The 576,716-nt window shown below is 36.7% G+C and overlaps 1 protein-coding gene, 2 long non-coding RNA genes and 1 pseudogene across 3 annotated transcripts; 2 read left to right on the top strand and 2 right to left on the bottom strand.

The window, feature by feature from the left end:
- Positions 1–115,207: 115,207 nt before the first annotated feature.
- On the top strand, positions 115,208–479,720 carry GRM5 (glutamate metabotropic receptor 5). Its single transcript, XM_033204710.1, has 8 exons — positions 115,208–115,513; positions 336,215–336,450; positions 382,017–382,263; positions 388,363–388,531; positions 395,080–395,206; positions 419,771–420,710; positions 462,617–462,712; positions 478,698–479,720. The coding sequence occupies exons 1-8, from the start codon at positions 115,284–115,286 to the stop codon at positions 479,608–479,610; spliced, it is 2,958 nt and encodes a 985-aa protein (XP_033060601.1). The 5' UTR covers positions 115,208–115,283; the 3' UTR covers positions 479,611–479,720.
- Positions 172,893–561,114, bottom strand: LOC117080118. The gene is made up of 5 exons (XR_004435722.1): positions 560,852–561,114; positions 475,998–476,126; positions 475,529–475,626; positions 184,945–185,369; positions 172,893–174,873 (listed from the first exon to the last, which is right to left on the bottom strand). It is a non-coding gene; the product is annotated as an uncharacterized LOC117080118 (long non-coding RNA).
- LOC117080116 lies at positions 366,080–366,962 on the top strand (annotated as a pseudogene).
- A 797-nt stretch (positions 561,115–561,911) lies between the features above and the next one.
- Positions 561,912–576,046, bottom strand: LOC117080772. Its single transcript, XR_004435950.1, has 8 exons — positions 575,795–576,046; positions 572,446–572,621; positions 571,692–571,825; positions 570,345–570,432; positions 567,770–567,999; positions 566,810–566,920; positions 565,214–566,026; positions 561,912–563,055 (listed from the first exon to the last, which is right to left on the bottom strand). It is a non-coding gene; the product is annotated as an uncharacterized LOC117080772 (long non-coding RNA).
- Between the last annotated feature and the right edge of the window lie 670 nt (positions 576,047–576,716).

Genomic DNA, 576,716 nt, shown 5'->3' with positions numbered 1-576,716 from the left:
TTCTAAACACAGATATAAAATGTAAATGATAAAGAGTAGTTGTCTTTAATGGTGTCTAATAGATAATGAAGAAATTTGGCCAGGTGTGGTGGCTCATGCCTGTAATCCCAGCACTTTCGGAGGTCGAGGCAGGCAGATCACGAGGTCAGGAGATCAAGACCATCCTGGCTAACATGGTGAAACCCCGCCTCTACTAAAATACAAAAAAAAAAAGAAAGAAAAAATTAGCTGGGCATGGTGGCATGCACCTGTAGTCCCAGCTACTCGGGAGGTTGAGGCAGGAGAATCACTTGAGACCCGGGAGGCAGAGGTTGCAGTGAGCTGAGATTGTGCCACCATACTCCAGCCTGGGTGACAGAGCAAGACCCCATCTAAAAAATAAAATAAAAAAAAGTAAATATTGATTACATTGATGTATATATCATTTTTGGCTCCTAAAATATTGTTTCTAATGATTATATTCTTATTGTATAGTATGGGTATTGAATAAAAGTTTTGCTATTTAAACAATATTGCAATGAGTACCTTTGTAGATAACACTTTACATGCATTCATAATAATGTTAAAAATAATATATTTCAAGGATTTCCTTAAGTTTTGCTTTAACTTTCTTTAAAAGTCTATGATTTATTATTTTTACATTTGGTACATTTTAACAACCAAACTCTCTTACTTCATAAATTGCCTATGGAAAACTGTCTCAGTCTCAATCATTAATCTGGTCAATTACTTGAAGTGTTTCTTCAACTAGGATAATATTTCATGGTTGTATGTTTTATGGTAAAATGTGTTCACTTAACAAATATTTAGTGTACCTACTGTATTTCAAAATGACACACACTGGGTATGTAATGGGAATCAAATAGAACAACGTATTGCCTTCATAAGAATTACAGTAATGAAAGAGACGTAATGAACAGGCAAGTGCAGTACAGTGTGAGGATTCTGTTGGTGGAAGATATCTAGAGCTGTGGGAGCACAAAAGTAGAAGAGCACAACAATAAATGTTAAACAATTGGAAGAATGTGGGTTCATGGTGAAGCAAAGTTGGTTCCCTCGGGACAACACCTGGACTAAAATCAGAGTTTGATGCCTTAGGCACTGTACTTTTATTGTATAATCCTGCTCTTAGTGGTCAGAAATTGCTTTTCATCTAGGGGAGTGCCTTCAGAGGACAATCAGAAAATCAAGTATCTGCACATCCACCTTCTAACTAGACAGTAAAAAGGAAGCAAAGCAAGCCATTCTGAGCTTCCTGTTTAGTTGGGGCACACAGTAATATCTTTCCAGATGTAAAATTAGGAAGTTATCATTTTTTGTTTCTCATCTGTTGCCTCTTTTGAACACAATGGATCTTCAATTTTGCTCTTGTATTACTTTATGTGCACTTGCCTTTGATTGCTCTTCTTTCTTATTTCTATTACTTTCTTAGGTTCATATCTTACCCTTTTATTGTGCATTTTGAATTGTTTTCATAATTTATTTCTTTGGAATCTAATATTTGCACATAACAAAGCAATAGCTTTCTTGATTTTATATTTTCTTTTGGAAATTAGTCTATTTCTAAAAGTGAAAATTAAAAGAGTGTGTGCGAGTTAGCCGGACAGAATGCAGGAAAACAGAAATGATTTCCATGTACTAAAAACTCATAAAACTTCTTGGAACTTTATGAATTCTCAAACTTGAACCCTTGCATTTAGCCAGGTTAGACCTAAGTTAACCGAGAAACATAATGCTTTCTTCTGGTAGGTGAATTTCATAAAGGTGTAAAAGAAGGACAAAATATGACCGTTTCATTTTTCAGTATCATTGGCAAAAATTTATTTCTAGCCATTGTATAACAGTGGAAACTGAAAGCAGCAAGCCATCCTTGACCAAAGTCATGAAACTGTAGCCACCTGTCTTTTGTGAACCACACTGGAAGCTCAATTAAAGAAACCTGTACCTGACTCAAACTGGTTTGAATACCAATATCTGATTCATTAATTGCAGAATAAAGTTCTTAATGCTTTAAAAAAAAAAAAAAACTAATATGGGCAGTAAGAATGTTTATACCAGTAGTTTTCAAAATTAACATACAAAAAAAGCAGCTTTCTTGTTTTCTTTCTTTTAAGAAAAGGACTGTCATACAGAAAGCCAATAGGTAAAACAGATAAAATTGGGACTTCTCTGGCTGAGATTAGGTTCGATTGTCCGAAGCTCCCCTCCCTTCTCCTCTACCTATCCTTTTGGCCTCCATTTTCGTGCCACTCTCCCAATCACCTCTGAGTCATTTCCATGGATTCCCGGTTTCTGCTGATCACATTTGAAAGCCAATGACTGCACTCTCCAATTTGCCACTTCTGACTCCAGAGCTTGTTCTTACTTATTACAGTTGTTTCCAAGGGACATCTTTACACTGTGCAAATTATTTATATTATTAATAGTAGTTTGAGGAACGATGATAAGACTTCTTGAACTTTAAACATACATAGTAGATATTTATTTATTGCTTTTCGTTTAGCTCTGAACAAGGTTGTTCAATAAGGGGAGAGAAGCCCTGGTGACCCCTCTACCCCCACCCAATAAAGTGGATTATTTCTTCCAGTCATAATGGATTATATTATTTTATTAACCAACTAAATTTATACTAACAGATAAGTGGGTAGTTAGCAGATATAATACTTAAAGCCAGAGACGTTGTTTGAACAATAAGTTCACCAGGCAGAGAGTATGAAAGGGGTAATAGAAAAAAGAAAAAAAAAAAAAAAACTAACAATGCAAGGACACAATGGTAAAAACACATTTTAGGTACCTAAACCTCCATGGTGTGTATTTGTAAGTACAACATTTGAGTCAGGAGGTGAAACTTGTGGGTGACTTTATTGTCCTAGTGAAGATTTTGCATTTATCTCTATGTGGAAGGCACTGACAGGCAAGTAAATATGCTTTTTGGAAATGTTGTTTAAAGTAATCAGAGTTAACTCAGCAAATATTTCAACAGAAAAAAATGAGCATACCAAAATAGAGATTTCTATAAACATTAACATGCAAGAACAGCAAAATATTAATGCAGGAGGTAGGATAAAATGGGGAAATTATTTAAGTCATATGAGGCCTAATAAGTGATACAGTAAACAGGAATCTTTTTTTTTTTTTTTCCCACAATTCTCATTACAACCTCTCATTTACTTATACTATTAAAAGTTCGGTCTATAATATGTTTCCTAGTTCTTTGTTTAAAAAATTCAATATGTTCAATTCATTTTAAAAGCCAGAAAGCTTTATACTGATAGACTTGTTAGCTTCTTCAGTGAGTCTGCCTATGCAAAGATTTTCCCCATAGGTAAACATTCTCACTCTGATTAAAGCACAAAAAATAATAAAGCAGTCAGATAGAGAATGCTGCAGGAGATAATGTTTCATTGACTGGCAATCTGTCAGTAATGTGAATGCCATCCTGTTCTCATTTTCTCCCTGAACCCTGTAGAGAGGCCAGATTGAATAAGTAACCAATCCCCCCCAAAAAAGAAAGAATTTCTGAAAATGTCAAAAACGCAAGACATAATTTGATCTCTAAAATAATTGAATACTTTGTATGGACAGATCCAGAAGAGATGACAGAAAATTTTTCAACTGTTTTTCCCCTTCACCCCTACTCTAGTAGTCCTCAGTTTCTATTATCGCCATGTTATGTCCATGGGTACTCAATGTTTAGTTCCCACTTGTAAGTGAGAACATGCAATATTTGATTTTCTCTTCTTGCATCAATTTGCTTAGGATAATAGCATCTAGCTGCATCCACGATGCTGCAAAGAACATAATTTTAATGGGCACCTGGATTGATTCTCTGTCTTTGCTAGTGTGAATAGGGCTGCAAAGAACATGTAAGTGCATATGTCTTTTTGGTAGAAAGACTGGTTTTGTTTTGGATATACACCTAGTAATGGGAGGGCTAGGTTGAATGATAGCTCTGTTTAAAGTTCTTTGAGAAATCACCAAACTGCTTTCCACAGTGACTGAACTAATTTCCATTCTCACCAACAGTATATAATAATTCCCTTTTCTCTGCAACCTTGCCAACATCTTTTGTTTTTTGACTTTTTAATAATAGAAATTCTGACTGGTGTGAAATGACATCTTGTGATTTTGATTTGCATTTCTCTGAAGATTAGCGATGATATTTTTTTTTTTCCTGTTTGTTGACCTCTTGTATGTCTTCTTTTGAGAAGTGTCTGTTAATGTTGTTCACTCACTTTTTAATGGGGTTATTCATTTTTTTGCTTGTTGAGCTGTTTAAATTCCTTACAGATTCTGGATACTAGACTTTTGTCAGTTGCATAGTTTGTAGATATTTTCTTCCATTCTGACAGGCTGTCTGTTCACTTGGTTGATCATTTCTTTTGTTGTGCAGAAGCTCTTTTTTTTTTAAACTAGGTCCGACTTGTCAATTTTTGTTTTTGTTGCAATTGTTTTTAAGGACTTAGTCATAAATTATTTCCCAAGTTTGATGTCCAGAATGGTGTTTCCTAGGCTTTTTTCTAGGATCCTTATAGTTTGAGGTCTTACATTTAAGTCTTTAAACCATCTTGGTTAATTTTTGAATATGGTGAAAGGTAGGAGTCCAGTTTCATTCTTTTGCATATGGCTAGCCAGCTGCTCCAAGCAACATTGATTGAATAGAGAGTCCTTACCTGATTGCTTATTTCTGTCAATTTTCTTGAAGATTAGATGGCTGTAGGTGTGCAGCTTTATTTCTGAGTTCTCTATTCTGTTCCATTGGTCTATCTCCCTGTGTTTGTACAAGTACCATGCTGTTTTGGTTACTGTAGCATTATAGTATAGTTTGAAGTCAGGAAATGTGATGTCTCTGGCTTTGTTCTTTTTGGTTAGAATTTCTTTGGATATTCAGGTTCTTTTTTTTTTTGTTCCATATGAATGCTACAATACATTTTTCTAGTTCTGTGAAAAAGAACATTGGTAATTTGATAAGAGTAACATTGAATCTATAGATTGCTTTGAGCAGTGTGTCCATTTTAATATGGATATTAAATGGATGATGGATATGTTAATTAGTTTGACTATAGTAATCATTTTACTATGTAAATATATATCAAAATATCATGTTGTAAACTTGAAATATATTCAATAAAATAAAAGAATAATTTAGCAACTATTTAATTATTCCACTGTAACCCAAACACACACATGCACACACAGAAAACTCCATTATGTTTCTCTCTTATGAACATTTATTGGTTCTCTAGCATCTAAACTCCTTAGTTTGTCGTTGGAAATTCCTTATAATCTGGCTTCTCTGTATCTTTCTGATTTCAAGTTTAGCCTGTTTGCTTCTACATCATTTATTCTTTTTGGAATAAAATTCTCATTTCCCTCGCCTAATAAAGTCCTTTCATGAGGTCACAGAAACAACCAACTTATCCTTCAAGAAGCAGCTCAAATGCATCTTGCTTTAAGTAACCCAACTTTAGGATCGTCTATTTTCTGCCAAACCCTATTAAAGTGCCAAGCATTTGACATTGATTATTCACATTTACTATTCACAACTTCTTGAGGTAAGGCTTGTAGTCTCCATTTCAGAAAAGAGAAACAAAACTGAGGGCCAAAACAGTTAAGAGTCTGTACTCGGTTGGTTGAACATGTAGTGAAAATGTGAATTTGTAGTATGGATGCCAAGACCCCTATATATGGACCTCTACATTGCATGCTGTAGTTTATTAGAACAAAAAGAGAGAGATCTGAGTATATGAATGATAATGAAACCTATATGTTGAGTTAAAATCAAATTCAATATTATAAAAATCAACTCCTGTTCTTTTGCTATTTCTCCTACATTAAAGCTACATTTTGTTGCCGGTGTGAAGGAAAGGGTAAAGTCTTACAAGGCATCAAGAGTTCCCACTTGGGAGCTTGGTGTACATCATTAACTGATAAGGAAATTACAGAAGAAAGTGAATTTTCAGGAGACAACAATAAGCTTTGTTTTTGTTTTGGACTGTGATGAGTGAGTAGTAGCAGTATGCTTCCAAAGATACGTACAACAGAAAATTAGCCATTACAGTCAAAGCTAGACTTTCACATTTCACAATTAGGAGCATTTCTATGTAGAAGAAATGTTGAAAATGATTATCTGAAAAAGATTATCTGATCGCTGCTAATTGTGAAGCTAATATATAGAAGAGAGACTTGGATAAATTTGTGATGATTTCTAGATGTCTGGAGAAATGTTCTGGGATACAATCTTCACAAATGAAAGTTATGTTTGATTAAATGACTACCATAAATTTTAAAACTGCATAGACATCAAAAGGAATTTCCTAATACATGACAGAAGACATAATATTGATCTTAGAGTTCAGTAGTTCTTTCCTAATGACACCTATATGAAGCCCTGTCAGGCAGAGTGCATCAGTTAATCTCTCAAAGCCTCAGAGTAATAACAGTTATTAATAACAACAGCAATAATGTACTCATATGGGGCCACTTGTCCTTGGCTTCCTAGGGTATTGTAAGGAATAAAGAAATTGTACCATATTAGAACAATTACAGTTGCTTGCTTGATAGCTGTATTGCTCAAAAATCTTTTGTCTGGGCTTCTACTTTGTATCCTATAGTTTATTAGAACAAAATTAAAATGGTAGATCTGAGATAACAATGATGTTGAAACATATTCATTGAGTTCTATAAAAGCAAATATTGTTAAAAATCAATTCAACTAAAAACATCAAAGTAATTTCAAACTTCAGTTGTGTCCCATTTTTTTTTTTTTTGAATTTTAACACTGTCAGACATTTTACAGGGAAAATGATAAATCTAAGTCATTATATTATCAAATGTAAGTTCTTAAATGCTTTACTAAGCTTAAAAGTCTTCCCATAGGGCAATGGAACCAATGAAAGTATTCTTGGGTGAGAGGCTCATGTTTGATTTATGAATATATAATTTTAGGAGAACCTTTGAGGGCCATAAGACTAGAAACTGTTGTTGGCTGGAAGCAGGAAGCCAGTCCTTAATGCAATTTTACTGCCCAGAAGAAGGGATGGATGTATTTATCTGGGATTTAGGATGAATGAGACTGGTCAAATCGTATTTCCTGCTGTTCTATTTGTTTTTACTTTGAAAAAGACAAATCACACTAGAAAAGTTGAAAGAATGGTACAATATATACTCATATATCCCTCACCAAACTCACCATTTGTTAACATCTTACCACACACTTCCCTTTTGCCAAATCATTTGAAAATATGCTATGAATGTCATGATATTTCATCAATAAATATTAAAATGTGTATATTTTCAGAATCATAAAATTTTCTGATACAGCCTTAATTTAGTAATTTAGCATAAGTCAACATTAATTTACTAATATCATTATACCCAGCCCATACAAATTTCCACAGTTATCTAAAAGATGTCATTTATGGCAGTGTTTTATGTTTTGTCTTTGTGTTTCTGTGTTTTGTTTTTGTTTTTCTGTCTAAAATCCAATTAAGGTGTATATATTTGCATTATTTCTTTGTAGTCACCCTTGATGAAGCAACAGTCTTCATCACGTGAATTTTTGTGTGTAACATTGAACTATTTGAAAAGTCCTGATTTGTTGTTCTACCAAATATCGTATAGTGTAGAAAGGCCTTTTCTTATAGTATAGAATTTCTTATATTATAGAAATGCCACGTATGTGGCATTATTTGATTAAGATTCTGACCATCAAATATCTCCATTGTAAAGGAATTTTTAAACTTTGTAAAATTAAAATTGATATTATGTTCCCCAACATTTGTTAGGCCAATGTTTTAATGATCCCATGTAAGTCAATTATTACTACAGTTGTTCTACATTTACAGTTGGCATTCTTTTCTGTAAGGAAGCTTTTTCCCACCTCCCCTCCTCTCCCCTCCCCTCCCCTGCCCTCCCCTCTTCTCCCCTCTTCTCCTCTTTTCTCTTCTCTTCTCTTCTCTTCTCTTCTCTTCTCTTCTCTTCTCTTCTCTTCTCTCTCTTCTCTTCTCTTCTCTCTCTTCTCTTCTCTTCTCCTCTTTCTCTCTCATTATTATGTATATTGGGTTATTTCTTTAAGTTCAGATGTGTTATATTCTATTAGTTTCATGATTATTTTTGATATTCAGAGTGTTCCAATTTTGTTAATGGGGTTGCCTTAAACTGGCCTCTGTCTTTTTCACATGTCCCCATTAGACTTTGGGCATTTCCTTATTTTCTGGCACATCAAGGTGCTTCAGGCTCTCCTTGTACTTTTTATTTCAGCCCCAGTCTGAAATAAGCCATTTCTCAAAAAAACTTTGTTTCTTATTAGTAGAAAATGACATTTAGATACAAAGATCTAAGTTTGGAGTGTTTGTTACCTCTTGCTTGTTTCATTGTGCTTTGGTCCTTTTGGAGATAGAGTTAGGGGAAACAAATGTATGTGTGCACTTAACACATTGTCACACATGAGTGCATTTGCAAGTGTGTTCATACTGATTGCCTCAAATGAAATTCAGCATTACAAGGTTGTTTCTCATCTTCTTCCGTTTGATATTTGTATTTCTCTATTTCTATAGCAAATATTCTTATTTATCAAAATACATATGTTTAGATATTTTATTTCAGTATACTCAGAGTAGTTTCAGAATTGTATCATCAAGACCATTATCAGGAAATCAACTAATCAAAGTTCAATATTTTTTCAGTTCTTTTTATTTTTATGCTATACTTCCCATAGGTTTATAGTCAACATGCTGTATTTCAAAGTTACTTGAATTAGTTTTTCCATATGTTACTATGTAATCAATTTTGCATAATATTAGGATAATCGGTATTTATTTTTTTGAATTTCAGAGTTTTATTTTTATATTAATTTTGAGCAGTAAGACATTGTTCAAAAGATAAAACTGTATAATGGGAGCTCTTTCTCCCATCACTATTCCCATTAAAAAGTCTTCTTTTCCCCAAACAAATGCCAAAAAAAAAAAAAAAAGAAAAGAAAAGAAAAAGCATTGTCCCTGGAGGCTGAATTGCTTTTAAAAGGTCTTCTAAAAAAAAACATGAACCTGGGATGAGATCACACTATGTGAGATGATTTCAAATGTTTTCAAATCTGGAAAAAAAATGGGCCACTTAAATAATGTTGCAAATAGATGCTAGAGCACAAAGAAAGAAAATTTAAATTGGTTTCTCTTTAGAGTTATGGAATATATCACCTAAGGCCTGGGCACTAATAGAAGACTAAATCTGATGCATTTGGGCAGGCGTATTTAATTTTGCGTTAAGAACCCTGAAGTTTAAAACTAGGCCACTAAGGTGTGAGAGAAATCAGTAAGCTTCATTGAATGATATTTGAGTAAGATAACACATAATATAAAAGACATTCTACAATCTGATTCCTTTTATTACTGAATTATTCACTCTTCATATTATATACTTTGATCTTTCAACTACTGCCACCCCAGCCTATGTATAGTTATTTGCACATAGTCTGCTACGTCTCAATTCTGTACTTTTAGCCATTGATTGCAATGCTCCTCTGACTTATTTTTTCAACTAGGAAGCTACTACTTCTTAATAGAAGTATTTTTTAGACATCAGGTACTTCTTTCCCTTTTCTGTTTCTCAACATTTGTTTATTGATTATTTACTAAATGTCGGGTATGCTCATATTGCTTCACCAAACATGTACACACATATGTATTAGAATATTATTATTCTAATAATATTAGACTAATTATTCTAATCTAGTTTTGTGTTTGCTTATCTGTTTTTAAAATGTAAGCTACTTGGTTTAGGATAATGCTACTACATGAGGGTATCCAGTCAATATCATTAAAAGGCCAAGTGAGAATTACTAAAGAAGAATGATCATGATTTCTTTCTTCATTGCCCACATGTGCAGCTAAAATACACACATTACAACTTTTAAAAGTTATTTGCTTCAATTGTCCTGGCATCATTTGACCTATTTTTCTTTAATGTTATCCCCAGGAGCCATGATAGGATAATATTGGTGTATCTGGTATGTTTGGGTTTCATGAAAATACAATTAATGTAGGCACCCTTATATTACTTGATTAAAAATTATTTTGCATTATAAAATATTATTTTAATGTAAGCACACCAGGCACCAAAGTTCTGGTGGTTAAAAACAAAATGAAATTGAGTAAACAATTCGGGCCTTCAGTGGTGACATTTAGAGAATGAAATTTGAATATATATTTGGTGATCTCAAGAGAAGAGAAATTATTTCAGATGTGCCAGAATAAAACAGAATTCTTGAGTCATCCACAGATGAATTAGTCATAAACTAAAAATATAGAATATGCAAAGAAAAAGGAAAATTATTGCAGGAGATAAAAAATAGAGCAATTGTGAATTTAAAATATACTGCAATCAAGAACATTTTTGGCAAATATCAGTAGTGCAGAAAACAGTAAAAATTCACAGTTATGGAGAGAAAAGAGAATATGGACTAGAATCCATCCTGGAACATGTTAATGGAGACAGTTTGTTTGATACCATCTTGAAAGATGCAAACCTAATATAACTTAGGAAATCAAAAATATATGTAAGCTTTTCTAAAATTGGTGCTAATATATAGATGTAAAAACATAATCCAATTTTAATATTCATTAAAAAACATTCAAATGATTGACCTACTTTTACTTGAACCCTGTTATGTGGAGGTGAGATAAGAAGACAGTGAGTAGATAAACAGTGTTTGTACAGAGGACCCAGTGTAATGAGAACGACGGGATTTGGTTCTACTACTTGCTGAATATGTAATTTTATACAAATTACTTGACTTCTCTGGGGTGTAGCTTCTTCTTAAAAAAAAAATGAAGTAATACCTCATTAAAATATTGTGCAAATTAAATTAGAAAGTATATAAAAAGTATTAGTACAATGTTTAACACTAAATACAGACACAATAATTATCTTTTTCTTCTTATTGTTGAATATCAGGCTCTGTCTCTTAAGTAAATTTTCTAAATAATGGATATTTAATCCTTCATATATGAAAAATCTAAAAGATGTCTTTACCATTTAAAATGACAATATATTGTTTAAAACACAAAAATCAAAATCATACTAAATACCTTCTTCTCTTCCTAAAAGGAGTAAAATGTGATAAGGCTAAGAATCTTAGTTCTTATCCAGCACACTTCTCATTGTAAATATTTGGTTTTTCCCAGCTTTATTGACATACAACTGACAAATAAAATTTTATGTATTTAGTGTATAACAGGATGTTTTGATATATTGATGACATATGTACACATTATGAAATGAATAAATCAAGTTAATTCACATATCCATCACCTCATATACTTAATCATTTTCCTGGTTGGTCATGAGAACATTTAAGATCTACTCTTAGGGCAATTTTCAAGTATATAATACGTTGTTTTCAACTCTGGGCACCATGTTCATTATGAATATTTCTAAACACATTTTAATTCAACTGTGCTGTCTAAAGTTACTGAATCATTACAACTGTTTGCCCCTTTAGAAAATGATGGTGATTGTGAGATACAGTTTCATGCATTACTTCCCCTGTTTGCCCACGTACCCACTGACTTTGCTCACAGACGTTCGTATGAGATTATAACAAACACCTCTTCTCATTTTCTGCTTCTATTCTGCAGTCAGGTTAGAGACCGGAGGACTGAATTTGCTTTAAAATTTGTCTATAAAATAAGAGATACTTTACTGTATTTGAGGGCCTGGTGGGCTGTCTTGAAAAAGACATGCAGAGTCCAACAAATTTGTGTTACAGAATCTGTTTGGAAATATTTTGTTTCCTTCTAGTTAAAAGACTGTATTTTGTGTAAATATCCAGCCATGTGAATGCTAGATAAGAGGAACATTACTATAATTGTTCTCGCTCGGTTCATGTTATAAGACTACTGATAAATGAAGCTATGTAAATTGTCAGCGGAAAGAATGAAGGCTGTGTTGTCATTGTTTGTTTAGAAAATGAGAAATCTGTCAGACTTCAAAGTTATTATAAGTGTTGAGAGAAGACAAAGCAAAGATAAATACTGTATTATGTTATCAACTTCTCAAACTGTAAGATTTTGTGTTCTATACAGAGAATATCATTACTAATGTCATTTACTGTTTATTTGATTTTAAGCACCATAAACACAAGTATATGTGGTAGCATGTTTCATCCAAGAAATGATGAGAACATTTCCACATACTAAGGTCAAACCCAGTTGGTCCCTCTGAGCTCAAATTAAGCTCAATATTCACCTTTCTTAAAGATTCCAGACCCAAATGAACATGTTTTAGATCACTTTGAGTTTTAGTTTTTTAAAATCACTCTCAAAAATGCTACTTATTTTTTCTATAATAAATTGTAAATTATACCATAGCCAATATTGGGATTTCTCTTTCTTTAGGAATCTCCCAGCTCCTAATCTTTCCATCCTCCACTCCCTATACTTGAAAACCTAAAATAGCTAAACATAAAATACCATTAGTGTTCAAAGTGATTACTATTTAATAAACTATGTCCAGGCCTTTGCTCCTCTCTCAATGTTGGGCTGTTCAATTTTAATATTTCAATTGGTCCAAACAAAACTAATTGAAAGGGTGAAGTGATTGGGCTTTTTCAGTACCCTTATATCTTGGTAATTGTTTATGAAAAAATGGTTAATGATATTTTTATTAACATTCATAATGACTGTTTAAAGTTATACGTTTAAAAATATTATAGGTAGGTATTTTAAACTTAGCTTTTTATCCAATTCGTATTTCCATCTTTCGTATCAAGTATTTTTTCTTACCATGTGTCTTGTTTAGTTATATCAGCTTTCCTTGCTTTATGTTAAAAGATACTTTATTTCACATTGTTTTCCATGTTTTCACAGCTTTTCTTTATTTGACATAGTAGTAAAAATAGTAGTAAACAGAAGAAAGTATGAGAGATTGTAATGAGAAAAAGCTTGATGACCCAGATAAATCTTTCTGCTATTGGCCTAATAGTCAAACCTCTTTTTTCCTTTAGCAAATGTTTTTATTTGTTAAGTTTTCACTTAGGCTTAAAACAATATGGTCATCTGGCTAATAATAATACTCACCATACGTTGACTTCTTGCCAATTCTAGGCCTTTGTTTAAATATTTATGTTGTTATTTTAAATCTCTTACAACGATCCTGTGAGGAAGGTGCTAGTCAGATTAGCAACCTAAATCTTCGGGAATTTAAATAACTTGACTAGTCACATAGCTGCTGGTGGCTGAGACAAGATTTGAGCACAAGTCTTTCTGTTCTCAAAGCACACACTTTTCACAACTGCCTGTAGTCTTGTACATGACTCCATTAATCATCAGCATCTCCTCTTGGCTCTCTATTAATAATTGGAAAAATGAACTATGGACTTTACTTTGTAGAATAATAAGTGACAAAAACATTAAAATAGATTTATTCTTTGTGTCATCTAAATGTTGTCAAAGGGACTAGGATAGTTGGGATTGTATTTAATTTAATTTTTAATTAGTGTTACTCCAAATAAATACTATACTAATGAAGCAATCTTCTCTTTTCAGAAATCTTTGAATGTATCTTTTTTAAAACTTTTAACAAAAAATATAATCAACAGGAAATAATATATGAACAACCTAAAATGTGTGGTTTATATATGAAGGATATTCACCCTGTAAAATGTGCATTCCTTTGAATGTCTTCAAAAAGAGTATTTCCCTTTTCATTCATCCATTGAAGGAGTGAGTCTGGAACATGAGTCTCATCCTGTGCCAAGCTGCCTTTTGTTGTAGTGAGGGACTTTTGACCATCACACTCTTCCTAATGGGGAAAGTTCAAACCTTGCTCATGGATTTTCCTAAAGAAATCTGTATTTGGAATCACAGTTGCTCATACTAACTAGCGCACTACCTTTGGACCTAAGCAAGCAAGACGGATCATTCCTTCTCTGCCCCTTTTGGGCAGTGTAACTTTCTCAGCCTCATTTCGTTATATGCAAAATAGGAAGTCAGTAATTGGAAGAGTGATAATTTTATATATATATATATATATATATATATATATATTATATATACACACATATACACACTGTATTTTTTTGTCTTCATCTATGTGATCTTTCTTCACTATTATAGACATTCTTGTCACCTTATACATTCCTTTTATTTTTGTCACTTTCTAACCTGAAAATTGACAGCCAACACGTTGCTTTGGAAGGGAATATGGGGTTGTGGAAAAAACTAAAATCAAGGTCTAAAAATCTCAGCTCTGTCATTAATGAAGTTGAAAGATTGGTGAAGTTACCTAATCCTTATATGTCCTAATTTTTCTCCCATGGTATGGGGATATTAACAGTTTGATAGCAGATTTATAGTGTTGACATGAGAATTAAATGAAATTGCTAATCACAACAGTACCTAGCACAGTGCTTGGGACACAATAGGCCCACAGTAGGCAACTGACAGGTATTAATTTGCCCTTTCCTGTTCCTTCTATGAAAGCTTTAGATCATAGAATTTGGCAAACCTGATTGTCTGTTGGTGGCCTATGTCTATAGTCCAGTGTTTTTCAGACTTAACTTTCAACTCCTTCTAAAAGAAAAACATTTGCTTGAAATCCTACCACTAACTTACACATTTTTATTATGATAATATTTAAAATATAAAATCATTACATTTTGTATATTCAATCATAAGACCAGAGCAAATTTTCAAATAAGGTTTGAATACAATTAAAATCAAATAAAATTCAAATAAAATCATTAAGTTAATGTGATTGAGGATGTTATTTTTCTGAAATTAAATCACAATGTACAACTGAATGTAGTACTGGATATACTTTTGCATTCATCATGCTTCTACCTCACCATGTTATGTGATGACTTGAGTTTCTTTTCACTTAAATTATTCAAGTTCTTTATTTCAGCATTGGGTCCTGGTATGATTTAACCTTCACCTGGTGCAAATGCATCATTTAAATTTTGAATATGCCATTTGTGTTTTCCTGAAAAATAACATGACAAATAGAGCAGCTTTGGGCACTAAAAATGTGCAATACTTAGTTATTAGGTTATCATCCAGAAGATAAGAGCTATTAACCTTGTTAGGTTATCTTTGAAATCAATTGACAGTTTGACACATTCTTAGAGCTCATTGTGAACTCTGTTATCAAAGAATAGAGATCACAGCTTGAAAATCATTCCGTATTAAAAGACCAATACAGGAATCAAGAAGAAAGCCTCTAGTAATTGTTTTGATGATGGTGACATTATTAAAATAGTAAAAATTAGAGAAGTGAGTTGTGTGGCAGTATAAAATGAAGATTTTTTGTTTGCTTGTTTTTTTTTTTTTTTTTTACTCTTATGATGTTGAACCCCTTTTAAAAAGAAAGAAAATTATCAGCAAGATAAAGACAGATCTTATTATCTGTCCTTAAAAGTCCTTTTCTTTTTGCTAATTTCTTAGGGTATGTTTTAATTTTAATAGGCCCAGGTTTGGTTCACTTTTATATTATTTCAGTGTCAAACATATGTGAGAGATGTTCCAAGCCCTTTACTGACGAAAGGAGTAATTTTATTCTCTGAAGAATATTTTAAAAGATACTTTATTTTTACCCCTTGGAGTGATTTAGGTTGCCTATGCGTAAGCAAATGAATTAATTAAATAACATTTTCAAACATGTGTGATTTCTCAGATTCGTTGATTTGAATCTAGTGCAGCAGTAAGTAATGGATAGAATTAAGATAGTAAAAGTTGACTTACGCAAGATTATATGTTGTTAGATTGATTTACGACTCAAACTAAATAGGTCTTAACAAGACTAAATTGAATATGTGACATGGAGTGATAAATGAGAACACTGCTAAAAGTATTTAATTTTTTTAAAATTGAAGAAATATGTCCAAAGAGTAGTATATTCGTGGATTTTGCGAGATGAGATAGAGTATATGAGCAGTTAAGAATGCTTTTAAGTTGATCTCAATACATCTGTTTGAAGTTTAGCAATGAACAGTAAATCAGGAGAGTCCCGCTAATGCAGCAAAGACCTTTCACCAATAGAGGAACTCCAGCTTATGTACTTTCACTTACACCTTCATTGCTGTTATTATTATTTTTTAATTATGAGCCCTGCACTTAGTTAGATGTTACTTGAGGAGAAGGATAACACAATTCTGTTACACTGGCAAATCAAACATATGCTAACCAAAGAAAACCCCAAAATATTTGAATTGCAGAGCTGAGGTATTTCCTGAAAACCTCTCAACTTTTTTGGAGTTTATTAAAAGATAGAAAGTAATATAAAGTTTAAATGTTAATTACTTATGAGTGACCTTTCTGAATTGCCCGTTTGGAAGACTTTTCTCTGAGATGATTTAAAGAATCTCAGAGAGTGTGTTTTCCAAATAAAATTGATTTGTTAAAAGGTCATACACATGGTTTAGAGATATGTGGGTCAAGGAAAGAAGATAACTAATTGCAGATTAAATGTTTACAGTTTAGATGGTCTTTAATGAAATCCTACCTGGTATTTTGGCAACATCAGGCATTAGAGACTTTATTTAATGAATCAACAGGGAACTGAAGCTTTCACGTAACATTGTTTTGTCTAGAGTGAATTTTAATTTGAAGTGAGCTAATGTGATATAGAAATATTGGTAACCTTGGAAAATGTCTACAGAACCCCTTATTTATAAAAAAAAAGTTTTAAATTACCAAAATATCATGTCCTAAATATAACAACTCTTAATATGTTGTTACATATATAGCTATTTATCTCTCTATGACCATTCTGTATTTCCAAATATAAGCCTGCTTATTTTTTATGTATTTATGTAACACCTTATTAATAACAGATACAACAGCAAATATAATAACTGGATTAAGTGCTCATTATATGCAAGGAACTATGCTAAGCATTACTTACACATTATGAAAATTTCCACGTCACTAACTAGCTAAATATGTTCATATACATTGTAAGTTTTGATAACTGCATAGGTGTTATGATATGATTATACCATAACTTATTTAGCCAGTAAACTATTGTTAGGCATTCATGTTATTTCCAAATATTTGTATTTATATATACTAACATAAGATTTTTTTAATAGTCAAGTATTTTATGCATCCAAATTTATTATGTCAGGATAAATTGTCAGAATTATAATATCCAAACTAATTCCTTTGAAATGTCACTATTTAGCTATTGTATCAAAAGATAAAAAATAGAAAACAGGGAGGTTTTTGAAATGGATCATTGAATTGTAAACTCAGTAATCCCATGCCGATCTATACACCCAATAACACTTTGTGAGACTTCCTTCCCTACATCCTTGCTGACTCTGGTTTTATGTGTTTCAATCGTTGATGAGACTGTCAGTCTTAAAGCCAGTCAGGGTTATTTTATTTATGGATTCACTCAATTGCTACTCTTTCTCCTAATAGATGAGATCAAATATTAGTATATCTTAATTGATGAACCATGCAGTGTGTTTTCATGACATATATAATGTGTTATATATCAGAGATAGTAGGGAAGATATAACTAAACTATTATTTTAGTTCAAATGTGGACCATGAAAAAGCTTCAAAAATATTTCAGCCCACTTTCTTCAGATACAGAAATAACAGAAGGCAATATATATAAGAAATAAGGTGAGATGTGACATTATCCACAATAAAATAATTATCAGGTTATGATATAGAGCTGGTACAGAGGACAGAACAACAACAACAATAACTGCCATTTTATCTCTTCTAGAGCCCTGTGTGGGGCTAGAAATTCACAAGTCTCTGTCTTTGTCTTTGCTCATGCTAATTCCCCAACGTGGTTTTCCAGCCCTGCTATTGGTTTCTTCTTTGCCTGTTTACAGCGTACTTATCACTGGGACCCAGATCAAAGGCTAGTGTCTGTTTGCAGCTTCCTTAATCTCTCTAATTAGGAATTTTTTTTTTTTTTTACTTTGGTTCTTTCAGTATTCTTTCTCTATCTTTGTGTTCATTTTAATTTTGCATGGTTAAGTGTTAATAAAGTCATTTCTCTCATTTGTATACATATTCCTTAAAGTGGCATATATTTTACCCAATTGTGTAGCATAATCAAAACTCAGTATTGCAGTGACTGGCAAAGTACATAAAATATTTGTTGAATGAGTAAGATAAAGTGTTTTATTTATAATGCTTTTCAGATAGCATATAGTATTTGAAACTCATTGGAGAATCACTAAAAATGACATTGAATTATTTCCAGAAGTTTTAAGCTTTTCATTTGAAAATAGTCATGTATTTATAGCACATATAATAGCATTTTTTAAAACTCTCACTAAAAGAATGTCCTCCATTTTTATATACTTTTATATAAAATATAATTGTATAAAGCATGCTTTATATACTTTCCACATCTAGAAATAATAAAATCAGCAACTACAGTCTCTCATGTTTTTTTTAAGAAAACCCTACAACACTTCCCTTCATCTAGAATTGAAATGATTCATATATCTATTTATTTTTGTTCTCTACCATTAAGAAGTTGGCAATATGAGGCCGAGTGTGATGGCTCATGCCTGTAATCTCAGCACTGTGGGAGGCCAAGGTGGGTTGATCACCTGAGGTCAGGAGTTTGAGACCAGTCTGGCCAACATAGTGAAACCCCATCTCTACTAAAAATACAAAAGAATTAGTGGAGTGTGGTGGCAGATGCCTGTAATCCCAGCTGCTTGGGAGGCTGAGGCAGGAGAATTACCAGAACCTGGGAGGCGGAGGTGAGCTGAGATCTCACCATTGCACTCCAGCCTGGGCAATAAGAGCGAAATTCTGTCTCAAAAAAACAAAGGAGTTGGCAACATGAGGTAAAGTTGTATTTGAGGGCCACATGATAAAAGTTGCTTTCCTTTTTTCCTTGAATAATGCATCAGATTATTTACTTATTTATGTATTTATTAGAGATGGGATCTTACTCTGTTGCCCAGCCTGGAATACAGTGGCACACACACATTAAGACAGCATATTATGCTACTATTCAAAGGTATTTTATTATCTTGTAAACTTAAGTTTATGTTTGTCAATGAGACCCACAAATTCTTCATTTTTAAAATAGGTAACAAATAATATCAAATTAAATGTATTTATTACTTATTAGTGAAGCTCTATAAATGGCTTCTAATTAGATACAAATAGTTTGGTCAAGAAGGGCCTCAAAAAAATGAGAACAACTTTTCCCAGTTCATCTGGACGGAATCACTATGTGCATAGTGATACATGTTTTATTCTCAAACACTTGGGTTTTGTTTCAACACGCCAAGGATCCTAGTTTGGCTATTTCCCAAGTTTGCTTTAAAGTAAGGCTACTGGATCCGACTGGTGTTTCAAAGAAATAAATCAAAATGTACACAGTCAAATTTGTTAGGCAGAAAAAAAGCTGTCATCTCTCCAAATGTTTTTTGGTGTCTATGTCTCTCAAGCTCAAAGAAAATAAGACATGCCAAAAAAAGGAGCATCTGTCTTAATGTAAGCAAAGAAAAGTGATAGTTTCAACAATAATCTGTGCTGGGTGCAGTGACCTGTAATACCAATGGCTTGGGAGGCGGAGGAGAAAGGATTGCTTGAGGACAGGAGATTGAGAACAGCCTGAGCAGCATAGTGAGACCCAGTGTTCACCAAAATTAAAAAAAAAAAAAAAAAAAAAAAAAATTTAGTTTGGCTTAGTGATGAACACCTGTAGTCCCAGCTACTCAGGAGGCTGAGGCAGGATGATTGCTTGAGCCCAGGAGCTGGAGGCTGCAATGAACTGTGTTTGTACCACTGTATTCCAGGCTGGGCAACAGAGTAAGATCCCATGTCTAATAAATACATAAATAAGTAAATAATCTGATGCATTATTCAAGGAAAAATGTATACGTACATATATATGTATATATGTATGTATATATATGTGCATGTGTATATATATACACATACTGTTACACATGCACACATATCCATATATATGGCATAGGTACAGACCTCTCTAAAAACCAATAAGGGAAAAAAATTTCATCCATATTTCTTACTAACCATTTACTGAACTGATAACAGTGTACATTTTAAAACTCTGTTGGTATATGTTACACAGAAACTTATAAATTAAAACATAAAATCATAGACCCACATTTGGAATATTTAATAAAATATCTGAACATTACACTTACTGAGCTGAACACGGCTTACAATTGTTCGAACTAGTCCTTCCAATGTGTTTTGGCAAAACTTATAATTGTCATTTTATCAGTGATTGATTCAGAAAACATGTAGTGACCAAAAACTACAATAAATTTAAGAATATTTTCAAATGCTTTTGTGTTCTTGTAAATCACAGTGATGTCACCATTCATTATGAATTAATAGTACATATATATATGATAGATTGTCAATCTACAGATGATGCTTGGTTCACTTACGGATTCACAGACTCACAACTACTCTGTGGAGTTGCAGTTAATTGCAACCCACAAGTGTGGAACCACAATGAAGTAACTCGGGCCCACGGTAACCACAGATGAAGTAACTGTGGCCCAGAGAAATGATTCACCTATAATTATATAACTGGTAAGCGCCTTATTACAATTAAAACCCAGAATTCCTCAATGATGGTCTTATATACTTTCCCCTACACTGAAATTTCTCATCAATTTTGTTGATGTCTCCATTGAGAATCAGATGCTGTTACCCCAGGGAAATGCATATGTGCCCATCCATGTGAAATGCTGCACATAATGCTAAGAGGGTTCACAAACCTTTTAGGGTCTACTCATGAGCCCCTGGTAATAACACCTGCCGAAGCTACCACCTTAATTTCTATGTTAAAAACCAAGGAAAGAGAGGGCTACCGGGCCCTGGTTCTGAAGTTAAGTGATTGGTGGAGCTTTTTAGATCATATTTTTTAAAGTGTACTTTTCCCTCAATTTTAACCAGGATCACTTGATCACCATAATGTGCATGTATTAATGGTTTTGAGCTATTAATAACGTTCTTAAAAATATTTTTAAGAAATCTGAATCTCACTGTTATTTCTTTAAAATTAATTGAACACACACACAAACAAGATAAAATAGAAAGTTAAAATCGTTCCTGTCTATGTTGGTGGCTTAACTTTGTGATGTTTTCAATGGTGAAGCCAGTCTTTAGCTAGGAGTTCATAAATATTGAGAAGCATGATCTTCCTCCCGGGAAAGTGCCTACCAATTCGTGTGGATTCTGGTTGCCAAGAGACAAAGTTTAGTCCATTCAAATTAAGTTTAATGGTCGAAAAAATGCCAAATTTATGATAAAATGCTATCTTTTGTGGTAGAAAATGTTTATTTAAAATATTTAGGCCTTTAACATGTACTCTTCTTTTTAAATAATGACAAATGTGTGCAATTTTGAAATTGAGGGTTTTCTTTTACTTTTTCTTTCTTTTATATTTTTCATTTGTTTGTTTCTCATTCACATTGCAAATTCAAAATAATGATGCCAGACAGTCAAAAGAATCTAAGTCTGAGGTTTTACTTCTAGAATATATTCTTTCTGCCAGACATTCCAAAGGCTTTAATTTTTCAATTCTGGGGTATTTGGCTATGTGTAAAAAGCCCTAGAAGAATTGAAAGAAGGCCAACAGGAGGAGGGAGCTTCCTGAACAACTATATTGACTTCCTTCTTTTTGGTACACCTTTAGTTTTTGAGCATTCCGTTAAGTTCATCCAAACCACCCCAGGATAAAGAGGGTTTTCTTTATTTAAGATGTCATGAGGCTGACAACAAATTAGCATTGTATGCATTGAAGTTTTAATCTCCCGAAAAGAAAGGGACTACAAGAAAAGAAATTGGTCATAGCATTTTCCTGTGAATAGTTCAAACATGTAAATAGTTGAAATGTAAATATTTAATTGTTAGTAAAATAGCTGAAATATAATTATCAAATAATTTATATAGTCAAAATAGATGGACTGAATTCACTCAATCATTGAACAAATATTTGCTGAGTAGCTCCCGCAGATGTAAAGAGCCATTCTAGGTGTGGGATAAACAATGAACAGAACACAGAGCTGCCCTCATAGGGTTAAAATTTTGGTGGCTCTTAGATTGATATCATTTAATAAATAGATTTCTCTATGATTTAGAAGTCTAATTCCAATGGAGTGTACTGTAAGATCTGGGAAAACAAAAACAGTCATTTTGAAATAAAATTAATATAGATTTGTGGAGATACAGGTGAAAATTCTAGCTCCAATGAACCAAAAGTTGAGTTGCTAAATAGACAAAGTAGTCTTTAAGCAAATACAAAGGTGTATGTGAAGATATAAAGACAAAGGATGGAAAGGTCAAGTTTTATATGAACACCGTCAATAGATATAAACTTAATGCCTGGATGATATGTGTGGCTATCATTTTAAAGCAATAAGCAATTATTTTACCCATAAAATGATATCTTTTTAACATGCTAGTGGTAATCACAGTGGATTTGTACTACTTTTTAAAACTCACACTGTAGAACACAAAGTATAATTTGAAATTTGACATGAGAATAGCATCCAGGGGAGTCAGTCTGGTTTTTGACTTTAGAAGGATTTGGCTTTGAATACTGGCTCTGCAGACTGCCCCTTGTGACCTTATCTATAAGACACAGAAGTAATACATACATTGAGAGTTTAGAGAATCAAATGGGAAAAGGTGCAGGAGGCACCTAACATAGTGTTGTGTATATAATAGCTAGTTAATCAGTGACTGGTCATTTGTATTTACAAGACCAGAATTTGGATTTCATGTGCTTGGTTTAATCCTGTGCTCCTTTGAGAATGCACCTAGCTGCCTCCAGATATAGTAAAGGGGAAAGTTTTAATGGGCAGGAAAAGAAGAAATATGCCTCACTATATTTTTTCTAGGGGTTTGGGGGGGGCCTGACGGTTTGAGTGTTGCTCTGTCCCCCAGGCTAGCGTGCAGTGGCACAATCTTGGCTCACTATAACCTCCGCCTTTCAGGTTCATGCTATTCTCATGCCTCAGCCTTCAGAGGAGCTAGGATTACAAGCATGTATCACACCCAGGTAATTTTTTGTATTTTTAGTAGAGTTGGGGTTTTGTCACATTGGCCAGACTGGTCTTCAGCTCTTGGCCTCAAGTGATGTGCCTGCTTCGGCCTTCCAAATTGCTGGGATTATGGGCATGAGCGACCACAGCACCCGGCCAGTGCCACATCTTAGAACATTCCTGAGGTGTTTTCTGATTTTTAGGTAAGTGTTTAAACCCATGTAACACATTACAATTGATTCAGTGAACTATTATCTATGCCTTAGATTAGGAATCCCTAATGGTGAATAAGGTTATGTTGTAGAGATGTGATATGTCAAAGATCAGAGAGAACTACAGGACAGGTCAGCAATTAAGTTGCTAATGGGGCCAAGCATAGTACAAAGTAAAGGTGGAGGATGAGGTGGGACTTTGGGAGATGAAGCTAGTTTCTAAGGAAAAGGGAAAAAGTAAAATAAAGCAGCAAAAAGTACTCAGTATCTCTGATCCTTTCCTCAACTCTGAAAGAGTAATAGCTCTTTTCTTGGGCACTAAAACCACATTGAGACCCAGTGGCCATTTTATAGGTGTCAGTTAATTTTATCATTATTATTTTTATTTAAATCATGACACTGTTGAGCTTATTAAATCCTTCCTGACCATCTTCAGCCAGTTGGTCACTTACTTGCTTTGGTATCGATCTGTGTTTCAACAACATGTGTAGTTATACACAGCTACATAATTTTAATAAAAACACATGATCCTTATAACTCTTCAGGTTTTTTCCTAGCTGAAGTAAAACGTTTGTGAGATATTTATAGCCTCTCTCCCCCAAAATGATTTTTTAAAATTTATTTTTATTGTGTATATTTAATATATACAAAATGATATTTTGATAAACATACACATAGTGAAATGATTACTGTAGGTAAGCAAATTAGTATACACATCACTTTCCATAGGTAACTTTTGTGTGGTGAGAGTGCCTAAAATCTACTTTCTTAGCAAATTTAATTATATAATATATATAATTAACTATAGTTAATATTATAATGCTGTACATAATATTTGATATCTAAACTTATTCATTGTACATAGCTGCAAGTTTGTACATTTTTGACTTACATCTCCCCATTTTTTCTTCCTCTGTGTCCCTGGTAACTAGCTTTCTACTTTCTGTTTCCATGTATTTGACTATTTCTTAGAATCCCACATGTAAGTGAGATCATGCAGTATCTATTTTACTGTGTCTGGCTTATTTAACTTAGCATAATGTCTTTCAGATTCATTATACTGTCGCAAATGGCAGGATTGCCTTCTTTTTCAAGGCTGAATAGTATTCATTGTATGTATTTATAAAATAACTATTTATCCATTGATGGACACTTTTGTTTTCATACCTTTGTTATTGTGAATGATGCTGCAATAAACATGGGAATGAAGATCTTTCTACAAGGTGCTGCCTTCATTTCCTTTATGTAGATACCTAGTAGAGGTATTGCTGGTTTTATAGTAGTTATATTTTTAATTTTTTGAGAAAGCTACAAACTATTTTCCATAATGGTTGTACCAATTTACATTCTCCAAAACAGTTTGCAAGAGTTACCTATTCTCCACACCCTGACTAACAATGATTATTTCTTTTGTTTGTTTGTGTTGATAATAGCTATACTAAAAGGCGTGAGGTGATATCTCACTGTGGCTCTGATTTTCATTTCCCTGATGATTAGTGACATTAAACATCTTAGCATGTGTCTGTTGGCAATTTCTATGTCTTCCTTAGAAAAATGTCTATTCAGGCCTTTTGTCCATTTTTAGTATTTATTTATTTTTCCCTTTAAATTTTTTAATTTTTTATGGGTATATAGTAGGTATATATATGAATACACATGTGAATATATATATTCATGGGGTACAGGAGATATTCTGATACAGGGATACAATGCACAATAATCACATCAGAGTAAATGAGATATTCATCACCTCAGGCATTTATCTTTTCTTGGTGTTATGGGCATTCCAACTATACAGTTTTTTTTTTTTATTTAAAAATGTACAATAAATTGTTGAGTGTAGTCACCCTGCTATGCTATCGAATACTAGATCTCATTCATTCTATCTAACTATATTTTTGTACTTATTAGCCATCTCCACTTTTCCTCGACTCCCCACTACTCTTCCCAGCTTTTGGTAACCATCATTCTACTCTCTACTCTATGAGTTCAAAATTATTTCAATTTTTTGCCCCTGCAAATAAGTGAGAACATTCATCTATTGATGAACACTTAGGTTTGCTTACAAATCTTGGTTATTTTCAATAATGTTGCAATAAACATGGGAGTCTAGGTGTCTCTTCAATGTACTGTTTTACTTCCTTTTGGGTACACACTTACCAGGAAAATTGCTGAATCATATGGTGGTTTTACTTGTAGTTTTCTGAGGACCCTCGATACTGTTCTCCATAGTGGCGGTAGTAATTTATATTCCCAGTCTTTTATATCCTTGCCAACTTTGTTATTACCTGTCTTTTGGATAAAAGTCACTTTAAATGGAGTGAGATGAAATCATATTGTAATTTTGATTTGCATTTCTCTGATGATCAGTGATATTGAGAAACTTTTCATTTACTCATTTTCCATTTGTACATCTTCTTTTGAGGAATGTGTATTCAGACATTTTGCCCATTTTTAAATTGGATTATCAGATTTTTTACTATTGAGTTGCTTGAGCTTCTTATATATTCTGGTTATTAATCCCTATCAGATGTACAGTTTTCTAATATTTTTCCCATTCTATGGATTGTTTCTTCACTTTGTTGATCATTTCCTTTGCTGTGAAGGAGATTTTTAACTTGATATGATCCCCTTTATCCATGTTTGCTTTAGTTGCTTGTGGTTTTGGGGTGTTGCTCAATAAATCTTTGCCCAAACTCATGCCTTAGAGCGTTTCTCAAACGTTTTCTTTTAGTAGTTTTGTCGTTTAAGGTCTCAGATTGTAGTCTTTAATCCATTTTGATTTGATTTTTGTATACAGCAAGAAAAACTATAGTTTTATTCTTCTGCATATGGATACCCACTTTTCCAAACGCCATTAATTGTAGAGACTGTCCTTTCCCTAATGTATTTTCTTGACTCTTTAGTCAAAAATTAGTTCACTGTTGATATGTGGATTTATTTCTGGGTTATCTATTTTGTTACATTGGTCTATGTGTCTGTTTTTGTACCAGCACCATGCTATTTTGTTTATTATAGCTCTGTAGTATAACTGGAGGTAATGCCATTCCTCCAGTTTTGTTCCTTTTGCTCAGGATAGCTTTGGGTGTTCTCAGTCTTTTGTGGTTGCACATAAATTTTAGGAACTTTTTTCTATTTATATGAAGAAGGTAAATGGTATTTTGATAGAAATTTCATTGAATCTCAGATTGCTTTGGGTGTTATGGGCATTTTAACAATGTTAATTCTTCCAATCCATGAACATAAAATATTTTCACCTTTTTTGTATCATCTTCAATATCTTGAATCAATGTTTTTTAGTTTTCATTGTGGAGATCTTTCACTTTTTTGATTAAATTTATTCCTTAGGAGTTTATTTTATTTGTAGCTAATGTAAATGGGATTACTTTCTTGATTTCTTTTTCATATTTTTCACTGTTGGCATATAGAAACATAATTTGTTTGTATTTTTATTTGGTATCCTGAAACTTTACTGAGTTTATTCTAAAAGGTTTTTGATGGCATTGTTAGGAGTTTCTAAATATAAATTATCATCTACAAATGCAGATAATTTGATTTTTTCCTTTACAATTTAGATGACATTTACTTCTTTCTATTGTCTGATGGCTCTCACTAGGACTTTCAGAATTATGTTGAATAACAGTAGGGACAATAGGCATCCTTATCTTCTTCCAAATCTTAGATCCAAAGCTTTCAGTTTTTGTCTATTTAATAGGATAAATGACAGCTTTGGGTTTGTAATTAATGGCTTTGTTGTTGTTGTTGTTGAGATATGTTCCTTCTAAGCCCAGTATTTTGAAGATTTTTACCATAAAAGAATACTGAATTTTATCAAATGCCTTTTCAGCATTGATTAAGATGATCATATTTTTATCCTTCATTCTGTTGACTTGATGTATCATATTGATTGATTTGTGTATGGTGAACCATCCTTGTATCCCTGAGATAAATTCCACTTGGTCATGGTGAATGATTTTTTTTAACATTGTTGTTTTTAATCACACTATTTTTAACACAAAAAAACACAATGGTTTTTAAAGTGTGGAATATTAAGATATTTTCAGGACTGAGGGTACAACAGATGCTATTAATTTGCTGATATCTCATTCACTAATAAGGAGGCCAGCTTTGAAAGCTGTTATAACCTGCACATATATGTTTTTAAAAAATAAAAATAAGAATGCCATACACTTACATAGCACTTTGACAGTCAAAGTAGATTTGTTCCTATTTTCCATTGGGTAATGTGAGGTGAGGCAGGTATTGTTACTGGACTCTCTGAAAACAAGGCTTGATAGGTGCAGCAAACCACCATGGCATATGCATATCTATGTAACAAATCGGCATGTTCTGCACATGTATCTCAGAACTTAAAGTAAAATGAATGATTTTTTTTTTTTTTTTTATTACTCAAAGGTTGTTTTTTATTAATATTCATTTTTTTTTGCATTGGTGAATTCGGTTTGCTAGTATTTTGTTGAGGATTTTTGCATCTATGTATATCAGAGATATTGTCCTGTATTTTTTTTTTTATGTGTCTTTGTCCTGTTTTGGTATCAGGATATTATTGGCCTCAAAGAATTAGTAGTACTTGTAATGAGTTTGGAAATATTCTCTCCTCCTCTATATAGTGGAGCACTTTGAGTAGTATTTGTATTAGTTCCTCTAAAGTGTTTGGTTGAATTTAGCAATAAATCCAGTGGGCTGTGGGTCTTTTTTTTTTTTTTTTTTGGCTGGGAGACTTTTTCTTATGACTTTAATCTTTCTTGTTATTAGTCTATTCAGGTTTTAGATTTCTTCATCATTTGATCCTGGTAAGTTGTATGTGTCTAGGAATTTACCTGTTTCCTCTAGGTTTTCCAATTTATTGGCATATAGTTGTTCATAGGAGTCTATAATGATCCTTTGGATTTCTGTGGTATCAGTTGTAATATCCCCCTTTTCATCTGATTTAAAAATTTTGACCTTCTCTCTTTTGTTTTTAGTCTGGCTAAAGGTTTGTTGATTCGTTTTATCCTTTCAGAAAACCGTCTTTTCATTTCATTGATTTTTTTGCATTTTCCCCTGTTTCGATTTAATTTACTTTGGCACTGATCTGTATTATTTCTTTTTATCTACTAATTTTGAGTATGCCTTACCCTTTTTTTTTCTAGTTATTTAAGATGTGTCATTAGGTTATTTATTTTAAATGTATATGCTTTTTTAATGTAGGCACTTATTGGTATAAACTTTCCTTTTAACATTGCTTTCTCTGTATCCCATAGATTTGGGGATGTTGCATTTTCATTTTCATTGGTTTCATGAATTTTTAAAATTTTCTTTTTAATTTCTTCATGGGCCCACTGGTCATTCAGGAACATTTTGTTTAATTTCCACGTGTTTTTATAGTTTTCAAATTTCCTCTTGTTATTGCTATCTAATGTTATTCTATTGTTCTCTGAGAAAACACTTGATATGATCTCATTTTCTTTTAATTTTGTGAGTCTTGTTTTGTGGCCTAACATATAGTCTATCCTTGAGCATGATGCATGTGCTGAGGAAAAGAATGTGTATTCTTCAGTTGTTAAATAAAATATTCTGTAAATATCTATTAGATCCATTTGGTCTATAGCTCAGATTAAGTCTGATATTTCTTTATTGATTTCCTGTCTGGATAATCTCTCCACTCCTGCAAGGGGGGTGGGGAAGTCTCCAGCTATTATTGTATTGGGATCTATCACTCTCTTTAGCTCTTATAATATGTGTTTTATATATCTGTGTTCTCTTGTGTTAGGCGCATATATATTTAAAATTGTTATATCCACTTGCTGAATTGACCCCTTTATCAATATGTAATGACATTCTTTGCCTCTTTTTGTAGTTATTGTCTTCAAATCTATTTTATCTGATATAAATATAGTTACTCCTGCTGTACTTTGAATGTCATTGGCATGGGATATCTTTTTCCATCTTTTTTTTTTTTTTTTCAGTGTATGTCTTTATAGGTGAGGTGTGTTTCTTGAAGGCAGCATATTGTTAGGTTTAGTTTTAATGCATTCAGCCACTCTACTTTTTTATTGGAGTGTTTAGTCTATTATATTTAATATTATTTTTGATAAATAAAGACTTACTACTACCACTTTGTTATTTGTTCTCTGGTTGTCTTGGGGTCTTCTCTTCCTTCTGTCCTTCCTGTCTTACTTTTTGTGAAAGTGTTTTTCTCAAAACACTTTGAGAAATATTGTGAAATATTTCTCAAAACACTTTGAGAAATATTGTGAAAATATTTTGTATTTGTCTGTGTACTTATTTCCAGTCAGCTTTGTACTTTTGAATGATTTCTCATTTAATCTCTTTATGTGTGTGTGTGTGTGTGTGTGTGTGTGTGTGTGAGTGTTTCTATTTTTTAGATTTTTTGATTTGAGGTTACCATGAGGCTTGCAAATAACATAACTCATTACTTTAAACTTATGACTATTTAACTCTGATTGCAAAATAAAGAAAAATCTAATAAAAACTCTATACTTTAACTTCATACTTCTTGTTCTTTAATGTTGTTGTTTCTATTTATATCTTCTTATACTATGTATGTCTTTAAAAGTTGTTGGAGTTACTATTTCAGATAGATTTGTCTTTTAGCCTTCCTACTCATGATATGAGTAGTTTACACACCACAATTACAGAGTCATAATATTTTGTATTTGTCTGTGTACTTATTTCCAGTCAGCTTTGTGCTTTTGAATGATTTCTTATTGCTCTTTAATGTCCTTTTCTTTAAGATTAAAAAACTTCATTTTGGACAGATCTGGTGTGGATGAAATCCCTCAGGTTTTGTTTGCCTGGGGAATTTTTTATTTCTCCTTCATGTGTGCAGGATATTTTCACTGTATATACTATTCTTAGACAAAAGTTTTTTTGTTTGTTTGATTTGTTTTTGTTTTTGTTTTTCCTTCAGCACTTTAGATATGCCATGCCACTCTCTCCTGGCGTGTAAGGTCTTAAGTCTGCTGCCAGATGTATTGGTGCTCCTTTGTATGTTATTTGTTTCTTTGTTTCTTGCTGCCTTTATGATCCTTTCTTTATTTTTGATGTTTGTGAGTTTGCTTATTAAATCTCCTGAGTTAGTCTTATTTGGGTTAAATGTTCTTGGTGTTCTATAACCTTGTGGTACCTACATATTGATATATTTCTGTAGGTTTGGAAAGTTCTCTGTTATTTTTTTCAATACACTTTCTACCCTAATCTCTCTTTCTATCTCCTTAGGCCAATAACTCTTAGATTTTCCCTTTTTGTGCTATTTTATAAATCTTGTAGAGACAGGCATGCTTCATTTTTTTTGTTATTGCTCTCCTCTGTGTGTTTTCAAATCGCCTGTTCAAGCACACAAATTCTTTCTTCTCCTTCATCCATTCTGCTCTTGAGAAATTCTGATGCATTTTTCTGTCTGTCACTTAATTATTCTGTTCCAGAATTTCTGCTTGAGTTTTCAAGATTATTTTGATCTCTTGGTTAAAATTTTCTAGTAGAATTCTGAATTTCTTCTCTGTGGTATCTTGAATTTCTTTGAGTTTCTTCAAAACAGCTATTTTGAGTTATCTGAAAGGTCCCATAGCTCTGTCACTCCAGGATTGCTCATTGGCGCCTATTTAGTTTGGCAAAGTCATGTTTTCCTAGATGGTCTTAATGCTTTTGGATGTTTGTCAATGTCTGGACATTGAAATACTAGTTTATTCTAATCGTTGCAGTCTGAGCTTATTTACACCCATAATTCTTGATAGGGCTTTCTAAGTATTTAAAGGGAATTGAATGTTGTGATCTAAGTCTTTGGTCACTGTGTGCATTGGGGGCACCCCAAGCCTGGTAACACTTTAAGTCTTGCTGACTCATACAGGTGCCACCTTGGTGATCTTCAGTAAGATACAAGAGAATTACCTGTATTAGCAGGTAAAGTCTTGTTCTTTTCACTCACTTTCTCCCAAGCAAACAGTGTCTCTATTTCTGTTCGTACTGAGCTGCCTGAAGTTGGAGAAGGGGTGTTGCAAGCCCTCCCGTGACTACCATTGCTGGGACTCTTCTGGGTCACAGCTGAGGCTAGCACAGTACTGGGTCTTGCCCAAGGCCTGTGGTGACTACTATCTGGCTATGGCTGCTGTATATTCAATACTCAAGGGCTCCTTAGTCAGAGGTAGTGAATCTTGTCAGGTCTGTGCCTTTCATTTCAAGGCTTCAGGTTCCCTTCTGGCCCAGGGTGAGTCTAGAAATGTCATCTGGGAGTTATGTCCTAGTATTGGGGTCCTTATGAATTAGCTTCGTGCTTTATTGTACTATGGCTGAGCTGTTACCGAAGTTGCAAGACAAAGTTCTCTTTACTCTTTTCTCTCTTTTCATCAAGCTGGAGGAATCTCTCCCAGAATTGTGAGCTGTGTTGCCAGAGTTGGGGGAGGGATGACACTCCCTTGGCTGCTCCAGCTGGTTTCTTACTGAGTCACATGCACCCCAAGTCCACTGGCTCCAAGCCCAGCAAAGCACCAAGACTGCCCAGGAATTACAGTCCTTGTGGTCTAGGCACCCTTTCTAATTTATTTAGGATCTCAGGGCAATTTAACTCATGGTGGTGGTGCTAGTCATAGCTCAGGTTCCCACTCCTCAGATGTGCTATTTCCCTTTGGGTAGGGCTGGTTTAAATCCTTCCTCCTTGGAGGCTGGCTGAATTCCACCTTGCATTACTTTCCCCTGTGACAAGTCAGCACTGACTTCCAATGCAAAGTCTCAAAATGAATGCACTCTCCCTCTCCCAAGCATACAGATTCTCTGTTCTAGTGCCTTGTGGTGCACTGGGGGATGGGGGAAGGATGATGTATGCAAATAAAGACTGTCTTTCCTACCTTCTTTCATGCCTGTTTCCTTGATATGAGGTTAAAGACATACACTGTAATTGCTAGCTTGATTTTTGGTTCTTATGAAGATGTTTTCTTGTGTAGACAGTTGTTCAATTTGATGTACCTGCAAGGGAAACAATTGCTGGATGCTTCTCTTCAGCCATCTTGTTTCTTCTCCTACCAAATGAATTTTTAAGAAGAATAAGTGGCATAGCCATTATTTACCTAATTCTCAAATTTATATTATTATTATCTTATCTTATTAAGAAATGTATTGTGACCATAACCTTTCAGGATAGTTTGACTATTCTGTGGTAGTTTTTGTTTTGTTTACTTAAGTTAAAACTTCATTTTCTTCAGAAGATAAAAGACTATTTGGCTGGCCTTCAGTTTTGTAGACAACCATGAGACTAAAAAACTGTTCTTAAGGAACATAATATCTGCACAACAAAATCTCTGATTTTTAAGCCTCTTCCTGACTGTCAGATGTGAAGTTAGAAGATGTTGATAGTGGTGCTTTGAAAATCCTCCAAAGAAACCTGTTTGCAGCCCATACATATTTGCAGATTATTTCCTAAGAACTGAAGAAATGGATTGTCAAATAACTGTTCAAGATCCAGGTCCAAAAGCCTGTTACATAAGTATTAATGGAATTTTAAATTAATTAATGCATTATATATTAATAGTATATATGTGATTAGATAATGAGAGAATATATGACCTTTGCAAGAAAATTGAATTTAGTCTCAGATAACTACAACAGCTGTAATAGAAACAGATACTCTCCATAATGGGGCAAGGGAGCAAGAACTTATCCCCTTCCCCTTATTTTCAATTATTTACAGTTCAGCTCTCCACAAATTTATTCTAATATGACCTAGATATCACCGGTTTGTAAATCAAACTTATGCTGCACATTAAAAAAAAAAAAGTCTGACAATTCAACAACAAAAGATAGTTGCATTTTGTTTTGTAAACCACCAATCTTGTTACTTCAGGAAAGCTCTATAGGGCAGTTTTATTTCTGGGGCACTACTTAACAGTGTATTTATTAATGTTTTCTTTTCTACTCCTCCTCCTCTCTCCCCCCCTCCTTCACTAAATTTCTCTTGCTCTCAGTATAATTAAAAATTAGTTTTTTTTTTTTTTTTTTTTTATTCTACAAAGAGTAGGTGGAGGTAGTCAAACCTAGTGCTCAAAATAGTATAATTATTGATTATTCTATCTTCTGGAAAATGTGATCTTTTTGTTTTTGTGAAAGTTGCTAACAAAACCATTAAAAATCTTGTTAAGGAAACTTTAATTTTCTCAGTATTTTCTTACCCATACCTGAATATTGAGGCAAATTGAAGATGATAATCACCTTTTTTATTTTAGTTTAGATAATTTTCCATGAATAATTCAATGAACAATTTTCATTTGACTTTTAATTTTTTTCATAGTCCCCAGGTATATTACAACATTTTTTCTTTATGTTTGAGAAAAGAAGATAAATACCGAATATGATTGCTAAGAAAAAGGAAAATTGTTTTTCTTGAGTCGAAAGTGGATATTGTTGATCTTTAATTCACTATGCAGTTATTCACATATTGTTTGTAGTAATCTGGTAAAGTACAGGATAAGACATGGATCTTACCTTCGGATTCAATGGAACAGAGAAACAGGGCAGCAAGGATGTGTGCTGAGTCACAGAATAACCTTACCACCTGCTGCCACTGCTTTAGTCCAAGCTGTCATGTCTCCTCACCTGTATTATTCCAACTGTTCTTGCTTCCTCTCCTGGATTCTGGCAGTGTCTTCTGAATACAGCAACCAGAGTAAACCTTCTAAATTAGGCCAGTCATGTTATTTAGCTGCTTAGAGGCCTTTGGTTTATATCTTTGATCTTTCACAAGAATATAAACTCCATTAGGATAGAGAATTTGATGTAATTGGTCACTACTATATCTCCAGTTCTTGGGAGAGAGAATGCTTGATGTATAGGATCTATTTCTTCATATTTTTGAATTAATGATATTCTGGAAGCATCATGTCTCAAAGATAGAAATTTGAGTACCCTCTGTCAGTCTTCAGAAGGTGATTGGAAATGTGGAAGGAGATCCTAGATCAGTGACTCTGTGAAGCAAAGAAAGTCAACTTCAGCCTTCTAGAGAAATGTCCAAAATGTATCCTAACTGGAGATGTTAAGAGATGTATGACACCAACATGCTGAGTGATTTATCAGAGCATTGGTAAGGCACAGAATTTACTGCATGTGGTTCAAATAAAGATGATTCTATGAAAGGAATGTATATGGTATGTGATCAGGATTAAAGGAGCAGAAGCAGCAGGAAACCGTTAATACCCACTAGGACTGAAGGAACAAGGAGATAAAATAGTATTGTGTGAACAGTGAGATATGGAACTGTAGGCCACATGCAGTGGCTCACACCTATAATCCTAGCACTTTGGGAGGCCGAGGTGTGTGCAAAACTTGAAGTCAGGAGTTCGAGACCAGCCTGGCCAACATGGTGACATTCCATATCTACTAAAAATACAAAAATTAGCCAGGTGTGGTAGCACATGCCGGTAATCTCAGCTATTTGAGAGGCTGAGACAGGAGAATTGCTAGAATCTGGGAGCCAGGGGTTAGAGTGAGCCGAGGTTGTGCCACTACACTGCACTCCAGCCTGGGTGACAAAGCACGATTCCACCAAAAAAAAAAAAAAAAAAGATATGAAATTGTAAAAGAGAGACCAATCAGTAGGAATTCTCATCAGAGAGGGATGCAGTTTCTTTTTTTTTTTTTTTTTTTTTTTCTATTATACTTTAAGTTCTAGGGTACATGGGCATAACGTGCAGGTTTGTTACATATGTATACTTGTGCCATGTTGGTGTGCTGCACCCATCAACTCGTCAGCACCCATCAATTCATCATTTATATCATATATAACTCCCAGTGCAATCCCTCCCCCCTCCCCCCTCCCCATGATAGGCCCCAGTGTGTGATGTTCCCCTTCCCGAGTCCAAGTGATCTCATTGTTCAGTTCCCACCTATGAGTGAGAACATGCGGTGTTTGGTTTTCTCTTCTTGTGATAGTTTGCTAAGAATGATGGTTTCCAGCTGCATCCATGTCCCTACAAAGGACACAAACTCATCCTTTTTTATGGCTGCATAGTATTCCATGGTGTATATGTGCCACATTTTCTTAATCCAGTCTGTCACAGATGGACATTTGGGTTGATTCCAAGTCTTTGCTATTGTGAATAGTGCCACAATAAACATACATGTGCATGTGTCTTTGTAGTAGAATAATTTATAATCCTTTGGATATATACCCAGTAGTGGGATGGCTGGGTCATATGGTACATCTAGTTCTAGATCCTTGAGGAATTGCCATACTGTTTTCCATAATGGTTGAACTAGTTTACAATCCCACCAACAGTGAAAAAGTGTTCCTATTTCTCCACATCCTCTCCAGCACCTGTTGTTTCCTGACTTTTTAATGATTGCCATTCTAACTGGTGTGAGATGGTATCTCATTGTGGTTTTGATTTGCATTTCTCTGATGGCGAGTGATGATGAGCATTTTTTCATGTGTCTGTTGGCTGTATGAATGTCTTCTTTTGAGAAATGTCTGTTCATATCCTTTGCCCACTTTTTGATGGGGTTGTTTGTTTTTTTCTTGTAAATTTGTTTGAGTTCTTTGTAGATTCTGGATATTAGCCCTTACATGATTATCTCAATAGATGCAGAAAAGGCTTTTGTCAAAATTCAACAGCTCTTCATGCTAAAAACGCTCAATAAATTCGGTATTGATGGAACGTACCTCAAAATAATAAGAGCTATTTATGACAAACCCACAGCTAATGTCATACTGAATGGGCAAAAACTGGAAAAATTCCCTTTGAAAACTGGCACAAGACAGGGATGCCCTCTCTCACCACTCCTATTCAACATAGTGTTGGAAGTTCTGGCTAGGGCAATCAGGCAAGAGAAAGAAATCAAGGGTATTCAGTTAGGAAAAGAAGAAGTCAAATTGTCCCTGTTTGCAGATGACATGATTGTATATTTAGAAAACCCCATTGTCTCAGCCCAAAATCTCCTTAAGCTGATAAGCAACTTCAGCAAAGTCTCAGGATACAAAATTATGTGCAAAAATCACAAGCATTCTTATACACCAGTAACAGACAAACAGAGAACCAAATCATTAATGAGCTTCCATACACAATTGCTTCAAAGAGAATAAAATACCTAGGAATCCAACTTACAAGGGATGTAAAGGACCTCTTCAAGGAGAACTACAAACCACTGCTCAGTGAAATCAAAGAGGACACAAACAAATGGAAGAACATACCATGCTCATGGATAGGAAGAATCAATATCGTGAAAATGGCCATACTGCCCAAGGTTATTTATAGATTCAATGCCATCCCCATCAAGCTACCAATGAGTTTCTTCACAGAATTGGAAAAAACGGCTTTAAAGTTCATATGGAACCAAAAAAGAGCCCGCATTGCCAAAACAATCCTAAGTCAAAAGGACAAAGCTGGAGGCGTCACGCTACCTGACTTCAAACTATACTACAAGGCTACAGTAACCAAAAACATCCATTGGTCTAGACCAATGGAACAGAACAGAGTCCTCAGAAATCATACCACACATCTACAGCCATCTGATCTTTGACAAACCTGAGAGAAACAAGAAATGGGGAAAGGATTCCTATTTAATAAATGGTGCTGGAAAATTGGCTAGCCATAAGTAGAAAGCTGAAACTGGATCCTTTCCTTACTCCTTATACGAAGACTAATTCAAGATGGATTAGAGACTTAAATGTTAGACCTAATACCATAAAAACCCTAGAAGAAAATCTAGGTAGTACCATTCAGGACATAGGCATGGGCAAGGACTTCATGTCTAAAACACAAAAGCAACGGCAGCAAAAGCCAAAATTGACAAATGGGATCTAATTAAACTAAAGAGCTTCTGCACAGCAAAAGAAACTACCATCAGAGTGAATAGGCAACCTACAGAATGGGAGAAAATGTTTGCAATCTACTCATCTGACAAAGGGATGCAGTTTCTACCACAGATGCAGTTCTGAGATGGGGAGGGGAAGGAAATACCCTGAATTCTCTCTTCTACATTGCCCTCCCCTATTGCCTTCCATTAACCCAGCAGGACGCCAAGCAGGAAGGGATCTCAACTGCTACCTTCTTCATGAGTTGGCCTTCCTGGGCTCAGAGTAGGGCAGAGAAGTGTTGAGAGACTGGATCTTGACGGGGTGAGAATAGAGAGGCACAGGAGATATCACCATGGGATAAAATTATGCCTCTGATTTTCTCACTGATCAGACCACAACTAGAGTACTGGGCTCAATTCTGGGCATTACCTTCTGACATGGTCACTGACAAACAAATCTATTTAATACCAGTGATCATGAACAGATACTGTAGGAACTGAGGATACTAAGCTTGAGAATAAATGATTTAAGGATTATGCATAACTGGCTACATAATTTGCAAGGCCCACTGCAAAATAAAAATTGGGGGGCATTTGTTTGAAAAGTTATTAAGAATATTAAAATAGCAACAGGGGAGGATTGAATCAAACATATTGCTACTCAGATTCACAATCCCATGTTCCATGCCCATGTATGTAGACTTGGGAATATGTCAGCCTCCATCAGGCATTTAAGGGACTGTCATGATGACAACAGGTCAATAAGTAAAGATTAGTCTGTGTCTTAAGATAGTAAAACTCACATCCAAGGAGGGAAACTTTATCAAGTGCTTTTGTTTGTTTGCTTTAAAATAAGTTCAGCTGTTTCATAATGCAATATGCTTTCTATAACTGGAAAATCTTTAGGAGATACTATAGAAAGATTGAATGTTTGCAAGGATGTTGGACAAAATGACCATTATGGATGCTTTCAACTATAAAGATTGACAGAAATCTGACATTTAAAAAAATTATGAACTGAAACATTATTCTTCATTATGGATAGATTAGTCTGAGCCCTCCCTCCCTCACCAACACACACACATGCATACACATATATATACAGTATATAATGATCTCCATGGCAAACGTGTGACAACGCAGAGAAAGAAATCAAATGCACAGAGGGCAATACAAGCCTTTACCTGTGCACTTTAGGAAGCCAAGACCAGATGGGAGCCTTGTTTTCTAAATATTTCCATGAAATATGAGAGAATAAAATTCCTTAGGATAAGTTAGTCCCTTTAAGAAAGTAACAAACATCAATTTGTTTGATGGCAGTAAATTGGAAAATGTTGCATTATCATTATTTTAGTTATACCAAAGTATGCATATTTTTAAAAATGTATTGTCTTGATGGGGTATACATATTGAAAAATAACATTGTGACTCGTTCTTCACAATCTCAGCTGTTGAATGCTCTAATACTCTTCATTTGGTCCTTTTGGGAAGTTATACAGATACATGTTCCTCTGAACTTTGCCAATACTTATTTGTGACTTCTCGTCAACACCCCAACTGGTTAGATGCTGTTATTTTTACTGGTTGTGGATTAAGTAATAAGTTCATACTTGGGGGCAAAGAATTGTTACTGACTAGTTCATATTTCTAGGTTCTCCACCACCATTTCCAATAGAGGGACTTTTTCTTCTTCCCAAATAAAATTGTGCACAGATGCCAAATGCATAAGGCAAACGAAAGTAAAACCACTGTATTTAAAGTAAGCACAGTGAGCACAGAGCCCTACTAATTTAATTCCCCCTCATCTCCAATTTTAGCTTCTGAAGCAACACAAAGTGTAAACCAGTGATCTAGTTCAACGTCCTCAATTTACAAATGAGGAAACATAGCCGATAGAAGTTTAGTGACTTATTCAGTCAAACAGCTTATTAGCAGTAGGGTCAGGATTAAAACAAAGTCTGTGAACCCCAATGCTGTTTTCTATATACTATGCTACCTGGGTGGTACACGAGTTAAATACACTACCCATCATATGGATAGAAAAGAATGTAGAATACTCCCACAGTGAGAGAAAGTGTCACTTTTGTGTACAAAAAATCTATATGCTTTCTCATTTGTTTGTTTTAATTTCACTTAGCTTATTTAATTATTTTTTCACAGGAAATGAACAGGAAACACAGGATAGATGAATAAATAGAAAATGATAAAGATACAGACACCACACAAGCTATGCAATTACAGTTGTGTGTAGGCGAAGGACTTGTTAAAAATGAATCTGTTCTCTTATGACTGCCCAGAGACTCCAGCTAGTTATCCTTATGCCTGAAGCAGAGCTTTACATACAGTGGGGACTAGTCCCTTTTTAATTGTTTTTAAATGCTCTATGGTAAATATTTAATCTTTTTCATCTTTTGGGAACATGTGAGTTGCATGGAAAAATCCAGAACTGAGTAGGAAAAAATATATTCTTATTTACAAAGCAACATTTTTTTTCCAAACATGACTGGATGCATTCGCTTGTTATTTTAGAGTATTTCAATAAAAGATTTAAACCTTAAAATTCAGGAGAATTTTAGATTTATGTTTTTGTTCCCATTCTCTAGCTACTGAAAAGAGAGAGAGACCAGCAATTTGAAAATATTTCTTGGATTTGGGATTGCATATTTTAGGACTTTATCTGAAACAAACAAACAAAAATATGTTCTACATTTTGTGTTTTTTAAGTATTGAGCCCATTTATATGGCTATATATTTATGTGAATAGACATTTCACCTACTGGATTCTTGCTTGAAATATATTTTAAATGTCTTTGATGGTTTATCATGGTCTTGCTTAAAACTGCTGCTGATTCAAACCATATAGGATATTTCTCTTGGTCTAACCATTTGACAATTTTAGACAGATACAGTCTAAACATATATGTTTGAGAATTGTTCAGGTTTTTGTCTAATTTACTCCCTCTTCACAGTCTCAGCTAAAGAAAAAAAGCCAATCCAAACTATACCCACCACAATGTAAAATGATGTAACTGCTGTGGAAACTGGTGGTTCCACAAAAAGTTAAATGTAGAATTTATATATGAAACAAAAATTCCACTTCTAGGTATATACCCCAAAGTATTGAGAACAGAAACTCAAATACTTGTATATCAATGTTTATAAATCATTGCTTATGATAGCCAAATAAACTCAGTGTTCATCAGTAGACAAATAGATGAACAAAATGTTGTCCTGTATGTTCATACAATGACATATTTAGCCTTAAGGAATGAAGTCTGATACATGCCACAACACAGATAAACCCTGAAAACACTAGACTAAAAGAAATAAACTAGATATATGAAAAAATTTTGTATGATTTCAATTATATGAAATATGTGGAATAGATATGCTGATAGAGATAGAAAGTAAAGACTACCAGGGACTGGGGAAGGGGAAACTGGGGAGTGATTTCTTAATGGGGATGGAGTTTCCATCTGAGGTGAAGTGATTTTGGAAATAGTGCTGATAGTTACTTAGCACTATGAATGTATATAATGCCACTGAATTTTACCCTTAAAATGGTTAACATGGAAACTTTGATTATATGTGTTTTACTACAATTTTAAAAAATAAAGTATATACTCATAATCTCTAGGGGAAAAACACAAAAAGCAGGAAAAATCTTATTTGTCCTCAAAATGACTATTATTATAGTTGGTGTGCTTCACGCTCCTGACCTTTGGGCACTAATATTAGATGAGAATGAATTTGTTATTATTGTGCTCCTCATTCATGCTAGACACTGTTATGGTAACTGGGGTTACAGAGGTGAGTAAGAAAGGCACACCTTCTGCATCTTGGAGATACCAGTGAGTATGGCCAAGAAACAACAAGCAAACATAGAAAGAAGCAAACGTAAGTTATAAGTGCCATCATGGAAACAAGCAAGAGATGAAAATAGAAAGTGTGTGTGTGTGCGTGTGTGTGTGTGTGTGTGTGTGTGCCTGTGTGTGTGTGTATGTTTATGTGTGTGTGTGTGTACTGGTGAGGATGAAGAGGTTGGGAACATCCTGCTTTATTAAAAAGAAGCATGGGATTCAGAGTAAAAAAAAAAAAAAAAAAAAAGACAAAAATTTGGGAAAAAAAGGGATGGCAGTGTAGTCTGGCCATTCATTTACCTGGCATTGGAAAGTAGAAAAGAAAGAATAATATGAACGTGTCTGAAGACACTTTTTACCTTAGACACCAGCCACTTTGAGGGAGGAAATATATGAGTAAGAACAGGATGCCAGTTTTGCTAATATACACGTACGATAAGTTTTAGATTGCTGTTAAATGTTGTTTGGCTAGAGAAATCCAGGATTAATAGAACCATGCTTTATAAATCATCTGTTTCCCACAAGGCTTCCAAGGGAATAATATACTCAAGGAACAAGGACAAATGAGAAATGAAAGTTCCACTTTAACTTTAGTTGGGGTAGTAACTGTAACTGCCAATTAAATGTTTTGAAAAATCTGGATTGAAGTACAATATATAAATTTGGACTCAACGTCTCCTAGAAAGGACTTCAGCTTCAAAGTCCAAGTCTTATCTCTAACAGGCTGTCAAGTTCAAAGTGATTAGGTTTCTGACCATCAAAGTACTAATACAAGGCCACTAAGAATGCTAGAATAATGGGTTTCCTTGCAGTATGGAAAGAAGGGGCCACCATATGCATATAGGTAAACACATACTTTATAAATGTTACTCATTCACTGGACATTCTGAAATCTGAACAAACGGTTTAATATCTGCTCTTGGTGGCTGCAGTTTTAGGTTGAACTGAGATATTAAAAGGATTTTCACAAGCAAATATTGAAGAAATCATAATTCGTGTCAATCAGAGAAAGAAAATGACCCCAGACTTGAAGACTGTATTCCAATATACCTAGAAAATGAGGTACTTTGTTAAAATAAGGTATAATAGGATAAGAAGATGAAAATAGAACTTTAAGGCCATACTACTTTTGAAAAACAAGCTAAGAATACCCTCTTATTTTTATGTTTTGAGCAGTCATTTTTAAGCTCGTGGAAAGATAGTTACCGAATCTGGGTTTAGGAAGATATATTCCAGAGACTATATGTGAAAGAGGTAGTGCAGAGGAAAGAGACTCCTAGCAGAGATGGTAGTAAGCATGCAGTCATTACTTACCAAACCCAAGATGATCATTTTTATTCACATTACTAGAAAAAGAGACTAACAAATTTTTTTCCATTATGTAAGAAATTATGATGAATCATGACCATTATTTTCAAAATCTATCATGCGATCAGACTTTTCAGGAGCAATATCTCCTGTTACAGTTCCTAGATAGAAGACAGGGAAGAGCAGGTTTGCAAGATGGACAAAGTTGACAGGTATTTTCATAGCACATATAATTTTCTCAAATATGGAAAACATGATGTGTGTATTGAATGCTAAAATGTGGATAAGTATAGATAAGAAATATTGTCCCATATTTTCCCTCATTTTAATAACTATAGTCAATATTTTAGGGCATATTCCCATGTTTTCTGTGGAATTGCTTTATAACCACTTTCTCCAATATCGTCTTAGGCTGCATTTAGTCTCCTCAGATAATATTTTTTCTAATAATGATGGGATTACGTGCAAATTATATAAATTACAACAGACAAAAAATTGTTTTTAAAGCTGCCATTTATGAGCATCACCACTGCCAAATTTTCTGCTATGAGATTCTATAAATATATATGCGAATAAACAATTTTATTTAAATATTTAATAATTCCGAGGGACATTTCTGAATTACTAGTTTTCAAATTAAAACACTGAGGCATAGAGAAGTTAAATGACTTGACCAGCTAGTAAACGATAAACCTGGGATCTAATCCTGCTTGATTCCAAAGCCCTGGTGTTCACGATTAAGTTATTCTGCTCTTCCACCTTGTAAATGGTAAAACCCTAAACAAATGTTCCATGTAATTATAATAATTTCTAATATTCACATGAGTAAATACAGCTGCAGAGAAATTGTGACATTTTAAAGTCATTCAAATATTTAGTGAGTAGATAGAGCACTAGAAGCCTTCCAAACTGCTCTGTTTTGATAAAATAGCATTTTGTTCTATTTTCACAATTCTCTCTCTCTTAGTCTTATTCTTGCAGTCTTGCTCTCAGTTTCTATGTCCATTTGTGGAACTACTAGCTGGTTAGGACAGAGTGGAGGCATGAAAGGCCAGAGGAGGAGATGCCTGTGGTAACTTTGTGGGGCACTAGAGTGTGGCCAGCTGTGGTCTCTCAGCTGTTGGCAGGCTTTCAGGAAAACTCAGTGATGATCGCTACTAGCTAACATACACAGAGTTCACATGACATTCCACACAAGCCTCTAAACACTTCAGGAGTAATAATTTAATTTTCATAACCATCCCCATTATATCGATGAGGATATGTGGCCCTGAAAAGCCAAATAACCTACCTAAGGTGTTACTTCAGGCAAATACAACACCTAGAAATTGAACTCGAGTATCTGCTTCCAAGCCAGGATTCTTCAGGATTGGAAGGCCAAACTCTCTTAAATCCTCAAAGGAACTCTTTTTAACTGCTTAGAATAGCTAGGCAAAATATAACCTGTTACTAGCAGTACTAGATGTTCAAACTAGTAATTATTTAGCATTTTAAAAATTAATAATGGCAATTGATTAACTCCTTAATTAGCCTTTTCTGGCATGGATTCCTTATCACTTTCAAATGTGGCATTATGTTTTCATCCATATAATGGCTTCATGGAGTTTCCATTATTTACTCAATTTTTAGCGGGGGGAATATGATGTGTAGTAAGATTAAGTGACTTGCACAAGGTTACATTGCTCATATTTACTAAAACTCAAAATTTATGTCATATTTTCCAACTCTAAGTTGAGTATTACATTCTTTATACCATAATTGTGGTTATTTCTGACACAGAGAATTTCCTATATTTTGACATATATATATTTTCCAAAAACTTACCAACATCTATTTATCATAGAAACGTAAGTTTTTTTCCTGTCTGGAAAGTGAAATAGAAATGAAACAAGTGAAAACAGACAAAAATAATCCAAGGCTTTTGAACTTTTTTTCCTCCCAGATGAAGTAATTTCTTCTACAATGGTACAAATATCTAAGTAAGTCATCTAGTGAGATAATCTCATGAAAATAACTCTCAGATTCATGTATAAATGTCCTCAAAATTTGAAGAGGGCTCATAAAGTAATAATGTATGTCTCACATCCTAGAAAAATCACTTGAGGAACACTCTTGTTTTAGTTGCCCTCCATTGTGAGTCTTTCATCAAAATAGACCAGTATAAATGCTGAAAACTTCCCAATGACAGAAACGAGAGTAGATGAAATTAATAAGCCAGTAACCATAAATGCTTTTGATTTACTTGTCAATAAATATCAATGGTGTTATCTGGCTAAGAGAGATGCTGTAAAATTAATTTGCATTTACAAAACAAGTTACCAATACAACTCAGCTTTTTCTTCTGTTATACACTAAGTAAATTTAAGGGTACTTAAATAAATTTGAATATAATTTTACAAAGTCCTTAACAGTTTTCAGATCTTGCCCTTTATTTGCTCTGGCTTCCCTCTTGTTTTATTCTCTAAAAAATTAAAGTATAATAAGATTTGAATGTAGAGAATGTGTATATTTCTCTTCCTTGGCACCCACTAGTGCTTCCTGCCTTGCCACACTCCAGGGTTGATGTTCTCTAGAGTCAGAGACTCTTATTTTATTCATTTGCTCATCTCTGGCATTTAGTAGGTGACTCAAAAATACCTTTCAAAGTGAGTTTTGCAGAGAGATTGAAAGAGATTAAAAGTCGTGTATCATTAAGACCATCCTCCAGGTGAACAAATCTAATAAGAAGTCCTACCCCATTTAATAAAGGAGCCTTGGCCAGGCATGGTGGCTTATGCATGTAATCCCAACACTTTGGGAGGCTGAGACAGACAGATTACTTGAGGTGAGGAATTCCAGACCAGCCTGACCAACATGGTGAAACCCCGTCTCTACTAAAAATACAAAAATTAGCCAGGTGTAATGGTGGGTACCTGTAATTCCAGCTACTCAGGAGGCTGACACAAGAATTGCTTAAACCCAGAGGCAGAGGCTGCAGTGAGCTGAGATTGCATCACTGCACTCCAGCCTGGGTGACAGAGCAAGACTCTGTCTCAAAATAAGTAAATGAATAAGTGAATGAATTAATGAATAAATAAATAATAAAATATTATTGTCTTGTCCACACAGGCCTATCTTTTGCTGTTTGGCAGGCTCCCGCTTTCTGACCCTTTGTCAATATGGCCCCATCGTTGGGAACATGTACTCAGAGATGGTTAATTTCCACATTCTTCCCTACCCCACCTTCTCTCCAGTGAGAATGTAAGGGTAATATTCTTTGCTCAAAAAGTTTCTGAAAGATAAACACATATTGTATAGACACAACTGAACTGAATCTTCTAATTGGATGAAGATGTATGACATATTCATGCCCCAAATTAAATTCACAATTCAGCAGCGTAGTCATATATCAGTAAGAAATAACTTTTGACTAGATAATAAGAGCTTCTGTTTATGAGATCTTTTATATTAACATAATTATCTTATATGTTTAGTATTGCAGCCTGATAGTTCTCCTTTCCAATACACATTTTTCCAATAAATAATTCTGCAGTGAATTGAATGGTATTCCCTACAATGATAAGTCCACATCCTAACTGTGTGAACCTGTGAATATGACCTTATTTGAAAGCACTATGTATACAATATATACATATATTCTAGAGATAAAATGCATTGTGTGTAATGCATGCACATATATGATGGAATACATATATAATGGTTATGTAAGTTATACATTCTATCTATAGGTTTACATGAGTAATTTGAATCCCACACCTATAGTTCACAGACTCCTAGTATTCCACCGGAATAGAAAGGGGAATATACAAGCCAAAGCTATTTCCAGTGTTTGAAAGAAACCAAGGGATAGAATATATTAATTGCAATAAGGTAGTACAGGTTGATGGAAATCATGCGTTCGTTTGCTCTTGACTAGAATGGTGACTCCAGGAGAGAATGACATTGGTTTGCTGCCACCAACTGGAAGTTGAGATTAAGGTTACTTATGGCTTTGAAAAAATACGGTGGCATGAATTAATTATAAATAAATTATCTTTGGTTGAGAAAATGTGTTTAAAGTATGGGCTCCTGAAGGAAAATAAAATAAATAGTCAAAAAAACTCTAGGCAATGAAAGCTTGACAAGTGGATCCATATATACATACACATACAAATTGACAATTGTGCATAAATCACAATGCATTTAATTTTCTCCTTTGTGAGGACAGTCTAGTTTTACTTCTTAATGCCTCATTATTCAACTCTCTGCCTCTCCCTGAACTTTATCTTTTTAATGCATCCTCTTCAACAGTTGGCTACTATACTCTTAATTATCTGAACGTATCTCGAGATGCTTTAATCATTTATTTCATTCTCAATGAAAGCATCTTTGATTCATTTCATAATGCTATTCCAAACCCTGAAATTCCTTCCATCTCACTTAACATGAAATCTATAGTTTTTACTTGGCCAACAATCCCTAAAAATCTGTTACACCTTTTTAAATAAATATATGGAATGCAAGTATAATTTTGTTATGTCTCTAAACTGCATAGTGGTAAAGTCAGATATTTTAGGGTATTCATCACCCAAATAATGTACATTGTACCTATTAAGTAATTGCTCATAATCCATGCTCCTCCCACTACTCAACCTTCCTAATCTCTATTACCCATCATTACACTATCGACATTCATGTGAACATGTTATTTTAGTTCCCATTTATAAGTGAGAATGTTGAATTTGTATTTCTGTGTCTGATTTGTTTTACTTAAGATAATGGCCTCTTGTTCCATCCTCATTGCTGCAAAAGACATGATTTTGTTGTTTTTAATGGGTAAATAGTATGCAATTGTGTATATATGCTACATTTTCTTTATCCAATAATCTTTTGATAGACACTTAGGTTGATTCCATATTGTTTCTATTGTGAATAATGCTGTGATAAACATGCAAGCAGGCATCTTTGTGATATAATAATTTCTTTTCCTTTGGGCAGATAGTCAGGAGTGGAATTGCTGAATCAAATGGCAATTCTATTTTTAGTTCTTTGAGAAATCTCCATACCGTTTTCCATAAAGGTTGCGCTAGTTTAAAAGTTTGTCACACTTTGATGCTCATCCTCTTCTAACATTCTCCCACTTAAACATCCTCTCATATCTCCTCTTTTACCAGATCAGTCCTTTTTCTTGCTTTTCTTTGATGATGACAGAAACCCTCTAGCCTCAGGGCCTTCGCATTTGCTTCACCCCCGTCCCAACCCAGAGAGTTACAGATCTATCCCTCTTTTCACTCAGGTGCCTGAATAAATATTATCATAGACAGGAGTCTGTCTCTGGCTACCTTATCTAAAATAACACTTCCCTTGCTGTTGCTTGTCCTCTTACTCTGCTTTCTTTCTTTTTTTTTTAATTTTATTTTCCCTTTCTCCTTTTTTTTTTTTTTTTTTTTTTTGAGATGGAGTCTTGGTCTGCCGCCCAGGGTTGAGTGCAGTGGCATGATCTTGGCTCACTGCAACCGCTGCCTCCTGGATTCAAGTGATTCTTCTGCCTCAGCCTCCCTAGTAGCTGGGACTATAGGTGTGTATCACCATGCCTGGGTAATTTTTGTATTTTTAGTAGAGACGGGGTTTCACCATGCTGGCCAGGCTGGCCTGGAAATCCAGACCTCATGATCTGCCTGCTTTGGCATCCCAAAGTGCTGGGATTACAGGTGTGAACCACTATGTCCGGCCACTCTGCTTTATTTTCACACATATTTATTTTTCTGTTTGGTATCTTTATCCCTTTGAGAGAATGTAAGCTCTAGAAAAAACAGGGAGCGACTTTGATGTGCTCTCTGCTACTCTCCCAGGTCTTAGAAATGGGTCTAGCACCAATAAATATTTTCTGAATGAATAATTACATTCACTTTCTTACTCTTCATTTAACATTTGAGTACCTAATAACAATAATAATGGTTTTTGAATACTCAATATATGCTAGATACCATGCCAAGTGCTTTACATGGACCACTTTCATTTAATCCTCACAAAAGCCTTTTGAAGTAAGTTGTTTGATCTTCTCTTCCCAGATAGAATATGAATCTGGGAGAAACTTTTAAATGTTCCCAAGTCCGCATGACTACTAAGTAGTAAAGGTAAGATTTAAACCTAGACATCCTAACTACAGATTCCAAGTTCTTCCACCCTAAGTTATACTGGCATTGTATCAGATTCAAAAGATAAACTCATTAAAAAAAAAAAAAAAACTTTTCTCTGCCCTTAGGCAGTCTGGAGCCTAAGCCAGAAAGAGAAAAGCGGCATATAATCCAGTGGAATGAGTTGACACAAGGGTCATTTTGGGACCTTCTCCGAGGATCATCTAAATCATAAAGAATAACGAGAATTTAGCCATGCTAAGAAATGTGGAAAAGGATGGGAACCACGCCCTGAAATGCGAACTACTTATATAATTCCAGAGTCATGGAAAAACCTGGCTCAATTATGAAATTTATTTTGGCTGTTTGCCTAAGAGATGGGAAAACAAAATTGAAGCATTTGGCTTTTTAGCCCTAAGTTTTAGATGCATTCAGAAGAGACGGCTTCAAAAATGTTAAGTAATTAAAAATAAACAACTCAGAATAAATGAAAATAAAATATCAGAGGCTATGGGAAGACTTCTGTTGAGAGCAATCAAGCAAATGATCACTTTTCAAAGGACAAAGAGTGGATGAGCCTCCCTCCTAAACTGAGGAATATTGCTGAAAAGTTAATGTGAAGACTTGGTGGCCAAATTCCCTGGCATTTTCAGAGCTCATTCACAATAATGCATAAACATGAAGGGACATAGCCTAGGTCTTTGATTTCCCTAGCTCTGCTGTGTTGCCATCACAGCAATTAGGGGAACATTCCAAGATGCTTCTGAGGTCAAAGAACATGAAGGCTGGAAACGACTTCAGGAAATGTCTAAGAGATTAGAGTCAGAAAGAATTAGGTTGGGATTCTACCTCTGGTCTTTCCTAACATTTAAATTGTGTTTAGCTTACAATCATCTCAGATTTATCTAATATAAAAAGAGAAAGAAGGATATTCACTTTATAGGACTGTTGTGAGAACTAAGTGACTTAATGTATGTGAGGGGATATAACAACATCCAAGTCAATCAATAAATTTTAGCTATGATTTTATTATTATCCACCACAAACCATTTTTTTTCCATTGATAAGGGAACTGACATACCAGAAAATGGCTTGACCAAGCTCACACATGGATCTCACAAGTTACCTAATCCATCAGCATTCCTCTAGGGCTCTACCTACCTGTCTGCATCACCACCAGGTAATATGTTTAAGTTCCATTAAAGATCTGATAACTGGCCTAAAAGTTATTTCTTATTTTAAGCCTCTGTTTACCATCCCCACAAAATCATGAACCTGCTTCACCTTCAACAAAATTTACAGAGATCACTTCAAATATGAGATCGAAGTTGTGGTTGGCAATACTAGGAATAACTCTAAAGTAAAGGAGCCTTTCATAAGGTGGTTTTGACAGCATCATTTTCCCAGAAAACCATCCCAAACAAGACTGGGCTAAATGGCTTTTCTCTGTACTGCGGGACAGAGGCTTACCTCTATCTTAGTATTTATTCTTCTATCTACTGGAATTATCCATTTGGTGGCTCTTTTTATAATGTAAAAATAGAAACTAAGTCCTAGCCATCTGTGCTTCTCTTGTTCATAGCACAGTGTCTAATATACAGTAGATCTCTAAAATTTTATATAATTGAATATTTATTTTATTACAATTAATTAATATGAGGTCCATACAGGAGGCCATTATACTATGTTTTAATAGCATCAGTATAATTACGACTGTGTAGATTTAGATACTCGAAATGATCATTTTAACCAACATGTTTTTTGGTATATAATATTTTCAGTTTTAGATAAAAATCCACATAGATTCTTTGCTTTTGTATCTGTTAAAATAGTCATCCACTTTACATATCTATATGTAAGCAGTGGTGTGTTTCAGTTTGTCACACTGACTTTCAAGAGTTGTAGCCATCTGTTCCCAAATCTATGTTCAGTGATTTCACATTTGTGGCTTGAAACTGGTCATGGTAGGAGTGCTTACGCCATGGAAATCAACTAATGTTAGAAAACAGAGATTTTTTTTTTCCTCAGAAACCAGGTTGTTATACATTTACCAGTACATCACTATACATATGGTTCTTAATACTATCCACTCTAGTCTGTGTAGTTCTGCATTTATGTTTTTTTTTATTATTATACTTTAAGTTCTAGGGTACATGTGCATAACGTGCAGGTTTGTTACATATGTATACTTGTGCCATCTTGGTGTAAGCTACATCTAATTTTCTGTCTCTGCTTCATTTTTTATGCCACCTGGATACCCATAAATAGTTACCAGCAGAGTTGTTTATATATTTAGCAGACACTCATAAAATAAATAATTAATATGAGTCAGTATCCATGTCTAACTAGTTATTCCTAATATATCTTTTAAAGTCTTATTACATTTTATTAAATGAAGTTGGGAGGATCAGCTTTGTGAGTGGATCAAACTCAAATGTCGGTGGACTGGACAAAAATATATTGTGGAACTAGAAAACAATGTCTTACTAAAATTGCATATAAATTTAATCAGCTGACAAAACTTTTGCACTGCCTTATTTATGCAAAGAAATGTGGAAATAAGGCAGTTATTCAGATTTTTCTTAACAGATGTAAGGCTGAGATTGTTTTATACACATAAATGAAGTGTGGACTTATTCTCACTTCAGTTTTGTTTTCAGGATAATACAAGATCATTTCAGGCCATTCTAGTATTATAAATAATTGTTTCAGTCCCCTAAATGCAGTTTAAATTTCAAACTGTAGGTTATTATTATAAAGTAATCTTTGGTGATAAATCAGCCCATTTCCTCTTCAGTTACTTAAGGGTGGAAATATTCAAGAAAATGGATATGTTTTAAAATTACTGTTCTCAGTTCTTTCCCTCATAAATAATTAGTAAGTCTACTAATTATTTTCTTCCAAAATTATCCACTTCCTAATTATCCACTATTTTTTCTTCCAATACAGTAAATGGGCAATAAATACATTTTATTATAAAATGGTTATGTTACTGTCCTATCCAAGGGTATATGAGATAAAATTTAACAGAGATTGATGGACGTCTAAATTTTAGCCAGCATATTTACTGATGAGACTTCTCCCTATACCCTCTCCCTGTCAGAATGCTCATGTTGCTCAAGATGAAATAACCTAAGAGAGAAATAAATTATTTTGGCAGATATTCTGAAAGAAAGCTCCTGGGAAGCTGCTGTAGATGTCATTAGGATTTTAAAAATCTAAGTTTGTAGGCTAGTCAAAAAAATCTAAAGATCACAATCGGAAAACTAGGAAACTGACAAGTAACAATAATGAGAATGTACACAAACACATAACAAAAGCAAAATATGTATATCCCTTTGATTCGTTTTAATATCACCTAAACTCTGATCCACTAAGAGAAATTCAGATATAAAAGGCATTTTTGGTAAGCTGTAGGCATGTTCATACATCCATTTTTCCATTTACTCCTTTACTTGATAAGTAAATTATTAATTAGTAAACTAAGTTGTGTATCAATCTAAAAATTACTGCAACAGTTTCTAATATCAAAATAGTAGCAAGCCAGATAGATAAATGGATATATAGTTCAAATATAATGTAACAAATGGAAAGAAAAATACATCATGTTTTGTGTGAATACCAAAGGGACATAAATACCTGGGAGAAAAGGGAAAGTTTTATACACACACATACACAAACGTGTGTGTTTATGTGCGTGTGTATGTATGACGTATATGACTGGATAACAGGGTGCCCATATATATTTTTGAGCACCTGTGATCCAGCAACTGCTATACTAGTTGGTTTTCCATAGTTTATTGCTTAGTCTAGTTATTTTAATCTTTCAATTAATGCTACAGACAGTATTATTTGCATTCTCTCATATAAAGAAACTGAAGTTTTGGGAAATTAAGCAAACTGGTGTTTTGGTTGAATTGTGTTCCTGCCCCCAAAAAAGAGATGTGAAAGTCCAAATGCCCATTACCACAGAATGTGACCTTATTTTTAATAGGGCCTTTACAGAGTCAATCGAGTTAAACATAATTATTACTATTATTAACTATTAATTATTGCTATTAATAATTAATAAGAGAGTTAAACATTATTAGTGTGGGCCCTTATTCAATATGACTGGTTTCCTTACAAAAGAGGGAAATTTGGATACAGAGATAGACATGCACAGAGAGAAGGCCATGTGAAGATGGAGGATTGGAGTGATGCATCCATAGGCCAAGGAAAACCAAAGATTGCTGTCAAACCCTCAGAAGCTGGAAATAGGCAAGGAAGAATTTCCCTACAAGTTTTAGAGCGAGCATGGTCCTGCAGTTTGTTCTTCTAGCCTCCAAAACTGTGAGACAGTATTTCTGTTGTTCTGAGACTCCTGTTTTATTGTATTTTGTTATGGCGCCCAAGGAAACAAAGTTGGTAAAACATGGGGCTAGTCAGTAGCGATTCACAATCATCCTTTCCTGGTTCCAAAGCTTACATGTTTTCTCCTTTACAAAGAAAATTATTTTCACCCAAACCTTTTAAGGATGAGTTAAAGCTTATAAGGTGGAAGGGAAAGGAAAGTGTATCCTTTTATCGGAGAACTTTGTGAGTTCAGGCTAACTCTAAAGGCCCTCAACCTTAGCACTATTGACAGTCTGCTTTTCAGGTGGTCTTTCCTGTGCATTGTAGGATGTTTAACATAATCTCTGACCTCAGCCTATTAGATGTCAGCAGCACCTCTTTCAGCTAAGACAGTAAAAAATGTCTCCAATTACCAAATGTCCCACAGGAGGCAAAAATGATCCTCCGGAGAACCACTACCATCAGTAACTTGCTGATGTTCAACCAGCAACAGTATTGCAAGCAAATTTATTTCATGAGTCATCTTACCTGATTAAGAGTAGTTGCCCAAACATGGTATTAAGAAGGAATCAGATTTTTTTGGAGATTAAAGAAAAAACATTTCATTATGATTTTTTTGTGTCTGTTGTGGGCCCAGGAGGGGAAATATTGGTCTGTCCTTTATAAATTCTGACTTCTAGCTAGTAGTACTAGAGAGAAGAAAAGGGATGAACCCTATGAATATTTGTATCAAAAATTTAAGTTTGGTAAATGTCAGTTTATCCAACTGCGTATTTTTTCTTGCCTGTTGAGAGTTTCAGAGGAGTTTGAATTCTCTTTTGCAGTTCTTCAACTTTGCCTTTTTTAGAAGGTTGATTTCTTCCAGACATAAAGGTTATTATTAAGGAATAATTTTTTAGGTTTAGCCACCCATAATTGAACTGATGTTTAATCCTGTGTTTCAGAACACTAGTTGGACAGTTCGTTTGATTAGAGTGTTTTGTCCCAGAGTTCAGGGTCTGGGATGTTGCCCTTAAAAGGATCTGCAAGCTCAGACTTTTAACAAATTTTGCTCATTATGATGGTCAATTTTATCTATCAAGTTGACTGGATTACAGGGTGCTCAGATATCTGGCTGAACACTGTTTTTGGATATATCTCTGAGGATGTTCCTGGAGATTAGTATTTGAATCAGTAGTCTAAGAAAAGCAGACTGACCTTCCCGATGTATGTGGTCATCATCCAATCTTTTATGATGCCCAACAGAACAAAAAATAGGAAGGGAGGATTCACTCTCTCTGTTTGATTTGGGACACCATTCATTTCCTGTTCTCAGACTAGGACTCAAACCACTGGCCCTGTGGTTCTTGGAACTACACCACTGGTCTTCAGTCTCAAGCTTGCAGATTATGGGATTTTTTGCCTCCATAATTGTGTGAGCCAATGCCTTACAATAAATACACCTCTCCAGAAAGATAGATAGATAGATAGATAGATAGATAGATAGATAGATAGATGATAGATAGATTCTCCTATTGCTTCTGTTTCTCTGTAGAACCCTAAAATACTCTTATTTCCCACTCTGCCCCATCTCGACTCTTGTTTTTGTTACTTGCTGTTATTTTTGATACTTGCTGTTGTTTTTGATATTTGCTATTGTTTTATTTCCTCCCTTTTTTCCTATCCCTTTCTACATATCTTCCTTTGGAAATCTTTGTTGTTATCTTCTTATTTATGATACAATGCCTTTCCCTTTTGGAATTTTCAGGAAAGTTTAAAATGCTTCTCTGAGAATTGCCTTATTTATGTACATCAGTGGTTACATGCACAAGTGTTGGAAACAGGCAAGCTTAGATTTGAGACTTGGCCTACCCTCTACTAGATGTAGATACTTCACCAAATTCATTAAATTCATCTATGAAATGTAGTAGTTATTGTGTAAGTCATATATTTATTGCAAAACTTTCATTACATATTACCGTCTATCTAATAGGCAGTTAATACAATTTGAAATGCCTTGTCCATTTCTTTGCCTGGAGAACCTCTTTCAAAATTCTAATTCTATCCTAATGTTATTTTCTCAGTTCTAATGCTGTTTCTTCAAAAATATTATAAAAACTAATCTTTTTTGGTGAAACCCCGTCTCTACTAAAAATACAAAAAACTAGCCGGGCGAGGTGGCAAGCGCCTGTAGTCCCAGCTACTCGGGAGGCTGAGGCAGGAGAATGGCGTAAACCCGGGAGGCGGAGCTTGCAGTGAGCTGAGATCCGGCCACTGCACTCCAGCCCAGGCGACAGAGCAAGACTCCGTCTCAAAAAAAAAAAACTAATCTTTTTTACCAGTAATACATACCATTTTAAACTTCTACATCACAAGCACCTAGCATAGTGACTAACACTTAGGAGATGCAATAAATATCTGTTGAATTATATTTGATCACACAGACCTGAATTCTATAATAGATGTGAGAGATATATTATCGCACAGTGTATGCCAATAAGCAGCAAATATTTTCATAGAAAAACCAATTTAAAATAGTTCACATGTTGACATTATTGTTTAAAAATAGCATCAATGTTAAGAAACCAAGTGATAATTACATGGTGGACTTGTTTCTTCCCATTTTTGCCTTTACAAGTGATCAGATTAGCTTATGGGAAAAAATAATGAATACCAATAGTAATAAACCCTTCAGAGTTTATTTTCACAATCCAATTATGACAGTTAATACTCATCACTGATTGTGCAAAATGTTTACTATATTATTCAATTATAATGGTTTATAATATGATTATGATTATTGTTCCCTCTTTACAGTTAAAGAGACAGTCTAATGTTAAGGGATGCATTCGAGGTCACAAAGCTACAAGTTGAGGTTGAAAATTCCAATCTGTCTACTGCCAAACTTACATTCATCATTCTTTATAACTTAACTGGGATGTAGGGTTACCTCCACTTTACTGATGAGCAAATTTTTCAAAAAGATTGTAATTATTTAATTATGTGTTACAAATCACTTCCCCCAATCCAAAACAATTGACTTCTACAATGAATAAATCAACTCAGTCTTTCTTTAATTAATTTAATTTTTTAGGTATTTTCTTAGTTGTTTCAATAGGGCTTACAATATACATCTCAATTTATCAGTGTACTTCAAATTTACACTAACTTAATTCCAGATACATATGTATACACATATATATATGTATGTATGTTTGTATGTATATAGCTCCAGCTCCAGAGTTACCACTGTTGTCTACTCTCTTAGTCAGTTCAGGCTACTATAACAAAAATGGCACCACATGGCTTCAAAAACAAATTAGTTTTTCTCACAGGCTGGAGCCTGGGAAGTCCAAGATCAAGGTGCCAACAAATCTGTTGTTTGGGAAGGCTTCACTTCCTGGTTTGTTGATGACAATCTTCACATTGTATTCTCATGTAGGGGAGAGCAGAGAGAGAAAAAAATGTGTTCTTTCATTTCTCTTTTTATGAGGGCACTAATTCATTCATAAGTACTCTATCTTCATTACCTAATATTGTCCCCAAATCCCCATTTCTTAATACTCTCACTTTGGGGATAGGATTTTAACATATGAATTTGAGGGGAAAACAAACAGGAACAGGAACAATCAAGCAGTGAAGATAAAACTGATTCTGCCATTAAGTTCCAAGTTCAGGTACACAGCCAGATAAAAGTTCCAAAATTCTGAAGGTTAGTGCCTTGGAGGCACTAGAACACAGGTTAGAAAATTGCAGTGGTAGGACCAAAGAGAAAGTACCTTAGTGCCATGGACAGACCTCAAGATGAAGCAGCTACATTATCTGTGGTTTAAACCCAGGGTTCATTGTCACCTGCCAGGAAAATTTAGGACAGGGACAAACACAAGGAGTGCAGGAACCAGGTTTAATACACAGAAGAGAAGAGAAAGAAAAACAGCTTTCTTTATAGAGAAAGGAGTTTCTGAGTGGAAAGGACTGGCTGGCAGCAAATGCACTAAATTTTGTAGTCCAATTTGAGGTGGCAGTGTCTGATTTACACAGGGCTTATAGATTGGTTCGATCAGGTATGATATTTACATAATGCACAGGGAATACTGGTCTCCCCACCCTAATGTTATTATGCAAATAGGCTGTCTAGTTGATCAGCACCATATTGTCTGCTCCTTATAGTACACATAGCTAACAGAGAAGGGAAAATGGAGCCACCATCTTGAAATTGTCTAGTGCTTAGTTTCTGCTGGCATTCACCCATGCAAGCTTCCAACTTGCTTGTCTATGTCTGCAGGTCAACTTAACAGGCTACTCTTTGTTAGTAAATGATTTGGAGCTGTGTTTCATTAAAAAGAAAAGCATTACCAAAGACTCTTATACCCTTGCTATCTGCCTAAGTGATTTCTTCTTAACTCCTCTATCATTCCCCTCTCTGGAGTGGTAACCCTATCTGCTGTTAAGGGGTGTTGGATGATGACTCTTTCTGGCTACTTCCTGCTGAAAAGGGTCATCATGTGGGGAACATCAGCTAGGGCTCCTCTTGGGTCAATCTAAGGGTTCCTGGAAGAAAGATGCACCCATGTGTGGTTCAGTCTGAAGCTCCATTTGGAGTTTGATTGCTGTCAGTCATTCCAATGGCTTGTGATACTGGTTTTCCTCCACCAGATGCTACTGAAGTATTAATATACAGGTAACATTCTTTTTTGAATAAGTAGTATTGGATTTGGGTAGCTAGAGTAACTTTAGTGTTAACCTTGACTAAATCTTACCTGCAATTATTAATTCCCTCATTACTTCTGCAGACCATCTAAGACGTGCTTAAACTTGTCCTAATATCCTTCTTTTCAAACAACCAACTCTTATTTTTAGGACAAGTATTTACCATCCTTATAATATTTTCATGACTTCCACAAACCATCTACAACATGCTCAAAGCTTCTGACTTCTCCTAAACATCCCTCTTTTAAACAACCAACTATTCTCTTTAGGACAAGTATTTGCCATACAAATGCCTTTCTTATGTAAAATATTTTTCCTTTATAACCTTCTTATAACTTTGTATAGCCAGGGTGTGACATTACCAAACTCAATAAGAAGTTCTAGCAGATTCAGTGATAGTAAAACTTTCATACTTCCCTTTTTTTTTTTTTTTTTTTTTTTTTGGTAACTGTTATCCCTGCTGTAAGGATAATAATTAAGCAAAATACTATAGCAATGGAAACTCTTTATCTGATATTCCAGTTAGAAGGTGATACTGTGTATAGCCCTACTGCAAATAGTAGAGTGAGTACAGCAATTTCTGCAAGTGTGGTGTAGTAGATAATTTTCATCTAAAATTGTACCTGCCAAGATATAGAATTTCCCTTTGGGGAGTCTATGAAGTTTCTTGGTTTCATTTTCCCAAACAAATAAACCTCTGGGTTATGGGCACGCTACTTACTTTCAATACCTGGCAGAATTGGCAGAATAATTGCCCAGAACCAGTGTATTTATCCAGATTTTCATGTTACCCATTTCTTTTTGTTTCTTCCAAACTGCAGATCACCATTTGATTCACAAGAATAAACAGAGTTAGTCTAAAATGTAGGTAAAAAGCTTAAAAACAATTATAGTGACTAGGATTTAATGACAAATGTATGATAAGTTTTGGAGCACAATTTCTCTCTCCGGTCCTCATCTTTAGTAAAAATAAATTATGATAAGACCATGTTGTTTGTAGAATAAACTTTAGCCTTCTACTTGGCGTGAATATTTGCATAAAGTACAGCAAGAATAATTGTCCCTACATAGGCCTTTTGGATTGGCTTTGATGGAACTCTGTTCCACAAGGAATCTCAGATAAGACCTCTTCAAGCCAAATTCAGCAATGGATTTTTATCCTCAAACACTTTACACTTAAGGTCCCAAGATAAACTTGGAGCTCCTGGACCTGTTAGAAAGTGACAATTTTTACTGACCACAGGTTAAGAAACCTGTCCAGAGACTGTGTAGACAAAGTATGAGGCCAGTCTTCCCCCAAGGTGTTTTTATCAGCTCTGCAAGTTGAGATTGACTCTTTAAAGGGAAAGCATACACTTCCAGTCAAAGCTTTGATAAAATAACCAGTTTTTCTAATTGTGTCCTATTGCAAAAAAAAAAAAAAAAAAAAAAAAAAAAAAAGGATTCTTACGGCGCTGATGCAAACTACTATATTGCCATAAGTTAAGATTACTCACAGATAGTTTCCGAATTCTAGAGGAACCAGGTAGAGAGAAACAAACATGTTCCAAATTTTGTTCACAAGACTATAACTTACTCAATTATTAAAGGCTGTACATAGTTCAAAATAAGTTTCCTTGACTCTGAAAAACAAAACAAGGATCAGCAATATTCTAAGCAAAAGTCAAAAAGATTGCTTTAGCTTTCTGAGTAGAGTCCGTATAGTCAATTCTTGTTTTGCTTGATATTCATAAACATTTTAGTTCTTCATGAGTCCTGTACATCTTTTCCAGTGTTACTGTCTTCAAAGTTATTGGAAACCTGCATTTGAGAACACCTGTTGAAGTCTTATAGCTTGATTATATCCCATCTTTTGAGAAGGAACACATCAAGATAACAATTGTCTGTAAGTGACAAAATTTTCAGGGTAATTACAGTTTAAAACAGTACTGACAAAGAATTTTAGTTATCTCCATGGTTTACAATAATTTTAACCTTGGTTATGATTGATAGTGTATTCTGAGACATTAGAATTTTAGAAATCCCATAAAATTTTGAAACATATATTAGTATTATTCACAAAAATATAAGTTAAAGAAGACTGAGGGCTGGATGTGGTGGCTCATGCCAGCACTTTGGGAGGCCGAGGCAGGTGGATCATGAGGTCAGGAGATCGAGACCATCCTGGCTAACACAGTGAAACCCTGTCTCTACTAAAAATACAAAAAATTAGCTGGGCATGGTGGTGGGCATCTGTAGTCCCAGCTACTCAGGAGGCTGAAGCAGTAGAATGGCGTGAACCTGGGAGGCAGAGTTTGCAGAGATTGTGCACTCCAGCCTGGGTGACAGAGTAAGACTCTGTCTCAAAAAAAAAAAAGAAGATTGAACATCACTTTGGCAATTTCAATGTGATCAAACATGAGACAATTTTGAAACTTGAAATTTGATTTTGGGATGTCTGTTAAATATTAGAGATTTAAAACAGTTGATGTTGTGAAACTGAATTCCAGATAGTCATAAATTATTTATTTTGCCAAAATGATGACTAAAACGGCAAAAACCTTTCATTAGGCTTTACTATTATATAAAAATCCTGCTCAAAGCCAAATTTTACCTTTGCATTAATTTATTAATGTTAACCCCAATTTGATTAAATGACACCCTAAAGACAATTCCATCTAATCTTAACCAATTTGACCATGAGATGAAATCCTTACAAACCCTTTATAACCCATTTTGCTAAAGGGCAGATTAGTGTCTTAAGACAGCCTTGCTGTGCTTTTATTTCAATGTTCAATTTATGAAAAGACCATCTTTCCACAACATGCTTAAACCTGTAGCTTTATCTTATCAAGTTTAAGATAATTCCTCATCCCTGGGCAATATTTACATTTCTATAGTTTTTTATAATCTTTTACTAAAAAACATATTTTACTGTTGTTTACACCTTTCATTTAAAACAGTTTAGTGATCTCAAATACATGCTGCACTGTTAACTCTTAGCAACTTTTACATTTGGTGAGAAACCTGGTTAGTAAGCAATTTTCATTATGTACCAGACATGGAGTCTAGGACAGAGACAGAAGTGTAGATAAGATCTGACTTTTTCCAGCATCTAACTCCATGTGTCCCAAGCCTTACATACCTGTAAATCAGGCAGTATACAACTTTGGAACAGTTAGCAAACCTAGAATCTGTTTTACGATTTAGACCATCAATTTGGATTTTGATGAATGTTGCATTTTACTAATAATCCTTAAGATTATTTTTATTTCTTAAAAATTGAAGTCACATGAGCTAAAACATATTTGACTTAAGCACTTTTTTTAAGCCAATTAATTAGAGCTTTTATTATAGACATTACACACAACACATATATAGTGACACAAACAGAAGATTCAGCACTTGTAAGATTTTTCATTTGTCAGTTTCTTAATTGGATTATTGGCTTCAGGGTGGAGCCTTTGGAGGAACTGGGCCAGGCAGTATTCACTTTTAGGGCCTAATAAGTAGGCACAGCTGAAGGCAAAGGCACATCCCTAAAATGAAGTGTGCCAATTTATACTAGATTTTTGATCCCCTAAAGGAGGGAGATACTGTGGAAGAAAACAGTGCATTGCTTCTACCATGTATTTCATTGCAAGGCAACCCAAAGCCAATCAGCTTTATCCCCCATGGGAGTATCATCTCTCAGTTGGGGGTGGGGATGTTTCCGTATCTTACAGGTGGCCAAGAGCATACTTCTCTGATTTATAACTACTATTTGCCATCCCTTAAAGCGTATTTCCTACCTACTTGTTACACATCAAAGCTCTCTCCTAATGTGAAGTATGTTGATACACCCGAAACTCAAAATGATCAGTACACACAATGCAAAATGAACAGAGCCTTTGATTTTGAGGGGGAACTATCTGCTCTTAATTCCTGGGGTTTCAAGAAGAAAAGAGAGGTTTTTTTTTTTTTTTTCCCCCACAATGTGGTCTGTGGCACCTCCTCTGTTTTTCCCAAGGACTCCCATGCTATCAGAGGTTATCTTAGGGCCTCTCATGCATGCATTAAGAGTGGCAAGAAATAAAATGGAGAAAGATGATTTAGTTAACTGAGAAAAATTTTTTAAAAAAACAACTTTTTCCAGAAAACAATATCCAAGAAGAGAAAAATATAAAGGCCTTTTAAATATACTTATTACTTGAATACCCAGTTTTAATTAAGCTGGGCACTCTTTAACAAAATCCCTTTCAATCTCCTGTTACTCAACTTTAGCTATGCCGAGCAGTTAAGATTTTCAGCTTTTGAACTTTGCAAAAAGTAACCTCACAGATGAAAACAACAAGCCTTAATTATATTATGATGTAACAGTGAGTGTACAAGGTGTTTTTAAAGGGATAATAAGCAGCTTTTGAAACTGTCATTGCAAAATTGTGATTGAGACACTGAAAGAGATCTGATCCAAAGAACTCTATTTTTTTCCAGCCTCCAAGCTGTTATTGTCCATCCCTGGGCGTAGGCTGAACCAACTTTGGGAGGCACCTGGTTTACAGTTTATACTCTAAAACAAAGATGATATCAGCCCCTTCTTAACATATACTTTCCTCTTGTCTGGGGATCAGACCAATAAACTAGCCACACGATTAAAATCCATGGCTTAGGAGTCACACAGCTGGAGGCTACAAGATTTTGACCCTCCCTTAACTGCCCTCAAGATTAGTACTTAAGATATTTTGTAAACCCTGCCCTCGATGGATCAGCTGGCAGCTCCCTGATTGACAAACTGGCTTATCTGATTTTGTGGCCCTCACGCAGAAACTAACTTAGCACAAGAAGTCAGCAAACATTGTCATATGGCCAAAACTAAAACAAAGTATTGCCACATGGTTACAGGTCATGTTCCCAAGGACAAGAAGCAAGATGGGGACCTTTAGCCAAGTGATCATTTTGTTGGGCTGGTATGAACAGCAGGCTTATGGGGTCCCAGGTCTGCATCCTAACCTAAAGTACCTTTTCTTTTGACAGAGTCATACAGAAAGACATACAAAGCACACCAGATTGTCTACAACTTAAGGAGAAGCTCACAAATCCTTTCTCATTAATTAAAACTTTACAGAGAATATAAGCAGTGATCTTTATTTCTTTTACCAGTTTGCACAGGGAGAGAGAAGCCAAAAGACCAACTAATAAAAAAAACTTTTACCCTTTTGCTGGCATGTCAGGCTTCTGGGTGTTTTTTCCCCCCAGCTCAACTCTAAGCCAAGCATTTTAAGGTTTGGGGAAATTTACTTCTCCCAGGTTGAATGAACATCATAAAAGGGCCATTTAAAACAATGAAAAAAGGAAAAACACCATAGAAGAGTCTGGAGCTTCCAATTAGGGTTGTCAAGAGGTACTGCCTCTCTCTTCCTATTGGGAATGGTGTTTCCCCTATTTCTTCACTTTCTCTATCTTCTCTTTTCTCCTTTGGCCTACTATAGGAGACCTATTACTCACCTCAGAAATTCTCTGCTGCTTGCAGAGCTGTCTGTTTTAGCTGCAGTTAGGGTTTTGCTTAGGAGCAACATAGCATCCCTCCATGAGAGGTCAAATACCTGAGTTAAATTCTGGAAAACTTCTATATGCCTATCAGGGTCATTAGGAAATTGATCCAAGTCTCCCTTTAATTGCCTGAGGTCCTGCAATGAGAAGGGAACTTGAGTCCTAGTGGCATCACCTCAATTATGTATTTTCTGTGGGAGTAAGTGAGAAGGTGTTGGAATGGAAAATTTTGGAGATGGTGGAGGTGGAAGAGCTGGTAGCAAGGTTGGAGGTGGCCCCTATTAAGGAGGACTGGAAAGGCCGGGACACCCAATAGGGACACTCAGATGGTTCCCCTGGAAGTTGCTTTTCTCATTTTGGGGAATTATTCTCTTTGGACCTGCTTGATATAATTGCTAAAAGAGTTGGATTGATTTTGCAATGCTTGCAAAGATCTAGTAAAAAGGCCATGCCCTTGTGCAAAAGAAAATGAGCTGCTTTTTATTTAAAGTCTCAAGTTAAGAGCAATCCCTGTACACCAGGGCAGTGCAGGCTGAATATGGCACCCATCTAGAAAGAGAAATGAGAAAAAGGCATCCCTTTAGTCTCCTTCCTTTTTGTGTGACACAGAGTGGAGAGGAAGACAGTGGGGGTATTCCCCTTTCTGTATTCCCTCCATGGTTCCTGGGTCCTGGCACCTTGTTGAATGTGCCACTCATGGTTGCAAGTGTGACCATCAGCCATAGAACCAGAGGCACTTGGAGATTGGGGTTTGTCACGCTCATCCAAGTGGCTCTAGTCCTCTGCCTGTGATTTCCCTTTGACTTCCTAGACTTGTGTGACCTGTCTGGAATAGTTGGTCAAGGCCTCTTTAATGGAGGAGGCATGCTAGATTGAAATCTATTCCTGCTATTATGGGCTGTGCTAAAGCATTTACCCTTAGAGAATGGTTCTGGTTAACTTCCAGACTTAAAATCCCCTTACTAATTAAGTACCCTTCTAATTGGTGGCAGAATAGGTACCTTAAAAATGTAGGGACCAAATGGTCATTTTCCTGCTGATGGGACAGTATCAAGACTAACATTTGGTTCTGGAGGACATTTTAATCCTAGTTGTTGAAGGTAGAGTCTTCCTGTTAACAGAAGCAGCATAAAGCATGGTGTCTAGTAGAGGGATGTAAAAAGGGAGGGAATTGGTAAGCTAGAGTGTTTTGATAAAGGACCAACAATGTGCCTCATGGAAAGATCCCTATTCCACTAGGTGGAGCTGTTGACCTTGAAATACCATGTGCTCTTCAGCCCAAGGGCAGAGAGATGCTCACTGTGGTGAGAGGAGACACTCTGTTCCTTGAAAATCACAAAGATGCCTTCCCTTGAGCTGTATCCCTGGTTACTATAACATTCCGTGATCTTGCCAAACAAGATCACCTCCCTGAACTATAAAATTTCCCACACATTGCATATACAGAGAGGATTAAATAGATATGATGATCACAGACAGGAAAGGAGGAAATTATGATAAAAAAGTTAGAGATCCTGTTGCTGACATCTCATCAGGGTAGTCAGGGGCTGGGGTCGGTCCAAATACCTTTGGATAACACCAGGGGTAACCCCGGCCAGAAATCCTCAGTTGCACCAGAACGTCTTCCAACCCCACATAACAGCTAAGTCCTCCATGAAAGGAAGCTGGTTCAAACAGGGCCAGTATGCCCAGTGACCCATGGGTACTGGGCGATGCTCCATGTTCTCCCTAGCAATCATATCCCCCAAATCTTGTAAGGCTGGCAGACATACTAATCATTTTTAAATGGCTGAAAGGGGGCCCATATTTGGTTTGATCTGGTTCTAAAATGGAAGCCAAAGGCCTCAGAATAAAAGGACAGAGTTGGAGTCTGCTCTTCTATTCACCATCTCAATTAATGTCATACATTGTTATCCCGGACGAGCCCCAGTTATAAAGCAGCTACATCTGGGGTGTAAATCCAGGATTTGTCTTCATGCACCAGGAAAATTTATGACACAGACATACATGAGGAGTTTACAAGCAAAGGTTTAATAGGCAGAAGAGAAGAGAAAGAGAAACAGCTTTCTCTATAAAGAGGTCTCTGAGTGGAAAGGACTGACTGGCTGCACATGCACTAAAATATATAGTCCAGTTTGAGGAGGCAGTGTCTGATTTATGTAGGGCTCATAGATTGGTTTGATCACGTATGATGTTTACATAGAGCGTGGAGAGGGCTGGTCACCCCACCCTAATCTTATTATGCAAATAGGCTTTCCAGTTGATCAGCACCACCATCTTGTCTGCTCTTTACAGTATACGTGACTGGCAGAGAAGGGAAGATGGAGCTACCATCTTGAAAATGTCTAGTCCTTAGTTCCTACCAGCATTCACTTGTGCAAGCCCCAGCTTGCTTGTCTTTATCTGCAGCTCAATATCCCAGGCTGCTCTTTGTTAGTAAATGATTTGGGATTGCTTTTCATTAAACAAAAAGCCTGACTGAGGATTCCCATACCCTTGCTATCTGCCTAAGTGATTTCTTCTTAACTTCTGTATCAAAGAGACTGGAGATATTTTTATGAGAACTACAGATTGCCTCTCTAGTTTGGTTTGTTTTAAAGGCAGGTTATCTGTGGAAGCCTTATTTATATATTAATTTGTTTCTCTTACTGGATCTGAAAAACTTTTTAAGGAGGGATACTATGCTATATAAATACCTTTCTAAAGTCCCCTAAGTCACCAAAAAAAAAAAAAAAAAAGATAACTACCATAGAATTCAGAAATTTTACTAATGATGACTGTAATTTAAAAACCAAAGTTCTCAACGGAGTTTTCTATAGAAGGATTTCTAATTAAAATGAAATTTAAGTGGAATAATCATAATACTTTTACTGAGTTGCCATTTGTTGTGTCTTTATAAAAAATATGCTTCAGAGGATTTAATCTTGATTTGTATTTTTTTCCTCTCTGCACATTGAGTTGTGGTTCAGTAGATGGAAGATCTAAAACATGACAATTATGTATTTAAACTGATTTAAGCTAGAGCCTAAAAAATAGGATAAAACAAGAATGAGATGTACCTCATTTTATAATATATATATACAGAAACATTTATAAACGTATAAATAAAATATTTTTAAAATGGCTTCTTTTCAGATCTTAGGAATGAGTAATTCAGTTAAGGAGGTAATGTGGAAATTTTGAAATGTGGAAATATTATTCAATTTTAAGGACATATATGGTATATTAGTCTGATCTCATGCTGGTAATAAAGACATATCCAAGACTGGGTAATTTATAAGGAAAAAGGTTTGATGGACTCAAATTCACATGGCTGGGGAAGCCTCAGAAGTATGGCGGAAAGCAAAGGAGGGGCAAAGTCACGTCTTACATGGCAGCAGGTGAGAGAGAGCATGTTCAGGGGAACTCCCCTTTATAAAACCATCAGCTCTCATGATTTATTCACTACCACAAGAATAGCACGGGAAAGACCCACTCTCATGATTCAGTTACCTCCCATTGGGTTTCTCCCATGACACATGAGAATTATGGGAGCTATAATTAGAGATTTGGGTGGAGACGCAGCCAAACTATGTCATTCTACCCCTCACCCCTCCCAAATCACTTGTACCTTTCACATTTCAAAACACAATCATACCTTCCCAACAGTCCCCAGAAGGTTTAACTCATTTCAGCACTAACTAAAAAGCCCACAGTCCAAAGTCTCATCTGAGACAAGGCATGTTCCTTCCTCCTATGAGTCTGTAAAATCAAAAGCAAATTACTTACTTCCTAGATACAATGGGGTACAGGCATTGGGTATATATACCCATTCAAAATGGAAGAAAATGGCTGAAACAAAGGGACTACCAGCTCCATGCAAGTCCAGAATCCAATAGAACCATCATTAAAGTTCCAAAATGATCTTCCTTGACTCCATGTCTCACATCCAAGTCATGCTGATGCCAGAGGTGGGTTCCCATGTCTTTGGGCAACTCCGCCACTGTAACTTTGCAATGTAGAGCTCCTCTCTTGGCTGCTATCATGAGCTGGCATTGAGTATCTGTGACTTTTCCAGGCACACAGTGCAAGCTATAGGTGTATCTACCATTCTGGTGTCTGAAGGACAGTGGCCTTCTTCTCACAGTTCCACTAGGCAGTGCCCCAGTGGGGACTTTGTGTGGGGGCTCCAATCGCACATTTCCCTTCCATAGTGCCTGTCAGAGGTTCTCCATGAGGGCCCTGACCCTGTAGTACACTTCTGCCTGGACATCCAGGCATTTCCATACATCCTTTAAAATGTATGTGGGAGTTTCCAAACCTCAGTTCTTGACTTCTGTGCACCCAGAGTCCCAACACCATGTGTAAGTTGCCAAGGCTTGGGGCTGTAGCTGAAACAGCTGGGATGCAAGGCACCATGTCCCGAGGCTGCATACAGCAGGTGGGCCCTGGGCCCTGCCCATTAAACCATATTTTTTCCTCTTAAGCCTCTAAGCCTGTGATGGGAGGGACTGCCATGATGGCCTCTAACAATACATTTTCCTCACTGTCTTGGTGATTAGTATTTGGCTCCTTGTTACTTATGCAAACTTCTTCAGCTGGCTTGAATTTCTCCCCAGAAAATTGTTTTTTCTTTCCTACTGCATCATCAGGCTGAAATTTTTCCAAACTTTTATGCTCTGTCACCTCTTGAATACTTTGCTGTTTAGAAATTTCTTCCACCAGATTTCCCAAATTATCTCTCTGAAAAGAAGACATCCATACAGCCAACAGACACATGAAAAAATGCTCATCATCACTCGCCATCAGAGAAATGCAAATCAAAACTACAATGAGATACCATCTCACACCAGTTAGAATGGCAATCATTAAGAAGTCAGGAAACAACAGGTGTTGGAGAGGATGTGGAGAAATAGGAACACTTTTACACTGTTGGTGGGATTGTAAACTAGTTCAACCATTATGGAAAACAGTATGGCGATTCCTCAAGGATCTAGAACTAGATGTACCATATGACCCAGCCATCCCACTACTGGTATATACCCAAAGGATTATAAATTACTCTACTACAAAGACACATGCACACGTATGTTTATTGCGGCACTATTCACAATAGCAAAGACTTGGAATCAACCCAAATGTCCATCTGTGACAGACTGGATTAAGAAAATGTGGCACATATACACCATGGAATACTATGCAGCCATAAAAAAGGATGAGTTTGCATCCTTTGTAGGGACATGGATGCAGCTGGAAACCATCATTCTTAGCAAACTATCACAAGAAGAGAAAACCAAACACCGCATGTTCTCACTCATAGGTGGGAACTGAACAATGAGATCGCTTGGACTCGGGAGGGGGAGCATCGCGCACTGGGGCCTATCATGGGGAGGGGGGAGGAGGGAGGGATTGCATTGGGGAGTTATACATGATATAAACGTCATGCACATGTACCCTAGAACTTAAAGTATAATAAAAAAAAAAAAAAAAAAAAATTCCACAGATCTCTAGAGCCGGGACAAAATGCCAACAGTCTCTTTGCATAGAAAGAGTGACCTAGTTCCCAACAAGTTCCTCATCTCCATCTGAGACCACCTGAATAGGACTTCATTGTCTATATCACCATCAGCATTTTGGTCAAAGCCATTGAACAAGTCTTTAGGAAGTTCCAGACTTTCCCACATCTTTCTGTCCTCTTCTGAGCCATCCAAACTGTTCTGATGTCTGCCTGTTACCCACTTCCAAAGTTGCTTCCATGTTTTTGAGTATCTTTACAGCAGTACCTCACTCAACCAATACCAGTTTACTGTATTAGTCTGTTATCACACTGCTAATAAAGACATTCCCAAGACTGAGTAGTTTATAAAGGAAAGAGGTTTAATGGATTCACAGTTGCATGTGGCTGGGGAGGCCTCAAAATCATGGCAGAAGGCAAAAGAGGAGCAAAGTCATGTCTTACATATTGGCAGGCAGGAGAGAGAGAGCATGTGCAGGGAAACTCCCCTTTACAAAACCATCAGATCTTGTGAGACTTATTCACAGTCATGAGAACAACATGGGAAAGACCGACCCTCATGATTCAATTACCTCCCACTGGGTCCTTCCCATGACATGTGGGAATTATGGGGGCTACAATTTGAAATTTGAGTGGGAACACAGCCAAACCTTGTCATATGGAAATACAAAATAATTAATAATAATAATAAACATGACAGCAGCTGTTTGATCTTGAATTCAATGAAATTATTAACTATCCATAGGCTCAGGTATTTATTAATATAATAAATAAATTGTAGTCTCCACACAGTTTTACGAGAGGTGAGGTTCATTCTATCAATTCTTTATTTTTCTTTTTATTATTTATTTAATTATTTATTTATTTACTTACTTACTTACTTATTTTGATTCAGAGTCTCACTCTGTTGTCCAGGCTGGAGTGCAGTGGCAGAATCTTAGCTCACGGCAACCTCCACCTCCTGTGTTCAAGCGATTCTCCTTCCTCAGCCTCCCGCATAGCTGGGATTATAGACGCTACCACATCCAGCTAATTTTGTATTTTTAGCAGAGAAGAGGTTTGCCTGTGTTGACCAGGCTGGTCTCAAAGTCCTGAGCTCAAGTGATCTGCCCACCTTGGCATCCCAAAGTGCTGGGATTACAGCTGTGAGCCAATGTGGCTAACATTCCATCAATTCTGATTTATATTTTCTATAGAAAATGACAAATTTCCAAGAACTCCAAAGCCTCAAGTAGTTTTATATAAATACTCATTATGCCATTGGATGCATTCTTAAGTAGGATATGATTTGTATTCAAGTTTTTTAAATAACTAGTTTGTAATTTTCACAGAACAATAAGGTTTTTTTTTTGTTTTTTTTTTTTTTTTTTTCCTGTTTTGTGTTTCACAAATCCTGAAAGTCTCCCACAGGAAATTGGAGTATTGAAGCTGAAGTTAGCAAGAGCAAAACAAATCGCCAGTATTTAAATGAGAATTAGAAAAGTTTAAGAGAACTGAGTTCATGTGACTTTCATCCTTTGTTACTGCAGTCTCCATTTATACTTGAACTCAGTTTTCATCTTTTTGAAGAGTTACTGCTTTTCTTCTAGTGAAGAGAAAATAAATACATGCTTGATTACTTGCTATTCCATATAACTGAACCAAACTAACATGGTTTTTAAGTTTTCAGATTCTTTTGATATCTTATAGTTTAATATCATTATTTTATCACAGAAGATGTTTATCTTTTGATGTCTGCCAAGTAGCTTTCTACAGTGATTAAATCCATAAAGTTCATCTCTTCTTGATCATCATAGTTGAAGAAATCAAGGTGACTTTTTTTTTTTGAGGCCTATTATGGTTTAGCATGGTAATATTTTTAGAGAATTTGTTTAAAATCATTATGATAGTCTCAAACTTTTAAAGTCTCAAAACTATTAAAAATTTAAGTTTTTAAAAGATTCCTTTAGAAAGAAAATGAGATGGAGTTAACACAGTCTTACTTCTAATAATATTTCTTTAAATTTGAAGGTCCCACTGAAAAATACATGTCACTTAATGTCCTTCCCCTGACTATATAAATCCAAAGAAAATTCCACCTTCATTTAGACTTTCCTGGAGTTCTCTAATATAAGTGTTATTGCCTTTTACCATAATTCCTGTCATTTATTGAGGGTCAGTGTTGTGTCCGTCTTGACCTATATTAACTATTTAATTTAACAACAATTCTATAAGATAGGTATAGTAATTTTCTTTCTTCCCCAGACAGTACACTGAGTCTTAAAGTAATTTGTGTAAAGTTACACAAATAGTATATGCAGAAAGAGAATTGACCCCCAATGCAGTAAGACTTTAAAAGTCTAGACACTTCCCATCACACTTAATTGTTTGTACCTCTCCTTTGTCAGTAAGTCATGTTTCCTTTAAAACATTCTATTTACTTATGATTTCTAGATAGGATAACAAATTTTTGAAGCCACATGTCTTGTCTTGACATAAGTCAAATGGTTTTGTAGGAAACACAATGGATCAGAGTCAGAAGACCTCCTACCAAGTTCTTGCTCAGTAATAACTTTAAAACAATTCAGAAACTTCAAATTTAAAATGAAGAAAGAATTGTATTCCAGGATTGTTGTTTAAATGTGAATATAAGGAAGGCTTTTTATAAAGTTAATTCAATGTGTGTTTTTCATATATAGAAATACACCAGTTTTTGGTCCTATTCACAAAATAGCTGACCCATACATATTGTTAGAATGAATGAGTAATATGAAAGTTACATAAATATAAAAAATGTACAATTTTTACTCACTTTTTTCATATTGCCATAATCTCTTCAATGAATATTTGCAATTTCATTTCATTTACTCATGTGCTCTGCCTAATATTTACTCATTGTTTGGTCTTAACATTTTTGTTTCTGTTAAGACCTTCTTTTTCCTTTATTTCATGCTTCTTTTTTCTCTCTTCCCTGCCTCATAGAGTTCTTTGTTGGCAATCAACCAGCCAACGATTACATGCTGTCTATTTCATGCCTAGCATAAAATGCTTCTATTCTTGTCTAAGACTTGGCTGGCTCATGTCAAAATTCTCATACCTTCTCCTCTTCAGTCTTTCATATTGAAATCTGAAGCATTTCTCCAGAAATTCCCTGTGTACCCAAATCACTTCATTAAAGGCTTATTCATTTTCTTCATTACATACATGTATCTATTTCTGTATAATAAGTCTAGTGTTTAGTTTTGTTTCCTCCCACCCCCACCTTTTATTCTCATGGAAATATTGAGTAATATTTAATAAAGACTGAAAAATTGCTGCAAAGAAAGAGTTGTGATTTCAGCTCTACAGGCAATCTGCTGAGAGCCTCACAGTACTAAAAGCAGATTATGTGATAATGCTTGCCATACTGATCATTTCAGCTACCAAGGTAGATGAAAGATAGATAAAATAAACAGGTAAAAATATTTACTCAGGAATTATTTCATATTAATTGAGGAAAAATATGCTCATATAAATATAAAAAGGTGATGAAAATCTTGAAAACATATGGCTGACATTATAAAAGAAAGAAAGGGAAGGAGACTGGTTACAGGTAGATTTCTCACCAGTTTTTTTTAATGTTTGTGTTTTTCTTACATTTATTTATTACTCTCAGTTTCTCTTTTGAAATTTTCTATTGTCCATTGTTCATTTTTCTACTAGCATTGACATTTTTTATTAATTATTAATATATCCATATCTAACTTAAAGACTTAAACTCTTTTATGGTATGTCTATTTAAAATTTTCCCAGTTTTAGAAATGGAACTGTGTATTTTCTTGTTGTTGAGTACTAAGATTACTTTCTATATTTTGGATACAAGTCAGATCTGTGATTACCAGATACTTCCTCCCAGTTTGTTATTTTTAAGAGAGGAAAATGTTACATTTTAATTGATTTAATCTATTCACTTTGCATTCATAACCCCTTTTATTACACTTAGAGAGTCCTTCTCAATTAAATATTATACAAAAAATTTCCTCACATTTTATCTTTTATTTACAATTTGCATAGTACTTTTTATCCTGTAACTGACATCTAAGTTTATATACAACAAAATTCACTTTTTGGAAAAAATTTCATCTTTATTGCTTTTGACAAATGTACACATTTTTATCACCAAAACTACGTTCAGAAAAGTTTCAGAAAGTTGCCTAAATGTAGTTTGTACCAATCTATTTTATCTGCTGCGATTGCTGATCTGATTTTTATTCCTATAGTTTTGTCTATTCCAGAAAGCCCTAAATGGAATCATACAGTATGAAACCTTTTGAGTCTAATTTCTTTCACTTAGCATAATACATTTGGAATTTATCCAAGCCATTGCATGAATTACTAGTTTGTTCCTCTTTATTGATGATGAGTATTCCATTGTATGGATGAACTACACTTTGTACATTCATGTTGGAAAAGACAGTCTCATGAGTACAGTCTTTCTCCTACTTAGCCACCTAATGGACTTTGGGCCTGGAAAACTTTCTTATCAAGATAAAAAGAGTGCACACCACCTGTTCAGGGCTTATTGCCTTGTGTGAGAATATCTTTCTCCACTGCCAGCCTAGTATATGTCCCTTTGTTCTGTTTAAGCAAGTGTGTCAATTAGCACTTGGCCAGCTCCACTGTGGGGAGTGAATAGGGACCTTCTATGGCACTCGAGGAGTGTGCGTGGGCAATAACCCTGCATTCATTGCTGAGAGAGACCCCCTGGCCATGGAGTATTGAAAAATATTCTCAGAATGAATTTTTCTCTGTGTCCTCTCTATGAGAGAATAAAGAGTTGTTCCATCCAGTGCTTGACTGTGTTGTGATTCCCATGATAACTCCAATACCAAAATGCAATGGGCAGAAATATTTGGAGTCCTCCCCAGGGATTGATAACTGGTGCATGATGTTCTGCTTAATAATTCACCTATTGAGGAACATCTGTGCTTTTTTGCTTTTTCCAAATTTGGCAATTTTATATACCTGGCATGAATAAATAAACATTGTGTAGATTTTCTGTGAACATAAATTGCTATTTCTCTTGGATGATTACAATACAATTGCTGAGTCATATGGTATATTTTATTTTCGTTTCCTTTCTTTCCTTCTTTCTTTCTTATTCTTTGTTTTTCTTCCAAAGAGTCTCTCTCTGTCACCTAGGCTAAAGTGCAGCAGCCACTATATTGGCTCACTGCAACCTCTGCTTCCAGGGCTCAAGTGATCCTCCCACCTCAGCCTCACAAGTTCCAAGTAGCTGAGACTGCAGGCATGTGCCACCATGCCAAGCTAATTTTCGTATTTTTTGTTGTTGCTGCTGTTGTTAGAAACAAGGTTTTATCATGTTGCCCAGGCTGGTCTCAAATTCCTGTGCCCAAGCCATACATCCATACATCTGCTTTGGCCTTCCAAAGTGCTGGGATTACAGTCATGAGCCACTGGACCAGGCTGATATGTTATATTTCTTAATGATAAACTGCCTTTATGATAATAAAATAATAATAATAATAATAAAACTGCTTAATGAAACAGATAAATATTTCTCTTCCCCAAATATCTATACCATTTCGTATTCTCACCAGTAATGTAGGAGAGTTGCCCTTGCTTCACATCTTTGCCAGCATTTAGTTTCTTTTGTTTTCACTTTAGTCTTCCTAATACTTGTGTGAAATTATCTAACTGTTTTTAATTTGCATTTTTCTAATGTCTAATGATGTAAATATTTTCATGTGCTAATTTACCAGAGTAATTAGCATATTATTCACCTCAAACACTTGTCAAAATCTTCTCTTCTTGCTACTTTGAAGTAAATAATACCTTGTTGTTGGCTATAGTCACACTACTGTGCAATAAAACACCAGAACTCATTCCTCCTATCTAACTGTAACTTTGTTCCATTTGACTGACTTCTCACCTCCACTCTTCCTTGCTACTCTTTCCAGCATCTGGTAACCACTATCCTACTCTCTAACTCTATGAGCTCAACTTATTAAGATTCCAAATATGATTGGTATCATGCATTATTAGGCCTTATGTGCTTGGCTTCTTTAACTTAACATAATGTCCTCAAATTTCATCCATGCTGTCACAAATAACACAATTTCATACCTTTTTTATGACTGAATAGTGTTCCATTGTGTTTATATGCTACATTTTTTATCTGTGTTTAGGGAATCCCAAATCGTGACCATATGTGTTGGTGAACTTAATAAATATTTGTGTTCTGACTGCTCCACCAACGGGCCACTCTACCTTGTGTGTCCTGCTCCTTGGGGCTTCCCAGAACAATATTTAAGTTAGGCCAATTAATCATCAACAATGGCTTCTAAATTTTCAACTGGAAGAAAGAGTCACATACCTCTCACTTTAAATGAAAAGCTAGAAATGATTAAGCTTAGTGAGGAAGGTATGTCAAAAGCCCAGATACACCAAAATCTAGGCCTCTTATGCCAGTTAGTCAAGTTGTGAATGCAAGGAAAAAATTCTTGAAGAAAATTTAAAGCTACTCCAGGGAACACACAAATTATAAGAATCTCTTACAGACTTATTGCAGATACAGAGAAAGTTTTAGTGGTCTGGATCAAACCAGCCACCATGTTCACTTAAACCAAAGTCTAATTAATAGCAAGGCCTTTTAAGCTGATAAGCAACTTCAGCAAACTCTCAGGATACAAAATCCATGTGCAAAAATCACAAGCATTCTTATACACCAATAACAGACAAACAGAGAGTCAAATCATGAGTGAACTCCCATTCACAATTGCTTCAAAGAGAATAAAATATCTAGGAATCCAGCTTACAAGGGATGTGAAGGACCTCTTCAAGGAGAACAAAAAACCACTGTTCAATGAAATAAAAGAGGACACAAACAACTGGAAGAACATTTCATGCTCATGGATAAGAAGAATCAATATTATGAAAATGGCCGTACTGCCCAAGGTAATTTATAGATTCAGCCCTCCCCAGAAAGCTACCAATGACTTTCTTTTCAGAATTGGAAAAAACTAAAGTTCATATGGAACCAAAAAGAGCCCACATTACCAAGACAATCCTAAGCCAAAAGCACAGTGCAGGAGGCATCATGCTACCTGACTTCAAACTATACTACAAGGCTACAGTAACCAAAACAGCATAGTATTGGTACCAAAACAGAGATATAGACCAATGGAACAGAACAGAGCCCTCAGAAATAGTACCACACATCTACAACCATCTGATCTTTGACAAACCTGACAAAAACAAGAAATGGGGAAAGGATTCCCTATTTAATAACTGGTGCTAGGTAAACTGGCTAGCCTTAAGTAGAAAGCTGAAACTGGATCCCTTCCTTACACCTTATATAAAACTTAATTCAAGATGGATTGAAGACTTAAATGTTAGCCCTAAAACCATAAAAACCCTAGAAGAAAACCTAAGCAATACCATTCAGGACAGAGACATGGGCAAAGACGTCATGTCTAAAACACCAAAAGCAATGGCAACAAGAGCCAAAATTGAAAAATGGGATCTAATTAAACTAAAGAGTTTCTGCACAGCAGAAGAAACTACCATCAGAGTGAACAGGCAGCCTACAGAATGGGAGAAAATTTTTGCAATCTACTCATCTGACAAAGGGCTAATATTCAGAACCGACAAAGAACTCAAACAAATTTACAAGAAAAAAACAACCCCATGAAAAAGTGGCCAAAGAATATGAACAGACACTTCTCAGAAGAAGACATTTATGCAGCCAACAGAAACATGAAAAAATGCTCATCATTACTGGCCATCAGAGAAATGCAAATCAAAACCATGATGAGATACCATCTCACACCAGTTAGAATGGTGATCATCAAAAAGTCAGGAAACAACAGGTGCTGGAGGGGATGTGGAGAAATAGGAGTATTTTCACTCTGTTGGTCGGACTGTAAACTAGTTCAACCATTGTGGAAGACAGTGTGGCGATTCCTAAAGGATCTAGAACTAGAAATACCATTTGACCCAGCCATCCCATTACTGGGTATATACCCAAAGGATTATAAATCATGCTGCTATAAAGACACATGGAAACGTATGTTTATTGCAGCACTATTCACAGTAGCAAAGACTTGGAACCAACCCAAATGTCCATCAATGACAGACTGGATTAAGTAAATGTGGCACATATACGCCATGGAATACTATGCAGCCATAAAAAAAGATGAGTTCATGTCCTTTGTAGTGACATGGATGCAGCTGGAAACTATCATTCTCAGCAAACTATCGCAAGAACAGAAAACCAAACACTGCACGTTCTCACTCATAGGTGGGAATTGAACAATGAGAGAAGAACAAAAAACCAAACACTGCACATTCTCACTCATAGGTGGAAATTGAACAATGAGAACACTTGAACACAGGAAGGGGAACATCACACACTGGGGCCTGTCGTGGGCTGGGGGGAGGGGGGAGGGATTGCATTAGGAGATATACCTAATGTAAATTACGAGTTAATGGGCACAGCACACCAACATGGCACATGTATACATATATAACAAACCTGCACGTTGTACACATGTACCCTAGAACTTAAAGTATAATAAAAATTTTTTTTAAATAATTAATTAATTTAAAAAATAGCAAAGCCTTGAATCTTTTCAACTGGCTCAAGGCTGAGAATGGTGAGGAAACTTCAGAAGGAAAGATAGCAGCTAGCAGAGTTTTGTTAATGGAATGTAAGGAAAGTAGTCATCTCTATAACCTGAAAGTGCAAGGTAAAGTAGCAAATACTATTGTAGAGGTTGCAGCAAGTCATTCAGATATAAGATAATTGATAAAGGTGGTTACACTAAGCAATGCACTTTCAATGTAGTCAAAGCAGAGTTATATTGGAAGAAGATGCTATCTAAGACTTTCATGCTAGAGAGGATAGGTGAATGCCTGCTTCAAGGCTTCAAAGGACAGGCTGACTCTCTTGTTAGAGATAACATGGCTGGTAACCTTAAGTAGAAGCCAGTGTTCTTTTATTGTTCCGCAAACCTCAAGGCCCTTAAGAGTTATGCCAAATCTACTCTGCCTGTGCTCTAAAAATGGAACAGCAAAGCCTGATTGACAGCATATCTGTTTATAGCATGCATTACTGAACATTTTAAGTCCACTGTTAAGAACTACTCTTAAGAAGAAAAGATTCCTTTCAAAATATTACTGCTTTATGACAATGCACCCAAGAGCTCTGATGAAATGTTACAAGGAGATTAATGTTGTTTTCATGCCTGCGAAGACAACATATATCCTGAAGCTCATGGATCAGGGAGAAATTTTGGATTTCAATTCTTATTACTTCAGAAATATATTTCATAAGTTTATAGCTGCCACAGATTGTGATTCTTCTGATTAATCTATGTAAAGTAAATTGAAAATCTCTTTGAAATGACTCAACATTCTAATTACCATTAAGAACATTAGTGATTAATGGGAGTGGGTCAGAACATCAATATTAACAGTAATTTGGAAAAAGTTGATTCCAGCCCTCATGGATGACTTTGAGGGGTTTGAGACCTCAGTGGAGGAAGTAATTACAGATGCGGTAGAAGAGTAAGAGAACCAGAGTTAGAAGGTGAGCCTGACAATATGAATTTATACAATCTCATGATAAAACTTGAGTGGATTAGAAGTTGCTTCTAATAAATAAGCAAAGAAAGTGCTTTTCTGAGATGGAATCTGCTACAGCAAAGATGCTGTGAGCTTTGATGAAATGACAATGATTAGGACAATTACCTAAATCTAGTTGATAAAGCAGCAGTGTTTAGGGTATTGACTCCTGACTTTTAAAAGCAGTTCTACTGTGGGTACAATGTTATTAAACAGCATTATATGCTACCAAGAAATCTTTCATGAAAAAAGAAAAAAAACAGTCAATTCATGTGACAAAGTTCATTGTTATTATTTTTTTCTTTTTTCTTTTTATTTTATTATTATTATACTTTAAGTTCTAGGGTACATGTGCATAACGTGCAGGTTTGTTACATATGTATACTTGTGCCATGTTGGTGTGCTGCACCCATCAACTCGTCAGCACCCATCAACTCGTCATTTACATCTGATTGCCACAGCCACCCAAACATTCAGCAGCCACCGCCCTAATCAGTCAGCAACCATCAGTATCAAGACAAGATCCTCTATCAGCAAAAATATTATGCCTTGCTGAAGGCACAGATATTCATTAGCATGTTTTAGCAATAATGTATTTTAAAATCAAAGTATGTCCATTTTTTATACCTAATGTTATAGCACACTTCATAAACTACAGTGTGGTATTACAACTTTTATATGCACTGGAAAAGCAAAAATTGTGTGACTCACTTTACTGTGATGTTTGTTTATTGTAATGGTCTGAAATCAAAATGGCAATGTCTCCCATGTATGCCTGTATATTCTTATATTAACCCCTTTTCAGGTGCATAGTTTGCAAATATATTCTCCCATTCTGCAAGTTGTCTCTTCACTCTGTTGATTTTTTTCCTTAGATGTGCAGAAGCTTTTTAGTTTGATATAATTCTCTTATTTGTCTACTTTTTCTTTTGGTGACTGTGGTTTTCAGGTTTTATTGTAAGAACCTTTGTTCAGATCCATGTCATAAAGCATTTTTTTTCCCTGTGTTTTCTTCTAGTATCTCATAGTTTCAGGTCTTACATTTAAGTCTTTAATCCAGTTTGAGTTGATTTTTGTAAGTGGTAAGAGATACAGTTATAGTGTCATTCTTCAATATATGAGTATCCAGTTTTCTCATCACCCTTTATTAAGGAGACTGTCCCTTCCCCAATGTGTGTTCTGATACTGTTGTAAAAAAGCAGTTGGCTGAAAATGCCTGGATTTATTTCTGGGTTCTCTATTGTGTCCCATTGATCTATATGTCTGTTCTTTATGCAAATACCATGCAAGCATGAGTTTGTGAGGATTCCTTGTACTTCCTTTTTTAAAATCATCTCAGAAAGATTGGTATTATTTCTTCTTTAAAAGCTTGATAGAATTATTTGGCAGTGAATATATCCAGTGCTGAACTTTCCTTTCTGAATCAATATCATTACTAATTATCGGTCTGTTCAGGTGTTCAGATATTCTTTGTCTTCATTATTCAATCTTGGTAGGTTGTACATATCCATAAATTCATCTATTTCTTCTAGGTTTTAATTTGTTAAGGATATAGTTGTTTATAAGAGTCTGTAATGATCCTTTGTATTTCTGTGGTATATTTATTTTTACTCTATATTCTATTTATGCTCTGATTTTTATTATTTCTTTATTCTGTTACTAGTTTGGGTTTTATTTTGTTCTCATTTTTCTAGCTTTTAGAAATACAGCTTTTGCTTATTTCTTTGGAATCTTTCCACATTTTTGATTCAAGTGTTTTTGCTGTAAACTTTCCTATTATAACTTCTTTTTCAGCATCCCGTAGGATTTGGTATGTTGGGTTTCCATTTTCATTTGTATCATTATTCTTCAAAAACATTTCTTCACAATTTCTTCATTACTCAGGAGCATGTTGTTTAATTTTCTTGTATTTGTACATTTTCCAAGGTTCCTCATATTATTGATTCCTAGTTTTAGTATATTTTGGTTAGATAAGTTATCTGATATAATTTTAACATTTTTAAATGTGATAAGACTATTTTTTACTTCACATATGGTCTATCCTGGAGAATGTTCTATGTGCTGCTGAGAAAAATACATATTCTGAGGCCGTTACATGAATTTTTCTGTAAACGTTTGTTAGGTTTATTTGGTCTACAGTGTGGCTTAACTCTGTGAAGAAACTGATATTTCACTATATCAGGATGATCTGTCCATTGCCAAAAGTGGGGTGTTGAAATCCACCACTATTATTGTACTGCAGTACAATCTCTTTAAGTCTATTAATGTTTTCTTTATATATTTAGGCACTCCTATGTTGAGTGTATGTATATTTATACTTGTTATATCCTGTTGCTCTATTGACCCTTTTATCGTTGTGAATGTCTTGTCTTTTTACAGATTTTGGCTTAAACTCCATTTTGCCTAAGTATAGCTACTCCTGCTTTATTTTAGTTTCCATTTGTGTGGAATATCTTTTTCATTCCTTACTTCACTTTCAGTCTTCATGTGTCTTTATAGATGAAATGAGTTTCTTGTATGCAGCATATAGTTGGGTCTTGATTTTTTTTTTAATTCATTCAGCCATTCTGTTTCATTTTCATTTACATATAAGGTAATACATTATAGGTAAGGAGTTACTATTGTCATTTTGTTACTTGTTTTCCAGTTGATTTGTTGATCTTTTTTTCCTTTCTTCTTTTACATTTTTTCTTTGTGATTGATTTTTTTCTAGTAATATGCTTTGATTCCTTGCTTTTTATTCAATGCCTCACAATTGCTGTGTTTGTGCTCTCCAAATTCCCAGAGATGCTCTCTGTCACTGCCAGGGTGAGGAAGAGGTGGTGTCAGCAATTCAAGTCTGTTTATTAAAATCTCTTATTCTAGTTTCTATTTGTGTGAAATATATTTTTCATTCCTTACTTCCTTGCAATAGGAGAGGAAATAATTTTTGTAGCTTTCTATTTGCCATCTTCTTCTGCCTCCCTCCCAATTTATATATTTTTAAATATTGCCTATCTCTTAACAATAATAGCTAATATATAAAAATATAGCAGTCTTGAAGGAGAAATAATTACAGCCTCACCTTAAATTATCATGAATTTATATTTTAGAAGGCTCACTTCAATAAAATGTAAAATTTCAATTTTTACTAATTTGCATCACTTCTTTCTATTATAATTTTAAGATGATTGAATTTATCTTATTACATTGTGTTAGTGCCTTGTTTCCTGCATCTTGATATGCTTCCTCCTTGGTGATTAATTTTATTTTTTATTACTCTGTGAATTTATGATAATATGATACCTTCTGAAACATGTAGCTTTCATTAGTCTCACAAAAATTTTCATGAATACCTAAGCAATGCTTAATAATGCTAACTTGTTCTTCTCTGTCCATCTCATTTCTTTTGTCACTAAAAATTTAGGTTTTTCTATTAGTTGGATAATTGAATTTATAGGTTTCTATATGATAAAATGGAAACAGTGCTTGATAAATTTCAGCAGCCTCGTTTTTTTCCTAATATTTATTAGTTTTGTGACCTTCAGCATGTTACTGAATTCTATTGAACTTTTTTTCATCTGTTTATAGTGTATGATTATTTCGAAACTATTATCTCCTTTTTGTTATGGGGTTACAAGATATTTAAGGGTCTAGTAAATTACTTTAATAAGTTATGTAGTTTGAAATTACAGCAATTTGTTCAACACCCATACATTCCATTTCAGTACACACAGTATTTTATATAACTCTGAAGAATGAAAGTATCACATGAGGCCGGGCGCGGTGGCTCAAGCCTGTAATCCCAGCACTTTGGGAGGCCTAGACGGGCGGATCACGAGGTCAGGAGATCGAGACCATCCTGGCTAGCACAGTGAAACCCCGTCTCTACTAAAATATACAAAAAATTAGCCGGGCGAGATGGCGGGCGCCTGTAGTCCCAGCTACTCGGGAGGCTGAGGCGAGAGAATGGCGTAAACCCGGGAGGCGGAGTTTGCAGTGAGCTGAGATCCGGCCACTGCACTCCAGCCTGGGTGACAGAGCGAGACTCCGTCTCAAAAAAAAAAAAAAAAAAAAAAAAGAAAGTATCACATGAATAAAATCTTCCTTAATATGCTAGGGTCTACCTTGCTAATATGGATTTACCTGACTTAGATGGATTTGCTCCTTTCTTTCATTTCCATATACTAGAATTTGCATTCCATAAATATTCTTTTTATCTCCTATTTTTCATCCTAACTTTGCACTCAAATCTGAATTATGCTCTACTGTTTCACTAAGACAATGCTGCTGCAGGTCACTGACCACCGTGTCTTTCTGCCTTCCTTCAGTCCTAGTTATCTTTATTTGCATTATGGCATTTAACACTATAGGGCACCTTTCCATTCTGGAATCATCATCTTTATTAGATGTATGTAGGTCTCCTCTATTTCCAGTGACTACTTTTCTTTCCTTCATTAGGTTGAACAGGCTTGTGTATAAATGCCTAAGCTTTGATATTAGAACTGATTTTAAATTCTTATTCTGTGTCCCTTTAATAGTTATATGACCTTGAGTAAGTTGTTTAATCTCTCTGCTGTAGTTTCTTCATCTGGGAAATGAGGATAGTATTTCATTCCAGTCTCACTGGGTTGTTTTGAACATTCATTGAGATTATATGCATAAAAGCTTACCCAAGTCTAACTCTCAATAATGTTAGACGTCATTGACAAATTTTTTCAACATTTTTAACTTTTATTTTTAATTGACAGTAATTGTACATATTCATGGAGTACATAGTGGTGTTTTCAATACATATGATGTATAGTGGTCACATCACACTAATTTTAGCGTATCCATCATCCAAACATTTAGCATTTCTTTGTATTGGGTGGGAGCATTCAATCTATTATTATTATTATTTTCAAACAACCTTTCTTCCCTTTAATCATTTATTTAATTCTGAGCAAAAGTTCTGGCATAAGCTCTCTGTTCTTTCTCTTCACTCAGTTTATTGACTTTACCTCTTATTTTTACATATACACCCATATCATCCCCCACTGCCCAGACCTCTCATGAGAACTCCATTATGAGGTTAATTTTTGAGTCCAAAATGTCATTTTGTAGATTCCTTGTGGTAATCCATGTGTCCACAATGGAACACAACATTCCCTATCAAACATCAGCTTCTACTGCATGGCTATCCTATCTCTTAGTTGGTCTATCAGACTACAAACTATGAAATCATTCTTAACTCTTTCTTTTTATGTATTACTTAGCCCTAGAAAAAATATGGTGCCAAACACCATGATTTCTTTGTAGAAGTGACTTTATAATTAACTCTTTCTTTGCTTTCTGTTGTCTGTGTCCTATTTAAAGTTCTTGTCATTTCACAATTGGATTTTTTTTCAGTAGCTTCTCAATGGATCTCTCTCACACACCATTCTTGCCTCCAGTCACCCTTGTGAACCATTGCCAGAAAAATATTTTTAAATATAATTTTCATTCTATAACTTTCATGCTTGAGACATAAACTGGCTTCATTACCTAGAGTATTATTAGGTTGCAACTCTGTCTGACTTGGGGACCTCTCTTTATTTTAGTGCTTTCTTCCATTGTTCACCCACATGGGCCCTATGATTCAGAAAAATCTAACGACAACCAAAAACATAATTTATATCCATATCTGTCACTCCACTCCCTATAAAGCTCTGTTCCATATCTAGAATATCCTCTCATCTAGTAAAGCATTTCTTCTTTTCTGCCCTTTCTTTGGGGCCTAACTAAAGTCCTAACTTCTCCCTAGAATTATTTCTTCCCTTGATTTTTTCTTACTTCTATTAGAAAGACAGGATGTTGTCACTGTAAGTGATGGAAATTAAAACCAAGCAAAAAGGAGAATCTACTTGTTTATGTAATTGTGAAAAACAGGGATATAGTAGGGGCCATTAAAAAATATAAGCAGGGATCTTATACTGACAGATTCACCTCCTTACACCTATTAATTTCCCCTCTTTTTTGTGGAGGCATTGTTCTCTCTTTTCATTTCTTCATGAGGTTAGAAGCATGGCTAATGACTGCTCTTGGCTCACATTTTTGAGGAGAATAAAAATATTTTTCAAGCAATAAAGTGATTCTCTATTAGTTTGAGTTTGAAAAACGTAAACAAAAGGCCCTATGAGCAGTTTAGGTAACATCTCACTCCTTTAAGCCAATAACAGATTAGGGGATTGAAGAGTTATAAATCTAAAGTAAAATTATACTTTATTAAATATAAATTATTGTAACAGTTTTAAAAATTTATGCCTTACAATTTATTAGTCAAGTGGATCATGTACACACATCAAATAACAGAGAAACAGGGATCTATTTCCAGGAAAAGGGATTATGAACAGGCATTGCACTGCTGGAGTTCTTGGAAACTGGACAGGTACCATTTTTTTGCATCAATAATAATGAGTTTTTAATTAAACTTAAAGAATATCCGTGATTATTTCTTTTTTCCATAACTACCTACACAATTTCATGAGCTCATGACCCAGTGTAATCCTGAGTCCTTGAAATGTTTCTAAAACTGATTCACCCTTTCAGTGAAATAGGAATAGATAGGACTTTCATTTCCAGGATTTTTTCTCAGCCAGAAGTGTCCCCTGGAGGCTTGGGCAGAATTATAGATATCTTGAGATTAAAGGAAAAAAAAGAGCCACATTGGCTGCTTCCATCTGCTTCAGAGCAAACCTTGGTATTCCTGTGTGTTAGGTAATCCCAAATGATTTTTACATTCTAGTGTCTCAAAGGTATGATTAAAGGATTAGTGTGGAGGGGAAACAGCAGACATTAGTGCAGCAGAGTTGAAAAAAGCCAATACTTTGGTACTATCCTGGGATTTCATCAGCAGCAAAATGAGGACAGGAGAATTAGACCATAAGTGATTTTATTAAAACACTAGGGGAATCCAATCAAGATGCTTTAGCTATTAAGTTCCCTGATTACAGGGGTTATGTCTGTTCTAATTTGCTTTGTGAGGTGCCTACATAGGCAATAGAGACAAGGACCATGATTTTAAGAAGTACTAAGATGCTGTTACTTTGGAAAAACTACTGAATACTCAGTTCATTGCCATATCTAATGAGCACTTTTAGTTTTGAATGTCTAGGAAGAATGCTTGGCAATAGCTGAATTAATGTTTGCCATGTATCTAACTGAGAAAATATAAGTTAGGAGCCATAGGTGTTAGTGAAATATGAAAAATAGATGGTTTTTATTCAGGAGTGTGTCATAGTTGTGACAAACACCAACAACTAAGAAGTTAGTAGCAAAATAAGAACTCATAAATATGTGTGTGACTAATACTAAAAAATACTACTTTAGCCTTATTTATATGTCAGACTCCGATATAAGCACTTTCCATGCAAAATCTCATTTAATCCTCATAACCACCTTATGAAAATTTTATAGATGAGAAAACAAAGGCTTAGAGAGATTAGGTAACTTGCTCAAACATCCAAACTAGTAGATGTCAGAGCCAGGATTTGAAATCAGCTTTGATTAATTCAAGTGAAGTTCAAGTTTCATCTAATTTCAGAGCCATTCTCATAAGAGATCTTTATGATTGACTACTGAGAAGAAGAAATTATGAGAGAGCTAAAACAGAAACTAAATTTTGCTGTCTATTCTGTGCCAGACTTTGGGCTGGTGACTGACCTACTGTATCTGATACGATTAAAGAAACTGAAGCTCAGAGACACTTAAATAACTTGTCTAAGGTCATGTATCTAGGAAATTGTGGATATAGGAATCAAACTCAGTCCATATATGGCAAAGGCCAATGCCCTTTCCAAGTATTATGATCTCTGTGATAATAAAATTAATTTCATCTTGTCTAAGGATTTGGGTAGTTTTTGTGAATGCAAGTTTTGGTCAGCTGCAGAGGACTATATTAGTTAGCTTGAGCTGCTATAACAACAAACACACAGACTCAGTGGTTCCCAAACAACAGAAATATATTTCCTTATAGTTTTAGAGGCTGGAAGTCCAAGATCAAGGTGTCAATAGGCTGTGTTCCTTCTGATGATCTGTCTCCTTGGCTTGTAAATGCCATCTTCTCCTTGTGTCTTCACATGATACTGTGCATGTCTGTTTCCTAATCTCTTCTTATAAGGACCCCATTCAGCTAGATTAGGGGCCACCCATATGATTTTTTGCCTTAGTTTCCTTTTTAAAGACCTGTATACACATACAGTCACATTCTGAGGTACTTGGGGTTAGGATTGCAACATAGAAATTTTCTATGACACACAGTTTGACCTATAGCAAAAGCCAACAGTGCTCTGATATGACACTAAGAAGTTAATATAAACTTCTTATGACAAAAGACACAACAAAACATCCTAAAACTGAACAGCCCATGTAGGATATAGTCTTCGTTTTCATTACTTTCTTTCAAGTTACCGTCATTTCTCATCTGGACGCCTGACTACATTAGCCTCCAAACTAAACTTCTTGCATTTTCTCATATTCAACCTCAAATGAAGTAATAATTTGTCAGTAATTTGTAGATTCAATGCTATTCCCATCAAGCTAGCTTTCTTCATAGAATTAGGAAAAAAACTACTTTAAATATCATATGGAACCAAAAAAGAGCCCGTATAGCCAAGACAATCCTAAGCAAAAAGAACAACGCTGGAGGCATCATGCTACCTGACTTCAAACTATACAACAAGGCTACAGTAACCAAAACAGCATGGTACTCATATCACAACAGATATATAGACCAATGGAACAGAACAGAGGCCTTAGAAATAACACCACAAATCTACAACCACCTGATCTTTGACAAACCTGACAAAAACAAGCAATGCAGAAAGGATACACTATTTAATAAATGGTGTTGGGAAAACTGGCTAGCCACAAGCAGAAAACTAAATCTGGTTCCCTTCCTTACACCTTTTACAAAAATAATTCATGATGGATTAAAGACTTAAATGTAATACCTAAAACCATAAAAACCCTAGAAGAAAACCTAGGCAATACCATTCAGGACATAGGCATGGGCAAAAACTTCATGACTAAAGCACCAACAGCAATGGCAACAAAAGCCAATATTGTATAGCATAATTCCAAAGATCATTATATACTTTGTATTCCAGGGGAGTGTCAAACTCTACCAAATTACATTAAAAAGTGGCCCTGCATATTGTCAATGCTTCACTTCATGGTAAACATCCAAAATTAGGCCGTTGTTCACTTTTTGGTGCTTTTATTTTTATGTATTTATTTTTATTATACTCTAAGTTCTGGGATACATGTGCAGAATGTGCATGTTTGTTACATAGGTATACACATGCCATGATAGTTTGCTGCACACATCAACCTGTCATCTACATTAGATATTTCTCCTAATGCTATCCATCCCTAGCCCACAATCCCCTGACAGTCCCCAGTGTGTGATGTTCCCCTCCCTGTGTCCATGTGTTCTCATTGTACAACTCCCACTTATGAGTGAGAACATTCAGCGTTTGGTTTTCTGTTCCTGTGTTAGTTTCCAGAGAATGATGGTTTCCAGGTTCATCCATGTCCCTGCAAAGGACAGGAACTCATTCTTTTTATGGCTACATAGTATTCCATGGTGTATAAGTGCCACATTTTCTTTATCCAGTCTATTTTTGATGGTCATTTGGGTTGGTTCCAAGTCTTTGCTATTGTGAATAGTGCTGCAACATATGTATGCATGTATCTTTATAGTAGGATGATTTATAATCCTTTCGGTATATACCCAGTAATGGGATTGCTGGATTAAACGGTGTTTCTGGTTCTAGATCCTTGAGGAATCGCCACACTGTCTTCCACAATGGTTGAACTAATTTACACTCCCACCAACAGTGTAAAAGCGTTCCTTTATCTCCACATCCTCTCCAGCTTCTATTGTTTCCTGACTTTTTTTTTTTTTTTTTATTATACTTTAAGTTCTAGGGTACATGTGCATGACGTTTATCATGTATAACTCTCCAGTGCATCCCTCCCTCCTCCCCCCTCCCCATGATAGGCCCCAGTGTGTGATGTTCCCCTTCCCGAGTCCAAGTGATCTCATTGTTCAGTTCCCACCTATGAGTGAGACATGCGGTGTTTGGTTTTCTCTTCTTGTGATAGTTTGCTAAGAATGATGGATTCCAGCTGCATCCATGTCCCTACAAAGGACGCAAACTCATCCTTTTTTATGGCTGCATAGTATTCCATGGTGTATATGTGCCACATTTTCTTAATCCAGTCTGTCACAGATGGACATTTGGGTTGATTCCAAGTCTTTGCTATTGTGAATAGTGCCGCAATAAACAACGTGTGCATGTGTCTTTGTAGTAGAGTAATTTTAATCCTTTGGGTATATACCCAGTAGTGGGATGGCTGGGTCATATGGTACATCTAGTTCTAGATCCTTGAGGATCGCCATACTGTTTTCCATAATGGTTGAACTAGTTTACAATCCCACCAACAGTGTAAAAGTGTTCCTATTTCTCCACATCCTCTCCAACACCTGTTGTTTCCTGACTTCTTAATGATTGCCATTCTAACTGGTGTGAGATGGTATCTCATTGTGGTTTTGATTTGCATTTCTCTGATGGCGAGTGATGATGAGCATTTTTTCATGTGTCTGTTGGCTGTATGGATGTCTTCTTTTGAGAAATGTCTGTTCATATCCTTTGCCCACTTTTTGATGGGGTTGTTTTGTTTTTCTTGTATATTTGTTTGAGTTCTTTGTAGATTCTGGATATTAGCCCTTTGTCAGATGAGTAGGTTGCAAAATTTTCTCCCATTCTGTAGGTTGCCTGTTCACTCTGATGGTAGTTTCTTTTGCTGTACAAAAGCTCTTTAGTTTAATTAGATCCCATGTGTCAATTTTTGCTTTTGCTGCCGTTGCTTTTGGTGTTTTAGACATGAAGTCCTTGCCCATGCCTATGTCCTGAATGGTACTACCTAGATTTTCTTCTAGGGTTTTTATGGTATTAGGTCTAACATTTAAGTCTCTAATCCATCTTGAATTAATTTTCGTATAAGGGGTAAGGAAAGGATCCAGTTTCAGCTTTCTACTTATGGCTAGCCAATTTTCCCAGCACCATTTATTAATAGGGAATCCTTTCCCCATTTCTTGTTTTTGTCAGGTTTGTCAAGATCAATGGCTGTAGATGTGTGGTATTATTTCTGAGACTCTGTTCTGTTCCATTGGTCTATATCTCTGTTGTGGTACCAGTACCATGCTGTTTTGGTTACTGTAGCCTTGTAGTATAGTTTGAAGTCAGGTAGCGTGACGCCTCCAGCTTTGTCCTTTTGACTTAGGATTGTCTTGGCAATGCGGGCTCTTTTTTGGTTCCATATGAACTTTAAAGCAGTTTTTTCCAATTCTGTGAAGAAACTCATTGGTAGCTTGATGGGGATGGCATTGAATCTATAAATAACCTTGGGCAGTATGGCCATTTTCACGATATTGATTCTTCCTATCCATGAGCATGGTATGTTCTTCCATTTGTTGTGTCCTCTTTGATTTCACTGAGCAATGGTTTGTAGTTCTCCTTGAAGAGGTCCTTTACATCCCTGTAAGCTGGATTCCTAGGTATTTTATTCTCTTTGAAGCAATTGTGAATGGAAGTTCATTCCTGACTTGGCTCTCTGCTTGTCTGTTACTGGTGTATAAGAATGCTTGTGATTTTTGCACATTAATTTTGTATCCTGAGACTTTGCTGAAGTTTCTTATCAGCTTAAGGAGATTTTGGGCTGAGACAATGGGGTTTTCTAAATATACAATCATGTCATCTGCAAACAGGGACAATTTGACTTCTTCTTTTCCTAACTGGATACCCTTGATTTCTTTCTCTTGCCTGATTGCCCTAGCCAGAACTTCCAACACGATGTTGAATAGGAGTGGTGAGAGAGGGCATCCCTGTCTTGTGCCAGTTTTCAAAGGGAATTTTTCCAGTTTTTGCCCATTCAGTATGATATTAGCTGTGGGTTTGTCATAAATAGCTCTTATTATTTTGAGGTACGTTCCATCAATACCGAATTTATTGAGCGTTTTTAGCATAAAGGGCTGTTGAATTTTGTCAAAAGCCTTTTCTGCATCTATTGATAATCATGTGGTTCTTGTCTTTGGTTCTGTTTATATGCTGGATTACGTTTATTGATTTGCGAATGTTGAACCAGCCTTGCATCCCAGGGATGAAGCCCACTTGATCATGGTGGATAAGCTTTTTGATGTGCTGCTGAATCCGGTTTGCCAGTATTTTATTGAGAATTTTTGCATCGATGTTCATCAGGGATATTGGTCTAAAATTCTCTTTTTTTGTGTGTCTCTGCCAGGCTTTGGTATCAGGATGATGTTGGCCTCATAAAAAGAGTTGGGGAGGATTCCGTCTTTTTCTATGATTGAATAGTTTCAGAAGGAATGGTACCAGCTCCTCCTTGTACCTCTGGTAGAATTCAGCTGTGAATCCATCTGGTCCTGGACTTTTTTTGGTGGGTAGGCTATTAATTGTTGCCTCAATTTCAGAGCCTGCTATTGGTCTATTCAGGGATTCAACTTCTTCCTGGTTCAGTCTTGGGAGAGTGTAAGTGTCCAGGAAATTATCCATTTCTTCTAGATTTTCTAGTTGATTTGCGTAGAGGCATTTATAGTATTCTCTGATGGTTGTTTGTATTTCTGTGGGGTCGGTGGTGATATCCCCTTTATCATTTTTTATTGCGACTATTTGATTCCTCTCTCTTTTCTTCTTTATTAGTCTTGCTAGCGGTCTGTCAATTTTGTTGATCTTTTCAAAAAACCAACTCCTGGATTCATTGATTTTTTGGAGGGTTTTTTGTGTGTCTCTATCTCCTTCAGTTCTGCTCTGATCTTAGTTATTTCTTGCCTTCTGCTAGCTTTTGAATGTGTTTGCTCTTGCCTCTCTAGTTCTTTTAATTGTGATGTTAGAGTGTCAATTTTAGATCTCTCCTGCTTTCTCTTGTGGGCATTTAGTGCTATAAATTTCCCTCTACACACTGCTTTAAATGTGTCCCAGAGATTCTGGTATGTGTATCTTTGTTCTCATTGGTTTCGAAGAACATCTTTATTTCTGCTTTCATTTCGTTATGTACCCAGTAGTCATTCAGGAGCAGGTGTTCAGTTTCCATGTAGTTGAGCGGTTTGGATTGAGTTTCTTAGTCCTGAGTTCTAGTTTGATTACACTGTGGTCTGAGAGACAGTTTGTTATAATTTCTGTTCTTGTACATTTGCTGAGGAGTGCTTTACTTCCAATTATGTGGTCAATTTTGGAATAAGTGCGATGTGGTGCTGAGAAGAATGTATATTCTGTTGTTTTGGGGTGGAGAGTTCTATAGATGTCTATTAGGTCCGCTTGGTGCAGAGATGAGTTAATTCCTGGATATCCTTGTTAACTTTCTGTCTCGTTGATCTGTCTAATATTGACAGTGGAGTGTTGAAGTCTCCCATTATTATTGTATGGGAGTCTAAGTCTCTTTGTAGGTCTCTAAGGACTTGCTTTATGAATCTGGGTGCTCCTGTATTGGTGCATAGATATTTAGAGAGTTAGCTCTTCCTGTTGAATTGATCCCTTTACCATTATGTAATGGCCTTCTTTGTCTCTTTTGATCTTTGATGGTTTAAAGTCTGTTTTATCAGAGACTAGGATTGCAACCCCTGCTTTTTTTTGTTCTCCATTTGCTTGGTAGATCTTCCTCCATCCCTTTATTTTGAGCCTATGTATGTCTCTGCATGTGAGATGGGTCTCCTGAATACAGCAGACTGATGGGTCTTGACTCTTTATCCAGTTTGCCAGTCTGTGTCTTTTAATTGGAGCATTTAGTCCATTGACATTTAAGGTTAATTTGTTATGTGTGAACTTGATCCTGTCATTATGATATTAACTGGTTATTTTGCTCGTTAGTTGATGCAATTTCTTCCTAGCCTCGATGTTCTTTACATTTTGGCATGTTTTTGCAATGGCTGGTACCGGTTGTTCCTTTCCATGTTTAGGGCTTCCTTCAGGGTCTCTTGTAAGGCAGGCCTGGTGGTGACAAAATCTCTAAGCATTTGCTTATCTGTAAAGGATTTTATTTCTCCTTCACTGATGAAGCTTAGTTTGGCTGGATATGAAATTCTGGGTTGAAAATTCTTTTCTTTAAGAACGTTGAATATTGGCCCCCACTCTCTTCTGGCTTGTAGAGTTTCTGCCGAGAGGTCTGCTGTTATTCTGATGGGCTTCCCTTTGTGGGTAACCCGACCTTTCTCTCTGGCTGCCCTTAAGATTTTTTCCTTCATTTCAACTTTGGTGAATCTGGCAATTATGTGTCTTGGAGTTGCTCTTCTGGAGGAGTATCTTTGTGGAGTTCTCTGTATTTCCTGAATTTGGATGTTGGCCTGCCCTACTAGGTTGGGGAAGTTCTCCTGGATGATATCCTGAAGAGTGTTTTCCAACTTGGTTCCATTTCCCTCTCATTTTCAGGCACCCCAATCAGACGTAGATTTGGTCTTTTTACATAATCCCATACTTCTTGCAGGCTTTGTTCATTTCTTTTTCTTCTTTTTTCTTTTGGTTTCTCTTCTCGCTTCATTTCATTCATTTGATCCTCAATCGCTGATACTCTTTCTTCCAGTTGATCGAGTCGGTTACTGAAGCTTGTGCATTGTCACGTATTTCTCGTGTCATGGTTTTCATCTCTGTCATTTCGTTTATGATCTTCTCTGCATTAATTAGTCTAGCTGTCAATTCTTCCACTTTTTTTTCAAGATTTTTAGTTTCTTTGCGCTGGGTACGTAATTCCTCCTTTAGCTCTGAGAGGTTTGATGGACTGAAGCCTTCTTCTCTCATCTCGTCAAAGTCATTCTCTGACCAGCTTTGATCCGTTGCTGGCGATGAGCTGCGCTCCTTTGCAGGAGGAGATGCGCTCTTATTTTTTGAATTTCCAGCTTTTCTGCCCTGCTTCTTCCCCATCTTTGTGGTTTTATCTGTCTCTGGTCTTTGATGATGGTGACGTACTGATGGGGTTTTGGTATAGGTGTCCTTCCTGTTTGATAGTTTTCCTTCTGACAGTCAGAAGGACTGTCTGTTGGTCTGTTGGAGATTGCTTGAGGTCCACTCCAGACCCTGTTTGCCTGGGTGTCAGCAGCAGAGGTTGCCGAAGATAGAATATTGCTGAACAGCGAGTGTACCTGTCTGATTCTTTCTTTGGAAGTTTCCTCTCAGGGGTGACTCCACCCTGTGAGGTGTGGGGTGTCAGACTGCCCCTAGTGGGGGATGTCTCCCAGCTAGGCTACTCAGGGGTCAGGGACCCACCTGAGCAGGCAGTCTGTCCGTTCTCAGATCTCAACCTCCGCGTTAGGAGATCCACGGCTCTCCCCAAAGCTGTCAGACAAGAGTCGTTCGCGTCTGCCATGGTCCCGCTCTTTCCCCTAATGGACTGCAGCTGTGCGCTGTCCGCAGAGGTAGAGTCTACAGAAACAGGCAGGCTTCCTTGAGCTGCTGTGAGCTCCACCCAGTTCGAGCTTCCCAGCGTCTTTGTTTACCTACTTAAGCCTCAGCAATGGCGGGCGCCCCTCCCCCAGCCTCGCTGCTGCCTTGCGGATAGATCTCCGCAGACGGCTGTGTTAGCAGTGAGGGAGGCTCCGTGGGCGTGGGACCCTCCCGGCCAGGTATGGGATATATTCTCCTGGTGTGCCTGTTTCCTTAAAGCGCAGTATTGGGGTGGGAGTTACCCGATTTTCCAGGTGGTGTGTGTCTCAGTTCCCCTGGCTAGGAAAACGGATTTCCTTCCCCCTTGCGCTTCCAGGTGAGGCGATGCCTCGCCCTGCTTCAGCTCACGCTGGTCAGGCTGCAGCAGCTGACCAGCACCGATTGTCCGGCACTCCCTAGAGAGATGACCCCAGTACCTCAGTTGAAAATGCAGAAATCACCGGTCTTCTGTGACGCTCGCGCTGGGAGTTGAAGTGTTTCCTGACTTTTTAATGATCACCAGTCTAACTGGTGTGAGATGGTATCTCATCATGGTTTTTATTTGCATTACCCTAATGACCAGTGATGATGAGCTTTATTTCATATGTTTGTTGGCTGCATAAATGTCTTCTTTTGTGAAGTATCTGTTCATATGCTTCACCCACTTTTTGATGGGGTTGTTTTTTTCTTGTAAATTTGTTTAAGTTCCTTGTATATTCTGGATATTAGCCCTTTGTCAGATGGCTAGATTGCAAAAATTTGCTCCCATTCTGTAGGTTTCCTTTTCACTCTGATGGTAGTTTCTTTTGCTGTGCAGAAGCTCTTTAGTTTAATTAGATACCATTTGGCAATTTTGGCTTGTGTTGCCATTGATTTTAGTGTTTTAATCATGAAGTCTTTGGCCATGCCTGTGTCCTGAATGGTATTGCCTAGGTTTTCTTCTAGAGTTTTTATGGTTTTAGGTATTACATTTAAGTCTTTAATCCATCATGAATTAATTTTTGTAAAACGTGTAAGGAAGGGGTCCAGTTTTAGTTTTCTGCGTATGGCTAGCCAGTTTTCCCAACACCATTTATTAAATAGTGTATCCTTTCTGCATTGCTTGTTTTTGTCAGATTTGTCAAAGATCAGGTGGTTGTAGATTTGTGGTGTTATTTCTGAGGACTCTGTTCTGTTCCATTAGTCTATATATCTGTTTTGATATGAGTACCATGCTGTTTTGGTTACTGTAGCCTTGTTGTATAGTTTGAAGTCAGGTAGCATGATGCCTCCAGCGTTGTTCTTCTTGCTTAGGATTGTCTTGGCTATACAGGCTCTTTTTAGGTTCCATATGAAATTTAAAGTAGTTTTTTTTTTTTTTTTTTTTTCTAATTCTATGAAGAAAGTCAATGGTAGCTTGATGGGGATTGCATTGAATCTACAAATTACTTTGGCAGCGTGGCCATTTTCACAATATTGATTATTCTTATTCATGAGCATGGAATGTTTTTCTATTTGTGTCCTCTCTTATTTTTTTGAGCAGTGGTTTGTAGTTCTCCTTGAAGAGTTCCTTCACATACCTTGTAAGGCTGGTTCAACATACACAAATTAATAAATGTAATCCATCACATAACTAGAACCAATGACAGAAACCACATGACTATCTCAATAGATGCAGAAAAGGCCTTTGATAAAATTCAACACCCCTTCACGCTAAAAACTCTCAATAAACTAGGTATGATGGAATATATCTCAAAATAATGAGAGTTATTTATGACAAACCCACAGCCAATATCATACTGAATGGGCAAAAACTGGAAGCAGTCCCTTTGAAATCCAGCCCAAGACAAGGATGGCCTCTCTCACCATTCCTATTTAACATAGTGTTGGAAGTCCTGGCCAGGGCAAGCAGCCAAGTGAAAGAAATAAAAGGCATTCACATAGGAAGAAAGGAAGTCAAATTGTCTCTGTTTGCAGATGACATGATTGTATATTTAGTAAACCCCATCATCTCAGCCCGAAATCTCCTTATGCTGATAAGCAACTTCAGCAAAGTCAGGATACAAAATCAATATGCAAAAATCACAAGCATTCCTACGCAACAATAATAGACAAACGGAGAGTCAAATCATAAGTGAATGCCCATTCACAATTGCTACAAAAGTAATGAAATACCTAGGAATACAACTTTGTTTATTTTAAACTCTGTCATTGTAATACTCTACTGTATCCTTCTCGAGCGCCACTCTACTCTCTTATCCTATTATTGCCAGTGTAGTCTTACTTGCAGTTTAGTTCATGTTACCTGCCTTCAGAAACCTCTTCTGTTGCACATCTTGATGTATCAAGTTTGGGCCTCCCCCTTATGATCTCAGCCTACTTGCCCTCCCATCATATAGCCTCAACTGTAGGCAGACTGGAGCTTGACCACATACTACCTACCTTAACCTGTCTGTGCTCTGTTTACTCCATCTAGAATGCCAAGGACCACTCCTTCTGCAGGGTCAAATTTAAATTATACTTTATGAGCAGACCTTTTCCTAATACAGAAAAACAGAAGTAATAATATTTTCCATTCTATATCATTACACTTTCACCTCTATTGTACTGGATCTTTATAAAAAGGGAGTCTCTATTATAGCCAGTTAAGTCAGTGGTCCCTTCAAAGTCATGGAGTAACTGAAAATATGACAGAGATCATTGACTAGAAGAATTTTAGGATATTTTATTGGCATAGTCCAGTGTTGTGCTGGAACCAGCTCATCTAGGCAATTGTAAGAGAAATGTTAAATTTTAAGGGTCCGTTGTTAAAAACAGTCATTATTAAACATGAAATTATATAAACAATAATTAAATAAACTATAAAAAATGAAAGTTAAATATCAGACAATTCTAATTCAGCGTAATTCATTTTAATGTATTTTACAGTTTTTTATTTTCAGCTCTAGTATCTATGTGGTCAATATAATATATATGGATGTGTTGTTCCCCTCCCTGTGTTCCTATGTTCTCATCATTCAGTTCCCACTTATAAGTGATAACATGCAGTGTTTGGTTTTCTATTCCCCAGTTCATTTACTATGGATAATGGCTTCCAGCTCAATCCATGTCCCTGCAAAGGACATGATTTCATTCATTTTTATAGCTGCATAATATTCCATGGTGCATATGTACCATTTTTTAAAAATCTGGTCTATCATTGATGGACATTTGGGCTGATTCCATGTCTTTACTATTGTGAATAGTGCTGCAATGAACATACACGTGCATATATATTTATAATACAATGATATATATTCCTTTGGGTATATGCTCAGTAATGGGATTGTTGGGTCAAATGGCATTTCTGACTCTAGACTTTTAAGAAATTGCCATACCATCTTCCACAATGTTTGAAATAATTTACATTCCCACCAACAGTGTAAATGTGTTCCCATTTCTCCGCAACCTCGCCAGCCATCTGTTATTTATTTATTATTTATTTATTTATTTATTTATTTATTTATTTATTTTAGATGGAGTCTCACTCTGTTGCCCAGCCTGGAGTGCAGTGGCTGGATCTCAGCTCACTGCAAGTTCCGCCTCCCGGATTCATGCCATTCTCCTGCCTCAGCCTCCCGAGTAGCTGGGACTACAGGCGCCCGCCACCTCGCCCGGCTAGTTTTTTTGTATTTTTTAGTAGAGACGGGGTTTCACAGTGTTAGCCGGGGTGGTCTCGATCTCCTGACCTCGTGATCTGCCCGTCTCAGCCTCCCAAAGTGCTGGGATTATTTCTTTATTTTTTAATAATCACCATCTGACTGGCATGAATTGGTGTCTCATTGTGGTTTTGATTTGCATTTCTCTAATGCAGTGATGTTGAGCTTTTTTTCATACATTTGTTGGTCACATAAATACCTTCTTTTGAGAAGTGTCTGTTCATGGCCTTTGCCCACTTTTTAATAGGGTTTTTTTGTTTGTCTGTTTTTTGTTTTTCTTGTAAATTTGTTTAAGTTTCATGTAGACTCTGGATATGAGAACATTGTCAGATGGATAGATTGTAAACATTTTCCCTGATTGTGTAGATGGTCTGTTTGCTCTGATGATAATTAGGAAGAGTATCAGGGAAAATAGCTAATGCATGTTCGGGTTAATACCTAGGTGATGAGTTGATAGGTGCAGCAAAAACCCATGGCACAGGTTTACCTATATAACAAACCTGTACATCCTGCACTTGTGTCCCAGAACTTAAAAAAATGAAAAAAGAAAATCTTCCCTATAGATACAATATCAATACTACATAGTCCGTGACACACTAATTACCATATAGTAAAAAGACAAACATTAAAATTTATAATTAGAGTAATGCAACTAGTAGCACCATTGAAATATGCATAGTGGATATATCTGTTGACATTTATTCTATTTGAATTTAAAACCGAGAATTTTAAAGTGTTTGTTATTCATTTAAATAACAATAATAAATCCTCTGCATGGTAACATAAATAACATTTTTTATGAAAATGACTATATTTCCCCAAAAAACAATAAAGTTTACTAAGTGAAATAAACTAGTCACCAAAAGAAAAAATGTATATATAACAAAACAATTTAGGAAGCAGTTCTAAAAATCCACTCCCTAGGGTTTCTTAGAATACATATAATTTTGTAATCGAGGAGATAAATTTACATAAAAAAGGTAAGCCATTTCCCAAAAACCATGTAAGTGATAAATCAAACAAATAGATTTTCAATCACTGTCTCCTCTATCAAAGGCACTTTTGACTAAGCTGTGTTATCCTTGATAATTTATCTTAGCCTAGCTTAGTGCTTTTATATCACAATAAATGCAGGGTAGCTTCAATACCAGAAGCTGCTATACACAGTGATTCATAGTAGATGCTCAGTAATTAACTTATGAAAAATTGCTGCTCATTTTCTAAAATTTATTTATTCAACAAATACTTAGGTTGCCTAGGCTCTAGAGATAAAGGGGGTAATTAACCTCTTTGTCCAACTGTCTCACAGTCTTTTATGGAGGAAGACAAATAAATAATTACAATAAAACATAAACAATATCCGATGACATTGGAGGGGAGTTGAGCAATGAGAGCACAGTGGAAGATATCTGTTTAGAACTGTGGGCCAGGTGTGGTGGCTCATGCCTGTAATCCCAGCACTCACTCTCAGAGGTGGAGGCTTCCCAAAGCCTCCTGGGATTGCTTGAGCCCAGGAGTTCAAGACCAGCCTGGGCAACATGGAGAAATTTAGTCTACAGGAAATACAAAAATTATCCTGATGTGGTAGTGTGTGCCTGTAGTCCCAGCTAATTGGGAGGCTGAGGTGGGAGGATCACTTGAGCCTGGAAAGTTGAGGCTGCACTGAGCCGTGATTGTACCACTGCACTCCAGCCTGGGTGACAGGAATGAAACCTTGTCTCAGAAAAAGCAACAACAACAACAATAAAAAACTGAATTTAGAGAATGCTGTCACTTTCAGCCGAGTCTTGAAGGATGGGTAGGAATTAGCTAAATAGAAGGGTATTCCAGTAATAACAGAGATTGTGTAAAATTTAGAGATGTAAAAAAGTCTAGTGTATTTGATCTATATATCCTTGGGTATGGCTGGAGCATGTGCTATGTCTCAGGAAAAGGCAGTCAGTGAGGCTGGAGAGAAAAGTTAGGCCGCAGATCATAACAAGTTTGGATGCCATTAAATATCCTAAGAAGTTTGAATTCTCCCCTGAAATGTACAGGATCTAAATTTCTTTGCATGCCTAAAGTGGTACTGTCTAATAGAAATGTGATGCAGCTATATTTGTAATTTTAAGAAAAAGTAAAAATAAATGATATTAAATTTAATAATACATTTTATGCAACACAATATATCAGAACTTTTATCATTTAAACATGTAATCCATATCTTAATGGAATATTTTGCGTTCTTTCTTTTATATTAAGTCTTTGAAATCTATTTTGTGTTTTACACCGATTGAACATCTCAATGTGGCAAGTGGCTATTAAACTGGACAGCATAAGTCTAAATTATAGAGGAAAGTCACCGAGGCTGTAATGCCTGAACACAGCATAGTTACCCACTCTTAAATGAGACTCAAAATTTGGCAACAACGATGGCACAGTCATTACACTACATTTTAATTCTTCTCATTTCTGAATCCAAAGTGAGTTCTGTGTTGAGACACCAAGTCCTTCCAAAGGGAATCTAGCTACAACAGAACCCAGACAGCACAGATCTAAACTGGAGAAGGTGGTGGCAGACCAGGGAGCTGCTGTCAAAGAAGGGACTTCTTTTCAGCAAAAGCTGTCAAGCATGAAGAGTTTTGGCTATGTTGTAGAGGATTTTGTGCCTTCAGCTGGTGATGGGAGAATTTCTGCATTGTCATTAGATCCAGTTAGAATCGAGGATCATTGGTGACTAGTGAGCTATAGCAAGCAAAATAATAACTCACCAATCCACCCGACCCATTGACACATAGCTCCACACAGAATTTTGTCCTTTCTGTGGAAACGGAATTACTTTTAATGAGACAAGCACTGAAGGCTTCAGCTGTGAAATTGACAGCTTACAAAGAAAGCAGAAAGAAGTTGAATTCTGGAAGCTTAGTGTGGGAATCTGGGTCATAGCTTCTGTCTCAAGTTTTTATTTTCCTCTAGGAAGAATAGCCAGAAGAAAAAAATGAGGAAGATTCCAATATTTTTAAGAAGATTGAAAAAGTGATCTTTTTCATTATGCAAATCTCAAACCACTTTAAAAAATTATAAAAGCTTGAAACATTACAAAAAAATTAACACAAAAATCACTGTTTTTGTCGTTTTCTATGGTCCCTCTGAAGTTTCTCCCTCTTCAGCAATGATGTAGTTAAGTAACTAATACAAGATAATATGGTACATCTACTTTCAAGAGCCCCCTCTTATTTTACAGGACTTTGTCCATAGAAAAGCTACAATTAAACACTGTTTATTTTATAGAGAGGCTCTGGGATTTAAACACCATCTCTCAGCAACATGAGGATTGAATCATTTAGTACTAAATCATATACATCTATAATATTTTGGAAATTAAGCAAAATACTTATATATTAAATAATATGTTTGCTGAGACAAATTCAATTCTGTAGCATTTGAAATTAGTTTCAAATGAAACATTAGTAGCAGACCTTTGGAAGAAACACAGGACTAAATTGAGAAATTTTCACCCAGTGTCTTAAGAGTAACAATATATGGAAGGCAAAGAGCATGGGCTTTGAAATTTGACAGAATGAAGGTTGAAATTTCAGCTCTTCTGTTTACTAGCTATCAATTATTTGGCAAATTCTCTCAGCATCAACACCTTATTTAGAAATGTGGGAAATAATAGCAATTTCATTAGGTTGGTTGGTTTTAATAATAACACATTTGAAGTAAATAGTGCAATAATTTGTTCATATTATTAACCTTTTACCAAATAATTTTACAGGATCTAGATAAATGTTGAGGATGGTGATGATGATGATTATAAAAAATATCCTGTATTCAGTGCTTTCTCTGTTCCATGCTCTGGACCAAGTACTTTACCTAAAATAACCCCTTCTAAAAATGAACAAATAAAACTTCCTGAATTTCCAGATTCTCTTCTAATCACCACTATACTCTTAGCTTTTGTTCACTGCCAAGTGTCTCAAAAACGTTGTATAAATATATTGTCTTCACTTTTTTTACTCCCATTCACACAAGCCTACTCCTATATATCTTCTACTATGTTGCCAGAATTAGTGGATTTTTTTGTCACTACACATCTTACTTTAGTTTTCAACAGAGTAAATGTTAAAAAAAAAAAAAAAAGTAGAAACAGTTTCTTTTCCTAATTTCCATAAGAACATATTATCTTGGTTTCCCTTCTCCTTCTCCTTCTCCTCCTCCTCCTCCTCCTTCTCCTCCTCCACCTCCTCTTTCTTCATTTTCTTTGTGAGCTATTCCTTCTCAATTAATGCACACATATTTGAATTTTTTAGGGTATAACTCAGAGTTCTCTTTCCTTCACATCCTACATTTCATCTATTATTGTTTCTATCCATATTTTGAGGACTCCCAAATAGTTCCAACTCAGACTTCTACTCTCTTAGCCAGAATGTTCTTATTTAATTTCCTACTTGGCATTTCTACTTGGCTATTTCACAGAAATTTAAAAATTTCTTTTCAAACATGGTTTTCTTTCCATTTTGTCTATATCAGTTCATTCAACCCAATTATATGAACTAGAGTTGCTGGAGGGAGTAGATAAATGCTGAGAATCAACTTTTGATTCCAGGGCTCAGGAATCTACCAAACCAAATATGACACTCAAACTTGTTGTCTTCATGTATGGTGGTTAAAACTGTCATGTATTCTTCTTTAAATAATCTGATTTCCTGTTTTCTATCATATCTAAATTTATTTGGTCAACATGTACCTTTGCTCTTAAGATCAAACTTCTTTCTCTAGCTCCATACTTGATAGGCAGAAGAAAAGTTCACCAACTCAGCATGCCACTCAGTAAATCACTTGGCATGTACTTTTATGACAATATTCAGTAACCCTGGTTAGTATTCCTTTAAATAATGTTTTATATATATAGTACAAAATCCATGAGGGGGGCTATGCATAGTTAAAAACTTATAACATCTACATTTATTACATAATTATACTAGCAATTTGTTTTCTGCTTAATTTACCATTGAAGAGTTCATCAAATATTACTTAAATAATCCATTCCTAGAGTAACAACTAAAGAAAATTTTCTAAATGAGATCCTTCCGGTATTTCCAATAATAAACACCTTGGATGAAATTCAGTAATACCATGCCTTATGCTTAATGTTGTGGTATATGGGTCGTGTTATAGAAAGACTCCAGGGCAGGATGAGAAATAATTGGGTCATTGTTCAAAACTTGGAAATCTGTTTATTAGCAAAGTTTTCATATCCATGAAATTTATAATTCAGGTACCTTGATGAAGGTGCATGATAATGATAATGATAACTTTTGTTTTTATAAACTTTAAGTTCTAGGGTACATGTGCAGAATGTGCAGGTTTGTTACATATGTATACTTGTGCCATGTTGGTGTGCTGCACCCATCAACTCGTCATTTACATCAGGTATAACTCCCAATGCAATCCCTCCCCCTCCCCTCTCCCCATGATAGGCCCCGGTGTGTGATGTTCCCCTTCCCGAGTCCAGGTGATCTCATTGTTCAGTTTCCACCTATGAGTGAGAACATGTGGTGTTTGGTTTTCTGTCCTTGTGATAGTTTGCTGAGAATGATGGTTTCCAGCTGCATCCATGTCCCTACAAAGGACATGAACTCATCCCTTTTTTATGGCTGCATAGTATTCCATGGTGTATATGTGCCACATTTTCTTAATCCAGTCTGTCACTGATGGACCTTTGGGTTGATTCGAAGTCTTTGCTATTGTGAATAGTGCCACAATAAACATACATGTGCATGTGTCTTTATAGCAGCATGATTTATACTCCTTTGGGTATATACCCAGTAATGGGATGGCTGGGTCATATGGTACTTCTAGTTCTAGATCCTTGAGGAATCACCATACTGTTTTCCATAATAATTGAACTAGTTTACAATCCCACCAACAGTGTAAAAATGTTCCTATTTCTCCACATCCTCTCCAGCACCTGTTGTTTCCTGACTTCTTAATGATTACCATTCTAACTGGTGTGAGATGGTATCTCATTGTGGTATTGATTTGCATTTCTCTGATGGCGAGTGATGATGAGCATTTTTTCATGTGTCTGTTGGCTGTATGAATGTCTTCTTTTGAGAAATGTCTATTCATATCCTTTGTCCACTTTTTGATGGGGTTGTTTGTTTCTCTCTTGTAAATTTGATTGAGTTCTTTGTAGGTTCTGGATATTAGCCCTTTGTCAGATGAGTAGATTGCAAAAATTTTCTCCCATTTTGTAGGTTGCCTGTTCACTCTGATGACAGTTTCTTTTACTGTGCAGAAGCTCTTCAGTTTAATTAGATCCCATTTGTCAATTATGGCTTTTGTTGCCATTGCTTTTGGTGTTTTAGACATGAAGTCCTTGCCCATGCCTATGTCCTGAGTGGTATTACCTAGGTTTTCTTCTAGGGTTTTTATGGTATTAGGTCTAATATTTAAGTCTCTAATCCATGTTGAATTAATTTTCGTATAAGGAGTAAGGAAAGGATCCAGTTTCAGCTTTCTACTTATGGCTAGCCAATTTTCCCGGCACCAGTTATTAAATAGGGAATCCTTTCCCCATTTCTTGTTTTTCTCAGGTTTGTCAAAAATCAGATGGCTGTAGACGTGTGATATTATTTCTGAGTACTCTGTTCTGTTCCATTGGTGTATATCTCTGTTTTGGTACCAGTACCATGCTGTTTTGGTTACTGTAGCCTTGTAGTATAGTTTGAAGTCAGGTAGCGTGATGCCTCCAGCTTTGTTCTTATGACTTAGGATTGTCTTGGCAATGTGGGCTCTTTTTTGGTTCCATATGAACTTTAAAGCCGTTTTTCCAGTTCTGTGAAGAAACTCGTTGGTAGCTTGATGGGGATGGCATTGAATCTATAAATTACCTTGGGCAGTATGGCCATTTTCACAATATTGATTCTTCCTATCCATGAGCATGGTATGTTCTTCCATTTGTTTGTGTCCTCTTGTATTTCACTGAACAGTGGTTTGTAGTTCTCCTTGAAGAGGTCCTTTACATCCCTTTAAGTTGGATTCCTAGGTATTTTATTCTCTTTGAAGCAATTGTGAATGGAAGTTCATTCATGATTTGGCTCTCTTGTTTTTCTGTTACTGGTATATAAGAATGCTTGTGATTTTTGCACGTTAATTTTGTATCCTGAGAGTTTGCTGAATTTTCTTATCAGCTTAAGGAGATTTTGGGCTGAGACAATGGGGTTTTCTAAATATACAATCATGTCATCTGCAATCAGGGACAGTTTGAGTTCTTCTTTTCCTTACTGAATACCTTTGATTTCTTTCTCTTGCCTGATTGCCCTAGCCAGAACTTCCAACACTATGTTGAATAGCAGCGATGAGAGAGGGCATCCCTGTCTTGTGCCAGTTTTCAAAGGGAATTTTTCCAGTGTTTGCCTATTCTGTATGATATTGGCTGTGGGTTTGTTATAAATAGCTCTTATTATTTTGAGAAACATTCCATCAATACCAAATTTACTGAGAGTTTTTAGCATGAAGGGCTGTTGAATTTTGTCAAAGGCCTTTTCTGCATCTATTGAGATAATCATGTGGTTTTTGTCTTTGGTTCTGTTTATATGCTGTATTACGTTGATTGATTTGCATATGTTGAACCAGTCTTGCATCCCCGGAATGAAGCCAACTTGATCATAGTGGATAAGCTTTTTGATATGCTGCTGGATCCAGTTTGCCAGTATTTTATTGAGGATTTTTGCATCGATGTTCTTCAGGGATATTGGTCTAAAATTCTCTTTTTTTGTTGTGTCTCTGCCAGGCTTTGGTATCAGGATGATGTTGGGCTCATAAAATGAGTTAGGGAGGATTCCCTCTTTTTCTATTGATTGGAATAGTTTCAGAAGGAATGGTAACAACTCCTCCTTGTACATCTGGTAGAATTCAGCTGTGAATCCATCTGGCCCTGGACTTTTTTTGGTTGGTAGGTTATTAATTATTGCCTCAATTTCAGAACCTGCTATTGGTCTATTTAGGGATTCAGCTTCTTCCTGGGTTAGTCTTGGGAGAATGTAAGTGTCCAGGAAATTATCCATTTCTTCTAGATTGTCTAGTTTGTTTGCGTAGAGGTGTTTATAGTATTCTCTGATGGTAGTTTGTATTTCTGTGGGGTCGGTGGTGATATTCCTTTTATCATGTTTTATTACGACTATTTCATTCTTCTCTCTTTTCTTCTTTATTAGTCTTGCTAGCGGTCTGTCAATTTTGTTGATCTTTTCAAAAAACCAACTCCTGGATTCATTGATTTTTTGGAGGGTTTTTGTGTGTCTATCTCCTTGAGTTCTGCTCTGATCTTAGTTATTTCTTGCCTTCTGCTAGCTTTTGAATGTGTTTGCTCTTGCTTCTCTAGTTCTTTTAATTGTGATATTAGAGTGTCAATTTTAGATCTTTCCAGCTTTGTCTTGTGGGCATTTAGTGCTATAAATTTCCGGCTACACACTGCTTTAAATGTGTCCCAGAGATTCTGGTATGTTGTATCTTTGTTCTCATTGGTTTCAAGGAACATCTTTATTCCTGCCTTCCTTTCATTATGGACCCAGTAGTCATTGAGGAGCAGGTTATTCAGTCTCCATGTAGTTGAGTGGTTTTGATTGAGTTTCATAGTCCTGAGTTCTAGTTTCATTGCACTGTGGTCTGAGAGACAGTTTATTATAATTTCTGTTCTTTGACATTTGCTGAGGAGTGCTTTACTTCCAATTATGTGGTCAGTTTTGGAATAAGTGCGATGTGGTGCTGAAAAGAATGTATATTCTGTTGATTTGGGGTGGAGGGTTCTGTAGATGTCTAGTAGGTCCACTTGCTGCAGAGATGAGTTCAATTCCTGGATATCCTTATTAACTTTCTGTCTCGTTGATCTGTCTAATGTTGACAGTGGAGTGTTGAAGTCTCCCATTATTATTGTATGGGAGTCTAAGTCTCTTTGTAAGTCTCTAAGGACTTGCTTTATGAATCTGGGTGCTCCTGTATTGGGTGCATATGTATTTAGGATAGTTAGCTCTTCCTGTTGAATTGATCCCTTTGCCATTATGTAATGGCTTTCTTTGTCTCTTTTGATCTTTGATGGTTTAAAGTCTGTTTTATCAGGGACTAGGTTTGCAAACCCTGCTCGTTTTTGTTCTCCATTTGCTTGGTAGACCTTCCTCTATCCCTTTATTTTGAGCCTATGTATGTCTCTGCATGTGAGATGTGTCTCCTGAATACAGCAAACTGATGAGTCTTGACTCTTTATCCAGTTTGCCAGTCTGTGTCTTTTAATTGGACCATTTAGTCCATTTACATTTAAGGTTAATATTGTTATGTGTGAACTTGATCCTGCCATTATGATATTAACTAGTTATTTTGCTCGTTAGTTGATGTAGTTTCTTCCTAGCCTCGATGGTCTTTGGCATGTTTTTGCAATGGCTTGTACCGGTTGTTCCTTTCCATGTTTAGTGCTTCCTTCAGGGTCTCTTGTAAGGCAGGCCTGGTGGTGACAAAATCTCTAAGCATTTGCTTATCTGTAATGGATTTTATTTCTCCACTTATGAAACTTAGTTTGGCTGGATATGAAATTCTGGGTTTAAAATTCTTTTCTTTAAGAATGTTGACTATTGGCCCCCACTCCCTTCTGGCTTGTAGAGTTTCTGTTGAGAGATCTGCTGTTAGTCTTATGGGCTTCCATTTGTGGGTAACCTGACCTTTCTCTCTGGCTGCCCTTAAGATTTTTTCCTTCATTTCAACTTTGGTGAATCTGACAATTATGTGTCTTGTAGTTGCTCTTCTCAAGGAGTATCTTTGTGGTGTTCTCTGTATTTCCTGAATTTGAATGTTGGCCTGCCCTACTAGGTTGGGGAAGTTCCCCTGATGATATCCTGAAGAGTGTTTTCCAACTTGGTTCCATTTTCCCCCTCACTTTCAGGCACCCCAATCAGACGTAGATTTGGTCTTTTTACATAATCCCATACTTCTTGCAGGCTTTGTTCATTTCTTTTTCTTCTTTTTTCTTTAGATTTCTCTTCTTGCTTCATTTCATTCATTTGATCCTCAATCGCTGATACTCTTTCTTCCAGTTGATCGAGTTGGTTACTGAAGCTTGTGCATTTGTCACGTATTTCTTGTGTCATGGTTTTCATCTCTGTCAGTTCATTTATGGCCTTCTCTGCATTAATTATTCTAGTTATCCATTCTTCCATTCTTTTTTCAAGATTTTTAGTTTTTTTGTGCTGGGTACGTAATTCCTCCTTTAGCTCTGAGAATTTTGATGGACTGAAGCCTTCTTCTCTCATCTTGCCAAAGTCATTCTCCGTCCAGCTTTGATCCGTTGCTGGCGATGAGCTGCGTTCCTTTGGAGGGGGAGGTGCGCTCTTATTTTTTGAATTTCCAGCTTTTCTGCCCTGCTTTTTCCCCATCTTTGTGGTTTTATCTGCCTCTAGTCTTTGATGATGGTGATGTACTGATGGGGTTTTGGTGTGGGTGTCCTTCCTGTTTGTTAGTTTTCCTTCTAACAGTCAGGACTCTCAGCTGTAGGTCTGTTGGAGATTGCTTGAGGTCCACTCCAGACCCTGTTTGCCTGGGTATCAGCAGCAGAGGCTGCAGAAGATAGAATACTGCTGAACAGCAAGTGTACCTGTCTGATTTTTGCTTTGGAAGCTTCCTCTCAGGGGTGTACTCCACCATGTGAGGTGTGGGGTGTCGGTCTGCCCCTAGTGGGGGATGTCTCCCAGTTAGGCTACTCAGGGGTCAGGGACCCACTTGAGCAGACCGTCTGTCCCTTCTCAGATCTCAACCTCCGTGTTGGGAGATCCACTGCTCTCTTCAAAGCTGTCAGACAGGGTGGTTTGTGTCTGCAGAGGTTTCTGCTGCTTTGTTGTTGTTGTTGTTGTTTAGCTGTGCCCTGTCCCCAGAGGTGGAGTCTACAGAGACAGGCTGGACTCTTTGAGCTGCTGTGAGCTCCACCCAGTTCCAGCTTCCCAGTGGCTTTGTTTACCTACTTAAGCCTCAGCAATGGCGGGCGCCCCTCCCCCAGCCTCGCTGCTGCCTTATCTTTAGATCGCAGACTGCTGTGCTAGCAATGAGGGAGGCTCCGTGGGCATGGGACCCTCCCAGCCAGGTGTGGGATATAATCTCCTGGTGTGCCCGTTTGCTAAGACCCTTGGTAAAGCGCAGTATTGAGATGGGAGTTACCCGATTTTCCAGGTGTTGTGTGTCTCAGTTCCCCTGGCTAGGAGAAGGGATTCCCTTTCCCCTGGTGCTTCCCAGGTAAGGTGATGCCTCCCACTGCTTCAGCTCTCGCTGGTCGGGCTGCAGCAGCTGACCAGCACTGATTGTCTGGCACTCCCTAGTGAGATCAACCCAGTACCTCAGTTGAAAATGCAGAAATCACCTGTCTTCTGTGTCGCTGACGCTGGGAGCTGGAGACTGGAGCTGTTCCTATTCGGCCATCTTGCTCTGCCCTCCCCGATAATGATAACTTTTTATTCCAGTCCTTTGGCTTTAAAACTTTCATATTAATCATATGTCCAGGCACCTACACACCTAAATCTCAATTATACAGAAATTTTTAGGAATATTTCTTGGGTCATTTAACTTCCTTCTTTCTTTCCATAAAAATATGTATGCACATTTCTTGCATCATTTAACTTCTTTCTTTCTGTGCATAAAAATATGTATATACAATGTTTGTGTTGTGAACATAGAAGTATCTACCTTAAAGAACACTGTCTAGTAACAGGAGATAAATATAAACAAATGAGTGTACTATAGAGTTTAGAATGCTATATCCATTGCACATATAGCTGTAGTGGGAAAAATGGCATCAAACAAAAGAACATCTTTATAAAACTATTAATAAAGTAAGAAAAGGTGCTTCACTGTCAAGCTTTTCCCACTCCTGACCATTTTGATTAATCACTAGTTTAAGCCACAACCCCCTCAGTATGGGTAGTTTGGGTTAAGATCTCTTGATGAACACTTCTAATTCACATTAAAGGACACGAAGTGGAGACTCACGCTGCTTATACATATTTTTAGGGGATGATATCATATCAGACTAATGTCACAACTCACATGAGTTTACTTCACTAGTAGTTGTCAGTAAAATGAACTGTGTTTACAGTAGCAACAAGATATTAGTAGTTAAAGCCACTTGAAATATACTTTAAAATAATTACTTATATGAGAAATCTTAATTTCCTTGTCAGGAAAAGATAATTTGCACCAACTAAGATGGAAAATAAAGTTATATTTTGGAGGTTTTACTTATTCATTTTCTTTGCAAAGATTTAGTATTTTCTGAAGGGAATACTTTCTGAAAAAGTATTTTCCACATTCTTTTAGCATCTGCTTGGTGATCTGCTTAGAAAAATGTATCTACTCTTCCAAACTTTTTTGTGCCAATTTTTTTGTACCACTTTCCTGTACAAGAAATATGTAATGTTGATATGTAGTTAAATAAATTCATTATCTACCCCTACGGGCTCACAGTTTTGGAAAGTAGGATATGTAAATACATCCAAAATATAATGAATATATGCAATAGGCAACATATATAATATAGAATGTCTATTTTAATTTAAGCCTAATTTATTATAATACTTAGTACCTTAACTCATTTCCTGACTCTGAGACATTTTAGAAATTCCATGATATAGCACATTATTTAAAGTGAATTGTTTCCTAAGAAAAAAATTCAACATCAAGGTTTATATTTTTAACCAAATTTTGAACTTCAAATCAATCATGAGTATAATCAGCCTTGTTATAAAGGTGAAAGATCCACAATTATAAACTTTTTTAGCAATTATAAATTACAGAGATTATAGAAATACTGTAATTAAATAATAGCACTATGGAGAAGATGTATTCTCCATCCTAAAGGAATCTAGGGAATTGAATCTGTACAACATGGAAAAAGGTATTCCATGAAGAAAGAACAGCATTAGTAAAAATAAATAGATGAGAATATGTGAGGTGTCTATGATACATATGAAAGAGAATAGTAAAAAGTATGAAACAAAAAATAGTAGTCAGTAGGGTTTGGGAAAATGAAAAATAAGAGATGATAGAGGAAATAATACACAAGCTTCTGTGCAGTGATTCGGGGTCTCATTTATGGAGAGAGAAGTAAGGATACTATGAAAAAAGGAAAAATATCAAAGAAAACAAAATTATTTGTATCTTTTTACTATGATTATAATAGTTTGATTATTATTCTAACGATAGTTTTCCCTAACATACGTGAAATTGATAAATTTAAACAATATACTTATTGGCTATTTTGCCAGAAAAACAAAATGTCTCACTAGGTACACCTCTTCTAGGCTGCTGTACTTTATTATCTTTATCTTAAAGTGGCCACTGTAACACAGTTGTTAATGATATTGAATTTGTACCATCTGAAATAGCATTTACCTATGGTTATAAATTACTTAAGTAATTTATAATTACTCAGTGCCTTTTAACATACAGTTAAAATAAAAAATTTTTCTTAGGCTAGCAGAAAGTTTTTTATTTTATATTTTAATTTAATTTAATTTAAAATTTAATTTAAATTAATTCAATTTAAATTAAATTTTATGTCCAGGAGGTTTATGTGTAGGTTTGTTACATGGATATATTGCCTTTTGGTGAATTTGGGGCTTGTAGCGTACCCATCACCCAGATGTGAACATTATACCAAATAAATAATTTTTTAACCCTTACTCTCTTCCTACACTCTTCCCTTTTGGGGTCCCCACTTTCTATTACAGACGAAAGTTTTAAAGTTACTCTTTAATGAATCCTGTTTCCAACATATGCTTTATAGGGTCAATGTAAGCAGATACTTCCAGATCCCAGCTGATGCAATTCAGGTCAAATAGTATTAGTGAAAGCACTAGCTTTAAACAGTATTTCAGGTTGAATTGTTAAAATCTCTTATGATCTGAGGGAAAAACTAGGGTCCTTGAGGAACAAATACCAACATTTTGATTATTGTGCAACTCTGTTCATGTTTTAAGTGAAATATGTTGTAATAGCTTATTAGAATGATGCCCGCTAGACACAGTGTGACAGTCCTGATTGCTGGTCACATAGTTGGGCAGTTATATTAATCTGGAAATAGATGTTAATTATTTTGTACTGCTTCTTCAATAATTTATTTCTTTTCAACATGTGTTAGTTATCTAACAGGTCTCAGTAGTGGTACAAAAGTGAATAATATATTGTTGTTGCAAATAGCAGAATTTTTTCCTTTTAAACTCATTTTTTAGGGTTTTTAGGCTGACTAGTATTTTATTGTGTATATATACACCACATTTTAAAATTAATTTATCTATTGATGGATAGAACTTGGCTTTTGTAAATAATGTTACCATGAACGTGGGAATGCAGTTAAAATTTGCTGGAAATGTAGCCAGAAGTAGGGGTGCTATATCATATGGTAATTCTATTTTTAGTTTTGTTGAGGAACTTCCATGAAGTTTATTAATGGGTGTACTAATTTACATTTCCACCAAGCATAGAATATAAATAACTTCTATGAGTTTTATCCCTAAAACAGGATAAATTGATAAAGCAGAGAGAAGACAATTACTTTTTAAATTATCTGCATCAACTCTCTCCTTTCAATGACTTATAAGTATGCTAGTTTATTTTTTTCATTAAATGTATATTTTCACATTTTCAAAAGTCAAATAGTACAACAGGGCTTAAAGTGAAAAAAGTGTTTCAGTTTTTCATCCTTTTATTTTCACCTCCATATCTCTAATATGAATGTCTTTTTTAAAAATAGCTACTTTTAAATGACTATAGACATTATTTCTTACCTTGTACATCTTCTTATTCCTGCTTTTAATATAATTCTCTCATCACATTAGCTAACTCCTTATTCTTTTAGCATCCAGTAATTCCCTTAATCACATATATTTTATTTTCTGTATATCTTGACTTCCAAATTGGGAGTAGATGATTTTAATGGCCTTCCACTTCCCAACAACTTTCCCTGCATCTACCTCTCAGCCTTTATCTTCTTTCTCTTTAATTATCATTGTAAAAGTTGATAACAAATATATTTTATTGCATAGTGAATTTTTCCATTTGTCTATAGGTGGATTCTTAAAGTTGAAAATCAATGATTGGCATTTGCATCATTATGCCTGTCAGTAGTGTGAGCTATGAGTGAAGACATTGGGCTATGATTACATTTTCTCCAAAAAATTCCAAGTTATAAACTCTCTGCTACCTAAAGAAGTTCTATGGATTCCTTCTTACTTGTATTCATTGTTTAAAATGAAGTCACATGTTAGTTTCATATTTTATATTACAGCTTTCTTTCTCAGTTACTTGTTTCCCTCTGTTGGAAAAAATAATTGTTGCTTCCTTAGCTTTTCCTCATTCTACATATTACTTGAAATGTGTTCTATTCTTTGAGAAGCCTGTAGACATTTTTTTGCTGTGCTTTTTTCATTATTTTAAAATGTATAATTATAGAATACAGTGTTTCCATCAACTATCGGAAAGTCTCAACACTTCAGTCTTTTCCGTTTTATTGGAAGACATATTCTCATTTGTCTCCTGGCTAACAAAGGATTTCTTTTGTTAAATCAAAATTATATTCTGTAAAATTTGTATGTCACACATGTATTAAAACTGTTTCTTATTTAAATGTTTAAACTTTCTTTCTTAGAGCAGTTTTTGATTCACTGCAAAATTGAGTGAAAATTTTTCATATACCCCCTGTCTTTTTTAATTTTAAAGAGTACAGCTTGAGATTTGCTCTGGGAAAATAATATTTTATTCTGCTAGTGTAAGCTTATTTTTTTTAGTCTAGTGTTCAGCAATAGTGCCATTTGCTCCACTGTTTGTTTTGGATGCTGCATTAAAGAGTAGCTAAACTCTGTCTAGAATATTCTTTATAATTTCAATAGGTACAATTAATTGGGTTCAGGTGACCTACCAGATAGTTTACATACATTGAATATAATATTAAAATATCTGAATATTAAGCAGTGTTACTTCAGAAAGATGAGATTAAAAAGACTATCTAAACTGAAGTCGAACTCAGGTTTCTCTAATGACAAAGTTCTCTCCACTATTTCAAGCTGCTTCTCTACAACATATTGTACAAACAAAAACAGTGTTAAAACTGTTAGGAACAAAATGCTAAAAAATCTGAATTTGTTAGGTGTCTTTTCTTGTTTAACAGTGAAGGTATTGAGAATAAAAGTAAATAATGTGAAATTCTCAATAAATTCACATCACAATCACTATACCTAATTTCAAATTATTTATGCAAATGCCTCTGCATTAAGTCAAAACATGAAATGCAAGACAGTCTGTTGAAAAACAGAGTTTGCTAAAAATAAATCAAAGAATAATAGATTATTCACATTAGTGTAAAACTGATAGTAATTTAGGCCCATTGGCACATTTTTCAGAAAGTGCCCTTTAAACTTTGTTAATTGCAAAATAACTAGATTGCCCACCTGCCGTCATGACAGAGGCTTCTTGTTGCTTTTAATTCTGGAGACGGAGGGAAAAGATGCAGCTGGCCCACCAGTATTTTTGGCTCAGACTCAAGCTGACCTGCTCTGCTCTGCCCTTTGCAGTTTGTTCATGGAGACAAAACTTCACCAAAATCCACCCTCAAAGTTTACAGATTTCATTTGCAGCAAAGTACCTGTGGTATGGTAGCACCCACATCAGGACAGGAATCAGAGACATATGTTCAAACCAAGATCCTGACACCTACTATCTGTATTTGAACTTCAGTTTTATCAGCCAAGAGGAGATAACATTAACCTTTATCACAGATTTGTAAGGAGCAGTGAGCTAGCATATGTAAACTGACTTTCCCAAAATCAAATTGTTGTGGAATTATTTTTATTGCAGTTATAGACATATAGTGAACCCTATGCGATTGAATGTTCAGTGCTCCATATTAATTTGATATCTACTCATCCTGATGAGATTCCAGTTCCTAGGTCAAGCTGATTTTTAGGTCAGTCGCATCCTTATATGTTCTACAGCTTGGCTATCTTGTAATAACCTCTTGTATTCTTCGAAACAATCCTAATTTTTTATATATCTCATATACCCCTCATATATCTAATATTTTGAAAATTCAGAATATGAGCCCTGTATAAAATATTTAGCCTTAAAATGTTCCAAAAATATCTCAAATTGGAGAAATTATCACTTTCAAATAGAAAAGAGAAATGCGTATGTAACTAGAATTCTGAGACTCCTAAGAGTCAGCCTTAGACAAGTAGAGGGAGCAGAACCTATGCTATTAGATCTGTGAATGGAGTTCAGCCCTCCACTTACTGCTAGAGTAACTCCAGGTAAATGTAGACCTAACTGCTTTATCTGTTTTCTGATCTATATGTGGAATGGAACTCATAATATCTACATCAATATTTTATTGTGAGTGCTAAATTAGATCACATATATAAAGGTCCTGGTGTCCTGGTATATAACTGACTGTCAATATTAATCCCCTTTTCCATTAATTTTAAAAGACTACCATTAGTCCTTAGTCTCCAAATTTTGAAAAGGACTTTGAACTTTTTCATCCTTATCAATACCCCATGTTTGTATAAGATAAAACTGTAAACGTTTTTCATGAGTTTACACATTCATCTGTGACAAGACTAAATCTTAATCAAGGATCTCAGTTTCTCAGTTAAGACCAAACCATAAATTCTCATGATTATAAGTATATAATATGCTGAATATTATATATAGTATAATACTTTATAAAACATTTATATGGCAACATCTATACTATATAGACTACATGTATTACTCATATGTACTATATTTTTAAATACAAAAATCTCAGTAGGATGAAATTATCATCAATGAAAAGCAAAGGGAAGTGAGATCGAATACAAACAAAAAAAAATAGCTGATACATATTTCCATCAACTCATACTTAGAAGAAGAGCTGTTTTTCAGTCATAAAAGGATGATGAATTGCTTACCCTTTTTATATTATTTTCTCCATCACAGTGAAAATATAAATGATGAATGCATGTATAATGTGGTTCAATTGTAATTTGCCCAAAATAAGCAAGTCAGCAAAAGAGCAAAAACTGAAATTCAGTTCTTCAGGTTCCAAGTCCTGCACCATGACTTTCATGCTCCTAACACCTGCATTCTGATTACACCCAATTAATGCAACAATCTCATTTCACTATCCCTCTGCTTATCTATGTTTTCACACAGGCAACTATGGAGAAAGTGGGATGGAAGCCTTCAAAGATATGTCAGCGAAGGAAGGGATTTGCATTGCCCACTCTTACAAAATCTACAGTAATGCAGGGGAGCAGAGCTTTGATAAGCTGCTGAAGAAGCTCACAAGTCACTTGCCTAAGGCCCGGGTGGTGGCCTGCTTCTGTGAGGGCATGACGGTGAGAGGTCTGCTGATGGCCATGAGGCGCCTGGGTCTAGCGGGAGAATTTCTGCTTCTGGGCAGGTGAGTGACAATAAGAAAATTTACATGGAGTTGATACCAGGAATTTGGCAGCACCAAAAGGTAGCTTTTAGTGTACAATAAAAAAAAAAAAAAAAAAAAATCTTTCAAAGCTTAATCTGTGCAGTGGAAATAGAGCTTAAATTTCATAATGCACCTGTGCCTGGAGAAAATCACGGAAAATAAGTAGACCCACCATGTGCTGATTAATAATAACAGGAATCAACAAATGAAGATGATGAATCTGTAAGTCCTAAAACACATGACTGTAAGGTAATGAAATGGATTTTTATATCCTTGAGTAATTCACTTGGAAAGCAAACATGTCTCAAACTCCTAGTTGCTTTATATATATATTTTAAGTTCTAGGGTACATGTGCACAATGTGCAGGTTTGTTACATATGTATACTTGTGCCATGTTGGTGTGCTGCACCCATCAACTCGTCAGCACCCATCAACTCATCATTTATATCAGGTATAACTCCCAATGCCATCCTTCCCCCTTCCCCCCTCCCCATAATAGGCCCCAGTGTGTGATGTTCCCCTTCCAGAGTCCAAGTGATCTCGTTGTTCAATTCCCACCTATGAGTGAGAACACGAGGTGTTTGGTTTTCTGTTCTTGCGATAGTTTGCTTAGAATGATGGTTTCCAGCTGCATCCATGTCCCTACAAAGGACATGAACTCATCCTTTCTTATGGCTGCATAGTATTCCATGGCGTATATGTGCCACATTTTCTTAATCCAGTCTGTCACTGATGGACATTTGGGTTGATTCCAAGTCTTTGCTATTGTGAATAGTGCCGCAATAAACATACGTGTGCATATGTCTTTATAGCTGCATGATTTATAATCCTTTGGGTATATACCCAGTAATGGGATGGCTGGGTCAAATGGTATTTCTAGTTCTAGATCTTTGAGGAATCGTCATACTGTTTTCCACAATGGTTGAACCAGCTTACAATCCCACCAACAGTGTAAAAGTGTCCCTATTTCTCCACATCCTCTCTAGCACCTGTTGTTTCCTGACTTTTTAATGATTGCCATTCTAACTGGTGTGAGATGGTATCTTATTGTGGTTTTGATTTGCATTTCTCTGATGGCCAGTGATGACGAGCACTTTTTCATGTGCCTGTTGGATATATGCATGTCTTCTTTTGAGAAATGTCTGTTCATATCCTTTGCCCACTTTTTGATGGAGTTGTTTGTTTTTTTCTTGTAAATTTGTTTGAGTTCTTTGTAGATTCGGGATATTAGCCCTTTGTCAGATGAGTAGATTGCAAAAATTTTCTCCCACTCTGTAGGTTGCCTGTTCACTCTGATGGTAGTTTCTTTTGCTGTGCAGAATCTCTTTAGTTTAATTAGATCCCATTTGTCAATTATGGCTTTTGTTGCCATTGCTTTTGGTGTTTTAGACATGAAGTCCTTGCCCGTGCCTATGTCCTGAAAGGTACTACCTAGATTTTCTTCTAGAGTTTTTATGGTTTTAGGTCTAACATTTAAGTCTCTAATCCATCTTAAATCAATTTTCGTATAAGGAGTAAGGAAGGGATCCAGTTTCAGCTTTCTACTTATGGCTAGCCAATTTTCCCAGCACCATTTATTAAATAGGGAATCCTTTCCTCATTTCTTGTTTTTGTCAAGTTTGTCAAAAATCAGATGGCTGTAGATGTGTGGTATTATTTCTGAGTACTCTGTTCTGTTCCATTGGTCTATATCTCTGTTACGGTACCAGTACCATGCTGTTTTAGTTACTGTAGCCTTATAGTACAGTTTGAAGTCAGGTAGCATGATGCCTCCAGCTTTGTTCTTTTGACTTAGGATTGTCTTGGCAATGCAGGGTCTTTTCATAGTTGCTTTTAAAACTGATTTTGAGAATGACTACATGAGTTTGGTTTATAATGTAGAATCATAGAATTTGGGATTTGGAAGTGAGGAATTGCTTTCAGAGCACATTTTTAAAGCATTAGAAAATGGGCCTGTTATTTTATATCACAAAAATGTCATTACCTTGCCTGGTCACCTACATTGTTTCTAGACAAGATACTAAAATATTAGCTCCCACAGAGATTGACTTGAATTACCTGGATAATTCACTTGATTGACACATCTCAGCCCATTCCCTGTTGTTGTGGCTGAATCAGCGTATTAGTCAAATTCTCCAGAGAAATGAAACCAAAACTATATACATATATAAAAAATGCATTTATGTATATATGTGTGTGTATATATATGATTTACAAGGTATTGGTTCATGTGATTAAAGAGGCTGAGAAGTCACAAGATCTGCAGTTGGCAAGCTAAAGACCCAGGAGAGCCAATGTGTGGTTCCAATCCAAGTCCAAAGGTCTTAGAACCATGAGAGCTGATAATATTAAGTTCCAGTCTGAAAGCTGGTAGGCCTGCAATTTAAGATGAGCCAATGTTTCAGTCCAAGTCTGAAGGCTGAAAAAGACCAATGTCCATCTCGGCTGTCAGGCAAAAAACATTACCTCTTAGCCTTTTCATACTATTCAGGTCTTCAGTTGATTGTTTGAAGTATATCCATATTAGAGAGGGCAATCTGCTTTACTCAGTCTACTGTTTCAAATATTAATCTTATCCAAAACACTCTCACAGACACAGGCAGAATAATGTTTGGCAAAATGTCTGGGCACCCATAGCCCAGGCACTAGACACATAAAATTAACTATCATCACTAGTAAGACAACACCATAGTTTTGAATGTGTGAATGAAGTGCACTTCTGAGATGGTAACACTGGAAGTTATAAGTGGTAGGGAAGCTGCTTCTTCATTGCATACCTTTAAAACATTATGTACCATATATCTTTTTATTAACAGGTAGCCAATGTGAAGAACAGCAAAAACTTTAGAAACCACTGCATCTTTCTCAGGATTTCTGCCCCAGATAGAGAGCCAAGTCACTTGTTACTAACTTTTGATTGCTTATTAAGGGAAATGTACTTCCTTCATTTTTCAAATGCTTAACTGACCTTCTGTGATCAGACTTAGCTCCAGCTAGGATACATTTTATGATAGCCATTTTATGTATCCAATTCTGTTCTGTCTGATCTGATGGCAATAGATTGATAGGGCTATTTTGGTATGAGGCCACACATCCTTCAGTAAAAATGATATTGAGTGAGATTCCTTTTTTATCAATGTCATACATTTTGTCAAAATCATCCCTAGTTGGCAGGAATGATGCACCAGTTAGTTTTATGCAACCCAGGAACATGCCAACTGCCAATATTCTCATACTGTGTTCTGAAGTGCAGTGTTACCACTGCAGTAAAAAGATCAGAAAAGAAAAAAATCTGGCTTTAAGTAGTTCTGTTTTTCTGATAGGGAATAAAGAATTCCATGATTCCTATCTGCTCCATTTGCCAGCATTAATAAGAAAAATCAGCATTTGTTTTCAGTCATATGGTGTATTTTCCAAAAAGCAAATGTTCTTTGATCCCATGTACACTAAGTAAATAGATTGGTTTTTACGGTATTTGCCATTTTTCATCTATGATTTTATTTCCAGAAACATTGCAAAATTTTATATTTTGTGTATTTTAAAATTTATTTTGTATATGATAAACACAGAGTTCTTTCCATATAGTTTAATTCATGGAATACTAAATTTATAGCCTTTAGTTAGATTTTTTATCCCCCCATTAACTTGTTATGTAGTAATTTGACATTTACTTGAACATCAATTCATCTCATTTTTAAGCAGTTTTGTTAGGTCTTCCTTACTCCAAATTTAAAAAGTATCTTCCTGTAGTTTCTGCCTCTTGGCCCATGTTTTTTTTTTTTTTTTTTTCCTCTCTCTCTCTAAAAGTAACATGTGATATTCTTTCAAATATTTGGGAACAACAGTGTGGTCCTCAGTACTCTCCAACTTCTCTTTGAAATATCCCAACTTCTTCCAACTATCTTAGTGAGATAGCACTGTGGGTGTTAATAAACCACTTATCAGAACCATTTATAGGACCATTTATCAAACACTTTGTGCCAATTACTGTGCTAAGCACTTTACATGTACTGTTTCATTTAACCATTAAGTTGACAAATGTTGAGTATTTAGTATATGTTAAAGTGCTTGAAATAAATCAGTGAATAAAAGAAACGATAATTATTGCCCTTATGAAACTTACAGATAAGTTAGATAGAGGGTCATATAAGTGTTATGAAAAAATCCCACATCTAAGAACAACCTAAGTATTAACTACTATTATATTTTATACACAAGAGCTCTAAGTAAGACTCAGTAAATATTGATGTGTGAAACGGAACAGAAAAGCAAAAGTTAATAGTTTTAAGAAAAAGTTTACATCTGCTAACTCTAATTTTACAAATGAGGAAACTGATACCTCCAAAATTTGGATGACGTGCTTAAGGTCACCAATTACCCAACTATCATAACTTATAATCCAGAGTTCTTTTCTACTAATTTGTCTTCTATAGAGTAGAAACAGAGGGAAAGTTATTATTTGATAGCAAACCCTAGGTTCTACATAGAACCTGGGTTTATTTTTAAAAAATTGTAGATAATTCAAATTTTAATTTTAATTAGTATTTTATATCAATGTTACCTCCTAAAAAATTTTATTTAGTTCATCCTGTAACTTCTTTCAGCATTCTAGTGTTATTTTATTTACATATATTCTGCAAACCTCTCTTTTTTCTCCTTCTCTTCCCCAAATCAAACTTGAATGAATGGCTTTAGGAGCTAGAAGTAAAAGCTATGTGTAAAAAAAATAAAAGGCTATATTTAGGGCCTACTAGAAGGTCCACATTTAATAGCTGTATTTACTTATAAATATCTCCAACTGCCTTAGGTCAACCATGTTTAATAGGTCATTCAACTTTAGTGCTTGGCAGGACTAAGACAACTCTGCTGCTGAGACACCTTCATCCATCAACACATCTGACCATCTGTGCTGCACATTGATAGAATGTTAGAATGATACAGACCTGGCCACTAGGTCTTTCCATTTGAGCTGTGGGTAATCTGCCGTCTCATTGAGAATAAAAATATCCTGTTCAGGTCCCTGAAATAGTCTTGCTAAACACTTTGGCTCTGATAGCAGGCTGAGATCAATAATCTGAACAGTAATGGCATTTCATAAGGGACTTATTTTCTAGAATTAATACACTGTCTTAGTTCTGGATCTGGGAAAGAATTACTTGAAATATATTATTTAAAAGTTAGAAATTTAAATAAGACTTGGAAACAAGAACTAGTTTTTAGCAAATTAACTACTGAAAGATAGTTTTATTTGATCTATAATTAATTTTATTTGAATAATTTGAGAATTTTGATTTTTTAATGCGATGACTATTACAAAGCCACAAAAAGGAAATGTACTTAACTTTCAAAAGTACTTGGGGATTATAAGTAGCATTTCTTAGTGAGAAGTCAATCTACATCAATATTTGTCAAAATGGAAATGATAAGACCTTACTGTAAGAAGTAACTTTGCCAATGAAATTACAGTTTTTCTAGTCAAACTATCTTAGTGGCTATTCCCCAGAGGTAGATATTATTCTTTATCTTTACATGTAGCTAGAATATCTATTCCAAATTAAGTCATTTTCATACAAGTATGCAGGCATTCCTTGGAGAAAATGTGGGTTTGACTTCAGACCACCACAATAAAACAATTATCACAATAAAAATCATACAAATTTTTTGTTTTCCCAATTCATATAAAAAGTGGGCTGGGCACTGTGGCTCATGCCTGTAATCCTAGCACTTGGGGAGGCAGAGGCGGGTGGATCACCAGGTCAGGAGATCAAGACCATCCTGGCTAACACGGTGAAACCCTGTCTTTACTAAAAATGGAAAAAATTAGCCGGGTGTGGTGGCATGTGCCTGTAGTCCCAACTACTCAGGAGGCTGAGGCAGGAGAATGACATGAACCCGGGAGGCACAGGTTGCAGTGAGCCGAGACTGTGCCACTGCACTCCAGCCTGGGCGACAGAGCGAGACTCTGTCTCAAAAAAAAGAAAAAAAAGTATCTTTATACTATACTGTAGCCTAATAAGTGCACAATAGAATTATGTCTAAAAATATATAAAACTTAATTCAAACATACTTTATTACTAAAAAAAAAAAAAAAAAAAAAAAGGCAAGCGATCATCTGGGCCTTCAGTGGGTTAGATTCTTTTTGCTAGTTGAGGGTCTTGCCTTGATATTGGTATCTGCTGACTGATTAGGGTGGCAATTGCTGAAGGTGGAGAGGTGGCTGTGGCAATTTCTTAAAATAAGACAACAATGAAGTTTGCCACATCAAATGAGTCTTCCTTTCACAAAAGGAAGTGGTATTTATCTGTAGCATGAAACATTGTTTGATGGCATTTTACTCGTGTTAGAATTGCTCTTAAAATTAGAGTCAATCCTTTCAAATTCTGTCACTGCTTTATCTACTAAGTTTAGGTAATAGTCCAAATTCTTTGTTGTCTTTTCAACAATGTGATAGCAACTTCACCAGAGTATATTCTACCTCAAGAAACCACTTTCTTTGCTGATCTATAAGAAGCAACTCCTCATCCATTTAAGATTTATCATGAGATTGTAGGAGTTCAGTCCCATCTTTATACTCACTTTCTAATTCTAGTTCTCCTGCTCTTTCCACTACATCTTCAGTTACTTCCTTGACTAGAAGTACTGGAACACCTCAAAGTCATCCATGAGGGTTGGAATCACTTCTAAACTCCTGTTGTTGATATTTTGAGCTTCTCCCACAACTCATGAATGTTCTTAATGACACCTAGAATGGTGAATCCTTTCCAGAAGGTTTCCAACTTTCTTTGCTCATATCCATCTGAGGGATTACCACCTATGACAGTTATGCCTTATGAAATGTATTTTAGAAATAATAAGACATGAAAGTCAAAATTACTTGTTGATTCATATTCTGCAGAATGGATATTATGTTAGTAAGTATGTAAGCAACATTAAACTCCATGTATGTCTCTATCAGACCTCTTGGCTGGCCGGGCACATTGTCAATTATTAGCAGTAGTACTTTGAAAGGATTTGTGTGTGTGTGTGTGTGTGTGTGTGTGTGTGTGTGTGTATATATATATGTGAGTAGTAATTCTCAAAAGTAAACTTAAAATATTCAATAAACCGGCCGGGCACGGTGGCTCAAGCCTGTAATCCCAGCACTTTGGGAGGCCGAGATGGGTGGATCACGAGGTCAGGAGATCAAGACCATCCTGGTCTACATGGTGAAACCCCGTCTCTACTAAAAAATACAAAAAACTAGCCGGGCGAGGTGGTGGGCGCCTGTAGTCCCAGCTACTTGGGAGGCTGAGGCAGGAGAATGGCATAAACCCGGGAGGCGGAGCTTGCAGTGAGCTGAGATCCGGCCACTGCACTCCAGTCTAGGCGACTGAGCGAGACTCCATCTCAAAAAGAAAAAAAAAAAAAAAATTCAGTAAACCATGCTGTAAAGAGATGTGCTGTCACCCAGGCTTTGTTTTTTCATTTTTAGAACACAGTCATAAATTTAACATAATTCATACGTTTCCTAGTCTTCTCAGAATGGAAATGATTATTGGCTTCTAATCAAAGTCACCAGTTTTATTATCTACTCATAGAAGAGTTAGCCTGTCCTTTGACAATTTGAAGCAAGGCCTTAACTTCTCCTCTCTAGCTGAGAAAGTGTTAGATGGCATCTTCTTCTATTAAAAAAAAAAAAAAAAAAAAGGCTGTTTTATCTACCTTGAAAATATATTGTTGAAGCTTCTCTATCAGTCTGCACTTGCTGTTTCACCCAGCACTTTTATGTTATAGAGGCAGTTTCCTTCTTTCAACCTCATGAGATAACCTCTGCTAGCTTAACACATTTTCTGTAGCTTCCTCCCCTCTCTCAGCCTTTATAGGATTAAAGAGAGTTGAAGTCTTGCTCTTGATTAGAATTTTGGTTTACAAGAATGTTGTGGCTGACTTGATCTATCAAGACCATGAAAACTTTCTCCATATGAACAATAAGGCTGTTTCTCTTTCTTATCATTTCTGTATATTCACAACTTGGCTGATTTTGCAACGGGCCTAATTTTTGGCCTATATTTGCTTCCACTATACCTTCTTCGTTAAGTATAATCATTTCTAGCTTTTAAAGTGAGAGACTTACAATTCTTCCTTTCACTTGAGCATTTAGCCATTGTAGGGCTATTAATTAGCCTAATTTCTATATTGTTGTGTCTTTAGGGATAGGGAGGCCTGAGGAGAGGGAGAGAGACAGAAGTAACAGCCAGTGGGTGGGACCATGAGAACATACTACCCTCATTACTGTCTTATATGGGCACAGTTTGTGATTCCCCAAACCAATTACAACAGTAGCATGTTCCTAACACAAAGAAACAATAAATGTCTGAGGTGACAGATATGTTTATTACCCTGATTTGATCCTTATATATTGTATACATTTATGGAAATATCGCACTGTATGTCATAAATGTGTATAATTATCATGTAAATTGAAATAATAATACAAGCAAAAAAGATCACTGATTACAGATCACCATAACAGATATAATAATAATGAAAAAGTTTGAAATATTGCGAGAATTAACAAAATTACACAAAATGAGACCATGCCATTGGAAAAATAGTGCCAATAGATGTGTAGGACAGAGTTGCCAACAAACCTTCAATTTCTAGAAAATGCAACCTCTGCGGAGTTACAATAAAATCAAGTGCAATAAAAAGGCATGTCTATAATTTTCTTCTACTAGGTCATTCAATGTCATCAATTTGTAGTATGGGATAAAAGTTAACAATAGGAATGATAGTACCTTTACTGAGGTCATTGGGAAATGTCAGATATGAAGTAGACAGCAGATCATGAGTTCAGTTTTGGATAAGTGGAGTTCAGACACATTTCTTTTTTATTATTATTATACTTTAAGTTCTAGGGTACATGTGCACAACGTGCAGGTTTGTTACATATGTATACATGTGCCATGTTGGTGTGCTGCACCCATTAACTAGTCATTTACATTAGGTATATCTCCTAATGATAACCCTCCCTCCTCCCCCTCCCCCCACCCCACAACAGGCCCCAGTGTGTGATGTTCCCCTTCTTGTGTCCAAGTGTTCTCATTGTTCCCACCTATGAGTGAGAACATGCGGTATTTGGTTTTCTGTCCTTGTGATAGTTTGCTGAGAATGTGGTTTCCAGCTTCGTCCATGTCACTACAAAGGACATGAACTCACAATTTTTTATGGTTGCATAGTATTCCATGGTGTATATGTGCCACATTTTCTTAATCCAGAGTTCAGGTATATTTCAAAGATAAAAGTAGTCTACTAGGTAGGAGAATATGTAAGTTGGGAGCTCAGAAGAGACATATAGGCTGTCAATAGAACTGAGAGAATCATCAGGATACTATCAAATCAAGGACGTATTTGTTAAAATTAAGAGAGGAATTCTAAGAAATTATCTTTGAGGGACCTCAGCATTTAGGTTGGAAAAAAAAAAAAAAAGATGAATTCTAAATCAGAGACAGAATCAGGCAAATCCAGAGATGTAGATGGGAAACCAAGAGTGTTGTGTCATCCAAGTCGATGGAAGAGAGTATTTACAGGCAAGACCACAGGGTCAACTGAATTTAGGAGATCAAGTGAAAATAATACTGAAATGGTCATTTGGATTTATTGAGGTGGAGAGAATTGGCAATTTAACAAGGCATGGCTGAATAGAGTAATAAAAGTAGATTAACAAAGGTGTGGCTAAGAACTGAGTAGAAGGTGAAAAAATGAACCCATGACGTATAAGCCAGTATTTTGGTAAGTTCAAGTAATAAGGAATGAAGAATGAAATGTACCATTCACCCTTGAAAAACACGAGTTTGAACTGTGCAGGTCTCCATATACAGATTTTTTTTTCAATTGATATGTTGAAATTTATTTTTGAGATTTGCAATAATTTGAACAAACTCACAGACAAACTATGTTGCCTAGGATTTTTTTTAAAAAATAAGAAAATATGTGTCATAAATGAATATAATATTTACATATACTATTTTATCATTTACTACCATAAAATCTACACTAATCTATTATAAAATGTTAAAATTTATCAAAATGTTTGTGCACACTTATGAGCCATTCCTAAGAGGAAACAAAGTAAAGATTTACTATTAAATCATAACTACATAAAATTAACTGTAGTACATGTTGTACTACTGTAATAATTTCAAAGCCACCTCCTATTGATATTGCAATGATTTCAAGTATTGTGAGTATCTGCTTAAATCACAGTTTGAGGCTAATCATCTCCCTGTGAACAGTTCATTTCAGCAGTAAATCACACATCACAGTAAAAAGTGATTGTTCCTAGTTATTGCATATTTTTTTATCATTCCTCATGCAATATTGTGAACCTTAAATAACACCATGGGAACCAAAGTGTCAGTAGTGATGCTGGAAGTGCTCCCAAAAAGAAGAGAAAAGTCATGACATCACAAGAAAAAGTTGAGTTGCTTAGTATATACTGTATATTGAGGTCTGCAGCTGCAGATGCCCTTCATTTCAAAATAAACAAATCCAGCATAAAGAAAGACCAATGTAACGAAAAAAAAAAGGAAACATATGAAGCCATCCCTGTGGTTACACCAGCAGGTGTGAAAACCTCACTGTTCTGGGGAAATACTTTTTTATGTAATTTTGAAAATGCAACTTTAATGTAGGTGCAGGATTGAGTATAAGAAAGGTATACATATAGAGTCTAATATTATTCAAGAAAAAGCAAAGTCATTAAAGGATGACTTACTCAAAAGGAAGGTGAAGGATCTAAAGCTGGAGAATTTAATGCTAGCAAAAGATGGTTTGATAATTTTACAAAGATATTTGGCTTAAAAATTGTCAAGATAATGAGAAAAACAGTTTCTGTTGCCCAAGCAGCAGCAGACAAGTTCCAAAACACCATTAAGAAAACCACTGAGGAGAAGGAACATTTGCTGGAACAGATTTTTAATGTGTGTCAAAGTGCTCTATTCTGTACATAAAAATACCACAAAGAATATGTATTAATAAAGAAGAGAAGTGAACGCTAGGAAGGAATAAGCTAACCCTTCTGTATTGTGATAAATACAGTCAGGTTTATTATGATCATGACTTCTCTTATCTACAGAATTGCTCATCTCCTAGCATTGAAGGGAAAAGATGAGCATCAGCTACCAGTCTTTTGGTTGTACAAGAAGACCTGGACATTGAGAACTATTTTCCTTGATAGGTTTCATCGGCACTTTGTCCCTGAAGTCATGAAGTACCTGGCTTGTAAGGACTGCCTTATAAAGTTCCTTTGCTATTGAACAATGCCCCTTACAGCCCAGAACCTCATGAGTTTGACATGGAAATATCTACTTGCCCCTAGACACAAAGTCTCTAACTCAGCCTCTAGATTAGGGGTCATAAGGACCATAAAAGCTCATTACACCCAGTACTCTATGGAAAGTATCATCAACAGTTTGAAGAGTATACAAATAGAGACAACATCATGAAAGTCTGGAAAAATTATACCACTGAAGATACAATTGTTGTTATGGAAAAAAGCCCTGAAAGCCATCAAGCCTGATACAATAAATCCCTGCTGAAGAAAACTGTTTCCAGATGTTGTGTATCACTTCACAATATTTATGATAGAGCCAATTAAGGAAATCATGAGATCATGGGTATGGAAAAAAAAGGTGGGGGTGAAGGGTTTCAGAATACGGATCTTGGAGAAATTCAAGAGCTAACAGACATCACACTACCAGAATTGACAGAAGATGACTTTGATGGAGATGAGTGCTTTTGGACCAGTGCCAGATGAGGAGGAAGATGATGTTGAAGAAGTAGTGTCAGAAAGCAAATTGACATTAGATAATCTAGCAGGAAGATTTCAGTTATTCAAGACTGCTTTTGGCTTCTTTTATGACATGGTCCTTTCCATGATACACGCATTGAAATTAAAGCTAACAGTGGAAGAAGGCTTGATACTGTATAGAAACATTTTTAGAGAAATGGAAAAGAAAAGAAAGGCAGAAATTACAATGCATTTCCTTTAATGTGTTAAGTTAAACCAAATGTGCTTGCCTCTCCTGTCTCCCCTTCCACCTCATCTGCTTCTTCTGCCACTGCCACCCCTGAAACAGCAAGACCTTCCCTTCCTCTTCCCCATCAGCCTACAGTGTGAAGGCAATTAGGATGAAAACCTTTATGATGATCCACATCTACTTCATGAATAGTAAATATATATGTTTCTTCCCTATGAGTTTCTTGATAATATTTCTTCATCTTGCTTACTTTATTATAAGAATACAGTATATAATGCATACAACATACAAAAATATGTGTTAATCAATTGATTATGTTATTTGTAAGAATTTGGGTCAACAGTAGGTCATTAATAGTTAAGATTTAGGAGAGTCAAAAGTTAGGCCAGGCATGGTGGCTCAAGCCTGTAATCCCAGCACTTTGAGATGCCGAGACAGGTGGATCACGAGGTTAGGAGATCAAGACCATCCTGGCTAACACGGTGAAACCCCATCTCTACTAAAAAATACAAAAAAAAACTAGCCAGGCGAGGTGGCGGGTGCCTGTAGTCCCAGCTACGTGGGAGGCTGAGGCAGGAGAATGGTGTAAACCTGGGAGGCAGAGCTTGCAGTGAGCTGAGATCCGGCCACTGCACTCCAGCCTGGGCGACAGAGCGAGACTCCATCTCAAAAAAAAAAAAAAAAGTTGTATGTAGATATTTGACTGTGTAGCATGATGTTGCCTCTAACTCCTGCATTGTTCAAGGATTAACTGTATATTTTAAGCGAAAATGAGGTAAAGAGAGATTTTTTAACATTAATATTTTTTTATTTCCAAAGATGTAATTTATGATAATGAAAAATAATTTAAATGGTGAACAAAATGTATAGTGAAGAGCACTTGTATTTCTATGTCGACTCATGGTATTATTAAATCATTTGCTATTTGATAATATTATGAATGAAAATTGCATCATAATGTTTTAATTTGTAGTTTTAAAATTATGAGTAAGATAGTAAATATTTTCATATGTCAAGTGACATATATCTTTATGTCCTAAAAGCTACTTATCCATATACTAAAATCATTTTTTTGTTTCCTTATTGATTTCTTTTTCTTTTCTTTTCTTTTTTTTTTTTTTTTTTTGAGAGGGAATCTCGCTCTGTCGCCCAGGCTGGAGTGCAGTGGCGCCATCTCAGCTCCTGCAAGCTCCAGCTCCGGGGTTCATGCCATTCTCCTGCCTCAGCCTCCTGAGTAGCTGGGACTATAGGCGCCCACCACCTCGCCCAGCTAATTTATTTATTTATTTATTTATTTTGTATTCTTAGTAGAGAAGGAGTTTCACCGTGTTAGCCAGGATGATCTCAATCTCCTGACCTCGTGATCCACCCGCCTTGGTCTCCCAAAGTGCTGGGATTACAGGCAGGAGCCATCGTGCCCGGCCTCCTTATTGATTTCTAAAAACTTTATAAATTAGGGAAGGTAGCTCATTGGAATATGTTGAAAATATTTTACTCTTGTCATTTAATTTGGACTTTATGATCTTCAGACAATACCAAGCTTTATAATTTTTAGATTTTTAAAATTTGTGATATATAGTATATGTATCTTGCATGAAAGGTCAGTTGTTTATTTAATTGGTTAATTTTGGTATCCAGGTAGGATAGGTAATTTAATTAATGAAAAGTGGGTTATGAATAGTATAAAATTCATAAAAATGTGGGAATTGGTGACATTTAAAGTCCAGGTAGAGGAAACCAACTGAGAAGATGTACTACAGAACCAGAACTGAAATTTAAAAATGTGTTGGGATATATACAGCTTAAATATTTAGAAATAGAAAAATCACTTGATGGTCTTTCTTCCTAAATTTGGAGGCAAGTGGAGAAGGAAGTTTGTGTGTGTGTATGTGTGTGTGTGTAGCATAAGGGGTGTGACAGTGGGTTGAGAAACAGTTGAGATTGGAAACCAGGAAAACTATACTACTAATAAGTGGTTTCATTTACTATTTTTTAAAGATATTACTCCATCTGTTACAAACAATGAAAAGAGAAAGATTTCATTAAACTGTAATACAAGATATTTGTAAAATAAGACCAAATTTAACATTTGTAACTGTAGAGTCACATAAAGTATTATATTAAATTCTCACTGTTAGGGATTTAAAGGTTCATTAAACAATAGCCCTTTTCTCAAATTAAATACCAGCAAGAAGTCATGGAGTTAGTATATATTAGCTAAATGAAAACCAAATCTTTGATCTGTGACCAAATATTCTTCTCCATCCCCACAGTCACAGACAGGGCTGCACAATCACAGGACTTGCTATCTATTAAATCACAGGATTTAACAGATAGCTTTCAGAAGGACAAGAGAAAAACTCTTAGGTTCAGAGAACAGACTGCTCCATAAAAAGAAGAAATGGAGTCATACACACTCAACTCCTTCTCCAGTTTCACCAGACAGGTGAGTCACTATCCCCAGAAGAGATAGTAGGAAGGTGGTGAAATGAAGCTGTGTGTTTACCTTCAATGCTTGTCCCTCCTGGAGCATAAAAGTCCGCCTCAAACACCCCTATTAAAATGTAAAGAATGAGATATTTATTTTATTTTTCACAAGTCCCTTCTGAAGTGAATAATATTAACCTAACTTTACAGATGAAGAATCTGAAACTCAGAGATATTAGTTGTCTTTTTTTTTTTTTTTTTTTTTTTTTTTTTTGAGACGAAGTCTCACTCTGTCGCCCAGGCTGGAGTGCAGTGGCGCAATCTCGGCTCACTACAAGCTCCGCCTACCGGGTTCACGCTATTCTCCTGCCTGAGCCTCCTGAGTAGCTGGGACTACAGGCACCTGGCTATTTTTTTGTATTTTTAGTAGCAGAGGTTTCAAAATGTTAGCCAAGATGGTCTCCATCTTCTGACCTCGTGATCCGCCCGCCTCGGCCTCCCAAAGTGCTGGAATTACAGGCATGAGTCACCGTGCCTGGCCGACGTTACTTATGTCTTTAAAGGCAACTCTGCTTGCTAGATAAACAGCTGAAATTTAAATAATAGCAGTTGCCTTGGGAGGTGCTGTAGGTCTGACAACTGAAAATGAAGAGAGGCCTTTGATGTTATTGGATGAAGAAGTATTCCTATGCCCAGGATGAAACCAACCCAGGACTTTGAAGCCCTCTTCTAATACTAGAGCTTGTGCTTTAAAGTAATCTGCATCTCAAAGTGCCCTGTTGGCTTTGAGATTGACTGCACTGCGAACATTTGTTTAGATAAATATTTTTAAACTGTTGATGATAATAATTACTTTTTATAGTGTGATCTTTATTTAGCAAGCACTGTTCTAAGTGGTTGATCTTCACATATTAATTTACTGACTTTTTATAGCAATTCTATTTGTAAGCTATCATTATTAACTTCATTTTATAGCTGAAGAAACCGAGACACAGAGAGACAACTAATTTGCTCAAAGTCCCACAGGCAATAAATGGCAGTGAGAATATTAGAAGGTAACCTGTATCCTAAACCATTCTGGAAAACCATCTCTGGATCTTTGATAATCCTCAATTTCAGTAATAAATTTTGTCCTTACAGTATAAGATGATATATCTTTCTCTATTTTCAAGAGAGATAATTTAAACAAAGGAAAATATAGAATTAAAGATGATTCTGAAAATGTTTCTTTAAAAAAAAAAATAAGATTAAGAAACCGGAAGCAATTATACTTTCTGTAATCAAGAAAATTTAATAATTAGATGGACTTTCAAACTGCACTTCCATTTTCCCAGGAAACTAAACTTTTTGATGAAACTTTAGTTTTTAGTAAACAGGAAAGTTTGAAGTTGCTTTATAAGTGTGTGTAAACATCTGCGGAGAATCAAAGACAAACAGTATTATTCTGTGCTGAACTCGGGTCAGAAACATTTGCTCTTTACTGTTTTCTAGATTTCTTTTTTTTCTTTTTTTTTTTTTTTTTGAGACGGAGTCTCACTCCATCACTCAAGCTGGAGTACAGTGGCGGTATGTCAAGTCACTGCACTCTCTGTCTCCTGGCTTCAAGCGATTCTTCATCCTTAGCCTCCCAAGTAGCTGTGATTACAGGCAGGCACCACCATGCCCAGCTAATTTTTGTATATTTTTCAGTAGAGATGGGGTTTTGCCATTTTGGCAAGGTTGGTCTCAAACTCCTGACTTCAAGTGACCTCAGCTTCCCAAAGTGCTGAGATTACAGGCATGAGCCACCACACCTAGCCCATTTTCTAGAAGATTGACATGATTTGGTAGAATTAACAGAAGACGTGAACTATCATATATATATATACACACACACATTTACATACACATATATACATGTGTACATTTCTATTAATTGGTGGGCATTGTGATAAATCATACTAAAAACAGTGACTGATTAACTGAGGCCCATCAGCTGAATTATATTTTTGTAAGATAGTTTCAATGAAACACAGTTGCATTCATTGACATAAAGTCTATGGCTGCTTTGGGGCTATAATTGCAGAACTGAACAGTTTTAATAGAAATCATATGTCCCATAGAGCCTTAAATATTTAACATCTGACCCTTTACAGGAGAGGTTTGCTACCTGATCCAGAGTTTTTTCATCTGTGAAGATGAATATGCTTACATACATAGCAGTATTAAGGTTAAGTTTTCATTATTATTCAAAAGTAGTCATGTTTTGCACATAAACTCCACTTTTTTTCAATCCTTCTTGAGGTTTAAGGGCTTCTGATGGGTTATGAGATCAGAGAGACTTAGGAGTATTTGTTGGAGTTGAGGGTACAGGCTTGAATGCCGTGATTCTTCGTGGAGAGGAGACCCAGAACAAAGGAGCTTTCTTTGACTTCAGCATCCTGGAACATAATGTTCAAAGCAGTTGCAACAGGCAGTGCATTTGAACTACCTCCTCATTCAACCCCAAGTGATTTAATTTTACCTAAAATAAAAGAATGTGCTAAGTTTAATAAGAAAGGTACCCTTTAGGTATAGATATTAGTCTTTTTAATATAGTTATTTTTACACTTCTCATTTGCTAAATTGTTTCAATAACATGGATTTAAAATGCTTCTTTTCTTTTTTCCTCATCCCACTGTTCCTGCTTTCCTCAGAGTTGTTTTTTTCTGTAAAACAAATTTAATTGTGTCATCCTTCTGCCAAATGATCTTAGTTGACTCCCCTTTGCCATCATATTCCACTCCATAATTTGGCATATACTACATGGCCTAAAATCTGCCAATCTCTTCCTATTATACTCAGAGGTGAGATTTAAACTATTTAACAACTAGTAAGATGTGGATCCAATCAAAACAAATGCAAGTCATAACTAATGGGTTAATTCATGCTGATGCATACCAGCCAAATGTCAGAACTGACACACTTCTGCACCTTCCCACTGCTATATCTTCACCTATTCTATCTCAAAATGCTTACAATTCTCTGAACATGTCTAGCTTACAGTGTAACCTATACTCCTTTCTCCCTGGAATTACTTCCGTTCTTTTATCTATATAGGCAGGTTTATATATCAGGTTTATCAAGTAAGACATTTCCCAGCAGTTTGGAAGACATCCTTAACTTCAGTAGGACTTCCACAGACCCCTTAAAAAATCCCTGTGACTTTTCACTTTTATTTTTCTGTTTTCTTCTTCTTCCTCTTCCACTAGAATATAAGCTCCTTGAAAGTGTGGGTAAAGGTTTATAAATCTTCATACCTTTCATACCTAACACATTATAGGTATTTTAGAATGACTGAAACTGCAGGGGAAAGAAAACCAAATTGGCAGTTATAGAGACAGAGAAAAACGATTTTCTTTAACTATAGTCAGACTAAGTAAAAGGCAGGATTTTCAAACCTAAAAGCGAAAAAGCAGACTAAATGTTTATGTTTCTCTGCAAGGAAGCCAGCTAAAAGTCTCCTGGTGGAGAACAGAGGTGACTCCCTAGGACACCCTTCCCATGAGTTTATGACAGGTCTATTTCATAACTTTTCTTACAGAATGGTGAATTTCTGGCCTTTGCAAAACACATCTGAAGAAATGAGCATTTTCTATGAGGCTTTAAACATGCATTCAACTAATCAATCACTTGCAATAGGAAAAGTCAAATTATTAGTAAAGTGATGAGACAAGGAAGACCAGATACATTCTTGGACACATGTCTGTGCTGTTTTAAAGGAAGCCTTCATAGGTTTTATATCCTTACAAAGGCAGGGAAAACAGATTTAGTTTCTTCAGTACTCTGACTTCATGTTATTAGACTTGCCAGCTAATAAAGTGAATATTGATTAGATATTATTCGGTCATTAGTTAAGAATATTTTAAAGCTTTATTGTTTTTAAATAGCTTATCAAAACATGAATGCAAGTCTTTATGCTTCAAGATGATTTATAGAGATTCTCTCAATTTACCTTTTTGTACACACCAAAATCTGTTTTCTTACTCAATTTTACTTTTCAAAAAATATTTGGCAATTTTTTTTACAAAAAGTGATTTTTTAAATTGCTTTTGTCATGGATACATATTTGTACGTATTTATGGGGTATGCATGATGCTTTTTTTTACAGTCATAGAATGTGTAATGATCATGTTAGGGTTAGGGTGTTTACAGTATCCATCACCTCAAGTATTTATCATTTCTATGTGTAGGGAACATTCCAAGTTCTCGCTTATAGCTATTTTAGAACAAACAATATATTTTTGTTAATGATAGTTTACTTAGCTAACAAACATTAGAATGTTTTTCTTTTGGCCGGGTGCAGTGGCTCAAGCCTGTAATCCCAGCACTTTGGGAGGCCGAGACGGGTGGATTACGAGGTCAGGAGATCGAGACCATCCTGGTCTACACGGTGAAACCCCGTCTCTACTAAAAAATACAAAAAACTAGCCGGTCGAGATGGCGGGTGCCTGTAGTCCCAGCTACTCGGGAGGCTGAGGCAGGAGAATGGCTACACCTCGGAGGCCGAGCTTGCAGTGAGCCAAGATCGCACCACTGCACTCCAGCCTGGGCAACAGAGCGAGACTCCGTCTCAAAAAAAAAAAAAAAAAAAAAAAAAGAATGTTTTTCTTCTATCCAATTGTATGTTTGCACCCATTAACAAACCTCTCTTATTTATGCTCTACCCATGTACACACCCTTCTCAGCCTCAGGTATCTACTTCCATGTGAAAACCTTTTTTTTTTTTGGTCCCACATATATGAGTGAGAACATGTGATATTTGTCTTTCTGTGCCTGGCTTATTTAACTTAACATAATGAACACCAGTTTCATTCATGTTGCTAAAAATGAAATTATTTCATTATTTATTATGCCCTAATAGTATTTCATTGTGTTTATATATACCACATTTCTTATCAATTAATCTACTGATGGATACTTTGATTTATTTCATATCTTGCTTTTGTGAATAGTGCTGTAATAAACTTGGAGGTGCAGATATGTCTTTGATCTACTGATTTCCTTTTCTTCATATACATACCCTGTATTGGAACTGCTGGATGATACGATAGTTTCATTTTTTCTTTTTTGAGAAAACTTTATGCTGTTTTCCATAGCATCTGTATAAATTTACATGTTTTACCAACATTGTATAAGAGTTCCCTTTTCTTTGCATCCTGGCTGGCATCTTTTATTTTTTGTCTTTTTAATAATAGCCATTCTAACTGGGATGATGAGACCTCATCGTGGTTTTGACTTACATTTCCCTGGTGCTTATTGATGTGGAGCATTCCTTCATGTACCTGTCAGCCATTTATACGTCTTTGAGAAATGTCTATTCATGTCTTTTGCTCACTTTTTCATGCAATTATTTGTAATTTTTTGGTGGGGGTGGGTGGGAGTTCTTTTGTTGTTGTTGTTGTTGTTTTTAGCTGTTAAGTTCCTTGTATACGCTGAATGTTACTATCTTGTCAGATGAAACATTGTGCAAATATTTTATTCCATTCAACAGGTTATCTCTTCACTGTGTTGATTATTTTCTTCACTGTGCAGAAGCTTTTTAGTTTAAAACAATCCCATTTGTTTATTTTTGTTTTTGTTGTCTGTGCTTTTTAGGTCTTAGCTATACAATCTTTGCCTAGACCAATGTTTTTAAGTGTTTCCTCTATGTTTTCTTTTAGTACTTTTATAGTTTGGGGTCTTACTTTTAGTCTTTAATCCATCTTAAGATGATTTTTGTATGTCATGAGAGATAGGAGTCCTGTTTCTTTCTTCTGCATATGGATATCCAGTATTCCTGGCACTATTTATTGAAAAGGATGTTCTTTCCTCAATGAATATTCTTCACACCTTTCCCAAAAATCATTTGGATATAAAACACATGGATTTATTTCTGGGTTCTCTATTCTGTTCCATTGGTCTATGTACCATTTTTCATATCATGCCATATTGTTTTGGTCACTATATTCTTGTAATATATGTTAAAGTCAGATAGTGTGATGTCTCCAGCTTTGTTGTTATTACTTAGGATTGCTTTGGTTTTTCAGACTCTTTTTTGATTCCATGAAAATTTTAAGATTTTTTTTCTTTTCCTGTGAAGAATATTATTGGTATTTTCATAGGAATTACATGGAATCTGTAAATTGCTTTGAGTAGTATGGTCATTGTAACAATGTTCATTCTTTCAATCTATGAGTATGTGATGTCTCCATATTCAATTAAGTTCTCTTAAATTTCTTTCATCAGAATTTTGTAGTTTTCTATGTAAAGGTCTTTCACTTCCTTGGCTAAGTATACTTCTAGATATTTTATTTTTTATAGCCAGTGTAATTGGGATTATCTTCTTTATTTTCTTCTCAGCCAGTTCATTATTGGTGTATAGAAATACTACTGGTATTTTAGTTTTAATTTTGTATCCTGCAACTTTACTAAATTTATCAGATCTACAAGGTTTTGGGTATAGTCTTTAAATTATTCTAGATATGTAAGATCATGTCATCTACAAATTATTTAGTATCTGTGGTACTGATTGGGTAGGGCACTTTGGCCCTGAGTGTGTGCAGCAGTGTAGTCTTTGTATGATTTGTTTGGGTATAGGCAGTGTCAGGATAGTCTGTGATTTCCTTGGTAGCTTGGGGTACAATTGGTAGTGAAGGCTATAGTGATGTTTTGCTGGAGACAGGAACATCCACTGAGATAGTCTTCAGGCCCCAGTGGTGTCAATGGCAGGCTAAATGTGCCTGGGTCTCACCAAGCACAGCATTCACTGGCACCAATGTTAACAGGCTCAGGCTAGCTGATTCTTCGGCCTCCAGGCAGCTTGCTCAGGTACTGGTAGTGGCAGCTTTGCGTTGGGCAGGTGGGTAGGTCCTCAGGTCCCTGAGCAGTGGGTGTGGTGTTGGTGATGGGGGTAGCAGTGGCAGAATGATCCTTTGGATTCCAAGCAGTCCAAGTTGGTGTTGTCAGTGGCTGCAACAGCTGGCCCACAGTTGGTGTGTGTGGAAAGGTGCCAGCTGTGGTGGTAGTGGCAATTTTGATGGACTCATCCTCAGCACCATGAGAGGTGGTAGATGGGGCAGAGTGATCTCCAAACCCCCAGATGCCAAGTGGCATGCTCAGGCACTGGGGGAGGGATATTTGAATGGGGTGTGACTGTCCACAGGTACCACAGAGGTACATGCTGATGCTGGCTGTGGTAGGCATGAGTTGAGTGATGCTCAGACTCCTGGCAGAATGCTTGGTTAGGGAGGCAGTAGCTGCACTGTGGCCCTGCTTCTGGGAATGGTGGAGTTACTTTCAGTGGCAGAAGCCATAGGCAGGAGGCTGGGAGTTCAAGTTTTACCTCCAAGTGGTGGCTGTAAGTGAGATAACCTTTCTTCATGGCACTTTTAAATGCGTGACGGCCCTGCTACTTGTGGCAGTTGGGGTTGCTGCCAATGGCTTGTACTTTAGCATTGGCGACAGCATCTGACAGCAGCGTCCATCTGTGAGCAGGGGATGTCAGTTTTACTCCAGGAATAAGGAGACGCAGGATACAGACTGGTGGTGACTGAGCTCTCAAAATGATGTCTCACTGTAGTTGTTTAGGGCTTGAGGTGTATGTGGGATCCAGCGTGATACGGTTTGGCTGTGTCCCCACCCAGATCTCATCTTGAATTCCCACATGTTGTGGGATGGACCCAGTGGGAGGTAATTGAATCATGGGGGGATGGTCTTTCGCATGCTGTTCTCATGATAGTAAGTCTCATGAGATCTGATGGTTATTATAATGGGGAGTTTTCCTGCACAAGCTCTCTCTGCCTGCTGTCATCCATGTGAGACGTGACTTGCTCTTCCTTGCCTACCTTCATGATTGTGAGGTCTCCCCAGGCACATGGAACTGTAAAATCCAATTAAACCACTTCCTTTTGTAAATTGCCCAGTCTTGGGTATGTCTTTATCAGCAGTGTAAAAACGGACGAATACACAGTGTGACCTCCCTTTCTGGAGCTGTGCTGTCAGAGCTATCTCCAGGTAGCTCTCTCTGTTAGTCTCACAGCCAGTGTGGATGGAATGGCTCTGGTAAGTATTGTAGGAATCCGTCGTGGGGATATGGACCATTAGGTGTCACTCACTTACTTTTTCCCCACATTGGGAAGTCTCTCCTGGCTACTGGCAGAGAAGGCTGTCTCACGTCCCTCTCCTTTCTGCCTTAGGTGTTTTCTGTTACTCCTCTATTGAATTCCTGCATTCTTTCAAAGGCAATACATTCAAAGTGTGATTATTCATTTGCTTGGAGTTTTTTTAGTTTTGATTTTGTTTTGTGGAGGGGGTAAGTACCAGATACCTCCAGTCAACCATTTTGAAGCCTGTCTCTCTTACTTTTATTTGAAATATATTTTTACAGATACTATATTGCTGTAACAGAATTCCAGAAGAATACTTTGCAAAATCCAATCCCCAAATCAAATCTTTGTTTTCATTTGCCTTTTCCTCTTTGATGCTTTGCAATGTGTCCATTCATCCTTTTTAACATGTAGCATTAATATAAGTAGACATTATGCTAGTGCATATATATTTTTAATTTTTCCATTATCTCTTTTGTATTTTTCTTTCCATCATTATCTCTTTTGGTTTTTGTGGTTTTGTTTGTTTTTCCTTTTGTCTACCTTCTCCTCTCCCTTCTTCCTGTCTCTTCTTACTTTCTCCCCAGGTAACCAGTGTGAATATGGACATTGTCTTCCTCACATTTCTCTTTGGCTTTATAATCATTGACATACAGATTTCCCCTCAATGTATACTTTGGTTCTAGGATTCTGATTATGCTAAATTTGCCATTTTTTGCCTGTACATAATCAAATACATATTTAAAAGTTATTTTTTAGCTTCTTCACTCCCCTTTTTGATCCAACAAATTCTCTGAAAACTGGCAAAGTTTTGTTTTCTTGTTTTGTATCTTTATTCATTTAATCCAACTACAATTTTTAAAATTAAAATCTGTGCAGTGAGAGGTCCAGTATTCTTTTCTTTGAGACAGATGATCAGATGTGCCTGCATTATTCAGTAAATAAAAAATTCTTTGCCACTGAAATAACATTTCTTCACATTTCATTAAAATTGTGCATATTTTAAATTATATATTTTCTGTATACTATTATATCATTTTAGATACTCTCTTTGGTACCATTGTTTTATTTATCTTTTCTTTTGTAGCAGCATAGTAGGTGGATGTTTGTTTGTTTGTTTGTTTTTGAGACCAAGTCTCACTCTGTTGCCCAGGCTGGAGTGCAGTGGCGCAATCTCAGCTCACTGCAACATCCACCTCCCAGGTTCAAGCAGTTCTCCTGCCTCAGCCTTTCTAACAGCAGGGATTACAAGCATGTGCTACTGTGACTCGCCAAGTTTTGTATTTTTAGTAGAGACAGGGTTTTGCCACATTGGCCAAGCTGGTCTTGGACTCCTGGCCTCAATGATTGCCTGCCTTGGCCTCCCAAAGTTTTGGAATTACAGGCATGAACCACCAAGGCTGGCCAACATAGTGTTTTGATTACACTGTTTTTCTATTATACTTAATACTTGTAAGTCATGCCACTCTAATCATTTTTAGTTTTCACGTACTAATTTTGTTTTTCTCTTAATTATTATTGGTCTTTAAGAATTTTTTCAGGTTATTTTTCTAATTATAAAATTAAGTTTTTAAATAATAATATTTAGAGGGCTGAAATTTTAATGATATTAAATATTCTAACAAAAAAGAGAAGGCCTTTTATTCAGATTTTTACATTCTGCCATAAAGACATTGCTTTATAAATATTTTGTGTTTTCTTGAATTATTACCACCTTTTATAATTTTGTTAGTATATTTTTGATTTCTATTTGTTGGTAATAATGAGAAAAACCACTTGATGTTTGTATAATTCAAAATTCTTATTTAATATTTGTAGTTTTCTCCAGAAGTTTTGGATTTTATAGATGCACAATAATTTTATTAACACAAAATATCTGACTCAATTTATCTCCAATCCTTATACTGGTGATATTATTTTCTTGATTTATTACATTCACTAAAATTTTTAAATCACTGGTGTATAATAATTGTGATAACAAGTATCCTTTTCTATACTTTTTATGGAATTGGTTTGTTATTTTACTATTTAGAAATAACATTTTGTATTTTTGTCTTTATCAATTTATGTATTTTCTTCTTCTTATATTGTCCTGTCATGATCCTGGGTACTCATTTCTCCAGTTCCAAATAAACACTTTGAAGAAAAATACATACATGCCCAAATTAGAACAAATAAGATTGGATGAGAATTATGATCCTAAGTTGTGAATGTACAATTACCTCTATGTCAAGGAACACTAAACTATTATATCTGGATTCTGGTTTAGATGGTAACAGACGTATACAAGTTTATCTTTTTTCTCATCTAAAAATCCATCTAATTTACTTGTCATTTATTTACAGTAAAACCCACAGTCTTACACTATGTTACCAGATTAACACATACCTCTTCTGCCTTTCCCATCCATGTCCTATTGCTCTTCTCCTGTCTCACTTCACTTCAGCCACAGTGGTCTTCCTGCTGTTCCTAGTCTCACTTCTACCTCAGGGCCTTTGCACTTACTATTCTCTTTGCCTGAAACAATATTCCCCCATATATCAACATTTCTAGATTTGTCATGTAAAATCTTCACTCAGATGTCACTTTCTCATTGAAGCTTCTCTGACCATCACATTTAAACATAAAACATACCCTACCATTGATAGTCTTTACCTCCCACCCACTTTATTTTTGTTAATAATATGTATTACCTTATAATATGTAGCATAATTGCTACAAAATTTATTATGTATTTGGTTTATTGTCTCTCTAGTCTATGCTAGAAGGTAAGCTCCATGAAGAAAGGGATTTTGTTTGTTTACTGCTCTATCCTATGTCACTATAAAGAATACCTGGTACAAAATAAGCACCTAATGAAGTAAATAAGCTGAAGAAACCTTAATCCATATTTTAGCAGATAGGAGTTTTTAAAGTTTCTCATTTAGAAACTTGGAATCATCTGAGATCAAAATAGTAGGTCTGGGAGAAGAAGCAGGATTCAAACAACCAGCCAACTGAATAGTTTTATGTTCTGGTACAAAATAAGCACAGTCAGCTGTTCAAAGAGTGTTAGGGTGAAATGAAAATGGTGTAAGCAGGGGAACTAGCTGACTTCATTTGTCCTAAAGCAAAGTTTACATAGCAAGAAGAGCATAACATATTTGTAGAAAACTAAAAACTAAAAGATCTAGAAATCTCCATGAAATATGAGGTCTAGAAATCTCTGTGAAATATGAGTATGCATGTAAGGATGTGTGACTAGACATCCAGAAAGATGAAGTGTGCTGGAAGATTAAGGGAGGAAAATGTAATGTTGCTGATGTGGAGTAGTGCCAAATGAGGTCCAGCAGGTGATCCTAGGAGAGGGTGATGGAATTACAGGAGAGGTGAATGGCATTGCCCTTAGCACATTGATTAAATTACTTACAAAGGTCTTGCATTTGAAGTTATTTACATAGAGGTTTGCAAACAACTGGTATTCATATGTCCTCATTTCTCAAGCAAAGTAAATACATTTGTCATTTGTATAAATTGCTTATTCAGCCAGAGAAGACAGTGCTGCTTAAAAACAAATACTCCATTACAAATAAACTTCTTGCTTCCTACAATAAAATCTTGCTCTAATGATATGCCAAAAAACTTTTAAGATGTATTTATATTTAATATGGCATCTCAAGAGATTGCTATAGCCTGACACTCCCACTTTCCATTTTTGAATATTCTGTAGCAGGCTGGATTATGTAGCAAAACAACTGAAAAAGTTGGTGATTACCACTCCTATGGGAAAATTTTATTTCTAAAAGTCTACATAGTCTTGTGATTTTTAAGTAGATAAAGGGAATTTTTTTCAGCTTAGAATTTCTTGCTATGCATTCTGAGGCAATATCGTAACCGTAACAGTACTAATTCCTTATATTTATTAGTGCTTTAACGATTACAAAATGCTTTTTATGGGCATTATGCCATTTAATCCTTCTTGTGCAGTAAATATATGACAGTCACTAGTGACAATATATCCAGATGGTGGAAAATGGACATCAGTTACCCAAATACACATTATACTAGTGGCTACTAAATGCTGGTCTATTGGCCCTTGGAAGACTTTAATGAAATTTTCAAAGGTCCAAAATAAAAAATAAATTATATATATATATGTAACTATTTGTACATACATGTATGTCTGTGTATTTGTAGTTGTGATGGCCTTTATTTTAAAAATGATTTTTCATCACTTATTCCTACAGAAATTAAAGTCTAAGAAAATTGGAAATATGTACTAAATATTTAATACTTAATTTTGGTAAGTACAATGAAGAAACTATCTTTTTTATTTTGGTTAGTAAAATACTCTTTCTTGTATTAGATGACAGTAATTTATGGTAATTTGTTATGCTTAAAAATTGCTAAAACTGAAAACTGAACTGTCAATACTCTGTTGGCCTTACATTACTTTGATGTCATAATGGTCTCTGAGAACTACCATTCAAGGCCTCCTCCAGTTGTTCATATACCTTTAAAGATATTATTCTAGAGGAAAAGTGACGACTTTAAACACCTAGAGTGAGATTCATCATTTTCTTTTATATAAAAACAATTACTTCTTCCTACATAACCCAGTGACTGTCCAAAAAAATATAATGCATTTTTTTTTCTAACTTAGAACATAGAGTTTGGTTAATGTTTATAGTAATGTTTGGATATGCCTTGTGTTAACAGGTGAAATGAATTAAGGAGGACTGGAAATATTACAAAAAGCATGTAGTGTTGTTTGTACTAAAACCCAATCTACCTTAATTGCTTTGAGCGTTCCTTCAGAAATAGGCAAACAGTGATAATCTCTCTTGTGGTTAGAGCCAGTATTTGCTCCAATTTATTTTAATTCTAAAAGCTATAATCATTTGAGTCCTGCTTGTCTTTCCACTTTCATATTTTGGGAGATTTATTCATATTTAAAACACAAAGCAGCTCTCCAGCATTAGTTGTACCCCACTTGTGATTTGTGTTGTCAATTTCTTTTACAAGAGACCCCCACACTGTATGTCGAATATCAATTCCCTCATCTTGATAAAAGTCATAGAATATGTTGATTTGCTGATTTAAGACATAACTCATTTCTCATTATAATGAAGATGGTAGAGTGGCAAGTAGGGCAAGTAAGACTGCCTCTGGTATTTCTGAGCCGATTGGGCTAATGCAAATATAGTACCCCTAGAGGAAGAACTGAAGGCAACTGATACTATGGACGAAATAACAAAATTGTTTCAATCTTATTTGAGTGGTGTTCACAAAAACAATACAAATCAACAAAGAAAAAAATCAGCCATACTTAAGAAAATAACAAACCTTAACTCAAAAAAAAAAAAAAGAAAAGAAAAGAAAAAGAAAAAGGGTTCAGGATCCAGTGTAATTGATTTTATCCTGTTAACTGAAATAACTGTGATGATCCTTAACATAAATTAAAAAGCCATCAGATAGATAATAAAAATAAAGACTTCCACATGAGAAAGTAAAAAAAAGAAAACATGGTAGACCAAGGCACTAAGAAATGTGCAGGGTACTTAGTTGCAAACTTTATGCTTAGTGAAGTTTTCACATGAGCTCATAAATATTAACTCATCTATGTTAGATATCTAAAATTAAAGCACATGTTTAGATTTACAAATGTGACCATGCATGTAGTATATGTTACTCTGAAAATGAACGTGCAATACAAAATATGACTCATAAAAGATGATGGTAGTTAAGAAACCTAAGTTTGCCATATACATATGCATGCCCGTCTACACACACACATACCCATATGTAGGTACTGGTACATTATTTAGTGCAGGGGTCCCCAATCCCTAGGCCAAGGGCCAGTACAGGTCTGTGGCCTGTTAGGAACCAGGCAACACAGCAGGAAGTGAGCAGTGGGCAAGTGAGCATTGCTGCCTGAGCTGTGCCTCCTGTCAGATCAGTAGTAGCATTATATTCTCATAGGAGCACAAACCCTATTATTAACTGCAGATGCAAGAAATCTAGGTTGCATACTACTTATGAGAATGTAATGCCTAATAATCTGAGGTGGAATAGTTTCACCCTGAGACCACCCCCCCTGCCCCGCCCCACTGTCCTATGGAAAAATTGTCTTCCATGAAACTGGTCCCTGGTGCCAGTAAGGTTGGAGGCTACCCATTTACAGCTTTCTAAATAAACCACAGTGCTTGTGTACAGGGTGGTGGGGAGGAAAGCAATTCATATAGATATTCCAAGGAATAAAAGAAACTTTCCATGTAATCTAGCTCTAGTAGTTTCTTATATGTTTATCAAATACTGCTAATATCCTCAGTCCTTCTCCCCCACCAACAGAAAATTATGTGAAGCCCACAAAAGCCAATCAGAACAACTTCCAATAATGATAACAGATTGAATACTGACATTTAATTTCAGGATTTTTTTCCTTAATGCTTCCAAATAGAATAAAGAAATGTTGCCCTTAAATCTTACAAAGACCAAAACAATGCAAGAAGAGATGACAGCAACACAAATTTTAAAATGGACAAGTGATAACTAATTTATGAAGAAAGCCAAATTCTCAGTCAAGGAGTAATCCAATATGCAGTATAGAACCCTCCAGACGCTCAGAAATCTGTGATAGCAGTTACTTCTTGAAGCTGGAATGATGGTAGGACCACAATAAGCAAGAATAATTAAAAGTTTGTTTAAGCAATAAGCATCCCCAAAATCCCATCTAAGTGGCCAAAGAGTTGAAATTTATCCAGAGTACAGGGTGAAAAAGAGGATCTCCGGATTGAAGGTCCCAACACCAGGTAAGAGGCAAGGCACTATACTGAAATGTGGAAATAAGAAAACTTTTACAAACTAAATGTTGACAGCCCAAGTTCTGTTCTCCATTTGGGATCCTAGAATGCAGGTAGCCAGAACTTTCTCTCTAAGCAGGAGAGTGGGAGTATCTTCTTCCCTGAGACCCATGAAACCAGCTCTACGTCAGTGATGAGCCAGTGAGCATCCTAGTCAGTAGTACTTCCTGATGTAAAATCTACAATAGACAGGCCCCACTCACAGACACAGTCTCTAGTCTTGTTTTTGAAATCGCCTAACATTAATCATGAAGAGACCATTGCACATCACTAGGACATCTGAGGAAAACTTCTAACACTGAAGACAGAGCACAAAGCCAATAAACTTAAAATACTGAAGGATATAGAAACTCTTCAGGGAGATGGAAAGTTAAAGAACTAATAGTAATATCCTTGAACACAAAAGATACTGCATCCTTAAAAGTGGAAGGAAATGCTGTACAAAGGAATGTAATAAGGTCTTAAAATGAAAGCTTATATAACAAATAAAACATCTAATAGAAGGGTATGAAGAAACAAATTGAGGAAATATCTAAAAATGTAAAACAGAAAGGCAAAGTAATAGAGGAGAGAAAACACAAGAAAACTGGAGAACTGCTCTGGGATTTCCCAGCATTTGAATAAGAAAAACTTGCAAAAGAATAGACAAAATGAATTGAATAAATTATTAAAATCATGTTTTAAGAAAAATCTTCAGAACTGAAGAACATAAATTTCTTTCTTCTTTTTTTTTTTTTTTTTTTTTGAGACGGAGTCTGGCTCTGTCGCCCAGGCTGGAGTGCAGTGGCGGGATCTCAGCTCACTGCAAGCTCCGCCTCCCGGGCTTACGCCATTCTCCTGCCTCAGCCTCCCGAGTAGCTGGGACTACAGGCGCCTGCCACGTCGCCCGGCTAGTTTTTTTTTTTTTTTTTTTTTTTAGTAGAGACGGGGTTTCAACGTGTTAGCCAGGATGGTCTCGATCTCCTGACCTCGTGATCCGCCCATCTCGGCCTCCCAAAGTGCTGGGATTACAGGCTTGAGCCACCGCGCCGGGCAAGAACATAAATTTCAAGATTGAAATAACTCCTTTAATTCCTCAGTAGTTGAAAACCGTTGAGTTACGTTTTAGTCACACTTCAAAAAACTAGAGAGAAAAAAAAGATATCTCAAGTTTCCAGAGAGAAATCAGGGGACAAAAGGGGAGAGAAAGAGGGAGGGAGAGAAGAAGGAAGGGAGAGGGAGAGGGAGAGAGAGAGAAAGAGAGAGAGAATATGGATTGAAATGTTGAAAAGATTGGCAATCAATATCACTGAGAAAAAATAAAGACTTAAAGGGAAAGATGTACCACATTCAGGAACTGGAAGAGTCAATATTCTTATGAAGGTAATTGTATTCCAGCCCTGTCTGCTGCCACACTTTCACATCTTTTATCAGCTGAATTGAATTTGTTTGAGTTCTTAAAATATGCCAAGCTTTTCTCTGCCTCCGTATTTGCACATGCTATTCTTTTAATTGGAATGATCTTCTTACAGTTTTTAGCTGAGCTAATTCCTACTCATCCATCAAATATCAGTGTAGATGTCACTTCCTCAGTGAAGTCTTCCCTTGCTACCTAAAATAACTTCACCTCTTTTGCATGATTGCTTATTATCCTGCAGCTTAAAATCATTGCCTTTATGTAATTTGTAATTAAACATTATTTGGCATTTTTATCTATATATCTATCTTATTCGCAACATCGTAAGCTCGACTATGTATAACACAGTAGCTATAACACAATAGGTCGATATTAAAGTTGCGTCATCCTGTACAGAAATTATTCATCTAATTAATTCTCTTTCCAACTAAGATATAAATTCCAGAGAACATATATCTATTTCTTTACCACTGTATTCTCAGTGTCTGGCACTTAGCAGTTGCTCAGATAATATATGGTATATGAAGTCACTTAAATGATTTGATCTAAGCAATAATCTGGGAGAGTAATCATCTCTTCTCAATTCAAAAATAATTTATAAAAACTTCCACTGAAATGATTTTCCATGAAAGAGTCATCAAAAAGAATTAAGCATAAGCTGCTTCACGATAAAATGTAAGTAGGAGATTGGAACTCCAGTATTCAATAATTCATTCATCACCGAGAGTGTATTGAGGGCCTAGCTCTTGTCTCTCATCAAAAAGGGACAAATGAGTTCTTGGTGTTCTTGAGTTAAGGGTGGTTTTCAAGTTTTAATTTTCTGTGGCTAGAGAAGACTCTGGAAACATAGGTTAAAAATTTGAAGTGATTTATTTTCCAGATTAAACTGTATCCTGAAAGCAGTAGAATTATAGAAGATTTCAAGCAGGGGGAATTCAGAAGCAAGTTTTGTATCTAAAGGATCACTCCAGGAGTAATATGGAAGTGAATCAAAAGGAAAATCAGACTAGAGCTTGGGAATATCAACTGACCTATCATTGCAGTAGTCCAAAAAGAGCTGCTCAGGATTGAAAGCAAAGTAGTACTGGAGAAGGAATAGAGAAACTAAGGATATGGCTTACACATCATGGAGGAAGGTGGCATGGAAAGCTGAGTTGCTCTTTGTCTGGAAATATTTTAGAACTATGACCCTTCTTCCTCCTACCTTAGACCCCTGTTTTTCTGTTTGTTTGTTTGTTTGTTTGCCCCTCAAGCAAATGTGCAAAGATGCAGAGAACAAAAAATAAGGGAGTTATGAACAACCCTTTTAATGGAAAACAGGAGGCCAGTGAATGGAATAAGCCCAAATTCTCTGCTTTCACTTTTCTCTTTTTAGTGGTTTGCTTTCAGAAACTTAGAACAGCTCTTTCAAATAGATTCTCAGGACAGATAGTTAATTATCTTGTTATCTATGGCCATTTTAACACTGATGTAGAGACCTTTCAGGAATTCATCTGAGGTCATTGATTATTACCTTGGCTTACAAACTTCCTGGTTTCAGTGATGTGTATCTGTAGGCAGCACCCTCCATTTGCATATATTTCTAAAATGATATCTTATACATCAGAATAAAAATAATTTTGCTTTCCTTTTATGAGGCTATATTTTCTAGTGCCCCCAAATAAAATCACTTTCAACAGGAATAAATTTTGTGCTTTTGTTGGCTTATGCAAATTTTAGAAAAGCTATTTTTTAGTGCTCACTATATTTTCTACTTGTATTATATGTTTAGTGATCCATGCCTCCAAAGGACACACTTAGAAATACTTCATTCTGTTTCAGAGGAAAGTGGGATGGTAACAAAGCAAGACATAGGGAGGTAACATTTGGAGTGAGACATTTACTAAATATTTTGTGTACGTTATTTCCTTTAATTTTCATCACAAATTGGCAAATTAAAAAATGTTTTATGCATTTCTATAGTTAGCAATTCAATGCTCTGAGAGGCAAAGCTATTTCCCCAAGATTTCAGGGTTAATAACTGTAAAAGCCAGGTTCATCATAGTTTTTCAAATTATAAAGTGCTTTTTTCTAATACTTCTCTGCAAAGACCAGCAAACCAGTGAACACCGTGTTTTCAAAAGGTATGGGGTTCTAAAAGAATACCAATAATAGAAAAATAATAATACTGATCATATTTACATTGGCTCTTTTTTTTTTTTTTTTTTTGGAGATGGAGTCTTGCTCTGTCGCCCAGGCTGGAGTGCCATGGTGCCATCTCAGCTCACTGCAAGCTCCGCCTCCTGAGTTCACACCATTCTCCTGCCTCAGCCTCCTGAGTAGCTCGGATTACAGGTGTGCACCACCAAGCCCAGCTAATTTTTTTTTTTTTTTTTTTTTGTATTTTTTAGTAGAGGCAAGGTTTCACTGTGTTAGCCAGAATGGTCTTGATCTCCAATCTCCTGTCCTCATGATCCGCCTGCCTTGGCCTCCCAAAGTGCTGGGATTATAAGCGTGTACATTGGCTTATTTTTAAAAATTAATCTGCTATGATTTGAATATGTCCCCCAAAGTTCATGTGTGGGAAACTTAATCCCCAGTACAACAGTGTTTAGAGTGAGGACTTTAGGAGGTGATTAGGTCATGAGGGCTTTGAGCTCATGAATAGATTAACTATATTACGATGGAAGTGGGTTACTTATGGCAGGAGTGGGCTCCTGGTAAAAAGGTGAGTTCAGTCCCTTTCCTTTCTCTCTTGCACACGTATTTGCTTGCCTTTTTGTCTTCCAACATGGGATAAAGCAGCAAGAAGGCACTTGCCAGGTATGGGCCCTTCAACTTTGGATTACCCAGCCTCCAGAACTGTAAGAAACAAATCTGTGTTCTCATTTTCAGGTATTCTGTTATAGCAACACAAAATCAACTAAGACAAAGTCCTTAAAAAGGAATTAAGTGATCCACAGTAACCCACATGTATTTGCTTAAAATGATTTAAGAAAAAGTAAACTTATTTTCATTTTTAACAAGAATTAATGACAAATCATGATATTGCCATTAACAACATGAATTCTTTCATTTTTTTTTTCAAAAAATGACTATTGAGAGAATAAACTTAGCAAGATATCTTGGAAAAATCTGTGCAGTTATTGTCTAAGGTTATATAAATATGTGAGTTTAGATTAATTGGTAGCTACATGTTAATATAGACTGATTCATTTTTTAAATAATGTTTATTAAGAGCAAATGAAAAATATTATTCAGTAGCATATCTACTGCACAATCTAGACAAATATGTAAATGTATATAGTCATTTTCAGTTGACAAAGTATCTTCTTATCTTGATACATTTTCTCTGCTCCAGAGGAGAAAGCAGGAGTTTACAGTGTTATGTGATTTGGCCAAGGTCACAAGCTCAGAAATGATGGCATCAAGCCTCAAACCTATTTATTTTGATTCCAAGACCTATGCTCTTTCCACTCTATTAGGACTGCTTTTCTCTCTTTGGAAACATTCTTATTAGTGATTTGTATGAAGTCATGAAAATGTTGCTTTTGAAATTTGTCCTTCATGTAGAGCTGAAAGTTTAAACCAATGTGACTAATTATAGGATAAGAATTGGAAGGAAAAAATCCTTTCTGATGGAAAAACAGGACATATTCTAGAAAGCTGAAATTTATTAAGGACAAGCATAAACTCTCATAATAGATTCAATTAATGGATTCAATGACTTGGGGGGTCCTGTCCAACCATAACAACTTTTTGAGTCTAGAAAATAATGAATGCTGTCTTTTTTTTCCCCTTTGCATACAATTGAAATATGCATTTACTTTTAATATCTTCTGCTGATTTCATTGAATATTTATATAAACTGTGATTTAGAGACATATGTTTATTAGTCAGCTTTGTTCTACAAATGAACTACTTTATTAGAGCTACTTTCAGAATAATAATTTGAATCACAGGAATGAATAATGCCTTCTGCAAATATAATAAATATATTGCTCTACTATCACTTGCAAAGCAAAATTTCTATGTAATGTGTTTAATAATAAGAAGAAAATTCTACAAGTATCAAAGCAGTCCTACATTTATAAATCTAATCTTGCTACTAGAAAGAAAATGACTTATTGACATATTAAAGATGTATTCATCATTCTACTTCTCCAAGTTTACTGAATAAAATAATTTTTCTTATAGAGCCAAAAGGCAGCATACCGTCATATATATAGTTTTAATATATAGGTTGGGCAATACTTTTGCACAGAATGGAGGCATTTGAGGAATGTCACAGGCTGATTATTTTTCTGTCATAATCATGATACAATGTATTGCTGAATAAAGCCAGGAATAATGGTGGCAAGTAAACCAAATGTGGTGTCCCAACTAAGACATAGAATTTCTTCTGTCCTCCAAGGCATTGTAAAAATCAGGCTGTCACAGATCCTTTAGCCAGTTCATTAATTTTCATTTTTTTATTTTTTTAAAATAATAGAAGTAGATTTATAGTTTCGTATGTTTATATTTTATAAACTGTCTTTTCATACCGTAAAGGAACTGAGGTTTAGATTAGTTTAAGTAATGAAAATGTTAGCAATCAACTTTCTCAACATGTAATAAGTATTCTGTGAGTACTTACTGCTTCTAAGTTACAATGACTATAGAAATGAAAGAAACAGACTTAGGGAAGCAGTGTAACATGTTGGTTGAAAATATAGACTTCAAAGTTTAACAGAGTTCAGTTCAGTTCTTAACACTGTGAATTATAAGCATGAGATCTCAGCCAAGTTACTTAGTTTATTTAAACCTCATTTTTCTCATGCATAATGATGATTATAAATTAATCTCACATTTTGGTAGGAAACAGAGAAGATGTTTAAAGGACTTAGTATATGGCTACCATAATGGTAGGACACAATAATTTAATAAATAACTCAGTATTATTATATTTCCCTCAAGGAGATTTCAGTTTGTTTTCTAACACATTCAGAGTGATTTTGAATTTTTGTATGTTGATTGGTTGGTAGGTGATAAAAATACCTTATACTAGTTGACACTATTTTTATAAACTTTAGTCAAAGAAATTAGAAATCAATGCAAAAATTTAAGTATGGTTAAATATTAACACTTTTTGTGTTGACATCACATGATGACATAAAATTGGAAAATAATTTTTCAGGGTTTGGAAATTGTATCAAGTACAGCTGAAAATTGGATAGGTCCACAAGTTCAAACAAAGAAGTCTAGTGGAAAAATAATCAATAGAAAAAAAAAAAGAAATTTAAGTTCTGTAGTATCTAATATTAGAATTTCCTAAATCAAAAGGGCATTTTATGCACCGTTTACATGTAAACAGTGGCAAAATAAGCAAACATATAAAATTATTTTTTTAAAATATCCGTATGTGTTTCTACTATCCAAACCAATTTAAAGATATTTTACCACTAATCAACTATATGAGCCAAATTTTGTTCTCTTCATAGAGAAAATTGAAGTAAAATAGATGGTGGTAGAATAAGTCAGACTCAGGCTGACTCTGAAGTGGTACTCAAAGCATACTGATTGAAACATCTTGGCAAACCTGGTGAGAGAACTAAAAAGTCCCAGCCTGGGGTGCTCCCCCTTGTGCTGTTCCATTAATCATTCATGCACTTAGCAGACAGCATTTAGTACCCCCTACCTGCAAGTCACAGTGATACAAACATGAATAAAATGTCAGCAACTTCTTGGAAGACTAAAAGACGGTGTTTAAAAGATTTATTTGTGATACAAACCTGGTAAGAATCACCAATTTCTTTTGCAAGAAATTTAAAATTTTGGAGGACATTAGAATACTAAAGCAATGTACTGAAATGCACAAAGAAAGAGAAATTAGTTAAAAGAGATAAACAAAAATCTTCCCCTGGAGTTAAAAATCAAATATAAATATATGAAATTCAGGGTGAGTGATAGGGAGGTAAGACAGAAAGATCAGGATTTACCAGAATTTAGGTGAAAAAAGCTATCAAATATGAATGAAACAAGCATAGACAGAGATTGAGACGCCTTTAAGTAATTTTCTAGCTGTGAAAATTATGTTCAAAACATTTAAAATATTTGTTTCAATTTCCCCACATGCAAAATTGAGTGTTTAGTATTATAGCTTCAAAAAGAATATCTTAATTCCTGGAGCTTAAAGTTTTCTGTGTTAAAACCCGGGTTTGGGGAAAAAATGTAACTTTGTCTTTCACGATGAAAGGTTTTCATAGGTTTCTTTGCATTTCATTACAATAAACTTTAAGGCAGAGAGACAGTGTCAGCCATATTTACATCAACAGTAAGAGTTTGTTGATTGAAAAATATTTTTATCTGTTCCACTTACTGAACAATGCAGAACAAATAACATCTCCTGGTCTTAGTTGCTTTATATAACAAATGCATTAGAAAAAAATTGAGTCAAAAGACCTGGTTCAGAACCATCTCTTCCATTTCTTGGGCAATCCTAAGCAAATAATTTAACATTTCCAGGTCTTGATTGCTTTATCTCTACGATAAATGCATTAGACAAGATCCTCTCCAACTGGAACATTCTGTAGTTCTAAGATTCTTATTCAGACATAACTGAGCAGCTCTCACAAATATGGTTTTTGCAGTTGATGTATCACATATAATTATCTCAAAATAGTGGGGCCTCTTCAGAGCCTCATTGCTAAAATGGCTTTTCCTGCTGAGCTAACTTCAATATGTATGAATATTCGGACAATTTCTCTTGGATATTTATGAAATTATTGAAATATAGTATTTACTTTGGCAGCAAATGGTTAATATTGAATGTAGGTTATCATTTCAATAATGTACCCTTCAGAATTATAAAACAGAACTTCTGAAGCAAGGGAAATTAACTTCACCTTCCTCTTGTTACCACTTGAAGGCAGAAACATTAACAATATCACCAAAGTGGCCCAGAGTGTACTCGTTTAATGTGAGTCTTATATAACTGACCTAATTCTACCCTCTACGCTCTAGAGAAAAGTCTTTTTGGGGAAGAGTATGTCATTTCTGGCTGTTATCCCTGATAGGTGCTGTAAATTTGTACCACTGGGCTACGGGTAAATTGGCACAAGGTAACCCTGGAAGGGGACAAGCATTGGACCTGGAAGGGTAGGGTATGATTGGAGAAGGAAGGAAATCACCATATACTGTGTGCCTGTGGTATGCTTTATATAAGATATCTCACTTAATACGTACAACAATACATAATTTTATATCATTACTTCCCATCTTGTCATACATATAATTTGTCCTATAGGTATTCAATCATAAAGACAGTTCTCTCTAATTTTGAGAATTCATTCTACAGAGTGGGCCCAATCTGCAAAACGCTCTAAGGCTGATATCAGATCCCCCCCTCCCCCCCAAAAAAATGTTCTTCTCTAATTCTAAGAGAGACCTGCTGGAATATTTTGTTCTGTGTCTAAAAGGACCCAGGATCATAATTTTTCTACAGCACAGAATAGTACAGAATACTGTGGATTCTACAAAAGGTCTTTGTTATAAAATATTCAAACTGAGTTTCTGTTTCCTGGTTCAGATTCCCAAAGTCCTTCTTTCCTTGGTTTTTAGATTTCATATCCCATTTTTAATGCTCTATAGCTCTTTTCTCCAATCTGTCACAAAGTCTTTCAAAATGTGTTCAGAATGTTTTCCAAAACAATCTTCTGTTATTTGTCCTCAAAGGCACCAGTTTAATCTCTGTCCTGCTGGAAACACATATTTGAATACTTGAATTGTTGTCCTTCTAAGTGATCCACCCCCATTGTTGTTAAGGCATAGCGTCTTGAGAATAGGAAAAAAAAAAAAAAAAGTCTCAGAATAATGGCTTTTCCGTAGAAGGGAACCTTGAATATTAGAGCTGAGATAATCTTTGCCCAAACCTTATCTAATAGAATCTTTATTCTTTTTCCCTAAGATGGTCTTGTTCCCATTTTACAGATGAATAAACTCTGTTAACTTGTTAATAGCACAACCAGATTTCCTAATTCCGGTTATGTTTCTCTTAAATAGTGACATAATTTTTTGAACTCTTTGAGCACAAGGAGATTATCTGGCAACATTGACTTCCTCTTTGCACATAGATGGCAATAAATAGATTAAACAAAACTCTTTTTTTAATTCAATGATCCTGGTTTGCATTGGTTATCTTCATACTGACATATATATTCATACTTCACAATTAATTTAACTTTGAACATTTAATATGATAAAATATCAATGACTGACACAAATACAACTTCTCAGTAGAAGTTGTTTCCCTTCCTCCTATGCTGCATGTTTGTTGGAGCAACCAGCAGGATTTATTCTGTCTGTTGATGCCTTCTGCAGGATGCTTACTCTAATAGCTCCCTGACTGGTCTTCAGTATCTACTGTCTTCCTAATTTAATCCCTGCCTTGCTGGGCCCAACCATACCTTGTTAATCTTATTTATGAGCATTTACTTTTTCTCAGCTGTTTCTTCATGTGATATTTATGTAGCTACAGATGTTTGTACAGAATTGATATTTGAAAAAGACTCATTCCTGTGTTTTATTTTTGCTAATGCCACCAGAGATTAATCCTCTTTTATTCCTCTTCAAATACACATCTTTCAAGAGCCAGCCCAAGTTTTTCTAATCAAAGCTTTACTCAGCTATCCAAACCTAATTATTACTGGATTTTATGGATCTCAATGTTACTGCCATACATAGCACCCTTCCATTAACTCAAACTTGCTAATCTAGGCTGCAGTTTTTCCAAACAATTTTACACTTCAATCTTTCTCATACTTGGGACCTAATCTCCAAAAATGAAAGTCATCATATTAGATGTGTAATCAAAGCACAGAAGTCCTACTGTAACAGCTTTCCAAGTTTCTGTCCTCAGTAGTAGAGGCCTCTCTAGCTTTTATTTCTTATAAAGGAAAGTCTCTGAGTAGGGCAGTCGGATAAAATACAAGACACACATTTAAATTCAAATACCAGTTTTAAGAAACACATTTGTTTAGTATCAGCTGTCCCTAAGATTGCATGGGATATTATGCTAAGTTAACTGATTTTCTAAAATTCAAATTTAAGATATATTTGATATTTTTGTTTGCTAAATCTGGCAACCCTATCACTGAGGAATCTCCTCAACTTTTTTTTTTTTGACATATTAACTTCATGATACCTGGTCTCAGTTCACCTTGATTAAGTGTCCTTATATGATGTCATATCTTACATGTCTTTGATGCTGCCTTGTTTTCAAAGTACATATATCATTTTATTTCTTCCCCCAAATTCCCCAAGTACCAGTTATTAACTTGGTTGTTTAATATCACTGGGCTTCCATTTTCTAGAATATAATAAAGTTAATCATGCCTACTTGATGAACAGTAAAAATAATAATCTTTACAAAGATTAAATGAGATGAACTAAATAAAGCAAAGTGCCTGGCTGACCAAAGGAAACAAATGACCAAGTGAATCTATATAACCTCTGGACTCCTCTGCCACCATCCTAATTGACTTGCTTACGACTGAAAAGCCAATACATGATGAAGCTGAGAGCTTAAACTTGACTAAACTGGATACAGTTGTGAGCTTATTAGAATAAGCCTCTAACTTGCCCCTTAGAGGGGAAGGAAGTCTGATGAAACATAAGAAAATACAGTGACTTATCACCACCTCTCCTCCAGCTGGATATTCTCCTATCTCCACGATGAGACTATTTTTCAATTAATTCATCCATTATAAGAAATATATGAGATAATGCTTTGTTCTTAATTTGAATCAGTTGCTCTTGTTTTTTTCTCAGTAACTTGTGAATTAAAAAATAAATGTTTTTAAAGAGTCTAAGGTTAAACTAATTAACATTCTCTACACAGAAACACACATTATTAAAAGATGAAGGAAGTGAATTGTTACTCTATGGCCATTCTTCCCCATGGATATACAAGAATGTTGATTAGTGGAACATGGATGCCAGTAAATGGCAACAACTATCTCTCATAAATCTTTGTGAAATGTGAAAAATAAAAATATATCCTGGGAAGCACAATTAATTCATGTTCAGTGATCATATTTCACGGTACATGATTATTATTCATGAATATGGAATGAGCAGAATTCAGAGATTTCTGCCAAGCCAGGAGTTCATCTAAGAAGACTAAGAGATTGAAAAAGAGAAGCTGTAATTTTGATGTCATTTTTATTATCTTTCTTGCAATAATATTTTGGATTCCAATGTAACATAATGACACTGAGAGAGAAATGTTATATGTTATGGTCACTATGTTAAAATGTGGTTTTGAGAAATTCTCGCCTCTTAATAAAGTCTATGTAAATTGACTTTTTCACTTCACAAAAGTGGTTTTTCACAAATCAATGCTATTTGACAATAAAGATCCATGCCATTCTCTGCTTATCTGTTCCTGTATAGTGGAAACATTAAAAACAATAATCTAAATGCAAACACATAGTTGTGATATTCTTTCTATTTATTTCTTTGACCATCTGTACATTATTTTAAATATAGTTTACATGGTAAATACATACCCCGTGTGCTGCAACTAAAATTCTATGACTGTAAAGTACATATATACAGTATCTAAGGACAGCCAGATTTTCTTATATCATGCTATTATAGTTAGAGATTAGGAAATAAAGTCATTTCAAAACTTATATTCTCATGGAAAATTCAAATATGAGATATGAAGTAACAAGGCTTAAATACACATGTCTGTGCATTCCATATATATATATATATATACACACACACACACACACATACACTATGTAAAATATCTCTTCTATAAATAATTGCCAGTATGTAATATATATATGCCATCATATACACAATTATTAAATAGTAGATATTATGCAGTGTAATCAGTAAACACCCTATTATAGATTAACCAGTATCTAGAAATTTATAAATGAATATTCTATCAAAGCATATGCTAAAAAATGTCCAGTATGCCTATTTTGGGATTAAAATTATTCTATAAATGGTAATACTGAGAAATAAATGTTCTAAAGTGTTATAAAAACTACATGGCAAGTGAGAAGCAGCTTGCTAATTGACTAGTAGGTATAACTCAATTTCTCTTAGCACATTTTTATTCAAATTGTATAAAACAAGTTATTTGAATTTTGCAATTCATTAATTTCAGATGCCTAAAAAATAGAAGTTTATATGAAGAAAGTCTCCTGCCTGCACTCTGTTTTCTGAAACACTAAATGCAATTTGAATATCAGATCTCTCTTTTGGTGACAGACTTGCTTAACAGACTGATGACCAGTGATAACTTGTCACTCGAAGGATTCTCAAAAAGATGGCATATCATCAATTGCTCGACTCACAGGGCCCAGCAGTGAGTGCTTACCAAGTGGTTCTTTACTTATTCACCCACCGACACCAGCCTAGTTTCAATCTTAATTGTTTCCCATTTGAGCAAAATTCTCCTAATCAGTTTCACTTTTTCTTTTCTTTCTTTCTTTCCCTTTTTTTTTTTTTTTTTATTTAAGTTCTAGGGTACATGTGCACAACGTGCAGGTTTGTTACATAGGTATACATGTGCCATGTTGGTGTGCTGCACCCATTAACTCATCATTTACATTAGGTGTATCTCCTAATGCTATCCCTTCCCCCTCCCACCTCCCCACAATAGGACCGGGTTTGTGATGCTCCCCTTCCTGTGTCCAAGTGATCTCATTGTTCAATTCCCACCTATGAGTGAGAACATGCAATATATGGTTTTCTGTTCTTGCGATAGTTTGCTGAGAATGATGGTTTCCAGCTGCATCTATGTCCCTACAAAGGACACAGACTCATCCTTTTTTATGGCTGCATAGTATTCCATGGTGTATATGTGCCACATTTTCTTAATCCAGTCTGTCATTGATGGACCTTTGGGTTGATTCCAAGTCTTTGCTATTGCGAATAGTACCCCAATAAATATACGTGTCCTTGTGTCTTTATAGCAGCATGACTTATAATCATTTGAGTATATCCCCAGTAATGAGATGGCTGGGTCAAATGGTATTTCTAGTTCCAGATCCTTGAGGAATCGCCACACTGTTTTCCACAATGGTTGAACTAGTTTACAGTCCCACCAACAGTGTAGAAGTGTCCCTATTTCTCCACATCCTCTCTAGCACCTGTTATTTCCTGATTTTTTAATGATTGCTATTCTAACTGGTGTGAGATGGTATCTCATTGTGGTTTTGATTTGCATTTCTCTGATGGTGAGAGATGATGAGCATTTTTTCATGTGTCTGTTGGCTGTATAAATGTCTTCTTTTGAGAAATGTCTGTTCATCTCCTTTGCCCACTTTTTGGTGGGGTTGTTTGTTTTTTTTCTTGTAAATTCGATTGAGTTCTTCATAGGTTCTGGATATTAACCCTTTGTCAGATGAGTAGATCGCAAAATTTTCTCCCGTTCTGTAGGTTGCCTGTTCACTCTGATGGTAGTTTCTTTTGCTGTGCAGAAGCTCTTTAGTTTAATTAGATCCCATTTGTCAATTTTGGCTTTTGTTGCCATTGCTTTTGGTGTTTTAGACATGAAGTCTTTGCCCATGCCTGTGTTCTGAATGGTATTACCTAGGTTTTCTTCTAGGGTTTTTATGGTTTTAGATCTAACATTTAAGTCTCTAATCCATCTTGAATTAATTTTCGTATAAGGAGTAAGGAAAGGATCCAGTTTCAGCTTTCTACTTATGGCCAGCCAATTTTCCCAGCACCATTTATTAAATAGGGAATCTTTTCCCCATTTCTTGTTTTTGTCAGGTTTGTCAAAGATCAGATGGCTGTAGATGTGAGGTATTATTTTTGAGGGCTCTGTTCTGTTGTATTGGTCTATATCTCTGTTTTGGTACCAGTGCCATGCTGTTTTGGTTACTGTAGCCATGTAGTATATTTTGAAGTCAGGTAGCATGATGCTTCCAGCTTTGTTCTTTTGGCTTAGGATTGTCTTGGCAATGCGGGGTCTTTTTTGGTTTCATGTGAACTTTAAAGCAGTTTTTTTCCAATTCAGTGAAGAAACTCGTTGGTGGCTTAATGGGGATGGCATTAAATCTATAAATTACCTTGGGCAGTATGGCCATTTTCACAATATTGATTCTTCCTATCCATGAGTGGGGAATGTTCTTCCAGTTGTTTGTGTCCTCTTTTATTTCACTGAGCAGTGGTTTGTAGTTCTCCTTGAAGAGGTCCTTTACATCCCTTGTAAATTGGATTCCTATGTATTTTATTCTCTTTGAAGCTATTGTGAATGGGAGTTCATTCATAATTTGGCTCTCTGTTTGTCTGTTACTGGTGTATAAGAATGCTTGTGATTTTTACACATTGATTTTGTATCCTGAGACTTTGCTTAAGTTTCTTATCAGCTTAAGGAGATTTTGGGCTGAGACAATGGGGTTTTCTAAATATACAATCATGTCATCTGCAAACAGGAACAATTTGACTTCATCTTTTCCTAACTGAATATCCTTTATTTCTTTCTCCTGCCTGATTGCCCTAGCCAGAACTTCCAACACTATGTTGAATAGGAGTGGTGAGAGAGGGCATCCCTGTCTTGTGCCAGTTTTCAAAGGGAATGCTTCCAGTTTTTTCCCATTCAGTATGATATTGGCTGTGAGTTTGTCATAAATAACTTATTATTTTGAGATACGTTCCATCAATACCGAATTTATTGAGCGTTTTTAGCATGAAGGGCTGTTGAATTTTGTCGAAGGCCTTTTCTGCATCTATTGAGATAATCATGTGGTTCTTGTATTTGGTTCTGTTTACATGCTGGATTACATTTATTGATTTGTGTATGTTGAACCAGCCTTGCATCCCAGGGATGAAGCCAACATGATCATGGTGGATAAGCTTTTTGATGTGCTGCTGGATTTGGTTTGTCAGTATTTTATTGAGGATTTTTGCATCGATGTTCACACGGATATTGGTCTAAAATTCTCTTTTTTTGTTATATCTGTCAGGCTTCAGTATCAGGATGATGTTGTCCTCGTAAAATGAGTTAGGGAGGATTCCCTCTTTTTCTATTGATTGGAATAGTTTCAGGAGGAATGGTACCAACTCCTCCTTGGACCTCTGGTAGAATTCATCTGTGAATCCATCTGGTCCTGGACTTTTTTTGGTTGGTAGGCTATTAATTGTTGCCTCAATTTCAGAGCCTGCTATTGGTCTATTCAGGGATTCAACTTCTTCCTCATTTAGTCTTGGGAGAGTGTAAGTATCCAGGAAATTATCCATTTCTTCTAGGTTTTCTAGTTTATTTGAATAGAGTGTTGATAGTATTCTCTGATGGTAGTTTGTATTTCTGTGGGGTCGGTGGTGATATCCCCTTCATCATTTTTTATTGAGTCTATTTGATTCTTCTCTCTTTTCTTCTTTATTAGTCTTGCTAGCGGTCTGTCAATTTTGTTGATCTTTTCAAAAAACCAGATCCTGGATTCATTGATTTTTTGGAGGGTTTTTTGTGTCTCTATCTCCTTGAGTTCTGCTCTGATCTTAGTTATTTCTTGCCTTCTGCTAGCTTTTGAATGTGTTTGCTCTTGCTTCTCTAGTTCTTTTAATTGTGATGTTAGGGTGTCAATTTTAGATCTTTCCTGCTTTCTCTTGTGGGCATCTAGTGCTATAAATTTCCCTGTACACACTGCTTTAAATGTGTCCCAGAGATTCTGGTATGTTGTATCTTTGTTCTCATTGGTTTCAAAGAACATCTTTATTCCTGCCTTCATTTCATTATGTACCCAGTAGTCATTCAGGAGCATGTTGTTCAGTTTCCATGTAGTTGAGCGGTTTTGATTGAGTTTCTTAGTCCTGAGTTCTAGTTTAATCGCACTGTGGTCTGAGAGACAGTTTGTTATAATTTCTGTTGTTTTACCTTGACATAGGAGTGCTTTACTTCCAACTATGTGGTCAGTTTTGGAATAAGTGTGATGTGGTGCTGAGAAGAATGTATATTCTGTTGATTTGGGGTGGAGAGTTCTGTAGATGTCTATTTGGTCTGCTTGGTGCAGAGTTGAGTTCAATTCCTGGATATCCTTGTTAACTTTCTGTCCTGTTGATCTGTCTAATGTTGACAGTGGGGTGTTGAAATCTCCCATTATTATTGTATGGGAGTCTAAGTCTCTTTGTAAGTCTCTAAGGACTTGCTTTATGAATCTAGGTGCTCCTCTATTGGGTGCATATATATTTAGGATAGTTAGCTGTTCCTGAAGAATTGATCCCTTTACCATTATGTAGTGACCTTCCTTGTCTCTTTTGATCTTTGATGGTTTAAAGTCTGTTTTATCAGAGACTAGGACTGCAACCCCTGCTTTTTTTTTTTTTTTTTCCATTTGCCTGGTAGATCTTCCTCCATCCATTTATTTTGAGCCTATGTGTGTCTCTGCAGGTGAGATGGGTCTCCTGAATACAGAAGACTGATGGGTCTTGACTCTTTATCCAGTTTGCCAGTCTGTGTCTTTTAATTGGATCATTTAGTCCATTTACATTTAAGGTTAATATTGTTATGTGTGAACTTGATCCTGTCATTATGATATTAGCTGGTTATTTTGCTCGCTAGTTGATGCAGTTTCTTCCTAGCATCAATGGACTTTACATTTTGACATGTTTTTGCAATGGCTGGTACCTGTTGTTCCTTTCCATGTTTAGTGCTTCCTTCAGGATCTCTTGTAGGGCAGGCCTGGTGGTGACAAAATCTCTAAGCATTTGCTTGTCTGTAAAGGATTTTATTTCTCCTTCAGTTATGAAACTTAGTTTGGCTGGATATGAAATTCTGGGTTGAAAATTTGTTTCTTTAAGAATGTTGAATATTGGCCCCCACCCTCTTCTGGCTTGGAGAGTTTCTGCTGAGAGATGCGCTGTTAGTCTAATGGGCTTCCCTTTGTGTGTAACCCGACCTTTCTCTCTGGCTGCCCTTAAGATTTTTTCCTTCATTTCAGCGTTGGTGAATCTGACAATTATGTGTCTTGGAGTTGCTCTTCTTGAGGAGTATCTTTATGGCATTCTCTGTATTTCGTGAATTTTGATGTTGGCCTGCCTTACTCGGTTGGGGAAGTTCTCCTGGATGATATACTGTAGAGTGTTTTCCAACTTGGTTCCATTTTCACCATCACTTTCAGGCACACCAATCAGACGTAGATTTCGTCTTTTCACAGAATCTCATACTTTTTGGAGGCTTTGTTCATTTCCTTTTACTCTTTTTTCTCCACACTTCTCTTCTCGCTTCATTTCATTCATTTGATCTTCAATCGCTGATACTCTTTCTTCCAGTTGATCAAGTAGGTTACTGAAGCTTATGCATTTGTCATGTATTTCTTGTGTTATGGTTTTCATCTCTGTCAGTTCTTTTAAGGTCTTTTCTGCATTGATTATTCTAGTTATCCATCCATTCTTTTTTCAAGGTTTTAATTTCTTTGCCCTTTAGCTCTGAGAAGTTTGATAGACTAAAGCCTTCTTCTTTCAGCTGGTCAAAGTCATTCTCCATTCAGCTTTGATCCGTTGCTGGTGATGAGCTGCGTTCCTTTGGAGGGGGAGATGTGCTCTGATTTTTTGAATTTCCAGCTTTTCTGCACTGCTTTTTCCCCATCTTTGTAGTTTTATCTGCCTTTGGTCTTTGATGATGGTGTCGTACTGATGGGGTTTTGGTGTGGATGTCCTTTCTGTTAGTTTTCCTTCTAACAGTCAGGACCCTCAGCTATAGGTCTGTTAGAGTTTGCTTGAGGTCCACTCCAGACCCTATTTACCTGTGTATCAGCAGCGGAGGCTGCAAAAGATAGAGTATTGCTGAACAGCGAGTTTTGCTCTCTGATTTTTGCTCTGGAAGCTTCATCTCAGTAGTGTACCTCACTGTGTGAGTTGTGAGGTGTCAGTCTGCACCTAGTGGGGTATGTCTCACAGTTAGGCTACTCAGGGGTCAGGGACCCACTTGAGCAGGCAGTCTGTCCGTTCTCAGATCTCAACCTGCATGCTGGGAGATCCACTGCTCTCTTCAATGCTGTCAGACAGGGGCATTTACCTCTGCTAAGGTTTCTGCTGCTTTTTGTTTAGCTATGCCCTGTCCCCAGAGGAGGAGTCTACAGAGTCAGGCTGGCCTCCTAGAGCTGCAGTGGGCTCCCCCCAGTTCGAGCTTCCAGGAGGCTTTGCTTACCCATTTAAGCCTCAGCAATGGCGACACCCCTCCCCCATCCTCGCTGCTGCCTTGCAGTTAGATATCACACTGCTGTGCTAGCAATGAGGGAGGCTCTGTGGGCGTGTGACCCTCCGGGCCAGGTGTGGGATATAATCTCCTGGCGTGCCATTTGCTAAGACCCTCAGTAAAGTGCAAGGGTCTTAGGGTGGGAGTTACCCGATTTTCCAGGTGTTGTGTGTCTCAGTTTCCCTTGGTTAGGAAAAGGGATTCCCTTTCCCCTTGAGCTTCCCAGGTGAGGCGATGCCTCACCCTGCTTCAGCCCTCGCTGGTCAGGCTGCACCAGCTGACCAGCACCGATTGTCCCGCACTCCCCAGTGAGATGAACCCGATATCTCAGTTGAAAATGCAGAAATCACCTGTCTTCTGCGTCACTCGCGCTGGGAGTTGGAGGCTGGAGCTGTTCCTATTCGGCCATCTTGGGCATGCCCACTTTTTCTTTTCTCTTCAGATTTTAAAATAACCTTCTCATTGTAGATAGGATAAGCTTTCTAAAATAAAATAAAGTGACAAGATTTTATTGAATGGACATTACAGGCTAGGGACAGAGTTGATTCTAGTGTAGGTTTGTAGGTAGGGTACAAATTCCGTAATATGCTTCATCTGAGAGAATTCCAAAGATCCCCTTTTTAAGGTTGCCTGAAGGTTTAAGACAGCTTTTAAACATTTTCTGAAATTCTGACATTTTCCATCCATTCATTTGTTCAATAATCATTTTTTAATACTGTCTATGTCAAGGTTTATGGTAGACAAAGCAGATATAGAGGTAAAAAGGCAGTGCCTTTACCATCAGGAGATGTAGAGTCCAGTGAGAAATCCATGTCAACAGATAATTTGTAAAACATAATATAAAATGCAAATACAGCCTAGGGAAAGTAAAACCTTGTTTTGCCTGGGTAGGTTATAGGGAAGACTTCACAGAAGAAGCAATGTTTGAATCAAGTCTTGAAAGAAGATAATCATTGTCTTGAAGCTCTCTTTTAAAATTTAAGCAATATTTTATAGTTTGGAGGTAAAGAAATGAAGATGTGGAGAGGTAACAATACTATCTGGGGACCAATTAGTATAACAGAACCTTAACACATTGAAAGAATACAAGTATAAAAAGATAGGGAAAGTTTCACAGGACACCAAAAAGATACCCTAAAATACTGTATGCCCACACAATTCCCAGGATGAGGGTGTTGAAGGGAATAGAAAACACCAGGGATTAGCTTGATCTAATCCATAATTAGGTATAAATCTAGCCCCATGTAAAGTAACCTCAGTATTGTCAGCCACAGAGCTATCCTCTCTAACACTAGTCAATTCCTGAAAGCTAGTTATTTTCACAGTTGAGATCAACTGCCTAAAATATTCTATATTACTTCCTTGGCTCTAGAACTTGATTAACTACAGGCAGAAACCGAAGGAATTAGAATTCATTTGTTAATAATTAAATTAACCATTAAAATTGACTATTAATGGAATAATTAAAATGAATTAAGTCGATGTTGAAACATCTAGTGTATTTCTTCTAGAGGATTTAAAATAAAAAGGACACACCATATGTTTAATAAATTCTTGCTAAATAAATGATTGAGAATTCCTGGAATTTCTGAAACTACAGACTGCAAAATTTATGGATCATTTTAGAAAAACAGACATTTTCATGCTCTCCTCCTCCCTGTGGACCTACTGAATCAGAATCTCTGTGGATGAATCTTGGCTTGTGTATGCTTAATAGAGGTCCATAGATGATTTTGGTGAGCACTTCTAGTTAAGAACCACAGAGTTTTTTCTTTACATTGTGCAGATGAGAAAACTAATGTCCAAAGGGATGAAGTAAATCGTTCAGTGCCATGCAACTAGTAGATGCAGAATTGGGATTTGAATTATTATCTTCCCTTTCCAGTGTTGTTGGCAGTACTTGACAGCTGTCTCTGGAAGAGTCTGACCCTAGAGGTCTGGGGCAGAGTGGTGAGTCAAAGTTAGTTATAAAAATAGAAGCCCTGATCAGAAATGTAATATGTCAGTGTCAAGGAAGAAAATAAAGGGAAGATCCTACACCCAAAAGTTCAGATAATTGCCAATTAGGGGAAAAAAGTCAGAGAGATATATTTATTCATGAGATTGATGGGTTCCCTTACTGAGAAAACATTATTAAGTATATATTATGTGCTAATCACTGAGAACAAGAGGAAGGAGAAGACAAAACATGAACCATAAGACATACTCTCTAAGTCTTTAGAATTTTTAAAAGGATGTTTGATTAGAACAGTGAAGATTCATAAATCAATACTGTTCCATTTACGTTGAAATTTCTTTTTGCTTTGTATTAGTAAAGCTATGAAGATGGTTAAACTGCTCTATTTTTTTTTTTTTTTTTTTGGAAACCAACATTTAACATATTAAGAATCAGTATTTTCTGTTTTTAGTAAGTATACAGGTCGGGCATGGTGGCTCACACCTGTAATCCCAGCACTTTGGGAGGCCAAGGCATGTGGATCACAAGGTCAAGAGATCGAGACCATCCTGGCCAACATGGTGAAACCCCATCTCTACTAATAATACAAAAATTAGCCAGGCGTGGTGGCATGTGCCTGTAATCCCAGTTATTCAGGAAGCTGAGGCAGAAGAATCACTTGAACCCAGGAGGCGGAGGTTGCAGTGAGCTGGGATTATGCCACTGCACTCCAGCCTGGCAACAGAGTGTCTCAAAATTAATTAATTAATTAATTAATTAATTAAGATAAAATAAGTATACAGAGAAATATCAACACTCATGAGTTGATGCATGTGAAAGTTGATACAGGAGAAACTCTGGCTCCAGCTATTTTAACAAACTGCCTACTAGGGTTGCAACAATCCCTCCAACACATGAATTTACAGGAAATAGTCTGTACAAAAATCACTGAATTTATTACAATCAAGCTTTTGGCATAAGACTTCTCTTTTTTTAGTTTTTTAATTTATATAAATTTAAAAATATAAGTGCATTTTTTTTACATGAATATATTGTGTAGTGAAGTCTGGGCTTTTAGTGTAACTGTCACCTAATAAGGTACGTTATACCCATTAAATAATTTCTCATACCTCATCCCCTCCCACCCCGCTATGCTTCTGAATCTCCAATGTCTATTATGTCCCACTGTATGTCCATGTGTACATGTCACTTAGCTCCCACTTTTAAGTGAGAACCTACAGTATTTGACTTTGTTTCTGAGTTATTTCATTTATGATAATGACCTCAAGTTTCATTCATGTTTCTGCAAAAGACATGATTTTATTCTTTTAATGGCAGAATACTATGTATACACTATAAATTGTATATATACATTTTCTTTATTCAATTATCTGTCGATGGATACTTAGGTTCATTCTATGTCTTTGCTATGTAGAACTTCTGATTTTTGTGAGCTGAGTTGGATCTCATGGAGTCTTAAAGCCTACACCAGAAGAAGTGTTTTTCTTAGTTCTTTGTCTTTATGTCCCTACTCTTAAATGTTGACCAATGAACTCTTATCACTGTCACTGCAAGACTTGAAAGCAAGCATAAAATCAAAGAAACCCAGGAAAAAGTAGAATATATTCTACTTCCTGAAATTTAAGAGAGATATCCCAAAGCATTTCTCCACATCTCCCTCCCCACGCTTGTTTCTGCTTGGTGCAGAGAAGGTGTTTCTGGCAGCTTAGGAATACTTGTGACCCTTATTGCATCATCCACATGGATGTAACCAGAAAAGGGTTAACCTCTGTTCAGCATACTAAATTCTCTGACTCCTGACACCAAGGCCTATATAAGCTTTTCTCCTCATAGAGGTTATAAAATTTGATAATGTATAACTAGTAAATAGCAAGATTAGAAGTGAAATTCAAACTTAAATGGAGAAATGTGTGCCTTTGAAGCAAATGTGCCTATCATTTCACTATACTTACTATCTCTGTAAAAGAAATCAAATATTCTATCATGTGGGTTTCTCACCTATGCCTCACTCTCACCTATGTCTCCCCCATTGTCCTCTTACAATTTATGTTTGTGGGTTTTGTTAAGATTCAGTTGTTCCTTAATTTGATGCCAATAATACTTGCATGGATGATTATTTACAAGTAGATATATTTGTCTCAAATAGCTAAATTGTTCTGTGCAGTTCTAGCAGACTGCTGGCAATATGGAATTTGACATTTACAATGTCTCCTATACTAGAAGGATCCCAGAAGCATGAACCATGCTAGGCTGGTGCAAATTACTTTTGAGAATGTCTCTCAAAAAGTAATTACATTACTTTTAATGGCAAAACTGCAATACTTTTGCACCAACTTAATAGTAATTTATAGCTTCAGTGAGACACAGATAAAAATCTCACGTCTGGAGACATATAGGAACAAATCCTTTGGATCTCAGTATCTACATGGCAATGTAGTTTTCTTTTTCCCCACCAGCAATTATTTATACATTTTAGGAGAAAATTTTGGAATTTAAAATCTCTACAATTTATGGAATCCCCAAATCTGTGGATGTATCACTTAAAAGTCAAAGATTTAATGGTATGCCTCTGGGCTGTCATTATCCCAGTACAATATAGCTAATGACTTTGGATTTCTTTAAAAACATATCTGAAGCATATAGCATATATCAGTAGAAACAATCATATATATATTATTTTACTATAGCGGGCATTGTATTTGAATGGTATGCCCCGAAAAGCTAGACCCTGTTTAAAAGCCCCACACATATTTCTTCTATTCATGTAATAATTTGCTATTAATAAAATTGCTGTTACATTTATCACAATTGATCCTCATTGCCACACTGGAAAGTAGCCTAGTTGGTATGATTTCTCCCAACTTATGAATAAGGAATGTGTTGATCAGGGCAATTGAATGTGTTGTCATTGCCAGTAGGAACTGATAGAGGAGGGACTTAAATCCAGGTCTCAACTATCAGAATTTGCTGTTTCCATCATATCGTAATGTCCCTTGGCCAGTCCATTGAGAGTGCCTCTCTTCCTAGTGAATCTAATGAACAGAATAAAACAATCATTCATTCATTTATGAAATATTTGCTGAGTACCTGCTATATTTTGTGCAATGCAATTGGCACTAAGGATTTAAGGTAAACACAATATGATTCTTGTCCTTCAGGAACACAAAATTTACTACTGGAAATAGATAGGCAAAAATTTTGATATTGTTTTGCAAGTAATCTAGTAGGTTTTTTAAAAAATTACTGTAGAACCATGAAAGAATTACACAATTCTGCCTGTGATTGTCAGAAAAGGTATTGCTATGATAATTTCCCTTTGTTGAGAAAATTACATAGCCCACAAAAACAGTAGTGTTTTGGCTTGAGAGTCCTAGATAAGAACTATACTAGGCTAGGAATCAGGAGATTTGACTTTATAGAACTAATTTTTAGAGCAACTTTGGCAATTTGCCCCCCTTTTAAGCCTCAATTTCTTTATCTGTGAAATAAAATAATCAAGCTAAATGATAGGTAAATTGCCCGCCAGCCCCCAGTTTTGTTTGTTTGTTTATTTATTTATTTATTTTTTACTTTTCTCACAGATGTGCATAAACTCCCTGTGGGGCTGTTTCCGAAATTGCTTCTTAGATTTTCTTTCAAGTTAGGACCTCATTCATGATGTTGGTTTCTCTTTTCACTGGGAGGTTGTTTCTCATTTCCATTGCCTATTGGCCCACAGAGTCTGTTGTTTGCCAGGAAGTCCGGGATCAAAGCCCAGACTGTTTCAATTGGGATTATTGATATGTGTTTTACTGCATTATCCAGTATTTAGTTTGAGCTGAGAACTTTCTAAACTATGAATGCCATTTTCATTTCTGTAGGTGAAGGATAAGAAAAAGGAGAAATATTCTGACTTCTATTATGGTAGAACTGCTGTGACCATGGATACACAACATAGCTAATGTTGCTCCAGGGAAACTCGAGATTGGGGACCGTATATATCCATATTTAAACTTAGGCTGAAAGCATATCTAGTTTCCATTAAAGATGATGAGTGTGTTATTTTAACTTTGGGATATCTTTATGAGTTTCTACTTCTTTGTATTATTCAATTTCATTGTCTACTTTTCCATATTATCCATAACTCCACTGCATTGAAAATAAAACATAATTTGTTCATATGCTTCAAAAATTTCCATACACTCATATATCTATATAAAAATGTACCACTTGTATAGTAATGTGCATAATTCTCTTGAAGTATACATATATAGATACAAAAAATGATATTAATACTATATGTACTATTTTGTGGTCCCTAACTTAAATATAGTTGATAAATTGCTATGTTAAATGGTTAGCTTTGAATCCTCATTTTTAATGTGTTTAATCTTTTTTAAGGTTCTGCCATAAGTTATTTAGAAAATTCAAATCTAATTTTCATAATTATAAGCAGCAATTCAATGAAAATTCTCATATAAAAATATGTGAACACTTTCTTAGTAGCTTTTAAGAGCAATTTCTAAAAGTGCCATATAGTTTTTAAGTTAAAGGCCATGTACTTTTTAGAACTCTTTATGTTTATTATAAAATTTCTGTTTAAAAGGGCAAGGAGTTTCTGTTTTTCACATCTTTACTAACATTGGATACTAAACAGAGATTTATTTTATGAAAACAGAAGCTCTTATTTTTACTTTATACCTTTTTAATGTAATATACATCTAGAGCTATCTTAGAACAGGTGCCAAGGTTGCATGTTTTACTTCTTTTGAGTCTTCCCTGGTTTGTCATATAAAATAGGTTTCACTTTTGCACAGTTTTTTGGTGTTTTCATTAGGTAATGAAGAGTAGAGAAACACTCATGACTTTGACTCAGTGTCAGGAATTTCAATCCCAGCTTTCTCTCAAACACTAGTATCCGCAAAACGACAACTATGCCCGTGGTAAATAACTTTTTACAACACCACAGGCTTTCCAAAAACATATATATTTATTTCCTCTTTATTTTCCACACCAATGTTGTTAAACCTGGGGAAAAGACATAACTTTTAAACTTAATGATGTGAGATGAAGATGGTTGTTCATTGTCCTGCCTTGATCACTGCCCCACATTCACCAGCTTTTCATTTAAGACCTTTGCTTAAAATAAGCCTTGGACAATTGCCTTGATGTACTGTAAGGTCCCATTTATTCATTCTACAAAAGTGTTTTCTGTGTAATATACTGAACTTAAGGTCAAGAATTTCCAGCACCAAATACAGTGCTTTACACGTAGTGAATATTTAATAAAAGTTTTGGGACTGACAGATGAAAGATTAATTGGACCTAGTGCCTACCCTCAAGGTATTTTTCAGACAAATGGAGAGGATAGCAGAAAAAAAATTGAACGATATTGTCATATTCAATGATTAGGTAGATTGAAATCAGAGCTAAATATCACTAGACACTGATTTAGGTAGAAGGGGAATATGTAGTCTCAGAAATATAATTTCTATCAGAAACTGATACTTGACCTGGGACTTAAGGAACAAAGAGGAGTTTGCTATTTGCTCAGAGACAGGAGAAAGAGCAGACAGGAGAGCATGAGGTTCCAGTCAATGAGAGAGAAGAATGGGATAAAGGAAACATTATAATATGCATGGAAGAAAAAACCAGCATGGTATTTTACCATGTGCCATGATAGTCATGACATATTAAGGGTTATTATTTTCTATGTTTATTCTTAGCTCCCCAACTAAATATAAAGGGAGGTGAGGCAAGAGAGAGGAAGAGATCAAGATCCATATGCTTTTTTTTTTTTTTTTTTAACAACAGCAATTCGTGAAACTGTTCAAAGGAATGCAGTAAATCATATTTTCAAAATCTATATAGAAATAATCAGAAACCCATCTTAAGTATCTTATACCAAAATAGGATCCTATATTGTGACAGGTAAGAGAATCCAACAAATTTAGAACCTATCTTAAAAAGCAAAAGGAAGAAGAGATTATTAGTATTTTAAAATCAGTTTTGCTGGACTTACTAAATTCTAGTTTCTGCTGCTTACAGTGTCTTAGTATCATCTTAAGCAAATTAGAACAATTTAATGGTAAGATTATTTGTGCTATTGCTTAGGTCATTTAAGATACGCTTATTATACCTGGCATTTTCTCAGGATTTTTTTTAACTGAGTTTATAATTAAAAATCCAATCTTGGCCAGGTGAGGTGGCTCATGCCTGTAATCCCAGCACTTTGGTAGGCCGAGATGGGCAGATCATGAGGTCAGGAAAGGAGATCGAGACCATCCTGGCTAAGATAGTGAATCCCCGTCTCTACTAAAAATACAAAAAATTAGCCAAGTGTGGTGGTGGGCACCTGCAGTCCCAGCTACTCGAGAGGCTGAGGCAGGTGAATGGCATGAGCCCGGGAGGCGGAGCTTGCAGTGAGCCGAAATCGTGCGACTGCACTCCAACCTGAGGACAGAGCAAGACTCCATCTCAAAAAACAAAACAAAACAAAACAAAAACAATCTTGGGCCAGGTGCGGTGGCTTACGCGTATAATCCCAGAACTTTGGGAGGCCAAGGCAGGCTGATCAGGAGGTCAGGAGTTCAAGAGCAGCCTGACCAACATGGTGAAATCCCGTCTCTACTAAAAGTACAAAAATTAGCCAGGCGTGGTGGTGCATGCCTGTAAACCCAGTTACTTGGGAGGCTGAGGCAGGAGAATCACTTGAACCCAGGAGGCAGAGATTGCAGTGAGTCGAGATTGTGCCACTGCACTCCAGCCTGGGTGACAGAGTAACACTCCATCTCTAAAAAAAAAACAAAAACAAAAAACAAGTAAAAAAATCAGTCTTCTCATGTTGAACACCTAAATTTTGCAGAGATGGCATCCATGTTGGCACAGTCTCAGAAACTAATTTGGTATACATTAATTCAACAGCAAGCCTTTCCTGTTTGTCCACTCTGTACTAAGAAATTATCCAGGTTCTAAGAGTATAATAAAACTATGCTTTTATACACACACACGTGTGTGTGTGTATACTTTCATCTAGGTAATCACAAAAAGAAATACAGGCACCTGTTTCTTTCCACATCTTCCCTAGAGAGCAATATTGTTTCATGATCTTCACAAAAGTCAACTTGTGACAAAGAAGAATTATGTAAAGATCCTAAGATCTCAAGAGCATTTTTATCAGTTTATCAAGTTCAAATCATTTTAGCCTATTTATAAGACATATATAATATAGGACCCTTGGCAGATGTGACCTCCCACGCTTAATGAAAATCAGTTATGAAAAAATCATGGCACTTAAAAATTAGTTGCATTCCTTACCATTTGTTCCTGGCTTTTTTATCATCATAAATTTTCATAGAAGTAACCATACAGAATTGAAGTCATATATTATGTTCTGATCCAATCTTCACTAAGTCATGTGGGGAGTGTCATATGTATATTTTAAATTATGTCTTCTGTAAAATTTAAAAGAAAAGGTACTTCTTATAAAAATTTAATTCACTTATTCAGCATACATTATTAAGCAACTTTTATTCCAAATAGCATACTAGGACCCAGAAGTATAATATTAATTAAGATAGTAACTTTTCTATTAAAAAAGTGTTCAATGGTTATTTGAAGTTGATGATTCATAGTAACAAAAATATAACAGAAACCAAGTTGCTGGAAACAATTCAAATACTGACCTTGCTTTGTTTTCATTAGCCAACCACATGACTGATTTCCTTGAAACACATTGTGTCCATGGATCTTGTCTCTCCACTACTTATTTTTAATTAGGTCGGAAATGCAAGTGGTCCTGAAGATCAGTAATAGTGTTTATGCTAGCAGTAATAGTACACTAGGCAATTTAATTATATCCTTCAGAAGACTTTTCTGGACCAATTAGTTGAGCCCATTTTCTCTGAGTAATTCATTGTAGTCCATTTCAAATTACTAATGCGTTTCATTAAAAAAGTAACAATCCAGAGGATTCGCTAATTGTTTTTCTTTTTTACCAAGAAAGCTTCTAAAATGTCTCTCCAGGACTCTCCTACACAATAGGGACATATGCGACTATTAAACCCGTTGTTTTCTCAGGCTAAGGGACCCACTGTGATGCCCACATTGGCAATAGAGCAAAATGGTTATGAACATAGGCTGAATTCCGGGACACAGTTCAGCTGCTCAATAGAGAAATGATTTTTGGAAAATTACACAGTCTCTTTAAGCCTTCATTTATGCATTTGTAAAATGGAGAGTGCTAATAATATCTCATTGATAGGGTTGTCATGATATGTTGAACACTCATCACAGAAGCTTGTGTTTAAAAAATCTGTTCAATATTGTAGATATTATTATTGTTCTTATTAACGGTAATTAGTTATTTCTAATGGCTTCACAGATATCTTCACATGGAAAGCAATCCTTTCACTATTATATTTGCCCTTCCCTAGTATATGATCCATCCTAGTAGACTATCTTTGTTCATGGTCAACTTATTTTCTCTTTTCTTCCAACTGCACAGTCCACTTCAAGTCTTTCCTTTTATGATATCCTTGAGGTTGTCACAACACTGCTCCTTGGCCTTGGGTAGCCACCATTATGTAGCATGGAGTTCATTGGGCTGCAAATCTGAAACTGGATCAGAATCTGCAACCAGCTGGATAACTTTGGCCAAGTTGCCTGCCCCTCTTTGGGATACAGCTTTCTCTCTTGTTAATTAAAAACCCTTTCAGTTCCATATGCCCTAATATTTGTAGAATTTCTAAATATGGAGATCTCAGTCCTCAATATAGTCTCATTTTCATATAAGGGGAATTCTACCATTTTCCCACATGTTCTAGCTCTGATTGTGAAAATACTCTTGTTTGTTCTTATCTGAAATTTCTGTAAGGTCTACTTCCTGCATTTTGGTCTTTCATTGGAGGCACACAGTGGAAATTCTTTCTTATGTAATAGATCATGAGGGATGGTTATCACACCACATCAGAGATCTTTGGGCTTTACAGCCATAGCTATGTTAGTTTTTTTGTTTGTTTTTTTGTTTTTTTGTTTGTTTGTTTGTTTTTTCCCACTAACTGGTCTCATGAAGAACATTGGATGCTACATGTAACCCATCTAGGAGGAAGATTTATTATGAAATGTACTATTTGGCCTAATTCTTTATCCAAGCAGACAAAGTAAGCATAATGACCCTCCAGTAATAGGATATGATGCTTCACCTTAATGCTCGTTCATCATCATCTTCTTCATTGCCCAGGTTTGAAGCTATTTAATATCAAACACATATACTTTATTTTCAAATTCCATTAAACTTACCTCCATGATGCTCCTCATATCCATGCCCATGGACTCACCTTACTTTATGTTCTTAACATGTCAACTGGAATAGATTTCTAGCTGATCACCTTGCCTCTAGTGTGTCCACCTTGATTCATCCTCTAAATGTCTAACAGAATATTAAAAAAAAAAAACAGAATTAATTCAAAGTCTGTGGTCTTACTGTAACCCAATTTTCCAGGCTGACTACACTCTTACAGATCTGCCAGGGAATTTTAAGCCATTGTAAATAATTCAGATTGACAAGAAGAAAAAGTGTCCACAAAATGGTGTTACACAGGAAAGTGAAATAACTCATATTATTAGAAACATTTTAATTTAGTGCAAATAGTGGCTTGAATATGAGGTAAGATTAGAGGCAGGTAGACCATTCAGGAAGTTATTGCACTAGTCCAGGTGAGAGATGCTTTTCCCCTAAAGTAGAATAGCGGAGACGGGAATGCTTAAGAACAGGTATGTTCCAGATGTATTGAGGATTCCAAACCATTATATTAATTATCTCTCACCTTCAATCCCAGCATTTTGGGAGGCTAAAGGCTGAGGCAGGAAGATTGCTTTAGGTCAGGAGTTCCAGACCAGCCTGAGAAATGTAAAGAGATCCTTGTCTATATATAAAATTAGCCAGGCATAGTGATGTGTGCCTGTAATCCCAGCTACTCAGGAGGCTGAGACAGGAGGACCATGTGAGCCCAGCAGGTTGAAGTGGCACTGAGCTGTGATCACACCACTACACCTTAGCCAGGGTGACAGAGCAAGACTCTGTCTCTACAAAAAAAAAAAAAAAAAAAAAAAAAAGTCTCTCTTCTTTACTTTCCCAACTTATCCCTGCTTCTTTCAGATCCTCCTTTCTTACTTAACTTCTTGAGTGCTTCCTGACTCCAATATTGGCCCTCCCAGTAGGTTTGTTCTGAAACTATTATAGTTCTGAAAAATTATGTAATGATTACATCATAAAACATAGGCTTTACTGAGAATCCCAGAAACACATCTTAATTTTTATATCCACATTAGGAATGTTATTCTTAGATATAATTAAAATTCTTCCCAATACTATTATTTCTATTTCTGTGTCTTATAAAAAGAAGAGCCTTCCTCAGAATATGCAAAAATATACTGTACTTTAAATACCAGATTGACACTACAGTTCTACAGTTCTACCATCAATGAGTTATTCCCATGTTTTTTACCCTGAAGTCCAGAAATACCTAGCAGTCCTTAGATGTTCACTATAAAATCCATGAATTCTCTCCAATTATATGTCAAATTTTAACATATATGTAAATCTGGAAAGCCCATTGCTTACACCACAGGTTAAAAATAATTGGGACAATAAAAAAATATAGTTCATATATATGCTTTCTTGTTCCTATAGAAATCCCTATGTTAGGTTTAAGTTTGGGCTAGATTATATATTTAAGTGCTGTTGTGCTTTCAGTTAGGATTGATATGAGTTATTCAGTTAGGTGTCAACTGCTCTGTAATATGTATCATCAATTTGGAGATAAGAGTCTGAACAGAAAGGTATAATCTGTAACTGTGAGAATGAATGGTGAACATAAACATAAGGCTGGTGCTATACTCTAAATAGCGTCAGAAATAGATCATGACGATGCATATTACAAGGCCCATCTTACATGATTAACACTTTGTTATTTTTAAATATTTTTCAAACATACATGCAGATATTCTAAGTCTATGTAAACATAAATGGTTATGGTATGATTTCATTAAAAAACACAAATAATTGGTTTAAGAAAAGATAATTTAAATAGCAGTATTTCACCATCAGAACCATGTCTTATACTTTTCATACCCCTTCCCAAATACCACAGTATGTTGGGTGGGACACACAATATATTGAGTTTATAGAAAAATTCCCATCTTTAAGATAACTTTTTTACAATGGAGAAGTAAGTTGCAGCTTTATCAAACCAATCTCTAGAAATATCCCCTAGTTGTAATGTTACTGTCATTTCTTTGATACCAGAAATAATAGGAGTCCTGTCAAAAACATTGTTTTGCTTTTTGAACACAGTATGTTAATGGCAACTTATAGAAAGTTTTCTCGGTCACCACATTACCACACATGTTTAGCATTTTTTTTTTCTATTTAGAGATTGAGCACCAAAGATGCTAATTCTGACCTATAAATAGCCCAAATTAGAACAATAGAACAAATGTCTTAAGTTCCTCATGACTGATATTGCCCAGGTAAGATTCATACATGCAGACTCATCTATGCATGAAATGGACTCTTTCTAGAGCAACAATATCTATGAGATATTTTCAGGCCCTCACTAAGAAAACAGGGCTATTAATTTTAGTGTAAGGCCCAACTTTCTAATGCCACTACAATAATTTTTTTAAAAAACTAGGTTGTTGGTAATAAAATTGGGTGCTGAGATGAAACAACCCAAAGAGTGAGTCTTATTCCTGGGATTCCATATTCTATCTAACATGCTCTCCTAACTTTCTTTGGTCTCCAAACATGTTCTACTACCTAGCTTTTTACATTGACCTAGGTAGTACACTGATCAATGCCATAAAATCCATTTTACTCTTTTTTCAGCTAAGCTAAAATAAGATATTACAAATTATTGAATAAGAAATTAGTGACATAAAAGCCCAGAGAAAACCAAATGTATTTACAGAGTACAAGGTAAACACTGATTAAATGAAAGAATATAAACCTCTAACTAGAAGTCAAACATGAATTAGAATTGATTTCATTTCAATCCTGATTATGTCACAAACTTGTATGCTTTTAAAATATTGATATAGTGTCTTAAAATCATTTAAATGTCCTTTATTTAATAGTACTTTCCCCATATACTTCAGTATATATCATAATGTTCGTCATTTGCTATGTATTCATATTTTATATTCTAGAACATATAATAGAAATAAAAAGGGCTGTCCTTGTCCAAGTTATCAATGAAATTTCCATTTATTGAGTCCTTATTATGTGCCAGGAAACTTGCATCTATTAGTTTTCTAACAAGGGAACTTGGAAGTGGGTGATAGCATTAGTTCAACATTAGCAGTAGCAGCTTAGCATTTGCTGAGAGTTCCAGTCTTTGTGTGTGGAGTTGAGAATAGAGACTAAACGAGACAAAGTTGCTCTTCTCAAGCATCTTATTATGTTTTCCTAAACATATGTTTTCAACTCACAATTCTCTCCTAATGTATTCACCTGCATATTCAGCTGCTTATATAACATTTCCAGTGCATTTTTCATAGGCATCTCAAACTCAGCCATTGCATTATCTTACCATTGACACTTCCTCCTGTCCTCCTCTTGGCTTAAGTCTTTAAAAAAAATGAGAGTAGATACAATCTTCTCTTACAACTTTATGCCTAAATTTTAATTAAGGAATAAATCCCATTTATTCTACTGGTTTAACGTATTTCCTATGTGTTCATTCCTCTGCGTTCACACTGCCACTGTTTGCAGACTTTTATAATCTCTTATCATTCCAACTGTTTAGTATTTTCTGCTTCCATTTCCTCTCCTGTGCTTGCAAATCATCTGCCACATTGCTACCAGTGATCTTTCTAAAGTTTAATTCTAACTGTTATAAATTTCCAGAGGCTCCCCATTACCTGCACAATAAAGTTCACATTATTTGTCATTGCATTTAAAGCCCATTATACGCTAGCTGTTGCCTTCTTCTCTAAATTTATCTTCTGCTGTGTTCATTTTTACTCCTAAGTGCTCCAGATTTCCTTTCCAAAATACAGTATATCGTGATATTTCCTACTTTCAAACCATTACCTCTGTTGCCTAAGATACTCTACCTCTTGTCTTTTTTCCTCATTTGTACTTCATGCTTTCTCTCTCTCTTCCATTCTAGGCAGCCTGTCCTCTCCTACTATCCTGAGAGTTGATCTATATGTCACATGCACCAAACCTCATATATTTACTTTTAAATTAGTTATTATATCTTCTCTCCTAGTACTATTCTATATATTAAAAAAGAAGAGTTTCATGCATCATCTGAAGTTGTAAATCTCATATGGTAAAATTTTTCATAGAACAAATATTTCCAGCCAAGGTTGCTGTTACAGAGTATCTTCAAAGTTAATTCATGCATAGTTTAAAAAAATTAATTTGCTTATTCAGCAAATATAAGTAAGACACAATTATGTTACTCAAATAGTTCAAAGTTTGATGGGGAAAACAAACACAAAGATTGATAAACACAGTGCAGTGTGATGTTCTGTGTTTGTAAATAATATGACTCATACATTATGAATGAATTAATGGGTAGATAGAGAAAATATGATTTAGAGTAAAAATAGCATAGACGATATGGGAGAATACTTAGAAGTTGCTTGTATGGGCCAGGTGCGGTGGTTCATGCCTGTAATCCCAGCACTTTGGGAGGCTGAGGCAGGTGGATCACCTGATGTCAGGAATTGAAGGTGAGCCTGGCCAACATGGTAAATCCCGTCTCTATTAAAAATACAAAAATTCACCAGGAGTGGTGTTGCATCCCTGTAATCTCCTAGCTCCCAGCTGGAGACTGAGGCAGGAGAACTGTTTGAGCCCGGGAGGTGAAGTTTGCAGTAAGCAGAGATTGTGCCACTGCCCTCCAGCCTGGGTGACAGAGTGAGACTCCATATCAAAAAAAAAAAAGAAGTTACTTTGTACATTTTAGATGGTCAATAAATATTTGTTGAATTTTGGGAAGTTGCAAGTACATTAATATTGGTAAGTGGAAGGAAAGGTCATTTGGACTGGTTAGCTTCATATTCACTAGCTATTGTGTAGGCTTTGGAATGCCACTGGTGTGTGCTTTGAGGAGTTAGAAAATTTCCCTTGCATTTTTAATATGGTACCACAAGGGAATAATCAAGAGACTTCTACCATTCTAAAAGATAAGTTTCATAAAAAGATTTTAGAAATGTTTATACATTCTCTGAGTATTAAAAACATCAAAAATGGCTAAATATAGTGTACTTGAACAAAAATGTTCAATTTATGACAAAAATGAAAATCATTATACATTGGAAGGTACATTAACTTATAGATAAACCTTACTGAAATAATTCATTCTTAAATTTCCACTTAAAGTTTTCTTTTCTTTTTTTTTTTTTTTTTTTTGCTTTTATGTTATTTAAATTGAGCTTGGCCTCCAGACCTTGAAAATTAATCCCATCACCCACAATTTCCTTCCTGTTAAAGATATTATCATCTACTTTGTGGATTGCCATTCACCTGTCACTCATAGATTAAAACATTATAGGTAAAAGGAACTCTAACAATTATTTCACTCATATCCAGATGCTGGCACTGGAGACCAGGGAAGAACTAACTTTCTTTTTTTTTTTTTTTTTTTTTTTTTTTTTTTTATATACCCTAGATATATTGAATAACTTTTTATAAAGTTAGATGTGTCATAAATACATAAAACATATGGAAATACTAGTCCATCATTTACTACTATAAGATATACACAAGTCTATTATACAAAGTTAAAATTTATCAAAATTTATGGACACAAACACAGGCTATTAGTAGTTAAGTTTTGGAGAAGACAAATTTTTATGTACATTTTCACCTGCATGAGGGTTGGTCCCTCTAACCCTCACATTGTTCAAGAGTCAATTGTATATTGCTTTTTTTTTTTTAATTTCTTTTATTTTTTATTATACTTTAAGTTCTAGGGTACATGTGCAACGTGCAGGTTTGTTACATATGTATACTTGTGTTACATATGTATACCATGTTGATGTGCTGCACCCATCAACTCGTCAGCACCCATCAATTCATGATTTATATCATGTATAACTCCTAATGCAATCCCTCCCCCCTCCCCCATCCCTGTGATAGGCCCCAGTGTGTGATGTTCCCCTTCCAGAGTCCAAGTGATCTCATTGTTCAGTTCCCACCTATGAGTGAGAACATGCGGTGTTTGGTTTTCTCTTCTTGTGATAGTTTGCTAAGAATGATGGTTTCCAGCTGCATCCATGTCCCTACAAAGGACACAAACTCATCCTTTTTTATGGCTGCATAGTATTCCATGGTGTATATGTGCCACATTTTCTTAATCCAGTCTGTCACAGATGGACATTTGGGTTGATTCCAAGTCTTTGCTATTGTGAATAGTGCCGCAATAAACATACGTGTGCATGTCTTTTTATAGCAGCATGATTTATAATCCTTTGGGTATATACCCAGTAGTGGGATGGCTGGGTCATAGGGTACATCTAGTTCTAGATCCTTGAGGAATTGCCATACCGTTTTCCATAATGGTTGAACTAGTTTACAATCCCATCAACAGTGTAAAAGTGTTCCTATTTCTCCACATCCTCTCCAACACCTGTTGTTTCCTGACTTTTTAATGATTGCCATTCTAACTGATGTGAGATGGTATCTCATTGTAGTTTTGATTTGCATTTCTCTGATGGCGAGTGATGATGAGCATTTTTTCATGCGTCTGTTGGCTGTATGAATGTCTTCTTTTGAGAAATGTCTGTTCATATCCTTTGCCCACTTTTTCATGGGGTTGTTTTTTTCTTGTAAATTTGTTTGAGTTCTTTGTAGATTCTGGATATTAGCCCTTTGTCAGATGAGTAGATTGCAAACATTTTCTCACATTCTGTAGGTTGTGCCTGTTCACTCTGATGGTAGTTTCTTTTGCTGTGCAGAAGCTCTTTAGTTTAATTAGATCCCATTTGTCAATTTTGGCTTTTGCTGCCATTGCTTTTGGTGTTTTAGACATGAAGTCCTTGCCCATGCCTATGTCCTGAATGGTACTACCTAGGTTTTCTTCTAGGGTTTTTATGGTATTAGGTCTAACATTTAAGTCTCTAATCCATCTTGAATTAATCTTCGTATAAGGAGTAAGGAACGGATCCAGTTTCAGCTTTCGGATCCAGTTTCAGCTTTCTACTTATGGCCAGCCAATTTTCCCAGCACCATTTATTAAATAGGGAATCCTTTCCCCATTTCTTGTTTCTCTCAGGTTTGTCAAAGATCAGATGGCTGTAGATGTGTGGTATTATTTCTGAGGACTCTGTTCTGTTCCATTGGTCTATATCTCTGTTTTGGTACCAGTACCATGATGTTTTGGTTACTGTAGCCTTGTAGTATAGTTTGAAGTCAGGTAGCGTGACGCCTCCAGCTTTGTCCTTTTGACTTAGGATTGTCTTGGCAATGTGGGCTCTTTTTTGGTTCCATATGAACTTTAAAGCAGTTTTTTCCAATTCTGTGAAGAAACTCATTGGTAGCTTGATGGGGATGGCATTGAATCTATAAATAACCTTGGGCAGTATGGCCATTTTCACGATATTGATTCTTCGTATCCATGAGCATGGTATGTTCTCCCATTTGTTTGTGTCCTCTTGTATTTCACTGAGCAGTGGTTTGTAGTTCTCCTTGAAGAGGTCCTTTACATCCCTTGTAAGTTGGATTCCTAGGTATTTTATTCTCTTTGAAGCAATTGTGAATGGAAGTTCATTCATGATTTGGCTCTCTGTTTGTCTGTTACTGGTGTATAAGAATGCTTGTGATTTTTGCACATTAATTTTGTATCCTGAGACTTTGCTGAAGTTACTTATCAGCTTAAGGAGATTTTGGGCTAAGACAATGGGGTTTTCTCAATATACAATCATGTCATCTGCAAACAGGGACAATTTGACTTCTTCTTTTCCTAATTGAATACCCTTGATTTCTTTCTCTTGCCTGATTGCCCTAGCCAGAACTTCCAACACTATGTTGAATAGGAGTGGTGAGAGAGGGCATCCCTGTCTTGTGCCAGTTTTCAAAGGGAATTTTTCCAGTTTTTGCCCATTCAGTATGATATTAGCTGTGGGTTTGTCATAAATAGCTCTTATTATTTTGAGGTACGTTCCATCAATACCGAATTTATTGAGCGTTTTTAGCATGAAGGGCTGTTGAATTTTGTCAAAAGCCTTTTCTGCATCTATTGAGATAATCATGTGGTTCTTGTCTTTGGTTCTGTTTATATGCTGGATTACATTTATTGATTTGCGAATGTTGAACCAGCCTTGCATCCCAGGGAGGAAGCCCACTTGATCACGGTGGATAAGCTTTTTGATGTGCTGCTGGATCTGGTTTGCCAGTATTTTATTGAGGATTTTTGCATCAATGTTCATCAGAGATATTGGTCTAAAATTCTCTTTTTTTGTTGTGTCTCTGCCAGGCTTTGGTATCAGGATGATGTTGGCCTGATAAAATGAGTTAGGGAGGATTCCTTCTTTTTCTATTGATTGGAATAGTTTCAGAAGGAATGGTACCAACTCCTCCTTGTACCTCTGGTAGAATTCAGCTGTGAATCCATCTGGTCCTGGACTTTTTTTGGTGGGTAGGCTATGAATTATTGCCTCAATTTCAGAGCCTGCTATTGGTCTATTTAGGTATTCAACTTCTTCCTGGTTTAGTCTTGGGAGAGTGTAAGTGTCCAGGAAATTATCCATTTCTTCTAGATTTTCTAGTTGATTTGTGTAGAGGTGTTTATAGTATTCTCTGATGGTAGTTTATATTTCTGTGGGGTCGGTGGTGATATCCCCTTTATCATTTTTTTATTGCATCTATTTGATTTCTCTCTCTTTTCTTCTTTATTAGTCTTGCTAGCGGTCTGTCAATTTTGTTGATCTTTTCAAAAAACCAACTCCTGGATTCTCCCTCTGGAGAACTAACTTTCTTAAGTTAATATCTGGGTCTGGTTTAGAATATGATTCTCCTAATTTTAACCTAGTTAACTGTCCTGTAACTGTATTAACTTTATTGGTCCAAAAAGATCTTAGCATTTCTTCCAGGATTACTCACCTTCCTTAAGTATACATTCCCCAAGAGGACAATGAGAACATTGCTGCCCTCCAAAATAACAATGGTTCATCATAAAGGAGGCACAGAATCTCTATCAAAATATCAATTGAGGAGGCTTTCATCCTTCACTTAGGATTTCACACGTTTTCTTGCGTATGAAAAGTTTTATCTAACTACTCACGTCTTCCACTTAATGTATTTTGGAAAATAGATTTCCATATACAATTTAATAGCCCCCTTTCTAATTTCCCTAGCAACTGACAGAATTTTGAAAACAGCATAGTTGATTTAAACAGAATTGGAAATTAAGAAGCATTTATGTTTTAAACTAATTCCATCAGATAGTCACATTTCTAAATATCTCAAATATTTTAACATATATTTAGTAATTTATCCTTACTACTTTTAGAGCCAAGTTGGACTATGTTTCTGTTCTCAATTAGAAGAGATGTCATGTGAAATATATACCCTGTAGAATAAAATATGAAAAGATAATTTTAATACTTTTGGTAAATGGAATTATTGGATAACAATATGATTTGCCTGTTCATAAAAATTCTTCCCACCATCCCATTTTTTTTTTCCACGTGCTTTAACACCTCACATGGCCCCTGGCTTCCTCTGACTCTATTCCCACTGTCTTCCAATCCCTCTCGGGATCACTGAGTCTAAAATTCTTCATATTTCCTCTTACAATATTACTATTATGATTGATCTTCTTTGTTTCTTCTAAAAATACACCACCTAGCTTATTGTGTTATATCCAAGGTGTTCATCAGGTCTGTTTTCAAAATGAAGTAAAAGAGTTTTGAAAAGTTATTCTGGAATTAACCATTTATATGTGATGGCCTGTTCTGATCTAAGGAGCAAAGAAGAATAAGGAGATGTTCCTTCCAAAGCCAGAGTGCCCAACGTGTCTAGCTGGTAAGCCCAGAAGGATATAAAGAGAGTTGTCTTTTAGGGCAACATTTATAAAAGTACCATTTTGCCAACTGCTGACCTAGGGATGAATACAGTAAAATATCTTCCCTTGGGAAATTCATTGTATAATGATGAAGACAGGCATAGATCCAGCCTATGAATTGACCTGCCTACATGACATCTCCGCTTGAATATCACATAGGCCTTTCAAACTTAATACATCCAGAAAGAAACTAAATTTCTATCCCTTTTCTTCCATTCATTTCCCTACATTCTCTATCTCAATAAATGATATTATTTTATTACCAAAGCCAGAAAATGAAGAGTTGTTTTTCCTCTCTGTCTCTTTTCTTTACCTCCTAAATGTAATCCAACACCTAATGATCTATCCTTAAAGTCAATCTTAAACATATCCACATATCACCATCATTTATATTCTTAACTCAAATCATGGCATCTCACCTGGGTGGCTAGAAGAGCCTTCCAGTTCCATTCTTGTCACAGTCCTATTCACGCACTACATGGGATCTTTAAAGAGAAGACTCTTTAAAATCTATAGGAAATCATGCCATTTCCCTAATTAAAATCATTTGATACTTTCCAAAAACTCTTCAAATAAATCCAAATGCCTTATCATGTCTTCTACAACCTTGTATAGTATGGCCTCCACCAATAACCCTGCCCATTCCACTGTCTTCCACATCATCCCCTTTTTAATTTTTGTGATATAAATGAACTTCATTTCTTTCCTGCCCTGGATATTTTTTAATACTTACCCCATTCTCTGCTTTGAATAGTACTGACCTCTGCTCACCAACTCTATAAATGAGTGCTTCTTGGATATCAGATCTCAGCTCACCTCTTCAGAGAGGCATTTTCTGATTGTCCTGGTTTAAAAGATACACACACATCATATCATATAACATATCATATCATATCATATCATATATCATATCATATCATATTTTTAAAGATGTCTGCTTGTTTCATTCATTCTATTAACTACAACCTGTAATTAGTACTTTTTATTTACTTATTTACTTGTATATTATCAGTCTTTTCCACCTAACAGCCATCTTCAAAGGGCATCTGAAACATTATAAAAACTTACTGTGTATTTTGAATAATACATATATTATTTCAGTTTTAAATCATTCTACAAACATTTGTAGATTGCTTTTTATGTGCCAGAAGCTCTTCTTGTCCCAGAGTCCAGCAATGAGCAAAACAAACAGAAGCTCCTGCCTTCATGAAGCTCATATTTAAGTGGAGAGACAAAAGGGGATAGATAATAGACACAGAAAGTTATGTAATGTAAAACAAATAAATAAAGCAGGAAAGGGGCATTAAAATACTGTCTGTGGGAATGATGTTTTAAAATAAGGTAGTCAGGAATATCCATACTAAGAAGATGATATCTGAGAAGACTTAAAGATGGGACAGAGGAAGCCATGCTGGTACCTATGGAAAGAGCTCTCTAGGCTGAGGGCACAGCAAGAACAAAAGCTCAGAAGTAGAACATGTTCCACACTTTACAGAAGTAGCAAAGAGTCTAGTTGCCTGAGATGAGTTGAAGGAAATGAGTTCAAAAAGCTAAAGAGAGTAGATTGGTTAATGTAAGAACTATAAGCACTTTGACTTTGGGAAGTTTTTAGAGGATTTGCGATATTAGCTAATTATAGCAAGACATGGCAAAGCAATGCATTAAGGATTCTGTGAGCCCAAAGGTACCACCTCAAATTCATTCTGAGTGGTGCAAGGGAGTAATATCAACAATGACTTCTTGGAAAAAATTATAGAGTCTTGGAAATGACTCTTACCTGTCAAATTCCTATTCACATTCAGAACACATGTCCAGTGTTACCTCCATTACCTGCTGCTACATCTTATGAATGGTTTCATTTCATTATGCTGTATGTTTATCATCTATTTCTCAGACTACAACTCTCTTTGTACTAGGGACCATATCATATTCATGTACCTGGCACAGTGTATGGCAAATATTTGATGTCTCTTGGACATATGAGTATAAAAGCAGAGAACAGAAAATACATGCTTCCCCTTGGTAGTTCTGAACTAGCAGATTTTTACACTAAGTGAATGGGGATACTATCTAATGTGTCAGTATATGAATAAGTAACATTTATTGTCTTTGGAGGGTGAGCAAAGCAGGAAAGTGCTCTTGCACATCAAAATATCAGCTTGTTTTCTTTCCAGTAGTTAACTTTCCACCCTGCCTGAAGATAAATGGTGCACAGTCATTACTATTGTTTCTAACCATGTCAAAAATGGCAACATATGGATACTCTTTCTTAATTTCTTTTTTTTTTTTTTTTTTTTTTTTGAGACGGAGTCTCGCTCTGCCACCCAGGCTGGAGTGCAGTGGCCGGGTCTCAGCTCACTGCAAGCTCCGCCTCCTGGGTTTACGCCATTCTCCTGCCTCAGCCTCCCAAGCAGCTGGGACTACAGGCGCCCGCCATGTCGCCCGGCTAGTTTTTTGTATTTTTTAGTAGAGACGGGGTTTCACCATGTTAGCCAGGATGGTCTCGATCTCCTGACCTCGTGATCCGCCCGTCTCGGCCTCCCAAAGTGCTGGGATTACAGGCTTGAGCCACCGCGCCCGGCCTCTTAATTTCTTTTATTATAGAATGTTCAATAAAAATTTGAGGCTTCACTTCATCAGTCACGACAAACTTTTCCTAAACACTTGTTATTTGCAAATACCATAGTAGAAATGGCTAATTGGGTCAAAGAACTGAATGCTTTGACTGCATAATGTGTCTCTGAGGATAATACATCATTTTCCATGATGTTTTTAACATCATAAGTACACAAATATTCTTAGATATGATTGTTCATCTGCCTAATTATTTTAACTATAGATGTTTTGAGGTTATAAGTAATAGGACAAAAATCTTTATTTCATCTTTTTCAATTTATTTTTTGAACAACTTAAGTCCATTTCTTCTTGCTTTATTCATCTCCAAATCAAGTTTCGGTACAAACTAACCTTTCTTCTTTAAAACGTAAAAAAAGCATTTGGAGAAGAAGATCATGCCTACTATATTTAGAAATTTACCAGAATAACTACCAAAACAGAAAGAATGAAATTCTGCCAAAGTATGTAATTTGTTCTCAAAACTATTTATTTGAAGGCCGTTAATTGTAAGGGAACTTAATTGCAATTTTAATGTTACTAAGTAATCAAATGCTTACTGTGGGATCATTTCAGTTGAGATAGAAAGATAATCCCCTACACTTCACCTCCACTGACAGTCCTCTGCAGCATACACCTGGAATATTTTAAGATGTCTGTTTAATTCTGGTAATTGAAATGTCCTGAGGTTTTAGTGTGTTAGCTAACATAGTGTGCTAAACTGAATGTAAAATTTTATACCATAACATCTCTTGAGAATGGTTTCAAAATGTTGGCTAAATTCAGGTCTTTGTCCATGATTTATATGTCATATAGAGAGCTGTAAATATATATCTCATGATAAATTTACAGGAAGAAATTATGTGATGGATACAACAGTTAAACATTTGCAAACTGTGACCAGAGATTAACATTCCCAAAGACGGGCAGCCCTGTATCTGCTAATCGGGTTTATGGACTTGCCTTGTATTTTGTAATTCTATAGGGAGAGATGAAATCCTGCATTTATGGAATCATGTTTTAAAAGCCTTCATTTCCTAATCCCTCAGTTACCGTCATTTATAAAATGGATAATTTCTACCCATTACAACACAGTGTTTATTCAATAGAATGGGAAGGGATAGAATACCCTGATGAAGAACACAGGCTTTGCAGTCTGTGTTCTAGCCAGTCAAAATCTAACACAACTCTTCAACATTAGGTCCTTTACTTAGCCTTGCGAGCCTTATTTTATTCCTTTATATTAAGTGGTGGGCGATACATATCACAGACAATTACTTCCATGATTAAATGTGATTTGTATTCAAAGCACTTAGTGTAATATGTGGCACACAAATATGTGTAAACTCAGTGAGAAGAGTGTATTGATCAGTTAGTCCCACAGTGGACACGTCAGTGGAGAATAGGAAAAGTGTGCTTCCTACTGGTATTTCTAAACTAGCAGATTTTCACTCTAAGACATTGGAAATCTCATCTAATGGATCAGTATATAATTAGGTCACATTGCATTGTCTTTGACATCTCAGCAGAATATGAGGCTGCTGCTTAACACAAACAAGATATATGCTTGTTTTATTTCCAGTGGTTATTTTCTCAACTACCTGCTACTAAAAGATTTCCTAGAGGAAAGAATATGGAAGATAAATTATGGTCACAGTGGTATAGTGGTAAATGTATAAAAATTGAGATTGATTTCTAGCATATGAGAAACTGGGAAGAAATTAATGTAACCGGTTCCTGTAAGCTGGTATGAGGCTGTCATCGGTGCTCCACCGATAAGGGGGAATTATTTTTTCTTCTGTGTATAGAAGGACTTACTGCTAGCAGATTTATGGGATCAAAAGATGGAATGTGTTTCCTATGTGCCGGTGTGTAAGATGCTTTGCAAGTACTAACCTATATAATCCTCCTAAAACCCTGAAAAGTAGGTATTTCCATTCAGTTTGATAAGAGAACCAATGCTAAGATGTCTTCTAAGTGCATACAAAAAAGTAAGACACAGAAGTGCCCTTTTGAGTCGTTAATATATCATCTGCTGCCTCAGTCACATGAATGTTCTAGCATCCAAGAAGAGTATGGGTAGAGTCGCTTCATTTTCCAGAGTGATAGAGGGAGAAAACAAAACATTTGAATTAAAAGTCAAACTCTTGGAAAGTCATGGTTATTGTTTAACAGACCTAACTATACAATATGTTTGCTGCTCAAACCATGACAGTTGCTTCTATTGTTTCCCTTGTCTTTGCATTTATTCCAATTATAGCTCTGACACACCTATCTACCTTCATTATTATTTTCTTATTAGTGTGCTAGTGCCTGTAAATTTTTAAATAGCTACTTTGTATGAGATAAATAGACAACATTTAGAGTGATAAAACATTTCACAGCAGTTCAGTCATAATCTATATGGACAATGAAGAAGATACCCAAAATTTAATGCTCGATTGTTTATAGGATTCTAAAGATTCAGGTCTGACTGTAATTAATACATCATGTGAACACAGGTCCTTTATGTTGAGTTTGATTTGAAGATGTCCCAAAATTACTGTAAGAGGGGATAGTTAAACTTATAACATTATAGAAAAATGTTTTCTCTCCCTCTTAAAAGTGTAGACACAAACAAAATGTTTAGGAAATAATTGATTTAAATACCACTAGTTAGCATAGTAATGTAGAGCCCAGCCTTTAAGTTGGGTGGACTTTAGTTCTGGATCTAGTTTTGCCACAATCTAGCATGGTGATCCTTGGCAAATAGCTTAATCTCCAAGCTTCTATTGTCATCTGTCAGAAGGAAACAATATTAATTTTAATATATTTGTTGCCAGGATAAAAATAAATAATATCTATAAAGAGCTTAGCACTCTGCTTGGTATATATAGTGAGTGGTCCATGAATTAGTTCAGCCATTATCACTATTGATGTTTCCTCTGAAACCTGCCAGAACAACTGCCAGTCAGCTCTGGACCATGTGAATTGACATTTTAATTATTTGGGCATTATATTCACAAAGTCCATTTTTCTTCCATAACATGGTGAAACCTAAAGCTTTCCAAAATTCAGAGAACAGAGACTTAAAGCTTCATTTATAACAGGGACAATCTTAAATAAGGCAATACATATAATGTGATACGGAAGTGCATGGCAAAAGAAAATATGCAATTAGTAAAAGGTAGCCATTGATATGGTTTAACTATGTCCCCACCCAAATCTCGTCATGAATTCCCGTGTGTTGTGGGAGGGACCCTGTGGGAGGTGATTGAATCACAGGGTCAGGTCTTTGCTGTGCTTTCCTTGTGACAGTGAATAAGCCTCATGGGATCTGATGGTTTTAAAAATGGGAGTTTCCCTGCACAAGCTCTCTCTGCCTGCTGTCACCCATGTAAGATGTGACTTGCTCCTCCTTGCCTTCCACCATTATTGTGAGGCTTCCCTAGCCACACGGAACTGTAAGTCCATTAAACCTCTTTCTTTTGTACATTGCCCAGTCTCAAGTACATCTTTTTCAGCAGTGTGAAAACAGACTAATACAGTAAATACAGCAATTATTATTGTTATTATTATCACTGATACTTCTAGAAAAATTTTAATTTTCTTATTAGAAATTAATGTTTCCTTTAAAAGCTATTGTAAAAAAATAGATTTAATAATATGTATATTAATAAACACCATGCAATACAGTAACAAAATCTGTAGAGAATCCAAATTATGATAATAAAAATCATAATTTTATGAATCACAATACTTTTCAATTAATAAATGCAAAATTTATACCCAAGAAGGGTAGCATGTGAGGGATGCTTGGAAATCAAGTCTGTGAATTCAATACTGTGTTAATGTGATTCTCAGTCACCTGCTGTCATGCAGCAATGCTGTGGGCAGCCCCATTGCTTGTAATTCTGCTCAGCATGGGATCTCAGCTTTGTTGGCTTGTCAGTTTCAACAGGTGTCATTTAGCAAAGAGGTGATTTAATCCATGATGGTAGTTTCCCTGTGGGGGCCAGAGAAGTTTGTGGTCAGCACCTTAATGTCTTCCTGCTTTGTTCATGCTTAGCAGGAATCCAGAAACTCTTCAAAAAGTCACAGAGCAGCAGAACAAGCTAACTACTTGCCTTACAAATGGACCTTGTTGGATGCAACCAGGGAACCATTTGTGAGAATCAAATGTATGATGACTGGAATCATAGTCAGGAAAATCAGCCTGCCAGGAAATTCTGAGCAAAGGACTGCACCATCCCTTTGCCTCCTTTAACTGTACATCCAGACATAAATATGAGGATAGAGGTCTGAATACAGTAGTTTGGGTTCTGAATATATCTGTGAACAAATGAAAGATGCGTACCTGTATAATAAGGATGCTTGAATGTATCTTGTGAGGCCCATCTCAATTTATGTAGTGTTTCCAGTTCTTTGCTGCTGACTCTCAGAGCATATTTTAATGCTCTTTAGAGTCAGACATGCCCAGTTATGATAATCACATACATGCCTCTTACAGATGTTGAATTTTCTCTTCCTCTTCATTCTTATTTTCTTTAACCACCTCCACTCCCACATGCTCTTCAAAATAAGCCTCTGCACAAAAGGATACACCAAATACACACACACACACACACACACACACACACACATATATATATATATATATCTCACAGCTTGGTTGCTTCTCTATTGTCTAATTTATGTGTTTTTCCAGCTCTGTATGCCATATGTACAGTTACTAAGAAAGACTAGGATCAGCCTGAGGTTATTTTCAATAAGTTTAAAGATTTCTTAGTGGAAAAAAAAAAGCATGTTTAATGACTACAGAAATGAAATGTGTGAATAGATCAAAGGAGGATGCAAATTTGTCTCACACTTGAGAGCTGTTCCCCTTGGTAATGGGAATTTGATTCTGAGAAGTTATGTTGAACACTTTTTCTATAGGAAAAATACACAGGGTCTGGCATGGTGGCCCGTGACTGTGATTCCAGCACTTTGGGAAGCTGATGTTGGGGGCCAAGAGTTTGAGACCAGCCTGGGCAACATAGTGAGACTCCCATCTTTACAACATCTTTAAATAAAAATAATACATAAATATACAGATACCCCTGAAATATAAATAAATATTTGCCAACTTTCATGGACATTTTGTATGTACCCTCAAATATATTACCTGAATTAACTTTCATCTGTATATTACCTGATTTACTTTTATCTGTAAAACTCTGGAGGGTTTAGTACTATTATTATCCCCACTTTGCAATTGAGAAGACTGACTCACCCACAAGCTAAGGTACTCTCCCAACATCATGAAACTTAAAGGCAGCTTTGTCAGCTTCATATAGGGAGGCTAAGAAGAGGAGTGTTAATTCATGACTATAAACTCATGTTCTCAACCATCTATAATGGGATTTAGAAATAAATGAGTAATCACTTGTTGCATTTATAAATATTTTAGAAATTTTCAAAGATGCCCCAATGGAAGTAATACAGGAAATTGTTTATTAGCAAAAAAAAAGCAGCACAGTGTTGTATAAAGCAGCCCAGCATAATATTTAAGGGCATTCCAGCAGGGAAGAAGCTATTAAGGATATGATTGCACAATTAATTGTTATCATTGTAAGTGCCACAAAGAAAACAGGATACCATGAGAGCCTATTAAAAGAAGACCTCCCTCATCTGTGCAGGTCAGGAACGGATTCTGCAGAAGAGCTAAGATCTGAAAAATCAGCCAGACTTAGCCAGAGAAAGAGGGCATGTGGAGAACATTCCAGGCACACGACATAGCTCTCAATTCTGAGGAGATTTAAGAAAAATAAAATGACTGGAACATAGTGAACAAGATGGAGATGGGGCACTAATCCAGGAAAAAGGAATGGGACCAGTGACTAGGGCAGTTGCCATGACAAAGAACAGGGGGGAAAGGATGCAAGAAACATCATGGAGTTGGAATTCACGGACCTTAGCAACAGTGTTGATGTACGAGGTGAAAATGGATCATTTGAATCAGATGATTTGTGGTACTTGCTTTTTGGTGACTAAGAATCCAAATAAGGAAAAATTTTAGCTGCAGTGTAGAACTTAGGAGAGAGGAGCGGCAGTTCCAAGGGTGATGAATCTCCTGTATAGCTCTGTGCGTGGGTGGGTATGAGGGTGTGTGTGTGAGTATATTAATTTCTTTAATTCTGAAATTAGAAAACTTTGATGTCATTTCCTCTTGTTTCTGAAAGAGCGCAGAACCAAATTCTGTTATTGAAATTTTCAGATAATTGGGGGTTTGCTAAACAGCAGGAAAACTAAGCACTTATCTAGACTCAACGGTGCTCCTTCCCCCTTAACTTCTGTTGCAGTATGATCCTCTAAACCCAGCAGAGTCTGATGTATTCCAGGCACCAGAGGAAAAAAATATGATAGATGCTTATTTCCTTTAGAGAAAATATTACCATGCTAGGTTCTGCCAGATGAAGAATTGAAGGAATATCAACTTCTTACTAATCCCAAACAGCTGTGAAATGCTAAATAATCCTTACAGAGTTCCTATCAACAGCTGTAGCAGCTTAGACAAACATTTTATGTGTTCAGAAGCAGTTGAGAACAGTAGAGAGAACACAAGCTTTAGATCAAGAACCCCATTTAAATACTGTGTTTACCACATTCTGATTAATGTGCTTGCTTAAACAAATTGCTCCCTGAACATCAGGTTCTTCATCTTTAAAAGATTTTTGTGAGAATTAAGCTCACTCAATAATAAATTATGTAAGCTATTTATTATACAATTTTAGCACTGGTCTACATGGCATAAGCTCTCAATAAATGGTAGCTCATTTTATTTAACCCAGAAGGGCAGTGGGCCAAGATCTTCCTTGAGTAGAAAACAGTGGAAATGTTATGTAAAATAAATTTTAACTTCATGAAGCCTAAGTGAAAATTTTCTTAGTGATAGATAACTTGAAATAATTCCTCTCCCCAATTAAATAGAGAAACATTTTTGTTTAAAAATATCCAGATCACTTGAAAACTGGCATTGATCATAAGATCTCCAGGCCGTAGGTTCTTTCTTTATATTAAAAGCAAATTAGACTAGACCAATGTTGTCTAATAAAACTATAGTGTGAGAGGACTCAAATATAAGCCAATTTATAGTTTTAAGTATTTTAATAACAACATAAAAATGAAGAGCAGTGGGCATTCCAAGATGGCTGAATAGGAACAGCTCCAATCTGTATCTCCCAGCATAATCAATGTGGAAGACAGATGATTTCTGCATTTCCAACTGAGGTACCTAGTTCATCTCACTGGGACTGGTTGGACAGTGGGCGCAGCCCATAGAGGGTGAGCCAAAGTATGGCAGGGCATTGCCTCACCCAGGAAGTACAAGGGGTCAGGAGATTTCCCTTTCCCAGACAAGGGAAGCTGTGACAGACTATATAGAAAAACGGGACACTCTCGCCCAAATACTGAGGTTTTCCCAAGGTCTTAGCAACCAGAAAACGAGGTGATTCTCTCCCATGCCTGGCTCAGCAAGTTGTACGCCCAAGGAGCGCTTGCTCACTGCTAGCACAGCAGTCTGAGATCTATCTACGAGGTACCAGCCTGGATGGGGGAGGGGCATCCACCATTGCTGAGGCTTGAGTAGGTAAACAAAGTGACCAGGCAAGCCCCAACTGGGCGGAGCCCACCACAGCTCAACAAGGCCTACTGCCTCTAGACTCCACCTCTGTGGGCAGGGCATAGTTGAACAAATGGCAGCAGACAATTCCTGCAGACTTAAATGTCCCTGTTTGACACCTCTGAAGAGAGCGGTGGTTTTCCCGGCATGGCATTTGAGCTCTGAGAAAGGACAGACTGCCTCCTTAAGTGGATCCCTGAACGCTGTGTAGCCTAACTGGGAGATACCTCCAAGTAGGGGTTGACAGACACCTCATATAGGTGGCTGCTCCTCTGGGACGAAGTTTCCAGAGGAAGGATCAGCCAGCAATATTTGCTGTTCTGCAATATTAACTGTTCTGCAGCCTCCACTGGTGATACCCAGACAAACAGGGTATGGCATGAAACTCCAGCAAACTCCAACAGACCTACTGCTGAGGGACCTGACTGTTAGAAGGAAACTAACAGACAGAAAGGAATAGCATCAACATCAACGAAAAGGTAATCAACACCAAAACCCCATCTGTAGGTCACCAACATCAAAGACCAAAGGTAGATAAAACCACAAAGATGGGGAGAAACCAGAGCAGAAAAGATGAAAATTCTAAAAATCAGACTGCCTCTTCTCCTCCAAAGGATCACAACTCCTCTCCAGCAACAGAACAAAGCTGGATGGAGAATGACTTTGACTAGTTGACAGAAGTAGGCTGCAGAAGGTTGGTAATAACAAACTTTTCCGAGTTAAAGAAGGATGTTGAGCCCATCACAAGGAAGCTAAAAACCTTGAAAAAAGATAAGACGAATGGCTAACTAGAATAAACAGCATAGAGAAGACCTTAAATGACCTGATGGAACTGAAAACCATGGCACGAGAACTACGTGACGCATGCAGAGGCTTCAATAGCCGATTCAATCAGGTGGAAAAAGGGTATCAGTGATTGAAGATCAAATTAATTAAATAAAGCAAGAAGACAAGGTTAGAGAAGAAGGAGTAAAAAGAAATGAACAAACTCTTCAAGAAATATGGGACTATGTGAAAAGACCAAATCTACATTTGATTGGTATAACTGAAAGTGGTGAGGAGAATGGAACCAAGTTGGAAAATACTCTTCAGGATATTATCCAGGAGAACTTCCCCAACCTAGCAAGGCAGGCCAACATTCAAATTCAGGAAATACACAGAACACTACAAAGAACTCCTCAAGAATAGCAACCCCAAGACATGTAATTGTCAGATTTGCCAAGGTTGAAATGAAGGAAAAAGTGTTAAGGGCAGACTGAGAGAAAGGTCGAGTTACCCACAAAGGGAAGCCCATCACACTAACAGCAGATCTCTCAGCAGAAACCCTACAAGCCAGAAGAGAGTGGGGGCCAATATTCAACATTCTTAAAGAAAAGAATTTTCAACCCAGAATTTCATATCCAGCCAAACTAAGCTTCATAAGTGAAGGAGAAGTAAAATCCTTTACAGAGAAGCAAATGCTGAGAGATACTGTTATCATTAGGCCTGCCTTACAAGATCTCCTGCAGGAAGCACTAAACATGGAAAGAAACAACTGACATGAGCCACTGCAAAAACATGCCAAATTGTAAAGACCATCGATGCTAGGAAGAAACTGAATCAATTAATGGACAAAATAACCAGCTAACATCATAATGACAGAATCAAATTCACATATAGCAATATTAACCTTAAACGTAAATGGGCAAAATGCCCCAATTAAAAGATACAGAATGGCTAGTTGGAGAACGAGTCAAAACCATCAGTGTGCTGTATTCAGGAGACCCATCTCACATGCAAAGAAACACATAGGCTCAAAATAAAGGGATGGAGGAAGATCTACCAAACAAATGGAAAGCAAAAAAAAAAAAAAAAAAAAAAAAAAACAACAAAAAACAAAAAACAAAACAAAACAAAACAAAAAACCAGGATTTGCAATCCTATTCTATGGTAAAACAGACTTAAACCAACAAAGATCAAAAGGGACAAAGGCAGTCATTACATAATGGTAAAGGGATCCATCCAACAAGAAGAGCTAACTATCCTAAATATATATGCACCCAATACAGGAGTGCCCAGATTTGTACAGCAAGTCCTTAGAGACCAAAAGAGACTTAGACTCCCACACAATAATAATGGGAGACTTTAACACCCCACTGCCTATTAGATCAACAAGACAGAAGGTTAACAAAGATATCCAGGACCTGAACTCAGCTCTGAAACAAGCAGACCTAATAGATTTCTACAGAACTCTCTACCCCAAATCAACAGAATACACCTTCTCAGCACCACAATTCACTTATTCTAGGATTGATCACATAATTGGAAGTAAATCACTCCTCAGCAAATGTAAAAGAACAGAAATCACAACAAACTGTCTCTCAGACCACAGTACAATCAAATTAGGACTCAGGATTAAGAAACTCACTCAAAACTGCTCAACTACATGGAAACTGAACAACATGCTCCTAAATGACTACTGGGTACATAACGAAATGAAGGCAGAAATAAAGATGTTCTTTGAAACCAATGAGAACAAAGATACAAGATACCAGAATCTCTGGGACATATTTAAAGCAGTGTGTAGAGGGAAATTTATAGCACTAAATGCCCACAAGAGAAAGCAGGAAGGATGTAAAATTGACACCCTAACATCACAATTAAAAGAACTAGAGAAGCAAGGGCAAACAAATTCAAAAGCTAGCAGAAGGCAAGAAATAACTAAGATCAGAGCAGAGCTAAAAGAGAGAGACACAAAAAACCCTTCAAAAAATCAACGAATCCAGGAGCTGGTTTCTTGAAAAGATCAACAAAATTGATAGACTGCTAGCAAGACTAATTAATAAAGGAGAAGAGAAGAATCAAATAGATGCAATAAAAACTGATAAAGGGGATATCACCACAGATCCCACAGAAGTACACACTACCATCAGAGAATACTACAAACACCTCTATGCAAATAAACTAGAAAATCTAGAATAAATGGATAAATTCCTGGACACATATACCCTCCCAAGACTAATCCAGGAAGAAGTTGAATCTCTGAATAGACCAATAACAAGCTCTGAAATTGAGGCAATAATTAATAGCCTACCAACCAGAAAAAGTCCAGGACCAGATTCACAGCCAAATTCTACCAGAGGTACAAAGAGGAGCTGGTATCATTCATTCTGAAACTATTCCAGTCAATAGAAAAAGAGGAAATCCCCCCTAACTCATTTTATGAGGCCAGCATCATTCTGATACCAAAGCCTGGCAGAGACACAACAACAACAAAAAAAAGAGAATTTTAGACCAATATCCCTGATGAACATCAATGCAAAAATCCTTAATATAATACTGGCAAACCGAATCCAGCAGCACATCAAAAAGCTTATCCACCATGATCAAGTTGGCTTCATCCCTGGGATGCAAGGCTGGTTCAACATACACAATAAATGTAATCCATCACATAAACAGAACTAAAGAAAAAAACCACAAGATTATCTCAATAGATGCAGAAAAGGCCTTTGACCAAAATTCAACAGCCCTTCATGCTAAAAACTCTCAATAAACTAGGTATTAATGGGACGTATCTCAAAATAATAAGAGCTATTTATGACAAACCCACAGCCAATGTCATACTGAATGGGCAAAAACTGGAAGCATTCCCTTTGAAAACTGGCACAAGACAGGGATGCCCTCTCTCACCACTCCTATTCAACATAGTGTTGGAAGTTCTGGCCAGGGCAATCAGGCAAGATAAAGAAATAAAGGGTATTCAATTAGGAAATGAGGAAGTCAAATTGTCCCTGTTTGCAGATGACGTGATTGTATATTTAGAAAACCCCATCATCTCAGCCCAAAATCTCCTTAAGCTGATAAGCAACTTCAGCAAAGTCTCGGGATACAAGATCAATGTGCAAAAATCACAAGCATTCCTATACACCATTAACAGAAAAACAGAAAGCCAAATCATGAGTGAACTCCAATTCACAATTGCTACAAAGAGAATAAAATACCTAGGAATCCAACTTACAAGCCATGTGAAGGACCTCTTCAAGGAGAACTACAAACCACAGCTCAATGAAATAAAATAGGACACAAACAACTGGAAGAAAATTCCCTGCTCATGGATAGGAAGAATCAGTATCATGAAAATGGCCATACTGCCCAAGGTAATTTACAGATTCTATGCCATTCCCATCAAGCTACCAATGATTTTCTTCACAGAATTGGAAAAAACTGCTTTACAGTTCATATGGAACCAAAAAGAGCCCACATTGCCAAGACAATCCTAAGCTAAAAGAATAAAGCTGGAGGCATCACCCTACCTGACTTCAAACTATACTACAAGGCTGCAGTAACCGGAACAGCACGGTACTGGTACAAAAACAGACATAGACCAATGGAACAGAACAGAGGCCTCAGAAATAATATCACATATCTACAGCCATCAGATCTTTGAGAAACCTAGCAAAAACAAGAAGTGAGGAAAGGATTCTTTATTTAATAAATGGTGCTGAGAAAACTAGCTAGCCATACGTATAAAGCTGAAACTGGGTCCCTTCCTTACACCTTATACAAAAATTAATTCAAGATGGATTAAAGACATAAATGTTAGACCTAAAACCATAAAAACTCTAGAAGAAAACCTAGGCAACACCATTCAGGACGTAGGCATGTGCAAGGACTCTGTGACTAAAACACCAAAGGCAATGGCAACAAAAGCCAAAATAGATAGATGGGATCTAATTATACTAAAGAGCTTCTGCACGGCAAAGTAAACTACCATCAGGGTGAACAGGCAACCTACAGAATGGGAGAAAATTTTTGCAATCTATATCTGTATTAAGTTGTACATGAGTTCTTATTGTTGTCTCCAAGTCTAAACAATTACCATGTGGATCAATCTCACCTCCTTACCTTGCCAATCCACAAATTCCCACTCCAGAAGTGGAAAACTCAGACTTAGACTGAGCCACTCCTGGCTTCTTTTTTTCCTCAGCTTGCATATGGCCTATTGTGGGACTTTACCTTGTGATCCTATGAGCCAATTCTCCTTAATAAACTCCCTTTCATATATACATATATCCTATTAGTTCTGTCCCTCTGGAGACCCCTGACTAATACAAGCATGTCTTAATTCCTGCTAGTGACATTCAAGGGGCTAGAAGCTACCATACTGGACATGCCAGGGCTAGGCGATTCTAAAAATATTTCCTTGTCTGTCTATGCTATTAGCTACATATTAAGACATCTGTTTTCTGATTTTATCAAATATTATTTTTCTTAAGCACATGGGTTTGCCATGTAGTAAGGGATACATGTCTGATTTAACTGACTAAAAAATGAGGAAAATGCATTTAAATTGCTTGGCTACTGCTGAGTGGCAATATGGTCATATCTGTCCAGGAATTCATTCTGACGCTAAGGGACAAATGCCCCTTTGTTATTCTATTTCAAACTGAATACGTTATCACATGATTACATTTAAATTAATGTTCTGACAAATTCTAGTAATACATGTGTCATAAAACATTTAAACCATTAGATACCCCCAAATTGTAACCCATATCAATTTCTGTCAAGAATACTTTCTTTTCTGGAAGCATATTCCTGTTACTCTTTTCATGTGATAAAATTCTGTTCAGTCTTGGTGACACATACCATCTATCACATAGTAATAAAACAAATATATAACCAAGCCAACAATTTCTGCTTTCCACAGGGTTAAAACAGGAACTATTTAGCTATATCATCAATTAACCAAAAGCAACATTTGTTCAATTGATTTTCCGTGAATCAACTTCATTTTAAGAACAGTTTTAGATTCACTAAAAAATTGAGCTTATAGTACAAAGAATTCCTACATTACCTCTCTTTCCTCTGACATATGCAGAGTTTACTTCATTATTAAAATGTTACATTAGTATATTTGTTAGAATTAATGAAACAATATCAGTACATAATTATTTATTAAGAGAATAATCATTTATTAAGTCCATAGTTTATTAAGATTCCCTTTGTTTTTATCTAATGCCGTTTTTCTGTTCTGGGATCACATCCAGTATACCATATTACATTTAGTTATCCAGACTCCTTAGGCTCCTCTTGGCCATAATAGTTTTCATACCTTATTTATTTTCAATTACCTTGAAAGTTTTGATGAGTATAGGTCAGGCATTTTTTAGAATGTCTCCAAATTGAGATTTGTCTCATGGGTAAATTGGGGTTATAGGTTTTAGAGAATTAAATCACAGAGGTAAAGTACTATTTTAATCACATCATATCTAGGGTGCACACTATCAGCAAGATTTATAACTGTTAGTATTGACCTTGATCATGACTGAAGTAGTGTGTGCCAGGTTTCTCCACTGTAAATTTGCTATCTCCTCCCCACTTCCATACTTTACTCTTTAGAAGGAAGTCACTCTGCACAGTTCCTACTTAACAGTGGAGAGTTTTGCTCTCCCTCCTTTAGGATGAAGTGTTTACATAATTTATTTGGAATTCTTATGCATGATTGATTATTGCCCTCCATTTATTTATTTGATTTTTTATTCAAATCAGTCTGAACTTGCAGATATTAATTTTATGCTTAGAATTAAAATACAACACTTTATTTTGTTGCTCAAATTGTCCATCTTTGTCCACTAGGAGTTCTTTCAGTTGATTCTTGTGCTTTTTTGACATGCTGCCATCAATGTATTTTGTTCTTGCTGTTGCTGTTATTGTTGTTTTGTGAGGGCTTCCTTACCTAATGGTACTACAACATGCTACAGGCTCATCTTTTATATTTTCTGCAGCTTAACCAGCCATTTCTCCAAGCAGCACTGGTTCCTTTCATTGCAGAATAATAATAGAAAGCAAGATCTGGATCTGGGTATTACTTGTACTCATTACTACAGTGCCATTTCTTTTAGACACTTAAAGTTGGCAAAACAAAGAAATAATGTGTGTATAATCACCTGGGTATATACACATGTCCATAAATATCTCTACATATAACCATCTATATCTATATTAAGTTGAACATGAGTTCTTATTGTTGTCTCCAAGTCTAAACAATTACCATGTGGATCAATCTCACCTCCTTACCTTGCCAATCCACAAATTCCCACTCCAGAAGTGGAAAACCTGGCTGCCACCATGAGCTATTCATTTGCTTCCTTGCTTGATTAAGGAATATTTGTATATCAGAATCAGAATTGTTACCCCATATCCTTATGGAAAACAAATTTATTGACTAGAGCACAGTACTTATATGCAGTTTCTTTGGCATAGTCTTACAGATTCCACTCGTTTCTGAAGTTAACTTAGACCAGCAACTCCTTGGTAAGGCTATTTTATTCACGCAGGTTTGAAGGGAAGCATAAAACAACAAAATTTTATTTTACATTTCTGGAAGTCCAATGTATAAAGTGAAGGTGTTGTCTGGGCTACATACCTTCTGGAGCCTTCACAGGAAAATCTGTTTTCTTGCCTTTTTCAGCTTCCAGAGGCTGTCTGTATCCTTTGGTCCATCTTCAATAACTCCTTCTCATCACCACTTCACATGGTCTTTTCTTCACATCATGCCAACTTCTGTCATCCCATCTCTCTCCCCATTCACTCTCTTGTCTCCTTCATATAAGGACCAGCGTGATGACCTTTACGGTGTGGCTCTTTTTTTTTTTTTTTTAATTTTTATATGTGGTTAATACATATAACAAAAATGTATCATATTCAACATTGTTAAGTGTTATGCTTCACTGGTATTAAATTCATAATATTGTGCAAACATTACCACCATCTATCCCCATAACTCTTTTTATCTTGTAAAAGTGAACTTCTATACCTATTCAACAGTAACTATCCATTCTCTCCTCCCACCAGCCTCTGGCAACCACCATTCTACTTTTTGTCTTTATAATTTTGACTACTCAAAGTACCTAATATAAATGGAATTATACAGCATTTGTCTTTTTTGTGATTGGATTACTTCATTTAACATTATCTCCTCAAAGTCATCCATGTTATAGCATATGAAAGAAATTCCTTCCTTTTTACAGTTGAATAATATTTCATTGTATGCATATATTATGTTTTCTTATCCATCCATCCATCAGTGGGTACTGGGTTTGCTTTCACATTTTAGCTATGGTGAATAATACACTTTGAACACGGGTGTAAACATTATCTCTTTGATATCTTGCTTTCAACATTTTGGGTATATACCCAGAAGTGAAATTTCTGGATCATATGGAAATTATATTTCTAATTTTTTAAGGATCCATCATACTGTTTGCCACAGCAGCTATACTATTTCATACTTCTATAAACAGCATACAAGGGTTCCAATTTCCCTACACTCTTACCAACACTTGTTATTATTTTTTCTTTTTATAGTGTTGCAATCCTATTGGGTGTAAAGTAGTATCTCATAGTTTTGACCTGAATGTCCCTGATGATTAACTATGTTAAGCATCTTTAATTTTTATTTAGGTTCTGGGGTACATGTGCAGGTTCGTTAATGTAGGCAAACTGGGTTTTATGGGGATTTGGTGCACAGATTATCTTGCCACACAGGTAATAATCATAGCATCCAGGTAATAAGCATAGAATCTAGTAGGTATTTATTCTGATCCTCTCCTTCCTCCTACCATCCACCCTCAAGTAGGTCCCAGTGTCTGTTGTTTGCCTCCTAGTATCCATGTGTTCTCGTTGTTTAGCTCACACTTGTAAGTAGCAGTATTTGGTTTTCTGTTCCTGTATTAATTTGCTTAGGATAATGGCCTCCAGCTTCATATCTGTTGATGTAAAGGGCATTATTTTATTCTTTTGTATGGCTGCACAGTATTCCCTGGTATACATGTACCACATTTTCTTTATCCAGTTGACCATTGATGGGCATTGAGGTTAATTTCACGTCTTTGCTATTGTGAATAGTGCTGCAATGAATATACATATGCATGTGTTTTTATGGTAGAACAATTTACATTCTTTTGAGGATATGCCTAATAATGTGATTTCTGGATCGAATGGCAATTCTGTTTTAGTTATTTGAGGAATTGACACACTGCTTTTCACAATGGCTGAATTACACTCCCACTAGTAGTGTATAAATGTTCCCTTTTCTCTGCAACTTCACCAGCATCTTTTATTTTTTGAATTTTACGTAATAGCCATTCGCGGCTAGGAACAGTGGCTCAGGCCTCTAATCCCAGCATACTGGGAGGCTGAAGATGGGGTTGCAGTGAACTGTGATTATGACACTGAACTTCAGTTGTGTCAAACAAGAAGAAAAAGTTAAATAGCCATTCTGACTGGGGTGAGATGGTATCTCACTGAGTTTTATATTTGCATTTCTCTAACAATTAGTGATGTTGAACATCTCATGTACTCATTGGTCACATGTATGTCTTCTTTTGAAAAGTATCTGTTCACATCCTTTGCCCATTTTTAATGAGGTTGTTTGGTTTTTGCTTGTGAATTTGTTTAACTTCCTTATAGATACTGGATATTAGACCTTTGTTAGATACATAGTTTGCAACTATTTTCTTCCATTCTGTAGGTTGTCTGTTTACTCTGTTGATAGTTTCTTTTGCTCTATAGATGCTATTTAGTTTAATTAGAATTGTCAATTTTTGTTTCTGTTGCAATTACTTTTGGCATCTTTGGTTATGAAATGTTTGCCTGGTCCTATGTCCAGAATACTATTGCCTAGGTTATCTTCCAGGATTTTTATAGTTTTGGGTTTTACATTGAAGTATTTGATCCATTTTGATTTGATTTTTGTGTGTGGTGTAAAGTAGGGGTCTAGTTTCAATGTTCTGCATATGGCTAGCCAGCTATCTCAGTACCATTAACTGAATAGAGTTCATTCCCCATTGCTTCTTTTGCTAGGTTTGTCAATGATCAGATAGTTGTAGGTGTGTGACATTATTTCTGGGCTCTCTATTCTATTCCATTTGTCTATTTGTCTGTTTGTGTACCAGTATCATGCTGTTTTGGTTATGGGAGCCCTGTAGTATAGTTTGCAGTCAGGTAATGTGATATCTCCAGCTTTGTACTTTTTGCTGATGATTGCCTTAGCTGTTTGAGCTCTTTTGTGGCTTAATATAAATTATAAAATAGTTTTATCTAGTCATGTGAAGAATATCATTGGTAGTTTGATAGGAATGGCATTTAATCTACTAATTGCTTTGGGAAGTATGGCCATTTTAATCATATTGATTCTTCCTATCCATGAGCATCTTTTCATGTGTGTATTGGCAATTCATATACCTTCATTGGGTAAATGTCTATTCAAGCTCTTTGCCTTTTTTTGAATCAGATTGCTTTTGTTGTTGAGTTTTAGGACTTCTGTATATTTTCTGGATATAAATCCCTTATATATATATAAGTTCCAAACATTTTTTCCCATTCTGTGGATTTCTTTTTTATTCTGTTGATAGTGTCTTTGTATACCCAATTTTAAAACATATTCCTGGAGTCAAATTTATCTATTTTCTGTTGTTGTTGCCTGTGTCTTTGATGTTATATCCAACAAATCATTCCCAAATACAGTGCCATGAAGCATTTTCACTACATTTTTTTTTCTTTGAATTGTATAATTTAAAAATTATATTTAGGTCTTTCATCCACTTGAGTCAATTTTTGCATATGGTGTTAGGTAAGGGTTCAACCTTATTCTTTTGTGTGTGGATATCCAGTTATCCAAGCATCATTTGTTGAAGACTGCCATTTTCCCTTCTGAATGGTCTTGACACCCTTCTCAAAAACCATTTGACTATAGATGTGAAGACTTGTTTCTGGGCTCTCCGTTCTATTCCATTAACCTAGATGCTAAATCCACACTGTTATGATTACTGTTGCTTTGTAGTAAGTTTTAAATTTGAAAGTGTGAATCCTTCCACTTTGTTTTTTGTTTTTGTTTTTGTTTTTCCAAATTGTCTTGGCTATTTGAGCTCATTTGAAATTCCATATTAATTTTAGGAAAAGTTTGAGAAGTACTGGTGTTAGTTTTTCCTTAAACAGTTAGGAGAATACACTCATGAAGCTATCAGACCCAGGGCTTTTCTTTGTGGGGAGATTTTTTTTGTTTCCCAGAGCTTTTCTTTTTTGGGAGACATTTTGCTTACAGACTCAATATCCTTACTACTTACAGGTCTATTCAGATATTCTATTTCTTTGTGATTTAGTCTCAGAGGTTTTGTGTTTGTAAGAATTTACTCATTTCATCTAGGTTATCTAAATTGTTAGTGTATAATTATTTATAATATTCTTTTATAATCCTTTATAGTTCCCTAGAATTGTTCATCATGTCTCCACTTTTATTTCTGGCTTCAGTAATTGAGTCTTCTCTCTTTTTGTTTGTCCATCTACCTAAAAGTGTATCAATTTTGTTGATCTTTTGAAAGAACCAAGTTTGGTTTTATTGATTTTCTTTATAATTTTTTCTAGTCTCTATTACTTTTCTGTTTAAGTTATATGTACTCTAATCTCCATTATTTTCTTCCTTCTTCTATCTTTTGGTTTAGGTTGTTTTTATTCTAGCATCTTAGTTGTAAAGTTAGGTTGCTGATTTGAATTTTTCTAAATTTTTAATAAGAGTGTTTATAGCTATAAATTTCCTCCTTAGCACTGTTTTTGCTGCATCCCGTAAGTCTTGGTATATTGTGTTTTCATTTTCATTCATCTTTAAGTATTTTCTAATTGCCCTTGAGATTTCTTTTTATTGATTCATTTATATTGTTTAAGAATGTTATTTATTTCCCACAACTTTGTAAGTTTTACATTTTTACACCTGTTACTGATTTCTAATTTCACTCTTTTGTAGTCAGAGAAAATAACTTTGTATAACATCTATAAAAAAATCTATTGAGACTTAATTTGTGGTAAAAAAATGTATGTTTTATTCTGGAAAATATTCCATATGCACATGAAAAGAATGTCTATGTTGTGTTGTTGGGTAGAGTGTTCTTCTGTATATGTCTGCTACATCTAGTTGGTTTATTGTGTTGTCTTTATTTCCTTCCTATCTTTTGTCTTGTTGTTCTAATCATTATTGAGAATGACGTGTTGAAGTCTGCAACCATTATAGTAAAACTATTCTCTCTTTAATCTGTTCATTTTTGCTTCATATATTTTGATTGTTCTTGTGTATGTAGATTATATCTTATTGTTATATTGAACGTATTTTCTCAATATGTGGCACCCTTCTTGTCTCATGTAACACTTTTAAATTTAAAGTCTCTTTTTTTTTTTTTTTTTTTTTTTCTTTTTTTTTTTTATTATACTTTAAGTTCTAGGGTACATGTGCATAACGTTTATATCATGTATAACTCCCCAATGCAATCCCTCCTCCTCCCCCCTCCCCATGATAGGCCCCAGTGTGTGATGTTCCCCTTCCCGAGTCCAAGTGATCTCATTGTTCAGTTCCCACCTATGAGTGAGAACATGCGGTGTTTGGTTTTCTGTTCTTGTGATAGTTTGCTAAGAATGATGGTTTCCAGCTGCATCCATGTCCCTACAAAGGACGCAAACTCATCCTTTTTGATGGCTGCATAGTATTCCATGGTGTGAATGTGCCACATTTTCTTAATCCAGTCTGTCACAGATGGACATTTGGGTTGATTCCAAGTCTTTGCTATTGTGAATAGTGCCGCAATAAACATACGTGTGCATGTGTCTTTGTAGTAGAGTAATTTATAATCCTTTGGGTATATACCCAGTAGTGGGATGGCTGGGTCATATGGTACATCTAGTTCTAGATCCTTGAGGAATCGCCATACTGTTTTCCATAATGGTTGAACTAGTTTACAATCCCACCAACAGTGTAAAAGTGTTCCTATTTCTCCACATCCTCTCCAACATCTATTGTTTCCTGACTTCTTAATGATTGCCATTCTAACTGGTGTGAGATGGTATCTCATTGTGGTTTTGATTTGCATTTCTCTGATGGCGAGTGATGACGAGCATTTTTTCATGTGTCTGTTGGCTGTATGGATGTCTTCTTTTGAGAAATGTCTGTTCATATCCTTTCCCCACTTTTTGATGGGGTTGTTTGTTTTTTTCTTGTATATTTGTTTGAATTCTTTGTAGATTCTGGATATTAGCCCTTTGTCAGATGAGTAGGTTGCAAAAATTTTCTCCCATTCTGTAGGTTGCCTGTTCACTCTGATGGTAGTTTCTTTTGCTGTGCAAAAGCTCTTTAGTTTAATGAGATCCCATTTGTCAATTTTGGCTTTTGCTGCCGTTGCTTTTGGTGTTTTAGACATGAAGTCCTTGCCCATGCCTATGTCCTGAATGGTACTACCTAGATTTTCTTCTAGGGTTTTTATGGTATTAGGTCTAACATTTAAGTCTCTAATCCATCTTGAATTAATTTTCGTATAAGGGGTAAGGAAAGGATCCAGTTTCAGCTTTCTACTTGTGGCTAGCCAATTTTCCCAGCACCATTTATTAAATAGGGAATCCTTTCCCCATTTCTTGTTTCTCTCAGGTTTGTCAAAGATCAGATGGCTGTAGATGTGTGGTATTATTTCTGAGGACTCTGTTCTGTTCCACTGGTCTATTTCTCTGTTGTGGTACCAGTACCATGCTGTTTTGGTTACTGTAGCCTTGTAGTATAGTTTGAAGTCAGGTAGCGTGACGCCTCCAGCTTTGTCCTTTTGACCTAGGATTGTCTTGGCAATGCGGGCTCTTTTTTGGTTCCATATGAACTTTAAAGCAGTTTTTTCCAATTCTGTGAAGAAACTCATTGGTAGCTTGATGGGGATGGCATTGAATCTATAAATAACCTTGGGCAGTATGGCCATTTTCATGATATTGATTCTTCCTATCCATGAGCATGGTATGTTCTTCCATTTGTTTGTGTCCTCTTTGATTTCACTGAGCAGTGGTTTGTAGTTCTCCTTGAAGAGGTCCTTTACATCCCTTGTAAGCTGGATTCCTAGGTATTTTATTCTCTTTGAAGCAATTGTGAATGGAAGTTCATTCCTGACTTGGCTCTCTGCTTGTCTGTTACTGGTGTATAAGAATGCTTGTGATTTTTGCACATTAATTTTGTATCCTGAGTAAAGTCTCTTTTTTCTAACAGTAATATAGTAATTTTTCTGTTTTTTTGTTTGTATTTGCACAGCATATCTTTTTTCATTCTTTCGCTTTCAGTCTGTTTGTGCCTTTGAATCTCAGTGGGTCTCTAGTAGACAACACAGATTTGGATCAATTGTTTTGTTCATTCTGCCAATCTCTGTCCTTTAATTGGAGTAATTAATCTATTTACATTTAAGGCAATAAATGATAAGGAGTGACTTATCCTGTCATTTTGCTATTTCTTTTCTATATGCCCTGTAACTGATTAAATACCTTATTTTCTGCCTTAATATCTTCCTTTGGGTTTATCTGATTTTTTATTGTGACAAATTTTATTTTTGTATATACTCTACAGCTATTTTATTTGTGGTTACCATGGGGATTACATTTAACATCTTATACTTTTAACACCGTAATTTGAATTTATACCTATTTAACTTTAATAACTTTAATAACATATAGAGATTCTATTCTTTTAACAACTCTGTCCTCACCCCTTTGAGATGTTGATTTTCCCATTACAATTTTACCCATTGTGAGCCCAAACGCATATACTAATCATATTTTAAACATATTTGCCTTATAAATTATGAGGAAAATAAAATGTGAGTTTACTAACCAAAGTTAATTCTAGCTTTCAACTAGTAATTTTAAAGTGTTTGATTATGTAATTTAGTCATGTAGAAAACAAGAAGTGGCATTGTAAACCATTGTTACCATGGTACTATTTTTTTTTTTATTGTGTAAGTACGGTTTTATTTTAAAATAAAAGGGATTTCATACGTGACACTTAATACACATGTTCACTTATATCATCTGTCAGTAAATATTTGTATCAGTCCAAAAAGCATCTCAGCTCAGCCATAAGCTGACTGGTTCCAGAATTTGTCAGTCATGTTACCCCATCAATATCTTATGATTGTAGACATATTTACCTCTAGTGACATTGTTATATCTTCTTATGGCTTTGAGTTATTATCTAGTGTCCCTTAATTTAACCCTACAGGACTCCCTCAAGGCCTATTTCATGTAAAAAAGATTTAGTGCTAATTAATTCCTTCAGCTTTTATTTGTCTCAGAATTTCTTAATATCTCCCTCACTTTTTTAACTTTTATTTTAGGTTCAGGGGTACATGTGCAGTTTTGGTATATAGGTAAACTTGTGTCATGGGGGTTTGTTGTACAAATTATTTTGTCACCCAGGTATTAAACCTAGTACTCATAGTTATTTTTCCTGACCCTCTCCCTCCTTTCCCACTGCACCCCCTGGTAGTGTCCCATGTCTGTTATTCTCCTCTATGTGCCCATGTGTTCTCATCAGTTAGCTCCCACTTGTAATTGAGAACATGCAGTATTTGGTTTTCTGTTCCTGTGTTAGTTTGCTAAGGATAATGACCTCCAGTCGATTCCATGTTCCTGCAAAAGATGTGACCTCATTCTTTTTTATGACTGCATAGTACACCATGGTGCATACGTACCACATTTTCTTTACCAGTCTACCTACTACTGATAGGCATTTAGGTTGACTCCATGTCTTTACTATTATGAACAACTTATATGCACATGTGTCTTTATGATAGCACAATTTATATTCATTTGACTAGATACCAAATAATGAAATTGCTTGGTCAAACGATACTTCTGCTTTTAGCTCTTTGAGGAAGTACCACACTGCTCTCCACAATAGTTGAATTAGTTTACACACCCATCAACAGTGTATAAGTTTTCCCTTTTCTGAGGAACCTTGCCAGCCTCTTTCATTTTTTGACTTTTTAATAATGGTCATTCTGAGTGATGTGAGATGGTATCTCATTGTGGTTTTGATTTGCATTTCTCTAGTGATCAGTGACACTAAGAATGATTTTTCTTATTTTAATGCAGTTGTTTGCTTTGTACTTGTAGATTTAAGTTCCTTATAGATGCTGGATATTAGTCCTTTGTCGATTGCACAGATTGCAAAATTTTCTCCTATTCTGTTGGTTATTGGTTTACTCTGTTGATAGTTTCTTTTGCTGTGCAGAAGCTCTTAAGTTTAATTAGATCTCATTTGTCAGTTTTTGATTTTGCTGCAATTGCTTTTGGTGTCTTTGTCATAAAATCTTTGCCCATTCCTGTGTCTAGAATGGTATTGCATAGGTTGTACTCCAGGGTTTTGGGGTTTTACATTTAAGTATTTAATCCATCTCGAGTTGATTTTTGTATATGGTTTAAGAAAGGGGAACAGTTTGAATCTTCTGCATATGGCTAGCCACCTATCCCAGTACCATTAATAGAATAGAGGGTCCTTTCTCCATTTTTTTTTTCTTTTTTTGTCAAGTTTATCAAAGATCAGATGGTTGTAAGTGTGGCATTATTTCTGGGTCCTCTATTATGTTCTATTGATCTATGTGTCTGTGTACCAGTACTATGCTTTTTTCGTTACCGTAGTCCTGTAGTATAGTTTGAAGTCAGGTAGTGTGATGTCTCTGGCTTTGTTCCTTTTCCTTAGAATTGCCATGGCTACTGGGGCTTTTTGGTTCCAGATTAATTTTAAAATAGTTATGAATTTTAAAATAGTTTTTTCTAGTTCTGTGAAGAATGTCATTGATAGTTTGATAGGAATAGCATTGAATCTACAAATTACTTTAGGCAGTCTGGTCATTGTAATGATGTTGATTCTTTTTATTCATCAACATGGAATGATTTTTCATTTGTTTGTGTCATCTCTGATTTCTTTGAGCAGTGTATTGTAATTCTCCTTGTAGAGATCTTTCACATACCTGGTTAGCTATATTCCTAGATATTTTATTCTTAAGTGAGAAGTTGTGAATGGGAATGTGTTTCTGATTTGGCTTTTGGTTTGATGGTTATTGGTGTATAGGAATGCTAGTGACATTTTAATGTTGGTTTTGTAGCCTAAAATTTTGATGAAGTTGTTTATCAGCTTAAGGGGCTGTTGGGCCAAGACCATGGGATTTTCTAGGTATAGAATCATGTCATCTGCACACAGGGATAGTTTGACTTCCTCTCTTCCTACTTGGATGCCCTTTCTTTCTTTCTGTTGCCTGATTTCTCTGGCCAGGACTTCCAATACTATGGTGAATAGGAGTGGTGAGAGAGGGCATCCTCATCTTGTGCTGATTTTCAAAGCAAATGATTCCAGCTTTTACCCAGTCAGTATGATGTTGGCTGTGGGTTTGTCATAGATGACTCTTATTGTTTTATGTTCCTTCAATAACTAGTCTATTAAGGGTTTTTAACACAAAGCAGTATTGCATTTTTTGAAAGACTTTTCTAAATCTATTGAAATAATCATGCGATTTTTGTCCTTAGTTCTGTTTATGTAATTCATCATATTTATTGATTTGCATTCCTTGAACCAAGCTTGCAGCCCAGAAATAAAGCCTACTTGATCATGATGGACAAGCTTTTTGATGAGCTGCTGGATTTGGTTTGCTGGATTTGGATTTTGTTGAGGATTTTTGCATCAATGTTCATGAAGGGTATTGGCCTGAAGTTTTCTTTTTTTGTTGTATCTCTGTGAGATTTTGGTATCGAGATGATGCTGGCTTCGTAGAATGAGTTAGGCAGGATTCCCTCCTCAATTTTTTGAAATAGTTTCAGTAGAAATGATACCAGATCTTTTTTGTACATCTGGTAGAATTTGGCTGTGAATCCATGTGGTTCTGATAATTCTTTTGGTTGGTAGGCTATTTATAACTGATCCAATTTCAGAGCTTGTTATTGGTCTGTTCAGGGATTCAATTCATTCCTGGTTCAGTCTTAGCAGAGTGCATGTATCCAAGAATTTATCCATTTCTTCTAGATATTCTAGTTTGTGTGCATAGAGGCATTCACAATATTTTCCGGTGTTATTTGCATTTCTGTTTCATCCATGGTAAACTTATCTTTGTCATTTCTAATTTTATTTATTTAGATCTTCTCTCTTCTTTATTAGTCTAGCTAGCAGTCTATCTTATAATATTTCTGAAAAAAACAACTCCCAAATTCATTCATCTTTTGAATGTTTATTTCTTTCTTAATTTCCTTCAGTTCAGCTCTGATGTTAGTTATTTTTTGTCTTCTGCTAGCTTTGGGGTTGGTTTGCTATTGATTCTCTAGTTATTTTAGTTTTGATGTTAGGTTGTTAAATTGAAATCTAACTTTTTGATGTTGGCATTTAGTGCTACAAATTTCATTCTTAACATTACCTTAGTTATGTTTCAGAAATTCCGGTATGTTGCATCTTTGTTCCCATTAGTTTCAAATAACTTCTTGATTTCCACCTTAATTTCATTATTTACCCTAAAGTCATTCGGGAGCAGATTATTCCATTTCTATGTAATTGTATGGTTTTGAGTGAATTTCTTAGTCTTGATTTCGAATTTGATTGTGTTGTGGTCTGAGAGAGCAGTTGTTATAATTTCAGTTATTTTGCATTTGCTGAGGGGTATTTTATGTCTGATTATGTGCTCAGTTTTAGAATATGTACCTTGTGTCAATCAAAGAATATATATTCCTTTGTTTTGGGGTGGAGAGTTCTGTAGATGTCTGTCGGGTCTATTTGATTCAGTGCTGATTTTAGATCCTGGATATCTTTATTAATTTTCTGCCTCAATGAGCTGTCTAATACTGTCAGTGAGGTGTTGAAATCTCCCACTGTTATTGTGTGGGACTCTAAGTCCCTTTGTAGGTCCCTAAGTACTTGCTTTATGAATCAGGCTGCTCTTGTATTTAGTGCATATATATTTAGGAGAGTTAGCTCTTCTTGTTGAATTGAACCCTTTACCATTACATAATTTCCCTTCTTTGGTCTTTTTGATGTTTGTTGGTTTAAATTCTATTTTGTCTGAAATTAGGATTGCAATGCCTGTTTTTTTTCTGTTTTCTGTTTGCTTGGTAGGTTTTTCTTGATCCCCTAATTTTGAACCTTTGTATGTAATTGTCTGTGAGATGGGTCTCTTGAAGAGACTGTATATTGGGTCTTGCTTCTTAATCCAGCTTGCCACCCTGTGTATTTAATTGGGGCATTTAGCCCATTTACATCCAAGATGAGTTTTGATATATGTGGATTTGATCCTGTCATCATGTTAGCTGATTATTATGTAGACTTGCTTGTGTGGTTGCTTTTTAGTGTTACTGGTCTGTGTACTGCAGTGTGTTTTTGTAGTGGATGGTAATGATATTTCTGTTCCATATTTAGTTCTTCCTTCAGGAGTTGTAAGGTAGGTTTGGTGGTAACAGGTTCCCTCAGTATTTGCTTGTGTGAAAAGAATCTTATTTCTCCTTCATGTATGAAGCTTAGTTTGGCCAGATATGAAATTCTTGGTTTGAATTTCTTTTCTATAAGAATATTGACTCCAATCTCTTCTGGTTTGTAAGGTTTCTGCTGAGAGGTCTACTGTTAGCATGATGGGTTTCCCTTTGTAAGTGACCTGAGCTTTCTCTCTAGCTGCCACTAATATTTATTCTTTCAGTTTGACCTTGGAGATTCTGATGATTATGTGTCTTGGGGATGATCTTCTTGTGAAGAATCTTACTGGAGTTCTCTGCATTTCCTGAATATAAATATTTGCCTCTCTGGCTAGGTTGTAAAAGTTCTCATGAATGATATCCTGAAATATGCTTTCCAAGTTGATTCCATTCTCCCCAACACTTTCAAGGACATCAATGAGTCTTAGATTTGGTCTCTTTACATAATCTCATATTTTTCTGAAGTTTTTTTTGTTCCTTTTTATTCTTTTTTCTCTATTCTTATCTGACTGTCTTATTTCAGAAAGCCAGTCTTAAAGCTCTGAGATTCTTTCTTCAGCATGGTCTATTTTGCTTATTACTTGATAATACTTGCAATTGCATTATAAAATTCTTGTAGTGTGTTTTCCAGGTCTATTGGGTTGGTTACATACTTTTCTATACTGGCCATTTTGTCTGTCAACTCATGCATCATTTTACTGTGATTCTTAGCTACCTTGGATTGGGCTTCAATGTATTACTGCCTCTCAGTGATCTTCATTCCTACCCAGTTCCAAATACTACTGTCATTTCAGACATCTCAGCCTGATTGAGAACCTTTGCTGGAGAGGTAGTGCAGTGATTTGGAGGAAAGAAGGCACTCTGCCTTTCTGAGTTAGAGTTCTCGTGCTTGTTCTTTCTATCTTTGTAGGTTGGTGTTCCTTCAATCTTTGAAGTTGCTGTCCTTTGGATGGGTTTTTGTTTCTTTTATCTTATTTGTTGACTTTGAGGATTTGATTGTGGTATAACGTGGGTTCAGTTGACTGGCATCATTTCTGGAAGATTTTAGCAGGGCAAGGCGCAGCTTCCAACTCCTGGACTGTGCACTCAAACTCTAGGGGACTTGCTAGTCTGACTTTCCTCTCTGGCTCCTCAAGGTTAGAAACCAACTACACTGGATGGGCGGTGGGGGAAGCCATGGTGCTCTTGGACCACTAGTCTGTAAACTTCAATGGGAGGTGCCAGACAAAGCATTTTGAAGGACTACAGCAGCAGGATCCATTCTTGTTCACATGTGCCAGTGGTAGAGGTAGCATGGGGTGCACACTCATTGACTGTAGCAGGGTGCTAGTGGGTGCCAAGGTTCCTGCCTCTGTATGGCATTCATAGCAGTGGTGGAGACAGCATGACTGGAGGAGGGTGTCCCTTATTTTTGACTGTGTGTGTGTTTCCACTGGTGGTGGTGTTAGCAGGGGGGTGGGACATTGGTGGACACAGGTCTGTGTGCACCCTCTGTGGCTGCTCAGAGCAGGCAGGGGTGGTTCCACCATTATCCATACTAGTTTCACTCTAATGGCAGTGTTGTTGCAGGAACACAGCATTGGTGGGGGTGAGGCTGGCAGGCTCTGTGTTCACAAAGGCTTCAACTGCAATGATAGTAGGGTAGGGGAAGTATGGTGGAGTGCATTTCACTAGCAGCAGAGGCATGACAGAGTGCACTGCACACATGTGCTAGCAGGACAGGGAATGCAAAAATCTACCTGCATCATGTGCACTGGCAAAATGATGTGGAGGGTGGCTGCGGTCCCAAGGGAAGTGGCAGTGTATCACCTGAACTTTCAAAGGACATTTTTGCCAGATATGGAATTCTTGTTTGACAGATTGTTTTTTTTTTTTTTCTTTGACTGCTTTGAATGTATATTTTCCCCAGCTCCTTGGCTCAAATATTTCTGGATGAAAAATCTGTTCATATTATTTTTGAGGACCCCTTGTATGTGATGAGCCACTTATTTCTGATTGTTTTCAAGATTTTCTCTTTGTCTTTGTCTTTAAAAAGTTTGATTTTAATGTATCTTGGTTTGAGTTTCTTTGAGTTCCATTTACCTGGAGTTCATTGAGCTTCCTAGATATTTATATTCATGTCTTTCTTCAAATGTGTGAAGTTTTCAGCCATTTGTTCTTCAAATATTCTCTGTCATCCTTTCTCTTATTCTTCTGGGACTGCCACAGTACATAAGTTGTCCTATTTGATATTGTCCTACAGATAGGTCCCTTAGTCTCTTTTTACTCTTCCCCTACTTTTTTTCTTTTTGTTCCTCAGACTCAATAATTTCCATTGTCCTGTCTTCAATTTTGCTGATTTTAATATATAATATACAATGTATAATTTATAGTTTATATAACATAAAGTTATAGTTTATAATTTATAGTTGAGTTTATATAACCTAGTTACTATATAATTTTCTATATGTATTCATTTACATTTTATAGAAACAAAAAATCATAGTACTATATGAGACATCTTAATGCTACTTTATATTTTTTATAAAATCTTGTCATGCTGATGTCTTATGTCTTATTTTATAACTACAAATGCCATGTGAATAACTGCCTAGTGAACTCTTGCTGACTGAATATGACAGCACAGATATAGAAAATGAAAAGATCTGAGACCCAAAAGTCTTGAATTATAATGTAGACTCTTCCACTGGGTTCTAGTTTGTTATCTGTAAATTTGAGTATTGGAATACATGATTTATATGATCTCTTCCATTTATGACCATTCATGACTAGTATTTCTTTATTCTAAATGGCAATTTTATTCAAGATGAAACTGGAATAACATGAAACAGAGTCAGACTGTTAGAATGCTAAAGTAAGGCTGTTTCCATGTCTACTGGAGGCAAACATTTATAAATCTGTGTATTTTCATAGATCACCAATCCCTAGACGGGTAGAATGTAGAGACAGAAAATGGCTGCTAGGAGCAGATACAAATAAGTGAATATAAGCCTTGTTCATGGCGAGGACAATCAGTCCCAACCTCTGTTGTGTAGAGTCATATTTTTTATGGCTTTTGTTTTAGTAAGAAATTTAGGGAAAACAACACTGGGCCTGTAGTTAGAAAACCTGGCACAGTATCCTACTTTTGGCATCCATTTCTTGTGTGATTCTGTGTAAATCCTCACATTCCCTAAGGTACAAATTCCTCACCTTGGCAATAAAAGTGCCAGCAATATTCTCAGGGGCAGCTTCTAAATTCCAAATTATTTAATTCTCTCTTTGGAGGCAAATGGGTACTGGTAAATGTCAGAACTACTTAAAGATCATAGAGGCCATCTTCGGGCATAGAAAAAATTTACTGTGTCTCTAACTCATGAACTGTCTAGGCATACTACAATTCCATAAATTATTTTAATTATATTTGTCTTAGCAGGGGTGGATATAGAGAGTTTGCACCAAAATCATGCTAACATCTGTTATTGCAATATAAATATAAAATGAAAATATTGATTTTCTGGGTATTTAACATTTCCATTGTGATAGGACACTTTTCACTTAAATAAATTCATTTTTTCCTACCATATGATTAAAAACTCTTCCTAACCTACACAGATATGGTAGATCTCATCATTAAACCATAACTTTATATGAAAAAATTAATTTGGTCAAGTTCACATTAATATTGACTAAGTTTTTCTACTTTATGTTTTTTCCCATTTCAGATACATTAATTTATGGCATCTTATACCAACTTCTCTGAGACTCTGTTTTCTGAAACTATTGGGAGATGCTAGTTAGGATTTGAGCTCTTGAGAATCCCCAAGCTCTTGTCTTTGATGATGTATCTTCTATTTCCAAATGCCTTATTGAAACATCTAAACACACATTTGCTTCAGTTTCTTATAAGGATTCTTAATCCATTATATTTCTCTAGTGTTTAGCAGGATTACGGAGTGTTCTTCAATGTAATATTTCATTTGAATCTCAGTAATTCTGTAGAGAAAGTGGGGATTATATATCTCTGTTTTGCATATGAGGAGAGCAAAGTCTACAGAAGTGTTGTAAAATTGTTCAGAGCTGCATAGCCTATTAGTGATGACCCAAAAATAAGCTGAAGTCTTTAGAAGCACCTAGGCAGAGCACAGAGACAATTGATTTGGAGAACAGACCAACCCCAACTGTAGCATAACTGCAGAATTTGATGTCAGGCTTTGGCAAGTTATATTTTGATTTCCCCATCTTTGAATTTAGGGGGAGATAAAAAAGTGGAAGAATATGATGATGATAGTTAATATGTATGAACACAGATACATACAGACCCTCACATATGCACTTAAAATTCTCAAAAAAAATTAACACCCAATAATTGTAGATTTTCTATAGAAAATGTAGGAATTGATAAGGATACATCTAGGAGTGTAATGACTGCCTTTGAGAATCTCAGATATATATTAAAATGCCTACCTGTGAGTATTGGTTCCCTTCTATTGTGGCAGAATATTCAATGATGTTTTCCTGCCACACCTAATAGAGTCAATATACCTACATTATAATGAATAATTAATTTTCTTCTTCAACTTTTATTTTAAGTTCAGGAGTACAAGTGCAGGACGGACAGGTTCATTATACAGGTAAACATGTGCCATGGTGATTTGCTGTACAGATCATCGCATCACCTAGGTAATAAGCCTCACATCCATTAGCAATCCCTTCACCAACTTCTCCAGCATTCCCTGATAGAACCCAGTGTGTGTTGTTCCCCTCCCTGTGTCTGGTGTTCTCATCACTCAGCTCCCATTTATAAGTGAGAACAAGTGATATTTGGTTTTCTGTTCCTGCATTAGTTTCCTGAGGATAATGGTTTCCAAATCCAACTATGTCCCTGCAAAAGACATGATCTTGTTACTTTTTGTGCGTGCATAGTATTCCATGGTCTATGATATGGTTTGGTTCTGTGTCCCCACCCAAATCTCATCTTGTAGTTCCCATAATTCCCACGTGTTGTGGGAGGGACCCAGAGGGAGATAATTGAATCATGGGAGCAGGTCTTTCCTGTGCTGTTCTTGTGATAGTGAATAAGTCTCATGAGATCTGATGTTTTTGAAAACAGAAGTTTCCCTGCTCAAGCTCTTTTTTCTTGTCTGCTGCCATGTAAGATGTGCCTTTCATCTTCTGCCATAATTGTGAGGCCTCCTCAGCCATGTGGAACTGTGAGTCCAATAAATCTTTTTCTTTTGTAAATTACTCAGTCTCGGGAATATCTTTATCATCAGTGTGAAAATTGACTAATACAGTGTATATGTAACACATTTTCTATATCCAGTCTATCATTGATGGAGAACTTGTCTTTGCTACTGTGAATAGTGCTTCAGTGAACATATGCATGCATGTATCTTTATAATAGAATGATTTATATTCCTTTCAGTATGTATCCAGTAATGGGATTGCTGGGTCAAATGATATTTTTGCCTCTAGGTCTTTATGAAATTGCCACACTGTCTTCCACAATGGTTGAACTAGTCTACATTTCTAACAACAGTGTAAAAGTGTTTCCTTTTCTCCATGATCTCATCATCATCTGTTTTTTTGACTTTTTAATAATCGCCATACTGACTGGTGTGAGATGGTATCTCATTGTGGTTTTGATTTACATTTATCTAATTATCAGTAATGTTGAGCTTTTTTCATATGTTTATTGGCCACATGTTTGTATTCTTTTGAGAAATGTCTGTTCATGTCCTTTGTCCAGTTTTTGATGGGGTTGTTTTTTTCTCGTAAATTTGTTTAAGTTCCTTGTAGAATCTGCATATGAGATTTTTGTCAGATCGATAGATTGCAGAAATTTTCCCCCAATCTGCAGGCTGTCTGTTCAGTATGATAGTTTATTTTGCTCTGAAGAAGCTCTTTAGTTTAATTAAATGCCATTTGTCAATTTTTGCTTTTGTTGCAATTGCTTTTGGTGATTTCATCATGAAATATTTGCCCATGCCTCTGTCTGAATGGTATTGCCTAGATGTTCTTCCAGGGTTTTTACAGTTTTGGGTTTTACACTTAATTATTTAATCTATCTTGAATTAAGTTTTGTATATGGTGTAAGGAAGGGGTCCAGTTTCAATTTTCTGGATATGGCTAACCAGTTCTCCAAGCACCATTTATTAAATATGAAATCTTTTCACTATTACTCTTTTTTGTCAGGTTTGTCAAAGATCAGATAGTTGTAGGTGTGCAGTCTTATTTCTGAGTTTTCTCTACTGTTCCATTGGTTTATGTGTCTTTTCTCGGAGCAGTAGTATGCTGTCTTGGTTACCGTACCCTTGTATTATAGTTTGAAGTCAGGTAGCACGATGCCTTCAGCTTTGTTCTTTTCGCACTAACTTTTTGCACTATCTTTTTGCACTGTCTTGCCCATTTGTGCTCTTTTTTGGTTTCATATGAAATTTCAAATATTTTTTCTAATTCTGTGAAAAATGACAAAGGTAGTTTAATGGGAATATCGTTGAATCCATAAATTACTTTGGGTAGTATGGCCATTTTCACAATATTAATTATTCCTATCCATGAACATGTAATGTTTCTCCATTTGTTTGTGTCCTTTCTGATTTATTTGAGCAGTGTTTTGTAGTTCTCCTTGAAGAGGTCCTTCACTTCCCATGTTAATTGTATTCCTAGGTATTTTATTCTTTTTTTAGCAGTTGTGAATGGGAGTTCATTCATGATTTGGCTTCTGGCTTGCCCTGTTGTTGGTATATATGAATGCTAGCAATTTTTACACTTTGATTTTATATCCTGAGACTTTGCTGAAGCTGCTTCTCACCTCTCACCTTAATAAACTTTTGTACTGAGATTATGGGGTTGTCTATATATAGGATCACATCATCTGCAAACAAAGATAGTTCAACTTTCTCTCTTCCTATTTGAATACCGTTTATTTCTCTTGCCTGGTTGCCCTGGCCAGAACTTTCAATACTGTGTTTAATAGGAGGTGTGAGAGAGGGTATCTTTGTCTTGTGTCAGTTTTCAAGGGAAATGCTTCCAGCTTTTGCCTATTCAGTATGATATTGACTGTAGATTTATCATATATGACTCTTATTATTTTGAAGCACATTCCTTCAATACCTAGCTTATTGAGAGTTTTCAATATGAAGGGATGTTGGATTTTATCACAGGTCTTTTCTGCATCTATTTGGATAATCATGTGTTTTTTGTCTTTAGTTCTGTTTATGTGATGAATTACATTTATTGATTTGCATATGTTGAAACAACCTTGCATCCTGAGAATGAAGCGAACTTGATCATGGTAGGTAAGCTTTTTGATGTGCTGCTGGATTCAGTCTGCCAGGATTCTATTCAGAATTTTTGCATTCATGTTCAACAAGGATATTGGCCTGAAGTTTCCTTTGTTGTTGTATCTCTGCCAGGTTTTGGTATCAGGATGATGCTGGCCTCATATAATGACTTAAGGAGGAATCACTCCCTTTCAATTGTTTGGAATAGTTTCAGTAGAAATAGTACTAGCTCTTCTTTGTACCTCTGGTAGAATTCAGCTGTGAATCTGTCTGGTCCTGAGATTTTGTTGGTTGGTAGGCTATTTACTACGGCCTCAATTTCAGAACTCATTATTAGTCTATTCAGGGATTCAGTTTCTCCCTGGTTCAGTCTTGAGAGGGTGTATGTGTCCAGAAATGTATCACTTTCTTCTAGATTGTCTAGTTTATGTGCATAGAAGTGTTTCTAATATTCTCTGATGGTTGTTTAAATTCCTATGGGGTCAGTGGTAATATGCACCTTATCCTTTCTGATTATATTTATTTGATTCTTCTCTTTTTCCTTCTTTTTAATCTAGCTAGTGGTATATTTTATTAAATTTTTCAAAAGAACAATCCCTGGATTTGTTCATTTTTTGAAGGGTTTTGCATGTCTCTATTTCCTGTATTTCCACTCTGATCTTGTTTTTTTCTTCTCTTCTGCTATCTTTGGGGTTTGTTTCCTCTTGTTTCACTAGTTCTTTTGGTTGAGATGTGAAGTTTCTAACTTGTGATCTTTCTAGCTTTTTGATGTGGGCATTTATTGCTATAAATTTCCCTCTTAACCATGCCTTAAAGCATCCCAGAGATGCCTCTTTATACTCATTAGTTTCAATGAACTTTTTGATGTCTGCCTTAATTTCATTATTTACCCAAGAGTCATTCTGGAACAGGTTGTTCAATTTTCACGTAAATGTGTTTTCAGTGAATTTCTTAATCTTGAGTTCTAATTTGTGCAGTGGTCTGAGAGACTGTTTGGTATTATTTAAGTTCTTTTGCATTTGCTGAGGAGTGTTTTACTCCCAATTATGAGATCAATTTTAAAGTGATGTGTGGTGGTAAGAATGTATATTCTATTTAATTTGGGTAGAGAATTCTGTAGATATCTATCAGGGCCACTTGATCCAGAGCTAAGTTTAGGTCCTGCATATCTTTGCTAATTTTCTATCCCAATGATCTAATATTGTCAGTGGGCTATTAAAGTTTCCCATTATTATTATGTGGGAATCTAAGTCTCTTTGTAGGTCTCTAAGAACTTGGTTTATGAATCTGGGTGCTTTTGCATTGGATGCATATATATTTAGGATAGTTAGCTCTTATTGTTGAATTGAAGACTTTATCATTATGTAATGCCCTTATTTGTCTTTTTTGATCTTTGTTGGTTAAAATCTGTTTTGTCAGAAACTAGGATTGCAATCACTGCTTTTTTCTGTTTTCTATTTTCTTGGTATCCCTTTTCCTCCATCCTTTTATTTTGAGCCTATGTGTGTCTTTGTGTGTGAGATGGGTCTCTTAAAGACAGCATTATTATGGGTCTCGGCTCTTCATCCAGCTTGTCATTCTGTGTCTTTTAATTGGGTCATTTAGCCTATTTACATTTAAGGTTAGTATTGTTATATGTGAATTTGATTCTATCGTCATTATGCTAGCTGGTTATTTTTCAGACTTGTTTGTGTGGTTCCTTCACGGTGTCACCAGTCTATGTACTTCAGCATGTTTTTGTAGTGGCTGGTAATGGTTTTTCCTTTCCATATTTAGTACTTCCTTCAGCAGCTCTTGCAAGGCAGGCCTGATAGTGAAGAATTCCCTCAGCATTTTCTTGTCTCAAAAAAAAAAAAACTTCTCCTTACTTATAAAGTTTAGTTTGTCCAGATATGAAACTCTGGGTGGGAATTTCTTTTCTTTAAGAATGTTGAGGCCGGGCGCGGTGGCTCAAGCCTGTAATCCCAGCACTTTGGGAGGCCGAGACGGGTGGATCACGAGGTCAGGAGATCGAGACCATCCTGGCTAACACGGTGAAACCCCGTCTCTACTAAAAAAATACAAAAATACTAGCCGGGCGAGGTGGCGGGCGCCTGTAGTCCCAGTTACTCGGGAGGCTGAGGCAGGAGAATGGCGTAAACCCAGGAGGCGGAGCTTGCAGTGAGCTGAGATCCGGCCACTGCACTCCAGCCCGGGTTACAGAGCGAGACTCCGTCTCAAAAAAAAAAAAAAAAGAATGTTGAATATTGGTCCCAATCTCTTCTGGCTTGTAGGGTTTCTGCTGAGAGGTCCACTGTTCGTCTGATAGGTTTTCCTTTGTAAGTGACTTGGCCTTCTCTCTGGCTGTCCTTAACATTTTTTCTTCCATTTCAAACTTTGAGAATCTAATAATCATGTGTCTATGGCTTGATCTTTTTGTGGAGTATCTTACTGGGTTTCTCTGTATTTCCTGAATTTGAATGTTGGCTTGCCTTGCTAGGTTGGGGAAGTTCTCACGAAAGATACAATGAAGTATGTTTTCCCACTTGGTTCCATTTTCCCTGCTTCTTTTTGGTGCCCCAATTTGTCATAAGTTTAGTCTCTTTACATAATCCCATATTTCTCAGAGGTTTTGTTAATTTATTTTAATTCTTTTTAATCTAATCTTGTCTAATTTCAGAAAGATAGTTTTCAAGGTCTGAGATTCTTTCCTCCACTTGGTCTATCCTGCTATTGATACTCGTGAGTGCCTTGTGAAGTTCTCTTGTGTTTTTCATCTCCATTATGTCAGTTATGTTTCTCTCTAAACTGGCCACTGTGGCTATCAACTCCTTTATTGTTTTATCATTTTTTCCTTCTTAGTATTGGGTTACAACATGCTGCTTTAGTTCAGTGAAGTGCTTCATTTCCCACCTTTTGAAGCCTACTTCTGCCAGTTCAGCCATCTCAGCCTCATTCCAGTTCTGGGTCCTTGCTGGAGAGGTGTTGTAGTCATTTAGAGGAGAAGAGGTACTCTGGCTTTTTGAGCTTTCAGCATTTTTGTGTTGATTCTTTCTCATCTTTGTGGACTTATCTACCTTTGATCTTTGAGGTTGCTGACCTCTGAATGGGGTTTCTGTGGGGTTGTTTTGTTGATGTTGCTGTTGTTTTCTTTTTGGTTGTTTTTAACTATCAGGCCACTGTACTGTAGGGTTGCTGTGGTTTGCTAGGGATCCACTCCAGGACCAAATTGCCTCAATTTTTCCCATACCTGGAGTTATCACCAGTGAAGGCTGTGAAACAGCAAAGATGGCAGCCAGTGTCTTTTCTGGAAGCTTGGTCCCAGGGGGGTACTGACCTGTTGCCAGCCTGCATTCACCTGTAGGATGTGGCTGGAGATCCCCGTTGGAAGGTCTCACTCAGTCAGGAAGAACAAGATCAGGGACCTGTCCAGAGAAGCAGTCTGGATGCTTTTTGGTAGAGTAGGTACACCGCATTGGGGTGAACCCTTTCTCATCCAGACCACTTATGTTCTCCACAGCCTTCAGGCTGGAGCAACTGACTCAACTGAACCACAGAGATGATGGCTACCCCTCCCCCTGAGAACTCAGACCCATCTCAGGAAGACCTCAACCCACTGCTGTTGGCTGCCTGGGATTCCAAGCCAGTGGTTCTTAACTTGTGAAGTGCCACTGAAGTAGGGCCTGAAGAACAATACTGCTTGGCTCCCTGGATTAAGTTCCCTTTCCTAGGTATATGTGTGGGTGGCTTTCATACCGTGCTAGGAATCCCAGGGCTTGAGTATGTAAAACTCCCAGTCTCTGTGTGTGCCTGAGTGGCTGCTCTGCTGAGACTCCACACAACTCTGTTTGTCAGACCCAAGGCCCTGGTGGGGATCACTTCTTAGGGGATCGTTTGCCCTATGGGTTGCAAAGATCCATGGGAGAGGTGTGGTTTCCTGGGCAGGGTTGTACAATCACTCACCGCTTCCTTTGCCTGGGGATGGGGGTTCCTTTGGCTCCCTGCCACTCTAGGGTGGACCATGCTTCAGACCATGCTTCACCTCTGGCTTTTCTTCCTTCTTGGTGGGTCAGGTTGTTTGCTGAGTCAGTCCCAATGCAAGAACCTGGATATTTCAGTCAAAGGAGCTAAATTCCCTCGCCCTTTTATATTCCTCTCCATGAGTGACGCAGACCACAGCTGCTTCTAATTGGCCCTCTTGGGTCAATGAGTAATTAATTTTAATAAAAAATAACACAAATCAGTTTCTAAGCAGAAGGTGGTCAAACAATTATTAAAATGTTATTTCTGTATGTTTTTAGTCAGTTATTCTGTATCACTCCTTGTTATGTGATCTTTTTTTTTTTTTTTTTTCTGGATAGCCAGTTAGACAAACTGCACTCACTTTTTCACTTTTTCTTGCCACAAAATCTGAAAAATAAGGTATGTATATTCTAGTGAATTTTTCTTATCTCCCTACACGTTAGATATGGTAGAACTGCTTGACGCATTTCCATTTTTAGGAAATCACTCTGTAGTCCTTATACTTTACTATGTATAGCTGTCATCTAGAGAGGTTTTTAAAATTTAGAGCTACATGTCCAGCCTAGAGGTCAGAAATATTCTAATGGGGTCTAGTGATCTGGTAGTTTGACAGGAACATATGTAAGAAGCTTCATGTTTATCTAAATTCAGGCATTTATCTTGGTTCTACATCTACTCCAAGTCTTAGGTCAGTTTCAGTCATAATCTGTTTATCTCTGGTGCTTAAGTCTAAGGAATGTGTTACCCAGCTTGTTATGCTGTATTCACATTGACATGGTGAAAATCACATGCATATGAAAAAATCATTAGAGTTTTGTGGAAAACATTTTGAAATTGTCCTCTATCATAAGCTGTGCTTTTGAAAATAGTTTTGAAGCCTTAACTTCTAACTACCAGGAAATGGGAAACCAGGTTGAGAGCCTTTGGTTTTAATGAGAAACAGAAGATGATTAGAAATGGAATATTATCTCATTAAAATAATTGGGTAACAGGGTGTCTTCCTTATGCAATGACAATATTATACTCACAGTATACTTACTTTGTGAATCTTGTTCATTTCAAAGTAAAAAATAATATATAACATTTTTAAAAATTCTGTTTAAATTGGATATTCTCTATACCTGAAAGTTTCAGAAAGAGACATAAGGTCTAAACGATATGCTTCATTGATTTCTGGATTTTTATGGTTAGGTTTCTTGACTCCATTAAAATTTTGATATTGGCCACAGCAGCCATACTTCTTTATTCTCAACTTCTTACGTGCTACTTTTTTTCTGCTTACAACCATCTTTGATGTGTGAATATATAGGAAATAGCTATTCTAGCATATTAACAGTCTCTGTATTTGGCTATAGAATGAAGTCAGAAACTTGTATAATTTATTTTTATTTAATAAGCAGTATATGATGAATGCAGGTGAAAATATATCAGCTCATATTACTGGAAAAAGATGTTGGCTTAAGCTTAATTTTTTTTGTCTCTAGAATCACCGAGTTCAAATTGAATCCCATTTCTGTCTCAAGGAAATAAATTGTCCACTATAGTCTCCAGTACAGGAATAATTTGTTTGTATATGATATCTGGGATTAATTCAGCACAAATGTGAAACTTACTAGGCTAGAATCACACTAAACAAAGATACCTTAGGCACCTTCCCTGTTGTCAAGCATATTATTGCCCAGTAGAAGGAAAAAGAAAAATTAAAGGGGAAAAACTACTTTATAGTGTTGTAGAAGTTATTATAGAAGTCTATACATATTTCAGAGGAAACACACACACAAAAATGTATTATTAACCCAGCCATAGTTGTGGGAGTGAGAATAGTGTGGGATATTGTGGGAAGATAATGTGGGAGTAAGAATAATGATATAGTAATAATAATAATAATGAGTTAATGAAGCACATCATTTAGACCTTATGTTTCTTTCTGAAACTTTCAGGTATAGAGAATATCCAATTTAAACAGAATTTTTAAAAATGTTATATATTTTTTTTTACTTTGAAATGAACAAGATAATAATGATAATAATGATTCCTAGAGAGACAACACCTGAGTTAAGCTGTTTGTTGGACCGTGTTAAAGAGGTCAAGGAGGAGCAGACGGATTCTAAGGGTTATCATCCAAGGATTATTCAAGGATGATTAGCAAAGGTTGGAACCAAAGGGGGCCATAATGATCAACATTTATTGTGTGCTTATTACATGCCAGGAACTTAAAGAATTATCTCTTCTAATTTTTACTGAAGCTTCTGAGATATGTGATATTAGGTTCATTTTAAAGATGAGGGAACCAAGACAGAGAAACTAAATAATATTCCCAAGGTCATTTAAGTAGTAGATGGGGCTTTTCAGAAATATCTACTTCTTGAATGCCTCAGGAATTTCTCAGCATGAGCAGAAAGTGATTGAATAAAAAAGCTGAGGTGGATTGGCTGCTAGAGGCTCTATCACTAGAGCCTACCAAGAGCAGCCCCTCTCACAGATACCACTATTGAAATTTCCTCTGCTAACAATCTGTGAGGTCCGATACTGGGTGTTGGAATTAAATAGAGAGATACTTAAGTTTTCCATCTTTTTGGAGATACAAGACTGGCACAGAAAAGAACCATAGAAGTTGGAAGTTAGAAAATATGAAAAAAAAAAAAAAAAAATAGAAGTTACAAGATCTACAAGGCCAAGGTCCAAATGAACTGCTCAGCCTGAGAATGTTATAGAAATCCAGTGAAGAGTAAAGAATATCAGGCTGGGCATGGTGATTCATGCCTGTAATCCCTGCACTTGGGGAGACTGAGACAGGTGTATAGCTTGATCTCAGGAGTTTAAGACCAGCCTGGGAACAATGGTGAAACCCTGTCTCTACAAAAAAATACAATATTAGCTAGGTGGGGGGCACATGCCTGTAGTGCCATCTACTTAGGAGGCTGAGGTGGGTGGATGGATTGAGCCTGGGATGTTGAGGTTGCAGTGAACTGTGATTATACCACTGCACTTCAGCCTGGGTGATAGAACAGAACAAGATCCTATGACAGTAAATACAAGGAAAAGAAAAATTAAACATTAGAAAAGGTGAGTGGTAGAGAAAAAGCAAAAGCTTTGGGTGACCATAACCCTGGGTTTAAAATCTGGCTTTTCCATTTCTTGACTATATAACTTGTGAAGTCACTTAACAATTCTATGGCATATTTATTTGTTATCTGTAAAATATAATAATTATAATTGAGTATGAATGAAAATAGTATACAGACAGGCATATACTCTCTTCAATCAATGTCAGTCATCATTATTAATCAATGTACTCTACTAGACTTCCTTATTTCTGAGAAAGCATATAGATACATATTCTGGAGTACATAGGACTTACCTCAACCTTGAACTCAATGTTTCCCAAATGTTTTCACTTTTTAAATGGCTCTCGGTTATTATGAGATTCTCGAAAGTACCTCTGATAGAGTTGTTATGGGTTGATTCCTGAGTCAGGATTGGATTCTAATACCAGAGCAGTGCTGGTTCACCAAATAAGCCACTTTATTTCCCTTTTAGAAAGGCAGCATGGTGCAGTAGGACATGCCCTACCATTTCTGCTATGAAGTCTTTAATTTCCTAAAGCATGACCTGAGACCAGGGACACCTACCTTTCAAGGTTCACGTAGGGATTGAAAGGTAGGATGTGTGAAAGGCATAGAAATGTGCATTTTCATGCCATAGATGCTCAATACTTGTTCCTTTCCTTCTCTTCCATTCCCCACTCCTGGGCTTCAGTTGCAAAAGCTATAACATAAAGGGGCAAGGTTTTTTGATTTCTGAAGTCCCCACTAGCCTGTGATGCAATGGCTGCTGAATATCTACTTAAAGCAAAGGTGACCTTGTCATAAATAATGGTTTGCTGCACAGAATGTCTAGCTGTTAATGTCTCCCTGTCTGTTTGTAATGTATCGCTATTAGGCATCAGCGTAATTTTTTTCCTGTCATTTTTTTCCCTCTGGCCTTTCATTAATATTATTCACTTGAAAATACTTAATGTAAATCAATTGCTCTCCTTTGGCTTTCCACCACAAGAAGATGCAAAGTTATTTATATAACTATGGTCCTAGATTTTTAAATTTAGGCCTTAGGAATGGGAGGTATATGATTAATCTGCCTTTAAGATTATGATATAGGATGGAACTTTACTAGTATGCTTCTTATATTAACTTCACAAATTTGTGGACAGCTGCCTTGTTCAGCAACCTTAGTATCATTTCAATATTTTCTTGAAACAGCTTTGAATTTTGCTTTTGATGTTTGCCTAATCAGTCAATACAAGCTTCATTACCATTGGCAATTAACTGCAATTCCTTCTAGCATGTATAGCCAAATCTGTATGTGTGGTCAATCATCTAGAGCTAATTAGAAGTATCTGCTGCTTATGAGGGGCTACAATCTGCCATTTTGGGTTACTGATTAATTGTGGAAAATTGTTGTTAGGTTTCTGATAGGATGCAATGTGATTTTATTTGCCTCAAATATCCTCCAGCCAGGCTGTTTGGGTCACTGAAAATTTGGATCCTGGTAAAATGGCCTAAGGCTTATCCTGAGGCTGTGTAATCATATCTCTTTCACTGGCACTGAATCCTACAAGCCCATTCAGCCTGTGAGAGCCTACAGAAGAAAAGATAAAATGCCTTCTATAAGGAGGTTGCCATTGAGGGTCATTTTGGGAAAGGTCTGGCTCTGTCATTTCCAATAGCCCTAAACTTATTTGGCATGAGAAGTAAAGTGCGGATGTCCTAGGGGTTTGGAAACTGAGATTGAGATAAAGTTCCATTATACTCAGGTTATGAAAATATCATTTGCCCACCACTTTCCCCTTCCCCCTAGAATCTTGTACTAGTAAAACCTGAACATAACATGAGGTCTATTGTGTACCCAGTTCGGTACCAAGTAGTGGCAGCTTGAGTGGATATTTTCTCTTGATATTTTCCTCAGAGCTTTATACATTTACTTGCCTACTGGATTCTTACAGAAGAAATGGGATAGTTCATCACCCTTTTCCCTTAAAACTGTGGGACCTGCTGTCATAGCCCATGTAAGAACAGACATGGGGTTTGTATAAAACGGGCTAAATGGCAGTTCCGTTGGAAGGAGAGCCTAGGAGAGTTTCCTTGAAGGTATATTTTCAGAGCAAGCTCACTGTTTTGAAATGCATCTTTTCAGAAGTTGACAGAATTTGTGTGTGGGGGGATGCTATATCCTCTCTAATACTAGTCATTGATGCTACTTCTGCATGAAGAGGAGCTGACTGGAGCTTCCTCCTCATCTTGTTTCTGCTTCATCTATTCTGACTGGGGTAAGGGGACTTAGATGGTACAGCCTACCAACACTCTGTAGAAGCAGTTCTGTAATTACGTCTACACTTCTGAGATGGCATCAATATTCCCAATTGGCATCAATATTCCCAAATGGGTTAGTTAAAAATGCATTCCTGGCCGGGCGCGGTGGCTCAAGCCTGTAATCCCAGCACTTTGGGAGGCCGAGACGGGCGGATCACGAGGTCAGGAGATCGAGACCATCCTGGCTAATACGGTGAAACCCCGTCTCTACTAAAAAATACAAAAAACTAGCCGGGCGACGAGGCGGGCGCCTGTAGTCCCAGCTACTCGGGAGGCTGAGACAGGAGAATGGCGTGAACCGGGAGGCGGAGCTTGCAGTGAGCTGAGAGCCGGCCACTGCACTCCAGCCTGGGTGGCAGAGCAAGACTCCGTCTCAAAAAAAAAAAAAAAAAAAAATGCATTCCTCACACCCACAGATTCTCAAATAGAAAGCCTGTGGTAAGGACAAAAATATGCCTTTTCTGCAAACTGCCGAAGAGAAACTAAGATAGGTGTTACAGAGCGGTCGTACTTTGAAGGACTTTCTCTATGTAACATGATTTCTCCCTCTCCTCTTAGCCTCTTCATAGAAAGGAACAATAAATACCTGGAGAGTTACCAAGGGAGGATATTAGACTCCCAGTTGCTAAGTATCAGCTGTCCCTTGGTTAGCAAATTATAGGAGGTGGTATTATGGAAAGAACATTGGATAAGAAATCTGGATTCCAGATTTGACTCCACTCCTTAGTGTTATCGTCTCTAGCCATTAACGTAAATTTCCTACCATCTTAAGTTTCCTTTTCTGGGAAATAATAATTTTGATAATATTATTCCTGCTTACTTCAGAAAATTGTTTTGAGGATCAAACAAGATAATGGCTATGAAAGTGCTTCATAAAGTATTATGCAAGTATAGATAATTATTGTTACACCTTTCTAGAATTAGAAATGATCAGAGATTGAACTCCATGACCGCCTAGATCTTCTGCAGCTCTAATCCCTATTATTAGGGAAGGGGTCACACAAATGTCATTCAATGCCATGCTTTTACAGCTATTTAAGAGTCTATAAATATCTGTGGCACAGCCTAACCTTCCTTCCACTTCACCGCAGCTGAATATGCTAATCAGATGGCAGTGGGGGTGGTTTCATTGAATTTCTTTTACTGGGGTAGTTATCTTGCTGGGCCACTTCCATATTGTTTTCATTGTGTTTGCTTTTATAACAGCTGTATGTTCCTGTTGGTGCTTGTCTACATTTCTCTGCCTCCATTATCCTCAAGGGTAGATCTATTTCCTCCAGGAAATTCTCTCTTAATCCTCCCACCCACATACATCACCAGAACTTTGAGCCACTACTGCTTTCTATGTGTACTCTGTACTTATTAGAGAACTACCTTACTCGAAAATAAATTACTTGATAGTATAGATTAGTATAGTATATTATAGATTATGTCTTGTATATATTATTGGAGAACTACCTCACTAGAAAATAAAATAAATTACTTGATGGTATAGATTAATATAGTATAGTATAGGTTATGTCTTGGTCATGGTCTATTTGCACATTTGCATGTCACACTGTATGTGTTTGATAAGGAGTGAATGTGTGAATGTAAGAATAAATGTCAAAGGAACCCCATGTATAGACTCAAATATTGACAGTTTTTGAATTGGAACTGTAAAGACTTTCCTGGCAGGAACAATAAGAATGTCAGAATTCTCAGCCCCATCGAATGAAGTTTAGCAAGAAGTCTAATCACTCTAGGCCTAACCCTGGGAGTGAGGTTACTGTGTTGCTACACCTACCAGAAGCAGGTGGCTTGAAGTTGCACAGTTTCCAAGTTGCAATATTTCATTCTTCCTACTGTACTGGTCCAGTTGCAAAACTGAATTTTTGCTTCATTTCTGTACTCTATAGTTTACCTGATTATCTTCATGGTATTCCAGACCAGTAATGTAGCTGGTCCCGACTAGCCACACTGGTATTTGTTATTTTCATCATAAATATTATTTAATTACTTACCACTGAACTCCTCTTAAGCAGTGGTTGCTGCCTAGTTTCCCAACTCTTGGTCTGCCTTCTATATTTGACTAATTAATTGCTACAGGTATATATGTTCTTCTATCCTGAACCCATAGTATACAATCCTAACCTATTATAGGAATGAATATTCTTAAGACAGTACAGCAGTAAGATACCACCAACAGACACCATTTGGTCTATGATGGGACCGTATTCTGGTATATCTCAGGTTGCTCCACCATCCTCACTAGGACTTACCTCTGTGGCTAGATAATCTTCCTCTAACCTGCCAAGTCCTTTACTCTTGGAAGCAAATTCTACTTAATTCTAGCTTCCTTCACTACCTCCTGGTCCCGTGATGCTGACATCTGAGTATGCCTTGTGCACATACTGGCCTTGGTTAAAGATGTGCTAATAACGAGAGAGAGAAAAACTACTTCTGATTCTCACAAAGCCTTATTAAATTAAATTTATTATTTTTGTTAACAGCATGGACTCTAAAGCCAGATTGCTGAGGTCCTAATCTCAACTCTGTCACTTACTGGTGGAGCAATGTGCGAAGATTACCTAATTCCCCTGTGTCTCAACTTCCTCATCTTTGAAATGAATGTGGTAATACTACCATCTTCTTAGGGTTACTATGACAATTAATAGTTGAAACAAGTGGAACATTGAGAACAGTACCCAACTGAATCTTAAACATATATCCTCTAAAAATATATGTCTGCTCCAAGATCTATTTCATAGTCTTATTAAAATATTAGTTAAACATCCATGAGCCAATAATAAGAAAGGAAAATAACAAAATAAAAGAAATAAGGGAGGCAATAAAAAGCTATTATTCCCCATGGCAGAATTTGAATTAGTGAGTATAGAAAAAGGTAAGAAGATAGAAAAAAATTATCCTGTGGTAAACACCAAAATAATAGTTTCAGTAATCAATAAATGCTAAAATTAGTGTGTGGAAGTAATAAGAAGTAGGATATTTTCATATTCTGAAAGTATCATTCTACAATGTACTTAGCCATTACAAAGTAAAAATAGTAACCTTATAGTGGAGAAACTTGACAAAAATAATGTTAGCCAAGTGATCTAATTGAACACTAACATAATGAGACAAATCAATATCATGAACTTCTTTGTATAATGTCCCGAGAAGGCTCAAAATAACTTCTGTTGTGTTCTTTCTATAAATGCCTAATCTACATATTAAATATAATCAAGAGTAATATGGACAAAACCAAATTGTGCTATATTCTATAAAACAATTAGCCAGTGTATTAGTCCATTCTCACACTGCTATAAACAACTGTCCAAGACTGGGTAATTTATAAAGGAAAGAGGTTTAATTGACTCAGAGTTCCACATGGCTGGGGAAGCCTCAGGAAAATGACAATCGTGATGTAAGTAGAAGCAAGTGCCTTCTTCACAAGGTGGCAGAAAAGATAAGTGTGAGCCAAGGAGGAACTTGCCAAACACTTATAAAACCATCTGGTCTTGTGAGAATTCACTCGTGTTCACGAGAACAACATGGGAGAACCCATCCCCATAATTCAAACACTTTCCACCTTCCACTCGTGGGGATTATAATTCAAGATGAGATTTTGGTAGGGACACAAAGCCTAACCGTATCAACCATTGTTCTTCAAAAGTCACAAAGTCATCAAAAACAAAGAAAGGTTGAAAATCTGTCCTAAATTAACATAAATGTAAGGTGATATAATAAGTAAATGGAGTATATGATCCAGAATAAGATTTTCGCCTATAGAAGACTTTAGTGGGGCAATTATAAACTTTGTAAAAGGTCAATGGATTAGTTAATAGTTTAGAAATGGTGTTCCCTGGTTGAAAAACTGTACTAGTTTATGTAATATGTCAACATTTGGTGAATTTGAGTGAAGAATGCATAAGAATTATGCATTAGCGATATTTTTATAAGTCTTGTTTACCATATGCCAAGGAGAATAGTAGTTCTAGTTCTATGAAGGTTACAGAAAGCAAACATAAGGTTTACAAGTCCAAGTGCTTATAGCCTCGTAAAGGATATAAAATGACAATGTAAACAATGCTATGTGCTATGAAATATGTAATTTTAATTTTATGAAAATTTTGGAAATATTGAAATTTATTCTAACGGAAAGTGAAAAATACACTTAATGAACAACGCAGCATTTGAGCCACACATTGAAGGACATCTGGAATTGGAGCATGTAAATATAGGATAAGAAGAGAATGTAAGAAATGCATGATCAAGAGCCAAGAGCAGTTGATTTCAATGCAAAGGTTCAGGAATGGAGCATTGGGTATTTGTAGAAGGCTAGCTGGGCATGAGTATTGAGATTTCATTAGGGAGAGTGTTGAAAGCAATGACAAAATGTCATGATTTCATTCAGTAGTCCGTAAGAAGCCATGGAAACTTTTTGGGCAGGATAATGTCAAGATTGGTAAGCAGAGATGTATAAGAGTGATTGTGTTAGATGAGGTAGAAGGAAGGATCAGGGCATATCCATTGACCACTTTATGTTATTCAAACATTCAACATTAAGAGAAGAAGAAGTATTATTTGCATTGCTTGCTTAACTGTGAAATAGTTGTTCATGTTTAAATGGACTGATTAAGAATCATGAACTCAGAGCTCTTCACATTTGCAGAAGCAAATGGTGGAATTAAAGAGACCTCTTAATACATTTTCTACCCAGCTGTTCCTACAACAGATAGGACAGTTTTAAATAAAGGCTTGGATGTGCATACATATTTACTTATAATAAAAATCAGGAAATGCAACATTTCAAGTACAATTCTGTAATCTGAAGACAACATTTGTCTGTGGTTCTGATCATTGATTTTTCCATAACATTTATCAAGTATTTATTTATTGAATAAATGTTGAAATGTGTCTAAGTTACCAGGTTATATAATCTTTTTTCATTCTATTCTGCCATATAATAAAAATAGATTTTATAATTGTGCTAAAGTACAAATAAGAAAATGATAACATAAATACAGAAACATTTCAAAAAATTCCTGTGATTCCAATCATTTAACCAGACTCAAACTGTCTTGCTTCAAAAATACTCTCTGAATAAATGAATTTTTAAAATCTATTTTCACTAGATGAAATTTCACAACTATCTTTATTCTAGTTTATTCATTTTCACATGTATCTTTCAAAAACATTGTAATCATGAATTGTATATTTCTTGGAAAGGTTCATGAACATGATAATTATAGGATTGTATAACTGCTCTCATTTACAAAGTTTCCAAATATAACTTGATGACATTTAAAAAGTTATTTTAAAGCTAAATTTCAGTTTGTCTTTTAAATCTGTTTAAAATGATCATGTATCTTGTAGTATAGATAGATGTGAAAGAAGATTAGATGTGATAAAAATCTATGGCCAAGATGAGCCTGCTTAAAATCATGACAAGCTCCTTTCCTTCCTTTTTATTTTCCAAACATGTGATGAAAAAATATCACAAAATGTTCTGTACAAGCCTCTCATGTAACTATTTTGTTGTTGTCTCCATACTGGCATGCCAGTACAGAGGACAGATCACTATACTTGGGCTTTAAAAAATCAATAATTATTGTTCCATTCATAAGCATTATGGACTCTCTGAGGTTCAATTTTCTTATTTTTTGAAGCAAGAAATGCCCTATAAAATCTTAGCCCATAAAAGATGTTTAATACATGTTATACAGTCCTGAATTTCATTACTTTTAATCAACATTTAAGTGTTCATTGAATGCCTACTGGATTAAAGCACCAAGCCTCCCAGAGAAAAAAACACTCTTCTTGACTTCAGCATAGCTGTGGAGGCTAGACATGCAGGGACAATTCAACTCTTACCTCTGCCTGTAAAAAGGTTGAGACCTAGATGTGTGCCCTTATAGCATCATACTATTAAAGGAGGCATCCACATTGAAATCTGTGTCTGAGTATAAGAAGCAGTAACTTATGAGAATATATCATCTTCATTGAAAACATGAAATATTTTCACAGTGTGAGCTTTAAGTTGCAGGTACACTTAGGTCTCAACACAGTATGTGTGATTCAGTTTTTCTTTCTTCCTCTAGTGACCTTCTTTTTCCTAATCTTAGATTCTATAATCAATTTGTTTAGGTAGCTTACTGGTCTAGCATTTAATCTGATCTATCCACTGCATGTATTTCTTAGATGAAGGGACAGACTGGGAGGCTGTGTGACAAGGCTGCAGAGGCACAGCATGGGAACTTTAGCATAGGGGTCAGACCTTTTCCAACACTCTTCTTGTCAAACTGAGCTGCCTCATTTTTAGTATATCGATAAACAGTTCAGTGTCTCTAGTACAATGGCTACTGATACCATGAAAGTGGCACTTTAATCTTGTCATGGTGTATTATAGTATTTTCATACAAGAGATTACATGGCAGAGAATCAGTGAATTATCCTGAATCCCCTTCAATTCCCATCCTGCAGGGAAATGTGCCTGAGTATACCAGCTGGAGGCACCATGAAAAATGCCAGCAAAGCAGGACCCCAAGACCCTCACACTCACATGTTTGTAACAAAGTTGGAAAGGAAGTCAGGGACATTAACTCTACTATGTAATAAGAGAGATTTCTTCGTTGAGAAAATAGCCTTTTTAGTAAAGGGGGACTCCAAAATTCAGTTGCTGATATCAACCTGCCCTGTTTTTGAGTTGACTGAGATATACATATCTAGCCACTTGCAAAGAGATACAAAAATTTGGGAGAAAACAAGCCTCCAGGACCTTCAGAACTTCGCACATTAAAACACAAAGATCCCGCAAAAGTGAGTCTTGGTTTCCAAAATTAAAGTTAATTTCATGTTAACATTAGGAATATGTTACTTTTAGGAAAGTTTTTTTAGGTTTGTTGCATTTCTGTGTACTTGAGGCTGACCTTATATTTTGTAAAATGTTAAAACTGAAATTGTCATTAGAAATCATAGTGTTTAATCCCTTTAACTGAGACTAAAAGAGGTGAACAAGTTTTCCTAAGGACATAAATAGATTGACCACAAATGATTGTCTAAATGATTGTCTAAATGACCACAAATGGTTGTCTAACTTTGAGAGTGCTCAGGAGTGTTGTAACTCTGGGAGAACAATCATAAGAGAAAATGTCACAGGGAAACTAGGCAATATGGTTGTTCCAGCATAGAAATAATTAATAATTATGTCTTTTGAGTTCAGTTATCAATTACATGAGTATACTACCTCATGACCTTGGGAAAGAGCCTGTGGCTGGCTGTGCATGTACTGTATCAGTAGTGTGAAGGACAGTATTAACCCAGTCAATGTCTCCTGAACAGTCTGACGTTTTGACATGATGACTTCGCAGATTTGAGACTAAAATGAAAGGATGTTGAATTATTTTCCAGTTATAAATTAATGGAAAGACAGAATGCACAGACAGATGTCAATGCAATTGTGTGGCATTGTTCCTGTGTACACCCTGGGGCTGCCTACCTGCCCAGGATATCAGGCTTGAAGGCAGCAGACCTATTTCAGATCCTGTTTACCAGTCAGTGGGAAGGAAGCCCCAACCTACTTCCAGGATTTCCTTTGCTCAGAGACTGAGGACTAAGCTCACTCCTGGGCAAGTTATTATTGCAGACTGTTACGTAGAGAGAAAGTTGACAAAGACAATAGCAACAGGAACAAACGAAGTTTTACCATTGTGAAACTAAACAACCAGGTAATAGGCACAGAAAATATTTATCCTGAGATCTTGTTTTATTTCATTTTTCAGCAAAATGAATGCTAGCAAAGCTACATTTTTTAGACAAAATTTACTGACCACAGAGTGCCAGAGAAGTTGAGAGATTTCATTTCACTGTTAAAGTAACAGTTATCTTTGGGTAAATGAAGGAAAAGCCCATGAGACAGGAGTGAGAATGTGGTGAATATCATCATTTTAAAAAATAAAACTAAACTTAATGTATTTCTCTGAGTTATATAAGATGATTTCATTAAGAATGAATAACTCAAGTGTTAGAAAAGCAGGAGTAGCTTAAGATAGGTCTATTTTTAATTGTAAACATCAAATATGCAATCTAAATAAGATGAAATTAGTTTATGAGTAGATTAGAGAACTTATGTATTTTAATATGTTATGATCTAATTAAAATACTAATTTAGCAAACCCAGAATCCATCTATGATGTCTCTCCTTGGTCAGCTAGCACAGCCCTCTGGTTACCAAATATTGTTGACTCCATCTCTAGAATCCATTTCCAATTTTCCATATTCATTGTCAATAACAAACATTTAATAAATCCATAATCGGTTGTCTTTGTTTAGCATTTACTGTACCAAGTATTATGTTTTGAAGAAAAATGATACACAGAACTTTGTTACTAGCATCTGTGACAGAAAGAAAATGATGAAAATATTCTGTAATCTAAAAAGTTACAAAGTTACAGCATGTTAGGTGTAACCAAGAGAATTTACTATTTTGCAAGAAAAAATTTAAAATAGAAGATATTTGGATCAACTTAGGTTGCAACTGTTTCCTGAACTTCAGTCATTTATTTATTGGAAATAATTGGCTATGGTGAATAATGTTGCAAAAAACATGGGAGGGTGAGTCTCTTTGAGCTCTTCATTACAATGCTTTTAGATATATATCCAGAAGTAGGATTGTTGAATTATATGGTATTTCTGTTTTTCATAGCTACTATACCATTTTACATTCCTCCCAACAGTATACAAGGGGTCTAATTTCTCCACATTTTTGCCAAAACTTATCTTTTTTAAAAATAATAACCTTAACAGGTGTGAGATGATATCTTATTGTAGTTTTGATTTGTATCGCTCTGTAATTTGTGATATGGAGGGTCCTTTCATATACCTATTGGCCATTAGTGTGCCTTCTTTGGAGAAAGGTTTATTTGCTTGTCTTTTATTTGGATTATTTGATTTTTTGCTACTGAATTGTAGGAATTCCGTCAGTAAATGAAAAAACACCAATTTTATAAATATAAATTATAAAAATACATGACTATTGAAATAAAAATATTCACCAATAATGACCTAAAATAATCTTGTATATTCCCAGCATCCCTTATGCCATACTTTGGTAAATACTGTTTATGGTCTTAGAAATGTTAAGCAAGCAGACAGCAGGAAACTAGTGATCTAGAATCAGCAAGAAACCTCTAAGGTAAGGGTGGGATTGGTTTGTAGACCCTCTTTTCCCCTACTTTTCTCTTACTACTGCATTTTGTTTTCATGAATGCCAATTGCCTTTCTCTAAAGTTTATTAAAGTCCTCACACTCCCCTAGGACAATAAACAGTTGCAAGAATAAAATTTACACACGTTCTCAAGAAGTTTCTCTGCTACTGTTTAACATAGAGAAGCAGAGAAAATGTCTGTGGACCTGTGAGTCAACTCTCAGAAATCTTAATATGTAACCACAAAGACTGCTATTTTAGGCTTCTTAATTTTCACTTGTTAATGTGTCTAAAACTATCATAGCTTAAATAATAGCTTGCAATTTCTGAAAACAGAAAATCTCATAGAAATTTCACTGGGTTCTCAAGGTATGCCATAGTAAGACAACTCCTAGCCTCCAACATGCTTAAATTGAAAAGAGATAATTCAGAGTCCGGAATATGGGTTCCATCCCTCACAATGCATAGTCTGAGGAGTATTTGATTTCACTGGGTCTCATATTTCAAGTATGTATAATGGAAAAATTATTTCTTATCTCAACCCGTATATTTTTATCAGGACTTCCAGAACCTTCCCAAACAGATATGAGAATGATAAATATTTTAAGTTATTCAATGACTAACTCTTTTTAACTGGCAGCAGTTATACTCAAGATATTATCTTAGATGCTGGGAATAAACAGCTAAGCTGAATGTGTTTCTACTTTCAAAAAGTTTCTAATCTAGTGAGGAGAATAATGCATCAATACTCAGAGAAACTACACATTATAGTACAAGGTAGGGCTCTGTCCTATAGAAAATGAATTTTTCCATTGGCTGTTATACTTATTGATAAACAGATTTATTGGCTCATGTCTATGAAATTCATTTAGCAAGATCAATAGATTGTGCTATAATAAAAGTACTAAGGAAATTCATAAACTAACAGAAAATGCACTGAAGAAATCGTTGCTTGAAAGTTTTCTTTGGCAAGAATCTTAATTTAAGGCATCTATTGGTACCACCCAGTCCTGGAAAACTATAGCCAGGACAGGACATCCACAGTCTCTAGGGCAGAATGATTTCTATCTACTTAGAGGGGTGGGCAGGGGACAGTCAAGTGGATGGAAGGAGATCTTGTAATCTGAGCCAATAAAATTTTGCATAGTAAAGAGTATTTTTCACTCCACTAACCCTTAATCAGAAATCTTTTTATCTTCTTTCTTCATATATTCTGAGTATTTTTCACTTTTAGTCATATTCTCTGAACCGCAGGTAAAGAAACTTTAATATCAGAAATATCTTAAATTTATAATCCTTTTCACTAAATTCAAGTGTCCTTATCTGAAAAACAAGGTGATTTTATTTACAAGTTGTTGTAAAAGAGCGACAAGATAACATTGACAAAGTCCCTCGTGCCCAGCACAGTGTGTGGCACGTCATAGAAGCTCATCAAATGTCAATTCCTTCCCCAGAGTCAAGGTTAATTATATCTTGTTTTTGAATATTGCAATTTTTATGTTATATATTTATGACATTTATTAATAACATTACAACTCAACTTACTCCTTTGGACGTAGGTTCATTGGTTCATTCATTCGAAAAACATGAATTGATATGTCCATGGACTAGCCACTGGATTAGATTCTTGAAGTGTAGAAATTAATGAAGTAATCTTGCCTTTGGGGAATTTTCAGTCAAACAGGAGACTACTTTTCAACAATTGGTTTTAGTTTAGTTTGCTAAGTGCTATGATAGAGACATGTACAGTGTGTAGTGAGGCTCAGTGAAAGGAGTGGTCATATTTGGTGCTAGACAGGGATGTTTCAAAGAGGAATTGGATGAATAATTATTGTCTCAATTAGTGAAAATGGCACTAGAATGTAATCCAAGAGACTCTGGACAAATCTTACTTTTGTGGTCATTTTTGCAAGGCATCACTTATACTGAGAGCATTGATTCAATGGTCTTAGGTCAGCTTAGCCGGCAGCTGGAACATACCCTTTTTATAGCCTAGAAGGAATAAATTCTAATAGCTGTTCATAAAGTCAGAAAATTCATTTTTAAATAAACTATTAGGTTATCTAGGATGAACAAAATGGATGCTGTGATTGTTTCAGTAAACTACTCTTGAGCAAATCTGACCCATCTTAATACTGGTTTACCTTGATCATTCAGTTAATTTCTGTAAATATAGGTCATGTGGCTACTCCATGCCAGGCATATTGTAAGGCACTGGGGACGTTGCAGTTAACAACAACAACACCACCAAATTCCATCAATAATGTCACTCCTAGTCTCAAGAGTGATAGGAAGATAAACCAAAATATTCCACTGATGTTGGTGTAACTTGGCAAGTGATTCAGTTTTTTCCATTAATTATTTGTTGAACATTTGCACCATGATGTAGGACTACAGAGTGATGTAAAGCATAGAAATATAATTGGCCTACACTGGTGTTCAAAGAAGGCTTCTTGAAGGAGGTGACGTCTAAGGTGTATCAAAAAAATCAAAGGTGGTTTGTCAGGCAATGGGAGTGCACCTTTCAAGCAGTAGAATAATACTAAACAATGCCATGGGGCTACAAAACAGCATGATGCCTGTGGGTAGTAGGAAGCAGTTCAACATTACTAGAGACTCATGTACAAGTGGAAGTGGCGAATTATGAAGCTGGAGAAGTGGGCAGGAATGAAGTCATGAAAACCTTGTCCATATGATAAGTGTGTATCATAAAGGACTTTATCAGCTTTCTGGAGCCATTTAAAAAATGGCAATTTTTGTGAATAATAGAAGTTTCTGTTTTCAGTAGTGCATTAATAAATTGCTCTTAATTCATAGTAACTACTATCCAGAATGATAATATTTATGTTTTTTATTATACTTTATGTTCTGGGATACCTGTGCAGAACATGTAGGTTACATAGGTGTACACGTGCCATGGTGGTTTGTTGCACCCATCAACCCATCAACGCATCATCTACATTAGGTATTTCTCCTAATGCTATCCCTCCCCTAGCGCCCCACTCCCTGACAGGCCCTGGTGTATGATGTTCCCCTCCCTGTGTCCATGTGTTCTCATTGGTGTCAACTTCTATTTATAAGTGAGAACATGTGGTGTTTGGTTTTCTGTTCATGTGTTAGGTTGCTGAGAATGATGGTTTCTAGCTTCATCCATGTCTCTGCAAAGGACATGAACTCATCCTTTTTTGTGGCTTCATAGTATTCCATGCTGTGTATGTGCCACATTTTCTTTATGTAGTCTATCATTGATGAACATTTTGATTGGTTCCAAGTCTTTGCTATTATGAACAGTGCTGCAATAAACATACATGTGCATGTGTCTTTATAGAATGATTTATAATCCTTTGGGTATATACCCAGTAATGGGATTGCTGGGTTAAGTGGTATTTATGGCACTAAATCCTTAAGGAATTGCCACACTGTCTGCCACAATGGTTGAACTAATTTACTCCCACCAATAGTGTGAAAGCGTACTTATTTCTCCACATCCTCTCCAGCATCTGTTTCCTGACTTTTTAGTGATTGCCATTCTAACTGGCATGAGATGGTATCTCATTGTGGCTTTCTTTTGCATTTCTATAATGACCAGTGATGATGAGCTTTTTTATATGTTTGTTGACCACATAAATGTCTTCTGAGAAATGTCTGTTCATATCCTTCACCCACTTTTTCATGGGGTTGTCTTTTTCTTGTAAATTTGTTTAAGTTCCTTGTAGATTCTGGATATTAGTCCTTTGTCAAGTGGATAGACTGCAAAAACTTTCTCCCATTCTATAGGTTTCCTGTTCACTCTGATGATAGTTTCTTTTGCTGTGCAGAAGCTCTTTAATTACATCCAGTTTGTCAATTTTGGCTTTTGTTGCCATTGCTTTTGGTGTTTTAGTCATGAAGTCTTTGCCCTTGCTTATGTCCTGAATGGTATTGCCTAGTTCCCTTGTAGGGCTTTTATGGCTTTAGGTCTTACATTTAAATCTTTAACCCATCTCGAGTTAATTTTTGTATAAAGTGTAAGGAAGGGGTCCAGTTTTAGTTTTCTGCATATAGCTAGCCAGTTTTCCCAACACCATTTCTTAAATAGGGGATCCTTTCCCCATTGCTTGCTTTTGTCAGGTTTGTCAAAGATCAGATGGCTGTAGATGTGTGGTGTTATTTCTGAGGCCTCTGTTCTCTTCCATTGGTCTATTTATCTGTTTTAATACAAGTACCATGCTGTTTTGGTTACTGTAGCCTTGTAGTATAGCTTGAAGTCAGGTAGCATGATGCCTCCGGCTTTGTTCTTTGTGTTTAGGATTGTCTTGGCTATATGGGCTCTTCTTTGGTTACATATGAATTTTAAAGTAGGTTTTACTAATTCTGTGAAAAAGTCAGTGGTAGCTTGATGGGGATGGCATTGAATCTATAAATTACTTTGGGAAATATGGCCATTTGCACAATATAATTCTTCCTATCCATTAGCATTTACAGTTTTTCCATTTGTTTGTGTCCTCTTATTTTATTGAGCAGTAGTTTGTAGTTCTCCTTGAAGAGGTCCTTCACATCCCTTGTAAGTTGGATTCCTAGGTATTTTATTCTCTTTGTAGCAATTGTGAGTGGGACTTCATTCATGATTTGGCTCTCTGCCTGTCTCTTATTGATGTGTAGGAATGCTTGTGATTTTTCCACTTTGATTTTGTATCCTGAGATTTTGCTGAAGTTGCTTATCAGCTTAAGGAGATTTTGGGCTGTGATGATGGGGTTTTCTAAAGATACAATCATGTCATCTGCAAACAGGGACAATTTGACTTCCTCATTTCCTAATTGAATACACTTTATTTCTTTCTCTTGCCTGATTGCCCTAGCCAGAACTTCCAATACTATGTTGAATAGGAGTGGTGAGAGAGGGCATCCTAGTCTGTGTCAGTATCAAAGGGAATGCTTCCAGCTTTTGCCCATTCTGTGTGATACTGGCTGTGAGTTTGTCATAAATAGCTCTTATTATTTTGAGATATGTTCCATCAATACCTAGTTTATTGAGAGTTTTTAGCATGAAGGGGTGTTTAATTTTATCGAAGGCCTTTTCTGCATGTGGTTTTTGTCACTGGTTCTGTTTATGTGATGGATTGTGTTTATTGATTTGCATATGTTGAACCAGACTTGCATCCCAGGGATGAAGCTGACTTGACACTGGTGGATAAGCTTTCTGATGTGCTGCTGAATTAGTTTTGCCAGTATTGCATTGAGGATTTTCATGTTGACGTTCCTCAGGGTTTTTCTTTTTTTGTTGTGTCTCTGCCAGGGTTTGGTATGAAGATGATGCTGGCCTCATAAAATGAGTTAGGGAGGAGTCTCTCTTTTTCTATTGTTTGGAATAGTTTCAGAAGGAATGGTACCAGCTCCTCTGTGTACCTCTAGTAGAATTTTGTTGTGAATCCATCTAGTCCTGGGCTATTTTTGGTTAGGCTATTAATTACAGCCTCAATTTCAGAACTTGTTATTTGTCTCTTCAGGGATTTGAACTCTTCCTTGTTTAGTCTTGGGAGGGTGTATGTGTCCAGGAATTTATCCATTTCTTCTAGATTTTCTAGTTTATTTGCATAGAGGTGTTTGTAGTATTATCTGATGGTAGTTTGTATTTCTGTGGGATTAGTGGTGATATCCCATTTATCATTTTCTATTGAGTTTACTTGATTCTTCTCTCTTTTCTTCTTTATTGGTCTGGCTGGTAGTCTATTTTGTTAATCTTTTCAGAAAACCAGCTCCTGGATTCATTGACTTTTTGAAGGATTTTTCATGTCTCTCTCTCCTTTGGTTTTGCTCTGATCTCAGTTATTTTTTGTCTTCTGTTAGCTGTTGAATTTGTTTGCTCTTGCTTTTCTAGTTCTTTCCATTGTAATGTTAAGGTATCAATTTTTGATCTTTCCTGCTTTCTTCTGTGGGTATTTAGTAAATTTCCCTCTAAACACTGCTTTAGCTATGGCCCAGAGATTCTAGTACATCGTGTCTTTGTTCTCATTGATTTCAAACAACTTATTTATTTCTGCCTTAATTTTGTTATTTACCCAGTAGTCATTCAGGAGCAGGTTGTTCAGTTTCCATGTAGTTGTGTGGTTTTGAGTGAGTTTCTTAATCCTGAGTTCTAATGCACTGTAATCTGAGAGACTGTTTGCTATGATTTCCATTCTTTTGCATTTGCTGAAGTATGTTTTACTTCCAATTATGTGGTCAATTTTAGAATAAGTGTGATGTGGTGCTGAGAAGAATGTATATTCTGTTGATTTGGGGAGGAGAGTTTTGCAGACGTCTATTGGGTCCACTTGGTCCAGAGCTGAGTTCAAGTCCTGAATATCCTTGTTAATTTTCTGTCTTATTGATCTGTCTAATATTGACAGTGGGGTGTTAAAGTCTCCCACTATTACTGTGTTTGAGTCTAAGTCTCTTTTTAGGTCTCTTAGAACTTTATGAATCTCGGTGCTCCTGTATTGGGTGCATATATATTTAGGATAGTTAGCTCTTCTTGTTGCATTAATCCCTTTACCATTATATAATGCCCTTCTTTGTCTTTTGTGATCTTTGTTGGTTTAAAGTCTGTTTTATCAGAGACTAGGATTGCAACCCATGCTTTTTGCTTTCCATTTGCTTGGTAGATCTTCCTCCATCCCTTTATTTTGAGCCTATGTGCGCCTTTGCATGTGAGATGGGTCTCCTGAATACAGCACACCAATGGGTCTTGACTCTTTGTTCAATTTGCCAAACTATGTCTTTTAATTTGGGCATTTAGCCCATTTACATTTAAGGCTAATATTGTTGTGTGTGAATTTAATCCCGTCATTATGATGCTAGCTGGTTATTTTGTCCATTAGTTGATGCAGTTACTTCATAGTATTGATGGTCTTTACAATTTGGTGTATTTTTGCAGTGGTCAGTACCAGTTTTTCCTTGCCATAGTTAGTGTTTTCCTTGCCATATTTAGTGCTTTCTTCAGGAGATCTTGGAAGGCAGGCCTGGTGGTGACAACATCTCTCAGCATTTTCTTGTCTGTAAAGGATTTTATTTCTCCTTCACTTATTAAGCTTAGTTTAGCTGGATATGAAATTCTGGGTTGACAATTCTTTTAATAATGTTGAATATTTACCCCCATGATCTTCTGGATTGCAGAGTTTCTGCCAAGAGATCTGCTGCTAGTCTGATGAGATTCCCTTTGTAGGTAATCCGACCTTTCTCTCTGGCTGCTCTTACCTTGGTGAGACTGATAAATATGTGTCTTGGGATTGCTTTTCTTGAGGAGTATCTTTGTGGTGTTTTTTATATTTCCTGAATTTGAATGTTGGCCTCTCTTGCTAGGTTGGAGAAATTCTCCTGGATAATATCCTGAAGAGTGTTTTCCAACTTGGTTTCATTCTCCTCATCACTTTCAGGTATACCAATCAAACATAGGTTTGGTTTTTTCACATAGTCCCATATTTATTGAAGGCTTTGTTCATTCCTTTTCATTCTTTTTTCTTTAATCTTGTCTTCACATTTTATTTCATTAAGTTGATCTTCAATCTCTGATATCCTTTCTTCTGCTTAATTGATTAGACTATTGATACTTGTGTATGCTTCATGAGGTTCTTGTGCTGTGTTTTTCAGCTCCATTAGGTCATTTATGTTCTCTCTTTACTGGTTATTCTAGTTAGCAATTCCTCTCATCTTTTTTCAAGGTTCTTAACTTCCTTACATTGGGTTAGAACATGCTCCTTTAACTCAGAGGAGTTTGTTATTACTCACCTTCTGAAGCCTACTTCTGTCAATTCATCAAACTCATTTTCCATCCAGTTTTGTTTCCTTGCTGGCAAGGTGTTGTGATCCTTTGGAGGAGAAGAGGTTCTTGGAATGTTCAACCTTTTTGCACTGTTTTTTTCTCATCTTCATGGATTTATCTACCTTTGGTCTTTGATGTTGGTGATCTTCTGAAGGGATATTTTGTGGACATCCTTTTTGTTGATGTTGATGCTATTCCTTTCTGTTTGTTAGTTTTCCTTCTAACAGTCAGGCCCCTCTGCAGCAGGTCTTCTAGAGTTTGCCAGAGGTCCACTCCAGACCCTGTTTGCCTAGGTATCATCAGCAGAGCCTGCAGAATAGCAAAAATTGCTGCCTGTTTCTTCCTATGGAAGCTTCATCCCATAGGGGTACCTACCAGATGCCAGCTGGAACTCTCCTATATGAGGTGTCTATTGACCCCTGATGGGAGGTGTCTCCCAGTTCAGAGGCATGGGGGTTGGGGACCTATTTGAAGAGTCAATCTGTCCCTTAGCAGAGCCTAAGTGCTGTGCTGGGAAATCCACTGCTCTCTTCAGAGCTGGCAGGCAGGAACATTTAAGTCTGCTGAAGCTGCACCCACAGTCACTGCTTCCCCCAAGTGCTCTGTCCCAAGGAGATGAGAGTTTGATCTATAAGCCCTGAATGGGTCTGCTGCCTTTCTTTCAGAGATGCCCTGACCAGTGAGGAGGAATCTAGAGAAGCAGTCTGGCTACAGCAGCTTTGCGGAGCTGTGGTGGGCTCTGCCCAGTTCAAAATTCCTGGCAACTTTGTTTACACTGTGAGGGGAAAATCACTCATTCAAGCCTTGGTAATGGTGGATGCCTCTTCCTCCACCAAGCTTGAGCATCCCAGGTCAACTTCAGACTGCTATGCTGGCAGCAAGAATTTTAACCCAGTGTATCTTAGCTTGCTGGGCTCCATGAGGGTGGGGTTCACTTGGCTCCCTGGCTTCAGCCCCCTTTCCAGGGGAGTGAATGGTTCTGTATCATGGCGTCCAGGTGCCACTGGAGTATGAAAAAAAAAAAATCCTGCAGCTAGCTTGCTGTCTACCCAAACAACCACCCAGTTTTGTGCTTGAAACCCAGTACCCTGGTGGTGTAGGCACCTGAGAGAATCTCCTGGTCTGCAGGTTGTGAAAAGTGTAGTATCTGGGCCGGAATCCACCGTTTCTTACAGCACAGCCCTAGCCTCCCTTGGCTAGGAGAGGGAGTTCCCCAACCCCTTGTACTTCCCGGGTGAGGTGATGCCCCACCCTGCTTCACCTCTCCCTCCACGGGCTGCACGTACTGTCTAACCAGTCCCAATGAGATGAGCAAGGTACCTCAGTTGGAAATGCAGAAATCATCCAAATTCTGCATTGATCTCACTGGGAGCTGCAGACCGGAGCTGTTCCTATTTGGCCATCTTGCCAGCCACCTATGTTTGTTATTATCCATCCATTCATTTAATAAGTACTTATTAATATATTACAATGCCCCATCACTATTACTGGTCCAAAGAATAAACTAGTGAGTAAAATAGATGCAACCCTACCATCACAAAGCATACTATCTAGAGAAGAAGATAAATATCAAGTTGATAACTGTGCAATAACACCATGGAGGGCACAGTTAAGAGTAAGTATGGAGTATTGGGAAGCAAGGAACTTTAGGGCACAATGTAAGCAGAGTGCCAGGGATGGCCTCCTGAGAAAAGGTCAGTGAAAAGGAAACCTGAAGAAAGAATATGATTTTAACAGGTGAAGATGGGGTAGGAAAGAAGATACGTTTCCACTATAAGGGATGGTATGTGCTTACCATCCCATGTAACGGATGGCAGATTAGTAACAAAACACTCATGTGGAATGAGAAGGCAGCCAATAGAGATGAGTTAAACTAAGCAGGAAAGAAAATTGTCAAAGACGGATCTGGAGGAATAGGTAGTTACGAGCACATGTAAGTCCTCATAGATTAAGGATTTGAACTATCTCCTAAGAGAGTTTAGATTTGGATTTGCATTTTTTAAAGGGCATTCTCAGTACCTATTGAGTATAATGTTCACTATTTAGGTAATGGATATACAAATAGAAGCCCAATCCCCAGCAGTACATAATATACCCATATAACAAACATGCATATGTACTCCCTAAATCTAAAATGAAATAAAATTTAAGTAGTAAAAAAAAAATAAAAATAAAAAGGTCATCCTGGCTGCCAAGTGAACAAAGAGCTTGAAGTGATGCTACAAGAGTAAGCATGAGGTTAGAGGGTCCTGATGCCTGGCTAAGATAAGGATCATGCTAGGAGTTATGAAGAGTGATGGAGTGAGTACAAAAAGGTGACACAAAGGTTGACAATGCTGTTCAAAACCTCAGTGATAAGGGCAAGGAATGTTCCCATAGTGAAAGGTTGTTATCTAGTTGCTTGAGTGTTCAGAGGTTTCCCACATCTTTTGTAGAACTCATGTAACTTAATGACCTCTTCCATAGTAACAACCATTTGTTTGAGAGACAAGCAAGAAAAAAGCATGGAGCAATAGGAAGTCTCATTCATTGCTTGTGGAAATTGGAAATTGTATTGCCACTTTGGAATACAAACAAACAGTTTCCTACATAACAAAACATACTGTTACCATACAATCAAGCAATCACGCCCCTTCGCATTTTGCCAGTTGAGTTGAAAACTTATGCCCACACAAAAACCTATACATAAGTATGTATTCATAAATTTATTCATAATTGCCAAAACTTGGAAGCAACCAAGATGTCCTTCAGTGGGTGAATGGTATAAACTGTGGCACATTCATGCAATAGAATAGTAGTCAGTGATAAAAAGAAATGAGCTATCACGCTATGAAAAAAACAGGGAGGAGCCTTGAGAGCATATTGCTATGAGAAAAAAAAAGCCAATATGAAAAGACTACATACTCTATTATTCTTAATATATGACATTCCCAATAAAGAAAAACTATGGAAACAGTAAAAATATTAGTGGTTGACAGGGGTTTCAAGGGAGGGGGAGCAGGAGAAGAAGGATTAATGGGTAGGGCACAGGGGATTTTTAGGACAGTGAAACTACTCTGTATGAGGCTATAATGGTGGATACATGTCATTATAAATTTGTCAAAAGCCATAGAATGTACAACACAGAGTGAACTCTAAAGTAAACTATGGACTTCAGTCAATAATAATGTATTAATATTGGTTCATCAATTGTAACAACTATTCTATAATAATACAAGATGTTAATATTAGGGGAAACTGGGGATGAGGCAGTATATGGGAAATCTGTATTTTCTGATTATTATATTTATAAACATAAAACTATGCTAAAAATTAAGTCTACTTATTTAAAAAAATTATAGCCATGAATTGCTGGAAAACCCAAACGAAACAGACTATTTTGTCATACAGTAAAAAATGGTGTATTTCTAGCTTTTTGTCCAGGTATCTCCCTTGTCTTAGTGCATAAAGATTGATTATGCCAGACCCTCCTGGACAAATCTGAGAGATCTAGGAAGTAGAGCAGCTGCACTGAGATTTCTGCATGTTGTGGCTTCTGAAATATACAAAAGTTATCATAAAGTAATTCCTCTCCCTTTGGAGTTCTCTGCTCAACACTTAGAGAAGTGTCGAAAAGGCAGTCACAGCAAGGGCCCTGAGGCAGGTTGGAATTGTGTCAGAAAGCTCAGCAGATTCCCTAAGAAGCTACAAATGGTTGGAGGTAGGTTTCACACCAGATCATCAGGACATCCTTACAGTGATACCAACTCATTTTTCCACAATTTTAGAGGAATGGTTTAACAGTATAATTCTTCCATTCCACCCTCCAATAAAGGCCAAAACCAGAGAAAGGTAAAAACATAATGCCAAATATGGTTGCAGGCTAAATGCACAGGTGTTAATTGTTAGTAATCCTCAGCCAGGCAATGAAATTTTGACCAAATGTGAACCAAGAGAATATTCCATTATTTGATGTTTCCTTCTCACTGCTTTGCTAATTAATTTAGAAATGTGAATTGACCAAATACCCAGTGTCGGGCCATGTGTTCAGTTTGTGGAAAATTAGATATCACTAGTCATTTAGTCACACCTTACATCCTCAGTCTGTTTTTCTGGAAAGAAATTAGGAAGTAATGAGGTATATCTTCATAAAAGTGAACAGTCTTTCAAATATGCATCCAGCACTGTGGAGAACAAAAGCTGTCTTTTCCTTTGTCAATTTATTTTCACATATTTGATGATTTTGGTAAAAGAGGATGTTCTCATCTATATTCACCTTGGAGGCATAAAAACTTCATTACTGAAAGTGAGTTCATAGATAGGATGTTTTTCACTCATTTCTAACCATCAGTGACAAGATGGAGACTTACCCAAATGGCACAAAATCAAGTTATGGATGTACATTTGTAACAGTATGAATCTGGCGAGGTTTATTCTTGTTTGCAGTCATTCATTTATATTAACAGTATAAGCATGCATGATTAAAGTCACTTACGAAAGATAATGCTATGCACAGTAATATTAGACTGTGTTTTTGTAACCACCAGATACTTGGTAAATATTAGAAATTAAGAAGAGTGGTCCAACTTTTGTACAGTTTGCAGTGCTATATTCTTCAGTTAATAGAATCAATAAAATATGAAATAGTGCATTCTTAGTTCAAATTTTCCAATGATGCGGGGGTGGCTTCAATGACAAGATGCTGCCTCTTCCAGGGACCTTTCTTAACCTTAACCCACCAAAAAAGATTGAATTTCTAGAAAGGAGAAAAATTAGTTCCCCTTTTCATGGTGAAAACATTCACTGTTATAGCCAACCATTGTTGAGTGTGCTTTGTGTCCACCATCGTGATGTTAAATGTTTACATGTATTCTCTCATTTAATCACCCTAAGAATCCTATTTTAAGGTCCTATTATTACCAACTTTTTTGCACCTAGGGAGAATAAATTTCAGGAAGGTTAAAGAATATACTTAAAATCACGCAAGTGGTGAAGTGGTAGAGCCAGGATTTGAAGCCACATATAGAAATGCTACATGATGGCTATCCCACACTAACCACTGTGTGTTTGTTTTTAAATTATGAAAAAAATGCATCTGAGGTATTGTGAACCTTACTGGATTTTGTTGCTCTTGATAGGAACTGGTTTTGTGTCAAGCAGTATAAACTTAATATAGGCACACATACGCGCGCACACACACACACACACAGAGTAATGATTTTCCTACAAACCTGTGTGAGTCTGTCCACATAAATGGCTTATGCATAGGGCACATAACTATTTTCATGGAGATTAGACAGATACTCTCCAATATTATTTTTAACTTTTTCTAAAATGTGTTGAGTTCATTTTGGATAAGCTGGATATGTCTCCCTATTACAGAGAAAAAAAAAATGGCCAGTGGCTGTTTTTTTTTTCTGCATTAAGAGTGTTTTCAGTTAAAATTGTTTTGACTATGATTTGTGGAGTAAAACTTCATAGTCTTCACCCAGTTGGTGTGAAAGGCAGGATCGCGAACAGGATTTTAAGGTAAAAGGCAGGCTCGCAGGCAGCTCCTCTCTCAAGTTACCTTGTACCAGAAGCTGAGAGTGGCTTCTTAGCAGATTATTTACATGTAATAAAATGATGCTCACTCCCACCTTCACTTAATTGTCTGCTAGGGAAAACATATCTGCACTCAGCCATAAGTATAAACGCTTCCCACTCAAAGCTTTTTCCAGGGTATTATCTAAAAAGTTCACAGTCACTCACTTATTGTCAAAACAATATTCAGAAAAGGGATTAGATGGTATATAGTAGAGACATTCCATTTTTCCTGTCTTCCATGCATATCTCTGTGATTTTGTACATGACATGGATTTATTCAACAACTATCAATTGGATACCTCCGAAATGCCAGGTTCTGTTTAAGGTTCTAGGGATATAGCAGTGAACAAAATAGAAACATATATATATATCTTCATGGAACTTACATTTTAGGGAAGAGAGTCAAGCAATAATGAGCTTCTACACAACACCAGACACTATTAACAGAGTAAACAGACAAGCTACAGAATGGGAGAAAGTTTTTGCAAACTATGCATCTGACAAAGGTCTAATACCCAGCATCTATAAGGAACTTAAACAAATGTACAAGGAAAAGACAAACAACCCTATTAAAAAGTGGGCAAAGGACATGAACAGGCACTTTTCAAAAAAGACATGCATGCAGCCAACAATCATATGATAAAATGCCCAACATCACTGATCATTAGAGAAATGAAGATCAAAACCACAATGAGATACCATCTCATGCCAGTCAGAATGGTTATTAAAGTTGAGAACCTATAGATGTTGGTGAGGTTGGGGAGAAAAGGGAACCCTTATACACTGTTGGCACTGTTGGTGGGAGTGTAAATTATTAGTTCAGCCATTGTGGAACACAGTGTGGCAATTCCTCAAAGACCTAAAGACAGAAATACCATTTGATGCAGTAATCTCATTACTGGGTATATACCCCCCAAATACATAAATTATTCTGTTATAAAGACACATGCACATGTGCATTCACTGCAGCACTATTTGCAATAGAAAAGACATGGAATCAACCTAAATGCCCATCATGATAGACTGGATGAAGAAAATGTGATACATATGCATCATGGAATTATATCCAGCCATAAAAAAGGATGAGACCATGTCCTTTGCAGGGACATGGGTGGAGTTGGAGGCCATTATCCTTAGCAAATTAACACAGGTAAAGAAAACCAAATACTGCACGTTCTCACTTGTAAATGGGAGCTAAATGATGAGAACACATGGAGACAGGGAAGGTAACAACATACACTGGGCCTTTCAGAGGGTGGAGGGTAAGAGGAGGTAGAGGGTCAGTAAAAACACTGCATGTTCTCACTCATAGGTGGGAATTGAACAATGAGAACACTTGGACACAGGAAGGGAAACATCACACACTGGGGCCTGTTGTGGGATGAGGGGAGGAGATATATCTAATGTGAATGACGAGTTAATGGGTGCAGCACACCAACATGGCACATGTATACATATGTAACAAACCTGTACATTGTGCACATGTACCCCAGAACATAAAGTATAATAAAAAAAAAACTAATGAGTATCAGGCTTAATATCTGGATGATGAGATAATCTATACAACAAATCCCTATGATACAAGTTTATCTATATGACAAACCTGCACTGTTACCCCTGAACTTAAACTAAAAGTTAAAAAGAAAAGTATGTCAGATGATAATAAACACTAAGGAGAAAAATATAAGAGGGAAGGGGAATAGTGCTTGACAAGGGATAGCATGAGGCAATTTTAGACAGGGTGGCCAAATATGGTTCACTGAGAATAATAAGGAGAAGACAAAACATTTAATCAAAGTCAATTTGTCAGTGAGGTCTTTTACAGAATCTGTGACTTCTTTGAGAAAGGATTCCACATGCATGTTCAGTTGTTAGCCAATGTATACCATGAGTTAAGCCTTCAGTCTACAAAGGTGATTTAGACCTTGTACTTTCACTCACATTATAGAAAATTATAGAAAAATTTCATGCAGAATATGTAGATATAGAAACAAAAATCAAAATGGAAACTAGGAAGATAGAGAAGTGAACTGAGCCTAAGAGGAATTCAGGGAGGCTTTAGAAAAGAGGCAGTCTTTGAACAAAGGATTAAAATATGATAATGGCTAATAAAAATATCTCAACTTTACTTTGCTGTCAGAGAAATTTTAATAAAATATGTTTCCTCCTCTTTTGATTTTAAATTATATAAGTAGCATATGAATACATTTGCACTGTAAAACTTTGAAACAGAAAGCATAGTGTAAATGTGAATATTATACACTACTCTTTTAATTCTACTGTCTCTAAAGCCTGGATCATCTAATCACTTTGTTGTACTGAAAATAGAGGGAGGAGTAGGCGAAAGAAAATCACTTATTTGCTCTACAAATATACATTTAAAAAGGCTTACTGTATCGTGAGTACTGTGTTAGGAAAATTGGATACCAGAGTTAAGATGATAAGACCTTAGCCCTCAAAAGCGTTATAGTTTTGTGATTCCAGGCAAATGGAATCACATATATAGGCATTGGCTTGTGAAAGAATATAGTACTTTCAAGTGATATGGTAAAATCAAAGTAGAATATATTTTACAGAGAGTTTTAAGAATTAATTCTGGAAAGGTAGCCAGGGGTTAGATTATAAAGGATCTTGTATGATAACTCAGCCATTTGGATTTTTAAAATATTTTCTATGATGAGCCTGTCAAAATTATAAGCCAAAGAATTATATTTTGCATTTTCATAGTTCTGTTGCCTATATAAAAGCCTTCTCATTATTTTGATGTATTTCCTTATAATCCTACTACATTAATAGATTATATTTTAATTATTAGTATGTCATTATCTTTCTAACTATAAATAGTTATTATAGAAAATATGACAACAGACATGTTTTGAGCAGAACACAAGAGTACCTGTATAATTCAACCATTTAGTGAAAAACATGAATGTTTCAATGTATTTCCTTGAAGTATTTTCCTAAATGTGTATATACATTTCCTTGATATGTGTCATACACACTTACTCTTGTGCTGTGGACATTTTCTCATGCCTTTAAATATTATTCAGAAATCTAATTAGTTATAGAATGATATTCTGCTATATCAAAACATTTATTTACTTAGAGCTAATTAAGTGATGTGTTTCAAAAGATGAGCTGAAGCATGAAACCAAACTAGGTCTTGCATTACATTTACTAGCAGGATGTATAAAGGAATTCAATCTTTGTAAAATTTAATTTCTTCATCAGTAAAATAGAGATAAAAAGAGATCTAGTATATAGGGTTTTTATGAAAATCAAATAAAATATGGAAAGTGTTTCAAAAGTCTAATGCTTAGAGACAATAACCATTCAATAAATAATGTTAGCCACTGATCATTAACAATATTAACAAATGTCATTTATCTATAATAAAATATTAACAACTGTTTGCCTATGTTTTAGTGTTTATAAAACAACCCTAGCCTACACAAAGACTAACAAATGACTTTTTTTAAATGTATCACTCTCAATGGCCATTAAATTGATTCTCTGTAATGAAGAGAACTGATTCCTATTTAACTGGCTTTGTCTAGAGAAGGTGATTTTGTACTGAGTTTCTTTTTTCTAAAGAAGGAAAACAGTTTCATTCTTTAGCTTTGCTAACAAGGTATAGACATATATGATAATTTACCATCTTATTGAGAGAAAAGCTATTGGAAATACAAGCAATTGGGATAGCTTCTTCTTCATAATTAGTTTAAGTACCTTGAGTTAGTTAGCCACACTTGAACTAAAGTGCAAAGCAAACCAAATAAAATAGTGGGGCATTCTAGGCCTTAGAAAAAACGAGTGAATTTATGGTCACTAAGGCATATGCTAGAATCAAAACCATCATGGTGATTTTTCTAAGTGACTGTTAAGAGAGAATGGTAAGTACTTCTCAACTCAGCCTGAAGTTTAGACCATGACTTTCACATAACCATGGGTTAAATATAACTGAGTCTCAGTTTCCCTACTGGAAAGTGAGATTAATGTCACTAATGCCACCTGCCTCTGTGGGTAAATCTAAGCATTAAATGGTTTAACATGCAAGTCACTGTACGGTATTTGGTACAGTGTGGGTGCTCAAGAAATACTAGTCCCCTCCTGATTTCATTTATTATATTTGTATCTTAATGCTGTTGACTAGCACTCTGAAAGCATTAAGCAGTCAATACAAATCACCCACACACTACATAGAATGCCAAGGGACTGCAGCTTCATTTGTCTTATTTAAAACCTCCTTTGCGTAGTCCTCATTGGGGCCAATTCAATCTCCTTTCTAACTGCTGATCAAATGTGTGTGCTTTCCTATCTCAGTCCTCAGCCTAATCACCCACCCACCACCCCAATAATAATCATCGCTTAAGCAAAAATTCACTGACAGTTCACTATGTGCAATACACTATGCTAAATGCCCTCATTTAAACCTTCCTGGCCTATTCTTTTGTACTCTTCACTAGCCCTCCAACATAATCTATGCTATTTCCTATCAAGTACCCTAGGGAATCTACATCTGTCCTAAACCAATTAGAATTTGGGCTGGTGCTAGCCCAAGCTGCCCATGATCTTCCAGACCAAACTCTCCTCCTTACAAACTCTCATCCTTTTTTTTGCCTTAATGCTCTGTTGGCAGAAACATACATTTCTTTTTTCTCCCGATTTTTGTGAAAAAGTTTTGTAATGATAGAAAGTCATAGAATTCAAAAGCTGGAAGGGATTCTAGCATGCATCTAATTCAGTGTTTCCTAAATGTGGCTGTGCATCAGAATGATCTGGGGCTCTTGATAAAAATAGAAATTCCCAGACCCAAACCCAGATAGTCTAATTCTGTTCTTTCAGCAAACACCATGGGTTATTCTTATATACAACCAGGTTTTAAAAGCACTGATTTGATTCTTCTTTCCACCGAAAATAAAACTGAGCAAATTCAGGCAGGAATTGTATCTTTTCTCCACTATATCTTCCTTTTCTAATACTGCATACCCAAAGCAGGAAAACATAGTTGGCACACAGTAAATACCTGTTGAAATGAAAATGAAATCATAGTACATCCTCAGCATTACTTATTTATGTGATTATGTTTTCTCATCTTTGTTCCAAAAAAAGGATTTGAGGTAGCTCACAAAGATTCATGTAAGATCTCTCTATTCTACTGATCAGGAGGGGAGGATTTATTTGTAAAATAATCTGGGGTGGGGGGAGGGCAGCAGCTCTGCCTGCTTCATAGATAACTTACAAATCAGTAACATCCACCTTATTGAGAATTATATAGTTTATTTTTTTAAGAAAAAAATGCTATCAGGGAGGGGTATTAAAATATAGTTGAAAAATCATGTCTTGCAGTCAGACAGACCTGCATCCCAATCTGAGTTTTCTCACTTCCCACATGCAACATGCCTAGCCCATGGTCTCTCTGCAGGTCGTTCCTGAGAAATGTACTTAACTGTTCTTTACTACTATTTCTTCAGCTACAAGATTCAATTCAATTACTCTTTTTCCACAAATACTAATTGAGCATCTATTATAGTATGTAACAGGTACTATTTTAAGCACTGACAACAACCACTGCCCTAGCAATGCTTTTATTTACAAGCCATAATTATGTCTACTTCAGAGAATTTTTATGAAGGCAAAATATATGTAAAAACCTTGTATATTTGCAGTCATTCAATAAATGTTAATTCCCTTCCCCACTTTTCATTTTCATCTAAGTGATATACAGACCCCAAAATATCTTTGTGAAAATAATTCTATGTCCCTTTTGAAATATATTCTAATTCTGAAGAAAAGTCAGTCAGAGGTTAGGGTCCAAAATAGGTTTTTGGCCTGTATCTAGGTGCTCATTTTTCATGCAGTGCTAGTGGAACTTACAGTCTCATTTGGGATTTTTCACATTGACTTGTCCTCAGGAAGAACTAGCAGTTTGCATCTTCACAGAGTTCTGGATGCAGCTGTACTACAGATGAACTCAATATGCATCACAGGCAACATGAGTCCAGACTAATTCTGATGAGCATGAAGCTCCTTTCACAAGTGTGTTTAAGGGCTTTATGAAGTGACTGTAAATGCACCTGCAAGCAGCAGAGGCAAATGCATTACCATCTAGGAAATAATCAAACTGCAACTACATCTCAAAGAAGAGATTATAGGGATTTAGAGGACTGTCCAGATTTGTAATACTATATGGTTATACCTGTAAACTATAATATATGCTCTAGGTTTCCATCACTTTTTTAAGAATGTCTCTACCACAATAATTTTCCTCCATTTTTACCACGAATGAACACAATGATTTCCCAAAGATGGATGTAGGTGTCATATTTTGCAGCTGGCCTGTCTGCTGATCCCTCTACACACCACCTTTATGCATGCCTGACATCAGGGATGCCTTTACTACTCACTGAGAAACCTCCCTACCCCTCCCCTTTCACCTACCACTGCCTTAATGGGCCCTGAAAGCCCAGTACATGGCCTGTATCCTTTAGAAAGAAAACCATAGCCTCCTGTATCCTGTTGTGACTTCCCCACCTTCTAAGTTTCTCCAAAAGTTATTCTCTATGCCACTTTGTCACTAGTTAACTGAAACAACAAACAAAATCCTAAAGTATATATCAAAATAGAATTGAAAGTTATGAAAGCTAAAATCTATGTTCTTTGCACAGAAAAGTATTCACCTGTTTGAACTCTAAAAATTCTTGATAAGTTAATTATAGCCCATAATATTCATAAATCTTAAAATTTTACAAAGTGTGAATCTTGTTTCTGCAGAGTCATTGAAAAACATTTTGCTCTCATTTGAAAGCAAAATATATGATTTTCTTAATTTCAAGAAGAACAATCAAAAATTTGGGAAATTCCTAGTGATAATTGGACTATTTTTTTCTTTTGCAGCATTTTGATCATTTAGGCCCCCAAATGCATTTAAGTCTTCTAGAATGTCCCATCATCAGAGAGTACCTGTATATGCTGGCAGGAACCAACAGAAACACACATTTCCCACTGGAGAAAAAGATTGCTTTTCTTTCTATGATGTCTGCAACATCATCATTCTAATCTTTTTTTTTTTTTTTGAAACGGAGTCTCGCTCTGTCGCTCGGGCTGGAGTGCAGTGGCCGGATCTCAGCTCACTGCAAGCTCCGCCTCCCAGGTTCACGCCATTCTCCTGCCTCAGCCTCCCGAGTAGCTGGGACTACAGGCGCCCGCCACCTCGCCCGGCTAGTTTTTTTGTATTTTTTAGTAGAGACGGGCTTTCACAGTGTTAGCCAGGATGGTCTCCATCTCCTGACCTCGTGATCCGCCCGTCTCAGCCTCCCAAAGTGCTGGGATTACAGGCTTGAGCCACCGCGCCCGGCCCATTCTAATCTTTGAGTGTGCAAGAAAACATGCCTCCACCCCGGGAGAGTAAAAGAAGATGGGTAAATATTTTTCATATAACAGCATCATTTCTGTCTGTCACTATGTAGCAGGTATAGAGACATCTGTTTCTTTGTGTGTCCTTCCTAATAATAAACAACTAGTCAGCATTAGTTCAGCACCTATTACATGGCAAACACTGTATTAAAGCTTTATAATTACCAAACTTGTTTCGTCTTCATAGAACCATTAAGTGGTAGATATAATTACTATCCATATTTTACACATGATGGAAATGGAGGTGTGGAGAGACATCAGGTTATCTACCCAAAGTTCTTACTCAGTATCTGCACTGCACTGTAAAGGAAAGAGCAAACTTTATTACTTTTTATTTAGAGACCCTTTAGCTAACATAACACCTGGCTTTTATTTTTTATTTATTTATTTATTTATTTTTTTATTTTTATTTTTTTATTATACTTTAAGTTCTAGGGTACATGTGCATAACGTTTATATCATGTATAACTCCCCAATGCAATCCCTCCCTCCTCCCCCCTCCCCATGATAGGCCCCAGTGTGTGATGTTCCCCTTCCCGAGTCCAAGTGATCTCATTGTTCAGTTCCCACCTATGAGTGAGAACATGCGGTGTTTGGTTTCTCTTCTTGTGATAGTTTGCTAAGAATGATGGTTTCCAGCTGCATCCATGTCCCTACAAAGGACGCAAACTCATCCTTTTTGATGGCTGCATAGTATTCCATGGTGTATATGTGCCACATTTTCTTAATCCAGTCTGTCACAGATGGACATTTGGGTTGATTCCAAGTCTTTGCTATTGTGAATAGTGCCGCAATAAACATACGTGTGGATGTGTCTTTGTAGTAGAGTAATTTATAATCCTTTGGGTATATACCCAGTAGTGGGATGGCTGGGTCATATGGTACATCTAGTTCTAGATCCTTGAGGAATCGCCATACTGTTTTCCATAATGGTTGAACTAGTTTACAATCCCACCAACAGTGTAAAAGTGTTCCTATTTCTCCACATCCTCTCCAACATCTATTGTTTCCTGACTTCTTAATGATTGCCATTCTAACTGGTGTGAGATGGTATCTCATTGTGGTTTTGATTTGCATTTCTCTGATGGCGAGTGATGATGAGCATTTTTTCATGTGTCTGTTGGCTGTATGGATGTCTTCTTTTGAGAAATGTCTGTTCATATCCTTTGCCCACTTTTTGATGGGGTTGTTTGTTTTTTTCTTGTATATTTGTTTGAGTTCTTTGTAGATTCTGGATATTAGCCCTTTGTCAGATGAGTAGGTTGCAAAAATTTTCTCCCATTCTGTAGGTTGCCTGTTCACTCTGATGGTAGTTTCTTTTGCTGTGCAAAAGCTCTTTAGTTTAATGAGATCCCATTTGTCAATTTTGGCTTTTGCTGCCGTTGCTTTTGGTGTTTTAGACATGAAGTCCTTGCCCATGCCTATGTCCTGAATGGTACTACCTAGATTTTCTTCTAGGGTTTTTATGGTATTAGGTCTAACATTTAAGTCTCTAATCCATCTTGAATTAATTTTTGTATAAGGGGTAAGGAAAGGATCCAGTTTCAGCTTTCTACTTGTGGCTAGCCAATTTTCCCAGCACCATTTATTAAATAGGGAATCCTTTCCCCATTTCTTGTTTTTGTCAGGTTTGTCAAAGATCAGATGGCTGTAGATGTGTGGTATTATTTCTGAGGACTCTGTTCTGTTCCACTGGTCTATTTCTCTGTTGTGGTACCAGTACCATGCTGTTTTGGTTACTGTAGCCTTGTAGTATAGTTTGAAGTCAGGTAGCGTGACGCCTCCAGCTTTGTCCTTTTGACCTAGGATTGTCTTGGCAATGTGGGCTCTTTTTTGGTTCCATATGAACTTTAAAGCAGTTTTTTCCAATTCTGTGAAGAAACTCATTGGTAGCTTGATGGGGATGGCATTGAATCTATAAATAACCTTGGGCAGTATGGCCATTTTCACGATATTGATTCTTCCTATCCATGAGCATGGTATGTTCTTCCATTTGTTTGTGTCCTCTTTGATTTCACTGAGCAGTGGTTTGTAGTTCTCCTTGAAGAGGTCCTTTACATCCCTTGTAAGCTGGATTCCTAGGTATTTTATTCTCTTTGAAGCAATTGTGAATGGAAGTTCATTCCTGACTTGGCTCTCTGCTTGTCTGTTACTGGTGTATAAGAATGCTTGTGATTTTTGCACATTAATTTTGTATCCTGAGACTTTGCTGAAGTTGCTTATCAGCTTAAGGAGATTTTGGGCTGAGACGATGGGGTTTTCTAAATATACAATCATGTCATCTGCAAACAGGGACAATTTGACTTCTTCTTTTCCTAACTGGATACCCTTGATTTCTTTCTCTTGCCTGATTGCCCTAGCCAGAACTTCCAACACTATGTTGAATAGGAGTGGTGAGAGAGGGCATCCCTGTCTTGTGCCAGTTTTCAAAGGGAATTTTTCCAGTTTTTGCCCATTCAGTATGATATTAGCTGTGGGTTTGTCGTAAATAGCTCTTATTATTTTGAGGTACGTTCCATCAATACCGAATTTATTGAGCGTTTTTAGCATAAAGGGCTGTTGAATTTTGTCAAAAGCCTTTTCTGCATCTATTGAGATAATCATGTGGTTCTTGTCTTTGTTTCTGTTTATATGCTGGATTACGTTTATTGATTTGCGAATGTTGAACCAGCCTTGCATCCCAGGGATGAAGCCCACTTGATCATGGTGGATAAGCTTTTTGATGTGCTGCTGAATCCGGTTTGCCAGTATTTTATTGAGAATTTTTGCATCGATGTTCATCAGGGATATTGGTCTAAAATTCTCTTTTTTTGTTGTGTCTCTGCCAGGCTTTGGTATCAGGATGATGTTGGCCTCATAAAATGAGTTAGGGAGGATTCCCTCTTTTTCTATTGATGGAATAGTTTCAGAAGGAATGGTACCAGCTCCTCCTTGTACCTCTGGTAGAATTCAGCTGTGAATCCATCTGGTCCTGGACTTTTTTTCGTGGGTAGGCTATTAATTGTTGCCTCAATTTCAGAGCCTGTTATTGGTCTATTCAGGGATTCAACTTCTTCCTGGTTCAGTCTTGGGAGAGTGTAAGTGTCCAGGAAATTATCCATTTCTTCTAGATTTTCTAGTTGATTTGCGTAGAGGCATTTATAGTATTCTCTGATGGTTGTTTGTATTTCTGTGGGGTCGGTGGTGATATCCCCTTTATCATTTTTTATTGCGTCTATTTGATTCCTCTCTCTTTTCTTCTTTATTAGTCTAGCTAGCGGTCTGTCAATTTTGTTGATCTTTTCAAAAAACCAACTCCTGGATTCATTGATTTTTTGGAGGGTTTTTTGTGTCTCTATCTCCTTCAGTTCTGCTCTGATCTTAGTTATTTCTTGCCTTCTGCTAGCTTTTGAATGTGTTTGCTCTTGCCTCTCTAGTTCTTTTAATTGTGATGTTAAAGTGTCAATTTTAGATCTTTCCTGCTTTCTCTCGTGGGCATTTAGTGCTATAAATTTCCCTCTACACACTGCTTTAAATGTGTCCCAGAGATTCTGGTATGTTGTATCTTTGTTCTCATTGGTTTCAAAGAACATCTTTATTTCTGCTTTCATTTCGTTATGTACCCAGTAGTCATTCAGGAGCAGGTTATTCAGTTTCCATGTAGTTGAGCGGTTTTGATTGAGTTTCTTAGTCCTGAGTTCTAGTTTGATTGCACTGTGGTCTGAGAGACAGTTTGTTATAATTTCTGTTCTTGTACATTTGCTGAGGAGTGCTTTACTTCCAATTATGTGGTCAATTTTGGAATAAGTGCGATGTGGTGCTGAGAAGAATGTATATTCTGTTGATTTGGGGTGGAGAGTTCTATAGATGTCTATTAGGTCCGCTTGGTGCAGAGATGAGTTCAATTCCTGGATATCCTTGTTAACTTTCTGTCTCGTTGATCTGTCTAATGTTGACAGTGGAGTGTTGAAATCTCCCATTATTATTGTATGGGAGTCTAAGTCTCTTTGTAGGTCTCTAAGGACTTGCTTTATGAATCTGGGTGCTCCTGTATTGGGTGCATATATATTTAGGAGAGTTAGCTCTTCCTGTTGAATTGATCCCTTTACCATTATGTAATGGCCTTCTTTGTCTCTTTTGATCTTTGATGGTTTAAAGTCTGTTTTATCAGAGACTAGGATTGCAACCCCTGCTTTTTTTTGTTCTCCATTTGCTTGGTAGATCTTTCTCCATCCCTTTATTTTGAGCCTATGTATGTCTCTGCATGTGAGATGGGTCTCCTGAATACAGCAGACTGATGGGTCTTGACTCTTTATCCAGTTTGCCAGTCTGTGTCTTTTCATTGGAGCATTTAGTCCATTGACATTTAAGGTTAATATTGTTATGTGTGAACTTGATCCTGTCATTATGATATTAACTGGTTATTTTGCTCATTAGTTGATGCAGTTTCTTCCTAGCCTCGATGGTCTTTACATTTTGGCATGTTTTTGCAATGGCTGGTACCGGTTGTTCCTTTCCATGTTTAGGGCTTCCTTCAGGGTCTCTTGTAAGGCAGGCCTGGTGGTGACAAAATCTCTAAGCATTTGCTTATCTGTAAAGGATTTTATTTCTCCTTCACTGATGAAACTTAGTTTGGCTGGATATGAAATTCTGGGTTGAAAATTCTTTTCTTTAAGAACGTTGAATATTGGCCCCCACTCTCTTCTGGCTTGTAGAGTTTCTGCCGAGAGATCTGCTGTTAGTCTGATGGGCTTCCCTTTGTGGGTAACCCGACCTTTCTCTCTGGCTGCCCTTAAGATTTTTTCCTTCATTTCAACTTTGGTGAATCTGGCAATTATGTGTCTTGGAGTTGCTCTTCTGGAGGAGTATCTTTGTGGCGTTCTCTGTATTTCCTGAATTTGAATGTTGGCCTGCCCTACTAGGTTGGGGAAGTTCTCCTGGATGATATCCTGAAGAGTGTTTTCCAAGTTGGTTCCATTTTCCCCCTCACTTTCAGGCACCCCAATCAGACGTAGATTTGGTCTTTTTACATAATCCCATACTTCTTGCAGGCTTTGTTCATTTCTTTTTCTTCTTTTTTCTTTTGGTTTCTCTTCTCGCTTCATTTCATTCATTTGATCCTCAATCGCTGATACTCTTTCTTCCAGTTGATCGAGTCGGTTACTGAAGCTTGTGCATTTGTCACGTATTTCTCGTGTCATGGTTTTCATCTCTGTCATTTCGTTTATGATCTTCTCTGCATTAATTAGTCTAGCTGTCAATTCTTCCACTTTTTTTTCAAGATTTTTAGTTTCTTTGCGCTGGGTACGTAATTCCTCCTTTAGCTCTGAGAAGTTTGATGGACTGAAGCCTTCTTCTCTCATCTCGTCAAAGTCATTCTCTGACCAGCTTTGATCCGTTGCTGGCGATGGGCTGCGCTCCTTTGCAGGGGGAGATGCGCTTTTATTTTTTGAATTTCCAGCTTTTCTGCCCTGCTTTTTCCCCATCTTTGTGGTTTTATCTGTCTCTGGTCTTTGATGATGGTGACGTACTGATGGGGTTTTGGTATAGGTGTCCTTCCTGTTTGATAGTTTTCCGTCTGACAGTCAGAAGGACTGTCTGTTGGTCTGTTGGAGATTGCTTGAGGTCCACTCCAGACCCTGTTTGCCTGGGTATCAGCAGCAGAGGTTGCCAAAGATAGAATATTGCTGAGCAGCGAGTGTACCTGTCTGATTCTTCCTTTGGAAGTTTCCTCTCAGGGATGACTCCACCCTGTGAGGTGTGGGGTGTCAGACTGCCCCTAGTGGGGGATGTCTCCCAGCTAGGCTACTCAGGGGTCAGGGACCCACCTGAGCAGGCAGTCTGTCCGTTCTCGGATCTCAACCTCCGCGTTGGGAGATCCACGGCTCTCCCCAAAGCTGTCAGACAGAGTCCTTCGCCTCTGCACCGCCCCCGCTGCTTTCCCTATTGGACCTCAGCTGTGGGCTGTCCCCAGAGGTGGAGTCTACAGAGACAGGCAGGTTTCCTTGAGCTGCTGTGAGCTCCACCCAGTTCGAGCTTCCCAGCGGCTTTGTTTACCTACTTAAGCCTCAGCAATGGCGGGCGCCCCTCCCCCAGCCTCGCTGCTACCTTGCCGATAGATCGCCGCAGATTGCTGTGTTAGCAGTGAGGGAGGCTCCGTGGGCGTGGGACCCTCCCGGCCAGGTGTGGGATATATTCTCCTGGTGTGCCTGTTTCCTTAAAGCGCAGTATTGGGGTGGGAGTTACGCGATTTTCCAGGTGTTATGTGTCTCAGTTCCCCTGGCTAGGAAAACGGATTTCCTTCCCCCTTGCGCTTCCAGGTGAGGCGATGCCTCGCCCTGCTTCAGCTCACGCTGGTCAGGCTGCAGCAGCTGACCAGCACCGATTGTCCGGCACTCCCTAGAGAGATGACCCCAGTACCTCAGTTGAAAATGCAGAAATCACCGGTCTTCTGTGTTACTCGCGCTGGGAGTTGGAGACTGGAGCTGTTCCTATTCGGCCATCTTGCTCCGCCCCTCCACACCTGGCTTTTAATACATGATTAATATTTTTTTTTTTTTTTTACTAAATGTTCAGTGTGACTCAGAGGCACAGTATAGCAGTATGCTTTCTGGTATGCAATTGCAAGCTGTGAATATTCCAAAATTTTGCCATAAACCTACTAATATTTACCCAAATCTAGAAGGGAATAGAAGACGGTTATTCCTTTTTCTAAACTGGAGTCTACCTACACTTGGCATAGCCCCAGGCCTTGACCAAATGCAAGAAACCCCACTGAATACCAAACGATACCACATCGGAAAAAGAATGTATATTTGTCAAATACAGTAAACAGAAAAATAATAACTTTGGCTTATACATTATTCTTTGTATTATTCACAGCATGTTCACAGATAAAATTGCATCTGATTCTAATGTCATTGCTGAGATGGTGGCAAGGCAAGTTATTACTCTGAATTCACAAGTAGCCAAATTGACAACTATTCAATGTTTAGGAAACAACTCTCCAACTATCAATGGCATGGCCCACATGTCCTGACTCCTCGTCTATTTTCTGTGTGGTTTTATGGGCATCAAACTATGAATAATATTCATTATAAGACTATTTTAACCCTAAGATGACTAAGTTGCCTCTGCTATAATTTAAGAATCCAACTTACTTCCATGCAAGTAAGATGTTAAGATGATCACCTTGGTTATGCACTTTCAGACTCAATTTCACAGAGAAGCCCCAGGCTGTCATCACACTTTCAGTGCAGGACGAAATAAATAAAACTCCAATGAGACCACTAAAAGCATATGTTAAATAAGACATCATTTCTCTAACCAAACAATAACAAGCACCCTAGACTGCAGAGAATATTGGCTCTAACAAGCTTCTACAAGATGTAGATCATCTCTGCTTGTAGGACGTACATGGGATGTCCTGGAGACAGGGATACTTCAGAAATGGTGATTCAAATATCCAACCAAAGTAATGGACTTCAGAGCAATCACACAATATGTTAATTTTTAACAAAATATATTACTGAATCTCAGTACCTTTTTGAAAAAGCCAAGTTATATCTTGTTATTTATAGAATTATTTATACAGGACAAGAGAGAAGGATTTTAGACTTGCAAGGGAAGTTCTCTGTCCTCCAGTAATTTCTATACCTTCTGTCACTGTGCTTTATATACTCATTCATCAAACACTGTCTGAGAAAAAACTCATGCTTAATGGGTTCCTGAGATGCAAAATGAACGAGACATAATGCTTGCCTTAAAGGAATTCACAGTGTAGGAGAGTGGTCAGGGAAAGTGTAGATTACCATTATTAGACTTGCTGTTTTGATGTGGAATCTCTCTCTCTGAGTTCTCACATTGACTAGTTATATGATTTTTTTTGGAAAAATCTCTAAATTTGTGTTCCTTATTCTTTGAAATGTCAATAGTCTGAGTCAGGAGAGGAAGCATTTTTGTAGTGCCTACTATTTGCCAGACACTGTTTTACATGCTTTCAATACTATTATTGAAATATTATTGCATTTATCCTTTCAATAATCCCAATCAATAGTTACTGTTGTTATTCCTGTTTTATAGATGAGGAAATTGAGAGATGATATGACTTATTTATGGTTATTTAGCTAACAAGGGTTTGGTGCACGCCATCAACTCAAGCAATCAGAGTGGAGAAGTACATGTCAGCATGAGAACCATGGGTGCTAGAAGGCAAAGGATTTTGAGGTTAGAAGCTTCTCTTTGCCATTTGATTAGACATATTCCTTTAGAAAGAATGCCCCTTTCATTTTTTCCTCCAGACCCACTCTCCCTTTTTCCTTGCCCTGGCCAGTGCCTTGGGAGCTGACACAAGTGGATCACGGCATCAATAGGCTATTTTGCCTTTGGCTGCAGTAGAATTCAGTCAGTGGAAGGTACCAGCAAGAGGATAGATGGAGGAAGGCAAGTGAGGTCAGAATATTTATGGCTTTGTTGAGTTTCCTTCCTGTGGGACTGTCTGTGTTCCTTTCACAAACTCTGCTGTCAGCCCTTCCTCATTCAAACTTTTCTATCCCTGCTTCCCGTTAAGGCCATTGTTCCCTCCCATTATCACTTTGTTTTAGGGTTGGTAAGTAGACCCCAATGGTGCACTATCACTAGTGATTCCATTGCACCTTTATAAACAGTCCCTTAATTCATCCTCCTCAAATTCCCTGAATTATTTTAACCTGAGTGTCCCATTTGTTCCCTCCAGGGAATGAGATAAATCTCAATTTCATAAAGTACTAAATGATCAGCATTCCTGGTCTCAACTCACCCTTTATACTCTAATTTTTCTATTTCATTTTTCAGCATTACTGTCACATGAGCCTTTTTAAATCCTCAAACTTGGATGCACCTTCTTTTTGTAGAGATTTTACATATCCTGTTTCTTCTACCTGGAATACACCTTCTCGATATCACTGCTCCCTTCACCCCAACAAACACACATGCATGCACACACATACTCAACAGACCTACCTGCCGCAGACCTACCTGCCGCATATAATAGATCTCAATATTTTTCAAGTTAATTCACAGATTTAAAAGCCGGAGACTGCCCTCTTCAAATTTTTCTTGAACAGTTTTTATCCTTTAGAGTCCTATTATTATGGAGCCGTTTATAGTAGCATATTTTCCTAACACATATTCTGTGAGAGTGGAAAACTGAGTTCTGAGTAACTTAAGTGACTTCTTTTAAAAAACTTAAGTAGTAAGTCACAGCACCATGATTTAATCCCAGGACTGCTTGCATTCATGCCTGTTGGGCTCTCCCTAGTGAGGCAGGCCCAGGCAACACTGTTCTGCATGCTGCTCAACAAAAGTTTTCTGTCAGGCCCTAAAAATACAAGGGGCTTCAATAAAACATTTAACAGATGTGGTGGAGACTATTTTTTTCTAGACATTTCTTTTCTTTTTCTATTTTGTTGTCAATATGTTCTTTCCACCCACTACTTTTATGAAACCAAACAAAGCAACACTTTCTGTGGTGCACACGATTGCAATTTTGCAAGCGCTTTATTTTTGAACAGATGAAGGAATAATGGCTATCTTCAGGGAAGCTTATTTGAAACCTCTTAGATTGCAGTGAGGCACAATAATGAGAAACATTAGCTCAGGTAATTCAGCTCCTGGGGTAGTTTAATTTGAAACAATTGAAGTTGTGAATGAGAATACCCAGCATTTTCCCTCTGGTTTGTGGAGGGAGAACCAAAGGGGCCTTCAACAGGAAGCTGGAAGAGGCAGCTTGGTAGGCAGCAGAGCTGTGACTTGCTTTATTTCCAATTTCCTCCTGCCAACTCCAGTGGCACAGTTGTTTCCTATTGAGAACAGATTCTGTTTGTTCAGTGCATGTTTGTGAAGAGAGAGATTTTCAGACACTCAGATATAATGGAGCATTCACACATTAAAAACTCCCCTAAATTTGCCCCCAGGGCACATGGAGATGATGCCAGAAGCACAAGCTTGCCCGGAAATGATGATGGAAATACAGCCTCTGTTGACTTAGGGTGAGTCCAGGCAAACAGCCCAGCCACCCAGTGCCACAGATTCATGTCTAGAGCATGCTGGCTCCTGCTCTGACCCCTCAGGATGACACTGAGGTGACCTTCTCTCCAGAACATTTCGTTGATTAATTCACTTCAGAGAGGTGGGTTGGGATTCAATTTCTGATAAGTCTCTTCCTCATTTTGCTCCTCAATGTTGTTGCCTACTTTCTTCCATACCAGTGACCCAGTGAAATCTATGGATATTGCAAATCAAGTCATCCCAGATCCTTGCTTAAAGGATTTCCTATTCTTCAGAAAAAAAAGTCTGAATCACTTACCCTGGCTCTCCATGATCTGCCCTCTAACTCACCATTTAGCCTCATGGTTCATCCCCTCATTCTCCCCTCATGCTGCTGCTGCTGCTGCACAGAATGCTTCATGGGCCCTGAACATGATCCCTTACATGGCTATGTCTTTGCACATGCCACTCCCTTTCTTGCCAATTTCCTCCTCCCTTGGTCCCTAGCACTAAGCAACTCCTCCTTTGGAGTGGTTTTTCTGAGATCTGCTTTCTCCTGCCCTGCCAAGAGCACCAGAAGTCCAGGGACTTCTCTCCAAAATAGTACTTCCCATTTTCATCTTTACAAGGTGGCATCAAATATAAGGCACATTTCACATAAATGTGAAAATATGAAAAAAACAGGCAAACCAGACTGATTAAATATGGTATTATAATTTTCTGTTTACTTGCTTCTGCCATTAGACCTTTTGCAGACAAGTGCTTAATCACTCACTTCTGTAACTTAGTTCCTACCACAGTGTCTGGTTCATATTAGGCCCTTAGGAATTTTTTTTCTGATAAACAAAAGAGATATTATGGGTGATAAAGCAGGTGGTATCTGTAGAGTGTTCAGATATGATCCAATATAGAATTAGGAAAGCAAGTCTTTACTACTCCTAAAATATTGGGAGCTGGATATAGAAAAAGCTAATTTTCCTATACAAATTTTAAATACATTTAGAAAAAGTAAATTATTTACTAAACCCTGAATGTGTGAGGCTTAGTGTGGGAGGAACTTTTACATACATTGTCTAATGTGATTGTCACTAAATCCCTGGTGCAGATGTGGTCTTAAATGTTTAGAGATGGAAACAATATCAGAAAAGGAAAATGGTTTGTAAGGTCAAACTACATGTTAAGTGACAGAGACACAATTCAAATACAATACTCATACCTCGAAGTCTTTAGTCTTTATATCATGTTGCTTTCCTTCTTCCCTATACCTCTCAATATTTCCCAAAATGTGAGCTGTCTCTAAAAGAGATTCGTAAAAAGAAAAAGCACTAAAATACCACTGAATCTCATGCTGACAAAATTATTCCCTGTTTTATGCAGCCTTTTAGATCAACTCAAGGAAACAATTTCCCTTTGGTGCTGGGACACATTTACTTACAAAAATGTGCTAAGGTATTTTTACAATAAAAGGGGAGCAAACCTGGGACTCAACATGTTGGCAAGTAGGAGTATCTGCTTAATCACTGTTTTCTTGTCATCATATTTATTTTTAGGCTATCTTCTATTTATGATAAGCTAAATGACAATTTTGCTCCTACATTTATAGTAGTGACATAGTGTTTTCTTTAAACATATTTAAGTTTTCAAATATGGAATATAAAGAACTCTCTGAGGAAAATTGTAGTGCAGATGGTTCTCAAATAAGGTAAAATCCATGAAGGTGATAAAAGAAAGACCATAATCTGGAAAATCAAAACTGCCTTCCAGTGATGGTAACAGAGTAATTATAAGTTTGTAGGCTACCTGATCTTTCTTTGATCTATCACTATTTAATGCTCTTCACTCAATAAAGGAGTATGGTTTTAATGATATAATATGAGATTAGTTAAAGGCAGAGACAATTTTCAAATCTTGTACTGCTAAATGTCCTGTCTCTCAGATGGAAAGTAACACTTTTCATTACCTGGCCACAGTCATCCCTAGGTATCTACAGAGGATTGGTTCCAGGACTCCTACAGATACCGAAATCCACAGATGCTCAAGCCCCTCAAGCCCCTCATATAAAATGGTGTAACATTTGCATATAACCTAACACATCCTCCTGTCTACTTTAAATTATTTCTAGATGATTTAAACCTCAAAATTATATTATCTGCTGGAGGCCCCGTGGCATAGAAATTTGAAGTGATGACCGACACACTCAGTCAGATGCAGAGAAAAATATATGGACAGGTGTCATATATGAGAGAAGCGGAGTAGTTATGTATAGGGAGACATCTCTATCTCCCCTCATGTGGTGGAAAAGAGAAGAATGCCTTTACATTTATAGTGACACTGTCCATTAATTTAACTAGGATATGCTTATATAGAACCTACCAAATCCCAGGCACTGGCCTAAGTGTTTTTAGATATTAACTTAATGCACAAAATTTCTATATGTAATAGGTACTGTAATATTTCACAGATAAAGAAATAGAAGCACAGTTAAGTAATTCATCCAAGATCACACAGCCAATGGGAGGAGTGAACCCCATACACTCAAGTACCAATACCACACTCTTAATCACTAAGCCAGGATCAATCTGATTATCCACAAATGTTCTCCTGGAGGGACTCAGAAATGAGTTGTGCAGAGCAATGCAGAATCATTCCTTGGACTACTTCCATAGAAATAAGACAGAGAAGGTTCTTCTTCACTAATCCTCAAACATTGCAATATGTGTACATGTCAATCAGCAATAAACTTAAATATAAGATCACCGATTTCATGAACTTTTCCTCAACAACACCATTCATTTATCATTTTAACTAAGTACCATCCCCTTTACCAACAGACTGATTCCATTCACAATTACTAATTCTTACACTAAGCTACAAGCAAAAGTGTAGATGTTGAATTATAAGCATTCATATCTTGGAGAATTTGTACAATGTGACTCACAAAATTAAAAAAAATACTTAAAGGCAGAACATTTTCTGTATTATTTCTGAGAGGATTTTGTTAAAAAGGCATGAAAAAAATCACCTTAGAAAGCAGTTTTAAAAATAAGGTGACCATCCATCCAGGTTTTTACCTATCATCACAGGAAAATTATTAATAGCACCTTCCAAAATTCCCCAGGTCAGGTGATAAATTATATCGCAATACTACTGAAAGAACATTTCATGTTAAGGACTTCACTCTCCAATGTCGTGGAGGATAGTAATACAGAGATAAAAGACATATTTGCTGCCTTCAAGGATTTCACAGACTGGATTTTACTCTGCTTTAAGGGAGATACTTAAATAGAAAATTACAATATAGTACAATAAATGCCAGAACACAGATGTTGAAACAATGTGCCTGGGTAGTAGAGAAGAGGCCCTAAATCTTGAGTGAGGAAGAGTGAGGGCTTAGGGACTGCTTCCAGAAGCAGTAACACAACTGGACCTTCAAAGATCACAGATATTGATCAGTACTTGAAGATCTGATGGAAGATAAACATTCAAAGTAGAAGGACAACAAGTGAACTTCGATGGGTTATGTAAGGCAGGTAATAACACATACTCATCAAGAAGCATAGGATTTGGAAACAGAATGTCAGATGTTGAATCCCAAGACTATGAAATTCTAGCTGTGTGTCTTTGGGAAGTTAGTGAATCTCTTGGAGTCTTAGTTTCTTCATTGGTACAATGGAGAATAGTGATAATCTAACACATAGGGTTGTGGTGAGGCCTCAGTAAATTAATACATTTAAGCACTCTAAAAAGTGTGTGATACATAGTAAGTGCTTTAATAGATTGGTTTAATAAGTTTGATATATGTATTGTGAATGTCATAAGTTGAGAGATGGAGACAGATTCTTGGGTGACATACCCAAGGAGTTTGCACTTGATTCTAAGGGAAATAATTATTGAAGGGGAGAGACACATAGAGGAGTGATAAGATCAGATTGGATTTTTTAAAGGTTAATCATTCTTGGCAAGTGTGGGGAGGATGGAATAGAGATGAGATTAGCAGAAAGCAGAGAGAAAAGATGTTGCAGTAGATGATGAATTGGCAGCAAGGAAGGAGAAAAAAAAAAAACAAACCCTGCTCTACTCAGGAAACATTTTAGGCAGCACCACCTAACTCCATGTCAAAACATTCACCTTCACCATGCTACAGTACATCCTCACCACAAAAGCTAATTAACCAAAATAAGGTGTGGGGATGAAATGTGGGCCTTCAAAACAGTGATACTTTTAGCATTTGTTTTTAAAAGATACATTTAGAGGTGACTGAATGTGAAAGAAAATATCTAAAGGAATGGTCTAGTCAAGTGGTTCTCCAGCCTGGCTGCCATTAAATTCTCTTGGGGAGATTTTGCGAAATACCAATCCCGAGTACCCATACTTTGTGAATTAAGTAAGGGTCCCTGGGAGTGCAGCTCAAGCACTGCTGAGTCTTCAAGCTCATCAGGTGATTCTAATGTGCTTCCAGGCTGAGGAACCCCCATTGATCTCATCCAACCCCACACTATACAGAGTAGAAAGTGAGTCTCAGATATTCTACTCTTTTATGATATGGATAATTATTGTGTTAACTGTCTTACCAATAACACATGTCGTTTCTTACATACTTATAACAAGATTAGAACCTCTTGAACATTTGATATAAAATCATATGTTTATGCTGATGCAAGAGATGGTGAGATAAGAGATGAAAGGAAAATTACAAAATAAAGGAAAAGAGGTAAAGAGTTTATGCAAACAATATGAAGTGAGACCATGTATTCATTTCACAGACCAAGAGAAGACAAAGCTTATTGTCATAGGAAAAACTAGCTTCCTTCCAGAGTGAATGGGGAAATGGTAGTTAGGAGAGAACAGAAAAGTATAGAGTGAAGAAGAGGAAGAAAAAAAAATCCTCCATGAAAGCAAAGAGCTATGACTAATTTGTTCATTTTCCATCCTCAGCACCAAGGACAGCACTTTGCAAATAGACTACTCCCATGTTTTATTTAAGGTCTAAATAAAAGAAAGAAAGGCAGGCATGGAGAGGGCAAAAGGATCAAGCAGTTACTCATCTGCTTTTTCTCCTTGGTCCATTAAATCTGGCTGAACAGTCTCAGAGATGAGAAAGTAATTTTCGAAATATTCAGTTCCTCTTATATGCTAGGCTTATTTTTCTGGCAAAAATGGCTTTGAATTTCTTCAGCAGAGGAATTATCAATGGTTCTCATCCTAGGTTTGGTGTTCTATGTAGACATGACTTTTACTGATGCTCTGTGTGTAAGAAGAGTGTGGTCTCAATGGAGAGCAAGTTCTGGTTTTAAAATCAGGCCCTGTTTCTTACCACCTGACTTGGGGCAAGATCCTTACTGCTTTTAACATTAGTTTTCTTAAAATGGGTACTGCTATGGGTTATTGTTTCTGTTTCCCTCACATTCATATATTGATAACCTAAGCCCCAGTGTGATGGTATTTGGAGGTGAGCTTTTGGAAGATAAAAAGGATTACATTATGTTGTGAAAGTGGGACCTCATAATGAGATTAATGCCATTATAGAAAGAGACAAGACATCTCCTTTCCTCCATAGGCATGCTCCACAAAAGGGCCATCTGAAGATGTAGTGAGAAGACAGATGCCTGTCAGTAAACCAGGAAGCAGACCCTCACCAAACACCAAAGCTACTAGGGCCTTAATTGTGGACTTCCTCACCTCCAGTACTATGAGAAATTAATATCTGTTGTTCAAAAAACCCAGTCCCTAGTATTTTGGCGAAGCAGCCCTAACTGACTAAGATAGGTATATTCCAGGTGTTGGAAGTGTTGATGAGGTTGACGCACATGAATTTATTAGGACCTTAACATATTGTCAGTGCCTATAAATGTTAGGCCTTGTATTGTGGTACTGCATTTATTGTCTTATTATTTTAATGATTATAGTTTGATCCATCCCATTTCACACTGATGAGAGCAAAAAATCAGGATGTGAGAAACCACACAATTAGGAGTTGGTAGGGGTAGATTCCATTTTACTTGTTGTATTTGTTTGTTCTCATGCTGCTATAAAGATCTACCAGAGACATGCTAAGTTATAAAGGAAAGAAGTTTAATTGACTCACAGTTCTGCAGGGCTAGGGAGGCCTCAGGAAAATTACAATCATGGGAGAAGCATCCTTCTTCACATGGTGGCAGGAAGGGGAAGTGCCCAGCAAAAGTAGGAAAAACCCCTTACAAAACTGTGAGATCTCATGAGAATACTCACTGATTATCACAAGAACAGCATGAGGGTAACTGCCCCTATTATTCAATTACCTCCTACCGGTCCGTCTCACAACATGTGGGGATTATGAGAACCACAATTCAAGGTGAGATTTGGATGAGGACATAGACCCAACCCATATTGCTTGTCCTTTGCCCAACCTTTTGTTTCAAACTCAAAACTCCTAATTGAACTAGGTTTGGTGTGGCCTATATTCCCATTATGATCACAGATTGGAAATAAAGTGTTTTAAGGTAACATGAGATGTCTATATGCCATCCCTCAGGTGTCCAGTACTATCTCAATGTGACAAGTTTCTTTGCAAAAGATTGCAATTATCATTCTTCAGAGTATAGTAAAATAAATAGGAACTACTGTGACTGAAAAGAGAATTCTTCTTTCTTTAAATATTTGTCTTAGTGATCTTGATTATTCCATGGGGGTGTAGAGGATTTACAACATGGGACAGAAAGGGGTTATCTGGGGAAAGGACCCAGCCCTTTCTCCAGGTTACAGACATCTACCAATGCTTTAGAGTTTCTATATAACAAGATTTTAGGCTGGATTCTTCATTTTGGATTGCCCATTTTGAGAAAATATTTGCTAATTAAGTCAAAAATTATATGATATTCCCCAATTTAAAGCATGCTTCAGTATTAGTTTGCTAGGCTGACCTAACAGAATATCACTGATTGAATGGCTTAAACAACAGAAATTTATTTTTCCATAGTTCTGAAGGTTAGAAGTCTATGATCAAGTTGGTTAGCAGGGTTGGTTTCTGCTGAGGCCTCTCCCATTGACCTACAGATGGTTGACCTCAAGCTGCCCAGTCATGTGGCTGTCCCTCTGTGCATGGTGCCCCTGGTGGATATTTCTCCTCTTATAAGGACATCAGTTATATTGGATTATGGCCACACAAAAACAGCCTCATTTCAACTTAATCACCTCTTTATATACTTATCTCCATATATTATTGCATTCTAAGATCCTGGAGGTTGGGCTTCAACATATGAATTTTGGGCAGTCACATTTCAGTCCATATCACCTTATCAATGAGTCTTCAATGGATCATATGATTGTGACCATATGAAATGGTCCTAAAATATCTTTCATAATACTGTCAACTACCTTCCCAGAGAGCCAAGTAAACACTAAACATTTAGGAGTAGCTGAATTTCTTTTTGGGATCATAACAAGTATAGGGGTTTTATTGGACAGTAATTTTGGTGACACCTGTGAGAACTGAGCAAAGCAGGACTGGACAGAAAGAGAAGCTGCACAGTGAGGCAGTTGCAACAGAGATCTTTCACCGATCATTTGAAACTCCTGAGCTAGATAACCTTTCAGAGTAGTCCCAGATTAAGGTATTTATTCTTTTTTGTACCTCTGTATTGGAAGAATGCTATCACGGATGGGGAATACCTCAGATAAGGCAGATTCCTTATATCTGTCACAGGCTATATGGTAGATATAGTTACTTCATAGTAACTACATAGCGAGTAAACTAAAAATAAAATCCTAACACCCAACCAACAGACTGAATTAATGCCCCCTTGACTAACGGGACACCATACAACCTTAAAAACTGAATTCCCTACCGTAATGGGAAGGGAAGTCAAATATGACTCATTTTATCCCTTCCTTTTTGGACTTTAGACACAACAGCAGGCCAGCATTGATTTTAGAATGGATATCATGAGACTAACAAAAGACATTCTTTGTGATAATAAGATAGCAAATTATAAACATGACCTAAGTCTATGTCAGACAAGAGTTAAGTCACATAACCCTACAGGTCATGCTGACCCAGTGCATTGGTTAACAGTCTTTCTTGTCTTAACCTAAACATTCCTTTATGTTCAATCCAAGTTTTTAGAAAAGTTTTACTCCTGTAACCAATTGCAAATTAAAGAACATATTTATGACCTGTAAGCCCCTGCTTCAAGATATTCTACCATTTTGGGCCAAACCAATGTAACCTCCATGTATTGATTTATGACTTTGTCCATAACTTCTACTTCCCTAAAATGTATAAAACAAAATCATGACCTAACTGTCTCTACTAGAAATAGCTGCTCCAAGATTCTGGTTGGTTTCTGTTCCAGGGAAAATATACAAAAGCAAGTTAGTGGAACAAACTACAGGCCCCACCTCTGAAGCTGACCTTGAGTCCTCAGATGTTGCTATTGTCATTCTGTCCAGTGCATTCTGAAGTTCCCTGACTTCCTAGAACCCTTGACTATGCTTGTCTTGATCGCTTACCTAATTGTGATCCGGAATGTCATCCCTGAGGGATCTGACTTCCTGATCACCACATCCTTCTTAGTCCATGACCACTGTACTTGTCAATTTTCTGTCAAGATATGGCAAGGAGGTACCAAAAGACACCCCAGTGATTATACTTTTCCCTGTCATTGTAAAAACGGTGTATCTGCAGCCCCACCACTCTCTGTCAAGATGGTGGTTTCTTTCCTTGCTTGTTGACTTCTTCATTCAAGAAGCCTACAGAGGCTAAGTGGCAACTAAATCTAAAAGGTTATTGGGAAACTCACTGTGTCCCTTGCTGGAGGCATTCTCTCCTTGGGAAGCAGGACCTCTGGAGCCACAGAATCCAGATTTGTAGGGACGAAAAGCACAGAAAACCCAAATGGGACATGTGGAGTGATGGTTGAGTAAGACCACTCATATATCGATTGCCTTCTTGCTGCATAAATGTATGCTGCCTACTAGGGACACAGGAGCACTTCATTGGTTACACCTGTTTATTTCATCTTATAAAATGACACCCTCTTCTTGCAGGGCATTGTACCTAAGCAAATATCTCAGTTGTACCTTCAAGAGCCTGCCCATTGCTATATATGTCTAGCAGCTTCTGGTAGGTGCCAAATGTGTAGGACCAGTCAGTCCCATCCACATGTGACCACTGTCACACCTCCTTGGCTAGTCTGTGAGTTCCTTTGTCTAGTGCAACATTATACAGGATGCCATGGTGGTAGATTATTCTATGAGCTGCCGTAGTGGTTCTAGCTGAGACCCTGTGAAAAGGAAAGGTAAGTCTTTACATGGAAAATATTTCAATTTCAGAGTAAGTTATTTGCCCTTTCAAAGTAGAAGTACAATGCAGACAACATGCCACCAAATAGCTGGTTGGTCTCCTTGAGCAGTTGTGCCATACTGGGGACCTAGCTGTTGTCTCTATTGCTGCTAGGTTGTATTTTTCAAAGTGGCAGTAACTATATCAGTTCTGAAGAATGAGATCCCATGCTTTCGGATCTATGCATCACTCATAGCTACTCTCTTCTTGAGCCCATACTGCTAGCAATGGGATGCCTGATAACAGAGGATGGCTAATATTAAATAGTTGTTTGATGTCTCCTGTGTAATAGATGCTCCCTGATAAACTTTAACATGAAATACAAAGATCGTCACACTCTGGCCACTCCCATAGGTTCATATACATGCCTTTTCCGCAGTCTTTCTGGTTGATCCTGATTACCTTTTATCTATTTTATTTGCAAGCCTCTCCCTAATCAATCAGCCAAGCCATTCAACTCTGTCCAATAATTCATACTTATTCACTTTAGGCCACTTTTCTTCCCACATGGGAGGATTTCCTGTTACCATTATCTTTCAGGACTCCCCTGAGGTCTATGGCATAGAATGCTTCCAACTGCACACTGTCCTCCCCAAATCTCTTTTGCTATAAATATACACAGAACTTGCTCATTCTTGAATCAAGCTTACCTTTTGTCTTCTCTGACATCGAGTCATAGAAGACTTCTCATGCAGCCACAGGTGTTAGCTCTGGGAGAAATGCTGATGTAACAGTATTTAAATCAGTATTTAAGTGAATGACATTAAACCTGGACTCTCTGCTCATGCAGCAAATTAGTGTCCACTAGTCTTGTTCATGCTTGATCCACATATACCACATTTACACTTATAATGAAATTCTACTACCCCCTCCAGACTTGTCTCTATTTGAAGTAAGAGGGCAGCTTTTGTACTCGTACAAAAGCTTTGTTGAAAGCAGGCTGCCCCCATGGAACGGGAGTGCCTGGGGTAAGGCAGTTTCCTAGCTGCTCTTAGATGATGGAGATGCCCACAGAGAGACTCAGCTGTGAGTTGTCAGCAATCAACACTCCTGGCAGCCAAAGGAATGATTGCCTTGTTCCTGAAGAGAAATCTTTATGTCACCTCACAGCTTCTACTGCACACATTTTAAGGATTATAAGAAAGAGATAAGGCCTAAGAAATGGGAGAAGTTTGGAAACTCTAAACCCTGCTTGGGATCTGATTCCATGATGAGTTTTTCATTCATATACTTTTTTTAAAAAATGCCGTAGTGAAAAGTTAGGTTCAAAACCTCTGTCTCTACGTACAAGTCTAAGTCACTTTCACAGCTGACCCATGTAAAGAATGTGAATATAGAATACATTGTCATTCCCAAATTTCTTAGAGGCCATAAGTAAGAATGACCCTTAGAGAATAACTAATACAACTTGTTTTTTTTTTTTCTCTTTTTGTCAGAATGGGAGACTAATGCAGACTTGTTTGTTTTCTAAGTCTCAGTTTTCTGCATCTGTAAACTTGAAATAGCAATAGTCCTTACTCATAGGTTGTAACCACTTGTAGAATCTGAGACCATATAGCTAGAGAGTAGGTGGAAAGGGCATTTGATCTCAAGGAAAATGGTTGTAAATCCTCAACTTTGTTCAATCCAACATACATTCATAATTTCTACTTTCACAAATATGCTTAATGAAGGAGACCATTTTTTTCATTCATTCAGCCTGTACATATTGATGTCTTGTCTGATCCAGGAACAATGCCAACACCTGAAAATTTGACCGTTAAGAATACTTCCTTTCACTGAGCCTGCAGTCTAACTGGAAAGATTCAAATTCATCAAATTGTTAACAAGGAAATAAAAACATATTGCCACACTGGGGACTCAGATGTTGGCTCTGTTGCTTCTAGGCAGACCCTTTGATGGTGACAGTAACGAGATCAAATCTGGAGAATAAGATCCCATGCTATTGTATCTATACATAGCCAGTAACTACACTCTTCTGAGCCCATTATGCTAGCAATGTAACAAGTGCTCTGAAAGAGAGGATATGGTTTCATGAATTTGCATAATAGTGGAAGTAATGGAAGATTTTGCTAAAGTAATATGTACAGCATATATGAAGCATTAAGACAGCGAATTTGTAGAGAAAAGTGTTTTTAAGTATTTCAGGCAGAGGAAACAATACATGCTGAGAAGCTTTGGTAGAAGAGGACATGACACACATAAAGAATAAAAAGGTTATTCTAGCTGGAATAGAGAGAACAAACAGGAGCATGGCATAAAGAGAATCTGCAGGACAAACAGGGCCAGATCATATAGGGTCATGTTCAGAACTCTTGTCTTTACCCTGAGAGAAATGAGAAACCACTTTTTATTCAGGGAAGTTAATAATCAGATCTGCATTTTTAAAAGTTTCCCTTGCTACCCCGTGGAGAATGGATTGGCAGAGGGCAAGTCTGAATGACAGTAAAGAATTTTGAGTCTATTGCCATTTTCCTGATGAAACATGATGACGGCATGGATTAACTGTGTTAGCAGAGCTGGAGAAAGGTAGATGGATTTGAACAGAATTTAGTCAGTAAAATTGACAACACTTGATACTAGATTACATATGAGAAAGAAGATGTCCAGGATGACTCTCTGGGTTTTTGGTTAGCACAATTGAATGGAAGTAGTGCCAAGATATAAACATTAAAGCATTCTCAGGCAAAATGTGATTATATATTTAATGAGTTCACTTGCATACAAAGAGAAATCTATTACTTTAGAACTTTTGTCACTATTATGATCCTTGATTTTTGAATTGTGTATTCTTTAGGAAATTAATAAAAGTTACAAAACCTCTGTCTAGACAAAAGCACTTTCCTAGTCATTCACAATTGTCCATGTATTTTATGGGTCTGCTTCATTCAAGTAAGTTTCATATCACATGGCATTTATGTAGTCCATGCATCTGAGGCTAGGAAACCACTAAATCTTTATAATGTGTACCTTGTGGCTGCACTTGTACATTGTAGTATACACAGTTGGAAGATAAAGAACATGATCTTACATTGCTGCTACAGGTATCCATTTATAGTATTTTACTGTTGGTTAACAAATGAGTATTGAATGAGCACTTGCAAAGCACTATCCTAATCTTTGGAAGGAATTGCAAAACATAAATGATCCTCTGGGAACCCATACAAAAGCGCATCAATCCTAATGACAGAACCAAACACAAGGGTCGCCATGGCACTAACTGTCAGGAAAAAGTGCCTCAGAGAAAAACTGCCTTCTGTCAGCTGCTCTTCACATTTATGGCTTTGTGTGACCTTAGGGGAAAATAAAAATTTTCCTTCCCCAGGGAAAGAGTCATTTGGATGCAGCTGCATTTGAAAGAGAATTGCTGACTTAGAATCTGATTCCATGATGAACGTTTTATAAAAATACTATATTATATAGCAATTATATACACTACATACTGTGTACACATGAGACATAAATTATATGCCAAATCAGCTCTTGTACCAATCTGGAAATATTGAAAAAAGGATATGTGCTTAAATTGCAGCTGGTAGGCTTAGAAAGAAAAACCTTTTAAAGGAAAATCACATACACAGTGATATAGCATCACCTTCTCCAAAGATTCTTTTAAAATTACATAATCATTTGATACTAAATTTAATTAGTCTTTTTTTGCAGTTTAGTGATAAGTTATCAAAGATTTCTTCCATTTCTCTTCATTTCTCTTATTCAAAGCTAATAAAACCAAATACATGTTGAGGGTTTACTGCATGCCAAATACTGGGTTAGCACTTTACATTATGTAATTTAATCTTTACAAGCATTCTGTGAGATAGGTAGTGTTATAAAACCCATTCTGCTGAAAAATAAACTAGAGTCAGAAACATCGCATAATTTTCCCAGCAGGGCTTCATTATCAAATATCAAATGTCATAATCCAGGTGTCTCTGACTTGGAAATCCCAATTATTATCTTACAGATGACCACTTCACCTAAACCACACATCCCACCAAGGTGGACATAATGATTATTTAATGTTCAAATCACATGTCATTCTTAACCACAGAAGCGAGGCAGGAAAGTGCTGGGTAGAGAAGGGTGGGGTCCCTGACACAGGCTCCACCCTCGAACCTATGGCTATAGACCTAAGTGACAACAGGCACTTCTGTTTTTGTGCTCAAATGTTGCATTTTCTAAGACCACTCTGGCCTGCCACGCCCCCATTCTGTGCCCATAAAAAACCTGAAACCCTAGCAGGCACAGATACAAGCAGCTGGACATGGAGAGCAGCAGAAAAGCACACCCACAGACAGACACCAGCAGATGCTGGCAGACCATCAACAGTGAAATTCAGTCAGGAGCAGTGGGAGGAGAGTCCCACCACTGGGCGCAGGACTCCAGGGGAAGAGTACCTTCCCACTCCATCCCTCTTCTGGCCTCCCCATCCATCTCACTGACAGCTAATAAAACTTTTTACCTATCGTCCAAGCCCATATGTGACCCAATTTTTTTGGTACACTAGGGCAAGAACCCAGGATACAGAAAACCTTCTGTCTTTGTGGTAAGGCAGAGGGTCTAATTGAGTTGATTCACACAAGTCGCCTGAAGAGGGCAAATCTGAAAGAGTAAACTATAACACAGCCCACTGAGGTTTTGGGAGCTGTGAACACTCAACCCCAGAGGATGCCGATGGGGTGGGAGCCCATAAATGCTCCACACGACCTATACTTCTGCATGCTTCCCCTAGGGCTTCCAGCAACATAGCATAGAAAAAGCAAGCCACACCCCCCTGTCTCACGCCCTGGGAGGGGGATAAGGGAACAACACTCCTGTTTCAGTAACACAACTACCAAAAATAGGTGTTGATTCCTTGAAAACTCAATTACAAATATTATTTCAGGACCACTGTATTTGGAAGGCATAGAAAAGCCCCAGGAAATATTCAAATATAAAAGTGAATTTAATCTAAGTCATCTTATTAGACTCATATGAATGTTTCTTTGGCAATGGGAAAGATAAAATTACTTGGGATCTAGAGGACTTAGTCAAAAAAAGTCATAGTTATTTCCTAAAAATACTGACCTGAAGCCATTCAAAGCAGTAATATCACACAAAGTAGAAATGTACCTTTGTGTGAAAAGTTCTTTTTAGTGAATTTCAGTATTTTGCCTTACAAAGCAAGTAGGACAGCTCCACTATATAAATAATGGAAGTACATACTTGGAAGATGGCGGGGTTAAGAAATGATCAAGCAATCTTTTTTTCCCCCCCAACATCTAAGAACTGCACATCATAAAACATAAACTTATTTCTACATGTTATGTAATTATCCCTAGAGGTTATTAAATTTCAGAGACAACTCCTTTTGGTCTCCTTCTGAAAATATATTTAATGGAAATGAAGAGACATGCTAGCTCTTTGCTATTTTCTTTCTCTCTCCTATCCATGGGGATATGTTACATAATCAGACACTCTCTTTACAAATTAATTTTGGAATTTTAAGTTTTATTAAATGATCTATTTCCTTTTAGTTTATCAGCTTGGTGAGATCCAATTCTTGTGTATTGTGAGATCCAATTCTTGTGTATTGTGTTTTTCTTGAAGTGAACTGTACCTTTTCCACACAGTTAGGTCTCCTATATTACTATTATATATCAATACAGGAGGACAGTCGTATGGATTGTGGGGACAGGAGAGAGCAATCTTACATGGGCAGCCCATCCATATGGAGAGGTGAGCCCAGTCTCCCAGTACCGTGATGGGTGGGTAAGTCTTCCTATTTTCAGGGGTCAGTTTCAGCAAGCCCACTTGACATTAGACTAAGCTCCCAGCCTAGTGTCATTAGTATTTATGGTGAATACTTTTTTCTTCCACCTTTTGTTTCTCAACATTTTCAGAATCAGACAGGAATGAGGGAGACAATTTGAGAGCCTGCCCAGAATCTCGGGTTCCACTTCCTTGAAAGAGTTCTCCCAGGCCCCCAGTCAGAAATCACCTTTCCCTTTCACATCTGACATCCTTGTCAGATGTCATACCTAGAGAGCTGTGAATAAATCCTCTCAATTATTCCATAGCTTTTGACCCACACACATAACTTATCTCTCTTGCATCAGTCATTAAATTGGTACAAGGCCATGTTTTATATGGTTAAGTTCAGAGCTCATGTAAGAGTAGGTGCTTCATTGGGGAATTTAAAAAATGCTTCCACTTGAAGATCTCAGTTTTTTCATGTAGTCATCTTCTTCAAAAGTTATCTGTGTGGTAGGTGCACTTTAGCATCCTAGCATATACATATACAAGAATATGTATATACATATACAAGAATAATTAATCTGTCCCCAGAGTACCATGTAATCAATAGCCTAACATGATACTGCAGTCATAAGTAATCATATCCATATAATAAAAGAAAAACACCCATAACATTGCTCTCTAAATAACCAAAAAAGTGCATCCCTAAGTCATCTTCATCTGTATGGTCATGATAGTTTTATGATTGTCCAATCATGCATTTAAAAGCATCTGGGGCCCTGAAGAATTATAGATATCACTTTTTGGTTCAGTTTAACGCTTGTTCAAGCTCATTAGCATGGTCTCATAAAAAAATTGTTCTCTAAGAAGGATGGAGCTGGAAATGAAGTTATGCCTGCTGTTCTTTCCACCTGTATTCCCCTTTGGTAGTCTTCATTTAAATTCACACCACATCACTTACACTTCATCACATCCTTGCATTCACCTCTACATTTTGTTGTGTGCTATTCATTGTACCTGCCTATCTTGCTCTCTCCTGTCCTCATAATCCATACCACTCTCCTCCTGTACTGATATCTAATAGCAATTTAGGAGACCTAAGTGTGTGTAAAAGGTACAGTTCACTTCAAGAAAAACCACAATACACAGGGATTTGATCTTACCAAGTTGATAAATTAAAAGGAAATAGATCATTTAATAAAACTTAAAATTCCAAAATTATTTTGTAAAGTAAGTGTGTGGTTATGCAACATATTCCCGTGTTCAATCACTCTGGTGGTTAGATATTATTGCAGTTATGTATTGAGTTCTGTGAAATGGGTACTATTATCTCCAACTTGCAGATTAGAAAACCAGGCCAGAGCATTTAGGTGACTTATTCAGATCAAAAAAGAGTCAAGATTAAACCATGTCTGTTTTACTCCAAAAATAGTGTTCTTAATCATGACAATTTTCTATCTCCTCAGGACTTGTTTACAAAGTTCACATTTATCTTTCACCCAACCTGAGATGCCCTTCCTTCCCTCTCACCATCAAGATCCTATCATGCATTAGGAATGTGTTTTTCCCACACCTAACATTTCATTCCTTAGAAGGAGATCAATTAGTGTGGCTCTAAGGTTTTCTCAGAGGAGGAGGGGTAACTTATTTGGTAAGTTTCAAAAGAATAACCAGGCTCAGCTCATCTTTACCTTATTTCCTTGGGGATTGATAACTCTTTTAGAGAAAGAGCTGTCCTGGGGTTCTAAGTCTTACATGGGCAGCCTATCCATATGGAGAGGTGAGCCCAGTCTCCCAGTACCGTGATGGGTGGGTAAGTCTGCCTATTTTCAGGGGTCAGTTTCAGCAAGCCCACTTGACATTAGACTAAGCTCCCAGCCTAGTGTCATCAGTATTTATGGTGAATACTTTTTTTCCTCCACCTTTTGTTTCTCAACATTTTCAGAATCAGACAGGAATGAGGGAGACAGTTTGAGAGTCTGCATAGAATCTCAGGTTCTGGTTCCTTAAAAGGCTTTTCCTAGACCCTCAGTCAGAAATCACCTTTCCCTTTCCTATCTCCTCACTACTTTGTATTTTCATACGAGCCTTTATACATGTTCATTTATATTACTGGAAAATTCTACAACTATCTATATGAAACTGCAGAAGCTCAGAACGGTTTTTCTTACCCATTTATAAGTGCTTCTCCAATAGGACCTAACATAGTGTTTTATAGATAGTAGGACCTCAAAAACATGTGTGTTTAATTGAATTGAATTGTTTCTATGCTATGTAATCTTCGTGTGTAGCTTTAAACTTTTTTTTTTTCCATTTATACTTTCCTTAATTCTGCAGTCTGTTAAGAGCCGTAGGAACTAGAAACTCCATTTTCTCCTCTCTGCAGTAGACCACTCAGTGCAGTGATTCAGGCACAGTGGAGAAGCTATAAAATTGCCGGCCTTCTGACTGACAGTGAGCCAGTTAACTGTTCCCACTAGGAGAATTGCCTGTTTGTTTCTCCTCATGTTGACTCTGATTACTCACCCTGTGCAGGCCTCCAGGATGGAAGCATGGAGGGTGGCCCTGAAATTAAGGAACTTCGAGTCTCAGAAGTGGCAATACCCCCATGTTTGAAGCTATAACATCTTTGAGAGTAGCTGGGAGCCAGCTGCCATTAAGTTTATTTTAGGCATGAGGAAACCTAGCATTTTTAACAGAAAATGGAGTCTCGTTGCATATCTTACAGTTCTATTCCAAATGAATATAAGCATGACAGTGTTTCCGAAGCAATGAATTTAACACCTAGCATTTTAAGAGCGTGCGCTTATTGCAGAAGCACTAATTAAGCTTTACAGATGAGAGACTAAGTGACTCACTAGAGGTGACAGAGAGCATCAGTGATAGGACTTTCAGATGTCATAAGGGCCTGTGGGGGGTTGGAGTCTGTTCATTCAGCATTCTTCTTTATTTGAAACTATTCTGCAGCTAGTCATAATCTAGTTCATTCATTTACTCACTCATTCATCCATTCATGTATCTATGCATTAAAACATTCAATAAGTTGGCCGGGCGCGGTGGCTCAAGCCTGTAATCCCAGCACTTTGGGAGGCCGAGATGGGCGGATCACGAGGTCCGGAGATCGAGACCATCCTGGCTAACACGGTGAAACCCCGTCTCTACTAAAAAATACAAAAAACTAGCCGGGCGACGTGGCGGGCGCCTGTAGTCCCAGCTACTCGGGAGGCTGAGGCAGGAGAATGGCGTAAACCGGGGAGTCGGAGCTTATAGTGAGCTGAGATCCGGCCACTCTACTCCAGCCTGGGTGACAGATCAAGACTCCATCTCAAAAAAAATAAAATAAAATAAATAATAAAAAATAAAACATTCAATAAGCTTTTATTGGGCACTTACTCTATACAAAATCCAATACGAATTACTAAAGATAGAGATCATTGTCTTTGGTAGCAATGATCATTATTGTTTCTGCCTTTAAGGAGCTCACAATGAATGACAGATCAGAAAATGAATTAGTATAGTACCTAGTGATAAAGGCTACAATAAGGTAAGAGAGCTAGGAAAGGATAAAAGAGGGGTTCTAACCATCCTGGGGTCTAGAACAGTCTCTTAAAGGATAGGAGGTTTGAGCCGAACATTGAGACTTTAACAGGGATTAACAAGAAACAAAAGAAAATGGTGTGCAGCTTCCAGTGTTTCTGGGGCAGAATATTTCTCTGGAGAGAGGTATAGTAGATTAGGAGAACTGAGCACCAGCTAAGGCCAGATTTTGAAGAAGCCCATAGGCCATGTGAAGTATTTTGGACTTTCCTGCTGCTCACAGGGAGCTGCTTCAAAGGGGAGGATCATGTCATAAAATTTACATTATAAAAAGTTTATTGTAGAACCAGATTGTCGATTGTTGTAGTATTCCTTGTCTAATAGGAGAAGACCACTGTTTAAGGGATTTTTATAATAGAATGATAGAACAGAATCCTAATTAAATGCCTGGTTTTGGGAATTTTAGAATAAATCCTAAAATTCCAGCTTAAACACGTGGGTGGATGGTAGCATCTATAGCAGTGTTAGAAAAGGCAAAATGAAAGCAGACGTTGAGATTGAAGTCTGTAAAATTCTCAGATCACAGAGAGCAGACATAGTAAAGAGAAAGTGAGAAGTGTGATCAGGAGGTATAAAATACTCAATGATATAGATATATTGGTTAAACTATGGATGTAGGTGAAATCTTTGCTATATCCAACCATATTTCTAATTGCTTTGGCTGCATAGGTAGTGATTTTTACTTTTAATAAGAAGGTCACTTTCAGTTTATTCTACATGGCTGAATGAAGTAACTATTATTTTTTGAAATACCACACACCAAAATTTTGACACATTTATACCTTATTCTCAGGAATATGGAAAAATGACTACATGGATAAATACAACAATTAAATTATGTAAAAACATGACCCTATCTCCAGTGATCAAGAAAAAAATAAAACTATGGTTATGGTAGAAAAAGTGTTTGATTCAAGCCCCTATTTAGCTTTATTAGAAATATACTATCCTCTCCTATACCACCTTTTGTGCTACTCTGCTCATCTAGCTCCCTTCCCAGCCCATCACTCTGCAATTTAAAGGGCTTAAAGTTAGTTTCCACCCTCTCTTCAAGTGTCAGTGGCAACTTATTTAGAGAAGACCTTAAAGGCCGGGAGCCTCTTTGTGCTCTACAAACTTCACATATCAGACTAAAAAATTGATTCATAGGCTGGTTTTAAATTGCTTCTCATCCAAACTCTACCTATTTAGGTTCCATCTAAAGAGCTAAACCAAACCACTGAGCAGAAAGATGAAAAAAGAGGTATTATTTCTGAGGACTCTGTTCTGTTCCATTGGTATATATCTCTGTTTTGGTACCAGTACCATGCTGTTTTGGTTACTGTAGCCTTGTAGTATAGTTTGAAGTCAGGTAGTGTGATGCCTCCAGCTTTGTTCTTTTGACTTAGGATTGTCTTGGCAATGCGGGGTCTTTTTTGGTTCCATATGAACTTTAAAGCCGTTTTTTCCAATTCTGTGAAGAAAGTCATTGGTAGCTTGATGGGGATGGCATTGAATCTATAAATAAACTTGGGCAGTATGGCCATTTTCACGATATTGATTCTTCCTATCCATGAGCATGGTATGTTCTTCCATTTGTTAGTGTCCTCTTTTATTTCACTGAGCAGTGGTTTGTAGTTCTCCTTGAAAAGGTCCTTTACATCCCTTGTAAGTTGGATTCCTAGGTATTTTATTCTCTTTGAAGCAATTGTGAATGGAAGTTCATTCATGATTTGGCTCTCTGTTTGTCTGTTACTGGTGTATAAGAATGCTTGTGATTTTTGCACATTAATTTTATATCCTGAGACTTTGCTGAAGTTACTTATCAGCTTAAGGAGATTTTGGGCTGAGACAATGGGGTTTTCTAAATATACAATCATGTCATCTGCAAACAGGGACAATTTGACTTCTTCTTTTCCTAACTGGATACCCTTTATTTCTCTCTCTTGCCTGATTGCCCTAGCCAGAACTTCCCTATTTAATAAATGGTGCTGGGAAAATTGGCTAGCCTTAAGTAGAAAGCTGAAACTGGATCCTTTCCTTACCCCTTATACAAAAATTAATTCAAGATGGATTAGAGACTTAAATGTTAGACCTAATACCATAAAAACCCTAGAAGAAAACCTAGGTAGTACCATTCAGGACATAGGCATGGGCAAGGACTTCATGTCTAAAACACCAAAAGCAACAGCAACAAAAGCCAAAATTGACAAATGGGATCTAATTAAACTAAAGAGATTCTGCACAGCAAAAGAAACTACCATCAGAGTGAACAGGCAACCTACAGAATGGGAGAAAATTTTTGCAATCTACTCACCTGACAAAGGGCTAATATCCAGAATCTACAAAGAACTCAAACAAATTTACAAGAAAAAAACAAACAACCCCATCAAAAAGTGGGCAAAGTATATGAACAGACATTTCTCAAAAGAAGACATTCATACAGCCCACAGACACATGAAAAAATGCTCATCATCACTGGCCACCAGAGAGATGCAAATCAAAACCACAATGAGATACCATCTCACACCAGTTAGAATGGCAATCATTAAAATGTCAGGAAACAACAGGTGCTGGAGAGGATGTGGAGAAATAGGAACACTTTTACACTGTTGGTGGGATTGTAAACTAGTTCAACCATTATGGAAAACAGTATGGCGATTCCTCAAGGATCTAGAACTAGATGTACCATATGACCCAGCCATCCCACTACTGGGTATATACCCAAAGGATTATAAATCATGCTGCTATAAAGACACATGCACATGCATGTTTATTGCGGCACTATTCACAATAGCAAAGAATTGGAATCAACCCAAATGTCCATCTGTGACAGACTGGATCAAGCAATGTGGCACATATACACCATGGAATATTATGCAGCCATAAAAAAGGATGAGTTTGCGTCCTTTGTAGGGACATGGACGCAGCTGGAAACCACCATTCTTAGCAAACTATCACAAGAACAGAAAACCAAACACCGCATGTTCTCACTCATAGGTGAACAATGACACCACTTGGACTCGGGAAGGGGAACATCACACATCGGGGCCCATCATGGGGAGGAGGGAGGGGGGAGGGATTGCACTGGGAGTTATACCTTATATAAATGATGAATTGATGGGTGCTGACGAGTTGATGGGTGCAGCACACCAACATGGCACAAGTATACATATGTAACAAACCTGCATGTCATGCACATGTACCCTAGAACTTAAAGTATAATAAAAAAAAAAAAGAAAAAAGAAAAAAGAGGTGATGTTGAAATTGAATGTGGATTCCACAATAATAGAATTTCCTTTTAATTCTCAGTTCTGGTTGTACCTCTGGCCAATAAACCTTGTATGGCCCCTTCTCACTGCCAACCTCAACCTGATTTATAATAAAAGAGCACTTTCCATACCACATCAGAACAGCTTTTATCTGTGTCTGTGACTGAAGTGACAGATCTTTGAGGGGAGGGACCTTGTCATTCATTTGAGGCACCTCCACACCTAGTGTGACATCAAAACCAAAACAGGCACTCTCAGCAGTTTTCAGAATTTAGTTATTTACCTATCAATGCCAAATTATGATGATCCTTAGGAATTAGGAACTATTTTTAATAAATTATAATTCATTTCAGAACTCATTATTTTTAAAAAGATAAAGCATCATGAATAAAAATATCACTAGGGAGTTGTGCATAATATCCTATTTTAATGAATGAATCTATTTCACGATATTATTTTCTTTGTTCAATGTTTATAATCCACTTTTTCGTAATGATGCAGTTTCTTTTCTCCCAAAAAGCAAATGGATTTCTGTTCAAAAACAAAATGTGGACAATTAAGTCAGAATCAAATATTCTTAGCCATATATCTGAAATTCAGGGTGAAGCTAGTTTCTCATATTGTAAAACCATTTCTGTAATAAAAAGAGTTGATTTAATCATAAAGCAGAAAATAATAACACTGTGATGCCTCTGTTATATATGCTCAGTTATATTCTTATGTATCTGAGTTAAAAATTTGACTACCAGATAAGAATCATCTCCGTGTTACTAGACATTTTCACGGAATTTTTATCAGCGTCTCTCTTGCTGTGTTATGTATTTGTTTTTATGTTATTTACCCAGTTGGAGAACAAGCTCCTAAAGGACAGTTTATTTTGATTCCCCAGTAGCTATGACAATGTCTGGCATAGGAAGGAACTTTAAACATGTCTTTTTGATAAAAGACAAAATAAACAAACAAAAAAAACTTTTGTTTTTGTTTTGTTTTTGTTTTTGTTTTTGTTTTAGAATAAAGAGATCAGCCCTGTTTATACCTCCCTGGCTTAGTCTTAGATAGTGTCTGTTGATTATTTGTATCACTATGCTCCACAGCCAAGTCTCTGACTTCTTGCCAAGAACAGTGCACAGGTAGGAAGTCAGTGAAGGTCATGAACTGATGTCAGACACCAGAAGGCATAGGCGTGACCTCAAAACTGAGCAGGTAGAAGGAAAATGAGCTGGGGTTCAGAAAGTGATCTGGTAAAGCTGAATCTGGATGAAAGGGAAAACAACAGTGTCTGAGGGACTGTCTAATATCAGTACCTAGAGAGGTTAATGAGTGACAAATGAAGAAAATTAGACAGTTTATTTGCAGTATACAAGTTCCTCACACCAAAACCACACAAGCCCAGAATAAGGCATGCTTCCTTAGTATTTATTACTGTTCCTTTCACCTATAACTTACTTTCGTAACCTCAGTTCTTCTGCCATTTTTGTATGGCTTATACATCTCAGTTACTCTCTAAGATGTCTTCACACCTCAAAACTACATTGGGAACACTTTCTATAAGGTCATATTGTTCTTTGTCCTGCCAAACCCATCATAGTGTCTGTAAATAGTTCATTCAGGGATGTGTTTTACCCATTTTTCTGAAAGTTGGACTTACTCCCAGTAGCTAGAGCTTAACACAGTGCCTAAAACAGAGCAAGTATTTGATAAATATTTGTTGAATGAAATAAGGAGGCATGTTTTGTTTTTACAAATGAGAAGTAAACCATTACTGAAACATTGAGTAGCCTATTCAGCATCACAGTTAGGAGTATCTGCTATTTATTTATTCAACAAATATTTATCAAGTTCCCAGGTACTGTACTAGAGTCTGTACTATATTTATTATTAATTTTTTTAATCTTACAATGACCCCTTTCATTTTGTGTCTGTTTTATATGAGTGTTTTCAGTATTTTCACTTTAATGATAATAAATGTGTAGATTTGTTTCTTTTGTCTCACATTTTGCAGCTAATGAAAGCATGTCTCATGGAGGTTAACTAACTGTTCCAAGTCTAATCGTCTAATAAGATGAGGTGCTAGAATCAAGCCCAGGTCTCTCTGATCCAAAGACAATTATTTCCCTACTATGCAACTATGAATATTTATTTATAATAAAATTTTCTATTTTTTTGTAGCAAATAGATTGTGTTCCTCTTTGATGCCTTTGACAATAATGAATACATATTTGGATGATTTTGTTTCCTTTGGAACTTCTCTATATAACTCTATATATAGAGTTCTTCTCTTCTCTATATAACTCTCTATAAAAATTCTCAGGACTAGTGAAAAATTTTCTAGCTAGATCTCTCTATATACCTTAATTACTTTTCATTAGGCTATGTTTAATTAGGAAAGTAAATAGGCTTTATTAAAATTTAAGAAATCCAACTTTGTCAATATTTTATGGACGCTATTGAACTTTGTACTGAAATCCACAGTGTATTTTTCTGAGTTCTTATCTGGGCTTCATAGGGCCAAAGCATCAGAAAATTAGTTTTTTGATTGTCCATTTGCACTTACAGTTGTAAATATCCTCAGATACCCCAGTAGTAGGAATAACATGATTTAATATTAAGCACAATTAAGGAAAATTGAAAGAGATTATGTAATAACTGGTTGTTAAAATGTAAACTACATTTTATCCACTATTTAGTGCCTTCAGGACATCTATTTAAACTGATTCTGCGTTTAAATATTTAGTATTCACGTCCATTACTTAAGGAAGATCTTTATAGAGCTTCACTTTTACAGGACTATAATCACACTTGTCACCTGCTCTCCTCACTTTGTCCAAGACCTTTCCACAGTGCCCAAGCTTCTTGACCTCTTAGTGTGAATGGATATTTATATGAGAAATCTGTGGATGTGTGTATATGAATACATATCGTGAAGGAGAGCAAAAGATTATGTCAATGTTAAAATTAAATATTTGGGACTTCAGAAAAAGCTGCATTAGGGCGGGAGGAAGATTGCAATTGTAACAGTTCTAAATTTGATTCTCAGTACTATCACTATCTCATAACCTTAGTTAAAATGTCTGAAGGGTCTTGACCCTTCCTTTTCTCATATAGAGTTTAGTAATACAAATAGTTTATTAGCAGGAGAACTCAGATGAGTTAATTATATAATGTTGCTGACAGAGGTTTTGTAAATATAAAGTACCATACAGAGGTATCTATAGTATTGAAAATTACCATTTTTCCTAGTGCAACTATGTAGAAATAGGTTTAGATGCAGAGCATGTATAATTCATTTTCCTCCATCATGTAGGCATATGTGGAGAATATATATATATATATATAAAATGTGTGTGTATATATATTATATATTTTTTATATTTTTATATATCTTTTATTTTTAGATATATAAAATATATGTATAATTTATATGATTTATATATTCATATATATTATTTTAATATAATTTAATTAATATAATTTAAAATAATTTTATATGAATGTATAAAGTATATAAATATATTAATATAATTTTAATATAAATATATAATATATGAAAATATTTATATATAGAATTTATATATATAAAATAATATAAAATATATAAATATATATTTCTTTTTATATGTTTTATATTTCTTATATTTATATATTTATAATACATAATATATATATAAAAGTTTTTTTTTTTGAGACAAAGTCTCACTCTGTCACCCAGGCTGGAGTGTGGTGGCACGATTTCTGCTCACTGAAAACTCCACCTCCTGGGTTCATGCCATTCTCCTGCCTCAGCCTCTCGAGTAGCTGGGACTACAGGCACCCGCCACCATGCCTGGCTAATTTTTGTATTTTTTTTTTAGGAGAGACAGGGTTTCACCATGTTAGCCAGGATGGTCTCCATCTCCTGACCTTGTGATCCACCCACCTCGGCCTCTCAAAGTGCTGGGATTACAGGCGTGAGCCACCACTCCCGGCCCGAATGTATTTTTTATGATTAACTTCTGAATGATTTTCCTACTGTCAGAGAAGGTGAATCTAGAGTTGTACCAGAGCCTAATTTAGATGGTAGGGTGGGATGAAGGAAGGCTTTGGGGAGGAAATAGCCAAATGAATAAATATAGGCCAGATGAAATGCTAGGAGTAGTCAGGACTTGGGAAAGGAAATAACATTTCCAGTCAGCCTGAATGGAACTCTCAGATGAGACTGTTCTCTGTGGGTTTAGTAGAGGAGATAAATCTTAAAACTGTAATAGGAGGCAAAATCTGGTCAGTGCCATGAGTCTGTATTAGTCTGTTTTCATGCTGCTGATAAAGACATACCCGAGCCTGGGAGGAAAAGGAGGTTCCCCATGGCTGGGGAGGCCTCAGCATCATGGCAGGAAGTGAAAGGCACTTCTTACATGACTGCCACAAGAGAAAATGAGGAAGAGGCAAAAGCGGAAACCCCTCATAAAACCATCAGATCTTGTGAGACTTATTCACTACCATGAGAACAGCATGAGGGAAACTGCCCCCATGATTCAAATTATCTCCCATCAGTTCCCTCCTGCAATACATGGGAATTATGGGAGTACAATTCAAGATGATATTTGGGTTGGAGACACAGAGCCAAACCACATCATTCTGCCCCTGGCCCCTCAAAATCTTATGCCTTCACATTTCAAAACCAAGCATGATTTCCCAACAGTCACCTAATGTCTTATTCATTTCAGCATTAACCCAAAAGTCCACAGTTCAAAGCCTCATCTGAGATAAGGCAAGTCACTTCCACCTATAAGCCTGTAAAATCAAAATCAAGCTAATTATTTCCTAGTTACAATTTGGGTACAGGTATTGAGTAACACATCCATTCCAAATGGGAGAAATTGTCCAAAACAAAGTGGTTACAGGGCCGATGCAAGTCCAAAATCCAGCAGGGCAAATTTTAAAGGTCTAAAATGATCTCCTTTGACTTCAGGTCTCACATCCAGGTCACACTGATGCAAGAAGTGGACTCCTATGGCCTTGGGCAGCTCCACCCCCTGTTGCTTTGCAGGGTACAGCCTCCCTCCTGGCTGCTTTCATGGAGTAGTGTTGAGTGTCTGCAGCTTTTCCAGGGAGACAATGCAAGTCCACTAGGCAGCACCCCAGTCAGGACTCTGTGTGGGGGCTCCAACCCCAAATTTCCCTTCTGCACTGTCCTAGCAGAGGTTCTCCATGAGCACCCCAATCCCGCAGCAAACTTCTGCCTGGGCATCCAGGCATTTCTATACATCTTCTGAAATCTAGGCAGAGGTTCCCAAACTCCAACTCTTGACTTCTGTGCACCTGTAGGCTCAACACCACATGGAAGCTGCCAAGACTTGGGGGTTGCACCCTCTGAAGTCACAGTCCAAGCTATACCTTGACCACTTTTAGTCATGGCTGAGACACGGGGCACTAAGTCGTTAGCCTGCATACAGCACTGGGACCCTGGGCCATGAAGACGTCTCACATGCCCTGGAGACATTTTCCCCACTTTCTTGGGGATTAACATTTGGATCCTTGTTACTTATGCCAATTTCTGCAGCTGGCTTGAATTTCTCTTTAGAAAATGGGTTTTTCTTTTCTATCACATTGTCAGGCCACAAATTTTCTGAACTTTTATGCTGTGCTTCCCTTATAAAACGGAATGCTTTTAACAGCACCCAAGTCACCTTTTCAATGCTTTGCTGCTTAGAAATTTCCTCTGCCAGATACCCTAAATCATCTCTCTCAACTTCAAAATTCCACAAATCTCTAGGGCAGGAGCAAACTGCTGCCAGTCTCTTTGCTAAAACATAACAGGAATCACCTTTGCTCAGTTCCCAACAAGTTCCTCATCTCCATCTGAGACCCCCTCAGCCAGGACCTTGTTGTCTACATCGCTATCAATCAGGCTTTTGATCAAAGCCATTCAGCAAGTCCCAGGAAGTTCCAAACTTTCCTACATTTTCTTGTCTTCTTCTGAGCCCTCCAAACTGTTTCAACTTTTGCCTGTTATCCAGTTCCAAAGCTGCTTCCACATGTTTGGATGTCTTTTCGGTAACATCCCACTCTTGGTACCAATTTATTGTAATTAGTCTGTTTTCATGCTGCTGATAAAGACATACCCGAAACTGGGAAGAAAAGAGAATTAATTGGACTTACAGTTCCATGTGGCTGGGGAGGCCTCCGAATCATGGCAGGAGGCAAAAGGCACTTCTTACATGGCAGTCACAAGAAAAAAATGAGGAAGATGCAAAAGCAGAAACCCTTGATAAAACCATCAGACCTCATGAGACTTATTCACTACCACTAGAACAGTACTGGGGGAACTGTCCCGTAATTCAAATTATCTCCCACCAGGTCTCTCCCACAACACGTGGGAAATATGGGAGTACAATTCAAGATGAGATTTGGGTGGGGACACAGAGCCAAACTATATTGGAGTCTATGCCTCTAAACCTTGCTTCAGCACCAGGCCCTTCCACCTCTGTTATGTTTCTACCATGCCTTCTTCAGGCCAGAAACCTTAAGCTCACCCTTTGCTCCTCTCTATTTATAACGCTGCACATCCAATACAACAGCAAATTATATTGTGTTTACCTTCAAAATGTATCACTAACATTTGCACCCCTCAATTCCAAGCTATCTTCATCCCTTACCTGGATTAGCACATTAGATTCCCAATCGATTTCCCTAATTTCATTTTAGATCCTCTCTAGTACATCTTCCACAGAGCATCTGGAATAATCTTTAAGCATAAATTAATCATATAATTCCCTTGCTTAAAACATTCCAATGGTTTCATATCACATTTAGAATAAAATGATTTACAAATCAAATGTGATTGGGTTCCTCTCTACCTATTCAAAGTAATCTCTTACTAGTCTCCCTTTGGCACATTATGCTCCAGCCCCAGTGTTCTTCCTTCTATTCTTAGAACATACCAATGCTTATTTCTGCACCAAAGCCTCTTTATTCATTGTGTCTTCTTCCAAGAACATTGTTTTCACAGACCTCCATATGACTCTTCTAAATTTTTTGGTCTTAATTCAAATGCCACCATCTCAGAATGCAATGTCCTTACCAGTCTAGCTGCAGTGCCACAATCCCCTCCAGCATTATTATCTACTCCATTGCATTTTACTGTTTTATTTCAGCATATATTGCTATCTAAATATATTATCTATCTATATGTATGTGTGTATTTGTTTTTTCTGCTAAATTCTCTAACAAAAGCCCCATAAGAGTAAACACCCTTCTTATCTCTTATCATATATTGCCAGTACCTAGACATGTGCCTGATACATATTAGCACTTATCAAATATTTTTAGCTGTTAAGTTATTTTTTCCTATATAATAAATTTACATTTATCTAAATAGATGTTGAATTTTACACAAGAGCAGAAAGAGTTCCTTTTAAACTGTCAACTATAAATTAATTTATACAGTAAACTAATTTCCAAATAAGGGTTTTCAAAATATTCTGAGGGAATATTAGTGAGTTTTGAAGACAATGAGAACTGACAGATTCATCTGATAATTCCATGCATAGCTTATCACATTATACCCAGAAAATCATTAACATGCTTTAGCCTAGCAGAAGGAAAATAAAATCAACAGGTGCAATATAAAATGCTAAAGTAATAGAAAGTGACTGTGTGCATAGTTTACATGATGTACCGTTAGGCAGTGTTTTTGCTGGTGACAGCATAGCGGGAATGACTTTTTGGAGAAGGAATAGAGTGCAAACCAAGTAATCAGGAAACATCAGGGATTCATAAACACCCATACCCCATGGGGGCATTGACAATACCATTAATGAACCACAGTGTGAAATTAATGCACTGCCTTGTGGGGACAATGATCCCCTGAGACCTGCCCGTGGTGGCATTGTAGCTATGACTCATTGTCAGCAACTATTAGAAGGAAAAGTGCCTTGAAAAATAGGATAGAAATGTTATTAAATAACATAACACTGATATAAGCTGGGAGGGAAGTATCTGGTTTTCTCTTATAAGAAATTAACTACTTAAAGTTGTATGAAATTGACGTAAAATGTTTAATATGAAATAGTTGCCTAAAATGTCAGCTGATTAATTAAAAAAAAAACTATTCGATTTAAACACCAGTAAGCTATTGAGCACCCATAATGAGCCAGACATTGTGGGAAATACAAAGAAAAAAAAAAGAATGAAGGTGAAGAGAAAAGGAAGAAGGGAGAAAGGAGGAAAAAAATCGGTATTTTTTAATTCATACAGATCAGAAATTAGCTGTAGTATACACAGGTAAACACCTAAATATATCCTGTCTTACTATGACTAGAGAGAACAGAATTAACAGAAATATAAACAAAGCATCATAGGCAGATATATGAAAAATAAATTCATTATTGAGAGAAGGGAAGATTGGGTAACTGTCAAAAAGTAATTAATGCCAGAATGTATCCTTGAAGGATAAGTAGGATTTAAACAGAAAAAAAAAAAAAAAGAGTTTCAGTTGTTGAGTAACTGATATTCTGGTGGTATTTGTCCTATAGCTAAGTAGATAGGTATCTCACTGTCCTGTGTATTACTGATATACATGATTATATTCAACAACATAACCTGATTATAGCTACTGTTTGCTTTCTCCTGTTTTGAATTGTAAGCTCGGCACTTTAATTAAAATCATTATTCCCCAAGGCTAGGTAGTTGCTAAATGTTTATATTATACTCACAAGAAAGTTGCATGATGCTGCTTCATATCTCACAGGCCCTGCCTCCTTAGCTCACCCACCTTCCTGGTGTCCTAAATAGGCATATACTGATACATAGAGAGTAGATGAGTCTGGAGCTCAAGCAGAGAGGTCTGGCCTGGATACAATAAATTTCAGAATCAATATCAATAGAAATGATTGTCAAATCCGTAGGGAAGTAAGTTATCTATTGGAGGCCCTGACTCTCAGTTACTTAAAATCAGTTTATTGGATGTAAATCAAACAGTAATCATAATTTTTAAATTGTACTACAAATATTGGTAATCTTGCTGTCCTATGTGAACACTATATTTTTCATAGCTAAATGTGTGGTAGTATAGTCAGTGGCTACAATTTGGATCATTTAATGAGTAGGACAAGGAATAACCATGAAAATGGTTTCCCACTTTCACAAAAAAAAGAGCATACAACATGAATACCAAAAAGAGGGCTGGGCACCGTGACTCACACCTGTAATCTCAGCACTTTGGGAGGCCGAGGTGGGTGGATCATGAGGTCAGGAGGTCAAGACCAGCATGGCCAACATGGTGAAACCACGTCTCTACTAAAAATACAAAAATTAACCAGATGTGGTGGTGGGCACCTGTAATCCCAGGTACTCAGGAGGCTGAGGTAGGAGAATCACTTGGACCCGGGACGGGAGGTTGCAGTGAGCCGAGATCACGCCACTGCACTCCAGCCTGGGTGACACAACGAGACTCCATCTCAAAAAAAAAAAAGAAAGAAAGAAAGAAAAAAAAAGAAAAACTCAACCTCTTGAGTTTGTGAACAGTAGGGGAAATATGATCCAGAAATGAAAATAAGGATTCAGAAGAGTAGTTCCAAAACAAATAGCACTGGGATACACAAGCTAAGAGAAGAAGAAATTTCAAAAAGAAAGGGTTCAAGAGAAGTCAAAGAGAAAAATGTACATTGCAAAAAAGAATGTTAGCATTTAACAAAGCAATTTTGTAGCAAGTTTTGAAGAGAAGGTGACTTTCAGAAGGCAAGGAATTGATAAAGGAATAGAAGTATAAAATGTGCTCCATTAGTACAAGTTTGAAAGTAAACAAAAAGAAAGAAATGTAATATAACTCAGGAGGGGATGAGAGTAAATTAAGACTTCCTTAAAAAAAAAATGTTGAGAATTGTGTAAATTTGAATGTCCTGGAAAGGGTGAAATGGTGAAATTCAATGACAAAAAATGAAATGCTGACAAGAGTTCTGAGAGCAAATCCATACATGTGTCTTGAAGGGAAAAATCTGAGGTCTAGAGACAATGAAGACATTGACTCTGAGACATAGAATGAGTCATGAGGATATCTTACAAAAAACACAGAATATTGCATACTTCCTACTGTAATTGTCTCTCATCTATACTTCTCAGCTACCTTTCTCACATAGTATTTGACACTGTGATGAATTACAGGGTGGATCTCATATTGTTACTCCTCCTCTGCCATATTCCTTATGTAATTCTTTCAGAGTGCTTTTCAGACCATCAGGAAGGCCCTAGAAGGAAAATGATAAGGGTGATGTAATAGAAGGTGGAATGTAGACATGATGAAAAATCAAGGTGTGAAATATTAGTTTGATGTTGAGAATGTCACAGAATTAACCCTCATAGATTACCAGCACAACATCAGAAGAATAGATTGCATTTGGTGTAAGAGAATTAGTAGTTTAATAATTGAAGTTGTATCAACTCTCAGGCATTTTTGTCTTGTTTGTTTTTATTAAACAGATTAAGAAGATGAAGAATAAGGAAGGTGAAACTAAGGTATAAGAGAAAGTATATTCATAAATAAAATGGTGCCTTATTTAAAATAGGTTTGTTGACCATGTGGTCAAGCTTTTGTCTTACTGAATTTAAGTAATATAAATCAAGTATGGTGAAGCTAAGTGACAGCAACAGAGATATTGCTGAGAATAATGGCACATGCTGTTCAACTAGTCACCTTCCAGAATTGCCAAATTCAATCTAGCTTCCTCTTAGCTTCTAAATTAAAGGGACTCATAAAAGTATTTGAACCTCAGGATATTATCATATGTGAAGCTAACTTTGAGTCAACTTTCCAGTAATGCAAGGCAATAAAATCCAGATAGATTGATAGATAGATAATAGATGATAGAGGAATAGATAGATCAAATATACATACATACATATATATATACTGCAAGCAAAAGAGGCTTGACTCATAGTTCTCAGATTCATATTTTCTATGTAAAATATTTGAAATTCTAAAGTGTATATATCTCTACTTGAATATCAGAAGGTGACCATACTTAAAATAAATCTCATAATCTTGTTCCCAAAGCTAGTTATTCTCTGTGTTCTTTTTCTTAATGGTTGTTTAAGCAAGAAATTTAGAAGTCATATAATCCTCTGAGAATTCCGTAGCTCCATTCCTCAATATTTCTTAAATTTCCTCACTCTTTCCCATCTCCACTGCCATGATCCAAACTGCAGTGACCTCTCTCCTGAATCAGTGCAACTGAAACTTAATTTGCAATTGCATCTTCCACTTTTGCCTCTGTACTCTAATTTTTCATATTGCAACTAGTAAATAGAAAGTTGTTTCTAAAATATAAATCTGATCCTCTCATTGCCTATTTACAACACTTCATGTATTGCTCTTGGGACGAAAACTAAACTCTTTAAAATGGCCTGTGATTTCTATATGATATGGAGTTTGTCTTGTGCCACTATCCTCCTCATTCTCTGTACTGGCCTTCTTTCATTTTTGTTTAAATGAGTCAAGCTTCTTTATACAACAGAGCTTCAAATGGGATACTTTTTCTTCCTGGGATATTGATTTACCTGGCTAATTATTATACCTGGCATATTTCTTCACCTAGCTAATTACCACTCATCTTTGGAGCTGAAATTAAATGTTCACTATTCATGGAATTCTTCCTAGCCTCAGAGTAGATAAAATCAGTTTCTTCATTATGTTTCTTTACATTGTGGTCAATTTGTAATGAAAAAAATATCATTTAAATTTGGCATTGGCATTTTTCTTCACTCTTATGGCATCAAAGATATATTTAGTGGGTATTTTGTTCCTAAGTTCAATGACTGGTATACAGGATATGCTAAATAAATGCCAGTTGAATAGATGAAAGAATAAATGAGAAAATTTTGGAGGAGAAAGAATGAGCTAATTGCTAAGTTGTGTTGAAAGGTTGAAAATCAGTACTAATGGTGAGCAGATGAAAGAAGTAATGATGTGGATGGTGTGGTCCACATAATGGACAAGTCCAGGTGAAGTTCAAGATGGACTAGACCAGTTGAAAATGCAACATGACTGGGGGCCATGACTCACATCCATAATCCCAGTGCTTCAGGAGGCCAAGGCAAGAGGATTGCTTGGACCCAGGAATTCAAGACCAGCCTGGCTAACATTGAAGGACCCCATCTTTACAAAAAAATTAACAATTAGCTGAACATGGTGGCACATACCTGTAGCTACTCCAGAGACTGCAATGGGAGAATCACTTAAGGCCGGGAGTTTGAGGCTGCAGTGAACTATGATTATGCTACTGCACTCCAGCCTGGGAGACAGAGTAAGACACTGTCAAAAAAAAAAAGAAAAAAAGAAAAAGAAAAAAGAAAAAAAAACAGAAATTAAAAATAAATAAAAATGCATCACGTTTGTAATCTTAATTCCATATTCTTTTATATATTGTGATTTTAATTTGTTAAGCCAATTTTCAATACCATCTATTAATTCCAACATTTTTTAATGTATACAGCACAATTGTTGGTAACTAATTATCTGAATGTAATAACAACATTCCAAGTATTGTGATAATATGCATTATCAAGCTAAAAACTTGCCAATTTCTAATATTCAATAAGATATCTCTTTCTTATAATTAAATGTTTAATGTAGCAAATCAAATTGAAAGATGCATCCTCATGATCAATGAGAAATTGATAATCACATCTCAATTTAATACCTCCTTATAACATTTAATATGGTTGTCATTGATGTAAATAATAGAAAATCCATTGTAGACTGGCTTCAGCATTAAAGAGGATTTATTAGTTTATGTAATTAAAAAGTTCAAAGTGATTAGGCTTAAGGTATAGGGTGATCAGGTTTCTGGCTCCATTTCTTTGTAATTCTCCATATTTCAACTTCATTCTTGGGCTAATTTTTCTTGTTGCAGAAGAATTGCGGTAGCAGTCATCAGCCTTACAACCTCATATACTACTGTCCAGTGAGAGAAAGAGAGTATCTGTGTCCCACAATTCCCAGAAAAGGTTCTGACTAGGCTAAGAGAAATCTAAGTGCTAAACAGATTGACTAAGGTTACCTAAACTAATAATAACTAAAGCAAAGAGAAGAATTACTCTGGTTGACAGAGACAAGTCTGGACCCTCTAGAGTTAAAATATGAATTTACTACAGGAGAGCACAGGAGTGAATATTGGAAGAAAACATTAACCATTATATTACAATTCAGGGCTTCTAGATAATACTGTAAATGTACAACTCAGTAAAAGTTATTATGAGTTGTATATATATCTTCTAGTCACATAAATGAATATAGTAAAATTCACTTTACTGGACATTAACATAAATACAAATATGAAATTATAGGTGGCCCATTAAGAAGTATAGAGTTCTTAATTAGTTTACCATACAACCTTTCATCTTGTTACTCTGACCACACTTCCACAGATTTCAAGTAGTTTTCAAGCAGTTAGGAAATCAGATTATATTTTTATTTCTCATATAATTAGCTGTTCTACAAATTCAGATGAATTATTGAGTAATTTCAACAAAATGACTTTTTCTTGTCCCCATTTGACCACAGGCATTAAATGCAATGCCTTGCACATGGTAAGTGCTATATAAAAAGGTGTTAATTAAATCAATGAACTAAATTCAAGTTCTGAAGATGCATTAACTTATCAAGAGTATAATTTTCACTTTAAAAGTATTTTCATTATATAGCATCTTGAAAACAACGGAGTATTTGAATTAAGGGACTCATAGTATCTCATACACTTATTCATTCCAAAATTTGTCAACACAATTGGAAATCTCTCTGAAATACATTGTGCTAGGCAATAAGTAATTATTCTTCATTTGATAGTTTCTATAGCATCTTGTGCATATTTAAATCATTGTATTTATAATGTTTAAATTGTCATTAATTTAATAAATAATTATTCAATGTTTACCATTTACCAAGCACTGGAATATAAATATGTTGAAGATACAATCCCTGCCCCCAAGGAACTTCAAGTATGTTTGGGGTGGTGGTGGAGGTAGAGGTGAATAAAGAATGACTTATTTGTCATTGTATCTCAAATGACAGCATAGGCATATAATAGGTGACTAATAAATACTTGTTACCCTTACAAATAATGCTTGAAAAATGAATAAACAATGTCCTTTGAAGAACTTTACAACTCAGTTTCTCTGGAAGTGCTGAGAGTGGGGCTCCAATCAATCATGGTTATAAAATCAATCAATTAGGAGAATAAAACACTGAAACTATACTGAATTGTTTGAGAATTATAATAAAATGCAAAACATTAAATTATCTTTTATAGAATGATGGTAACTTCCCTAAAGGATAAAATACTTTGACTTTCCTAATGATCCCTCTTGCTGAGTTCTTTATTATAGCTAGCCTTAGGGTTTTTATCCAAGAGTTCATGAAACCAGAGCCGCAGTTGCCAGCATTGGATATTTATCACTCTACAAATACTGTGATTCTCTTACATGTGAGAATGCTTAGACTCTCAATATGGCCATCTATTATTTCTGTACTTCCATATTCAATCCTGTGTTTAACCTTCTACATGGCCACATTGGACTCCCAATTCTTCCTTGCTGCTGATTCAACAAACATTTATAGACTGACTATTATATGTCAAAATCTTTGACTCTGTGTGAGAAACATGGGACAATGAGTCTAAGATTTTGGGTTAGGATGACGTGACAGAAGTCCAAACAGAGCAACTAACTAGGGAGAAAACTCAGTCTAAGTCTTGTCTTTTCTTTAAAGCTTGCTCTCACTACTTTTATTCCTGTAAATACCCTTACAGTTCAACTCCTCTTAATGTGTACATTATAATACTTGCCATTTGCTTATACATAGCTTTGTATTGTTCTAAGTTGTTTTCTATATCAAAACGTTATTAACCCAAAATACTCTAATTTTCTTGAAGACAGAATAGACTCATACTTCCTTGAATCTAAATCTCAGCATAACTTCCAAAGATCCTTACTCATTTAAATTGCCAGCATATCTTTCCTCTAACAATTGCCTCACTCCATCCATTTACTCAATATTAAAGACAACTTCTTTATTGACAATGAATCCAGTGAAGTGCTAGGACAATGGAATAAAATAGTTTCTTGAAAAAGAGAAGCATGTAACAATTAAAATTACAATGTGATTCACGCTAAGGCAGAATTAAGCACACAGTGTTTAAGATACAAAACTGCTCTTTCCCACATGTAGGACCACAGAAGACTTAGAATAAAAGGCACCTGAAATGGGGTTAGAAAAACAGCCAGAATATAGGAAAATGAAAAGAAAAAGCATTTGACTAAGTGAACATGAAGTGAACATTGATGCCATAGTAGGGATGATTAATAAAAAATGTAATATCTTGAGGGCACCTACAGTAATGTGGCATACAGAAAGAAAAGGGGAATGAAAAGAGAAACTACTCAAGGAGTTTGCACTTTATTTAAAGGCAACGAGAACCAAAATAAAATGTTTAAGCAGAGATGTAATATTATTAATTTGTTTTAGAAATCTCATTGATAACAGCAAAGGGAAAACAGTAGCACCTAGTTCAAGTGAGAGATAATAAGGTTCAAAATAAAGCCATCACTGAGACAGTCAAGGGAAAAAAAATAGCTTCCCAAGATGCTAAGTCAATGGAATCATCATGACTTTGTCTCTGGAAGGAGCAGATCCCTAGTAAGAAAGAGTGACACTTCCCCAAACCCACAATCCTTGTTTGAACAATTAGAGGAAAAATGGTAGCATTCATCTAGAGATATACCACAGAAAGGGCAATAAATTATATTGGGGAAATGCACAGTACTGATATTTTAGGCCAATTTTATTGCAGGTTTCTCTCCATCAAGCTAATAGGTGTTGAATATTTTGATCTAGAGCACAGGAAGCATAACAAGGCTAAAGATAGATATGTAGAAGTAATTAGATGTAAATGGTAATTGGAGTCATAGGATAAAATCCAGAAGGGAAACTATATAAAAGTGCAATAGAAAAATATCAAAGACAAAGCTCTAGGAAACATTAATATCTAAAGTTGGCACGTAGGAAGAGAAACTCACCTGGAGGATAGAGAAGAAGAAAACAGGGTGGTGAGAGGAGTGTTAGGATAATTTGATACTATAAAGCCATGGGATGAGAGATTTTCCAGGAGAAAGTAGTCAACCACCTCAAATGCAACAAAGGTCAGTGACTCCCAACATTCCCTCTCACACTCAAATACAACCCTGAGTGATTCTTCACTATACTCTGACATTTCTTAGATCCAACCTACAAATGAGATGTGTTGATTCTTCCCTCGTACTTGTCTGAATCCTCTCAGTGCTTCTCTATATATAGGTCTAAGCTTCACCCTCACATCTGCTTGTTCCAAACACAACCTACAACAGAAATGCTTGGTAATTATACTCTAGGGTATTTTCTTTCCCCCAAGTAGTGTCGCATCCCCAGTCTGAAATTACAGATACTGAACTATGAACCATTTGGCACTGTCCGTTTCTCTACGCTTCTCTCATAGCCTGGGTTCATGTTTTCTACTCAATACATCTCCCTAAATAGATTTTTGTCTCTTTCTGTCTCTGAGATATGACTTATGCTCTAACTGGACATTCAAGTATGAACAGCCAGTACATTTAAACCATTTGGGGGCAATACAAACTAGAAAAGAAATTTTGACAGACTAAAAAATTATAATAAATTTCTCAATTGCTCGTAACATGCAGCATCCCCATTGGGTGATCACATTCCCTTTACCAGTTCTACCAAATATAGATTTATTGATAATATCTGAATTAAATATCTCTGGTCTGACTTCTCGTCATTTCATGTTATATGTGTAACTGCATTTGCGACATATTCACTTGATTGTTTCACAAGCGTTTCAACGTTAACATATTTAAAACTAAACTTCCCCAAGAAACATATTTCTCTTTAGTAAATGGTATTAATCACTCAAATCAGAAAATTCGATGTCATTCTAGATTTATTTTCCTTCCTCGTACTCCATAGAATATTATTCACAAAACCCTGCCTCTTTGGAATCATAAATACAGTATTTCTTACTTCATTTCCTAATTTTCCATCCTATAATCACTTCCTTGTTTCAAATCATCACTTCTCACATGACTTATGGAAATGGCCTCCTAATAAGTACTTGAAAATGGAAAAGCTTTAAATCCGTTTGCAAAGAACAGTCATCTGTAAAATAGTATAAATTAGACTGTGTCATGTTCATATTTTAAATTTCTGTGAAAATTAAGTGGCTGGAATTTTCCCTACATTAAAAAAAAATGTGGATATATGCCTCTTTGCTTTTGTTCATGATATTTGCAGTGCTGCAAATGCCATCTCCATTTTTATCATTTTTTTTTTTTCATTATACTTTAAGTTCTAGGGTACATGTGCATAACATGCAGGTTTGTTACATATGTATACTTGTGCCATGTTGGTGTGCTGCACCCATCAACTTGTCAGCACCCATCAACTCGTCATTTACATCAGGTATAACTCCCAATGCAATCCCTCCCCCCGCCCTCCCCGTGATAGGCCCCGCTGTGTGATGTTCCCCTTCCTGAGTCCAAGTGATCTCATTGTTCAGTTCCCACCTATGAGGGAGAACATGTGGTGTTTGGTTTTCTGTTCTTGCAAGAGTTTGCTGAGAATGATGGTTTCCAGCTGCATCCATGTCCCTACAAAGGACACAAACTCATCCTTTTTTATGGCTGCACAGTATTCCATGCTATATATGTGCCACATTTTCTTAATCCAGTCTGTCACTGATGGACCTTTGGGTTGATTCCAAGTCTTTGCTATTGTGAATAGTGCTGCAATAAACATACGTGTGCATGTGTCTTTATAGCAGCATGATTTATAATCCTTTGGGTATATACCCAGTAGTGGGATGGCTGGGTCGTATGGTACTTCTAGTTCTAGATCCTTGAGGAATCGCCATACTGTTTTCCATAATGGTTGAACTAGTTTACAATCCCACCAACAGTGTAAAAATGTTCCTATTTCTCCACATCCTCTCCAGCACCTGTTGTTTTCTGACTTTTTAATGATTGCTATTCTAACTGGTGTGAGATGGTATCTCATTGTGGTATTGATTTGCATTTCTCTGATGGCCAGTGATGATGAGCATTTTTTCATGTGTCTGTTGGCTGTATGAATGTCTTCTTTTGAGAAATGTCTGTTCATATCCTTTGCCCACTTTTTCATGGGGTTGTTTTTTGTTTTTTTCTTGTAAATTTGTTTGAGTTCTTTATAGGTTCTAGATATTAGCCCTTTGTCAGATGGGTAGATTGCAAAAATTTTCTCCCATTCTGTAGGTTGCCTGTTCACTCTGATGGTAGTTTCTTTTGCTGTGCAGAAGCTCTTTAGTTTAATTAGATCCCATTTGTCCATTTTGGCTTTTGTTGCCGTTGCTTTTGGTGTTTTAGACATGAAGTCCTTGCCCATGCCTATGTCCTGAATGGTATTACCTAGGTTTTCTTCTAGGGTTTTTATGGTATTAGGTCTAACATTTAAGTCTCTAATCCATCTTGAATTAATTTTTGTATAAGGATAAGGAAGAGATCCAGTTTCAGCTTTCTACTTATGGCTAGCCAATTTTCCCAGCACCATTTATTAAATAGGGAATCCTTTCCCCATTTGTTGTTTTACTCAGGTTTATCAAAGATCAGATGGCTGTAGATGTGTGGTATTATTTCTGAGGACTCTGTTCTGTTCCATTGGTCTATATCTCTGTTTTGGTACCAGTATCATGCTGTTTTGGTTACTGTAGCCTTGTAGTATAGTTTGAAGTCAGGTAGTGTGATGCCTCCAGCTTTTTTCTTTTGACTTAGGATTGTCTTGGCAATGCAGGCTCTTTTTTGGTTCCATATGAACTTTAAAGCCATTTTTTCCAATTCTGTGAAGAAACTCATTGGTAGCTTGATGGGGATGGCATTGAATCTATAAATGACCTTGGGCAGTATGGCCATTTTCACGATATTGATTCTTCTATCCATGAGCATGGTATGTTCTTCCATTTGTTTGTGTCCTCTTTTATTTCATTGAGCAGTGGTGGTTTGTAGTTCTCCTTGAAGAGGTCCTTTACATGCCTTGTAAGTTGGATTCCTAGGTATTTTATTCTCTTTGAAGCAATTGTGAATGGAAGTTCATTCATGATTTGGCTCTCTGTTTGTTACTGGTGTATAAGAATGCTTGTGATTTTTGCATGTTAATTTTGTATCCTGAGGTTTGTTGAAGTTTCTTATCAGCTTAAGGAGATTTTGGGCTGAGACAATGGGGTTTTCCAAATATACAATTATGTCATCTGCAAACAGGGACAATTTGACTTCTTCTTTTCCTAACTGAATACCCTTGATTTCTTTCTCTTGCCTGATTGCCCTAGCCAGAACTTCCAACACAATGTTGAACAGGAGTGGTGAGAGAGGGCATCCCTGTCTTGTGCCAGTTTTCAAAGGGAATTTTTCCAGTTTTTGCCCATTCAGTATGATATTAGCTGTGGGTTTTTCATAAATAGCTCTTATTATTTTAAGATACATTCCATCAATACCGAATTTATTGAGCGTTTTTAGCATGAAGGGCTATTGAATTTTGTCAAAGGCCTTTTCTGCATCTATTGAGATAATCATGTTGTTTTTGTCTTTGGTTGTATTTATATGCTGGATTACATTTATTGATTTGCGTATGTTGAACCAACCTTGCATCCCAGGGATGAAGCCCACTTGATCATGGTGGATAAGCTTTTTGATGTGCTGCTGGATCCAGTTTCTCAGTATTTTATTGAGGATTTTTGCATTGATGTTCATCAGAGATATTGGTCTAAAATTCTCTTTTTTTGTTGTGTCTCTGCCAGGCTTTGGTATCAGGATGATGCTGGCCTCGTAAAATGAGTTAGGGAGGATTCCCTCTTTTCCTATTGATTGGAATAGTTTCAGAAGGAATGGCACCAGCTCCTCCTTGTACCTCTGGTAGAATTCAGCTGTGAATCCATCTGGTCCTGGACTTTTTTTGGTTGGTAGGCTATTAATTATTGCCTCAATTTCAGAGCCTGTTATTGGTCTATTCAGGGATTCACCTTCTTCCTGGTTTAGTCTTGGGAGAGTGTAAGTGTCCAGGAAATTATCCATTTCTTCTAGATTGTCTAGTTTATTTGCATAGAGGTGTTTATAGTATTCTCTGATGGTGTTTGTATTTCTGTGGGGTCGGTAGTGATATCCCTTTTATCTTGTTTTATTACGACTATTTCATTCTTCTCTCTTTTCTTCTTTATTAGTCTTGCTAGCGGTCTATCAATTTTGTTGATCTTTTCAAAAAACCAACTCCTGAATTCATTGAGTTTTTGGAGGGTTCTTTGTGTCTCTATCTCCTTCAGTTCTGCTCTGATCTTAGTTATTTCTTGCCTTCTGCTAGCTTTTGAATGTGTTTGCTCTTGCTTCTCTAGTTCTTTTAATTGTGATGTTAGAGTGTCAATTTTAGATCTTTCCTGCTTTCTCTTGTGGGCATTTAGTGCTATAAATTTCCCTCTACATACTGCCTTAAATGTGTCCCAGAGATTCTGGTATGTTGTATCTTTGTTCTCATTGGTTTCAAAGAACATCTTTATTTCTGCCTTCATTTCGTTATGTACCCAGCAGTCATTCAGGAGCAGGTTATTCAGTTTCCATGTAGTTGAGCGGTTTTGATTGTGTTTCTTAGTCCTGAGTTCTAGTTTGATTGCACTGTGGTCTGAGAGACAGTTTGTTATAATTTCTGTTCTTGTACATTTGCTGAGGAGTGCTTTACTTCCAATTATGTGGTCAATTTTGGAATATGTTCAATGTGATGCTGAGAAGAATGTATATTCTGTTGATTTGAGGTGGAGAGTTCTGTAGATGTCTATTAGGTCTGCTTGGTGCAGAGATGAGTTCAATTCCTGGATATCCCTGTTAACTTTCTGTCTCATTGATCTGTCTAATGTTGACAGTGGAGTGTTGAAGTCTCCCATTATTATTGTATGGGAGTCTAAGTCTCTTTGTAAGTGTCTAAGGACTTGCTTTATGAATCTGGGTGCTCCTGTACTGGGTGCATATATATTTAGGATAGTTAGCTCTTCCTGTTGAATTGATCCCTTTACCATTATGTAATGGCCTTCTTTGTCTCTTTTGATCTTTGATGGTTTAAAGTCTGTTTTATCAGAGACTAGTATTGTAACCCCTGCTTTTTTCTGTGCTCCATTTGCTTGGTAGATCTTCCTCCATCCCTTTATTTTGAGCCTATGTATATCTCTGCATGTGAGATGGGTCTCCTGAATACAGCAGACTGATGGGTCTTGACTCTTTATCCAGTTTGCCAGTCTGTGTCTTTTAATTGGAGCATTTAGTCCATTTACATTTAAGGTTAATATTGTTATGTGTGAACTTGATCCTGTCATTATGATATTAACTGGTTATTTTGCTCATTAGTTGATGCAGTTTCTTCCTAGCCTCGATGGTCTTTACATTTTGGCGTGTTTTTGCAGTGACTGGTACCGGTTGTTCCTTTCCATGTTTAGAGCTTCCTTCAGGGTCTTTTGTAAGGCACGTCTGGTGGTGACAAAATCTCTAAGCATTTGCTTATCTGTAAAGGATTTTATTTCTCCTTCACTGATGAAACTTAGTTTGGCTGGATATGAAATTCTGGGTTTAAAATTCTTTTCTTTAAGAATGTTGAATATTGGCCCCCACTCTCTTCTGGCTTGTAGAGTTTCTGCCGAGAGATCTGCTGTTAGTCTGATGGACTTCCCTTTTCGGTAACCTGACCTTTCTCTCTGGCTGCCCTTAAGATTTTTTCCTTCATTTCAACTTTGGTGAATCTGACAATTATGTGTCTTGGAGTTGCTCTTCTCGAGGAGTATCTTTGTGGCATTCTCTGTATTTCTTGAATTTGAATGTTGGCCTGCCTTACTAGGTTGGGGAAGTTCTCCTGGATGATATCCTGAAGAGTGTTTTCCAACTTGGTTCCATTTTCTCCCTCACTTTCAGGCACCCCAATCAGACGTAGATTTGGTCTTTTTACATAATCCCATACTTCTTGCAGGCTTTGTTCATTTCTTTTTCTTCTTTTTTCTTTTGACTTCTCTTCTTGCTTCATTTCATTCATTTGATCCTCAATCGCTGATACTGTTTCTTCCAGTTGATCAAGTCGGTTACTGAAGCTTGTGCATTTGTCACGTATTTCTCGTGTCATGGTTTTCATCTCTGTCAGTTCATTTATGGCCTTCTCTGCATTAATTATTCTAGTTATCAATTCTTCCACTCTTTTTTCAAGATTTTTAGTTTTTTTGCACTGGGTACGTAATTCCTCCTTTACCTCTGAGAAGTTTGATGGTCTGAAGCCTTCCTCTCTCATCTCATCAAAGTCATTCTCCATCCAGCTTTGATCCGTTGCTGGCGATGAGCTGCATTCCTTTGCAGGGGGAGATGCGCTCTTATTTTTTGAATTTCCAGCTTTTCTGCCCTGCTTTTTCCCCATCTTTGTGGTTTTATCTGCCTCTGGTCGTTGATCATGGTGACATACTGATGGGATTTTGGTGTGGATGTCCTTCCTGTTTGTTAGTTTTCCTTCTAACAGTCAGGACCCTCAGCTGTAGGTCTGTTGGCGATTGCTTGAAGTCCATTCCAGACCCTGTTTGCCTGGGTGTCAGCAGCAGAGGCTGCAGAAGACAGAATACTGCTGCCCCTAGTGGAGGATGTCTCCCAGTTACGCTCCTCAGGGGTCAGGGACCCACTTGAGCAGGCAGTCTGTCCGTTCTCAGATCTCAACCTCTGTGTTGGGAGATCCACTGTTCTCTTCAAAGCTGTCAGACAGAGTCATTTGCGTCTGCAGAGGTTTCTGCTGCTTTTGTTGTTGTTGTTGTTGTTGTTGTTGTTGTTATTTAGCTGTGCCCTGTCCCCAGAGGTGGAGTCTACAGAGACTGGCAGGCCTCCTTGAGCTGCTGTGAGCTCCACCCAGTTCAATCTTCCCAGGGCTTTGTTTACCTACTTAAGCCTCAGCAATGGTGGGCGCCCCTCCCCCAGCCTAGCTGCTGCCTTGCAGTTAGATCACAGGCTGCTGTGCTAGCAATGAGGAAGGCTCTGTGGGCGTGGGACCCTCCATGGGCATGGGACCCTCCATGGGTGTGGGACCCTGCCGGCCAGGTGTGGGATGTAATCTCCTGGTTTGCCTGTTTGCTTAAAGCGCAGTATTGGGGTGGGAGTTACCCGATTTTCCAGGTGTTGTGTGTCTCCGTTCCCCTGGCTAGGAAAAGGGATTCCTTTCCCCTTTGCGCTTCCCAGGTGAGGCGATGCCTGGCCCTGCTTCAGCTCTCGCTGGTCGGGCTGCAACAGCTGACCAGCACTGATTGTCCAGCACTCCCTAGTGAGATAAACCCAGTACCTCAATTGAAAATGCAGAAATCACCTGTCTTCTGTGTCGCTCGCGCTGGGAGCTGGAGACTGGAGCTGTTCATATTTGGCCACCTTGCTCCACCCCCATCTCCATTTTTATATCTGTCAATTTTGCAAAAACTTCAAGACTCGATACAGTAATTTCTCTGTCTTGATTACCACTGTATCCTCAGCATATAATAAACTGCTTCATATATAACAGGCACTTAATATATATTTGCTGATTGATTTATTCTGTCTCAATCATGTCCATTTTACTTTTTAGTACCTTTCAGTTTTTCCAGTTATCAGCAATGTCTTTTTATTATTGCTGTAATTATGTATTATATAAATATGGCCTAGAATTTTATATTTTACTTCAAACATTTGTTTCCTGGACCATAGTGTTTGCTCCTATCAGATTTGAGTAAAAATATTTCTGCTGTATTCAGCAAGAGAGTTTTCTCAAAATTATCCTTACTTTTGTACATTTCACCAATTGTCAACTCTTTGACACTTTAGATTTGAGACCAGATATCAACTTATAAAAAAAAATAACTTTTCCTCAAGACATGGGCTCAATTTTTCATGTCTCATTTTGTATAGGTCTTTGTTATACATATTATTCAACTGTATTTAAATTATACTTTTCTGTAGTCTTTCCTTCTTCAAGTCTTTCTTTCTTCCAGTCTTCCACCAGAGTATAAGCTTGATTTAGGACAGATATAATATGTTTGTCATCAAATTTGACTTAGGCTTGGAACATAGTAGATGCTTAATAAATGTTGATGTACTTGGACTGTACTGAATTTGGTCCACTATTTTCAGATTCCAAAAGGATTTTCTAAGAATTATAAATTTCAATATTTAAGTCTAAATATGGGTAACGCAACTCAATGTTAGCTATAATCAGTTTCATTATGATATCACTGGATTTTTTAAAAAGTGGTGGCCAAGGACTCCAAGATATTCTTAAAGATGCCTGAGCATTTTATGACTCCTAAGAATGAAATGAATTAATGATGAATCTCCTTTATGCAGAATTTGCTGCTGAAATTTTACAAGTCGGCATTATAAATTTCTTGACTAATCAGAACTTTTAAGTTTCCTATTTAAATAAAAATATTTTAACACATTATAATATACAATCAAAAGAGCACAGAAACCATGAATGTGTAGTACATTTAATCTGCATGAAGTTAACAAGCTCATTTAAACACCAACCAGTTCCAGAAATAAAATTTTACCATTGCTCCACAGTGAGCAAGGTCCCAACATTCCAACTTGCTCATTCCAAGTCTAATACACTCTTCAAAAGGAACCAATGTTTTAACTTCCAATATTCTGGGTTATTGTATTCAAAATTTTATGTAAGTGGAATATGTATAATCTTCTCCTTTCCATATATTTTCTTTAACTTGGTATTATGTTTATTATATTATTCATTTTCCTTCATGTAACAGTAGTTTGTTCATTTTCATTGCTGTCTACTACTGTGTTGTATAAATAAACTGCAATTCATTATCCTTTCCACTGGCAATGAACATTTTGGTTGTTATTAATATGAGACTATTTCAAATAGTGCTACTGTGAATGTAAGAACTGAAGAAAGAGGAAAAAAACACTAAACGCAGCTTGCAGTTAAAGACAGGTTTACTTTAGACAAAACCTGAGAGGTGCTCCTAGCCAATTTCGGTCAGGAGTACTTTCTCTTACAGACTAAGAGTGTATATTGGTTTTAGGGTGAGCGGACTCACTGTAAGTTTGGAATGTTTATATGTGTGGGGAAGTTTATGGCAGGGTTGGAATCTTTCTGGGAGGAGAAGAGGTTATCTTGGGGCACACATCTTTCTGGCCTGGAGGGGGGTTATCTAGGGTCTAGCATGTCTCTGCTTCGGGAGGATTTTGGAATGTTTCTTGTTGGAGACGTTATTTGTGGTTTATGGTCGTGCTGACCTTAGCCATTAAGTTGATGCTTTTTGGATTTAGATGGCTTTTTATTAAGGTGAACTTTAGAATGAGGGGCTTGTCCAAGATGGCAATGCTCCTGCTCTGCCAGTGAACATTCTTCTGTATGCATTTTGGTGTGTATTTAATAGCATTTCTGTTAGGAATATATTTAGGGCCAGAATTGCTGGGTTATATTGTATGCGTATATTCAGTTGTAGTAGATATGCCATATAGTTTTCCAATGCAGTTGTACCAACCTATATTCTTAAAGTCAGCGATTGAGAATTGCAGTTGCTTTTCATTTTATACTGCACTATGTCTATCATTTTTAACTTTTTGCCATTTTGTTCTGTGAGTAGTGCTATTCATAGCTTGTATTCTCCTAATGATTAAAGTTAACCACTTTAAAAACATTCACTGGTCATTTCAAATCCTATTTCATGAGGTGTAAAGTGTTCAAGCTTCCTGACCACTTACTTTTCTATAGGATTTTCTATTTTTATATTAAATTATAGAAATTATTTATATACTTTAAATATGAGTCCTTTTCAGACTATCTTTTTGCCTATCTAGCTATCATTTTGGTATCTGTCATCTGTATACACAACACACACACACTACAAGATCTCCTAGTTTGTGGCCTACCTTTTTACTCAATTAGTGGTGTCTTTCGATGAAAATAAACTGTTAGTTATATCATGGATACCTTTAACAATTTTGACTTTAATAGTTCTTTCTATGCCCTTGTTGAGAAATCTTTCCTATCCTATGATGAAAATATCTCCTTTTGTTATTATCTAGAATATTTATTATTTTATCATTCCTATTTAGGTCCACAATCTACCTTGAATTTTGATTTTTGTAAATGGTGTGGATTAAGTATCAAGACTCTTTTTTCATAAAGACATATGATTCACCTAGAATCTTTTTTATTAGAACATTTTTTCCTACTTCTTTGCAGTGTTGCCTTTGTTAGAAAGTAAATCTCTCTATGCATGTGGGACTCTGTTCTACTGGTCTACTTATCTATTTCTACAAATTATGTATAAGTTTCTAAAACCCTAATATCTAATAGTATATTTTTTCAAATAAACTTTGTTCTTTATTAAGGTTATCGTGGCTGTTTTTGAACTTTTACATTTCCCTACAAATTTTAGAATCTACTTACAAATATCCTCTCCACCTAAACCCCACCAAGGAAAACTCACTGGAATATTGGTTGAGATTACAATCCATCTATAATCAACTTTAAGAGAACTAACTGTACATTATTCATTCATCCAATTTATGAATACAGTCTAACTCTTTATCAAGTAAAATCTCCCATAATTTTTCTTACATGCATGAATAGAACTTGTACATATTACTTAGGTTTATTTCTTTGTATTAAGTGTTTTTTAAGTAGTATATTTAAATTTTTAATTTGTATTTGTTTTGGATATACAGAAATTAAATGTATTTATATATGCCAAACTAGTACACATCAAATTTTCTAAATTCCTTTGTTATTTGTAATAGTGTATCTGTAGCATATCTACAGATTATTTCAGATCTTCTAGGTAAATAATTGCATTATTCTTGACTAATGACAGTTTACTCCTTTTTTATTTATTTTCTTTCCTTATTGAACTTGCTGGAACATTCAATAAAATATTAGGAAAAAGTAGTGAGTGAAGACATCTTTCACTTATGCTGGATATCAGGAAGAAACATTTCAACGTTTTACTGTTGTGTTATCTTCACTGTAAAGACTGGCACAGATTAAGGAAGTTATCTTTTTTAGTTAGGTTGCTAAGGACATTTTATCAGAATGATGTTGAATTTGTCATGTTTTCTTTAATTTATTGACTGCATTATGTTGTTAATGTGGTAAATTAAGCTGACCAGCTTTAGAAAATTAAAATAAATTTATATGTATATACCACATTTTCTTTATTCATTCATCCACTAATAAACATTTAGGGTGTATCTACATCTTGATTGTTGTGAACAATGCTGCAATGAACATGAGGGTGTATATATCTCTTCAAACTCCTGATTTTCATTATTTTGGATGAATACCCAGAAATAGGATTATTGGATCATATGGCAATTCAATTTTTAATATTTTGAGGAAGCTACATATTGTTTTCCAGAGTGGTTGCACCATTTTGCTATGGATAAACTGTGAGAACACTATGCTAAGTGAAATAGCATAATGTCTGCCAGTCACAGGAAAACAAATACTTCATGATTCAACTTATAAGATATGACTAAAATAGTGAAATTGATAAAAGCATAAACTGAATTGTGGTTGCCAGGGGCTGGGAGGATGAGGGAAATGGGGAGCTGCTATTCAAGAAATATGAAGTTTCAGTTCTACAAGATGAATAAGTTCTAATGATCTGCTGTGCAATACTGTGCTTATAGTTAACAATATTATACTGTACAGTGAAAAATTTATTAAGACAGACCTCTTGTTACCTGTTTTTACCACAATAATAACAATAATTTCTTATTCCTGGGATATACCAAATTTGAATGAGTATTAGCATTTCTATACATTGCTGGACACACTTTCCTAATATGCTACGTGAGTTTTTTCATTGATATTTATAAGAGTTTGGCCTATATTTTGTCTTTCTTTTGAAATAATTTTAATATTTAGATATTACTGTTTTTCTGGACTTATAAAATGAAGTTTTCCTCTTTGCTTTTTCCTGAAAAATATTGTTGAGTATTGGTGTTATTTCTCTTCCAAAGGTGCAGAATAATTTGTTACTAAAGTTGGTGGGCCAGACTCTGTGTGTGTGTGTGTGTGTGTGGTGTGTGTGTGTGTGTTTTTCTGGGGATGTTTTAAATAAACTGCCATTGATTTAAGAGATATAAAATTATTCTGTTTTTATATTATGTTTGTTTCTGTTTCATCATTTAATACTTATGTAGGGATTCATCTATTTTATCTAAATTTTCAAATTTATTTCCATAATATATTTCACAATATTCTTTTTGGTTGCCCAATTACAATTACTTTTTAGCATATAACTTGTGCATTTCTCTTTTTTTTATTATTTTTGCCAAGTGTTCATAAATGTTCATCAGTTTTATTAGTCTTTCCAAAGAATCAATCTTGACTTTAACATTTCTTTCTTTTTCTTTTTCTTTTTATTTATTATTATTTTTTAATATACAGTCTCCCTCTGTCACCCAGGCTGGAGTGCAGTAGCACAATCTCGGCTCACTGCAGCCTCTGCCTACCAGGTTCAGGTGATTTTCCTGCCTCAGCCTCCCAAGAAGCTGGGACTACAGGCGCCTGCCACCACGTCCAGCTAATTTTGTGTTTTTTTTTTTTTTTAGTGCAGACGGGGTTTCACCATATTGACTAGGCTAGTCTTGAACTCTTGATCTTGTGATCTGCCTGCATTGGCCTCCCAAAGTGCTGGAATTACTACAGGTGTGAGTCACCGTGCCCAGCCTTTTTTTTCTACTATACTTTTTCTAAGCAGTTCTCCATAAATTTTTATTTTTCCATGACCTCTAGCTTTTGGGGGGTTTAATGTGCTTCTTTTTCTCATTTCCTGTATTTTACTTTCAATAACTTTGCCTTTAATTTTTAGCAGCTTTACTATGATAAGCCTGGGTGTGAATTACTTCATATTCATTTTGCTTAGAGTCATCATACTTATTAATCTGTGTTTCAGCGTGTTTCATACTGGTTGCACATTTGGTTTTGCAAATACTCCATCATTATCTCTTCAAATATGATTTCTACTCTATTCTCTTTTTCTCTTCTCCCCCTGGAAAACTAACTATCTGAATTAGATGTTTTCATCATATTTTATACTTTTCTATATTCAAAAATTGTGTTTTTCCATTATTCAGTCTGGATATTTTCTATTCCTTTAAGATTTCTAAACTTCATTTTGGTTGTGTTTATTCTGCTGAAGCTGACACATCCATTGAGTTCTTAATTTAAATTTTTAAATGTTTACATTCTTAAATTTCTCTTTATTTTAAATTACTGCTTTCAACTTAATTCTCTGACTTTTCATCTATTCTCTTGAATATATTATTCATATTTGTATTTAAATTCACTCTATTGATTCTAATGATTGGGATGGGATTGATTTCATTGACTGTTTTTCCTGGTTTTTAATTATTTCATTCTTGTCTTTAATGCTTTATATGCCTGTCCATTTACTACTGAAATGATAGACAAACATGTATAAAAATTGTAGCGGTAATCTAAGGCTACATCTGGTTGTATGTACATCCAGAGAGAATTTGCTATTGCTTGTTTATAGCAGTTAGAAGAGAGGAAGACCATTTTAAGCTAGCTTGATAGTGAGAGTATTTGAAGCAGTTTCCATTTTTGTTGGAGCCTGTCACTTTCCAGTTCGTCTTTACAACTAAAATATAGCCTCTAATGATCCCAAATAAAAACTCAAAGTGGTTTCTACATGCAATGGTTTGCTCTCAATAAAACTCAGGCTGAAATTTGATCCCCACTGTGGTGGTGTTAGGTGGGGCCAAGTGGGAGATGTTTGGGTTATATGGACAGATCCCTCATCGATGGCTTGTTGCTCCTCTCTCATCCTGAGTGAGTTCTCACTCTTGAGAGACTGGATTGGTTCTCATGGGAATGGATTAGTTCCCGGAAGAGTGAGTGATTACAAAGTCAGAACACCTCTCAAGTTTCCCCTCTTTGCATGTGTCCACTTCCTTGTCCACCTTGTTGTGATACAGCACAAAAGCCCTCACCAGAAGCAAGAGGCATGCCCTTGACCTTCTTAGCCTGCCAAATAAAAAGTAGAATAAACCTGTTTTCTTTATAAATTACCCAGTTGGGGGCATTCTCTTATAAACAACAGGAAATGGAATAATGGACAAGTGCAATTCTTTTTTCTTCAGTTCAGTATGACTGCCTAAAGCTCTTCTCATCTTTCCAATATCTTAGCCACTTCTGAGCTTTTCAGCAAATGCCTACAAATTAGCAAAGGGTTCAAGGGAGAAAATAGTATCTGCTTCAGATATCTGTGCTTCTCTTCCCTCCCAGATATTCACTGATAAGATTTTAAATGTCATATTAGCCCAGAACTCAAAAATGTTCAAAGCTCACCTAGCGCTTTTGTCCCAACTTCTTAGCTTCTTATCAATGAGTTCAACTTCAATGAATTGTCACATACTTCAAAGGGAACGTCTTTCCTCAGTCCATTTTTTTTTTTCTCTCTGGGATCATGGTCCCCTCAGTACTGGCTGACTGGACAGCTTTCTGACCACTTAAACAAATTAAAAAAAAATTATTCAAATTATTTAGCTTTTCTAGTTGTCTTCAGAGGATGGCTTGCCTAATCTATCACAGGCAAATGTGGAAGTAGCTATTGAGTTTCTGTTATGTGACTTAAAATTTAAGTCTACTTGGATTAATTATTGGGCATATGATACCTAAATTTTTCAGAAACTTAGGTTTTGACTTTTGTTTCGCTTCTTGTACAATGATTATTTCTAAAACTTAATCTGAATCCCAGTATAATTTTTGATTATTTACTCTTCTTCTATAGCTCTAAGTTTTATTTGGAAACCATATTAAATAAATGTGAGAAGTTCACAATACACTTGGTTTCCCTGAGTGTCGTGGGGATATTTTGTCAAGGAAAAACATGTTGCCTCAAAGTGAAATGTGAATGAAAATGAGTCCATTCCGTGTTTATGTACAGAAATCAAGGTCTCTTAAGCATCTTCTAATCAGCCTTTTCCATATTATTAGAGAGATTCTTACTAACAATAACAGAGTACTGAACAATACAGAGATAGACATTTTATCAGAATATTAATTTAATGGTTTAAGGCAGTTCTCTATTTGACAACTCAAGTAGAAGGAAAAAAAAGCAAGAAATTCCAAGAGGGGTATGTGTGTGTGTGTGTGTGTGTGTGTAGAAATTAAATTAGCTCTTCTATCTACATTTTAATGTATATAACTTTGGACATAGATTTGTATTAAAGATCACATTTCATACATTGTTCTAGTTCAGTTTTAATGTCTAGATTTAGATAGAGTGGGTTTAAATCTTGTGTGACCCTGGGCAATTTGCTGCTTTTCAAGCTACAGTTTCCTCATGTGGAATGTTAATATGTAAAATTATGTACTTCAATTTCATAAATATAGTCTTTCCTTAGCATCTGTGGGATTGATTCCAAGACCCTCTGTGGATTCTAAAATTTGTGGATGCTCAAGTCACTTTTATAATAGCTCAAATCATTATCATATAGTATTTGCATTTAGCCTACATACATACTCTTGTATACTTTAAATAATCCCTACATTACTTATAATACCTAATACAATGAAAATGCTATATGAGGCTGGACATTGTGGCTCACACCTGTAATCCCAGCACTTTGGGAGGCCGAGGAAGGTGGATCACCTGAGGTCAGGAGTTCGAGACCAGCCTGGCCAACATGGTGAAACCCCGTCACAAATAAAATACAAAAATTAGCCAGGCATGGTGGTGTGCACCTGTAGTCCCAGCTTCAGAGGAGGCTGAGGCAGGAGAATTGCTTGAACCCAGGAGGCGGAAGTTGCAGTGAGCTGAGATCATGCCATTGCATTCCAGCCTGGGCAACAAAGGAAGATTCCATCTTTAAAAAAAAGAAATAAGAAAAGAAAATGTTATGTGAAATAATTGCTGTACTCTATTGTTTAGGAATAATGACAAGAGAAAAAAAGTTTGTACATGTTCAGTACAGATACAACCATCCATATTTTTTTTTTTTTTAATCTGGGTTGATTGATTCCACACATGTGGAACCCAAGGATATGGAGGGCCAACTGTATATATAATACGTAGCAGAATATAAACATGAGCATATATTGCTTAGGACAATGCTTGGCAGGAAAAAAACACTATATACATTAGCATAGTTATCATTCAAGTAATTTTTTTCATTTGCCTCACTCTAAGGTTGAAGGGAATGATAATTTTTCTCCTCTTTATTCCTTACATGCAGCACTCTGCAGAGAACTTAGCAAGTGCAACGTTACTTGTTAGATTTTGCTAAACGAATCAGTAATGTCAAATAATGCAGGAGGTTTGAGGAAAGTATGAGGAAAATATAGATTTGAAATTATGAAGTCCCTAGTGACCTGTTATGATATAAAAGAAAATAAAACAAACTGGTAGGTGAGGTTTATGTTCACTGATATCATCTTGAAGCCTGCCTTATTGCTTAGAATTTAATAGGTGTTCAATAAAAAATTACTGATTTAATATTGCACTTAGCACTGTGCAATCACCTTGATTATGCTCTCAAAGGCTGTTTGGCCTTCATAAAAGAGGCAATTAAGAAGAGAAGAAATATTTTTGAAAAGGTGAATGTTGGCCGGGCGTGGTGGCTCACACCTATAATCCCAGCACTTTGGGAGGCCGAGACAGGCAGATCATAAGGTCAGGAGATCGAGACCATGGTGAAACCCTGTCTCTACTAAAAATACAAAAAATTAGCTGGGCGTGGTGGCAGGCACCTGTAGTACCAGCTACTCAGGAGGCTGAGGCAGGAGAATGGCGTGAACCCAAGAGGTGGAGCTTGTAGTGACCCGAGATTGCACCACTGCACTCCAGCCTGGGTGACAGAGCGAGACTTGGTCTCAAAAAAGAAAGAAAGAAAAAAAAAAATGTGAGTGTTATCCTAGCACAGCCATGTAACAGAATACTCTAAGCACTCTAAGCACTAGTCCCACTGACAAAAGTTTACAAGCTTAACAGAAGGAATTAGTCAAATTCAGTGGAAGACGGGTTTATAGCATGAAAACTGGAAGATCATCCTAAGAAAGGAAACTTCATGAAAAAACAGAAAAGGTTATATAAAGCTGTGGATACAATAGCTCATTCAAAGTGTTTTCTCCGTTGAAATAGATCATTTTGCTTACTAAGTTGTTGCACATTTTATACAATAGCCTCAATTTTTGCATTTCTCCAACTGGCTATAATATGATGAGAGAAACAAAAGATTGGGTAACACACAACGTAATCAATCTATTTATAAAGATATTTATCAGCTTCTCCTCTTTAAAGGATGTGTATGATGAGGAAGCATCCCTGGAGCCAGAAGACATTAAACCAGAGGACATTAAGCCTGCCATCCTAGAACCAAAATCAAGACAGGATGGATATCCCAACTATTCTAATAGGTTTCTCTTAGTATCTGTTATTCTCTATAATCCCCACGTCTTTGTAAATCAGTCTATACTGACCACACCCAGAATTAGGTCAGACCACCTAAGATTTTATCTCTTCAAATATTAACAGACATTGGCCTTCTGACTGAAGAAATGCAGAATAGAGGTGGGAAGTGAGTATTAACTTTATATTGTTGTGTAACAAATTATAACAAAATTAGTAGCTTAAAGCAAACTGCATGTATTATTTCATACTTCCTGGATGTCAGGGGACTGTGTATGGCAACTGGGTTCTCTGCTGAGGGTCAAACAGGCTGTAGTCAGGGTATTGGTGAACTGCATTTCTTTTTGGAGGCTTTGTGGAAGAATCAGCTTCCAAATACATTCAAGTTTTTGGCTGAATTTGGTGGTCTGTCGGTGTATGCTTGAGTCTTATTCTGGTGCTGGTTGTTTGCTGGAGGCCATACTCATTTCTGAGAGGCCACCTGCATTCCTTTCCCTCCATCAGGAAAGCCAACAATGGAGATTCTCCTCCAGCTCTCTCATGTCAAGTCCCTCTCATTTGAATCTTTGTTATCAGAAATAACCAGTCCCTTTCAGGACTCACCTAGTTAGATCAGATTCATAGAGGGTAGTATCCCTATTTTAAAGTCAGCTTGTTTGGAACCTAAAATACATCTTTAAAATCCTTCCAGAGAAGCACTTATCCAGATGAGTGTTTGATTGAATAACTAAGACAGGTGTGTATATCCCAAAGATCAGAGATCTTGGGTGCCATTTTAGAATCTTACCTACACATTTTCAGACTACAATCTGATCCCTGTTTTCCAATACATGTCAGTCACTTAAATAAAATTCATCAAGACACAGTTCTCTGCTGTCATTACTGTATGTCATTACTTAGCAGGTTTATGAAGTATGAAATGTGCTAGAGTTTTGGAATTTGCAAGATCTGAGTTTATATCCCCTCTACATTTGCCGTGGGGTTTTGAGTAAGTTATTTAATCCCTCAGATTTCCTTAGTTATAAAGTTATTTAATCCTCCAGTTTCCTCAGATGTAAAAACTAGGGCTAATAATTATCTCTAAGGCCTGCAGAACTTTAGAAAAAGCCATACAATGAAAATTACCTTATGGTATACAGGACACAAATTTCAAGTTCCTGACTTTTTCCCTTCTTTTGAATGTTCTGATATCACTCCTGCAATCTACCTCTACTTACTTTTTATGAATCCTTTGAAATGAGAAATATTGAGATTTATACACCTCAGAAATAAGTTGATTTTCAGTTGATAACATTATCGTTTTCTCAACAATTCTAAATTTTGATTCTTTTTGGAATTAATTCATTAGTGTTGGCTGGGGTATATTCATAAGAACTTTAATTTAAAATTTCAAAGCCAGGCACAGTGGCAAAGACCTGTAGTCCTAGCTACTCCCGAGGCTGAGGTGGGATGACTGCTTGAACCTAGGAGTCTGAATCCGTCCCGGGCAACACAGTGAGACTGTATCTAATAAATAAATAAAATAAAATGAAATAGAGTCTCAATATTTTTCCTTGATTTTCACTAGTGTATAGAGATTTGAGACTTCCTGCTCTTCCTGGGGTGTAGGGAGCAATATTATACGAAAACAGCCTAGTAGTCAGTAGACTCCCACTATTAAAATTTTTTAAAATCCCAAAATATCTGTTAAAATGCTATTGGTAAGAGATTTGGCAGGATGATGATTACATGTGGGTAGAACAGCAGTTTCCATAATAATTATGTGGGTTGCAAACAGATTTTGAAAAAAAATACTGAGATGCAGCCTAATGAATACACTCATTAACCTTAATAACATCAGGTAGATAATGGAGAGGACCATTCTGCAGGGGGGAATCAACTCAGCCTTTTAGAGTCATTTTATAAGGCACATTTGACAGTGTTGTTTTCTCAATTAACAAATGAGTAGATGTAGTTATCTGAAAAGAAATCTGTGTTATTTGAAGTTTTCCTTTTAAAACCTAATTTTTAAACAAGTTATATTAAACATTTCTTGAGTATTTGGTATGTACTGAGCATTATAATAAGCATTAAGGATACAAAGATGTGCAAAGTGTAAAATTTATAGTCTACTTTTGGGGAGCAAAAATAAACATAGCTATCTTTAATACAATGACAATTGCAAAACTGAAAGCATCATGTTACCTCTATGAGAGCAGAAATCTTGCCTTCCTTGTTCACCACTATATCCACACATTTATAATATTAGTTACACAATACTTGTTCAGTGAAGAAAGCAATGAATGTCACTGTATTTTAGAAGCAGAGCAGAAGGGACCATTAAGCCCAGAGGAGCTTTTTGATAAGTTGCATTCAAGCTAAATCTGTCTACTTGATGAATTACATTTTATCAAATCAGAAAACATGTGAGGAGTTAAAAGAATGGCACTCTGTGCAGAAGGAATAGCATACTCAAAGGCTTAGGAGTGTGAAACTATAACATATCCAGGGAATAAGAATCAATGTTCTATGTCTCCGATGAACAGGATGTGTGAGGTTTGTCTCAGCAGTACCAGTTTCCTCATGATAAGCATAACTAATGATTTCAGTGGGCAAGAATAACTGTGTGGGCCTAGCATGCCGCACACATAGTTACATTTCCTGACACAAGTTTAATGACCACTAACTTCTAGGAATATTCATTCAGATTCCAACATTTATAGACAGGTATTTCTCCTTTGGGTACAGAATGTACTCAGAATGTGTTTGCCTATGGCAGGTAGCACCATGGGATGCCTTCCTAAAATCTCCATGGAGTTGTAGTGTTAAGAAATAACCATGTTGCCATTTGACAGTTCAAATAGTGAAATCCATACCTATTGTATATAATTAGTCTTCCATATAAATAAATCAAGAGATTATAAATGTAAGAATTAAGAACTTGGAAATATCCAGAATACTAATTGAGGTGATCAGAGAATAATCTTAGGGAGGCAAGACAAGAATGTAATTTTCAGTAAATAATTCAGTGACTGGAAATCTAATGATTTCTACTGTTTATGGAAAGACTGAATAAAAAGGAAAGGGAATGTTTAATTTGAAGGATAAATGAGAAAAATGCAATGGACTGGAAGCTGGCAATGACCATTCAGGCAGGTCATGCCTAATGGACTGTTGACTTCTTGAGGGCATGGCCTGGAACCTACCAGTGTCTGGCACAGAGGAGGCATTCAAATGTTTAGTGAATTAATAAATTGAAAAGAGTAAAATATTGAGACTGTTATTAAAGGATCACTTAATGCAATTTTCAGTGCTACATGTATTTTTCTGTTTTCTATAGCAATAATTTATAACATATGTTGATAGGAAATGAAGAAAGAAAGAAAAAATTGTATTGTCTGCATTTTATGGATTTAGATTTCATTAAGGGAGATAGATTTTTAAATTATTTAGCATTGCTGCCCTAACATTCCATAATCCTTAGACTTTTTTCTTCATAATTGTCTAAGATTTATTTTTACATATTCCTGTTAGCATATAGAACTCAAGAGCTTTCACACTCTAGCAAAAATAGATTGTGATATTAAGCCTATTGGTTGTTAAATCCTACCATAATTATTTTATAACTATTGGTCTGCTTTATAGTTCATAAATTTAATATAATGAATGATAGAAATAATTATAAAGTTAAAATACTTTTAGTATAAGCATACAATGATATAAGGTATAAATCTTTACAGATGTATAATTACCATTGTTTCTCATATTGTTGAGTGCCAACAGCTATTGCACTGCATGCAAAAACATACATACAATAAAAAAGAGTAGGTTAATATCGTACTGGAACCACAGGTAAGAACATTGTTAACTTGCATTTTTAACATTGAAACCAGTTGCATATGGAGATAATATGTAGAAATCCAGGAGAAACAGAAATGTGAGAGATCATATAAAGATAAATCTGAACACCACAGATACCAACTTATACTCATTTTCTTCCTTTTTCACACAAAACTTGTTCTCTTCACATACTGTCCAGCCTAGGACATGGAGCTACATGCAATGTTGTTATTCTCCTCCCACAAACCATTAAAATGCTCCTTTACCTTCTATGTCCCACAGGTTCAGAGGTTCTACCTTAAGATTCCTATTAAATAGGGCTCTTCATTCTTACTGCCACTCCCTTAATTCAATTCTCCCTTGGCTTCATTGATCATTGCAACGTATTTTCTAACTTGATTCCCTAACCTTCATCTCCAACAGCTCTGATCTGTCATGTAAGCTTTTAGCAGAGTTTATCTACTTCTCATCATGTCTTTGTATCATTTCCCACTTTAAAAGCCATCACTGGCTCCTCACTACCTGTATGACAAAGTTGGAAATCTTTAGGATGGCACAAAAGAAGATTCACAACTGATTCTCTTCAGCTCACCCTCTCATTACTTCTCTGACCTGTGCACCCTACATAGCTGGAATGCTTCTTATTTACTATTCCTTGATTAACAATTTTTTTCAATATATAGAAAACAATATTTCAAACTGCTGGTATCACTCTATTGTCCACACTTTTCAAACTTAGTTCAAATCTTATCTCCCTAAAAGTGTTGGTCAATTATTTATTGATCTGCTCTCTCACTGCATTTAGCACATGCCCATAGTAATCGTTTGTATGTGGTCACTTATTTACATCTGTCCTCCTTTCTCATCCCTCCACTAGACTTGTGAACTGCTGGAGCATAGTCTCTAAAACCTATTTAACTCATGTTTCTTCTCAGTTTCAATACAATTTCAACACATAGTTGAAATTGTCAGTTGCATTTTCTTCAAAATATTCACTGCTCCTCTCCATAGGAAAAACCATGGATGCCTGTCCCATTCAGGTCAGGTTTAGCCATGTGATTTGTTCAGTCAGTGAAACGTGAGCAGAAATAACATGTGCCACTTTTAAGCAGAATCTTAAGAACAATTGTATGATTCCCCTATCATATCTGTTTTTCCTTCTACAACAGTGGTCCCCAACGTTTTTGGCACCAGGGACTGGTTTCATGGATGAAACTGTTCCATCTTATAAGGAGTGCACAACCTAGCTCACTCACAGTTCGCTATAGGATTCACCATCCTATGGTAATCTAATGCCTCTGCATTAGATCTAACAGGCGACAGAGCTCAGGAGGTAATGCTCACTCACCCAGGGCTCACCTTCTACTGTGCAGCCAGGTTCCTAACAAGACACGGACAGGTACTGGTCTGAAAGCTGGGGTTTGGGCACTCCTGCTCTACAAGATTGGTATGTCCCAGAAACAGACTATTCTTTTAGACTTCAAATTCAAAATGAAGATGACATAGAACAGAGTTATAGGCCATCTGCAGTGAATATAAAGGCTGAAATAAATCTCTCTTCTATACCAGTGAGATACTGGGACTATTGATTGTGATAAAATAATTTAGTCTAAGATGGGTAGACATCTAATAAATGTTGAAGAAAAGAAGGAAAGTTATAGAGACCTAGGAAAAAAAATAGCAGGGTAATTCAAGAGTCAATTTTGTTTTAGACAAGAACTGTCTGTTGAAATGAAGAAAAATTAAGCTTCCATGAGTTTCTTATTATGAGAAATCATAGGAATTAGGGTTGAAAGGAGAAAGGGGAAGAGTAGATTGTAGAGAAAGAGAGTATATTTTTGGTAATGCAATCTTGGGAAGAACGTGAAAGTAAATTCTTGCTAGATTAGCATGCCCTTAAGATGTTTGCAGGGAATATTTAAAGGATCTAAGTATCTGCTAGTGAGGTGTTTTGAGAATCCAGTACATATGTACAAAGAATCCTCCTTTAGTTAAGCCAAGCTAAGTAAGTTAAGAATGCTTTTTCTATTTTAAATGTCCAAGTTATTCTGCTTCCATAGCCAAAGAAAGGCTACAAACCTGACTAAAAAAAATCCAGATTAAGATTATATGTAATTACAGCCAATTTTTATTATTCACAGTAATGTTCTATAAACATGCAGCAAACAGTAAATTAGTGAATAATGACCATTACTTCTAGAGGAAATACAAGCTTAGGTTGCTGTGAGTCTTTAGTCACAACATGTTCATCAACTAGTCAAAACATAACCTTGCTTTATGTGTGTTCTTATTTAAAGACACATTATTTAATATATATTGTTGATTCAATAACATTGAACTTGCAGCAACAGCACTTTATTCATGCAGCTTATTTAACATATGTATTGTCTATATACAGTTATCCCTAGTCCCTTGATATTTGCAGAGCATTGGTTCCAGGACACTTCTTCCCCTTACCCCACTAACACCAAAATCTAAAGATGCTCAGGTCTCTTGTATCAGGTACCTTAGTTTTTACTTGTAACCTGTACACATCCTCCATTATACTTTAAATTTTAGCTCTAGATTAATTATTATCCCTAATATAACATACGTGTTATATAAATAGTCATTGTACTGTCTTGTTTTTTATTGGTATTTTTTATTATTCCAAATATTTTCAATTAATTATTGATGAAATCCGTGAATATGGAACCCACAGTTACAAAGGGCTGACTGTATTTTCTATGTATATTACAGCCATCTTATGTTTAGAAATACTAGATAACACATCAGGCTTTATTCTTAGAGGCCAAATTAAACAGTAAAATCACCAATAACACAAACCTGCAAAAGATGTCACTAAATAGATACTGAAAAGGACACTTGTTTGTAGTATGAGAACTGAAACAAGAAAGCAGAGAGTCACCCTTTTCAACCTCAGATGGGGACATGCACTTCAGTAGTCTCAAATGTGTGCCACTCTCTTCATGCCCATGAAGGACTGCAAAAATGCCACCAATATTGATTCTGGTATTGCAAATAAACTTCAGCAAGCAGTTAAATTTGTAAATACAGAATCTGTAAATAATGATGACCAACTGTATATTCAAACAACTGGAAAGAAAAGAATAAAATGGATTATGAGGAGTTGGGCAAAATGCCCATCAGTGAGAAGAGGGAGAAATTGAATGGGTGGACAAATAATACATCTAGTAAAGTGCCTTAAATGTGGTAGATTTTTAGTAAATGTTAGTTTCCTTCCCTATCTTTATTCCTCTGTTTTCTCTTGCTTTGGTAAAATATGTGTCACCCAAAGAATTAAAGTAGTACCAGAATATTGAAGGTCCACTCTATCAAAGTAATAGAAAGCTTTAGGTGGTAGAAAGGTTTTTCTTTGCATTTCGTTTTACTGCTGAATTTATTGCATCATACTTAGAGACGCCCTATCATCTTAATACAAATCTTAAAAACATATTTATATAAAAATGTTAATATTTAATAAGCTAAAGTCAATACACCACCCTCTAATTTAGCCAGTGTTAAACTGTTTTTTGGGGGATCAACATAGCAGATGTTACCCAAAAATTTTAAATAGCATGACCCTGTTTTGTCACATAGATATTGGGATTTTCTGTTTCTATACTATCTCCTTTATGATTTATATTTTGCTGTTAATTGGCAACATCTGAAACAAAAATTATTTTAAACTCACAACTTTAACTTGTAAGACTAATAATAAAACATCATAGTTTTCTAAATTATTAAACTTACAGAAAAGATAAATACCTCAAAAAAGAAAAAACAGAGAAAGTACATGATGAGAGATGAGTAAATTATCACTCTCATCCTGACAGTTTTCTTTTATGGTAATATCACCTGCAAAATAGTTTATCAAGACAAACTTTTTACAATCCCCATTAAATTCAATGAATGAACTGTGAAGGGTAAATTGGAGCCATTATAATCTTACATTTCTTATGTAATATTCATAATCATAGTGTTACATAAGAGCGAGCTAATGTTAACAAAAGGAGCAATTTAAATTCCCACTTCCTTGGAGAATGGGGCTCTGCTTGACAAACAGCTTCCTGTCCCATTTGCAACACGCCCATGCAGCTCCTTGAGTGCCAATGAGACCCACATTCTCATCTCAGTGATATAATAAACCCTCCAAAACAGAGGAGAAAATGAGGCAAACAAGCCCACTTCATTTCAACTTGTCAGCTTTAAATAAAATCTTCTGGAGCTGAAAATGGGAAACTTGAGGGAAGATAATGTGTGAAGTAACCAAATTCAACATTGGGACAAAACATACTACATTACTATTTTTTTTTTCTTGATTTGCCACAAAAGTTTTTGAAATTTCACTATAGGTAATTTCTAATGAAATATCTTTTTGCCAAGGAGGAAAAAAAGGTGTTCTTTTTGTTTGTTTTTTCCCTTCTCTCCACCCACGGATGCCCTAGCTAATTATCTCAAGTCATCTCAAGCCCTTATGATATCTTAATGAGTAATATATGATCTTTGGAATAACTCGCAATTATCAATATTTATATCAAAGTTGGTAGAGCAGAGCATACTGGAAAAAGTGCATGCTTTCTGTATAATTTAAATTAATTACTTACATAATACTTTCTTGGCACTGATTTTCTTATGCAAAATATTGGACCATGCTTTCTGCATAGTAAAAAAATGTTAAGGGCAAAATGCAATGAAAGTAATGTAAAAATAGGCCGGGCGCGGTGGCTCAAGCCTGTAATCCCAGCACTTTGGGAGGCCGAGACGGGCGGATCACGAGGTCAGGAGATCGAGACCATCCTGGCTAACACGGTGAAACCCCGTCTCTACTAAAAATACAAAAACTAGCCGGGCGAGATGGCGGGCGCCTGTAGTCCCAGCTACTCGGGAGGCTGAGGCAGGAGAATGGCGTAAACTCGGGAGGCGGAGCTTGCAGTGAGCTGAGATCCGGCCACTGCACTCCAGTCCGGGCAACGGAGCGAGACTCCGCCTCAAAAAAAAAAAAAAAAAAAAAAAACAAAAGAAAGTAATGTAAAAATAAATTAACATTCTGTTAAATGGAAATATTTGAATATCACTGAGGTAAGCAGTGATTGGTAGTATAAATCTCTTCCCACATCCTCTCCCTAGTACCCACTGCCCCTACCCCTAGCTCACCTCCTAACACTTTTTCCTGCTTTGCATTTAGGAGACTCTAGCCTGTTCTTCCCCTTAGATCTCTCTATATTCCTTCTCTTCTCTCTTTGAGGTTACTCGAGATTTAGTCAAATTGTCCCTTTCCTCATACTTCTTTAACAAGCACTTGCACTTCTTCCAGGGAAAGATAGTACCACTGGATCCCAGCAGACATACAGCACAAATTGTGTATATCCAATCAGTGGCAGTGAAGAGGGACAAGTCAGTTTCCTTCTTCCTTAGATGCCCTAGGGTGTACCCAAATTTTACACAAACATCTTTTCATGCCTTTTGTTTTTATTTCCAATACTATGTTTCATGTATTTTCCAAATCATTGTAGAAGACTTTTTTCTTATTCAGTTATACTCTCCTCTAGCATTATAATACGAACCCTCTGATTTCAAATCCTTTTATCTTAAAATTCCTAAATAACTTTGAGTGATCAGTGCATAGAATGATAGTTATGTTGAGGAGTATGATCCCTTCACCACTTTTGATGGCACATTGTTCAGATGTTCTTTTGGGCACTGTAATATAAAATGTGATTTCAGATGTACATTTTAAATGTATTTTAGAAATTCCATAGGAAAGAGTGTATGGACTATGGACTACAAAGATTTCAGTTTGAGGCTTGGCAAATCAACACATAATAGAGTAACCATAATCAGCAAACGTTTTTTAAACCTATTATTCACTTGTAAAATTCGAACAAAAATGTTGTGTCACAGGATGATTAATATTAGATATGTTGGATGATATTTTTGATTCTTATTTTATGATCATTATAATTACTATTATGAAGCCAAAGAAAATACTGTATTCAAAGTTAACTTGGCCTGGCTATTAAATGTCAGTTAAAAATGTGAATGATGATATTATGCAGCTTCCATGTGTATACTATATTTTGCAACCAGTAAAATTCTGCCAGAATCTTCAGGCTATTCTTTGCAGTTTAAGGTAAGTGTAGTTAGTTCCTTTTAGCACTCTTAGACCCAAAGTTTCCATGGTGTTATTGCACTTTCTATTCTAACAAGCTGCTGTATCAATAATCACCTCGGTGTAATATAGGACCATCATGTGGCCTAAGGTATCCATTTAATGACTAATCTCGTCAAAAGGAAAGCAAATTGATTCATTTGCTTAGGAGATATCTGTTCTAAGCTGAGGGGTTTTTTATTTCCCCACAGTGATGGCTGGGCTGACAGGTATGATGTGACAGATGGATATCAGCGAGAAGCTGTTGGTGGCATCACAATCAAGCTCCAATCTCCCGACGTCAAGTGGTTTGATGATTATTATCTGAAGCTCCGGCCAGAAACAAACCATCGAAACCCTTGGTTTCAAGAATTTTGGCAGCATCGTTTTCAGTGCCGACTAGAAGGGTTTCCACAGGAGAACAGCAAATACAACAAGACTTGCAATAGTAAGCAGATTTATTGTTTCATTTAAAATGCATAAGGCTAAGGCTCCAATTTAAGGTAAACCATGTCATGGGGATAGTGGCCGTAATTTGTTAGAGGGGAAGACTCTTACATAAGTAGAGTGGATATTACCACTTACGGTGATAAACGGGTTTTAGTCTCATTAGGAAAAACATATCAGAGCAAGTATTTAGTGATATTTTATGTGATTAGATCATTTCTATGTGTATCATTCAGAAAATTGATTGTATTTCCATAAGGCATTGTGCTAAAAAGATCACATGAACTCCAGAATGGAACTATTTCTGACATCCTTGAATACAGTGACTACATTCTGCTCATTTCTTTTATCCAGAGTAGTTAGCACAATGGAAGCAGATAGTAACGGTTTCATATATGTACAAAGAATGCACAAATGAGTGTTGAAGGACAGATTGAGTTGCTACTTCCATCAATAAACCATAAAATAGTACCATGGATTTGCTGTATATAATTGTGATGTTTCAGGAAACGTAACCTAAGTAGAGCCATTCATTCAAGCATTCAACAAACACTTATAAGAGACTAAGAATGGACTAAATTTTGCTTTAGTTGTCAAGATATCAAGATGGAGAAAGCTAGTTCCTGCCCTCAAAGGTTTACTGTCTTGGAAGGGAGATAGTAATGCCAACAAAAATTGCAATTGAACATTGTAAGTGACAAGATAACTAAGGGTTTAACATAAGGGTGTGAGTTAATATTATTTGTAACATGTCCAAAAAGAATCTCGATTCTAATAACCAGGTAGAGCCAGCATATACTACATCTATCTATATCTATATCTATAACATCTATCTATCAAACATCTGTGCCTGCAAAGGTTAATGTTTGTAAAAATTGATAAAGGATTTTTTTTTGGAACTGACTTATTCTACATTGTGTAAGAAGAAACCTATATGCATTTGCATAGGAGGAAAATGCAAATTGAACATGAAACATGTTCAAATTTTTGAATGATATAAATAGTAATAAATTATCTAAAATCTTACTAGAGTAAATACTTGCTCTGATATGTTTTTGTTAGTTGGTGGTATAGGTGCCTTTATCCATGGTGCTGGAACACCAGAATTCAGTGAGGCAGTGGGCTTGAAATCCTGGTCCATTACCCAATTCTAGTCCACAGAGAGGTTGTGACATACTAGCAACAAGAAGTGATAGAAACAGAAACAATGTAGTGAGTCATTCATAAAGCTTTCTCCCTCTGAGGTCATGTTCATCCTATGTTTCTGGTATCAGTTTGTTCTTTTGGGAAATGATGGAGATATGCAATGGTGGCTTGTGATTGTTTTTAAATGTAATTGCTTCATAAAACAATAACCCAGCAATCCCATATCAGTTCCTATTTGGGTAGAAGGGGAAGGGAGGAATGCTGGAGTGTAGGATAATACACTGGTCAATGAAATCCAGAAAGCATTGCAACAGCGTGAGAATATGTTTGCTTCTCTCCTACTTCAGATCCTTCTTACCCTGCCCCAAATCCTCAAATGCTTACTCATTTCCTTTGTTTTCATTTTTTATGGCAAAATATGTGAGAAACAAAAGGATTGCCACTTATGGCTCACAATTTCAAAATTGTAGCTAATTTCATATTTCAACAGTTCTATCTAGTTTCTGAAGAAAGCAGATTTCTTTCCTCTCTTGAGGGAGCATATGTCTTTCTATGGTCTATTCTATGTTTGTGTACTTATTACTATTTGTAGCTTCATTGGAGGAGTTCTGAAAGGTAAGGAGTAGCTATGATCTCATCTTTAGTTCCTCTTTGGTAGGAATTAGTGACAACACTAACCAGTATATTTAAGGGAATTTTTCCAGTTGACCTGCACCTTCTTTCTTTATTAATTTCTTCTTTTCCCACTGTTTTTTTTTTTTTAATCTGAAATGCCTCCTCTTGAAAATAGTTATTTGTTTCTCTATTTGCTTGAAGTCCTGCTTAAATATAGTCTTGAAAACTTTGATTTCCATGAAAATATCATTTCTATGGAAACTATTCTGTAAAATCCTCCCTTGACCTTGCTGCTGTAGCTCTCTGTCTCTCATGTGAGCACCTTGGTGTGATCTCTCTGCTCAGAATCTGTTCTTTACTGCAGTCATGGAAAGCACCACTTAGTCCTCCCACTTGGAATCTCATCTGACAACAGATGTCATTTGGTACATAGGCATGGACACTTTATATGTACTACCTCTGTTATTCTTCTTAATGAGGGATGTATAATATCTTCATTTTAAAGATGACACGGCATGATTTAGAGAGACAAAATAAGTTCCTCCAGTCATATAACTATTAAGAATTAGAATTTAAAACTGAACTCAGATTTGTCTAGAGTTTAGCCAATAGACTAAACAAATTAAATGTAACAGATTGAAAATAACCATCAAATCTGCATTATATGTCAATATATAGATCATAGATCATATGGCGATTTCAATTGACTTTTTCTTGATGTATTTCAAAGTTAAGCTCCTTTTCATATGTTTTTGGAAAGTTGGTATCCTCTTTTGTGTCTGTTTGAGACTTTTGAACATTTCTTTGAGTTTATTATCTTTTTAATATCTATTGTAAGAATTCCTGTATAGTATGGATATGAGTCCTTTGTCAGCTATAGGTATTATAAAATTGCCAAAAGAGAAGCTTGGTTTTTTTATTACCTTACTATATCTCTCATTTACTACTTGTTTTCTTTTTGTCCAATTTATTATTTAGTTCTTTATTCCTCCATCTTTTCTGCTTTGTTTTGTATTAATCAATAATTTTTTTTTTTTTTTTTTTGAGATGGAGTCTTGCTCTGTTGCCCAGGCTGGAGTGCAGTGGCCAGATCTCAGCTCACTGCAAGCTCCGCCTCCCGGGTTTACGCCGTTCTCCTGCCTCAGCCTCCCCAGAAGCTGGGACTACAGGCTCCCGCCACCTCGCCCGGCTAGGTTTTTGTATTTTTTTTTTTTTTTTAGTAGAGACGGGGTTTCACCGTATTAGCCAGGATGGTCTCGATCTCCTGACCTCGTGATCCACCCGTCTCAGCCTCCCAAAGTGCTGGGATTACAGGCTTGAGCCACCGCGCCCGGTCTAATCAATAATTTTTATTATTCTCTTTCTCTTAACATTTTCCTTTCATCTCTTTGTATAAGTTATTTGTAGTTTTCAATAGAAATTACCAAATGAGTCCTTAGTTTAATACAGAATATTCTAAGTTGGTTCTTATCACATTCAAGAAGCTTGCAAATATTTAAATCTATATACCCCTTCAGAATTTTATTTGCAATTGCCATATAGTTTACTTTTACATGTACTCTATATACCACAGGACTCTGTTATGATTATAGTCATAGATGATCAATAGTTTTATATTTATTGAGGCTATTGTTCTTCGTCCCTTCCATGCTTCCATCTATAATTCTTTCAGCCCAAGGAAATTCCTTTAGTATTTCTTGTATATGCAGATTTACTGCCAGGAAGTTGTATTAGCATATATTTTTCTTAGAACATTTTTATTTCACCTTTTATTTTTAAAAGATATTTTCACTGAGTATAGCATTTGATATTGGCAGGTTTTCTTTTGTTCACGTGCTTTGTTCTTATGTTTTTCTTTAAAAATGTCATTTCATTTTCTTCCAGATTTTGTGATTTCATTGAGAAGTTAGCCATCATTCTTAAAGTGCTTCCCCTGATGACAATATAGCAAATAAAATTCAAGAATTTTTAAATTACATATATAATATATATGTAATATATTATATATGTAATACATTATATATTGTATAATATAATATATAATATAAAATGTATTAATTATATATAATTGTATATATTTTATAATATATAATAAAATATATAATAAATTATGCAATAAAATATATAATATGTAATAAAAATAATATTAATTTTATATTATATATTATATAATATATAATGTATTTTTAATATATTATATATTTTAATGACCATGATGAACTTTGGTGTAATTTCCTTTGTATATTTACTTTCTTAGGGTTTCCAGAGCTCCTTAAGCCTATAGAATAAAGAATTGCATCAGATTAAAAATTTCCCCTTAAACATTCCTTCTACTGTAGTTCTCTCTCCACTCCTACTACCCAATTACACCTCTGTTAAGTCATTTGACCATGTCACACATATGACTTATTCTCTGTATAGTCTTTTCTTTTTTCTATGATTCAGAAAGAAAATTTGGCCTATATCTTGAGGAAAAGGCCAACTAAAGTATGAGTAGTCTCCATTCCTCAAGTGAGCTTTTCTTGCAAATATTACAAAACAATGAGATTTAAATCTCCCTCTTGAAAATCTTGAGCCTCTCATGTAGCCCCCAGAATCAGCAAGTGAATCATGGGAGAAAATGGTTACCATGCTTTTAGGGCTCCTGGAATTTACAAAGTGTCATTTTAATAACCAAAAGCATTACTGGTTCTTCTTTTTTTAAGGAGTGTCTTATACTGGGTTGAATTACCACTTGCTACCCCTTCCTCAATTCATATCTTTTGCCAGAACCTCAAAGTATGATCTTCTTTAGAAATAGGCTCATTGCAAGTATAACTAATAAGAATGAAGTCATACTGTAGTAGGGTAGGTCCCTAATTCAGTATGATAGATGTCTTTATAAAAAGAGGGGAAGAGACATAGAGACAGAGAGAAACACAAGGAGGACACCATGGGATGACACAGTCAGAGACTGGATTGATGCAGGAGTAAGCCAGGGAATATCAAAGATTGATGGTCATCACCAGAAGTTAGGAAGAATTCTACCCAGAGTCTCAGAGGGAGTATGTCGTTGCTGATACCTGATTTCAGACTTCTAGCCTCTAGAACTGGAGAAAATAAATTTCTACTGTGTTAAGCCACCCAATTTGTGGTTTATTGTAATGGCAACCTTAGAAAATTAACATTCCTTCATTTAAACCAAGAGAGATCCTCAAACTGAATTCTGCAGTCAGGACCTGCAAGTATCCCAGGCAACAAAGAAGCTGATGACACCCTGCTTCTTTGCTGCTCTCCTCTTTGTGTTATTTCATTTTGTCTTTATTGCTTCTATATATCTTCAGTGCCTGTAAGATTTTTGACTTTTGCATTTCTTTCACCTTTACAAGTATGCAATAAAGGAATTTTCATTTGTTTCCTTCTCCATCCTACCGAACACCAGTTCTTCCTCTACTCTTTATTCTTAGTTATTGCTACTCTTGAAATCCTAATGCTGTTATATAAATAAAGCCCGTCACTTATGATGTCTAAAGTGTTTGTAGCCTTGTGAATTTTTGTTTTCCTTCTGAGCATTTAAAAACTTAAATCAAAATATTACTATGGCCCTTAAATGTTTTAACTACATGGTATTGAGTCCAGAAATATATACTATTAACAATAAGCCTGATTTTAGTATGTTTTATTTAAATTGCACAATTATGAAAAACTTAAATTATAAATTGAATTTAATACTAAATTAAAAGTAAGAAGTATTGAGTATAATTTTTCTCTAATTATATATTTAACAGTAATAAAGTAAGCTACAAAGTATTAAGTTAAAACTGTTTCTTAATAATTATGATATTCCATTTTTTTAAGGATGATTTCCTTTATAGACATACTGTTACTTGCTTACATTCATTGTCTGTCTCTTTTCTGTAACTTCTCCCTGTCATCTCCAGAAGTTTCCAGAAGTGTCACTCAAGACAACAGACATTCTCACCTAAATTTCCTAAAAGCATCTCAAACTTAAACATCTAAAATTAATTTCATTATAAAACTTCTATAACCACCACCTTAAACTTTAGTTTCCTCCTTTTTATAGCCCCAGTTGAAGTTCATGATAATACTCATCCATACTGTATCTCAAGGGGCAGGAGTGAGTAGCCCTCACATTCTTGTGTGTGTGTACAAGTTGTTGCAGCTACAAAATTATAAATTAAGAATTACTGAAATCATAGTTGGTTATGGCCATTATATGTTCACTGAATCAAAGATACTAAAAGTACAAATAATATTTGTAGAATGTGTGCAAGTTTTTCACATTCAAAGCATTTTTTATATTCAAAAAGATTGGTCTCACTAGCTTAGAAGTGTTTCTTCTTCTCTTAAAGTAACTTTCAATCTAGAGTTGTCTACAATCTCTCTGATGAATATGTCTCACTAGTATTTGAAGTGGGTTAGTTAGAGGATACTTCCTTATGCATCAGAATGTTATCTTCTGCCATCTTTTATGCCCTTTGAAATGTTCATTAATGGCTTAGCCAACGCTCAGAACACTTGAGCATCTCTCAAACTGAAAATATGACTGGGGAAAATAAAAAAGTCTACTGAAAGAAAATAAGTGCTTCAGAGAGTAGCTAGAATACAGGAACAGTACTTTAAGAGCCAAATAAAATTAAATTAAATAAGTGCTACAGCTAACACCAGATTTGAGATTCCTCATCCTTGCACCACATTAACGTTTTCGAGATTGTATTTGGAGAGAGCAGTAATCTAGTGTGAGAAAAAGATTCCATGGTTACATTTTTGGGGATTATCCCCTATTCATATTTTAGAGACTCAATGTGTATCAACATGTTGGAAAATGACAACATTTATTATAAATTATAATTTCTTCACAGCAGAGTTTGTCACAAAGGAAATTATATTAAATATACATAATATTACAATAGTATATGTGTGTATATACATACACACACAAACACACACACCTAAATATAAAAATGTTGTTAGATAAAGGCTACCTTATCTCTCATAGTGTTAAAAAGCTAGAGGACCTAGGACCACAGTCCCCAATTTGTGGGCTGCAGGCACACACACACATTATATCTATATAGTTTATATATATATATATTATATATATATATAATGTTACAAATAATATATATTATAATATACAATATATAATGTACATGTATAATAATATATATATAATACGTGTGTGTGTGTGTGTGTGTTTATTTGTCCACAGTTTCTGGCTCACAATTCCCAGAGCCCTTGTTATAGACTTTTGTTATAATATTAGGGCCTTCTAGGCCTCAGAAGTAGGCCTCAGAGTTAGACCTCAAAACTAAAAATATACTCTAATCTTCCGTTGTCTTTCTAGCTTGCAGCAAGTCATAAAGAAATTATCTGACCTACTTCATCTTATTGTAGATCATAAGATCTTCTTTTCAGAAGGGATCCTATTCCATATCCTAGAGGAAGGAATGCCACACAGAAAGGCTGATATAGTTTGGATATTTGTTCCTGCTCAAACCTCATCTTTAACTGTAATCCCCAGTGTTGGATGTGGAGTCTGGTGAGAAGTGATTAGATCATGGGGGATATGTTCTCATGAACAGTTTAGCAACATCCCCTTGATGCTGTTCTTGCAATAGTGAGTGAGTTCTCACCAGATCTAGTTGTTGTAAAGCGTGGCACCTTACCTCTACCCTACTCTATCTTTTTCTCCTGCTCTGGCCATGTGATGTGCCTGCTCTCGCTCTGCCTTCTGCCATGAGTAAAAGCTTCCTGAGACCTCCCCAGCAGCAGGTGCCAGTGCTATGCTTCCTGCACAGATTGTAGAACCATGAGCCAATTAAACATTTTTTTCTTATAAAGTACCCAGTCTTAGGTATTTCTTTATAGCAACGTAAAAATGACCTAACACAGGAAATTGGTTAACAAGGAGTGGGACATTGCTATAAAGATAACTTAAAATGCGGAAGTACATTTGGAACTTGGTAACGAGCAGAGTCAAAAGAGTTTGGGGGGTCTCAGAAAAAGACAGGAAGATAAGGAAAAGTTTAGAACTTCTTAGAGACTAGTTAAATGTTAGTGACCAAAACTGTGATAGTGATATGGACAGTGAAATTCAGGCTGATAAAGTCTTAGGTGGAAATTAGGAACTTACTGGGAACTCGTGAAAAGGTCATCCTTGTTATGCCTTAGCGAAGAGCTTGGCTTATTTTGTTCATGCCCTAGAGATCTGTGGAAGTTTGAACTAAAGAGTGATGATTTACAGTATGTTGCTGAGGAAATTTCTAAGCAGCAAAGTGTTCAAGATGTAGCTTTACTGCATCTATCGGTCTCTGCTCAGATGTGAGAGCAAATAAATGACCTAAAATTGGAATTTATATTTAAAAAAGAAGAGCATAAATTTGGGAAAAAATTGCAGTCTGACTATGTTTCAGAGAAAGAGATCTTCTTCCGGTGATAAATTGAAGCAGGCTGTGAAACAACCACCTGCTAGAGATATTTACCTAACTAAAAGGGAACCAAGTGCTACCCAAGATAATGGGGGAAAGGCCTCTTAGGCATTTCAGAGGCTCTTGTGGCAGCCACTTCCATCGCAGACCCAGAGGCCTAGGATGGAAGAATGCTTTTGTATGCCTAGTCCAGGACCCTGCTGCCCTGTGCAGCCTCAAAACATTATTACCCACATCCAGGCCACTCAAGCTCTAGCTGCGGCTCAAAGGAGAACACGTACATCTCGGACTGCCACTTTGGAAATGGAAGTCATAAGCCTTGGTGGCTTCCACATGGTGTCAAACCTGCAGGCACACAGACTACAAGAGTGAAGAATGCCTGACAGCCTCTACCTAGATTTCAGAAGCTATATGAGACAAACTGGGTGCCAAAGCAGAAGCCTGGTGCAGGGTTGGAGCCCCAACAGAGAACCACTACTGGGGCAGAGTGGAGAGGAAATGTAGGATTGGAGACCCCACAAAGAGTCCCCACCAGGGAACTGCCTAGTGCAACTGTGAGAAGGGGGCCACCATCATCCAGACCCCAGAATGGTAGATCCACTGGCAACTTGCACCTTTCATTTGGAAAAGTCACAGGCACTCAGCTCCAACCTGTGAGAGTAGCCACATGGATTGCACCTTGCAAAGCCACAGGGGCAGAGTTGCCCAGGGCTGTGGGAGCCCACCCCTTGCACCCACATGCCCTGGAAGTGGGACATGGAGGCAAGGAAGATTATTTTAGAGCTTTAAGATTTAATAACTCCCCTACTGGGTTTCAAACTTGAATGGGTCCTGTAGCCCCTTTCTTTTGGCTAATTTTTCCCTTTTGGAATGGGAATGTTTACCCAATGCCTAAACCCCCGTTGTATCTTGGGAGTAAATAACTTGATTTTACAGGTCTATAGGTGTAAGTGACTTGCCTTGTCTGAGATGCGATATTGGACTTGGGACTGTTGATTGAGTTGATGCAGGAATTGGTTAATACTTTGGGGGACTGTTGAGAAGAAGTGATTGTGTTTTGCAATGTGAGAATAAGAGATTTGAGGGGCCAGGGACAGAATAATATATTTTGGTAATGTGTCCTCTCTAAATCTCATGTCAAATTGTAATCCCCAGTGTTGGAGGTGGGGCTTGGTGGTAGGTGATCAGATTTTCTAATGAATGGTATAGCACCATTCCCTTCGTGCTGTTCTCATGACAATGAGTGAGTTCTCACAGCATCTAGTTGTTGTAAAGTGTGGCACTTGTCCCACCCTCCACTCTCTCTCTTGCTCTTGCTCTGGCGTGTGATGTGCCTTTTCATGACTCACCTTCCACCATGAGTAAAAGTTTTCTGAGGCCTCCCCAGAAGCACATGTTTGTACTATACTTCCTGTACAGCATGCAGAACTGTGAGTCAATTAAACTTCTTTTCTTTCTTACTAAATTCCTAGTCTCAAGTATTCCTTTATAGCAATGCAAGAACCCTCAACACAGAAGCCAAGAAGAATGTATACATTTTGTCCAATCATATTTTTATAGTATTGTCAGTCATGCCCAATTAATGGCATCTCTGTAAATTACAAAGAGAGAGGGTTCAGATAGACCCCCAATAACTGAACTAATGGGGGTTCCTGAGGATGATGCACCCAGGGAGAGCATGGAAGTTCCACACCCCTTCCCCTATACTCACTGTATACATCTCTTCATGTGTATCTTTGTAATATCTTTTATAATAAACTGGTAAATGTAAGTTTCTATGAGTTTTGTGAGCCACTCTAGCAAATCAACTGAACCCAACGAGAGGTCATGTGAACTTTACCTTCAAGCCAGTTGGTCACAATTTCTGGAGGCCCAGACTTATTACTGGTGTGAAGAGGGAGCGTGGTCTTGTGAGGTTAATGGAGGCTACTCCATTAACCTATGGGATCTGATGCCATCTCCAGGTAGATAGTATCAGAATTTAATTGGAGGACACTCAGCTGGTGTTTGCTGCAGAACTAATTGCTTGCTTACTCATGGAGAAAACCCCACACGTGGTCACAGAAGTCTTCTGTGATGATTGTTGTTAAGTGAGAGAATAGAAAAAGTACAGTTCGAGTTTTTACTCTCGGAACTCTGAAGTCACATTATTATTTAACACTGATTAGCACCATATTTTAGGAAAGACTGTACTAGAACAATAATAACAGACATTGAAGAAAAATATTGATCACATGATACTAGTGCATGTAGTAAAATATCCCGATCAGAAGCCCATTTGTGTCTTCATATCAGACAAAATTAATTAGAATTTCATGTGACATTATTGGCTTAATATCCCTTCTTGAATTATTTATATTTTGATATGTTTCATTGCCAATAAAATAAAAGTTTGTCCATGCTAGAGTCAGCATTAAGGAAATAGAATATAAAGCCATATCAAAGCCCCAGATATGAAAGTTCTGAGAGAAATAATTTTACATATTTCTTATTTAAATTGCAGAGTTTAAGAAATGATTGTAATTATCCACTCAAGTAGGTGTTTAGTGCAGGCAGTTTTCAATGATGAATATCCACTGTCAAAAAATACTTAATGAGATCCCAGAAGCAACTCCTTAATTTAGAAAGACCAATTTTCTACAAACTCTTAAGGCACTAGAATTTGAACCCAAGGTATGTTAAATATACGTAAGACACACCAAATTGAGGCCTGATAAGCTTGTTGAAAAATACAAAAATTAGCTGGGCATGGTGGCACGCACCTGTAGTCCCAGCTACTCGGGATGCTGAGACAGGAGAATGGCGTGAACCCGGCAGGTGGAGCTTGCAGTGAGCAGAGATCACACCACTGCACTCCGCCTGGGCAACAGTGAGAGATTCTACCCCCAAAAAGAAAAATGAACTTTCAAGATTATCATGAGGCTTAAATGTGATTGTGTATGGGAAAATGGGTGCTGCTTTTGAAGATGAAGTAATAAAAATGGAATTTACTCTCCTGCTTGAAATAACAACAGTATCAAAACCAGACAAAATTCAAAAAACAAGTTTGCAAGACACTGGACCTCAAACAATGAAGACAATTATTCTCAAGAGACAAGAACTAAAAGATGTGACCCTTCTGATGTGAGAAAATGGAATTGAGTTCAGAGAGATCAACGAAGCTAGAGTTTGTAGAGCACAGAAACAGAGGAGAGAACTACGTGAAGAGAGAATGCTGGAGATGTGTAGAGGCTCCCTCCTGAGCATTCAGCTTAGTATTGATCAAACATGCATGACCCGGGAAAGAACCACTTAAAACAGAATGCTCTTCTCAGCAATCATATGGTAAAGGAGTCAGACTGGAAAAAACATGTAGTCCAGATACCTCAAACAATATTTTAAGGACATATTCTAGCATTAAATATTTGGAAAAAAAGACACGAACCAATGGCCACAGCTTCCACCTCAAGAAATTTGTAAAAGAAAAGCAAATTAACCACAAAGTAAGTAGATAAAAGGAAATAATAGATCAGAGTGAAAATCAGTGAAACTGGAGACAGAAATACAACAGAGAAAATTCAATAAAACTAAAACCTGTTTCTTTTAAATGATCAATCAAATTTAAAAACCAAATTGATCAGAAAAAAAGAAAAGACAATACAAATTACTAATATCAGGAATGGGTGAGGCAACATCACTACAGGTTTTATAGATATGAAAAATAAAATAAATACTATGAGCAACTTTATGACTTAATTTAGCTAAAATGAAAAAAAATTCCTTGAAATTAACATTCTACCAATGTTCACTGGAGGATAAAGAGAAAATATGAATGATCCTATATTTGTTAAATTGAATTTATAGTTTAAAATTTTCCCACAAAGAAAACTCTAGGCCCAGATTGATTTCACTGGTGAACTGCTGTCAAACATTTAAGGAAGAATAGATATCAATTCTATGTAAACTCTACCAGAAAAGTAAAGAAGTAGAAATACTTCCTAATTCAATCAATGAAGATAGAATTACTGATACCAAAACCAGACCAAAATATCCCATGGAAAACCAACCAAACAAACAAACAAAAAAACTGTACACCAATATACCTTATATAGACCTCATGAACATTGATGTAAATATATTAAACAAAATTTTTTAAATCAAATCTAATAATACGTTTAAAAAGTATAACATATTATAACCAAGTACTGTTTATCTTGAAATGTAAGATTGGTTTAATACTCAAAAATTGATCCATGCAATTTATTATATTAACATATAACATTTTAATGAGAAAACCGATTATAATAATTTTTGATGCAATGATTCACAAACTAAAAATAGACAGAAATGTCTCAAAAAAAATAGAAACTCTTTTTTTTTTTTTTGAGACAGCATCTCACTCTGTTGCCCAGGCTGTAGTGCAGTGGCACAATCTCAGCTCTCTGCAACCTGCCTCCCAAATTCAATCAATTATCCTGCCTCAGCCTCCGAGTATCTGGGATTACAGGGGCATACTACCACACCCAGATAATTTTTATATTTTTAGTAGAGACAGTGTTTTACCATGTTGGCCAGGCTGGTCTCGAACTCCTGACCTCAAGTGATCCACCCACCTTGGCCTCCCAAAGGGCTGGGATTACAAGCGTGAGCCAGTGTGCCTGGCAGAAACTTTTTCAATCTACTAAAAATATTTTTCCCTGTAGTCAGGCAAGGAAGTTGGCTTTCAACTCTATAGGTTCTAGTCAGTGAAATAAGTCAAGAAAAAAATAAATGATACCCAGATTTTAAAGAATGGAGTAAAACTCTATTAATAGATGACATAATTGCCTTTCTAGAAAATCAATGGTGTTTACAAACTAAGTTCTAGTGAGTTAATTACATTTTTGTAATAGAAGATATGAATTATACAAAAATGAATTGTATTTCTATATAATAGTAGTAAACAATTAGAAATTAAAAATTTTAATACATTAGTATCATTTACTGGACATCCACATGTGGAAAAATAAAATTGGACCCTTACTTCACACCATACACGAAAATCAACTCAACATGAATTAAAAGCTTAAAAATAAGACCTAGAAATATAAAACTACTGGAAGAAAACATACGGGAAAATCTTCTTGATAGTGGCCTGGACAATGATTTTTTGGGGGCATTATGACCCCAAATGCACAGCAACAAAAACAAAAACAGACAAGGAATTTAATCAAACTACAAAGTTTCTGCAAAGCAAAGGAAACAATCAACAGAGTGAAAAGACAACCTAAGGAATGGAAGAAAATAGTTGCAACCATGTATCTGATAAAATCCAAAGCATAAAAGAAATGCAAACAACTCAATAGCAAAATTAAAACATACACACATAAATGCAAATAACATATCTAAAATCTGGACTAAGGATTTGAATACACATTTCTCAAAAGAAGATATACAAATGTCCAACTGATATATGAAAGGTGCTTAACACTGCTAATCGTCAGAGAAATTTAAATCAAAACTACAATGAGATATCATCTCACAACTGTTAGAATGGCTACTATCAAAAAGATGAAAGAAACGACGTGTTGGCAAGGATGTAGAGGAAAGGGGACCCTGTATACTGTTGGTAGAAATGTAAATTGGCACAACCATTATGGAAAGCAGGATGGAAGTTCCTAAAAATATTAAAAATAAAACTACCTTATGATACAGCCATCCTATTTCTGGATATATATCCAAAGGAAATGAAACTGGTATATCAAAGAGGTATCTGTACCCAACACTCATCACAGCATTAGTTGCAATAGCCAAGAGGTGGAAATAATCTAAATGCCAAAAGATAAGCTTTTTAACAAATGCTACTGAAAAATTTGTATATCCACGTGTCCTTCCTCCCCACCAAAATTTAGTCTATTCCTTGCAACGCAGAGTCCTGTGCTACATAACGATTCAGTAAATGATGGTCCACATATACAACAATGTTCTCATAATATTATAGTGGCACTGAAAAATTATTGTTGCCTAGTGATGTCATGGTGCAGCACATTATTCATATGTGTGGTGATGCTGATGTAAATAAACCCAGTGCACTGCCAGTTGCATGAAAGTATGGCACATACAATTATGAATACAACATAATTTTAAAAATAATAACGTTTACTTATTTACTATGCTATATTTTTACCATTACTTGGGAGTGTACTCTTTCTACTTACAGGAAACAAAAAGTTAACCGTAAAACATCCTCAGGCAAGTCCTTCAGGAGGTGTTCCAGAAAGTATTGTTATCATAGGCGATAACAGCTCCATGTGTTATTGCCCCTGAAGACCATCCAGTAGGATGAGATGTGGAGGTGGTAGACAGTGATATTGATGATACTGACTCTGTGCACGCCTAGGCTAATGTGTGTATGTATCTTAGTTTTTAACAAAAACATTTAAAAAATAATAGAAAAAGATTATGTAACAAGAATAAAAAGAAGAAAATATTTTTGTGCAGTTATACAATGTGCTTGTGTTTTAAGCTATGTGTTATTACAAAAGATTTGAATAGTTAAAAATAAAGTAAAAGTTTATAAAGTAAATGTTACAGTAAACTACGGTTAATTTGAAGAAAAATACTATTTTTTATAAATTTAGTGTAGCCTAAAGATATATTGTTTATAAAGTCATAGTGGCATACAGTAATGTCCTAGTCCATCACATGCCCTTGCCACTCACTCACTGACTTGCCCAGAACAGCTCCCAGTCCTGCAAGCTCTAGTCATGGTAAGTATCCTATAGAAGTATACCATTTTAAAACTTTTTATGTCATACTTCTACTGAACTTTGTCTATATTTAGATATACAAATACTTAAACTTTTGTATAATTGCCCACAGTATTTGGTACAGTAAAATGCTGTACAGGTTTGTAGCTTAGGAGAAACCAACTATATCATATAGTCTATGTGTGTAGTAGGTTGTGCATAACCACCCTCTAAGATGTTCAAACAGTGATGAACTTGCCTAACTGCACCTTTCTCAGAATATAGTCTTGTCATTAAGTGATGTATGAACGTATATAAAAATTAACTAAAAATCAATTTTAGCTAGTTACAGTGGTTCGTGCTTGTAATCTCAGCACTTTGGAAGGCCAAGTCAGGAGAATCATTATAGGCCAGGAGTTCAAGACCAGACTAAGCAACAAAGTGAAACTCCCCCCTGCCTCTTTACAAAAAATAATAAAAAAAATTTAGTCAGGTAATCGGGTACAGTAGTGCCTGCCTGTAGTCCCAGCTACTCGGGAGGCTAAGACAGGATTGCTTGAACCCAGGAGTTCAGCACTGTAGTAAGCTATGATTGCACCACTGTACTCCATCCTGAGTAACAGAGCAAGAACCTATCTCAAAAAATGAAAATTATAGATATAAATGTGAACCCTAAAACTATAAAATATCTATAAGAAAACATGAAAAACTATCCGTGGCCTTATGTTAGAAAAGGTTTCTTATATGTTACAGCAAAACACAATGAGTAGAAGAAAAAATGACTGTGTTGGACTTCATCAAAATTAAAAATTAAAAACACTTGCTCTTTAAAAGACTTTAAAGATTGGAAGAATTTGTATATAATTTACCTATATTTGGGATAAATGAGAAATTCTTTAAAAATAATAACAATGCAGTTTTTAAAATGAGCAAAATGAAAAGCCATTTCTTTTATTTTTAATTTTTGTGGTTTATGTGTTTATAGGATACATGACCCAGTAAGTGTATAGTGGTATCTTATTGTGGTATAAATGTTCACTTTCCTAATGATTAGTGATATTGAGCATCTCCTATATCTATCTGCCACCCATACATCTTCTTTGATGAACTGACTATTCAAAATATGCTTGTTCAAAATATTGATGAACAGTTATTTCGTCAAAGAAGATATAAAGATTGCAGATAAGTACAGGAGAAGATGTTCAGTATGATTAATCATTAGGAAAACAAAAATTTGTACCACAATAAGATACCATTATGTACTTATTAGTATGGATAAAATTATAAAGCCTGGTCATATCAACTGTTGGGAAGAATGTGGAGGAACACCTATTCTCGTGTACTGCTGGTGAGACTATAAAATGCTGTAACCATTTCAGAAAATAGTTTGACAGTTTCTTAAAAAGTTAAACATATAGCCACCATTTGGTGCACCCATTCTACTCCTATATATTTAAGGAATAGTGTTCAAAATGATGTTATTTGTAATAGCTCAAACTCCAAAAAACCTAAATATTCACCAACAGGTTAAAGAATATACAAACTGTGATATATTCATATAATGGAATAGTAATTCTCAACATAAAGGAATGACTAATTAATACACCCAACAACACAGCAAAAATCAAAGTAATTATGAGTCCAAGTAGCCAGAAAAGCCAAAGCAGGAGGATCACTTGAGGCCAGGAGCTCGAGATCAAACTGGGTAACATAGGGAGACCCCGTCTCCACAAAAAAATAGAAACATTGGCCAGGTGTGATGGCACATACCTGTAGTCCTAGCTGCTTGGGGATCTGAGGCAACAGGATCACTTAAGCCTACAGTGAGCTAGGATTGCACTACTGCACTCCAGCCAAGATGAAGGAGTTAGATCCAGTCAAAAAAAAAAAAAAAAAAAAAAAAAAAAGTCCATACTGTGGGATTCAATCTCTATGAAACTTTAGAAAATGCGAAGTAATCTAGAGTGACAGAAAGCAAATCAATGGTTGTCTGGGGACGGGAACAGGGAGTGATGGATTAAAAAGGTGCAGGAGGAACCTCATGGAGGTGATGGATATGTTAAGTATCTTGATTTTTGTGTGGTTTCATGAGAGTATACATATATGAAAACTTATCAAAGTGTTCAGTTTCAATATGAGCAGTTTATGTCAACAGTACTTTAATAAAGCTGTTCAGAAATGTTTAAGGACAAATATCTATTTGTCCTTTTATACATATATATATATATCTATAAAACATAAAATAATCATCTACCAGACTTATTTCTCAGGCTTCAAAGAATTCTAGCAAATAACCAAGTCCCTAATCTCTCATATATTTTGTGATTTTGATGTCTGTAACCAAGTGGAAATTTACTTTACAAAAGGATGTTTTTCTCCTGCTACTCTTAATACCTAAGCTTGTCCCTTTTGAGCTGCTCAGTGAATCATTCTCTCCCAGTCTCTCAGATGGCTCAGGTAAGCCATGCTGTGAAATGCACAGAAGTGAGAGCTTTGGAGTGATCACCTATGTTAAATTCAGCTCACCATTAACTCACTCTGTAACCAGGGACCAGTTACTTAGCCTTGCCTTCTTCATTTCTACAATTCAGACAATAATTATATTTTAGAGTCATTATGGGGATAAAATAGTATTATATAGGTAAAGATCCTATAAAAGGATCTCAAGAAATGTTACATTAAGACTTTACACTTACAATCGATTGTGCTTTAGAAAATATTTGCATTTAGGTTATTGTGGAAAAGAAATACAAAGTGTGGTATTAGTAAATATATTTCCCAATAATATCCAGGCTAGGAATGATGATTTACAGCATATTACTAGAATATAACATTTAATACAAAAACAAACAACAGATGTTTCCTCTGCCTATTCATAACCTTATTCTTCATATTCATGTATGTGTTTTAGTGTGGTATACCTGTCTTATACTAGGTGCCATTCTCTAATATATTATAAAAAACTAACTTTAATTTCAGTTGTATGGCTGAGTGTCAAATGCTATATATGAGTTTACCCACATCACCATGACAAGTATGTGGGAAGGTTTTTGCCACAGTCCTCATGGTTGGCCTAGTGTTTTGACATTTCAGTAATTGCCAGTGTCACAACCTTTAAAAATTACAGAGTACTGACACCTAGTCCAGATGGCTGCTAAATAAAGAAGCTGCTGTCCCCACAGCTGTGACGTGGTACTGAAGACAGGAGAGCCTTCTATCAAAGATACGGTCACTGAGAAATGATGTGAAAGATCTTGACTTATAAAATATAATAACTGGCTGGGTGCAATGGCTCATGCCTATAATCCCAGCACTTTGGGAGGCCGAGGTGGGCAAATCACCTGAGATTGGGAGTTCAAGACCAACCTGACCAACATGGAGAAACCTCGTCTCTACTAAAAATATAAAATTAGCCAGTTGTGGTGGTGCATGCCTATAATCCCAAATACTTGGGACAGTGAGGCAGGAGAATGGCTTGAACTTGGGAGGCAGAGGTTGCAGTGAGCCAAGATCAAGCCATTGCACTCCAGCCTAGGCAACAAGGGTGAAACTCCATTATAATGTGTGTGTGTGTGTGTGTGTGTGTGTGCGCGCGCGTATTACATTAGTAAATTATTATTAAGCCATTTGCAACACTGGGCAACCCTGGAGTGGAATACAAGGAAAATATATGATCTAGTACTTAACTTCAGGGTCTCTACATTCTGCTAAGGAATAAAAGATATACTAAAAGATTAAAACTAGAAGAGTCATTTTCCCTTCAGCAAATACTTATTGAATAACTACTATATATCATTAGGCATTTTAGATACTAGAGTTACAGAAGTAAACAAAACAGACAAAAAGTCTTGCCTTCGTGGAACATACATTCCTGTTAGGGGAGATAGAGTAAAACAAAATAGATAAGTGAAATATATATTGTATCAGATGGTGACAATTGCTAGAAGAAAAATAAAGCAGGAAGATAGATAGGATTTAGAGTGTTAGGGAGGGTGCACCTTACTGAATTTTGTATAAAACCCAGAAAGTGAGGAAGGAATGACCCAAGTTGTTAAGGGAGATGATGATTTCAGGAGAAGAAAATTACAGGAATAAAGCCTGGAGAGGTGTGGAAACTGTCATAGGTAAGGAAACAGATGGGAGACCAATGTGGCTGGAGCAAAGTAAGTTGGGGAAACAAGTAGAAGATGATGTCAAAGAGGTCACAGAAGGTGAGATCTTGGAAAGCTGTGTGGGCCACTGTGCTGACTTTGGCTTTTATTCAGCTGAGACATGAAGCCACTAGAGGACTTAGACAAAGACAGGACTTGAACTGGCCTTTTTTGTAACAGATAACGTTGACTGCCACAGAGCTGTAAACAGATTGTCTGGTTATCAAGCATCATGGGAATATGTAACTCAAAGAGTAACTTATGAAGTCTGTGGACAGGAGAAATCAATTCAGGTGAGATTATCCAAGGGCAATTGGAGGAGACAGCATGGGTATACTGTGGGTAAGTGCGATGGTATGGGTAAGTGGCCAAGTAGACAGAATAGCCTGAGGAAATAGGGAAGTGTACCTGGAGTAGAAGAGTCCGTCATGAAGAGGTTTTCTATTTGTTCATCCTCAGTAAAGAAGGCATTCTAATTCACAAAACCTTCTACCTCTGGAGGGGGTCTCAGAATTTGCCTGCTATGTTCACAGACAGAAATGGATTAGGAAGATTAAAGCAGAAAAGACACTATACATAAGCAGAGATAAGGTGGGATAGGTAAGGTGCAGTCAGACTATAGATATGTTTGATGCATAGCTGACATATTAGAGTTTGAGAATGAATAGCAATGCAAAGTTGTTGGGTATTACTGAGCATAGCCCTGCCATGGAACTCTACTAAAGAAGGTCTGGTCATTTGAAGGAATTTTATGTTAAAAGAATTTTGACACTACCAATAGACCCAGTACAAATGCATTTTCAGGGTCCTTCTTCAAGAATAATAACCATCAGATCCAGATATCAAATTCCTTCAGGTGCTGGAGCTTTGGTATGGCAAAGATAGGCTAGATGTTCAGCAAATCCATTTCCTTTTCCTGAGCACATAGGAAAGCATCATTTACAAACCTACTTTGCAGTACCTGACTATAACTGGTCGACAGAATATGAGCTAAAGTGATGTGTGCTACTTAAAGGCCTGCGTTCTAAAAATACACAAAAGATCCTGGTCTCAATCTCCCTCCTACATTCATGTGACTAGAAAAAAAAAGGGATCCAAAGTGGCAAAATCATGCATTAGAAAGAGCTTGGCTCCCTGAGTCACTTAAAAGAGTCAGGAGCACTTCACAATCTACATTAGATTGTGATATAAGCAAAAAATAAACTTTTGTTGTATTAAGCTACTGGTTATTTGAGTCTGTTGTCATAGCAGCTATTGTTAATTACTTTGACTTCATATACCTTTCTCCTGCTCCTGATGGACAGCAGCAGGCCTTTGTCATGATATGTAAATGCCAGTCTACACCAAAGTGACTACAAGAATTAAAGGATCCATCTGTTACCATAGTGATTCCCACTGACCCTGCCAATTCAATTTATTTTGGAATAGATCCAGGATATTTGAGCTGTTGCTTGCAAAACATTTTACTCATCAGCTCAAGGGTTCATGACTATCAGAGCAGACATTAAATATAACCTAAATGGCACATGATTTCTTTTCAATGAAGTATTGATACAAATTCAAAGCATGAATTAAATTTCTTTCATATATTCTTTATCAAATTATCACTTTTTAACATCCATTAAGCAAGATCCTGAACTAGTTTTAAGAGTTACAAGAGAAGAGGCCAAGAATAGTTAGTGGTTAATCTCTTCCATCTTACAATTTATCTGGGAATACCTTCAATACAAGATTATACATAATAAATAAAAAATAGTTGAAATGTGACTTAATGTGGTTCTAGGCATTAGAGAAGTAGAGAATTCATGCATCTGGGAAATTAGGGATTAATGACATAGCTAGTCTTTGAATTGAATCCTGAAGTTTGGTTGGGCTGTGAGACATGGAGTTGGAGGCAGAGTATTTCAAGCTTAAACAGCTTGGCAAACTAAATAATGGAGTTGAGAAAATACATGTCCTACTCAGTGTCACAGATTATAACAAATAAGACTGAGAATTTAAGTTTGAAAAGATTTTTTAAATCATGTGTGTCGAACCATGATTTGGGAAATTTTCTTCTATATCTTAATTGTTGAAGACTTTTGAAGAAAATGATGTAATCAAAAGGCACATTTAAAAAGATTAATCTGACAGTATAATTCAGAGTTTGTTGGGTGAGGGAGAGATTACCTTTATTTTATTAAGCTGATGGGAATTTGAGGGTGTCATAGAAGTTATTGTTAGGTGACAGAAGAATGAGGTAAACTTGGTGATCCTCTGCAGGGTTGAAGGAAAGGGAGAAGGCAAGGGTGACTTAAAGGATTCAATTTTAGGTGATTGAGAAAATTTTGTAAATAGATAAATAGGGAAAGGGGCAAGATTGCTGTAGAGAAGGTGAGTTCTGCTTAAATATTTCAAATTTGAAGTGTACACATGTCGCTGTTGTACAGGCAATTAGGAGGAGTATGACTGACATCTTAATGACATGCAGTGGTAATGAAGAATCCCTGGGGCAAAATTACTAAGAGTGAATAGAAGGCTAGAAACTGTCCCTAATGTGCATCTTTCAGATAGTAATTACAGGAAGAGCTGGGTCCATCAGACCTAAAAAATGTTCCACAAAGAAATGTAAGGTAAACTCATGTATCTCGTATTCATAAATGTGATAATGTGATTAAATTGATTGATTTGTGAGTGGTGGGTTTATGGAAATGAAAAGTTATGCACATTGAAGACATCACAGTAAAGTGGTTTTGCACAAGCTTTGGCATTTGACAGGCTAGATTTATATCCTGGCTCTGCCACTTAATAGCTCTATGACACTGGACAAATTGCTTAAACTCTCTTCACTTTCTTCACTTGTAAATTTGGGATAATATTAAATGCCTAGCAGATAGAAATCTTATGAAAAGAACATGGAATAGTACCTATGAAGCATTTAACATAGTGTTAAGTCAGCTTGGGCTGCCATAAGAAAATAACATAGACACAGTGGCTTAAACAACATTTTTTTTTTCCACAGTGCTGGAGGCTGGAAGCCTGAGATAAGGATGTGAACATAGTTGGATTCTGGTGAGGTCTCATTTTCCGACTTACAGATAGCCTACTTCTTGCTATGTGCACACTTGGCAGAAAGGGAGAGAAATTCAAGGCATTAATCAAATTTTTTTCATATCTTCTTTATCAAGTCACTGATATTTCTTCTTTTAAGGACATTAACGCTATCATGAACAGGCTACCCTCATTATCTCATCTAAACCTAATTACTTCCCAAAACCTCATCTCCAAATACCATCACACTTGGAATTAGAGTTTCTTCAACATATTGGGGATATTTGAGGGGACATAATTTAGTCCATAATACATAGTCTCCGGCATTTAGTAAAACTCAGTAAATTACAACATTATTAGGCATATTTCTTCTGCACTTTTTTCTAACAATTTCACAGAGCCGAGAATCACAACACCCGAACACATAAAAGAATGGAAATCCAAGAAAGAATTCAACCAAAAATTACATTGTATGGAGAAATGAAACTGAAATAAATGGAAGTCAGAAATCTCTATGAGTCACAATGGAGAGATTTGTGCATTTATAAACTAAGTGCAAACTCTTATTGCCAGAATGTTTCCGATTAGACTGCTTTATATATTCTGTTTTAATTGGCATGTTTTACATCTGTGAAATTCTAGCAAAATATAAAAGCAACATTTAAGAATGTTTTATGGTCTAAAACCTCTTATCTATACTATAGCTATGTAATCCATGGCATTATACAAAGCTGTGTTTAGCAGTAGTGCTTCTCTGCCATTTTCTGTCTCTGTGACCTTAGGCAAGTTGTTGAATCTCTCTATATTTGGTGTAACCTGTAAAGGTTGCTCTCAATTTGGTGTAACCTGTAAAGCCTGCTCTCAATTTACAAAACTGTTGGAAGAATTGGCCAAGAAGTATGTCTGTGAAAGTTTAGTGTGAGGTAATCTGGTAAAAAAAAAAAAAAAAAAATATATATATATATATAAGCTAGTCACTTAAGACCTGCTCTGTATACGTGACATTTCTTAGAGCTCACTGCCTGTTACCTCTGAATTCTACCTGAAATTTTTTTGTTTTGCCTAGACTGTGGCACAGGAGAAATCATTATAGCTTTCTCCTTTGACCCAAGCTACAAATTCTCTCTTTTTTTCTAGGAAGAGTTTGGATTTGTGTTATCGCTCTTTGTTTGCTTGATTTTTTGTTGTTTTTATTTTCATTTCTTTTTCAACTCTTATTTTAGAATTAGGGGTACATGCACACATTTGTTACAACGGTTTATTACATGATGTTGAGGTTTGGGGTATAGTTAGACCCATCACCCAGGAAGTGAGCATAGTACCCAACAGGTAGTTCTTCAGCCCTTGCCCCCTTCCCTCTCTCTCCAATTAAACATTCCCTCTAGGTTACAGCATCTTAAGAGTAAATTGCATGGCCTTTTCATGCCCACAATTCTATACGATAATGTTGGTACGACGCTAGCGCTTAATAATTTTTAATATGAATGTCAAATTGTGACCCATGAAGAAGAAAATCCACCCAATACTTCTTTTCTAAGGACTTTTCCTTAGAAAAATTACTCTTTATGTAACAATTTGGCTAGATTCCAGGATACTTCCACCTGTGATAGAGTGCAGAGGTACTATGGATTCAAAGTTAGAGACACTGGTAGAGCCTTTTCTCTCTTTCCTCATACACTCTTGCTATGGAAGTAAGTTGAAGTAGGGCACATTCTTATCTGGAGGCAAGCCTGGCCATTTTGTTCCCTGTTCTCTGAGTGAGGTAGAAATCCTGGCTCTCTGGATCTTTGGCACCCTTGAGTTCTTTAGCCTGTTCCCTTCAGAGCTGCCAAATCTTACGAGTGTAAGATTTGCATCTGAGGCTGAGGAATAGATCCCTTTGATATAAAATTTAGGTTTACTTCATTCCAAATGACCATGGTTTGAACAACAAAGCATTTTAATTTCACATATGAAGTACAGTCATTGTTTGGCAAGACTGTATCACATAAGTAAACCTCATGCAAAACAGTAGCTATAGTTTTATATAATTCTGTATTCCTAGATCCCCTAGCAATAACACCATCTTAGTTGTATCAATATCTTACCTGTTTCTAACACAGGGGAAAATTAAGTCTGAACAGAGTAAATAACTTCAAAGAGTTTTTTTTTTAAATCCTGAATAACCAGGTATTATTGAATATCACATGGAAAAATTTAGAAAGCAAAACTGATGTTTTAATTGATTGTCTAAGAAGCACATAGCAAATTTTCTGCAATAAGTGTTCCCTTGATGCCTGAATTTTTAATTTTTAATTTTTATTCTTTACAGTTAGGGTCTTGCTCTGTTGCCCAGGCTGGAGTGCAGTGGTGCCATCATAGCTCACTGCAACCTCAAACTGCTGGGCTCAAGAGATCCTCCCATCTTGGTCCCCCAAAGCACTGGGATTAGAGGCATAACCAACCATATCCAGCCTGAAATTTTTAGTTTCTTATTTCAGTTTCCCTCTTGTCATTGTTCCTTCCTCCCATGTTTCTCATTCTCTTTGGAGTACGTACATAAGTACGTCCATAAGGCATGGCCAGGGTTTTCTCTTATCCTCTCAGGCAATATTTAATTAAGCTTATTCAGCAGACAAGAGAGGGAAGAAAAGTCATCTGGTGATTCTTTCTCTAAACAGAATTACTAGGTTCAAATAGTCACAGATAATTGGAAGGTATTCTCCCTTGTGAAATCAGGTTCCAGGGTGCGAGGCATATGCTATTCCAGATCAGGAGAAGCCAGTAGTGAACTGAATTTGACGTTTGTATTTTCTTTCTTAAATAATTTGAATCAGGAAAACTTTTGGTCCATGGTTTGACTTTAATATAAAGTTAAATAATTTAATTATCTTGGACTGTAGGCCTTCATACAAGCCCATCAAACACTGAAGAGAGCCAAGCCACTCATTATTATGAAAATCAATAGTTGAATTGGAACTTAAATACTTAGTAAACATGTATCCAGTTGATTGCAGGTTGCTTTTCCAAACAACATTTTGACTCATGCCAGTGGTTTCGTTGCGATCACTAAAAACCAATTTTAGTTTGACTTTTTTAAGACAAATAAATGACATAAACAGTATTAGTTTAAAGAATATTGGCCACCCCCACCACCCGGATGTACTGGTAGCTAGAAGACCAAGTTTGGAAAGTTGGCCCAGGTCCATAGGCTTCCAGGAAGCAGGAAACAGCTTTTAGCAATTTGGCCAGAGTATGACTACATTTGCACCCTATCACAAACATGATTGCAAATAAATACTGATCATTCTTTTGCTTTACTTAGCTTTCTCCAGATTCCTGAAATACAGCTGCCAATTTACTGAGCCTGGGTTACATTCCCATTGCTTGGCAGTCAAGTAAAAGGAACACAGGAGAATAAAAGCTACTTCAATTTCCCAAATGAAAAAATAATAGTTTTCCATAATCTAGGTAAAATAAGAGGTTCATCAAAATTAGAAAAGCGACTTGTATTTTATGCAGCCCAATCATGAAGATTTCTATAGCTTAATTTGATAATTGAGGACAATATAAGTGGTCTCAGGCCAGGCACGGTGGCTTATGCCTGTAATGCCAGCATTTTGGGAGGCTGAGGCGGGTGAGTCACCTGAGGTCAGGAGTTTGAGACCAGACTGGCCAACATAGTGAAACCCTGTCTCTACTAAAAATATGAAAAATTAGCCAGGCATGGTGGTGGATACCATAATCCCACCTACTTGGGAGGCTGAGGCAGGAGAATTGCTTGAACCTGGGAGGCGGAGGTTGCAGTAAGCTGAGATTGCGCCATTGCACCCCATGCTGGGTGACAAGAGTGAAACTCTGTCTTGAAAAAATAAGAAATAAGTGGTCTTATTATCATCATTATCATAATTAACACTTAATAAGTAGTTGCTTGCTAGGTTCTATTCTTATCCACACTTTCCCTATACTATCTCATTTTATGCTCCCATCAAATTTTATGACACAATTACTATTAGTGTCCTTTTAACAAAAATCCAATAATGTTTAGAGAGAGTAAATAACTTGCCCAGGATTATCTAATTAAAGAGTTTCTGCACAGCAAAAGAAACTACCATCAGAGTGAACAGGCAACCTACAGAATGAGAGAAATTTTTACAATCTACCCATCTAACAAAGGTCTAATATCCAGAATCTACAAAGAACTTAAACAAATTTACAAGAAAAAATCAAACAACCCCATCAAAAAGTGGGCAAAGGATATGAACAGACACTTCTCAAAAGAAGACATTTCTGCAGCCAACAGTCACATGAAAAAAATGCTCATCATCACTGGCCATCAGAGAAATGCAAATCAAAACCACAATGAGATACCATCTCACACCAGTTAGAATGGTAATCATTAAAAAGTCAGGAAACAACAGGTGCTGGAGAGGATGTGGAGAAATAGGAATGCTTTTACACTGTTGGTGAGAGTGTAAACTAGTTCAACCATTGTAAAAGACAGTGTGGCGATTCCTCAAGGATCTAGAACTAGAAATACCATTTGACTCAGCCATCCCATTACTGGGCATATACCCAAAGGATTATAAATCATATAAATCATGCTGCTATAAAGACACATGCACATGTATGTTTATAGCATCACTATTCACAATAGCAAAGACTTGGAACCAACCCAAATGTCCATCAATAATAGCCTGGATTAAGAAAATGTGGCACATATGTATACCATGGAATACTATGCAGTCATAAAAAAGCATGAGTTCATGTCCTTTGTAGGGACATGGATGAAGCTAAAAACCATCATTCTGAGCAAACTATCGCAAGGACAGAAAACCAAACACTGCATGTTCTCACTCATAGGTGTGAATTGAACAATGAGAACACTTGGACACAGGGTGGGGAACATCACACACTGGGGCCTGTCGTGGGGTTGGGGGAGTGGAGAGGGATAGCATTAGGAGATATGCCTAATGTAAATGATGAGTTAACCAGTACAGCACAGCAACATGGCATATGTATACGTATGTAACAAACCTGCATGTTGTGCACCCTAGAACTTAAAGTATAATAATAATAATTAATAAATCATTAAAAGAAATAAAGAAAAAAAAGAAATGTAATAGATTTTCTTGAATATAAATAAATAAATAAATAAATAAATAAATAAATAAATAAAACTTGCCCAGGATTACACAACTAGTAAGTGGAGAAATAGTTTCAAACCTAGGTTATATGACTCCAAATAAGCTAAACCATGTGCATATGCATGAGACTAATTCCTCTACTGCAATTTTATGGATATTAGGACACACTAGATTCTTAAGAAATATTTACTGCAATCTCTGTTAACTGGAAAACCCTGGCACACAGTTGGTGCTCAATACATACTCATTGAATAAATAAATGCATATATATCAGGTTTTGATTAAAAGATCAGATGTCAGAAGGCAGGTGTCTGCTGCCCCCACCCCTTCCTCGTAGCTCCCTCCAGCATGCAGCTTTTGAGCTATGTGCTGAGCTGTGTGATCCTATAAATCAAAGGAATTCAAGTCTGGGTTACAGTGAAATAAATGTGTATTCATAATGGTAAGGTGGATAGTGTATTTAAGCAATTTCTTATTTTTGTTACTTCTTCTTAAACATAATAATTTAGAAAATGTTCCTTTTAGATATACTGCAGAAGTTTAGGTATACTGCAGATGGCATAGTCGAAAGAGTCAGATTGAACTGTGTTTGAAATTCTCCCCAACTATGTTTTAGCTTTATGTCATTTAACATTTTATTCTAACTCTTGGAGCCCAAATGTTCTCATCTAAGCAAGGGTAGAAAGTGATGCTTAGCTTATGTGTTTGCTGTGAGGGCTACATGAGGTCATAAGTGTAAAGCACCTAGAATGTAGCACCTGTGGGATACTTTCCTCTCCTATCTCTTCTTTAGTGGCTACCTTTGAAATATTTCAGAGTAAAATGGCTTATAGAAAATAATTATTGTCATGGTTGAAAATAACATTATGATTTTAAAGGAATATCTCTATACTTTACAAAATTTGTACCATTGGTACAATAGCCACTACACTCAGAAGAGGGAGCTTCATAAAATACTTTTTGATAAAAATGATTCAATATTAAACATTTTATACAGATCTACTTTCTACCCTAATCAAATCTCTTGTATTAGAGATGATGATTAATCTCCCACGTGTGCAATTTGTGAACTCTGCATTTTCTGGTTCAATTCTTTGTAGAAGGTTTACATACTGCAATGTAATTCATTTTTGCAATTTTCTACTTCATTTCAATTACAGTGCTTATTTTAAGAGATGGAATTCTCATTTAGCATGCTCATTATTTTTAATTAGAAATAAAATCTTAAAGGAACTTACATTTTTTGCATCTCATTGTCGGAAGCATAAACTCTAGAACACTGTGTGAATAAATAAGCACAGTAATTCTCAAAGTTTCAAAGATGGAGTGTGTTCATTATAGAAATATACTAATAGTGATCTTATGTATGTAAATTGTACTAGATGTATAATAACAACAGCAAGTTTCTAATTATTTGGTACCTGTTGTGGGGTCATAACTTCCATATGTATTATCTCTAATTCTCACAACTCTAAAAGAAAGTATTATTTTCCTTCTTTTCAAAGTGAGGGAGCCCTGAAAAAAGAATCATTTTCAATTCTACCTGGGAAACGCTATCAAGGATTCATCGTAGAGTGACCACTAGATTGTGTTTTAACGTATGACAAGAAGCTAGTTGGACAAAAATGGGAAAGCCACATCTTCAGGAAACATTACAAAACAGTTAAAATATAACTCATGGAAAAGAATGGTGGCAATGAAGATAGATAGGGCCAAGTGGGAAAAGTCTGGTCTAGGAGTTTGGTCTTAGTATAGTAAGAAGACTTTAATGTTATGGTTTTTGCCACACAATCTTTTAAATAATATCATAACCATTAGCCCTCATGCCCCTGTGGAATTCTCTTTTCATTTACATACCATATGGAAGTTCTGCAAAATACTGTAATGTGAATGAGAGATATGGTATCTAAAATAACATATCCATCAGAGAGCTGCCAACTGGCTGTTCATGGTGAATCATTTACATTTAAAATTTGGTGTTCTGCACGTAGAAGTGTGCAATCCCTGTTGAATTTTTGAAGCTCCCTGAAGAAGCCTCTTCTTTCTGCAGCTGCTGTGTTCATTTGCATTTCAATATGAGCATTCAGAGGTCAACTGCCTGTATTTCGGTCACAATTATAAACTGGAGATACTGCAAATATTCGGAACTGGTGTCTCTACAGGCATGTGGATACAGCTCTGGGTTTCCAGTATTGCCATGCTGCCTGACAAAGAATAGGCAGTATAGTGTTAGGCACGGGATGAATGATTTATGTGATGTCATCAGTTACTCCAGCCCTTTCATAGAATATTTTTTCTTCCCTACAACACGAGTCACCACCTAAGCTCTAAATCAATAGCTAGTCATTTGTTTTATTAAACTTGATCTGCTTTCCGCGCAGATCAGAGGGGTCCATAAGGCGTTGTTCTGGATTCCCATCGTAACTTAAAGGGAAACTTTCACAATGTCCAGAGCCCTTGATGTCCTGCAAATGAAGGAGGAGGATGTCCTTAAGTTCCTTACGGCAGGAACCCACTTAGGTGGCACTAATTTTGACTTCCAGTACATCTATAAAAGTGATGGCATCTACATCATAAATCTGAAGAGGACCTGGGAGAAGCTTGTGCTGGCGGCTCGTGCCATTGTTGCCATTGAAAACCCTGCTGATGTCAGTGTTATATCCTCCAGGAATACTGGCCAGAGGGCCGTGCTGAAGTTTGCTGTTGCCACTGGAGCCACTCCAATTGCTGGCCGCTTCACTCCTGGAACCTTCACTAACCAGATCCAGGCAGCCTTCCAGGAGCCACAGCTTCTCGTGGTTACTGACCCCAGGGCTGACCACCAGCCTCTCACGGAGGCATCTTATGTTAACCTACCTACCATTGCTCTGTGTAACACAGATTCTCCACTGTGCTCTGTGGACATTGCCATCCCATGCAACGACAAGGGAGCTCACTCAGTGGGTTTGATGTGGTGGATGCTGGCTCGGGAAGTTCTGCGCATGTGTGGCACTATTTCCCGTGTACACCCGTGGGAGTTCTGGATCTCTACTTCTACAGAGATCCTGAAGAGATTGAAAAAGAAGAGCAGGCTGCTGCAGAAAAGGCAGTGACCAAGGAGGAATTTCAGGGTGAATGGACTGCTCCAGCTCCTGAGATCACTGCTACTCAGCCTGAGGTTTCAGACTGTTCTGAAGGTGTGCAGGTGCCCTCTATGTCTATTCAGCAGTTCCCTACTGAAGACTGGAGTGCTGAGCCTGCCACGGAAGATTTGTCTGCAGCTCTCACTGCTCAGGCCACTGAATGGGTAGGAGCAACCACTGAATAGTCTTAATCTGTTCTTGCACGGGCTCTTAAGCAACATGGAAAAATGGTTGATGGAAAATAAACATCAGTTTCTATGCATCTTCATTGTAACATTCATTTCTCTGTTGGGCCCACTTTCTGTTAGATTCCATACAGTAAGTCTATTCCACCTTCAACCATCATAAGTATGATCCACTGTTATATTACTGACAATGTTGAACAGTGTTCTGGGTGCTGGAAATACAATGATAAACAAGATCAATGTGTATCTGATCCATATAGGGCTGATTTTCTACTCTGAAGTAATCTCTGAATCCCATGATATGTTTAGAGGCTTTTGCACAGAATAGGCATTTAGCAAATGCAAAATGAAGAAATGGATTGCCTAGTCTAAGCCATGGTGTTAGAAACTATGGAAGATCCAAGATAAACACGACAAGTGTTAGCCTTTAGGGAGTTCTTACTCTGTGGTGGGCACAGACAAGCACACAGAAAATTCCAATGCATGGCAAAGAGTATTGTGTGTTGTAATAGAGATATAAACACATTTCTGTGGGAGCATATAATGACAAAAGATTAATTCTGGCTTGGAGGGATGTCCTGCCCTTCTGTCACAGCAGGAAAAATATGGTATCATCCACTGTGCATAACTGAAATCCATTTGCCATATGCATAAAGAATTAGTAGATTCACAAAATAAATGAGAGTAGGGAGAATTTAATTCACTGCAGTTTTCTTTTTCATTGCAATGTTATAGTATGTTATCCAATGGTATTTTTCAGATTTTATAATCATCTTCCAAGAAAATACTTGGATCCCTTCCCTTATATCTTCCTTCCTTTTACTATCCTTCCCTTACTAATGGGTACATTAGAAACCGTGAGAACAATCTGAAAGTATTTTAGTACCTAGAATAAGAACTAACACAAAGAATTAACTCAAGATTTAAAAAAAATAAATAAACTGCTGCTTGTTTTATTACTCTATGGTCATGAGTGAATTTGCCAAAGTCATTCTTAAACAATGGTTCCTTAGCCTCACATAATGAAAATAACACTATTCAAGAAATTAGGAGGCAAGTACTCTGAGGCTAGCTTCTACTAACTAAAGATATGACTTTAGGTAAATCCTCTTGGTCTTATTTTCCTTATCTGTAATATTAGTTTATTGGACCAAATTAGAAGGTCACAATCTTGGATGAGACAGGGTCCAGAGCATTTGCCATGTGAGAAAATGGAGCTAGTGTTGTCATATCTTCTGATTATCAAGAGAATCCACAAAGCTAGATATTAATGTGAAATTTCCATAAAACGGCATTTAGGCCAAATACAACATATCTAAAGGCCACATTCAGCCCAAGGGCTTCCTTTCTTCAGCTTGTAAAGTAGATGTTCTCTGAAATCTCTTATATCTCAGACATTCTTTGATTCTGCACTGTTAAGACAGTCTGATTTTCCTTTGTTTAACAGCTACTAGGCTTTAAAGTTCTGGTTTCCCAGATGAATTAAAGAACATGTTTTGAGGGACTGTAAAGTTAAATTGTAATCACAGATTGGAGAGTTGTAGTTTCTGCTAATCCTCTTGGAGGCTTCTGATTTGTTTAAACAATATAAAAATTAGGAATGAATATTAAGTGGTCTAACTCAAGGATCTAGTTTAGAATAAAGAAAAAAAGAAGGAAGAGCAGCCCTTTCCTGCTTCCATTTCCTCTCTACATGCTGCTATGAGGCCGATCCAGCCAGAGAGCACCTGGTAAGTCTGCTTGGTACAGAACTTCATGGCTAGGTTAATCCTGGCTCACAGCAGACCCTAAAAAATAATCGTTGAATGAAGTAAATACTACTGAATGAAGTCCTGTTCTTTGGTGCACTATCATGCCAACTAATTAACATACCTACCATTTACTGGATAAGAAAAGAACTTTGAATAAAACAAAGCATTTTATTATGTACATTTAAGACTTTAAAGTTTGCCTAATAAGATGAAACTCCTTTGGTCCCCACAAGCTTCTACCACTGAGCTCATACCTTATATGGTGAATTTTTTTTTTTTTTTTTTTGAGGACACAGATTCATCTTACTTGTGTTTCTGTCAGCAGCATCCAGCACAGTGTCTGACATGCAGCAAGTACTCAATAAATGTCTTTTTAATCAATGACTTAATCTCTGAATGAGTCAACTAATAAACTATTTAATGAGCCAGAATTTCTCTCTAGGGCCAAAGCAGCAAGAACAAAGAATTGAATATAACTCAATGAGTTCTACTAAATCATTAAAGAAAGATGGTATCAACAGTCTGAATTTAGAAATGAAGCCAGAAGATTAGTAAAAGTTTCTGGGCTCTTTACATCACTCCCAAATAATTGTATATAGTTGCCATATTCTGAACATTTCAAATATAATGTTATGAAATTTTGGGTGCTATTTAAATCTAGTGGAGAATACTGTTTTTGTTTGTTTGTTTGTTTTTGTTTTTTTCTTTAAGTATAGGCAAACAACCTGATTAGTCTGTAAGTTCCCACTTACCTTCTTATGCTGCACCTTCAACTCTCAGTTTTCAAAGCCTTTGCAGTGCTATCAAAGTTTATCAAACACATGCCTCATCAAGTGGTCAGGCTTTAGCTCTGGGCATTGTTCCATCCCATAGTTTAGTTCTCAAAAGGTTGGTATGCTGACCAGAGTCAAATCAATGCCTGTACAACTTAGGGGGAAACTAAGAATTCATACTCAATGCTATAGAACCACTATCTTAGCACTCCCCACCTCCCTGCCCTTACTGTCTCCGTGTCCCACTCCAGGTTCCAGTCTCTCCCACCCACCTCCTGGTCCTCCCGCTAGAGATCTGAGAGTTTAATTTTCACCTCTGCCTCTCACTTTCTATTCCTGAGATCACCCTGCCATGGGAACCAAGTGGGGAAAGGCTAGAGAAAGGAACAAACCAACAGAGAAGTTCCCCCCACCACACACACACACTTGGGATATAGTTCCTTTGGTCACAGAGAAGGGTTTCCATCCTTAGAGTTAAAAGCATCCACCCAGACACTTTTGCCTTTGCCACCACGACTTGCTATCACCTTGCCAGGGTTACTTGGGGGCTTGAATAGAAGGAAACAAAAAAACAAAAATACAACTTTCTCCACGCTCTCTGATTTGTAGGGTGCCATTTTCTATTCCTCAGATTGGAAATAAAGAACTTTTCTTGGAGCTTTTTCTGCTTGCATCTGGTGCATAGTTCCGTGATTTGGCTGCTTTTGAGTCTAAATCTGAAGATATAGGGGGAAAAAATCCAAGAAACTCACACATGATTCAGTGATGTTTTGAGTTCTGTTATTTTTCCCCAATCCACTTATTACTACTTATTTTTCAGAGTTTTCAACTAGCTTCTCCAGCTCCGTCCAGGATTTTTAGCTGTATTCAGTGGGAGAATCAGAGTGTGCTTACTCCATCTTGATTGGACCAAAATTTTTCCCATGTAGTTTTATTAGATGGTGAAAATACATGAGATTGCTTGATGGGATTGTCTGGTCCACCTAACAGATCCTGCTGTAAATTGGCATTGCTATGTTTAGTTTTGTTTAAACAAGTGCTATTCTACAAAGGAATGCTTTCTGTCTGGTAAACTGACTTGACAATCTGAGAATGAGACTTGTTATTTGATCACACTCCTTGAGGCATCCTGTCATCCCTTTGGCCTCATTCATGTACTTAACATATATTAATAGAGCCAATTGTGTGTCAGGTGCTATGCTAGGCACAAGGGCTACATCTGTAAAAAACACAGAATCCTTGTCTCTAGGGAGCCCACAGTGTCCTGGAAATCAATGACAGATCACCACCAATGTTACAAGACAGCAAAACTGAGCCTTAGATCCAGGTTAGAGATAGTTATGTAAACAGGCAATTTTTGTATTGAATGTTTAATATATGATAAAAGTCAGTACCAGTATTATAGGGAAACAGAACAGAATCATAATTATGTATTAGTGATTTCTCACTTCTCAACTAATGACACTCTAATTTGTCTACTTACTTAACTGAATACTTGGACTCATCCTTCATTATTTTTCCTAACACTCAACATCCTATCTGTTAGTACATTCTATTCTCTATGCTTTCGAAATATATTCAGAATCCTGCAATAGACTAAGCTACCATAATCTCTTAGCATTCTGTCACAGTATTTCCTGCGTTTCCCCATTTTCTCACTCTTGTTCTATTTTCCATGCAGCAAAGTAAAAAAAAAAAAAATTAATGAAAATCAGATAGTAATGTTTCTCTGGTAAAAAAAAAACAAAAAAAAAAAACAAAAAACAACAACAAAAAAACACTCCAAAGCACTACCTCATCCAATCCCCTTCTCTCTTGCCTCATATCCTACTTCTCTTCCCCTTATTATGCTTCAGCATTTCTTTTGTTCCTCAAAGAACATATTAGGCATATTTGCACTCGCTAGTGCCTCTGGCAACATACTTCTCCCAGATCTTTATATTTTGAATGTGAAGAAATAAATCATATTATTATTAACAAAACTTGGGTCAGGGACGAGGTAACATAAATCAATGTATTTTATCAAATGCTTTGTTAGTATAAACTTGTTTAAGTATCATCTAAATTTGCTAGATACTATTTTTAAAACCATCTTTTTCAGGCACAGAGAGGTTAACTAACTTACTAGTAACAATGAACAGAAGAAAATGGCAGAACTATGATTATAACCCTCTGTCTACTTCCAGAATCTGTGCTCTTATATGCTACGCTCTGCTGTTCTTAATAGTTGAGAGGCATTCTCTACACAAAGTGCGATGTCATCTTGCACATTCACCCCCTTCAGCCATGTGTGGAATTATGGGGGGAGTAGAGATAGATGGGGACCTAAACCCACAGAGATAAGAGGCAAGAGAATTCCCCAATTTACCAATATATTCACCACATCTATAATCTTGAGACTAATGTATTAACAAATGTCTCTTGTAAATGTGGATACCAACCACCCCGGCCCCAATTTAAAAAAAAAAAAAAAAGCTAAGCTTGCCAGCTATTCACAGTAACTTTGATTTTTTTTAATTTAATTTAATTTTTTTTTTTTAGTTTCTTAATCTATAGTGAAAATAGCCCCTAGCTCATTGAGTTTTGTGAGATTACAGCATTTTGTAAAGTCCTGATTTTGTTAGCACACATTTCAATAGAGCTCTCTCAGCTACCTGAAGAAGGTGAAAGGTCAGCCATGTGCTTCTTTCTCTGGTGGAGGAAGAAGGCTGGAAAGTAGGTGAAATGGCACAGGCAGAATTTAAACTTGGATTTCTATGAACTGAACTCCTGATGCCTCATGAATGCTAAAATAAATTATGATTTCTTTCTGCAAAATATATAAACATCAAAATGACTTAATAAGAAATTAATTACAAAAGTTAAACTTCTATTTGTTCTCTTCTGGTATTTTGTTGGTTTTCCAATTATTGTTTTTTTTTATTATTATTTTGATGGGGAGGAATCTGCAATCACTTAGGCCTTTGGGTGATTAGGAAAAAATAGTCACCAGGCACTTCTACAAGATCCTAATGCCACTCAAATAGGCCAGTTGTTTCCAGATGCTCAATAATAACAAATGATTTAACAAACTGTGAACAAACATATGCATCCGTCAGTTTTTAAGCTCTTGCGTTGATTGGCCCCTTCTGTACATATCTGGGCCCAGGTCTTGGGCAGTGCTAGCAGGCATTTATCTGAGAGAACAGATGCATGGAACTGTATAGGAAAAATTCAATATTGTTACCATTTGTTTTCCCTAAGTTTATCTCTTATTTAGAATAATTTTTTAAAAGGTGATACAGGGATTTCTTCTTTCCAAAGAATAACAATATAGTATAACAAGAAAACTAGTCATGACATTAGAAGTTTCTGTCTACTTTTGAGTTTTACTCTCTGAGTGACCATGGGAAATCGACTTCACTTGTCTACAGCTCAGTTTCTTTATATATACAGTGTGGATAATTTCTGTTGTCCATGTCTATCTTGTAGTGTTGAGGCACATAACAGGTAAATGCAAAATTATGCTGAAAAGTGCCAACCAAATGCAAATTGTCAATATTTTCCCCATTCAATTCAATAAACAGTATAGTAACCATGCCCTAAACACTATGATTTAATTTACAAATTAAAAAGGCTCAAATTTGCCTTTGTGCCAGTTGCTGTCTATTGTGGACAAGGCATAAATAAAAATCAGAAATAAAAGCTAAACAGTGATTTCCTGAGAGTCTAATGGGTATCACATCAGGTGAGACCTTTCACTTACTTTTATACTCTAAAGTCTTGACCAGAAATATATAGTTACTAAAGGTTAGTATGATTTACATTTTGATATAGTTACTACTTATGAAGCATCTTGTGCCAGGCTCTGTGTGAGATACTTATGACTTTTCTATAACATTTAATTCTCATATCATCCTTGTAAAATGAGGGTCATCATTTGGCAGATGATTAAACTGAATGTTAAGTAACTGAAGTAACCTGTCCAAGTCACAGAGCCAGGAAGACACAGAACAGGATTCAAACACAGATCTCCATACCCTGTTCATAAGAGAGAAAAATAAAAGAATGAGACTCAAACCAACACCTTTTATAACAGTCAGAAAAACATGTACTGCTGTACTCTGATAGTGATTGGGAGGCTGAGTTGCAGAACATGGCTTAGCGTCAAGGTAAAGCACCTAAGTGTGGCCTCAGAGATTGCCACTGAATACCCAGTCTTCTGGAAATAGAATCAATCAAGTGAGAAAACTCTTCTTTACTTAGCATGTTAAATAGGGAAAGGTAAGTATAAGACTGACCTAGGAAATGAATGTTTCCAACTCTGCTCCCCTAAAGTATTTCCACAATTCTATAATAAGGAATATAGAGTGTCAGAGAAAGGTCTAGAGAAAATGATCCAGAGTTCAAAGTGCAACTTAATTTTAATATCTGCAATCATGGTGGTCTTCATGAAGGAAGTGTTCTTGGATCCTTTAAAAATGGTTAGCAGCTACTAGCACAATAACAGGATCAAATTCTCACATATCAATTTATATCCTGAGTGTAAATGGGCTAATGTCCCCACTTAAAAGGCATAAAATGGCAAGTTGGATAGAGAAGCAAGACCCAACTGTCTGCTAACTTCAAGAGACCTGTCTCAACTAACAATACCCACAGGCTAAAACTAAAGACATGGAGAAAGATCTATCAGGCAAATGGAAAACAAAAAACTGCAGGGGTAGCTTTTCTTGTATAAAACAGACATTAAACCAACGATAATTTTTAAAAGACAACATATATATTGTATAATAGTGAGAGTTACAATACAAACAAGAAGACTCAACTATCCTAAATGTATATGTACCCAACATTGGAGTACCCAGATTCATAAAACAGGTTTTTAGATATCTATGAAGAGATTTAGGAAGCTACACAATAATCTTGGGGAACTTCAACACCCGACTGACAATGTCAGCTGTATCATCAGGGCATAAAACTGATGAAGATATGCTGGACTTAAACTCGGCACTTGACCAATTGGAGCTAATTACACATCTACAGAAGAGTCCATCCAAAACCAACAGAATATATGTTCTTCTCATCTGCACATGGCACATAATTCTAAGATGAGCATGTGCTCAGGAATAAAGCAAGTCCAAGCAGATTCAAAGAAATTGACATCATACCCAACACACTCTCAGACCACAGCAAAATAAAAATTAAAAATCATCGCTAAGAAAATCTATCAAAACCATTCAGTTACATGGAAATTAAACCATATGCTCCTGAATGACTCTGGGATAAAAAAAAGAAATTAAAGCAGAAATCAAAAAATTCTTTGAAACTAATGAAAACAGAGGCATAACATACCAAAATCTTTGGGACATAGCTAAAGCATTGTTAGGTGGAAAGTTTATAGCACTAAATGCCTACATCAGAAAGTTAGAATCATCTCAAATTAACAACCTAACATCACACCTAGGAAAGGAAGCGGAACTAGAAAAACAAAAGCAAAACAACATCAAAGCTAGGAGAAGATAAGAAATAATCAAAATAAGAACTGAAATGATTGAAATTGAGATGTGAAAATCCATACAAAACATCGATGAACACAAAGTTTGTTTTTCGAAAGATTAAATAAGATTGATAGGCTGCTAGCTGGGTTAATAAAGAAAAAAAGAGAAGATCCAAATAAACACAATTAGAAATGACAAAGGTGACATTACAACTGACCCCACGGACATACAAAATATTCTCAGAGACTACTATGAACATCACTATGCACACAAACAAGAAAACCTAGGAGAAATAGGTAAATTTCTGAAAACACCCAGACTCTCAAGATTGAACTAGGAAGAAATGAAAATTCTGAACAGATTAATAACAAATTGTGAAATTGAATCAGAAATAAAAAGCCTCCCAGCTGAAAAAAGTCCTGGGCCCAATAGAATCAAAGCCAAATTCTACCAGATGTTCAAAGAAGAGCTAGTATCAGTCCTACTAAAATTATTCCAAAAATACAAGGAGGAGATACTCCTCCCTAACTCATTCTACAAAGCCAGCATCATCCTGATATCAAAGCCTGGCAGAGACACAACAATAAAAGAAAACAACAGGCTCATATTCCTGATAAACATATATGCAAAAATCCTCAAAAAATAGTAGCAAACAGAATTCAGAAGCACATGAAAATGTTAATTAACCACCATCAAGTAGGCCTTATTCCTGGGAGTCATGGTTAGTTTAACATATGCAGATCAATAAATGTGATTTACCACAACAACAGAAGTAACAAAAACCACATGATCATCTCAATAGATGCAGAAAAAGCCTTCCATAAAATTCAACATCACTTCATGTTAAAAACTCTGAACAAGTTAGGCAACAAAGGAACATACATCAAAATAATAAGAGCCATCTATGACAAATCCACAGCCAACATACTAAACAGGAAAAGCTGGGAGTATTCCCTCTGAGAATTGGAACAAGACCAGAATATCCACTCTCTTCATTTGTATTCAATGTAGTACTGGAAGTCCTAGGCAGAACAATCAGGCAAGAGACAGAAATAAAGGGCATCCAAATAGGAAGAGACAAAGTCAAGCTACTTTTCTTTGCAGACGATATGAATCTATACCAAGAAAACCCCATAGATTGCACCAGAAGGCTTCTAGAACTGATAAACAACTTCAGTAAAGTTTCAGGATACAAAATCAACGTACAAAAATCAGTAGCATTTTTGTAAACCAATAACGTCCAAGCTCAGAGCAAAATCAAGAACACAATCTCATTTAAAATAGCCAAAAAAGAAAAAAATAATAAGGAATAACTAGGAATACTACTTACCAAGGAAGTGAAAAATCTCTATAAGTATTACAGAACACTGCTGAAAGAAATGAGAGATGACACAAATGGAAAAATATTCTATGCCTATGGTTAGGAAGAATCAATATTGTTAAAATGGCAATACCACTCAAAGTAATTTACAGATACACTGCTATTTCTACCAAACTTTCATTTTTCACAGAATTAGAAAAATTTATTCTAAAATTTATATAGAACCAAAAAGACCTCAAATCAAGCAAAATGAACAAAGCCAGAGGCATCACACTACCCAACTTGAAACTATACTACAAGACTACAGCAACCAAAACAGCATGGTACTGGTAGAAAAACAAACACGTAGGCCAGAAAAACAATATAGAACCCAGAAACAAAACCACATACTTATACTGAACTGATATTCAACAAAGTCAATAACAACAAACAATGGGGAAAGGACTTCCTATCCAATAAATGGTGCTGGGATCACTGGCTATCTGTGTGCAGAAGATTGAAATTGGACTCCTACCCGTCACCATATGCAAAAATTAACTCAAGATGGATTAGGGATTTAAATGTAAGACCTAAAACTATAAAAACCCTAGAAGAAATCCTAAGAAATACCATCCTGAACATTAGCCTTAGCAAAGAATTTATGACTAAATTCCCCAAAGCAATTGCAACAAAAACAAAAATTGATGCATAGGACCTAATTAAGCAAAGGGCTTCTGCACAGCAAAGGAAACTATCAGTGGATTAAACAGACAACCCACAGAATTGGGGAAAATATTTGTAAACTATGTATCCAACAAAGGTCTAATATCCAGAATGTGTAAAGAACTTAAATCAACAGACAAAACACAATCCCATTTAAAAATGGGCAAATAATATGAACAGACATGAATCCCACTATTGAGTGTATATGCAAGGGAAAAGCATTCATTCTATGAAAAAGACACATCCCCTTATATGTTCATCACAGTGCTGTTCACAATAGCAAATACATGGAATCAACCAAGATGTCCATCAGTGGTGGACTGGATAAAGAATATGTGGTACATATACACCATGAAATACTACACAGCCATAAAAAAGAATAAAATCATGTCCTTTGCTGCAACATGGATCAAGCTCAAAACTCAAAAACTGAGTGAACTAATGCAGGAATAGAAAACCAAAAACTACATGTTCTCATTTATAAGTGAGCGCTAAACATTGAATACACATGGACGTAAATATGGAAATAACAGACACTGGAGACTGCTTGAAGAGGAAGGGTGGTAGGCAGCTATGGTTTGGAAGGCTACCTATCAGGTACTACGGTCTCTACCTTGGTGACAGGATCATTTATACACCAATCCTCAGCAAAAAAATTTTCTCATGTAACAAACCTGCACATTTACCCCTGAACCTAAATAAAAGTAAGAGGAAGAAAATGGTTAGAACTAGTATTAGTATAGGATTGGGGAGAAAAAGTAAAATAGAAGGGTAGTCTAGAGAAGACAGTTTGTTAATTTAATTCATTCACCAAATATTTATTGGTGGCCAAGTGTGTGCCAGACATTGTTCTACGCATGGAGTAGAGAACGAAAAAGAAAGTATCAGGGCCGGGTGCCGTGGTTCATGCCTGTAATCCCAGCAGGACCAATCACGAGGTCAGGAGATCAAGACCATCCTGGCTAACATGGTGAAACCCCATCTCTACTAAAAATACAAAAAAAAATTAGTGGGGCGTGGTGGCGGGAGCCCGTAGTCCCAGCGCATGAACCGGGAGGCAGAGCTTGCAGTGAACCAAGATCTCGCCACTGCACTCCAGCCTGGGTGATGGAGCGAGACTCCATGTCAAAACAAAAACAAAAACAAAAACAAACAAACCAAAACAACTCCCTGTTTTTATAGAGCTTATATTTTAGTGAGTAGTGTTTGAGATAGCCAATAAGCAAGATAATAAGATAAATCTATAAAATATGTTAGGTGTTGGTAAGGTGAAAATAATGTCACAAAAGAAGATAGGGAGTATTGGTTGGGGTAGGGAGAGATGCAATTTAGACAGGATATCCAGAGAAGGTCTCACAGAGAGGATAATGCCTGAGTAAAGTCATAAATTGGGAAGGAAACATGCTCTGTGACTTGTGAAGCAAGCTCACTATGCACTGGTTACCAACTTGTGTGACAGAACATACTCATATGCAAGTTATATGAAATGGGTTTATTACTTACAGATAAGGCAGCAAAAAACATCAGAAGCCTAGCACTCATTGTGAGCTGCTCCCCCAAGGCTCAGAAAGCTGCCTAGGGTGGATGGAGTCTCAACTGCATGTAACCCACTTGCATAGCAGACAAGGGACCCTGGAAAGCAGCCTGCACTGGGTGTTATATCCTGGGGTCACATGACTTACTGTGTTAAATCTTTGAAGGACATTCTGTTCTGGTAAGACTGAAACAGAGCCTAGGCTCTTCTAGCCAGTCTCTCTCTATCTCAGTAAATTACATTATCAGACCATCATACAGTTACTGTTGAGAACTACAAGCAAGAAAGGGAGGAAAACTTGGTCAGTCCAAGGCCATTTGGAGAACTGTCCTGCACAAATCTTGTGGGTAGAGCATTCCAGGTAGAAGACTCAGCAATTACAAGGGCTCAGAGGCAGGGGCATGCCTAGCATATTTGAAGATGTAGGAGAAGGTCAGTGTGTCTAGGGTGGAATAATTTATGGGAAGAATATTAAGAGATTGAGTCAAAGAAAAAGGGGGTGAAATACCATGAGGCAGGCTTCTGTATGTCTTTGAAGGCCATTGCAAGGACTTTGGCTTTTACTTTTAGTAATAAGAAAAAAGTCACTGGGAAGTTTGATCAGAGGATTGTCATGATCTGACTTCTGTTTAAAGAAATTATTATGGCTATTGTGCTAAAAACAGGCTGGAGTGCAAGGAAGATGGGCAAAAGGAGAAAGTAGGAAACCAGTTAGAAGACTATTGCTATAATCTAGACAGGGGAGGATACATACTGAGTCTGGTAGAAGTAGATTAGTGCTAAGTAGTCTAATTCCACATAAATTTTGAAGATAAATAAGAGTTATGAAGGTATGAAGGAAAAAGAGGAGTCAAAAGTGATTCAAAAGTGTTTGACTTGGCAACTAGAATAATGGAATTTCCAGCAGTGTGAAGAAATACAAATCCTGTCTGTGTGGGGAAGGAAATTGTAAGATTTGCCTAGAGTGTAGCCTGGGACCATTGTCTAGTCCTGAGATGGAAGCAGGATTTCCCATCTTATATTATGTCAGAATGAACTATGCCAGTTTCTCTAGGGAGACTCTCTACTGGGGAAATTTAAGGTGTCAGTATTTGGGCCAGCAATCAAGATGGAGATAATAGGCCTCTACAATTTGGGAAGCCATAAAGCACCATACTATCTTTGGAGAGTTGTTGTTGTTGTTTGTTGTTGGGGGGGGGGGAACTATCTTTTTTTTTTTTTTTTTTGAAACGGAGTCTCGCTCTGCCACCCAGGCTGGAGTGCAATGGCCGGATCTCAGCTCACTGCAAGCTCCGCCTCCCGGGTTTACGCTATTCTCCTGCCTCAGCCTCCCGAGTAGCTGGGACTACAGGCGCCCACTACCTCGCCCGGCTAGTTTTTTTTTTTTGTATTCTTTTAGTAGAGACGAGGTTTCACCGTGTTAGCCAGGATGATCTCGATCTCCTGACCTCGTGATCCGCCCGTCTCGGCCTCCCAAAGTGCTGGGATTACAGGCTTGAGCCACCACGCCCGGCCCGGGGGGAACTATCTTAAAGGAAACATTTCTTCCAAAATGATAAGCTCTGGCTTTGCCTCAGCATTTTCTTTCACCTTTTTTTTTTTTTTTTTTTTTTTTTTACCACACTTTTCCTATATGTCTTAACCCTATTTATTCTACAATCACCAGACCTGGATATAGATTTCACTTCCTAGACACCTTTGCCATAATCGTGGCGTCTACCACAGGCAAGAACATTTTCTTCTGTCATTGGGATCACTGCATTCCCTCTTAATGAGTTTCCCTGACAGCCCTACTCCTACAGCCCTTTAAACCTTTCTCCACAATGTAGTCAGAATAGTCTTTCTAAAACAGAAATCTGATCATGTCCCTCCCTAGCTTCAACACTTCAGTGGATCCCAATTCTCTTATGATAAGTGCAGCTATTTTTTTTTTTTTTTTTTCTTTTTGAGACTGACTGACTTTCCCTCTTGTTGCTCAGGCTGGAGTGCAATGGTGCCATCTTGGCTGACTGAAACCTGCACCTCCCAGGTTCAAGCAATTCTCATGCCTCAGCCTCCTGAGTAGCTGGGATTAAAGGCACGCGATACCACACACAGCTAATTTTGTGTTTTTAGTAGAGACGGGGTTTCACCATGTTAGCTAGGCTGTACTTGAACTCCTGACCTAAAGTGATCCACTCGCCTCGGCCTCCCAAAGTGTTGGGATTACAGGCGTGAGCCACTGCGCCTAGCCAAATTGCAGCAATCTTAACATGGCTTAATCATCTCTGCCTTCCTCTACCATTTCAGCTCTCTCCTTTCTCCTACCTCCTACTCTCTGTGCTGGTCATTGATTTCCTTAAAGTCTCCCAAACATAGCATGCTCTATCTTATCTGTTATTCTTCAAAAATGCTTGGATCACTCTTTCTCCCCCTTCATCTGATTGATATTTAGCCTAAAGCTCAGCTTCAGAGAGCTTCCAGGTCTGATTCACTATTCAGTCCTATCTCAGCCCTTAACAAAACACATTGTAATTGCCTGCTTAGATAGATGCTCATCTGCCCTCTAGACTCTAAGTAAATGAGAGCAAGAATCACGTCTGTCTTGTTCAGCATGATGTCCCTCACTCGGAGCAAATTCTAAGCAGTTAGAAATAATAGGCACTAAGTCCGTATTTGTCAAATCAATCATCAATAACAAACTTTAGTTCCTGTAGTTCCTTAGTTCCCAAGAACCTTCTATTGGAAGGGATATATCTCACTCCTTTGGGCCTCTATAGATTTTACCTCCACAGGTTTTACAGATTTATTATCTTCTACCTTTCACTGTATTTGCATAATTTATCTCTGTTATTGGACAAGTTTCCTATGTACAAGCTCTATATTCAAATCTTCTTTTTTTCCCTAGGTGATAAATTACACAGCTTTGTGCATATTCTGACTCTAATAAATGTTTACTGAATTAATTAATGAATTAAAGGAGTTTAAATGTTATATTTTATAACTTTCAAATAGGCCAGTTTATAGAGAGCATATGCTTTGAGATTAGAAGTACTGGGCGATAATCTAAATAGGTAAATTTATATCGATGGTGGAATATTGCCAGGTAAGAGAACATAATAGTTTAGAAACTGGAGGTTTGTTGAGGATTTCTGAACCAAAAAGGTATATTATCACAGCTGATACTAATGAAATGAATCTGTCCTTAAGATACATTTTGTGGTACAGAAATACAATTCTATCCTGCATTCATACTTAGAGTTGGTTATGGAAGAAAGTGAATCTTGCTACTGTTGGTGATTTAGAACTTTTTTCAGAGTTTTGGAAGAAAAACCTGAATACAGAAGATAATAGGCCTGTTATGTTGGTACTGTTTCTCAGTATTACCCATGGTTCTAACTCTGATAAATTTGCTCCAGTGCCTTCTCTAATTACAGGCAACCCATTATTCAGTACCCAGGAATATCGCGAGAGTAGATTTGTATCTCAAAGTTATGCTTAATTTGTTTCCCAACAGGTTCTCTGACTCTGAAAACACATCATGTTCAGGATTCCAAAATGGGATTTGTGATCAACGCCATCTATTCGATGGCCTATGGGCTCCACAACATGCAGATGTCCCTCTGCCCAGGCTATGCAGGACTCTGTGATGCAATGAAGCCAATTGATGGACGGAAACTTTTGGAATCCCTGATGAAAACCAATTTTACTGGGGTTTCTGGAGATACGATCCTATTCGACGAGAACGGAGACTCTCCAGGAAGGTATTGTTACGATTCTCCTCTAGACAGTAGAGACTGAACAATAGCCAACACTTGATCCTGAAATGTCTCTTTCTCTCCTTTGTGGTTAATCTAGGATTCCTGGTCATGTTTCCCCTTCCCTGACATCCCAAATGAGCAAAGATAGAGAGAGAAGAAGCCCCATTTCCTGTGCCAGGAAAAAAGCATTGGTGCTGATGTCCAAAATGTGCTTTGGGAATTATCACATTTCAGACACCTAAACTAAGAGACAAGAACCTCACATGATCATAGATAAATAAAAATCATCTCTGTGGTTTCTCTGTGCATGCTTGTCATGTTATTCCCTATATTCGGCTATTTTCTTGTGCAATAGAACTATTCTGAAATAGGAACAATTTGATTTCTAGTAATCCAGAAATGGGGCTGAGGTTTTGTTCTGTTGTTTGCTGTACCTACAGCAAGTGAGTTATAAGTCATATTTTATTTTATTATTCTCCAGCTGGATCACTTTCTTCCTTGTTAAGGACTAAATTGTTTTTTTCTTTGAAATTTTACCTTTCATTATTTATAGAGGAACTTGAAGAACATAAACTCATAATTATAGGTCAGTCCCCAGAGAAATCACTAAGTACCCAGAACTCACCAGAATTCACATTTATCTTCTACTGCAAATTCTTAAATGACTCGACACAGTCATTTAAGACTTGTAGACACTTTTAATCTATAAGGAATCATGCCATTGAAATGGTATTTTGAGGTGTAGCAGGGTTGAGTCTTCACTCAGCCTTGTATCAAAACAATAGGGTCCTTTGGTCCCTCAGTGCTTTTCTAGCAATAGTTCATACTTAACAACTGTGCTTGGAAAGCTGTCTATACACTCTGTTTGTAGTTGACCCTGCCAAGAGGTTCATAAATCCTCAACAACTCGCACCACATGTGCCCACACATTCTGTCAGCAACCTTGGTTTAGCACACTTCTATATTCTATATTCTAAGATGAGCTGGAGCTTATCCCAAATGCAGCTGTTACTATTTCACATACCAGACTTATAAGTAATAGCTAGTTTCAGGTCATACAGCCAAGTGAAAAACCTAGGTTTTTTTTTCTATTCTACAGACTTGAAGAATATTGCTATAACTAGGCTGTTTGCCAAAATAAGCTGACTTTTCACATGTTGTTTTCTACTTTTTGGCTCTTCCGTATATCCATGAAGGAAAAAATACAAGCATTTTCTCAGGGCCAAACAAAACTTCACAATTGTAAATCTTTTATGGGCAGGTTGACCAATGAGTTCAGTCTTTAGGCTCATATCAAGGCATGGGCCCAGATATCTGCACAGGAATTTATTATTCCAAATGTGCATCTCTAGAGTACTGACATCAGCTTGGGACTTGTTGATAGAATTTGATGACTGTAGCTCCTTCCAATTCAAGAGTTTTTATGTCAGGTACCCAAACCCATTCCACAAACCAGGAAGGGAGGAGATGCCTCAGAAGGTCCAGCTCTATTCCAATGGGAAACCTTGATGGATCAGGTAGAACATGGCTGCCTTATTCATAATCCTTCAATTATGTTGTAAGGGATTCTTAATCTTTATTGAAACAATCATCCCTTCAAGACTCAGACAAAATTTATAGATATTCTTTCAAGAACAACATACTTAAAATTTTGCAAACAATTTCTGGGAATACAGGATTGCTTTGAGTCTATCCTCGCACTACTAGGTTTGAGTATAACATTAACCCATTAATAAATTATCAGAGTTGGCCTCTAAGGGCATGAAGCAGACTCAGGAAAAGGTGATTTACCACCTTTTGTTTTTCAAAATAATCCATTTACATAACTAGCATATATTGAGTGTGTGTTCTGAGCCAAACACTCTACTTTTTAAACCTATGAGGTAAGTAATGTTACCATTCCTTTTTCCAGCTAAAAAAAAAAAAAAAAAAAAAAAAAAAACAAATCTTACAAAAGTTCAATGACTTGCCCAAAAATACAGTCTAGTAAATGCTAGAGTCAAAATTTTAACTCAGTCTCCTGGGCTTCAACTTCTAACCTGATACAACAGCCTGCCAATTAATCAACCAGGATCAAAATTTTAAAAACACTATATTCTGAGAAAATTTATTTGTAGACATTAGTTTGTTATTTTTGTGGAGTAAAAGCATCCTGCCGGATCAAAGGTATTCCCAGCTGAGTGAGAAACCAAAGGATCCTGGGATGATTAAGGAATCCTCTAGAGTTAAAGAGTTAAAAGAGGAGGATCCTAAACAGAGGAAGCTGAAAGAGATAGCAACTCACTCTGGCACACACTTGCAGATTGTTAGATTTTCCTGGTAAAAAAAACCTCTGTCATAGAAAGAAAGAGACATGCCTAAGGTTGTATAGTCAATTAAATAACAGGGCAAGGACATATGCAATCTCATGCACAATCATCAAGTAAAAATTTACCTTCTTTTTTTTCTTATATTACATTTGAAAGGGTTCAATGCATTAATATGTAGTATAAAAGTGTTCCATTATTAGGTGCCATTCATGTTTTTGGTCTAACTAACTCTGTGATCTCTCTTTACTCTGTGATTATCCAACCCCAAAGGCACAGATCATTGTAATTGCTTTGTTGTATAGGCCAGGGCTTGGGAGTATCTATTATGCCAACCCACAGATTGGAATCACAGATAGAAAGAGCCTTAGGATCCACATAAATGTAATACTCTGCAGTCTTCTCCAAATGATTTTTCACTTTTCTCTAACAACAACCTTGTTTAAGCCCCTTGAATAAACCCCTCATTATCATCTGAAGACAATCTTCTCTAATTTTCAGAGTTAGAGCCATTTAGAAATTTCCTTATTTCTGTTCAATTGAACCCTGACTTTCTCTAGTTTACCTTAATATAACTTTTTGTTGTTGTTACTGTAATATCCTTTGTTTATTTTGATTTTGAGCAATATATAAAATTTATTTTTAAAATTATTTAGAATATTCTGGGTTTAAATTGTGGCCAGTTAAGGAAGAGCAGACATGAGGAGGTAGAGAGTAAGGGGAAGGAAGGGACAGATATTAAATCAGATAAATTACATATACAAACACACTATGCTGAGAAAAACATTTCAGAACAGAGAAATATAAAAACCAAGAAGTGCAATGAGAAAGAAAGGCGGGGGAAAGGGAGGGGAGGGGAAAGGGGAGGGGGAGAGGGAGAAGGAAAGGGAGTAGGAGGGAGGAGGAGGAAGAATGGGAAGAGGAGGAGGATTGAGAAAGAAGAGAAGGAGGAGAAGATAAATGGGAGGAAGGGGATGGGAAGGAGAAAAAAGAAACTGAGCTGGAGATTCATATTAAAGTGTCTTGTGATTGGAATGACACACTAATCTTTGCTTCTGACACTGAATATGTGCAAGTTGGATCTTTACTAAAGGCATCAAAAACAAAGAGCACACAGAATTACTGTGTTTTTTTTTGTTTTTTTTTTTTTTTTTTGAGAGGGAGCCTCTCTCAGTTGCCAGGGCTGGAGTGCAATGGCGAGATCTTGGCTCACTGCAAGGTCCGCCTCCTGGGTTTATGCCATTCTACTGCCTCAGCCTTCCAAGTAGCTGGGACTACAGGTGCCTACCACCACGCCTGGCTAATTTTTTGTATTTTTAGTAGAGATGGGGTTTCAAGTGTTAGCCAGGATGGTCTCGATCTCCTGACCTCGTAATTGGCCCGCCTTGGCCTCCGAAAGTGCTGGGATTACAGGTGTGAGCCACTGCACCCGGCCTACTGTTAGCTTTTTGGTAAACAAAATACAGTCTTCTAGATTGAATCATGGCTAAAGATTGCAGGAAGTCATTATGTCTTTTGATTCTTACCTAAAAGTTACATAAGAATATGTTTTAAAATTCACTTTATTTTCCTTTGATGGAGAATAAAAGCTATATTCTATCTCTGAAAATTAAAAGGGCTCATACCAATTCACAAGTGAAGGGGAGAATATTCTTTTGTGGAGACATATTCTCATCTATTTCTTTTTTTAGTGTACTAAAAAAAGATTTTTAAAGCAATGTTCTATTTTCACAGCTTTAGCCACGAGTGATAATATCTCTTTGTGTTTGCATTGTATTAAGAAACAATGACCAGAAATCTAAAGGCTAATTCCAAAGGGAGGGTTCATTGTCTCTAATGTAACTATAACAAGTTTATTGAGTTGAACTGAAATTAAGGTTTAACTTTCCTGAAAACAAGTTCCCTGTCAAATGTGACATTTTCCACTCTATAGAGTTTTCATGTTTATTTTTCAAAAACTGGATCCCTTTACTTTTTACCATTTATTGTACATAAAACAAAGAGACATGGATATAGAGATAAAAGCCTTACAATATAAATTGGTTCAAAATTTACAATATTTAAGCAAGGAAAATATAGTCTCTTAGCTCTATCCAGGATTTGGAGCAGTCTAATAAGGAAGAAGGAACTGCAGACTTGAAATCTAAAGGCTTAGTTTAGGTCCTGGCTCTGACGCTTATGTACTCTGTAATCTGTACTAATTAACCTCACTGAGCTTGAGTGCTTTATCTGTAAAATTAACAGTGTGAACTAAACTTTTCAGACTTAAGAATTGCTAGAAATGGATTTGACAGCTCAGTTTTGAGTGAGGAATAACACCCACATATTTCTTCAAATTATCAGCAGCAAAGAAATAAGTCTGACACTGACATTTCTCTTTCTCCCATCCTAGAATCTTCAAAGGTTATTTGCTCATAGAAAGTCACCCTTTGAATACTCAAAGCTCATATATTTGAAGTAGCCAATGACATAATACAAGAGTTCTTTTTACCTCAGTGCTCTGTGTTCTAATATCTCAACTCATTGCATGAACCGAGGCCATGGGATAATTGTGACCGAGAGGAAAGGAAAGTATCCTATAAATTGGTAGTTTTGATTTAGAAGTAGAATTTAGACCAAATTGGTGCTGACTGACAACACTAAAGGAAAATCCTCAAGTTACTGAACAACCAACAAAACAAGAATGAGGTAATATTCTGAAGAAAAAAAACCTACAGTAAAAATTGTGATTTGGAGTGAAAACAGAATGGCATCATTTTATAACATAAGTTTCAATAGATGCCAGTTTTGTTCTGAGTATTTCTGTACAGAACATTGGTTTGAGTATAGTAATCTCATCACTTGAATCCAAAAGCTAGAACATTTTCCATTTGTATCAGTTTCCAGATAGCTACACATGCTGAGCATAGGAGACTGGAGGAGGCATTTATATATCTATCTGTCAGTACTATAAGTCCTGAGGGGGTAAACAGTATAAAATACTACGTGAGCACAGTGTGTGCCTGAGACATACCTGTAGAAACTGAGATAGTGGTGATATTGTTTATCCAATATCCTCAAATTGGAAAATTATTTCAGAGATTCTTCTCTAGAAATGAGCTTACTTATAAGAAAAGGCTTGTAAGTAAGCACATTGGTTTTCTTTTTTTACATTTATATCCACATACTCAAAAAACAATAGTTAGCAAAAACTGAGAACTCACAAGGAACTACTCTTTTCCAGCATTTCTACATTGCATGAGGTGCTTTAGAAGCTATTTTCAAACTTTTTTAAACTTCACTCTCGAAATTATCTTTGTACAATGAATTTAGCCATTGATAATGGACAAAGTAAGAAAGGTAAAATGAGGCCCTCTGTAAATTACCTCTATATCCCCTAAAGCTGAAAATAAGATGAAAGATTTACCAAATTTCTCACTTGGTTAGTAAATGTAAGTTTTATCATTTTACTTGAATACAGACAAAAACCTGTCTATCTTTTGTAGAAGTCTAACAGTAGTACTTGTTTAAACTTCTTGAAGTTATTTTGAAACTGTCTTTCATCCTACTGAGGTCAAATCACCTTCTCACATGGGATTACTTTCTATTTCAGGTGTAAACTTGAAAGTACGGAAATGGTCTCTGCAAAGAAAGTGAAATGGACAGATTATTTTTGTTATTCTAAGTGTACTGTCATGGAAAATTCCAGTGTTACTTATATGACAGTAGACACATTTTTGGGAATAAAATGTATTGACTTTTCAAAGCTGAATATTTACATCTTAAGCTGCATAATTATCTTATTCTTATTCCTAAGGTATGAAATAATGAATTTCAAGGAAATGGGAAAAGATTATTTTGATTATATCAACGTTGGAAGTTGGGACAATGGAGAATTAAAAATGGATGATGATGAAGTATGGTCCAAGAAAAGCAACATCATCAGATCTGTGTGCAGTGAACCATGTGAGAAAGGCCAGATCAAGGTAAAACGGAATCTATGTTTCTTTCATTTTTGTTGTAAATTCAACAGTGTTAATTATCATTGGCTATTTTTAAAAATTTTAGACACTTATTTTACTTTTTATATTGTAAGCTTCTAATGTCAGAAATTCTCATTCATTCCTTGTGAAATCCCATGTGCAACTCACAATAGTCTTAGTAGTTGGTTTGATTGAACCAGTTGATGAATCATGTTTGCCCACACCCTTTCTGCTCATACAAGCCTTTCAAGACATGACTTCCTGGAAGTAAAGTTTACAGTTAGAAAAGGCACTAATTTGAATTTATTTAATAAATATTCATCAAATGTTTATTAATAGTTAATATTGATGAGGCAAAAATAAATGAGACACCCTTTATTGTCAGAAGATTTACAGTCTGTGTGAGAAAAATATGGACACAGATAAGCAACGTTATGTAAAATGTGATGACTTCATTAAGAAAGAAAAGAAGAGGGCTATATCAGTTTGTACAAAAGGGATAGAGATATTTCTTCTGAATAAAATGTCAAACTTTTGAACATAAAAATGAGTATGATTTCAGGGAGAGAACACTTACATAGAAAGAACAGTAAAAGAAAAGGGACAAAAGTGGTAATTGAAGACTGTCTAGCACAAGTAAATAATCTAGAGTACATTGCTCTAAATGGTTATTATAAAAGAGAAAGTTGAAATAAGTTGAACCCAGATTTGTGGAGAGTTTTGAACATCATACTAAATACATTGAACTTAATTTTTATTAAACAGGAGTCAGAGAATAATTTTGATCAAGATGTTGGCATAAGTTGAGCTGTGGTAAGGAAAATGAATAAATAGATTTATAAAACAAGAAAGAAGAGACAAGTTAGAAGCATGCTGTGATAGTGGTAACAAGGCCTTGAATTGGGGAAGAAACAGTGAGAATGAAAAGAGGCCGGAAGACATATTTGGAGAAAACATTATAGATGTAGATTCAATCAAGCTGACTACCAATTTGATGTTGAATTGTGGAAGATAAAGAAGTCAACACAATCAACTGCAATTCTAAGTGTTAGTAAATAAAAGGTGGCATTGCCAGGAATAGAAAAATAGGGGTGGCTTTAGAGAAAAGGTGATTGGTTAGTTTGGGGGCATGTTGGTTTTGATATAGCCATCCAATGATTAAAAGTTTGGTCTAGAGCAATAAAAAATAAGGCTAAGCATACAGATTTAGGAATTGATTGAATAGAGTTAAAGTTGAAGCTATTAGAATAGATAAAATTGCAGAACTTAAAAGTGTAAATAAAAAATAAATATGGACCAAGAATATACCTTGGAGAATTTCTGCTTTCAAAGTGTGAAAAAGGAACAGGTAGAGGCTGAGAAGCAAAAGGTACAAAGAGAGAGACGACCAGAGAGCACACTGTCACATAAGATGGTAGCCAGCAGAAGAAAAAGGTCAAAGAAGAGGAACAATGAGGAAAAGACATGAAAATTGAGGGTTCACCCTTCATCTGGGCCTGCTAGATTGAACAGAATGTAATGATAATTGAGTATCAAGATAAATGGATAAAGAAAATATAGTATATCTACATAATAGAATACCATTCAATCATAAAAAAGAATGAAATCCTGTCATTCACAGCAATGTAGAAGGAACTGGAGAACAGAATGTTAAGTGAAATAAGCCATGGACAGAAAAGTAAATGTTATGTGTTCTCACTTATATGTGCAAGATAAAAAAAAGTTGATCTCACAGAAGTAAAAATTAGAACAGAGCATACTAGAGGGTAGGAAGGGAAGGAGGAAGAGAGGGATGGGGAGAGCTTTGTTAAAAGAAGCAAAATCTCAGCTAGATAGGAGGAATAAATTCTAGTGTTCTTTAGCACTGTAGGATGAATATAGTTAAAAGTATTCTATAGTTTCAAATAGCTAGAAGGAGGATACTGAACATTCCTAACATGAAGAAATAATGAATATCTGAGATGATGGCTATGCTAATTACACTGATCTGGTCACTATACATTGTGTGTATCAAAACATCACTATGTAACCCATAAATATATACAATTATAATGTGTCAATTGAAAAAATAAAAAGTATAAGAAAAATAAATATGTGATAAAAAGCATGTAAGGGATAATTTGGTAATTTGAGGACATTAAAAAATTACTCTTAGGCTAAAAAAGATGTGGCCACACTTGCAGGAAATAAAAATTCATGAAGAGAAGACAAAGATATAATAAAAAACGGGGTGAGAGCTGCTATTGGTGCACAATGCTGTAGGGAAAAATGATATCAAAATAATTTATTTGCTTATCAAACAGTTCTTAAAGTACTACCATACCACATTTCAGGTAGTGTATTTCTAGAGCCACCGAATTTGGTCTTTTCAATCAACCTTACTTTCACTCTGTTTAGAAGACATTTCATGTGTTTTTTCATCTGTGATTAAGACTGAAACTGAAATATTTTAATATTGATAGTAAGGCCTTCAAAGGGTAGGTCTGAAGATTTGGAAAGCATAAGACCAGAAAGAAGAAAGATAAGGTAAAAGAAGATACAAATAAATGTATTAATATCTGCTAAATGGCTCAAAATATTAGATATCTGACATTTTCTGTATGTCTTGTTATGGTATACAGCAAGAGCTGGCAAACTATAGCCCACAGACTAAATCTGACCTACTATCTGTTTTTGTAAATAAAATTTTATTAAAATACAGCCAAGCTTACTTGTTTATATATTGTCCATGGCTACTTTCTGCTATAGTGGCAGAGTTGGATAGCTGAGTTGCTGACTTGCAATAAAGACTGTATGGCTCAAAGCCTAAATATTTACTATTTGATCGTTTGTAAAAAAATGTTTGCTAACACTTGTTACATCAAGACAAAAGAGATTTTCATCTTGGCCAATTATCTTGCAGTTAAACTCTTCATTATGAGGGTTTAAATTCATGTACAATTATTTGTGTATCCACCAAGAATATCAATATTCATAATTTCCAGTGCTTCCTGTAGAAAAATTACACAGTGTAAATTACCATATATTTTTTCTTTATTTTTGACCCTTCACAGCAATACATTTTGAAAATGTAACTTCCAGGGCCAGGCATGGTGGTTCACACCTGTAATCCCAGCACTTTGGGAGGCCGAGACGGGTGGATCACGAGGTCAGGAGATCGAGACCATCCTGGCTAACACGATGAAATCCCGTCTCTACTAAAAATACAAAAAAATTAGCCGGGTGTGGTGGCAGGCACCTGTAGTACCAGCTATTTGGGAGGCTGAGGCAGGAGAATGGCGTGAACCCTGGAGGCGTGAGATCACACCACTGCACTCCAACCTGGGTGACAGAGTGAGACTCCATCTCCAAAACAAACAAACAAACAAACAAAAAGAACTTCTAAATGCTGAATGACTAATTTGAGAGATTTCTTTATATATACTTTTCTACTCTATTCTACAGGGAATAATTTATATAACTAGAAGAATTTTATTCCCTATTATCATGTATGTATATATATATATATATACACACACACATACACTCACACACATATATATATGTGTGTGTGTATATATATATATTTTAGACGGAGTCTCACTCTGTCTCCAGGCTGGAGTGCAGTGGCACAATCTTGGCTCACTGCAACCTCTGCCTCCCAGGTTCAAGTGATTCTCCTGCCTCGGCCTCCAGAATAGCTGGGATTACAGGGGTCTGCCACCATACCCGGCTAATGTTTTTGTATTTTTATTAGAGGCGGGGTTTCACTATGTTGGTCAGGATGGTCTCGATCTCCTGACCTCATGATTCACCCACCTCGGCCTTCCAAAATACTGGGATTACAGGCATGAGCCACTGCGCCTAGCCTATTATCATATTTTTAATACTGGTTATTTTGTAACAATATTTGCTTCGACCTTTTTTAAAAATCCCAAACTCCATTTTCCTAACCAGATGTCATTTTTACTCTATTAAATATACAATGTATAAGATTTTCTTAATATGGTTTAAGGTTGTAACTGAGCAATTTAATTCATGATATCAACATTTCATGGCATTGTTCAGAGTTTGTAAACTTAGTTTCCATGAAAGGGTTTAGTCTAGTAAAGGTTCAGATATGTTATATATTGTTATTCATAAAGAAAGCACTGCTGACTGCGTGCAGTGGCTCATGAGTATAATCTCAACAATTTGGGAGGCTGAGATGGAAGAATCTCTTGAGCTCAGGAGTTCAAGATCAGCCTAGGCAACTTAGTGAGACCCTTTCTCTTCAAAAAGATAAGAAACAAAAATAATTGAGCATGGTGGCACACATCTGTAGTCCCAGCTATTCAGGAAGCTGAGGCAGAAGGCTCTCTTGGGCAGGGGAGGTCAAGGCTGCAGTGAGCCAAGATGGCGCCACTGCACTCCCAGCCTAGGTAAAAACACAAGACTGCCTCAAAAAATAAAATAAATAAAAAAGAAAGCCCCACTGCTTCCAGGATGTTAAACTGCCATGAAAGAGAATTGTCACTACCTCGTGTTCAAAATAAATGTGAAACAGAACATAAAATGTGAAAACAGAACATAAAATGTGAAAACATAAAACAAGTTCTAAATGATCAGAGGAAAACATATTAAGTTATCACTATTGATTCAAAAAGAGATTATAATATTGGAATTCTTCTTAGAAAAAGGCATGAACTTATTTTAATTTCAGGTGTTTACCTGAAATTCACAAACCAATGAAAACTGAACCATAAGAAATCAAAGTATTTCAGTGGGGGGAAATGCAGCTGCTTTTATTTACTAATCCCTGCTAAGGTCTGCTAAGGTCCGAAAGACACTCCTTCAGCTTTGCAATATGCCTGTTTGCATAACAAAATCTAATAATTGTTCAAAGATAGTTTTGCCAAGTGTGATATACCTTGAAAATGAAATTCTTCATTTCTATATATGGACATTTATGTGCATATTATTAATGAAATGGGTAACATTATTAGAGTGTTCTACACTTTACAAATCACTGTGTTGTTTTATTTAATCCTAAGGAAATCCTATAAGGTAGATATTATTATCGTAAAAGCAATAGGTCCAGTTAAAAGAAACTGAGCATTAGCTGGAGGACTGCTCAAGGCTGCACAACTACTTAGTGGCTATAAGACTAGAACTCTGGTGCTACTTAATTCCCAAGCCAGTACTCTTTCCCTTGCATCTTTCAAAATATCACGCAGTCTATCTTCCAATAAGACTCAGTATTTATAAGCATGAGCATCTGAAGTCCAACATACATTGTTTGATCCCTCATTTACCCTAACATGCTATGTGAGCTAACTCAACCTCAGTTTTCTCCCCTAAGAAAATGAAAAAAATAAACCAGCCACTTCATACAGAGCTGTTCTAATGCTTTAATGGGATAACAGTATGGGACAAGTACTAAAGAGCCTGGAAATAGTCAATATTATTATGAAGAATACTTTAATCAGGTCTAAGGAGCAATTTTGTCTCACTTATTTAGTTACTTTAGGGAAAAGCTACTTTAGGCCCTTTTGCCATTATTCCCTGCTTGTATTGTTGTAGTTTTAAGAGTCAGTAGAAGAAATACTACAAAAATGTAAAAAACAGTTGTCAGCTTACAATTATATTTGGTATCTAGCTGATGTTATTATCAAAGACCATTACTAGAGTCAGCATCTCAGACTAGAAATATAAAGTGTAATTATTACTGTATCTGGTCATTGCTGAATATTAACCACGGTTTTAATTATTTAAAAGAACATTTAATGAATGCTGTCTATTCCGGAGAGGCTTTTCATGCACCAATGGTGGGGAAGAAAAGGTACATCTATTTCAAAAGAATAACATCTGTGACTCTTTCAACTGTTAAATTATTTCAATTATTTTCCATTACCTTAAAAAAGTCAAATAGATTAAGAGGTATATAATAGTCTGAATGACCTCATCTACCTTCAAACAAAACAAAGCTACTAAAATAGGAAAGAATGGGCTGAATTGTTGAATCAGACTTTTAGTAGAAAGAGATCAAGAGATCATCTCCAGGAAAATCTTAATCTTTTGCTTTGTTCTACCCAATACAAATTCCTAATTATATTTATCAATATGAATAGATTTTAGAAGATTAGGAAATATACAATGTTTTTTGCTCACAATTATTCAACTAATGGGGGGAAGGAAGCTAAGGTAAATCCAGAGAGCAGAAGTTCTTAACTTGAGGAAAGGAGAAGTAGAGCAGATCCTGGGGTGAATTCAGTTATGTGTATGTACATATGAGCACAAGCACAGGTACTTAATTAAATACAGGTTTCCAAGGCTAATTATCCAAAGACTTGCATTTAATTTAATGCCTTATCCTGCCACCAGCTAACTTTATGATGTTGGACTTATTTAAACTCAGCCTTACTTTTTTTAATTATAAATTAAGAATATTAAAAATTATACTGCTTATCTGATAACATTTAAAATAATGTATGCGAAAGGCCTTTCTGCTTTGCAAAACAGCACATTGGAATATAGAATTGTTGGATTTTTATCTATGCAAAAAAAATCTAAATTTCAAATATTTGCCTTAGGTGATCCGAAAGGGAGAAGTCAGCTGTTGTTGGACCTGTACACCTTGTAAGGAGAATGAGTATGTCTTTGATGAGTATACATGCAAGGCATGCCAGCTGGGGTCTTGGCCCACTGATGATCTCACAGGTAATCTGTCACAATCTCACCACATATAAATAAACTGAAAACAGATGCAGACATGGGAGAGGGGGTTCACATCCCCAAGCATTACGTATCTTGGGTAGTCTTATTTATGGAACAAATAATTTCCTTGGGAACATAAGTTTCCCAAAGTTTGAGCAACTTTTTAAAATCCTCAAGTCTCTGGGAGAGATGTGCCTATATGTCTGTCTTCACTCCAAAATTAGATCAGAATTCCTAGCTTGTCTACTGGGCATTCTTCCCTCATCCCCAGGACATTCCCAGAAGTTCCTAAATAGGGTCCCAGTTATATGTGTCATTTTAGGTGAAGAGAAAGAAGTTTTAGCCAGGAAGTGATGAAAATATGACATATCCAAGAACAAAAAGGTAGTACTGAGTTGGGCAGAATGTCATCTAAAGTTCTTTTCTTCTCTTAATTGTTGTTATTAATTGAAATCAGGAGTCTCCAACTAATAAGTTTTCAAGTATTGTTGGCACAGGGCAAGACTTGATTTTACTTATTGTTTTACTTTTTTGTTTTGTTTTGGCTTTTGGTTCTTTCTGCCAACAGATGTTAAAGACTATGTCATCGTGTACTCCAGTCTATATTTCATAGTCTTTTCTAATTTTTATAATATATAAACAGAATATGATTCCTTTCATACTGTCTTCTAATTTTTCTTCAATAAACATTTATTAAATGCACTCATGCTTATTTGCCTACCACTAAAATAAAAATATAGAAATAAAAATACTACCTCTGTCTTAATGAAGTTCACAGATTAATAAAGGAGGCAAAAAATTAAAAATATGTTTACAATATAATAAGAGGACATAGATTTATAGACATGGGAGCATGAGGAGGGCACCCATAAACTGAGTATGCAAGAAAAAGAGCAAAAAAGCCTTGCAGGCAGAGAGCCCCCCATGTGGTATGTCACGTTGTCTAGTGGTTTTAGAATTCAGATGGATTTAGCACAAAACTTCTAGAGGTTAGAAGATCATAAGGTCATCAGTGTTAGACTCCATCCCTCCCAGGACGAATGATTTTATTCATAGTAGTTGTATTCACTTATTTCAAAAGTCTGATTATTAAAAATTCCATGATCCTGGGTCTTTCAAGACAGCTCACCATTTTTTGGTGATTGGTATGTATACAGAAGACTTTCCCTTTTCTCAAAAAGAAAAAAAAAAAAATCCGATTTAATAAAACATCCAAGTGCCTTTTGATCACATTTGAATCTTTTTTTCGCCATTACACTATGAGCTTTCTGATGTTCTTATTCATCCTGTTTTCCCCAGAGCTGACTCAGTGCTAAACACAAAGCCTTCAATAAATTTTGTTGAATAGATGATCTATAGTGTGCCTGTGTGCACACACACAGTAAAAATGCCAAAAAGAAAAAAAAAAAAATACTGTGATTGGTTTTCTTGAAGAAGGGTGAGGAGCAGTATTCCTATCTTTTCTTTATACTATTTATTTACTTGTTTTTCTATTTCTTAACTAGATTATGGTGAAAATGAAAAACTGCCTTGCATCGTCAACTAATTTGCACGGCTAAGCACCTTGTAAATGAATATATAGATGTAACTTTTTGTCTCATGTTCTGTAAGACTATGATATTGAGAACGAACACAGTCTGTTCTTTCATTATTTCAGCAGATAAATATTTTATTATTACTATTTTCATTATAATATTAGATACTTGAGAAATTGAGGTGAAAAAACAGCAATGCTTCCTGTGTCACTTGTCCCCTATATTCTAGTCCTTAAACATCTTACCATCTTGTGGGGAAAGAGACATAAAACAACACATGCACATGGCTAGTCAGCTCTTTGTTTGCTAATGGGCTACTTGTGTGCCTCACTGACAAATTGTATATGAAGTCAAAGAACAGGAATAAAAACATGGAAATATCAGAGAGGTCATAATTTAAATTTGTGGTCATATAATTTTTCTCTGAAGAAATAAAAATTAACTGAGACCTAAATGATAAATATAAATATTTAGCAAATAATAACTAAGAAGAGATTTTAGTCTGGGGTAACAGCACATGTGAATGTCTGTATATGGGTAAATAGGTAGGAGAACAGTGTCAGAAGAGGTCAAAAAAGTAGCAGGGGCAAGAAGCTATGCAGCCTAGGAGAACATGTTCAGGGTTTGAGTGTTTTATTATTAAGACAATGAGACATCACTGCAGAGATTTTAGCATAAGAAAAAATACATTATTATAAATATATTTTTAAAATATTATTCTGGTTACTGTTACCAAGAATAATTTGGGGAGGGATAGAAAGTGGAAATAGGAAGACAAGTTGGGTAGTTGCAGACAAGAATTTTTAATGTCTAAATAGTGCATTGGAAGATTTGAGATATGCTTTCAGGTAAAATCAACAAGACATACAGATTAATTGGATGCTGAAGGTGTTAAGGAAGTTGCCAAATTTTCTTTTTTGAAGGCTAAAAAAGTAGATTATTTCATAAAGATCAAAACTTTAGCTATAGAAAATATCAGACATGTCTTTGAGATTTTCGAGTGCTAATTGATTAATTTAACAAATTTAGGCCTTAGCTTGTGCCAGAAAATGTAATTTGGATTGGGAATACAAAGATTTAGTCTAAGTTCCTAAGAAATTCATAATCTTGCAAAAGAAAAGCATGTAACCAGGTAATAACAGTGTTCTTGGTGCTATAGGTGAGGAGTAAACAAAGTATTTTGGAAGGGCGGGGATGCCAAACTAACCCTGGAGAATCTGGGAAAGTTTAATCTTGAAACATGAGTTGAAGCTCACTTTACAAAAAAAAAAAAAGTGAAGAAGATATACTGTGTGTTATCTCAAAAATGTCCTTCCACAGTGTAAAGACAAATCCAAATCCTTGCATTGTTAATTCCATCTCATCCTTCTTTCCAATCAACTTTCTTGAGTAATAAATCTTTCTTTTATCTTCCTCACTCTTCATTTATCAAAGCAATTTGCCTCCTACCCTTACCATGCTATCACAAATATTTCAGATGAAGATGTCTGTAGTCACCACATGGCCAAACTAATAGTCCCTTGTCAGTCCTTATTTTACAAACATTTCTGTTCAATTCAATGGGCTTGATGCTGCACTGTAAACTAACTGTAAACTTGCTTTTCTATTCCCTGGGTGGATATGGCCACCCATATCCAGTCACTTATCTACCCTAATGGTTTGAATTGCTAAATATTCCTAACCACCTTTCCTCCTCTCCTAGTACAACTCTTCACTCAACTAGGTTCTCATCATCTCATATTTAAATATTGCAGTAACTTTCCAATTTATTTCCTTGTCCCTAGATTTATGCCACATGCCTCTTAATCCACTTTTGATCTTGCTATTTTTTCAGGGAGAATTCTGATCTTTTTTTAATGGCAGGAATTGCAGTTTATTATTTTGAGACAATTGTTGCAGACATATTTAAAATTTTCTAAGCAATGTGCTTTTAACAACAAAAATGTTTAAAGTTGGAAAGAGCCAATAACTTGGATCACAGCTGACACAGAATTCCCAATTAAAATGGACTCCATTATCTCCCTAGATTTTGCAAACAATGCTTTGTCTAACCCTTCTTTAAAACAACAAAGGAGACAGCAAGCTGAAATTTTTTCCAAGCACACAGGAAATGGTGTCATCACACTACTTGAAAAAGGTGCTGAAGGGAGAAGATGATCTTGCTATTGAACATTGTATCCAAAATACAGATCTGTCTTTTTTTTTTTTCCTTGCTGGTATAGGAGAAAGTAATTATCTTTTCTTCCCAGCCTAGGTTTATGGATGAAGCCCTTGGAACAAGATACAAACTAACAAGAGAAAAGCACTTACATTTATTTAATATAAATTTTACATAGGGAAAGGAAAACAAAGAAACAGGAAAACTTGTGTATTTTTATGCTAGGTTTGATAGAGAAGTGGTAAGTCATTGGGGAGTATGATTGGATTATAAAAGCATGATCTAATGATAGTAAGCTGGGGAGAACTCAGCTATTCCTGTTTGTTCAGATTGCTGTCAGTGACCTTGCATTTATAGAGATATACAGATGTTCACTTCCTCTGGGTACAGAGAGAGCACCTGTCAAATGAGAGTTTTATGACTTGCTTCAGGAGAGAATGTTGGGGGGAAGGTGAGAGTTACCTTCCTGCTTCTGCTGTTTTCTCAAATGCCAAGGTGCCATACTTTGGGGTAGTGTGTTCTGAATCCCATCACTGAAAACTTACCACTGGTTTTATAACTCTGTGTAGTATTTTCCAAGCTTTCAACATGACATACAAAATATCCTCTTTCCCACCCTCCTGTGATCTTTCTAGTTTCAATCACCACTGCTTTCCATCTTTCATTTTATATTCTGTTGTCAAAGACTGCTCATAATTCTCACCCACAGAGAATGCTATTTTATTCCTCCCTATCTGTATATATATATATTGTCTTCTCCATCTGGAATGTGCTTACCCCTCTTTCTTTACTCGAGTAACTCCCACTTACCCTCCCTTACTCTGCTCAGGTGTTATTTTCTCTATGAAGCCTTCTTTGATATACGTAGACTGCTAAGTTTCCTCTTCTGTATTTCTAAAACTAATTCTGCTTCCCCCTTTAAATCACTTTGCAAACTAGATTTTAATGATCTGTATATATATCTGCCGCTCCTACTGAAATGTTAGTCTCTCACGGACATAGCTGTCTCTTAAACATATTTGTAATCTCAGCACCTAATACAATGCCTGACATAGAGTAAGCTTTCAGTAAATATGTGTCAACCTCCAGTAAAATGATGGAGAGTGTTACAAATGAAGATTAAAGTAGGTATTAAGGCCAGCCTGTGAGTAAAGCTTTAACAAGTTTGGAATTATCCTATAGACAGTGTGGGGCTAGTGGAGGTTTTCAAACAGAAGAATAAAATGATTTGTCTCTGGCTAGATGTATACATGTGAGTGTGTGTAGGTGTCGGGGGGGTCTAGGTGGGGGACAAATGCCAAACCTAGAAAAGTCTTTGCGTTGATATTATGTGAAGCTTAACCTTTAACTGGAATCTGCAGCACTTTTCCAAAGAGCCTATAGCTGTGTGCAAGCCCACCTCAGTGACTCTGATTCAAAGTAACACATCACTCGAAATTGCTAGCTAGAATGTCCTGATGGCTTCAGTTATTCCAAAGCCTGCCACAGAAAGGCTTGGGGCTAGCTTTAGGAAATACTGCAAGCCTTTCTTCTGTGCACTTGGCTTATAGTTACCTTACTTCAACCTATAATGTGACAGCTCAAGTTACCTTTGGGTCAGTGCCTTCATTGTGATAATAACAACCAGTACATATATAATGCTTTCTATGTGACAGGAACTGTTTGCAGCATCTTGGAAATGTTATTTCATTTTATGCCAACACAATCCTATAAGATTATTAGCATGGCTAAGAGATCTCCTGTAAGATTATTAGCATGGCTAAGAGATCTAAGCCCACCTGGAATTAAACAATTTTTCAGAAAACAAAGTAGCAATTAACTGACATTAATGTCTACCTATATATTTAGCCATATACTATTTGTATGTGTATATATTTTTTCATAGAAAAATATCCTAAATGAAGGCTACCTAATGTTAAGATGTTTACAGGTGGTAGGATTAAGTTTCCTTTTTTTACACATAAATACATGTGAGTGTGTGTGTGTGTGTGTATAAACATGTATGCAGAGCGTTGAATATTATGAGAATGTATCTTCATCAATAAAGTCATTAAAATGTTGTAAGCCAACCAGTAACCAGGAATTAGGTAGAGAAATAAAGACAATCTGGTATGAAAACCAAGAAGACATGAAAGAAATGAGAAATAAATGGAGGATGAGGTCAGAACATAGGCCATGTCCCCAGTTCAACTTATTTTCATTGAGGACAGCAAGCAGTTATTCTTTGTCTTATAATTAACAGGTACCTATGCTAGCAGTGAATAGGATAAAGAGGATCCCTGCCCTCATGGAGATTATTTTCCCAAATATTAACAAGTAATAAGATACTGAGTATTGACAACAGAGAAGACTAGAATGGTGTGAGAGCCCATAACAGTAAAAGCTAACTTAGGTGATATTTAAAATTGCCTCTTCAATGAATTGCGGGCATGCAAAAATTAGAGTAATGATGGGAACTGGCCAAACTAAAATGAAAGAGAAGAGTGTTGTGGACACAGAACATAGGAACTAAAATGGAACTGACACTATAAGGGAGAAATGAGACAAGAAAGCAAAGGCCATCTTTTGGGGAGCCTTGTAAACTATGGTAAATATTTTAAAGTTTATCTTAAGGGAAATTGTAAAACATTTATTCATCCATTCAGTCATCTAGTCACTCATTCAATAAATGTGTATCCAGCACTTTCACTGTTCCAGGTGCAGGGGAGGAAATATATATATATTTCCCTTTACCCATCTTAGGTTCATTGGCTGGGGCCCCTGTAACTAAAGACAGATTAACAAAAGAAAAGCATATGTATTTATTTACTATAAGTTTTATGTAACACTGGAGCCTTCATAAGGACCTGAAGAAGCAGTTAAACCTGACTGTTTGTATGCTAGGTTTGATGTAAAATGAAGAGTTGTAGAGAAAGGAGATAGGACAAAGGGCATGAGTAAACTCAGGTAAACTTAGCAAGGCCTATTCCTTCAGATTCCTCTGAGATAAGTATGCTCCTTTGCTCCAGGTCTAAGAAGGGCACCTCTCACATGAGGGTCTTATGACCTGCTTCAGGGGTGTAGGGTGTGAGAACAACATAAAGTCTTTCCACACTTGCTGTTTCTCAAACTCCTTCAGCTTAAAATATTCAATATGCCAAAGTGCCATATTTTGGAGTAGAGTGTTGTGAACCCCATCTCAGGCAATGTTCTAAACGCTGAAAATATTTCTATGAACAAAACTGATAGAACTATCTGGTCTTACAATGTTTACATTCCAGTGGAGAGAATAGTTTTAAGCAAGGTGATTATCTCCAGGAATATTCAAAAATTGAATATGAAAGAAACTGTGCTGGGTGCAGTGGTTCATGCCTGTAATCCCAACACTTTGGGAGGCTGCATTGGGTGGATTACCTGAGGTCAGGAGTTCGAGACCATCCTGGCCAACATGGCTAAACCTTGTCTCTACTTAAAATACAAAAAATTAGCCAGCCACGGTGGTGCACGCCTGTAATCCCAGCTACTCAGGTGGCTGCAGCAGGAGAATCGCTTGAAGCTGGGAAACCTGGGAGGCAGAGGTTGCAGTGAGTGGAGATCACGCTACTGCACTCCAGACTGGGCGACAGAGCGAGACTCCATCTCAGAAAAAAGAAAAGAAAAGAAAAGAAAAGAAAATGCAATCATGATGGGCTGCTTTATAAATATTATTTACATAGTCACAATGTGAAGAATAGATATTGTATAAAAACATGAAAAGGAAGGATACAGATTTCAGAATAGCAGTATCATCTGGTAAGAGAAGAAAGGGAGTTAGATGGGAGTTACAAAACAGGTTTTAATTATAGCTTGTGTGTGTGTGTGTGTATGTATAATTTGAAACATATATGATAAAATATTAACTTTTTTAATATAGACTTTATTTGTTCCATACCATTTATACTTTTCTCAGCATATTTAAAAATTTTATAATTTAAATGATTCCATACTATCTGAGCTATTCAAATATTTAACACTAAAAGATAAGATTTTAAAACATAAGACTAAGTTGGGAATTATAAAAAGAGGATAAGAGTAGGGAAATTTTGTAAAAATCAATGTGAATCTACCAGTGGTTTGGATAAGGACAATGTAGTGTGAATCAAAAGCAACAAAGATTTGATTAGGAATTAAAATCAATAGAACAAGGTAATTAGTTCTCTGAGAAAAGTGTGATCTGGTTTGAGAAAGAAAGGAGAAAAAGTAGTGAAAGGCAACAATTTGAGATAGACATTCAGAGAATTATCTAAAAAGCCTTTGCCAAGATGCTTTTTCTGGGACACCATTCCCTGCCACATATCTGCAAAAATTGTCCTAGAAAGAATCTTTAATTTGTTTTATATCAAAGAATTTAGGAGGAGACATAAGTAGTAAGAGCTCTAAAGATCTTTAGGTCCCCAGTCCAAAGCCACAGAAACACTTCCAGGTGGGACTTACCAGATGCTGCCAACCTTCCAATAAACTAAGTAAAAGGAAAGAGCAAAAATATTGTGTCTTTCAAGAAGTAACCAGGTGGGAAGCCTTGTGACAGGAAGTTAGCATTATCTCCTGCTTTTCAATCATAAAAGAAATGTATCTTACATAAGTTCAAAGCTGTAAAACGCTTCCATTTTATTCCTTCCAAGGCAATACGTATCAACAGCTTAATGTCAATAGGGACATTCTCTAGGAAGTTCCTTTGGTTCCCTGAGTTACCTAATTGCTTTGGAGGTTGGAACATTTGTCTCTTCACTTAAGAGGAAAAAAGCCACAGAGTTACACAAAGAGATGTTGGTGAGAATAAAGAAGGGAGCAGAGGATGGACTCCAAGAGGTGAAACCACTGGCAGGTTTTATAACTCCCGCATTTGAATTGCTCTCTTTTTACAAATGTGCATTTCATTTGTGTTCCTCAACTTGTCCTACTTTTCTTGGGACTTTTTTTTTTTAACCTTTAATAAATAAGCACAGTAAATAAAAACATGGAGAGGATTACTTTTCATTTCCAATTATTATAACTATCTTAAGTAATATCTTTTTGAATCCTTTAAGGTAGATATTATTATTTTACAGTTGAATGAAACAAAACTCAGGAACATTCTATACATGGACAAGATCACAAAATTGGTGGAAAAGAAATCCCAGGTGCCATGATTCTGGGATTTTTATGCTATACTGCCTGTCTCTCTCCACAATCACATTTTAGAGCCCCATATTTTCAGAAAATTATAGAAGGAAAAAAAATCAGCTTCAAGCTGGTCACATGTTAATTATCTCCAGGCTGCTCTAATTTTTTTTATTCCAAATGTGCTTAAAATGTGCTGGCTATTTGACTATTATAATTAAACTTAGATGAGGAAAGGAGGGAATTAAATATTATTTGTTTCTGATTCTTTAGGGGAAATTTCTTATGAGTTTAGATGAGAAACAAGTTTAGTTTATTATTACAATTGTAATAAATAGTTCTTGTTAATTGAAACTGGAATAAGCTTTCAGAATTCTCCTATCTAGCTTCTTGGTTTCTAGGTTAGACAGTAATCTGAACAGGAGCATATACTATACAGTTGGCTATCTATCATTCATTAATTCATTCAGCAAAAGATATTTTATCAGATTCCTACTTTTTTTTTTTTAACACTGTGCTAAGTTCTGATGATACAAATGTAAATGGAAGATACCCAACCTTAAATAATTGCATTAAATTATACATATAATACATACAAGAATTAAACCACATACCAAATGCAGTGGTGGCAAAAAGGATGAAATTATTCATTAGCAAATATTTGAGTTCCAACTAGGTGCCAAACATAGCACTAGATCCAGTACTGGGCACACAGTAGTGATCGAGCCCCAGTTCCTACTCTCAAGTATCCCAGAGCCTAGACCAGAGACACATGCAAAATAAAGAGGCAATTTCAGTATATTAAGTATCCTTGCCATAGCATAGGAACCAATTTAATGTTTGTATAGTGAAAGAAAAAAAAGACAGGGGAGGAAATGCGGAAATGAATGAAGGAAGGAAAGAAAGTGCTAGGATGGAGTAAATGTTGATGAGAGGAAATTAACCACATCTTGGAAGTTCAGAGATAGCTTCTGGTGGAAAGGGAATTTATGTATGTGAAAACAAGATGCTAACCAGGTAAAACTGAAATGAATTTTCAGGCAGAAAAAAAGACCATAAGGAATGATACATGTCATATCTAAAGAATGTGTGTGTGTCTCAAAATACTTTTTCCAGTATAATATTCAGAGCAAGTACACCACCATTTCATGGTCGCTTTTTCATCAAAGCCCCTATTATGGGAACTAACCTTTCCTAAATACTAAACATAATGGTGATCAGCTGTAAAAGAAAGTGACTGTTTTGTTTAACAATAGAATTCCCAGGTCTCTAAGCACTTTTTAGGTTTCCCTAGATAAGTTCACTACATTACACACTCAACAGTACAATCTAAGGAAGTTGAATTTATGGCAAATGTAGTGTAACAAAGTACAGCTGAGAATTTGGGCTGCATACAATACCAATCTGCAACAATTCATCTTTATTTTCTTCTAAGAGTGTAGTGGTTTAAATCAAAAAGTATTGGAGTCAAACATGCCCATGTTCAAATTCACACTCCACCAATTACTCATTGTGCGACTTAAAGCACAGAAATTTTTATCTGAGTGTCAGCTTTCTCTTCCATAAAATCGAGATAACAGTAGTAACTAGTTCATAAGATTATTAGAGCAATCTTACAGCATACAAATAGTTTAGTGCCCATTAACTGTTCAAGAATACTATTATCACTCCACTGTTAATAAAGTTTTAAAAATATAGTAATGAAAAATGAATAGAGAGATAGATGGATTGATTTAAGAATGAATGAACAAGAAAATTTGGGGAAAGTTTTAACCTGTGTTTATTTATTTAAATTTATTGATTTATTTATTGAGACAGAGTCTCGCTCTGTCGCCCAGGCTGGAGTGCAGTGGCGCGGTCTCAGCTCACTGCACCTCCACCTCCCAAGTACAAGCAATTCTCCAGCCTCAGCCTCCAGAGTGGCTGTGACTACAGGCGAGTGCCACCACGCCGGCTAATTCTTTGTATTTTTAGTAGAGACGGTGTTTCACCATATTAGGCCACCTCGACCTCCCAAAGCGCTGGGATTATAGGCCTGAGCCACTGCGCCCAAGCTAACATGTGTTTATTAAATGTCTTCTACATTTGAAAGTAAGATCCTTTTAAGTCAATGACTGTCTAGCCCAATGAATGGCAAAGAGTAGACAATTTTTATTTGTTGAACTAAGCTTACTGTTATAAATATCTCTTTTAACTTCACTTAGATTAGCTTATTAGCCCTTCTGATTCTAAATGAATAAATTATAGAAGTTTAATGGTGACTTGGAAATCCCAGAAAGCCATGAGCTGTGACAATACTACATGGCACCCACCATTTGTTTTTTTTTATCTTATCATTGTCCCTGATAAAAAAGGTTTCTAGTTTCACTGATCACTTCATTATACACTTTTGATATTTTCCTCCACTGGCAAAATTAAAAATAAAAAAATTAACCTTCCCAAAAAGAATCTAGCATCTATTGCCACTGATATCTTTACATTTATGTGTTTTAAATAAAATGAAGGCTATTGTGTTGGAGTGCTCCAGAGCTCAGTCTTGATCCTCTTTTCTGTCTACACTTGCTTCATTGGTGATCATATCCAGTTTTATTCATGCCATTAAATATCATCTATACAATAAACATTTTGATGTTAAGTATCTTGTCCAGATCTCTCACCTAATCTCCAGACGTAAATATTCCGTTGCCTACTTGACATATTGATTTGAATATCTAATAAATATCTTAAATTCTACACTTCCATCACTGAAATCCAGGTCTTTACCTTCTTGATCTCCCAGGCTGCTTTATCCTTACTATTACATTTCATCTGATGATAAACACATTCTTTCATTAGGTAAGACCAATAACTTTGGAGTTAATCTGCTGACGTCTTGCACATCCTTTAGTCAGTAAAGAAATCCCATTGGCTCCTCCTTCATATCGCAAATTCCACCACTTATCACTACCTCCAGTAAAAGTGCCTAACAATCATCATTAATCATCTTCCTGCTGAAATAACCTCCTAACTTTTCTCCTTGATTCTACCTTTGCCCCTACTTACAGTCTCTCCTCTACATTCCAGGCAGAGATATCATTTTAGAAAATAAGCCAGGTCATGTTACTCCATTGTATAAGAATCTACACTGATTTCCCATTTCATTCAAAGTAAAAGCCAAAGTACTTACAAATTCCTGTTTTGTATGACCTGGTCCTTTGTTATGTGTCTGAACTACTTTTCCCTTCACTTCATCTGGTTCTTCCTCCCAATACATTGGTCCTTTTGTTCTTCCATTAAAAGGTCAGAAAGGCTCTTATCCCAGGATAATTTCCCTAGCAGTTATCTGCCTAGAAGGCTTCACTGGAGATAACCACATGACTATTATTCTTTCCTTCCTCAAGTCCTTGCTCAAATGTCTACCCTAAGCAACCTGTTTAATACTACAAACTAACATCCCTCGTATCCAGTTCTACCTCTTCTTTTCTCTACCTTCTATATCACCTCATACTATTTTATATTGTTTATGTATTAATGTATTTTTGCTGATCATATACTGTTGATCCTTCAGCTGGGATATAAACCAAAATACAGTAACTTTTGTACATTTTCCTCATTTGAGAATACAAAGCTCCTAGAACATAGTAGATATTCAACGAATATTCACTAAAGAAATGAATACAGGATGGAAGAAAGGAAAGAAATCCCCCGTGTATTGAGTACTTGTCGCCTATCAGTATAGGAAGTTTGTGTTCTATCACGTAATCCTCCTGACACCTCAAAAAGGTTAGGATCCCTACTAGCTACCCATAAAAATTAAAATAGTAAAAATAAATTTAAAAAGGTTGGAATCATGATTTCCATTTTACAGAAAACTGAGTTTGAAAATAGAAAATATCCGTGCTCATGATCACTCACTAAGTTGCAGAGTAAGGCTCAGACCCTGTTCCATCTTTCTGTAAAACTAGTACTTTTTCCTTGAGATACTGCTGCAGGAAATATGGAAGTGACTGTGAATCACTGGATTCTTTCTAACAGGATCTCTAAATTGCAGTGAAAAATTGTGTGCACTGTTTTTGTTTTCAAACAATAAGCTTGATAAAGTTGTTTCAGTTAACACTAAAAACAACAATGCTGTATTTTGGTTCTTTTAAAATGAGACGCCAGGGCTTACACATTGATAAATTCTAAAATGCCTTCTTACTCTTCTATTTCTCAATGTTCATTAACTTCTAATAATTAATAATTTTTTTTTCCTACAAGATGAGTCAAAAAGACAGTGTATTTAAACTTGTAAACGCCACTGACTAAAGAAGAAAAAAAAGTGCTGAAATCCTCTCTCTTAATGGAACTTATCAAAACAGGTCCCAGAAAAGAACATAAACCAGTTTTCATCTTGCCAGAAACGACTCAATGAAAAATGTTCACCATGTTCTTCTTTACAATGATAAATTTGTGGTCTGACCAAAACAATGGCATTGTGGTCAAAAACCATTCTGATATGGCCAGACTGAAGACAATAATGTGGTTTCGTTGATTTCAGTTTTTGGTCAATGTAGCTTACCCAAAATAAATTATCACATTTTCCCCTTAGAACATAAAACATTATGATACAGTGCTAACTACTGCATTATCTAACCTACTTGGAAAAATGCTTCATAAAGCATTGATATATTATATTAGCAAAATGAAGCAGATAAATTCCTCCTATCTTGACACCTCTTAAAAATCACATTAATTGAAGTGATGAAAAATTCAAAGCATTATGGGCTGCCTTGTACTTACAATTTAAGACAATATAATACCATTTACTTGGGGCAATATATACCTAAACAAGCTAGAAAGAGAAAATAGCCTGGCTTTTCCCCAGAATAATATAGGATAATCTAATAAAACAGATAGGCACTTTAGCAGATGCTGAGTCACACCATTTTGTGTATACACTTCCCCATTTCCTCTTTCTCTCACTTCATAATTATTATGCCATTGTTCAAGTTATTTTATATGGTCCTCACACTAATCCTTAAGATGTAGGCAGATAGGTATTATCACTTCCCTCCTAGAGCTTTTGCTGATTTCCCATCTGAACTATCAGCAACAATTCCTAAAGACATTGTAATTCTCTTGTGATACATTACTATGCTGTAGCGTTTTTTCCTCTACATATCTGATTTTTGATTTTGGCTGTTTCCTTTACATTTCTTCTGCTTTTCTCTGTGTCTGTGTTTCTCTTTCTATGGTTCCTTTCAAATGCTCTTTAGTTCCAATGGAAAATAGTTTCCTAAACTGAAAATAGATGAAATAATGGTCCCTATCTCATGAGAACCTTGTAGGTATTAAAGAAGGTAATAAGAAAAAAGTGTTCAACACAATGCCTGGCAGAGTAAAGTCACAGAGCCTGAGCATTTGGTAAATACGTTATTTTATTTTTTTTTTTTTTTTTTTTTTATTTTTTTTTTATTTTTTTATTTTTTTATTTTTTTTTTTTTTATTATACTTTAAGTTCTAGGGTACATGTGCATAACGTTTATATCATGTATAACTCCCCAATGCAATCCCTCCCTCCTCCCCCCTCCCCCTGATAGGCCCCAGTGTGTGATGTTCCCCTTCCCGAGTCCAAGTGATCTCATTGTTCAGTTCCCACCTATGAGTGAGAACATGCGGTGTTTGGTTTTCTCTTCTTGTGATAGTTTGCTAAGAATGATGGTTTCCAGCTGCATCCATGTCCCTACAAAGGACGCAAACTCATCCTTTTTGATGGCTGCATAGTATTCCATGGTGTATATGTGCCACATTTTCTTAATCCAGTCTGTCACAGATGGACATTTGGGTTGATTCCAAGTCTTTGCTATTGTGAATAGTGCCGCAATAAACATACGTGTGCATGTGTCTTTGTAGTAGAGTAATTTATAATCCTTTGGGTATATACCCAGTAGTGGGATGGCTGGGTCATATGATACATCTAGTTCTAGATCCTTGAGGAATCGCCAAGGAACAAACAATTACCTTTTTATCACCATAGTGTGGACCAAGTGCTATGAATGGTATAGGTGCTCAAGAGAGAAATGTAGCTGTGCTGTGTGAACAATGTTCGATCTCTTTAATGGGTGGGATGAGGCATTAATCTTTCCCCTTGTACACTTTTCTTACATGTGTGCACTTTGTCCCCATATTTTCTTTCTATAATAAACATGAGCATTTCAGTTAGTTAAATGTATGCCCATAGCTCAATTGGAGAATACTTACAATATTATGATACTGAAAATTTAGGAACAAATAGGCTTGGGAAGAGAAAGGGGAGTTAAAATCTGTGGCAGAATATGCATACAATTTTGCAGACTTCCTTAGGAAAGGTAATGTAATTTAAGGTCTTAGAACAGTCCTGGTATGCCTCAAAGGAAAAGAAAATCAAGGGTATGTGGGAACACAGAAGGAATACAGTGGGGCCTGCAGAGTGGTTGCAAAATTCTGAATCATAAAATCAGAAAGCTATTGAACATTTGGATGGAAGACCAGCTACATGAGGAAAGTGCTTTTTAGTATGCAGCTTATTTGCAAAATAAGCAATTTTATGAGTCTGACTAAAACTACAGGAAAGGGATCTTGACAAGGGTCTGGCAAGCTAGCAAAGGTAAATAGAAATGAATCGTAAAACCCAAATTATAGCTCCTATTATGTGTGTAAAATTCCACTGATACTCTATAGGTTTTTAAATGATGAGTTTAATATTTTATTTCAATAAAATACAAAAACAACTTTAAGCATTTTATAAATTTATTTCTAAGAAATCACTTCACTGACCTTTTGCAGGTCATTGGTCTTTAATTTCTCACCTGTGACTTCTTCTACAAGAGTTTCTCCAGATTAAAACCCTAATTATAGATAAGTCTGTGTTATTTTCATTTCATGTATGAAAAAATTGAGACACAGAGTAAAAGGCTCATATTAATAGGAAATATTTGTGTGCAAGCTGAAAATGAAGTGCATGTCTCCTTATTCTTTACTTGCCCTCTTCTTTGTTAATCACACATTCATTCATTCAACTTATTTAACTGCCTATTGTATGCCAGGTACTAGGACTAGCACTAGAAATACAACAATAAGCAAAGAAACAGTTTCCTGCTCTCAAATTGCTCAATCTACCATGTCAAAGAGACAATACTAATACACAATTAGTATGAATGCAAGTGCTATGAGGGGTACAGGCCCAGGGAGCTGTTTGACCACATGAAAGGAACCTGCCAGTCAGGCTCAGGGAATCAGAAAAGTTGTAATTATTAAAGAGAATCTGGAAAATAGAAGAATAAGGAGAAGTTAGCTAGTGAAAAGGGACAGGAGAAAAGTAGAAAGAGAGGGAATTGTTCCAGTTAGCACACTTTATTATTTAAATTCACATGCTGTGTTTTTCCATTCTTATTCATGTGCGGTATGACCGGAAGTCATATTTTTCAAAGCTATTCCCTACAAATGTGCATCTGTGATCACATTTCCCTTTAGTACTTTGCAGTACTATTAAATCATTCTTTATGTCTTAATTATAAAGGAAATCTTTGCACACAATTTCAAATTCCCCTATAAAATATAACCAATAAAAAGAAAACAAAAATAAAAGCTATAACTCTGAATTTTCAGCTCTGTGAAGGAATTCAATTAAGGGAATCTAAAATGAGATGTATAATAAACCTTGAAGGATGGGGAATAGGCTAGGTCCAGTGACAAATGGATGGCTATGAGTCTACTCTGTAGCAAAGTTGGGAATGTCCCATGAATGATCATTCACAACATTTTCTATGCTTAGAAAACTTTAGGAACCCAAGAAAAACAACTGATCAATCAATGTCTCTGGCCAGCAACTCTCAGGACACATAGCCCAGAATGAAAATCTTGCTGAAGGGTTTGAACCAATGAGATTTATCAAGAGGAAGAATGGATTTATGTTAAGATAAAGCTATCAAATATTTATGCCACCACTAGCCCCACCTTGCCCATGCAGACATTGTTAATTAATCATGATTCTGTTTCCTACTAAATAGACTCGGGACTTCTTTCAGAGGAGTAATTGACCAAGTTGCCTCCCCTGATGTAGCAAAGGTAAAATAAATAAATTAACTAAATAAGTTAGTAGATAACCACAGAGTTTTAATCTCAGTCCCAGAAAGTTAACATATCTAATTAAACTTCATATTGCCCCCTCTGAAGAATAGAAATAATGATATTTACCTCATTTTTTATAGTGAAGATTACATAAAATTTCTGGGATAGCACCTGACACATAGTAAGCATTCAATAAACGTTAGTCTCTTTCTTTTTTTTTTTTTTTTTTTTGATACTGACATAAAGAGGAATATGGCAGCTTCCTATTGGGGCAGTTACCAATAAAACTTGTCTAACACCTTGGATAAAGACTATATTTTTATTGGAGAAAGCGATCATGCCATGTTTTGTTTCATGCTAAGGTAATGGTAAAAATCAATCAACTATAGAATATGCCTTCCTTGAAGAAAACTTGGGATCTTTTCTATTTCTTTTCTATCCTAAACTAAAAAAAAAAAAACGAAAAACAAAAGTTATGATTAACAACCTTCTTAAGAAAAGTACATCTATCTAACCTTAATAGTTGGATGGCACTTTTTAAAGAATGACTTTACTGGTTAATGTCTCATTCTTTCCTCTATTCAGATCCAATGAGTTACTCAAAATTTAGATTAATCAATCAGTCATTAAAAATGTCCCAAATGACTAGTCAGCACGAGGAATATTTCTTTTTCTCTGAGATGGAGTCTCACTCTGTCACCCAGGCTGGAGTGCAGTGATGCGATCTCAACTCACTGCAACCTCCATCTCCTGGGTTCAAGTGATTCTCCTGCCTCAGTCTCCCAAGAAGCTGGGACTATAAGCACCTGCCACCATGCCCGGCTAATTTTTGTATTTTTAATAGAGACGGAGTTTCATCATATTGGCCAGGCTTGTCTTGAACTTCTGACCTTGTGATCCGCCCACCTCAGCCTCCCAAGGTGCTGGGATTACAGGTGTGAGCCACCGCACCTGCCCACAAGGAATACTTCTAACGTGAAACATGTCACATCCCTAGGCGGAAGTAAGTTTTTGAGCTGCTTATCTAGTTTTGCCCTCTTTGGGTTCCAGAAACTAGACTCAAAGTCAGGTGTCGTGAACTGATTTTAGACTTCTGTCTAAAACAGTACATAATAGTTCTGTGACTTGGGACTTCTAAAGGCAACACAAATGTTTTTTGAGAATGACTTATCCATGCCCTAGAATTAGAATTCTATATTTAATTGTATAGAAAATATTTTAATTTATAAATTGCTGTATTAACCACATGAGTGAGGCACTATGCTCAGTACTGAGGACCCATTTGTGTGCAAAAGAGACAAACTCCCTATCATCAGGGTGCTTCTAGTCAAGTAGAGAAGACAGACTTTAATGATATAATCAATCAAACTCCCCCTAACACAAAATGGATTATAAATACACTAAGTGCTACAGAGAGAAATGAGTTTCCTCAATGTCTCACATCACACACAGACACCCATCACTTCAAATTCTCTGAATTATGGAAGTGATGAAAAACCTTAGCTCAGGCTAAGTAAAGAAAAATTATTAAAGGATCAGGGATATGAACACTACAGAAAGAATTCTGATTCTGTATCACCCTGCGATCCCAGTTCAACATCCATGAGATCCAAATCCAGAGAGGTAAAGAAAGAAGGAAAGGCAAAAAATGACTTATTGGTTAAATAGATGGAAAGCAAGCATGATGTTGTTAGTTACCAGTTAACACCTTGTGCTCTGGGCAGATCTGTGCTCACATATCAAAGAGGAAACCCACAACAGCCCCTTGTCAGTTCTGTATCCCCATATTAGTTCTAATAGATCCATTTTTTATAATCTATCTTGTATCTTCCCTCTCATTGTATGCCTGAAATGACCTAATCAGCAGCTGAAGGCACATACATCTTATTCTCAGAGATTCTTCACATTGTATGCCTGAAATGACCTAATCAGCAGCTGAGGGCACTTACATCTTATTCTCAGAGATTCTAAGTAGCAATTTCCTTTATCCAAAATATACAGGAATGTAGGAGCTTAGTAAGGAGCTCCTGTTGAGCCCAACTTACAGAACATCAGGCATCTCTCCCTGAAGAGACACTGGAACAGGGTTTGAAAAATGCAGCTGTCTAGAAACTAGTAACTACAGGAATATTAATACTGCAAAACTAACAGCCAAACACTAAGCATGAGTACCAGCTGTGAACAAGCAGTCATCGTTTTTAGGGGTCCAGAAAATCAGTAGATCATCCATTCTGCTATTAGACTTATGGGAAACACATTAGTGAAGTAATAGAATGAATGTGGACAATATAGTTTTGGCAGCTCCCTTTCCCTCTTAAAAAAAAGAAAAACTTGTATTTTCAATGTATGTCAGTTCAAGCTATGAAACGATGGATTATACAAGAGAACCACAGAGTTATGAATCAAGTATAAAAGGGAAGAAAAATGAAAAGTGAATAGCTACCTAAATAGATGTTATCAGAAAATGGACCGCAGTTTTCCAATCCATGTTTCATCTGCATTTCTAGAAAATAATATAATATTGTGCATTTTCTGAGAACCAGAGAAACTGCAATATGCTTGTTAGGAAGGAATTTCACTCACATGATCAAGATTATTTAATTCAAAATATAATAATATATGCTAAATTGATTAAACTCATAATAAAACTATACATTATATGCACTTTAGACTCTTAGGTATCCTCTAGATTCACTTCCAGTAACTTGCCATTACAGTAAGGTTGAAACAAGGATAAAAAATAAAACCATTGATGGAAAAAATGCCCAGTGATTAGAAGAAAATAAGGAAGTTAGAAACAATAACTACACAGATATTTGTACAACAGTGCACATAGTAGGGGTAGTTATCACTGAGAATTTAAATTTATATCGTAATCAGGTTAGCATTATTCCAAGATTCTGAGATTTGGTAGACTTTGTTTCATGTTAGTGTAACATTCCTTATGCAAAACAAATAAATCTAATACTAGTGAAGGGAAAAAAACATATAATTATCTAATGTCAGAAGAGATACCTGTGAACCTGAAACTTGAAGCTTTGAGCAAGCTATTTGGGTAAGAATTTTAAAAAGTAAAACAGAACTGATATTGTTAGAGGGGACTGTGGTGGGCCATCCACTTAACACTTTCCTTTGGCTTCTGATACACTTCCTTCCTTCTGTCTAATGTTACGTCTTCCCTAACATATTATCTCCCTCTCTCATTCCTTAGTATTGGTGTTACACCAGACTGTTAGGCTCTGCTCTCATCCACATCTAAGAATTTCCTCATTGATTGTGTTTATTTCCATGTCTCTTATTTTCAGCTTCTATAAACAGATATTCCTAAAGCCGCAACTTCCACACTGATAGCTTTTCAAAGCTCACTAGGTCAGACTCCCATGAAATGTGACCCTTTGCTTCCTAAGCCCTCATCTTAGTTAACAGTACTGCTATCAGCTGTACTGTACAACAAAGATTTTCTTCTTGATTCTTCTATCTTCTTCATAATTTCTTTCCATTCCAGTTCTTAAATGTCTTTACCAACTAATTGTTTTCTCTAATACAGTGACTTAGTTTTTGTCTTTATCATCTCTGTCTCCTTGTGATAGTCTTCTGACTGATTTCTTCATTTACAGTCTCCGCTTGCCATCACAGCTTCCTGCCTTTTCAATCTATCTCCCCACCGCCACCACCAGTCCTGCCCTTGAGACGATATATTTTATAAAAAACCTTAAGTAAGGTTAGGATGATTACGTCTTGGAGTTATCATATAAAGCATTTGCACAATGGGTAAGAATTTGGCTTGATAATCTCTAAGGCTGAATTGCAAACCAAGCACCAAAGACTAATAGAGCATCACTGAAGTCGCTTATTCAAAATAAGATTCCTTTGCCCCACCACAATGTACTGACTCAAAATCTTCTGAGTTTAGACTCATGAGTTATAGTTTTGTAGGCTTCCCAAGTGATTTTGATACACATCCATTGTTTGGAAACTCTAAGATCTTATTCAATCCTAAGATTCAGTGATTATAACCCTTTAATCAGAGTCCAATTTGCTATTCTTAGAGAATACTTACAACAGTATTTTTTGCAATGGCGGCTAAATGTAAGACTTTCTAAATGGTTTACATTAAATAAAAGAAACATTCATTTAAATATATAAATTCTGATAACTTTGTGAAAATAATTACATCACATTAGAGGCAAGCCTCATGTACATTTTTAACACATATATCTAACGAGTTTTCTTTAGTTTCACACAGATGTTAATAAGCTGAACATGAGAGTTCAAAAATATATCTGATAAAAATAGTAGTAAATGTTATTCTATGCAAAGTGTTTATAAATTAAACTGTTAATTACATTAAGAAATAATTAAGATTTAGCAGAACAGTAGGAAAAAATGGGGTAAAACTGAAGTGCTTAATTACTTTTTCCAGCTCATTCTTTTAGGTAATGAAAAGATTCCTGCCCTATATACAAACATAACATTTCTTATATAAGTAAATTGCTATAGACATTAGTAGCTTATGACCTAGCAGTAGAAACAGACCTTTATATATTTAATAAATTTTATTGTTAAATAATTGCTATAAATGAACTACTATGAAATAATAAAGATAGGAATGGGATAGACACGGTGGTTCATGCCCGTAATCCCAGCACTTTGAGAGGCTGAGGCAGGTGGATCACTTGAAGCAAGGAGTTCGACCAGCCTAGCCAACATGGTGAAACCCCGTCTCTACTAAAAATATAAAAAAATTAGCTGGACGTGCCTATGATCCCAGCTACTCAGGCAGCTGAAGCACAAGAATCGCTTGAACTCAGGAGGCAGAGGTTGCAGTGAGCCAAGATCACACCACTGCACTCTAGCCTGGGCGACAAAGCGAGGCTATGTCTCAAAAAAAAATATATATATATATATATATATGATTAATACTTTCTTTTGTAAAACAGTCTCTCCAAGGAGCAAACTTGTAAATATAAGCCTAAACTCTATGGCATACTGAAGTATCAGAGGTTGAATTCCAACTGTATAGGAAGCACATGAGAATGTAGATGACTAGAAATATGGATTTAGGTATATTAATCAGCAGTGAGATATGTATTTTTATACTTAATGAGGTCATATAACACAAATGTTTTGCATTTAGTTGTATTTAGTCTGAGCTATCCACAACTTTTTAAAATTTAAAGCCCTTTGTTTCGATATTAAATACACAATTATTTAGAGTAAGAATACATTTTCCCATAGAAACATTTTGCAAAATGTGCCGAGAATCCCAGGCTAGCTCATAACTCCTATTAAACCCATTATGACTTTATTTATAGTACTAATAGTACTATCTGAAATGCGACATCTTAAAGCAAAACAGCAGCAGTGCAGAAATAAGGGGAAGAAGAATTCCCTTCCCTTCCATTTCCCCTTCCCCTTCCCCTCCCTTTCCCCTTTCCATTTTCTTCCTTCCCCCTTCCCCTTCATTCCCTTTCCCCTTCCCCTTCCACTTCTCTTTCCCTTCCTTCTTCCCTTCCCTTTCCTTCCACTTCCCCTTCCCCTTCCCCTCCCTTTCCCCTTCCCTTCTCCTTCCTTTCTCCTTCCCCTTCATTCCCTTTCCCCTTCCCCTTCCACTTCTCTTTCCCTTCCTTCTTCCCTTCCCTTCCCTTTCTACAATGAAGCTTCCCTTAGGCATATTTTGAAAGAACTACATGCTTCCTTGCTGTCATTACCTGTTGTTGCCTCCCCTACCTCCCAGTAACCATTGATATTCAAAGCCACTGACTGCAACACCCTTGATCATGGGATAGGACAAGTTAATAGGAAACTTTACTCCTTATCAATAAGGATTTGGTTTCCCCACATAGATCAATAAAAAAATACATAAAGGAAGCTTAAACAAAGAAGATGTGGATATACATAGTCCACAGGTAGTGGGGGGTTCATGTTTCTCAGGGAGTGGAGCCCCAACTATTTTTCTCTTCCAAACCCAGAATACATGTTCTGTCCTTCAAGTTACCTTAAAGTCCAAAACAACTGCTGGAGTTCTAGCCATCAGGTTTATATGCCAGACAGCAGAAGAAGAAAGTAAATAAGGGAAAAATGTTACTTTCTACCATGAGTCACTTTACTTTTAGGAATCCTCTGTTTACATGTTATTGGTTAAAACCTACTACTCATATGCCACATTTCACAGCAATGGTTGATGAAAAATGTAGTATTGTAACTGATGCCTTTACCATCGCAAATGATATTAAAGGTCTGTTCCTGAGAATGAAGGGAAGAATAGATATTGACATGAAATTAACCATTTCTGCTATATTTCTCAAATGTCCAATGCTCCAGATTACTTGTCTCCTTTCCTAGTTACTCAGTGAAGCTATCTCAATTCTATTTTCTTTAAAAGTCGAACTGACAACAATGATCCTCCTAGAACAATGGTTCTCAACTGTGGTTGCACATTAGAAGCACTTACAGTATTGTTAAAAAATCCTGACGCCCAGGTAACACTCAGACAAATTAAGTCAGAAGCTCAACCAATGGGACACCCAGGTCTCAGGATTTTATATGGGTGTGTGTGTGTGTGTCTCTGTGTGTGTGTGTGTGTATTCTTGGTGATTCTAGTGTGTAGCCAGCTTCGAGAACCACTGTTCTAAAAAATTGCAAAGGACAGATAATCCAAATGATGCTATATTCTATAGCTGTTTTTCTGCTATATAATCAAGAAATAATTTAAAAACTGCATGTCATAAATGAGGAATGATTTTGAGAGTGGTGCACTTCCCTTGCCTGCCAATTGTTTGCCTTTGGGGTCAGTTTTCTTATAAAAATGAATATCCTCCTTTTTTTTTTAACAGAATCTTCTAAAACATCTAAACCACAAGATTCTCTGAAATTTCTTTACTAGTGTTGGTCATATTTCAGACCTTTTTCACTTTTCACACACTCCCACATTCATTCAAACACTCTATATGGCTCTAAAATAAGTCTTAAATGTGTCCACACCTTTATCTCATCCAAAACCCACATAGCAACCAAAGAAATGTTTAAAACAGACACACACACACACACACACACACACACACACACATCTGATCCTGTCGTTGCTCTACATAGATCCTCAGAATAACTTCCTACTGATCTAGGACTGTCTAAACTCCAAGATCCCCTTCCTGTCTACCTCCCAGCCTCATCTCAGGCCACTTGTTACACTGTCACACAATGGCTTCCTTTCATGACTCTCTTCCTTACAGTTAACGTAGTTTAACTGTAAGTTTGCCAAGCCTATGAAATTTCCAACTCCATCAAACCAACACATTTATTTGATAATTCCTATTGTAGGAGGTCTTTGCTGCTTCCAGAGACTGCTTAGAACCCATATTATACCTCTTCATGAACCTTATCACAGTTATAATTGTTTAAAAGGCCACTGATTTTTTTTTATGAGGGCAGGAAACACGTTCTTCATTACTTCATTTCAGAACCTAGAATAGTTCCTATCACAGGCCATGTATGTGTTCAGTAATATCATCATTAAAATTTTCTAAATGAATACATAAAACAATGAGTAGCATGAGATTCTGATATTAGAAAGGTAGAGATGGGGAACAAACTGAAATGGTCATAAACAGTTGCTTGTAGCTTAGGGATATGTGACCCAAGTCAACATCTCTTCCTCCTTTACAATATGTGTTTGTGTCTCTGCAGGTTGTGATTTGATTCCAGTACAGTATCTTCGATGGGGTGACCCTGAACCCATTGCAGCTGTGGTGTTTGCCTGCCTTGGCCTCCTAGCCACCCTGTTTGTTACTGCAGTCTTCATCATTTACCGGGATACACCAGTAGTCAAGTCCTCAAGCAGGGAACTCTGCTACATTATCCTTGCTGGCATCTGCCTGGGCTACTTATGTACCTTCTGCCTCATTGCAAAGCCCAAACAGATTTACTGCTACCTTCAGAGAATTGGCATTGGTCTCTCCCCAGCCATGAGCTACTCAGCCCTTGTAACAAAGACCAACCGTATTGCAAGGATCCTGGCTGGCAGCAAGAAGAAGATCTGTACCAAAAAGCCCAGATTCATGAGTGCCTGTGCCCAGCTAGTGATTGCTTTCATTCTCATATGCATCCAGTTGGGCATCATTGTTGCCCTCTTTATAATGGAGCCTCCTGACATAATGCATGACTACCCCAGCATTCGAGAAGTCTACCTGATCTGTAACACCACTAACCTAGGAGTTGTCACTCCACTTGGATACAATGGATTGCTGATTTTGAGCTGCACCTTCTATGCATTCAAGACCAGAAATGTTCCAGCTAACTTCAACGAGGCCAAGTATATCGCCTTCACAATGTACACGACCTGCATTATATGGCTAGCTTTTGTACCAATCTACTTTGGCAGCAACTACAAAATCATCACCATGTGTTTCTCGGTCAGCCTCAGTGCCACAGTGGCCCTAGGCTGCATGTTTGTGCCGAAGGTGTACATCATCCTGGCCAAACCAGAGAGAAATGTGCGCAGCGCCTTCACCACATCTACTGTGGTACGCATGCATGTAGGGGATGGCAAGTCATCCTCCGCAGCCAGCAGATCCAGCAGCCTAGTCAACCTGTGGAAGAGAAGGGGCTCCTCTGGGGAAACCTTAAGGTAAAAGTTGTGGGGGCTTAGAGGGGCGCTGGCCCCTACAGCTGAAGCAGAGGCATGTGTTTCCTGGGTCTTTTAAATGGGAGAAATCTGAGTAAATGAAACCATGGGAGGCAGGGTGCCTTAGGGCATGAACCTTCCCATAAAATGGTATTTATGGTGTTAATGGGATGTGGGTCCAGTTACTTAGGCCAAGTCTAGAAACATGGAAGTTGAAATCTCTAATAAAGCAGAGTTACAGCATATGGGGAGTAAGGTTGAGAGGTGAGACAGAGCAGAGTTAGGTCACAAAGCCAAGGCAAGGGCCCTCGAGTTCTGAGGGGACAGAGTTACATTGTGGGTTAAATTCTAGCTCACCAGAACAGAGTAAAAATATATTACTAACAAAGATTATACTGAGAGCAGAATGCCAAGAACTCAACACATTGGACTGCACTTGCATGTGCCTAAACCTTATTCAAGCCAGAAGAGTGCTTAAATGTCCATCCAATAGAGGCACAAGAATGTAAGATTTATATTTTAGTTCTTAATGGGCAAGATGAAATCTTTGGGAGATGTCTAAGCAGCTGAAAAGGACAAAACAACTAAGTGACTTTGTGTATTAAAACAACCAGTTTCCCAATTCTTTTTTGCCTATAGTCTCATCTCACTCCAATATCACATCTCACTTCAATATCACAGGTAGTAGTTATTCGAGCATTTCAATCTGAAAAGAATCTAGCGCCAAAAGCCAATGTTTTACCCCCATGTTAGGAACTTTCTTATGTGATAAATGATCCCAAAGCACTTCAAAAGACAAGATCATGTTATCAGTGGCTTGGGAAAAATGTTGAAGTACCAAAAAGGCAACACCGATTGTTGATAATTGGGACTAAGGATCACCTCTATTTAAGAAGTACACATCAAAAGAGCTGGTCAAGACATCAGCCCTGCTAACTCTTCTGAAATTTAACAGTATTTCTAAAACCTAGATAAATAAATGGAAGATACGTAGCTTTCAAATGGAAGCTACATATCTAAATAACATTGCTTGAACTATTCTCCTATACCATCACTTAGCCTGCATAAAGTCCTACTTTTCTGTCAGCCCTAAATCTTCAAAGCATGACTTGTTATGATGGTAAAGATACTGTGTCTGCTGAGGTTTGAAAATAACTCAGAGGAGAGTTGAATTTTATCCACAAGGTCCAATTCGTTTACATTATTAACTTGTACCCTTACTTCTTTCAACTCTTTTCTACTTGCTTTACACTTCTAATCTCTTTCTACGTATATTGTACAAGACATTCAATTAAACTGTAATTCGTGTCTTCTTCTTCAATAAATCCTGGCGATGTCATGGTCTGTACACAGCAGGCCTTTCATATATCTAACCTGCTGGCCTATTTTCCAGCTGCCTTCCTGAATCCTCTACGAACCATTCTTTTTCTGAAATTTCTGCAAGATCAGCCTTTCCTTTTGGCTAAGAAAATTTATTTGTCAAACTTTTGTTTTATCAGCTTTTCTTCAAGTCCAATCTGTAAACAGAATCTTCCAGGAAAGACAAGTGTATAAAACAAGCATATTGATGGAGGGAGGGAATTGTGAGTCTACGTCTGATCACCTAAAAAACTCACTAGAGAAAGCTCCTTAGAGAGACAGCATGGGAGTGGTGGCAGAGAACACTGGCTGCCTAGTCAGATTGTTTTGGGTTTGAACAACAGCACTGCTACTTCGTCTCTCTGTACGTTATTTTTACCATCTGACAAACTGGATTGTAAAAAGTGAAGGAGATGATATGTATAAAGGCTGGCAAATAGTAGGCACTTTATTGAAGGTAGCACAGTATAGTGCTAGAGAGCACCGGCAGCATCACTTACCAGGGACAGAACCTTAGGCAAATTCACTTAACCTCTCTATGCCTTGATTTCTTCCTCTGAAAAATGGAGATAAAGAAATGCATTCTTCAAGGACTGGTTGTGAGAAATGAATAAGTTAACATGTATATAGTGTCTGCCACACAGTAAGCACTTCTTTAGTATTTGATTAACTAAGTTAACCATTGTCAGTCTTCTTTTACTCGTGAAAGTTACTGTACCAAATACATAATCTGGATGATCTTAATAACAAAGAGAGCATTATAAATGGCAGCACAAACCTATGGAGACATTGATTATACAGTCTGAGTTTTCCAGGGCATCTTGATCTTTATGTTGTCCAGCTCCTAGCCATTCTGTATAGCACATCCTATGTTCCAATTTAAGCAGAGCAAGCTCCTTAGGGGTGGAGGTCTTCTTTACCTTGCTCATCACTGTGCCTCCAATACCTACCACTACCTTGAAGGGTGCTTGACACACAGAAGTGCTCAATAATGATTTTTGATATGTTTGTTGAATGAATTTGGGATGGTAGTAATGTGGTAGGTACTTTTTTGCTTGTCTTCAAATGTGCACACTCTTACTCCCTAGTTGTCCTATTAATTTTTATAAGAGTAAGACAACAATGCCCTACATTACAGATATCTCTCTCACTCCTGTGGTCATCAGTCTCTGCTCTAGAATTGGATCACTGATCCCATGCTTTGCTGTAGTTATAATGTTTCTCTAGTAACGTTCAATAAATATTTAATAAACAAAGGGACAAACAAAAGCAACAAATTTTACTGATAGTGCCAACCACTAGAAAACGGAAATTCTAAAGATTTTTGTTGCAATGTTTTAACTTTTTTTTTTCCTACAGGGCCATGTAGTTATTTACAGTTTTGCAATCTGTGCATTTGGATGTTAGAATCTGAAAGAGGGTAAGGAGAGACCTTTGGCAAGTGTTTGGTCTTCTTTCTGCAATCTTGGCAAATCTTGATCTGTCTATGTGATTATAGCTGAGACAGGCTACAGTCTGATTATATGGAGACTCCTTTTTTTTTGCCATCAACCCTAATATTCAAGCTAGAACCTGCTTTTGATATGGATAAGAAAAAGACGCAGGGAAAGCTGTAATTCTTTTGTATCACATGCATCTGATATCTGCTCTCCTTTTTAACCCACAGTCATTAGAAAGAGATGCAAACTAAAATTCTTTTCCTCTATAGCTTCCGTGAGCTCCAAAACTAAATATTTCTTCTCTGTGATACAAAATTAAGATGTTTAGCACATTTATTACATCGTAGGATATAGTCTTTTATGCAGGGATTCAGCTCCCATTTGATAATTAGTTTTATAAAAGCCAGTGTTTAACACATGGTTTGCCACATTTCAACTTAACTAATGGGAAACAAATAAATTCAGGTGTTTCTAATATTTTTACATGTTCTTCGAAATCACTTCCATGAGTTGTGCTTCTCAGGTGTGAAAATTTTAATATGCCATTGAGCCCACCTCTTGGGATGTCAGGTGGGCTTAAATAGGTAAATTAAATCTCTGGATGTAGGTCTTTGGTGGAGAAGCATCTACCATACTGGGCCCAGCCCTGTTCTGCTGTCCTCTGTCTGGTGTGTGAAGAAACAGGCTACTTTAATCTGAGACTGGATATGCTCTCTATTTCTGGATGGGGTCTGTGTGTGTCCCTTCCACATGGAATGGCAGATGGTAAGGGCTCTCTATCTTAAAAAGGATACTAATTGTGTACCTCAAGATGAAGAATATAATAATATCTATGGTTATGGTAACTATGTCTCTGAAGGTTAGGACAGGCTCCTGGAAAGGTGTATGTACAGAGATGGAAAATGCAAAGACAGCATACTAGTTTAGAGTTCTGGCTTTGGAACCACACCTGGATTTCAATTCAGCTATGAATTTGAATAAGGTACTTTTGTCTGTTTTCTCAACTGTAAAATGGTAGATAATAATTCCTATTTTGAGTAGTAAATGAGGTAATATGCATTAAGTGTTTAGTACCAGCATGTAGAAAGTATTCAATAAATACTACCTCAACCTTTTAGAATTGTGTCTGCAAGTAGTAGAAAGCCTATTTTCAAACACTTATACTCTTTGGGGTTCATTTACTCGTGTTATAAAAATTGTGGAGGGGGATTGCTTCAGGTGTTGGTTCAGTGATGCAAAGGCAAACACATCTGTCATTCTCTAGGCCTTTTACTAATGGTTGTAATATAGTTGTCACGGTTCCATACGTTGTGTACTTTCATTAAGGAAAACAAAAGTCTTCTCAGAGTCCCATAAGAATTGCCCTTGTGTCACACTGGCCCAAACTATCTAATATAACAGAATATGGAAGTGGAAAGAGAAAAGGGGGTGTCAGGTGTTTGTTAGACAATCCAGTGCACAGTGCCTAAAATGTTAGCACCTAGTAATAGTCACAGTGGTAGTTGTCATAGAAGGAAGAGCAGTGGAACAGAGAAGAGGGAAAAGAAGAGGAAGGAAGTACGATGAAGTGGAGCATGAAGTAGGAGATTGGAAAAAAGTTTCAAATCAGAGTAGTCCCTCGAAATGGTTCATTTATTACCTACCTACTATGTTCTGCCACCTTGCAGAACTTTTCATATGTATAACTAGCCTAACATTTCTAACTGTCACAAAATACTGCAAGTTGAAGCAACAATCCTCCCATTTTTCAGATGAGGAATTTGAGGTCCTGCACAGTGAGAAGACTTGCCTACTGTCTCATGACTAATGAGTAATGCAGCAGTTTTTAAATTAAGGTCTTAGCTGATGATTACTAGAGCTGAGCATACATGGACTGTTTTCTTTGGAAATTTAGTATATTCTTTGAAAAATTAAATAGCTCCATGAAAAAGAAATTATTTGGTCAAAAAGGTGACAAAATTCTATTCTCTTATTGGAGATAAACACTGAGAAGTCTTGCACTGTAGAAACCTATCATCCATTTGTTGACTTTTTCTAATCATTTTGCAAACGTATACACAAGACCATTTTTTTTCCAAGTAAACCTCCTAACATTCTGAAGAACTGATGCTCCAAAGAACTTACTTTGGAAAACATCATCATAGACCCAAAAGAAGGCATGTTTATGGGGCCTGAAGAGTAGTTCATATCTTGTGAGAAGGGGGCTAGATGAAGCAAATTTCCACCTCTCATCATGGAGAAAGAATCACTTTGAACTCTCTGAGCACCTAAGGAGACGACAGAGGTAATTCTAACAGATCCAGCAATTTTCTGCGAAGTTAAATTAGCTCAACCTAGTGCACAAACAGAAAAGTGCTCGGAGTCAGTCATTCAATTCACTGAAATAGCAAAGGGAGATTTTTATTTAAATGGAAATGAGTCACTACGGATTTTTTTATATGGAAACATGCTATTTATGCCATCAATGTATAGAGGTCCCTGTGATTAACATTTTGGTTCTAGACACTAATTTCCAGCACAACATGGTGCAGCATCAAATCATTGTCAAGCAGATAATGCCAGGCTTCCGTTTAAGGCCTTCGCTTCAGCTGCAAATTGACAAATGAACACAAGGCCAGTTCTGACCTAAATAAAGCATTGAATCTGATGAATCTAAAGTTCTAGCTCTGCAAGATTCAGAATTTCCAGGCACATGGAACTGGGGTTCTAAAATGCAACGGGCCTTTTCATGGCTAAATTGATGACAGAGACCTATAGCTCGAAGTTACAAATTTTCTCAGAAGGCAAAACCCTCCCTTGGGATTCTACTCAGGTGGCAGAATCATTAGTGTTGCCTCCACCTTTAACTGGAATTTAGAAACTGCCATTTGCCACTTCTGTTTTAATTAACTAATTAACTTTGCTTTAATTAGCATTGTCATGAGGGCCCACATTGGCTGTCTGCTAAAGCAACTGCTGGTCTCCCCACATTCACTGGCCAAATTACAATATGCCTAGAAAACTGGTTCATTTGCGTGAATTCCAGTATACCCCAATTGTTATCAGAGCTTTCATAATTTCCAATGGCTTTTATATCCTTCAGGCATTATTAGTCTGCATGAAGTGATGTTCATGCTATTTCTCTTTCCTTAGAGTCCTCCACCTTTTCCTTCTATCCCTCCAGATCCTACTCATCTTCTAAGGCTGGGACACCTCAATCAGACCCTATCAGATTTACCCAGCTCACAGATTTTCCCTCATCTGGACTCTTGGAGCATTTATTATGTATATCATACATTTCACCCATATCCCTCACCCTTTATTCACTTGTTATTTATTCACAGACATTGACTGAGGACTGAGCAATACCAGCACTGTGCTAGGCCCTCAGGATATAGGGTTTGTTTTGTGTACATAAGTAACATTTTCACAACTATATAATGCTGTCTTCAGTGTATTTATATCTCCCTTGGTGCCTAGCACAGTGCTTGCCCAGCAGTGATTAATAAAGAACATATAGAAGGACAGGTGGATTAGAGATCTGTTGGGCAGCACCTCATGGTGCTCACACTGCCTTCAGAGTAAACAAGATTACTCACTTTGTTGACTTGATGGCCAGATTTTATCTGAGAATGCTTTGTCCTAAAAATATAAGAAAAAAATGCTTTCTTTCTAAAATCAACTTTTGTTTGTTTGTTTTAAATCAAGCTTCCATTAAATGCCTACTCAGCAGCATCAATAACTGTTCCAGATCCTAGCGATACAGAGATAGATAAAAAACAATCTTTGAGAAGCCCTCAGTCTCCCAGGGGAGGCAGGATTAGAAACAGTAAGTTCAATAAAGCAATACAGTGCCATGATAGGAGCCTACAAAGAAACAGAGGGACCCAAAGGTAGAAGGAGTAAATTCTGTCAGGAATTAGAAATAATGTTTAAAAGATACTAATTCAAACAAGAGAAATGATCTAAGTGTTTTAAACCCTGTTTAGAAGACTTCAGAGCTTCTCCACTGAGTAGGACAGGATAGAGCCAAATTTCTTTTGCATAATAGGAAAGGCCCTTGCTCATCTGACTCCTTCACCCTTGCCTAGCCTTGCTTCTGGCCACCCTCTGCCTGACTTTCCACACTGATCCTTATACAATTTCCTTGCTCTAGGGCCTCTAGAGAGGCAGCTACTTTGGTATGAAATACACCTACCCCACCTCACCCCCAACTCTCACTTGGCCAACTCATACTCATCTTAGACATCAATTCTGCTGGAAAGCCTGTCCTGGCCCTCTGAGACTGCATTCAGTTCCCCACCTTATGATCCAAATGAGCCACGTGCTTCTTGCTAGAACATTTATCATCCCATGTTAGAATTGTCTGTTTAATTGAAATACTTTTTTACACCATCATCTCTAGTCCTGCCACACACACACACACACACACACACACACACACACACTATACCATGAACTTATTAAAGAGAGAAGCTGTATCTTACTCATTTTCTGTATCATTTGCACCCTGCACAGTGCCAATCACATACTCAATACTCAAAAAATATTTGTTAAATGAATGAATACATGGATAAATAACTATTGATGGCTCAGCTACACTGGCATTTGCCAGTGAACAAGAAAAGGCTGAAGCTAGGGAGTAATTATATTTATTGAGTACTTGCTAAGTGCTAGGCACTGCTCTAAACTCCTTAAATGTAATGAATCTTTTTATATCTGAAACAATCTATGGGGTAGGCATTATTACCTCATTTATTGTACACATGAGGAAACTGAGGCAAACAGAAGCTATTTACTTCCCCATTTAGACAGTAAGTAGAAGAGGAAGGATTAGAATAAAAGGAAGCTAGCTTCATAGCCCACTTAGGTAACTGTTAAGCTATGTTCCCCATTCCAGTCCTTACGACAAACATGGCAGCTCTAACTGAGGAAAAACTGAGATTAATGAGTGAGGAGTAGAACTCCCTGCTAAGGAATTTCCTTGAAAACTGCTCCCTGAATCTTTATTGCACTGCATACTTTTGATTCCATCATATTGTGAATGAACCATGAACCTAATTTGATTGTGAATAGAGTACACAAAAACCTCTGAGATAAGTTAACCCTTAAGAACTGCCTGAGGCCGGGCGCGGTGGCTCAAGCCTGTAATCCTAGCACTTTGGGAGGCCGAGACGGGCGGATCGCGAGGTCAGGAGATCGAGACCATCCTGGCTAACACGGTGAAACCCCGTCTCTACTAAAAAAACTACAAAAAATTAGCCGGGCGAGGTGGCGGCGTCTGTAGTCCCAGCTACCTGGGAGGCTGAGGCAGGAGAATGGCGTGAACCCGGGAGGCGGAGCTTGCAGTGAGCTGAGATCCGGCCACTGCACTCCAGCCTGGGTGACAGAGCGAGACTCCGTCTCAAAAAAAAAAAGAACTGCCTGAAATTTGGTGGTGATTTTCAAATATCTATACAGATTTTGTTTATGAGAATAAAATCTGACTGACTTATTATTTATAATATTTTACAGGAATTATGAAGACATACTACTTTTTTGCATAATATTTTTAGTTACAAAGTTATTAGCTTTTTATAAACCACATTTTAAATCTGCTTCTGTTTACTAATTTTTCCCTCCAAGAAGTCCCAGAAACTTATAAAAAATAGAACTTTATAATATACTTTGAGAATTATGCTATTTTGTTGTTGTGGTTTTTGTTTTTTGTTTGTTTTTGTTTTGAGACAGAGTCTCACTCTGTTGCCAGGCTGTAGTGCAGTGGCATGATCTCAGCTCACTGCAACCTCCACCTCCCGGTTTCAAGCGATTCTCCTGCCTCAGCCTCCCAAGCTGCTGGGACTACAGACGCCCGCCACCACACCCAGCTAATTTTTGTATTTTTAGTAGAGACGGGGTTTCACCATGTTGTCCAGGATGGTCTCGATCTCTTAACCTCGTGATCTGCCCTCCAGCGGGTCAATGTTTCAAGTCATCTAACCCTTTCCCACTCTCTCCCCTTAGAACAAAATTACAGGAGTACAACCTGTGAAATCTCAATAGCAGAAATTGCAACCCTTTTCCAAATCCCACCTATCCCTTAGCACAATGGCATTCAACAGTTGCTTACTTTGGATAACAACAATGAATGAGGAACTGCAGAAACACTGACTGGAATGACAGCTCCCAAAAGCAGTGAGAACAGCAAGCTGGGATTGGCCATGGTTCGAATGTGGGGCTGTATTTACAAACTCACCTGGCCATAAATCACCAAGTGCTGAATCACAAACACTGATATAATTACTTTTCTTTGGAGGGAGTGCCTAATCTGAAGTGAAATTTCATGAAATAGGCAAAGGATCCTTATGCTTCCTAGCTTGGTTTAGTCCAGTGTAATTCAACCAGTGTCTTTAGAATAATCATTATATACTGGGTACATTGCTGAGTTCTGGGAGAATAAAGATAAACAAGACACAAAGCCTGCCCTTTGGAGAAGGTCACAGAGTAGTGGGGAAGATCAATTCATACACAATTCAATGTTTTAGAGTATGAAGTGATGAGGAAGAAAAATGCACAGAGAAATCAGAAGTCACTGAAGAGTGAACTGAGTCCAATTTGAAGGTTTCTGGAAAGGTGACACTTGAGTTGAATCTCAAAGGAGAATCTCATTAGGAGAAATACCTAATGTAGGTGATGTGTTGATGGGTGCAGCAAACCACCATGGCACATGTATACCTATGTAACAAACCTACATGTTCTGCACATGTACCCCAGAACTTAAAGTATTGAAAAAAAAAAAGATGATTAAGCCAGGTGAAAACCGCGGAATACACTGTACTGGGAAATAACAGGAGCAACAGCCCAGAAGTATGAAACAACATGGTGTGTGCAGGGAATCACAAGCATGTAAAATGTGTGTCAGCAGGTAACAGTAGATGAGGCTGACAGGGAATAGGCAGAGGAGGATCCTCTACTGTTTCCTTATAAGCTTAGCCTCAAGGAACCATCAGCCAACCACCTTCCAGCTCTCCCAATTTCCTTTCAGTTCCCTCTTTTCCCTTCTTAACACCCACTTTAGACATCCAATTCCATAATACTCATGGCTACCTCCCCAGCACCAACCTGATGTTTCCACACACCATACACAATCAAAACTTCCCTTCCTCTCTGCTAGATAACAGATAAATTAATCTGTGCTATGATGATAAGAATTTATAATGGCTTGCTTCATCCTTTATGCAGTAAACACTTACTGAGCAACTACTTTATGACAGATACTGTGTTAAGTACTTTTATCTGTTATCTCATTGGATCTTCACATAGTATTTTAAAATAGAAACGATCATCGCCTATCCATATATAAAGAAAAATTAGTAACAGAAACACATAGAGGCCTAGCAGCCTTTAGTTAGTGAACTGATAGGTGGTAGAACCAAAATTTAGGATTCAAAAGCAGGTCTATATGTCTTCAAAGCTCTTTTTCATTCCAACATTGCTTTACTGGTGGATTTATTTAATCAAGCATGTATCTCATTCTTGTTACTGTTGATAAATAAGGTCATGATGAATGTATTTCTGCCACACATTTTAACATAGATTTTTAGTCTCAGAGAAATAACCCTAAAGGCAACATTTTTTGTGTGTGTTTTTCTTTTGGGGTATATAGGCAAATCAGTCCAAGTGACCCTGATGGAACAAGGTAGCTGTCGGTGTCTCTCATGTCATAACTTGACAGAAGTAATGTGGTATAGGGAAGTGAGCCTTATCAGCAAAGACATGCATTCTAATCCTGACTTTGACATTTACAAGCCAGGACCCTAGACTAAGCACTTAAGTCCTCAGAGCCTCTAGAAAACAAGGGCAAAAATATTTATTTCACTCTGTATTGTGCTCAAAGGGCCACTGTAAACATAATACAGAATGTATCCCACAGGGCCACACATGGTGGCTCACTCCTGTAATCCTAGCACTTTGGGAGGCTGAGGTGGGCAGATCACGAGGTCAGGAGTTTAAGACCAACCTGACCAACATGGTGAAACTCCGTCTCTACCAAAAATACAAAAATTAGCTGGGCATGGTGGTGGGCACCTGTAATCCCAGCTACTTGGGAGGCTAAGTCAGGAGAATCGCTTAAACCCAGGAAGTGGAGATTGAAGTGAGCCAAGATCGCACCATTGCACTCCAGCCTAGGTGACAGAGCAAGACTCCATCTCAAAAAAAAAAAAAGAATGTGTCCCACAGTTCAGATCCATGAAATGTGAGTTTTCTTTTCGCTAATCTTGGGGTCACCTCATGACCCCACTAATAGACAGTCCTGGTGACAATCTAAGAGTAGGTTACATGACTTTATTCTTTAGAAAGCTACTGACATGGAAATATTTGACTTCAGGAATCCTGCCTGAATTACTAGGAAATCATTGCTCTATCCTGGGGATCCATGGCGCTCCAAATTTTCATTACATCCTTCAGTGACAAGTTAATAAGTTTCTGCTTAACTGCTTTTCTAGAAGTCAAACTTTCCTCAGGGTTTAAAGGTGGTTTGTGAGTTTTAGTCATCTTTCTCATTCCTGTTGTGGTTTGGCAGTGCATTTATGGTTCTTCATAAAAAATATGATTTTTAACTTGGCCCACAACATGTGGATCCATCTGTACTTAATTACGTAGAAACTAAATGATGAATCACTGCAATAAATTTTATGCATCACATAATATGAAGCTGTATTTGGTGAGGCATGTGTGTGCTCATGTTTTTCATGTATATTTAGTCAAAAAGTTTAAAAAAAAATTGAAGAAAATAGTCACAGCATCTCTCAAGTGCATAAGCTTTCTGCCTAGCCTTGCTCTGTGGCGTCACGACAGCACATTCTGGATAAAAGAAGTTGCCAGAGTGCGTGACTCCCACTCTGCTGAGTTAAAATGGCACAGCCAAAAATACAAACTAATAATGCCGTTTTCTTTCATTTATGTGACTTTTTAGTTTGAGAAAAAAGAGAAACCATAACTTGGTAAACAAACATAAATCAGTCATTGGCCATGCTCTTCCAAAACAAACAGTAACTGAAAAGCAAAAAGCATGGTGAATATAATGAGGCTCCCAGTGAAAAGAATAATTACAATCGGCATTTGTTAAGTCGCAGTCATGTGAGACACTTTTCCATGTGTTTTACATACTACTATTTTATGGAATAAGGCTTCCCAACCCAGAGTTTCTGATTCAGTTGGTCTGGGGTAGGGCCAGAGAGATTGCTTTGCTAAGGAGCTTCCAAGTAATGATGACATTCCTGGGTTAGGAATTACAATATAGATTCACTTTGAGAACCATGGACTTACATATTCTGAGCTCACAACAGTGATATGAGTCAGATATTATTATTATTAACTCTGTTTTAAAAGTGAGAAACTTGAAGCTGAGAGAGGTTAAGTGATTTAAGATTACATAGCTGGTAAGGGACACAAATGGTCCTGAAATCCAAGGTTGTCTGAGTCCAAACAGCATGTTCTTTCCACAATATCATGATTGGTAAGCTTTCAGAGGATATGTCAAGTGGGTAATTGTTCCTTCCTTCCTGTTTGCTCCATATTCAAACTTTTGTTTTGCAGATTCATTAAACTCTAGGACATTGCTGGCCCACCTGAGGGTAAGATAATAACACTGTTATTATAAGAGGCTTGCTATTGGTTGGGTTATTAAGTATAATCTCCACTCTGCCCATCTGGTAAATTCCATAGCAGTCTCAGAGGTTTATGCTAAAAGTGTTCATCCAGCTTCTCCACTTCTGGCTGAGGGGATCACCTTTTCACCTCACTAGAAGACAATGTCCAATCCAAAAGACTATTTGCCATTCCCCTACATTCAAGTCCAAACAAACAACTGCAGCAGTGCCAGATGCAGGAACACAGTTAATTAACAGGGAATTAGAAAAGAACTTGGGATATAAGTTGGCTAGTATCTCAGCATCACCATATAGAATTACTGTAAAAACAAAAGCTAAATTAAATTTAAAAATCTCATTACATCTTCAATAGCATGAATAAAACAAGGGACGTAATAGGATAGAATAATATCAACCTGGAAGTCCTCTTTAGTAGCCAGATGATGGCCCCCAAATATGGTCACATGCTATTCCCTGGAACCTGTGAATATGTTATCTTACATGGCAAAAGGGACTTTCAGGTGCAATTATGTTAAGGAAAGATGATCCTGGCTTATCCAGTGGGCCCAATGTGATCACAAAGGTATTACAAGAGGGAAGCCAGGTGCCAGAGTCAGAGAGACATTTGGAAGTGCTACTCTGCTGGTTTTAAATGTGGAGGAAGGGTATAGAAGCCAAGGAATGCAAGCAGCCTCTAGAAGCTGAAAAATACAAGGAAATGAATTGTCCCCTACAGCCTCCAGAAAGGAATGTAGCCCTACTGACACCATGATTTTAACTCAGTGAAAGCCATTTCAGCCTTATGATCTCCAGAACTATAGGATAATAATTTCTTTTGCCTTAAAGCCACTAAATTTGTGGTCAACTTTTAAAGCAGCAATAGAAAAGTAATATACCCTTCATAAGATCTGGAACCCAGATGAATGATCCTTTCCTAACCACAACACTCCTTAAAAGGTAGACTATCTTGAATTACACAAAGGGAGAGGAGATTTTGATCTTCCCTACCCAAAACTCCTGTGAGGTTTCATGACATCTTCCAAGGTTTTACTGTGGTCATACGTATCACACAGAATGTCACTGTATTTTTCTGCCAACACGTATCTTCTACCAGAGATCACCTGTCGTGGTAACACAAGGGGTAAAAATGAGAGCAAGCCCTACCAATTCCCCCTACTTATATTCCTTGGGATAAACAAGCTGCTGCTGTGCTATGCCATCCATCTTAACTTTCCTCTGTGCTGTGGCCTGTTCACTTTACTCTGGATCCCGCTGGAGTCTTGATTAGAAGATGAAGAGAGCAGGACCACACTTGGCCCATTAGTGAGAGTCAGGCTAACCAGACAGTGTGCTTTGACTCAGGCTGACACGTTATGACAATGCAGAAAAGGCACAGAAGGAACATCAGAGGAAAATGAGAGGACACAGGAGCTCTGAGTGAACTGTGGGCATATCTCACAGGAACTATCCAGCCACTGGATACAGCTGAGTGTGCAGCTTATTGCTGGAGAATGGACCAGAACAAAAGTAGACTTTTCTCCTCCATGCATAGAGCTAGGACTTGCCGGCATAGCAAAATGAGAACCAAATGTTCTAGCCCAAATGGACTAGCAAGCATTTTTCCCTTTCATTGATTAACTAATGAAAACACAAGAAAAACTGATTTCATCATTCACTCACAACAGAAGTCCAACTTCAGAACTTGTTTTAATCTAAGGAATGTTTAAAATGTCTGATGGTACTTGAGGAAAACTGAGCAAATTGACTTTAGTGAAAAAAAAAAAAGACACGTTAGCAGAATGCTAATGTGCTGAACTGGAGCTAAGCAAATGCAGACTTCTGATGTCTTGGCTGTCTTTTTCACCTTCAAACTCCAAATCCCTACATCAAAGCACATGTTATCTAATTTCCCCTTGGAAATTTTTAGAGGCTTTTGTTTAATTGCATTCACTGTACAGACACTGCTTTGTGACTGTATCTCCAGGGAGAATAGTGCCAGACAGACTACAAGTTGTGGGCTGAAAGGAGCAGACAGTCTTAAAACTCTGGGGCATTTCTGACCATCCTCAGTAATGCTAGAGAAGAATCAGACCTTGTGTGTCAACAGTCTATGGACTCTTTTCCTCCTCCTTTTCTTCCCCCCTCAACCCCTAACCTGGCCTGCAGCAGTCAGCCAACCAGGTCCCTTTCCTGGCCATTAAGTGGCAGGCAAAGTTCTTTGGGCAATTCCAGTGAGAGAGCTTTTCTGCCCAAGATGCACTCAGCTTGTGAAACAATAATCAAAGACTACCACTGTGGGTTTGCACAGAGAGCTCAATGTAAGCAGCAGAGACAAACTTTTGCAGAAGCAATGGTAACAGCAGAGGTGCTGATTCCCAGATGGACCAACTGAAGAAGATTCCTAATACAAATTTTTATATTTCATCTCTTGGTTTGCTGATTATCATTGATATCATATTTCCATACCCATAAAAATGATATAACAGTCCAGCCACGATGGCTTATGCTTGTAATCATAGCATGTTGGGAGCCCAATATGAAATAATCACTTGAGGCCAGGATCGAGACTGGCCTGCATGACATAGCAAGACCCCATCGCTACAAAAAAATTAAACAAAATAACTTGATGTGGCAACAGACAGCTATCATACCAGTTACTCAGGAGGCTGAGGTGGGAGAATCACTTGAGCCCAGGAGTTTGAGGCAACAATGAGCTATGGTCATGCCACTGCACTCTAGCCTGGGCAACAAAGATCCTGACTCAAAAAAAAAAAAAAAAAAGTGGCATTTAAAAGTTGGAAAAAATCAATTGTTTCCTAGAATGTTGATGCTAGATTTTAAAACATATGCCTCACATACCATAGGAGGAGCCTTGCCTAAATATCCTCCTACCACTCACTTTTGACAGTGAAAATGCCTTTACATTTCAATGAGCTCTGCTTCCAGTGTTTTTTCTTCAGAATCAAACTACCATGATCTTCCACTGATTGGTGATGGACCATGTGCCCATGTGTACTATCTGTTTAATCTAATTCACTTCTTACAATAACCCTGTAAGAAAAGTTTATTAGACCCCTATACTGATGTGGACACTGAAGTGTGGAGAGGGAAAGAAACTTACCCAAGGCAGTGAGTGGCTAAACTAAGGTTTGAATTCAACTGTTGAGGTTAAGAACTTTAGCTCTAAAATCTACTAAAATGTATGAATTTCTCTAAAGCTTGACCTTCTGAATAAGAATTGAATCTGCCTTGTCATGTGCTTACTCACCCCATTTCTGGAGGGGAAAAAGGAATTGTGGAGAGGCATGTAACCTTTTACTAGCAGGGAAAATTAATACATCAGAGTCTGCAACGTTTTACACCTAAGTAAGTGCTCAATGCAAGTATGAAGAGATTGAGGTCTGCTGGTGGGAGGTAGATGAGAAAAGAGACCGAGAATGAAGTCAGGCTGTTTTTGCAACTATTACAGGATTTAAAGTCAAGTTCTTGGACACTCCAGCTAAAGTCTATATAGGCAGAACCCACAGAAGGGAAAGTGGAGTGTAGGATGTGGAAAGGGGATAATAGGGGCTAATGATGACTAACTTTCAATGAGCATTTATGATGTAGCAGGTACTACTGTCGGTACCACATGGACATTCATTGAACCATTAAAACAACCCCATATGACGGGTAACATTACTATTCCCATTTTATAAATAAGGAAGTTGAGACATGTGAAACTGAGACTGACAGTAGCAGGTACTACTGTCAGTACCACATAGATATTCACTGAACTATTAAAACAACCCCATGAGACAGGTAACATTAGTATCCCCATTTTATAAATAAGGAAATTGAGACATGTGAGGTTAAATAAATTGCCCAAGGACAAATATCTGGAAAGGAGTGAACTTTAAATACAAATACAAGCAGTTTGTCTCCACAGTCCATTAGCTTAGCTACCAGAAATTATAAACACTAAGATTGTATTTGAAAGACTGGTAAATAATTTGTAGGAATCAATGAAAGGTCGGTATTGAGAAAGACATTTGGGAAATTATCATCATTACAACTTGATTTCAGTTAGGAATCTTCCTATGTAACCCTCTTGATAAACTGAATAAATGACTGTCCATTTCCCTGTTTTCTTTTGTTATTTCCCCACTCCTTTATCAGTTTCTCTTTCTGGAAGACTTAAAGTCACTGTCTGAAGTACTCCTCTGTATTATAATCCAGTCAATGTCTAAAGACAATATGCTTTGGTCATGAAAGCAAGTGTACACAAGAGGCACATTTAAGTTTCTTAGATGAAATGTCTGCATAATACAAGCAGTGACTTGAACTAAATTGGTACAAGGAGTTGGATGTGTGTCCTAAAGACAGATCCAGAAGAAGTACATGATTTCTTTTGATCAGTTTTATTTTTATTTCCTTTCTTCAAATGAAGACTACTTCTAAAGTTGTTGTGGAACATATATTTTAGAAAGTAGCAGGTACAGTTGAATTTCATCAGCTATTTCTCAAGTATCTACCTAGTAGAAATACTTATGTCAATCTTTAGAATTAAGCATACTTAACAATCTGGATAATTTTAATGTTTAAATCAGGTCATCAGAAGAAAATATTATTTTGACCAAGAAATTAAGTAATGATTTTATCATCACTTCTCCAGACCTTGATTGAAGCTTCTTCTTCTTCTTCTATTTCCCCTCTGGATAAAAGCTGTAATTTCAACTAATTGCCCAAACTTATGTCACCCTTAACATTTTACTTGCTCTGACCTTTCACATCCAGTCAGTCATTTCTCCTACTAATTTTACCTTATCTTTTGCATTTTTACTGATATCTTCATGGATCAGGTCTTCATAACCTATTGTCTGAATTGCTGACATAATGTTCTAAATCTCTCTTATTGATCCACCACCCTGTCCCAGCAGGTACCAGAGTGATCTTCCTAAAGTGAAAATATAATCACACTATTCAATACTCAAATTGATTTCAAGGGGTATACATGCCTTATAATATAAAAATCTAAAACTCTTTCAAATGGCTCACAAAGCCTTAATGACCTGGCCCTTGATGACTTGGCCTTCCCAACCTTGGATCCACCCACCAGTCTGTTACATCAAGCCCCTAGAGCCCCCACCACCAGTGCACCTCCAAGCAACTTCCAAACACATACTATAACACAGTGCCAAACTGCAAATAGTTCCCAATTACAACAATCCTTGGACATTTTTGTTGTTGTTGTTTTTTGGGGGTTTGTTTTTTTTTTCTTTGAGACAGGGTGTGGCTCTGTCACCCAGGCTGGAGTGCAGTGGCATAAGCAACGTCCATCGCCTGGGCTAACGAGATCCTCCCAAGTAACTGGAACCACAGGTGCATGCCACCACACCTGACTAATTTTTGTACTTTTTGTGGAGGCCAAGTATTACCATGTTGCCCTCACTTGGTTTTGAACCCATGAGCTCAAGAAATCCACCTTCCTTGGTTTCCCAAATTGCTGGGGTTCCAGGCATGAGCAACTGTGCCAGGCCCCCTTGGCCATTTCTTTGGTATTCTTCCTGCCTCTACTAATGCCTGAATTTATCTCCCTTTCTATTACCTAGAAAATGCCTTCTTACTCTCCATTTCCTAACCCTACTTATTTTATCAACTGTATTTCCATTAGATTCTCTGAATCTCCTATAAAACTCATCAGGTTGTATTGTACCGTTGATTTGTATGTTTTTCTCCTGTGCTTGACTGTAAATTTCTTGTAAACATTGCTTTATTTCTCTCCACCCTCAGCAACTAATTTGGTGCTTGTTTTTAGCAAGTTATCTGATAAATATGTGCTGGGTGACCAGCGAAGATTCACTTCTCTAGCCTCTGGTGAAGGCTTAGCTCCTCCCTTAATGTGAATCAACACTCAATAGTAGTTCATTTTCCAAGAGAATAAGTCAACTTTCCAAGTGGTCCACCAGTGCCTAGTAATCTACTTTTAAAATATATTAATGTCTCTCACTGGAGATGTAGAAGGTAAATGCTAAGAAAATTTATATCTGGCAGGTTGTAATGTTATGAATGACATATTTTAAAACGTTTTATTTTGAGGGAAGAAATGCTTTGTAGTGATTAATTAAATGGTTTGGCTCTGTAATAATTGAAGTATATTTGTGGAGCTATTAAAGACTATGTCTGGATAATTTTGATGAATTGCATCTAAAACACTCCCTTTGTATAATGAATTGATATTTTTGAGTGCTGTGATTACAGCGGATTTTTTAAATTTGCATGTGATGTTAGTGGCCTCGTGTGTTACTACTTAAATTTGATTGGAATGTTTTTGATTAATTGCTATAAATTTTCTGAATGGTAAGGTAAACTAAGCAGTTTTGTTTTCAAAATTCTGTCTCAAGAAATGGTCCTTTTATTTACATTACTCCTGCTTAGAAGTGGTCTTGATGCACCATATCTGGCACATGCAAATCATATTTCCTTCAGAACATAACATTTTATATCAGAGAAAAGTATGGCTCAAGTAAAATTCTGTGAGTTAACAACTCTCTTCTCCCAAGCAGTATTCCTTTGGTAAAGATGAAAGAAATGAACAAAAGAAAGATAGGAATATCCTTTTCTCTAGCCCTTTGGCTAAAATAAGTTTTCTACCTTTTCTCAGTCATTTAGACACACTTTTTTAGTCTTACCTCCTATGTCCCAACTCCTGCCCCTCCCCACCCTCAACAAGGCATTTTGTAGTTCTAATATTTCCATTAGTTAGTAGGCTTAGGGATATATCTGGTGGCTGGTTAAAAAAGAAAACATATTTATCAAGTTCCTTCAAAGTACTATGTGCTATTACATATTATATCTTATTTCATTGTACAATAGCCTTGCAAAATAAAAAGCATACTAATTTTTATACTTGTGAAAGTTGAGGTTCAGAGAGGTGAAATAATTTTTCAAACCTGTATTCTCAGCTTGTTATTGAGCTGATGTGAACCCATGACTGCCAGCCTGCTCCTTGTGCTCTTCATGCTATGCCTTATTATAGCCTCCATTATTCTTTAACTGAAAAATATTTGCCTGTTGGTCTGAAAAGAGGGAATCAGGTATAGAATTTCAACTCTCAAGTGATCTATTAAAGGAACTCATAGAGGAAATAACCTTGAATACTAGAATAATGGGAGTGTTTGAGTTGCTTATGTAGGGAAGGCATTCCAGCAAGAGATAACAGCAGGCACAAAGATACGGTTTGGGGCTACTTGAGGCAGTCTCCCATCTCCTAACTGAGGGTATTCCCTAAGGTCAATCTGTGGTCCTTGAGTTCTGTCTACCTTCGTTCTCTTCTTTGGAGAACTCAACTATCCCATCATTACACTTTCAGTTCTCAAGTATTAGTCTTCCTTGAGCTCTGGTTGTGAGTCTACAAATGACAACTAGATAGCTCCACTTTCATACCTGGGATCACCTCAACCTCAACACATCCAAAACTCACTTTTTTTATATCAAATAAATCTATTTGTAATAGTTTCTTTCTTCTCAGGTTTCTATTAAATGCAACAAATTTTTCTACTTCCCACTCTGAAAATGTAATCATGTTTAATTTTTCCTGTTCCTCAATTTACCCATTTCTAATCAGATGTTAGATAAAACTTTTTTAATGTTTTGATTTTGTATCCTCATTTTAATTTCCACAATTGCTATACAATTGAATATCATATATCTATACATCTGAATTAATAGAAGAATGAGAAACCAATATATCTGACCAACTAAAAACTATTCAATACCTCCCCATTTTTTTACTGGCAATTCTTCATAGTATCTTCAGCTTGCTCTTCTTACCTTTTCAATTTAACCTTATGCCTCTCCTCAGCATTAATCTTCTGCATAAACCAAGCTGCCTCACCACTCAAATTGTTCTTGTACATTGCTGTTTCTACAAAATATATTCATTGAATTTACATAAATTCATTTACATGAATTTCATTAGCACGAAACTTATCCCCACGCATCAAACTTACACCACATATAAAGTCTTTCTTCACTATCTAGTCTACAGAAGTTTAAACACACAGGGTCCATATTCAGACTTGACCATTCATTGAAATGGCTGTGATCATATATTCATATATATATATGTATATACACACACACATATATATACACAAACATATATACACATATATACACACATATATATACACATATATATAAATTTTCTTCCTTTTAGGAAGATGTGTTATATATACACACATATATATGTAGATATATATATCAATATATATCTCTATAGATATATATATCTATATTATATCTCTACACACACACACATATATATATGTGTGTGTATATATATATAAAACACATCTTCCTAAAAGGAAGAAAACTCCATTTAGCCAAATTCCAAGCCACCTGCAATAAAAATTTTAATATATGTACATATTAAACATAAAGCAAAGCAAAAGTCATTGTAACAGAGGACAATTCTGGGGAACTTTAGCTATAATTTAATATCTTGACTTTCTTCATTAGCACATTCAGTAACTATTCATTAAGAATATGCTGTGTGCCAGCAACTGTTCTATGCTTTGAGGGTAAAATGATGAACAATCTAAAATGTCAACCCTCAAAGAACTTCAACTATAGTCAGAGAGAATGCCAATAAAACATAAACAAATACATAGTATTGATTACCATAAAGAAAAGAGAAGCAAGATGAGGTATTACAGTGAAATTGATTTGGGACTAATTTTAGATATGTTTCGATATAATGTCATGAACAGCCTTCTGAATAAGTTGAAGAAAAGGAAGAATGAAGCAAGAAAATAAGACACACAGAGTTCTGGGAGGTGGAGGTACATGTCCCAAGCAAAGAAAGCAACAACCAAAAATATCTTAAGGCAGGAAACAGATTTTCATTTTAGGGGACTAGCAAAAACTCCATTGTGATTAAAGTAAAATGAGACGAGAAAATAGCAAGAGAAAAATGTGGACTGGTATTTTGGGATCAGACTAGGTGAGCTATAGATTTTTATATTGTACTGAATGTGATAGGAAGCTTCAGAAGTTTTGAGAAGAGGAATTACATCATAAGATTAATATGTTCAAGAAATCTTTCTGGTTTCTGTAGATAGAATAAAATTTAGAGTGACTAGAAGAGAAGAGGGAAATTAAATGTCCATTGCAACAGGATAGGTGAGAAATCACGATGGTTTCAACTACAATGTATAATGATGAAACTTAATAATAGATTGAATGTTGCGTATAAAGAAAAGAGAATACTTAAAGACGAGTGCTAGACTTTACCTTTGTGAATGGAGGATTTGGACCTGTGTAATTCAACCTCGAGGGGAAGAGGTTTGAAGGGTAAAATCGATAACTAAGTTTGGACATGTTTATATTATGTCCTATGACCTCAAAGGAAATGTTCAGGCTGGAGAATAAAATAAAAGCATGGGGAGGGGGAGCCAACTGCATTTGATAATAATAGGACCAAATTAGAAATAATTTAGATTGGGGGCGAGTAAGGTAAAAGAGAATAGGTTTGAAGAAATATGTGTTTTTGGAACTATTACATTTAAAATTTCTAAGAGACATCTAAGTGAACAAGTCCAGGAACCTGCTAGCAAACTGGACCAATAATTAGGAGAGTTTGGGGTTTGTTTGGAAGCATGATTTGGAAGAACCAAGGACAGAGCCCAGATACTAAATAAAGAAAGTCCAAGAACTGAGACCCAGATACAAGCGATAGCATGACAGGAAAAAAAGTGTTTCAAAGATGAATGAGTAGTCAATAGTTCCAGCTGCAGATGAGTCAGGTTAGATAGAGTTAAGTGTAATCATTGGGTATGGAAACTAGATGTTGGTTGAGGGTTTAGCAAAAAGCAATTTCAGGCCCCATCTCTTTGAGGAAGTTTGTCTCCCAAAGGCCCAGGCAAAGACGTAAATCAATGTTCATTCATCAAATAGAACAGTCTCATTAGTTGACTACTGGATTCTATAGTGTAAACCTTGATATAATGTGCAAACTATCAAGATGTGGGTGTGATACTCATCGTGAAGGATTTCATTGGTACCAAGAGCACTAAGACCCTGTGATAGCCTCTTCTAGCCTCCTCTTGTGATGGGTTTCAGTTCTTGATAGACTTGCTTGCTTGCTTATGCCCAAGTTTAATGTTCCTAAGTCAACTACATTATATAGCCACACATTTTATACTGGGGACTGTAGGAGCAGGCAAAGGAGTGCTGAGGCTTGGCAGCACTGTCATGACACTCCTACACTAGGACAGTGTTGCCAAGTGCAAATCCAACTGGGCCCTGAGAAGTGTGTGATGAGCAAGGCCCCGTAGAGGGCAGCAGAGCCTCACAGGAGTGGGGAGAAAGCCCAAAACAGAGGTTAGTGGGGAGTTTCACTCAAGGAGACACAAGGGGGCAATGCACACATTTATGGAGAATGAAGTTAAGCTTTGTGAATTAAAGGAAGTCCGTAATACAAGGAGTAGAAAAGTCTTAAGATGTGAACCAAGCAGGAAACACAAGGCTGAACTAGGAAAGAAAGGAATGATCAGAAGTCAGTCACAGGAAAGCAAGGCTGTCTGCTCAGTGAATGTTATTACCCAAGCAATCATAATAAATAGGCACCATTTCACCATTTTCCTAGTCTAAAAGTTTTGTGTTGCTATAACAGAATACCACAGACTGGGTAACATTATTTAAAATGAAATTTATTTCTCACAGTTCTGAAGACTGGGAAATCCAAGACCATGGCACCAGCATCTGGTGAGGGTCATTCCGTGGTGGAAGGGCAAGAGAGCATGTGTATGTGTGTGTGTGTGTGTCTGCGTGTGTGAGAGAGAGACAGAGAGTGAGAGCAAATGGGAGACAAACTTATCTTTTTACCAGGAGCCAACTCCCCCAGTAACTAACCCACTCCCATGATAACAGCTTTAATCCATTCGTGAGGGCAGAGCCCTCACAATAATCACCCCCAAATACCCCACCTCTTAATACTATTACAATGCCAATTAAGTTTTCAACACATGAACTTTTGGTGACATATTGAAGCTATAGCAACCGTGTTGTCTGCTATGGGCTAGATGAAAAGTTAGGCACTGGAGATATAAAAATGAATAAAATACCATCCTTCCCCCCGATAAATTTTCTCTTCATAATAAATTCAGAGTCATAAAGAAATAACGTTAGTAAAGAAGTGTAGGTAACTTGATCCTCTGTAGGGGACACTGTGGGTATACAAAATGGGAAATAATTATGAGAGAGGACAGGAAAGGCCTCAAACAAACAAACAAAAAAAGGGATAACATGATGGTATGGGTCCTGGTTATGGGGTTTTTGTTTTCCTCTTCTCTGATTTCTCTGTCTTCCCTGAAATATTTTTCTTTCTCATTTATTTATTCTCTCATCCAGCACTTTTTAAAAATTATTGAGTCTTGCCAGGTCCCACTCACTGTTGTGGGCACTGGGATACATACATGGTCCCTGCCTTCAGAAACCTTCTGCTATTTTATTTGTGGTGAATATGACAGTTACAAGCAAGGCAGTCAGCTTGCACCTGTTTGTTTCCTCCAACTACACATTCTACACCCTGTCCTCTTTCTAGGCTTGAAGGAGAAAGCTTAAAGCTTCAGCTCTACAAGGCCTCGTATGAGAAAGAAAGGTAACAGACAAAGAATATCATGTCTTTTCACTTAATCAGCTCTTATCACGCAGTTAACAAATAGTTGTTGTGCACAGTGTGCCAAGCTTGTGCTCTCAGGCCAGGGTAAGTTCAAATTCCACCATGGCATCTTCCATTTTAGTTCTAGGAGTTTTACATTTTCATTCTAGGACACCTAGGTATTATTATTTTTTTTCAGATGAAGTCTTACTCTGTCGCCCAGGTTGGAGTACAGTAGCCCAATCTCAGCTTACTGCAACCTCCACTTCATGGGCTCAAGTGATTCTCCTGCCTTAGCCTCCTTTGTAGCTGGGATTACAGGTATGTGCCAGCATGCCTAGCTAATTATGTATTTTTAGTAGAGACGGGGTTTCACCATGTTGGCCAGGCTGGTCTCAAACTCCTGACCTCAGGTGATCCACCAGCCTCGTCCTCCCAAAGTGCTGAGAGTACAGACATAAGCCACCATGCCCAGCAGGTGTTATTATCTTTACCATGAGTTTAGTGTTCTCTATTTTTTTGTCTATGACAACCAATGTTTATCATCCCCATTGGATTCTAAGCTCCTTGAGTTGAGAGGCTGTGAAATGTATTTTCTGGATGTCAAGTAGAAAACTAAGAACTATGTCACGTATCTAGAAAATACACAATGTGTGTCTAAGTATACTATTTGCAAACAGAAGAACCTAGCTTTGAATTCCAACATCAACATTTATAAACTTTGTGACCTATAGATCTCTTTTAAATAGGATCATCAATATCCCTCACCAGGGTTGTAAAGAGACAATGTTTAAAAAACTCTGAGTGTAGTGCCTGTTAATATGCTTGCTCTTCCTCTTTCTCTTCTTTATTCTTTGTCCTCTACTTGATATTTTTGTTTTAGTTTTTTTTTCTTTTTAGTCATCCCTTTGGTAATTGTGGTTATTTTCTCTAATCTAATGTTCTACAATACAAGCCTCAGTGTTCAACAGCCCAAATGTGAGGCCTGGCTTTGCCTCATCTAACTGTGTGACTTTCAGCAAGCTACCTAGCCACTCTGTGCCTCAGTTTTTTGGGGTTTGTGTGTGTGTGTGTGTGTGTGTGTGTTTTTATCGGTGAAAGGGGGATAATAATAGTACATATGTCATAGTGTCTGTATTAGTTTGCTCTCACACTTCTGTAAAGACACTACACAAGACTGAGTAATTTATAAAGGAAAGAGGTTTAATTGACTCACCATTCCACATGGCTGGGGAGGCTTCAGGAAACTTACAATCATGGCCAAATGTTAAGCAGGCACGTTCTTCACAAGGAAGCAGGAAAGATAAGAGAAAGCAAAGCGGGAAGAACCACTTATAAAACCTTTAGATCTCACAAGAACTCACTCACTGTCATGAGAAAAGCATGGGGGAAACTCCCCCTCATGATCCAAATCACCACCCTACCTCCACACATGGAGATTACAGGTCCCTCCCTTGACATGTGAAAATTACAATTCTAGATGAGATTTGAGTGGGGACAGAGAGCCAAACCATGTAAGTGTCTTAGTGAAATTAAATGCTAAAATCTACATAAAACATCAATCCTGTAAATTACATAGTATTTCTTCCATTATTCAAATAGAAAATTTGAGAAAAAGTTATCTAAGTTATTCATAACAATATAGCTAGTAAGTGGTATTGCTGAGAATCAAATCCATGTTAATTAACTCCAAATCCAGTACACTTAATTACCATAATATATTGCCCATCTCAGGCAAACTAAAGCCCAGTCAAGTTAGACAAATCTGAAGAGCTATGGTATATCTATCTATATGTATGTTTATATAGGTATATGTGTGTGATTGTGTGTATATACATGTGTCTGTGTCTATATATTTATATATGCTTATATACGTGTGTGTGCATATATAGAGGATACTACTTAACTTCATGCATTAGCTTATCACACTCTGACATGATAAACTCTTAATATCTATAATAGATCACAATGAAACTCCTAGCTTAGGACCTAGCAAATACTAAGTATGTAAGAAACATCAGTAAATGTTTCTTTGGGTATTTTACATTGTCAAATTAAAACAATCTCACTTTCATTTATTGTGATAGACACTCGACAGTGTGGAAATCTGCTTGGAAATGCAAAATTAGGAAATCCATCTGTTGTAATCATGTGTGATTATAATTAACCATAAAACATTATCCTAAAACCAGGAGAAATATAATTACCTTTATTAAAATCATACTCTTAAGACAATGTGATGGGGCCAGGCGCAGTGGCTCACGCCTGTAATCCCAGCACTTTGGGAGGCTAAGGTGGGCGGATTATGAGATCAGGAGATTGAGACCATCCTGGCTAACATGGTGAAACCCCATCTCTACTAAAAAATACAAAAAAATTAGCCAGGCGTGGTGGTGGGTGCCTGTAGTCCCAGCTACTCAGGAGGCCGAGGCAGGAGAATGGCATGAACCCAGGAGTCAGAGCTTGCAGTGAGCTGAGATCACGCCGCTGCACTCCAGCCTGGGTGACAGAGTGAGACTCTGTCTCAAAAAAATAAAATAAATTAAAATTAAAATTAAAATTACAAAAAAGGCAATGTGATGAAGAATAGAGGAAGTGGGAAGGTAATCTCTAGTCATAGACTTGTGATTTTAGTTCCGTCCTCCCAGTGTCATGAAGTGGAGATGATTCTTTTGATGGCTATGTAAGTGCACAACTTATACTAGCTACCTGTAATTGCATGCCCAGGACTTTCCAGAACTGCTTCTCTCTCCCTGGGTGTCATTCCCACTCTTGGGCAGCTGCAACTATCAAAAGTAAGCATGATTCCCCTCCCTTCAGTCTTCACCCCTCGCATGTATATAGGCAAAAAAAAAATCCCAATCTCCTTCCTCCACCCCATCTCATCTTGTTCTTGTGAAAATCGTTATTTTAAATCCTGAAATAAATGGGAACTAAGCTTCTTGGCAAAATATGGAAAGCTTTTTTTGTTTCTAAGTAGTCCAAAGACAAAGGAATGAGAAAAAAAAAAAAAAGACAAGTTTTATTCGTTGAGTTAGGACAGGAGGGGTTAAAAGGGCAAAAAAGGTAAAGGAAGAAGGCCAGAGGAAGAAGGAGGGTGGCAAACAGAATGCTTTAGTTGAGACAAGAACTGGTGAATTAACTTTTGTGTAGGATAGAAGGGGGAGGCTCATTTTGATGTAGTTAGGTCTAGATAAATATTACTGCTTTGCCTTTGATAAATGTCCCTGCTTTTACCATTTCACTTGTTGGGTTGCTGCTCTATACTAGGCCCTATCCCTAGATGCTTGTTAAAAGAACAGACATACCCATGTACCCATAAAGTTTACAGTGTAGTGAGAAAGACAATTACTAAACTAGTAGGCAGATAATTAATTATAATTTGTAATAATTGGTATGAAGGAAGAGAACAGGCCCTACTACAGATTAACAAGGGAGACGGGCTGGGATGAAGTAAAGAGAAGAGCATCATTTGTCTCTATATCATTTTCAAATCCAGCCTAAATTGCAGCAGCATAAATTAGGGTATGTGGGAGCAGACAGATCTCCCACATTCTACCACTGGAGGTAGGTCCAGATGGAGGTAAGAAAATCAAAGTTGCATTAACCTAAAAGAATTAATGGAGATTATATTGGTTATGTCTCATATAACGAAGCACTATTTCATACGTATTAGGGAGCATGTGGAGAAAACAGGAAGTATTTTGTATCAGAGCAATCTGGGAAAAGCCTGCCTGGTTATAGAAATTATTAGTACAGAAAAAAATGACAGATATGAAAGCAACATTATGAAACAACTACTACTAAAATCAAGCATTTTACATGAATTATCTTACCTGATCCTGAATATTTCCATTTTATGTATGGGGAAACTGTAACTCAGAAAGCATAATCGACCCTATGAACATAAACACAGTTAGTTTATGATTCCCTTATGGGTCAAAGGTAAACTCTGGTAAACAGGTAGATCCAGGCTTTGTGAGACCTAAAGTTCCTTCTACTTGGGGAGCTTTATTTAAGAAAAAGATTACAAAATGTGAATACAGAAATAGAAACAGGGCCTTGCCAGGGGTATCCGTGAGTGAGGGACTCTGATACTCCATCAGCTTTAGAAAAAATCTGCTTGGATTTTTCCCATCGAGCACTACTGAGGTTTAAGCTCCATCAGTCCCCAGACTGAGAAAATCAAGTTGCTGGTGCAAATTGTAACCAAAGTTACTATCACAGAGGAATCAGTCTTCCTATCCAAAAGGGTAGAAAGGGCTCAAGTAAACACATAGGCAGTGGCTCAAGTCAAGGAGATTACGGGGAAAAAAATGATAAGGTTTGAAAAATAGTACAGTTGCCTGTATCCCTTAAGCCATTTAAAGACAGAGCTAGGTTTAACAAATGGCACAGCTACTGTTTGTAGCCAACATTTTAGTGAGAAGCAATTTACCTCACAATTGTGACCAATTGACCAATCTAATAACCTGGGCAAGTCACTTAATCTCCTGTGTCCTAGTTCTTCTTCATTTGTAAAGTAGGAATAATAATAATAGCACCTAACTCAAAAGACTGTTGCAATGATTAAATCAATAAATCCAAGGACTCAGAATTGTGTCTGGAATATTCCAAGTGCTCAGTAAATGATGGCTCTGATTATATTTATTATCTAGCTTCATCTGACTTCACAGCATTTCCAGTTGTTCATGTATAAAAATGTAAGGAAAAATCTCTGTTGGAAAACTACCCATCTCTCTCTAGAAATAATAAGTTATTTGTCTGAAAATTCCTCTGTCCTATAAGATAGAAACTAGCAACTTTTAATTAATGCCATAATGAAATGTTTCCTATGGAGACCCTTCTTATAGTTAACATTTTGTTCCTCCTTGAAAAGTTTTCCCTATTGAGGATGTCGTATAAGCTTGTAAAGCACCTTCAGGTTGGTTTTAAAATCTGTATCTTCCTGAATTTCTACTGATTGTGCAACAAATAGTAATGTTGAAGGAAAGTACACAATAAAATGGCAATGACTTATGATGATTCATATCTGGAAACAAGCTCTCATCATAAGAAGGATTAAAATACATCCTTTGGGAATTCTTCAGAAGCTAAATGAAAGGCTTTACTCAATACAAAATTTAACACATTTCCATAATATTGCTATGCTGAAATTTATTAAACTATTCTCCAGTGGTTGGTTTGTTCTTGTTTTGTTGAGGTTTTTTTTTCTGTTTTCTATGTGCAGAAACTTTTGCACTTATGTTGAATTGTTTCCTTAGAATAAATTACTAGAATTACTGAGTCAATATAGCTGATTTTTTACTTTTTAATTCCTTATTTGCATTGCTCCCCCACTTTTCAGCTTTTATCTTTCCGTTATTTTCACAGAACACAGTGAATTATGTTACCTGGCAATTTCTCAAATCATTTTGGAACTTATGTTCACTTTGCCATTAGTTTCTGGAGCTATTAATCATGCTCAATTTTTGTTTTTAATCTGATTTATCTGAATGAATCAAGTTGACATTTCAAGTCTGGACAAAAGATGTTTTTCTGCGCATGGAGACCACAAGATCTGATGGAATATCTAGTAAATCATTCCAATATATTTACATATATAGATACATAGAAGGTTGAGAGATGATACTGAAGAAAGGAATTACTTTGCAATAGTACTGCATAATATTGATCTTTTTACATTTGGCTTCACTCTTTCCCTCTAACCCAAAGATCCGTAATGACTTTCCTTCTGTCTTCATCTAGAATTTTCCTCTGATCAATTTGACTTGGAAGGCTGACTTGGGCTTTCCTTCAGCTCTCTTTGTAACACTTTGAAGTTGTTAAAATATTCTACCACCTCATCCCTGTCTGTCTTCTGCTCTCACACTGTATCCCACACATCGAAACTGATTGTCAGGTCTTCTCAGTGATGCCTCTTTTACAGCCTTCAGATTTTTGGTGTATTTCTGTCTAGGAAAACTCCAGCCAGAGAAATGCCAATCTGTTTGCATGTTAGCAAGGGGCGCAGAGGGTGATTTATCCCACTTGACCATTATGTAATCAAATTTGACCTTTTAAAAAATAAGCGTATATTGTGCTCAAAGCCTAGCTCCACTAAGTATACACTATTAACTTCATGCACAACCTTTTCGGTCCCTCCAATGTGCCATTAGATTATTTAAATTAGGGGTTTTTAAGCATAAAATGAAGAAAAAAGTTGTTAATAAAGAGCATGAGATTTGGAGGTAAAACATCTGGTTTCTAGTGGCACTTCTGAGACTTACTAGCTATGGGGTCTTGACCAAATTGTGAAGCTTTCTGAGCCACAGTTTCCTTATCTGCTGGATGGGGATAATTACATTGCTGAGTTTGTTAAGAAAATTAAATGATATAGGGAAAGTTTTTCTATAATAATGTGAATACTATTCAAAAGTATATTACACCATAGTTTCTCTCTTCACTTTATGACTGCCAAGATCCAAAATTAGGATGGTCCTAAAAGGAACGTGGCAATAAATCTGTAAAATAAGATGGAATGTGCAATATTCTACCTCATATATTTTCCCTAAGATGTTTTAAAATTATAAACTGTGTTTCTGGGTGATCGCTAAAGATATCATCTAGGGGTAGATGTTTGATCCAAATTTCGCCTGAGGTCGAAAAGCTGAGGTCTTGGCTGGTGTTCAAGGAACCAACATGGGAACAGAATTGAATGTGCTCAAAGCTGTTATAAAGCTTTGTGTTGGTACAAAGGGGAAGTGGATACAATAACTATAGCAAAGTCAAGATTAAAAACTAAAGTCAGAAAAATTCTGTCTGAAGCCAGGGAGGCAAAGGGAAAGAGAGAGATAAATAAAAACCGGCTCCAAAATTTGCTATAATTGGTCTCAAAGAAGATAGTGCCTGAAAAGGAATTCCAAAATCATCATTGAGTTGAGGCAGGACTACTTGTATATGGATCTGTCACTGACTAATTAGGAATAAGCACATAAGCACACTGAGGTTCATTTTCTTTTTTTGTGTGCGTGACACTTTCTTATTCAAATTACACAAAAGATAATTGAAAACAACCTTTATTAAATATGTATAAGCCCATGCCAACTTTTCAATATATGTGAACAAAAGCATTTTCAGAGTAGTTATAAGGCTTCAGTGCTATGAGCCGAATCATTTCTCATTACCTAATCAGTTTAAGAATGTAACACTAAACCCACAGTAACTAGTTATGACTGTAACTAGCATAGCTTTCAGGAAATGAACAAGCGTATTTGTTCCATGATTATAAGGACCAATTGTTTAGGATTTCTCTAAGTGTGGATTATAGAGAAAATAATCGATCTCTCTCTTTTTTGCTACTTACAAATCTAACTTATTAACTCTCATACTTATTTTATATAAATGGTACATACAGAAAGGAGCATTATTTAAAAGAACACAAACATCTAAGTAAAACTAAAGTATTTGTTAGTAGTAATTTCTTTAGATTCATCATATATATACACAAACATGCATACACACACAGAGAGAGACACACAAAATTTACAAGCAGTCAAACCTAAGTAAATGCTATAAACAATTTCAGAAATTCTTAGACTCGGTTTTGGGAGAAAAACTAATGCAACCAAGTACAGTGGATAGGAGGATTTCAGCCTCAGAAAATCTGTAACCTAACTCAAAGTGGCTTAAATGATAAGCAAATTAATCTCACGTAAAAAGAATTTCTGACACTAAAAAGGCTAATTCAATAGCTCAAAGGACACAATGGTACAAGGACCTACCTACTTTGACCTTTCCAGTCTACCACTGAATCACTGGACCACAGTTTTTGAAATGTTGACTTAGCTTCTCTCATGCCTGCCATATGGTTGGAGCATTGTCAGGTATCATATCCAGACCACTGTCCACAGAAAAAAGAGACTATGTTTTCTAGTGTTTTATTAGTACTAAAGAAATTGTTCTCAGAAGTCTCCAGAAGACTCTCTCCCATGATCATTGGCTAAAACCAATGAGTAAAGTGACAAGTGAATCTGATAATTACTATTATAATCTTAGTCGAATCAGTGTCTATATCATGAAGGTAAGGATGGGATGGCTTGTTAAGAAGAATGTGACAATGCAAAGGAAAGGCAAATATTTTTAAAAATAAGTATCTTCCATATAACTGTATTAGTTGTTTTTCATGCTGCTGACAAAGACATACCCAAGACTGAGCAATTTACAAAAGAAAGCGGTTTAACTGGATTTACAGTTCCACGTGGCTGGGGAAGCCTCACAATCATGGCAGAAGGCAAGGAGAAGCAAGTCCCATCTTACAAGGATGGCGGCAGGCAAAGAGAGAATGATAGCCAAGCAAAACAAGTTTCCCCTTATCAAACCATCAGCTCTCGTGAGACTTACTCACTACCACGAGAACAGTATGAGGGAAACTGCCCCCATGATTCAATTATCTCCCACAAAGTCCCTCCCACAACACATGGGAATTATGGGAGTACAACTGAAGATAAAATTTGGGTGGGGAAACAGAGCCAAACTATATTATTCTGCCCTAGCCCCTCCCAAATCTCATAACTTCACATTTCAAAACCAATCATGCCTTCCTGACAGTCCCCTTAAGTCTCAAATTATTTCAACATTAACTCAAAAGTGCACAGTCCAAAGCCTCATCCAAGACAAGGCAAGTCCTTTCCACCTATGAGCCTGTAAAATCAAAAGCAAGTTAGTTACTTCCTAGACACAATGGGTATACAGGAATTAGGTAAATGCCACCATTCCAAATGGGAGAAATTGGCCAAAAAAAGAGGCAACAGGTCCCATGGAAGTCCAAAATCCACCAGGGTAGTCAAATCTTAAACTTCCAAACTAATATCCTTTGACTTCATGTCTCACATCCAGGTCACACTAATGCAAGAGGTGGCCTCCCATGGTCTTAGGCAGCGCTGCCTCTGTGGCTTTGAAGGGTACAGCCTCCCTCCCAATTGCTTTCACAGGCTGGTGTTGAGTGTCTGCCCCTTTTCCAGGTGCATGGTACAAGTTGTCAGTGGATCTACCATTCTGGCATCTGGAGGACAGCAGCCCTCTTCTTACAGCTCCACTAGGCAGTGCCCCAGTAGGGACTCTGTGAGGACTCCAACTCCACATTTCCCTTCTGCACTAGCTAGTAGAGGTTCTCCATGAAAGCCCCACCCCTGCAACAAACTTCTGCCTGGACATCAGACATTTTCATACATCTTCTGAAATCTAGGTGGAGGTTCCTGAACCTCAGTTCTTGACTTCTGAGTACCCACAGGCTCAATACCACATGGAAGCTGCCAAGACTTGGGGCTTGCATCCTCTGAAGCCAAAAATCTGAGTTCTATGTTGACCCATTTCAGCCATAACTAGAGTGGCTGGGATGCAGGGCACCAAATCCCTAGGCTGCACACAGCTCAGGAACCTGAGGCCTGGCCCATGAAACTATTTTTTCCTCCTAAGCCTCCAGATCTGATGGAAGGGGCTGCCTGAAGACCTCTGATGTGTTCTGGAGACATTTTCCCGGGATTAACATTTGACTCCTCATTATTTCTGCAAATTTCTTGGTTTATAATTTAATTCTCCTTTTTGTCAGTCATTCATGCATACCCTCATTCAATACATATTATTACCTATAATATCATAGGCACTGGGAAGATAGCAGTAAAGCATGCAGTACAGAACCCATGCCTTCATAGAGCTTGCATTCTATCACAGATTCCACTGGGGGAAAACAGAGAATAAATAAAATAAATAAGTAAAATATAAATTATTTCCGGTAAGTGTTCCTGATAAAAGCAGGAAATGGTAACAGAAAGAGTAGAGTGGTAGTTGCCTTTTTAAATAGGGTGGTCATAGCAGGATGTATTGAGAAAGTGACATTTAGGCAAAAATTAGAAAGAACTAAACTTTGAGGATATTTTTAAGGAAAGCATTAAAGGCAGAGGAAATGGCCAAAGTAAAGACACTGTGCTGGGAAGATATCTGGTGTCTTCAAGCCACAAGAAGACACCTCATTGTAGATGAAGCAATGTGAGCAAGGGAGAAAAAGTGAGTTTGGGGATCAGAGTGATAGTCAGGGAGTGGGAGATAAGTGTAGGGACTTGTAAAATATAATTTAAAAATTCATAATTTACTGAGAGAAATGGGTAGCAGCGTTTTGAGCAGAGGAATGATAGGAAAAGATTTCTATTTTGACAGGATATTCTGCTTGCTGGGTGGAGGGGGGGATGGATTTGGTCAGGGTTGGGGAAATTTTTAAGGGACAAAGCAGAACCAGTTTAAGAAACTATTACAATTTTAAAAGGTATTGGTGGCTTGGGCCAGGGTAATAAATACTGGTGAGAAATGGTCAGATTTTAGGTATATTTTGCAGATGGAGCCTGCAGTATATGCTGACTGATTACAATGTACAAGTGAAAAAGTCTGTTCTTTCCTCCTTTTTTCTACAATTACTTTATCTTAAAACTCTCTGTATTAGTTACCATTTTCCATAAACATCTTTAATATTTTCCATCTTCCTTGATCTCTTGACCAACTTGTACAGAATGTCTTCGGTTTGTATTTATTATTAAAAACAAAACAAATAACAGCAAAGCCTGTTGGATATTTGATAATCCCTAAAGTTACAATTTCATTTTGTTCATTTATTCATGGAGGTATTCCCTCAGAAAATGTTGGTTGAGGGCTTATATAATGCAGACATTACGTTTAGGGTTATTCACGTGGTCATTTTTCTTTAAGTCTCTGGATTTCCATGTTTTTGCCCAAGCTTAGTCTTAAAACTCTGCCATATTTACTGTAATTTTGGTATGAAAATCCCTTATAGGATTTTCTATAACATTCATAGTGACTTGTCATATGACTATAGTTCAAATGTCTCTCACTCAATAACTTTTACTATTTTTTGCACTTTCTTGGCCAAAAAGGCTCTTCCTCCCATATTGTTTTTCTCTGCTTATACCATACTTCTATTCTAAATAATAGAAAGTAGTTGAGGAAAGAGAGAGTTTAAAGTTGCTTTGTAAATGGGATGCATCTATATTGGTTTAAATGAGAGGCCTCCTTGAAGAACACACTCCTACCCACTTACTCCCCAGCCTTACCCTCCTGCCTCATTATTGTCCATTCCATATTGAGTTACTAAAATTTACACAAAAGACATGTGTGAAATATGCAACATTTTCCAATTCCCTTTCACAGACTTCTTAGAGAAATCATGCTGTGTTTTTTCTATGAATAGTTTAAAGCATTATAGCATAAAGTAAAATAGGTATACTGTGGTTTCTAGACATATAAGAAAATATCTCCCTGTGGTTTTCACTAAGCTGAATGACAACTAGCTTAGGAATGGAAAACGAGCTTAAGTCTTAGCACAATGCTCCTTCAAGGGGTAGACTGTGGGGCATAGATGTCAGTGTGAGAGAGAAAGTGGTAAAAGAAAATTATTTTTTAAGACAATTTTATCTATTGGAAAGAACAAAACCTAGAGCAGGATAAGCCTATGACAAAACTGGAGTAAGGGAAATGTGCCTCGGGTGCCTTTAGCTTTCTCATTTACTGTGGTTTTTCCCCTCCATTCTTGAACTCTCTAGGAAGCTTAGGCTCTTTCCCCACTCATTTTTAACCGCTCAGAGAGTCTGCAATATCTATCAGAAAACATGTCTCGAAATATGCAATGGGATATTTATTCACAATAGCATTTGCATCATGAGTGTCCTCACTCGTAGAGAATGGAAAACATTTGCTCCTCGGCATCAGGGAAAGATGAGGGAAGAATTCATCAATGGAACCTTCCTAGCATCTCATAAATGGTAGCACATTTGTAAATTCGACTTCTATATATTGCTCTTTGCTTCATCCACTGACCTTTCCCTTCTAAACCATATAGAGGCCCTGTCTATAATTCCTATTTAATGATAAACCTCCCTTCTTATTCAACCTCTATCACTAAACACTCCGTTATTATTGTTTTCTTAAACTGAAACCAGTTCCTTCCAAAGGACATTTCTACCCCTGTATCTCTCTCAAGTAAACTTACTTATTCTTCTATATCACGTGTTTCACAGGACACAGAGATGGAGGTCAGCAACTCAACGCTGCTTCCAGACATATTTCACACCCTTACATACAAAAATGTGAAAATTAAAATTGATTCAATTGAGACTCATGGAATGTAGTTATCCCTCTGTCTTTTAGCTTCATTTATAACTACTATTTACTGTCAACTTCTGGGTAAAGTATTGTCCATCCCAAGCCCCGCTATCGTTCTGAGTGAATTTAGTGTTTGTATAAAGGACAGATGAGTACCAAACTTCTTTTTTCCCCGGGTTCTAACACATTTTAATGTTCCTATTACTGGGCCCTTACTCAGACTTGATCAGCCTCACATAAGGCATTGTTATTTCCAATATCAAAATCTCTCCTTTTCTGCCAGCTTCAGGCATAATTCTCCATCTATCTGCTATTTCACCTAATATACACATATATTGTTTAAACTTGTTTATTTTCTTCTAGTCTTTCACTTCATTCTGCACTCATTTATGCATTCTGAATCACATAGCCAATATAGAAATTTCAGTAATCCAATATTCAGTAGATATTGGTAGGAAAGAGGAATTGAGGTGAAGAAATGAAATTTTTGATCCAAATAATAATGGAAAATTACATTTACTATCCAATCCTAAGTTATTCTTACCTACATATCTTTTAGATTTACCAGATGAACATGAGCTCTTGTAGAACTGAGTACAGAGGAGCTAGAACTTCCTTGACAAAGAAGGTACAAGAAGAAGAACAACAAAAATCTTTAGAGAAGATAACCAAATCTTACTTCAGAATAAGACATTCTGACATTTATTAAATCTATTGTGAGAGTTTTTCATGCCAAGCTTCTGGCCTATAAACTAAAGTGTCAAAGCTGTATTGAGCATAAATCTAGAAATCTAGAGTTTATAAGAAGACTTATAAGTTTATAAGATTGAAGAACCTTGAACTCCATGTTTAGCACATAAAAGGCACTCAGCAAATTTTTTTTTCAGTAAACGTTTTAAGGGAATACTTACATTAACAGTGTTATAAAAGTTTTTGGACAGGTAGAATGAGCATGGCTATTCACCTCTTCTTTCCACTGTCTACATAGTTTTCCTGTTCTGAGTCTTTTCAACTATTCTCATTGTATTTGTAACCATCGATATGCTGAGAGCTCTCCTGTGTATAACAATCCTCTAACCTCCAAATGTTTATACTCATGTGTCTACTGAATATGTCCACTTGGATGTCCCACCAGTATCTCAAATCAAATATTCCAAAATGAAGTTTTTTATTTCCTTCCCCAAATATACTCCTTCTCTTGTATTTTCTTAACTCAGTTAATTGCACTATCCAACACAGTAACTGGGGTAGCATTCTATACTTCTCCCAATTATACTCATCATCCAATAAATCCTACTCATTTTTGCCTCCTAAATAGTCTTGAAACTGCACTCTATTTTTCATCTGCATTATCACTACCCTAAGCATTAGCTTATCATCTCCCACATGCATAATTGTAGTAGTATTTCTCTATCTCTAGTTTTGTTCCTTCAAGTCCATTGCATTTTATCTAAATGTCAACTCTGATCCTGTTTTATCTAGCGTAAAGATTCCACAATGACATCTCATAACCACCTAGTAAATTCATCATTTTTATATACTTCTCCATCTGCTTTCCCGTTTGACCTCCTCTTATTTTATACTTCTTACAATAAAAATTACTAAACAGTGTTTCCCAGTATACACCATGCTGCTAAACCTCTCTACATGTTTGCACTTGATTTTCTCTCCTATGCCTAACTCATCTTTTCACGGTGCACGTCTACTCAATTTTTCAGATTTGTCTTACATATCCTATCTCACTGAAGTGTTCTCTGCCAATCTAGTATGGGTTAAGTAGCCCTTCTTGTATTTGTTTCTATAATAAAACTTCTTACACTCTTTGGAAATTATCTGTTTACATTTCATCTTCTCAATCAAGACTGTGACCTTATCAATGACATAGTCACCCGTGTGCTCCTTATCACAGTGCCCAGCACATGGACTATTCAGTAAATGGTTTTGAATGATGTAAACTAAACCTGCATGCTACAGACATAGGGACCTAAGTGAAGTAACAAAATTTAAAGTCCTCTCACTAGATCCTCTACTGCTTGTGCTTGATAACTCTGCTACTTATTTGCAAAACAGGGTCAAGAAGAGAAAAGGTAAATAATAAACTTTTGTAATTTTGTTTTTAAACATAGTAACATTGTCACTTAGAGGAAAAAATAATGGAAATAGCATGAGCTTTAGAATCAGAGAAACCTGATTTTTAACCTTGGGCTCCCTGCTCTTAAACCACATGATGTTGGGCTTACTGACACTGATCCTCAGTGTCGGCCTCTTCAGAATGAGAATAATAGCAGCTGCTTTGTACATTTGTTTTAATAATTTACAATAGTGTACAGCAAAGAGCCTGACATGCTCAATATTTTATCATTATTACTTTTTATTATAACTTTGAATATAACTATAGTAAATTAAACATTTCATTTGAAAAGTGAGTTAATACTTGTAAAGCACTTAAAACAGTGCCTCACAAGTATGAGTGTATGTATGTTTTAGTGTCTGATATATAAATGTATCATGTAAAAGAAATGAAATTTTAAAATTGATATTTCATGAACTGTAAATTCTGAAAAGCTTAAACTATTTTTAATTGACAATTCCATACTTCTAAAATAAACTCAACTGGAAAAAAAATGTTGAGTTTTTAAACTCAACAGTTGAGACTATTAAAGCTCTTAGTAACTTTGAGCAGCAAATTACTGGTAAATGCGATAAGGAGTAAGTGAATAAATGAATAAAAACGTGGTCTATTTAAATATCTGGTGAATATAATTACAGGTACAGACAGGCAAGAAGGGTCCTATCTGAAAGCAATGATGAGTTTTCCATTCTGCATTAATGCCATTTTCAGCTTGCATTGAATATAAAAACTGCTTGAAAGTTCTAAAAAGTCTAAGATATTGCTCACATTTTTAAAATGAGTTTTGTTATTATTGTTTGTTTTGAAATTTTCATTTTTATATGCCAGTGAAAGATTTTACCAAAAGCAGTTAGGTTTTTTGTTTTTTGTCGTTTCTATTGTTTTTCTAAACTTTTAGGTTCAGGGGTGTATATGCAGGTTTGTTTTATAGGTAAGTCGTGTGTCACAGGGGTATAATGTGCAGATTATTTCATCACCCAGGTAATAAGTATAGTACCTGGTAGGTAGTTTTTTGATCCTCACTCTCCTCCCACCTCCACCCTTAAGGAGGCCCCAGTGTCTATTTTTCCCTTTGTGTCCATACGTACTCAATGGTAAGCTCCCATTTATAAATGAAAACATGATGTACTTGGTTTTCTCTTTCTCCATTAGTTTGGTTAGGATAATGCCCTCCTGTGCTGTCCATGTGTAAAGGACATGATCTCATTCCTTTTATGACTGCATAGTATTCTATGATGTATATGTACCATATTTTCTTTATCCAGTTTACCGTTGATGGGCATTTAGGTTGATTCCATGACTTTGTTATAGTGAATAGTGCTGCAGTGAATATACACATGGATGTGTCTTTATGGTAGAGAGATTTATATTCCTTTAGGTATTTGCCCAGTAATGGGATTTCTGGGTCAAATGGTAGTTCTGTTTTAAGTTCTTTGAGAAACTGCCAAGCTGATTTCCACAGTGGCTGAACTCATTTCCATTCCCACCAGCAGTGTGTAAGCATTCCTTTTCTTCACAGAGGTTAGAGTTTGATAGAATAGGATGCTTAGGATCCATTCCATATTTCATAAACAGAGGTCACCTGGCAGAGTGTGTGTGACCATGAGAGAAAGAGAGAGAAGAGCTTATAAGCATGAAGCCTGTAGGTTTCTTAACTCATCTGTGAAATATTTAATGATTAATTCACAATTAGCCTAACAGAAGATATTCAAAAATATGTTAAGGATCCCTTTGTAAGGAACTGAATGACCACCAATAATTTGTTATTCTATCAATATTCTTTTAATCTGAGCTGTAGAGCAGTATTTTGGTTGAATAATCCAATTCACAAATAAACACAAAATACTTTGCATTGAAACATGGAGCATCATTTGGCCATTGGTACTTCTAAGGTATTTTCTTTGGTAAAATTAAGTCTACTAAATCTAGCTTGGTCTGATGATTTACCTCCTTTAACAAAGTTCGGAAGTTCTTTTCCTCTCTTCTTTATGCCTACATCTACAGTTACTTGTGTACATATTTCTTCTTTCCTTCCTTCTCCTACTGTTATATAAGTTCTATCAGGTAGGGCCTGCAGATTACTTATCTGTACATCTGTAGTGCAATGTCCATTACCTAGGATTTAATAAATGCTCAACTAATGTCCACTAAATAGGTAATCCATTAAATTCATTTTGCTTGATGTAATAAGCCATTTTTCTTCAAATACTAGATACTTTAAACATTTTAGAAGGGAAAATGTTAAGGGGAAGGCCTCTGCCCCAGATCAATAATGATGATGATTTGTTACATTTTGTTTTATTTTATACTACTTTTGAAACAGCAGGAAAATAAACTAAAAAGAATGTGACTGTACTGAGGTAAATAAGTCTTATAATCGTAACTCCCTTTATCATAGCCTATTGGATACCAGGAAGGTGGATGAAGTGGTATTGTACAGGCTCTAGCTTAGTGAAAAGGTGATAAAACCTTAAGACCTTTGGGCCCCTGGAAGCTCCACTGGTGGTTATTCTCTACTGATGAGGCTTGTGACTTTCATGAAGTCAGTTAAGTAAATCTAGCTTCCTCATCTGGCAAATGGAAATAGCAGTTCTTTTTTAACAACCTCACAGATTCAAACCAATGAGTAACAGAGGTTATTTCTGTGAAATCATGTTAGCTCAAAAACCTGTCACTGAGGTACAAGAACTCATCTTGATGCATCATGTAGAAGAGTAACGTTGGGAATCTCATCACTCATTTTAGATGAACTATCTGGTATCTTCAAAGGGCGGTGAACTGCCAGTTATAATACAAAAGTTGTTTGAGCCACACTCTAATAATGGAGGCATCTCGATACTGACAGTCAAACTTCTGCTTAATGGTTATAGAAACTTTTCATATCCAAAGAACATGTCTTCTCTCCTCTGTTATTACCAGTGTCTAACAACATCCAGAATGGTATCACTCAATGAGGGTTTGTTCAAGATAATAATTAGCTTAAAAACTTGATAATGGAAGGCAACACATTATAATGGCTAAAGTGTGGGCTCTAAACTTAGATTCCCTGAATTCAAAATCCAACCCAACCACTTACTTACTTAACTAATCTTTGATTCATTTACTTAACCTCTATAATCTTAGGCTTCTTCATCAGTAAAATGGAAATAACAAAGCCTCTGGTCCAGGGCTGTTGCCAGGATACAATTTAGGTAAAGTTCTAGGATAATGTCTGACACATGGTAAGCACTGAATAGATTCTAATGTATTGATTGATATTCATCTTTTTCTAAGATGCTAGAAATTGCACACCTTTTACCATTCACTATTAAATGTGACACATTCACAGTTTAACAGTCAATGTGAAAGAATGGGTTACATGTGGTTTAACCAAAAAGTAACAACGTCATCCCTGATGTTGTCCATATGCCATCACATTCATCTAATAAGTATCACAGGTTGGTCATTGCATTGAGAAGCAGGAACCCCTGTTTTGACACAGGGTGACCATCTCCACAGTCACGGCCCTTCCTCAGCCTGGCAGTTAAGCACACAATCACGTCTTTCTGTTTGCTCCTGTCCTTGTTCATGCTTACCAGGTACAAAGACAGGAGACTGGCCCAGCACAAGTCGGAAATAGAGTGTTTCACCCCCAAAGGGAGTATGGGGAATGGTGGGAGAGCAACAATGAGCAGGTAAGCAAACTATGAGTGGCCTAAGGTGGTGTGAAATAAATGTATGCAAGCTAGAGGAACAGGTGGCTCCCTGATCTGGGTCCTCACTCAACTGTGCAACCCATACAGTGTGTCCAACCTGGGCTACTACTGGTTTTCTGTGTGTGTTTGATTTGCAAAACCTATGACGTCCTCATGTGTAGTAATGGGAGCCTCCTGTCCCAGATGCTGCTGTTTCCCAGGGTTGTGCGCTTTGCATGTCTGAAGCCTTAGCTCACAGTCAGTCCTCCTCTGGAGATTTTAACTTACTGGTCAAACGGTTCTGGAGTTTGCAAAGTGGAAGAGATTGGAGGAAATTCATATTTCAGGGCTATCCAGTCACTTAATAAAATAAATGCAAAAGCTTAGAACTGGTTTTAAGGAAAGGACTACAATTGAGGGAAGCCTCCAGCCCCTGATCCTGGACAAGCCTGGAAATTAATATGACTTACTTTGAATGTAACATCATCTCACAGCCAAGGGCAAATGCCTTTCCAAACTAGTGGACTGTAGAGATAAGTGGCTTTTCTCACACTGAAATCAGGAAAGCTAATCCTCCTCTAGCTACCATAGCTTTGCATCTCCTTTACTTCCTTGTGTTTGGTGATGAACATTCTCTGTTGCTGTGCTGTGCATGTTCCTTTATACTAGGCACTCCCGATTGAGTTGTACCTAGTAAACCAGAGTATTTGGAACTATAAGCATTAACTAAGCTGTGTTGCATGAAATAAACGTGCTTTATTGCATGGGACTTGGTTTTAAGAAAAGGGCCCTGGGGCCGGGCGCGGTGGCTGACGCCTGTAATCCCAGCACTTTGGGAGGCCGAGGTGGGAGGATCAGCTGAGGTCAGGAGCTCAAGAACAGCCTGGCCAACGTGGTGAAACCCCGTCTCTACTAAATACACAAAAATTAGCCAGGCATGGTGGCACACGCTTGTAATTCTAGCTACTCAGGAGACTGAGTCCGGAGGACTGCTTGAATCCGGGAGGTGGAGGTTGCAGTGAGTCGATATCGTGCTATTGCACTCCTGCCTGGGCAACGAGGGTGAAAACTCTGTCTCAAAAAAAAAAAAAGAAAGAAAGAAAGAAAGAAAAAAGTAAAAGAAAAAGAAAAAAGAAAAGGGCCCTGGAGACAAAGACAGTCAAGATTGACATTAAACAGTTCCAGAATGTTGAAGGAGCCTTGAGTTGAGGAGTCACTTGCCATGACTTAACTCTTCACTTCTAATTTGTTGTGACATTTCCCAATCCATCTGTGGTGTAGAGGTATGGAAGGAAAACTTTTGCTATCATCCTGGATTAGAGAAAAGGAAAAAATCCAATAAGTAGAGTGTGTGCATATGTGTGTGCATGTGGTGAGAGCAGAGCTTGAGACCTAACTACATAACAAAAAGATAACCTTGTTGAAATTTCACCACAAACATTGTGTTTGCTTCCTCAGTGGTGGGCTCCTTCCTGTTTTCAAAATAATGACTAAATTTTTCCAAGGCCCACCATATTGCACAACTGCTGGAGGACTATTCACATTGCAGTCTATGAAAATGGTACCCAGAACTGTTCAGCATACAGTCTGAGCAGTCATTCATAACAGCCCTGGCCAAGGGCTTGGCCAACTTTGTCTATGACTCTCAGAGACAACGCAATGATAGTGCGTGTACATGTGTAGGCATATATGTGTGCACTTTGGTGTATCTGATGGTCATATGCCCACAATCACTTTATACAGCTATCTTTGGATCTCAGTGCATCTGCAAAATGAGTCTCAGAGGATCATTTTGTGGGAGTGACTCAACAGAATGCTATTGGGGTTCCTATTTTCATTCCACTTAGATATAACAAAGTAGCATAATTCCTATCCTTGAAAATTAGGCAGACGGCACCATGGTAAGCCGGACAAGGTGAAAGTGACTTCACCAAATGAGTGCTCAAGGGCTCTTCCCAGAGTGCCATCTAATTTGAGATCTAAAACTAGAGTTCCCAAACCTGGCAAACTTAGCTGACTATCAAAGAGACTGAGGCAAAATATTGGGCAATACAACTTAGGAATCTGTCATGTAACAAGTTGTCTAGGTCATCTCAATGAAGCCAATGCATGAACTGATATTTTAGAGTAATCCATTCATGTAGGAGATGACATGGAGCTGTTTGTGGCAAGCATTTGGTCTCAATTATGTCATGCAATACTCTTAACAGTGTTTCATCAATACTTGAACTTTAGATATGATCATCCCAGAAATTAGATTTGTTCAAGACTGTCTTGATTGAGAATGAGGGGAAAGGGACTGAGAGGATAGTGCACAGAGAGTAGGAGAACCCAGATAAACACACCAGGCTTGCTTGGGTCAGGTCCAAATCTACAAAGGTAGTCATTTGATGAATCTCCAGCAAGAATGGTCTGAGTTTCTCCACAACAGCAACATATCATTTAACTTTTGTTTCCTCACTTGTTTGGATATAGCTAAGGTAATTGAAAGACTTATTACATTGATATATCCTGGTGGAGCAGAGGGGAATAATGCATGCTACAATAAATACGATTGTGTTAGATCATCCACCTCAGCCACACAGATAAGCAGAGTTAATTGGGAACAAATGATCTTCTCTTCCTAATATCTCTTCCTTCGCATTTCTTTAGCACCATATAAAAACTGACAGAGAAGGGGGGGGGGGGGGGAGAGAGAGAGAGAGAGAGGAGAGACCTGTCATGCTTAAGCTTTCCCTTAGGGAGTAGAAAAGACCTACAGATATGAGAGGCCAGAATTCACAAGGTCTTGGTATCTTTTTTTCCAACTTCACATTTGTTCACATAAATATAGACACACATGCCTGCACACACATAATATTTATCCAGGAGAAATAAGTTTAAAATGAACATTAAGAAAAAAGATGTCAGAGAGGAGATAACTGTGATGGAAACAGTTTCTAAGTAAGGGGTTCGAGTAGTTTACCCAAATTTGCTTACTCAGGAATTGAATGGAAGGGCTGGAGAAAGGTTAACTCTACGTACTTGAAACTTTTATAGGTACTTTTAGTGTCAACTAATAAGGCCTTTCTTTGTAATTAATCCCTACTCCACCCCCTATTGCTTCCAGGAGTCAAAGCCAAGCATCACATTTACTCTGCAAACATCTGGGACTCTTCTGTGGCCACGATTGAATAACTAGTTCCAGGGAGGGGTTAAGGGGAGCTCAAACAACCACAGAAAACGAAGAGTGTCACTCTGCATTTCATTTGCCTTTTTTCTATAATGAAGCTGCAGAATGGACAGTACTCCATGAATTCATGCCTAAGATGATTATCTCAGAGCCAAGTTGCCTGGTGGGGAAAGAAAGCAGTTCACAATGTTTACAGTTGAAGCAGAGCACAGCACTATTTTCTGATCTGTAACATTAGCAGGGCCTTAGACAGATGCTCCCTTACTTCTGCCCTCCTCCCTCAACCCTCATCCTGGGAAAGGAATGAGAATATAATATGTAACCATAGCACACTAGCTTCCCTAAATATACTGCTGTTTTCCCTTTATGTGAAGAGGTTTTTTTTATCTTTATGTCTGAATATAGTATAACTTGTCATCTTTTCATATTTTAACAGTGGACAGTCTAAGTGTGATTCAGCGCAAAATCCTCCTGATTGCAGGAGAAGTGAAAGAGAGTCCTAAACAGGGAGGTGGCTCTAAGAACTGAAATTATCTAAACCCTGTTACCATGTGAGTTCCTAGCAAGATGGTCCAGCCTCAGGAATGACTGAAACCTCAACACTGAATGTTATTATATTCTATCTCAGCAGGGGCATGGCATTGGAGTACTTGGAATCTGCTTACTTGTTGTTTTTTTGTTTTGTTTTGTTTTGTTTTTTTAAGAAAAGACAGAGTCTGCAGTGTCACCCAGGCTGGAGTGCAATGGTGCGATCTTGGCTTACTGCAACTTCTGCCTCCCAGGTTCAGGTGATTCTCCTGCCTCAGACTCCTGAGTAGCTGGGATTACAGGTGCCCGCCACCACACCTGACTAATTTTTTGTATTTTTAGTAGAGACAGGGTTTCACTACGTTGGCCAGGCTGGTCTCGAACTCCTGACCTTGTGATCCACCCACCTAGGCCTCTCAAAATGCTGGGATTACAGGCATGAGCCACCACTCCTGGCTGGAATCTGCTTTCTGATGTGCTCATGTTGTAGCCCATGTAGGAGACGTGAAGACATTCTGAGCCTCCTACTCTCTCTTTGAGGAAGGGTTCCCTCAGTCAAATGAAATACACAGATCTCTAGTCCCACTCCAGTGCTGGAAAGAAGGAGGGTGGTGTGGGGTTTTCTTTGAACAAAAAGAGAATTATTATTATTACTCTTTTGTGATATAAGCTACGTAAACTATTAACTTTCAATCAATTGAGTCACTGATTTTCACCTGTGATATGCAGCATCTAATTTTAGTAGGTATAAATGTTTAATAAAGCCTTAGAGAATTTGGTAATAATCATGTCATAATAGTCCTTGTTAAATGAGTAGGACCTCAGATAGCCCCAAATATAATGTCTTGTGTTAGTATTGCCTTTCATTCATGCAATTATTTCTTCCTCCAGGTAAAGCTCATTTATTAAGCACCTATTATGAACCAAACACTCAAAAGACTCTAGAGATAAATGGATGACCAAGATATGACTAATGCCCTTGAAAATCTGCAGTCTATTGAGAAACAGTCAGAAAAACAGATAACTGAGATGTAATATAAAACCTCTGTAACACAGGAGAGTTTATGCCTCAGATTAAGTCCCCATTTCTTATCGTACGCTATAGTTTATACCAGTACAAACAGAAGTAATAGAATAACACATAATAACAGATCTAATTTGAGTATTCAGAAAGTGTAAGGCATATAGTTATATAATTTAAAATCCATAGATAAGAGAAAGATTCTGCCTTTCCAGTACAGACAATAGAAGCCAGCTGGTTTTTGAGAATAGATTATAATTTCTATAATAATCTTCACTTTATTTATCTCCAAAGTAAATTCCATAGTAATAGTCTTACATATTCTAAAAAATAAGAAGAAGAAGAATTACTAACATTGCTGTGATTACCATGTATCACACACTATATATATTAAGTCCCTTCATGGAGGGTCTGCATTAAGTTCTCCCAAGAACATATAAAGAAGGTATAATTTTTTTCTTTCCATGCTACACACAGGAAAATGAGGATCAGGGAAATAAAATAACATGCATGGTAGAGCAATCTCGTGAAAAATCCAAAATCAAAGGAACTTCAATAAACTGGTTCTGGCACTAACCAGTGTGTGACCTCAAAGTGCCATTTCAACTCTTTCATCTCCATTTTCTATAAACGTCGGATTATAATATAGCACTTATCTTACTACGATGCTGTGAAAATCAAATGGAATTATATAACTACAGCACTTAGCATATTGCCTGACACACAACAGGCATTCAATAAATGTTAGCATGTGCTTTTACTATCCAAGGCCACCCAGTTTAGAAAGGTTGTTTTTTATGTATTTACTATTTTGTCTTGTCTTTCTCTACCCTGCCACCACGGTTGTTTGCTCAAAAATCAATTCTAGAAAAGTAAGTAAAACAAAATCTAATGATAACAAAAGAACAAATTCAATGATATAATTTCCCTGTTTTAAAATTCATGTTCTCCCATGTTTACCTATAAAAGCAGCCAACATTTATTGAGTACTTAGATACATGAGACACTGTGTCAAAGGCTTTATCTGCATGATTGCTCATTTAATCTTTTGTATAAAAAAATTGGTAAAGCCCATATAAAGCCCAACTTAGTCTGATTCTGCAGTTCACACACTAAAATCACCATGCTATCACCACGCAGGAAAAAAATACAAACTCATGCACTCAGAATACAAGGTTCTTCATAAACTAACCCTAACCTAACTATGTGACCATTATTCCTTCTGTTTCTGTACATATGTTCTCCTTTCCAGACATCCCAGATATCATACAATTCTCCAAACATGCTGACTATTTTCTACAACAGCACATCTTAAGACTTAAGACATGCTGTGTGTCTATCTGGATTATCCTTCATTTCTCTTTCTATCCATCTTCTTCCAGGGAGAAGGAACTCCCATTCCTGCTCTACCAAGCAAACCTACTCAGGTTTCAAAACCCAACTCTAATGTCCATTCTTCCTTGATGTTTTTAAAAGTCTTAGTCTAGCTAAACTCTACCCAACTTCATAATTCTAACGTATTTTCCCTTTACATCTGATATTGTACACTATCCAGTTGCCTGTGTCTTCTCATTAAACTTGAGGTTTTTAAGGCCACAAAACAAAAAAGTATTGTTCACTTTTACATCTTCAGTACTCAACAGTGTGAGGAGTCTATTGATTCAATCATCCACTTAATAAAAGTGTCCGGATAATTTTTGTGTATGTGGGGAGTTTGAGGAAGTATAAAATAATCTCCACCCTAAAGGAAATGACAATCTTAATAAAGAAATAAAACTCACTCTGATAGAACCTGCAAGAGCAATAGTCTACATTAAAGTTTTAAATCTGTGGTACCAATAATAAGGCCAAGATTTGGATGGTGGTCAGGATTGGAAGGAAGCAGGAACGAAGTTGTGGCTAACAATAATGGAGTCAACACATCTGCACGTATGCCCTTCTTGGAAATTCTCAGTGAATAGTTACATAAAAAGTTGACAAATTCATCAGAAATTAGTTTAATTTGTTTAATTTATTTGCCCCTGAAACCATTTATTCATGAACCATCTATTGTCATTCTTAGTTTCTATACCATTTGCCAATTAATTTTATTAAAAAATTAATCAAAAAACATAGCATGAAAATTATGTGTGAGGAGTACCTTATAATAATCCCTGAAATCTTATTATAAGCATTTTCCCAGATAAATCCTTATAAGACCAGCAAAAACTAAAAGAATTAACTAATGTTTGGTGACTGGAATCGAAATTTACTAGCCTTATTAAGTACCACAAATATTAACCAGATTTCTAATTATCTTTGCTTATTTTTCTGAAAGAATCACTAACTACTCAGAGTATGTTCTATTTTATATTAAATTGAACATATTCTACATTTATATTATTAAATTGAACAGTCTCTGTTCTTAGCCTGTAAAAAATGTAATACGTAAATGTAACAGGAATACTTGAATTCTATGATTCTCTCATCTCAGTTTCTGCTCAATTCTCTTCTTATCTAATACTCTTTTTACTGAATAAAAGGAGGAGCTAGTCAAAGCTTTGTGTGAGGCTGCTGTCCTTGCCTGTGAAACCATTTTGTAAATAGACATATATATGTACAAACACATATCTATATGCACACATTTATGCACAAATGTATAGTTTTTGTAGATAATTCAGTAGTTATATACAATATATATGCATATATTTTATTTGAAACAATAGATTTGCTAGCTTATAATTTTCTGTAAAAAAGGAAAAAGGAAATCAAAATCATTTCTAATGGAAAATGCCAAGCCAAAATGGGAACAGCTGGACATGTAGTCATCAAGTACTAACTTGTATTCTCTAGAAAGGGAAGTGAATTTTAAGGGACACTTTCTACATTTAGTCTCACCTAAAGATATGGACAAAATCTTAGAATTGTGTCCAACTAATCTTATTGCCATATTCCCATTATGTATAATGGTAATATTGAAATGTAGATGCAAGTTACTCAGCAAAGCTGAGTGCTCTGAAATTTTAAATTAATCATTTTATCTAATCTCATGTTTAATGAGTTAGTTTGAATTGATTCTTCAACACCAACATTATTTATTATTAATCGTTTTTAAAAACTTTTTTTGCCACTGTGTCTCACATGCCTTCAAAGCATACTACACTTTTACACACACTGTCTTCCATTCTCCTACAATCAGTAGCTTATCAAAAATCTTGGCTTTACCAAGATGTTTATACCTTAAGTATTTTTGACTTTTATGCACACAAGTTCTTTGAATCTCTCTAATCCTCAATTTTGTAGTCAATTTGATAGCATGCATATGACAACACATATGCACAGATATTTTTGAAGATTAAAAGAATTTAAATGTGGGGATCAGAAACGTGTGTGTGTGTGTGTGTATGTGTGTGTGTGTGTCTATACGGAAGCCAATATATTACAATTGTAAGAAAAAAGTAAACATTAATCAGGAATAGCTGTATGTTTGTGTACCCAATTAATTTCCTAAGAGTCCAGAGAAAGGAAAGATTTCTATTGTCTGTGAGGAACCAAGAAGATTGACACTAAGCAAAATAATGGTGTCCATGGTAGATTTAAATTTGTTTTAATAGTGCAAAGATATAGTGCTCAGCATCCCAAGAATTTCACAGGAAATGGGACTAGAACTGACTGATATTAGTGACTTATATCTGTGGCATGTTCCCATTTTATCCAATTAAAAAAATAAAAACACAATAACCAAGAAACTTCCTTCTTAAAGCAAGAGACTTCACCAGACGATAAACATATTGGTGGTGAATCTGCACCCAGGATTCAAGCCTCATAACTAATATACCCTTCATACATCAGATTGAAGTCACAAGCTTCAGCTGGGGTGCTCTATGACAGAAAGGAATCTTTTGCCTAAACAGAAATTATTTTCCCAGAAACCATTCTAAACATCCTGGGACAACTTTTATCTTACAGTCCCTCAGGATTTATCTCAGCAATGTTGATGCAGAGCTTTAGAATTTATCAGGTTATTTTATGGGCAAAACCTGGGGCATTGCCTTCTTGGATGCTCCACAAGGGTATGTCTTGTTAGCCCCTTGGTTCATGTGTGTATCTTGGCACTCAGCACAGAGACAATGGGAATGACTCTGGATTTGGCGTCTGATTTGGGGCACTGTCCTGCCATTTACTTTGACTTGGGCAACTTAGTTAAGTTCCATAAGCCTCATTTCTCATATCTACAGTGAAGGTTAATAATACCTGTCTGTCTCAAACAATCAAGATCATAGAGTTCACTTTATTTCACTAACACTCCTCTGCACTACTCTGTACCATACACCATATTAAGCACAGGAGATACATGTAGCATCTGCCCTTGGAATGCTCCAGGTTTAGTGTGGGAATAGACTTGTAAATAAGTAATTAAAAATATTATTTGATAACGCTACCCTAGACAGCTGTTATGAAGGTAAAATATGATGACACAGGTGAAAACACCTTGTGAGCTGAAAAGTTCTGTTAAAATGGAAACTATTATCATTCCAGGATTCACCTCTTTGCCACCAATCCCAATTCCATGTTTTATTCAAGGTTTAAATGAAGCTGAATTCCTCCACAAAGTCTTCCTGAATGCAGCAGCTTCTAGACACAAAACAGCTGTGTCTGCTTTTGTTCTCTATTTACTAGATTATAATTGAGCTTTATAGTAATTGTTGGAAAAATTGTTTCCTGTTTTGAAAAAAAAAGTACAAAAATCTAAAATTCTTTCTAATCTTTGTTAAAGCATCTCAGCTAAGACCTAGAACTTAAATGTCAGAATGAAGAGCAGTTTAGTGAGATTTTTGTATTTTTTAGTTGACACTTAATAATTGTACACATTTATAGGATACAGAATGTTTCCTTACATGTATCCCAAGTGTAATAACAAAATCAGGGTAATTAGCATAGTGATGACCACAAACATTTATCATTTCTTTGTGTTGTGAACATTCAAAATCCTTTCTTCTAGCTTCTTGAAAATATACAATAAATTACAGTTAACTATATTCACCCTACAGTGCTGTAGAACACCAGATCTCATTCCTCCTATCTAGCTATAATTTTGTATGACTTTACCAACTAATACCAGTTAGAGTAGTTTAGTTTTGAGGCTGAGTCCAGGTAACAGAATTGCGGATCAAAATAAATAGTTTGATTTGAGAAGGAAATATCTGTGATGTCTCAACACAATTCCAATGCTTGACACAAGCTCCCATGTCATATTCTTCTTTGTTAAGGTGCTTGCTCTTTAGGAGGACTCAGGGGAAGTAGCAACTGTACTAGTACCATTAAGCACTTTAATAACCCACCGTGAAAGAACATGTAGCTTCTGAAAAGGCTTCCTGTTGCTGTTAAACCAAAGACTAGTTAAAAGAGGATTGAGTGATTCTCCTCCCACCAGGAATTTATTAGGAATTAAATTCCTGGTAAGAGAGATTATCTGGGGGAATTATCATGGAAACATGCAACCACTGCTACTTAAGAGAGAGGTGAAAATCCACGTCACTTAGGGCTGTTGGAGGAGTTTCATGGGATTAGGCATGTAGAATTACTTTCCTTTCCATATATGCAATACATGTATTAATTGAGACTCACTTATCCATGCTATTTCAACATCACCAAGCTTTAAGGCCTCATTAATACCCACTTTATTTGCAAATCCTTCCTTGAAACTTCTTTCCTCAGTGAACAACTTTTTCTCTGAATTCTTCTAATCCTGATAAGAAAAACCCAAAAGTCTTTTTTTTTCCACAGTAGTTTTCATATCAGTACATTCCTTTCCATCCTCATTTTTGTCACACTTGTGAATACCTTAACACTGTGTTCCTGTATTGAATTATAAATTCCATAGACTTTTTTGATGGTCAAACTCTTTTTTCCCCTCATTAATATTTCTTCCTAATGATGGTGTGTCATGGCAGAATACTGTAATATCTGCAGATTTGAGTAGAGGAATAGAGAAACTGGGTGAGGTCACTGACATGACATTCAGATCCTGCTTGAAAATGAATAAATTTGCTAAGTGTCTGATATGGAAAGGAAAAAGAGGAAAAATAAACCTCTGAGAATAAAAATAGAAAGTGCCATTTTGGCAGACCCAAAATGTAAACAAAAACTAATGAAACAAATAAAAAACTTAATCTTGAAATAACATTTTTGATATGCTTTTTGTTTTTCAGAAATAAAGAACAAATAATTATAACAGAGAGAACATTAGATGACATCATATTACATTTTGCAAAAGGGTTAAATGTCGCCTGGAAGAGAGCAAGAAGTTACTTTTGGCCCCCTCCTCAGATATGGCAGATCATTTCATCTTGTCCCTTTCTCCTCCATTCTTCTTTCCCTCTCCTTTTCTAATGTCTAAAATATTCAGTGAGGGAAGATGACGTGCCATAAATGGGTAAAGCAAAGTTTCCTTTCATTTTTCTTACTTCAGTCCCTAAGGACAAACATATACTATGGATGCTGAAAAAAAATCTCAGCCTAAATGATAAATACATCATCTTAGTTCAACTACATAGAAGATTTAATGTTAATGAATAACCCCTCGCATTTGCAGAAGGGCTGTGCTCTATAAAGTACCCTCATATGTATTATCCTTTTGTTTTTTCCCAGACATCATGCAAGGTGGGCAGGGGAGGTTTCTTTCTTTCTTTTCTTTTTTTTTCCAACAAAGAAAGAAGCTCAAAGGTGGCAAGTGAATTGCTCAACATCATTCTGAGTCAGATCCTAGACTGAGAATCTGGGTCCTTTCTCTTTTCCACTATCACTACTGCCTCGATAAAATTTCACCACTGAGCAATTTCACTAAGACAGATATGAGTTCTAAAGAAGTAATAATTTTGCGATTTTCATGGCAGATATCAAGCTTTGTATTTTCATATTTAATGAAAATTTTAAATATGTAGATATTGAGTACTATTGATTAAAGGGAGGTATATAAGAAGTAAAAATAGATCCATAATGCAAAATAGTTTCATTAACATTGAATTATTTTAAAAACTTAATTCTAACAGAAAAACAATTCAGTGTAAATTTTAAAAATGAACTGTATTTTATCTACTTAATTATTGGCCCAAGAATATTACTGAGCACCTACCATGTTCTAAGCAATGCATGGGTACTACTGGGCGTATAGGAAAGAACAAACCCTCTGTCTGTGCCTTCATAATGTCCCACCAAGCAGATGAGATAGACATATAGCAAAGAGTTATTATATGCCTGAATGCAGGGACCATAGGAATCTGGCCTAGCAGGGTCAGGAAGGCTTTCTTTAAGACAAGACAATTAAGGTAAAATAAAATAAGAAAACAAGAGGATATGCTTAAGCAAAAAGGAAGAGCGGATGTAGCACAATGCAAAAGCATTTGAGGAAGAAGGTTAATTTGGAATTTAATGGGGTAGAGGTGATCACCCACGGAGACAGTTTAGGGTGTGAAAAGAGGCCACGGATCATGGAACTCCAATATTTATTACAGTTGGTCAGGTAAAAGAGAAAGAACCTGAAAGGTTTTATGGTTTACCAAATATTTTATTTTGCACTGAATTATCTGTTCCTTAAACCAAGGTTCAAAATGGCATTGAGTATACCTTTTATTTTCTGAAATGTTGAATTCACATAAAATATAAAAACTGAACATCCTTAGACACCTTCTCTTTACCAGCTCTTTTCACCTACGTTGTCTCACTTAATCTCAAAACAACCTTAACCAAATGAGACACTGTCTGCTTCTTACTGAGGCTTAAAAAGATTATTCCTTTCCAAATATCCGGGATGGCAGATCCAGAGTAAGAATCGGATTTTAGGATCTCTATTCTATTGCAGCTTCCAATAGAAGCCACAGTGGCCCTGTTAACTAAAAAATCCTATTCATCCATCAAATGCTTATTAAGATCATGCTGAGTGTCACTGACCAAGATAGATAAGATCTGTGTCTTCATGGAATGTACATTCTACTAATAAACAGCATAATGTCATGAGTAGGGAGTTTTTGTTTGTTTGTTTGTTTCTTAAGAGTTCTCATTTACTTCAGAGAAAAAAAAATCTTTCATGTTCAAAAGAATGAAATGAAGTACTCACATTTGGACTCCATTTCTCCGGTTGTCTGGTGTTTCCTGTGTCCACTTTCACTGTTATTCAGATGGTCTAGTGCTCTTTCTCCCTTATGGCCATAGGCACTGTAAGCAAAGGCACAGCCAGGAAAAAGATGTCAATACTTTGTACAGAATTGGTTGATTAGGATGGTTTCCTCATCACACACTCACCTAGAGGTTTTGTAACATGCTATCATGTTTTGGGTCATAGCTACAGGTGATTCCAAATACTGTTACTGCTAACACCCAAAGTTACGTTCCATTATGTTCGACTAAAGGCATCCAAGAGAGAAAAAAAAAAATCTTTAAAAGCTAGTGTTTGCAAAACCTCTCTGTACTAGGAGCAAGAGTGTCCCTAGGGTAAAAGTTGGTGGAATAAATCCAGCTAGTCTTCTGATTTCAAGCCTATGCTTTGTATTAAAAGGGGACTTAGTGACCTGCAAGAATAATTGTACCTTTCGAAACACCTGTTTCTTATCCTTATGACAGGAGAAAGGGTATAGTTGGCAACCATCCTCCCAATCAAATCCTGTAAATAAACTGGCCCATTTCTTCTCTGCCATGTTCCAGAAGTTAGTAGACACCTGGGAAAAAGAAATGTAATACACGCAAGTCAGGCTAATGTAAAATTGAAAAATAAACCCCGAAACTACTAGAAAGGACGCCAACTGTTTGGCAATGCCCTCTCTGCTACTATGGATGCACAGCAACCTCCAAACCTGGAAATGATTCATTCCTGTTTTCCAGGAAGGGTGAGGTAGGATGGAAGCAGCTCATATTCCTAGATTCTGAAGGACATGAGACTACAATACATTGGATAGATTACATGGAAAGAAATTTCACAGGAAAGAGCAGAGAAAGAAAGACCATGAAGTAGAAAGGAACAGATAAAGAAATGGGAAGCAGTGTGGAAAGAGGCAAAAAGCATGTCATTAAAGGAGCTGCAGAAATGTCAGTCTGTTACCAAGAGAGTGGGTTTCTCAGACAGAGTGGATCCTGAAGGGCCAGTCAGGCAGCCTCAAGGCTGGTGGATTCCAAATGAGGTACGGGTCCCGGCCCCTCAAAGGCAAGCCAGCCCTCCAGTAAGAGGGGCCAAGGGGAGCAATGAGGATCTAGAAAAAAAGGATGGCTTTCTGCCAGAGTTTCTCAGTTTCTGAAAGAATATGAGAAACAAAGTGCTTCAGAATTACTTCGGGAGCAGAAGAACAGAGTGCTTGTCAAAAGCATAGGTCTGTGGAAGCCAATCCAGACAATCAGACTCTCCTGGGGTCACATCTTATATCTTTGACAAATGCCGTAGGTGAGTCTTATGCAGAATTTAGTTTAATAAGCATAGGCTGTGATGATAAAACTGTAGTCTTCGGCCGGGCGCGGTGGCTCAAGCCTGTAATCCTAGCACTTTGGGAGGCCGAGACGGGTGGATCACAAGGTCAGGAGATCGAGACCATCCTGGCTAACGCGGTGAAACCCCGTCTCTACTAAAAAATACAAAAAACTAGCCGGGCGAGGGTGGCGGGCGCCTGTAGTCCCAGCTACTCGGGAGGCTGAGGCAGGAGAATGGCGTAAACCCGGGAGGCGGAGCTTGCAGTGAGCCGAGATCCGGCCACTGCACTCCAGCCTGGACGACAGAGCGAGACTCCGCCTCAAAAAAAAAACAAAAACAAAAACAAAAAAAACTGTAGTCTTCAACTTCTTTTGTTCTCAGGCTGCTCAAGGCTCTCTGTTGGTCACAGCCCCTAGAACAGAGCTGTCTTGACTGACAATAACAGACCCCCTATTAACAGAGATCTTGGATTACTTTGTGATGGGAAACTACACCAGAATCTCTTCATATAACATTCCTGGCCAGGCGCAGTGGCTCACGACTGTAATCCCATCACTTTAGGAGGCCAAAGCGGGTTGATCACTTGAGGTCAGGAGTTCTAGAACAGTCTTACCAACATGGTGAAACCCGGTCTCTACTGAAAATACAAAATTAGCTGGGCATGGTGGTGCATGCCTATAATCCCAGCTACTTGGGAGGCTGAGGCAGGAGATTCGCTTGAATCCAGGAGGCCAAGGTTGCAGTGAGCTGAGATGGTGCCACTGCACTTCAGCCTGGGCAACAAGAGCAAAACTCCATCTAAAAAATAAAAACTAAAAAATTAATTATTGAGTGTCAGGCCACATTCTCTGACCTTTGTAAAGTTCCTGAAACAAGGTCTGCAGCTTCAGAAGCTACTGTGTCAGCTTTTAGTGGTAAGGAGAGTACTAGGGCACTGAAGTTGAGGCACCAATCAGATCTTGAGAGTGGCTTTCAGACCCCACAGTGGAAGCACAAAGGCAAAAGAAGGAGAAAGGCCTTTAAAAAAACTTGTCAGTCCCACAATATTCACTAGGATCCTAATTCGAGATCACTCTGCTAAGTGCCAAAGGCATTATACAGCACTCTCATTGAACTGTTATTCAAGTATAGAACTCAAAATAAATTTGTGAGGTGAATTTCTATGAAGTAAAGAAGTTCTCATTAGAAACGTGCGTTCATCAAATTTTTATTTTCCAGCAGGTAAGGCAACCTAAGTAAAACTATGTTCAAAATTAGGGGTTCAGACAGGAAACCCTAGTTATATATACACCAACCTCCAGAATAAAGGCTGACCTGGAACCACTGTCTACCTCCTGGTAATCCCTGACTCTCTTACCCCTTCCCTCCTCTCTGATGATTGTTGGTGAGTTTGGATCCTAGTGGTAATGTTTCCCTTTGAGGTCACTAACTCTAGGAAGTCCCTGTCGAGTACCAGGCACTTCTGCACACAGTCGAGACACTGCAAGCCCTTGCATCTGTGTGCTGCTGCACTCACAGGTGGGCTCAGAACTCCCGCAAAATCCTAATAAACATTCCTTCATCCAAAGGGGACAAGCATCCCCTTTGACACATTTTCATGATAATGATAAACTGAAGGCCTGATATAGAAAGCAGCCTTTAACTCAAAACAAGCAAATGAAAGCCACTTCCAAGGTCTCTTTCCATGATGTCCTTTTGACGCTGTGTTTCCTGAAAGAATGAGAAAAGTCCTCCCCAGTTCGGGGCCCATGAGCAACCACCATTGGGGAAGAGGCATCTAAGTCCCTTGGACATCTCGCTGAGTCACCTTTCCTCTCCCTTCTCTCCTCAGCTCCAATGGAAAATCTGTCACATGGGCCCAGAACGAGAAGAGCAGCCGGGGGCAGCACCTGTGGCAGCGCCTGTCCATCCACATTAATAAGAAAGAAAACCCCAACCAAACGGCGGTCATCAAGCCCTTCCCCAAGAGCACGGAGAGCCGCGGCCTGGGTGCTAGCGCTGGCGCAGGCGGGAGCGCGGGGGGCATGGGGGCCACGGGCGGTGCGGGCTGCGCAGGCACCGGCCCTGGCGGGCCCGAGCCCCCAGATGCCGGCCCCAAGGGGCTGTATGATGTGGCCGAGACCGAGGAGCACTTCCCGGCGCCCACGCGGCCGCGCTCACCATCGCCCATCAGCACGCTGAGCCACCGCGCGGGCTCGGCCAGCCGCACGGACGACGATGTGCCGTCGCTGCATTCGGAGCCCGCTGCGCGCAGCAGCTCGTCGCAGGGCTCCCTCATGGAGCAGATTAGCAGTGTGGTTACCCGCTTCACGGCCAACATCAGCGAGCTCAACTCCATGATGCTGTCCACAGCGGCCCCCAGCCCCGGCGTGGGCGCCCCGCTCTGCTCGTCGTACCTGATCCCCAAAGAGATCCAGCTGCCCACAACCATGACGACCTTCGCCGAAATCCAGCCTCTGCCAGCCATCGAGGTCACGGGCGGTGCGCAGCCCGCGGCAGGGGCTCAGGTGGCTGGGGACGCGGCCCGGGAGAGCCCGGCGGCGGGGCCCGAGGCTGCGGCCGCCAAGCCAGACCTGGAGGAGCTGGTGGCTCTCACCCCGCCGTCCCCCTTCAGAGACTCGGTGGACTCGGGGAGCACAACCCCCAACTCGCCAGTGTCGGAGTCGGCCCTCTGTATCCCGTCGTCTCCCAAATATGACACTCTTATCATAAGAGATTACACTCAGAGCTCCTCGTCGTTGTGAATGTCCCCGGAAAGCGCACCGGCCTGCACGTGCGGAGCAGAGCCCCCCGTGTTCACACACACAGTGGCAAGCATAGTCGCCTGGTTAGGGCCCAGGGGGAAGATGCCTGGTTACGGCCCAGGAGGAAGATGCCAAGTGCACCCCTTGATGGAAACACGAGATCAATAGTGCTATCTCATGACAACCGACGAAGACACCGACGACAAATCTTTTGGCAGATTTTCTTCTAGTGGCCTTAGAAAACATGGGCTTTTAAGAAACACCGCTGATATCTTTGAGGGCTGACAAGGCGTCTGTTCTAACAGTTCCATACCAAGTGCTTTGCTCTAGGGAAGCAGTGCGTGTGAAACAGCGTAACGGAGGGTGAAGAGCATAGTTAATAAGCAACTGTAAAAAGTTTTATTTGTTTACTTTAATTCTTTTCCCAGAAGAGTCTTTGATTCACCAAACATGAATGTACATTTTCTAACAAACTCAAAATCTGGGACCAAAACATCAACTTTTCTCTTTCTTTTTTCTTTTTGTTTTTTCTTTCCTGTAAAGACCTTGAAAAGCAGTAACTTGGGTCCAGTATTTACTGAGGCGTTGTGAATGTGTCCCATGCATAACACAGTACTGGATAGTGAGTGCTGCGCTCATGTACTACGTAGGGCTTCTACCAGAGATTTTCCTCTCCAATTGGGTTGTGAAATACTCTTCCAAAAGCCTGCATCGGGGATTCCACCTACTTATTTCAGATTCACCTCCATAACCAAGAAAACCAGTGGAAGATTTCTTGACTATTTCACCATGTTGCCAATCAATACTGGAGTAGCAAAAAAATATTTTCTGGAATACTGTTTTGTAATTCCCTCACTGGGGTGCATTGTAGCTGGAAATTCTCTTTATAATTATTCTCGAGCTCCAGCCTGGCTATCTCTTTCAAGAAACATGGCCACTCCTCTTTAGGAATGCTGTTCCGTTTGCATTGCCAACTAAAATATTAAAATATGCATTGGGGCTTCTTCATTCCTTTATTTTGAGAACCTGATGCACAAAGAGCTCCTTTGTTCTTTTTGAGTCCCACCACTGGAAGAGTGGTCCATAGACCCCATGAAGACATTGTCATGATTTGAGAGACTGTTGTTGAAAGGATTAACACAATCTTAATACACTGAAAATTTTAAACTGTGTCAAGTCAACTTAGTGGAGATTTAGTTATGCCAGTGAGCAGTGATTTTAACTATTCTTGGCTGCTTAAACAGGGCAGCTATGAACTATGACAAATGTAGATTTTTCAAAGCAATACAAAATACTAAAAAAGAGGAACCTTAATGAATATTAACCACAGTCTTTCTTAGCCATTCCAAAAAGAGGCAAAGCAATTCTTATTTTCTTTTTTTAAATAATGATTAATATTATTTTGTGCACTTCATACTGTCACTTTTTAAAGCTGCAGAAAAGAGATTTAGAGGTATAATAGAAACAAGTGTGCTTTGATAGTCTCAAATAGGTAGAATTCATAGTTCAAGACCTGAATCCACTGTCATCTCTTTCTTCCTCCCATTGCAGCTATCCTCAGGTACCAAATGTTTTGATTTTTAAATAAGGATAGTAATAAATGGAGGAGGTGTCCTATAAATTTAAAGTTCAGTTGACCCAGCCTTATACTTAAGATAGCCTTATGAAAAATATATGCTGTAAGGCAGAAGTATATTTTGGCAGAGAGAAAAATAAATAAAACTTTTTCTTTTAGCTCAATATCCTTATTTTGGTAAGTAATTTTTTTTTTATTTCACATCTACTTAAAAGAAAATAAACTGAGAAATAGAAGTCAGTCCATTGGCATAATTTATCATTTTTCACTTTAAAAAATTCTAATAAATATTGTGCTTGAGTTTTCTTTTCTGCTATTTGTTCTTACTTGCAACTTTAAGTCAAACCTCCCAATACAAAACATTAAAAGCTAACATTCATGTACTAAAGTATTAATTTACAAGAAATCGAACCTCCCATGCTAGATTTGAAAATAACATCATCACAGCACCTTGATCCCAAATATTATAACAAGGCTTTTAAAATGTAAGTGAAATCCAGCTAAGTTTCATGGTTTCATTAAAAGCAAATGTCTGCCTCTACTTGAAAAACAAATGGAAATCTTTTGAAGTATTAATACCCTTTGGATCCTCATAAAAACGATGGCATTCACCTGAGGATTTCTATCTTGACTTCTTAGGTATTAAAAACCTTTCTTGATATGCTCTACATTTTAAAATTTGTTTCATAAAATCCTTATGTTGATTTTCATGTTATTCTCAAGTACAATACGTTTCACTCTAGACCAATAGAAGAACATGTTTAAACTTTGTTCATGGTCAAATTCATTTTCTATTTTTTAGTAACATGGCTCTTAAAAAGTACATGCCTTATAAAAAAACTTCATTTGAAATTAAATTTAATGCAAGTAAATTGCCATCTGATAATTCCACATGCTATCATAATCAACTGTAATAATAAAAATGATTTATCCAATTAGAAGAGAACAAGATAAATTTTTCTCTGTATTTCTATAACTTTTGCCACTTCATTGACTACATTGTATATTGGACATCAGATTATTAGTAATGCATTCTTGAGATCTTTTATTTTGGAATGATGCTAATCTGTCTCTTTGCCAATTCTAATACCAGGTTCCAAGTAATAACTCTACAGTACAAAGAGAACTGAATATTCATTCTAGGGCTATAGGATATGAACTTCACAATTCATTTGGGTACATTCTCATTGAATTTCCTTCAAAACAATCTGTTCCTGGTGCCCAGTGATAATTCAGTCGGGACCAGCATGACTAAAAGGAAGGGGATATGCTAAGGCTCAGCAAAGTGACCCTAAAGGAGAGATATGTCCCAGGATGGAAAGAAGAAGATGTGGTTTAACCAAGTTATACTGACTAATCAGTCCATTCGTCCTTCTATTTTGGGAAAGGAGTGGGGACAGCCTAAGAAGAACATATCTGCATTGGAAAGAACCATCTTTCCGGGCTAGGGATGGGGAACAGCAAGGGAGTATGGAAAGAAAAATTATAAGAGATTTGACTGAAACAAGGAAAAAAAGCAAATCCCCAAATGTGCTAATCCTTGAAAGTAACTATCTTTCCCAAACTACTGCTGTTACCAGCAAGTGATCAGGAAGACTAGGAGCTATTTCTGACTGTAAATGAATTGTATAATGGCTCTGCTGCAGTTCTGTGACTTCCAAGCCAGGAATTAAATGCTCTTTTTAAGAATAACAAAAAACAAAAGCATTTCCTATGCTAGTCTCCCAGTAAAATGTACATGTTTTGGAGACTTCAAAGGTATTATATGAGTTCACATTTAGCAACAGCTTATTAATAACCCTCAAGCTGTCAGAATCTCTATAGTTACCATTTACAATTTTATACTGTGAAAAAATACAGATCAGTGAAAGCATAAAGATAAATCAGAATTCACTTTGAAGAGGGTCTGAGGCCTGGGAGAGTCTCTACTGTCTATTGAAGAATGAGGCATGTATAAAATAGTTGGTTGAATTTCACTGATCTTCCCAATGTGAACAAATATACTATGTATATTGTGTGTATTTCTAGAAATCAATGGCAGCTGCTGATGGTGTTGTAATTAGAAATCTATATAGATTATAGATGTTTTAGAAAGATGGTGCCAATCCTAAAAGATTTGTGTGGGCTAAAAGTGCTTGTACTTACTTTTTTCTGCACTTATAACTGATTTGGTTTTAAAATTGTGTGCGTGTATCTGTTCTTTCTCTGTTGTGGCAGCTTGTACTATTAAAATAATAGAGAATGTTAAATTATTTTGATGTGAATTGCAAATGATTTTTTTTCATAAAGTTTAACATTTTTATCAGCATTGTTTTGCTTTGTACTTGTATAAATATGTTTTCTTTTAGCACTTCAAATATACTTGCCTGTTTCTCAGTTGTCTAAATCATGTTGTACTTGGTGTTTGTGAAGCCAGTTACTTTTCAAAAAACATTAAAAAACTGTAATATAATTTTAAGATTATTCCCCTCAAATGTTTAGAATGTTGTCTTAATAGTGTTTTCTAAGATGAAAAGAGCCATGATACTCACTAATCTTGAATACTGGATGATCTATACATTGGAATTATGGGGTTTACAAAGTAAGCAGTGGACTATAGATTTAAATGAAAATATAAACCAACCAGTAACCAACCAGAGATGTTGTCCCCAAAGACATCTACAAACAACTGTTACATAAAGAAGTACTTTTAAAAACAAAGGAATATAGGAAATATGCATTATTTGTCTAGACATACAAATTATAGAAATAGTTTCATAATTATCTGTGTTGATAGAGGTAACATCACACAGATAAAATAGATTATTTGTGTGTGTATAGATGTGTGTCTACAAACACACGTATTTATATAGACATTTGACTTTTGAGTCCATCTACATGTGTGTCTCTGTGTATATGTGTGTTTGTGTGTATATTGTATGTGCATATTACATAATTTTTCCAGAAAAAAAAAACTTTTTCCTTTGACTGATTCTTAAGCAAATACACATTCCCTGGACACAAATTAGTGAAAAAGTAACAGCAGAATATAAAGTAGATGTTTGATGTATGGAAGAGAAAAATAAGGTATATTTAAAAATATATTTGTTCTATGCTTCTGTCATTGTATTAAATGCATAATGATAGATATACATATGTAGATATATATTATTATACAAAACATGTTTGATCTTAACAAAGCAAACCATTTTATCTGTTCTGTCAGACTCTTCCCTTCAGTATATTTTATTCTAAAGTGATATGAATGGTGGTAATATGTTCACATAAAATTGAGGATGAAGTGACATATACAAACCAGGTATAGGAAATTACCTTCTAAACATCAGAAGAGCCTTCTCAGACTCCATCAAATTATGGAAGGCCATTTAAAACCAGCAGATGCAATAGAAATAGCATTGAATTAAAAGCCAAGATCTCCTTCCCTGTCACCAACTGACTTTGGATAAATCACTCTGATTTCTCTACAACTTGCTCCTCTTTAAATGCAGAACTGAGTTACAATAATCTGTGAAGTTTCTATCATTTCAACATTCCTGATAAATGCTCAATAGTAGCTATTATTAGTGGCAATGTAGTATTTAGTATACAGTTAATATTCAGCAGGAAGCTTAAATTGGTTATATTAACGTTATTTGTGGAGCTTAACAAGTTCTGCACAACTTAAAGCATATATCCTGAAGGAAACCTGTTGAGGTTTGAACTCATATGCAACCTTGGAATTGTCTATCAAGGACAACTTAGCAATTGATATTGAACACCACAGAGAGAATGCTTTCCCTCTTATAATTTCTGCTGAATGTTGGCCAAGTTTTTGGTTATGCTATACATGAATTATCAGTTTTAGAACATAAACAATTTTCAAATATTTACTTTGTATGATAGCTAGGCAGATAGGTAGGTAAGTAAATAGATGGGCAGAATTATATTAATGAAATTATCTCCTTAAGCAAAAGCTTAGTATTTACATTTTCTCTCACAGTATTTTGAAATTTGGAATCAGCTATTACATCTCACTCTGTTTATTAATTTTAGGTTATTATGTTAGTAAATAAGTTCTATGAGGAGAATGTTTAAACTCATCTTCTCCAGTCATTCTTAGAATGCTGAACCAAAAGTTTCCAGGAACACTGAACCTCCACTAGAATAAATATTTTAAATTACTGTTACACCAGAACAAAGACATTTCTTTTTGCCAGGACATAAGTCTCTTTGAGTTATGATCTATTTATGGGATAGCTATGTGATATACATATCAGACACTTTGGCTTATTTATGTATAGCTTGTATTTTTATTCACTGACGTAAAAAATAAAGATTTTCATACTATCAGATTTCTATGAGATAGATGTTATATTATAAATTATACAAATTATATGTCCATGAAAACCACATGAAATTGGCTTTTCTGAACTGCTGAATAGTAATAGATGATTCATAAAAGTTATTAGAGTCTTAAAAGTTTGAAAAATGTAATAACTCCAAGTTAAATGGCTATCTTCACTTCAGAACTTACCAATTTATAGTATTCTAATATCCATTACCTTTGCTAATGAAGCTGTCTCCTCAGAGTAGAGTTTCATGAAAAGTATTTTGGAAATGCTATGATATAAAAGTTATAATTTATACACACTTTTTCTTTTAGTTTTCAAAATTCATTGCCATTTCCATGATGATCTCCTTAGGCCTTTAGAGAAGTAAACACAGATTGACAGAGTTATAACATTATCTTCAGGAGCCATTTTATTGAACCATTGGAAGTCTTGCTCAATTTTATTATTCGTTCTCTTCCCATTTTTTGATTTCCTAGACCTCTGTCAGCACATTTACTTTACTTTCATGGGTCAAGCTAAGGGATTTCTTTTACAATTTATGTTCTTTCATTTTGTTTCAAAACGTTGGGTAGTTTCCTTAACTTCAGCATCCTCAGATGAAGCAATATGTGAGATACAGCATTAATAGATGTTGCCTAACCAGTGAAATGTATTCCAAAAGCAGTAGAAGTCTATCAGCATATTATCCAGAAACTATTTTTAGAAACTCTTTCTAATTTAAAAATGTAAGCGCAAAACTACATGAATACATCTATAACACATACCATATAAATGCATTTCTACTCTTGCGTATTTAAGATAATGACTTTAGCCCTTTACTTCCCTATGTGTGTGGTACTCTCTATCACATATTTTCTGAAGAGCTTAAATCCCATCATTAGCCCTAGTAATTCATCTTACTCTTCAAAGAGTCATGAAACAATCTAAATGTATACAGAGAAAAACAGATCTTGTTTTGGGAAGACAAGTACCCACTCTAATAACCCAAGACAACTTAGCAACAAAATTAGGAGAACATCCTAGCTAATTCTATCCAGCCTGTATGAAAGAAGCCAGTGGAAATGCTTTTGTATTCTTTCTCTGGCTATAACAAAAAGCACCAAAGTTGGTCGGGTGACTCATTCCTGTTAATCCCAGCACTTTGGGAGGCCAAGGCAGGCAGATTACTTGAGCGCAGAAATTCAAGTTCAGCCTTGGCCACATGGTGAAACCCTGCCTCTACAAAAAATACAAAACTTAGCTGAGCTGAGATTATGTAACTCTGTCTCAAAAACAACAACAACAACAACAACAAACAAACAAAAAAATTAGAAAGAATTAAAGAAAAAGACATACACAAAAGTCAATTCCTAAAGAATAAGACTAAGATACAACCATTTACAACAATTTCTGATTGACAAAGCACAGGTCAGGAGTGCAAGAAATATGTGAGTGATGACCACAGGGCCAACAAACAGACTTAAATGCCCAAATAAATTAAAGAAAGTTAAGAAGTACTCAGAAAAAGAATAATGCAACCATGTTCTTAAGTGATGGTATTTGCTGAACCAGCACTATCAGTTAATTATTTCTGATCTATACAAAGCATTTAAAGGATCAAATGATAAACAAAGGCAGTTGTAAGAATATTAATGTCCAATAAGAAATAATTTTTTAAAAAGCCATAAAAGGATTAAAAGAAATATTTAAAATTGACAAAAATCTACACAGAAGATAGAACAGTGATGAACCTATATGTGCTTAAAAATAGGGCTTTAAAACCTATAAAACAAAGATTATTGGAAACACAAGAGGAAAAAAAATCCACAATCACAATGACTCACTTTAATATATTTAACTTGCAAATACATCAAGAAGCCAAAGAAAAAAAAAAGTCTACGTAATTAAGTAACACAAATAGCAAGAATAATCAAACAAATCTATTAGAGGTCTGTTCCTATTAACAGAGGACAGACATTCTCTTTATCATCATTAAAATATTCATAAATATTAACCTTGGATTAAACCAGAAAGAAAATTTAAACAAATTCCAGGAAACAAAAATTAAACAGGCTACATTCACTGACTAAAAGATAAGAAATCTTAAATTTAAAACAAAAGTTATCCAAAAGAAATATGTTCACTTACAATCTCTCTTTTAAGATCGCTTTCTGGAATGAAGAGAAAACCTTAACTAAAATCACATCCTGTTTATAAATGAACATTGGTGACAGTTCTGTATATTAAAATCTGTAGAAGAGCCAAAGAGTACTCAAAAAATGTTTTATCATAAATGTATGTTTTCAAGAAGACTGAAAACAAATTAAACATTCAGCTGAAGATGTTGTAAAATAAATAACAAAAAGCAAATACAATACAAATAATTCGTATTGAACAAATGAAAGTAATACAAGCAAACATTTTAAAAAATTAAAAGTAACCATTAAAACCAAAGGCATCGACTGGATAAAGAAAATGTGGCACATACACACCATGGAATACTATGCAGTCATAAAAAAGGATGAGTTCATGTCCTTTGCAAGGATATGGATGACACTGGAAACCATCATTCTTAGCAAACTATCACAAGAACAGAAAACCAAACACACTCATAAGTGGAAGCTGAATAATGAGATCACATTGATGGAGGGAGAGAAACATCACACACCAGGGCCTGTCAGGAAGTGGGGGACTAGGAGAGGGATAGCATTAGGAGAAATGTAGATGATGGGTTGATAGGTGCAGCAAACCACCATGGCCCGTATATACCTATGTAACAAACCTGCACATTCTGCACGTGTACCCCAGAACTTAAAATACAATAAAAAAAATTAAAAAGGTTAGACTCAGGTAACCATGATAGCTCTCCTCCCCTTTTGATGGAAATAAAATTAGGGCAAACAATTTTGATCTTCTGAGACAAATATTATAAAAACTAAAAATGAAATAGTGTCCAAACACAATTAAGGCTCAGTAATAATAGTTCAGTGTGAGAAAGTACCTCAATAGATTTGGAAGGGAAAAAATAAATTTGATACAATTTTTTAAAAAGTCATTTATTCAAAAAGACCCACATATTAACATTCATCAAATCTAATTGAGTAAAGGAAAACACAAACAAAATTAGTAATAAAAAATATATACATAGAAATACAGACATATCAAATTTCTAAGTAGAACTTTATGTTAATACATTTGAAAATATAGGTAAAATGAATATTGTTCTTAAAAAATATAATTACCAAACTGAAATAAAAGTAAAAAAAAAAAAAACCTGAACCATAATGATAGAATATTGTAAAAGAGAATTTAAAAATATCTTACTCTAAAAAATATAAGCCTAAATGTTTTATAGGTAAATTACACCATAACATATAAATATAGAAGATGAAAACATATGGAAATATTTATAGCTTACTCATGAGGCTTTCATAACTTTGGTACACAAATCAGACAAAGATGGAAATACAAGGAAATTATAGTCAAATCTCATTAAATCAAATTTCATTTGATCAAATATATATCGTTATTTTTAAAAATACTAAATAAAGTATTTATATATAACACTATAAAACCTAACAAACTATTAAATACTTTATGAAGGAGTATATTTTGCCCTTAGATTGTAAGTTTTATTCAAAACTAGAAAAATCTATTAATATGGCTTACTCCATTAACATTAAAAATAAAATATAATATATAACAAAAACATTTGATAAAATCCAACACTAATTTCTGATTAAAACAAAATAAATTAGCAACTAAAAATAAAACTTTCTGAAGGTAGAAAAAAATCAGAAATCTGTAGAAAATATAATACTAGCAACAAAATATTAGAAGAATTCCCATTAAGTCAGGTGTAAAAGAAGTATGTCATATATGCACAATTTCTAAAGTGAATATGTAAGCTTTGTCCAAAACAGGTCATTTCTGAGAGTTAAATAGAGTGTTAGTGATATTTGGAAAACAGATTTACCTGGGAAAACTGCTTATATATGGACTCTTTTGAATAAACTAGGACATAAGCCCATTTTAACTTATTACTATTCAGTAATAAAATTCTATGAAGTGCCTAGCATAGGCTGGAATATACGGTATGTTTTTTGAATGCTAGCTGCTTTAGTAGTAATAGCACTAGTGGTCATAGTAGTAGTGGTAATAGTAGCAGTGTTAGATGTTTATCTCTAACTAATAAAATATTTAAAATATAAAACATAAAACACAAGTGACAATATTCCCATGCAAAATTAATTATTGCTGCTTATATTCTTGTGTATATATGTATCTTTCCCTAAGAATTGAAACACACACAAAAATACTAATCACTCATATTGTTGCAACAAATATCAGAAATAAATATAAGAAATCAGTTGATATAGCCATTTACAACCAAATTAGATTAAATGAAAAAGTGAATGAAATTGTTTCTGCTTAGTAAGTAATGAAAATATATAAAGAATACTCAATTACAAAAAAAAAAAAAATGGGAGAAACTCTGGCAAAGGCCTAGTGTTTGAATCAAAATACTTAAAACTGGAGAGACAGAAAAAAAAGAAACGTTAGAAGAATATAAACTATATTATATATGACTTTGGTGAAGAGACTTCTTCAGTTTTGGAGCCCCTTTCATTCACGTAAGCCCCCTTCTGTCCATCTTTTTTCTTTTATAAGTTGAAAAAACTGTCATACTTAGATCATTGTTACCAAAAATTTCAGTTATTCTAAAACCTTAATGCCATTAAGGCAGTACAAATATACATTTTAATTTCTTTTTTTTTTTTGTGGTAAGAACATTTAACATGAGATCTACCCTTGTAAACATTTTTAACTACACAATATATTACTGTTAACTATAGACACAATGTTTTAGAGCAGATCTCTGCAATTTACTCAACTGCATAACTGAAACTTTGTACCCTTTGATTAGCAGCTCTTCCTTTCCCCCTAAGCCTTGCTCCTGGCAACCACCATTCTACTCTTTTAGCCTATGAGTTTGACTGTCTTAGACACCTCATATAAGTAGAATCATGCAGCATTCGTCCTTCCATGACTGGCTTATTTCGTTCAGCATAATTTCTTCCAGGTTCATCCATGTTGTCACATATGAAAGATTTCTTTTTTTAAATAGTATTATTGCCGTATATTACAATAATAATCCATTGTATGTATATACATTATTCATACACTGATGGGCATTTAGGTTGTTTCCACATCCAAGCTATTGTGAATAATTATATATATATATATATTTAGATAACTACATTTATATAACCAAACTGGTTATTTTATATATACTCCTTAATTTATATAATTAAATATAATACACTCCTGATTTGGTTATATTTATATAATGAAACCAGCAATTTGGTGGAACTGAAGTACAGAGATCTTATAACATCTATCTCTCTCTATAGATAGATAGATAGATAGATAGATAGATAGATATATTATACATAGATATATGTAGATATATATCTATATTTACATAAAAATATAATATATATACACACACACATACACATGCACATATCCACATATATCAATGACTAAAGATAATACAGGAGCAAATCTTATGTAATATGTAATTGTTATATATATAGATCAAAAACAAATTTTTAAGCTTAAAGTTACTTCTTATAATCATTACTAGCTAAAAATTATGACCTTTTTTATCCTAAGGGATGTTGTGAGATTATATATCTCTATGAAAGGGGTTCAGTAATCAAAGACTGAATAATACATTTTTTATATTATCCCTATAGTTAATTTTAGTTTAAAAAATCACTGAATTTTATAATAGTAATGGAAACTTTAAATTATATCTACCTGAGCAATAATGTTTCACAAGTGAGAAAGGGACATTCCATGTTGTAGCTGAGATGAACTTGATCAATAAATACCTCAATCCTAGCTCTGGCTCAAAGGCAAAGTACAGAGCCAGTTTCACTAATACTCTTACTGTAAACTACCCCATTAAACTTGGGGAGTCAACATCACTCTTTTTTTTTTTTTTTCTTTTTCTTTTTTTAGACGGAGTCTTGCTCTGTCGCCCAGGCTGGAGTGCAGTGGCCAGATCTCAGCTCACTGCAAGCTCCGCCTCCCGGGTTCACGCCATTCTCCTGCCTCAGCCTCCCAAGTAGCTGGGACTACAGGCGCCCGCCACTACGCCCGGCTAGATTTTTGTATTTTTAGTAGAGACGGGGTTTCACCGTGTTAGCCAGGATGGTCTCGATCTCCTGACCTCATGATCCGCCCGTCTCGGCCTCCCAAAGTGCTGGGATTACAGGCTTGAGCCACCGTGCCCGGCCAACATCACTCTTAAGCAAGCTATTTGTTGGTATAATACTCTCCAGACTATTTCTTCTTGAAAAGTAATGCAGCTGGTAAGCAGAAGACCTGGGATTCAAAACTATCTCAGACTCCAAGATCATCAATCATTCTAGCACATCTTATATTATGAGACATAAATAAGATGCTTCCCTCCAAAACACCCCACATCTGAGTCCTACGCCTCATTCTACACCCAGGAAAGAGATAGGACCTTAAGGAGAAGAGCAAGCATAAGTGTTCTGGTGTTCACCGAGCATAGAGCAGGACAAAATGGTGGTATTTCATCTGGTAGAACACAGAGCACTTTGCCTTGGGGCATGCCATCACCTGAAGGAAGGGAGCCATTGCAACAACTAAGAGGCACCCAAACTAGTCGTTGAGGGTTATCTAGGGAAGTTTTCTGGAGAAGGTGATGCTGGAGGTAGGATCTGAGGGACTACTACCCATAGAATATTCTGGACAGTGGAAACAGCATGCACAAAGACATAAGTGTGAAATGCAACTATCTGTAATAAACAATGGTTTGGTGGAACTGAAGTACAGAGTTCTTGTAAGTAAGTATTAGGAAAATAGCAAATACAGGTTAAAAAAAATTGTAAGGGCTTATATGCTTCGCCAAGAAAGTTAGACTTTATCTTTAAAGTGATAGGGAGACTTCAAAGGGTTTTAAGAGTAGATTGGCATGTGCAGTTTTTTTCTAAAATATGATTTTGATAGTCATGAAAACAAAGAAATAGTGGATGAGAAGCCAGGCCAATGTAGATGATAATCTACTGGACTTGGGAACTAATGAGAGCAAGAATTGTGCAGATGGTGAAGAAGCAGTGAACTCAGAAAATTTTCTGAATGAGGATTAATATCAATTGATATAAAAAAGAGTGAGATGGAGTGGTCCAGGATGCCAGCAGCTGTCTTTTGGCTACCAGAGGATAGCATCAATTGCTGAGCTGAGGAGCAGGTTTGTGATGAGTTCTATATTGGATTACAGAGTTGAGATGACTGTAAAACCACAGTCAATATGTCCAGTAAACAGTGGATAAAGGGAGTAGATCTCAGGAAAGGGAAAGCGAATGAGCAAGAAACAGACAGAACACCCAAAATGATCACTGAAAATGTGTTAATGATTACATTAAATTTACAAAGACAGGAGCAGGGTTAGGAAACTAACTAGGGATTAGTGGAACTAGTAACAATATGAAGTTGCCATGATCCCCAGCCCTGAAAGGGTAAGGGAAGAATTTACTTAATGGATAAGAGCTGCAGCTATAGGAGAGGGCCACCTAAAGGCACTGTGATCTTGGGACTGGGAAATGTCATATTCCTTGTCTTCAAAGTTGCCCTCACATCTCAGATGGGCTGCCGAGAAGTATGGCAGTTAAGTGCATGAGATATGATTACCCAGGAGAGGGTAGTCATTAAACTCTCATAGCTTGTCCCTTGTATCAGCCTAGGAGACTGCCCATTACCAACACTTTAATCAGTCACTCTTGGATCAATGCAGTATTATATGTTTTACGTAACACTAACAACTGTATGTCTATGTAATCCTAATTTCCTGATAATCAGGAAAATCAGTGTATTAGTCCATTCTCACATGGCTACAAATAAATATCTAAGTCTGGGTAATTTATAAAGAAAAGGGGTTGAACTGGCTGATGGTTCTGCAGACTGTACAGGAAGCATGGTTGGGGAGGCCTCAGGAAACTTACAATCAATGGCGGAAGGCAATGGGGAAGCAGGCTCGTTTTACATGACTGGAGCAGGAGAAAGAGAGAGAAGGGGGAAGTGCTACACACTTTTAAGTGACCAGATCTCACAATAACTTACTCACTATCACAACAGCACCGAAGGGGAAATCAACAACCATGATCCAATCACTTCCCAACAGGTCCCACCTCCAACATTGGGGATTACAATTTGACATGAGATTTGGAGGGGACACAGACCCAAACCATATCTGTAAAACCTGTAAATCATTAAAATTAGAAAAGGCCATGGAGACCACCTACTACAGCTTATCATTTCCATATCTCAGAATATTCATATAACTAGAAACTAACACTGTGATGGGGACACATGAAACCAGAGAATAAACACAATTATAAATTAAGGCATTCATTGTATATTAAACATATATATATAAATAAAACTAGCATTATGCTTAGCAATATTGTGTCTGGATATGTATTTGTTTCATTTTCTTGTCTTTTTTAGTTAGAGATGAGGTTGCAGAGAGTATTAGTGATTTGCCCAATGCCACCATTAATTCATAAAAAAGTCAGGACCAGGAAGAAGGATTGAGCATCTGCTATGAGCCTGTAACTCGAAATGGAAGACATAAAATGTCATTTATCTCATGCAAAAGCCATTGTGGATTAGACTGCAGCCCATTTCCTAGCTCTTGTTCTAAAGACTTTCTGCTCCAGCATGCTGTTTCTCTTTGGTTTGGCACCCTGCTTGCTCAATGTGTAACTGCATTAGCTGCCAATGGCAGAAAAGCCCATCGAGACTTTTACATCTAATTTGCCCTCTTGCTGTAGCCTTTCTCCTGCTTGCCATGCTGACAGGTGGCTTGAAAACCATAAATGGATAGGATTCTAGAGAAGCAGAACAGAGCAGCTGGCAAGCCAAGGTCAGGATGACACCCAGGTTCAAATGATTCTACAAAATTGGAATCAGAATTGGAAATCTTTCTTCCTTCCAAATTCTTTCCTGGAGAAAGTAATTCAGGATGGTCCCAAATAAGTTCTCACTTTTTTAAAATAAAGAATATCCTGTGCTCATGCAGTTGCCAATTTGGAAACATTTGCAGCAAAGGAGTGAGACAGGGTATAGAGCAGCATTTCTCTAAGCATTCTCCAGAGATGAGTCTTCTGAGACTTCTGGCTCAGAAGCCCTGGCCAAGAGATTGTAGCCACTGCTAACATCATCCATCTGTGTGAACAATATGCTAAAAATCCATTCTTCCAACAGATAGACAATGTTGCATGGGATAATGTGTAAGTGAAAATGGTTGCTTTTCAAGATTATACCTTTCTTTCCCTACTCAGTCCACTTTGATTAACTTATTTTAACTCAATCTCACCATCACACACCCCTCTGCTGCTCAGGAAGGACATGCATAGCATCACGAGAGGAATTCAGAGTGCTAAGAGGAATGCAGTTATCTGAATCAGGCAAACAACTCAATGTAAATTCTCCTTGCCATGTATCTAGCCTTGACTGAAGTGACAAACTGTATCTGGACAGAGAATGCACAGAAAGGTAGAAGAGGGAAAGGAGGGGCTCAGCAAGATTTTAGGTAGCATTATTATTATTATTATTATTTTTCTTTTTCTTTTTTTTTTTTTTTTGAGACACAGTCTTGCCCTGTTGCCCAGACTGGAGTGCAATGGCACGATCTCGGCTCACTGCAACCTCCGCCTCCCAGGTTCAAATGATTCTCCTACCTCAGCCTCCCAAATAGCTGGAACTGCATGTGCCCGCCAACACGCCCAGCTAATTTTTGTATTTTTAGTAGAGATGGGGTTTCACTATGTTGGCCCAGGGGGTCTCAAAATCCTGACCTCATGATCCGCCCTCCTGGGCCTCCCGAAGTGCTGGGATTACAGGCGTGAGCCACCAAGTCCAGCCGGTAGCATTTTTATTTTAAGGTTTTAAATAGGTTTGTGAATTCTAGTCAAAATTATTGGGAAATGAAATAAAGAGAAGGTTGATCTAGGTTTTCCAGAGGACTAAAAATGGGAAGGTTTCATATGAAAAGCAATGGACTTGTAATCTCCCCAGGTCTGCTTCTTACAAACATTCTCAGAATCTTTACCAGTTGGAAGTCATTCTTTGCAAGATAAACAGCGGCTGAAGCAAAATAATGCTTATGATCAATGTCATATGTTAGTGTTAATTATTATTAATCTCCATTATAATGAGCTCCATTCTAACTAAGATTTGCATTAGCTTTTTGTTAGGGATGTGATCATATATCCAGTATGTTTGAACGCTAAAACTTGAGCTAGATCTAACTTCTGTCCTGATGTAAGGACTACCTTCACAATACCACATTTCCCCCTCCTTTTTATTAAACTCTGCTATAACACAGCATTTATAAAGGAAGTTGCCACTTTCAGGTCACAAAGGAACATGGCTAAGTGTGTTTGTTTCTTAGAGAAGCACAGTCATGCAGTTTAGCATTCCTCTTTCCCTTCACCTTGTGTCTGCATCTCCACAAGAATGATATTAGATGACAGCTGCTTTGGTTACATAGGTTGGAATGTAAGAAAATAGTGTGAAACTAGAAATACTTTTATTTTGAATAAATATTGGAGCAATAACAAATTAAAAGGCGAACAGACAGACAGTGACCTAGATTTGGTTTCAACAGACTTGGGTTAAAATTGGAGTCCATTACTAATCAGCTGTGAGATCTTAGGCCACATAATTGAATTTCCCTGAATCATAACTCTATTTTCTGTAAAATGAAGATAATTGTGTCCAGCCTATTTCAGTGTTGCTTTGATGTTAAAATAATTTTATAATGTGTATAAATGCCTTGGTAATTATAAAGGGCTATGAAAAATACTAGCTGTTAGCTGTTATACTAAGCACTAAAATATTGAAATGTTTCTGTTCAATCTTCTGTCAACTCGATTCTAGTTGCTTAGCCAAAATCTAACCTTGACTTCATTTTTCCTTTCTTCCTTTTTCATGTCTTCATAGCTCTGATTTAATATCAAAATATGTACAGAATTATGCAAATTTACTGAATTTATGTATTAGTTCTAAGAGTTTTTTGGTAGAGTCTTGAGGGTTTTCTGCGTGTAAGATCAGGTCATCTGTAAACAGGGACAATTTTACTTTCTCCTTTTCAGTTTGGATGCCCTTTATTTCTTTCTCTTGCCTAATTGTTATGGGTAGGACTTCTACTACTATGTTGAATAGAAGTGGTAAAAGTGGGCATCTTTGTCTTGTTTCTGACCTTAGAGCGGAAGCTTTTAACTTTTGCTTGTTCCGTGTGATGTTAACTATGGATTTATCATACATGCCTCTTATTATGTTGAGGTGCATATCTTCTATGCCCAATTTGTTGAGAATTTTTATCATGAAAGGATGGTGGATTTTGTCAAATGATTTTTGTCTGTTGAAATGATCGTATAGCTTTTGTCTTTCTTACTGTTAATGTGGCATATCCCATTTATTGATTTGCATATGTGGAATTATCCTTGCATCCCTGAGATGAATCCCACTTGATCATAGTAAATGATCTTTTCAATGTGCTGTTGGATTTGGTTCGATAGTATCTTGTTGAGAATTTTGCATCTAAGTTTCATCAGAGATATTGGTCTATACTTTTCTTGCTTTGTCTGGTTCTGGAATTAGGGTAATTCTGGCCTTGTAAAATGAGCTTGGAAATATTCCCTCCTCTTCAATTTTATGGAAGAGTTTGAGGAGAATTGGTATTAGTCCTTTAAATGTTTGGTAGAATTTTGAAGTAAAGCCATCAGGTCCTGGACTTTTCTCTGATGGAAGACTTTTAATTACTGATTCAATTTTCCCACTCATTATTAATCTGTTTAGATTTTTTATTTCTTCATAATTTTATCTTGATAGTTTGTATATATCCTGATATTTATCCATTTTTTCTATATTATGAAATTTGTTAGTTGTTCATATTAGTCTTTTATGTTTCTTTATATTTGTGTTAACAGTTGTAATGTCTCCTTTTTATCTTTAATTTTATTTGAGTGTTTTCTCTTTTTTTCTTAGTCTAGCTAAAGGTTTGTGGATTCTGTTTATCTTTTCAAAATATCAGCTCATCATTTCAATTATTTTTTGAAGGATTTTTAGTTTCTATTTTGTTTTTTTCAGCTCTGAATTTTATTATTTCCTTCCTTCTACCAATTTAGGGCTTAGTTTGTTCTTGTTTTGCTAGTTCCCTGTGGTATATGATTAGGTTGTTTATTAGAAGTCTTTCTTCTTTTTGAGGTAGGTGTTTGTCACTAGAAACTTCTATCTTAGAACTACTTTTGTGATGCCTCATGGTTTTGGGTATGATGTGTTTCTATTCTTGTTTTTCGTGGGAATTTTTTGTTTATTTTCCCCTTGGTTTCCTCATTGAACCATTGGTTATGATCCAGCAATCCTAATACTGTATATCTCCAAAGGAAATGAAATCAATATGTCAAAGATAAATCTACACTCCCATGTTTATTGCAGCCCTGTTTATAATAGCCAAGATATGGAATCAACCTAAGTGGTTAAAAATGGATGAATGGATAAAGGAAATGTGGCATATATACATAATGGAATATTATTCTATCATATAAAATAGTAAAATCCTGTCATTTGTAACAACATGGATGAACCTAGAGGGCATCATGTTAAGTAAAATAAATAAGCCAGACACAGAAAGACAAACACCACATGATCTCGTTCGTATGTGAAACCTGGGGGGAAAAGTTGATAATAGAAGTAGAAAGTAGAAAAACGAGAGGTTGTTCAATGGGAATAAGATTGTAATTAGGTAAGAATATATTCTGGTGTTCTACTATGCAGCAGGGTGACCATAGTTAACACTAAGGTGCTATATATTACAAAACAGCTAGAAGAAAGACTTTTGAATGTTCTTACCACAAATAAATGCTAAATGCATGAGGTGATGAATATGCTAAGTACCCTAATTTGATCATTATACAAGATATAAAATCTATAGAAGCATCAAATTGTACCTCATAAATAGGCACAATTCCCATGTCAATTAAATATGTGTGTGTGTGTGTGTGTGTGTGTATGTGTACACAGAACCAGAAAACTTCACACCAATTTACTCCCAGCTGGTTCAAAATACTATTGACTTTTGTCTGAATTTCAGCAATAGCTTTTTAAAGGGTATCTTTGCTTCCACTTTGCCTCCCTGCCACTTTCCCCAGTGTATTTTCAATATAATAGCCAGAATGATTTATTTAAAATGTAAGTCAGATCGAGACACTCTTTTGCTCAAAAGCTTCCTAGACTTTTATGACAGTGAAAGCCAAAACTTTTACAATAACCTCCAAGAGCCTTTATTTCTTTAATGCTGTCTAGCTAATGAATCAGAACATATGTGTCAACACAACTCCTGGTCTCTGAAGACTACCTAAGAAAAAAATGAAACCATTTACCTTCACCTCTGACAGGGCTTGACCTAATCTCAAGCCAGTTCCCTTTCTGCTATTGTTTCCTTACTTCTTTACAAAATTTGGCTTTAAACTAGGATCTCCAAGATTCAGAAACCAACTTTTCAACATAGGTGCCACCTGGCATTCACCTGCAATTCTCCAAAAGTTAGGGGAATCAACTGACAGTCAACTCAAGAGAGGAAACAATGTTGACTGTTATTCTAAACCCAAAAGAGATCATTCTACAATGTTAGGCCTTTATGTCTATGAACACAGTGTTCACTTTGCCCTAACTGTTTTTTTCTCATCAAACTCCTACCCACTATTTAAGGCCGAGTTTAGATGTCACTGCCTTCCTGGATCCTCAACTAATCCATCCAGTCAATTGTGGTTGATCCTTCCTCTACCCCCCACCCCCATAATTTGTCTTTCCAGTTTAGTCTGTAAGTCATTTTCCACATATCTTAACTGACTGGGTATGTCTGCTAAGTACTGATGGATTATCACTCCTTGAAGACAAAGTTAGTAAGTGTTGCTCACTATAATATTTTTTTTTCCAAGCAAGTAGAAAGTAGGTCCTTCAGAATTTAAGGATGGAAGCTGAAGGAGATGGAAGAAGGCAATAGTTTGCTGCAGGGTAAAGTACCCTTTTAGAGAGATCGGGGCTCTCCCTTTCACATCTCCTTCCTTCTCCCTCTCACATCAATGTATTGACTCCATTAGGATGTTGAAGTCGTAAGCTGGCTGAGTGTGATGCCCATGCCTGTAATCCCAGTACTTTGGGAGGTGGAAGCAGGAGGGTCATCTGAAGCCAGGAGCTTGACCAGACTGGAAAATATGGCGAAACTCTGTCTCTAAATTAGCTGGGCATGATGTCATGTGCCTCTAGTCCCAGCTACTCAGCAGGCTAATGCAGGAGGATCTCTTGAGCACAGATCTTTGAGGCTGCATTAGCTATGATCGCCTTACTGTATACTCCAGCTGGAATGACAGAGCAAGATCCTATCTCAAAAAAGAAAATAGAAAATTGTAAACTAGCCTAATGATTCCCAAAAACAGATTTAAAAGAATTCTTCAGCAGAATCATTTGGGGCAAAATTTAAAAACATAAGTTTCTAACCTGCTTCTCTGGAAGTCCCCAGAAATTCAGATTAAGTGGATCTGACCAAACGCCTAGGTATATGACATAGTATTAAATGACCAGCAAATTTTAGAAATAATTTGCTTAAGGCTAATTTTAATAATTTTAAGAGAAGACAGAGGCTTAGATGATGGGGGAAAAAGAAAAAGAAAAAATGATATAGAAAGTATCACCTCAATATAGTACACAAAAGATGATGTAATCAGATGATGCAATTTCCAGTTTAAGGTCGTTTTATTTTGTTTGTTTTGTCATTATATTCACTAATAACACTCAAATAAAATTTTGAGTTATGCTTAGGTCACCATCATAGAATGAATATCTGGGCAAAAGATTATGGTATCCTTTCCTTTAGAAGATATGCTTCTCAGTGTAAATTAATAATTGACATCCTGGTAACCATACGTCAATCTCCATGTACTTGTTTGCTGTGAGTTTGTTCTAGGAGACACATTCACAACCATATATCAACAAAATCAGCTTTCTGAACCTGTAAACCTCCAGGTCTTGAGAGGATCAAGTATATGTTTACCCTATTAAAGACCTATATATTAGCCTCTGGTAAATACTCCACTATGTTTTTCTCATTCATATTTAGTTAATACATGAGGAATGAAATGTAGAGGGGGTCTGGAGTCCTAGACATAAGTTTTGACTCTGTGACTGATTTGCTTTGTAATATTTGTCAACAGTAATTATCATTTATGTATTCTATTATTATGTTTCATAGATTGCCCTTGCCATCTTACACACATCATCCTGTTTAATTATCCTACCAACCCTGCAAAAAAGAAGTAATGTATTGTAGCTATTTCTATATTCTTCCACATTAGCAATTCTCTCATTCATCCTTAGAAAGAGAATCCCAATTTCATTAAAGGGTATTGATGCATAGAATATATACAAAATAACTGGAGCTCTAACAGCTGCCTTGGACTATAGGGTGATTTTAAGTATAGAAGTCACTTGTTAAGGATGCAGAATAGGAATAGCTTGGATTCCTGATGATAGCAGAAGCCACTATACCTTCCCTGGCTTTTCTGCCTCTGTAAGTTTTTTACGTAAGAAGGAAATATGCCACTGTTATTTTGGGTTTTCTTTGTATATTCCAAACATAACACAAACTGCCACAGAATTAGATTTATTTTAAATTGAGGAAACAAGGTATAGACAGATTACATAACTTAAGATCACACAGCTAGCATGTACTGAGCAGCGATGCTTGGCCTGGCAATACTATTCCAAAACCAAAATTCTTTATCATGTTTTATGACCTCAAAAAAGATAATAATGCCTTTTATGCTTTATGTTTTGTACAAAAGAAAACTTGTATCTACTGACACTTTTTTTGTGTCAGGCATTGTGTTAGCTATTGTCACAAGGATATACATTGCCTTGTGTATCATTTAATCTCAAGATTCCCTGTGTCTAAAATTTAAGTGATATCTAAAAATTTAGATATAAAATATCTCTTTTCATCTCTGTGAAACTAAAACCAAAAACCTTTTTGTACAATCTAGCAGGGAACACTTGTCAATATGTAGCCAAACATTGACTAACATATTTTCTCCAAGTTAGGCCAGCTCCACGAGAGAAAATGATCTCTTCAATTTTGATAAACCTTTATATACAAGATGCAGAACAAGTGAACATCACACTCGTTCTCTTCTTCTGATTCCCTTTCAAAGTCACTCACACACTGTAAGTGTTATTATTAGAACCTTAAGACCCATTAGAAACAGGATAAAAGAAAACAGAAGTAACTAGCTCTCCTATCCGGGGAAGAGATGAAACAAGAGAGAGAAAGTTTTGTTCTTCAAAACAGCAATTCCACATTATAAGGTTATATAAAGAAACACACACACTCACATATACACCACTCACCACACACACACACACACACACAGAGAGAAAGAGAGAGAGAGAGAGAGAGAAGGGGGTGGTTGGTGGAGGAACACATAAAAACAGAGCAAGCAAAAACAAAAATTAGAACATTTTGGAGGGAAGGGTTCCAGATGGCTGACTAGATGCAGCCAGGATGAGCCTCTGCCACAAAGATGAACCAAAATATCAGTAAATATTCACACTTTGAAAAGATTTTTTGAAAGAGAACACTGAAATTCAACAGAGAGGCAACAGAAGACACCGTGAGTGAAGAGAGAGGGAGCAGGGCTGCCTGCTCAGCATTGCCGGGTGCCAAGACCAGCCTCCAGACCTGGACCCTGATCCAAGGAAGGGATAAGTGAAGGAATCTCAGGGCATAACATTCCTGCCATAGACCTCTGAGATCCTAACTACAGGAGAGTTCCATGACCCATGTAGACCTTTAGACTGGCAGACAAAGCTCGCTGGTGGCCACACAGAGGCACTGCTCAAACTCATGTGGAGCCCAAAAGGCTTCCATGCCCTAGGCAGCTGCGGTAAAGCTCAACTCTGGACTTCCATCCACCAAGGCTCTGTGTCCTGCTTCTGCACCTATTGTTGTCTACTGGACTCGGGAGTCAGTAAGCCTGGGCAATCCCACGTGCACCAAAGACAGGCTCACTACCATTGCTGCAGGACATACGTGCATCAAACCACATGCCCCATGACTTCGAGTTCCTCCCAAGACTGCCGGCCTGACCGTTCCTGCAGGGGTGTGGGGTCAGGGGACGCGGGGAAGGCATAGCATAACCATTGCCCTACTTTGTTGGTGGACTGGGTGCAGTTCACTCCTTCCTATCATAGCCAGCTCCTGAGCCCAAGAAATCAGAGTCTAAATCTGCTGGCCTAGTCCTAGTTCCCCAAGACTTGAGAGCACAGTGCTGGGGCATGGAGATGATATGTGTGATATGATTTGAGTCAGGGAGGAACCCGCCCCCCACCCCGAAATCAGAACAAAGTGAAAAGTGTAGCACAGGTTCATGTAGTGGCACAGGAGATGGGTGCCCCTCCCTTCATAAGACTAGACTGGGAAGGGTGAGGCCTGATAGCCATGCTGTTCAAGGGAGTCTCACAGCCCAGAACACCTGGAATGACTAAGTGATCTGAATGCAGATGACTTGAGGCTAGCCTAACCATTTTGGCCTGCTGTCAGCAGCAGAATGTTGGAGGGAGACCTGCTGAACCAGGGGTGTGGGAACTGGGCCAGTTCCACTGCTGCCTGCTGGGCTGAAAACCCCAGGCCACCCAACTTGCCTTAAGCAGACTCTGTGGTACAGGAGAGGCACCTCATCCCCTTGGCCCCAGCTGCCTGAGAGTGTGCCTATAGCCCTGCCAGGATTGGGGCTTGTGCTCACCTCAGAGAGCATGGTCACAGGTTTGCCTGTCCCAGCCACACCCAGATTTGCTTCATCCAGCTGCCTGAGTGGCAGAGCACAGGACAGGAACCCCTGGAAACCCCAGGGTCCAGCCCATTGCCCAGGATATTCTCGTACTTCCCTCATTAACAAAGATCAAGTAAAATTTCCACTGCCACCACAACTACCTCCCGCCTGCAAGTGCCACCTATTGGCCAAAAGGTCAACCTATATGTCTCATCACAACTTCTGCTGACACCATTATACAGCACTCAGGCAGCTCATACGTGAAAGTGCCACCTACAGGCCAGTAGTGTGAACTGCAAAAGCCAATATAATTCCTGCAGACACACGTGCACAGCATTGAGGAATAAAGTTCCAGAGACCTCCACCTCCCATCTCTGTAAGAGACAACAAGCCAGCTCACACATGCAGTGCACTGTTGCTATAATCTACAAACAACCAGCATTTAAGAAAACCACTACATGAAGGCTATCTAAACCAAGGAATTTATACAGATCTTTGGCCCCCTAAAAGCACAAGAAACAAAGAAAAATAATGCTACTCGACATACACAACAGTCACACACTCAAAGTGGAAAAAAATCTCATCCAAATGAATGTAAATTCACAGTTTCTCTGGAAAGAATTTTGACAATGGCTATTTTCCCAAGAATTAACACAAAAAATTATATGGAAATATGTTCATAGTCTTATTATTTATCGTGTGACCTTTGGCTTTCTCTAAAAATAAAAGCCACTTTTAAATTATAACGTTTAATTCCTATTAAAATAGTAATTTAACAAAGTGTATGACAGGTTTTCTTGCCTTCCATAAATGATTTAGTAATACTAGACTCATCAGAGGAAACATGAAGTTTCTCAAAGGTACTACCTGTAGGTGCTCTAAATTCTTTAGAATGTGAATATTCTCATATGATGACTAGGACAAGTGTCTCTCATTCATTCATGCATTCATTCATTCAACAGATGGTTTATGATTGCCTACTATGTGTAAGGTACAGTGCTAGGCACTAACGATGCAATGGCGAAAAGAAACATGTAGTTGTCACTCTCTTGGGCCATCTAATCCAGAGTAAAAGATAAATCAGATAATTACACAAACAAATATGAAAGCTGCAAATGTAAAGATATGTTTTGAATATCGGCTGTCAGTCAGGGAACAGACAACATAAAAAATAAGGTAATAACAAATTTTTATTTTATTGTGAACTTAGCAGAAATTTTATTTTCACAAATTTTACAGTCTTAGTTTTAACTATGCCATGATATACTTGAAAACCTCTTATAATCAGCTAATGAATGAACCTTCACCTTGGATTTGTTGTTCTCCCTTCAAACATTTGAAAATTTGTAAAAATCTCGGGACTTGTTCCTCATAAGCCACAAGAGTTTATCCTATAGTCAGTATTTCTCCCAAGATTGACCTATCTGGAAATCAAGGTTTTAACTGCCTTTAGTGCTATAAGATCAGGATTTGTTGTATTTAGGGCTATATCTTCTGCATCCAGTATCTACTATATAGTGAGTGCCCAATACATGATTCTTTATTGATTGAACTGCTGGGATGGTTTGTTTAGAAGAAGTAAAAGGAGTTTCTTAGAAAGTGATGCATGACCTTGCCTACTTGTCAGAACCACCTGGTGAACTTAAAAAATAAATAAAATCCTTGTTATTCTTTCTTGGCAATTGTGAAAAGGAATAACCAGCATAATTTTTTATAGTACCCACTGTCACTCTCAAAGTGTACCAATTTGGTTGGTAAATTATGTGCTTTCCCTATGTATATAAGAATACAATAGAAGTCAAAGTTGGGTGTCATTGGATGTACCTCTACCATACACAGACTTTCAAGTCAGACAAATCTACATTCCAATCCCTGCTCTTCTACTTACCAGTGGTACCATGAGTTAAGAAAAAAAAAAAAAAATCTTACTTAAAATGGCATCGTTGGCAAGTTACTTTACCTCCCAAAGACTCAGTTTCATCAGCTACAAATGGAAATAATATTGGTTTCTTACTCATACAGCTATAGTGATTATTAATAATGTGGAAAGAATGTTGGTATGGCACAGAATAAAGAACAGGTGAATAAAATGGTTTCTCCCCAGTACATACATGGAGTGGGTTCCCAACTCTCTTTTTCCCTTAAGTTATGAAATGAGATCCACACCCTTGAAGGGGACATAGATAATGGTTTGCACATGACACACTTAATGACTTGTGGGAAAATACTTTCATCTCACATCACGATTTTGTTCAACATATCTGGATTATAGCTTCTTTCCAAATAACTAGCTGTTGACTTGAAGGATGACACATGCACAAAGCCTTCTCCTGTTATTCAGGAGGAAACAAGATAATTTAAACAGTCCAATTTTTACCTCTTTGTAGCTTTCTTTTGTGATTTGTTTGGAAGTGTCAAAAAGACCAGATTCCTCAGTTGTAGCCTTTCAATAACATGTCAGTTTACATTATCTGTGAGATGAACTCTACCTCTTACACAATGTCTGTAAGTTGTGCAGCCTACCAGTGAGAAAGCAAAAGACAGCAAGAAAAATGGGATGTGCTAGGAACATCTTTCTTCCCAATCCCTGCCCTCCTCAATCTGCCTAAACATTCTGCAAGGATTATTTCTTGTGAGACAGAGTCCTTGATTCAGGCTTATGGAATAAGTAGGATTGTGATAGGCAGGAAAGATTCCAGAGGGAACCAAGATATCAAGATACAGAAGGACTAGACGGATTTAAGAAAAGTGAAGAATCAGTCTAGTGAAGGTGGAGTGTAAGTGATGTCAAGGATAAATTGGGAAATGAGAATTGAATGTTGTGTGGGGTCCAGATCATGGAGAGCTTTGAACTCTAGATTGAGATTAGATGCTATTCTCTAATTAGAGTTTGTGGGGAATAGGAGAGCATATTTTCTACTTGAAATGGACAGCTCTTATTCAGATACGGCAGATGAACTCCATTCTGCAATACAGTTGAGAGCCTATAATCATTTACTTTGGGAGCAGTGTAAAAGACAGCTAGAGATGTGGGCCATCCAGTGGGCCACGTATGATGAAATGAAGATATATAGGACAGTGCAGTAGCAGGGGCTCCCAGTGCAAGAATCAATAGGACTTAGTGACTGATTAGATGCAGAAAATTAAGGGAAAAAAGAAGTCAGATGACTGTGATTTTCAAGTTGAATTGTTTGGAAAATGATGATGTCCTAAAACACTTTAGTTGTAGACCATTTTGACCTAATGTAAGCCTCAAGTGGGAACTTATTATAAACAGAGTAACAGCTAATAGTCATTGAGCATTTACATTGCCGGGAACTATTAAGAATGCATTATAGCTATTATCTTATTTACCTTATCTTCATAGTACTAGTAAGGTAGGTACTATTTTCATATGAGCAGAGTATTTTCATATCACCAGAGGTTTAACCAAAGTCGCATAGCTATTAAGGGAGAGGCATAGGATTTGAATCCAAATAGCCCAGTCCAGAGTGCCCTTAATCAGTAGTCAACATTACCTCCCTATGGTTAACATTTGCTCACAAAATACCAAACCCTTAAAAGGAATGTAGCTACCCTGTAGGAAGGAATGAAAAGAAAAATAGGAAAACGGGTGGCAAATAAAGCAGTATTCAGCTTTGATCTCTCAGTTCTGCCTCACCAGCCACCTGGTGGAGTATGGCAACCAGAAGAACATGGCAACCCAGAGTTCCTGAGTTTACAGAGTTGAGTAGTAGCCCCTATGGGTCTCTCACTCTTTTTATCTTGGTTTTATCCTTATTTATACTCTTACTCTCTATCCAATGCCAAATCCCTAGCAAAGGAATTGTGACTGAAGTGTGAGTAGATGCCCAACTTGGTCCAGTCATTAGGATCTAAGGTCTCCACTAACACAGCTACTGGAGGGATCATCTCTGATATAAGAGGCAGTTACTCCTTGGCAATGAATGTAAATTGCACAGTCTACCCAACTTTTTATCATCAAACATCCTTGGACTTGAAATTTAGGCCTAAACTTAGATTTGTGTTATACAACTACCATTAACAAGTCACTTGTACTCTCTGGGTCTTGATTTCCTCAAAAATAAGATACTCATAATTATCCTTGCACAGTCTACCCCACAGGGTGACTGTGAGGGCCAAATGGGATAACTACTGGTACTTCTAGTATAGCTAAAACTCAAAGTGCTTATCAGGCATAAGCATTATTTTAAGTGTTTTGTATATTACTGACATTAACTCTCTGCTTGACCCTATGATACAGATGCCAATTTATTCCCATTTCACAAAAGAAGAAACTGAGAATCAGAGAAGATAAGAAAACGTGCCCAAGCTCACACAGTTGTAATCAACACACTATGAAACATAGCTTTTGAGTCTATGTTTTTAACCACTCCTTACATGGGTGTGAAAAGACCTAATAACCTACAAAACACTATCCAAACATGAGAAATTGTTACTACTGTCAACCACTGCATTTAACAGCAAAGAACAATGTTTAATCTAATCAAATGAAATATGATTGGGCATTTGGATTTTTGTTCCTACAAGATTTTAGTACTCTGGTTTGGCTCTATTTCAGTCTTTGTAGGGAAGATACATATTAATTTTGTTTTTGTTTCATGGGAGTCTTTCGGAAAACATTTGGTTTGCATCTCATGACAAATACGTCGAAGACTTCATGATAAATTAATTTGTTGCGTTCATTTGGTCTCATGGCTCATGAAATTTCTGTAATTTATTGCTACCTTGGGATGTCAGCTTCACTCAGTTCTAGTTCCAAAGTAAGGTCCTATAGAAAAAGAAAAGGAAAGCGTGAGAAAAACAGTGACAGTGGCTGAGTCAAAGAACAAAAAGCCAAAAGATCTAGGCAGAGGGCCAGGGAAGGGAGGAAAATCTTGGTCACTCCCCAAAGGAGTATGTTCTCTAGGAAGAGATGTTAATAAGTAAAGCTTTATTAATAGCTTAGAAAAAAATGAAAGGAGATGTGGTTAGAATATGTAGGGGTTCAAAAAATGTCAGTACAGGACATTTAGTGTAGCTAGGCATTCTGGGAGCTGGGGCTAGAAACCTTAGTAAAGGGCAAGAGTCTTCACCAGGAGACCCACCATTTTTGTAACTCAGTAATTGTGTGTGCAACAAATTCACCTCTTTTTTTCCTACTTCCAGCTAATTCAGCTTATCAATATATGTAAACCAAATGCAAATTGCAGGTTATCTTTTTGCAGCAGTTGAGACAGCCAAACTTTGATCCAGGTGTTTGCTTGGGTCTGTTAACTACAAGGGAAGATTCAAGGTGCCTACAGTGTTTACTCAGCCACAACTATGTGCAAGGGTATACTAAAGGAGAAGAGAGTATGACCTGGGTAGACATACCAAACTATCTAATATCATTCACTACACCTGACTAATTGTGGACTTACGAAAAAGATACAACATAGCCCAAGGTAGGTACTTCTTCTTCACAAAGTTTGAGCTCCCTTTTGAAACATCAGACTATCCAAGTAAACAATAAAACATATAAAACTAAAAGAGAAATTGGCATCTAATGAAACACTTCATGGTGCAGTAAAGATAGCCAGTGCTGTACAAACTCAGAGAAAAATGAGGAGCATAGAAGAAGGTTCCCTGGAGAGCTTGAACGTCATCTGGGCCTGGAAAGATTGCTGTTTGGACTGGAATGAGTCAAGGCCATTCCATATAGGAAAGAGTACAAAGGGGAGATTTGATTCAGATTTATTTTAACTGAAACTCTCTTATGTGCCAGATCTCGTAGTTGAATGTGCTTGAGTGCTTCATAAGTTCCTGACAAATGAATAGATGCAGAATCTGCATAAATAAGAGAGATATATATTAAATAAGAGTAGAAGATAGAAAATTGAGATGGGACCATATTACAGAGGAGCTTGGAAGCCAGGTGATGGACCTTCAGAAACAAAACTATTAAAGGAGCTTAAATTAAGAAATGTTACAATAAAATTGACACTTAAAGAAGATGAATTGAGCTGAAATGTACAGCCAGGAGGCACTAAAGAAAGCCAGAATATGGCCACAGACTAGGTGTGAATTATTGAGGACCTGGTCCAAGTTGTTGGTAGAGCAAAGAGAGGAAAACTGACATGAATGATTGTCTTAGTCCACTCAGGCTGCTATAAAAAATGCCTTAGATGTAGTTACTTATAAATAACAGAAATGTGTGGCTCAAAGTTGTAGAGACTGAGGAGTCCAAGATCAAGATGCCAGCAGATCAGTATCTGGTCAGGGCTTGGTCTCTGCTTCCTAGAGAGCACCTTTTTTGCTTATCCTCATATAATACAAGGGGCAAACAAGCTCTGTTGGGCCTCTTTTATCAGAGCAATGATCTCATTCATGAGGACTCTAACATGAGCTAATCACCTCTCAAAGACCCCACTTCTGAATATTATTGCATTGGGGATTGGATTTCAACATGTGAATTTTGGTAACATACAAACATTCAGATCATAGAAGCAATGTCCTAAAGGGAAAAGACAGAAGAGAATAAATAAGTGGTATTTTTGAATTCTTCATGCTGGAGCTAGAGGTGATGCATAAGTTAGGGAGATTGGGAAAAGAGTATACTTGAGCATCTTCCTAAACGTGATGTGATGATGATATCAAGTAGTAAACTCTTACAGCCCTCATTATAACTCTATGAATGACACAGTCAGGCCATTTATTTTCTTGTCCTTTTCTATTTTTTCCCTTTCTCATTTCTTACACCTGATTTTGAAAGGACACCAAGAAATAGGTCTTAATGTCAAGCTTCCTCATGTCTTCAGTGAATGACGAATCTGTACTTGGCAGTCATTGTTAAGAAAAGAAAGATTGTCCCCAAATTGAAAAGCATTCCAGTATGGCACGTAACAGCTGACTGTTGCCCCTAGAACACATGATTATTTTATTGGCACAGTGTTTTACTAACTGGGGCTTCTTTCAACAGAAGCTGCCACACTGAGTTAATGGCCCTGGCTGAGCAGGTGAGAGAAATGGGGAACAATGCCCAGTTACCTAGAACGAATGCCAGTCTTATTTCACCCCACACCAAGGGAAGCAATTGCTTGTATATTTTTCACCTACAGAGTAAGCTGTGCTCTGAGAGTAGAGCACCAGGGACATATATCCTGATTATAGCAGAAAAGCTCATGTGGACCAAATGACTTAAAAAAAAAAAGTGTGTGTTTGTGTGTGTGTGTGTGTGTGTGTGTGGCTGGGTGGGTGTGTATTATTCACTCTAAAAGTACTATTCTTCTCTCCTAAGAAACAAGAAACATTTTCCTCTCTTAAGCCTCTTTATTTCACCAGAGTAGAAGACTGCAATACTCTGTTCCTTTTGGTCCCTGTTTTAAAACTCTTGGTGTCTTTTTTCTTTTTCTCCCATGAGAAGCTTGAGTGTCTTCATAAAGAACCTGACCCAGAAAAACTATGCCAGAAGCAGCATCTGGGAGACAACAAGGGATTTGTGTTAGGATTTTCCATGAAGTTCACTGTCAGTAGCTTTTTTTTAACCTTTTGAGCAGAATAGCTTTAATCCAAACAGAGCTGGGAAAGCATGACAGCTGAGCTGTGGTTGATACTCAATAAATCTGATTGAAAGATGGGAAATTTAATCCTGGTGATGTCAAATTTCTATATTATTCCTCTCATTATGGATTCTGCGTCCATAAAGTCAAAGCAGGGATGGTTTATTTTTTATTTTACATTAAAGCCTCACTCAGATTCAACTTCATTGTTGCAGTGAAACAAGAACCTCCATGATGCTCTCTCCATCTTCAGGTGTTCTCCAGTCTTAATCCATCCTCAGTGCCTGCATTAACTGAAAGTCTGCTTAACAGCTCAGCAGGGCCTAAAACACAAAATCTGAACTTTGCCATTTGAGAACTTCCATAACCCTACCCCAGTCTACATCTTAACTCTACCTGTCCTCAGCACACAAGCTGTGTCTCATTACCTCTCTGCACTTTATCATCTTCTTCTTGATACCTGGACAGCCCTTGCCTTTTGATTCCAAGCATTTACATTTAATCTTTATTTTAAAATCCAAAGTGTGGAGATGAGGGAATGGGAAGAGTTAGCATTTACTACCTGCTAAATACTATGCTATTAATATATATTTGATATAATTACCCTACGTAATCTTTCCAATACCACAATGTTGGCATTAGGATACCCATTTGAGAAAAAAAGGTAGATGAGGCTCATTGAGTTTAAGTGACTTTTCCTTGATATAATAGTCAAGATTTGAAACCAATTCATCCAAAGCTTCAACTCTTATTCTCTGTGACGCTGCTTATTTGACTTTTATTAGCCTGTGCCCAGGATCAGCAGGATCAGCTCTCTCACCTGGCTCTGCTGGTGGTTGCTGACTGCATGCTGACTTTCCTCTGCACTGCTGTACTCCTTCCTCAGCAAACTCTTTGAACCCAGAGTCTCTGCAGAAAAATACTTTTTGCTTACACTCCCTATAGAAGTTTTAGAGCCTTCTCTTCTTGCCAGTATTCCCAGGCTTCCAAATGAGGTCATTCTTACTACTTCCTGGGTTTGTGCTCTTTCAAAGGCCAACCAGAAGGAGGCCCCAAACTAAAACATACCTAACAGTATTTTTAAAAGTTAATAGCCAATTAGTGTTAATTTCATGTAGCATCAAGCACATGGTTTTCTAACAACTTTCTCTTAAATATAATAAATACAGAAGAGAGTACATACCAGAAGTGTAAGCTGAACACAGATGAAACCAACAAACAGAAGGGCCCCTTGTGCTTCCTTTCTGCCTCTGCCTCTCCCAAAGACTAACCACTCTCCTTACTTCTAACATCCTAGATGGGATGTGCCTTTTTCTATACTTTCTATAAATTGAATAATACAATTTATACTATTTGTATCTGGCTTGTCACTCAATATTATGTTTGGGAAATTCATCCATATGGTTGGAGCACTTGTAGATTGATCACTCTTATTGCTGTTTAGTTTCATACTCTTTTGATTTGCTTAGTTGGTTACTCTCAGAAATTATGAAAATGACTCACTTGCGAAAGTTAGAATTCCACATAAACAACGTATTAAGGGAAAAGAAGCCTAAAAGTATATAACTTTTTAGGATTTATGGGTCATTTGATCCAATATTGTTCAAACATTTTTGCATCCAACCCTTAGTGGTGGTGCAACCACAGACAAGTCAACTGACCTTATCTGTAAAATAGAGATGATACCTACTCCAGAGAATTGCTACCCAGATTACATGATGTGATATTTGTACAAATGTCCAGCAGTATGTCTGACAAACAGCAAGGACTCAAGTGCTTTTTATAATTTAAATTGAATAGATAGTTGTGTTTCTACAACCCACCCTGAAGCAAGACTCGTGGCCATCACTGTAAACTAGCAGTCAAAAGCTGGTGGGCCACATGGATGTTTTTATATAGACAATTGTTCCTCATTTCTGAACACCTGGGTTCTATTATTAACCTCCCCTCTTCCCACCTAAAGTACTTTAAGTCTTAACCTTTTTAGCCTCAATCGTCTCATCAGTTAAATGAGGATATTATATGTTTGTGTGTGTGCTCTTGTGTATGGTGTATATATATGTATGTATACCTATACACCTCATGGGATTGTTGTGGTAACATACTGTAGTCAGAGGTACTTTGTAAAATAAAATATTTTAAAGTCCAAATGATTCATATTGCTATAGATGGGACTATGAACCACTTATCAGTTTTCACATCACAATTATCATAGAGAAAAAGCATCATGGTATGACTTAGGAGAGAAGTGAAGAAGTTTTAACTAGATTCTTAATAGCTACACATTGTAGAGAACCTACAATAGATCAGTCACTGCTAAACACTTTACAGACACATACACTGACTTCCTAATTCCTCACAATGACCAGGATTCAGCATTACTCTCTTTCTCACATGAGGAAATTGGGGTTCAAATAAATTAAGCATATTATCTAAGGTCACTTGGTAATGGGTAAGACCAAGGCACAAGCTCAAGTTTGTCTGGCTCCAAGGCCCGTGCTCTTGTCACTACATGGCACTGCCTCAGCAATGTGAAATAACAGATGCTGCCCAAATTAAAACTACATGGAGTTATGATTAGCACATTGGCATGGACTCTTAAGTGGGTGGGACAGATGCTGAAACTAGGCAGAAGTAAGTGTACCAACTGATGGGAACCAGGACAAACAATCAAAGAACATGCCTATGAAAAAAAATCTGTTGCTCTCAGAATGTTAAAACATTTTTGTTTAAATAGAATCCTCATGTCCTTGTTATGAGGAACAGTCAGAGATTTATAGTAAAATATTCTCAGTGAGTCAATCAGGAATGCTGTTAAAAGTTACAGTGTGCCTGGTTCTGGGAAGACTCCAAAGGTATAACGTGACCTTTAAGGAATTTATTAAGTGTGATCCTTCAGTCCATTGATGTCCGTTTTGGCCATACTTTTAAATTACTTATAAACATGTCACACAGATTATTAAAGGAAACACACAGGAAACTTTCAATCTTCTTGGGTAATATGATCATAGAATACCTCAGGGAAAAAAATACGGACGTTTTATTTGGAAATTATGTTATTTCTTTTTTTAATAGGAGTAGAACTACAGTAACTTTGTTAATTTACCTATGGTTCAATTTGAAAGGAGCAGAGAAACTAGTCAGTTCTGTCCTTACTGAAAATACCAAAAAGTCCTTCCTGAAAATACCATCAAAATGGACATTTTTAAAAAACGACAGGGATCCTCTAATATAATCTGTGTTGTATCTCCCAAGTAAATATTTGAAGGAAGTCATTTCCTATCCTTTTCCAAATATTAATTCAGCCATTTTGCGTTTTTTTCTAATCATAAACATAACGTATTCTTGTAATAAATATTTTAAATGATGCCAAAAATGATGTAGAAAAAAATGCCATTACCCAGATGTGAACGTTGTTAGAACTTAGATGAACATTCTTCTGCAGATATGTCTTCTCTGTCTCTATTTCGTTTTTTCCTCTCTCATGCACACCTTTCACACATCTGCGCATATGTATACATAATCTTATATAAATGAAATCAGATACATTGAACATTTTGTTAATCATCTTTTAACATTTCCATAAATATTTTTTCCAAGGTTTCTATCATCATGTTTAGTGGCTGCTTAGCATTTTATATTATGGATGATAAGGCAGATTGATAGTATTGAATAAATATCCTGGAATCAGACACAGCAGTTTCTGTCAATTCATAACAAGTCCCTTTCTCTCATAAGATCTTAAATTCCTTACTTGTAAAAGAAGATGACTGAAGTAGGTGATTTACTTAACACCAGCATTCTACAGAGGAGTATTGTATATCTATATAGAAGTATTCTATATCCTAAATGGAATTGTTCTTTCCAGTTTCATGTGCTCCATCTTCCCTATACCCTAGAATTATTTACATACAGTATTATAAATGAGGCATTATGATAACACAAGAAGAGAGAGCAAGAGATTACTTAATTTAAAACTCAAAATATGTTTGTGGAGGAGGGCTTTAAAAGAGGAACTTGATTTTGAGGAACCGGTAGCACTGAACATGTGGTATGACATAGAAAAGGCATTCCAAAGCAGGGAACAGCATTGATACAAGGTACTGAGGCAGGACAGAGCACTTTATCAGATGAGACTGATCCAAGGGCTACTTGAAGGAAACTGACAATAGATAGTTGGGATCACATTATAAAGGAAAGGCATACATTGGAGGAATTTTGAGGGGAGGAAGGAAAGGGGTAGGTAATGAGAGTTTCTGAAGGGAGGAAGATAAAATAAGAGCAAGAGGATTTTTTTTCCTTCCCTTCCCTTCCCTCCTTTACCCCCTTTTCCCTTTTTGAGTGGTTTGGAAAAGGTGAGTTACTAGATGCAGAAAGACCATTTGGGTTACTAACAAACCCAAATCATGTTGGTAGTACTACAATGGGCAGGCAGCGGGAGGCAACACAATGGACTCACTAAGACCCTTTAGGACCAGAGTACCTGGTTTTGAATGCTTTCTCAGGGTTAAATAGCTTTGTGGCCCCAGAGAGTTACTTGATTAGATATGTTAATGTTTGCATATACTGAGCACTATGCATGTTTGCCTAAAGTGTTATAAAGATGTGATGAATGCAACAGACATTTCTCAGATAAAATCAGTGGGACATTTAGGGGAAAGCTTTGATGCTGTGAGACAAACAAAGTAAAGAAGATTCCAGGTTACTAAGAAGCAGCAGAAAGAGAGCTGGGGAACAAGATGGCAGCAGGTTTGCACAGGGAGACTGGTGTCAGGTTCCTGCTAGGTGGATTTTGAGGTACAAAAAGGAAATTTGCAAAAAAAAAAAAAAAACATATATATAAATATGCAACTGAGGATTTAAAACAGAACATGGAACTCAGGAACCCAAGTAGAGGTATAGATTTTGGAGTCATGAGCTTCACATATCATTTGGAGTGACTGTTGGGTTGAGATGTGATAAGGTGATAATTCTAGGCTCACAAGATATATCACATGCATTTATCCAATAAATAAATGTAATACATGAATAGAAAATTATAATTTTAACATTGGTCCTGTAAAACAGAAATCCATTTGTAACATAACTTAAAATTCTGTTATTACCTCCAAGTAAACATTGATGAAACTATGTTTCTGACACCCAGTCTGTTAATATAAATTCCAAATGATGATTTTTTTCAACAGAGTTGCATAAAAGAGTGACAAATCCTCTACTTAATGAGCCCCAAAGCAATTAAGACACAAATACACTGGAGAATCCGCTTACATTTAATCATCAGAAAAATAATAAACAAAAATGTACTCTGATGAAATAATTGTTATTTATTTATTTAGTCTTTATCTTTTTTTATTATTACTATTATACTTTAAGTTCTAGGGTACATGTGCATAACTGCAGGTTTGTTACATATGTATACTTGTGCCATGTTGGTGTGCTGCACCCATCAACTCGTCAGCACCCATCAACTCATCATTTATATCAGGTATAACTCCCAGTGCAATCCCTCCACCCTCCACCCTCCCCATAATAGGCCCTGGTGTGTGATGTTCCCCTTCCTGAGTCCAAGTGATCTCACTGTTCAGTTCCCATCTATGACTGAGAACATGCGGTGTTTCACTTTCTGTTCTTGCAATAGTTTGCTGAGAATGATGGTTTCCAGCTGCATCAGTGTCCCTACAAAGGACACAAACATCCCTTTTTATGGCTGCATAGTATTCCATGGTGTATATGTGCCACATTTTCTTAATCCAGTCTGTCACTGATGGACATTTGGGTTGATTCCAAGTCTTTCCTATTGTGAATAGTGCCACAATAAACATATGTGTGCATGTGTCTTTATAGCAGCATGATTTATAATCCTTTGGGTATATACCCAGTAATGGGATGGCTGGGTCATATGGTACTTCTAGTTCTAGCTCCTTGAGGAATTGTCATACTGTTGTCCATAATGGTTGAACTAGTTTACAATCCCACCAACAGTGTAAAAGTGTTCCTATTTCTCCACATCCTCTCCAGCACTTGTTGTTTCCTGACTTTTTAATGATCACCATTCTAACTGGTGTGAGATGGTATCTCATTGTGGTTTTGATTTGCATTTCTCTGATGGCCAGTGATGACGAGCATCTTTTCATATGTCTGTTGGCTGTATGCATGCCTTCTTTTGAGAAACGTCTGTTCATATCCTTTGCCCACTTTTTGATGGGGTTGTTTTTTTCTTGTAAATTTGAGTTCTTTGTAGGTTCTGGATATTAGCCCTTTGTCAGATGAGTAGATTGCAAAAATTTTCTCCCATTCTGTAGGTTGCCTGGTCACTCTGATGGTAGTTTCTTTTGCTGTGGAGAAGCTCTTTAGTTTAATTAGATCCCACTTGTCAATTTTGGCTTTTGTTACCATTGCTTTTGGTGTTTTAGACATGAAGTCCTTGCCCATGCCTATATCCTGAGTGGTATTACCTAGGTTTTCTTCTAGAGTTTTTATGGTATTAGGTCTAACATTTAGGTCTCTAATCCATCTTGAATTAATTTTCGTATAAGGAGTAAGGGAAAGATCCAGTTTCAGCTTTCTACTTATGGCTAGCCAATTTTCCCAGCACCATTTATTAAATAGGGAATCCTTTTCCCATTTCTTGTTTTTCTCAGGCTTGTCAAAGATCAGATGGCTGTAGATGTGTGGCATTATTTCTGAGGACTCAGTTCTGTTCCATTGGTCTATATCTCTGTTTTGGTACCAGTTCCATGCTGTTTTGGTTACTGTAGCCTTGTAGTATAGTTTGAAGTCAGATAGCATGATGCCTCCAGCTTTGTTCTTTGACTTAGGATTATCTTGGCAATGCGGGCTCTTTTTTGGATCCATATGAACTTTAAAGCAGTTTTTTCCAATTCTGTGAAGAAAGTCATTGGTAGCTTGATGGGGATGGCATTGAATCTATAAATTACCTTGGGCAGTATGGCCATTTTCACAATATAGATTCTTCCTATCCATGAGCATGGTATGCTCTTCCATTTGTTTGTGTCCTCTTTTATTTCACTGAGCAGTGGTTTTTGTAGTTCTCCTTGAAGAGGTCCTTACATCCCTTGTAAGTTGGGTTCCTAGGTATTTTATTCTCTTTGAAGCAATTGTGAATGGAAGTTCATTCATGATTTGGCTATCTGTTTATCTGTTACTGGTGTGTAGGAATGCTTGTGATTTTTGCACATTAATTTTGTATCCTGAGATTTTGCTGAAGTTGCTTATCAGCTTAAAGAGATTTTGGGCTGAGATGATGGGGTTTTCTGAGTATACAATCATGTCATCTGCAAACAGGGACAATTTGACTTCATCTTTTTCCTAACTGAATACCCTTTATTTCTTTCTCTTGCCTGAGTGCCCTAGCAAGAACTTCCAACACTATGTGGAATAGGAGTGGTGAGAGAGGATATCCCTGTCTTGTGCCAGTTTTCAAAGGGATGCTTCCAGTTTTTGCCCATTCAGGATGATATTGGCTGTGGGTTTGTCATAAATAGCTCTTATTATTCTGAGATACATTCCATCAATACCTAATTTATTGAGAGTTTTTAGCATGAAGGGCTGTTGAATTTTGTCAAAGGCCTTTTCTGCATCTATTGAGATAATCATGTGGTTTTTGTCTTTGGTTCTGTTTATATGCTGGATTACGTTTATTGATTTGCACATGTTGAACCAGCCTTGCATCCCAGGGATGAAGCCCACTTGATCATGGTGGATAAGTTTTTTGATGTGCTGCTGGATCTGGTTTGCCAGTATTTTATTGAGGATTTTTGCATCAATGTTCATCAGGGATATTGGTCTAAAATTCTCTTTTTATGTTGTGTCTCTGCCAGGCTTTGGTATCAGGATGATGTTGGCCTCGTAAAATGAGTTAGGGAGGATTCCCTCTTTTTCTATTGATTGGAATAGTTTCAGAAGGAATGGTACCAGCTCCTCCTTGTACCTCTGGTAGAATTCAGCTGTGAATCCATCTGGTCCTGGACTTTTTTTAGTTGGTAGAGTTATTAATTATTGCCTCAATTTCAGAGCCTGCTATTGGTCTATTCAGGGATTCAACTTCTTCCTGGTTTAGTCTTGGGAGAGTGTAAGTGTCCAGGAAATTATCCATTTCTTCTAGATTTTCTAGTTGATTTGTGTCGAGGTGTTTATAGTATTCTCTGATGGTAGTTTGTATGTCTGTGGGGTCAGTGGTGATATCCCCTTTATCATTTTTTATTGTGTCTATTTGATTCTTCTCTATTTTCTTCTTTATTCTCACTAGTAGTCTATCAATTTTGTTGATCTTTTCAAAAAATCAACTCCTGGATTCATTGATTTTTTGGAGGGTTTTTTGTGTCTCTATCTCCTTCAGCTCTGCTCTGATCTTAGTTATTTCTTGCCTTCTGCTAGCTTTTGAATGTGTTTGCTGTTGCTTCTCTAGTTCTTTTAATTGTGATGTTAGAGTGTCCATTTTAGATCTTTCCAGCTTTCTCTTGTGGGCATTTAGTGCTATAAATTTCCCTCTACACACTGCTTTAAATGTGTGCCAGAGATTCTGGTATGTTGTATCCTTGTTCTCATTGGTTTCAAAGAACATCTTTATTTCTGCCTTCGTTTCGTTATGTACCCAGTAGTCATTCGGGAGCAGGTTGTTCAGTTTCCATGTAGCTGTGGGGTTTTGATTGAGTTTCTTAGTCCTGAATTCTATTTTGATTGCACTGTGGTCTGAGAGACAGTTTGTTATAATTTCTGTTCTTGTACATTTGCTGAGGAGTGCTTTACTTCCAATTATGTGGTCAATTTTGGAATAAGTGTAATGTGGTGCTGAGAAGAATGTATATTCTGTTGATTTGGGGTGGAGAGTTCTGTAGATGTCTATTAGGTTTGCTTGGTGCAGAGATGAGTTCAATTCCTGAATATCCTTGTTAACTTTGTCTCGTTGATCTGTCTAATGTTGACAGTGGGGTGTTGAAGTCTCCCATTATTATTGTATGGGAGTCTAAGTCTCTTTGTAAGTCTCTTAGGACTTGCTTTATGAATCTGAGCTCCTGTATTGGGGATAGTTAGCTCTTCTTGTTGAATTGATCCCTTTACCATTATGTAATGGCCTTCTTTGTCTCTTTTGATCTTTGATGGTTTAAAATCTGTTTTATCAGAGACTAAGATTGCAACCCCTGCTTTTTTTTTTGCTCTCCATTTGCTTAGTAGATCTTCCTCCATCCCTTTATTTTGAGCCTATGTATGTATCTGCATGTGAGATGGGTCTCCTGAATACAGTAAACGGATGGGTCTTGACTCTTTATCCAGTTTGCCAGTCTGTGTCTTTTAATTGGACCATTTAGTCCATTTACATTTTAGGTTAATACTGTTATGTGTGCACTTGATCCTGTCATTATGATATTAACTGGTTATTTTGCTCGTTAGTTGATGCAGTTTCTTCCTAGCCTCGAAGGTCTTTACATGTTGGCATGTTTTTGCCATGGCTCGTACCTGTTGTTCCTTTCCGTGTTTAGTGCTTCCTTCAAGGTCTCTTGTAAGGCAGGCCTGGTGGTGACAAAATCTCTAAGCATTTGCTTATCTGTAAAGGATTTTATTTCTCCTTCACTTATGAAACTTAGTTTGGCTGGATATGAAATTCTGGGTTTAAAATTCTTTTCTTTAAGAATGTTGAATATTGGCCCCCACTCTCTTCTGGCTTGTAGAGTTTCTGCCGAGAGATCTGCTGTTAGTCTGAAGGGCTTCCCTTTGTGGGTGACCCAACCTATCTCTCGGGCTACTCTTAACAGTTTTTCCTTCATTTCAACTTTGGTGAATCTGACAATTATGTATCTTGGAGTTGCGCTTCTCGAGGAGTATCTTTGTGGTGTTCTCTGTATTACCTGAATTTGAATGTTGGCCTGCCTACTAGGTTGGGGAAGTTCTCCTGGATATCCTAAAGAGTGTTTTCCAACTTGGTTCCGTTTCCCCCCTCACTTTCAGGCACCCCAATCAGACGTAGATTTGGTCTTTTCACATAATCTCATACTTCTTGAAGGTTTTATTCATTTCTTTTTCCTCCTTTTTCTTTATATTTCTCTTCTTGCTTCCTTTCATTCATTTGATCCTCAGTCGCTGATACTCTTTCTTCCAGTTGATCGAGTCAGTTACTGAAGCTTGTGCATTTGTCACGTATTTCTCATGTCATGGTTTTTATCTCTGTCAGCTCGTTTATGGCCTTCTCTGCATTGATTATTCTTGTTATCCATTCTTCCATTCTTTTTTCAAGATTTTTAGTTTCTTTGCGCTGGTTACATAATTCCTCCTTTAGCTCTCAGAAGTTTGATGGACTGAAGCCTTCTTCTCTCATCTCGTCAAAGTCATTCCCCGTCCAGCTTTCATCCATTGCTGGCGATGAGCTGCGTTCCTTTGGAGGGAGAGATGTGCTCTGATTTTTTGAATTTCCAGCTTTTCTGCACTGCTTTTTCCCCATCTTTGTGGTTTTATCTGCCACTGGTCATTGATGATGGTGACGTACTGATGGGGTTTTGGTGTGGGTGTCCTTCCTGTTTGTTAGTTTTCCTTCTAACAGTCAGGACCCTCAGCTATAGGTCTGTTAGAGATTGCTTGAGGTCCACTCCAGACCCTGTTTGCCTGGGTATCAGCAGCAGAGGCTGCAGAAGATAGAATATTGCTGAACAGTGAGTGTTCCTGTCTGGTTCTTGCTTTGGAAGCTTCGTCTCAGGGGTATACCCCACCATGTGAGGTGTGGGGTGTTGGTCTGCCCCTAGTGGAGTATGTCTCCCAGTTAGGCTACTCAGGGGTCAGGGACCCACTTGAGCAGGTACTCTGTCCGTTCTCAGATCTCAACCTCCCTGTTGGCAGATCCACTGCTCTCTTCAAAGCTGTCAGACAGGGTCGTTTGTGTCTGCAGAGGTTTCTGCTGCTTTTTCTTTTATTTAGCTGTGTCCTGTCCCCAGAGGTGGAGTCTACAGAGACAGGCAGGCCTCCTTGAGCTGCTGTGGGCTCCACCCAGTTCGAGCTTCCCAGCGACTTTCTTTACCTACTTAATCCTCAGCAATGGCGGGCGCCCCTCCCCCAGCCTCGCTGCTGCCTTGTTGTTAGATTGCAGACTGCTGTGCTAGCAATGAGGGAGGCTCCGTGGACATGGGACCCTCCCACTCAGGTGTGGGATATAATCTCCCGCTGTGCCATTCGCTAAGACCCTTGGTAAAGTGCAGTATTGGGGTGGGAGTTACCCGATTTTCCAGGTGTTGTGTGCCTCAGTTCCCCTGGCAAGGAAAAGGGATTCCCTTCCCCCTTGTGCTTCCCAGGTGAGGCGATACCTCACCCTGCTTCAGCTCTTGCTGGTCGGGCTGCAGCAGCTGACCAGCACCGATTGTCTGGCACTCCCTAGTGAGATGAACCAGTACCTCAGTTGAAAATGCAAAAATCACCTGTCTTCTGTGTTGCTCACGCTGGGAGCTGGAGACTGGAGCTGTTCCTATTCGGCCATCTTGCTCCCGAAATAATTTTTATAAATCAATTATAATTTAATTTTCCGAACAGGTTTTGAAAGCCACAGATCTCTGATATGACGTGGTTATAGGTTAGTTGTTAAGTACTGACAGAATTAGATGAAAATAATGGGAAAAGTACTGGGCCAGGATTTAGAAAAACTAGGTTTTTTTTGGTGCTCTTCAACTGTTTTTATGACTTCGGTTAAATCATTATGCTTCCCTGAACCTCAATTTCCTTATTTATCAAATTCCACTAAAAAATCTTTTCTGATACTATGATGAAAATAAGAAAGATACTGCAAGTAGAAATTACAGTAGTCCGCCCTTACTGGTGATTATGGTTTTTTTATGGTTTCAGTTACCCTTGGTCAACCTCATTCCATACTAAATGGAAATACTTAATGGAATACTCCACAATTCCGTTCTAAGTGGAATCCTAAATGGAACTCTCCATTTACTAAATGGAATATACTAAATGGAATACTAAATGGAAAACCCCAGAAATAAACAATTCATACATGTTAAGTTACACACTGTTCTGAGTAGAGTGATGAATGAAATTTTACACCGCCCTGCTCCATATTGCCTACGATGTAAATCAAACCTATCCAGGATGTCCATGCTCTGTATACTACCTGACCATTAGTACCTTAGTCAACTTGATTTTCAGATAGAAAAACATAGTATATGTAGGTTTCAGTGGCTTCAGGCATCCACCAGGGTTTTGAAATGAATTTCCTGGCCGGGCGCGGTGGCTCAAGCCTGTAATCCCAGCACTTTGGGAGGCCGAGACGGGCGGATCACGAGGTCAGGAGATCAAGACCATCCTGGCTAACACGGTGAAACCCCGTCTCTACTAAAAAATACAAAAAACTAGCCGGGCGAGGTGGTGGGCGCCTGTAGTCCCAGCTGCTCGGGAGGCTGAGGCAGGAGAATGGCGTAAACCTGGGAGGCGGAGCTTGCAGTGAGCTGAGATCCGGCCACTGCACTCCAGCCTGGGTGACAGAGCGGGACTCCGTCTCAAAAAAAAAAAAAAATGAAATGAATTTCCTGAGGATAAGGGAGGACTACTGTGTTTTAAAGACTGCTGACCAGTTTTGCTAGCTAACACATGCAGGTACCAGTTGAAACTGGTTGTTGGCATTTGTGGCAAAGAGAGTGGCCCTAAATGCCAAGAAATCCCATCACAGTTTCCTTATCACTTTGATGTGTTTAACTTATCATGCATCATAGTCTGGACCTCAGCTTTGCAGGCTCAGCACAAGGAGGACAGGTCCATTTCTCAGTGGTAGACTCTAATATACAACTGAATAAAATGGGAAAAAAACAAACTTTCACTGTTCTAATCTATAACAAGATATAATAATCAGAGAATTTGATACTTAAAATATAAATCCCATCACTTTTTCTCTCTTTTGACAAACTTTCATGAGAAGGAAGATGCTGTGTTATTTAAAATATGAAATTAAAGGTGTGAGGAATTACAGTTGGTCCTCTAAATCTAAGGGTTCTGTATCCACAGATACAACCAACTGCAGTTGTTTGGGGGAAAAAAAACAACAATAAAAATAACAATACAACATTAAAAATAATACAACTTTTACAAATACTGTATAACAACTATTTGCATAGCATTTACATTGTATTAGGTGTTAGAAATCATCTAGAGATGATTTAAAGTATATAGGAAGATATGGATAGTTTATATGAAAATACTATACCATTGTTTATAAGGGACTTGAGTATCTGTGGATTTTCATATCCATGAGGGTTCCTAGAACCATTCCTCCATGATACTAAGGGATGACTGTACATAGAATCAGAAGTGTAACTGCATGATACTATATGCCAATCTGTTATAGGCGCCTCATAATAGAGGAGGTCTTGTCTTGGTGTAAGACTTCTACTTCCTCGGATGGCTAGATGGCTGTGGCCCAAATCTCACATCTGTGATTTTACTTTTCTAACCTTTAGTGATAGAACAAACACCATTCTAAGAGCTCATCTTTGCAATCATAGTTTACTGTAGCCTTGAACTCCTGGGTTCAAGCGATCCTCCAGCCTCAGCCTCCAGAGTAGCTGGAACTACAGCCCAACTAATGTTTTATTTTTATTTGCTATATTGTGCAGGATGGTCTGAAACTCCTCACCTCAAGTGATCTTCCCATCTTAGCCTCCCAAGTAGCTGGGATTACAGACATGAGCTACTATGCCCAGCTAGACCATTTTTAATATGTATCTGAGTCAGGATTATCCAAAAAAGCAAAAACAATAGGGAAATATATATATGTACATATAAATACATATAAAGAACTTTATATGCAAGATCTTTTTATATATTTATATATAATAGAAACTAGTAAATACATAAAAGTATATATAATATATAATATATATCTATGTATTTATATAGAGTTTTTATATAAAGATATATAAAAATGTTTATGTATATATGTAGATACAGATATATATATCTTAATATATATAATATCTGTAAAAGTATACAAGTAATTATTGAGACTGGGAAGTCCCAAATCTGCTCTCTTTAAGCTGGGGACCCAGGAAAGCCTTTGTTGTAGCTCCAGTCCACACTGGAAGGCCTGGGGACTAGGGGAACCCATAGCATAAAGTCCCCATCCAAATCCAATGTCTGGAAACCAGGATCGCCAAAGTCAGAGAGCAGGAAAAGATACATGTCCCAACTTAAGTAAAGAGAGCAAATTTGCCTTTCCTCCATCTTTTTGTTCTATTCAAGCCCTCAACAGATAGATAATGTCCACCTGCATTGGTAAGTGCAGATCTTTACCCAGTCTATGCCTAGACTCAAATGCTAACGTCTTCTGGAAAGATCTCCACAGACAAACCCAAGAATCATGCTTTATCAGCTATTTGCTTTAAAACTTAACTACTAATACCCTACTATTGACCAAAACCCTTAATGATAACATAAACACTGATTAACTCATATTTGTATGTTATATGTATTATATACTATATATTAACAATAAAGAAGGCTAGAGAAAAAAGGTTATTAAGAAAATAATAAGGAAGAGAAAATACATTTTTAGTACTGTACTGTATTAATCAATACCGTAAGTTCATGTCTTCTGCTTACAAAATGAATCATCTGTCTGAAGTGGCCACCAACTGCAGCTGGCAACTCAGTCAAGTGAACATGTAAAATTAGCCATCATAACAATTGTTATAATATTCTCTGCATCTTCTAGATTTTAAGGTTTTTTGTCAAAAAATTGCACATAATATTCTTATATGTGTTTGCTTCAATTTCATGAGGAAATATGTCTCTGGATATACAGTTGACTGACCCTTGAACAACATGGGTTTAAATTGTGCTGTCCACTTAGAGGCAGACATTTAAATAAATACATTGAAGGGGTTTTTAAAGATTTGTGAGAATTTGTAAAAACTTACAGATGAAACATGTAGCCTAGAAATATTGAAAATATTAAGGACAAATGATGTATGTCATGAATGTACACAATATATGTAGATACTAGTCTATTTTATCATTTACTACCATTACATATACACAAATCTATTATAAAAAGTTAAAATTTATAAAAACACACACACGACCACTCACAGACCATACGTAGCACCATTTGCAGTTCACAGAAATGTAAACAAATGTAAAGATGCAGTATTAAATCATAACTGCATAAAATTAACTGCAACACATACTGTACCAGTGTAATAATTTCATAATTGTCTCCTGTTGCTATTAAAATGAGCCCGTGTCCTGAGTATTCACTTAAAATGCCATGTGACACTAGTCATCTCCACATAAGCATCTTGTCTCTCCAGTAAATTATCTATCACAGTAAAGACTGATCTCCTGCAGTTCTCATGAATTTTTCATTATGTTTATTGCAATATTGTAAATGCTGAATAACCCCATGGGGCTCAACAACGTGCCACTAATGAAGTTAGAACTCCTAAGAAGCAAAGAAAAGTCATGGCACACTATGAAAGTCGAATTGTTTGTTACACACCGTAAAGTAAGGTCTGCAGGTGCAGTCGGCGGCCACTTCAGACAGATGATTCATCTTGGAAACAGATTACATAAACTTATGGTTTTGACTAATACAGTACTAAAAGTGTATTTTCTCTTCCTTATGATTTTATCTAGATTACTTTATTGTAAGTATACAGTATATAATATATATAACACACAGAATATGGGTTAACAAGTGTTTACCTTATCAGCAAGGCTTCTGGTCAATAGTAGGGTATTAGTATTTAAGGTTTTTGGGGTATCAAAAGTTATACATGGATTTTCAAGTGTGCAAGATTTTGGTGCTACTAATCCCCACATTGTTCAAGGGTCAGCTGTATATATTTTTTCTCATTCCTAATTTCAACTTTTTTTTTTTCTCTCACTGTTTTGCTTAAGCTTTATATATTTTATTGGACTTTTCAAATGATGACTTCAAAATTCATTTTTCTAATATATTTATTTTTAATTCTGTTAATTTGAAAAGTTATTGATTATGCTACTTATATTTTGGATGATTTTTAATTGCTTTATCTTCTAAATTAGTTTTATACATATTAGATTTCTTGATTTTAGTCTTTTTATTATTTAATAATGAAGACATTAAAAGTATGCATTTTTGGCCAGGTGTGGTGACTCATACCTCAACCCCAGTATTTTGGGAGATCAACCCAGGTGGATTGCTTGAGCCCAGGAGTACAAGGCCAGCCTGGGTAACATGGTAAAACATGTCTCTACCAAAAGAAAAAAGAAGTAGCTGGATGTAGTGGCTTGCACCTGTATTCCCAGCTACTCAAGAGGCTGAGGCAGCAGATTGAGCCCCTGAGGTGCAGGCTGCATTAGCTGTGATCAAGCAGCTGTGCTCCAGCCTGGGTGACAGAGGCCCTGTCTCAAAAAAATAATAATAAAATAAAATTATGCATTTTTTCTGTTAATTGCTTTAGCTGTGTCCCATGGGTTTGGTTTGAAGTGTTCACATTTTGTTTTTTTATAGGAATTAAGTAATTTGATTTTTAGCTTTTCCATGTTCTAAAGGTTACAAGTACTTATTTTATTATTTATTTCTATATGTTGGCTTTCTATCAGAGAATGTTTTTTCTACTTTAAAAAAATTAAATATGTTTTATAGCTAAGTACATGACTACATATGTTGGTTATATTAATATGTAAAAATGTGTATGTTCTCTTGAAAGGATGAAATGAAGCATCTCTAATGTGCTAGTTACTTCTATGAGTACTGCAGAAAAAGCGGAGAACACAACAGACAAATGTCTGACTCTAAGGATCTTACATTATAATTTACAGAAAACCAAAATAATATATAATAAATAAAGACAACATGTATTAACTTAGAAGGTGATAAGTTGTGTGGTATTAGAAATACTTAATAACTGGTAGAGATATAGAAAATTCTAAGTCTAAAACACCAAAATTTATTCTCCCAGTCAAATACTAAATGATACAAGTTGTAGGAATAATTATCTATTAGATCATTCTTGTAATTTCAAAATAATTAGTTTATTTTAGAAATTGGTGGTGGGTGTCTTTTGATTGATTCAGCTGTTAGATAAATGCCTTTTTCTGTGCCATATTTTGACAGATTTTAACAGAGAGCACAACATTTGTGTTTTTGATGAATACTTTCATTAAAGGTGTAACCTCATCAAGTTAAAAAAAGTCTCTTAACAAAGATAACATTGTTCATAGCACTGAGTATCTCTTAAACAATAATTACATTCAAAATGTTTTTATACTCTTTTTGTATTACCTGAGAGTTTAATATATTCAGTCTCAAACTATAGTAACCAAAACAGTGTGACACCAGCATGAAAAATAGACACTCAGATGATTGGAGCAGAATAAAGAACCCAAAAATAAATTCACACATCCAAAGTCAACTCATTTTCAACAAAGGTGCCAAGAACATACATTGGAGAAAGGACAGCCTTTTCAATAAATGGTGCTAGGAAAACTGGATATTCATATGCAGAAGAATGAAACTAGACCCCTATGTCTTGCCATATTTTTAAAAAATGAATTAAAGACTTACATCTAACTCTTGAAACTGAAACTTCTAGAAGACAACAACATTACGGGAACATTCCAGGACACTGGTCTGGGAAAAGATTTCTCGAGTAAGACCTCAAAAGCCAAAATGGATAGAAGGGATTCACATCAAGCTAAAACACTTCTGTACAGCAAAGGAAACAATCAACAAAGTGAAGAGACAACTCACAGAATAGGAGAAAATATTTGCAAACTACCCATCTGACAAGGGATTAATAACCAGGACATATAAGAAACTCAAACAACTTAATAGGAAAAAGTAATCTGATCACAAAAAGGGAAAAATCTGAATAGACATTTCTCAAAATAAGACATATCAATTGCAAACAGATATGTAAAAAATGCTTGACATTACTAATCATCAGAGAAATGCAAATTGAGACTACAATGAGATATCATCTCACTCCAGTTAAAATGACTTTTATCCAAAAGACAGGCAATAACAGATGCTGATGAGGATATGGAGAAAGGGAAACCCTCATACACTGTTGATAGGAATGTAATTTAATACAGTAAGTATGAAGAACAGTATGGGGGCTCCTCAAAAAAACTAAAACTAGAACTACCATAACACCCAGCAATCCCATACCTTGATATATATTCAAAAGAAAGGAAGATGATATATCAAAAGGTATCTGCACTCTCATGTTTATTCCAGCACTATTCACTATATAGCCAAGATATGGAAGCAATCTGTGTCCATCCGTAGGTAAATGGATAAAGAAAATGTGGCATAGCTACACAATGGAATATTATTCAGCCATTAAGAAAATGAAATACTGTCATTTGCAACATGGATAAAACTGGAGGACATAATGTTAAGTGAAATAAGCCAGGTAGAGAAAGACAAATATTGCACGTTCGTGCTAATAAATAAATAAAGCTAAAAAAATATTGAACTCAGAGAGAGAGTGAAATGATGGTTACCAGAGGCTGAAAAGGGTTGTAGGGAGAGAGGGAGAAAATAGGGATGGTTAAAGGGTACAAAAATGCAGTTAGATAAAAGAAATAAGATCTAGTATTTGGTAGCATAATAGGGAGATTACAATCAACATTAACTTATTGTTATATTTTCAAATAATGGAATGAGTGGAATTGGAAAGTTCCTAACATAAAGAAATGATAAATCCTTGGAGGTGATGGCTATCCCAATTATCCTGATTTGATCATAACACATTGTATGCTTGTATCAAAATATCACATGTACCCCCAAAATAGTGTACAATTTGACAAAAGCATACCCTATTTGGGGGGTACATGTGATATTTTGATACAAGCATACAATGTGTTATGTGCCCATAATTTAAAATAACAAATTAAAAACATATATATTCAATCTCTCTACTTTTTACTAAACGAGGAAAATCATTTATTAGATTTTGTGAAGTATTTACTAGAATGTCATTTCATTCTCTTGATTTTATTACTATTTCTGTACTGCTAATTCATAGTGCCTTGCACACATCATTGTGCCAACTTTCAGGACTCAATAAGTTGAAAGGAATGGAAAATTTTATTTTGACTTTCATGTTTATCATCTTACAACACGCACATTTTCATATAACTTGTTAGGCAATCTAAGCCTTTGGAATTGTTACTTTGTTTTGCTTCAAGGAGTATATTATGCTTCTTCATTTCTAGTTTCACTCTCTTTTATGAATCCTTTGTTTTATACATTCAATTACTTGAACTGTTTATCAAATTAATCTATCAGCTTCATTAGTGGTATGTCTTTTATAAAAGGAAAGGGAATACTGGCATATCTGTTAAATATATAAGTTAGAAAAACCAAACCTAGCTAAAAATTTAATTTTCGAATATTTAATGATTTCCATTGTATTACTTCTATTAAGGTAAATATCTAAGACCTGATGCAATTTACAAACCATTTCTTCAGCTAGAACACAAAAGCTGCCAATTTGGCTGTCATAAATATTCTTCCAATTTACAATTTCTAATTCCTCAGACCTACTATTTAATTCTCCATGATATTTATGTGTTGACTAGAAGTACATATAAAATTTACTGAGAAAATATAATTTTAAAATGATTAAAATGACTTACCTAATGATTGCATCGTCCAGAGGAACTTTTATTTGGAGACAGTATCAATGAAATCATCAAAAAATGTTCAAAATTTTGCTGAAACTCTAGGTTTTTAGTATTATATTTTGCCATCTGCATGAAGATTTAATAGTTTTCAAAGTTCTCAGTAATCCCTCTTTTCTCAGTAATGAATAAAACTAGATATATTAGTTTATATAATGTCTCTAACAGTCCACGAGATCAGCATAAACCATAAAAATAATTCAGTCATGAATTTTTCATTTTAAGTAAATTTTTTAGATGAGTAAAACTGTTGAATAGTTGAAACATTGTTGATGATTGAATTTTTAAAATATTTTTGAAACACGATACACAGAAAAATGCACAAATTATAAATTATCACAACAGAATGATGTTACTGACATTTTTTGGAAGTCTTCCCTGACTCTCCAACAAGAAACAGAAACTCCAACCTCAACATCCCCCAACAATCCTGCTTCATTTTTCTCTATGACACTCACTGCCATCTGACACAGAATATATTTCCTTGTTTATTTGCTTAGATTCTTAAAATTGCCATCTAAGTCTACCTGCTTCTAGTCGTACTGTCTTGGTTCTTATGTTCTCAGAACATTTTACCAGTTTGGTACTGAAACAGCCACACTGCTTTTTGTTGTTGTCTTTATAAATTAAATCACTTTCATATCATTTGGTAACTAATAGAATTGTAATCGTGCTAAACAGCAAGATTAATAACAAAAAGTATTATATTTATTTCATTGGTTTACACTGATTGTTTTAGAATGCCAAAGAATACTACTGGGGCATTAGATTGCTATCATGGTAGCATCTGCCAAACAGTCATGGTTCTGTCTTACAGTGGGCCTGAGTTATGGTCAGTCACAAGGCTAATCACAAAGCCAATCTGAGTATTGTTTATGAAAAACTTTGTGCTTTAGAGGAAGCACTGTTTTATCATTTTCCTCCAATTATGTTGTGACTAATACTTCTGCATTTCAATGAATCTTCTAATGGGAGAAAAAAGTACATCAACAATGAACTACGGTCTAGAATTTTTTTTGATAGCATGCAAAGGTCGGAAAAGTCTGGAATACTGACAATGTGGAAGAGTCAAAAGAAAACCAAATGGATTATTTCAACCAAAAATTATCAATGAGTGACATATTATTGCTTGTAACATAAAGGTTTGATGAAAATGACACTAGAAAATTGTAACACAAAGCCTAAATGTTTGAGGTGATAGATACCTCGTTTCCCCTGTGCGATGTAATTATTACATATTGTATGCATGTATCAAAGTATTCCATATATCTCATAAGTATATATGCCTACTATATGCCCACAAAAACCAAAATGTAAAGTTAAAAAGAAATATTTGTCATTAATATTTGAAAGTATTTACGTATTTCTATCAGAATGGTACTCATGTTCTGCCTTAAGTTCATGGTTCGAATAAAGAATATATGCAGTTTTCAATGAGGAAAATCTCTTAAAAGACTGTGAAACAATTTCATGTAATAAAGCAATTAAAAATAGAAATTTGGGAATTACTCTTAATCATAGTGTTTATAAAGAAACAAAATATATGTAAAGAATCATATATACTAGCATTTTCACACAAAATACTTAACATTTCAAAGATACTAATATAGATATGAATATACTGCAACCCAAATTAATAGTTTTGGTATTCTATTCTGAATTTTGTTTATTTAAATTTAAATCTGCTTTTTTATCTAGTATTTTTAAGTGGTAAAATACAAAAATAGAGAACAGTGCATAAAACATACATTTAGAGCATAACAAACAATTATAAATTAAGGATCATATCTAGGTCAAGATATATACAATTGTCAGCATACCAGAGTCCCCATCTATATTTTCTGATCATATTAATTTTCCTTAGCCCTAGAGTTAACTGAAATTCTGGCTTTTATGGAAAACTTGAGATGTTCTAGTTGTTTTTATTTGCTCCAGTTTTTACTTTTGCAATGATAGCAAACCACCCTACACTTAGGGGCATAGAACAATAGTCATTTTGTTATGTTCATGGATTCTGTGGGTCAGGAATTAAGAAAGGACAAAACAAGAACAGGGTAACCCCCACTTTATAATATATGGGGGTTTCAACTGGAAAGACTCAGAGCATGAGGTGACTTGAAAATTGGAATCTGAAATATCTAAGACCTATTCATTCACATTTCTGATTATTTATGCTGGCTATCTGCTGGGACATTCACAGGCCTGTTTTGCCAGAACACTTACACATACTCTCTTCATATGATTACTTGGGCTGTCTCAAAGCATGTCAGCTGCGTTCCAAAAGTAAATGTCCCAAGAGAAGTAGGTAGAAGCTATATTGCTTTTTATAACCTTGCCTAGAGAGCATCACTTCAGCCACAATGACAAGCCAAACTAGAATCAAGGAGAAGCAACATCTCTCAATGGAAGGAACCTCAGAGTTATGTTGTAAGAATATCACGTGTGATATAATGCAGCCATCATTTGAAGATACAATTTGCCATAATCCCTTCACTGATCACAACAATTAATATATTTCCCACATGCAAAACATACACATCCTCTCTTGCCAAGACCCTCAAGTCATCCCATTACTGCATCAGCTTAAAGCCCAGGATTTTATCATCTTAATAAGGTCCACATATGGATTAGACTCTTCAGGTGTTGTTCCTCAGTTATAATTCTTCAAGTATTGTTGTTTTTTATTGAAAACCAGTGGTCTAAAAAGACAAGTTTTCTGCCACATTTGCATCAACATGCAATGGCATAGGATAACTGTTACAAAAACTCCTGTTCAGAAAAGGGGAAAACAGGAGGCACAGAAGAATTACCACTCCATAGAACTTTTGAAATCACACGTTGCTTCTTCCTATTAGCCTTTAGTACCACTACTTGGAAGACTTTTTCTGGGGCTCTTAGTTCTACCTCTAAATCATACTCCTTTTACATAATACATCACCTGTGTTTGTAACTGAGAAGTTTCCTCAGCCTGACCACTGGAAATTGGAATATGAAGCTCCCAAGGCCTTTTTCTTTCATTTTATACTCTTTTTCTAAAAGGATGAAGAAGGGAAGGGAAGGGAAGGGAAGGGAAGGGAAGGGAAGGGAAGGGAAGGGAAGGGAAAGGAAGAGAAGGGAAGGGAAAGGAAGGGAAGGGAAAAGGGAGGGGAGGGGAGGGGATGGGAGGGGAGGGGAGGGGATGGGAGGGGAGGGGAAGGAGAAAGAAAGGAAAGAAAGGAAAGGAAAGGAAGGAAGGAAGGAAGGAAGGAAGGAAGGAAGGAGAAAGAAAGGAAAGAAAGGAAAGAAAGAAAGAAGAAAGAGAAAGAAAGAAAGAAAGAAAGAAGGAAGGAAGGGAGGGAGGGAGGGAAAAGTAAAGAAAGAAAAGAAAGAAAAAGAAAGAAAGAAAGAGAAAAAGAAAGGAAGGAAGGAAGGAAGAAAAGAAAGGAAGGAAGGAAGGAAGGAAAAAGAAAGGAAAGGAAGGGAAGGAAGGAAAGAAAGAAAGAAAGAAAGAGAAAGGAAAGAAGGAAGGAAGGAAGGAAAGAAAGAGAAAAAGAGAAAGAGAAAGAGAAAGGAAAGAAGGAAGGAAGGAAGGAAGAAAAGAAAGGAAAGAAGAAAGAAAGAAAGAAAGAAAGAAAGAAAGAAAGAAAGAAAGAGTGTGTTGTGGATTTCCTGTGTGTCAATTTAGTGAACATATAAGTCATGTCATCAGACAAAATCCATACCTAAAAAAACTCTTTGAGATAAGCTCTTCTCCACCTTATCATGCCATAAGACCTCTATCAGACAATGCCTTTATAATTTTTAGAAACCCTATTGGAAAGGATCTTCAAGGCATCCCATTCAGAGGGTCTACTTGTCTGAAAGGTTCTACAGGATATCACCTTGCATCATTTTGTGGTCTTCACAAATGATCCCGCAGCTCTACCCTAATTCTGATATTTAATTAGAACCCATTTCTTAAACTCAGAATTGCTTGATTTGTGGAGAAGTTGGAAATGAGATTCAGTTGTATTTTTGAACTATGCAAATCCTAGCTCATTAAGACTTGGCTTTTTTTTTTTTTTTTTTTTTAAAGCTCATTTCTCTTCACTCACATTTCTCAAGGCAGTGAGAGAAAACCCAACGGCACTTTCAACAGTCTTCCTAGAAACCTCCTCAGCTAGATCATCAAATTCATTAGGTGTGTATCTCATTTTCCCTATTGCCACAGGTGACAGTGTTGTTAAACTTTTCCACTCCTAAATAACAAGGGTCCCCTTTCCTCCAGCTACCAATAAAATGTTATTTGCCTTCAGGCCTTCATTGATAGCCTCCTCAAAACTCTATTGTCTTCATGAAACCTCTTTTTAAAGCTCTTTTGGCTTTTGCCTGGTGCCCAGTCTCAAAGTTAATGATAACTACTTAGGTTTTTGTTATGGCAGCACCCAAATTCTGGTACCCAAATCTCTCTCCGTTACTCTTTTTCTGTATAGCAGATGACCTCAAACTTAGTGCCAAAAAACAACCATTATTTTATTATACTCATGGACTTATATACTGAACAGAGAGTAAAATGGAAGGAATAAAACCAAGTATATCAGTTGTTACAGCAAAAGTGAGATGGGTCTCATTAGAATACACAGCAGTGGGGAAAAGACATTTTTTGATAAATTGGAAAATTCAGAAAGGGTATAGTAGGGACAGATTTTTTCTAGTCTACAATGCCTGGGGCTTCCGATGGAAGAGTCAATGACTAGGGATGACTCAGTAACTGAGATCTGGAATCTGAATGTTTACTCACTGATATCTGGATTTTGCTGGTCATGTGATAGGACCTCATATCTACATATGACTACCTAGAAACTATCACTGAATACTGCTGATTAGGCTTTCTCATACTCAGTGACTGAGTTCCAAGAGTGAAAGTTCCAAGAGAATAAAGAAGAAGCTGTGTCGCCTTTTCTGATCTACCCTCAGAGGTCAAATATAGCATTGCACAGTTGTCACAGCCAAACCAGTTTCAAAGGAGAAAATATAAATGTCACCTATCTATAGGATATATGTAGTATTGTAGGAAGAGCATGAATGATGAAAAATATTTTTGTGGCTATCTTTGGAAAATATAATCATCGACAATAGTATTTCCAAACTAAATGTACCATAATTTTAACAATCGAATCTGATAGGAAGCCAGCAGAAAGAGGTGATACATATAAACTATAGAATTTGAGAAGAGTTTACTACAGATTGTTTACAATCACTTGATAGGAGTATGGGAATATTATGAGAGATAATATATTATCCAGGTCACAGTAATGTTTCCATCCTTAAGTCTGAAAAACACACCTGGTTTTGAATCATACCATATGCATTACGTCTTGTTCCTTTTTTTCAAAAATATGTTTGCAAAATTTGTTCATGTTCTTGCATGCAACTCAAGTTTATTCATTCTCATTATTATATACAATTCTGTTTTATGAAAACAGCACATTTATCTACTTTCCTGTTGAACATTTTCTTTCTTTCCTTCTTTTTCTTTTTTAAGTTGTGATAATTGTGAACAATGCCATTCTAAACATTCTTGATGTATCCTAGTGCTTTAGCATATATACCAGGAGTGGGATGACTGAATCTTAGATCATGTGCATCTTCAGCTTTACTAGATAATGCCAAACCATCATCCAGTGTAATTGAAATAATTTACATTACTGCAAACTGAAATTAGAATATATTTTTATCCACATCTTTGATAATATGTAGTATTGTCAGAATTTTTTTTATTATTCAGGCATCATTTGGCTTAATTTTTTCTGATTACTAATAAGATTCTGTATTTTTAAATGTTTATTGGCCATGTGAATTTCCTATTAATAGACATTAACAGTACAAATCTTCTACTTAATTTTCTATTTAGTTTCCTATCCTATTATTATTTTTTCAGATGTCTTCGTATATTCTGGGTACAAGTTTTTTGCCAGTTATACAAGTTGCAAATATCTCTATGTCTTTTTTACTTTCCTTAAAGTGTCAACATTTCACCATATTGTTAATTTTTCCCTTCTCTCCTTATGTAGAATAATAATAATAATTAATTTTTTAAATCTTGACCTACCACTGGGTCATAATGATATTTTCTTATGTAATCTTCCGAAAGCATTATAACCTTCCTTTTTACATGTAAGTCTACAAACTATCTAAAGTTAGTATATTTGTTCCATAAGTGGTAAGCATCTAAGTTTACTTATTTATTGATGAATATTCAATTGTCTAAAAGAATCTATCAAAAATATATGTGTTTTTCCCATTGCTCTGTATTTTAATGAGACTCATTGCACATTTGCTGTAGCAACTGACATACTTGGTTTTATTCTTTCTATTTTACTGTATGTTCACTATGTAAGTTTTTCTTATTTACTTTTCCAATTTAATTATGGTAGGTTTTCATTCACAATTTTTCTTTTTATATTATGGAAGATTTGCATTATCTGAAACAACTATTACTCTCTATTTCCTGAAACTTAAATACCGATCTCTATAAATCTATGATTTAACTATTATTAAAAAAAAGATACCAACAATCTTCTTCACTTGCATTCCATATTCCCCTTGACTTATTTCCAATTGTATTAGGATAAATATTTTGTATTAGAATAAACATTTTAATGTATTTACTATCCTAAGCTTTGTCCTACTCCCTGGATAAAAAGTTTAGAAAGCTTTAACATTTCTACTTTGTTTACTACTTTCTGAATACCTATATTTCTTAAGATAATTTGGAAATTTTAATGACAAGTGATTATCAAGTTTCCCTTAGAGTAAGCCTATATTTGACTATATTAGTTTAAGAGTCATTCTTTAAGTTTGCTCTTATCCATTACCAGGCTACAATTACCCATTTACATGCATCCTTACATGGAACTAAAGAATGAAAGAGAAATTGATTCATTGCTCACCACCTCATTTTCTCCTGTAACTCACTGATCTGTTCTATTTATTGCCTCATTAGAACCCTTTAAACAATATTTTTTATTAAATAGATATATTCTGCAAATCTTTCAATATCTCCAAATTATTTCCTTTTATTCTGACATATGTTTTAATTGTGCATGAGTCTAGTGTAGCAGTCCCTTTGTTATCTAAAAATGTTATTCTTCATATTCTCGATTCTACTACTTCAGACAAAGTGTCTAACACACTCCAGTGCTACTTTTTTAAATTTTGTAAGTGACTTTGTTTTTTAATCATAAAACTTTTAAATTTTTATCTTTACTCTTAGAGTTCACATATTCTACCAGAATATGTGTATGTGCATATCTTTATTTCATCAGTCTTGCCAGGAACTTGATGAGGATTTTAAATTTGAAGATTTAAATGTTGAGAGATTTTCTTCTACCATTTACTTAATCATTACCTCTCTTATATCAGCTGCTTTTTCTCTTGTAAGTACTATTAATAGCAAGTTAAATCCTTTGGTTTTTTTCTTCCAAGTCCTTTATCTTTTTTTTCATTACTGCCATCTCCTTATATTTTATGTTTGGACATATTTTCCCCTTGATCTTCTAAAATACTAATCACTGTCTCAAAGTGTCCACTTCTTCTCTTCATCTAATTTTTAAATTTGAAAAATTAATTTTTGGAACCAGAAATATGTGTATGTACTATAGGTGAATTTCCATACAGGCTCTTTTTTTGTTTTTAACTTCAAGTTATCAGTGGTGTCCTGTATCAATTGTATTTTGCTACAAATTTCCCAGTCTGAGCATTTTACTTTTCATCTTCTATTTGGCTTTTGGCTCCCTTGAGTGTGTGATTTATAGTTATTTAGCTACTCATGGTTAAATCTTGAGCTCAAATACAGCAGAAGCAAAATAAGCATGGTCACATTATATTAGGCTTTACTCTCTGGACCAATACTACCTAACTCACCAATTTGTCAGTTGTCTGCTAAGGCACTAGGGAGAAGACTCTCTGCTTCACAGTATGCACTTAGAAGAAAATTCCAGGACTCCCTCACCCTTCTGAGTAGAGAGATCTTAGCTACCCGTTCAGATTCCCATGTGTTCAGTTGATGAGAAAAGGAAGCAAATATGTATTCACCTTAATATTTGTAAAGCTCAGCATCATCTTTTCTTTAATAGATCACAAATCTCTACAGAATAAGTTTTTTAAAAAAACCTATAACACTGACTCACTGTTTAATTCTGAACTGTTCACTGTTGATCACTAGGCTGATTTATGGCCCTACACCAACATTGTCTGTTCTCAATGGTAGATATGAAGATCTTTACCAAATACTCTAGGCCCTGCTTGGAAGTTCCAGCATTTGTTGCCCAGGAAATGTGACAGATGATTCATGAGGGTACAAATTTATTAACTTTGTTTCACAAATGGCTTCAACAACATTTACTTTTCGGATAACCCAGTGAACTCCGTGTAAAAGGAGAGAAAGAGGAAGAAGCTCTGGACACAGAGGTATGCAACAGAACAGACCAACATTCAGGAAAACAAAAAGTAAGACAAAAAAATTCATGTGATCTAGGGGTTAAGGATTTGCATAAGCTTAGAGTAGAAATTCTTATTAGAGAATACAGCAGCCAAGCAAGAGAATGAGGGGTTCGACCTAATGCATCACCCATAAAAATAAAAATTAGTGTTATAAGCATAAAAATAGAAGCAAGATTAAAATGCTAAAGCATTTCAGAAGTAATAAATTGCTTTCAAAGAGAATACAGGTGGAAAAGTCTTGGGAAGTCTTCATAGAAAGATGGTTGTATTAGTTTCCTGTTGCTGCTGTAATAAAATATCAGAAACTTCATAGTTTAAAAACAACACAAATGTATTGTCCTACGGCTCTGGAGATGAGAAATCTGAAATGGTTTTACTGGGATAAAATAATGATGTTGGCAGAGCTGTCTTCCTTCTGGAGACAGTAGGGGAGATTCTATTTATTTATCTTTTACAGCATATAGAGGCCATCTGTATTCCTTAGCTTGTGGTCCCTTCTTTCACCTTCGAAGTCAGCAGGGCAACATCTTCAGATATCTCCCTGATTCTTACAGTCTTGCCTCCCTCTTATAAGAACACCATTATTACACTGGAACTAACTAGATAATATGGGAATTTTTTCCCTTCTCAATGTGTTTAGCTTAATCAAATTGGTAAAGTCCCTTTTCTCATGTAAGGGAACATATTCACAGGTTTTGGGAATTAAGAGATAGACATATCTGGGGACCATTATTCTGCCTATGACAGTCTACACTCTGGCCCCCAAAGCTTCACATTCATCCCATGTGCAGGTTAAAACTCACCCATGCCAACATCAACATAGGTCTCAATCCACCACAGCGTCAACTCAAAGTCTAAAGTTTCATCTAAATGTCAGTTAAAATGTCCCAAATCTTATCAACTAAATCATCTAAGTCAGGTATGGATGAGATCCTGGGCATAATCACCTACAAGCATATTTCTCTCTTTTTTAAAACTTTTTAAATTTTTAATTATTATTGATTACATAGTAGGTGTATATATTTATAGGACATATAGCTAGTTTGATACAGGCATACAATGTGTTGTACTCACATCAGAGTAAACAAGGTATCTATCACCTCAAACATTTATCCTTTCTTTGGGTCACAAACAATCCAATTACACTTTTTCAGTTTCAAAAATGCACGATAAATTTTTGTTGACTATAGTCACTCTGTTGTGCTATCAATGACTAGATTTTATTCATTCTATCTAACCATATTTTTGTATCCATTAACCATCCACCCACCTCCCATTACTCTTCTCAGCCTCTGGAAAACATTGTTCTACTCTCTAGCTCTATTAGTTCAATTGTTTTAATTTTTACCTCTCAAAAATAAGTGAGAACATGCAAAGTGTGTCTTTCTGTACCTGGCTTATTTCACTTAACATATTGACTTCCTGTTTTATCCATGATATTGAAAATGACAGGACCTCATTCTTTTTTATGCCTGAATAATACTCCGTTGTGTATATGTGCCACATCTTCTTCATCCATTTGTCTGTTGATGGACACTCAGGTTGCTTCCAAATCTTGGCTATTGTTAATAATGCTGCAATAAAGACAGAGTGCAGACAGCTCTTTGATATACTGATTTCCTTTATTTGGGGTATATACTTAGCAGTGGGGTTGCTGGATCATACAGTAGCTCTATTTTTGGTTTTTCGAGGAAACTCAAACTGTTCCATAGGGGTTGTACTAATTTACATCTCTACCAACAGTGCACAAGGGCTCCCTTTTCTCCATACCTTTGCCACTATTTCTTATTGCCTGTCTTTTGAATAAAAGCTTTAACTGGAGTGAGATGATATCTCATTGTAGTTTTTATTTAAATTTCTCTTAATCTATTAACTTGTGAAGCCCAAAAAACAAGTTATCTTTCCCCAAAATAGAACAGAACAGAAAAATGGGAGAAGGAAAGTAAAAGTCACTGGTCCCAAGAAATGTGGAAATACAACTAAACAAATTTCTTTAAGATTTAAAGTCTGGGAATAATCCTCTGTGGTTTTTGTTAGGTTTTCAAGGGAAGGCAAGGGTTAAAGACACAGACACACACACACACACACACACACACACACATGCACACACACAGAAAGAGGGCAGCTTAACAGCAACTGTGGGCTTTATGCCCAGCATAAAACCTACAGAAGTGGGGAACCAGCCTAATGTCAGATCCCACCGCGGCTTACAGGCTGGGACAATTTACAGGTATGGGTGGGAGGGTTCTGGGCAGTATAGCTTGCTGCCTGGCAAGATATTGATAAGATGTTCCCATAATGAGGCAGTTCTGGCTCTTGTTCCAGTGGAATGTCATCGTGGTGTTCCTTGGACCTTTGTCCAGCAAGATATGATAGGGATGTTTCTTTAGTTGGGCCTCTGGCTACCTTGCAGTCAGATGGTCAGGCAGGATGTTTCTCAAGGCCTGAATCCCCATGAAACGTTTCCCTCTGACCAAGGTCTGCAAAAGAGCAGGCAGCTTACAACATGGTGCACAGTTTGGGCTAACAGTTTTCAGCTCTGCCCTCTGATGTCATCATTTCCTTTTTCATGAAGGGTAACATGTGTTTGCAGCAAAAGCATTTTCTCAGCCTGTTTCTTATTGTAGAATTTGGGGAGTATAACAGCCTTCTTGTATTTTGTCTTCCTTCTGAAAAGTTCAAGCTAGCAGTGTTTCTGATGATAAAACATTTTTTTAAATCCTTGTGGGACTCTCATGTATGTCTTAGAAATTCACTCCATTAGACGAGGGGCTCGCCCCACAGTTCTTTCCTATATAATTTCATCTCTATTCCTGACTTCCACTTATATGGCTGAGGGGATCCATAAGTCACATTCCCAGTCTCTTCCAAGAGCCTACCATGTGACTGAATACTCTTTTTTATCCTTCCAAACAACTAGCAAAAAGTTGATCATCGATCTGCACTCCCTTGGTATTCCAGAGCGTGCTTCCCTGCCTCCCTTTTTTTTCTTTTTTCCTTTTTTTAAGTATGTTTTCCTGACAGAGAATCTCCTAATTTCAGGATCTTTTACAATTTGGATAGGCTGAGAACTTTCCAAATAATAAAGTTCTGATTCCTCTTTCCTGAAAGTTATTCTCTCAAGCTATTTCTTTTCTCTCTTACTTTACTAAGCAACAAAAAGAAACTGGGTCACATCATCAATACTTAACCTGGAAATCGATCTCGGTAAATAACCAGTTTCATTACTTACAAGTTCTGCTTTCCATGTAACTATAGGACACAATTCAGCCCAGCTTTCTGCCACTATAGAACAACGTTCTCTTTTCTCTAGTTTTGAGTAACAAGTTCCTCATTTTCTTCTGGCCCCTCACCAGCAGCACTTTTAATGTCATTTTTCTACCAACAATCTGTTTATGATGTTCTCTAAGACAATATAGGCTTTCACTACTGTGCTTCTTACTTCCTTCTGAGTCCACAATCGCCGAGTAGTCAATATCCATATTTATACCTACAGTCTATTTAAGGCAATCTAGGTTTTTGCTATCATGCCCCTCCATCTTCTGCCCAATGCCCAATTCCAAAATCACGTTCACATTTTCGGTATTTACATAGCAGCATCCCATGTATAGATACCAAAATCTGTATTTGTTTCTTATTGCTGCTGTAGCAAATTATTTTTAAAAACAACACAATTTTTTTATCTTACAGTTCTGAATATTTTGAAATCAAGTTTCCAAATATATGGGTACTGTGGTTTGGCCTAGTTGGCATATAAAATTGACCATCACACATAATAAGAGATTTCAGGGATTAGGAAATGAACATCTTTGTAGAGCCATTATTTTGTGTACCACAGCGATGGTCTACAAATGTGAAGAATAAAAGGAGTAAAATAAGCAGACAAAGTGACCTGGAGGGGAATGTGAGGTATAAATAGAGTTGTAGAAAGGCATTTCAAACAGATATAATTTGCAACAGTGTGGAAGGGATAGATAGGAATGTAGATCTCAAAAAAGTGTCAAGAAATATAGCTGTAGAGATGGCCAAATTATACACATAAGGGGTTCATCTTCATAAAGGACTTTGATTTTTACCCCAAAGTGAATACTTAGGATGGATGATGAGAATACCTGTACTAAGTCATTGATGAGTTTAAGTAGGAAAAGATGATATCATTGTGTTTAAGAAAGACCATTCTGGTGACCGGGAAAAGTCATGACTTCTGTGGAGAACTATTGAGGATAAGGAAAAGACAAACAGGGACTGAATCAACACTGTAGCAATGGAACTGAGGGAAGGAGCTCAAGGCATACTCAATAAGACTTGGTGATTGATTAAAGATGATAAATCATTAAAAATATGCCTACAAGCATTTGAAAGATTATGTTCATATCTAAGACAGAAGTGTTATTATAAGGACAATTGACTGTGTTATTAAAGACAATGTAGGCATCTGGCAATGTTTTGTTAGAGTGATATTTGATTATATTCTAGGAAAATGTCATGGTTGATTGGTAGGAAATGGTGGTTTCTCATTACTAAAATGTCTCAAGGGAATTTTAAAGAGTCTGTAGTTAAGAGACCTCTCTTTGGTAGTCCCAAGGCAAGAGTAGAAAGCAGCATTTAATGAGGAGCCTAAGAATAAAGTGGAAGCTAGAGAAGTCTCCCACCTTATAAGAGAGATGAAATGAGGGGAAAACTCATGGTTAAGATTAAAAATCTTAATAATAATGACAACTTATATTAAGCATGTTGTCAGGCTCCGCAAAAAAAAAAAAGTATATGTTTATGGTTTAATCTTCTTGTATACCTGGTATAGCATATATTTGCCATCAGTATTGCCATATTAATGATGAAGTGATTGAAGTTTAGAAACCTGACATCTTACCCAAAGTCACACAGTGGAGACAGACAAGTTCAAACTCAGACCTCTCAGACTCCAAAAACTGTTCTCTCAAGGAAAGAGCAGCAGGTTCCATCTCTCTTTATTGACAGTCTTATTTGGTATAAGCATGGACCAAATAGCAGCTATGGTGTAATATACAAGATGCACATTACAAGGAAGGGAACAACAGACACCAGGACATACTTGAGAGTGAAGGGTGGGAAGAGGGTGAGGATAGAAAACCTACCTATTGGGTACTATGCTTATTAACTGGGTGACAAAATAATCTGTACACCAAACCACCATGATGTACAGTTTACATATATAACAAACCTACACCTGTACCTCTGAAGCTAAAACAAAAACAACTATGCAGCCAAGAGACTCAGAGTTGCTACTCCAAATGCCCAGTGGTTAGCTGTGTGACACTGAGCAACCCTTGACTCTCTCTGTCCAAGTTTCTTCATCTGGAAATTAGATCTATGTTTTCTACCCACCAACCAACGAACCAGTACAGCAAATTCTTTAGGCTTTTGTGATTATTCTTTTCACCATTGTCCTCTGTAGGAGTTTGGGGCTCAGATTCCCCTTCTTCTTGTCCTACATTCCATATCCCACCTGGTAGATGGTGACACTGATGCTGAAGTATGATTTGATTTGCAAACTATCAGACACAGGACCTGTAAAGTCCCTTCTTGATCATAAAGTCTACGAATGAGCTGCAGCTGATAATACTTCCTTTTTTAAAAAAACTGTAAGTATATTTGTCTGTGAAAAAGAAATTCTATCCTGAGAGACTTTTGAAGCTGCATTTCATTTTGTACAAAGCAGACATTTCACTGAAAGAAAATGTTAAGGCTGGGGAGAAATTGTATCTGTGGGAGAGGTTAAAGAAATACTAATGTGTCTTAGCAATGGCATGTAAACAACATAGAATCATTCCAGAACTTTGGGACACCTTTATACTCTGAAATCAGCTATAGAGAATGGATAAAAGAAGTCTTCCTGGAGTGAACGCAGACAAAGCAATTTGATATTCACAAAGCTCTTTAGTCCCGAATTCCCCCAAAAAACATACTGTTTATTTGACTTACAAATTTAATTTAACAACAACTGCCAGTTACATGGAAGTAGCAGGTGGACTTTTAAAGATAAACAGTGCAGTACAGAAACTATTACGTATGGGAATCATACTGTGACTAGCTAAAAAGCAGTATCTTCCCTCAGTAGAAGTGTATGACAGGGTTTGGTACCGTTAAAACAACTGAGTTCCACATAATTGGGAAATTGCCTCTTTTGCACAGTCCATTAGACACTCACTTGGCTGTACTTAATGGAAGAGGCTGATGAAAGCCACAAAAGTGTCACTGGGGTGACATTCCATTTAAAATCACCCCAACTAGACATTGTGAGCTTTCCAAGGGGAGGCGTAAGCACCAGGCTGGAAGCAGGCGGGATGATAGCACAAAACAACTCAGGAGAGAGCTCTACAGCCCAGTGACTGCGGGATGAGGCTCTATGGGTGAGTAGAATCTTTGCTGCTTGTAGATGGGCTTTGTGTCCCTCTCACAAGACCTTTCTAAGCCCTGCCTGCTCCATGGAGAAAGAGCTCAGAATGTGAAAACAATGCGTACTTTTATTTGACTGAGAATTTATGTAAGCAAAAATAAGGAGTAGAAAGAAAAACAAAAGCCCTTTATAATGGCATGAAAACTAAATTAGAAAACAGGAGAACAACTGTATTTGTGGCCCCTGACAATCTTAGCCTCTATTTTGTCATCAGTGAATGAATGGCCTTAGATGATGTCAAAGTTAGCTTTTAAGGTTTATTTCTGTAAATTAATAATTGTTTATTTTAGTTGAAGAGAAGAATTTAAGAAAAAAAAAAAAAAACAAGAGAAAATGCAAATAAATTAGTAGGTCTTTCTAAGAAGTAAAAGGGAAAATTGGCCTAAGTTGATTGTGATGATTGTTGATAACAGGACATTCTAACTACTGACTGACCTCTTTTAAAAATAAATAAATAAATTTAAGGGGTACAAGCACAGTTTTGTTACATGGATATATTGCATGGTAGCGAAGTCTAGACTTCTAGTGTAGCCATCACCTGAATAATGTACATTACACCCATTAAATAATTTCTCATCCCTTAGCCTCCTCCCACCTTCCCACCCTTCCTAGTCCAAAGTCTATTATTTCACACTTTATGTCCTTGTATGCACATTTTTTAGCTTCCACTTGAATTTGATTCCCTATCTCCATTATGTTATCTGTTCATCACCTATACATTGTCTCAACCATTAAAAAACTTCCCCGTGGATTGCCCTGCCTCTACTCTTATCACTTTCCAATTTGTTTCCATACTGCAGTCAGAGACATATTTTCCAAAATACAATTCTGTTCATGTTGTTCCCTTGCTTACAAATCATAAATAGTTCACTGTTGGCCTCAAAACAAAATTCAAACTCCCTAGCATGCTGCATAATGCATTTTGTGATATGGCCCTAAGGGAGTGCCACTCACAGTTGCAGGACTAGAGAACAAACCTCAAAGGACCGAGGTGCTCTCAGAAAGTGTTCTTGGGACAGAGAACAGGAGTCATATATTAAAAGAGGTACACAGAAACTAGCAGGAATGCATAACATCAAATTTGAAGGGTGGAGAACAAAAGTCTGAGGCCCAGAAGTAAATTCAAAAAGTCTGAAGCAGAACAAACAGAAATGGTGCAGAGACTGGGTAAAGGAGACACTTTGGACAAAGATAAAGGTGGAGTTCTTCATAAACTTGCTGCCCTAGTGTCTTCTAGGGGACAGGAGTGATGATGAAAAGGAGCCAGGAGGACTGGAGACTGCACCCCTTTCCAGCATCAACTCTTGCCACTTGCCTTCATCTACACCGTCCTCTAGCCATGCTCAACTCCTCTGTGGTCACTGAAAAATACTTCAGGCTCTTTTACATGACTTTACCCATGCCTTCTCACTCTGGAATACACATCTTTCTTCTGCCTAAGAAACTCTTATTCAATCTTTAAGACTTGGCATAGATTTTAAACACTGAATAGACCCTTCCAGAGGCCCTGAAATAGTTCGTTGTTCCTTCCCTGTGTCTCCACAGAAACTTTTACATACCTAAAGGGTATCAAATAGCATATACCATTATTGTTTGTTAATGTGGCCATATCCACACCAGATTGTGAGTTTCTGGAGGATAAAGACATGCCTTATTCAATACATTAAGTGTAGGAGAGAGAGACTGACAGACTAAGATCCATTAAAGACAGACATCTTTCTCATAAATGAACTTGAGGAATTAAAATAGAGCTCTACATTAAGTAGTATTATTTTTCTGACTTCAAGTGACCTTAGGAAACATTTTATTCTGATTAAAAATATGTATACCAAAAATATCATTTCTGCCTACCCATAAGAGGGACACCTGTAAGGGCTAATACACAAAATCTACAAAGAACATAAACAGATTTACAAGAAAAAAACAACCCCATCAAAAAGTGGCAAAGGATATGAACAGATACTTCTCAAAATAAGACATTTATGCAGCAAACAAACATATGAAAAAAAGCTCATCATCACTGGTCATTAGAGAAATGTAAATCAAAACCACAATGAGATACCATCTCACACCAGTTAGAATGGCGATCATTAAAAAGTCAGGAAACAACAGATGCTGGAGAGGATGTGGAGAAATAGAAACACTTTTACGCTGTTGGTAGGAGTGTAAACTAGTTCAACCATTGTGGAAGACAGTGTGGTGATTCCTCAAGGATCTAGAACTAGAAATACCATTTGACCCAGCAATCCCATTACTGGGTATATACTCAAAGGATTATAAATCATTCTATATATTATATATACTATATATATTTATATATAATATATATAAAATCTATATACACACACATATATACACATATACACACATATATATGCACACACACATACATATATATATATATGAACCGGAGATCAAAATACTAGAAATGTGGGCTAAACAGTAACTTGCTTTAGGCATCACATAGAGTTTAAAAGTTGGTTTTCGGCTGCCTCCCAGAGCAAGATGACGTAAGCTTCCTAGTCTGTCTTTCTGTGAATTTTCCATTGGCGGGATAAGGGGGATAAACAGTAAAGAGAGCTGGAGTTGGATCGAGCACTGCTTATATCACACCAACACTTTCCTTTGGATGAGAGGCTACATATCTAGAAAGCTGGATTTGGGGAGAGAAAGCATTTGGAAAGACATGAATATCAAAAATTCTAAAGTTGATAGGTTTTTCATTGTTCCATTATCTTTCTGGGATGAGAAAAACATTTTGCTATAAAAACAAGAATTCAATATAAGTAAATTCAATTCTGCAAATGTATATTAGGTTTCTACTGGGATAAAAGGTCCTATGCTAAGTTGAGGAAAACTCAACTTGAACATGAAAAGGCAATCAAAAGACATAGAGATAAATCAGATGTTGAAATTATTTAACACAGATATTAAAGCACATATAACAAAAATAAGAACATTACAAATAGTCCTATAACAATTAAAAATAGAAATATTACCAAAAAAGTAATAGATATTAAAAAAAGAACATTTTAAAACTGGAAGATACAAAAACAAACAAAAAAAGTGTTCACTACTCTTAACATATGAATAGTATTCAAAATTCTAGCCAGAATATGGTAAGAAAAATGAATAAATAGCACATAAATTGAAAAGGAACAAATAGTACTATCCTTATTCACAGAAGACATGATTGTCTACGTAGCAAATCCCAAGCAATCTACTAAAATAATTTTAAAAATAATGAGCAAGTTCACCAAGGTTGCAGGATACAAAATCAACACACAAAAGTTAATTGCATTTCTACATACTAGCAAAATTAAAAACAAAATGGCATTTACAAATGTTCCAAAGAAAACGAAGTAGTTAGGTATAAATATAAAAACTTTGTACAAGATCTATATGATAAAAATTATAAAATACTAATGAAAGAAATAAAAGATGACCTAAACAAATGAAGAGACATACTGCATTTATGGATCAAAAGACTGAAAACAAAGATATGAATTCTCCCCAAATTGATCCATAGGTTTAATAAAGTTTCTATTAAAATCCCACTAAGAATTTTTGTGAATATAGACAAAATTATTATAAAACGTATACAGAAATTAAAGGACCTAGAATATCTAAAACAATTTGGACAAAGAAGAATAAAGTGAAAGGAATCACCTACCTAATGTTAGAACTTATTACACAACTACAGTAATGAAGACAATGTAGTTTTGTCAAAGGAATAGGCATATAATTCAATAGAACACAACAAAGAGCTCAGAAAGAGCCCCACACAAATATCATCAACTGATTTTTCACAAAGGTCCAAGAGCTAATTCGATGGAGCAATTATAGTCTTCAAAAACATGGTGCCAGATTAATTAATACAGATTGAGGGGGAAAAAAACACCTCAATTTAAACAAGAAAGAAAAGAAGAAAACATAGGCAATAATCTTTAGGGACCTAATACAATATAAAGAGTTCCTATTTTTTTTTTTTTTTTTTAGACGGAGTCTTGCTCTGTCACCCAGGCTGGAGTGCAGTGGCGCAGTCTCGGCTCACTGCAAGCTCCACCTCCTGGGTTCATGCCATTCTCCTGCCTCAGCCTCCTGAGTAGCTGGGACTACAGGCACCAGCCACCACACCCAGCTATGTTTTTGTGTTTTTTTAGTAGAGATGGGATTTCACTGTGTTAGTCAGGATGGTCTCGATCTCCTGACCTCGTGATCCACCCGCCACGGCCTCCCAAAGTGCTGGGATTACAGATGTGAGCCACCGGGCCCGGCCCAAAACTTCCTATTCTTAACACAAAACCATGCTCCATAAAACGTAAAACTGATCTTTTTTTTTAAGTAAAAACTTTTTATCTGCAGAAGACCCTGTGAAGGAGATAAAAAGACAGTAAGATCCAGGCTGAGAGAAGACACTTACAAACCACATATCCAACAAAGGAATAGAATCTAGAAGATGTAAAGAACTCAAAACACAACAGTAAAAAATTACAGAATTCAACTAGAAAATGAGCAATAGACATGAATAGATGGCAATAAGCATATAAAAAGATGTTCAATATCTTTAGCCATTAAGACAAATTAAAACTGCAGTGAGAAAATACCAGACATCTCTCGGAATGACTAAAATGAAAACTTATGATAACAAGAAATCCTGATGATGCAGAGAAACTGGATCATTGGTACAATGCTGGTGGGAATATAAACTGGTACAAACGGTCTGGAAGAATAAGGCAGTATCTTATAAAACTAGGTAAAAGGTACATGAGATTTCCTGGACTTTTTTTTTTTTTTTCAATCTCCTATAAGTTTGTTACTACAAAGAAAAAAAATTTAAAATATATATTTACTGTTATCTTCTGTGTGATCATGTTTAAACATTCTTAATTGACTTCCTATTATGGAAAATGAGGATTTTAACTTTCTTTTATTCTCCCTTTCCCTTCATCCCTCTCTTCCCCCATTATAGTTATTATGACAATTGGTTAAATCTGTGTTTAGTATTTGTATAATTACAGTATTATAAATATTCACTGATGAAACAGGTAGCCTATTATTACATTTCTTTTCTTGAATAAATTCCTACTTACACCGATGTTAAAAATCTCCTTTTTCCAATTTGTTTAGAGTAAATATATAGCTATGCCTTAGCCCTACTTTTTCAACAACTATACACAATTTCATACACAGAACACCTGTCAGATAGCCAATTCCATTTCCCCCTCAGAGACTTTGCTGAGATTCCCTGTCCTGTACTTTGCTCCGGATGCTGGTCTACATAAGTTCTGCTGCATGGTGGAAGACCTGGAAGTTCTGTCATCATTCTGGGAATTCTTCTCACTTGTTTCCTGTGTTTGGTTCCCTGCTTCCTCAATTCGATGTTGTCCTGTCTTGGTTTATTCCGTTTTTTGTTGTTGTTGTTGTTGTTGTTGTTTTTTGGTGGTGGTGCAAATATCTAGCAGCTTCCTGAGAAGATATGCGTGCAGACAAATATTTTATGTGGTTGAAACTATTTTAAATTTACCTTATACCCGATTGATTATTGGGCTGGGCATGTGATTCTACACTGAAAAAAAATTTCTTCTCAAAATTTAGATTAGTACAGAATAAAAAATTAATGCATTTGTCTACAACTTTTTATTCTTAAAGAATCTTAAATTTTATACATCTTAATCTTTATATATACTGTTTTTTACTAACTAGGTCAATTTCAAATAAACTTTTATCATTGTAAATTTATGATTATTTCTTTTGGTGAATTCTCAGTGGGCCTTTTCCACCAGGAAACTCCTAAGAATTTTTCTTGTATCATTTCTTTGACAATTTCCTTCCTTTCATTTCCTGCTCCTTTTGTTCCCAAAATCCTTTGGTTAAACAACACCTTCTAAACTAATGCCCTAAATTTTATTTCTTCTTCTTCTTTCTTTTTTTTTCCTTTTGAGACAGAGTCTCGCTCTGTCGCCCAAGCTGGAGTGCAGTGGCACAATCTTGGCTCACTGCAAGCTCCGCCCCCCAGGTTCACGCCATTCTCCCTTCTTAGCCTCCTGAGTAGCTGGGACTACAGGTGCCCGCCACCACACCTGGCTAATTCTTTGTATTTTTAGTACAGATGGGGTTTTACCATGTTAGCCAGGATGGTCTCGATCTCCTGACCTCGTGATCCTCCTGCCTCAGCCTCCCAAAGTGCTGAGAGTACAGGTGTGAGCCACAGCACTTGGCCTATTTCTTCTATTTTTATCTCTGCCTTTTTTGCTGTACTTTGTGGATGATTTCATTGACTTTATATTCTAAACATTTTACATTTTTAAAAATTTTCAGACCGGGCGTGATGGCTCACGCCTGTAATCCCAGCACTTTGGGAGGCTGAGGTGGGTGGATAACAAGTCAGGAGATCGAGACCATCCTGGCTAACTCAGTGAAACCCTGTCTCTACTAAAAATACAAAAAAAAAAAAAAAAATTATCCGGGTGCGGTGGCAGGCGCCTGTAATCCCAGCTACTCAGGAGGCTGAGGCAGGAGAATGGCGTGAATGCGGGAGGTGAAGCTTGCAATGAGCCGAGATCGGGCCACTGCACTCCAGCCTGGGCGACAGAGTGAGACTCCATCTCAAAAAAAAAAAAAAAAAAAAAAAAAAGATTGAATACCATATTTTAGTTTCTGATAATTTTCTTGTTTTCTGATTGTTTTTTAAAGCACCTGGATTACATCTCATCAATACAATATCTTCCCTTATCTCTGTGGCTATACATTATAATCTCTTTCATGTTTTATTCTACTGATTGGATTGTCTATGATTTTTCTAAGTCTCTCTTTCCTTTCTGTTTGCTTTATTTCTGTCTTTCATTTTAGGTGTGCCCCACAATGTTCACTGATTGTTTCTTATTCATATTTAAAAGTGAAACCCTAAAGAACTTGTTGAAAGTTCTGTGCATATATTCAAGGATTCTTAACTGATATATATCACTCTAAACTGACCAGGAAGTATTTTAGACTTTTTTTGCACTTCTCTAAATTTCAGTATATGTATTCCTCTTCTCTGAATCGGTTTTGTTTTCTTTCACTTTTCCTCCAGAGGAGAATCCTTTAAACTTCTATCAGGGGATATAAGCCCAGCTACTAACATTTTGAAGCTAGTTGAACAAATGGATCTGGGATGGGACATCTTACCTTCAATATAGACTTTAACCTAATCCCCCTGATATGCTTTGGATGTTGGCCCCCTCCAAATCTCACGTTGAAATGTTACCTCCAATGACGGGGGTTGAGACCTAGTGGTAAATATTGTAGAATGGGGGTGGATCCCTCATGAATGGCTTAGCACCATCCCCTTGGTGATAAGTTCTTGCCCAGCTCACACATAACCTGTTTAATAGAGTGTGCCACATCCTCCCTCTCTTTCTTGCTCCTACTCTCACCATGTGATATGCCTGCCTCCCGCTTCACCTTCCACCATGATTGTAAGCTTCCTGAGGCCCTTACCAAAAGCTGAACAGATACTGGCACCATGCTTCCTGTACAACCTGAAGAACCATGAGCCAAATAAACCTCTTTTCTTTATAAATTACTCAGCCACAAGTATGTCTTAATAGGAATGCAAAATGTGACCAATACATACTGCTTTAAGTACTATTGAGTGTCCCCAAATCCATAGCCTCTCACAGTCTCTCAAGAAAATATATCTCCAGTTTTTGTCACTCATGAAGGAGCGGGCTAAGTCCTCCTGTGAAGACTTTAAAATAGTCCTTCAATTGTCAGCCCAGCCAGAAATCTCAAGAATTTTTTTAACTTGGAAAAGAAAAAGAAGAATGCGATTATTAACTCAGTTTCCATGATGTCTCCGATACTATGTTGCCACCATATTTACATTATCTTATTTAATCTTCCACATCTTATAAGATATATTATACCTATTTTAAAGAAGAGGAAGCTGAAGCTCAAGTGGCTAATTAAGTCTCTCAGCATCACACAACTAGTAAGAGTTTAACATAATTTATGAATAATAAATTTGATATAATGCATTATTGGGGTTCTTTACTCTTTTATCAAAGTTTGTGTAAAAGTTCCAAGGTGGGCACCAGAGTATTAGGAATATCCTTGTGTATCAGCCAATACGGATGGTTTCTTAGATGCTCATGGACCTAACACACATGATCCTGCCTTGCTGCTTCCCTAGGGCACAGGCATCTTTTCTAAATTGGGTAATGGCAATGGCTGCCATATGGATAGCATACAGCTATCCTTAGTGCTCAACACAGGCATATGCTCTATGGTCCTGAAAATACTCTGGAGGGTGAATCATAATGGGACATGAGAACTTGCTGTTTGCAGAACCCATCAACCTTTATCTCTTTTCCAAGCTAAGGAAATCTCTCAAAAGTATTTATATCACTGCCATCTCTACCTTTCAGGGACATGAATAGCATAATCTCTGTAAGTTTAAGTCTTTTACAGAAAAATAAAGAAGAGTGATGATCTAAGAAGCTTGTTTCCCACTCTAGAGAAAATGATGAGGCAATGACTTAGCCTGATCAAATATTTTTTGGAATCGGAGATGGAAAAATAAAGGTAAACAAAACAATTTAATATCTAATCAGTTATTCTGACATACACACACTACTTTTAAAAATCTGGTCATTTCAGCAAACTCTCTGTACGACACCACTGGTTTTTAAAATTATGTCTTTTTGTTGTTGGTTGAGGCCACTTGCAACTAAACAATGTTAATTGCTTTTTTTTTTTTCTCAGAGTTTTTCTATTTCTCTAGTAGACTTCCCTTCCAGATGTCTTATGATGCTATGTCATGACTGTTTTTTCTCTGAATTTCTTGAAATCTGATTCTTAAACTTCAGGCTATGCTTACTCTTTCCTGCTCTCGCTGTTACAAACTAGCAACATATGGCAGCTTTCTACTCACAGGCCAATCTCTTTCACTTCACTATATGTTTAGGCCTCAAGTGTCAGTTCCCCCTAGATACTTTCTCTTCCTCAGGAACAAGGTTATCAAAAAGTCAAGAATCTCTTACCCTTTTAGCTGAAGGAGTGTTTTCGCAGATGCTATGGGATTGGCTTTGTGTGCTTCTTTGATTGGTGTATGGCAGATGCACCTGACTGCAATAACAGCATATCCTGAGAATGACCCTATGGTCTAAGAAGAATGTGTTCAGAGTTCTGAGCTAAGGAATCTTGGAGTGGCCAACCTGGACATTTATACCTTATGTATGAGGGACATCTGAACCCTCAGTCCATTCCATGGAATACAGGCCATACAGAGGATCGAGGCCCTTTGTATGGGCTTAAATAAAGATTGACAGGTGGAGGTTGCTAAGGCACGGGGTGGGGGGGGTGGGTGTTAAGTGAAAATACTATATAAACTTCATACTTTTTACAAGCGGTTGCAATTCTCCTGTCCAGCGTGCTACTACTGGGCCACCTTGCATGTAAGTTCCCTCAATAAGACCCATGTCTTATTCACTGGCTCTAGTTCTCTTCTTTGGCCTCTTAAACATGGTACTGTCTCTACTGAAGTAAATATGGGTTGAACATGACAGTTGGGACATGTTGCTCATTTCTGTCATGGGTCTCTACTGCTTGTATGTACAGTCACTGTGATGTCACCTCTGTTCTTCTTCTGCTATCCCCATGAAAATGGACTCTAAAATCTAATTTAAAGATTTCCACAGTATACACACTTTGATATACAGTAGAACTCTGCCTCCCTGTAAGGTACGTGGATGTGCTTTGGTCAAGGATAGGCCGGGGTGGATGTTCAGGCCTACATGACTCAGCAAGTTTGAGGCACAGGTGCACACCTCCATCTGTTACATCACCTTTTTAAGTTCATACTTGGCTCTGAGCCACTATTGCCTGTAAAGGTATAATTGCCCTGCTAATGCTGTTCAGGAGCTCTTGGGGCTCAACTCAGTTCAACATGGATCTTGTGCTGGTGCCCAGAGAGAGGGCCAGAGCTGTCCCGTCTTGCAGATGCACAGAGGGGAGGCACAGCGAGGCTTACATTGGTGCCCAGAGATAGAGTTAAGCTACTGACCCTGAAGGCAAGGGAGAGCCAGCAGTGCAGCTGCAGGCATGAGGGTGGAAGGAGCCATAGAGCCAGAGCAGACAGCCGAGATAAAGGTGCACACTGTAAAGAGCTAGTGTAAGTAAGCTGTTGATGAGAGCTGCTGCTGAATCAAACCATATTCACCTGCCTACCGCCCCCTAAGTGCTCTTTCTGCCCACTGCCTACTCCCCTCAGACCGCAGCATGGGCTAGACCTGGACCCGAGGATCTGACAATTGACAATGTGGATGGGAAGAGGTGAGCAGGTCTTCAGTCCCTGAAGGCTCCCCGGTCAGTTATGAGGCTGCAGCATGAGCTGTGGTACCTGGTGGCAGCAGTGCTGCTTGGATGGACCCCAGTGGAAACATGAATGACAGTGGATGGGTCTCCTGGGAGTGTGGAAAAGGCGCTGTAGCACCTGGAAGTGCATAGCATCGAGAAGAAGCATGCCTTTACAAGCAGTCAGATGGCCATTTGTGACTGCGCTGTAGGGCGTTCATGCCCAGTCCTTGCAGGACGCAGCGCGGGGAGGAGGAAGAACTTCCATTGCAAGCTTACCCAGTGATCCACCTGGAAATAGAGCATGAGCAGCTGTCAGGCCCCAAGGGTGGGCCAGAGACGCCCCCCTACTGTGGTGGAACACCTTACCTTTGGTGCCTGTGTCCCCACTAAGTTGTGGGAGTTAAGCAAGTAATGTCGGCAGTCACATGCAGATTTAGTGCCAGTCATTTGGAAGAAGGATATTGCTGCGCGGCCCAGTCCTGCCCTAGTGTTCCAGTTCAAAGAGTACCTGCTGCCGTTAGCAGGAGTGTAAAGCCTTTTCTGTTTGATAAGAGGACTGGTCGAGATGCATGGCTTGCCGGGGGGCACCAGACAAACAGTTACCTCTGGACTTGGCAATCTACTGGTCCCTGAACCCGGATAAATTTCCAGGCAGAGCTGCATTTATTAATGGCTATGAAGACCAGTGAGTGAAAGTGAAAACCTGTGTCTTTACATCTTGGCATGGGCCGCTTAGCTCTCCATGTATGCGCTGTGTATGTCTCTCCCATACCTGCACGCATTCTGGTGCTATTTTGCATGGTTTGGCCACTGTGATGTCTGTCACAGGCTTGATGGACCATTTGACAACAGAATAGGGACAGTCCACCGAGAGCCAGGAACAGTTTGCTTCATGGAAGGGTAACAATGAACTTTCACAGTGTTGCTGCAGGGCTATTGTATAGCCCCAACATATGTTGTGATTTTGTTAATAATGTAATGTTAACCTCTGATTCTCTTGCAAGCTGAAAACTGGCAGTGTCCTCTCTTGCCTGGAATTAGGATGATGAGGCTAAGACACCCTTTCTGTGTAGTCAATCAAGGGTGCCCATTTAGACTAGATTTACATCTAACCACAGATAGTTTTGGCTAGGGCATATAGCAGTGCATGGAGTGATTGGAAGTGCCAGTGGGCTGTTAATCTCAGCTGTGGAAGGGAGTTGAGTTCTGGTGTTCTTTAATAAACAAGCAGTAATGGCGGGATGGGTGTGTTCCTCGGTAACCAGCCCCTGGACTGGGAAAGCAATTAATGACTGCGTATGCTGCCCTTCAGGCCCATAAGAGCGTGGCAGGACGGGTTACAGTCATCATGCAGACAACTTACCCTTTAGCTGGATGGGTGCATTCATGGGTAATGAGCCACTGGACAGGGATGGCACAGATATCCACTTTATTGAAGTAGGGTGCCTACTTAGAGCAGCAGAGTATGCCAAGTACAAGTCCCTTAGCAGCAGAGTTACAAGAGGTTTCAGGGCCTGCAGTCCTAATACAAGATAACGCCATGGGGCCTTAGGTACCCTTAGACCCTGAGCCTTCACCATTAGGAAGGGTGACCCCCATTCCTAATAGAGCATGGTACACTGCTGGGTCTAGCTGGGGTGCTACTGCTTCCTAGACTGCTGGTGCAGCCCAGCCTAGTACTGACACCATATGGTTTCAAACCAGGTATAGGCAAAGTTGCCAATAAGCTAAATCAGGGAAATGTGGATAGTAATCACCAAGGAGGTAACACTTGTGGTAATCTGCACCAATAGTTGGGCAGCTTATCAAAGTTTGTATATGTAATGGGCCTGCATGCCCAGAAGCTTATGTAGTATCAGGCCTGTGTGCCCAAAGCTTATGTGTCAGTCCTGTATATATGTACTGGGCCTGTGTGCGCAAAGCTTATATGCATAACCTGTGTGTCCAAAACCTATGTCTCCCTCGGCCTAGGGAGTGGAGTGTAAGGTGCATGGATGTGCTTTGGTCAAGGATAGGCCAAGGCAGATATCCAGGCCTGCATGACTCAGCTAGTTTGGCACACAGGTGCACACCTCCATTTGTCATATAACCTGTTTGTATCAGTTCATACTTGGCTCTGAGCCACTATTGTCTGTAAAAGGTATAATTGCCCTGCTAACACTGTACAGGGGCTCTTGGGGCTCAGCTTGGCTCAACATGGCTCTTGTGCAAGCTCTGGTGCCCAGAGAGAGAGAGAGAGAGAGAGAGAGAAAGCTGTACATCTTGCAGACAGAGGAGAGCCACAGCATGGCTTGCACTGGTACACAGGGAGGGAAAGATTAAGCTGCTAACCCTGAAGGCAAGGGACAGCCAGCCCAGTGGTACAGCAGCTGCAGGCATGGGGGCAGCAGGAGCCACAGAACTGGAGTAGATGGCCAAGATAAAGGTGCACAGTGTAAAGAGCTAGTGTAAGTAAGTTGCTAATGAGAGCTGCTGCTGAATAAAACCATATTCACCTGACTACACCCCCTCCACCCTCCCGCACCCCACCCCCAGACCCCTGAGTGTTCTTCTTTCTGCCCATCCACTCACTCCCCTCGGACCGCAGCATGGGCTGGACCTGGACCTTGGAATCTGATACTCCCACACTACAAAAATATACGTTTTTGGAAAGAACTTACCCTTAAACCACCATTTTCCAATTTTGAGCTTCAACCCAGAAAGTCTCAGTAATTTTAATAAGTTAGTATTGATTACCTGATGTGCTAATCTCAATTTCACATGTGAATATGAACATATACCCTTTCTAATCTTTATTTTTTTTAGAATTATAAAATACTTGATATTTTTCTGTCTTTACATTACTCTGTATCTTAAAGTATTTTCTCTCACCCTCTCCCTAGTTTAGTGTTGTTAATTGACAAAAAAACTATCTAGTAGGCCATACATTCTCAAAACTCATAATGCATAAGGAGCACCTGTAAAGCTAATTTACAGATGTTAACTCAGTGTCTTCCAACCCCCTTTTCCTGCTGAGCTCAGTAAGTTGGTGTTAAGGCCCAAGAATTGGTATTCTGCAGACCTCATATTGAGAAGAGCTATTACAGACAAGCAAGTGTCCCCCACTTTAGTGAAATGAGCTATGTTGTCCAGGTTTCATCATTCCAATATCTCAGGCCATTGTCCAGAAATTCAAATGATTGCCAATACCATCTGGGGAGCCAAATGTTCAACTCCACTATCATTTTTCTCTTTTAAAGTCTTCTGGATAGAAGGAAATGTTGAACATACCACCTGGGATCTGTAGTGACTTTACTTCCTTCAACTTTCTACCCAAACCTCAGAAAGCATTATATTTTCAAATGCCACCAAGTCAGAAAGAGCAAGAAATGGTTAACTGTTTTGCCAAAACTTATCCTTCTGCTATACAATACATGCTTTGGAAAAATAGGACATCTCCTGAAAGATAAAGATGTTTACATTCATTTGCATCTAAATGAATCAGTAGAAAGTTACTCATCACTGATACGGGTCCCTGCCTCCTATGTTCAAAGGCAAGACTTGTTTTAACCAAAATTATTTGAAAATTATTCTTACTAGGGCATGTGTTTCCCAAGATCTAATTTATCTCAATCTAAACCAAGTGCAATTTTGACACCAGGAAACATTTGGCAAAGTTTGGAGACATTTGTGTTTGTCATGAGTAAGGAATGAGGGAGCTACCGGTATCTAGTGAGCAGAGACCAAGGATGTTGCTATACACATTACAACGTACAAGACACCTCCCCACCCTGCCAAAAAACAGGAAATAAATGTAAATAGTGCCCAGATTGAGAAACCCTGCTGCATATAAAACAAGCATCATACCTACCATGAATACTCAATAACTACCATAAGCTATCTATTTGTATTCTTCTTAAATATATACATCATTAGATCAGTGTCATAACTTTTCAAAATTCATTCTGATGACTCGGTGTTTGGCTTTCTTATATAACTTTCTATTCCATACATTACTTTTTTTTCTTATTCTGTATTAAAGGCATTATCGTGAACATCTGTGTTTTTGTAGCTCCAGTAACTCTTTAGTGGAACAGCATCTCAGCTGCTGCATGTGATTCCTATGAGTCAGCCAATCAAGAACTCCCAATAACCCTAAACACATGGGTGATAACAAGGCCCAGTGCTAAGCTGATCTGCCTTTTCCTGCTGGGAATGACATAAGTGAAGACACACAAGAGTACAAGATCTTTGTAACTAAGTCATCCAATGGTACTACTCTAAAGAGAAGGGTTACACATTTCTGCTGCTGCAAGCTGCACTGAATTCTTCATCTTTTAATCACTCAGAATATTTTCACTTTTTGTTTGTTCATCATCATTAAAGACTGATACATGTTGCTAGTAGCCAAAGAACATGAGAGAATAAACTTTTTTTTTTTTTTTTTTGCCTCGGACTGTCTCCCAGGCTAGAGTGCAGTGGTGCAATCTCGGATCACTGCAACCTCAGCCTCCTGGGTTCAAGCACCTCTACCTCAGCCTCCCGAGTAGGTGGCATTACAGGCGACCACCATCATGCCCAGTTAATTTTTGTATTTTAGTAGAGATGGGGTTTCACCATATTGTCCAGGCTGGCCTTGAACTCCTTACCTCAAGCAATCCGCCAGCCTCGGTCTCCCAAAGTTCTGGTTTTACAGGCGTGAGCCACCACACTCGGCGGGATAAACATTTATTTATTGTTGATCTGCTGACACAGAGAAGAGATATTCTCCCAGCTGCTTCACTTCTTCCTTTTGGAAGAAACTAGCTTGAATGCATTCACAGTTAGTTGGGACTTACCTCTGGTGAGGAAAGCAGAATGTATCCCTTGAAGTTCTGAAGCCCTTGCCTGAGCCCACTCAATAAACAGAATATTTTACAGCAGTGCTACTTAAAAGGTGGCCTGCCTTCCAGGAGTACCTGTAGCTTATTAGAAATGCAGATTATGGAACTCACATGACTGCAGGTCTCAAATTTCAGCCGGCATAAAAATCACCTGGAAGGCTTGTTAAATGAGGAGCCCTAGCTTGCTCCTGCAGAGATTCAGCAGGTCTCGGATGGGGCCCAAGAATTTTCTTTTCTCCCCAGTTCCAAAGGAGTACTGCTATTGCTGTTGTTCTTCGCACCACATTTAAAACAGCTCTGTGAGAACATGTCACTTTTTCTCCTTTTTAATCTTTATTTTATCTGACATAAAGCTCAGTTGCTTCAGTTGCAAATAAAAGAAACCCACCTCAAACTGACTTAAATAACAAAGGGAACTTATTTCCTGATACAAATTGCAATTTAGAGGTTTGAGGGTTTCAGCTGTAGCCCAATTATATTGCCAACTGCCTGGTTCCTTCCAAGTAAATGACCTCTTTTTGAATATTGCTGAAAACTGTGAAGCTGTCAGGTCTGGTGTGGATGTGTTTACTAAAGTGGTCACTACTCAAATTTATCTTTAACCATATCCATATAGCATTTTTAGCGCACTGTAGGCCTTCAATGAATAATAAATACAGATCTCTGTTGTTCCTTCTTCTTTGAATATGCTGTTGTCTCCCTGGAAAATAATTTTTTATCTACTCTATATCCCTTCCTTGTATCACAATAACTCCCAAATGTCAAGAACCTTTACATGCTAGGTAGAGAATGAATAACAAAACAGCCATAGTACCGGCTTTAAAAAGCTTTAATAACTTTCTAAGAGCTTTCCTAACTTCCTACACTTACTCCCATTCCCTAAACCAACTTAGAAACATTTTCTAGTGCCACCCTTCCTCTTATACTATGTACCCCATTATATTGTATATGTAAAGTAAATAGAAAAATGTAAATAAGTATAAAGTGTAATAGATTCAACAAAGTAGAAAGAGATGACTGGGGGAATGTGACAATGTGGATATAACGGCCATGGGGATTTTGTAACTTAGATCAGGATCCTCTTAAGTGATCTTATTTGGATACTCTCATTTTGAAGTGTGAAACACACAGGGTAATAAACATTGGGAAAGCATAAAAAAATCTCATAAAAGAAAGTACATTATGTTTTATTAAATCAGAGTTTAAAAATAATCTGATTATGTTTTGAAAAATCAATAACATTGTATTTTTTTTAATAATACTCTTGTGTCTTGGAATAGGGAGCCATATTTACTGTTATTTTTCCACATAAGCAGAGAAAAATAAAGCCATGAGGGTGTGTATTGAAGATGTCTGCAGTTGAGTCAATCCTCTAAAGAGCACAGAGTTGATTTATAACTCCATTTGATCCATTTGCTTTACTGATGGTCTTTTCTCTTTCAATCCAGCATGGTAAAGATCTGTCAAAGAAAACAAATGACTCAGACTCCATGTGCTGTGTCGGTGTACAGTTTATCTGTCGTCCTTCATGTTTTCCCTTATGCACATCTGACAACGTCTCTCAAGGTTAGCAAAAGAGTGAGCATACACTGCTGAGCAAATTGGAAATAAAACCAGAAATGTTTTTTGGAGAAAGTGCAGCAAAGAAGCCATCTCCTGCCTCCTGCCCCAATTGATGATGTCTTTAAGATTTTCCTTTTTGTCTTCTTCATCTCTCAATTCATTAACTTTGTCATTGGCATAGCCAAGATGATTTTTTTCTTTTTTCTTTCTTTCTTTCTTTCTTTTTTTTTTTTTTTTTTTTTGGGTTGGAGATGGGGTTACACTTTGTCGCCTAGGCTAGAGTGCAGTGGTGTGATCAGAGCTCACACCACTCACACTACTGGGGAGTAGTCCTACAGAGGCTGAGGCTCAAATGATCCTCCCACTTCAGCTGCTGGAGTAGCTAGGACTACAGGGATGCATACCAGGTCCAGCTAATTTGGTTTTTATTTTTTGTAGAGACGAGATCTGGCTGTGTTGCTCAGGCTAATCTTCAATGCTTGACCTGAAGTGATCTCTTCACCTTAGCCTCCCAAAGTGTTGGGATTACATGTTAGAGCCACCATGCTCAGCCCAAGATGACTTTTTATGGTTGAATTTTCATGTTTCTATAAACAATAATGATGGTGATGGTGATCTGGTGGCTTTGTCAAAGGTCAAGAAAGTTCCAGGACTGTTGAGTAAGAAACCGCATGTCTTGTTTGGGTCATTCACAGCTGACAGATGAGCAAACCACAAGCAAAGGAAATGAAAAAGACATCTGCTGGGAAATTCTGTAAAAGAGAAGATCAATTTTTTGTGGGATAAAGCATTCTTACAATTTTGGACACTTCACTAAGAAAAGAGGAACATAAAGTAACAAAGAAATTGTATGAAAAGTGTTTATAAAATGAAGAAAAGAAATGGGAAAAAATTGCAAATATAAAAGTGCTGATGGATACCACAAACATCACAAAATTCAGAAAAATAACAATATTCGTATTAATAAACACTATCTTCTTTTCCATTATGTAACCCCAATTATAGATGCTATAGGGCACTTTTATATATAGAAAAAAAGTCTGGCTCTGCAGGTTCACATCATGATACTAGGTAAACTGCATGGTAAGCAGTTAAGAATAGAACTGACAGTCATTGCTATACTTAACCATTACTTAGCTATTCACAAAAAGACTGCAGAGTTCATAAACTCTCACTAAACCCAAATAAAATGTATTCCCATTTCGATTTCCCCTTCTCTATATACTAAAGTTGCCACAGGCTACTCGAATGCCCCCTTACAGGAGGCAGAGTATGCCAAGGGGTTGCAGTGGAAAGGGCAACAGATGGAAATGATGTGGTTAAAATGTATTACAATTGAATCTTTTACAAAGGCATAGAAACACGTTGATGATGATTCTGGAAGAGGACCTGGAAGGAGCCCCAGCAGGTGAGGAGCCCTGAGGCTAAAGATTCGTCAGCTTTATAGTAAATCCAACTGATGTACTAGGCGTATGTATCAAGAAACTTGACTACAAAAATTCAGTAAATGTTTTGAGAACCTGTACTAGACAAATTGGGGGGATTTATGATGCACAGGGTACGGTGGAAGGGAATCTATTTATTTATACTTTCATCTTGGGATTTTTATCTATGTGAATATATTACCCGTTCAAAAAATAAGTAAATATTTTTAAATAGAAATTTTAAAAGAAACCAATGAGACATAGTTCCTACTCCCAGCTTTGATAAGCTTTCTCAAATTGCGCAGGGTTGAAAGAAGTAAAAATAACAGAGAGGTTCAAGAACCCTCAGGAATGAACCAAGATATATGAGAATACCTATGAGAATATCTATATCTATGAGAATATCTATGAAACTATTGGAGCATTCAATTCAGACTTAATTCTGAGCAGAAAGGAAGAAGAATGAAACGCATAGAGTAGAAGAGTAGGCAGGCAGAGCCATTGTGGCATTAGAAGCTTGGTCCAGTCACAAAAGTCCATTTATAAACTCTGGTGCAGAACGAGGGTCAAGCCATCTCAGATGCTAAGTAGGAATTCAGAAACTGGAAGGCCAGGCAAGGCCCAGTTGAATGGGCTGGACCAACGTGACCAGAGGGGGAAGTCTGCCTTTAAGCAAACTCTCACATGCCCCTGCTTACCATGCACTCACTAAACAAGCCAAGTGGTCCATTATTTGTCTTGTCTAGGAGGTAGCCTCACACCACAGGTGTGTGACAAACTTCCTCCTTTAGCCCTTTATGAGCTCCTGACCTACACTTATGTGAACGTAATAAAATAATTGTCTTTTTTTTTTTTTTTTTTTTTGAGACGGAGTCTCGCTCTGTCGCCCAGGCTGGAGTGCAGTGGCCGGATCTCAGCTCACTGCAAGCTCCGCCTCCCGGGTTTAAGCCATTCTCCTGCCTCAGCCTCCCGAGTAGCTGGGACTACAGGCGCCCGCCACCTGCCTGACTAGTTTTTTGTATTTTTAGTACAGACGGAGTTTCACCGTGTTAGCCAGGATGGTCTCGATCTCCTGACCTCGTGATCCGCCCGTCTCGGCCTCCCAAAGTGCTGGGATTACAGGCTTGAGCCACCGCGCCTGGCCAATAATTGTCATTTTAAGCCGCTACAGTTGGGCAATTTGTTACGCAGCACAGTAGCCAGAACACTATACTTCATCCATTTATTTTCAAAGCAAGATACTAAGAATGTTGAGTATAAATTATTTTGAACCAAGTTAGAACATTTTTGTCCAAAGGTCTGGAGGAATTCCCTTAGTGTGTTATGACATGTTGTTAGATGAGTGGATAGATAAGTAACACAACCCTCAGAGAGTAGCAGTTGCTGTAACCTCCAAGAAGCAGAGTGTATGCCAGTCCTCCTGTACAACTGCATTCGAACCATGCTGAGCTCCCAGGGACTGGGCAGCCTTGCTGTGCCCTCTTACCTCTAACCTATGTGCGTGCTATCCCTTTCGCCAGGAAGTGCGCTTTCTCCTTTCTCCTACAGCTTCTTGTGTACTATTTCCTTTCTTCTATGTTTCATTTCTTCGATCACTTCTGTCCTCTCATCACCACCTTCTTCTTTATCTAAATCTACTTGGCACCACTTCTTCTAGCAAACATTCTGTATCCAGCTCCACACAGGGTAAGTGCCCTTAGCTTCTCTAATTTTATAGCCCCCTGCTTTTCTCTTTGTGAGCAATCACCACTTGCATGTTAACTGCCTATCTGCATATCTCTTTCACAAAATTATAAAATCCCTGAGGATAGGGACAAAGTCTATTTTATTGTGATACTACCAAAGCTCTAACATGCACCTAGAATTTAGCTCATAGTGTGTGCTCAATATTTACTGACTAAAAGGATGAATGAACTATAATGTGCCCTTTAATACTGCAGGGATTCACTTAAGTGACCCTTTACCCCACTTCATTTTTTTGTTAGTATGCAGCATTATGGACTAAATATTTGCGTGTCCCTCTCCCCGTCACCCCACTACAAATTCACGTGTTGAAATCTTAACCTTCAATGCAATGGTGTTGAAAGTTATAGCCTGTGAGAGATAATTAGATTATGAGGGGGGAGCCCCCTTAAATGGGGTTAGCTCCCTTATAAAGAAAGATATCAGAGAGTTCTCTTGCTCTCTTTCTACAATTGGAATATACAACAAGAAGTCAGCAGTCTGCAACCAGAAGAGGGTCCTCTCCAGAATCTGATCATGCTGGCACTCTGATGTTGGACTTCTAGCCTTCAAAAAACTGTGAAAAATAAATTTTTATTTAAATGATATAGTTTATAGCATCTTGTTATAACACCCCAAGCTAAGACAGTGTATATTGGCCAAATGGGACTGAACCATTATTCCATTCTCAGAGAAGAGGAGAAACCATTCTGTGAACAAATACCAAGACTTGGGCCAGTGAAAGCTACTGGATAATCTTTATATTGACCTGGTTCCTGATATTTTATGACCAACTATAATGGGCCAATAATAAAGTGATACCCCCAATTCTGTTGGAAGTAGTATAACTTCAGAAGGATCTGCCCACACTCTCTTTCAGGATGCTTTTAAATTAAGCCTAGGCCAGTGTGGGCCATGCCCTGCCCATCTCCACAATTTAGTCCTTCAGGTGGCTATGGTAAAGGAGAAGTTCTGGCCTACAAAAGCATGGCCACGCTGACTCTGATTGAGGCTAGGCAAGGCTGCACAGCAGCATGGGAAGGATGCAATCCTTAGTCAAACTACCTGGTCCAATTTTTGCTCAGCAACATATTTCCCATGGACTGGGGAAGCTGTACTCATTGATTGTTATAGTCTGAATGTTTGTGTTCTCTCCAAATTCATAGGCTGAAACTTAGTCACCAAAGTAATGGTGTTGGTAGGTGGGACATTCTGGAAGTGATTAAGTCATAAGGGTAGAACCCTCGGAAATGGGATTTATTCCCTTATAAAAGAGGCCCAAGTGAGCTCTTTCAATTCTTCCATCATCTGAGGTCACCACTAAAAGGCATCATCTATGAACCAGGTAATGGGTCCTTACCAGGCACCAACTCTGCTGCTACCTTGATCATGAACTCCTTAGCTACTAGAACGATGAGAAATCAAGTTCTGTTGCGTCTAAGCCACCCAGTTTATTACATTTTGTTATAGCCTGAAAAGAGATGAAAAAAATTGATAAAATGAAGAAAATGGTCATAGCTACATCACTAGAAGGTTCTTGAGATACATTAGCTGATAAATGGATAAAATGTAAAGACTTAACGAGGTATAGAGAAGACATGGTAAAAACATTAGTAAAGGATGAAGGACATGATCTCTATTAATACAGCAAATAAGTGGCTCAGCCATTTACCTATAGCCTTGAGCCAGTCACTTTATTATCTTTGCACCTTTCTGCTCAAATACAAAATGGAGGTAAAAGTTGTATCTACCTATATAGGTTAAGAAATGTAAAATGCTTAACCCAGAACCTAGCATGCACTAAATTTTCCTTAAAGATGAATGAAACACTGGTATGTATTCTTAAATGCCCTTTGAAAGTTTAGGAAGGTTTTGTTTGTTTGTAAGAATTAAAGGAGGCTTCATGATGAAGGAGGTATGTTGTCTGTGTTTTGTTTTATTTTATCTTATTATTTTATTTAGTTAGTTATTTATTGTGTGAGACAACCTCACTCTGTTGTCCAGGCTGCAGTGCAGTGGTGCTATCTCGGCTCACTGCAACTTCCGCCTCCCGGATTCAAGTGATTCTCCAGCTACTGCCTCGAGTAGCTGGAATTACAGGAGTGTACCACCACGCGTAGCTAATTTTTGTATTTTTAGTAGAGACTGGCCATGCTGGTCTTAAACTCCTGGCTTCAAGTGATCCACCCAACCTGGTCTCCCAAAGTGTTGAGTTTACAGGCGTGAGCCACCATGCCCAGCCTGTTGTCTTTGTTTTAAAAAGTAGGTTGCATTTGTACATAGAAAGATGAGGAGAAAAATCTAGGAAATTTTTTCTAACCTAGAGAATTAAACAGGTATACTTTGCCGGCCGGCACCATGGAATATGGTAGACAAGAAGCATTAGGGGTGGAGGGAAGACAGAGGTAATCTGAAGACTTCTGGCCAGTCCAACCCTTGGCATTTCATAGACTGGGACCCATAGAGGCAATATAGAAACTGAACCAGACCTTTATTCTGGAGAAATTTCCAGTAGATAATTAAAATTCAGTTTTTACTGCTTGGTCTAGTCTGTTAAAAAAGAAAAAAAAAAAAGAAACAGTTTTGAAATTGTTCATCAAATGATCTTCTCCAATTATCTTTACAATTGGAAAGATAATTACATTTTCTAAGTAAAGGTCTCTCTCTCTCTCTCTCTCTCTCTCTCACACACACACACACACACACACACACACAATTTTACCTAGTAGTTAATACAGAAATCCTATCCACCTTTCTGACTTTTCTACTCCACCCACATCCCCCCAACCCAGGTCAATTTCAGCCACTCCAAACAAAAAAACTAGCTGACAGAAGTGTAACTCAAAAAAATTATTAACAACAATAGCAACAACAATAAGATAAATGTTTATTGCATATCCCAATAGGCTTAGCCAGCATTAAAATGATAAAGAAAACCTCATTCTATCTCCTTGTCTACAGTTCTACTCTAAAAACAAAATCTGATAAAGATAAGAAATATTTTTTAGAAAGTCAGTAGACAAACAAACAAAAAAGTCCCCTGGAGTGTATTAGAGTGTTTACCACTGGGAGAGAGCTGCCCTCTGAAGAATAAAGGCAAATTGCTGGCTTTTCTGAGCCTCATTGATGGAGAGGGAGAGGAAGAATTAAGACAGCTGCTCTTGTCTTAGTTGGACAAGCTGCTAACAGGAAACTGTGGGTGGTATGTCTGCTGAGTATGACTTCTCAGAAAAGTGGTTCCTCCAGTTTTCGGGTTCCTGGAGGCCACATGACAGGTTACTTCCTAGCAGTCATTCTGAAGACTTTGGGGTCAAGAGCAGCCCTGGCCCCCTATCCCTACTGCTATCTTACATTTCCTGTGCTTTGGGGCTTTTCACCTAATAAATGATTGTCCTTTGAGTAAAAAGACACTCTCCCAAATGCCAAATATATTTTAGTGATGAACCAGTGCAGGAATGGCCCTTTGAAACTTAGAACAGTTCTCACTGAAAAATAGTACATTCTTATGACTTTAACCTAGGGTCTTCTATGCTGGTTCAGCTTAAATCCTCTGTTATCTCATTGTGGAAAACTCACTTTTGCAGAGTTCCTCTAACTTTCTGCAAAAGCTTCAAATATTTGTTGTTTTTAGTCCTCCTTGTCCACAGAGTCTGACTGTGAAAATGGAAAGAATCTTAGGTAGGAATTTTTAAGGTAGTCTAGCACTTTAGACTAGTCCAGATTTGACTTCCCCAAGCAACATAAATCAGAGAGTTTTTCAAATAAATGATGCTATGATCCTATCTGGGCATCGCCCCAGGAGACAAGTGTCGGAGGTCCCTCAGACTTCTGGACCCAGACTCTTTGCACTTACTGCAAAGCCTTACTGTCTCCAGAACACTTCCTTTCTGCTCTCCCTCTCCATCTTGTATTAGGATTCTCTTATTCCTACCAACATCCTATCTCCTTCATGCCCATCAAGTCTTGCTAGTAGGAAGGCTGAGATCAGTCACTTATGGCTCAGTTTGAATTTGAATCCCTATATTCTCTGTAAGGAAGGAGAAGATTTGCTCCTGACTTGGATAATTTTAGATTCTTCTTATTTATATGACCAAGAAGAGAAGTCTAAGAGGAAGCCTCAAAATTAAACCACAAAAACATTTGCTCACTTGGCCCAAACATAAGGCAGATATTGAATATGGTGAAACATGGGCTGGAGAGAGTTGGAAAATCCTCTCCTCCCTATGCCCTGGGTCCCTCCTCAGCAGAGACAGCCAAGTTGTTTCCAGATGACAGCAAACCAGTCCTGACACCCTGTTCTCATGACACTCTCAGGTCCTTCACTGTTTCTGTTTATTCCTGACTATCTTTACGCCAGTTGGAAATCCTGCTGCCACAGAAACTAAAAATGACTCAAAAGTACTCCCTCTCTTTCTTCCAAAAGGGTGTCTCTGCACAGCCTGTTCTGTGACCATCACATGACTCCACATTTGCTCATCTGTTCTTATCTGCCATCAAGTCCTGTAGGTCTTTCTCTGGAATCCTCTCCCCAACTCATTGCTCTTTCTCGTCTTTCCACAGCCTGGTTCTGAGACAGAGGGTGGGAATTTCTCATCCCAAATGCCTCATCTGGGCTTGCAGAAGTTAGTCCAAAGACAGATTATGAAATCTTCATTGTCAGTTCTTGGCCTTCCCATCCCCTTTGAGACCCTTCTTCCAGTGGGAAAATTATGTAGGCACAATATGTATGCATACAAGTATTCTCTTATGTGAGTTTTGGTGTTACTAATTTAGCCACACAGTATGACCTAAGAAGGACAGGAATTAAGCCCTAAATATTTCCTCATCATCTGTAAAATATTTTTCTCTATTCCCAATATAATGTCCTAGTTCAGGCCTTCATCATTTTTTTTTACCTGAAACTGGTTTCCTGAGCAGCCTCCATGCTTCTCACCTGCCTTTAGCCTCTTCTTTCTCCATATGTCACACTACCACTGCTGTAATCTACCAAAAATGCAAGTATGACTATTAGTGAATCCCCTGATTAAATGTCTTAGCACCTGTAGGATACAATTTAAGACCCCTAGCAAGATATTCTACTTCCTCGGGAGTTGTCTCCTGCTCTACCCCAAGTTGCACTTCAGGCAACAGGGACTGTATACACCTGATAGTACTTCTTGACTACTCCATGCTGAGCCTCTACTTCTCCTGGATCCTCCTCCTAGAATGGCATTCCCTTGGTTCTTTCCTGCAAAATTTATATTCATCTCCACTCTGGCATCATTTAATTCTGAAAAAAAAAATTTACGTAGACCCATAACATCCTACATGTAATTCCTTTATAATATTTGCCACTTTATGTTTTTATTTAAATGTTTTCAGTTATTTTTCTATTCACAAAGTGCATTTATAGCAGATGATTTGAAAAATACAGAAAAATATGAAAAAAGACAAAGGAAATTATTCAGAGAGAAATATACTAACATTTTAAGGTATATTTTCCAATGTTTGGTTCTAAGTATATAGTCACATTTTTCTGTCTTGTTCTCTCTCACACAACACACCTATATAAACACAAATGTAGGTATGCTAAATCTTATATATTTTGCAACTACTTTTATATTTTACTTAAAAATATGAGTGTTGTTAGCCTTAAGCTTAAGAGAGTAAGCTCTTGGAGGAACAACAAGTGTGTGTGTGTGTGTGTGTGTGTGTGTAGGTATGTGCGTGAGAGAATGTGTAAAACAAACACATAAAACATCTAGCTGAGTGAATAGTATATAATAGACTCTAATTATTCATTGAACTAATTTATTAACAACAGTGAAAGAGACACGGGAGAAAGAAAGAATATGGGATAAGCTGGAGCACGTGGAAGGTAAAAAGAGATGAAGAGAAGACAGCCCACCATTTGGAAAGTATTTATGACTTCTAAAGTTTTTATGTACCCTATAGTTGATCCTCACAATAGCCTTCTATTTTATTTTATTTTATTTTATTTTTAATGGAGACAGGGTATTACTATGTTGCCAAGGCTGGTGTTGAGCTTCCGGGTTTAAGTAATTCTCCTGCCTTGCCATCCCAAACTGCTGGGATTACAGGCATGAACCACTGTGCCTGGCCACGATTGCCTTCTGAAGTACCTAAAGAAATTTTTTGCAAATCAGGAAAGTGAAACTCAGAGAGGTTAAGTGACTTGCCCTAGGTTGTGCACTTTATAAGTGGCAGAGCTAGTTTTTCAAATTCATAAACTATGTACTTACATTACTTTACACAGCTTCTGGAGAAAAAAGGCAGCAAGATGATCCCTACTGAGGTCTGGGAGCCTGAAGTGGTATCCGCACTATTTGGCCTGGTACCTGGCACAGGGTACTAAAACAGTGATTGTCGAGCACAACTAAAAAGCAGAAGAGAGAAAGAACAAACAGCAGACAATAGTGAGTATACAGGGTAAGACACCACAATCCACTTTTCTCTATCCTCACCATGCTCGTTTGATCTGAAAAAGCCTCCTAAATGATCTGCCTCCTGCCATTCAACACCCTTTTCATCCATCTTCCATAAACACAAATTGATCATGACAAATGATGTATTGGTTCCCTTTGCTCTTGGGAAAATATTCAGAATATTCTCCTAGCTTAAAATGTTCTTCATGATGGAACACTTCTTTTCCATCTTGATATCTCATTTTTCTTTCTCTTGTACATGCCACTCAGGCATATTCAACACCTCTAAATCCCCAAAAGTGCTGAAACATTCTTTTCCCTGCTCTTCCTGGATAACCGTTATTTTGATAATTTTTGTTTACTAATTGTTCTTAGTTTTCTATTGCTGTGTAACAAATTACCACAAACGTAGCAGTTTTTAATAGCATGAATTTATCTCACAATTTCTATAGGTTAGAAGTCTGGCACAGTGTGGTTGGTTTATCTTGTCAAAGTCTCATTAGGCTAAAATCCAGGTAGTATCCAGGACTGTAGCTCTCTTCTGGGGCTTATGGTCTTCTTCCATACTCACTGAATATTGGCAGAATTCAGTGCCTCATGGCTGTGGGACTGTGGTCCCTATTTCCTTGCTGTATGGTCCTCTTTCTCTTCAAGCCAACAATGGTGCCTTAATAATCCTTGTGCTTGGACTCTGATTTCTGCTTCTGCCTTCTGTTTGAAAGATTCATGTGATTACATTAGGCACATCTGGATAATCAAAGATACTCTCTCAATTTTAAGGTCAATTGCTTTGTAACATTACATCTACAAAATCTTTTTGCCATTTAATGTAACCTATTCATGGACATAAACATCAGAGAGTGAAGTCCACAGGGAGCCAACATTCTGCCTGTCACAATTATAGCATCAGATTTGGCTTAGGGGCCCTTGTTATAAAATTCATGCTCATTTATTTCTCTGCCTCCATTTCTAGCGTATAAGTTTCATGATGTCAGTGACTATGTCTACCGCACAAATCTGATGTGTTGGAGCTGGCTAGTACTAGCTAACAAGTGCCTATTATTAAATTTTCAGGAATTTTTCTTTCTGTTTGTTAAACATAGCTATTATTTAAAAAACAAATTATATTCTCAAAAGGTAATAAATGCTCTAATTCATTACCTGTTTATTCTCATAGTGTTTACTATGATTTATTCTCTTGAAGTTATTTTCCCTGATTCAGTCTCTATGGTGGAAATACTATCTATTGATGGACTACTGCACATCTTTTCAACTTTCTGTTCAGTGCCATTATTAGGTTGGTGCAAAAGTAATTGCAGTTTTTGCCATTACAATACATTATGTTGGTAGCTTGAAATTGACAATATTGGGTGTATTTATACCAAATAAATCAGCACCACTAGTTGACATCTTGATGTATTATTTATTTGATTGTTTAGACTTAAGAAAATGATGGTGAAAATGTTAACAGCACAGATTAAGCTTAAAGCAGGTCATGTGTATAGCCATTACACAAAAACTTAAAGAAATATTATTCTTCCAGTATCTAAAACCTATATTCAGCAAAGAAGCATGATATTGACAAACAAAGGAAGTTACAACTTACTGCCTGATTTTACTTTAATCTTAGTTATTAATACAAAAAAAATCAAGTAACATTATTATGTGAACTATATTCATTCATCAGATACAACCATAGCTTGGCTAAAAATACAATAGCTTAGCAAAAAAACAACAACAAAAAAAACTATGGAAACAAAATGGCTACATTAAATTTAAAATAAAGAGTAAATTGTACACTATACATTCTTTACATCAATGTTTTATATTAAAAAGTATACGTTTATGTATGTGTGCATAAACATACATTTTTACACCATCATGAAACATTTACCAGCCCGCCACTGAATGCACTGAATATACCCCTAGAGCTCATCACAATGCTTAGCACATACGGGGTGCTCAGTAAATGTTTAATGAATGAATGAATAGAAGCCATGGTCTACATAATTGACCAGAGAACACAGGCTGGGTGGAAAGGGAATAGAGGTCAGAAAAGAACCAACAGTTTGGGGAAGTTGAGAGGATTCCAAGAACTAGAGGTCAGTTGAGAATTTCTATAAGATTCTACAGAAATTATAAAGTGGGAGACCAAAAAATAATTAAAGGAGCTCTGACAAGACAAAGCTTCTTAGGAATTAGAGAAAGCTAGGAACTAATCACGTGCAAGGCCCTGTGCTGTTAGTCCACTTTGAGTTAATACTTTACAGTCCTCACAAAACCTTCATTTATCCTCATTTTATAGGCAAAGAAACTAGGTAATTAAGGTTAATCAACTTGCCCAGACTCAGTCAGGTAGTAGAGAGTAGAGGCCAGAGTGTTCTAAACCCAAAGCATGCACTCTTGAGGGCTACACCAAATGGAAGTAGGAACAAGGCTATGAGGAGTTGTAATGCAAGAACTTACTACTCACAGTGTGTTCTGAGGAACAGAAGAGGGGGTTTTTGTTAGAATGTTGATTTTCAACCCCTACCCCAGATCTACTGAATCAAATCTGTCTTTTTTTTCTGTCTCTTACAAGATATACTGGAAATGCCTATGCACCTTGACTTTGAAAACCACTAGTTTAGAAGGCAGTTGTATCAGCAGGTAACCACATTGCAGATGGTCACTAAAGTCAAAGAAGTGGTGGCTCAAGCCTGTGATCCCAGCACTTTGGGAGGCCGAGACGGGCGGATCACGAGGTCAGAAGATCAAGACCATCCTGGCTAACATGGTGAAACCCGTCTCTACTAAAAATACAAAAAAACTAGCCGGGCGACGTGGCGGGCGCCTGTAGTCCCAGCTACGGGAGGCTGAGGCAGGAGAATGGCGTGAACCGGGGAGGCGGAGCTTGCAGTGAGCTGAGATCCGGCCACTGCACTCCAGCCTGGGCGGCAGAGCGAGACTCCGTCTCAAAAAAAAAAAAAAAAAAAAAAAAAAAAAAAAAAAAAAGAAGTACTATAACGTATATTGTAAGACTGAACTTGCCCAAGTAAAGTGAGGGTGCTCCTTCTAGCATGTGGTATATTAAAATCACTTAGAGACCTTTGTAAAATACCAGGGCATTAGTAAATTTAAAGTGATTCCGATATATAACCAAGGTTGAGAACTTATCAGGAGCATGCCATTCCTCTCAGATGTGAACAGTAGCCCCTACTTATCAAAACAAACAACGAAGCAAATGTCTGTGGATCTGACTTGAGAGGCTGAAGCATCTCCTCCCCAGGATATAATCACTCTTATGCCTCACAGTGGTTTTCTAGCCTTACTCTTTACACAATAACCCTGCCTTCCAGCCCCAGAAACAGACTGGCTCATAGGATTTCACATTTCATGTGCCCCTCACCTGGCACTCCCTCTTTTCTCCTTGCCACCAGGCCACATCCTTTCCTTCCACCAGCCCACATTTATTTCTAGACCTAAAATGATTCCTTAATGTCAGCCTTTTATTCTGCTCACATGACATCATACCACTCACCAGGATTAAATTGTACCAAAGATCCTTGGAAACAAATTCTACAAAATAAATAGAATTTAGGGAGGGTACACAGTTCTGTTTGTTCAAATCAAGTATTCTCCTTCAAAAAAAAAAAAAAAAATGCCACTAAAGCTAGTTTCCTCTATCCGGATCCTCTGCTGTGCAGTAACAATACAAGGCCCACAAAAGAGGACTGAGTTCCTTCCCACATGCACTGCTTTTTCTCCAGTAATAGATTGTATTCTGGTTGACTGCCAGGCAACAATAGTCGACTCATGCTGGTCGGCTCTCAACACAGGTCTCTGAAGAAGAGGGGGAAAAGGGCAAATTGATGCTTCTAGTTTTCTCTCAATAATCCCTCCCCAGGGCTCAGGTTCACATGTGGACTTCTGTTACTAACCTTGTTTGATCTCTTTAAAGAGGTCCCTTGTCTCCATTTGGATGACATGAAGACTCATAAGAACAGCAACAGGAACACTTAAGAGCTTCTTGTAACATGATAAACAGTCTGATTAGATCTTCTGGTTTAGTGACTTCCTCTTCGCTCTCACCAGCTACTGAAAGTGTGGCCAGTCACTTTGATTGGGGATGTAATTGATTCTTTGGACTTTGCTCCATTCTTAACAGTATTCCAATACTGTAACTAGATAGTGGGCTGTATAGACTGAAAAATGGTTTTGCTAAGCGTAATGGGAATTGTTTCCAAGTTATCCTTTCATTGTAAGAATTCACTAAGGCATGCAAACCAATTTCATTTATTTCTTCTTCTGTTTCTCAGAAAAGGGCCTTTTTTTAGCAGGGTAGTGGTGGGGAGGATGGTGATAGCCTATATAAATTCCAGAAAACAAGGAATGGAGATGAAAGATGTTTAAAACAAGCAAATCAAAACAGTCTCTAAGAAGGAAGTCAAGTAAAATTCTTTTTGACGTTTGAAAAGCTTTAGTTCTGATTTACGCCCACACTTGTACTCTGTTACTTAAAATTCCCTGCATTTAGTTTATACCTTCTAGGAGCATAGATACTCATCTCCATTCATTGATTCATGCATACATACATTTAATCACTATTTCATTCATTTATTCAGTAACATTTATTGGATATTTGATAGAAACAAAGGGTTCAGCATAAACAAAAATAAGACATGTTCCCCAACCTCAAGTAGCTCAGAATCTAAAGGAGTAGATAATTTCTAAATTGTCTAAAACTTATACAGGTGCTAAAATGTAAATCTCTGGAAAATACTGTGGGAGTGCAGCAAATATCATGATCAACTCTGTAGGGGCAGCAGTAGCAGGGTGGAACTTTTTTCTTAGTAAAGAAAG

This window comes from Trachypithecus francoisi, unplaced genomic scaffold (genome assembly GCF_009764315.1).
Source record: "Trachypithecus francoisi isolate TF-2019V2 unplaced genomic scaffold, Tfra_2.0 Lachesis_group8, whole genome shotgun sequence".
Classification (NCBI taxonomy): Eukaryota; Metazoa; Chordata; class Mammalia; order Primates; family Cercopithecidae; genus Trachypithecus; species Trachypithecus francoisi.
This window is presented reverse-complemented; position numbering and strand designations above follow the sequence as displayed.

Bases quoted from the DNA above. Each gene is read 5' to 3' on its own strand.
- GRM5 (XM_033204710.1), top strand. From the start codon at position 115,284: ATGGAAGCCTTCAAAGATATGTCAGCGAAGGAAGGGATTTGCATTGCC. The intron at 382,264-388,362 runs GTATTGTTACGA...CTTATTCCTAAG, and splicing joins AACGGAGACTCTCCAGGAAG to GTATGAAATAATGAATTTCA. The intron at 462,713-478,697 runs GTAAGCAAACTA...TTCTCTCCTCAG, and splicing joins GGGAGAGCAACAATGAGCAG to CTCCAATGGAAAATCTGTCA.